General features: G+C 41.5%; 13 protein-coding genes and 1 long non-coding RNA gene across 28 annotated transcripts; 7 read left to right on the top strand and 7 right to left on the bottom strand.

The window, feature by feature from the left end:
* The first annotated feature begins 93567 nt into the window (after positions 1–93567).
* CITED2 (Cbp/p300 interacting transactivator with Glu/Asp rich carboxy-terminal domain 2) lies at positions 93568–96760 on the top strand. Its single transcript, XM_053382057.1, has 2 exons — positions 93568–94080; positions 94741–96760. The coding sequence occupies exon 2, from the start codon at positions 94748–94750 to the stop codon at positions 95459–95461; it is 714 nt and encodes a 237-aa protein (XP_053238032.1). The 5' UTR covers positions 93568–94080; positions 94741–94747; the 3' UTR covers positions 95462–96760.
* A 10402-nt stretch (positions 96761–107162) lies between these two features.
* On the top strand, positions 107163–135791 carry TXLNB (taxilin beta). The gene is made up of 10 exons (XM_053382050.1): positions 107163–107354; positions 111247–111702; positions 112847–112938; positions 116295–116465; positions 122958–123152; positions 124650–124769; positions 128293–128367; positions 130113–130205; positions 133124–133219; positions 134810–135791. The coding sequence occupies exons 2-10, from the start codon at positions 111261–111263 to the stop codon at positions 135410–135412; spliced, it is 1887 nt and encodes a 628-aa protein (XP_053238025.1). The 5' UTR covers positions 107163–107354; positions 111247–111260; the 3' UTR covers positions 135413–135791.
* An 11525-nt stretch (positions 135792–147316) lies between these two features.
* Positions 147317–169795, bottom strand: HECA (hdc homolog, cell cycle regulator). Its single transcript, XM_053382051.1, has 4 exons — positions 169388–169795; positions 153396–154436; positions 150718–150872; positions 147317–149661 (listed from the first exon to the last, which is right to left on the bottom strand). Exons 1-4 carry the CDS (start codon positions 169617–169619, stop codon positions 149497–149499), a joined length of 1593 nt encoding a protein of 530 aa, XP_053238026.1. The 5' UTR covers positions 169620–169795; the 3' UTR covers positions 147317–149496.
* A 12879-nt stretch (positions 169796–182674) lies between these two features.
* On the bottom strand, positions 182675–188638 carry ABRACL (ABRA C-terminal like). The gene is made up of 3 exons (XM_053382055.1): positions 188482–188638; positions 184430–184496; positions 182675–183075 (listed from the first exon to the last, which is right to left on the bottom strand). The coding sequence occupies exons 2-3, from the start codon at positions 184488–184490 to the stop codon at positions 182891–182893; spliced, it is 246 nt and encodes an 81-aa protein (XP_053238030.1). The 5' UTR covers positions 184491–184496; positions 188482–188638; the 3' UTR covers positions 182675–182890.
* A 6774-nt stretch (positions 188639–195412) lies between these two features.
* Positions 195413–235747, top strand: REPS1 (RALBP1 associated Eps domain containing 1). 5 transcript variants are annotated; one of them, XM_053382046.1, is made up of 20 exons: positions 195413–195771; positions 202783–202906; positions 204973–205166; positions 206696–206837; positions 211188–211252; positions 211795–211957; positions 212488–212551; positions 218592–218746; positions 219713–219849; positions 223519–223599; positions 225267–225354; positions 226565–226666; positions 227297–227369; positions 229089–229207; positions 229934–229998; positions 231329–231511; positions 231888–231983; positions 232129–232277; positions 233864–233969; positions 234486–235747. In XM_053382046.1, the coding sequence occupies exons 1-20, from the start codon at positions 195619–195621 to the stop codon at positions 234552–234554; spliced, it is 2328 nt and encodes a 775-aa protein (XP_053238021.1). In that variant the 5' UTR covers positions 195413–195618; the 3' UTR covers positions 234555–235747. The 5 variants fall into 5 exon arrangements, with proteins under 5 accessions (XP_053238021.1, XP_053238020.1, XP_053238019.1 ...); XM_053382045.1 differs by having other exon boundaries at positions 211188–211315; positions 227300–227369; XM_053382044.1 differs by having other exon boundaries at positions 211188–211315.
* ECT2L (epithelial cell transforming 2 like) lies at positions 235080–266209 on the bottom strand. The gene is made up of 21 exons (XM_053382056.1): positions 265965–266209; positions 263299–263411; positions 261590–261752; positions 260481–260733; positions 259177–259298; positions 257607–257707; positions 256944–257082; positions 256476–256644; positions 255337–255462; positions 254010–254102; positions 252479–252664; positions 250229–250332; positions 249453–249575; positions 248440–248651; positions 242674–242821; positions 241548–241621; positions 240845–241001; positions 239960–240025; positions 239423–239511; positions 238571–238743; positions 235080–236915 (listed from the first exon to the last, which is right to left on the bottom strand). Exons 1-21 carry the CDS (start codon positions 266181–266183, stop codon positions 236776–236778), a joined length of 2970 nt encoding a protein of 989 aa, XP_053238031.1. The 5' UTR covers positions 266184–266209; the 3' UTR covers positions 235080–236775.
* Positions 266210–269154: 2945 nt separating this feature from the next.
* Positions 269155–276228, bottom strand: CCDC28A (coiled-coil domain containing 28A). The gene is made up of 6 exons (XM_053382053.1): positions 276008–276228; positions 273964–274158; positions 271538–271701; positions 270586–270740; positions 270024–270046; positions 269155–269675 (listed from the first exon to the last, which is right to left on the bottom strand). The coding sequence occupies exons 2-6, from the start codon at positions 274119–274121 to the stop codon at positions 269621–269623; spliced, it is 555 nt and encodes a 184-aa protein (XP_053238028.1). The 5' UTR covers positions 274122–274158; positions 276008–276228; the 3' UTR covers positions 269155–269620.
* Positions 276229–284843: 8615 nt separating this feature from the next.
* Positions 284844–422552, top strand: NHSL1 (NHS like 1). Of its 9 annotated transcripts, none has more exons than XM_053382034.1 (9): positions 284844–284912; positions 285586–285940; positions 380962–381114; positions 394964–395091; positions 401689–401881; positions 407328–407459; positions 412497–415868; positions 416384–416513; positions 420357–422552. In XM_053382034.1, exons 2-9 carry the CDS (start codon positions 285613–285615, stop codon positions 421006–421008), a joined length of 5088 nt encoding a protein of 1695 aa, XP_053238009.1. In that variant the 5' UTR covers positions 284844–284912; positions 285586–285612; the 3' UTR covers positions 421009–422552. The 9 variants fall into 9 exon arrangements, with proteins under 9 accessions (XP_053238009.1, XP_053238018.1, XP_053238014.1 ...); XM_053382043.1 differs by lacking the exon at positions 284844–284912 and adding an exon at positions 416925–416976 and having other exon boundaries at positions 284971–285940; positions 420357–420395; XM_053382040.1 differs by lacking the exons at positions 284844–284912; positions 285586–285940 and adding exons at positions 346499–346693; positions 347201–347256.
* Positions 422553–425074: 2522 nt separating this feature from the next.
* Positions 425075–431069, bottom strand: HEBP2 (heme binding protein 2). Its single transcript, XM_053382052.1, has 5 exons — positions 430863–431069; positions 430451–430526; positions 427180–427315; positions 426598–426778; positions 425075–425432 (listed from the first exon to the last, which is right to left on the bottom strand). The coding sequence occupies exons 1-5, from the start codon at positions 430889–430891 to the stop codon at positions 425255–425257; spliced, it is 600 nt and encodes a 199-aa protein (XP_053238027.1). The 5' UTR covers positions 430892–431069; the 3' UTR covers positions 425075–425254.
* Positions 431070–437669: 6600 nt separating this feature from the next.
* On the bottom strand, positions 437670–445524 carry SMIM28 (small integral membrane protein 28). The gene is made up of 2 exons (XM_053382054.1): positions 445002–445524; positions 437670–438872 (listed from the first exon to the last, which is right to left on the bottom strand). The coding sequence occupies exons 1-2, from the start codon at positions 445110–445112 to the stop codon at positions 438489–438491; spliced, it is 495 nt and encodes a 164-aa protein (XP_053238029.1). The 5' UTR covers positions 445113–445524; the 3' UTR covers positions 437670–438488.
* Positions 445525–460659: 15135 nt separating this feature from the next.
* ARFGEF3 (ARFGEF family member 3) lies at positions 460660–530041 on the bottom strand. Of its 2 annotated transcripts, none has more exons than XM_053382032.1 (34): positions 529410–530041; positions 522675–522726; positions 512989–513070; positions 511024–511155; positions 498753–498821; positions 497775–497897; positions 496827–496869; positions 496014–496092; positions 493672–493776; positions 491399–491723; positions 490191–490303; positions 489165–490081; positions 486861–487027; positions 485993–486227; positions 485090–485197; positions 484001–484216; positions 483290–483400; positions 482199–482349; positions 480769–481083; positions 480159–480292; positions 479913–480058; positions 479161–479340; positions 478093–478237; positions 477031–477153; positions 475515–475618; positions 474429–474573; positions 473151–473279; positions 471897–472073; positions 470760–470874; positions 470134–470236; positions 469045–469176; positions 468187–468317; positions 463709–464936; positions 460660–463015 (listed from the first exon to the last, which is right to left on the bottom strand). In XM_053382032.1, exons 1-34 carry the CDS (start codon positions 529492–529494, stop codon positions 462824–462826), a joined length of 6612 nt encoding a protein of 2203 aa, XP_053238007.1. In that variant the 5' UTR covers positions 529495–530041; the 3' UTR covers positions 460660–462823. The 2 variants fall into 2 exon arrangements, with proteins under 2 accessions (XP_053238007.1, XP_053238008.1); XM_053382033.1 differs by having other exon boundaries at positions 485993–486158.
* Positions 467460–479720, top strand: LOC128410595 (uncharacterized). 2 transcript variants are annotated; one of them, XR_008329550.1, is made up of 3 exons: positions 467460–467669; positions 467907–467964; positions 478752–479720. It is a non-coding gene; the product is annotated as an uncharacterized LOC128410595 (long non-coding RNA). The 2 variants fall into 2 exon arrangements; XR_008329549.1 differs by having other exon boundaries at positions 467460–467964.
* Positions 530042–538869: 8828 nt separating the features above from the next.
* LOC128410582 (p53 apoptosis effector related to PMP-22-like) lies at positions 538870–549403 on the top strand. Its single transcript, XM_053382031.1, has 3 exons — positions 538870–539229; positions 546802–546945; positions 548915–549403. The coding sequence occupies exons 1-3, from the start codon at positions 539016–539018 to the stop codon at positions 549136–549138; spliced, it is 582 nt and encodes a 193-aa protein (XP_053238006.1). The 5' UTR covers positions 538870–539015; the 3' UTR covers positions 549139–549403.
* Positions 549404–555797: 6394 nt separating this feature from the next.
* LOC128410581 (p53 apoptosis effector related to PMP-22-like) lies at positions 555798–561783 on the top strand. Its single transcript, XM_053382030.1, has 3 exons — positions 555798–556227; positions 559596–559739; positions 561009–561783. Exons 1-3 carry the CDS (start codon positions 556026–556028, stop codon positions 561221–561223), a joined length of 561 nt encoding a protein of 186 aa, XP_053238005.1. The 5' UTR covers positions 555798–556025; the 3' UTR covers positions 561224–561783.
* Positions 561784–576716: the final 14933 nt, after the last annotated feature.

The raw sequence follows: 576716 nt of genomic DNA, 5'->3' as shown, positions 1-576716 counted from the left end.
AGAACTCCAATAAAAATAATAAAAAGTCATTGTCAGTATTGGCCATTGGGAAAAGAACCCATTGATATCATATCATTGCCTTTGGAGAGCTCACTTTATAATATAAACAAAACAAAAAACAAAAAAGCCAGAGGAGGGAAGGGTTTGATTCACATTTGCTTACTTTTAAATCCCTAGTCATACTTGACTGAGTCAGGGCAGATTGGGCTCATCAGTCTGGGAAGATTGCCCCTCTAAGGAAAAGGAAGCTCTGATTCTAAACCTCCGCTGCCTTGTGGGATATCTTCAGAAGAAGAAACATGCCAAGGAGAAACTCCACACAAATTTGGAGTGGAATCCCTAAGACAGTTGGATGGCACCTTCCAGCAACTCCTGCAGCCAAGTAAGAGTCAAATCAGTATTGCTCTTATTTCCTTTGGACAACATCAGTGAGGCTTAGAGATGGATCTTGACATCTGGGCAGTCCAGGACCTTCATATACCTGCACTGCCCGGGCTTCTGCTCCGAGGAAGTCACTTCAGTGCTGCTAATGCAGGCACACTCCATTGTCTATCAAGACAGACAGAGGGCAACTTCAATGAGTGTGTTCATGAGAAACTTTTTTTTTATTTAAGTAACTCTTACTTCATCATGTATCAAACCAAACTATCCTATTGTATCCTCTCTGAGTTTGTTACCTTTATACTTACTGGTTCATTTTATAATTTTTGAAAAGAAAAAATGTTTCTTTTAAAGTTTACTCTCCAAAGATCTACTCCAATCGCTTCTTTTTTCGCCTTTCTGAATTTAGTAAAAAAAATTAGTGTCTGAACTTTAGATTTGCAAGCTTTATGAGCTTTCACTGTGGGGACAATCCACTGAAATGTAGGCAGTAGGCTGAAAGGAATATGACATGAATGGTTCACTCTTTGTCATATTCTGTATATATTAATGGTGTTTCTGCAGGAGTTGATTGTATTTATTGCTCCAAGACAGCAAAGGCAACCTGTGTGTAGCAACAGGTTTCCATTTAAGTATCACCTTTTGAGATTTGCCTTGGAGTATTTAAGAGAGAGTTCTGGAAACCCACATAATACATTTAAAGCACTCTTATTTCACTTTAAGAGTCACAGCTCCAACCCTCCAAATAATTCTGGGAACTGTAGTCTGTTAAGGGTCACCTAACATCTCTCAGCTCCATTAACAAACTACAGTTTCCACGATTCTTTTCTTTTTGTGTGGGCGGGCATGATTCTTAGAGTGGAACCACAGGGCTTTAAAAGTATGTTGTGGGTGTGACCAGATGCTTTATCTAACTGCAGAAAGTGCACGCACCATGCTTTTGAATCCTGTATTTGCTCCTTAAAAAATTATTGACTGCTGATTAATGGTCTGGAGGTAGAGGCTAAACACAGCCAGTATACTCCCCTTCCTTCAACTGATGATCATCTGTCATATCCAACCTTCTGTCAAGTGGTGGGGTGGATGGGTAGCAAAGTACACAGGGTGCCTTAGGACATCATTATGTACACATAGCCTACCACTGCCAATAAGATGTGGGAAACAAGGCCTAGTGCCCCATAACTATGTAAACTATGTCAACAGCACGTGTGTGTGTGTGTGTGTGTGTGTGTGTGTGTGTGTATAATCAGCAGGATGTTTCAGAAGTCCCAGAGGGCAGTTAGAGAAAAACCATGAGCTTTACAAATGCCATTGTTACAATATTAGTAATCATTATTCTATAAAGTAGATCCTGTGGGTCTTTCAGGAGAATGCACTTGTCTGGTGTGGCTCCTTTTGTCTGCAGTCCCAGACCACTGACCTGGGAGAAAGCCCCATTAATTTCCACAGATCTTGCTGAGTAAACAGGTATAGAATTGTTGCTGTTAATGACTCCTCCCAGAAGCCTCCTTTTCTCATTCTCCATATTTAAGTCAGTCAAGGTCTTCTTTGGCTTTAGGAACTTTGCTTACAAGCTTGGTTACACACCCAAAATCTTACAATTTGACAATCTAGTACATCGTTATTCAAGTGAAAATTGGTCTAGAGTATACATTAAAGGAAAATATATTGAATAATGAATGGTACCACATGCACTTCTGCATCTCAGTGCAGAATCACATATTGCACAACCAGCCAAGAAAAGTGTTTCTATAGGTCACCTTGGGGGTTGTCAACCTGTGCACTGCGGGGGGGGGGGGGAGCTGCCATTCAATTCTGATCTGGTGGCTGGAAGTGTATTTTGTCATACAACTGACCTCTTGGCAAAGGCTATAAGGCTCTATAACAGGGATGAGGAATATTACAAAATGCAACCATTCTTTTTGTTTTTTAAAAATATGTTGGCCCATGAGACTCAGGGAAGGATTGGCTTTAGTTGCAATTCTTGATCTCATATCAGAAGAGAAAGTTTTCTGATTAAAAGACCAGTCAAGCAATAAACCTAAAGCTACATAAACTACCTTTGCTACCCAGTGCTAGCCAGATTTAAGACTTAGTTCCAAATATGCATATTTATGGTTGCAACCTCATTCTTAGAAACCATTTAGAACATGAATTTCATTAATGAGCAATCTGCTTACAAAAATGATGCAGTTAGCCTTGTTACTCATTGTTTCAGCGGTTTTCAGTTGTGCAAGATAAAAGTCAAGTAACAAACATTTATCTTTCATTCAATTGTGCCTTAATTTCTGTAAGCCATGGAATGAGTTCTTTTATTTGGGGGGGGGCGGAATCCTGCTGTTTTTGCACTCATCCCGATTGCACCATCTAAAAAGACAAAATGCTGGGATTTGTAGAGCAGGTGAAATGTAAAATGAAGAATTTCTGAACACTACAATACTTCGCAGGCTAAATTAAGTTTGGGGAGAGGGGGAGGGAAAAAGAGAGAGTTATCTCTGCTAGGAATGTAGGTCTAACAAGAATTGGCTACATAATTCATTTCAATGGGTTCTTGTCTCAGCCGTTTACCTCTAGGTTCAGGCAAAACATCTCTCTTGGGCAGAGTGGAGCACAGTGACAAGTCACCAACCTCAAACCAAAGGATGGAATTAAAATGTATCTGATGCCCATGCTAAAAGAACAAGTTTGTGTTTCCCATATCCCACCTCTAATATATAAATATAATATCATGTTTGAAGAATTCTGATTCTCCATTTGTCAGTTGCAAGCTATAACTTTGGCACACAACCTAAGGAACACATATGCAGTAACGTCCTACTGTCTTCTATAAAAGTAAACATTTTTCCATAGTCATAGGGGTTGCCTTTAAATTACCTGTTTATTGCTCACTCATTGGTTGCAGGGGGGTTAGAAATCATTGTCTATCTGCTGGGTAATTCATTTTGTGGAGGATGTTAGGTGACATTTCCATTGCATTTCCCCAACATTTTCCCTATTGCAAAAAGTCAGATGTTCAGAGAAAGCAGGTTTGTCGCTCAATACCTTCCAGTCAACTGTAATTGCACAACCTGAATTTGCTGGTACGTGATTGACTCCCACCCCAAAATAGCAGCAGTCTGGAAGCGCCTTGAGATTCTCGCACTCTTTGAATGAAATGTTGCTCTCCATGTAGAAGGCAATCGGGGAGGCTTGGAAAGGGTCCATCTCTGGGTTGTGTTGGGGTGCAGTGGTTGCAGCACCATGGAGAGCAACAGTACCCCAACACAATTTGGTGGTGGACCCTTTGCAAGACTGAAAAAGGTCACATTTTAAAACTGGGGGAGGAAAGTCTCCACTTGGCACCAAAGTAACATCACAGTAGGTGCCAGGCTCCATAGTCAGGGCACCGCTACAGAGAAGACTCTGTACCAAATAGCCACCCATCAAACATCTAAAGGTGGACACCCAGGGTTGTCACTAATGCTAGTCCTACTCAGAGTAGACTCACTGAAGTTAATGTACACAACTAGTTTAGGAGCTACTCCTACAAGAGAAGCATTGGAGTAGCAAGCAATGGCATTGGATACAACCCCCAAAGAATAGTCTCTGTTCTTAGGGTAAAGGCATGGCCATGCATCTTGAGCTTCCAGATGCAGAAGAGGCCAACCATGGTTTTGAGTCTCAAGGGCCACAGGTTCCCACCCACCTCTAAGAGATCTGCTGTGCCCATGCAGGCTACAAAATTGCAGACCATGTATCGAATGAATCCATAAAACTGTAAGTTCTGGGATTTTAACTTTGACTCCATTTAAATTAAACATTTATCAAACAGCTTTCACTAATGTTCTTCCAAGCACGCTGAGCTTATTTACACAAGCCTTTTAAATTTATCTCTATTTATAGTCCCCAAATTATTTACTTTATGTGAAGAGAACACTTGGTTCTTTACAGGACATCCCTTCTTCCTTTGCCCTTTTTATTTTTATTCCAAGATCATTATCTGTGGGAATTTGACAGAAAAGAATGTCAGAAATGAGTGATACTGAAATTTGTGGAGGACTTTGCTTTGAGGGGACACCAGCAGAACATTCACTGCTTCATTTCTCTTTTCATTTTCCTTTCCAAAATGATTGGTGCATGGGTACAGATTTAGCCCTACAAACTGGGAGATGCCACACAATTGTTGAGTAGAGTGTTGCAGAACCAGGGCAATTTTAAGATTTTGTTTAAAAACTTTGATATTTCATATAGCCATTATTTTCATGCAAAAAGAAAAAAATGTTGAAATGTCACAGTCCTGATGTCATCAATTTGACCTAGGTCTTCACTAATTTAGATGTGTCCTCTTATAACAGTTTAACATTGCTCATCCAGTGGACATCTTCCAAATTAATGTGTTTTTAGAGAACCCATTCAGATGACATATTGCATGTGTATATGTGTTTGTTCAACCTTTTACTAGCACTATCTCCCTAGTGCCATATATTCTTTTTCCTGCCTCTGGTTCTGTTCCTTGTTAATTACCCAAATAGCAGATTAGGAAATTGGATTTTACAAGGTGAGATGATTTATTTATAGAGTTAGCACTTAGTGTTTCTCTTACCTTTCCTGAAGGTCCCCCATAGCTGCTGTTATAAAACAGTTATCTTCCGTCTTTTCAGACCCAGAACCCACTTTTAACCCAAATATGCATTTGGGGACTCCTTTATTACTATGGTGATAGTGCACCTGTTGTGACCCATCTTGGATCAGGCCACAACCCATGAGTGGGTCCCAACCCACCAGTTGAAGGCCAGTGTTCTAGGAGGCTATGGGGAGGACACCATTTGGCTAAAATTGGGGCGAATCAGGTGAGGGACCTTGTAGAAGTCCCTCTACATTTTCTCCATAACTCAAGACAACAACAACAACAACAACAACAACAACAACAACAACAACAACAACAACGTAATAAGATCCAGAAACTCCTTGTGATTCTACAACACATCAGAGATGGGGAACATGTAGCCTTCCAAATGTCATTGGACTCCATCTCCCATCAGTCTGAGCCAGCATGGACAATGGTCACCGTTGGTGGGAGTTGTGACTTAACAGCATCCAACAATATCTGGATGGTACAATTTTGGCTAGCCCTGATTTAGGCACAGAATAGTGGCATAGCACCTCAGCCACTAGACAAGCAACTATTTTCACAGTCTCAGCTCTTCTTAATCTATGATATGTGGATAATGGTATTGGCATTACAATGCCCCTGTAAAGATTCCTAAGGATCAGTTCACACATGCATGAAAATCACTTGATTAATCAACACTGGGTGACTTTTAGGTAAATATGTGAACTGGTTCCAGTTGTTTCCTCAGGTGAGATGAAATTTCTATGTATGAGTGTGAATCTATGATGGCTTATATATGAATATGCATCAGGCATGTTTGCATTCTCCCATAACATCATCTCTTTCCATACTTCAGACAGTTTATTCACACCACAGGTCATCTTTACAACTGTCTTCAAATTCCCACCTCAGTTTTCACAAAAAACATTCAACTCTGTAATAACAGTGCTTAGATAACCTGTACTTGACCTGTCTTTGGACAGCAATGATTATCCATGCAAGATGATTTTGAAAGATAATACAGAGCGATGTAGATGGTCTCTGTTAAGACATCTAACGTGAAGCTAGCTGTGTTTAGAGTATTTTTCTTTTTTTCCATACATCATTGAATTTCATTGTAGAGAACATGCTGAAGTCCTTTCATGCCAGTACTGTGTGCAGTTAGTGCATTTCCATTAGAATCATACTGTTTTTGATTGGGGAGAATACAGCAATGCTCTCATGGGAGAGGAGCATTTCAGGTGTAAAAGAGGATTTGTTATAAAGAAAGTAATTATAATGGGATTTAATGTAATTGAAAGTCAAGGTACAGTAGCTATGCTCTGTATCACTAGCAGTATTAAAGTTTTCATTGAATGTGGATTAGATCTCCCTATGTAAACAGGAAACAAGGAGCTCCAGAATTAATCTCTAATACGTCGTACAGATTTAGTGCTTCGAGAAATAAAATCATGTAGAGAAACTATAATACAGCCTTCTGTATTCTCTGGCCGATAAAATGGGATTATTAGTGCTCTACCTTACAGGCTTGTAAGGACAAAGGAGATGATCGCAAAGCACTTTAGACACTGAAAATGTTATAGAAATGTTGTCATGAATAATTAGCTAAAAACAGCAGCCCGGGGAATGTGTTGGAAGATCAAGATAAAATTAATCTTTCAAGCTTAAAATTCCCCCCAAATGTTAACATTCCTGGTGTTTCTTTGTTGAACACATTCAGTGTTGAGAGGATCAATTTCTGACGGTGTTCTTAAAGGGCAGAAAAAGAGAGAATAATATTGCTGTGAGTTCTATGTGTCAATGACTATTGTTTGTTCCTAGCTTCTGTTTAATCTTCACTACAGAGGAGAAGCCCTATGTAGCTAAACTCTCTTCTAATGAGATCATTATTTTCTAACTCCCCTTTCAAATGAATGTCCTTTTACATAGCAAAGCTGCAGCGCTTGGGTTTTAGAACAGTGCTACCTTTTATCTTGCCAACATAAGAAGTACTTAAGGAAAGGACAAGAAGGGTCAAGAAGGAAATGTATGTGGCATACATTGCGCTGCCTGGCAGGCAAGACTGGGATACAAAGGAAGAAGTTCATGGTAACAAGACTGCCCATCATTATGAGCAGAAGGGTTGGGAGAAAATGGAATCTTGTGATCAGCTTAGCTCAGAATTCCTCAAAATTGCACAATAAAGGATTGTAGGCTGAGCTCATTTCAAGGCACGGCTACATGGGAGCTTGCTACACTCTGTGCTCTGCATTTCAGAATGCTACAGAGACATTGGAAGACTTCATCACATCCACACCATACATCCAAAGCACATAGCTTCCTCTAAAGAAATCCTAGGAGCTGTGGTTTGTTAAGGGTGCTGGGAATTACAGTTCTGTGAGAAGCAAATTACAGTGCCCAAAATTCTTTGGGGAAAGTCATACACTTTAAATGTATAGTGTGGCTGTGACATCTTCTCCATTATCAACTTCAGAGCCTGTGCACAACCTGTTTCCATGTGTCGGCCAGTGAGCGGCAAGGATTCATGCCTGCTATGTATCAGTGTGCCATTTGTGCACTTTGTGGATGGTGGAGACAAGAGACAATATAGTACATGATCTTTAGAGGAATTGGATGCCGTCGAAGACATGTATATGACTTTTAGAACCACGAGCTCTCCCGGGAAGAGATAAATCACAGAGTTGCAGGATGGAAATAGGGCCCAAGACATTTTGCCGCCTGACGCAAAACAGCAACAGAACCTGCCCTCCCTCTCCTCTCTCTCCCCTTAATCTCTTCAGAAGATTCCTCAAACCCTTGAGCATATTTAGGGAAGGCACACAGAGGGAGGAGAGGGAGGGGAAGTTCTGTTGCACAAATCTAAAGCATGGCACAAATGGAACTATTCACTGGATAATACCCAATATGTTGAATCCTTTTTGACATCAGGAAAGTTGCTTTTTTATTGAATCACTATTTCTATATTTAAAAAAAATAAACAATTGACATAGGATGAAAGGAAGCAAGCAGAAGGAGAAGCCTTTTATCTCCAACCAGCATAGCTACCAGTTCTATCATCCATGCTCTACAGAATCAGTATACCTGTGAAAACAAGTCTCTTGGAATCGACACGGGTGAGAACTGTTGCGATCCTGTTCTGCATGAGGGCTCCTTGGAGGCATCCAGGTGTTCACTATTAGGAACCGGATAGTAGACTAGATGGACCTTTGGAGATCCAACAGAACTCTTGATTTCTTAGTGGAGTTGGCCTGGCTGTTTTGGCTGTCTCTTTCAGCAACACATCTGTTGGTGGTGGTGTTTTATGTTCATGGTTAGATTTATTTCATACGGAGTACAATATTAATAATAAATTGTGCCTATATCATACAAGTCAGCACTTAATTAACATTGTAATTTGTATTGAATTAAGGATTTGGCTGTGTCAATATTTGCCCACATATAGGTAGAGATGGAACAGGAATGAATTCAGTCCACTTTTCTCAGCAAACTAACCCCATTTGTCACCCCAGAACTTGCTTTGCAGATCTGATCACAACTCCCAGTCAAATGATACCCCCAAATTTTGCTATGCAGTTTTGGTGTGCAAAAGTAAGCATTTTATGATTACCATTTGTACCAAATGTGTGTTTTATCGGAAAATGCACTGAAGAACACATATTTTGAGGGAAATGCATAGGAAAATGTGTACAGTAATGTGTGTCAGTGTGTGTCTTAATATGTGTAAATAAAAAAAAATTCCACAAAGGACAAGATGGACCTGTGATTGAGTGGTCGCAAAAGCAAAACAAAATAGTCTTAGGCTGATCCATAGGAGCCAACTCCTAGGAGCCGAGATCCCTTTGACCCCCATAAAATATTTGAGGGGGCTGCCCTCCCTCAAATTGATGGGCATTGCCATTCAAATGTTGTGTGTGCCTCAGGTCTTGTGATCTTACATGCCCCCCCCCTATTTTATTCAAGTTGGCACCTCTGGGCTGATTTGTCAATCCTTACTTGTAAGGCCTTGGTTTAGGATTGACCTCATAAAGGCAGTGGCAAGAGAACTTAGGAACTCCATCCCAGGGGTATTAATATCCCACACCAAAATCAGGATCTGGCAGCCTGAATCCTAGACTGCAGTCCTGAAATCACTGTGTAATTCTGCAGTGTGCTTAATTTGGCAGTTGTTCTATGTCATCTCCCTGATAGCTGCTCCCAGGCATCAAAATTAGGGTTAGTAATTAGAGTTTCCTTCCTAGGGAAAAAAAAGCTCTCCAGAAAGCAATAGGAGCCCCAAGAATGATGAGAGAGAGAGAGAGAGACTGCTCCCTTCCCCCATCTTACCATTCTGATACAACAGCATTCCTTCCTCATTCCACAGCAGAGATAGAAGATTGAAATTCTTTGCAAGGAAGGTCATCCCTTCATAGCCAAATGCCTGTTTGTTTTGCCAGTCCCCTCCAGCAACCCACAAGCATAACAAGTATTGGAAAAAACAGAGGCCATCCTTCACTTATTAATGTGTTTATTAGGCAACAGACTGCTTTCCAACAACATTTCTACAAATCACTTAACAACTCATTTGATGTGCTCAGCAGCAATCCAACAGAGCCTGGTGCAAAACACCGCAAGTCACATACTATTCACTATCAGAATGTGCCTCGCTTCAAAGAATGCCATCAAGTACTTTTAACATTAAAATATTATCTATTGACTCACCATTGTTTGTACTGATACACTACAAGAACAACAATTTTCCCCCTTGAAGTGTTTGCCATTATCCTGCTGTTGTTTAGCAGCTTAAAGCTAAAATAAATAAATATCACAGGATGTCCAGGGAAAGATTAAATGTGCTGAAGGCTATCTAGCCCTTTTCTGGAAGCTGTTAAGGAGAGGTCTCTGGGCTGCAGGAGGATTCCAGAAAACACATTCTCAAATCAGCTTCCTGAATTCCTAAAGAAGTTTCCCATCCTCACTCCTCTGGGGATCATAGCAATTGCAGCACCTGACAGACAGACAGACAGACAGACAGACAGAACATCTCATTCCCTTTTCCAGCTTCCAAGCATTCACGGCTGTCATCCATACTCCAGCCGTCATTGGCCCCTGCTACTCTTGGCTACTCAAGCTTGTGTCAGGCCTGAGTCTGTAACTCCGTGCTCTTTCCTGCCAGAGCAATAATATTTACTACAATCATATATTTTTGTCAATCCTCCCAAGAGCTCAGTGCAGCTTTCCTTTGATTCTCAGATAGTCTCCTATCCAGGCTATGCAGAGTTTCTTAATTTCAGTGCCAGAACTGTGTCATTGGCCTTCAAGCCATTCTCTGTGTTGTGAGCCTAGGTGCCTGGAAATTGGCTTTTATGTAACTGGCTGATCAACTTTAAGGTTGAAACTCCATCCTTGGAGCTTCCCACAACCTTTGCTTTGTTCTCCACACTTCCAGCTTCTATCCCCACATCTGTTCTCACTCCCTCAGCGTCTCCCAAACACCATTCCTAATTTATCATTGTTCCATCTCATATCCACTATTCCCTTACATCGATTTTTTTCTACATGCTGTGGAATGTCTACATGCTACTTATATTGAGTCATGCTTCTGCGTGTTGTTTAGCTTCAAGTCCCATCAGCCTCAGCCACCTTGCCTGGTGTTCAGAGATGATGGCAGTTGTAGTCCAACATCTGTAGGACCAGATGTTCCCCATCCCTGACATGCTGCTACTTTAACTCGCACGTGCTCATATGATAAAGTAAAGGCAAAGCAACTGCCTCTGTTGCCTGACATTTAGCCTTTTGACAAAGGTGTGTACCTAACTTGCCACCAATTGTTTCCCCACGCATCTACAGAGTTTGAATCCTGAATGTGTTTGGGGAGTTTCCATAGTGAGACCCTGGTCTCATTATGAATGGTGAAGTGGCAAGGGCTATCGACACAATCGCTCCCAAGTGCCCTTTCCCGCCGTGTGGATCCCATTCAGCTGCCTGGTATTGTAGTGATCTGTGAGCAATAAAGCAGGCAAGATGGCCGTTGGAATGTAAGTGGTGCAAGAATCATAACGACTGTAACCAAACATAAGTAAGAGTATGTTATCATGCATACTACATGGCAGTGATGGCAACAACAACAAAAGCTGGCTGTACTGCCGCAATTGTATCCTCAAGTAGCCATCAGCAGAGCTGTTCCAGGTGATTAAAGTGCTGTTGAATTCAGACCCAAGAAAGGAGTCCTCAAAGGATTCTATGACACATTTGAAATACATTTAAAATGCAATATTGTTTGCATTCATACTGAATTTGATGTTGCATTGATACAAATCCAGTGAATTTGTTGAGTCGGGTTGTATGGAACTGGTTCCATTTGTTGTGGTGTGAGGATAAGGACAAGACTCTCAGAAAGGTCCAGTCAACGCTTGCCTTTCATGGTTAGAAGGTTGGTTGGTACCCCTTATCTTTACCCCAGGGGAAGAAAATGAGTTTGAGTAATCATTTTGAATAGGGGGAAAAATAACTGGAAGGGAAGGGGTTATGCAGCCCCCCTCCCTTTGCTATTCTTCTACTCCTGAGGTTGCCTTTAATAAACTGGGGGACTGAAACATGCATTTCCCATGTGATGTCTTATTTGGCTTGTTGGAATCTCATGATTGTTTTGATCAAATTTCATAGGAAACTTCAAGTCACTTCACACAACACTCTCCCAGTCTGACCCAGAGCTTGCCTAACATTGTGGACCCAACCTATATTATAATCAGGTTATGTCTTATCTTTCCCAAGTGACTGAATTAACCTCAGGACTTGTTTGGCTCTCAGCTTGATATCCCCTTAGGCAGAAGTGGCTGCAAGACACAAAAACAAAAGATCTGCCCCACTGATCTTGCAACACTTGTGACTCCTTCCAATGGCCTTTCTGCCGGTCGTCCTACCAACTCTTACATTTTACACTTGGGGGACTTTAAACCAGTAACTGCCAGAGGTGCTCCAGCAAGTTAATAGCTAAATGGCAATTTCAGCCCAGCCCATCAACAGCCAACTGAAGCAATTTAGCAAATGTACTACACACTGGTTCTCCTCATGTTTTGGTAGAAACACAAACTCTATTGTTTTTGCTGGTGAGATCAAAAAACAGAGCCTACATAACTTCTCAGGGGCTATTTTGTGAAATGCTGCCTTCACAGTCACAATTCCTATTGAGGTCAGTGATGATATTCCAGCTGAACTATTTAAAATTTTAAAACACCTCAGGTTACAAACGTTTCAGGTTACAAACTCTGCTAACCTGGAAGAGTTACCTCGAGTTGAGAACTTTGCTCCAGGATGAGAACGGAAATCATGTGCCAGCCGCGCAGCAGCAGCAAGAGGCCCCATTAGCGAAAGCACGACTCTAGTTAAGAACAGTTGCAGGTTAAGAACGGACCTCCGGAACGAATTAAGTTCGTAACTAGAGGTACCACTGTATTTGTAATGCAGAGCTGGTCTGCCAACTCCCCACAGAGCATGCCCTGGAGGATCCTGCCATCTTCTGTCCTGTGTACATGACTGAGGCAGTGTAGACGTCGCTGAGGCAGAAGTGTGAACATGCTGGGACTGAGGGCTTGGAAGAGAACATCTTTGTTTAGACTCTGTCCCGCCATGTCATGCCCAAAATCTTAATGATGCAGTGCATGTGTAAGGTGTCTAGGCATTGCTTCTGATAGTTGTAAGTTACTCCTTCCATAAAGCAGCATGCTCAAAATAAAAGCCTGTTAGACTTTCATCTTAGTTGATGGACTGCGATGGATTTCTGATAGGTTGATGTTCTGGGATGGATTTCAGATAGCCCTGGTGAACTTCCCAGTGAATAGAGCAAGGCAGGTCAAAGCTCTTTTTTCACTGTGGAAGAATAAGATGAGTAGGACTATTGACACAATTGCTCCCAATAGTCTTCTCCAACACTGGAGATTGCATTACTTTCTGGTATTCTGATGAGCTGAAGTTGATGCAGTGGGCTGGATGAAAAATAGAGGACAGCTGATAGAAATTTCATTCCAAACCCAACTGAACTCGTGTTAGGGCATATAATTGTGCCTACCACAGAATGTCAGTAGGTTTACTTAAATCCTGAAACAGTAATGAGTTTACTCTAACTCCCACTCTATATCACCCCCTCCAAAGTTTAACATGGGAAACTGTGAGTTACATTTGAACGTTATTATATCGTGCAGTATAACATGGCATGAAGTTGCATTGGGTTGTATCCAACAAAACCATACTCAAAGTAGATCTATTGTCATGTCCATTCATTCATTTGTAATCACATCCATTCATTTCTGTGGATTGACACACATCTAGAATGCACACACCTGTCAATTTCAATTTCCCTTAGTTTCTTTTTTATTTTCATTATTGATTTCAGTTTGCCACATTTCCACAACAATTTGTTTGTTTTTTAAGTCATCCTCGAAAAACTTCAGCATTTTAGTGTTCCTTTTTCCCAATATACATATTTTTACAAGCAATTTTTACAATGCAATCTTTGTATGGTGTTTTCACAATTGTATGCATTTTTATCTATAGTGCCCCTAATATACACACCTTTGTACTATTTTTGTTGTTGTTGTTGTTGAAGAATTGAATTGCAAAATTCAGAGAAGTGTGAATTCCAAAGGTAGCTGCATTTCAGTTCACTTATTGTTTCAGGAGAAAAGGAATCAAATCGGTTCATATTAAAATGCAAACCGAACCAAATTCGCCTCCCCCCCCATCCCTAGTAGACTTAGCTGGATTCAGCCCAAGAGCATTAAAATCTAATCACACACACTCCCCATTTACCATGTCTTAGTCAGCATGTTTCAGGGTCATATTAACAAAGAGAGAGAAAATGGTTATCTCTTAGGGACTGCTCTAAAAGACCCTGTGGCTATTTGAGAGCATGTTTTCTTTCCTTGTTTGATGATAACTGTGAGAAAGGTCCTTGGTATAGAAACATTGATGATCAGAGATAGAATAATCCAAGGAGAAATTCACACGGAGGGATTGGCTAAGAAGGGTTTTACACAAGGATTCGGGAGTTGGAGCAAGGCGTGGTTTTGCTTAAGGTTGTAGACAACGGATCATGCATGTAGAAACTGACGCTGCATAACAGCCAAGCTGGGGGAAGGGGAAAGTGGAATGAGAACTTAGGGAGAGGAGAGAGACGGAATCACACAATGCTTTTCAGTATAGTGGGGGTCTCTACTCACATTACTATACAAGGCAGTTACCAGAAACATTAAGCATAAGAGGTTCTGATGAAATACTTAGCATTTCTGTAATCTGTATGTTTGTTGAGAGATTTCCAGGATTTGTCTGTATCCTGGGTTCCCAGATGGGAAATAATGGTGTGTGATTGATGATACTTTATTGCATGTCTAGGCTTTTGCTAAAATTTTCATCACTTGAGTCATGACAGAAGTGGAATTTGAAGTTTTATTGTACCATTTGTTGGGATACTCGTCTCCCTTTGTCTTTCCTGGGTAAACACACGTTACATTTAGGAACCAAAAGTGTATAGAGTCAAATGGCCCTCCAGGGGGGTGGACAACAAAACCTCTGCCAGATTCATTTTTATCTACCCTTACTAGATATCGAGAAAAACAATTCTTAAGGAGAATGAACCATCCTGTAACTTACTCAGAAATTCTTGGCTACGCTTGCTGCTTTTCCTTCTTGAACAAACAGAATAATGTTTCCTAGCTGGCAGTTTTTATTTTTTTTAATTTTTTTTTAAAAATCCCATTTTTTGGCACGCTGTAGAAAAAACATACAGCTGTATTTCCAAAACATAGCGATTGAGTAATTCTTTCTGTAAAATGTACTGTGGAGACTGATTCTGCTTTCTGTAGATCTGACTTTCACTGTGTGGGACAGGTGTGGTTTAAATAATCGTTTTCTTGTCCATCTTCATAACAATTATTTGCTCATATCATGTCTAGAGTTAGGCAGCAGTCTTAGGCTATGTACACACTCCTATTTACTCTGACTCAAGTGCACTCCCATGGCTGGTTTGGGAAGCAGTACAGACAATCTCCAGTTGGTGCGGGGGTTTTATTCCAGGTCATCACGTGCAAAAACAGAGTGTGCATAAACCCACTATGCCCCATTTTGCCCCATCGCAGCCCTGCCCTGCCCTGCCCTGCTCCCATTCCTCCCTGATCTCACCCCATTCCACCCCCTTTACCAGCCACTTCTGGGTCACCACCATGCACACATCTGCAGTTGCGCATAATTGGACGTGCGTCAATCGGTCGTTGTCTGTATAGACACAACATTAGCCACAATCCATATATATCCTGCATTTACTCTGTCGTTTCGTAGGAAATACTGCATTGCGATGTATCCCTTCCCCCCGCCAGCTCCAATCCACACTGAGAAAAAGAATGACGATTGTTTATTGTGGAATCAGTGCTCCCCAGGCATGCACTGTTTTTGTTGGGTTTTTGGTTTTGTTTTTGCAACATTCACATGTTGTTGTTAGCCTCAAAATGCCAGCCTGTGTTTTGTTTTGTTTTTCCTTCCTTGGGCAAAACTGGTAAATCTAATTCTTGTGAAGGGCCCATTGCAATATGTCAAAGGCCGGTTTGCAAATTAAGGCTCTGTCTAGAAGCATCCTGTGTCCTGAATCTGGATGTATAAAAATCAGGTTCAAATTCCCACTCATCTATGGAGTTCACTGCTTTCGCAAGTTAATGTATGGCCAGATTCACACCATACATGGAAAGCACTGTTTTGCCACTTTAGTGTCTTCCAAAGGATCCTGGGAACTGTAGTCTGTTAGGAGAACTGCATTCCCCTTGCAGTGCTACAGTTTCCAGAGATCCTTGGGAAGAGCGATTGGTTGCTAAACCACTTGGGAAAGCACTGAGCAGCTCTGTAAATTTGATTTATCTCCATATAGTGTATATTAGTTGTTGTTGTTGTTGTTGTTGTTGTTGTTGTTGTTGTTGTTGCCCAGCAGGGTTGTCCTTGTGTTCTTATGCACAGAGAAAGTAAGTCATGAATGTCAGTGGCAGAAAAGGAGCACCAACTTGGTCGTCACTTTGTGCCACCTGAGAGAAGGGCCATGGCTCAGTGATCGATCACAAACTTTGAAGGCAAAGAAAGGTCCCAGGTTCAATCCTGGGCATCTCCTAGTAGATCTAGGAGGGATTTCTGTATGATACCCTGGAAAGCTGCTACCAGTCAAGGTTGACAATACAGAAGAAGAAGAAGAAGAGGAGGAGGAGGAGGAGTTTGGATTTGATATCCTGCTTTATCACCCGAAGGAGTCTCAAAGTGGCTAACATTCTCCTTTCCCTTCCTCCACCACAACAAACACTCTGTGAGGTGAGTGGGGCTGAGAGACTTCAGAGAAGTGTGACTGGCCCAAGGTCACCCAGCAGCTGCATGTGGAGGAGCAGAGACGCGAACCCGGTTCTCCAGATTACGAGTCTATCGCTCTTAACCACTACACCACACTGGCTCTCTACAGTCACACCTTGAGTTACAGATGCTTCAGGTTGCGTTTTTTCAGGTTACGGACCACCGAAACCCGGAAGTACCGGAATGGGTTACTTCTGGGTTTTGGCGGTCGTGCATGCGCAGAAGTGCTAAATTGCGCTTTACGTGTGTGCAGAAGCACAGAATCACAACCCGTACGTGTGCAGACGCACTGCTGCAGGTTGCGAACATGCATCCGGCACGGATCAAGTTCGCGACCCAAGCGTCCACTGTACTGGGCTAGATGAACAAATAGCAAAATGGTTCTCCCATTGGGTCCCCTCCCCCTGCCTTTAGTTCATGTTTTCCTCTCTCTTTGCATTCCATACATTTTTTATTTTTAAAAATATATCATTTTCTGTCAGAGTAAGAAGACTTGAGAGGGCAAAGAATTTCCAAAAGATGTACAGCTGGTGGTTGAAGCTTTCGAGTGAGAAATGTAATATTGGCCAGGCCCTGTAGTGACTGTCAGAGCTAATGCCTCTGAACCTTGGAGGGACCGAAAGCAAACACCAGCCTGTTGCCATTAAACTCCAGCTATGATCCCCAGGAGTATGCAGAGGGTTAAAAGGCTTTAAGAAAAAGAGCAGGTTCTTTGTTACCTTTGACACACAAACATCCCAGGCAAGCTACCGTTTTGTTTATCCCACTGCAAACCTTAGGACAAGCTGCTTACCTTCCATGACATGACCTTTCCGCCGAATATATCCTTTCAAACATTTGAATTCAGTGAAGTAGAATTAAAATCATTGACCTTTCATTCTTCCCTAATCCACTCCCTTCTACAGACTTTGCTTTTAATAACCAAAAAAAACCCCACATATCTCTCTCTCTCTCTCTCTCTCTCTCTCTCTCTCTCTCTCTCTCATGCCCTGCTGTCAGTAGTGCAGAAAGCAACCCCATGTTTGTGAGAGACGCCAGCCAAATCAGCACCGGAGAACTTATTGCAAGCATTCGGACTTAATCTGCGAATTATATCAGGACTTTCTATTGCCTGTATTTCTGCTTGTTGAGCTTGTTTGAGGGTGGTTTTGTTTTCTAAGCCTTTTGTAACCAGCATGTGGGGAGGGCGGGGGAGAAGAAACAGCTACACAGGAATGTCTTTCTCCATGGGGAGGGGGGGAGTCTAATACATAAACACACACAACAGAATAGTTCCTGTTCTGGTCACTGAACTAAAAAGGGATCCGTTTCTTAGAAGTATCAAATAACTCTGCCAAACAAATGGTAACAGAAAAGGCAGAGTTTACTGGAAGAGCTAGATCACTCATTAAAAGAGAGGATTTTGAGGGTGCTCAGTTTATCTCTCAGTGGAGCCACCCAGACCAATATATTTTTATTGCTCTTCTGCTGCTTGTGTTGTCACCTTTTCAGTAGAACATCCTAAACGACAGCATTTTTAAAAAAACTTAAAATTTAGTTTAATGACAGAAGGGGATTTGGGGTGGCACCTATCCTTTCAGGTTGCCCTTTAGGGCTTACGGCACCAATCAACTGTCCCACTGTATCATTTCCGACCCCGCAGAGTCAAATACACAGAGGATGCTACACAATGGGAAAAGGCAGAGTTCTGTATTCCTCGGAAACGTGCTGCATTGCAGGACCCAGCTTTTTATTTTTGGCAGCAGTTGCTGGAGCAAATTATACAGCTCATCAGATGTGGTTTGTTAGCTGCAGTAAATAAACCAGTGCAAAGACTTGTTTTTCTTGTTTATGATTGTTGTTAGCCGCCCTGAGGCCAGCTTCGGCTGGGGAGGGCGGGATATAAATAAAATTTATTATTATTATTATTATTATTATTATTATTATTATTATTATATTCGGTTACTAGTTTGACTGAAATCGGATTTCGGAGCTAGGGTTGTTGTTTAATATGGAACAAGATCTGAAATGAAGACACCCCAGGTTCTTAGAAAGAAAGAAAAACTCCCAAAATGATTTCCCCCAAAGTTTGTTGTTGTTTTTTTAATGAAGAGCTGGTTTACTGACCATGAACAAAACTTCAGGAAATTCCAAAGCCCACATGGATATTCAGAGACTTGATATAGACATTCATAGAAACAAAAGTGGGTTCAGGAGATTGTCTACAAAGTGAGCCTTGCTTCTCCCTTTCTCCTCTGTACTGTAAGGATGGTGGTGGAATTTGAATCACTTCATGCTTAAAGGTGAACCTACATAACTTGCACTTTCCAAAACAATGCACAAACCCAAACACACCCATCCTTCTCTGAATGGTGCAAAGTAGTTCTTCAGCCAAGGATGTATATGCTGGGGTAAAGTGTCCATACAAATGCACTTCATGGGAAAAAAAACATTTAAAAATGCATTGTTTTACTCGAAACTGCTGTGCAAAAAGTGTTTCAATTCAGCGAAATTTCATACAAGCATATGTATGTTAGGAGAAATTTGCACCAAAACGCTAATTAATTTTCATGAGGGTCTTTTTAAAAAAAAAAAATTACAAACTGGTGTAGACTGAATGTGAGACTGAAAAAATGAGAAACTGACTGAAACTGAAATTGACAGATTTGGCCGCCCCTAGTACTGACACTAGAGTGGAAGGTAGAGAAAAAAGTGGTCTCCTCATATTGAGATGGGTGGTGTCGTTTCTGAAGTTCTTCCCATGACTACCTAATTAAAAGTTTCTGACTTTATTTTAGAAAAATATTTTTTTCATTAATTCTCCCCCTTGAATTTTCTAATCAGCTCAGGAAGTGAGAGAATATGCTTTGTCATTGGCACACAGGCCAGCTAGTCCTCACATCTTGTTGTGACTGAGATGAGTGCAATCCCCAGCAGACTCACCACTGAATTTTCACACTTCTGCACACAGTTGCATTACAATAGGGTTGGTGTATGCAGATAAGCTCCAATGCAAGCAGAATACTAAGAGCAGACCTGATTCCTGGCATTATTGTAATACTGGCATTGCTCAGAATGAGCTAAGTTTATTTGAAAACTGAGCCAAAATTCAGAGGAAGGAGACTTTTTGTGGGAAGGAGCCATAGTTCTGGGGTAGAGCATCAAGATTATTATTATTTATCATTTCATTTTATATTTATATTTTTTTCATCATAATAGTTCTTCAAAAATGTAGATTCCTGAATTTCAGGACAGCCTTCCTCAAGACTTCTCAATGTCTTGTATGCCAGCTTCAGTCATCCCTGATTTTTGGCTATGTTTGCTGGGCTGACATAGTGGGAGAATTTATTTTCACCACTATGACCCAGCAGCAAATACCTCCCCACATAAAAAAATAAAATAAACCTTCACGGCCTAGGACCCTCGTACCTACGGGACCGCCTCTCCCAGTATGCTCCACGGAGAGCCTCAAGGTCCATAAATAGCAACACCCTAGTGGTCCCAGGCCCTAAGGATGTTAGATTAGCTTCAACCAGAGCCAGGGCCTTTTCAACACTGGCTCCAGCCTGGTGGAGCACTCTGCCTCATGAGACCAGGGCCCTGCAGGATCTGATTTTTTTCCGTAGGGTCTGTAAGACAGAGTTGTTCCGCCTGGCCTTTGGCTTGGAGCCAATTTGATTCCCTCCCCTCCCCCTCTTTCTTTTTTCTTTTTCCTTTCTCCTCCTGTGATGAGGCTGCATTTTAATATTTTAATGTTTCAATATTTTAATGTTGTATTTTAATCTTGTTTTCAAGTTGTATTCATTCAACTTGTTTTTATTATTGCTTGTTAGCCGCCCTGAGCCCAGCCTTGGCTGGGGAGGGCGGGGTATAAATAAATTATTATTATTGTTATTATTATTTTTTTTTTATTATTATTATTATTATTATTATTATTATTATTATTATTATTATTGGCACAGTGTAGCTCTGTAGTAGAGTATGTCCTTTGCATTCAGAACATCCCAGGTTCAAGTCATGGCATCACCAGTTAGAGCTGAAACCCTGGAGAGCTGCTGCCAAATAGACTACTGGTCTTCAACTGGTGGATTGGGACCCACTGGTGTGTCATGGCCTGCCCCAAGGTAGACTACAACAAGAGCACTGCCACCATGCAAATCTATGATAGAAGATTAGCAAATGGGTCCCCAAATGCATGTTTGTGTTAAAGGTACTTCCTGCATCTGAAAAGGTGGAAGATACCTTGAGGAAGGCCAGTAGTCTGCTTCAGTATAAGGCAGCTTCTTATGTTCACAATATACACAGCTCAGCTCAAGCATTCCTCATCTACCTGTATGTAAACGCACAGAGGGAGAGGTTTCCAGTGACCCTGCCTCCTGAAACATTTAATTCACACATCTGAAACATCTATTAACATTTGGCAGGCACCCTTGCTATACCATGTTTTACACATACCAAAACCCTTTAGAAACCTTATCCAGACACAAGATTTAATTTTCTATCCATATTTTTAGCACTTGCTGATTTCAGGTGTATTATATTGCGAATTGTTATACTATTTTATGTACACTCTTAGAACTGTGGTGGTTTTTTTTCTAAGCCATGTACGATTTTTTTTCTAAATATGTAAATAAATATGAAATGGGATTGAAATCTGTACATCTCAGAGTTTTTCATTTTAAGCATGTTGCACTGCAGCAAGGAAACATGTCCAGAAAGAAAGAAAAATCAACATTATTATATGGCTATGTATTCAGGGGACATTATTAACACACTTGTCTTTTCCAGTACATCTATTATTTTAATGCAAAATGTTCATGGAATAAGAGGTTCTGTCCAAATTTAAGGCTGGCAGAATTGCCCATTAAAATGACAAGCTAAGAAAGGCGATATAAGACCCTCCCCACCCCGCTTCTCCTCCTTACTGGCCATTGTGCGAATAGAAATAGTCTCCTACTGTAATGTAGATTTCCTACAGAATCTCCCAGATCACGCTGCACTTTTCAGCTGGAATAAGATTCGGCAATGGCACCCTGTTCATTTAGTTGGCAGTTTATTTTTAGACACCAAGCGCTATCACTAGACTCTTTAATTCCTTGTGCAATTGTTGAAATATTTATTTCTTACTTCAAGTTTAAGGGCAGTCCTTCCCTTTACCCATCTCTTTCAGATGTGGTGTTAAAGCTTTGTTTGTTTTGTTTTCTTTCTTTTAATGCAAAAATAATAATAATAATCTTATTTACTGGTCAGTGCTGGTCCCCTTCTTGCATGCATGCCTACCATTCTATGGAAGCCACTTCTCCATGGTGCTACCACAGAACACTGTGGCATTTCAACCATGGAGGTAGGGCTAAATTTTCTCACTTTATCCTCACCCTTGTAACTACAGTATACACAAACAGACTGCAGCAATGTAAGGTAGCACCATGGAGAATCATGCTGTATTCACCATGGAGAGTGAATTCAGTGTGAATGCTGATCATTTGCCAAGATATATACTCTTTGCAATGTAATTTTAAGGATCCGTCCACCAGGCCAGAACCTTATCTCACTCATCACATCTTTGGAATAAGGAACTCCCCAGGGCAGACAATCACAGTGGGGCTTCCAGGCAGCGTCAATCAGCTGACTGACATTATCAGTGAGCCTGGTTTGCCAAGGAACAACGGAGAACCATTTAAGCACACAGCACATGATGTCAGGTGTGGGGCGGGTGTAGCTTGGGGGAAATGAGGACCTAATTAGGCCCACAGGCTGACACAGATGGTTCTGTTGCTAAAAGGAATAGTTAATGAAATGAATTTAGAACTTACAATGGCATTATTAATAGCGACAAGAATTGTAACAGTAGGTCAGTGATCATTTCCCATTTGACCCGATATAATGCAATAGTGACTCAAAATCTGGAAGATAGTCTTTTTGACTAAGTTAACGTATTATAAAAAATGTAAAGAAGGAGAAGCAGTTAGTAAATTTATTGGAAGGTGTAGTTTGCTTATAAATTATTAGAAATTGAAATTTCAAGTTAACATTCATCTGGATGTTTTGTTTAAATTAATTTCCAAAGTGCTGAAGATTTCCTGATGCTTTTTGGTCTCTTTTCTCACTTATTTAACATTCTGGTTAATAAGCATAATATTGTGCCAACATATATGGAATGATTATTTCAAAGCACTTTTTTTTAAAGGCTCTTTTGATAAAATCTCTTGTCCTCAGGTAGATACAAGAAGAAAGCTGATACAGCCATTGTAAAAAAAAAACTGGCAAAAAAAGAATTCAATGTCATTATGGTGGTCATAGGAAAAGCAATTTATCCAGGTACACTTGCATAAGCATGTATTGTACCAAAGACTATATAAAAATTGAGAGTGTGGCCACCAACCTAGACTGGCTCCTCACTGGTCTTTGGTTTCATCTGAATCCCAGGCTTACTTCTGGAGATGCCGAGTCAAACAATATTTATAAAAATGATGAGGCAGCAGCTTTGTTGAGGATGAAGAAGCTGGATGGAGAATCTTGACAGCCAAATAAAGCATTTCTATTGTTTTATGTGTTGTTCTAAAGATTTTATGACCAACCTATAGCCTCGAGTGCAAGAAATCTGACCATTCTGCTAGTTTTTCTGTTGGTGCAGGGTACCAATTTTGGACTGCAGTAGTTTATGTGTTATCATCAAAATGCTAAAGAAGACATACTCCTTAATTCCTGAGAGCGCATCTCTTAAAGAGGCAAATTTCAATTGACAAAAAGGAGGTCAGCCATGACCTAGGATAACTTCGACGAATCACCATCCCGCACTCAAACATACTTCATGGGGTGCAGGGAGGCATGGGATACATCGAGGTGAACCAGTTTCAGCTGCTGTGAAAAATAGTTCATTTCAAATATTCTAAATAAATATTTATTGTAAGCATTCACATTGCACAACATGGGTTGGGTAATCGTATGCCAACTCCTGGTCTGAAGGGAGCAGATGTATCCATGCCATGCAATTAATTTAGGAAAGAAAATGTAATCCTCAGCTAAATTCCTCAAAGTAAGAATCTTTTTAATTATATGTATGTCCATACAAATAATAACTGTTACTGTCTCTTAATTTTTTATTCAAAATACAAGGCTCCCAAGAAGAGCTCTGGGAAAAGTGCATGAAGACATAAAAAGGGAAGAGGGGAAAAATAACTGATTCTGGCAGTTTTTAAATGTTAGATTTTGCACAGGGAGAAAAAGAGGGAGGGCAAGAAGTAGAGTGATTCACTTTAAGCTCTAATGACTATGCCTTATGAGTACAGCTTTCCCCAATATGTATAATGCATGAGTGGCAAAATAGGTCAAACACTGGAGAAAAAAACATCCACATCTTTGAAATCATTAAGAATACAATCGTTCCACTGCATGGCTGCTTGCATAAGACTTCCAAAGCAAAGTCTATGAGAGATGTGAAGGATAATGAAAATTCTCGCTCTTGTGGCAGATTAGAGAGCTCCTGCCAATTTTGGTCCCTTTCCCGTTTTCAGTATACGAAGTGCTGTGGCCAGTGTTATCTAGAAAGTCTCCTTTGTGCACAACAGGATCTGCTTTAGCCTTGTTTTGGGTAATTGAAACAGTCAAGTTCTTCAGCAATCTGTTAAGCCAACTATGCTCTTTGTAACATAGTCATAAACACCCTAATGGTGAATGCTACTTTATAGAGCAGTGTTTGGGCAGTGAATGGTAACAACTGTGCTGCTGCTACAGAGGCAACACACACAGAAAGAGGGAGGGAGGGAGGCAGAGGAAGAGAAACGTAATGGTAGACCTGCCATTTTTACAACTACAAAACCCAGTCAAATCAAGGCACGGGCCTGGGACTGGCTAGATCATTTCTTTTACTACCTTAAGTGTGTTGTTTTCCCCAGTTGCTGAGAAGCTTCTGAACCAAAGATGAATGACAGACCAATCCTACACATTCTTAATCAGGAGTGAGTTGAAAGAAATAAATCAGCTTATTTGTTTATTATGTTTATATACTACCTTTCCAATCAAGTTTGCAGAGTGGTTCACTGTTGTTGCAATTAGGATGCAATGGTTGGCAAATTATCACAAAAGCACATTGCAGAGCACAGGAAAAAAATCTTTCTTTACTATAATGTGATGGATATTTGGTCTGGACTACGCCATTGGTTCTTACATAGCATTCAACAAAAGCCCTTCTGACTGCCTTCTCCTGCAGGAAGGGCTCATGAAGCACACTGCAATAGAGCATCCATTTGGCCCCAGATGCTGCTGTGGCAGCGTGCATCAATGCCTTGCTCCCATGGTTCCCAACATCTGTAGATGCTTCTACACATTCTTATGGCATTATCCATAGGTTCCGGAAGGCCTGCTGCAAGCTTCCTCAACATCAGCCCTCCAGATGTTTTGAGACTACAATTCCTATCATCCCTGACCACTGGTCCTGCTAGCTAGGGATCATGGGAGTTGTCGGCCAAAAACATCTGGAGGGACGGGGTTGAGGAAGCCTGGCCTACTGCAATGCCTAATACCAGACCTAGCAATGTAGCGAGAATGGGCAATGGGAATAAGTTGCATCAGGCACTGTGGTGCCAGGGGTAGAACAGCTCTAACTACCGTAATGCTGAGGTTTTAGAGATGAATCCTAAATAGCTCTCCAGGCCTACATAGGTCTGTGTGAAGATATGTCACTCTCCTATTTCAGAGTCTTTATTACCACTAAAACTGACATATTATTTGTGGCTATATGCCATTCAGATTATAGTTATCCCATATATGCCCCTCCTGAGTTCGCACTAGCCAAATGGTCTAAAATTGTTACTGCATTAGAAATTAAAGATACCAAAACTTTTTGGTCACTTCTCTCAATAAAAGATATCATTGATTTCCCTAATATAAGCGATGAGGCTTGGATTTCACATTTTACTGCCGTTTTTTATGATCACCAAGTTTGTAAAAAGGAAAATTTTAAATTTTCTCTGGCAAAAACCACACAATTTCAAATTACTGTTGAGGAGATGAAAAGGATAATCTTTTCGTTTAAGCAAGGGAAATCACCTGGTATGGATGGCATTCCAATAGACCTGTTGAGATTAGATCTAGAATGGTGGGCCAATAAACTTGTACCGCTTTTTAATTCTATCTATCACTCAGCTCTTGTACCTAAGTCGTGGAACAACTCAATAGTGGTACCAATCTTTAAAAAAGGTGATAGGAATTGCCAAGAGAACTACAGGCCTATAAGTTTGTTACCATGCATAAGTAAAATCTATGCCAAATCTCTGCTTATTAAATTGGAAGAATGGATGCTGACAAAAGGTCTACCTGGTAAAGAGCAGGCTGGTTTTAAGGCAGGCTCGTCAACTCTTGACCAGTGTCTAGTGTTAAGTCATCTTGTGGATAAATATGTCATGAGAAATAAACGAAAACTCTTTGTGGCATTTGTGGATTTAAAAAGTGCCTTTGATTCGGTCGACCGCAATAAACTATGGACTAAACTAGAACACCTTGGTATCGACCCATATCTACTTACACTGATTCAAAGTTTACATTCTAATAACCAAATATATGTTAAAGTATCAAAAGATGGTAGACTTGCAGGTCCTATTCTGAATAATCGAGGAGTTAGGCAAGGCTGTATCTTGGCCCCTACCCTATTTAATTTATTTCTATCTGACCTACCATTATTTCTTCAAAATGCAACCACTCATACTCCTTATTTAAACAATAGCCCACTCTTTTTATTACTTTATGCAGATGATGCTGTAATTATTTCACTCTCTGTTTTGGGTTTAAAAAAATTATTTAAGAGTTTCTCAAACTACTGCTCTCTCAATAATCTCAAAATTAATTATGATAAGACAAAGATTATGCAATTCAGAAAGAGAGGGAACCCAAAAGGCTGTATAATTAATGGACATCTAATACAGGAAGTTAAGCACTTCAATTATCTGGGAATCACATTCAAAAATAATATGAATTGGAATACACATATATGTGCTGCAATAGCTAAGGCCAAAGTAACAGCCCACCATATTAAATCCTATTTTTTTTTTCTCCAGTAGGAAACAGATTTATTCCAGCTGTATTGCAAGTGATTGACATGAAACTCTGTGCCCAACTTCTATACGGCACACCAGTGTGGATTTCAGGTGACCTCAAGAGGTTGGATAAATTTCACGCATCCCTTTTGAGGTCATTATTAGGACTTGCAAACTCTGTAAAATATGAAACAATATGTTGTGAGCTGGGAATACTGCCTTTATCAGTAAGGGCATGGCTGAGGACCTTGAAATATTGGATCCTCCTGCATTATAGAGCCCTATCCCCTAATACTATACTTTACGATCTTTTAAGTGATAGGGCAATCTACAATCTATCAGTGATTTGTAGGAGAAAACTGGATTCGATAGGGCTCACTTTAACTGATTTTGAAATCTCTGATCCCAAAGATATATGGGAAATTATCAGGAAGACCCTCACAGAAAAAAGTGTTCTCGCCATGCTTGAGGTTGCAAAGCGCAGCACCTGCTCTCCTATTCACCTAAATCTCCCTTTGTGTAGAGATTTCCAAAAGGGATACATGACAAATCTGAAGAAACATGAATCGTGTAGGCTGTTTATGTTGGCCAGATTTAACATGTTTCCCTCGGCGGTAGTGAGAGGAAGATACTTAGCTATCCCAGAATCAGAGCGTCTCTGTAAATGCAGAAAACAGGAACCCGATACTCTAGAACATATATTCTTTTCCTGTGATTTTGGCAGTTATGCCAGAAGACAATTATTTGAGGCCCTAAAATTTAATGGACAGTTTTTTACACAACCAACTGTTCAGGACCTGCTGGCGGACAGCGATGATAAAATTACTTTAATAGCGGCTGAATTTTTAAGTGCTGTCCATGAAGAAAGAATGGGCCATGATAAAGAGACTTAGTGGTTTTAATGGTAGGTGATGTTGCTGTGTTGTATTATATTATTTATGTACATTGATTTATTTTTTGGAGTTAAGAATAGGACTGGGATAAATTGTGTTCGCTGAGCCCGTATTTTATACAGTCTGTATATGATGTTTGTTTGTTAATGTGAGGTGTGATATGCCTAATAAAGGATTTTGAATTGAATTGAATATGCCCCACTAAATGCAAAGGTGCACCTCTCCACCTGCTGTCCTGACACCATCTCTGCCATTGTAGGTCATCCATGGAGAGACAGTATGTTGGAATCGCATGTAAAATCTAATGTGTATAGACTAAATTCACAGCACTGGTTTCCATATTTATTTCATGATTTTCTTGACCATGCAGTTTTGGCCTACATAAGCTGAATTTTCTGTCCATGGGCTATACTGTAACATGCCACCTCTCTGTGGATGGCTGCAAACAACCGCAGTAAGGCTAACTCACCAATAGGGAGCAAAAGTACCCTCACACTCACAACCCCACAGACTGGGGGGTTAAGTATCATCCATTCCAACCCAGTGACAAAATGCTTTTCTTTAGAGCACTTCCAGAAAAGCCATTTCCAAGATGTATTTCCTAAAAGAAACTGGGAAATCTCTCTTTAAAAAATATAATGGGCCACAAACCTAGCAACATTTGGACAGAGTGATGCTTAGTACTGTGAAGATCAGTCTACCAAAGAGATCATTACTACACAGTATCCGCAATCTTCCTCTGGGGAAAGGATGCGAGAGGAAATGAGCCAGATGTGACAGATGTTAGTCTCTTTGCTTAATGCACTGTTGGAAGATGCTCAGGTACAGCAATAATGGGGAAAGTCGAAATGCATGTCAAATAGAAAACCACTGTCCCACTTTAGTTGCATGCCAATATATGAACACTTAAATCAATAACATTATATATCAACATAAGAATGGAATCATGAACCAGATAAAATCAGCACTATGATGTGCTTAGCATCTTCAGTACTTTTCCTTTTCTCCTACGCTTCATGGCTTTATGCTACATACTATACACATGAAGTAAAAGTACCATGAGTTGAAGCTGAACTATTTTTCATGCTACCCAATCAGAAATAAGTCCCGCTATTCTCAAGTATGGGCAGAATTCCAGGCTTGGGAGATAAATTCCAGGCTTGGGAGAGGGGTGTGCATTGCCTCTGTGAGTGGGCTGAAGAACAAGTTGAATTTGGGTGGTTTGTGGGGAGGTCTCCCCTCCGCACAATAGTGAAAGCACAATGTCAGCTTTTAAAAACCCAAGCTGATTGGAGAGACACAAAATCTGTTGCTCTCTTTCTGTGCTTTAATGCGCCTTTACAGTTCTATATTTCCCTATATTGAACTGTCTTTAGGAACCAGGTAAAAGCATTTCTCTTTACCCAGGCTTCTATGGCCTGTGAAAGCTGGGAGGGACTGTTATTATAATTATTATTTTTATTATGCTTTAACAACAGAACAGCTGCACAGAGCTCTTCAGAATTCCACAGACAGCCTCAGGTTGTAAGGTTTATCAGAGACCTGTAAACACCTATTGAGAGGACTGTCCAGCCTATTGGATGACACAAATAGCCACCAGAAAGAAAGGTAGAGTTTTAAAAACCGTACAAACAAGAGTATACACTACTTGGCCACCTCATAATTATCTTAAGGTACAAAAGAGACAATATCTCTTCCACCCCCTCATACATGATTGTGGAGGAAAGTGAATTGCTTTTAACTACCTCCACAAAAAGCTCCTGGACCAATTTGTATACAATTTGGCAGACTTAATCCAGTCTGGAGGAGCTCCACCACGTGTAAATTTTATCGACTTTGGCACAAAGAAGAAAAGTTATAGGCATTTTTAGACTCCACATTATAGAGAATGGGGGAACACAGAACTTCATTTTATACAGAGCACCCCAGGAGAAGGATTACAGACAGAAGCAGATAACACACACCTCTAATGCTATGGTCTAAACCACTGAGCCTAGGCTTGCCGATTGGAAGGTCAGCAGTCGAATCCCTGTGACGGGGTGAGCTCCCGTTGCTTGGTCCCTGCTCCTGACAACCTAGCAGTTCGAAGGCACGTCAAAGTGCAAGTAGATAAATATGTACCGCTCCGGAGGGAAGGTAAACAGCGTTTCCGTGTGCTGCTCTGGTTTCACCAGAAGCGGCTTAGTCATGCTGGCCACATGACCCGGAAAAACTCTCTGCAGATAAACGTCGGCTCCAAGTTTATTGAAACCAGAAAGATTTAACAATCAATCCTTCTTCCCTAGAAACTCTGGAAATTGTAGCTCTCTGGGGGCTCTCCATTCCCCTCAGGGAGCTACAATTCCACTCTGAGATTTATATCTCTGTGATGGATTAGGGACCTCTGAACAATTCTCAGCACCCTTTACAGTTTCCATGATACATTGTTAGAAGCCATAACTGTTTAAAGTGGTATGATACTACATTAAATGTGTAGTGTGGATGTGGCCATGGTTAAGGAAAAATGGAAAAACTAGATGAGAAAAGGAATGACATGAACATCCCGGAGAAAGACATAGGTGGCTGACTGGAATGGGACAAGTAACATTTTGTTGCAAGTCCCACCTGTACGTCTTAGTTTGATTCACTGACGTGGCAGTTGTTAAAACATTTACCGTATTTGGCTCTTTACCTGAAGGATTCAACTCTTGATTTGGAACGGTCACAGAAAAAAAGAGGTTCTCTGCCCAGTCTCTTTGCCATCATGTTAGTTTCTCCAATCAGTATTTTCTGCTTACAAAGACAACTATGCTAGAGGTCTATATGAAGAAAGGCTTTGCTTGCACAAGCAATCATCCATCAAGTTGTAAAGATACGTTTCTCAGTTCTCACATAGGTATCCTTAAGTAAAAGTCCAACTTGAATAACTTCAATCTCCGGTTTCATCGACTGTATCTCAACTCTGGATGCTGTTTGTTTTCTGCAGGAAAAAATAGCTTTTAAAAATATATTTCATTCCCATTTCCTGTTTTTTCTAACAGGTCAGGCCCCCTACATTTGATGCCTATCAAGGCCAAAGGGCTTCATTCATCAAACCCTTTGCATTTTTCAAAACATGGACTTAGTTATTTGAAGAATCCTTTTCTCTAGTGAACATTTAAAACCATTTAGCCTTCCTAGTGTTAAAACTAGTTCCCAAACAGCAGGCTGTTGGGTTAAAAAAAACAAAAAACTTTAGTACTGTTTGCATACTTCTACAGTATGGTATGATTTTATCTTTTCATCACCGTTCCAAGAAATCACCTTGTTCTGGCTAGATGCAAATTATTATTTGTCTGGAGCAATAGATAACCTTCTTCCTTGGCACCACTCAGATGTGGTTATTCATTGCTTGATAACAGTACAAATGTATTGGGGACGTAGTGGCCTGCTATGGGTTTGATGAAGCCTCTTCACTCTGTTTTCTGAACAACAGCTGTCCCTTTTGGACCCAATGAATCCAGTATTGTAAAAGCAGACAAACAGCTCTGAGGTTGCTCAGAACAGCTATTTTGGCTTCCTCACCAATGGCAATACTTTTGGATTGAGAATGAGTGTTTCAGAGGATGAGAGACTGACAGAAATTTCTCCAGGAGCAGCATCTCTTAAATCCAAATGGATTGTGGAAGAATGTATGGAACAGAAGAGAGTGTGGCTTTGAGATTTGGGGTTTAAAAAAAAAAATGTTTGACATTTTGATTGGTAGGGTTCAGCCCTGATTGCCCTAATGGCCACAATAAAAATAAACACAACACAAAAAGGCAAAATAAGACACCAGAGAGAGAGAGAGAGAGAGAGAGAGAGAGAGAGAGAGAGAGAAGGCAAAAATTTAATATTCTTTTTAATTATTAACAAACACTTTCCCACCTTTTTCTATGTAAATGCACTAACTACTGAAGAAAAAATCTTGCTTTCATGCAAATGAAAACATCTATATAAGTTCACAAGAAAATAAGTCTTCTACCAAATCACATCTCTTAAGTTGTTTAAATCAGCAGCTCTAAGCTAAATGAATGTGTCACAGTTCGGTCCAATGCACATAAAAACAAGTTGGGAAACTTATCAAATGCCAAAAAATTAAGAACTATGACATCCAATGGAAGGCGGGGACTTCATTTGCAAAACAGGTCATTGAGATATCACAAACGCGCCACTGAAATTTGAGATGCCAAAGTCCACCACTGCTTTGAGCTCAAGGCCCCAGGCTAAACAGCCCTCCTGGCCGCCCAACTATAATTGGTCCTGAAAGCATATGCTTCCAGGGCATTTATTCCTTGGCGCAACCTTTTTCAGGCCTAAGTGAGTAATTCCAGGGTTCTAAAGCCATTCTTTCAACTATGGTGGGTGGGGCGGGGTGGGATGGGTGAGAGTGTCCAGGGTTATAAAGCCATTCTTTAGAACTGTATGTGTGCATGCACATTCATGCTTCTGTGCGATGGAACAGGCATCAGTTGAAGCACAGCCAGTCACACTCTTTAAGGTTTGGCTTTTCCAGAATGCAGCTCTAAAGCACCAGGAAAAACTTTTAAATGATTTTGACCAGAGAGCACAGCAAGACATAGAAAGATTAACAGGCAACATGTTAACTGGACTTACGCAATCCGTTCCAAAACAGTGGAAGCAAAAGAATGGGAAAGTGACTTCTTCCTGTGGGAAACAGGAATCCTTTCACAATTCCTACTAATTGAAAGCCACCTTTAAAAAATGAGTATCTTTCAGAAGCATTGAACACTACTTCCCAGAAAGGGGAATATTTTTTTTTTAAAGGAGAATTAAAGCTAGTGAACTCTAGTAGGTCTTTCTGGGTTTCATTGTGTGAAATGATTTCATATCACTAGGAGCCAGATTATATGTGAGCCTCAGTTACATTTGGCTGATCCTCAGCTTTATTTCGTTTTGTTTTACAAAATGCAGTCTTGGTTCTGCTTTTCCATTTAAATCAGCCCTCCCCAAGCTGTTCTTTGTCCCTCAAAGATATGGGGATGGGAAGCCTTCAGACAGAGACTTCATTTGCAAACAGGTCATTGAGATATCACAAACGCGTCATTGGCAGCAGGTTTGTTTTCCATATTGGGCTTTCCCTGGAATGGGTGAATTCAGATTGAATTGTGGGCTGGCATTTTGATGTCAACAACTTTATGTGGATGCTTCAAAATAAACTCTCAATGGATGAGGAGTACTGATCCCACAATAAGCACCTGACTGAAAGCACTTGTTGGCCGGCAAGGAACTGTCAGAACCACTTTTAGTAGGAAGATAGCGTTAAGGGGAAAGAACTCCTGGCCTCTTTCCACTCTGCAGCTGGACTTTACAAAACAAAAAGGTCAGGGATGAACTATGTGCAACAAAGTGTCACATATACTTTGGTCTTAAATATTACCAATGCATTACAAAATATGAAAGATGTAACCTGCCTCTTAGGATCCATATTTCCTAAACATTACCAATGCATTACAGTGGTACCTTGGTTCTCAAACCTAATCCGTTCCGGAAGTCCTTTCCAAAACCAAAGCGTTCCAAAACCAAGATGCACTTTCCCATAGAAAGTAATGCAAAACGGATTAATCTGTTCCAGACTTTTAAAAACAACCCCTAAAACAGCAATTTAACATGAATTTTACTATCTAACAAGACCACTGATCCATAAAACGAAAGCAATAATCAATGTACTGTACTATAAAATAAATAAGACAGTATTGTAGATGATTTTTTTAAAATTAAAAAAAAATCTTACCTACACTGATGATAGTCATTGTTTGGATGTTGGGGGGGTGGCTTTTAACCATTTCTGCAGTCACACAATCAATCAATCAGTAGCTTAACTGTCTTCCACAGAGTCACAAAAACAAATTAACCGAAAAAGCCTCAAAAACAAAACCACAAAATAAATAGCAAAAACAAAAGCGCCAAACTTAATCCATTCCGGAAGTCTGTTTGACTTCCAAAATCTTCGAAAACCAAGGCTCAGCTTCTGATTGGAACAGGAGCCCCAGAAACAATAGCCGACAACCGCATCAAACGTTCAACTTCCAAAAAACATTCAAAAACCGGAACACTTATTTCCAAGTTTTCAGCATTTGGGAACCAAGGTGTTTGAGAACCAAGGTACCACTGTACAAAATATAAAAGATGTAACCTGCCTGTTAGGATCCATATTTTCTTACTCTTGTGTGTGGGTTGTGGACTGTTGCTGTTTTCTTCCATTCTGTGCCCTCTCTATAAAATGACTTGAGATATGGTTTCAGATAACATTTATGTGAGGCAACCCATTCACTCCACGTACCAAACAGTATTGTAAGACGGGTCAATGGAACAGCACTCGCTGGTGATTTCTGAATAAATCAGCAGAAGATGAGAGAATTGTTTTAGTTCCCTGTGATTTCTCTCTTATCCATCTTTTTATATAATGAAGTTATATTTTATCCATCACTGTCATATTGGAAGGCAACTGCATATTCTTTTGGGATTTGGCATCTTCAGCCTACTACAAATTATATGTTTCCCAGTGAAAAGATCAATAATCAGCAAGGCATCCATTGAATCCTTAGAGGCAAAATGATCTAAAAGATAGAAAACCGACGTGCAGATTCTTATGGCAAGCACTCTGATCCCTGCTGTGCCAGTTTCACTCCATCGCCAGGACCAATTAAGTTGTCTGGTACTTTGCAGTAACATACAAGTGGACAGTTGTAGATTTCTCTCCTGACATCTTACCCACAACAATGAGGGTTAGAATCTTTTTTTCCTTTTAAACGGAAGGCAAAATTTTAAGGGTTCGGAAAACAGCTCACAGGTGCCAGAATATCTTTGGAACATAGAGGTTGCTCTGCCCTCCCCACTGTAAAAGGGTCAAATAAAGCTGAGTCACTCTCATATTATCTTAAAATAGAGGCACAAACATTGGAAATACTACAAAAAGGGAACAAGTATGGACTGTCATCAGAATGAGGAAAGGCGAGGAGAGGATATGATTGTCTGGACTGGAAAGAATGACAAGGGAGCAGTTGTGTATTCTCTCAAACGATACTGGAAACTAGAGAGCATTCAATGAAATCAACACAGAGTCCATTTAAAGCAAACAAGCCCGTTCCACCACCGATGCCTCAGTATTGGCCAGCAAGGTGCATTTGTGGCCCGTCTGCCAAACAAAAACAACACGCCCACTAACAATACGCTATTGCTACATTCAAAGTGGAGGGAGGGCTGGCTTTCATGTCCTATATAAGGGCAGTCTGCCTTGCCCTCTGCCTCTTTGCCAGTGGCTGTACCTACCTGCCCATTCTGTCTTCCAGTGTGACATGTTGGTCACTACTAGAGGATTTAGTAGGAATTTCCCCCAATCCACAACTGGGATCATGGATTGGTTTTTCACCTATTTTACACTGAATAGTGGCAGGCAGGGGTGCTAGGTGGCCTGTCATACTGTTTAATAGGTTAATCTGGTCTAATATGATAACTTTTGGCAGTTCAGGTGTAGGAAGAGGACTCTGGGGTTCTGGGATGGGGCCCCCCCTTGAAGCCAAACTGCCTCATCCACCTGGGAGCTATGGGGTCCTGGGGGGTAATGGCCTGGAAAAGGGGTATGCTGGATATCCATGCTTCTAATTCCACAAGCAGGGCTGCGTTGCGCAATGGCTACAGTTATATAGCTGAAGTTAGTTCTTGCCCTCTGCTCACTTCATGATATGTCATTTAAATAAAAATGACCCAGTTCAACGCCAGCCTATGTATCTGTCTCTTTATTTTGGGCACCAGGCCGCAAAATATAATTTTACATCACACGCAAAATACAATTTTACATCAGCACTGTCAGACTAAATGCAACTCTGGCAACCAAAATAGCAAAAGGCCAGCTGTAAGACTGCGCTCAAACAAGTTCAGTATGAAAGCTGATACTATTAGCAGCTACTCAGTTGATGCACTGGGGGCCTCTTTATTTTAACAATCAGAACTTACCACCCTTACCTGAGAAAAGAAAGGAATTATAGTTCTACAAGTAGCACGTGCAACCACCCTCTTTTCCAGGACACTCCATTCCATTCCCCCTCTTCTCCATCCCTGGTTTTCCATTCCCCCTTCCCAACTGACCACAGCATTCCATGTGTACTGAGCATGCTCAGCTGTTTGTGGGAGTCCGCCATCCCTTCCCACTGGGGTTTTTGCATTTTAAAAAATGTGTATTTCTACTAACCTTCAGGTTTCCCTGAGCATGCTGACCTTTCCCTTCTTGTTTCTCAGTACCCCATGCAGGCAACAAAGCCATCAAAACGAAGCAATGCATCTGAGTTCACTATTAGCATTCAGTTCTACGAAGGAGCTAGCATTCTTTCTCACAGAAAAGTATTGGCGGCATCAAGAAAAAACAGCATTCCAGGAAGGATCTCACAAGAGCCGTACTAATCCAAGGTCACTTCAAATGGCTTCACATGGCTGAAGCCAGTTGTGGAGAAACAGAGAGGTGATGCTCCACTAAGGCCCAGTTTCTTTCTCAAACTGCCTTGTAGAGCAGTGGTGGGCAGAAGGCAGGCTGGAATCTGCTGGTAGATCACAGTCAACCAGGAATAACTTCTTCCTCCCAATGGCTTAGCAATAGCAAAAGCAAAGCAAAACACTTTGGCTTTGTACACACCATACCTTTCAAGCACGTTGATTCAAAGCACATTCTTGCCCCTCAAAGAATTCTGGGTGCTGTAATTTACCCCTCACCGTGTTGCAAGTCCCAGCAACCCTTAACAAACTGCAGTGCCCAACATTCTTTGAAGGGAAGAAGATGCTTCAAATGTGCTCTAAAGGTATAGTGTGTGTATACAGCCTTAGCTCCCCTAAATTGAAATGTGGGAATTCCTGGTGATAGATACAGAGTAGTTCTTTTCTAGGTAGGGGTCGCAGGATGCAGCAGATCATGAGAACTTCCCCATAAATATCTCTCTCTCTCTCTCTCTCTCTCTCTCTCTCTCTCTCTCTCTCATACACACACACACACACACACTATTTTAAAGCCAGCTGCAGTTGGTTGGTTGGTGGGTGGGTGGGTGTAAGTGGGCCCCACAGTCTGTCTGTGCCTGTTGTAGATCATACTATGAAAGGGCAGAGTGCAAAAATGTTAAACAAATAAATCTAGTTTAAGTCACATGAATCATTGGCCAAATCTATTAACAGGGCTGTTTGTGCATATCAGCTTTGTGATTAAAAAGTCTGCAAAATGTTTGGAGGTTTTCAGTGAACCTTGACTGGGTCTAGTGGCTATTAAGGCAACTTGGTGCTTCTGTATCCAATATGCTACCAAGCACCAGTTACTTAGCACTTTCAGCCACTACAGAGAAAAAGGAGTTTTCAGGAAATCTGATGCCTCTTGCCACTAAAGCAACCCTGTTGCATCTTTTGAAAACCCTCCGCTCTTTTGTCTCTTCTGCAAGGGGGTGCGGAGGCAGGGATCAAAGAGGTGGTTCCGAATCAAGATTTTATGGAGCTAACTAATGGTGGTTTTTTTGCATTCAGAATCAGACACTAAGGGAGTATCAGGATGGCAGATGCTCTTACATCATTGGCACACACAAAAAATAATTACTATTCTGATCCATGAATGCAAGCTAAGCCATAAGAATAGCCTTGTAAGCAAGGTCTGCCTTAATAGAATCATAAGCATTATGCATTAGAGTCTATTATAAATTGGTTGTAATTTTCTCCTGACACTCTGTGAATTAAACTACTTAGGATATCCCCCCCCTCAAAAAAAAATTTAAAACACACACACACACACACAACACCCTCTCCAAATGCCACAAAGCAGAAAGCAAGCTCGGTGTCTGAAGGTTAATGATTGCTCATGAAAGCTACAGAAATAAATTATCTGCCTAGGGACTCTGTCACATGATCAGCACAAAAGCTGCAACAGCCAAAAATGTTTATGTAGAGAGAGAGGGAAGGAGGGGGGGGAAGCCCACTGTCAGCGTCACCAAACCCTTCCCCCACTGCGAAATCCATGTCCCGAGCCAAACAGCTGCTCCTGACTGCCTACATTAAACTACATTAAACTGCAACACTGCAGCTGCTTAATTTTTAGGCTGAACTTTTATCACCGATAAGTGTTGCAATAACAAGTGATATGATCCTATCTTGGAAATCATATCAATCACCTTCCAAAACAAAGAGCGTTTTCTAGCACAGCTAGAGAAAGAAGGATCCTGCAGACAATACAAGTCTTTCAGTGAATGAGGCAGGGCAGCACGTGAGATGATTCCTTTTGAAAAGGAACCCGTGTGGCCACATAGGCATGCGCTGTGAAAGACACAGTGCGCATCCTACATAAAAATAGACGTGGAAAACAAGAAGTGTCCACAAGATGAAGAAGCTTAAAAAGAAAAAGCTGGGGTTGTTTGCTCAAGTCTCATAAATATAACCATTTCTTTTTCTACTCTGAAGGTAACATTGTATAATTACTACTGTACAGAGAAACATCACAGAGCAAGCATCGTTATACCCCCAAATGTCCTCAGCGATGAAAAGAAGAGGAACTGACAGCCTGTTTTTTTCATAATTAAGCTTGTGTGGAGACAATAACTTTATCTGCTATATACACATCCACTGCCCAGCCTCCCAGCCCCCAATTGTCTCCACCACACGCAACCAGTTCTCCTCTTTCCCAGAATTCTTCAAGCCCAGGGCTGGGAAACTTTTCTTCAAACTGAAGTCCACATGCTCTCGTGGACAACTTTTCAACAGCCACATTGGGGTCGGGAGCACAGGCAAAATGGGGACCAATGGGTGTGACTTGGCCCTTTATATTGTAGACTACATTCTACCCACCCGGTAGCTGGAGGTTTCTGCTGGTACATGTGCTCCAACTGAGGCAAGCAAGGGGCTTCCTCACAGTTCAAGCATACATTAAAGCCAGGCAAAAACCACTTGGCAAGGGTGCAGAGAAGGGCTGGGGAGGACTATGGCTGGAGGACAGAACTCCTGCCTCCTCCCAAGGAATTTTGTAATTACAGTACAATCATATGCACATAGAGTCAAAAGTAACCTCCCCCCCCCCTTTAATTCAATGGGGCTTACTCTCAGGCAAGTGAATATAGGAATCCAGGTTTATTTATTTAGACCACTGCAGAGCATCTCCAGGCACACTTATCCTCGTGAGTATTCCTACTGCCATTAAAGGAAAGGGGGGTGGGAACCAAAGTATAAAGAAAACTCCCTCTAGCAATGTTCCAACAAGTCAATAACATTTTCTTATTTTGTTTCCCCAGTTTCTTCAAATAATGTGTGCTTGGTTGTTCAGGACATTCAAGAACAATTTTATTACTCTTTTCCTTTTTTAGAGGTTTCTCTTCGGAATGATATCGGGTCCCTCCAGACTGGCGGTGCTGTTGTTTCGCAGGCACAAACTGCAACAGCTCGTTGACACAATAACAGTGCAATAGCAATGGATTGATACTGAACCATCCATTCCGTTTTATTAATTGTTCCATGATGCCTCCCCACATTATTGCTGTCAGCAAAGGCACTCTTGCGCTACAGCACAACAAAAGCAGGGCCTCCCCCCTCACACACATACAAAAATAATCCATAACATTTGAAGTATGAAAATACAGGATTTAAGAAGGAAACTATAGGATGTGCTCCAAATGGAAATAAAGCAGTATGCATCTCCAAAGGCTTTTGCAGGTACAAACTGTATTGAAAGCAGGATCATGTATAAACACCAAGAGCCCAAATAATTATAAATGCACAGTAAAGGGGAAGTCTGGAGGGCCCCACTGACTAAAAGGGAAGCTGCTTGGGATGTGATCTCCTTCATATTATAACTCTTTTGTCTTGGCTGAGAATGATGGGGGAAGCAACTGCAATTCTGAGTAAAATGGGGGCGGGGACTGAATGAGGTGGCCTTTCCACTGTTGGAGGGTATGGTGTTATCTGATCCCTGATCCATCTGAAGGCAGCCCTGTATAGGGAAAGGTTTTTTTTAAAATGTTTAATGTTTTATTATGTTTTTATATGTGTTGGAAACCACTCAGAGTGACTGGAACAATCCAGTCAGATGGGTGAGGTATAAATAGTAAAATTATTATTATAGAATAGTATGTCTCTATTTTCATCGGAAAAATGTTGGAGGGTATGCTTTTGGACTGTATCTGTAGATTTCCCCCTCTGAGTCAAATAACTGGGGTCAAATAAGTGTTGTTTACTTTTTATAATACATGGAAGATGGATCTCCCTCAGGAGGTTCTGGACTCCCCTTCCTTGGAGGTTTCTATGCAGAGGTTGGACGGCCATCTGTCATGGATGCTTTAGCAGAGTTTCCTACATAGCAGGGGGTTGCACTACAAAGAAGACCCTTGAGGTCCCTTCCAGCTCCATGATTCTATGTTTTCCTGATTCAACAATATTTCATTATGTTCCTATCATTTTATGTAATTGTATTTTGTATAAATTATAAAAATTACAAATAAAACATGTTCTATTCACAAACAAAACATTTAAATAGCTGCCTTTCTACCAGTAGGACAGGGTGGGGGGGCACAGAAAGGAAACAAGATCAGAAGGGGGCCACAGTTGGAAAAAGGTTGGGAAACACTGCTTTTAAACACATTTTCTCCCTCACAGAATTTTGGGCACTGCACTTTGTTGCGGGTTGCTGGGAATTGTAACTCTGTGAGGGATAAACTACAATCCCCAGAATTCTTTGAGGGAAATAATGTGCTTTGAAGGGATAGTGTATACACAGCTTACGTTTAGCCCAGCTAAACTATACTATGTAACTGCAGGATATTTTCATCAAAATTTCTTCCTTTCTTTTTTAACTTGCAAAACACACAAGAAAAAGTGTCCAAATGGCGGGGTTCTTCTCTCAGGGGTGTGAGTGTGTTATGTGTCTCTGTGTTATTTGCATACATGTTTACTTAAATATATACAATTGTCATGGTTGTCTAGAAAACAATGGCCTTTGCACTGGTATTTTTGCCTTTCTCCATGAAATGTTCCAGCATTTCTCATGCTTTACTATCACTGCATCAGCATGAAAGCTTTTCACAAACAGGAAGTCATAAAGATGGCAGATCAACCACATTTCCTATGGTTATATAAATGGAATCCTCCAATGCAGATGCTAGCAGCGTCAGTTACCATTCAATTTGTTTGCCATGAGGGCATGTGGGGAACAAGCAAATGTGCAGCACAGAAAAACACCACTGTTCATAAACTTCAGCTTTTCATATCCTCACATTTTTAGTCTGCCCTTCCTCCAAGGACTACAGCCTCTCAAACAATTTGGTAATCTGAATCATGCTGGGAGGCTGCATGCATGCCCCACATTCGAAGCACATGACTTCCCTTAAAGAATCCTGGAAACTGTGGTTTGTTGGGGGCGCTGGGAACTGTACTCCTGAGAAGCGAACTGCAGCTCTTGGGATTCTTTGAGGGAAAGCATATTATTTAAATGTGCTTTAAATATACGGCGGGTATGCAGCCAGGAACAGGACACAAGGTCATCCAACCAATTTCATTGCTGACAGCAGACTTGAAATGGTTCTAGGTCCAAACTCTAACAGGGGAAGGTTCAAACAAGCGTGCCCTGCGTTAGAAACACACATGAAGAGTGGGTAACGGCTGATGCATCCTCTGGCCACAGACTCCATTCGCCAAACATTAGGAAACAATGAATGACTTAGGATTCCTCATCACATAGAAGAGATGGACTCATATGACTCATTTCTCGCTGCAGATGAACATGGAGCCATTGTGGGGAATCACCAGCAAATGCAGTAATGGGGGCTGGGGATCAGCCACTGTGACTCACTCATGAGCAAAGTTGGGTGACCTTTTTCACTATATCCCATTGTCACCAGGTGCCCAAATAGTAAGTATCTTTAAAAACAGTATGGAACTCCTTCCTAGGGGGATTATGAGAGTCGCTACCCAAGGACTCCTGCTTTTTAAAGCCTCCTTGGTAATTAGGGATTCCTAATAAGGAATCTTGAGGCTATAAACCAACCTCTTTATCGTTCCCAAAACAATCTGCTGGAACCCTAACCAAGAAGCCTTCACAACCAACTCTGGACCAATCATTTTGGACAGCAGGACCGAGACAACTCTGACACTTGACTTTTTCCAGCCTACTGAGGCATGGGACTTGTGAAAGTTAACAACCAAAAAACTGTATGTCTGTTGTAAGGGATGATTTGAAGGAGGGGTGGGGGTTTTTTTAGGGGGAAAAAGGTCCAGCTCACTCATTCATATGGTAACAGCTTGAGAGCTCTGACCTCTTCCTCACCTCCTCCCTGTTCCCCCTTGAAAACTCCCCCCCCCCAAGTTAATAATAATAATAATAGATTCCAGCACAGTGCATAGGAGGAAGTGTTCTAAGAGGGGCTGTAAAAAAATGTTGATCCTTGAGTAATAGTAATGCTGCAAACTTGGAAAATGTCACATGCTGTTCCTCATGTTTTCCTCGGAATTATTTTCCTTGTGTTTTGTGCACGGACCTTTTCTTTTCTTTTCTTTTCTGCACTGTAGCAGACACTGACCTGAACTGGTTGTAATTCCTGCCAAATATGCAGGCACTGTTTTTGCTACATTTTTGGAATTTGACTTAGTCCATGTGTCAGACATTCACTTGCGCTTAGGAAAGAAGAATGTTGAGGCAAAAGTACTCTCTTTTCTACATACACACACACACACACACACACACACACACACATACCACCCACTGTCAATTCCACAAATGTTTTGCAGAGCTGAATTAATTTTGACATGATGTTTCCATATAGCTGGTTATACAGTATATGCCTATTAAAACTATTGCTCATGTTAACCAAATTGTGGACAATAAGAGTGTCCAGAATACAAAGAGCTGCTAAGGCTGTGTACACACCATACTTTTAAAGGACATGCCTCCCCTACCCCACCCTCAAGAATCATGGGAACTGTAGTTTGTTCGCAGTGCTGGGAATTGCAGTTCTGTGAGGGTTTTCCCCATGCCAGCAAATGCCTCCACTGCCAACCCCCAAACTCCTCCTCATGAAACTGTCATGTGTACATGCACAATGGCCGTCTCAAACCTCAGCTTTTTTACTTACATTTTCAAAGTAGGTGGGAGCTGGTTTGAGGGGAAATGCAACACACAGCTGTATTTCTCAATATAAAATATAGATATGAGTGGTAGCTAACATCATGGGTGCATGGCTTCCTATATCAATGGTAGGGAGTAAACTGGTGCCAGAGTAAATGGTAATATGTTCACAGCCTCCACAACTCCCATCAACTGGGAAGCACACTTGGGTTACCTAGTGAGTTCATGGCAAAGGTGATATTTGTAACCAGGGTCCATGCTGTTCTGGAGGGTTTCAGGAGGTACAGAGGGCTGCAGTGGTAAGGGTGAATTGACAAAGAGCATATGCTATTCTTGGCAGGCACCTACATTCAGTCAAAATCCTTTCTGCAGTTGATAATAAAAAGTGGGGAGTAGCATGGGAGAAAGCACTGATGAAGACCATTTTGGCTAAAATACAGAAAGCATTGGCCAAGGTCCTCTACTGCTGCTATTGGACTTGGACTAAACTGTACAGAATAAAATCTTCAAATATCTCCCCAATGTCAGCAGGGGTTGGCAGATATTACCACATGTGCCAAAGGTGTTATTATGTCAGAGTTTGGATGGAGATGATATTTTGTCCTGTTCTCACCAGGTATCTGAGCAACCAGGGGACTACCCAACAGTAATGCCAATGCAGATAGCAACCAAAGCATTATCCAGGACTGATCCAAGCAGGGTGCATAGCACAAGGTCAGGCAAGAGGCAAAGCCAGAAACAGAGACCAAGCAAGCAGAATTCACAGGGGTCAGGCAAGAGGCAGGATCTGTTTTGGCGTAGGACAGAGACTCAGTAGCAGCAGAGCACACATAGACAGTGTTCTAGCAGATCTTCCAGCCTGGTTCTGGGTCTTTGAGCAGGAGTCTCAACTGATTCCTATCAACTACATCTTCTTACTCCCAAAGAGACCTTTACTCCTGAGTTCCTTGCCTGTAGTCGGGAATTTCTCCAGATGGGTCAGATTTCCATCAGGCATCTGATGGGCTAGGGACTGATTCAGCCTTCGTGTCAGAAGCTGAACTCACCCTCAGTACAGACAGACGCTCCGCAGCCTTATTCCAGGATCCTAGCTCTTCACCCCTCAAATGGAGCCTGATGCAGGCTTCTCCAAGCCTCCATGGTCATTCTCTGGTGAGGATTTCTATGGCTGAGCCATGACAGACCTTTGCGGAAATCTGCCATTATGGGACAGATCACGATCCCTGACCCGGTATTGGCACAAATGTTAATTAATACAGCGGAAGACTTTATAATAATCCATAACAAGTTGGTGATGTTGTTGACAACTGCATGTATGGAAACAGTGTTCAATTGGAAAGCTGCTGATTTTTTTATAAAAGTCTGGACAGATAAGGTCCATGACCTGACATTGTCATAATAGCTAACACAGCATAACAGGGTTATTAGGGGGTGCAGCCAAAGGAGATTATTCTGAGACTGTCTGGGTGCCCTTTTGTCTTATGTCAATAGACAAGGCCAACCACATATTGATCTACTAAGTCAATATGTGGTGGAGTATGAAACAAAGCAGGAGTGAAGCCATGAGTCGAGGTATTTCCAGTAGTATGAGGGATACCACATTGACAAGTTTACAATGCACTTGATGGTTTTCCTTCAATGTAATATATACAACACAAATTTGTACCCTAGATATATTAGTACTCTTTAGTTATTGCTATTTTCCTTTTTAATATATTGTACAAATACTATTGTACAAAGCCTTTTCACAGGTGGAATGCCAGCGCTGGGTTTCATCCTGGGTGAATACAAAGAGTTTTGTGTAGTGCTGAGGGGCACCTCAGTGAAGAGTTTGGATTTGATATCCCGCTTTATCACTACCCGAAGGAGTTTCAAAGCGGCTAACATTCTCCTTTCCCTTCCTGCCTCACAACAAACACTCTGTGAGGTGAGTGGGGCTGAGAGACTTCAAAGAAGTGTGACTGGCCCAAGGTCACCCAGCAGCTGCATGTGGAGGAGCGGAGACGCAAACCCGGTTCACCAGATTACGAGTTCACCGCTCTTAACCACTACACCACACTGGCTCTCATGAGCGAAGAGAGCCAAAGATGTGGTCAATGAGTGAAGAGAGCCAAAGATGGGGTCACAGCCAAAAATACACGCCATTGTTGGCCTGACCTCAGATGAGGGGGGCAGTTAGAGAGGAGCTTCTGAAGATGACCTCAATATATTGTCAGGTCCCAAAGTGCATAGGCCTTTGTAAGCAGGTCCCAGCACCTGGAATTGAGCTTAGAAAAGGACCAGGAACTAGTGGGGTCCTTTAAACACCCGTGAGATGTATTCCCAATAATCTAGGTACATTTTCCACTGACCACATTTCTTGGACTGTCTTCTAGGACAACCCCACATACAATGCATTACACGAAACCAAACAGAGGTTACCAGAGACTGTGGTGAGATTATATTTATCCAGACAAAGAATGTTTTTGTAGGTCTCTGCATTAGGTGTGTATCCCGGTAGTGCCAATAGCCCTTGAGGCATCAGTTCCAAATCTCAGTCCCTCTGCATGAGCAGTGACTTCTCCAATACACACACATGTCTTGGAACACTGGAGTCAATGGGGCTTGCTTCCATATGCCATGATTCATGATGGAATGGCAGTCAGGCCCTTAAATTTCACTTGAATGTGAGAAATCAGTTATTGTGACTATTGCCGAGGTGTTATGATTGTGTCATTCATTTATTGTGGCCTGCCAGAATGAGGCTGTCTCTAAAAATGACGCCAATATCAATAGCTGTGACTACTACCATATGGAGGAAGTTATTCATGAAGACATCAGTGCAGAACTGAATATTAACCGCCTTGAACATTTGTTTGATAATTCAGCTTCTGTACTGCAGATGGTGGCTTTTTCAAACTGATTTCACTAGCTTAACATTTACAGTTCTATTAATAAACAGTGGAAAGTGATTTTAAGATGCTAAAATCAAGCAACTGGTTTATTCTCTTGGACTATTGTCATAAACTTGACACACTGCCAAAATCAAGCCCCTCCGTGAGACTCCCAACAAATCTCCAATTCCTCTTCATTTGTGAAGAGTCTGTGTGGGTTAAGGGGACTGCAAGACTGGGCATCTGGCCCCACTTTGATGAGGGCACATGATTCCCCCGCCCCACCCCATATGCTAATATTCATGCTTGAGGGGGAGGAGCCTATGTGCATAGATTTTACCTTGTCATGCAACTCAGTGTGATCAGGATCCCATCATCTGGGAAGCATGTGAGCACAGAGAGCTACACTAGGGTTGCTTTATTTCTACACACATAGCTTCCCCAGCCTTGGATGTCCACACCAATAAGTGGATAGTGGGTTCAAGGTCAGGGAGAACCACACATCCCATCATGGGGGCTGGGACTGGAGGTATGGCCCCATGGTCCCATTCTACCCCCATTGCCCTTTCATGTGAGTAATGTATGATTACTGAGTGATTGAACAGGAGGCCTGACATTGGAAATCATTCTGACTAGCCATTCTTCCTGACCAATGCAACATCTCTCCTCTTTCAATTTATCTGAGCCATCTCTCTTGTTAATGAAACAGTATTCAAAATGCATTGATGAGTTTGTCCCCTGCAATAGTATCCAAAATCTGCCAGGCTTTTCCAGGGAATGTAAATTGAGAAGTCAATGAACATAACAACCAATCATTGTGTACATTCACCAGTCCTTCCATCATGAGGGAATGGTGAACATTTCCCAGTCAATACACATAACATCCAATAGGCTATGGGATATGGGCCTATATTAACTGAATGCTGCTCATTCTCCAGTGTTTATGCATAATCCCCACCAGGTATTGGTGGATGTGCCTATCAAGTGTCCAGGCCATGGATACATGATACAACTTGGAAATACAGCTCAGAATATGGAACACCCAGAGACAGCCTATGTTGTGGAACTTTTAATATGCTTAAAACCCTTTTTATTATTTGTAATGATTTGCTGGACAACATGCAATGTAAACATTTCATTATTTTCCCCTTAAGAAAAAATCGGTTTCATTTTCCCAGTTTATGTTAAGAATATCAGAAAAGTTCACAATTGTCCATTTACAGCCAATGAAAAACAGGTTCAACATCATATGAGGCTCTGAAATCCAGACCTCATGTTGAACAAATATTGCCTTTATCTCCTCGTGATATCTGATTGTTAATATTCCTCTTAAGGCTGAGTCCAATAAATGAAGATTACCTGTTGTAAAAATGAAGCACCAGCTGTTTCCTAGGAATCTAAAGGCCAGTCCTAAAATCCCACATGTGGACAACTTTTGAAACACAGCCAGTATTGTTTTCAAATGACTTTGATTAAATAAAGTGGCAGGCTGCTTTATTTTAAATATTTGGATTATAAAGCAATGCTTGTATGCCTGGCACCAGTGGACAATAGAGCTAAAGATAGTGCCACAGTACACACACACACTTCCACCAAAATGAGAGTACACCTTCTCACCTTTGGAGTCATGCTACTTGTGAGCTGGACAGTAAAGATGGTCACCACATGAAACCTCTTTCAAGGGAAAGAAAAAATGGTGCCAGGCCTATTCTGAACATATTGATTCATGATGTGTTCCACTGCCACACTGAGGGTCATTTTTTGTGAAGAATGGGGGACAAACTCAATTCTATTTGTAAAATGTATATGTTAGGCAAAATGGCAAACAAACACCTGAATATTAGGTGAAATTCACACTGAAATGTTCATGAATTTTCATGAAGACAAACTGATGTGGAAATGAAGAAGCTGAAGGGGAAACTCAGAGAAACTGAAACTGACGGATTCACTTCTTCCTACTTCTATTGTTATATTTCACGTTCATTGATAGATTATTTTAAAGCGATCAACTGTTCACCTGCTTGCAGAAATATTCCATAGGGATTAGCCACTATGCAAAATCACTGGAGTTGATCCACAAACAGAACCTTAAAGAGTCCTGATCACAGGTCTGTCCAGAAAATGGTACAGTCCCCAATATTACAATTTCCATATAATCACTTTCAGAAGCCTATCTCATGCGCACTAAGAATTGCATCAGTAACTGCTCTTCATGAACTGTTCAGGAATTCAGGATTCCTATTCAGAAAAATAGCTTGAGTAGCATTAGACAATCTGGTGCTTTAAAAGGTCTACTGCTGTCATTAATGGCTATCAGAATGGGGAAAGGAACCTCTCATTGAATTATGTTAATGGAGAGTAATAAACCCAAGATCCCATAAGTGAACAACTGGGGGAAAGCGTATAGGCAAGGTGGCAAATAAACATCAAGATTTCAAGAAATCTAATCAATGTCTGATTAGGCTAATTGAAGCCTGGCCACTGAAAATTAATGATTTGGAAAATTGCTATAGTGGCAGGGATGGTGGCATGAAAGGGCAAAAACATAGACTGTCAAAGCCTAAGCGAGATAAACAAGTTTAAAAATTAAAATATTTGTGAAAACCCTCTGTAGATACCTGTAGGAATACTATAACAGTGTGTAGAAGTACCAGCTGTACATAACTTCAAACCAAGTTGTAGAAGAGTTTGAGGGACTGTTAGTTGCAAGAGCAAAGGGCCAAATGTAGTATAAAAACCTGAAATTGTTATGTATAAAATATAGCTGTTTTGTGAAAATTGGTCACTTAATAGGATTGAAAAACCAAGTGGTTTTAGAACAAAGCACTTCTGTCTTGAACATACATAGCCGCTGCAATAGAAACATTTGAAACATAGCATGTTCGTCGCTTTTTAGCATAAATCTAACTATTGGATAAATATTACTCAGACAGGAATATGGTCACATTTTCATATTAATTACAGAAGGCTTGGTGCTCACAGAGAAAATTGTGGTTAAAAATAGGTTTTTAATTTAGTAAATCCCCCAGTATTACTCCGTATAGTGAATAGCTCATTCTGCTGAGAAGAAGATCACCCCAGGACCATTTCATTCTTTGTGGTGCATTAGTTTAATCACTTAAAGAGACTTCCAGCAACAAACAATGAAATCTGTACAAGGCAGGAACTTTTGGAAGAAGACGTATTCTGTCCCGGCACCAGATAGCATTAAACAGCCTAAATACATTTTATTTTCAGTCACTTCATATCTTTGGTCCTTAAAAATTAGAATATTATGATCCCAGTATGTCCCCGACCAGAGGTACTACCCCTTCCCTAACGTCCCATGCACTCCTCTTTTAATTACTTACGGTGTAATCTTATGGTCCCTGGGAGGGCATCCCAGGCGCCAGAAGGTTTTGCATATCTCCCTTTCTACAGACAGAACAGGAGGTTCACCAATGGAGACTCCTCATTCTGTCTTCAAAATCTCCAGGTCTCTGATTCCAGTAGTGGAAAGGGTAAAAAGGAAGTGTTCCAGGGGCTTGGTTGGGAAGGCTTTAGAATCAGTGGATACAATAGCCTTCTCTTGCCCTAAGATGCCCCAGCAAACTGATGGGAATTAGTAAGAGGATATATTAATTATATTTAATCTTCTACAGATCCACATGTGTTGGTTAACAAACAAAGGGGGAAAACAGCTGGTGCCTGTTTTTAAAACACACAGGGCTAGCACACAAAGAGCCCCAGTAGCAGAGTACTAAGTACAATCATTAAGAAGATTAATGAAGCATAGGACTGGGCTATTAAACCTTCTTTCATTCTGTTCAGCTGTGTGAAGGGGCTGACCTCCCACTCTACTCTCATGCAATGAAGTAGACCACACTCTGAAGTAAGTTTAAAAAATGATTTACTTACTTAATTGACGTCACGGTCGTGCATTTTCCTTTGTACAACAGAAATAAAACAATGCAGGTAAAACACTTGAAATTCAGCAAAGCTGGGAGCTAAAGTTGAGGCACTGCAGTGTGTCAGAGAGAGGGGGGTTAATGTGAATTCTAGGGGTCAAATTATGTGATAGAGGAAATTGGAGCTTTCAAAGAAACAATGTGCATATTGATTTTGTGTTCTATTATTGAAATTCAACTAAGTTCATTGATTTCAATAGGTCTGCTCTGAGTATGATTAACATTGGATATTGGTCTGTAAACAGAATGAAGGTGGAGTGCCATATTTTTCGCTCTATAGGACACACCTGAGCATAGGACGCACCTTGTTTTAGAGGGGGAGAACAAGAACCCCCCCCTCTCTGCTCAGCACCCCTTCAGTGAAGCGGCGGGAGAAACGGAGCCCCTTTCATTTCTCCTCCCGCTTCGCTGAAGGGGCACTGTGCAGCTCTCCCTCTCTGCTGAAGCCAGGAGAGTTTTGCTCTCCTGGCTTCAGGAAGAAGAAGAAGAGTTTGGATTTGATATCCCGCCTTTCACTCCCCTTCAGGAGTCTCAAAGCGGCTAACATTCTCCTTTCCCTTCCTCCCCCACAACAAACACTCTGTGAGGTGAGTGGGGCTGAGAGACTTCAAAGAAGTTTGACTGGCCCAAGGTCACCCAGCAGCTGCATGTGGAGGAGCAGAGACGCGAACCCGGTTCCCCAGATTATGAGACTACCGCTCTTAACCACTACACCACACTGGCTCTCACAAAGGAAAAAAGGAACCCGAAGCCTTCGGAGCACAGCGCGAGTTCCTGCTGCACTCCAGAGGCTTCAGGAGAGCGAGAGGGAGAGCTGCGCACCGACCCCTCTCGCTCTCCAGGCTTCAGTGAAAGCAATGAGAAGCCTCTGGAGAGCGGAGGGAGTGCTCCCTTTGCACTTCGGAGGCTTCGCGTTGCTACTGCTGAAGCCAAGGAGCCTGCATTCACTCCATAGGATGCACACACATTTCCCCTTCATTTTTGGAGGGGAAAATGCGTCCTATAGAGCGAAAAATACGGTATATGGGAAATATAGGGTGGAAGGTAGGGTCTCATCTTGCATTTCTTGCTTAGGAAAAGAACCCTCAGCTGGTCCTGTTATTTTCAGATATGGTGGAGCAAGCTTTTGCCCTTTTACTTTGATAGCTTTGCTTAGTTTGGTTCGTTCTGACCATCCTCACCCTATTTTAACAGTCTACAATGAAAGTATACAATGAAGGATAAATTTTATCAGCATTTCCTCCTTGAAGTCTTATTGCCATTGCGGAAAATCTGTTCAAAGGCAAGTCATAGATGATGGACAAGAGTAGCTCTATCCACACATACAAGATCCAGATGTCTGTGTGTTAGAGGAGGGGCATCATGTTTACCTCACCTACTGAAATGTCAAAGGCTAGCTCAACTCTTAACTAACGGATTCTTTTTTCACCCCCTCAGAATTTGATGGGATGATTACTTTGCAGATGAAGTCATTCAACACCCTTAAACTTCTAACAGATGTAGCATCTGCCTCATAATATGTGCATTTATATTATATATGTTGATAACCACATCCTGTTTTCCCAATGGCTACAAAGAGATATGGTTGATCCCTGTTACTCTTTTTTCAAAGAAGAATTAAGTTAAACCATGAGCCATCCTACAAGCACAATTTGTTTCCTCCCCAGTCCCCTTGTTCTGGTGCTCATTGACAGAAAGAGCATCGCCTTTTGTCCAGTACTGCTTCCATAATTATCACTGTAGGATGAGAAACCAGACATGGCATATCACTATGGCCTTAGAGCAGGGGTCAGGAACCTTGTCCAGTCTGAGGGCCACATTCCCTCATAGTCAACCTTCTTAGAGCCACATGCCTGGGTGAGTGTGGCCAGGGGTGGGCCCTTTGTATAATGGTCTACAGGTCTGGAGGCTGTTGAAGGATGGGTGGCAGCTAACAGATTGAGGTTGAATTGTGACAAGATGGAAGAGCTGTTTGGGGGGGACGGGGGTGGGGGGACGACTCCCTGGTCCTGAATGTGGTAACTGTGCCCCTGAAGGACCAGGTGTGCAGCCTGAGAGTCATTTTGGACTCACAGCTGTCCATGGAGGCACAGGTCAATTCTGTGTCCAGGGCGGCTGTCTACCAGCTACATCTGGTACGCAGGCTGAGACCCTACCTGCCTGCAGACTGTCTCGCCACAGTGGTGCATGCTCTAGTTATCTCCCGCTTGGACTACTGCAATGCACTCTACGGGGCTACCTTTGAAGGTGACGCAGAAACTACAAATAATCCAGAATGAGGCAGCTAGACTGGTGACTGGGAGAGGCCGCCAGGACCATATAACACCGGTTCTGAAAAACCTACATTGGATCCCATTATGTTTCCAAGCATAATTCAAAGTGTTGGTGATGATCTTTAAAGCCCAAACGGCCTCTGCCCAGTATACCTGAAGGAGCATCTCCACCCCCATTGTTCAGCCCGGACACTGAGGTCCAGCTCCAAGGGCCTTCTGGCGGTTGCCTCACTGTGAGAAGTGAGGTTGCAGGGAACCAGGCAGAGGGCCTTCTTGGTAGTGGGGCCTGCCATGTAGAACACCCTCTCATCAAGGAAATAAACAACTATCTGACTTTTAGAAGACATCTGAAGGCAACCCTGTTTAGGGACATTTTTAATGTTTGATGTTTTATCGTGTTTTTAATATTCTGTTGGGAGCTGCCCTGAGTGGCTGGGGAAACCCAACCAGATGGGTGAGGTATAAATTTGTAGTAGTAGTAGTAGTAGTAGTAGTAGTAGTAGTTCAGCTAAGCCTGTTATTAAATGTCTGCATGACTCTGAGCCTTTATTTCTTAAAATGCGAGTGAATTGTGGTTTGAGTGGCTGTTTCTTCTACCAACATGAGGAAGAACATAGCACAGTGAACTGAATCAAAAGCAGGTTGTAGCATAGTGCTCTTGCCCCCTCCAATTTCCTGAGCTTGTTGAAAGTATAATGTACAAGTGCCGTGATCCTTCATATTCTAATGTGTGGTTAAGTCCCCCTGAAGTTAATGGGATGAAATATGAATAATTGTTTACGGAACGGGAGCCCAGGATATATAAATACCATTATTTATTTACATTTGTTTGAAACTGTAGAGATATTTAGTGACATGAAAGCACTGAAAAGCCTTAATTAGAAATCGGAACAAGATGTCAAAGTAACTAATAGGGCATAGTAATAATGCACTCCGCAGTGTGTAGGTAAGTGGGAGTTAAGAGAAGGGCATGACCCAGACTTCAGTGGGTGATGTTCTCAGGAAGATCTCTAAGTAACAATGTGCACTCTGGGAAACAGAACTTGAAGGGCTTAAAATGAGCTTAAAAAGCAAAACGAAGGAGGGAAGAGCCTACACTAATTGCACAAACCATGTACCCATGATCACATTAAAGTTACTAAATCCACATTTGGGACTAACAAGCGGAAACTGCTGAGCGAATGATCAAACAGATCTCAGTTCCCAATTATCAAACACAAAGCTGGAACTATTTTTATGTCTCGACTATTTTTGGAAACCCTCTATTTTAACTTGCATTCAAACTATGTAGATCGCCACTGAAAGGAGCCACAATGTGATGCTAAGGCTTTCAACTCGTTAGGACAAGGAATGTTTTTAATTCTGAAGGGAGGAGGCAGAGAAAGACAACATCAATTACAGGAACATGAAACAACTCCCGAATTCAATACAAGGGATATATTATTAATTTAAGGAATCATGCTCTTTCAACTTGGGACGATTGCCGAGGAGATAGTTGTAACATCTTAGAGATGATACATGTGTGCTGTTTTTACAAGAGGCACTAAATTTCCCTGGGTTTCAGTTTTCTTATCAAGCCTTAGCTCAGCTGTTGGGAATGGGCTATAGGATAGTGCTCTTTGTCCTTCTAGCAACTGAACAAAACAGCGGTTAACACTTAAACCAGGGGGGATGCAAACTGATTTCCAATCCTGGTTAAGCACACACCCCAGTGACCTTTAACTGCAGTTAATATTGTTGTCAACATAATGCTTAACCATAGTTAAGGAGTTAGGGGGTGAAACAGCTGGAATCACGGTGTCCACATAGTTTAAGCACATGGTTAAGCAATCAAAAGTGTTATGCCTACACTGGGCCAAGAGCGAAAGTGTTCTTCCTTGGTTGTGCTGGTGTTTCATAGATGCACATTACAGAGGATCCAGGAAAACCTGATATGGTTATTACAAAAACTCAGTAGGAATGATGTACAGTATGGATTACATGTTAGATCCGGACACACTTGCCATTGCCATGATTGAGGCTGCAATCCTATTATTTCTGTAGTGTGTGCGTCAAGCATTGATATATTGCATCTCCAGGCAGTGAACAAACAGTACTCAGAAAACAACCAGTATTCAGATGTACTTCAAACCACAATGCCAGCTATTACAAATCAGCCAAAGCCAAGGCAAACAAAAGGTCTTCAACATGCATTAGAAGTGTTAGAGTGTTGGTACATGCCTTATTTGGGGGCAAGGGCAGGGGCTATTCCAGAGTATGGATACCACCACAGAAAAAGCCATCTTCCTAGCTGTTGCCAGGTAGGCATCTGTAGGTTAAGGCAAACCCAGGAGGGTCTCTGAAGATGATACACACTCACCTCTGCTCAGCTCAAAGGGGCTTTTGAGGAGACATGTATGGGATTGCACTGTGGAAAGAAAGAAAACAAAAACCTAAATATATGGGTAAGCTTTAAGTCTACTCCGAAGAGAACATTAGACTGTTCCTCCAGCCTTGAAGAGAGTGTTCTGTCCCCTGTTTGTCCATCAAGTTGGGTAAGTGGGAATTTTATGGTCCATTTATGGTGTATTTATTGAACACAGTAAACGCATATGGGAATTTGTACTCACTGGCTTAGACGGCTTTAAAGGGGGATTAAAAAAAACTCAAGGAGGAGACATCTATCCATGACTGTTAGCTAAACAAAATCTCCAGGGTGGGAGACATTACACTTCTCTGAGTGATGCTAGCTGCTGAAGGACAGCTACCTCCACTGTCAGAGGCAGTACTGCTTCTATTCAGTATTCACCTGTAAACTGCAAGAGGGGAGAGAGCTGCTGCTTGAGGTTCTGTTTGGGGGCTTCCCACAGGCATTTGAGTGGCCACTGTGAGATCAGGGTGCTGGACTAGATGGGCCTTTGGCCTGACTCAGCAGGTGACTCTTACATTCTTATGGCAAACAGCATTCTGTTCCTTTCTTAGGGGTTTGCAGAAGCATCTGGATGGCCACGGTTGACTCATCTTACGTTTTGAATGTTTTGAACTGGAATAAAACGGTGCTAGTACCAGGAAAGGTGAGATAAAAAAATCTAGCTTGCCCTCTCTGTTACCAACTTCAGGAAAGAGCATTTCAGGTGCAAGGCCCCCCAAGATGGCAGTTCAATTAATAATAATAATAATAATAATAATAATAATAATAATAATAATAATTTATTTGTATCCCACCCTCCCCGGGCTCATATTTGTATATTTTACTTTATTTGCAATTTTAAAAAAAAATTTTAATCTATACCGCCATCACCAAATGAGCAGTGCTAAGAAAGAGTGCATTTGAGCATGTACAAAGCTCTCTGCAGCACCACTGAACAACTGCAACCATTCCTTGCTATTGGGCATAATGGGCTTCCCTGCTGTGACTTTTGGCATGCTTGAGAACTTAAAGAGTTTCAGCAGTATACGTTGCCTCTAATTGTTAAGCACTTTAATAACCTATTCTTTGGCAGTTTTACAACTTTGTCTCTGAAGAAAATTATAAGTCACTTGCATTGCAGCAGCACCTCCCACCTTAAGCCCGAGTCCCACCAAAAAAAAAAGCCCACATATATGCAGCAATGTGGCACAGCCTTCCCAACCTTCCTTTTTATATAGATTGTGTTTTGTTTTGTTTCTTTAATTCTCTGTGTTTGGTTTCCATGGAGGGGAACCAATTGCGGGGAGTGTGCAAAATAATGTCAGGCCAGAGAGGCGTTGCGTTTTATTTTGCTTCAGACTTTTTCTACAGCCTGATTGGTGGAAGCAGCCTGATTCCAAGAGCAAGTTGCAGAGAGACCACGTTTGGAGCAAGGCCCGTTGGGCAATGAACCTTGCGGGCTATTAACCCACAGCCTGCAATTTGTAAATGTGCAGGATACTGAGTCAGTAGAAAAATAATTTTAAACATCTGTGGTATTCTTCAATTCCAGATTAATTACACTGCTCAGAATCTAACGTTAGCCAGAAATTTCAAGCCTCTCCACTGCTATGCTGGGAATGTTGTAGTTCCCTTTGTATTTGTCACTCCTTTCTTACAGCATGAGGGTTTCTTTGCTATCCCTTGGCATGCATCTTGTTTCTCTTGCCCTAATTCTCTTCTTTCTTTCTTTCTTTCTTTCTTTCTTTCTTTCTTTCTTTCTCACTCACCAAGGGTTATTTATTACAGTTTCAAGACTAAATGTAGGGCACAAACGGCCCTATCAGATTGTTAGCATAGAGACATAGGAAGTTCCCTTCTACCGAGTCAGACCATTGGTCTATGAAATATACTCGGAGTCGAGAGTGGATTTCATGCTCTTTATTCAGCTCATAGTGGTGAGGAGGAATGGATGTTTCCCCAAAGTATCTGCATTATATACATTATTTACACAATGGGCTGCACGTGATTGGCTAATTCCAGAATTCTCCTGTAGGCCAATCAGGCTGTGGATTCACTTCCATCTGGAGCTGGATTGGGTGGCTCCTGCAGACCAATCATACTGCTGCATTGTTCTAGGACCAATCAGACTGCTGCATTCTGAATCCTATTGTTCTAGGACCAGACTGCTGCATTCTGAATCCTATTGTTCTAGGACCAATCAAACTGCTGCATTTTGGATCCTATTCAACTCAGTACATAACAGTCTATCTAGCTCAGCTTTGTCCACACTGACTGACAGCAGCTCTCTGGGCTTTGAGGCAGGAGTCGTTCCCAACTCTACCTGGAGATACCAGGAATGTAACCTGGGACCTTCTGCAAGCCAAGAAGATGCTCTGTCCCTACTCTGCACATCCCCTTCCCCCTTGCTGTCGTTGTCTTAACCAAACGGAGCATGATCAGGGGGAGACATGTTTGGTGAGGACAGGAGAGAGGGCCTTCTCAGTGGCTCCTCCCAGATTGTGGAGCCCCCACCCTACCTTGCTCTGCTTTCATTTCGCCTGCAGCAAAAGGCTTTTTGTTCCGATATGCCTTTGGCCACTAAGTGGCAGGGACTTCTAAGGGTGGGTGTTTTCAGTGCTGTGTTTATTTTATTTAAAAAATATTTATATTTGTTGTGTGCTTTTAGTTGTATCCATTTTAATTTATGCTGTGAGCCACCTTGGGTCCTGCTTTGGGAGGAAAGATGGGAAATAAATAAATAAATAAATAAATAAATAAATAAATAAATAAATGAAAAGGAAGGGACTGCCATTTCTCCAAAACAGGCGCTAGTCATTACCATTTCTGGTTTCCATGAACTCATGAAAGCACCGGATTGTCCAGACAGTGAAAGGCCTCTTGTTCCCCCTTTTTATTGTTTCTTCTCTCACATCCCAGCATATCCTACCCCTGCAGAGGTGGTGGAGCATGGCAGGACATTTCCAGGTCCAACCTGTGTCACCTTCATAATGCTCCCCCCCCCATCTTCTCCTTCCCACTCAATGCCAAACAAAACAAAACAAAACCTGTAGGAGCTTGAACAGTCTACTGAATACCAATTCTTTCCACACAGCAGAAGCTTCTGGGCTGTTCAGCACAATATTTCCAGTTTTCCCCACATCAGAAAGGAGTCTGGGATATCTGCAGCCAATGTGCATTATCTGCATGGTTTCCCTGTCCCTGCAAACCCACCCACTCCCCAAAGTCCCATTCACGAAGCTGCCATCTGCGCAATGGCTTTCTCAAATGTACACATCTCAGCTGGACTGCAGAGTGAATATGGATTAAGTTTTCCTTGCAGACTGAAGCTGGTTTGAGGGGGACTGCATCGAACAGTAGTATTCGTCTAGAAGCTACGGGCTAGCCCTGCATCATGGGTAACTGTGTGTGTACACAGACTCCAAAGCCAGCAGTGGGAGCACCCTGGAGCCAGAGTAAACAGTAATGTGTACACAGCCAAGGCAAGAAATAGTCATCAGGGCAGCTGTTCCTGTCCTCCTACCACCCCACCCACCCCACAGCTGTTTTTCTTCCTGTAGGGGGAAAAAGCTGCTTAAGATTTTGAGCAGAAGAACAGACAGAATGGAGGGGGTTAAGTAGCCCCTTTTGTGCTTTTCCCTCTGCCCTACCACTTCACTGTTGAAATCTGCAGACTCTGAAGGTCTTTCCCTCCTCCTCCTCCTTCCAATGTTTGATGTTTGAGGAAAATATACACACAATTGCAAGCCACATCTAGTTGGGACCAGCTACAACTCTAGACAGGAGAGGATCCACGAAGCCATGGTTTCAAAACAATAATCCAGGGCAATGTAGAGGGCTGCATCTCTCTCTCTCTCTCTCTCTCTCTCTCTCTCTCTCTCTCTCTCTCAAAGCTATTGCCACTATTCTTCCACCAGCAGGAGCACAAGCCCTATCTGGTTTTGTTACGCACAGAGTCATACATTCTTGCGCTGAATGGCTGCCAGAAATGCCAATCAGAGCCTTTGTTTGGCACCACCACCAGCCGCTTGGGTTGCCAGTAGCTGCTTGTGGTGAGGGCATCACTGGCAGTCAATCAAAGGCTCTGGTGAGCATTATTAGCAATCAAGCTGAGGTAATAATCTACATGTGGGTTGTTTTTAATGGTCCAGGGTTGGATTTTCTAGAAAGCAATTGCTGCTGCATCCCACACCAACCGCAGTCACTTCGACAACCAATAACAAAATGAATCCGGGAAGCTGAAGCCTCTTGACTACAGCCAGTTTTATTTACTTCTCTTTTTAAAAAGTTTTTATTTATACTTTTCAAATTTATACATTTCATTAGTTTTACAATCCATTTAACATTTCGAAATTTGACTTCCTTACCCCTCTTTCTGTGGTTCCTTAAATTTATTTTTTAACATCTTCTGCATATCCAAATTCATTTAACTTGCTCATTTAATTATCTACTGTAAATATATACTGTTACAAAACTGCAGATTATTACAATAATCCTGCTAATGTTTTTATCTGTTTACAATTTATCTGTAAATATTCAATAAACCATTTCCATTCTTTTATAAAAAGTTTGTAATCTTGATTCCTTATTCTTCTGGTAAGTTTCGCCATTTCTGCATATTCCGTAAGTTTTTGTATCCATTCTTCCTTTACTGGGACTTCTGCTTCTTTCCATATTGGGGCAAGTAACATTCTTGCTGCTGTAGTAGCATACATAAATAAATTTCTATACAATTCAGGTAGTTCTGTCCCTATAATTCCCAAAAGTTTTATTTGTTGATTTATTTTATTTGAAAGATTTCTTACTCACCATTTGTTATGAAGTCCCAGAACAGGTTCCACGAATAGCATCATACAACTATAAAAAAAATTAAAAAAAAACAATTCCAAACCAAAGCAGCAATGTGAAAGTTAAACAGGGAGGGGAGGGGACAGAATAGGTGGGTCCCACAAAAATAACATAAAGGTCAGGGCAAAGAGGTGTATCTTCAGTATATGGCAGAAGCTGTACAATGAAGACACCAGAAGCTTCTTTGTGGGAAGAGAGTTCTACAATTTAGGGGCTGCCACGGAGAATCCCCTCTCCCAGGTCACCATTGAGGGTGGTGGACCTACCAAGAGGAAGTCTCAGCACAAAAAGAGCTTTTAAGCTTGGCATGCCAACTCCAGAAGACTAGGGATCCTGGCGCAAAATCTGGCAGCCCCACAAGAGCTTGCAATAGCATCCCAGAACTGGTGTGCCAAGAGGGCCTTGCCCTCCGAAGCAAGGCAGAGAGCTCAAAAGCACTTTTCGTGCCAGGTCCACTTGGGCTACCCAGAACAATAAGAGCTTTTAAGCTCTCTGCCTTGCTTGGGAGACACCCAACATCTCCAGAAAGCTAGGGGTGCTTCCGCAAGGGCAGTGCATTTTTGCATATACGCAGAATCTTCGGGTGGACCCAAACCACCACATAAGATGTGATCATACTGTATGGTGCCTATGCAGCCTGACTCTTTGGGTGATCTTTATTTCACTTAGTAGGGTGGGTCTACTGAAACTGATCACCTACACATACTACACATACTAGGGAGTTTCAATGTGCTCAGTGGGGCCTATTTCTGAGCAAAGCTGTATAGGACATATTTTATTACTGGATATCTGTGAAAGCTATACAGGAAGTGAAATGCTAAATTTTGCTACATGTGTAAGATTTTCAGCACAAACCTAATAAGAATGTTCAATGTTCTTTTTCTTCAGGCAGTAGTAGTTTGTTCTGATAGATCAGAGGTGGAAAGAATAAATATGTGAAAAAGAAAAAAAGAAAACTGGTCAGAATTGGGGGGAAAGGCAGTGCCATAAAAGAATAATGAATGGATTGGAGCATTCATTAGTGGAAAACATAACAATGTTATTCCAAGCAGCTCTAGTATTCAGAACAGCATTTTTGTACACAGTGGAGACATAACCCATGCAGACACTGAATTTGGCAGTCTTAAAAGGAATACTGTTTTCCCAATGATGAATTTTGTCAACATATTGGTCACAGATATGCTTTCATTCTTCAGCACAAAATGTCTTTAGGTTCCCCATCATTTTGATTTTAAGTTATCTGCAGTGGACAATTCTATTTACACCATTTCTAAAGGAGTACATCCCATGGAGCATCGTGTGCTAGCTTTTTTGTAGCCAGTTCCTTTATAGCGCAGCAGTCTGACCACTGTTGGTAGCAAGCCCTTAAACTTCATGGACCAATGATCTGATCCGATGTGGCAAATCCCATGTTTTCATTCCACCCGCTTTGATGTCATTCTGGTTCTTTCTGTTCCAAGTGTTGTATTAGTCACAATTAGAGTGTAAACTTCTTGCAGGGGGGAATTTTTTGACATATTTTTAAGAACAACTTGTGCATATGTCAAGCTCTGCAAAGCAAAGATGTGGATGTCCAGATTTAGGGAAGTGTATGTCTCATTAGCTGGTTTCACATCTGCATTCTTCTATCATTCTAATTGGGGCTTTCCAAAATGTGCTGTGTTTTTTCACAGGAAATGCCAATTTTTCCTTTTTTTGTGGAAGGGGATCCAGATGATATTCCTGGAAATTCTGTTAGCCCTCAAGCCAAAATCAAAAAGAATCTTCAGCAAAGAATGCCTTGTACTACTAAGTAGCATAGAGCTGGTTCACAAATTAATTTCCAACATTTAACGCTGGGGTTGTCAGCATAGTTCCCATGGACGCAATGCCTTTAAGGACTTCCCCTGGTGACCCCACCCTCTTGCTCCCTTCATTATGAGGATGGTAACTTCCCCCTTCCCGCTGAAAACTACATAGAGCCAAAGGAGGAAATTTGAGGAGTGACACTCTTTCCTGCTTTCTGTTTAAGCCCTGTTTTTCAAGGCCCCAATTGGCATCTGGGCAGCTGAACCAAAAGCTAAGCAACAAAAGGAATAGGAGGTGGGAGGTAGGAGTGAAAATTGAGTAATCCAGGAGACTGGAGAAAAGTAGATAGAGTAGCCAGTGTTCAGAAAGTGGGAGACCACAAGAGTTAGGGGAAAACAGAAAGAAAGAGACAGTGGAGAAAAAGAGAAGAAAAGATGGAGTGCCAGAATAGTTTGATTGGAGGGGGGAACCAATTAAAATTATGCAGATACAGTGGTACCTTGGGTTACAAACGCTTCGGGTTACAAACGCTTCAGGTTACAGACTCCGCTAACCCGGAAGTAGTACCTTGGGTTAAGAACTTTGCTTCAGGATGAGAACAGAAATCGTGCGGTGGTGGCGCAGCAGCAGCAGGAGGCCCCATTAGCTAAAGTGGTACCTCAGGTTAAGAACAGTTTCAGGTTAAGAACGGACCTCCGGAATGAAATACTTAACCAGAAGTACCACTGTATTTTACAAGCCATGTAACCTGGGTACAATTCTTATTTGTTTACCAGGTTTTGTGCAAAAGCCTCTACATGTTGTTTTGTTCAGGGTTGGGGTTGGGGTTTCTCTTTGCTTATATGTGTCTAATTCCATGCGCCCCCCTCCCCGCAATCCAGGAACTTCGGACATTGCCATGTGGCAAACCTCTTTTGAAACTATTTCAAAAGTGATTTGTGATAGATACATAGTGGTTGTCTGTCTGTGGAAGTAAAATGCCATGGGGCATCTTTAATCCCATGGTTATACCTGATGGTTCTTGAGTTCCTGGCCAGTGGTGTGTTTTGTTTTGCTTCTCTCTGCTTGCTTTTGCTGCAATATACAAGTGGCCAGTGCTCTATTCTTCCCATACGAAATCAAATTCATTTTATGAGCACTAAAGATCTACCCTTGATCATTATTAAGGCATCTGCCCAATGTTAATGAATAATAATAGTGCATGAATAAGCCCACTGATGATTAAATTTATATTTATCTGGATGTAGGTTATTAAAGGAAGATTACATGTGATACCTACATTTCACTGAGTGATTAGGAAATACCTTTTTTCTTCTTGCAGGTACTGTCACTTCCAGTGAGGCAAGGGATACTAATAGGCCCATTCATCACCGCTTCTTTAGAAATTATTTGGCTTGGAAAATCACTTAGGAGCACTAATTTTCCTACAGTGATGTGGTTTCTGATTGCTGGAGAGAGAAAATGCAATGTGAAATTTCAAGTGCATTCAACAATGTTTAATTGGTATCACCATGTAATCTTTTATAGGCCTAGTGAAACATCTTCATTTATACTCAGTGCTTCTGCATTCTACTTTTTAAAAAATGAAGTAGGAACATCTACCAGTTATTCAGCCAAGCCAGAAATATGAGAAAACACATGTGTCAAAGACGATCCATAGGACTATAGATGAAGGACATGTTGACTTGAAGTATATCGGGTATACCAGCTGAAATAGAAAGCAGTAGAAATCTTGACCAAGGGATAGAAAATCACTGAAATTCTGGGTGGCATTTGCAAGAGAGTCCTGTATGTATTTTGATGGATGGATTGCATTTCTATCCTACTTTTTCTCCAAAGAGCTCAAGGTGGTGTACATGGTTTTCCCTTCCTCACTGAATCCCCACAACATTCTACTGAATGTGCCTAGGATTACAATCTGAGTCATACACATTGGGCTGTATTCAGTTAACCTTTATTGGGCCTAATATGGCCATGGTTATTAATTTCAGTGACTCTACTCTGAGTAAAAGTGAACCGACTACAACCCGTTATTATGGCCTTTCCCAAGTTTTGCCCTTCAGTGCAATCCAGTAAACCAACATTACTTAACTGCAGACCAAACCAACAAACTTGTTGGCTGTTCACTTGCCAACAATAAGCTTACTTAGCTTACTCACACAAACCATTCTCGTTCCTGTGTATTAATTTATGCAGAGTGACAACTTCTTGCTTTTATCAGTGGAGCCACATACACAATATGGAAGCTGAAGAATGCAGATGGCCTCCAGATGCTTCAGTTTTGTGTGCATGGTTCCCCTGATAAGAGTTTAGAAGCGATCACTTTTGCATACATGAATGTGCAGGATAAGAACGCACATAGCCTTGTGAGAAGAGTCAAGCAGGAATATGGGTACAATAAAATAGAAGTACTCAGGAATACAGGAATGATCTCTGGGTGTAATTTTAGGCAGTTCAGGGCTTGAAGGAAGGCGGCTGAAAATGACTGAACAAGGTGCGATCAAGAGGCAAGGCTGCTGGACAAAGTTCGGGATCCACCAGTTGTTCATAGTTCATCAGAAAGATGTTCTTGGAGGTAGATTCCACGAATAGTTGCATATTTTCAAATAGTAATGTTCTTTTCTTTTCCATCTAATAAACCCTATAAGGAAAAAAAGGAAAGGAAAGGACAAAAGGACTGCCAGTTTACTTTTATTATCACTTTATCCTTCTGTTCAGGGTTTTTTTAAGCCTTATAGAGTGGCTAATGGATTAAAACATGAAATAGCAATCAATTATGTAAAAGCAGCATAAAACAGTAACAGCAGGAGGAGAAAACAAAGAAATCAGTTTAAAAGAGCATTAGAAGTCAACAGCTAAAGCACCTGAGCAAATAAGAGTAATTCACCTGATGGTGAAAAGACATAAGACTTGGCACCAGGCTAGCCCCCCTGGGAAGCACGTTGCAAGATCAGGAATCACAACGGTATGATCATCTACAGTACACAGATACATCTGAAAGATCTGCCACCTAGAACATTTTCAGGTGCTACAGAGATATATCTCTTCTTGTCTGCTGATGAGTCACTCTTCATTTCCCTTGTTTGACAAATATGCTTTGTGTTTTTTTGTATGGCATTAGAAATTAGTAAACTGAGGAAATCCAGAAAGTGTAAGCAGACTGCTGGAGCCACTCTGGGACACCTCATATTAACAAATTGTTTCTGGGACACTTCATATTAACAAATTGTTTTTCTTTGCTTTATTTTTCAGTTCTTCAATTTGCACGTTTAAGTTGTCAACACATTCTTTCTTTTCTTCCACTCCCATTCTTCAGAATCTTATAGCTAAGTTTGTTTTCTAAAGCATGCAATTTATTTTTTCAGTTTTCTCATTTCATTTCCACCTTACTGATCTAAAGACTTGATCTTTGATCAACTGCAGAATAACCAATCAATTGTTCCTGCTGTTGTTGTTTCCATACCACCCTTTGTCCAAGAATCACAGACACACACCAGTTTAAAAGGTCATAGGTTGTTTAATTAGCCAAAGGCCTAGGAGGAGGAGAATGTTTCTGCCCAGCACCAGGTAAGCCTCCCTGGGGAAAACTTTCCACAAGTGGAGAGCCACTGCAGAAAAGGCCTGCTCTTGTGTTGCTACACTTTGGACCTCTTGTGGAGGAGGCACACAAAGAAGGGCCGCTGGTGATGATCACAGGGTGCAGATCGCTTCATTTGGGAAGAGCCAGCCCTTGACATTGAGTGACATCCAATTATGTCCACCCACCTGCACAACAGAAATCTACTTGCGCAATGGGAATTCCAGGTTCTCTCCATTCACCTTCACTCCAGCCCAAGGAACTTTCAGGATGGGGTTGCTGCCATGGACATTATGTGAATGTCTATTTTAATGAGCTGAATAGAGTAAAAGATTATGAGTGATGGGGGTGTGGAGAGTGTGAACTTAACAATGCTTGGTTTATTTTTTGGTTGCTATTTTGTTAATGTTGTTAATATTGCTTTATAGATTATAAATGCTGTATTGATTTGTTAATTATGTAATAGAACTTCTGCTTTAATTGTGGTGTTTAGCTTGTTTTTAGCTTGTTGCTTTGTTATCAGTGTTTTATAGATTGTAATTGTTTCATTGGTGATTTAATTATTCTGTGTGATTCTTGCTGTATTTTGATCGTCTATTATGTTGTATCATTATCATTGTTTGTAAGCCGCTTTGGGATTCATCTGAATGAAAAGCAGCATAGAAATATAATAAATCAAATAAAGGATGCATCACAAGGAATCTTCAGGTTCATCTGCTACTGGCACAGTCTGCTTCACTGGGTCTTTTGTTTGTCTTGAAATTTGCTCAGAGGAGTTCTGAATGTTCTCCTTTGCCCTGAGTGAACTCCTTTGCCCATTATAAAGCTGAGCAGAGAGTGGAAGATCTACTGTCTGGTTTATCTCAAGGAAGTTGAATGCCTCCCTATTTTCACAATGCCTCCTACACTATTTACTAGCATTTGGGGTCTAAGCTGCTTTAGCTGCTGCTGACAAGCCTTTTGAGTTTTTCAACTGAATAAAAGGGGACTGATAGGATTATGTTTTGAGCAATGCCTCCACCTTTTACCAGATCATAATATTCAAATATTTCTGTTGTGAGAGGCCATGTGATAGAGACATGTGATACTCATATTGCCCTTCTCATGTGGTCCCCAGTGGTTCCAAGGAAGAGGTAGATTGACATGTTGTAATTTGGCAAATTTGTTTCTATACTTACCTCTTCAGCAACTTATTAGTGCATTCTGACAACAGAATATTATGTGTGTATGTATAGTTATATACAGTTATATTAACTTTTTTGGAGTATTTAACAGATTGATGGGAGTTTGTTTACCGGTACTTTTGTTAAGTCTGATTAACTGAGCACGATATGAATTGTTGTAACTTTATTGCTTGGCTATGTCATACTGTGCAACATGTATTAACTCTATGGCAGTGTGTTGTTTAATTGAGAAGGTTTAACTATTCATGGTTAGGGAGAAGCTAAAATCCCAACTTATTTTCTGATAGCACAGCTGCTTGGCTGGTATAACAGTGAGGATGCTACACTTACAGTTATATCTCAAGGATAAAAATTCATGGAAGTAATGAACAATGATACAACTGAGAAATATCTCTCGCTGTATGAGCCCACTGACCAGTTGAGATTCAGTCATTGACCTTGCTGTCCATTTCCCCCAGCTTCCCTTCTCTCTTCAGAGTCCCCTTCTCCTACGTATCTTCTTGCTTCCCAAACTCACCTACCCACTTTTTTCATAACTCCTAAAGACCCTTCTTTATATGCTTCCTTCAGAAAGACTTCACATCATTTTCCACAAAGTTTAAACAGACGGATTTGTGCATGTATTTGTCTGGTCTGATTGCTCAACTTTTGCAACCCTCCTGTCATGCCAGTAGGAATATTAGAAGGCATCGTTTTGTTTTGCCATGTATTTATCTCTTGCAGCACTGTTTCCATTCCACTGCAGTTTGGGGGGGAAACTACATTATTCATCCCAATGTCCACTGTGGCAAAATGACACCATGTAAGTTACGCTACCATCTTTCATTCGCCTCATTCATTTCAATGCAAAGGAAACAATGTAAACGGATGAAGATAATAATCAATTACACAGTGTTTGCAGACTGAAACCACGGCGAATTCCAATCGTATTCACTGGATTTATTTCCTTTCCAGACATGGGACAAATAAGCGGACACCAGCAATTTCCACTCCCTTGGAAATTATCCAACATCCTAATATTCCATGCAAGGTGCAGGAAGACAGAGGCAAAATGTTACCAGGAATCACTCTTTTCTTCTGTGTGGATAGGTTTTGTTCCCTTTGAAGAGATCACCGATCACCTCTGAAAGGAAGCGAAGACCAAAACAGATGCTCATCAAAAGAGTGAAGTGCACACCAACCCACCAGCATTGCATATATACTGATACAATGGGCCCTGGTGCTTTCTGTTTCCCATGAGTGATTTTTCTAGAAAAAGAAAAGAAAATAGGTGCCAGTCTGCACTAAGCAGTGCACTTCTCAAGGAAAGGTTTATAGAGTGGAAATATTTACTAAGAATAGCTGACCATGAAAATTCACTAGAGCATCAAGACAGTTCTGTAGTTTGGGGAAAAACCTTTAGAAAGCACATTTTTAAAAGCAACAGAATAGACGATAGCTTGCAGAATGCAATTGTGCTGAAAAGAAAAAAGGTACAGTCTTCTAAAGAGTGGAAGTAATGTTGGTTTTCTGCATGATAAACAAAGTGGGAGCAAACGTACATTGCTACTCTTTAGGGCCCTTTTTGCTTGATCAACATACTTCCTACTGCTTTTTAGCCTTACAGTCCAATCCAAACAATATTGATATTGGAATATCTCCCTGACAGTGTGAACCAAAGGATGTCTACTCAGTCCAATTAAGTTCAATAGCATTCAATAGCACTTCCATATGCACATTTATAGTATTGCAGACTGAATACTGGTTCAAACTGCATGGAATAGAATAGATGATTATCAATGGGACAAGAAGTAGCCTTCAGACCGTGAAATATCCATCAGACATGGTCTACTCTGTAAAAAAAAAGTTTGACATCTAGCCTATTTCTAACAACACGGTCTATTTGGGATAACCCATGTCTCATTATAGAAACCAGGCAGTCAGGTGGTACTGTCTGTATATAAAACTGTTGTCATATGCTAGATAGGTTTAGTCTAAACATGGCAAAGCTGCTTTCTTAAAACCCTACCATGAAGGGTTCCATGTGTTCACTGCTATGTTTAAAGTGTACAGTTCTGGGTGCCACAATTTAAGGATACTGACAAGCTGGAGGATCATGTGAGGTTCAGTTGAGGAAGTTGGGTATGTTTTAGCATGGAAAAGATGAGAATGTGCAGATCTTCAAATATCTAAAAGGCTATCACATAGAAGAGGGAGAAAGCTTGTTTTCCTCCTGAACTGGAGGGCAGGACCCAAATCAATGGCTTCAAGTTACAAGAAAGGAGATTCCAACTAAACATCAGGAAGAACTTTCTCACAGTAAGAGCTGTTCAACGGTGGAATGGACTCCATTGGAAGATGATGGATTTTCCTTCATTGGAGGTTTCTGAGCAGAAGTTGGATGACCATGTGTCATGGATGTTTTAGTTGAGATTCCTGCATTGCAGGGCATTGGACTAGATGATCCTCAGAGTTCCTTCCAACTCTATGATTCTATGAATATGAATACATCAACCCAGAGTGTTCCCACGACACAGCTGCCTGGTATTCTTATGTGGCATGATGAGCAGTTGTCAACAATTCTGCTTCAATGTGAACTGAAGTGCATAGATATGCTTTTTTAAAAACAATACTTACCTGCCATATGTTTAAACCAGACCCTAGTATAATCTATGTTCTTAAAAGTACTCTACAAATGACTGCTCACTAGACGTTAGAATAAATAAATGAAGTTAAATAAGCTGTTGTAAAAATATTAATACAAAAGTCTATTTCAATGAGAACTGGTTCTCTGTTGTTTCTTTGTGTCATGTTAATAGGTGTTTAAACTGAGAATGTTAAATGAAATGAATTCAAGTGAAAAATCTAGCTATTTGAACATCTCATTAAACTACATCTTGAAGATGCTTTTTCATCTGAATAACAGACAGAACTTACATTGTACCAAAATAGAAATACAGCACCTAAAGCTACTGTTGCCCATACCTTCTGATTTATCAATCTTTTCTATAGCTCTGTTGATGTGGAAATTACACTTTTAAAAAAGCTCCAGATAAGGACTGTTGCTGGGAGAGGTGAAGGTCAAGAAGGAGCCAGACAGTGGCTCTTTCTCAAAGAGAAATAGATGTCCTGCTTCTGAACTTTTTATTCATGTGAATGTTGCCAGAGTAGAATCTGCTCCACTTCTTCCCAGCATATTAACTTAACAAGACAGTGTGAGCTGTGGATCAGGAAAGGCCCTAGCTCAAATTTCACCTCAACAACAAACTCTTAATCAGTAGATTAGATGTGCAATCCCTGTCCATAGAAACAGAACCTTGCAGAACACCTTTCCCCATATGAGATCTGATCATCTACTATGTCCAGCAATCCAAAAGATGGCTATTAGAGAAGAGCCTTTTCAGGAGTGGCCCTCCTGTCTATAGAAGTTCTCCTGCAGTTGACCTGGACATATTTTTGGTGTCAGGCAAATTTATTCTTCTCCCAGGCATTTGAAGGTATTTCAGGGGTGCTTGAGTTTATGTTGGAGAGTGAGTAGAGGGATTGGTTTTATAGTCTGGCAGCTTCTCATCTGTATTGTATCAGTTTTAAACATTGTACTGATGTTGGGAGAAATTTCTACTAAAATGCTGGTGCATTTTCCATGAAGACTTTGTTTTTCAAAAAAGCATTGCAAGCTGAAGTGCAAATGTGAAAAACTGAGCTTATGATTGGAAAAATGAGACTGACAGAAGCTGAAAGTGACAGATTTGCCTACCCCTACACAGGACCAGAAATCCTCTTCTAGACTGGGAATGAAGAACCAATGTAATGACATGCTTAGCCATATAGCCTCTGACCACAATGCAGCTCCCTCCTTTCTTTCTAGGTCATCACTTACTAGTACTGGCACACAGGCAGCTTTATGAAATGGAAGCAAACAGTGTGAGAAGGGCAAATTGGTCAAGGGAGTTAAAGTTCATTTTAGTTAACCTTATGTAATGTGTTGTCCATTGAATACAAAATATTGGATTTGGATGTGGGCAATTCAGGCTCAGATTCCAAATCAGTCACAGCTTCACAGGGTAGGGAAATGACTGACACTTTAAAAAAATAAAATAAAACATTTTAACAGATCTGTCAGGGAGGAAAACCCTGAAACACTCTGGTACAGCTATCTCCTTCTGACATAATACATGCTTTCGTATGTGACCATAGATCTAATAATTTAAAACAATGCAATGTGAGAATCAGCTCTTGAACTAATCTAGCTGTGCAACTGTAGCAGACTGAATACTTTAGAGGGAAAGCATTTTGATGCTGTAGCCTCTTGATTAACCAGAAAGAATAGTTCTAAGAAAGGCAATCTTTTATTAAAGCCTTCAATTTGTGATAGTTGTTGTTTGCCACGCCAGACTATCTGTTCTAGACAAGATAGATATGAGAGGATTATTTTCAAAAGGGTGTTTAAAAAGAGTGTGTCTTTCATTATTGAGACTACTAGTATTTTTGTATTCAGGCAGAACAGTACAGGAGTGGTTATAACTGATTTATGAATATTAAAAATAGAGGCACATGGATGTTGGGACAGATGCATTTTGATTTTCAGTAGTTCTAAATCAAGAAATGCAGCAACTTTTTAAAAATGTCACATACTTACATTGCTATATTTTTTATCATTAAGGAACTGGCATTCATATGACAGATAACCCAAGATTCCACTGACCTTGGCAGCATTCTAGAGCAATCAGTCAAGAGGTAAGCATGCAATGTTCTTGAACAATTGCCTTAGGCACTGAACATACTTTCAATAGTAGGCTAAAGCATGTTTTTGTTCCTTCTCTTATTTTGAACATGGACTTTTTCTAGCTTAGTGGAAAATGTCATGCTTTATGTTCTACCAAAAAAAATAAATTCAGATCTCCAAGTATTTAATAATATTCTGCAAAGGTGGTATCTCTACTCCTGTTTTAGCTGGTTGTATCTTTTAAAACATGTGGAGAATCTGTAGACCTTCATATGTTGCTGGTCTACAAGTCCCATCAACCCTCACCATGAACCAGTGCTTGGCTCATAAAAACATATTTTCCCTCTACTCCTGCTGCATGCCCTCTAAATTTGTTCTAGGGGTCCCCCCCAACCCTCTGGAAAAAATTTGGTGAGGGCATGGATAGGCATGGGGCAGGGAGGAAGTCCCATTGCAGAGGCAGAAATCCTTGCACTGGCAGGATGCATTAGAATCCTGCTCATAATAAGACACGTGTCATTTCTGTCCATTACTATTTTTGTCCATGTGAATGCACATAACTTCTAGTAAAGTCACTGGAGCCTATGTATGAAACACACACAAGTAAAGTTATGTTCCCTGAAATTCATGACATACGTATGAAGGACATTCATATGAAACAAACATTGTTAGAGGGCGTTACAGATTAAGCCAGTATGTTCAAAGACAGCACAAAATTTGTAATGAAGCTGAAGCAGACATTTGTCATTTTGTCATTTCACTCACTACATCATATTTACCTCTTCGTTAAAGTGTGGAGGACTCTAGCTCAAGTCATCACACTTGTCCACATTTGCTGGGAGGGCTGATTTTTCCTGCCTTGATGTAAACACCAAAGGGCCCCAAAACTCTGTTCAGAGTGTCAAAGGGAAACAAAGTTTTCTTGTTTGCTAAAAGGAAGCCACATCATTTGCTGCTCTTTCGTTACTTCCTTCACCCCACCCCAGATATCATGTGACAAGGCTAGACACCTTTGATGAGTTTATTTATTACTTCCATAATTTATATACCACTTAGCACAGTGGTGGCCAAACTCAGCCCTCCAGATGTTTTGGGACTACAATTCCCATCAACCCTGACCACTGGTCCTGTTAGCTAGGGATCATGGGAGTTGTAGTCCCAAAACATCTGGAGGGCCAAGTTTGACCGCCACTGACTTAGCACCTTAGTTTCTAAGTCAACAAGCCTTTTTTTTTTTAATAATAATTTTTATTAAGGATTTTACATTACAAAAAAGAAAAAGAAAAAACAACAAAAAAGAAAAAATATCCAACAAAAATTGTTAAAAACAATCAATCTTTCCATCTCCTTATTTTTCATTTACTTGTTTCTAGGACCTCCTCATACCACCCTTTTTTTGTATTCCAAGTTCAAGTTATTAATTCAACAATTTCTTTCCCTTTCTTTGCTACCCAGATCTCATTCTTAAATTATTACACTCTTAGATTTTTACTTATATAAACCCATTTTTTCATATTCTTTTAGCCCATCACAGCTAGAAACCACTTAGTTCCAATCCAACATTATTCTAAAATTCCTTAATTTTACAATATCTCTGTAAATAGTCTTTAAATTTCTTCCAATCTTCCTCCACTGACTCTTCTCCCTGGTCTTGAATCCTGCCGGTCATTTCCGCCAATTCCATATAGTCCATCACCTTCATCTGCCATTCTTCCAAAGTGGGTAAATCTTGTGTCTTCCAATATTTTGCAATAAGTATTCTTTTTCTAAGTCAACAAACCTTGACTTCCCAATCATGGTTTGTTTGAGAGAAACAAACCAGCAGCTCTGTTTTGCACATAATAAAAAGTCAGCCTGTATTATATAAGCTGTTATTCCCCACTTCCCTTATTTTCATGTTAAAGAAATAATGTATCACCCTTTGGTTCGGATAAGGTCACATTCATGTCTATTGATAGAACCAACAAAACTTGCATTTTGAACATTACTCTTTATACTCATTACTTGCTCAGAACTGAAATATCACTATTCAAAATACAGTATGTTTTGAACACACAATGGGTGGTTTTTTAAAAATGAAATGTGTAGCAGGCATGAACAGGCACAATCCTGACCTTAGGAAACATCCCACTGGGTTGTCTTCAATAGGAGTCAACACTAATTTACTCATTAAATTACTTCTGTAATTATTAACACAGCATTCCTTCGACATACATTGCTTCTAAGCAGCTAAATAGTGCACAAAAACCTTGCCCAGAGTGGTTCATTCATATTATACCCAATTATCAAAACAATGTGAGAGCCAACCATAGTGCAATAGTGCAGTGGCAGCAACTAGCCCACTAAAATATCATATAAATTGGCCCTTATATTGGGATATTAGATCAGCACTGCAAATCAGAGAATTAGCACAATAATTCTCATGATAAAGTGCTGGCAAAAGCCATATCTAGGTGCTTCCCATAACATATTCCAATGGTGACTCCAACAGCCCCATGGAAGGGGATGCACTGGTGTGACAATCTTCTACACTGTAGTACCAATCCATGTGCCTAGTCTCTTAAACATAGAATTAGTGTGCTAGCTTTGTCATGCCAAAGTGGTTTCTAAGCAGCAACCCAGTTAAGCACACGGAATATATACTTGTTCCTTTAACCTTTCCCCATATAATATGGCTTAGGCCCAGGCTATCTGAAGGACCATATTCTCCCATTATGAACCTGCCTGTGCTCTGAGATCTTCAAGCCAGTCCCACCACCCGCACAGGGACATTGGGTAGGGACGCAGGACAGGGCCTTCTGGGTGGCTTTGGAGCTCCCTTCCTAGAGAAACTAGCTCATTGTTGTCATTCTGCCATCAGAGGAAGACTGTTTTATTCTGGCAGGCTTTGGAGAACTGACTACTAACAAGGGCTTTTAATAGTGCTGTGCTGTTTTCACTATCTGCATCTTAATAAATTTGTTTCTACATTATCTTAATTCTATTATAGTTTAATTACTTTTTAACTACATGTTTTTAGCTATCTGTGTTTTATCCATATTTGCTTTAATTTTTCTGAGCTCCCTTGAGTCCTGGTTCTGGAGAAAAGGTGGGACAACAACAATAAAATCACAACTTGCCTTCAGGAACTTGATTCCTCCGAGCTTTCTTTTATCAACAATTTAAGTATTTATTGATCATGGTCATAAAATATATTCCCCACTGAGGCCAATAGGACACTCAAGGACTTGTTCACATCAACATTAGCAATGGGCAGCAAGGTAAAGTGTCTCATTAACATCTCATTACATCCCTGCTGCTGCAATAGATTGTGTAACTGGAGAAGCTATAGTTTAATTTCATAATTGCTTCTAAGGGAAAAAAATAACTTTCACTCAAACGTGGAATTATTTGCTATGGAGCAAATTGACCCACAGGAAGTTATACTTACATACTTCATCTTCAGAAGCAAGAGTGATATGAGACTAACTAAATATTTTCCCCTTAGTTGGTAAATCAGATATTGTCAAGGTTTGTACAAATGAGGAGTGTCTTCTTCTAACAGTGTTTACCAAGAGGTGCTAGTCTGCATTGTGCTCTAGCAATTATTATTATTATTATTATTATTATTATTATTATTATTATTATTATTATTAATTGAATTTATATACTGCCCTATACCCAGGGGTCTCAGGGCAATCAACCTGCAAAATAATTTTAATAGGAATATAATGCAAAAAAAATTTGAATCTATATATATTAAGGCAGCAATCTTCAACATATTCACCCCAAATAAGCACTCTCCTTCAATGGGACTACTTTATAGGTAAATGGCCTATAATAACCCAGTGTTCATATATCAAGGAACTAAAATGCAATGATTTCTTGCTATATAATAAAAACATAAGAGGTATGTCACACTGCAGCTTGCTTGACCACAGAGAGGGGCTGCTGTAAACTACAGTGTGACGACAGTCTTGGGAGAGCTGCAGGGCCATCTCAGCTACAATGGAGGACAGAAGCAGGCAGCCCAGGCAAACCATGAAAGAACAGTCAGGGTAGTTCTTCAGCAATCATCCTGCTCTGCTGCAGCCACCATGACTACATGCCTCACTGAGGCTGTTGTTTCAAATTTCCCCCACAAGGAGGACAGTTGCTGAGGAGCCACCCCAGCCTGTTCACCAGGCCACCCACCACTACCTTCCTCTTTCTTACTGGAGAAGGGAGTGAGATGGTTTCTTCACAGCTCGTCTGGGCTTCTGCCACCTGCCTCCTCCTCTCAAAAGGTTCAAAGAGAGTCAGGTGTTCCTCTACAGGCTGCATGGGCACCGCCTCCCACTTCCTCCTGGGAAAAGGTCTAGGTTCAGCAGGAGGGAAGCCTCACCATGCCTTTCCAGTCTTTCCCTCATCCAGGTAACAGCACTCTGTTAATGGGAACTCTCCTGTTCTCTGCCTCAGCCAGCAGCTTTGGAATCTGTACCAATAGCAGCAGGAGAAAAAGGAGAAGATCTACTGGGTTACTGTGGGGGAGAGACAAACAGAGAGTCAGGAGGTGGGAATCAGGAGGGGAGTACAGTATGTGGGATTGGTGAGTAAAGTGAGCAGGGGCACAGCACCTAGTAAATATTATATTAATTTCAAAAGTAACATTACATTTTCTGCATAGTAAACCCAACTCTTTTCCCTTCCACCCATTCATGATGAAAAATGCAATCACCTTTTGTATGGCAGGAAACTAAATCAAATATTTCAAAGTCAGAAACCCTCTAGTCACTCAGAAAAGATGGTATTATCTTTTTCCCCCTTTTGTCCTTCATAAAGAAGGCTTGTGAGACTTTTTCCCCTCCTCTGAAAGACACACATACCGCACACAAAACTCTAGGAGCAAAAGGGGAAGATAAGAGCTCAGAATGAAGCAAGATAGAATATTAGCATTAGGAGATAACTATTGTGAAAGCATTTATTCCCACTGCATGGGGATATTCAGGTGATCAGACAAGAATTTTGCCCATGAATGCAGACCCATTGCAGCACAATAAATTAAAATGGACACACTCCTATTAACTATAGCTTCCCACTTCATCCAGTTGTTTTCATAGCCTACTTTGTTCCAGAGTTTGGTAACCATAGTTTACTGGGTGCTGATGAAACTGGAAACTATAGGCAATAAAAAGCTTCCCGGCTTAATCTTGGTTCATGTGAAGAGAGAAAAGGGGTTTGAAGAAAAAACAACAGTTGAGTAAGGTGAGATATAATCACTTAAACCAGCTCAATGTCTTTATTTTATGCAATACAAGGCATTTTAATAATTTTACTTGCTCTGTGTTGTAGTTTGTTTCAAACATTTGTACCCTGCTCTGATGGTGCTCTGGTGGAAGGGGGGCATGAAAGTGTATGTTTGGAAATCAACCCACTGTATAAACATAAATTACATTAATTGCTCTGCCCACATTTGTCTTTGGCTCCATCCACCACTATGGTTCACAGAAAGTTGCCTGGAAGTAAATGAAGGTCTTGAACTGAAAAAAATCCTGCCCCCCAGTTGCTGTAATTCATTCCTATAGGGCAAATTAAAATGGAGGACAGTGTTGCACCGTGACATAACCCCATCTACTATCCATCAGACTGAGTGGCCTGTCCCTGAGTGGCAGGTACCCCACAAGGAATATAAAATGTGTCTGAGCACAGAGAGGTCCTTGAGATACAGAAGATCTTCACACACTTCTTACTGGACTAACTGAAATGTGGTGTCTGCCTGCCTCCAAGATATATGTCAAGAAATCTGTTCACTTCCACAGAACTCAACATGCAACATCTTTGGGAAACTACAAGAAAAAAAATGTATTTGTTTTACAGGAACAAAGTCAAATTTGGAGATTTTCACCTTTGTTTTGCATTGTAAAGGCTTCCTAAACCCTGATCTATGATGGACTCCTTAACTGTATAATCCTATCTGCTTAGAAATCATATCACATTGGGTTCAATGGAGCTTATTCTTAGATAAGTTGGTATAGAACTGGGCATCCTTCCCTAGCAAATTCATGCCACTGCTGGCATACTGAAAACAGTAGCATAGGCAGTGCAAGACTGAAGAACATGCCAGCCTGTGGGCAGAACTGATTTGAGGGTCTCCCCAGGACATTACAGTAACTTCCCATCCCACAGACACAAGCAGAGAGGTCATCTGATGGGAAAACAGTCTTTAATCACTCACTTTCTACCCCAAACAAGTATTCTGAACAGCCTGGCCATGTCATGAGTCAGGCCAGGTGTGCAAGATGTTGAATTGCTGCCTCTCCTGCAGGTCAGAGCAGCTTTTTGGTGTCTTCATGAGAAATTCAACAACTGAGCCTTTTCCCAGCAGGAAAAAAGATTCCCATTGGGAATTCCTGCCTGCAGTGTATTAATAAAAGGCTTAGAAGCGGGTGCTCCCCCTCCACTTCAATCGCGGGCGGAGAATTATCATAAGAAGGGGCACACAGCAACTGAGGCTGTGAATGCAAACTATATTCAGGATTCATGAACTGGGCAAATGAGGACCAAACAACACGCACTTTACATGTGTGCCTGAATCGGATTAACGACCTGCTCTTCCCTGCTCCACACACACTCCAGTAAATCCTGGGAAACTTTTCTCTTCCCCGCCCCCCTTTTTGCCCAGAAACAAGCCCTGTGGAGGGAGGAGAAGTGAGCAGCTCTTCTCTTTTTTGCTTACAGACCATTTGGCCTGCCACCCCTTCCTCAAGCAAGCGCTCTTCGACTGCGGTTGCCTGCAGACTCGACGTGTCCTACGTGTCCTCTGCACAGCGGTGCTTTCCTCCTGCCATTAGCAAGGATGCTGATTGCCGCCGCCGCCGCCGCCGCCGCTGCTGCTGCAACCGCGAACATCTGCTACTGTTACACAACGAGTCAACAAGGGAGCGAGCAAAGGGCGGGTGGCAATTGCATTGCCGCCCAGGAGCAGTTGCTCACAGTTCTTGCTGATATCTTTCTCGGCAGAGAGAGAGAGAGAGCTAGTTTAATAAAAAGGAAAGCGCCCCCCAAAGTGTAACATGGTGGAAATCCCACCCTACTCACATATAGGACAGGGAGCCTTCTAGTGAAGGCAAGATAAGGAGCAGGAGGAACGGGAGGCCGTGAAGGATTATGGGAAGGAGGAGGGCTGTGGCCACTTTCACGCTCAGGGGAAAGGAGCTGTACATTTGGGGAAGGGAGGCTAATGGGGGTAAAAATCTAAGTTTTTCTGAGGGAAGGAAACAGTGTATAGAAACTCTTGGCAGAGCTGCAGTTGAAAGAGGGAGAGATTAGCTGCAGGTTTTTAAGGGTATGCAGTGCCAGTAGTCATAGGTATATCAGTACTCTAATCTGAAATGTTAAATTGTGTTATTAGTGTTATTATTAAAAAATGATTAAATAAATTAAAATAAAAAGGGTATGCAGTGCTGGATTTACATAGAAGCTAAACAAGCTATAGCTTAGGGCCCCACTCTCTTGGGGGGCCCCAAAAAAAATAAAGGGGGGAAACTTTATGTGCATTTCCAAAATATAAATCTTCTTCTTAATTGTATTTCAATTCAACAATTGCTTTGATAAAATACATATTTTGTTATGTGCAAATGGCTTTAAATACATATTAGGTCCATAAATTACCATATAGCATATATTCAACACAAAAAAACTGACAATTTGTTGTTGACAAAGGACAGCTGGACATATAAAGGGCCCCTTTACCTTCAGTAGCTTAGGGCCTCATCAAACCTAAATCCAACCCTGGATATGAGAAAGGGTGAAATTAATTAACTTACTTGTCAAGTTTGCCTGAATAAAATCTTGTTAAAGTTAAGAAATGTTAGCCAGTTACCTGTTGCAAAAATATTAACCTATTTACTTTAATTATGTAGTTGAAAGTTCTCAGTAAACATCCTAGCGTTAAAAGAGATGAATGGCAGTTCTTAAATAATTGGGTAAGCTTTCTTCTTAAAGACAAACTGTCCAGTGGTTAAAGAAAGAGACAAGGTGACGAAGTCAAAAATTAGGGTAGTGTGTTGCATTGAGAGCATCTCAAATGCAATTTGGTTCTCACTAGAACAAGCAGAGCTAATTGCCCACCTCTCACTGATGATGGAGAAATTAAAATGCTTGTTCATCTCTTAATGTTTGCTTCCAGGCAAGAGCAAAAATCTATCACATGAGTAGCTCTTGTAAATTCTAAATGGTGAATCCTATCTTTTTCCACTTCTTAATTGAATGACACTTGTGAACATTATCTCTGGGACAGATACACAATTAATTCGTGCTCACTGAGAACCACTTGGTACGCATAAAGGATGTGCAAGTGAGTTGTGCATGTTATTTCCTTGTTTTTGTAGTGTCATGTGAAGGAAAAACTCATGCCTGGAATGGATGCAGCTCATTTATCTCCTCAGTGGGGAAGATACACAAATTTCCCTTTAACACGAGACTCTGAGTGTGGAAAGGAGAAGATGTACATATTCTTTTTCCACATCATAAGCAAACATTATCATAAAGGCTTGTGATATAATGTGTCAGGTAGGGACTCTGTTAAGATCCATTAGCTTTTGGGTGAAGATGTAACATTTTTAGAGCAGCAGAGATTCTCTGTGTCCCATCCAAATGTACCTATTTCTTTCCAGATCTGAGCTTGGGGGGGAAATGTATATTCTAAAATATCAATGCGATACTATCAGTGCATAGTTCTAATTGACTTTCCTTCCTCACTCCAGATGTAGCAGTCCGCCCAATCCTCATAGCAGGCTTGCAGTTCTAAAGTTTCCTTTCTTAGCTGTTAATATGATGAACAAATATATAAAGGTAAAGGGACCCTGACCATTAGGTCCAATATATAAACCTTTATAAATTAAGGTTAAAGTTTTAAAAAAAGCAAAGGCAGGTACTCTTTGAGGCATAGAGGGAAGGGCAAGATTGAAATAGAGGTTATTTCAGTTGCAAAGCCAGGAGGAAGCAGGCTCATTATTCCTGGATCTCAGGGATGATATATTTTTTAATTAATGTGTTTTCTCACATAAAATGATTTGTGGATTTTGCAGGGGCTTAGGTGCTCAAGTTCCTCTTCATAATTTTATTATTGTTTATTTATTACATTCCATCCCACCCTTCTTCCCAAAGGAATCCAGCATGGTATCACAGCTTCTGCTGCTTCTTCGGCAATCACCCGTAGCTGAGTAAGATTATCTTCCATGAACACGGTTTTAACAGTGAGTCCACAAGTGACTGTGAAGGCCAATTCTGGATCCACATGTCCTTCCACAGTGGGGACATAGATTTCCGGGCGGGAGTTGATCACGGTGAGGGTTGGCCAAGAGTGCTTTTCTCGCGGCACATTTCGTCCTGAGTTCAAGTATCTTCAAAGCCCAGGACACCTTTGGTAAAGGCTGTTCTCCAATTGGAGCACTCACAGGCCAGTGTTTCCCAGTTGTCAGTGTTTATACGGCATTTTTTTAGATTTGCCTTGAAAGAGTCTTTAAACCTCTTTTGTTGACCACCAGCATTATGCTTTCCATTTTAAGTTTGGAATAAAGTAGTATTAGCCTCATTCTCAGTAATGTATTAACAAATATAAGCAATTCAGGATAGTCCAAGAGTTCTCAAACTTTCTACCCCGAAGTCCCACTTTAGAGGGCTAGACATGACAGTAACATTCCTGTTCTGTCAGGTCTTCAGCTAATTAAACCATGTATGACCTTTTAAACTGGGGGTGAGTGGGTACTGCTTTTGTTTGTTATGTATTTTTGTATTTTATATTGTAAACCCCCTTGTTACCCTCCAATGAAGGGCAGTATAGAAATGTTAAATGAATGAATGAATGAATGAATGAATGTTGGCCAAATCAGCAATTTATAGAAGAATCCTAAACCCAATCCACTGTGCTGGAAATGTTTAGGCTCCATTGGCAATGAGGAGGGGGATAAGTCCTCTTCTGCCAGAGAAGCAGCAGTATTTAATGCAGCTGCTAAACGCTTAGGTAAAGGTAAAGGGACCCCTGACCATTAGGTCCAGTCGTGATCGACTCTGGGGTTGCGGCGCTCATCTACTTTATTGGCCGAGGGAGCCGGTGTACAGCTTCTGGGTCATGTGGCCAGCATGACTAAGCCGCTTCTGGCGAACCAGAACAGCGCACGGAAACGCCGTTTACCTTCCCGCCAGAGCGGTACCTATTTATCTACTTGCACTTTGACGTGCTTTCGAACTGCTAGGTTGGCAGGAGGCTAAATGCCTAGGTAGAAGCTATTGCTGGTGATAATCCTACCTGCAAAACAAAACTCCCTAAAACAAGGCAGAGGGCAGGGGTTGGAGGACAAGGATCCCATGCCAGTCTATCTACCAGCCATGACTCCAGTGTGGACCTGGCACAGCAAATATTGACAGTTTTTATGCTCCTTGGCCTTGGCCTGCCATGAGTGGCAGGGCTTTGGAGATGCAGCTGTGGCTCCTCCTCTCCATTAAGCCCCGATGCTCCTGGTGAGGAGTTAAGATTGCAGCCCTGGAGATTTTCTATAAACAAGGACAGCCTGTTCAATACCAGAATGAGTACCATAATAACACGATTTCACTTGACATCCAGATGCCATAAATGAACTGGCTCATGTTAGTTAAACCTGTATCAAGTTATTTTTTAATGTCTGGTCAGTGGAATGACATGGAATCCAGTGTCTCTCTTCAGCGGGATTTTTAAAAATGAAAAGCAGCCTCAGTTGTCTGTGACTCAGAGCAAAAAAAGAGTTGTCTGCCTAAAAATCCCCACCAAACTGGGGGGCAGGGAGCGTAGAGAGAGGTAAGGAAAAAAAGAATACAAATAATGTTCAAACCACACACTAAACAGAATTTAACAGGAAATACCCTGAGGATCAATGAGAATAATTTGTTTGATAGGCTTATTAAAGAACTTCAAGACAAAGTGAATAATGAGGCAATGAAATCTTGTGGCTGCAGCAGAATAGGACAATACAGAGAGATGATAAGGCAAGAAATAAATCTACCAAAATGTTAGATAAGATTTCAAGCAGACAAATAGATTCAAATCAAACATTGGGTGAGAGCTATTTAAATTACACATAGGTTTTGAATCCATAGTCAATATTTAAGAAAAGTTTCTGTCCAAGTATGTCCAATTCAGTGTAGATACATTGAAATCAGTGGGCTTCTCAGTCGTGTTCATTGATTTCGTTGGGTATGGCTTCAGTATGACTTAGTTGGATATAACCCAAAAAACTCCACCAGTCATGCAGTGTTTAAAAACTTTCATTCATATTCTATTGAATATAAGATATCGTAAATAAAATATATTGCATGAATAAACAAAAGCAGGGGACGCGGGTGGCGCTGTGGGTTAAACCACAGAGCCTAGGACCTGCTGATCAGAAGGTCGGCGGTTTGAATCCCCACGACGGGGTGAGCTCCTGTTGCTCGGTCCTTGCTCCTGCCAACCTAGCAGTTCCAAACCACGTCAAAGTGCAAGTAGGTAAATAGGTACCGCTCCGGTGGGAAGGTAAACGGCGTTTCCGTGCGCTGCTCTGGTTCGCCAGAAGCGGCTTAGTCATGCTGGCCACATGACCCGGAAGCTGTACGCCAGCTCCCTCGGCCAGTAAAGTGAGATGAGTGCCACAACCCCAGAGTCGGCCACGACTTTACCTGTACCTTAAACGAAAGTAGACCAAAGCATCCGTATCCAGTGTGATGACAAGACTAACAGTGTTACATTATTACTGTTATTACTGAGCCACAGCATGTTTTGGATTTGTGCATGTCCCCTCTTCCTTCAGTGCAGCCATGAGGATTAATGCAGAAGTTCTTGCTTCTGATTTTCATTAACCAGTTTCATAAATTGTGTGGACTGCAAACTGTAGTTAAAGTTAATTATGGTTTGCTTTAAACAAGCCAGCATCATAATATATGGTGGGAATTCTGCTTGTTTCAGACAAACCATAGCAAATATTAACCACATTTTGTCATGTTCCAATGACACAACAATCTGCATTTAATCTCAACCAGAAGCACAGCTTTTGAACTACTATTCACAGAGCTGGTGCACACATAATGCTAACTAGGACTAGTATGAACAGACTAAAGAGCTGTTCATCAGTGGAACCAACTCCCTTGGGAGGTGATGGGCTCTCCTTCCTTGGAAGTTTTTAAGCAGAGGTTGAATGGCCATCTGTCTTGGATGTTTTAGTTGAGATTCCTGCATGGCAGGGGGTTGGACTAGATGACCCATGGGGTACCTTTCAACTCTACAATTCTATGATTCTGTGACTTAACGTAAATAGGCAAATGTGTGTGTTCCAGGAAAGGAAATCACACTCACTTTGCTGCTCTGGCCCTGCTACTGAGCTCCTCTGAGCAAAGCTCAGTGACTTATAATGTTCTCTGAACCTGGACTCACAGTTTTTCTCCCTCCAGATGAACCGCACGCTACAACCAACATCTGATCTTGGATTTACAGTTTTTGACAAGCTGCAGGCCCAGGTTTGGACAACACACTAAGCCAATTCATCACTTAGGTCACAGCAGAGCAGCGGTAGAAGAACCAAAGGCACGGAGTGCAGTGGCAGCCATTTTCTCCACAGGAGCCCTTAACCTCACATTTTTGTGCTATGTCATTCTTTGACTTAGTGTTACGTGTGAAGCAGCTCCCAGTCCTACTGGAGGGCAGAGGGAGGGCACAGTCCAAGGCTTGCTTTCATCATGCTGAACTGTTGTTTAGCATGGCATCTGAACATGGCCATTGCCAATTGAGTTAAGCCAAAAATGACCCCGATATACATTTCTGTCACTCTACGTATACAACATAATTACTTCATAATATATTTTGGTGATTTCAGCATGATAAAGGCATTTTTTCTTGTCTAAAACTTGTAATAATGGAAGACATGGCCTATTTTTTATTGTTTGTGGTTCCTCTGATAGTACTGCAAGTAAGCCATAGTAAACTGGCAATTTAGGGAGACATTTTCAGTGAGAGCTTTCTAGGTAAAACCTGAGGACACTGCAGTCAGTGCTGGCAGGGATAATTGATTCTGGAAACTTAAAGGGAAGCAGGGGGCCTCAAGGGCTAACAGCACAGATAATTTAAGAAGAATCTGGGTGTCAAGTATCTGAAAACAGAGAAGAATAGGAGAGAGTTAGTGTGTGGAGGAATTACTGGCAAGGGTTTGGAAATGATAAATTAATGTAGAAAGTATTTAACCAACTAATCTTCAATAAAACCAGAAGACCAATATAGTCTTAATACTTTTGCACCTCCTGCTGCTAATTATTATTAACATCTACTGAATTTCATTAACTTAAGATATACACTCCTGTATGTCAAATGATCATGGAGAAGATTTACATTAAACTAATGTATCTTTCATCCAAAAATAGCAGCAGTACTCAAAATATTGTAAGCTGTATTTATTACAATGATCATTTTTAGATGTAATTTGAACTTATAAAAATATATACAATTTAAAAGAAGCTAACAGGAGCTATATAAGGGAGGTAAAACCCATAGAATGCCCCCTGTATGTAGCACTCTGTTATTCTTAATTTTCTCTGGATTATACTTAATATACAAGTCAAAGTGAGGATGTACAAGAACAAATATGTTCACTGAGATAAGAGAGTATAGAGAATGTTCACAAAGGCCAACATTGCACAAAAAGCAGATATAGAGATACATCTGTTTCTGGGCTACACCACTTCAGACTACTGGCTGGTGATGACATCACTGAATGACTCATCAAACAAGCCTTCATGTGAAAAACTAGCACATCAGGGGAAAAGCTAATAGAAACCTTCACCTTGACATCTAGCTGTCTACAAAACTTTTGTATAGAAAAGGTTGGGTGTTTTGGTTATTATTTTCTGTCATGGGAGCTGCCACATTTGAACTTGGACAGCCCAGAAATTGGTATATTTTCTCAGCTACAAACACTAAGCCAGGCATAGGCAAACTCAGCCCTCCAGATGTTTTGAGACTACAGTTCCCATCATCCCTGACCACTGGTCCTGTTACTTAGTGATGATGGGAGTTGTAGTCCCAAAACATCTGGAGGGCCGAGTTTGCCTATGGTTGCACTAAGCCAAAGTAACAGTACAAATAGGATGCTTGGTATGTTACTTGGTCACAATGCATAAGCTCTACACCAGAAAACTAGTAGTATAAAAATAATGGGCTGCATGAAGGCATAGGGACGGGGGGGACAGGGGACACACAAGCATGTGACTAATACACCACCTCTGACAGAAACACATATTGGCCTTGTTTGGATGTTAGCTTCAATCTCTTGCATTCCATCCTCCTCATCCATTATGACTGTCTGCAAGAAATCCATAGAATCATGGAGTTGGAAGAGACCCTGGGGGTCATCTAGCCCAATCCCCACTGCAGTGCAGGAATCTCAACTAAAGCATCCATAGCATATGACCATCCGACCTCTGCTTAAAAGGAATGAGAGTCCACCACCTTCCGAGGGAGTTCGTTTCACCATCAAGCAGTTCTTACCATCAGAAAGTTCTTCCTGATGTTTAGTCAGAATCTCCTTTCTTGTAACTTGAAGCTATTGGTTTGGGTCCTGTCCTCAGGAGCAGGTGAAAACAAGCTTGCTTCTATGTGACAGCCCTTTAGATATTGGAAGATCACTATTAAATCTCCTCTCAGTCTCCACTTTTCTAGACTAAATATACCAAACTCCCTCAACCATTCCTCATAAGGCTTGGTTTCCAGACCCATTATCATCTTGTTCACTCTCCTCTGCACACATTCCAGCTTGTCAATATGCTTCTTAAACTGTGGTTCCCTTCATTTCATTCAGGCCTTAAAAAGTAATGATAGTGCATACACATAAATACCTGAAAAGAGTTAGCAATCTCTGACATAAATAATATATGTAATGGATTCCATTTTGCTTGTTCTAGCTTGTATGCTTTATATAGTCCTAGATGTTCTGCCCATGTATATGTCAAACGTGTTAAATAAAACTGGATGAGCTTTTTTATTATTTTCCCATTTTAATTTTGATTGCAGTTAGAAATATGACTGGTCGTTGTTGGGGTCTTTTGTTTGCTAGTTCTAAAGTTGGTTGGATAGACAACTCATAAACAGTGATCTTTCTTTCAAATCGCCTTCACTGTGAGAAAAGCTGTTCCCAGTCTCCAATTTCATACGGGAGAAGCTCTGGAATAGGGTAATGATGGCTAACCTCCAGAGGCATGAAATTAATCCTTTTAACTTTAAAGGAAGATGAAGCATTTTAAGTGTGCTGGAACAAAACCGAAGGAAACAAATGGTGCAAACAGCAATGTTCACTCTGTGGTTTAAAATCAAATGTGTGCTATGCTTAACAAAAATTATAATTCAGATTCATTCTCCTTCCAGTTCATGACTGTTTACTTAAGTTTTTATCTTAGGCCAGATATCTGCTTTAATTTGGTTCAGGTTAGGTCCAAACTAAACATAACATGGCATTTCTGCTCTTCCTGCCTTTTTTGTGGTTTAAAAACAGCTGCTGAGGGGTGGGGACAATTGGATCTGGGCCACAGTAATGGAGAAGAAAAGGGTAGCCCTTTTTGGTGTGTCAATTGGCTGGCTGACATCACATGCACACCCTAATCACCACAGGGACAGGCGGGGAGAAGGTGAGTACAATACGGGTATCTATCTCCCTGTTTTATGATGAAGAAAATTTTAGTCAGGGAAATGCTGTGAATGAAGAACTAGTGCCAAGTCCACCAGTACCCCCCAATCCAATTTGTGGGCCCTACAGTTGCTTTTTGAGAGCTGGACCATAAAGAAGGCTGGTCGCCGAAGAATTGATGCTTTTGAATTATGGTGCTGGAGGAGATTCTTGAGAGTCCCATGGACTGCAAGAAGATCAAACCTATCCATTCTTAAGGAAATCAGCCCTGAGTGCTCACTGGAATGACAGGTCCTGAAGCTGAGAGTCCAATACTTTGGCCACCTCATGAGAAGAGAAGACTCCCTGGAAAAGACTCTGATGCTGGGAAAGATGGAGGGCACAAGGAGAAGGGGACGACAGAGGACGAGATGGTTGGATAGTGTTCTCGAAGCTACCAACATGAGTTTGACCAAACTACGGGAGGCAGTGGAAGACAGGAGTGCCTGGCGTGCTCTGGTCCATGGGGTCATGAAGAGTCGGACACGACTAAACAACAACAACAACAGTTGCTTTTTAGCAAAGATTACAAACATTGGGAGATGCAGTCATAGATGTGCAGTTTGGCCCCTAGTTTAAGGATGCAGTCACACACAACACATTTTTGTTCATCTCTCAGTGACAATATCACATAGGCACTTGTAGCTGTGAAAGAGCCCTCACTGTGCAACAGTACATACAACTTTCACATCAGCTCATACACAGTATTTTTCATTGCAGGCAATGTATATGTCTGGTGAGCCAGCTCTTTTTTCATTTATGCTGCTTTTGATATTTTAATAATGTTTTCCATTTTAGTTTGATGCTATTCCACTTATTAATTTTATTGTCGGGAGCTGCTTTGAGTTCTTTTTGAAGAGAAACTGTGGTACAGATCCCTAGAATAAATGTATGCATATATGAGGATATAACAGGGAAGCAATTGGGAAAAATGGATCATTTATTAGAATTTATCCAGCTCCCAAAACAATGTTTGTGCATTGATAGTCAGAAGGTTTTTTGAGTGACAGTGAAGGCTCTTCTCTGTTCCAACTATATTTTGAGAAATGATAGCTCCCAGTGAGTCATCTGTAAAAAGGAAGAATAGGAAAGATTGGTGGACATCCCTAGGCCTGGTCATCCTCTTGTTGCTCAAGTAGAGCTTTGCCCTGCCAGCCACTCTCAGGCTGCTGTCCATCAAAGAAGTCCTCTGTGAAGAGGGTTCCTGAAGTGATGCTGGAAGTGTCCATGTTTCCCTGTGACTGCTGCCATTCCATCACTTTTGTTCTGATTTTGCTCAGAAATGTTCTTGGCTACTTAAAATAAAAGTTAGACCCCTCTTCTCCTAAAAGCATGTGAGAAGACTAAGAAGGAAACAACACTCAGGGTTGAATCCAACAAAATAGTAAGAATAGTAGACAGCAAAATCAATGGACCTTAAGTCCAGTGACTTCAAAGTATCCAATCTGTGTATGTCGAAGGGTGCATCTGCATTATACATTTAAAACAGTATCGTGCCACTTTAAATAGTCAAGTCTTCCCTCAAAGCATCCTGGGAAGTGTAGTTTCTTAACGGTGCTGAGAATTATTAGGGGACCCCCAGCTACAATTCCCAGAGCTCTGTGAGGAGAATGGGGATCTCTTAGCGCCCCTGACAAAACTGCAGCCCTGGGTATTCTTTGGGGGAGACCGTGATTGTTTAAAGTGAAATGATTTGGCTTTAAATGTATAGTGCAATTGGTAGCTAAGTTGGTTCAGCCCTTGATCAAAAAAGTCTGCAACATATTGATTCTTTCCTGGAATCGATTTGTTAACAGGATTCTTCTAAAAAAAACCCAACAGCAACACACAAAATATTCAGAATTCAGAGAAAACCAAACCCTGAATTGCACTAGTTAGCAATATAAGTATTTGCAGCTCCTGTTACAAAAGGGTGGAAAGAGCCTGTCTTGGCCTTAAATTCATTCTGCAACATCAGTTATCCAATGTGACTGGCAAAAGTCCAGAGAATGTAGTATCCGTGTGAGTAAACGCAGGCAACCCCCAATTTGTGCTGGAGTTGCGTACCTGGTCTCTGTGCGTGTCAGTGGAGTGCACATAGCACATTATGGCCCCGCCCCCTTTCTACCATCTTCCATGTCCAAAAGGATCCCCACATGGGTCAACGCAGTCGTGCGTCAACTGAATATGCGCAAAATGATCGCCATCTGTACCTTTTTAATAAAATATTTACCCTCTAATCCCATTTTACTTTCAACAATATGGTTAATGGTTTCTTTTCGTGTGTGTGTGTGTGTGTGTTGTTCTGTTGCATGTATTTTGTTTGTGAAAGCTCTTAAAAATTAAAAAATAAGCAGTTTTTAAAAATTCCCAAATTAAATAGTTAGCATTATATTTATTTTTCAAATTATACTACAAGTTTGATTTTGTTCTGCACAAAATGGGTCTAAAGTGATTCAAAGTGTCTGGATCAGTTGTGTCTGGATCAGTTACCACATTACTTTTTAAGGCAAGTAACGTGTTAAAAAATATTTAATAAGAACCAGAACTAAATTCATATTTTAAACTTTCAATTGAATTTTTAATTTATATGCAGTCTTCCTACACAACAGTCGTGTTAAAGTTGGTTTACAGTATGTTGTTGTTTAGTCGTTTAGTCGTGTCACACTCTTCGTGACCCCATGGACCAGAGCACACCAGGCACTCCTGTCTTCCACTGCCTCCCGCAGTTTGGTCAGACTCATGTTTGTAGCTTCGAGAACACTGTCCAACCATCTCGTCCTCTGTCGTCCCCTTCTCCTTGTGCCCTCAATCTTTCCCAACATCAGGGTCTTTTCCAGGGAGTCTTCTCTTCTCATGAGGTGGCCAAAGTATTGGAGTCTCAGCTTCAGGATCTGTCCTTCCAGTGAGCACTCAGGGCTGATTTCCTTAAGAATAGATAGGTTTGATCTTCTTGCAGTCCATGGGACTTTCAAGAGTCTCCTCCAGCACCATAATTCAAAAGCATCAATTCTTCGGCGATAAGCCTTCTTTATGGTCCAGCTCTCACTTCCATACATCACTACTGGGAAAACCATGGCTTTAACTATACGGACCTTTGTTGGCAAGGTTTACAGTATAGAAAAGAACAACAATGCATCGACAGACACCAATGAGCACTTCAATAATATCAACAACATAACAATGTACTTCAAAATAATAAGCAGTCGTTGGACTCCCTGCCCATCACCACCTTAAATATAAATAACTCCACTGTTCTGAACTGTGCAGATGCAATAAGGTAAAGGGACCCCTGGCCATTAGGTCCAGTTGTGACCAACTCTGGGGTTGCGGCGCTCATCTTGCTTTATTGGCTGAGGGAGCCGGCGTACAGCTTCCAGGTCATGTGGCCAGCATGACTAAGCTGCTTCTGGCGAACCAGAGCAGCGCACGTGGTGAACAATTAATATTCTTTGCCACCCTCAAATGAACTCTAGATCATGTTGAATTAGATTTATCATGAGTTTCCTTCCACTATGGCCCCATGCACTACATTGCCTTGCAGCTCTGTGGTATACCATGGGGTTATATGAGCTCTGTGTAGACATGGTACCTTTCAAGCATATTTGAAGCACATTTCACCCCTCAGAGAATTCTGGGCACAGCATTTTGTTGAGGGTTGCTGGGCACTGTAACTCCATGAGTGGTAAACCACAGTTCCCAGAATTCTTTGAATGTGCTTTAGTCCAGCTATCTGAGGCAGCTGGCACATGGGGCTCCCTTTCCACCACCCATTGTAATGAAACACTGCAAGTCCCCATGGAACAGGCATGTCCAAAGTCCATTTCGGGGGCCTAATCGGGCCCCTGTGGCGGTTTATTTCCAACTTCAAAAGAAACTCAAGAACTCCAACCTTAAAAGAAGCTCAGCAACAATCCTGAAAAAGAGCTCAACAACTTAGGGGTAAAATCATAAAAAAGCTCAACAACTTCAATCCTAAAAAAAAGGTCAACTTTGGTCAGCCCCCATGGCCCTTCACTTCATCTAATCTGGCCCTCTTTGAAAAAAGTTTGGACACCACTGCTATAGAACCAACAGGATGATGTGCCATCATGTGCAGGAGGTGGGGAACATGGCTGGATTGTCTTTTTTTAAAAAATTACAAGAAGAGACCAGTTAGCAATGCGGTTGTCGGGTCTGCTCTGTAAAAGGATCTGCAGGACTAATAATTCTGAGGAACTGATCTCATTCATGAGTGGATCAAATCAGGTGAATTCACTTGGAGGGATTTGTCCCTGGGTCCCTAGTAAATACCTAAGTCAAGACGTGAGTGACTAAGAAACCAGGAGACCCAAGCTGTTGAAAACCTTTCCCATCCTGTTTCTGAAGTGGCTCCCTGCTGGTGCAACCTTTATATCAAGAGACCAACCTCACAGAAAGAACCACAGTTTAAACTGGCCAGATTATGTTTCCTGCTGCCAGTGACTAACAAGGGATGTCACAGCATCAATGTTGATTTCTCACAGGATCACCAACTTGGATGTCCCCAACACCATACCCCAAGCCACCTCTTGTGCAAGGAGACTGTTAGGCAATGTGACAGAATTCCTGTCTGGTACACCCAAGACCAGATAACATATACCCAAAATTGGTGGATTGCTGGGCACAATACCTGAAAAGAAAGGTGGAATCATGATAGACCCCACTGGATCTATGATACTGTTGCGAAAAGAAAAACCCAAAAAGCCAGCTAATGTAACTGGAAGAGTTAAACTACACACCCTCCTGCCCTCCTCCCTCAGTAATTCATGCAAGGTCAGCATACTGATCCAAGATTAAATTCCGGAGGGCCCATTGTTTTCCTGTTTAGCAGCAGTAATAATACCAAATAATTTAGCTCTCAGCATCCCCTGGGACCAAGCGTCCCGTTTCACTGCAGTTTAATCCCCCACAACTCACGGTGTGTTCAGATGAATTCCCATATGAATACCAGAAAAATGGAAAGTCAAATAATAATAAACCTTCTTCCAGGACAAAACTCCACGCTGTCAGCTTCACCCTGGTCTTGGCAAACAAAGCTCCATATTAGGAGACTCCCTGCACTCAGGACTGCTTCTCACATGGCATTTTCCTCTAAAGATGGAAAGGATGGAAGAAAGTATACACACCTGATATCAGAGACCTGAGTATCTGTCTATAACTTTGATCTGGCAATTATGCAAGATAAATTACTCCAGCAATTATTTTAGCTGGCTGACTGTTTCATTCTGTTCTATTACTTTGTAGCTGTAAAGACAAGTCGACTTCCTTACTTTAGTGAATAAGGTACTTTTTTGTTGTTAGCATAGTTTTCTCTGCTTGCCCAACTCTAATTTAGTGATAATGGTACTGAAAGCATAGTCTCTGTTCTCATCAGAATCTTCTCATTGCAGCAGCCAAGTAGATCTGGGCAGCCAATACCCAACGTTTGTTGTTACACTTCAACTCTCATCACTCCCAGCCATCATGGCTTATGGTCAGGGTTGGTGGGAGCGGTAGACTGTCAACATCTGGAGGGTACTACTTTTGCTACGCCTGATGTAGGAATGTAGAGCATTAACAGAGCAATACTATGCATGTCTACTCACAAGTAAGCCTCGCAGAATTCAATGAGACTTAACTGTCACCTTTGTGTGTATATCAAGAATGACTACCTCGCAGGCTAGAATTGGGCTCTCCAAGACCCCAATAATTTGGCAATTAAACAAACACATTATTTATTTTTTAAAAATTGTTCTGCCAGGTTGTTGTGAAGAACTCACCAGCCCTCCAAAAATCAGGTGCCTCTGCCTTGAGTCACCTTGCAGCAGCGCCTATATTATATTATAGTTTCTTTATTACATTTATATCCCTCCTTTTCATTCTCCCTTTCCCTATGTCATCCTTAAAACACCCCTGCTAGGTAGGTGAGGCTGAAAGACAGTCGCCCAGTGAGCTTGAACCATGGTCTCCCAGGTCCTTGTCCAGCACTCTAACCATTTGGTAACACTGCTTTGAAGGCCATAGAGCACAGGAAACAGGAAATAACACTTATCCCTAAGACTGTTTTGCAGCTGCACAGCACCAGACGATGAGGCTCCTTGGCATGGGAAAAATTACAACACTGTAATAGGAAGCAAAATGCTGGAAGCCCACCCCCACCCCTGCCTGGTCAAGTTGCTTTAATGTGTGTGGAGTGTGGGGGTGTGTTAGCTGACCCTTGTATATAAGATTACAGCCCAAGAAGGCAACATGCCTAGGTGCGACAACCTTAGGAGTCCATCTGGCTTCAAATCCATACTCAAACATGAAGCTCACCCTGGCTCGGTTACTACCTCCCAGCCTAACCTACTCCACAGGCTTATTGTGAGGACACAATGGGGAGGAAATAGGCAGGATATGCGGCAGTTGCATTAAACAAACAAATGCAGTATTATATAGGAAGGCGCATGGTGTCCTTTGCTAACTGCCACAATACTTGAGGATGCATTTATTTATTATTATTTATTAAATTTGTATACCAACCTTCATCCATAGATCTCAGGGCAGTTCACAGCATTAAAATACGAGATAAAAATGCATAATAAAATCAAGAACGAAACAAACCAATAACACACACACCCCAAAAAAGTACTCAAAATAAGAATATTCCAATACTATTGTGGATGAATGATTGTGCACCTCATTACTTTTGGATAATCCAAAGGGAATACTGGACTTTGCTCCCCATTCTGTCCTTCTACTTGGTATTCAAGAAGCTACAAAAACATCAGTACACTATGGATTGTCTGTACCAATACTTTAGGTCGAAGTCAAAACTACCCTATCAAGGATCTGACCCAAACGAACCCAGATCATTTAGTGTGAGCCATCCTCAGCTCTAGAGTTGTTTTTGTGGGGTAATGTGCAGACAGGCTGCCCATGGGGAAAAGTGGTGAAGTTTCAAACTTGCGGGTTAATATTTTAAGTTCACTGTGGTGTGGGTGGGTGTGTTGTGTATGAGAGACAGAGAGATGCGCAAGGTTGGCTGCCAGAGATGGGCTTCCGTCCCTGTATTATCAACTGTCTTGACCCTGCTAAGCAACGCTTCCAAGAGGGCGCCAGCACCACAGATGTAGAAAACATGCGGGCGGGTGGGACGTGCTTTATTCACAGAGCAATTATCGCGTAGCCTCCTTTTTACAGCCATATAAACCTGCCATGAGTGTTTGCTTACTGCAAAACCGATTGCCTCCGTAGATACCGGGAGGCCGGTCAATCCTGCAGAGCCGCCTTTAGCCCCAACCTCCCGAAGTAAGGGCAAGTATACACTGCTGTGGCTCATGTTTGTTTACTAAAAAAAAAAAAGGCGGGGAGAGGGAGGGGGGTGCCTGGGCCGAGGATCGCTGGATTTGTTTGCAGAGCAGAGACGCCTCCGTTTGAGTGCCAAAGCTACCAGCAAAATGTGCACGGAGAAGCCGCGCGCCGCCTCGAAAGCGTGGCTTGGATCTGGGTGTGCGTGCCCTGGAGGACGCGCTCCTCCAGGAATCCTGCAGGCTCTTTTTGTGCGGTTGTGCTTGCGCGCGCGCGCAACACACCACACCAGTATGCGTGTGCAGTCGGCAAAGGGGAGAGGCTGGGAATAAGTTAGCCCTTGCTCCAAAGTAGCCCTATTGAAGAGCCCTCCCTGTTACCACGTGCTGGAAGGGAGCGCAGCCATTGTGGGAAGATAAAGAAGGGAGCCAGCTTTCTCTGAAAATTCAAGGGCTTCAGAGTTGCCTCTCTCCAGGACTGGGGAAGGACGGTGACATTATATACAGATGGCTAATAATAATAATAATAATTCAGTACATAACAATACCCATATCGAATAACCCTGCAATAAATGTCCACGCTGGGAATGTACGACAGCCAGCACCCTAATAGCGTGATAGATCAGGGCGAGGGAAGGAATGTAAACAGATCGCGGCTGAACACGAAATGATGCTCCATCCATAATGGTGAGCGATGGCTCTCGCTGCGGCCAGGGTTCCAGTTCCCTCTCATCGCTCTTGCCCCCCGGCAGTCCCCCGATCCATTTCCGAGATCTGTGAAATGGAGGTCCTTAGCAAAGCGCGCCGACCGGAGGACATCAGCAAACCCACGTGTCACTCAGGCAGAAGGAACAGGATTCTTTGGATTCCTTCCAGTTCCGCCTGGCTTGTTGGGTTTTCTCCCCCCCCTTCTTCGCCTGCTCCAGGTTTTACTTCTGGTTGCCTGTGAAGGCTTTCGCTCCTCCCTTTTGAAATCCTATATTAGCTGTGGCCAAAGCTGGGTAGGAAATACAGCTCATTGTTGGCAAGTGCTGATGAGAAACGCGCCGAGGAGGGAAAGCAGCGGCTCTGAGACTGGTTTATGCAGCAGCAGCAGCAGCAGGAATAGCAATAATATAAAGATTATACTCCACTTACGCGAGCACAGAGGAGGGGAAAAGACAACCGCTTGCTCTATGCTGGGAGATCTTTACTGACTTATTTCAGCAACACGTTTGGAGCAAACAAGAGAGAGGGCGTGAGGTGAGTGGCGCGCAAAGTGGGGGTCTCTTTTTTTGACGGGGGGGGGCCTTCTTCCTGCAATGCGATCAATGGGGATGTTTGGAGGGGAGAGGGGGCCAAGGAGTGCATTTTCAGCAGGACCCCTCAATCCACTTCTTCTCGGATTGCAAACAACGCTTGCAGACTTTAAATTCCCAAAGTTGCTCTTGACAAGGAGAAAGGGAGAAGGTCGCGCGCCGCTCTGCCATTCTTATGTAAGCCGTTTCGTGCAAGGGCTTGCTAAAAAAAAATTTAAATAAAAGAAACGTACCCGGTTGGAGGCAAATGAATTCGGGTTGGGAGGAAGGGGGATTGTTGATGGTGTGCACGCTCATTTAGCTCCGGGGTGTGCACGAGTTGCGGTGGGAGGGATAGGCGGCTGTATCCTTCCCCTTTGCACAAGGTGCCTTCCTGCCTATTGCAGGCTGGAGAAAAGAAACCCAGAGCCGCCTGAGAACTGTAAGGAAACATTGCTGTCAGGAGGGAAGGACCTGTCCGGGGTAGAATTCGTGCCGCGAGGCGTGATTATCCTGCAGACGGTTTAGTGAGAAAAGCGGCGCTGGTTGCTGGCAAGCGCGCACGCACACACAATGTTTATCTCTTTCTTTCTTTCTCTCTCTCTGTAAACATTAACTTTTAAAGGCTGGAAATGGCAGACCACATGATGGCCATGAACCACGGGCGCTTCCCCGACGGAACCAATGGGCTTCATCACCACCCAGCGCATCGAATGGGAATGGGTCAGTTTCCCACCCACCACCACCAGCAGCAGCAGCAACATGCCTTCAGTGCCTTGATGAGCGACCATATACATTACGGAGGTGGAAATATGAATGCAAACAGTGGGATCCGGCACGCCATGGGGCCGGGGAACGTGAACGGGGGGCACCCTCCCAGCACCCTGCCTCCAACAGCGAGGTTTAACAATTCCCAGTTCATGGCTCCTACGGTTGCCACCCAGGGGGGGCCCTTGACGGCCAGCATGCAGCTGCAGAAGCTCAACAACCAGTACTTCAGCCACCACCCGTACCCTCACAACCACTACATGCCGGACTTGCACCCTGCCAGCCACCAGCTCAACGGAGCCACCCAGCATTTCAGAGACTGCAACCCAAAGCACAGCGGAGGCAGCGGCGGCGGAGGCAGCGGCGTGCCAGCCTCTGTGCCCCACGTCCCTGCAGCAATGCTGCCTCCCAATGTCATAGACACTGACTTCATCGACGAGGAGGTGCTTATGTCCTTAGTCATAGAAATGGGCTTGGATCGCATCAAGGAGCTTCCCGAGCTGTGGTTGGGACAGAACGAGTTTGATTTCATGACGGACTTCGTTTGCAAACAGCAGTCCAGCAGAGTGAGCTGCTGACTTCTTGCCAAACAAGATTTGACTTTTTTTATCTGTATGAATGAAAACATTCCCTCTAGACACAGTATTTCAAAGGCTTTTAGGAGCTCAAGTATCTGGGAAGCAGAGTAAACTATAAGCTTGTATAATTGTTTCCCCCCTTTTAAATTTGCTGCCACTTTTTTCTTCTTCTTAAACGTGGACACTCCATTATGCCCTCCCCTTCCCTATAATAATTTTAACTGATTCAGTCTTTTTTAGTAATTCCTCAGCTATAATTTCTTCACTGGCAACATACCAATTATTTCAACTGCTAGATATGAATATTGGCAAAGTGCTTAATATTGTGGATTTTCTATAGGCTATCATTTCAGATGACTGAAAACTGCATTCAAATTCTGAGTTGAAGGACAAAAATATTGCATTAGTTGGTTGCATGAACTTCAGGGTTGATTCCTGCACAAATACTGCCCTCTTGCTTTGTTTTTAACTATGCATTTGCAGTGAAACTAATTTTTTTTTTTAGTCTGCTGAACTGGAAGCTTAACAAATGTGGGCCAAACCCTCTCTGATCAGGAAAAATAGTACTGTTACTTAAACTCTGCTGTCTTCTCCCTTCCTTTCTTTCTTTCCTCCCTACCCCCCAATCTGTACAGACAATAATATAGTGTGAATGGAATGGTGTCTAGTTGTTGGGGAAAGCATTTCATAGGATTTTATTTTATTCTGGTTCTATCGTCAGCATATTTTCATTTTGGCATTGTGCTTACATAGTTTATTCAGTACAGGGGGGGCAAACTACTGTGTTGAAAGCTTTTTAGGAAATCTGACAGTATTTTTGTACAATTTTTTTGAGAACATACTTGTTAATTTATTCTATTTTAATTTGCCAATGTCAATAAAAAAAAGTTACCTGCTTTAATTTTTTCTAGACACCAGTTACCAAATTTTTTTCTTTAGAATTTTATTTTTTTCTCCTCTCCACCTCACAAATGTTTGATACATATAACCCATTTAACTTGTTGAGCTGTTGGGTTGTGTGAAACATTCTGAAAGAAAATCTACATGACACCATTGTATGCTATATGTCATGATCAGTGCAGAAAGTTTTTTTAAAAGGATTTAAGCCTAATTATGACATCAGTCTCATAAGTAACATTGTAACATGCCTGTGTGATTTTATCTAAAGTGAAATTGCCAAGAGGCAACAACTTTGTGATTTGCCAATTTACTTGCTTTAAATGTAGTCGTCCAGAATTATGATGCATAAAAGTATTTATTCTATTTATCTATTAAACTTTAATTTTATAAATACTCTCACTTATCTTATCCATAAGACTTGATTCTTCACGTAAATATATTTGCTGTCATGCAGAAGGGTTCAACAAAAGACAGGTTTTGTTCCCTCTTTAGCACCTAATGCTGTTAGCAAATGATAACGGAAAAAACCCCTTGCATTCCATGAGTTTTCATTGTGCAGAAAGAAGAGAAGTTGAACTTTGGTGGGAAATGTTTTCATTTGGCAAAGTTAAACGAGTCTTACTGTCTAGAAGGTGAATCGTGACACCAAAAATTAATAACTTCCACATTTTGGCATAGAAGAGCAGAAGCTGTGTATATACATTAAGGCAAGAGTAGGCACTATTTCCCCCCCAACAATAGCTAAGATCAGGTGAAATGCTGTTTCAGTAGTAATATGAGTAAAGGTGATATCTTTGACAATGGATTTAATCACTTTTTTTTTTTACAAGGTCACAGCAATTGAATGCGCTGACCTGACCCATCATTCACCAAACTCTCTTGTAGAATAAAACTGAAATACATGCAACAAGTTTAGACCTGTCCCCCTGTCTCATAGTAACTTCCAATACAGATGTGGTGGCATGTCATGGTTCAAGACTCCATGTGGGAAAAGCTTCTGGGAACAGAAGAATTCTTGGGTTTGAACTCTCTTGTACTGTATTTATAAAATAGAAAAAGGTTAGCTGGCCAACCATTCTTATTACTGCATCTAGATCTGTGGCAGTCAGCTTGGGTGTGTGTCTTGGTTTCCGTACTTTTTCTGTTGTAACACAAGGCTTGCCTTTGTCGCCCATCAACATTTTTTTCTTTCCAGGTGCCCTGCACCTGTTCTCTGCCATGTGGCCTTGGGATAGGTTCCTATAGAGGGGGGAGGTGGTGGTGAAAGATCAGGTGGTTGTGCCTTGAGAGAGAGAACGACTGGACTAGAACTTATTTTGGTTCTTCTAAGTCTTCCATATGAAGATAATTCAAAAATTTCCCCATGGTTTATGCTTGTGCATCAACAAAATCATTGAATATGGGATGGCAAGGGCAACTGAGAACAAGGGCATTGACATAAGCAAATAATCAATATTTGGGGTTGTGCATGCTTGGTTTCAAGCAGTAATTGCTTCCAGCCGTCTTACCATTACATTAGGATTTTATATTTTTGTCTGCATGTGCTATTTACAGGAATACAGGTATAGCTGTGTTGAAACCTTGCATCAGTTTATTTTAAGGCTCTCTAATCTGCATCTTTGACTTAGACTTAACAGAGGTCAAGTTTTGACCTGGATGGCTTGGGGTATTTGGCTAGGAAAGTGTGTGGATCCAAGATGGCTGACATTCTATACTTCTAAAAAATAGTTGCCTGGCTAATAAAGCAACTGAGGGGTCTAACATTACTTAACATGTTTTTAAACTAGAAGGCGTACTATTGGAATTTAAATACTCTGTGTAAACTTCCTGGGATAGTTCTGCTTTCTTTGGTGACTGATAGAGCAAAGAACTATAAAGTTATGTCTACGTATTTCTTTAGGTAGGAGATCCTTCAATAAGTGGCATCTCTTGATCATACAAGGAAAAACTTCTTGTTTACATGCACCAAACTGCATAATAAGTTTCAGTTTATCAGGTGCTACAAAGCTGTCAAACTCTGCTATCAAGTGTTTTTTTCAAAAAATATTTAGGGTTTTTGTAAATTTATTTAAAGGGAGAGCAATTTCATGTATTACATGGCCACAAGCTCAGATTTTTCCAGTGAGTGTACATTTGATTGGGAGTTATAGCCAATATTGGCTCTTTTGAGTTTCCATATGATATATGACAGTTCAAAGGTACACCTACAGCAGAATCCTGTGTACAATTACTTGGTAGTAAATTCCATTCACTGCTTTTAGAATTGCAACCTTCACACAGATCTTTCCATATAAAGCAACCCTAAGCTCCTAGAGAAGCTTAAAATATACTGGGAGTTGGATTACTCTAGTGTTTGTTTTGTAACAGTATATAAAGTCACAACACAGGTTCACATACAGCTGAAAAGCAACGTTTTGCACACATTTTCATGAACCCTGTCCCTGAGCTGAAGTTTGCGAAGCGCCAAAGCTTGACTCCTCAACTTCTGGCAGAACAGATCAGGTCCAAGCTGCTCCATAATATTTTCTGTAACTTTCTCTAATAATAAAAATAATAATAACTTTAGACCACTTATTTACACTAGACCAAAGTGTATAATTATGATGTGAGCAGTGACCTAGTTTGCCAGCCATTGCCAGATTATTTTGCAAACTAGGCTAGGGGAAAGAGTGTTACGTTCCTGTTTAAGTTGCTTATAGCACAGGAAACTTGACCTCTGTACTTTGGCTCTTTTTCAAAAAGTTCTCATATGGTACATGAGCTCTACTGTTCTTTAAGCCTTGGCCATAAATAGACTCGGCGCTTTATTTGCAATGGAGATCAACGATAAGCCGTGCGCAGAAGCAGCATAAGAGACACTTGTTAAGAAAATAGGTGCTGATGAATAATAAAACAGCGTCGCTCTCTTGCGGCGAGCGGTGACAGCCACTTTTGCTGGTGCTGAGAAAGACGTCTCGCTGCTGCCATGCAGCTGGCAAGAACAGTTAGCTCCTCACAGCTGTTTATGAGGTGCTCAAGGGAGGCACACTAAGAAGAAGGTTGACATCTATTGTGCAGTTTATAGTCTGGATGACTTTTACAACTGCAAAAGCCTACGTGGCACATAAATTGATGTCAACAGTAAAGGCCAGATCCTTTAGAGCAAAATATTAATCCCCTAATCTGTTATGGGTGGTCAGCTTTGAAATGTAAACACTCTTCTTCATGCCTGAATATATTAGGCATTGGTGCCACCTTGTGGAATGTAGATCGGAATTCATGAAAAGAATTCCTTTCTCCCCATCCTCCACACAAAAGGAGCCATATAGAGATGTTAGGCAAATACCTAACTAGACTATGGTAATTGTGTGGAAAACTGGGCCTGAAAGAAAAGAAATGATGATTCTGGCCAATGTGACATTACTCCTGGATTAGTTGATCCCTATACTAAATTTTTAAAAAGTTTCAGTTCTTTTGGTACAGTAGATTTAGCCCATAGCACTCTGAATCTGGAAATTGGGGTTTATATACTAACTCAAAGCCAAATGACCCAGTGCAGTAATAGCATGCTTAGGAGTGACCATGCTTCTTACTTTCCTTTTTTAACAAAAGCAGCTGTGATCTAGATTTGGGACTGCAGCACAGAAGCAGGGTTGTTGTTTTTTAAAACCCTTTCTCCCTGGGCCAGGCTGCCAATCTGCATCAAGGTCCCCATGCTAGGGATTATCAGAAAAGGAATTGAAAATAAAACTGCCAATATCATACTGCCGTTATGCAAATCTATGACGTGACCTCATTTGGAATACCCTTTATAGTTCTGTTTGCCTCACATCGAAAAGCATGTTGTAAAGTTGGAGGAAAAGTCGAGAAATGGGCCAATGAAATAATCAAGTAGATGGATCAACCCCCCCATGAGGCAAGGTGACAACATTTGGGACTTTTCAGTTTAGAGAAATGGTGAGTTGGAGGTAAGGTGATATAAGTTTATAAAATGAGGCATGGCATGGAGAAAGCAGACAGAGAAAAGTCCCCCCCCCCACACACACACATAAGGCTAGAATCCGTGGATGTCCATAGAAGCTAAATGTTGGAAGTTTCAGGACAGTATGCCCCTTGCATAGTTGTTTTTTAAAGTATTTTTATTAAGCAATTTCAACATAACAAATTATCAAACCATATAATCACATACATTATTCCCCCCCCCTTTTCCCCACCCCCTTCCATCCCTCCGCCCGCCCCACCACCACCAGGGACATCCCTCAGCTCTTGCATAGTTGGTGATAGTCACCAACTTTGATAACTTTAAAAAAGGATTAGGCAAATCCAGGGAGGATGCTTCAATCAATGGCTACTAGCCATGATGAAGGTGATGCTCTGTCTCCATGGTCGGAGGCAGTAATTCTTCTGAATAGCAGTTGCTGGAAACTGCAGGAGGGGAGAGAGCCCTTTTGCTTGTGAGTTTCTCCCAGGCATCTGGCTGGCCCCTGTGATGCTGGAGTAGATGGGCCATTGGCTTCATCCAGCAGGCCTTTCGTATGCTCTTAAGAGGTGGGGCCAGTCCTAAACATGCTGTTCATGTAAATATGTCATTTGGCCTCTAGGGCTTTATACTGATGGGAAATGAGCCAAGTGGGGACCCGCTCCAGAATGGCCCCACTGCTATCTGGCCTCAAAGGGCACCTCTGAGGCAAATATCAACTGGGGAGGAGATTTTCAGCAGGAAACCAATGTGAGGGCTCCATTTAAGTAAGGAGTGTGTTGTGGATTGGGGGTCCCATGTGATTGTTCTTTTGTTAGTGTTAAAGCTAACCAAGTTTACTCACATTGGATTCATTAAACTTATCTCTTATATTCATTCACCTGTTGAACCAACCATCCTTTTCCGTGTAATGCCAAACACTTCCATGACCAAGGGGCAAGCGTATGTAAATGAAGGGGTATGACTTATAAGGGTTAGCTCAGTTCTTAGTGGCTCCAACTCCTTTTCTTAACACCTGTCATTTTTGAAAGACGAATCCTATTGCTGCAGTTGTTTCACCACATCAAAGACAGACACAACAGCATACCGTATTTTAAACAGGTTATTTTACTTAGCAGTACCAGGAGTTTCTAGATATAACAAAAACAAGCAAGGGAAAGAGAAACTAGGCAGGCAACTCGGGATGCCACTTAGCTTTTTGTTCATTGGTATATTAACCATTCCGTGGCTGGTTTTCTCTCACTGCAGTGGCAGTTCATTAAAAGCTGCGGCTTTTTCCAACAGTTGCCAAGACTGTCAGTCAAGCGTGACCCCTTTTAAAATAGAGTCTAAAGCATCATACACATATGTCAAGGAGATTTCATGAGTTCTTGGGACATTAAATCCAGAGTATCTTTGATCTCAAGTCGAGTTTTACATAGTTCAAATGAAATAGGAGTAATCTAACATGATAGATGACAGGCCATGGCTGTGCCTGTGGGAAATTTGCAGTAACCTACCTGCAGCCACTAGATGTAGCTGGCACTCTGTGCACTTTGGATTCTAACTTGGTTGTAGATTGATTTCTAATACAGTGGTACCTCGGGTTAAGAACTTAATTCGTTCTGGAGGTCCGTTCTTAACCTGAAACTGTTCTTAACCTGAAGCACCACTTTAGCTAATGGGGCCTCCTGCTGCTGCCGCGCCGCCAGAGCACGATTTCTGTTCTCATCCTGAAGCAAAGTTCTTAACCCGAGGTACTATTTCTGGGTTAGCGGAGTCTGTAACCTGAAGCGTCTGTAACCTGAAGCACCTGTAACCTGAGGTACCACTGTACAAGCCTCAATTTGTGCTGCAATGTCCTGCTCTGCCCAATTTTACCTGTGCTATTTAAAAATGCTTTTCAGCCTCTTCCACTGTTAACGCACCTGTGTGGAAGGCAGACGCTCTTGTGTCAGGTTTCTAAAATGAACTGATGGTCAGAAAAGCAGGTAGATCCGCAATCAAATTTAGTCTTCCGCCAGTAATTCCACACACACCCCTCATTTGGGAATGGCTTTAAAAGAAACCCACAAACATTTTAACCTTTCCTCTCTGCATAGAAATGACTCTTTGGTGACAGGTGTGCTGTTGGAAGTGCCCAGAACAATCGTTCTCAGCAGCCATGCTGAGGCTGCCTTGATGACCAGGGTAGCAATGCATGGGTAACCTCCAGGTTGGATTACTGCAATGAATGCTGTGTGGGGCTGCCCTTGAGGGTGATCCAGAAACTGCAGCTAGTGCAAAATGCAGGGACTTGACCGCTCACCAGAGCAGGGTATTACTACCATGTTATGCTGCTGCTGCAAGAATTGCACTGGCTCCCAGTTAACTACAGGGCTAAGTTAAAGGTGCTGGTTCTGGTGTATAAAGCCCTATACTGCTTTGAACCAGGATACCTAAAAGCTTGTCTCACCTCTTATACGGCTAATCCATCCCTATGCACTACAGTTGAGTGCCTTATCAGAACATTCATTCCACGCAAGATTGGAATTGGGTTTTTAGAGTAGGAATCCCTTCCCCTTAATTATTAGACAGGTGCTGTTTCTGTTGCCTTTTCAGCACCTTCCTGAAGACCTTCCTCTTCCAAAAAGCCTTCTAAGTAAAGCTGTTTCCCACTTTGCATCTGTATCAGAATCGCTTTTAGATGTTTCACTTTATCCCTTGTGCATTTGTCCCCCTGAGCTGCTTTGGGAGGAAAGACGGGTTATAAAATTAACAAATAAATAAATATTAGAAGTCCTTCTGTTTTAAAAGTTAGAAAATTCCACTCCTTCACCACAGTCTATAGCCCAGGTTTGTTCTTGGCTGCAGATCATGGTTAAGGGGGAGAGAAATTCCACATTCGGAATCTAACTATACTACTAACCATCATAAAAATAATTCCGCATTTTAAACCACATAATTCAATAAATGTCTCCAAACAATGTAGGTGATAGTTATACAACCCTTCTATTATCTGATTTCTTTCGAGAACCTCTGCTGCATTTAGGGCGCAAAATTATTCCTAATTCTGAATAAAATACAATCTACAGTGTCTCTTGTATCAGTAATTATCATAGGTTATGGCTTGGAATAGGCTTGGAAATCTAGGTTTAAATCCCTGCTAATTCATGAAGGTTATCAAGCGACCTTTCAGTTTGCCCAACTCACATGGCTGTTTTGAGATACTTAAAAACCAGATAATCCTGCATATTCCACGCTGAGAAAGGTTGCACTAGAAACGTGGATGGATGGATTTGCTTTCACTGGGTCTGAATCTGGCTCCTTCAGCTTTGACTGATGATACATACCAGGCACCCCCAACCTTCAGCCCTCCAGATGTTTTGGACTACAATTCCCATCATCCCTGACCACTGGTCCTGTTAGCTAGGGATCATGGGAGTTGTAGGCCAAAACATCTGAAGGGCTGCAGGTTGGGGATGCCTGATATAAACTGAAATTACCCTCAATAAGTGTATCTACTCAGAAGAAAGCCCAACTGAGCTCACTAAGGATTGCTAACAGGTTAAAAGAGTATAGGATTACAATTTAAAAGTCATGTTTTGATTTATTTACATAGTATAAAGCCTCTTGGTCAATCCTTATTCAGTTCAAGGCTTATTTCCTACATTTTTCATAATAATAATATCAGTGCATCTGTGGGTTGTATCTGTGACTTAATGTCTGATTACATGCCTTACCCAAGGGATACACTCACATATTCACTCACTAACTTCCTACAGACTCACTCGCTAACTTACTTGAATAGCGCAGAGTGCTGCATAAATGAAACCATAATAATTAATTCCCACCCACCTTGAAAGACTTGGGAAATTTCAGAACTCTTAAATCCAGAGCCAGTGGGGAATTCCTCCAGATCCTTGGAGCAGCTTTCTTACACAAATCCAACTTTATACATGGGTTTAGAATAACATTATTTGCAATAAATCTGTCATATTTAAAAGGTTTTCTGTGTCACCTAATTGGTTCTGCAATAGTTGGCCTCCACCACCTGGGTACTGAAGAAGAAGGCCAACAAACCAAAGAAACTGTTCAGCTCATTAAAACCTTTTCAGTAATTTGATGGTGGAAAACTGGGGAAATAGCTGTTATAAAAGAAACCTGATTGGAACGTTCAAAAGATGTACATTATCAAAAGCTCACTTAGCAAAATGTACTGGTTCCTATTGATGACCAAGTCAGATTAACACTATGTTCAGAACTTTGTAGGATAAGATCCGTGTCCCTTGATATGGGACAACCTCATGATGTTGTCTTGTCCTCCAGAGCTTCTGGGCTGGAAGATCCTTGGTAGTATCCCAAGTGTATCCTGTAGTGTTTTCTAGAAGGGACTGGTGCCCATTTGGACTGGTGAGAAGGCAGGGACCCCAACAATAAGTGGAGTCAGAGGCTATGGCTGGTGGAGCCAACCAATTCTACTTTTGTCCCCATCTTCTTATTGCTCTGTTCTATAAGAGTAACTGCAAGGGTAGCTGAGTTTTTGTCAATAGTATCTCTCAGAGTGGTGAATGGCACTATTTATTGGGAAGAAATTCCAATGAAAATCCTCATTATTACATATTTTACATGGCTGTTTATTTGTATATATTTTAACATTTTATATGGATGTTTTATGATTGCCTATAGTTATAATAGGCAATATTATACTTATAATAGGGACACGGGTGGCGCTGTGAGTTAAACCACAGAGCCTAGGGCTTGCCAATCAGAAGGTCGGCGGTTCGAATACCCGCAATGGGGTGAGCTCCCGTTGCTCGGTCCCTGCTCCTGCCAACCTAGCAGTTTGAAAGCACGTCAAAGTTCAAGTAGATAAATAGGTACCGCTTCGGCGGGAAGGTAAACGGCGTTTCCATGCGCTGCTCTGGTTCACCAGAAGTGGCTTAGTCATGCTGGCCACATGACCCGGAATCTGTATGCTGTCTCCCTTGGCCAATAAAGTGAGATGCGTGCCGCAACCCCAGAGTCATCCACGACTGGACCTAATGGTCAGAGGTCCCTTTACCTTTATACTTATAATACCTAATAAAGGTTTGGCGAAGAAGAAGAGAGAGTAACAGTGATGCTAAGGAGAAGGAAGCTGACGGACAGCACCACCCCCTGGTCAGTAGGCAGGCTGGTGAAGATAGGGTTGCCATATGTCCAGAATTTCCCGGACATAGCCAAAATATGGCAGTCGGAAACAGTGTCCAGGCAAAAATTGCCAAAATTTCCAGGAAAATCCAGACGTATGGCAAACCCATGTCGGAAGTCTATATCTGGTGAATTTCCTTTAGAAAAGCTCGATTTAATGTGGGGGTTTTTTTAGATTTTGGAAAAAATGTTCAACAACTTTGGGCAAAGCTCAACAACTTTTGTGTCCAGATTTTCACTTTTTGAAATATGGCAACCCTAGTGGAAACCAACCATTACTAACAGGTAAAAGAGTATAGGATTACATTTTAAAACTCGTGTTTTGATTTTATTTACCATATTTTTCTGTGTATTGGATGAGGTTTTTTGACTCAAAAATCACATCAAAAAACTGGGATCATCCAATACGCAGATAGTAGCACAGCGGGGGGGGGGAGCACCACACTGCCACCAATTCGGTTGGCAGGAACACGGTTTCCCCAGATGCTGCATCAAGCAGGGAGTGATCTGGGGGGTGTTTCCTGCCCGCAGCTGCATTGGGGGGGGGGGGGGAGAAGCTGCGCGCCGCCAGCCAGCTCTTTGGCGGGAGCGCAAATTCACCCGATGCCGCTGCGCACAGGAAGCACTCCCTTGATTGTTTCCTGTGCATGGCGGCATCGGGGGAGGTTGTGCTCCTGCAAACCAGATAGCTGGAGGGAGCACAAATTCACCTGATGCCGCTGCGTGCGGGAAACAATCTAGGAAGTGCTTCCTGCCCGCAGCTACGTGGGGGTAGAGGGTCAACAACTTTGGCCCATCTCCCCTCATTTTCTTACAATTTAGCCCCCCAAAATTGGGGGGGGTCCTTATACAAGGGGGCATCTTATAGGTGAAAAAGTACGGTATATAGCATTAAAAGCCATAGTAACTCTTGGTCAATCCTTAGTTAGTTCAAGGCTTATTTCCTAGATTTCTCATCTTATTTAGAAGGAGAAAGCATCAGTGGAGGCTTATCCACAAATCGGATGCTCTCCCCAACATCCCCAGTCGGCACTATGCTTTTAAAGCACCATACTACTTTAAACAGTGGTCACTTCCCCCAAAGAATCATGGGAACTTTAGTTCCTTAAGGGGGCTGAGAGCTGTCAGGAAACCCCCTTATTCACCTAACAGGGTTACAGTTTCCAGAGTTCCCTGGGAAAGAGGGATTGATGGTGAAAGCATTCAAAAATTAGCAGCTCTGTGGGGAGAAATAGGGGTCTCCTAAGCAGAGGCGGAGCTAGCTGTGTACCTGTGTACATGCTGTGTACCTGGGGGCAGGGCTAGCTGCCCACAGGGGTGGGCCGGGCACCCCAGGGGGGCAGCGCAGCGATGTCACATACACAGCCCCTCAGGGATGACACGTGGGGCAGACCGCACCTCTTGCACCCCTCTTCCTCTGCCAGTGCTCCTAAGCAGTCTCAGCACCCTTAACTTCCTGCTGCCATTTGGGAACAGCATTCTGGAGAAAGGGCAAGCGGAGGACAAGGGGCTTCTCCCTTGATTGCCAGGAAGAAGGCAATCATCACAATTCTTGGGAGCAGGGCAGCATGCTTTCAATGTACGGTGTGTGCAGAGTGCAACTTTTCCCTGCCTGTGTGTTGAGCTGCACCTGCTGAAATTCCTTCATCATTCCACACGGCTGTTAAAGGCCCAAGAGCTCTGTTCTATTTGGCATTTGGTCTTGGGAGCTCGCAGCCAAACTCTGGAGAGGAGTATTCTTGCCTGCTGTGTCATCCACTCTCCCGCCCTCTGTGGCAGGAACAGAGGGAAAGTTTCCTATTGCTGTTGGTTCTTCCTCTCTTGTCGTTCTTTTGGGCCTCCTCCTGCCATCTTCTTCTCTTCTGCTCCTTTTTCTCTCCCCAGGTAAGTTTGACAAAGTCGATAGCTGGCAGCATGGTTGAGAGACAACTATGGAAGTTTTCAAACAATATTTTGGTGCACGAGCTTTAAATAGTGTGGGCATGTGATTTCGACTATGGGAGAAGAAACTACAGCTGCAAGCCCATATCCACTAACCTGGGAATAAGCCCCACTCAATTCAGCGGGTCTTACATTTGAGTAGTCACATATAGAATTGCATTGTAAGGTAAATAGCCTTACCAGAGCTTCCAGTGAAGGAGACCAATGTGAAGTTGATGTTTTTGGAGGAGGGAAATTTAAAGCAGGATTAGGCTAAGACTGTGCGGTATGAGGAAACTCTTGTGTTTTCGTTGCAAAAATAAATAATGGTGGTTAAGATTTAAGCACAAAGCAAAGCAACCTATATATGTTTCTAGAACAGTTTTGGCTTGGGGGCTGTTTTGAAACTCTGACACTATGGATTTCACATCTCTGTGAATTCATTGTGCATCAGAGTGCCTTTCCGACGTCCGTTTTGACAAACTACAGTGCTTAAAGCCTTACAGAAATTGCACAACTGTAATTCTGTATACAGAAGAACCATGTAGCAAGAGCAGCACTGGACACTTGACAGGTGTGTTGTTTAGCTTTTGACAACAAACAATAATAGAGGTGCACTGTTTGCTTTTCTCTGTGATGCTTAACTTTTAAATAATCTGCACTCAGTGGCTGACAGTGTAAGCCTATACCTGCTTACTTAGGGAGTAATTCTCACAGAACATAGTGGGACTTGTTTCCAAGCACATAGGCCTAGGATTTGGGCTGTGAAATATACCTATGTGAGCTGGCATGGTAGAATTCTATATTTGTTTTGTTGGGTGAATGTGAGGAATAAAGGCAGTTATCAAGGATCATCACTGTCATCCTTTTTTTAGATGGACTTAAAATAACTCATGACTTCAGAGCAGGTGCCATGTGTCTTTCTGTTGGATTTGAGGGGAGGGGGGCGGGAAGCTAAAAATAGGCGAGTCCTGCAAACTTCTGAACTCCTCTACTGGGAGAAAAGGACCTTGTGACAAGGAAAGTGGCACTTTCTGTAATTCATCCCTGCAATAAAGAGAAAGACCCAAAACACATTTTTAAAGGCAGCTTGCTTTTGTTGGTTGATCAGTTGTTCAGAATCTATTTTAACATGAGTGCCAAGTGTAATGAATTGGTAAGAGAAGCTTAGGAAGGGAGCTCCCTCTTGGAAAGGGAGAAAACCTTTGCTCCGACTGTTAACAAGAACACCATTGGAAAGGAATGTGTTAAATAACTGCTGTGTTTTTAGTGGTAAACAAACTGGGTTCAGCCACAACCTCCTGAAGTGGGTCAAATACAGGTTAACAGCACAGGGCTTCCCCCTGTATAAACTTACTCTTTCCACATCAGTATACCTGTGTATGGGATACACTACTATCAAGCTGTGGTTAGCAAGTGGACTTAGGTGCATAGGTTAAAGCTGCACATGGCTTGCTTATTTTATAAACTAGATCAGTTTCCTTTCTGCCACAAAAGCAATATATTCTTGCATGCTACCCCAATCTCTGAGCGGCATGAGATTCCAGAGATTCAAGGCGCATACCCAGTGTTCATGCTTCCTTTTGGAAATGAGGCACAGCAGAGACTGTGGTGTCTTTAGGCTATATGGTTTACTTACACATTTATCCAACCTGAGACTACGATGGAGGCGTTCACAGCATTAACACCCCAAAAGGGTCTTGTTTCTCCCATAGCTCAAGCCTTGGATTCAAACAGAAATCAATCATTCCTCTCAAACATTGCACTGACTCTCTCTCTAGCTTACTACTTTACTTCTAGATTACAAAACTCTGTCTTTGTCTACTAACTAACTGTGAATGGTCAGCAGATCTTGAAGCAGATACGAAGATAATGCCCATGACTGGTGTGGGTTGCAGTTCTGCAGTCTATCATGTCTAAAATGGCATTTTATTTATTTATTGTTTGCATGGGCCCTACATGGGCCCACCACTTAGTAAGGAGCCTGCAGCCTTTTATTTCAGCTTCAACCCTGACAGCCACCATTGATAATGAGACTAAATAACAATACGAGGATTCTTCTTCTACATTGAGCTGCCCTCAAAGGCTGCTTGGTACAGTCAACCTCTTCTTACGTCCTCCTCCACTTGCGTCCATTGTGCCCAATGTCTGCGGCAAACCTGGAAGTAACCGGCAGGTTTGCCACTGTTCACACATGCGCAGGAGTGGAGATCGCCGTTCACACATGCGCAGAAGCGAGCAATCGCCGCCTGCGCACAACGGCGCCTCTCTCAGCAACCCATTTCAACTTCTGGACAGGCCTCCAGAACAGATTGTGGTTGTGAGTAGAGGTTCCACTGTATTTACATCTGTTGTAGCACATGGGGGACTGTCTTCTTTGTAGTGACTTGGGCCCACTATACCATAAGCCTGGTGCCCTCTAGATGTTTTGGCTTACATGTCCCATCAGCCCAAGGCAGCATTGAAAATAGTTGAGAATAATGGGAGTTGTAGTCTAACAAGAAGATTGGGGGAAGCTGCTCTATGATATGTTGATCCCAGTTTCTCTCTCCTTCCTTATGTTCCAATCACAAAGCCTGTGATTTTCTACCAGCAATTTCTTGATGATGCCCTCTGTCAAAGATAAAATTGCCACAGTAAATCAAAGAGGGTTTTTTTTACTAACGTGTGCTAAAAAGAGATAGAGAGAGTCAACACTGGGCAAAATAGTGGGGCATGGCTTTTTGTTCTGCACAAAAATAATCTTTTGGGGATTAAGGGTTTGGTTTACTAATGGGAAATGATTTCTTACACAGCAATTCATGGCAAATTACTGGGAAGAAATTCCCCTTGGTTTGAGTACTTTCAAGTTAGATCATGCATACAGTAATACATTGGATCAAACTGGCAGACAAGACATGTGACAGAATTTGAACCACAGTAATTAAGAAGATCAAGAAACGTATGTCTGCAAAAATACATTGCCAGCTTAATAGAGATGACACAGAACCAGAGCAAATAAAAGACTAGATGACAAAATGGGCTCAAAATATTGGAGAAAACATACCAGTCGTTACCTGGGATATTCTGTGGTAAAAGGCACATTAGTTCTCCTTAGATATGGGAGTAAAAGGAAATTCCTTTATCACCCCAGTTCAAATACAAAATATATAAATAAAAATTAGCCTCCCACACACTGGAACTACCAAAAGGAAAGAGGAGATTACTTTCATATGATGTAACAAAAATATATCTCAGGGGGAAAGAATGAGACAATTTAAAAAATCTTAAGGTGTGAAATTCCTCTTCATCCTTTGTTCTTGTTGAACTATGGAAAGTTTGGCTACGCCAGAACATAAAGAATTAGCTGTAATAAGAATAAATGTGCTGGCTGATGGAAATTTTCTCTCTTTTTTGCAAGAAAATATTGTGATTTATTGATTAAGGAAATAACTCTTCTCAGCTTCCCATTTCTTGTACAATGAAACAGTCCTCTGAAAAGCCTTTAGGCAAAGCTGAAACAAAACAATGAATACCATGACCATGACCAATGAATCTTGTTTAGATAAATCTATTGGTGCTAAAAGAAAGACTATGGCCAAGTAGTTTCTGATTAATCGCCATTAATTGGGACAAATGCACAAAACCTACAGTTTTTCCAGAGGGCTGCAGTGAATGGCAAAACTGTTTGAATGTGTGTGGAAGGAAGATACATGAAAGGGCTAAATAAATAAATATCTAGGTTGTCTAAGATGCCAGTTAAGCTTGTGCTAAATATAATCTTTACTACTATCAACAGGCATGGCCTTCTTTGGCAGTTTTTACTCTATTCTTGATTGCTGGTGTAGCTAAAAGCCTAACTTTGTCTCACACCCAGGTAACATCCCAAGAATGGAACATGACCAAAATGGAGCTGGCCCTCAGCCTGACCAGCAACCCCCACCTCCCATAAGCAGCTCTGAAGCGCTGCCTACTGAGAATGGTCTAGAGAAACAAAGTGAAAAGTCGCCTCCGAGGCCTCTGTCCCCTGAGAACGCAGCGCATTCTCAGCCTGAAATAAAGCTGTGCGATATATCTGAGGAGCTGAGCCGACAGCTGGAGGACATTATTAAAACCTATGGGTCAGCTGCCAGCCTGGTGGAGGAAAGGAATGCTAAAGCGACAACAGACAGACCTGAGAAAGGAGACTCCTTTAATAATGAGGATGGAGAATATGAGGATGCCCATGATGAGGCTGAGAAGGAACAGGCAGCTTCTGGGGATGCGTCTGGATCAAAGGAGTCCAGCAGCCAGAAAGAACAGAAGCTGGAAAAGAAAATCCTGAAGGGACTAGGCAAGTAGCTCCTTGTGTAACTGAAATGCAGAACTTAATAGGACTCATTGGCTATGTTGGAAAAGGCGCCGCAGTGGTCGTATCCATAACATTTAATTGTTTGGTACCAAAAGTACACATTTTCTTCTTGGCTCTGGCAAGAAACCAGTTTTTATTTTTATTTTTAATATGTGATGCAATAATGGACATACATGGCAATTAACTGATGGTACAATTCTGTACATCACACCTAGGCTTGTATATTTTGTGGGTGCAATAATGCAAAGCAGCATTTACCAGCAGTTCTCAGCCTGTGGGTCCCCAGATGTTGTTGGACTACAACTCCCATCATCCTTGAGCTCTGGCCTTGCTAGCTAGGGGTGATGGGAGTTGTAGTCCAACAACATCTGGGGACCCACAGGTTAAGAAAGGCTGATTTAGGCTATTATTATTATTACAGTCATAACTTGGAAGTTGAACGGAATCTGTCCAGAAGTCCGTTCGGCTTCCACAGCGTTCGAAAACCAAAGCGCGGCTTCTGATTGCAGGAGCTTCCTGCAGCCATATCGGAAGCCCCGTTGGATGTTCGGCTTCCAAAAGAACGTTCGAAAACCAGAACAGTCACTTCCGGGTTTCACTTATTTGGGAGCCAAAACATTCGAGAACCAGGCTGTTAGAAAACCAAGGTATGACTGTATTGGATTTATATACCACTTAATTGCTAAAGTGTCTTCTTCAGTGAGTGTTTCATCCATCTTGAACTTGCACTAAACAACATACTAAAAATTAGTCTGGCTGTCTGGCAAAAATGTGGAAATAGAACCACTGCAACAAGGATCACCAGCCTTTTTGAGCCCATGAGCCCATTTGCCAGCCAGAAAGCACTTGTAGCACATGGGTAACGTATGGGTAGCCACAACCAGTGTAGCACAAGGGTGCTACAGTTACTACCCCTACGCAACTACCATACTTAAAAGAAGGTCACCTAAAGTTGCTCCAGAAGCACCTGGCAGAAATCTAAAGAGAAATGTTCCACACAAACTGCTGCTAACATTTCCGAATATAGAAGCCAAAACCAATCTAAAATGCAACTTCCAGTTGTTACAAATTCTTGTATTTTGCATGAAGTGCTCTCTGAGAATGTCCTTTTTAAAAATTACTTCAGGAAAAGAAGCTACCCTACTGATGCAACATTTGAACAAGCTGAATACCCCAGAAGAGAAGCTGGAGATCCTATTTAAGAAGTATGCTGAACTGGTTAGTATAGCAGCTACGGAGAAAGAATAGAGACAGCCTCACTTTAAAGTGTATACATCTAAAAATAATATTGTAGAGCTGGTGAAAGTGCAGAAAGGAGACAGCTAAAACAACTTTTCCTCCCCTGGGGGCTTTTTAGCAAGCAAGGAAGGACATGATAAGTGTTTGAAATGATGCATGGTGTGAAGAAAGTAGATGGAAAGAAGTTCTCTCCATCTCTCATAGAATACAGTCGAGGGTCATCCAATGAGGATGAGATGTAGCGATGGCCAGCAGCACAGAGAGCTATAAAAGGGAATTAGGCAATATATTATTCACAGAATACCAGTTGCTGGGGTGCAACTTGTCCTCATGTCCTACTTGAGAACTTCCTTTAGGACCTGGTTGGCCATTGTGGGAATATTAGGAAGGGCCATAGCACCGTGGCAGAAGATCCCAGGTTCAATCTCCAGGTGGGGCTGGGAAAAGCACCTGGCCAAAACCCTGGAGAGCCACTATTGAGCTAGATGGGCCAGTGGTCTGATTTGGAACAATATGCCTTTATATGTTCTAGCATATTCCTGGACTTGGTCTTATCCAGCAGGCAGGGCACTTTGTGTGCTCTTATATGTGATGCGATGTTGGGTTCTTGGGTTACAACCTGGGGGCTGATATTATGCTTCTAAGAGCCCTGCTGAAGCAATAAGAAGAGAGAATCCCCCCCCCACACACACACATATGGTTTTCCCTTGGACCTCTCATTTGACCCCTCTAAGGTCTGATGTTGGGGTCCTACTTGAGGCAGCAAGTAGAGGTGAGGGGTGAGGATGAAGGAGCAGGGCATATATAAGGAATAGACCAGCATAGCTTCAGCTCCATCATGTCCTTTATCAGGGTTCATCTTGCTTTATCAGGGTTGCAACTTGGCAAGCTGTGCTGGTCCCGGGGGGAGGTTACCGTGGGGCGAGGTCCAGGACCTGAGTCGAGGGTCGGCAGACAGTCCTCCACAGGCGAAGCGGGGTCCAGAGCGAGGAGTCGGGCAAGGACAGGAACTCTGGGGGAACAGGACTGGGTGCTGGCCGAAACAGCTCTTCAACGACGTTGCTCCCGCAACCTGGGACCGGGCTGACTGGCCTTTATCTTCTCTGAGGCCAGGGGCGGTCCTGGCCCCCAGGAGACCCGCCTCTCCTGGCCTTAAGGCGAGCAATCCTCCTGAGAGAAACCAGTTCCCTCCGCCTCTCTGCCCTGAGCCTCTGCAGCTCAGGAGAGGCTGGAACGTTACTGGACCCAGGGGGAGACTCACCTTCCCCTGACAGGGCTGGGAGAGGCGCACCTGTAGGCACTGTGTCCTCAACCACCTCCGGAGCCAGAGTGGATTCACCTGGTGCTTGCTCCTGAGGATCCGGCACAGGTGCAGGCGCTTCAGAATCAAGGCCCTTCCCCAGTTCAGCCGGCCCTGGAGGCGGGGACTCCTGTGCAGGCTGGGATTCCTCCGGTTCAGCCTCTGAATCAGATTCCCAGGCCATCACACAAGCTTAGTTCTGAGACATTATATTGTTAGAGGTTTGTGGGTGCTGAATGCCTTGGTTTAGTGGTTGGAATTTAATTAGAGCTTGTGTGTTACAACCGGGGGAAAGCCAGACTCTGTGTGTTTTAAGATAGATTCATGTGTGTATTTCACCCGTGTGCTAGACACTTCCAGTCATTAACATTAATTAATTATGCTGGGCAAACTTCCTAAGTTGTGTCTTAGGTCCTTCTTAATCCTTGGAAATCAACAGGAGTTGAAAGGTAATGGAGTCAGCCTAATTTCCTTTGAGGGGATGGCCTGGGGATAATGAGCCGCTAGCACATCAAAGGGGCAGGAACTCTCCCTAAGTTAGAAAAGGCAGAAAAGGCAATAAATGCTAAGGGGGAACTGTTTGACAGGAGGAAGTTAGGGGTCAGAGAGAGGCATGACTGGTTGCTGCTGGCTGCAAGGCTGCAGTTGTTGTGAGAGGAACAGAAACTGATGCTGCAGAACCTCTCAAATCTACACTCAGGTTGTATATATGTGCAAATAAACCATATATCATAAAGACACCACAGTCTCCGCTGTGCCTCATTGTCCAAAAGGAAACACAGGCCCTGGTAAGTGTGCCTGGCACCCCCAGAATCTCACACCGCTCAGAACATTATAAAAGCAGAGATCAGGTTCAACAGACACCATATAATACAAAGAGTCTGATATTATAGAGACATGCGGAATAAGCCATAAGATATTAAAATCAAAACTTTAAAAAAGCATTCTCCAGAATATTTTTCAGGAGTAAATTGGGCTGAGGGAGGGGAAACAGCATTTTGGTTAAAAATGTTTTTAAAGGAGACTGTAAAAGTTGATAAGGCAGAACATTTGCTGTTGAAGTGATGCATGTCCACCCTTGTTTGATAAACTTGGACAGGAATGACTGAAGAAAGCCTGTTTTGACCACCAATGCAAAGCCTTCCAGCTTCTCCAGGGGGGAAAGGGGCGACCACAAGTCAGATAATTGTTTTCCTTTCAGCAAGTGTTAAAATTACTTTATCATTTTTTAAAAAAATGAAAAAGGCCTGCTACAAACCTCAAACCACCTATTCTGAAATGAACAGTTACAGCTTCAGGTTACAGGAACCAGACTTTGGTCTGACCTCATATTTCCTTTGGCCAGCATCTATTTAATTTGGAACAATTTCTTTTGGAGCTGTCCACCTTTAAGTAATGCTTATTGAAACCTTGGTTTTTCAGCCGCTTTCTTTTATCATTGTCTTGTGCTGTGCCCAAGGGGGATGACAGCTTAGCAAAATCTATGCCTGGGCTGCGATGAGTGAGGTCAAGGAAGCTGCTGAAAGGTCTTGCAGTGATGTCATGGGTAAAATTGTCAACTTTTAAAGTGAATTTTAGTCTTGTGCCTCTTTACCAGCTGTGAAGCCATTAGTAGGTGGTGATGCTTATCTCAGTTCTATAAAAAGCTTTGCCTGGTGATTTCTGCATAGCAAGCTGCTGTTAAAAGGTGCAAGCTCAGGCAGCCAGGACAATTCCCTCCACTCCCAGGGCAGATGCAAATGCCGTTCATGGCCACCATCCAAGAGTTCTGCTTTCCAAAGGTAAAAACCACTGTACAGCTAGCGGCCTGATTTGCTGGGAAAGTGGTTTATTAAGAACAGGATCATTGTCCTAGCAACTTATCAATCAATTAAGCACAACTCTCATTTTATCTCTTCGCTGTAAAAACAAAATGAGCAGTCATGGGAGGCAGATGATTTAATGGTTCCCTGCAGCAAACCAGAACTCCCACTCAAATAAATATTAGTTTCTGTTTCTGTCTTCCCTTTACCTCCCCCCCTCTTTTATTTTTTAGCTGGAGGAACATCGTACTGAACAGAAGAAACTAAAGTATCTGCAGAAAAGGCAGACACAGCTCACAAAGGAGAAGGACCAGTTGCAGAGTGAACACAGTAGAGCTGTTCTTGCCCGAAGCAAACTGGAAAGTCTCTGCAGAGAGCTACAAAGACACAACAAAACCCTGAAGGTAAAACAGAGGGCTTATCCACACTTCCTCTTCTCCCGTTGCTTTCCCCCTGGGAAAGCCACTCTTAAACCACTCAGAGACGTGCTTTATAGGCATGGAACAAGGCCTGAGAAGAACACACTGACAACTGCACTAACTTGTCTATTCCCAATCCAGAAAGTCTGGCAATTTGTAGTCCTGTGGATAAGTGAACTGTCTTTAGCAAGGAATTTGAAGCATTCTCGAATCCCAATTCAATGGTCTTCAGAAGATGTCATGACACTATTTCAAATCAGTTTAAATATATTGTGGCTGATGGCCAAGGATTCTCTTGTGCAGTGGATTAGTTTTTCAATGGCTAATCAATGTTTGGGAGTTAACTGGCAAACTCTGACAGGTTTAGAGTGTGTCTGTGTGGAGAAATGGCTGTTTTTACATTATTGGAATGGAGAGAAAAGAGGGCTGTGAATTAGCTCAAGTCTGGAAATGCTTGAAAGTACAGGACCACTTTTTGAATAGCCTGGTAGCGGCACACTGCTTCAATTTTTGCTCATATTAGTACTTTTGTAAGCAAAGTAAATGTGGGTTTACATTGCTCCAAATCCATTTTGTGCTGCCCAGGCAACTTTACAATAGTATAATGTAGATGTGTACGCCAGCAAATTTGGAAAACTCAGCAGTGGCCAGAGGATTGGAGAAGATCAGTCTACATCCCAATCCCCAAGAAGGGCAGTGTCAAAGAATGCTCCAACTACCGCACAATTGCACTCATCTCAGACGCTAGCAAGGTTATGCTTAAAATTCTACAAGGCAGGCTTAAGCAGTATGTGGACCGAGAACTCCCAGAAGTGCAAGCTGGATTTCGAAGGGGCAGAGGAACCAGAGACCAAATTGCAAACATGCGCTGGATTATGGAGAAAGCTAGAGAGTTCCAGAAAGACATCTACTTCTGCTTCACTGACTATGCAAAAGCCTTTGACTGTGTCGACCACAGCAAACTATGGCAAGTTCTTAAAGAAATGGGAGTGCCTGATCACCTCATCTGTCTCCTGAGAAATCTCTACGTGGGACAAGAAGCTACAGTTAGAACTGGATATGGAACAACTGATTGGTTCAAAATTGGGAAAGGAGTACGGCAAGGCTGTATATTGTCTCCCTGCTTATTTAACTTATATGTAGAATTCATCATGCGAAAGGCTGGGCTGGATGAATCCCAAGCTGGAATTAAGATCGCCGGAAGAAATATCAACAACCTCAGATATGCAGATGATACAACCTTGATGGCAGAAAGTGAAGAGGAATTAAAGAACCTTTTAATGAGGGTGAAAGAGGAGAGCACAAAATATGGTCTGAAGCTCAACATCAAAAGAACGAAGATCATGGCCACTGAGCCCATCACCTCCTGGCAAATAGAGGGGAAGAAATGGAGGCAGTGAGAGATTTTACTTTCTTGGGCTCCATGATCACTGCAGATGGTGACAGCAGTCACGAAATTAAAAGACACCTGCTCCTTGGGAGTAAGGCGATGGCAAACCTAGACAGCATCTTAAAAAGCAGAGACATCACCTTGCCAACAAAGGTCCATATAATTAAAGCCATGGTTTTCCCAGTAGTGATGTATGGAAGTGAGAGCTGGACCATAAAGAAGGCTGATCGCCAAAGAATTGATGCTTTTGAATTATGGTGCTGGAGGAGACTCTTGAGAGTCCCATGGACTGCAAGAAGATCAAACGCATCCATTCTTAAGGAAATCAGCCCTGAGTGGTCACTGGAAGGACAGATCATGAAGCTGAGGCTCCAATACTTTGGCCACCTCATGAGAAGACAAGACTCCCTGGAAAAGACCCTGATGTTGGGAAAGATGGAGGGCACAAGGAGAAGGGGACGACAGAGGACGAGATGGTTGGACAGTGTTCTCGAAGCCACAAACATGAGTCTGACCAAACTGCGGGAGGCAGTGGAGGACAGGAGTGCCTGGCATGCTCTGGTCCATGGGGTCACGAAGAGTCGGACACGACTAAACGACTAAACAACAATGTAGATGTGCTCCCTGTTTAATGTTTTTTTAAGTGACAAGCATGCTGATTGGAGTGCACCTTATTCTAAGGTTACCAGATTTTTCCCCATGAATCCGGGGACACTTTTCAACTTTAGTCAGAATGGATGGATTTTGTCAGGGGACTGATTTGTAAATCTGGGGACTGTCCCCGGGAAACCTTACCTTATTCCCACCTCTCACATTAGGAACAATGACCATCTCCTAGTTAGTTATTAATTGTGTGCCATAATTGCAATTTTTAGGCTGTGCTATTTTTAGGCTGTGCTATTGTTTCCAGTATTTACAGTTTTGTGCTAAAATGACTGAACGGAGGTACAGGTATATGGCCCAGATTGAGCATATGGTAAATTTACCCAGCATCTCTCTGGATTGCATTATGAGATTCCTGTTGATTTATGTATGACAGATGTGAGGAACCTTCCAGATGTTGATGGACCACAACTCTGTCATCATCAGTCATTGGCTATGCTGCCTGGGATTGATAGGAATTATAGTCCAACAGTATCACAGATGCCCATCCGTTATTGTATGGAAACCAGTGTCATGTTAACAGTGCTTTTGATTGCACCTGGAGTTAAAGAAGACAGCTTTGCTCCCTGTTAAGGAAACAAATTGCAAGGCATTGAGGTGGGCACTTTGTGCTTTGCTCAGTTGGGTTGCACCAGTGAAGCAAATGACAGAATTATTTGTATTGCCAGGACAAAGTGCTTTTTAGATATTTGTGTCCTTCTTGCCAGCAGCGTTTTAGCACTGAGGCACTTCTGCAAATATCTATTGCAACACAAGCCACAGAATGTATATCCAGTCATTCAGTAAGACGGCATGCCTGCCTCACCATGCTAACTGGGATCTAATAAGTGCAGCCAATGCATTTAATTTTGATAAACCAATTTGGAACTGGGAAAGACCTTTTACTTGACCCACCTCTGGGGGTTGTTGTTGTTGTTTGTATTTCCCATGTGTCTCTCTGACATAACATTGCACATGTTCAAATGGGAAGATGTTGAAACAGTGGCAATGGGGACCTATATGCAATGAATTTATGCTATGCTGCCACTGTAATGTTTTAAACGGCCAGCCAGCACATGGGTGCATAGTCTGATAACTGCTCCCAATCCTAGCTAGAAAACAAACAAACAAATGAAATACAGTGGTACCTCAGGTTACAGATGCTTAAGGTTACAGATGTTGAGAAATTCAAGCCCTTCTCAGGAGAAGCTGGCAGCAGTCCCAGGCACCCAGCTTGATTCCCTGTTGACCTCCCTGGCTGCATTCCCCAGCAGGCGCAGGCAAGGTCTCGATCGGCGATTCTTCTCAAACGTGAGAAGAACACACCCCTCTTTCCTTCCCCCCCCCCATGCAGGGGAAAGAGATAGACAGAAACGTATTTACATGCCTTTATTTCTGTCTTTGCAGCGTTACAAAAAACATGACTGCTCTCTCCATACTCCAGCAGTGTTGTGACAAACACTTCCTGTACTTCCTGGACAGGAATAAACGGAAGAGCTCATATTTCACTCTGAGCTAATTCCGGTGCTTCGCACTGTGAATTGACTGTCCCTCTTTTTCCCACGGACAGTCCCAACATTCCCATCATGTTTACTTTTCAAGCTAGGACTTTGCAGCAGCATTGCTTCATTATCGTAACAACAGACTCCACTAACCCAGAAATAGTACCTCAGGTTAAGAACTTTACTTCAGGATGAGAACAGAAATTGCATGGCGGCGCCACAGCGACAGCGGGAAGCCTCATTAGCTAAAGTGGTACCTCAGGTTAAGAACAGTTTCAGGTTAAGAACGGACCTCCAGAGCGAATTAAGTTATTAACCCGAGGTACCACTGTAGCTTCAACATATTATATCAATAATCCTTCTAGTGTGTTGCAGCAGTGGAAATGGGGAGGTAATCATTCCGAATCCTATGTGTGCTTACTACAAAGGAAGGGCTGCTAAATTCAATAGAACTTCATCCCAATTAAGTGTGCATAGAATTGGAGTCTCAGCAACATTTTTGCAGTCTACACATCCATGTTTGTGCCTTTTGGATTAAATGAATTGCAGCCAAATACTGCTTTCTTAATGTATTTTTTGTCCGTTGAGGGTACCTGATACCGTGGCATGGGGACTACCTTCAGCTTAAAAGTACTCTGCTAGAAACCTTAGTCTTAATTCAGTTACTATACCTTCTGTAACAATAAATCTTTGTTTGTGTTGGTCTGCCCAGATGTAACTCCTTGCTCTTTTCAAAGCTGCTATCTCATTAGTGGATGTTTTTATGCTCATTATCTGGCATCTACAGTGCACTCTTTTTTTGCAGGATACGCTGGTGACAACTCCCATTTGTTCTGCAGCAAAAGTGAACCGTATAAGCAGCTGCCCTGCTGTTTTTGATCTTGTAATCTGAATTAAAGTGGCATCTTAAGTCTGACAAGTGAGATGGAGCCATGCAGCTCTATCCCTGTCTACTGGCCAACTGTTGTCTTGAGTACAATACAGGGCCCAGCTCCACAACCTTGCCAGTATTATATCAATGGCCAGGAGCCCTGCCAGGCACCGTGGTACAAGTTCATTGCTCAGATTCAACCCACCAGCACACGGCCAGCAGTTTTGGTAGGAAGTCCTTTGTTCCCAAACCCCATGAATCCTGAGAATAAAATGCCAGCTACAGACCTGGGCTCTTAGTTACTGCCTTCTTGCTCAATGTACTGTCAGCTTTTGCCTGATTTTTGGCAGAATGTGACTGAAATTAATTGTGTGCCTCCACCTTGCTTCCAGAATAGGGCCAGGGAGGCTGCATAACATGAGAGGGCTGTTGCGTAACAGGAGAATCCCTGAAAGACATACACCCACATAGATACACACATGCGCCCGCACGCACAAAATCTAGTGGAATAGAACAGATAGACCCACACACTCCCAAACCCCTTAAATACAGGAGATAGTGGCGTACAATGGTGTAGTGTTAAATTTTGAAGTGCAGGAGCTCATCAAGAAAGCTCTCAAAGCCATGTTCCCAAGAAGAGTCACAGGCATTCTCGTAGTACCCAAATTATTAGGAACACTGGAAGAACAATCCTATATAAAATTTCCAGGGAGTGGTTTCCACAGAACTCAGTGATTCTGACTGCTTGCATTCAACTTGGAAGACACAGTGAGTCTTAACAAAGATCACCAGCCTGTTGAAATGAAGCTTTGGCTTTTTCTTGAGAAATGCAAAAGATCTTGCTAAGAAGTATTCCTGCTGAAATTGTTAGCATGAAGCCCATCAGAGGACAGAACTATCCAGCCTCTCTTTAATTGATTGATTGATTGATTGATTGATTGATTGCTTTTTCCAAATCTGCTACAAATGAACTTGTCAGCTTTATCACCTCATTTATGTGACCGGGCAAGGAGGGTCCATTGGTCTAGTATATGGCAGTGGTGGTTTTATTAATTTGTGAATTGCCTTTTATATAACTCTCCAAGTGATTTGCAATCCAACAATAAGAATCAACTAAAAAAGATTTTTAAACTATGCAAAACAACTGGAGGTGGGATTAAAAGCACTACAAATAAACACCCAATTTTTTCATATAGCTGGAACAGTTTGTAGAAACAAAAATGTCTTGTTTCTAGAAAGTATAAGTAGTGCACACCTGTACAAAGGGTGGGTGCTTGTCATATCTCTACAGTCTCTGAGGTAGGAATGGGGAACCTGTGGCCCTCTAGATGCTGTTGACTCCAACTCCCATCATTGTGCTGGCTAGAGGTGAAGGTAGCTGGAACTGCAGCAACATCTGGAGCGCCACAAGTTCTCCATCCCTCCTGCGTGTCTACAAAGTTGACTTCATGGATCAGGAAAGGGATGGGTGCGGGGGGAAGAGGGGGGAAGAAGGAAGGAAGACAAATGTTGTCTTCTATGCATGTGTTCACATATGTTTACCCCATTTTTTGATCTTCGTCCTGAAGGTCGCCTTCAAAGATTTACCACTTACCATAAAATGAAACCATCAGTATTTTAAACTTGGCAAAACACAACTGGAAAACTTGCATAGTGGTACAATCCTGTGCGGGTTTCCTTGGAAAGAAATCCCACTGTGTTCTATGGTGCTTACTCCCAATGAAAGAAATAAAATTTAAGAAAGGTTTCCCCTTCCTTTTTACATATACAGAGACAACAAGGGAGGGAAACCAGTTTGTAATGTTTATTTAATTGCTGTTGCAAATTCTAAGCCCTCAAATCATAGCAAGAAACATTTCAATCTCAATATCGTAAATGAGGCGCAATAATGAATGTGCCCCCAAAAGTCATTATTTTGTCTGCCCTCCCATTCCTGTTTGAAGGGCACCCAAATTCCCCCACCTGCAAAAGGATGCATCTCTCACTCATTCACTACAATAACAAAAATCTGGATGCTAATTATCTCCTGTGGAAATAATATCATTTGTTTTTATTGGAATATTGCATTACAGGAGGAGACCCTTCAGCGAGCAAGAGAGGATGAGGAAAAAAGGAAGGAGATCACTAATCATTTCCAAGGCACCTTGAACGATATCCAGGGGCAGATTGAGCAGCAAAGTGAAAGGAACATGAAGTTGTGCCAGGAGAACAGTGAGCTGGCAGAGAAATTGAAAAGTATCATAGATCAGTATGAAGTCAGAGAGGAGGTGAGAACAACATGCAAATACTGCACAAGGCCAGATCTGTTGCCGTAATTTCTAGTCTTCTCTGTTCATTCCTCTTGCAAGTGCATTCAGCTTTTGGCAAAAAGCAGCATAGCTATTTAATATATATGCTCACCCACCCATTCACTGCAGGTAAGTTTCAAAAAGCATCTCTAAAGAAATATGCAAACCAAGAATCCTTCTCCCCTTACATGCCCAGCTTTGGAGCACAAATTAGTAGCTTATTAATTTGATTATTTATTGGAGTATGCTCCATACTGGGTATACACAGGGCATCTAAAATTAAAATTTAAATATCTAAATTAGATATCTTGTTTTTAAAAACTAAACCACCAGGTTTCATTTCTGCTGGCACTGTCTGTATGCAAGACATTAATAATTTTGAAATAACTTTACCTTACTATAAAATATTTGCCTTTGGCTGTTGTCACGCTGGTGACTGAGTGCACATGTGGCAGCTAAGTTTAAACAGGGTGAGGGAAGCCTGGGAAGCCAATGATCTTCCTGTTGTCATTGCTGCCACTGGTGGAATAAAGGGGGGAAATGTCCTTGTTGTTGCCGCTGCTGAGAGAAGCCCCAGAAGAAGGTGGCAGGGACTGAAGGGAAGAAAGCCTTTCTGCCCTTCATTCCCACCCTGGCAGCTCATGGCCCACAATCCAAACAGGAAGAGCGAGTGAGGAGGCAAGCAGAGGAAGTGAGCCAGGCCCAGCAGGCAGGAGGACTGAGTGGGTGGAGAAAGGGAGCATTCCCTTCCCAATATCACTGGCTGCTGCCCCTAACCAAGGGCGAAGGGAGGTTGGTGCAGTAAATGGCAGCAGGAGCATCAGATTGCCTCCACCACTGTACTCCCATGACTCACTCCTCCCCTTTCAGTAAGTGTCAGTGACCCAAGAAGTCAGTCAAGCAACAGTTACAGGGAACCAGGCAGAGGGCCTTCTCGGTAGTGGCACCCGCCCTGTGGAACGCCCTCCCACCAGATGTCAAAGAGAAAAACAACTACCAGACTTTTAGAAGACGTCTGAAGGCAGCCCTGTTTAGGGAAGCTTTTAATGTTTAATAGATTGTTGTATTTTTATATTCTGTTGGAAGCCGCCCAGAGTGGCTGGGGAAACCCAGCCAGATGGGCGGGGTATAAATAATAAATTATTATTGTTGTTGTTGTAACAAAGAGCTCCATCTGCACCATCTCAGCAGCCCCTACAGTTGGAGTTTAAGATGTTGTGTGGGGAGGAGTTCAGGGTATGGTGGGTAAGCAGAGTTGGCGAGCAAAGTGAGCAGGAGCAGAAGCCCCAACATTTAAATATGTCATGCTTACTTGACTGTTAACCCTGCTATATTCAGTTAGGCCAACCTTAGATAAATGTGCATAAGGACTGCAATTTTATATGGAATTTTTAAAATCTAAAAATCCATTATTTCTATAGGCAGGAAAATCGCTACATCTGCAAACAAAATGCATTGCAATGTGTTCTCTTCCAGCACCTAGATAAGATATTTAAGCACAGGGAGCTTCAGCAGAAACTGGTGGATGCCAAGCTGGAACAGTCGCAGGAAGTGATGAAAGAAGCCGAGGAACGACATCAGCGAGAGAAGGAATATGTAAGTACTTGCCTTTAGCTTTATTTTTCCCTTTAGGCCAAGCACAGGTCTGGAATGCCATCTTCCCATTTTAAGTAGTTGTTCCTGGTCTGAACTGAGACAAGTGGCCTCCTATCTCAGCACTGAGTGGGATCCACCCTGGTTTAAAATCTGTAACAATACACAAGCCGGTCCCACTGGGCCTGATAGGGCAGAAGGCAGGGGGTAGGGGGCGCCTGAGCCAATGGCAGGCAGAGGCAGCTAACTCTAGTTTTGCTTCCATTCTCTTCCCTGTTCCACAAAGTTGACACTGAAGGGGAAGCTGACAAGCAGTTTCACCACTGGAGTGGTTGTAATTTTGGGAGCAGGCAGGTGGGCTCAGGACAGACTGGAGCCAGTGCAAACAAGCCTACAGTTTGCTCAAGCATCTGATGCCCCCATGAGAAATTATGTTTGTTTGCCATAGCGATATCCTACAGCTCTCTGGGTACACATGCTGTTATCCATGCTTCTGCTTACTTCAGTCTTGTGATGTCTATTAGACCGAGACAGGAACTAGCCTGAAGGCACCCAGTGAGATCCATGACCAAGAGACAATTCTGAATCCAGATCTTCCCAGTCCCAGCATTCTTCACACTAGGCTACACTGGCTGTGTTATGTTTTTGTGCACTAGGGCACTTGGAAATTATAGCTATCTAAGCATGAAGCTTACCAAACACAAGACTCCTTTAACATCTCTGCTTCTGTGCAGTCAAGTACTCCCCAACTGAATTATAACCTACCTACAAACAAATCTGAGTGAATGGTCAGTAGCCAGCTGTGTCTAACCTCTCCACGGTTTTTTGTGGGGGTTTTTGGCAAATAAATCCTGATGACTGCTCAATAAACAGGTGATCTGGAAGCAGCCTTCTTTTCAGAGGACAAATTGAGAGCAAAAAGCAAAGGCTGAAAGCAGTCACCATCAGACAATGGAATAGCTCTGCTGCCTCCCTGTGGCATAGGGGAAGCTGTACTCACTCATGTGGCATACTGGCTGTTTGTACAACTAGTCGTGTTCGTCATATTATTAAAAACTGAAATGTTGAATGCAGTACTCTTATCCTTACAACTTAAAACATGCCTTAGGAAACATTTTCCAGGGATGCACACCCCTTTTCCTAGTTATCATGAATTTCAAGAGCTCCATAGACATTTTATCATTACAAAATTGGCAACTACTCTTAGCTGCTGAGAGAAAGACACCCCCGCCCCAAATTTCCCTAAGATAACCAGTTTAGTATCCATACAGAGGGGCTTGATCTAGCATTGATACAGCAGGTAGCCAGTTACCATCAGCATCATACTTCATCCCCAAGATCAGGTCTAGATTTAAGTGGAGGCCATGACCGCATGCATTCAAGCAGATAGGTATTGCTGCCACCGAACCAGCTTCAGCATTCCCATGAAGGGGGTAACTCCAGGGAGCCAATTCCAGTTTCATTTTACTAACCCAGCTTGATGGGTCATTACTATTTTTTCTTTAGAAAGGGGAGGAGTTCCATTTTGACGGGTTGCTAAGCGTTTTGTCTGCAGGCGTTGGTTTCACAGGAAAAGGCTGCTGGAAAATACCTGGGCAGGTAGATGTTGTTACTGGTATTGCCTCAGACAATATGTGAACCAGCAGGCTAACTTCTTAATCACGACTGCAGCACTCTTCTGGTTGTTTAGTGACTCCTGATAGAACTTTATGTCCAGAACCTTGAGGTTGTAAATTCAGTCTCAAGCATGACTGGAGGTTATAAATTCGTGAGTGGGGTGTTTGCTAGCCTTCTGAATTCATCTAGCTCCCCAAAGCAGACTTGCATTGTGAGAAGAGAAACTGTAGGTCCTTCCCCCCCCCCCATATTGCTTATAATAATACATTTTTTTTTTCCCTGAGGCTCAAAGGTGCTAGATAGTCGCCACAGTTCAAAGTTCCATGCTCTTTGGGCAGCCTTGCAATCGACAGGCTCTGTTTGACAGCAACATTTGCTCTCAACACCAGTGGTGTCAGCTTATTAGAATTGCAGATGAACTCCAGGTTCCATTGACTAATTGGCTACTTCCCTCTGTCCATGTCTTGTGAATTCCCACTTACTGAAATTAGGCCAGAGTGCCTTTCTGGAGCAATGAAAATTGTCTGTGGTCATAAGAAGTTTGGAGAAATTCTTCTGTGAAAGAGTTATTTACTACATCCTTGTCTTTTAATTAGAATGCCAGTTTAGACAGGAAAGTTCAGGCTGAAGGGAATCAGAGCAGTCCCACTGAGGCTGTGCTAAGCCTAGCCTGGAGTAGTTCAACTTTAACAAGATTCTTCGGACGTTTCTATAATTCTAGGAGTGGGCAAGAGCTGAAGAACAAGCATTATGCGTGTAAACTGCATTCAAAAGCACTGTACTGTATTCTTTACGAATTGGTTTCTGCTTTGAGTCCTTCCTCGTTTCTGCTTCATGTTTTATTAATAAAAAAAATACCAATATTTGTGTCTGGCTGAGCAGGTTGGCTTCTGAAGATTACCTCAGGCTGCATTTTTTATTTTGATTTTTTAAAAAAAAAAATCATGCTAATTTAAAACACTGCTTTGAACATTTGCTTTTATTGCAGGGTAACTCCTAGGTGTTTTTTTAAATAAATATTTAAGAATAACTTAAAATACATTTGCTACAGGACATCAATAAGACCAGAGAAGGGGGGGAGAGAACTGTTTAGTGAGCCACAACAGATTCCTGGGAAAAATTATTTCTGCCTCATCAGTTATGCTGGACTTCTTCAGCATCCCTGCTGGAATATGTGACAGTGAAGGCCTGATGAAATTTTTAAGCAGTGTCAAAACCCAGACAGTTTGCAGGATAAATGACTATCCTGAAGCCCGACTTGGCCCTCAGGCTATTCAGCATTTTGTTTCATACCGTTAAACACAACCAACCTGTAATTCTCCCAAAAGATTTTATTTTTATCTCGCTTTTTTTAATCACCTCTGGTGAAGGGGGTAAAAAAACCCCACACCCACCCATCATTTTGAAAGCCACAGAAAACAGCCCTTGTGTATATTGCTTCACTTCATTGCTCTAGCTTTTGCAGCAGTTGTTTGGAAAGTTAGAATGCTAACAATGGCAGACCTTGGGGTCTCAAATTTCAGCAGTGCCAAAATTTGGTGCCCCCTGCATCTTTCCTTCTGTTCTACATCATAGTTGTGGCACCTCCAAGATAGTAATGTGTGCAGTGCTTTTTCTTTTTCTTTTTAAAAAAATGTTTAGGGGTACTCTCATTTTCCTACTCATATTGAAATACTGCCCCTCAGTGAGGCCAAACTTAGATTCACAACATGTTTAGGGGTATGCGTACCCTCAGAAAAAAAGCACTGAGTGTGTGTGTGTGTGTGTGAGAGAGAGAGAGAGAGAGAGAGAGAGAGAGAGAGAGAGAGAGAGAGAGCTTTGCAAGTAGATGAATGCTGGATTCTAAAGACTTTTGACTGAAATGAAAAGTCCAAGTATTCCACTGCTATTCCTTTTGTGTCAAACACAGCTACTGAACCAAGCTGCAGAGTCGAAACTGCAAGCAAAAATGCTGAAGGAGCAAGAGACAGTTCTCCAGGCCCAGGTGAAGAACAGCTGCTGACTGATGTGCCTCTTTATTTGAAGGCGGGGGATGAATGTACTAAAGACAGGGGAGAGTTTAATATATGGTTGTGCTTCACGCTTCATTAAAGCATATCCTCTGCAAGCAAAGGTCAGATGAGCACGCACTTGGAAAGTATTTGCATTGATCTGTCCATGATGTATGTCACATCTCAAGGGGCAGAAAGAATCAAAACATATGATGACCAGGGTCAGAGGAGTATTATTATTTTACTGTATTGGGTCATTTTCTCTTTAACTTTACACCAGCAATTATTTATTTAGTGCAGAGTGGGGAACCTGTGGCCTTCCAGATTTTATTGGACGCCAGCTTCCAGCAGACCCAGCCAGCATGCCCAGTGGTCCCTGCCCTTGCCTTGGGGGTTTCTTCCATTGTCCCATGTCAGAGGCTATTAGTTATTTCTTCTCTTTTTTATTATTTTTGCAAGCTACTTTAGGTACGTTTCACTTCATGATAGTTTTATTTCTAATGGGTGGTTAGTCCATGGGCCATATCCAGCCCTCTCAATCATTTTCTTGTGGTTTCCAACCCATCCTTTCCTCCGTTTTTTTTAGAAAAGTAGTTTTTTAAAATTGAAAATGCAAAAATGTTTATGACCCCCCCCTCCAAATGTGCCCTTTAAAGCAAACTAAAAATTAGCTATACTTCCTTTTATACCTTGGACAAGTCCACTTTGAAATGTATCCCCTGGAGAGCTCATCCTTTGTCAGTGCAGCCCCCCAGCCAGAAAAAGTTAAGTCTCCCTTGTTTTATAAGATTATATATTCTGCTTTTTTATCAAGCTCAAGGCAGCTTGAAATAGACTGTAATACCACATACCTCAAAAATGGAGGCAGACATGGGGCAGATCATATGGCAAGATGAGAGCTGTTGTTTTTTAATGGATATGTGATGTTCCTACTTCCTGTTTTCAAGTCAGTTACGCTTGTGTACCACGACCTGTCAGCTATAGAACAAGTAACAATAAGTGGAAGACTTGAGTGCAGGGATAGTCTTAATACTATTCTTATTAATGCTCTCAGACTTGGAAGTTTTCCTAGATGGAGAAGGCATTTCAAGGTTTTAATGGGCAGCAAAGTAGTAACACAATTCCATAACTTGCTTTCATGTTTACAATAAATAGGTGTAATCATGCAAATACTACTAAAGCCTTTTAAATAAATTTGTTACTGGATTAATTTATTAAGAGAGAGCCACCCCTGTTATGTACTGTGCCCTTATGACAAAATAGCAGAGGTAAGAGAAGAACTGGATTTATGAGAGATTGAAAGGCATAAGGGAGAGAAGACATAATCTGCCAAAGGGACGAAAGAACACATTTTAAAAATGCAAAAGTCTTTTGCCCTGACCACTAGAGGTCCCTCACAGACCTTATCAAGCTTCAGAGCATCCAGCACATCTTATTTACCTACTTTGAGTGATGCTGGTGTTTTAACCTAATAACATATGTGTTGTTGTTTTTTGCTTCCAAGTGCCTTTTCCTATTTTTAGTTTTTGATATCCTCCTCTCAAAAGATCATTTGCCCCAGATAGATTAAAATATTCTCTAAGTATAAAATAAATTATTTGCTAAAAATCACAGTCTCTTTCATCTTGCTCTCTTCCTGCAATAATTTGAAGGTTTGGGCAGGGGGTTCACCTTTCTCGTTGTGGAACTATGAACCGAATTTGTGGAAGTGACTTATGTTTCCTTTCTGTGAATGCAGCTTGCTCTCTATTCTGAACGATTTGAGGAGTTTCAGAAAACCTTGACAAAAAGCAATGAGGTGTTTGCCAGCTTCAAGCAAGAGATGGATAAGGTCAGTTAATACATTTTGTCTCTCAAATCTGTTCTGGAAGGCTTGCCATTTTGGTAGCGGAGGCCAGTGAATTTTCTTCAGGTTCACATAAGACTTTTTCTGTTATGGAATCAATCAGAAACATGTTGACATTTTTCTGTAAGGTGCAATGGATACCATTAAGAGTCAAACTCAAACAATTGGATGCAGGGAAGTATTGATATTTAATAAATAATAATAATTAACCCTGCATTGCTGTCACACAGGTGTGTATACCTTATCACCATTAAACATTGTTGGAGCACAGAAACTGCATTTAGTGGCCCAAATATGAATAAGACATTTCATCATCAGCATCATCAATTTGTATGCCGCCTTTCCATAGTTAAAACAATGCTCAAGGCGGCTTACAACATGACAAGATTTACATAATTACCAACATAACAAAAGTCATAAGCAATAATTAAACACATCAAAAAGTACACAACCAAATGGAAAACGATTTCCACATAAATCATAAAATCTAAAACTAAGAATACATGCTGTTGAAATGGAACACACAGGATGAGTTGGTTAAATCAGCTATGATTAAATGGGCACAGGACATTGGACATGACATTATGTTTGCTGACTGGGAACAGTTATGGACCACCGGTATAAAGTTTACGGCATGTAATGCCTTAAGAGAGAATATTATGAAAATGATTTATAGGTGGTACATGACCCCAGTCAAGCTTGCAAAAATTTACCATTTGCCCAATAACAAATGCTGGAAATGTAATGAAACTGAAGGTACTTTTTATCACCTTTGGTGGACGTGCCCAAAGATTAAGGCTTTCTGGGAAAGGATTTATAATGAAATGAAAAAAGTGCTTAAATGCACTTTTGTGAAGAAACCAGAGGCCTTTCTCTTGGGCATGGTAGGCCAATTGGTGTCAAAGAAAGATAGGATGTTTTTTATGTATGCGACAACAGCAGCAAGAGTACTTTTAGCAAAGTACTGGAAGACACAAGAACTACCCACACTGGAAGAATGGCAGACGAAGGTGATCGACTACATGGGACTGGCTGAGATGACCGGCAGAATCCGAGACCAAGGGAAAGAGACGGTGGAAGAAGATTGGAAGAAATTTAAAGTTTACCTTAAGAACTGTTGTAAAATTAATGAGTGCTAAAATGTTTTGAGTAATGCAAAATAGAATTGCAGCGATAAACAATTGGATATGGGGAAAAGGATTTAAAGGAAGTGTCATAAGTAAATAAAATTAGGGGTTGCTGGAAAGATTTAAAACAAGGATGCAGAAAAAGGAGGTATGGGGAAGTCGTTGAAAGAAGGTTTAAGGAAAAGAAGGTTAAGAAATTATACGTGTTTATATGTTTGTTTGTTTTTGTATTGTTTTGTATTGTCATTTAATATGTATTGGAAAATTAATAAAAATTTATTTAAAAAAAAATAAAACTAAGAATACAGCAGTAATATCAGTCACAATGTAAAATGACACAGATAAAAAATAAAAGCAATTTAAAAACAAAACAAAAAACAAAAACGGAGCCCTCTCTTCCCAGCAGCAGCAGCAACAACAGTCCTTTATGGAGCCTGTCAGGCCCCGCCTTAAGCCAGGTGGAGAGAAGCAGGGTAGGGCCCTTCAGGCTCCCAGCAGGTCAGTCCTGCTGCATGATAATCTATTATTATTTAGCAATGGGTAAGAGAGGGTAACTACTTTTTGAATCCTCTGCTGTGTATGGAAAGTGTGCTAGGGAGAAGAGATTTAGATCAACTTTCTTGACATATTAACTTTTCCACAGGTATTTACTTGCATGTCATTCTGAGCAGGCTGTCCTTCCTAAAACAGCAGCGCAGATATCTCCTCCTGCATAAGTTGAGCATTTTATGAGCTGCCTTGCATCCTCTGCCAGTACCTGCTTGCACTGCCAGAGTGTCCATGGATCCATATGACTTAGTTGTTCTGCCAGCTATCATTCATTCAGAGATTATAAATATGGAACAGAACAACTGACCCTTTTATTTTTTTAAGAAGGTGTTCAGTGCTGACACTGTTGCAGACTATCATGGGGCAGCTTGTAATTTGTGCAAAGCACTTAAAGATTGATTTCCATGCAGTAAATTATTTCCTGTGTTAATTATCCACAAAACCACACTGCCATTAAGGTGCTGTAATGTTTGTGTTATTCATTTGAATTAAGTGACTAATTCATTGAAAGCAAGAACTAATAGAGTAAAAGAACTATAATGGATTGGCAGTGCTATTATAGATGCGTGTTGCTCTTGCAACAAACATTTTGTGAAATCACTGACTTGTTACCACTTTGAGGCAAGAATGTGTTCCACATACATGAGATATTGCTGTGTGCACACCTTGATGTGTGGGCTTTCAGTTGATCTCTGAAGAAAAGGAAACAGTAAATCTGACAGGCAAGTAGCACTTGGGGATCTAGTTGACAATGTCTTTTTATTCTAAGACCTTTATTTTCCACCATCAAATGTATTTTAACATGGGCAGAGTACAGTCAGAGATTTTTGTGAGCTGATCCCAAATTGATGTTCTCCCATTTTCATGGTATGATAAGTGATTACAGTTGTGCCTTGGCTCCCAAACAAATCAGCTCCTGACCACCACAAACCCAGAAGTGACTGTTCCGGTTTGGGAACTATTTTTGGAAGCCGAACATCCACGACTTCCAATTGGCTGCAGGAGCTTCCTGCAGCCAATCAGAAGCTGCACTTTGGTTTCCAAATGTTTTGGAAGTCAAATGGGCTTCTGGAACAGATTCCATTTGACTTCCAAGGTACAACCGTACTGCCATAAGTCAAACTAGAACCCTTGACTATTGCCAAGGTTGGGATCAGCACTTGTTCACATGGGATATGTGTAAATGCTGGCTTGTTCCTGATGCCAACTGGATTTTTCCCTTCTTAGATGACCAAGAAAATGAAAAAGTTGGAAAAGGATACAGCTACATGGAAAGCAAGGTTTGAGAACTGCAATAAAGCTTTGTTGGACATGATTGAAGAGGTGAGAAACCATTCCTTGAACAATTTTAAATTAATTAAGCATCAATGATGCAATCTCATAAATTGTTCTGAATAATAGGTCTCTGATACAGCTTCCATTGTAAAGTTCATAAAGCATTCACAATCACAAAGGGGCCATAGTTCAGTGGTACAGCATCAGCTTTGCATGGAAACAGTCTCAAGTCTAATACCCAGCACCTCCATGCTTGCCTGAAACTCTGAAGAGCTTGTACCTGTCAGTGCAGACAATACTGAGCTAGATTGATCAATTCAGTCTGACTTGATGTATGGCAATGCAATGGAAAAAGCAGTGGGAAACAGCTCCAAAAGCTTAAAATCACTATTTTGGGGGAGGTTTCCCCAAAAAAGCTAGACAATTTTGGGGTCTTCCTAAAAAGTTTTGCAGGTGTCAGGAATGTTACATTTTGAAATATAGCAACAGAGGGTTGGGGTTTTTAAGAGTGGTTTAAAAAGATGGTCACCTTCTTACAGAATGTTTTGGGAAATTAAATTCTAACTTAAAAAAGGTAAAGGGATCCCTGACCATTAGGTCCAGTCGTGGCCGACTCTGGGGTTGCGGCGCTCATCTCGCTTTATTGGCTGAGGGCGCCGGCGTAAAGCTTCCGGGTCATGTGGCCAGCATGACTAAGCCGCTTCTGGCGAACCGGAGCAGTGCACGGAAACACCATTTACCTTCCCACCGGAGCAGTACCTATTTATCTACTTGCACTTTGACGTGCAAGGTGGGCGTCAAAGTTCAAACTGCTAGGTGGACAGGAGCAGGGACCGAGCAACGGGAGCTCACCCTGTCGCAGGGATTCGAAACGCCGACCTTCTGATTGGCAAGTCCTAGGTTCTGTGGTTTAACCCACAGCACCACCCGCGTCCCTAAATTCTAACATAGTTATTGGCTAATTAGTGGCAGCTAATAAACGGGGGGGGGGGAGTAGTTTATTGTATGTGGGATGCTTAAGCACCTGAATGACTAACATAGAAACTAACATAGAAATGTAAGGCCTAGTTCTGAGATGGGGACGCTGCCAGTATGAATGGGCAGGGTGCTTTCTTGACTGTTTTGTGGTCTCTGGGCTGTGGAAGTAACTAAAAATAAAGTATCACCTTTCTTTGCATGGATGATGTCGGGTGTGGAGAAAGCTATAACATTTTCTCTGAGCAAGATGGTTCGGGCAGGGAATTAAAAATATATATACAGAGATGTTTTAACATGACATTCTACTCCAATGTGAACTTCACATTGCAGAAGTGAAAGTCTTAACAGCATATGCTACGTGTAGTTTGTAACTTCCTGACTTGACTCCCTCCCCCCACCCCATTCTGCCAGTAAATGTTTACTTCTGTAACATTTGGCCAGCTCCAAAGATTTACATAAACTATTATAAAGACCCCAGAGCCTGTAGAACCACCCCAGAGAACTGTAACTGTAAGACTGTGTCAGCAGGAAAAACTTTTCAAGCCACGTTCTTTAACCATTTTCCTGATTTTTGCTTGATCTGTTAAACTGGCCCCTCTGGTTGTCCTGTGCCATTTGTCGACGCAGCAGCCTTCAAACGCTTTGTTTGCTCTATCACAGAAAGCCATGCGAGCCAAGGAGTACGAATGCTTTGTAGTGAAAATTCAAAGGCTGGAAAATCTGTGCAGAGCTCTTCAGGATGAAAGGAATGTGCTGTACAAAAAAATAAAAGATGCAAAATTCCCTGAGGAGAAGGAGGAGGAGGAGGAGGAAGAGGAGGAAGAACAACCACCACCACCACAACTGAGTGGACAGGACGATGGTCTGAAAAATGAGGCTAGTGTGAACGCCTCTGTTGCAGACCAGGCCGCTGCTGCTGAGCTACCTGCCACTGATGAGAATATTCTGAAGGATCTGGCTGCAGCTTTCATGGTGACCCATCATGAGGGAATGCTCCCAATAGCCGCTAATGTGGACACACCTGAAGCCCTGGTAGCCACTAATGTAGAAATGTCTGAAGAACCGTGTAATCTGCAAGCATGTGGTCCAGTTTGTCCCCCAGAGCCGTTGCTCCCGATGCCACAAGACACAGAGAATCTCTCCATACAGCCAGCAGCATCCACACCCACAGCAGAAAAATATGAAGGGGACACGGCAAAACAACTTGCTCAGGGTCATCCGGTTCTGCAGTTGCTGGATGCTGACATGGAAGGAGTCGATTAGTATTAATGTGATTATATTTCTTTCCCAACTGCCATCCTTTCATATATTTTTGTTCTAATTATGCGGCTTTAAAATGTTCACAGATTTGCTCCTCATAATCATGGGACGTGTCTTGTGTCTGTGACATTGAGCCCTGTCAGTAGCGATGCATTTTCAGTTTGCCCACTTTTTCATCAAATCAAAGCAAAAAAGTGCTTTCCTAAAGTGTCACAAAATGCATGGTGTTTGGTCCCATCAACCCGTTTTGAAAATCCGTAAGACTCCCTACTTTAAGAACTACAGCACTTTAATTCAACATGCTCTCACAAACACCTGAGTGTGTTAGTTTGGTCTGAGGTGCCACAATGTCACTTCTAAATATAGGAATAAATGTTACATGGGGAAGTAGAAGCTGGAAAAGCAATAAGGTGAGGGTCAAATCTTATTCCAAAGTAACTACTAATTAGTCGGACAGATTCTCCTGACTTCAAGCAATTGTGTGTATCCCTGGGACCCTGATTCTTTTCTTTACCCCCAACGCAATCCTTTTCTCACAAGAAAGAATAGTTGTCTATGAGTCGCTAATGAAGTGTTAGATACAGAGAGATATGAAAAATAGTTAATGAGATTATTATTTTTTATTTTACTGTAGGCCAGCCTACAGGCTCCTCAGTGTTGTTGGACTCCCAACATCCATCAGACTTGATGGCCTTACTAGTTGGAGCTGATGGGAGTTAGGAGTCCTACAGTATCTGGAAGACTATAGGTTAGCTGCCTCAACTGAACTATTTACCTATGTGCCTTGCTTTAATACTTTACCCTATGTCACTTACAGTGTCACTATTTCAACAAGTTTGGTCACAGTTGATCAATTTCTCATTAAGTCTCATTGAATTACACTTGTAACTGTGCCCTTGGTGGACTGCATAACATAAAAATTGAAGGGGTGGTTTTTTCCCTTGTAGGATTGGATGGATTAAATCTGTAGAATTCTATCCTGAATTTGATAATTTAACTGTTTTGCTTGCTTATCAGTAGTTTAAACACTGAATTAATACAGTTTCAATACCTACTACTTTTCTGCTTTCCTTGTTTCCTCTTTTATTGCCTTGATTGTCCATTTTCTAACATTCCTACAAAACTTGTATTATGTACAGGGGTTCCAAACACACATTTGCTGTAGGCCTCCTAATTATCAACCTTGATTAAGTGGTTTAGAATGGACAAGCCGTATGATACATTCAGTAATGAGAAAAACCAGCCTGTTAAGGTGGGTTGGTATTTTCTTTTCCTTTGCATTGTAGGGAGGGATGGCAATGATTGGGAATCACCAGCATATAGGCAATATTAATTTTTATTTTTATTTTTTATAATAATATTTTATTAAGTTTAACAATAAGGAAAGACATCACCAAACAAAGGACAATAAAAGCACAAAACCAAGATTTCACAATACATAAAATACATAAAATACAAACATTTAACCTAAAAAAGAAAAAAAAGAAAAAGAAGAAAAAAAACACCAGTCAACACACAAAAGTAAAATAAGAAAAAACACAAATCACTCTTTTCTAATTATTCAACATTGATTAACTTATTTTCCTGACTTCCTCACGTCTCCCTTTTTTGTATCCCTTTTTGACAGTTGGTTCAGCAAATTCATATCCTACCACTTTGTCCTTAAGTATCCTACCTCCCAAATTTATAATTTCAAACTTTTACTCTCGTCACTAAAACCCCTTCATTTCATTTCAATGTCATCAGCATTCATACATTTTACACTGCTTCTGTAAATAAATTTTAAATTTCCTCCAATCTTCTTCCACCAACTCTTCTCCCTGGTCTCGGATTCTGCCAGTCATCTCAGCCATTTCCATATAGTCGATTACTTGCATCTGCCATTCTTCCAAGGTGGGTAGTTCTTGTGTCTTCCAATGCTTTGCAATGAGTATTCTTGCTGCTGCTGTAGCATACATAAAAAAAGTTCTATCCTTCTTTGGCACCAATTGGCCAACTATGCCCAGGAGAAAGGCCTCTGGTTTCTTCACAAAAGTGTATTTGAATATCTTTTTCAATTCATTATAAACCATCTCCCAGAAAGCCTTGATCCTCGGGCACGTCCACCAAAGGTGAAAGAATGTGCCTTCAATTTCTTTACATTTCCAACATTTATTATCGGGCAAATGGTAAATTTTTGCAAGCTTAACTGGGGTCATGTACCACGTGTACGTCATTTCCATAATATTCTCTCTTAAGGCATTACATGCCGTAAATTTAATCCCAGTGGTCCACAACTGCTCCCAGTCAGCAAACATAATATTGTGTCCTATATCTTGTGCCCATTTAATCATGGCAGATTTTACCGTTTCTTCCTCAGTACTCCATTTCAACAGCAAATTATACATTCTTGATAATATCTTAGCATTGGGTTCTAGCAATTCTGTTTCCAACTTTGATTTTTCCACCTGGAAACCACATATAGGCATCATTAAGCCCAGCAGGGGTCCTAATTAGGCCCACGAGACCATTTTCCTCAAACCATATAGGCCTGTGCAACACCTAATGTCACAGGTGACATCAGGCGCTGGGCAGGTAAAGACTTGGCTAGCATCTAATACACTAGGGAAGTTCCCCATCAAGAACTCTAGTGCAGCCAGTGGGGCTGCTCCCAGGACCTGACAGCACACCTTCAAAGACACTTTCTGTCAGTGCCAGGGTCAGCTCCTTTGAAGTCAACTGAGATTGGGACCCATGGTACCTGCCGGATCTCACCCTGATGGAGGCTTATCCGTTTAGGCCATAACTGCAGAGGGATTTGAATCAGCGACCCCTCCCTGCCTCACAGCACAAATCCTTAGCCATTAAACTACACCAATTCACCTTTCAGTGCTGCTGGCTAGATTTGGGACTCTTGGGAGAAGCCTAGCAGCTATAAACACGTTTGAGGACATGTCTCCTTTGTAGGCCTAAACTGGAGTAGACTTGTCCTTAGCATTGGGCAATGAATAAACCTGAAAGTCTCTCTGAGCAAATGTATCCGAATGACTAATTTATTTCAGAGGGCATTTCTGGGTGTGTGAGAATTGGCAAGTCTCCAAGACAGATTACAAAGGCTATAAAAGACTACAAAGCCAAAAAAAAAAAAGGAAAAAGTTTCATGTAGGCTGAGTAACATCAAACTTTTTGATCCTTCTCACATAATATCCGGGAAGAGTCCACACAAACCAGCCCAGGGAATAATTAATGGCCTGCAAGTCTATACGTGAAGTCTGTGATTCAGCAGCCACACCTGTGATGCAGAATTAATGAAAGGCAGCAAGTAGTAAGCTTGCAGGTTTTGAAAACTGGGCACGGGTCCAGAACAATAGCTAGATGCTCATGCATACTATTGCAAATGGAAGAGACTGCACCTGTGAATGATTTTTGAGGTTTCCTAGTTGCCTTTCTTGTCCTACACACCATCTCTCATGAACCATCTTGGCCTGCATTGTGAAGTATACCTAGAAGAATACAGCAAAGTCACGTACCTGAAAGCTTCAAAATACCAGGTGTTCTGGGAGAGGAAATGACTGTTAGACCAATTTTAAGTCTGTGGTGTCAGAGTTTTCCACTGTCCCCCTTGACCCCTTTCACCATTAACTGCCATGCTTTTGTGCAGGCAGATTTAAACAAAACTTTAATGAAGGAATGAATGTTTTAAAAAAATGTAGAGCCATCTTAAAATAAACCAGAAATGACCAATATTATTAATGACCAACTGGAGCTAGAACAGTATCTTCATTCAGGTCTAACTTGCAGATCATTTCGAATCTCTGACCTTGCAACACCAGCGGCTTGTTCCTTTGTGCTTCTAACACTTGTTGACAGCTAGTGACCCACCCACACTGTGAGCACCGAAATAGTAAAGAACGAATCTTTACTTTATGTAAAGAACGAATCGACAGTAGAAGCACATCTTATATTTTGATCTCAGCAGGTCAAGTGATTCACACCCTTGATTCCAGAAAGCTGCATTTTCCTGATGTCAGCAGAAGGGTGTATCATTACTGGTGTTAGCTGACGCTATTGTTGGCCGTTGGGCAGGGACATCCCAGCGTACACAGCCCTTACGCGAAACAAAATTAAGCTCAACAGCCAAGACAGATTGACAAAAATGGAAAGGAGCAGAATGTGCCCACGGCTAAGGTTCAAAAAAAGCAAGCCCCTGTCCACACAGCTAAAAGACTTTCCAGCATTTTTTTAAAAAGCAGCTTAACTTTTATTGTTCTGTTCTGTTTTCAAAAGCTATTCCTTCTGACACCCCCCAAAATGGCTTAAGTGAGAGGAAATTTCATCTGCAGAACTTGTAAATGAGCAAGTGAAGATCATGAAAATTGAGGTAGATATTCCTATCTGGTTGCTGACATATGAGACCAACACCTGCCATTAAGTTAACTTGCTGTTCCTTCTCTTCATAATACAGTGGTACCTCGGGTTACAAACACTTTGGGTTAGAAACTCCGCTAACCCAGAAGTAGTACCTCGGGTTACAAACTTTGCCCCAGGATGAGAACGGAAATCGCGGCGGTGGCGGCAGGAGGTCCCATTAGCAAAAGCGCACCTCAGGTTAAGAATGGTTTCAGGTTAAGAACAGACCTCCAGAACGAATTACGTTCGTAACCTGAGGTACCACTGTACCCTGGTAAATTTTTGTTAGGGGGCACCAGCCTGATGCTTCTTTTTGCCCCAAATTGGCATGAAGCAACAAGATGAAAGTGCTGCCTGTCTTTTTACTTCGTGTCCAGATAGCGCTCTAAAGAGTCTGCCAAATGTATTTTTGCATTTGCAAGCACTCCCTTTCCTTGGCACCTTGCCATTAAGTTACCAACATTCAGACTGACTGACATACCTATTCCTTTTCTGCAGTCTGCCCATACATAGACCCTCTACTGGGATGAAAGACTAGAAGCACATTTGGGTACTATTCAAAACATTCCAGGATGCTGATCTACCACAGTCAAACATAAATGCTGGAACATGAGCAAGAACCATTCTTTGTGCAGTGCTAGCCCATTCTTTTCTCTACTGGGGGAAATACTCAATATGTAGAATAGGAAATCTCTAAGATGCTCCATACAGGCCATACATTTAAAGTAGATTTAAAGCATACACACACCCAAAGAATCCTGAGAACCATCATTTGTTAAGGGTGCAAGGAATTGTCGCTCTATGAAGAGTAAACTACAGTTCCCAGGATTCAGGGAGTTGTTTAGTCATTTAGTCGTGTCCGACTCTTTGTGACCCCATGGACCACGAAGAGCCTACCTTGATCTCAGCAAGGCATTTGACAAGGTGCCCCATGATATTCTTGTAAAGAAGCTGGTAAAATGCGGTCTTGACTATGCTACCACTCAGTGGATTTGTAACTGGCTGACTGACCGAACCCAAAGGGTGCTCATCAATGGTTCCTCTTCATCCTGGAGAAGAGTGACTAGTGGGGTGCCACAGGGTTCTGTCTTGTGCCCGGTGTTATTCAACATCTTTATCAACAACTTGGATGATGGACTCAAGGGCATCCTGATCAAATTTGCAGATGACACCAAACTGGGAGGGGTGGCTAACACCCCAGAGGACAGGATCACACTTCAAAACGACCTTGACAGATTAGAGAACTGGGCCAAAACAAACAAGATGAATTTTAACAGGGAGAAATGTAAAGTATTGCACTTGGGCAAAAAAAATGAGAGGCACAAATACAAGATGGGTGACACCTGGCTTGAGAGCAGTACATGTGAAAAGGATCTAGGAGTCTTGGTTGACCACAAACTTGACATGAGCCAACAGTGTGACGCGGCAGCTAAAAAAGCCAATGCAATTCTGGGCTGCATCAATAGGAGTATAGCATCTAGATCAAGGGAAGTAATAGTGCCACTGTATTCTGCTCTGGTCAGACCTCACCTGGAGTACTGTGTCCAGTTCTGGGCACCACAGTTCAAGAAGGACACTGACAAACTGGAACGTGTCCAGAGGAGGGCAACCAAAATGGTCAAAGGCCTGGAAATGATGCCTTATGAGGAACGGCTAAGGGAGCTGGGCATGTTTAGCCTGGAGAAGAGGAGGTTAAGGGGTGATACGATAGCCATGTTCAAATATATAAAAGGATGTCACATAGAGGAGGGAGAAAGGTTGTTTTCTGCTGCTCCAGAGAACCGGACACGGAGCAATGGATCCAAACTACAAGAAAGAAGATTCCACCTAAACATTAGGAAGAACTTCCTGACAGTAAGAGCTGTTCGACAGTGGAATTTGCTGCCAAGGAGTGTGGTGGAGTCTCCTTCTTTGGAGGTCTTTAAGCAAAGGCTTGACAACCATATGTCAGGCATGCTCTGATGGTGTTTCCTGCTTGGCAGGAGGTTGGACTCGATGGCCCTTGTGGTCTCTTCCAACTCTATGATTCTATGATTCTATGACCAGAGCACACCAGGCACTCCTGTCTTCCACTGCCTCCCGCAGTTTGGTCAGACTCATGTTTGTAGCTTCAAGAACACTGTCCAACCATCTCGTCCTCTGTCGTCCCCTTCTCCTTGTGCCTTCCATCTTTCCCAACATCAGGGTCTTTTCCAAGGAGTCTTCTCGTCTCATGAGGTGGCCAAAGTATTGGAGCCTCAGCTTCACGATCTGTCCTTCCAGCGAGCACTCAGGGCTGATTCAGGGAGAGGGTGCTTTAAATGTGTGCACATGCTAAAGGTACTGAGCATTTGTAGTCATAGGAAACCTCTGCCCATTCAGAGCTGGAGATTATGGCCATTATATGGGAGCTGATGTAAACACCATCATTGTGGTTTTTGCATTTGTTGCTGAAGCTATTTGCCCTGACAGAGAAAGTTTGCAAGCATGCACACGATACACACGTTTTCTCCACAATAACTTCTGTGGGAGGATTTTAATCAGAAATAAAAGCTTAGTGGACAACAGTTCTCCAATCTCCACACCCAAGTGCCATGCAGTTATTAAAACACACACACTTGGAAGACTCTAATCATAGACTCCCACATCTTGTCTGGCACCTTATTTCTGTGGTCAAGCAATTCCCTGGGTAGCAAGCAATCATAACATACTGCTTCCAGAGTAAGGGGGCTCAAAGTGTAATATCAGCAAATGAACTAATTTGCTTGGCAAGAGGAGACAGTCACAGGGATAAAGCAGAATGGAAATTCACGTCTTAAGCTGCCCTTCAACAAAGATGTTTGCATAGGTGTAAGGCCACTGTGCACGCAACAGGAAGTTCTGGTGTATAGTTTCCTCCACTGTAGCTCCCATATACAGCAAGACAACCTGCAACAGTTTTAAAACAGGCTTGAGTCACTGGGGTAGAGCTGCAACTGTGGAGAGCTCGGGGGGAGGGCAAGCACAGTGGGATGTGCAAATAATTTGTTCTTTGGCCCCCCCTAGACTTAAGCTGTGCCCATGTTACTAAAAACAACAGGTCAGCTGCACATCAGTTGTGTGCCAGTGCACAGTCACTTGCTGCAATTTGTACTGTTCTGTTCTCATCTGTTCTTTGGTTACCACTACAAAAGATGCATCTGCGCTGCCACATGAACAGTCTTCCTAAGAAGAATTGTTGTAGATCAGACTGTAAATCTTTAACCACAAACACCCTCCCTTTTCCTTGGAATTGCAGGAACTGGCAGGGATCGGATACGATGGCAAAAAATCAAACAGATTATTAAGGAGACTTGGCTTTTGATTTTAATTGCCTGTGGCTGATCATCAGGGAAGGTGGGAGGTGTAGCCGAACAATATCACAGCCCTGCTTTAGGCATTCCAGATTAAGATGCAGTAGATGGTTCACTCAGCTATTACCCAAATCCTGGCAGTGGCAACTGGCTTCAACAGGAAGGCTTGCGAGATCAGTTTATCTCAGCAATGCAGCTCACAGGGCTACTTGCCCTCTCTCACCCTGAAGTAACTCACAGAGTTGTTGTGAGGACAAAATGGATCGGCCCTGTGTATGCTTCCTCAGCCCCTTTAAGGAAGAGTGTGAAACAAATATGAAAATAACATTTTAAAAAGCAAGCAGAGATTGTGACACATTATCAAGGGCTAGTGCACAACATGGTGAACCTGTAATTATTTTTACTGTTGTTTCATTATTTATACCCCACCCATCTGATTGGGTTTCCCCAGCCACTCTGGGTGGCTTACAGCATATATAAAACATAGTAAAGCATCAAACATTAAAAACTTCCTGATACAGGGCTGCCTTCAGATGTCTTCTAAAAGTTATGTACAGTGGTACCTCGGGTTAAGAACTTAATTCATTCTGGACGTCTGTTCTTAACCTGAAACTGTTCTTAACCTGAGGTACCACTTTAGCTAATGGGGCCTTCTGCTGCCGCTGCGCAATTTCTGTTCCCATCCTGAAGCAAAGTTCTTAACCCGAGGTACTATTTCTGTGTTAGCGGAGTCTGTGACCTGAGGTACCACTGTAGCTCTTTGTCTCCTTGACATCTGAAGGGAGGGTGTTCCACAGGGAGGGCACCACTAGCAAGAAGGCCCTCTGCTTGGTTCCCTGTAACTTCGCTTCTCACAGTAAGGAAACTAGCAGAAGACCCTCGGAGGAAGTCCGGGCTGAGCAATGGGAGTAGAGACGCTCCTTCAGGTATACTGGGCTGAGGTATAATGACACCACACAATAATAATGAACACAATTCACTGCAATTTATTCTTTTATTACAGATAAATCACAACCAAAAAACTTAACACCACACAAAAATGGCATCATAACCAATTATTTTAAATTTCATCAACATTCATTTGCTATGTACATATTCTTTCCTCTGCAAAAGTGCAATCCAAAACTGTTTTGTTTTTTTTCCTTTTGGAAAAAAAAGGCTTTTTTGACAAACGTAGCGGGGCTGGCTTTGTAACCTCACAACTTTGTCCTTGAATACCTCGTACAATAAAATCAGAGAGAAATGAACATAAACTTGCGACATGTCTTCTCATCAACAGAACACACTGACAGAATCACATGTTGCCTCAAACCTTGCTCTCAGAAATCCACCCATTTCATGTGTTAGTTATTAACAGACAAAAGCCACAATCTGACACTGTCTTAGGTAGACTTAACGGATTAGCAGGGCCTTGTTTGATTGTTGCCACAGAATCATACTAGATGAAGTCAAGCTCTACACTTTAGGGCTCTACTGGTGCTAAACATCTTAGGACTGCATGTAGATTTGCTGCGCTTTTCCCTCATACCATTTTAAATGTACTTTTACAACAGGGATGGGGGCACCTGTTGCCCAATTCAAATTCCCATTAGTCCCAGTTTTGGCAGTGATCAGAGATCATGGCAGTGATCAGAGACTCCAATATCTAATTCCCAATGCCTTTTTTATAGCAATAGTAGGAACAAAACTTAGTTTATATCTGCAAGTGCCAAAAAACCCCAAACCCACCCATTTTCAACGTGTTAAGAGGTATGTGATAAACGAAGCTTTCTGTCATGTTTCTGGCATAGCTTTATCAATGTGAGTGCCTCAGTAAATAAAAGCTTCCTGATATTTTGCGGAGAAACTATATGGGCATGGAATTTAGGGGTCTGTTTTCTCACTAAAACAAATAATGGATGAAAAATAAAGACTTCCCAGATGCAATATAACCCAGGAGTTCCCAGAGAGGCCTTCGCTGCTCCCTTGCCATGAAACTGTCTTACCCCACAAGGCAGCTTGGCCACAGAGCATGAGAATCGTAGCAGAAGATTCACAGTAACTCTCAGCTTCTGAAGAAAGGATTGCTTACCAGGTACAGAACCGTGTGCATCTTCCTTGAAGGCTTCTTTTGCCAGATTAGTGCTGCTTCCTATGTGAGGCTGGCCAGGCCAAAACAGAGCAGGTAAGGAGCCACTGCTTACCTGACAGGCATTCCTCCCATCAGGATGTGTGAGCAGAGTGGCATGAGGAGGCAGGTGAGAAGTGATGCCATCATGCCTTGCACTCTGGCTGTAACCTGGAGAGCAGTCCAGGCACCTTCTGCAAACCACCAAGTTGGCCATCGCTGCCTGGAAGTATTACATTAAGCAACAGAACAAGACAGCCAGGCCCATATTAACTCAAGGACAATTGCCTTATAATATAGAATTTCATGGCTAATCTGGTTTCAAAACAAAAATACTCTGATCGTACTAAAATACAGTGGACAATTGTGCATGCTGTTAATATAAAACTGCTTGCACCTTTTATGTGCAACATGTTACTCACATTTGTGGCACATAAAGCCACTGGTACTTTTTGCTGGCAAAATTTAATATCCTTTTTCGCACAGGCCTCTTGGTTTAGCGCCTAACCTTTCATCTGATTAACACTGTGTCCTTGCAATTTAATTCCTGCAAATACTGGTTTTTTTAGATGGTGACACACAGAGTTATGCAGTGGTATCTCAGAAAACACTGAAATTCCATCTTTGAGGGTCTCAAGTGCCACTTTCCAGTGCACCCGGGAAGATGCATTTGAACAGGGTCTGTTACGTTTTCGTCAGTGCAATCGAAGTGTCCGTAAGAAAGCCACCGATTTAAAACAACAAGGAGTTAAAAACCTTACCTAGCCTTGGATGGGCTAGACCCATAAATTATGACTCCTCCTTAAAAGGCAAATTAAATCTGGTAGTATGATCTGCTTTACCACTTTCCGGCTGGAATACTAAAACTTAGCCTGAATCTCCCTTGTCATGGTCATCTGTAGTTTCAGATACCAACTCCTACCACTCTTGTGCCACCATTACCTTAAACTCTAGGAATCAGCAACTTGAGAGTACAATCTGGCTCCCCATGGAGTGCCACTTGGCAATATAGGTGCGTGGAAGGCCTAGGAGCTATGGCAACAGGGCCTCCTGGCAGTTCCTGTTGAGGAAGCAGGGGAAGTGGAGGTCTGGCACACCCTCTGTCCCCTTCTCTCAATGGCCGTTCTGTGAAGCTACTTACTGAGCACAGCCTTCTGTGTACAAACTGCAGAACAGTGAGGCTGTTTGCAGAGGTGTGGGCTTAAGCATGCATATAAAACATGCACATTAAGTGTAAGCTCAGGGCCTCTGTGAGCCGTACACAGATTTCTTGAGGGCAACCTAATCAAAAATGCAAATTTGGAAGGCGCTTCAGGCCTCAAATAGTGAGGCATACAATGACAGAACCGCCACCATTCTTCCCTTCAGATGCAGAATGGTCAGTCAGTGCCACATGATTTGAAATCCATCCAAAATGCCTAGCTGTATGCAGTATACAAACTGGAAGATAAAATCTGAAAATGCTTATATCCACTTCAGCTGAAAACAAACAAAAGCTTAATTGCAGCTGACCCGCCTTGATTGCAGTTGTTCTGACCTCTTGATTAACAAAGAAAAATATATATGAAAGTGAGTATTTTGGGAAGTGAGAATTCTAAGTAGCATTATTTTGATCCAAAGACTACATCAGCTGTTCAAACAGTCAGAGCTGTTGCAAGGACTGGACATTTTAATATTAAGCAGAAGCCTTAGTTTACGAGGCAGCGTACTGTGTGTTATATATTCGCTTTATTAGGTTTTTGCATACTTTTGAGACTGTGTGACTCATTTTAAATCCATACTTGCCTTAAGTACAATGGAGGAGTCACATCTTTGCAAACTATATTTTGCCAAGCTACACAGTGTCTATTATGCAGTAGGGAGTTTGGGCTGATTAGATCCACTTACGGTAAATTTCATGGAGCTTAAGTGTGTATTCTCATGCACTGAGGTTGTGCCAATGACTTAGGATCAACCTTATATTGATGAACTGTGATTTGCTCTTCCCATGTCATTTTCTGCACCTAAAAACAGCTCAGGGGGTAGATCTGATCAGAGCTGCAGTGTACAAGGGGGATGGCTAACCCCACTCCATCCAAATAAAACACCCAGGCTGACATTTCTGCTAATTTACAGAAAGTAATTTAAGCTACTTCTCTTAGGAAATTATTTTATGAATAATAGTCCCATAAAGTTTTCAAGCAGATCATCCATTTTCAATATCTGTTCCAAAAAACAAAATACTCCAGACAATCAGAATTTAAAAGATAACATATTCCCTCCTTTAAAAACCAAACATCTTGCACAAAATCATAAGGAGCCTATGATAAGAATTAAAATACAAACATCATGTGAATTTTTTGTTCATAAATCTCACTGGTTTTGATTCTGAATCTACTGGGAATGCAAAAATCAATCAGTTCATTAATTTCACTTTGGATTCCTCAACCCAATGCTAAATTACAGGTTTTACAAGTTAAGTAAAAATGCCATTTCAAAATAGGTATCCAAAAGTAGAAGTCAACTGGTTTAAAATAAGGTAGCATCTACCTTCATATTTTAGCACCACCTAGATCATGGCCAGGGTAAACAAACAAGCAGAAAGAAAGAAAGAAAGAAAGAAAGAAAGAAAGAAAGAAAGAAAGAAAGAATTTAATTCCATGTACCCAAGGGGTCTTCAGGGCACTACTACATGACAAAGTGCTGCAGTTTGTTATATGGCACAAAGACCTGTTAAAACAGAAGCCCATTCTGTGATCCAAAGATGCTCTTCGGAACCTTTAGCCTGCCATTCCAAGGCATCCCAGCTGATTCCACAATTCCCATTTACACATGAGCCTGCACACAATCTTAGGGCATGCTTACACCAATTCTAGTTATTTTTTAAAATGGGATGTTTGGACAAACCCTGTACCACTGGTGCATACCAGCTTGGCTCGAGTGAAGGGTTATGTTCTTTAAAATGTAGTATTTCATTTAGTTTATCTACCCTACAGGAAAATTCAGGCATCCGAGTGGACCACTTTAAGCAACACAATCCATTTGGTTTGTACCTCATTTCCTACATTTGTGCAGTAAGAGACAAAAGGGTCAAACCAACCGATGCACGGAACCTCTTAATAACAGGTTTTGCACTGAGCTCAATAATCCTTCTGAGAACCGCAAGAATTTTTTTTTAATGCTTTCAAAGAAGCTGAACTAATGCAACTAATTAAGATCTCAGTGTTTGTTTTGGTAGAAGCAACTTCCCTGACTACTAGAATTACAATGTTAGCGGAAACAGTATGATCTGTCAGTGAGAGTAGCTCCGATTATCAAATATATACTCCAGGAAGACACTATGCAAAAATAAGGGGGGTTGTTTTTTTGTTTTAAACAGTGCATTTTCTGACATAGCATTACATTCATTTGTCAAAGTTTTAAGTTCACCTCATCAGACAGAACCTCAAAGTATATGAGCTAGCACTACTTATACTATCAAGACAAGATCTTGCTCCCAGGGATGACGGTAGCAAATTCAGCAGGGAACAACAACGTGGGAGTTTCTCTTACGAAAGAGGCAAACACTGGGATCTCATCCAGCCTGACCACCAACCTCATCCAGACACAGCAAATGCACAGAGTGGATCTAAGGGTAAGATGTGAGGCTTTGTGGTTTAAACCATGGAGAGATTATGCCAACTTGAGACCCTTCAGAATGCCTCTTTCTCTTCTCAGTGGCCCACACATCATATTGGGATGTGGAGTGTATTTGAGCACATGGGGCCAGGGCAGAAATAACGACAAAGAGCTCCTTAGCTAGGAGGTCCTATCACCCTGTTCCATAGATAATATTCCATCCATCTGTAAGGACAGTCATAGGATTTTCCATCCACTTCTTTGAGCCATTTATGAAGATCCTCCCCCTTCCCTCCAAATCTACACGTACAACAAGAAAAGAAATATATTTGGAACCAGTCGCTGGTTTCTGTAACTTCTCTCCATGTCTTGAAGTTGCTCTGCCCTAATTAGAAGAGAGTGGTGTTCCCCCCTCCCTGCTTAGATGAGCGCAGAGAGCGAGAGACAATCTGTTGTCCCATCCCTTGCCTTCAACTGAGATCATGGCAAGAGGACCACGGTTTTGATGACACATATCTACATTAGGAACACATGTACACAATCACACAAAGCTGCTGCACTTTCTTTCAGTTAGAAAAAAAAAAAGCCCCCTCCCCTCCCCCTCACAGAACAGATCTTATAAAAGATATGTAAAATAAAGGAACAATACTCATAAAATAGCTATTACTATGGCAAAGCTTTTGTCAATAAGCCTCCAGAACTTTAAACGACGAAAATGGCTTCACAAAATGGTAGTCCAAGTTTCCGCAGTGTGGGCACTGCTGAACATTGCTGTATTCAGAGAAATACTGCATTCCAATACGTACATCTATAACAGGTTTCCCACAGTGTTTACAGTTCAGTCGAGCCTGGAAGAGGGTGTGGGGAGGCAGGGAGACAAAACAAGAGATGTCTCAAAAATCATTTACTCACATACAATTCAGCCAGGAACTTGATACAGATTCTCACTTAATTCTTTGCACTCGGGCAGACATGTGTGCCCCAGTAAGTGTGAATAGCATATATGTTTGGAGTCAGGCAGGCGTGTGTTTCTTTTAAGACTTAAAACAGAGGGTTGTTGTTTATAACTGTTTTGCCTACTTGTGCAACAGAGAAGTAAAGACATATTTGATTAAAAAACAACAGAGGGTGGTATCAAAAGTTGCCATTGCACTTGTGCAACAGACTTCTGCTTGCACAACAGAAGTTCCTCCTCCTTTCCTCTCCCCTGCAGCTCCCAGCACACCCTCAAACTCTGCTCCAGGGGGTTGGGGGGACCCTCCGGGGCAGGTTTGGGGAGGGGTGCAGGGATAAGAGAGGAAAAATAAGTTCTGTTGTGCAAGCAGAAATCTGTGCATGCAGTGCTGCATGCAGCCCAGAAACACCGAAAGAGAAACTGTGTCAGGATTTGTTTTGCGGGGTTTTTCCAACAAGCTTTCTACATATGCCTACCTTTCGTACTTGAAAGGCTGTGCATCTATTTTGTTTTCAGGTACATGTGCCGAAATACAAAGAAATAAAGTAAGAATCAGTCCTGAGTAGGGAGGGATTGGAAGTGCCTTTTTATGTATTCTGTCTTAGTCTCTGACCTTCTTGTTACCAAGATAATAAATCTATGGGCCCTTTTCAAGCATTCAGCTGTACAAAAAGGAACAAGGCAGGAAAGAGGGACCACTGATGCAACAGACTCTGCCTCTCCCTCATCAGAAGGCTTTCAGGAAACCCCCATGCATAACATATATATAGTGGTTCCTTGCATCTTTTCTAATTATTGCCGCCCTCCCCTCTCCCCCACCCCCAATGCATTTTATCTAGATAAATTGAATGGAAATCTCAACTGTCTTACTTTACCGATCAGAAATCTAACTCTTCTTCTTTTCTGCCTAGTTAGAGATAAGATAGAAGCTGTAATTCTGTATACTAACCTGACAACAGGGAGACGCTGCTAGAATATCATATGTGTACATGGTTCCCAGTTGATGCCAGCTTCCATCCCACCGGGACTTGCACTTTATGCAGATAATTTTGTGAACTCCTTCTAAACAGTCTACACAAACAGCATAGAGGTGCATAAGCCTTCCTGTAAAGAGGAAAACAAAGATTTGGTACTCTGAAATACATTTTTGGTAAGAAAATGCATTCTGAAAACGTTCGGTATGTTCCTGGGTACAATAAACGAAAAAGGGGAAGTTCCAGTTTCCAGACATTTCCAGCTACCGCTCCCCAAGTACTTTGGAACTGCAATAGCGAAGTATTTCATCCATCTATGGTTAGTTTGGCCATTTTATAGTGGCAGGTCTTAGGAAATTTTTGAGAGAGACAGAGAAAGATCCCATGTTCTACTTGTAAGAGACGTACACTGTGTGTGTAGAAATGAGAATGTGGTAGCATCCTGAACTCTAGAATGTACTATCATTTATTCATTTTTTGCTGTTTTTAATATTGTATTGTGGATTTTATACTTTTGTGATCACCTCCCTGAAGCTCATTTTTGTGCCATATATAATATCTTAAAAAATATAATGCAAAACTGCCCTTTTTAACTGTGTATGTTATACAACAGGTATGTTTCACAACAGGTTTACCAAATTTTAGGCCTGTGCTCTGAAAGTACCTTAATAATTTCTGGAAATTGTACCTAGATGCATGTGTCTACTTAGATGTATCTACTGAGGTACTGCAATAATTATATACATATAAAATTACTGAGAAATACCCAGCTTTTGGCTCATATAAAGGAACCCCTCCGTGCTCCTATTTGGCATGTTAAATAACGGGCACATGAAATCTCACACGCTACTTTTCCAAAAATATATGAATAACATGAAATGTTATTCTCACATCCCACTTTTTATTCTAGAATATTAACGACAGCCACTGAAGTTAACAAGGGAAATATAGTATCTTTGGCTATGGAGGGGGAGGGAGAGAGACACCGCTTCAAGAGGTTGAGAATTGTTAAAGTGTAGATGGGAGAGAAACTAGGCGGTATAGTAATAAAACTTTGCAAGATTATAAATGGCCTGTAAAGGCAGAGAGAGAAATGATTTTCTGTTTTGAAACAGTGGAGTTCATCCTGTAAAGAAGGCAGGAAGTTAACATAATCAACAGTAACTTGCAGAATAGGTGGAATTCATCATTGTGTACCATGGTGGCTATTAGCATACGAGAAGGTTAAAAGTTTATTGTAGAGTTTTAAAAGTGACCAGTCATGGTAGCCCAGAGGAATTGATATAGCCAGGCAGGTTTACCTCGGATACCAGCAGCTCTAGACTAGAAACGGGGAATAGACATGCCTCTGAAGTAGCCTCCAATTCCATGATGGTTGGCCGCTGGCCACTGGCCATGCTGGCTGGGGCTAACATGATCCAACCCTAACTGGCAGGCCACAGGTGCCTCAGCCCTACTCTAAACAGACGGGGGGTGTCTACCCTGAGCTTGTCCTCACTCTGAGCTTCCTAAGGCCCTCTGGTTGGACCTGCTGAAGACAGGATGCTTGCCTAAATGTAGCTTTGCCATGATTTAGAATGGCTATTCTGATCTGATTATGCAATATATACGTTGAGAAATTCCATGACTGGCATAATTTGATAGGTCAGTTGCCTTTCTGTCTTACAAAAATTTCACCAAGTGAAGAAAATAACAGAACGGTCCAATTCACAAACTATTTTGCAATCCTCTAAACCAGGACTGGAAGCATGCTGCAAGAGTAATCCTTGTGAGCAGATTTCATGACATACGAAGTGGGTGAACTATGGTTAACACGCAACTTCAAACTATGATCTGAAGTAGTTTTCAAACTCTGGTTTGAACACTGCCCAATGTAGATACAGGGAACCAGAGTCACAATGAACTAAAAACCACCACCTCTACCTTCCTCCTCTCTATAAACACGTAGTTGGAATATTCTCTGAACTTCCATATATCCATCATGGCATACCACTTCATTCTTCTTCTCCTGTCCCTAACCATGTCATTTTTCACTTCTTTTGCAGGGACATTCCACCCCACCCCCAGCAACTCTTCCACCCATATCACTTCATCCCTGGCAGAGATCCACATGTTTGTGAGAGTAAATAAAAGTCTGTAATTGAGGGCTGAGGCCTAACAGTAGGCAGAGAAAGAGCAAAGCAACCCATATTCCTTTCACATACTAGCCCGACTCAGGTGTTAAGAGAAATCGGAGAATATGGCACATGAAAAGGCCACTGTCACAACACTAGATCCACTTTCTTTCCACCCCTGTAATCCCTGTTGCCCTCAACTGTATGAAGCAGAGGAGCCTCTCAAGGAGACAACCCATGTGATGTTGAATCTTGAAGCCCCTTTCTGTAACAAGGACTTTCACAAGTAGAAGCAGCTTGCCCACTTCAGACTTGTAACTAGCATGGACTGATGGAGATAGAGATGGATCTAACATCTTCATCCCCGTGTTCCCACTCCTGTGTTTATATTCTTCCTTTTCTCTTACACCTGAACAAGTATAGAGCTTCTCTGCAGTTAAACACAGTTCCATGGTAAGGTATATTTCTGCCAGAAAACGCAGCACAGTAAATGAGATATAAATTGCAAAGTTTTCATTAAGAAATGAAGCAACCCATACCTTGAAGGTGACAGGGAACATCATATTCAATTTCATCATGTCTTGATGGGCTAAGAAACAAGGTTCCATCCACCAAAGGAAACTGTTCAAATACTGGCAATGCCCTATGGCATAATGCACAGTTGACAACATTTCGGTGACTGGCACTGAGCGCTGCAAGAATGAATTTCCGTAGATCTTCTCCTTGACCAACCTGGGCATCATCTTCCATCCGAACATGGAAAGTGTTCAATTTATGCCGGGGGATGTGAGCAAGAAGTTCAGATAGGTCAAGCCTCCTCAAAAACTGGACAGGGGCATCAAAATGTCCCGACCTATGTGCTTGTAGCCCAGATGCCCCATAATCAAAGTGGGCATTCCGGAACATGCCGCTATTGGCCATGTTCTTCCTGTGAGGTTCTAGATGAATCGCGTTCTTCAGAAATTCTCCTAAGTATCGTGAAGAGCGAGGCCCACTGAAATGTGTGGGGGCAAGGACAGAGTAGCCAGCGGGAGGGGACTGGCCTGGAGAACCACAGGGAGAACGGACTGGGTAGCTACTGCTAGCGGTGCCTTTCTCTTGAGAATTCTGCCGATCCATCGAATGCCGCCGTTGGATATCGTGGTTTAAACCTTTCTGCGGTTTGTTGGCAGGTCTGCACTTCTTAACATCTTCCGAGGACTCCGAGGTTGACCTCCCAGTGCTCTTTTCGGACACAGACTTCTTCTTCTTCTCGTCTTGCATCCGTTTTACTTGGTACCAATCGGTGTCTTTCTTTAAGTGGCCTTGTCCACACCGGCAAGAGCAAAAACGAAAGGCGAGATCATATCCCTTCTTGGTCCACATGTTTTGTCGACACTGCTTCTCATTCCAACTCCTTGCTCTCCCGATGCAATTGAACTGGGCCAGAATGCTGCTCTCCCATTCATAAAAACACTGAAGATGCATCCAAGTGCTGTAGGGACAATGTTCATTGTTGCATACCACTTTCTGGTAGTCGTCTTTTTCGAGGTCAACAGGCCGTCCAAAGCTACATATCAGTGGGGTAGCACAAGCAGCTTCTGCAGGACAAAGAACAGATAAATGTATCAATTGTATTGTATGCAATCAGTATCTGCCATTGTTATTCAAAGGGTTCAAGAACAAGTTATCCTGAGACAATCCAGGGCTTCTGGTACACAAATGAAGCTGCATGAACACACTGGTACTATTCTACAAACTGAGGAATGTGTAATGGGGGGATCCATATAATTTCAAGGAAGGGAGATATCAAGCCACTTAAAGTATTTTTCCGTGTATAAGACAATGATCGGTGTCGTCTTATACATGGATAGTGAATGCAGAGAGGGGACATGTGATTAATGGCAGCAGCAAGCAGGCGATTGGCAGAAGCAATTGGGTGAGTGATTGGTGGATACAGCAAGACCTGTTGGCGATTGGCTTTGGCTGTGGCAACTGGGCAGGCGATTGGCAAGGCAGGCAAACAATTGGTGGCTGCAGCTAGGTGTACGATTGGCAGTGGCTGTGGCAAGCATTCAGCAGTGGGGGGCAGGCGGGTGAGCAATTGACAGAAGTGACCTCTCCCACCCCCCAAAAAAGCTAAACAACTTAATTTCTTAATTTTGGGTTTTAAAAAACAGGGGTCATCTTACACATGGGGGCATCTTATACACAGAAAAATATGGTATGTTTTGCTCTCGACAGTGACTAAGTGAAAATTCCTCCAGAAGACACCAGGAATGTCTTGTTTAAGACACCAGGTTCAACAATTATTTATTTTACTTAGGGTGTTTATACAACCCACTCTGTAACAAAATTATCAAGATGACTCACAACATTAAGTAACATTATCAATTGCAACACTGTGTTCATTGAATTAGTAACAAAATAATTTAACAAGTTCTGTGTTGCATTGCTGCCTAAACATAATGCATCCTTTATAAAAGGACCCACAGCTCATTATTTCCAGGTCAGCCTTCATCCTAAATGTTTTTATTTTAGAGCCCAAAATTAATCAGAAACAAGATTAAACTCTGATTGCTATCTTCTCCAAACTGTGCATGTCATAAAAAAGTTATTCAATCAAGCCATATGGGTTAAACCCACCTTTTAAAAAACTGTGTCTACGACTAAGCAAAGACAAGCCTAAGAGTGAGAAGATGTTTTCAAGCTCTACAATACTAAAAACAAAACATGCTTGTGCATTCCAATGTCAGAATTTCCCATGGCCTTTAAAACACTTGATGAACTTCAACCAGCTGTTCTAATAAAACACAGATTTCCAACAGTAAAAGTCTTTGCAATTTCACTTTCAGAAATTAGACCACCTGGTGTGAAGAAAATTGTACCTTAGGAAGACTAAGAGGTATGAGGAAATAATTTGAGTTAAATATCTTGCATAAAAACATAAGGTGGCTAGCTCAGGTTCTACTAATTCTTCCAGATCGAGACCATAAAATCCACTAGCACCCAAGTAAAAGAAGTGCTCAGAGAGGAAACACCCCTTTTTATACAGTCCTTGAAACTAGTGAACCATTGCAAAGTTGGCAATTAAAGAAATCCAAATCAATTAAATTTGCATATGGCTCAAACCTAGTTTTGCATAGGTGCCCCAGAAGATATATTCTTTCCTATGCGAGATAAAAAGAGGAAATGCCTCTTCTAAGATTATCCCTACAACTTGCAATTTTAGAAGCATTTGTATACAAAATAGGGTTTTTTTAAAAAAATTTAAAAACCAGCATTTCCTGATTAGTTACATACTTTAAGTTAAATTAAATGGCTCAAACTTTCAAGTCATTTAAAGCGATCCATTTGATATAACTAATAAATTAATTTCAGCCCTACTAGGAAGGCACAGCAGATCATATATTATTTAGTAAACTTTTTACAAATGCAATTCTATACATGTTACATTTAGTTCAATGGAACTCCCAGGTTGCGTATGTATACTATTCAATAAAGACTGGTAACACCCACTTTTGCACCATGGGCCTCAGCATACTAACCATGGGCTAATGCGGAACGCATCCCCAAAAAGGTTAGCTATCCCTAATGGGCTACTAACATAAGTTTGACCAAACTGCAGGAGGCAGGAGTGCCCGGCGTACTTTGGTCCATGGGATCACGAAGAGTCAGACACGACTAAACAACTAAACAACAACACAACAAACCCCTAATGGATCAGACTGCCATGTTCTGAACCCTGTAAACTACCCTCATCTCAACTTGAAACAAAAGCAAGTAACTGCATTTGCTCACATTCATTCTTTGCTCACATTCATTGTTGCCTCTCCTGTTCCTCTTCTCTCACAGTTTGTTTTCTATGCATCTGTGACTGAGAGAGATATGTACATGTAATTTGTGAGAGAGAGACGGGAGAGATTTGTGGTGTTTATGTTGGATGGAAACAGAGCAAGTTAAAGAAGACAGTAGTACCTCAGGGTAAGAACTTAATTCGTTCTGGAGGTCCATTCTTAACCTGAAACTGCTCTTAACTTGCGGTACCACTTTAGCTAATGGGGCCTCCCACTGCCGCCGCACCGCTGCCACACGCTTTCTGTTCTCATCCTGAAGCAAAGTTCTTAACCTGAGGTACTATTTCTGGGTTAGCGGAGTCTGTAACATGAAGTGTCTGTAACCCGAGGTACCGTTGTACATCTATTTAGGACAATATATATATACTGGGGAAGAGGAATATATACTGGGAAGAGGAAGAAGAAAAAGAGAGAGAAGAGGCAGAGGAACCAGAGGCCAAATTGCAAACATGCGCTGGATTATGGAGAAGGCTAGAGAGTTCCAGAAAGACATCTACTTCTGCTTCATTGACTATGCAAAAGCTTTTGACTGTGTCGACCACAGCAAACTATGGCAAGTTCTTAAAGAAATGGGAGTGCCTGATCACCTCATCTGTCTCCTGAGAAATCTCTATGTGGGACAAGAAGCTACAGTTAGAACTGGATATGGAACAACTGATTGGTTCAAAATTGGGAAAGGAGTACAACAAGGCTGTATATTGTCTCCCTGCTTATTTAACTTATATGCAGAATTCATCATGCGAAAGGCTGGGCTGGATGAATCCCTAGCTGGAATTAAGATTGCCGGAAGAAATATCAACAACTTTAGATATGCAGATGACACAACCTTGATGGCAGAAAGTGAAGAGGAATTAAAGAACCTTTTATTGAGGGTGAAAGAGGAGAGCGCAAAATATGGTTTGAAGCTCAACATTAAAAAAACGAAGATCATGGCCACTGGTCCCATCACCTCCTGGCAAATAGGAGGGGAAGAAATGGAGGAAGTGAGAGATTTTACTTTCTTGGGCTCCCTGATCACTGCAGATGGTGACAGCAGTCACAAAATTAAAAGACGCCTGCTTCTTGGGAGAAAGGCAATGACAAACCTAGACAGCATCTTAAAAAGTAGAGACATCACCTTGCCAACAAAGGTCCGTATAGTAAAAGCTATGGTTTTCCCAGTAGTGATGTATGGAAGTGAGAGCTGGACCATAAAGAAGGCTGATCGCCGAAGAATTGATGCTTTTGAATTATGGTGCTGGAGGAGACTCTTGAGAGTCCCGTGGACTGCAAGAAGATCAAACCTATCCATTCTTAAGGAAATCAGCCCTGAGTGCTCACTGGAAGGACGGATCATGAAGCTGAGGCTCCAATACTTTGGCCACCTCATGAGAAGACAAGACTCCCTGGAAAAGACCCTGATGTTGGGAAAGATGGAGGGCACAAGGAGAAGGGGACGACAGAGGATGAGATGGTTGGATAGTGTTCTCGAAGCTACCAACATGAGTTTGACTAAACTGCGGGAGGCAGTGGAAGACAGAAGTGCCTGGCGTGCTCTGGTCCATGGGGTCATGAAGAGTCGGACATGACTAAACGACAACAACAACATATATACTGGTGAGAGAATATCAAACTGTGGAAATAAAGCGGGGGGGGGGGGAGGACATAATAATGGGCCACCTTTGGAAAACTCAGCTTCATAATGAAAAATGAAAATGTCTCCTCAGATCTGAAAGCTATACACACATTCATTACGTGTATATTACCCGTAGTGTGTTATGGAGCAGAGAAGTGGACTATGACACAAAGAAACATGAAAAGGTTAAGAACAATGAAACATGCCCTGGAATGAGCAATGCTAGGTACATCATTAAAATAAAGAAAAACTAATAATTGGACCCAACAAAGATAAAAAGTTACAGAGCAAGTGGGAAAGACTGCAAAGTTGAAACGGACACATGCAGGGCATGCGGCAAGAGAAAGCTCAGGTTGATGGAGCAAAAGCAGTGCTGGTATGGAAACCCTACAATATTAACAGACCATGGCGACAGAAATCTATGTGATGGATGGACTACTAAAACTAACAGCAGGGTTTGTGTGGATGCAGCAAGCAAACAACAGAGAGAACTGGAAACAACTTGAAGAGGTATATACCCAAATATACAGGTGAGATGCTTTAGAAGATGTTTGATGGAGGGAAGGATATATATGTTTTCTGTGTGCATGTGAAACAAAGGGGTGTGCATGTATGTGTAGTCTGATGCAGTCAGATGTAGTTGGGCAGAGAGGGAGTGTGGGGTGTGTTTGTGTGCAAGAGAGAGGAAGTTTGTATGCATGGGCGGTGCATGTGAGAGAGGAAGACATGTACCTGAGGTAATAGAGACATATTTGTGTGGTTGTGTGTATCTGAAATTGCTTGGTGTGAGAGAGAGACATACACACAGAAAGATGCATGTGTGACTGCATGTGCATGCAAGAGTGTGGGGTGTGGCTGCCTCGTACATTTTCCCTGGTGCAGGGAAGGCTGCTTTTTGCTATTCGACAACAGCATCATTGTGTGTGCAAAATCAGTATCCTTTCATCTCCACAATCAGGACCAGCAGGACATAGCTGACTTCCCATAGAGTCCCTATGAAGTAGGGGCTGGGGGTAGCAAAGGAGCAGTGATTGTACTGTAATCTAATTTATTTCTATGCCACCCCCCCCCAATGGTTTTAATAAAATCTTGTCTATAAGGTGTTGAACACTGTTATTTTATTATGTGTATTATTAAAAGTTTTATTTTATTTTTAATCGTTCATAACAAATTCAGTAGGAAAGGGAAGAAGGGGCTTGGAAGAGGAATGGAAGAGGCATTTTAAATTTTATCAAGATACGAGTGGTCCTAAGGTACAAAATACATGCGACATCAAAATTGCATAAACAGATTTTTTGCTGGAAAATTGTATTTCAAAAAGAAGCCACATTAGCAACTGGCCACTCCAGAATCTGTTAAAACCACTGAAAACTGCCTAGCATGCAAATAAACGTAAGCCATGAACTATGAAATCTGATTAAAACATGAAGCCAAATTTAACATGAAGCCAAGTTTAAAATGCTTACAAATGTAGAACTCCAAGCTGCCAGATTCATGTTTAAATCAAGACCTCAGTCACTATGCAGTACCAGAACAACACCTCCTAAGACCACAATGCAGAACAGGTAAACAATTTTAGCCTGCCTAGGGCCACATTTAAACTGTTCTTCAGTGATATTTTAAAAGGTATTCACTTTAAACCATTTCTCACTCCAGATTCAGCACCAAACCCAAGTACATGTGCTGTTCAGAAAAAATCAACACCAAGGCAAAAAAAAGTTAAGGTAAATGATTCCTGGATGGTTAAGTCAAATGCGACTATGGGGTTGCGGCACACTCATCTCTCTTTCAGGCTGAGGGAGCTGGCGTTTGTCTGCAGACAGCTTTCCGGGTCATGTGGCCAGCATGACTAAACCGCTTCTGGCGCAATGGGACACCATGACGGAAACCAGAGTGCACAGAAACACCGTTTACCTTCCCACCGCAGCGGTACCTATTTATCTACTTGCACTGGTGTGCTTTCGAACTGCTAGATTGGCAGGAGCTGGGACAGAGCAATGGGAGCTCACCCCATCGCAGGGATTTGAACCGCTGACCTTCTGATCGGTAAGCCCAAGAGACTCAGTGGTTTACCTTTACCTCACCAACATCACACTCTAAATTGTGTAGACTACTAGAGGGGTCTATAATCCCCATTTATCATACCTGGTGGCAAAGGGACTATGACATATTTTGCCTGTAAGAATGAGACGGGATGAAGGGAAACAGATTCAGATAAGTCATGTTTCTTGCATCTATGCATATTATTAACACTCAGTATGAGGACACACTTCTTCTAATTTGTGGAATGGTGGGAGACTCTGTTCAAGACTATGTTTTGGACATTAACCACTGGGAACACAATAAGGTCATAGTTTCTTTACACATAGCCCTGACATCTGATCTACTTAAAAAACTGCCAAGTACTGGGGTGGGATGGGGCCAGAAAACTACACAGAGATGTGTTCTTACAAAATTATGAAGAAAGCCTAATATGTATCTGTAGCATCCTGTAAGAAAGGTGAATAGAGATTGATTTTACATGTCAACTATGCAGTAGCAATACAAGAGGCTAGATAATGATGTAAGTCAAGCAATCTTCTTACAAGAGTTATTCAGAAAGGATTTGTAGATAATATGAAGTGATATTCAACAGAAAAAATAGCTTTAGATTGGCATATAAGTTGGAAGCAATTTTGTAACATGGAATTCAGAAAACATGCAGCTCTCTGAAGACAAGGAAGCAGCGAGCTCTGGAATTTAACATTACACTATTCTTGTCTTGAACTCCTGCTTCCCAAATCTATCTCAGAACTTCCAAAATAGGTGATCTGAAGATTGAAGTAAATATTCTAAGAATTTTCTTTACCACCTTTGTTCATAAAAAGCCAAGTCTTACACAAAGTAACACTCCACATACCTGAATGATCAGATATAGCTTGCAAAAAGGTAGCAGTTGCCCATCTAGCGTAAGGGGAGGGAGATTATTAAACAGTATAAAAAGTGTGTGTGTTCGAGTGTGCAGGTAAGAACATTGCTGTTTTCACTTGGTACCTTTAATGTTAGATATTTTAAACTGTTGTCATCTGCCCTTTGTGGTGTTAGGTTTATACTGTATGACTCAATAAATTAGACTTAGTCGAAACTGCCATCTTCCCAAAGAATGCTGCTGTTCCCAAACTACAGCAGCTGCCTGATCAGATTCTTGTTTATCTCTTACCACCAGCTACTGCTTCTAAAGTAGTTTGTAATTGTTCAAATATAAGTAATAGAATTGTGCCCAAATGGGACTTCTCCTGTTTTGCTATAACTTTAATCAGGATGTTAAAAAAGCACACAACATTTGGGCAGTTTTTTCAGGAATTGTGTCAAAAGGACAGCAGAAATATTAGTTCTGTGATCCATGATTGTGACCTGAATAGGAAGCCTTGCCTCTCTGTAAATGGACTTGATCTGCTCTTAGTGCAGTAAGCAGCCAAGTCTGAATGGATGCACAGGATTGTAGCATCATCACATCCAGTGATCTGATTAGGTGGGATCACATGAGGAGAGTGAAAGGGGGGCAGCTACTGAGGCAGCAAAAGGCTGATAAACTGCAAATACCGACCCAGCCATGGAGGCTAAAGGTAAAAACGATAGATTTTCAGGGTCTCCCAAATCACTACTTTTGAGATTAGAAATGAGAAACATTCAGCTCAGCTTTTATAACCACAACAGCAATTACATCTTTGTACAACAGCTATGAGGTGAAATATAGTACGTACACGAGCTCTTAAAAGAGACATAGTAAAAGGAGCAACTACGTACAGGCCTAATTAGGTAACACATACATTACAACTTGCAACAGCGGAGCTTTTAGTAACTATAAAGTGACAAACAACTTTTTAAATGTTGCATTAGCCAAATCCCCTTCAATCAGGTCACTCAAAAAACTCAAAACAGGTTAGTGCTTGCACAGGAGCTCTAAAAGCAATCAAGCTTCTATAGAAAGAAGGATGAATGCAAATGTATTCCATTAACAACAAAAAGAAAACAGTTCTAAATGGGGTGTATTCAGGTTAAACCAAGTACTGCTGTCAATGACAAGTATTTGGTTCACCCACGTGCCTCTCTTCTCCAGGCCAGGGGTAGGGAACCTTTTTTGATCCTGAAGGTCAGATTCTATTGTTGCCATCAATCCAAGAGAAGGAGGCCAGTGGTGGGTGGGGTCCAAAAGTTGGTTGGGACCAAAGTTTGCCACACAGATGAACCATAGGCAGACACTCGCACATCTGCGCACACACCCTCACACACACCCCATCAGCAAAATCTCCAAATGGGCAATGCAGGGTTAATCTATTATTATTATTAGGAGGGTTAATTTATTATTATTATTATTATTATTATTATTATTATTATTATTATTATTATTACATTTATATCCATCCTTTCCTCCAAAGAGCTCAAGATGGTATATACACTTTCCCCCTTTACATTTTATCAACAAAAAAGTCCTACTGCCAAGAGCGGAACAGATCCCAATTTCCAGCTTTTGATTTGGACCAAGCACTTCTTAGATGCCCACACAAGCTTTGCTACCAGCGCTGCTTTATCTCTGATCTTCAACTCAGATCCACATTAACTTACTGCTGCCCTCTCCTCTAAGATAGTGACCCAATGATAGCTGTATCTTGAGCAGGAGATGGTTCCAAGTCTTTCCACCTTGCAAACAGGCAAGCATGTGCACTTATATACACCACCCATAATTAACAGTACAGTTAATACTGCTTCTTAGCATCCCAGCCAGAGCATGAACTGCAACAGGGAATTTTGGTGCATCCTTAGCACGTTCCTTACTGCCCATATATTGAGAAAGAAGGATTAAAAGCTGCATGAGCTTCTTCTGTCCAAGTGACAAGGAACAGTGGATGGATTTAACAAGCCAGCATATACTCAACTCAAACACCACCTCAGCTTGAACCTTCTCGTGTATGAACAAGCAAACCATGATTTAGAATTGCTCTGTACTTTCATTTTCATCTGCTGGCTCACCACTCAACTTTGAAAGTTCATTTCCATCCCCATAGTACAACAGCCTCTGGAGGCAATTCTGGGCACTGTATAATGAATACAACATTTTTTCAGTCACTTACAGGAACGGATCCAGAGATACTGTTTCATACATCACAGAAATCAGCCCACGTATGGCCCAATGTCTAAGCAATCACGGCCAACCCTCCATGGCTGCCCAGCTGTTAATCATATGACATCATGGGGCTCCAATCCCAAGCAAACCAAAGCAGCTTGCATTCAGCACCCAATTTAACAGTACCAACGGCAAACCATGCTTGCTAAGGAACAATCAAGAGCGAGAGCCCCACACTTGCAGAGGGACAATCAGGAGCCTTCACTCCGAATTGAAGCAGCAACAGGCAACCTTTCGTCTGTTGATGGCTGCCTTTCCTCAGGAGTAGTATGTTGGGGACCACATGCTGCGGGCAGGATGAAAGCCAGCAGTGGGTGAACCAGAACCAAAAGTGAATCAGGTCACCCCATCTCTTTCTACTCCTTAAAGCCCAGCAGGCTGCTGAGGAAGCAACCAGGAGATCTGATCTGAGTGCTTGTAGAAGACTTTTGAAATTGGGTCAAAGGCTGCATGTTTTCCACCCTTGCCCAAAAGCAGAGAAACAGTAACAATAATTAAGTCTGAGAACTGTAAGATAGCACTGAATGGCATTTCAGGACAACCTTGAATGCAGCCTATATAAGGCAAACCTTGCAGGTCTGGGGTTGTTTTGTTGACTAGCTGAACAAACAAACCGTACTTGTCAGGGATTTGTAACATTTTGCAATGCTGATTAATATCAGCTAAAAATGGCAGCTTCTGTACAACTATGAAGAAATAAAGCAAGTCTCTGCTAGCAGACTTCATTCCAAATTGGTCCAACACATTGGTAGAGCCCTCTCATGTACCTATACCACCCCTGAAAAACATCAAAACCTCCATTCATGTGGAAATCAAGGTGGCATGCTATCTTTATACATACAGAAGCTTATAAAGTGATGTGGGGTGTTTTCAAACACCCAATACCTGAATACTGAGTTGGTACAAAGCCTTGAGAAGACAGTATTAGATGCTGAAAGGTGCATGTTTGAATTAGCTCTCAGCCAGTAGAATAGGAGTCCAACTACTCTACAATTTCATTCTGTCTTGCACATTTCTTTTAGTAGGGGCTAGTTAAGGGGATTTTTTAAAGGCAAGGGCTGCAGCTGAGTGATAGAGCATCTGCTTTGCAGACAGAAGGTCCCAGATTCATTCCTCGGCCTCTCCAGGTAGGGCTTGGAAAGATCCCTGTCCAAAATTCTAGACAGCCACTGCCAGTTAATGAAGAGAACATTGAAGCTTGATGGATCAGTGGTCTGACTTAGTATAAGGCAGTTTTGTATATACCTAGGTATGATATATATGGCAGGACATGGGCTATGTGACCTTCTAGATCAGGCTTCCTCAACCTCGACCCTCCAGATGTTTTTGGCCTACAACTCCCATGATCCCTAGCTAGCAGGACCAGTGGTCACAGATGATGGGAATTGTAGTCTCAACACATCTGGAAGGCCGAGGCTGAGGAAGCCTGCTCTAGATATAGTCAGACACCAACTCCCTTCAACCCCAGCCAGCATAACCAGTGAGCAGGGGGGATGGAAGTTGTAGTCCAGGAACATCTGGACTTCCTCATCCCTCACATATGGACAATCCACAAAGTCATTATTTTTTAAAAAAGAAATCTACCCAATGTATATTTTAAAAGGAGATTCAACTCCAGTCGAGAGGGTTTTAGCAAAAGAAGTTGACAACACAATATACTTCTACAGCAGCCATGAACATTTCATGAAGATCTAAAAGCTTAAGACAACAGCAGTGACAAGTTATAGAAAACAGGTTGTGCAAAAGTATGAGATGCTGGTTGCATTTGTACGTAAAAATGAACCAGAGGTGACTATCTTTTTTTGGCCCGAGGGCCACACTGAGGATTGTCAACACTCCAAGTGTGATATGCCAGCCGTGGCCATGGCCAAAGCAGCCCAAACACGCAATCACGCTTGTTCATACATATACATATGCACACACACACACAGAGTCACTCATGTGCACACACATGTGCATGCACGTCCTCATGACACACACAAACACTAAGGCAGGCAGGCAACACTGTTGTTCCTCCCCACTACAGTTTAACCTCTCCTCCCAGCTTACTGTTGCATTAGGAAGAAAGCCCTCCATTTACTCTTTCCTTCTTCTTTTCCCTCTGGTGCAACATCATTGCAAGATATTACAGCTCAGTAAACAGAAAAGAGAGCCAATTTTTGGAGGGCTAGCAGGTCACCGGCCAGATATTATCCATGGGCTTGCCACCCCTGTGATAAACCAAGAATCTTGGCTTTTAAAAACCTTACTGGACTTGAGTTGCAGGCTAATGCATGCAGCACAATTGCTCCCACTTCCCTTCTTTTGAATGTGTGGGTAAACAAACCAGGAAGGGTATAATTTAGTGTTACATCCAAATATGGGATCCTAGTTTGTTTCTCCCTAACAAGCTGGGGGGCGGGTAGCCAGCCTTGCACCAAGGTTTATTGTTGGCTTACAAATCTTGGGTTGTTAATGGAAAACAAACCATGATTCTTTTTCCTGAAAGAGCAAAGTGGGAGCATAGACTGCATATTAAGTATGGTTTATTAAGCCAAGGTTCTTGATTTATCATTATGTACAAACATGTACCTTCCCTTTTATAACTTAACAAGTTAATGGCTCATAAAACAGGGACTGAAGCTCATTGCAAACCTATTCTAAACAGCAATCTTTTGTTAAGTGTACTACAGTATAGTACACATTACAATTAAGCCTGCTGTAGTGTATAGTAACTTTGGCTCGGTTTGTTGCTGAGAAGACTACTAAGGCAAATGCAGGGCTAGTTCACACAGTATGCTCACCACTTGATGGTGGTAAACAATCGTTATAATGTGCACATGTGAACGACCCATCAGTGATCACACACAACAGGTAGAACTTCCATATTATCCAAGACACCATGATTTCTCTTTTAAATAGCATCAGTGAACACATTCATTTGTGAGTTACCAAGTGTTCTGTACTCCACTGATATGCATGTCTGGATTCCCCCATAGTCTCATTAATCTTAGCAGATCTGAATACCCACAAGTGCTTTAACAATGCAAAAAATATTCAAGGTGAGTGAGCATGATGTAGCAAGGAATACAATGCCAGGCAGAGGTTAACAGTTTCTTTGACCTCCGGACTCAGCTGAAAATATATCAGGGCCTGAAGGGTTCCAGACAATTTGCATTCACCTGCTTCTAATCTTCCATCAGATACTTATTTTCATACTGCACTGTACACTTAACTCTGAAATTCTTACCTGCAAATTTGAGCCAGTTGTTTAAAAACTTAATAGGAGATTTTTCTACACCATGATAGGAGAAATGTGCACACGTTTTTATTTACTTTTTTTATAGGAGTACAAACCACAATCTATTTTTTAAAACACTGTAGCTTTAGGAAATGCTTTCTGATTCATGGTGTGTGTGTGTGTGTGTGTGTGTGTGTGTGTGTGTGTGTGTTTACTCTTTCTTGAAACTTTCTGTGCCATTTAAACATTTCAAATTTATCTAAGCCACTACAACAGACAGCAAGCCTTGTAGAATCTGCACACTGGAATTGTCAGGAACCCAGAAGCATACAGCAAGCATCACACCAGTGTTTTGATGACTGCCAGGGAGCCTCTGGGCCATGTCACAATATAATTTTGCTACAAAAACTGTAAGAAAATAAATCAGAAAAGAAATCCTATTAACATGAGAGCTAATACTATTGTAGGATATAGATGCTCCACAACAAACTAAGTACTGTTTGAAAAACAAATGGATTTGTGCCCCAAGTAGTACAATAGATAGGAGGTGGAGGATGGGGGAAAGGACCTCCCTAATTTTTAGAAGCTTCAATAGTGTACAAGTTGCAAAGGGAGCAAATCCCACTCCTGCTCCTCTCATGTTCGCCCACTCACCCACTCTCTCTACACACTCTTTTCGAAACATGCCAGCTTGAGGAAGAGGAGCCAAAGTCTGGGAACATATCCTTATTGAGATGCAAAAATAGCCATCCTTACACACATGCACTATCAAACCTCATCCAAATCTGTCCTATATTTAGCGCAAACTATCGGATTGCTATATTTCATCACTAGTGGGCATTGTGCCAAAAGCTACTCCTGGTGACTGCAAATTTTCTGGTTTTGTTTTGCTGGAAAGGGCACTAATAATAACTGGAGACAGCAGTTATTGTGCACATCACTGTAGTAGGCAGGAGAAGCAAAGCACAAATTCTTCCTATTTCCTTCAAACTCCTAGAGATATATTCAACTCTGGTCCTGCTCAGAGGAGACCCACTGAAATGCAGTTAATTATTGATTTCAGTGGCTCTGCTCTAAATAAAACCAGCGTTGAATACCAACCGTATTCTTAATGTTTTAAGCATGTACATAACCATGTCTGAGTGCAGAAGTTTTACATCGCTGATTTCCAAACTTTTATTCATGGGTCTAATAGTTCTGTTTCTTTTTACAAACACCCTTGGACCAAAGCAATCCAAGCACCCACCAGTACCTTTCCAAAGAAGAAAATTCACCTACAAAATAGGCATCCCATTCCACTCAAACCTGAAGGACTCACAATGCAATATCATTATGGGCACAACCCTCCCTCCCCCCCCTTCCACCCAGGACCTACAAGGAAAGGTCAGGGAGAAGAGAAAGCAATAGCTCCTGTTCATTACAGATGGTGGTAGGTATGTATAGAGATCAATGGCACAGTGGCAACTGAGCCACACATCAGTCCTGCTGCAGATATAGGAGTTATCTAATCAATCACTTGTTCCCAGCAATTCAAACCATGGTACAATGAGGTCAGCTGGCCAAAAAGGCTCAGCAACCTGGCTAAAGCTTGAGGATCAACACCAATTGCTCAGAATCGAGGGCATGTTCAGAGTGGTCAGCTAGGTATGCACACTTGATAATCATGGACAGGATCTTTATTTATAAAAAAAATTCTACCCTGCCCTATTAATACAAATCATTTCTTTTCTGCCCTTCTAATGCTTATTCAGCATTCACTGTCTAACGTAGTTAATCGGCACCTAATATGTTTAATAACAGTAAGGGGAGCGCTGCACGGCATGCAGATGAGTGGGGCCTCTCTCTCCCATGCCTCAGGTAACAGATACTGATGGGCAGGGACGCCCATGATGGTGAGAGAGTCAGGACTAAACGTATGGACACGGGAATATCTACCGACCAGTCTTATTAACAAACAGCACCCCAGCATTTGCACATTTCTTTCAAAAGAACCAAACGATTCCGGCTGTGTTAAAAAAAAGGCCAGCTGCCGAACTGCAGGCCTCAGAAGCGGGGTGCGCACGTGTACAGCATGCTAGTAGATGTTAGGCCACTTCCCCGCATCTCCCGACTTCACACACACACACAGCCTTGCACGAGGATGACTCAAATCCATTCATGGCGAGTCCGGCACCTCGGGCCCAGCAGTGTCTCAATACGCCACGCCGGGCATGGGAGCCGAAAAGGCAGGCCACCCTACTTTCGGTTCCAAGCGTCAATCGCAAGCTTTTGAAAATAAATAGAGGCGGAGGGTGGCCGAGATAGGGACCTGTACAATTAAGGGAAGGAGGCACGGTCTCCCAGTGCACGCTTCGGAGCCATGTGCATTTGCAAGCCAGGCGAGCGCGGGCAGGCCGGCCGCGCACGCACTTGCGGCCGCCCTCGGAGCACCGGAGCAGGGCCCGCGCTTTCCTTTCGCTCGCCCCCCCCCGGTCTTTCTTTCTTTTTTAAACATCCTCGGACTGCTGCGCCATCGAAGGCCCGGGCAGCTTCGCAACTACTAGGGCGCCGCCAGACAGAGTCCGCCCGCCCTGTCCATCCGCAGAAGCAGGAAGGAAGCGAGCGAGATGGTGCGCGCAAGAGGGAGAGAGTGGGAGAAGTTGCGCGGCCGCCCGCGCCGCCTGGCCGCCCCCCTCTCGGCCTCCCCGGGTGCCTACCGTTCTTGGAGTCTCCCGGCGCCGAGCCCGCGGCGGCCGCCGCTCCTCCGGAGCCTCCGGCGCTGCCCGCGGCCGCCGCCGGCCCGCTGGCTCCCCCCGCCGCCACCACGGCGGCCAGCGCTGCTCCTCCGCCTGCCGCCCCCGCCGCCGCCAGGGCTCCATTTTCCTGCTCGTCCCCGCTGCTGTTGGCGCGCTTGTTCTTCTTGCCCTTGCTACTCTTCTGGTTCGGCATCGCCGAGGGAGGAGGAGGAGGAGGAGGAGGAGCGGGTCGCGGCAGCGGGAAGCCAGAGAAGGCGGAGAAGGCGACGGTGGCGGAGGCGGCGGCGGCTGCTGCTGCTGCCTCCCCTCTCGCTGTTGCTGCTGCTCGGCTGCTGGGCTCCGCCACCGACCGCGGCTTATTGCAGCTCCATTGTCAGGCGGAGGAGCAAAGGCGCCCTCCCGCGCGCTCTCCACGGCCCCGCCGCATGCACACCCACCCCAGCCGCCGGGCCGCGGGAAGACGCGCGAGCGAGGGAGCGAGCGGGAAAGGCGTGTCTCGCTTGTTTTGATTCTGCTGCTCCCCCCGCCTGCTCCGCGGCGCTCCTTTCCCCGCCCGCCGCTGCCTCCTCTTTCTCCTCCTCCTGCTTCTCTCTCGCCTGCCAGGCCTTGGTGACAGGGGAAAGCAAAGAGCAAGTGAAAGGGGAGGGAGGGAGGGACGGAGGAAGGCGCGGCTCAGAGGCCGGGCTTAGCGGCAGCGGGGAGGCGCTTCGGCTTTCCTCCCCTCCTCTCCAAAGGCCGGAGCTGACTTGAGGGTTGTGATCGCTGCCCGTGGGGAAAGGGGTTCCTCCAGCTACGCGGCCGGATCCGTCCCTCGAGTCGGGATGCCAAGGTCTCGTGATCACTGCGGGGATATGGTTTGGTTGTGGGCACCCTTCGTGGTGTGGACTTGATGCTCACTCCGGATGCCTCCACCCCGACCCCCAGTCCACATTTTGGGGTAAAAGCAGAACTAGAGCCCTGCGGGATCAGTCCAAAGGCCTATCTAGTCCCGCATCCTCTTCTCTCGCAGGGACCCCCAATCGGGTGGAGATTCTGATTGCTTTGTGAGAACAGGACCAGGAGGCGTCAGTGCAGATTAGCGGAGGGCTTTAGAAGTGCGATTTTAGGTGTGCGAAAGAGGCGTTTCTTTCTCCCTGCACAGGTGAATACCAACAGAATATGTCAGGGATTGCCCCAAGCCCAGCTGGAAGCAACCAAGGCAGAATGTGCCAGCATCTAGGGAGGCACGTGTGTCAATGTCTCCGCTACATGGATGCCTAGACGGAGGTGACATGGGCACACTGAAAGCAGGACAAGTAAGACGTGTGAACAGTGGGAATGAACATTGATAGAAGGAAGAGTCCTCCTAACTGATCTTTCAAATGCTTTAAAATTAGTAGGATAGAGAGCCTGAAGTTCATAATGTTGTCTATTCTTCAAAATAACTGGTTAGAAAGCCCGCTGCTAAGTCAGTTTCTATTCCCACAAATTTATTATTTTTGAAGATGTTAGGATTGCTTGCCATAATCATAGCATTTCAGAGGTGTTGCTTGTTCCTAGCCCTCTGGGAAATTGTTGTGGGGACTGAGGTGGGTTTTCTCAGAAATATGCAAAACCTTTTCCTGGATCTGTATCTCAACTTTGCTTCCAGTATTTCAACCTTTGTAATATCTGGGCAGATCTCTTGATGTTAAGGCAAGGGTTGAGATGGGTTTCCACTCTTGTAACCCAAACTGTGTGTGCCAATCTTACAATCTGATACCAGTCTTGGGAGGAGGTGTAGGACTTGAGTTGTGTTTTGCTTTATCGTCTTTCGAAAAACATGGTATGGTAGTCTAGCTGGCATTCAGACTTCAAATGTAGAATCAACATGTGTTTCAGATTTCATTCTGATATCTCAGTGTTCAGTGACTTGTCATGCTGCAAAGAGCCAAAAAGCCACATGGCCAGTGGTACGGGTAAAGAGAGCTGGCTGTCATCTGCATACGGATGTCATAGCTCTCCAAATCCCCAGAAAGCAACACCCACTTTCATATAAATGTTAAGTAGTGTGGGGCACAGAATGGAAAACTGTGGTACCCACCAGGCCAGAAGCTAATGGCCAAGCAGAAATTCCTTAATGCCACTGTTTGGCAGCAGTCCTGCAGATAGAAGGAGAAACAATATAGCTTTATACCTCCAATTCTCAATCTGAAGAGCTGTTCCAGGAGGATACCATGGTTGATGGTATCAAAAGCCACTGATATAAATGAAAATGAATAGAGTTGCACTCTCCTCATCTCCCACTCGGTATAGGTAACCAACCAGGATGACCAAAGCCATTTCACTGCTAGCCAGGAGTTGTCAAACACCTTAGGGTTCAGAGGAGGATGTCTTGAGAAGGAACTGCACCACCATCACTTTCATAAAGGTTGCATCTCAACCCCTCACACAAAGAGGTCTCTACTAGCCTCCAGACCCAGGCACCCAAGTATCACTGGCTAGTTCTTGCTCAAGAAAGACAAGGATCAGGAATGCAAATAGTCAAGAAACTGATCCCAGTAAACCTGACAAAATATCTTGGACCGGTTCTATGGACAACCAGCTATTTGCTGCTGCTAAACCTCAGTGGTGCTAAGTGAATCACTGGTCTGGGCTGTCTAGAAAGAGGCAAGCCCAGAGTAGTGAGTCATGCAGAGAGACACAACAGTTCCTTCTAGAGTGGGTGACTCTGTCATTTCTTTGCACTAGGAATGATTAAATGGCCCAGTCATTCCCTCTACTTCCAACCTTCAGTGGGAGAGTGCTGTTGCTTACACAAGGATACCACCTTGTGTAAAAAACTGTCAAGGAAAGCAGAAGCCACCCAGTGGTGGAGGCTCATAGTGCAATCTTTTGGGGGGAAATTGTGAAGAGTTTGCCAGTCACACACATAATGCATGAACAAAACCAATGTAAATACAGTTTATGGAGGTAAAAAAACCATGCAACAGGCAATTGATTGTGATGCAGAAAAAGACAGTGCTTCACGTACACCACACCCTGACTGCTAAGCTCACATAGTCCTGAAGATAATGTGAGCAAGCTGTTGTGTGGGTTGATTGATGCCAGCTGTGAATTGGTGCTGCTGACATGCTGCTCAGCCCTTCATTTGAATCTTTGCCACTGTCCAGGCACAAAAGCTCTTCTAGAGTTGCCATACATCCTCTTTTTCCAGGATACGTCCTTTTCCAGGACACGTCCTCTTTTTCATGCGTATGTAAAATGAGAGTTGTCATAGCAATTCATAGTTAAAAGTAGAAGTCAACAAACGTGTACTATTTTTTGCTCTTCAAAATATGGCAACCCTATAAGTAGCCAATGTCTTGCTGTTTCTTTCCATTTGAGCATCCCCAGCACGTTCAGAGATAACTGGTAGATCTGGAAAGCACCCTGTCATCTTGCCTACATGTCAATAACACATGGCCATCTGGTGTTTTGAGTCCATAGCTTGGGCCACAGTTGCAGGAATCCATGTAGCACAAGGGCCATAGTTTCTGACATCCACAAGGTCGTCCAGGGCAAACATATGCGCAGGTCTTTGGACTGCACCTGATGCTGATTGTAAGGGCCCTACAATCAAGCAGAGTTGTTAGCCTCCTGTTCTTTAATAGCTCGGCAAGTTTCCTTCCAGTTGTGGAATGTGGTGTGATGTGTTCTGTCAGGAGAAAACTTGCAAGGCAACAGTCTCAGTCACCCTAAAAAATAAGCTTGAATGCATCCTTTGTTGTCCTGACCATCTGCTCAGACTGGCGATTCAATGCTGAATGAAAAGGGGCTGCTGAAGTGACCTGTCAGATCAGTCCAATAGGCAGAATTCCACAAATGTGGAACTGGGCCCCGTTGACTGCGACAATGGTGTTTGGCAGCCTGTGTGTTATGAAGAGTCTGCATAATGCCTTGACAACAACACAGGATGCCACTGATGAAACAGAAACCACTTCTAACCATTTGAAGTATGAGTCAACAACAATCAAGAAGGTCTACCCTTGGAAGGGGCATGAAAAGCTAACTTACTTATTCAAACCTTTATTAGGCATTATACAAATAAAACGATAAAAGAGAAAGTAACATATAAAAGCCTTGAGATATATACAGAAAGGCAGCAGTTGGCTACATACATATATATATATATACATATAAAATCAGTGGTTATGAAAAGCTAACATGAAGTCATGAGCATGGCATTTTTGTTGATTCCCATTGTTTCACTGGAGCATGTAGTGGCAGTAGTCTTGAAGCCTGACACTTGTCACATCTCTTTGATGCATTCTTTAGCCTCCCTGTCCATCTTAGCTGTGTCCAAAAGCCATAGGGAATTAACCGAGACAGTTCCAAGGCTGGCATAGTTTGGGCCCTGTTTGGAGGGGATCAAAGGATTCTGCCGTTCCATAGACTCTGTCATGTCCTAGTGAGAGAATCTATTTCAGCTCCACAACCTGCAGAACACCACTAGCAGGAGAGGAATGGAGAAGGAGATTTCCACCACCATGCTAGGAGGTTTCTCCAGTGGCTGGCCTCCCTCTTTGAGGGTGGGGCAACCCTTCCACTACTTCCTATGTGGCCCCCATCTGCCCTCTCAGGGAGCATAGGATTACTTTTTGTTTAGAATTAGTATAACACTTAAATTTTTCATCTCTTGCCTTTCCTTGTAGATCTTTGGCTTCACTGTCTGTATTTATTATTTTTTCAATTTCTCTTGCAAATACCGGTAAACGGGTCTCTGTTTGTTGTTGCTGTTGTTCTTATTGGTGCTTGCTGGCAAAGGCAGTGAACAAAACACAATTATCATGAAGCCAATAAAATATGCAGCTCAAAATGTGTTATAACCTGAAATGCAAGAAGATTCTATGTCTTCTCTTTGATCTACATGTTTATAATTTGCTTTTTCAATAAAAGATTCTTTTTGCTGTTTCACCTGAGCCATACGTGGACTCAAAATCTTTTGAAATTAGTAGAGGGGTTGGTTGCACAATACAGCTCAATATATTTTTCATTACACCTTAAAATATATGTACTGTGGTTTTCAGCTAGAATAATTAGTTTTATGTGCAGGTATTAAACAACAACCTACTCTTGTTTACCCCTGCGATTGTCTTTTTTCAATTATCTGTTTAAAACCGCTGCCCAGTTGTAATGCCAATAAAGAAGTTTTATTTCTTTAGCACTGCTACTCTGTGTTTTTTATATCCAAACAACGCCACCTGTACCCTATCGATGGCAGGAAAAAAGCAGTTCTAGCTGCTGCTGAGAAATGATCTTTGAGAGCTAATCCAGGCTAATCTTTCTGAAAATGCACAACACATTTAGGGGCCTACATGTCTGTGCAGATACTCAGCTAAAGCCTTAAATCTGTTGCAGACAAGCTTGCAAAGCATTTTTGACATATTTCCATATTAGAAGGCCAGGGAAGAGATCTAGAAGATAGAGGCCTGTTTTTTACTGTGTGTATGCAGTGGCAGAGACTTGCATTATTGCGACCATACAATAATTGAGTTTAAAATAAATCCTTGCGTCCCTGATCCTATGAATCTACTTCAGCTGTATATCCACTGTTAGGGCTTGTACAAATCTTATCTTTCTAGAGATGTGGAAGCACTAATCCTTTGAAGCAGGCTTTTCTTTCACTAAACTCACCAGGGCTTACATCTGAGTAGACACTCACAGCAGGGAATGGCTAACGGGTGGTCCTCTAAATGTTAGGTTTCAACTCCCAAGAATGGGATGTGTGAAAGCAGTTCCAGATCTAAAAAAAAATTGCCATAGGGGGCAAAAGTCTACACTGCCAACACACACACACACCACCTCTCTTGGTGAACACCAAGGGTCTAAAGTCTTTCTATTTATCTGAATATTTATAATCTGTAAAATATATATTCCCAACTCCTCCTCTCCCACTCCCACACCCACACCCCAACCATCCAAGCTGCAGCAGCAAGTTAGCCATGTCAGGGATAATGGAAAAGAACGGGGACTTTGAGGATGAACACACACATGAACAAAATGATCCTTGACAAGTTGCAAAAATGTTTCAAAGGAGAAAGACATGAAAGAATCCTACTGAACCTGGTCAATTCAGTTCAAGGGCTGAGGAGTAAATAAAGATGATTACCTGAAAAATAGTTTTGCCATTTGCAGGCTGGCGCGAGTGGGCTGTGTTGAAAAGCACCTGGAGAACCAAGCCACCTGCCTTCGCCATTTGGAATAAGTCTCACCCTAATCAAACCAGCAAGGAACGATTTTGTGAAAACTTCCATCCAGTAGTAAAGTTGCCTTTGTATCTCCTTTCACGTTTTGATCTGTCATCCTGCAATGTATATGAAAGTTCTGCAACATCTGTGTCATGTAAATCTCAGCAATCAAATAAACTTGTTTTTGTTTTTAAAAAAAGATACTTTGGTGTATGCTCTGTAGTCTCTCCCTGGTGGAAGGCAGGGGAAAGAAAGGTTCCAGGCTAGTCATTTTTAAAGACAAGCCTCTCCAGTGCTTAATTTTTTAAAAAAAGATGAAAAGCGAAGTCAAGACTTACTGATTTGAAGGCTCATCTCTTTCCCTTCAACCAACCCAGCTACCTCAGCAGCAAGAAAGAGGCATTCTGCACATGCTCAAAGGCACTATTTTTATATTGACATTACACATTTCAGGGCTGAACATTTAACACAGGTTGTGGAGGAGCTGGTCTTTAACAGGTGTCCTACAATCACCCACTCAATCTATAAATTAGATGAATGGGTCATAATTAAATTGAACAGTCATGGCTAGTTTGGCCTCTCTTATCAAAAGGCTTTTTTTTTTTCATTCCCTGGCACAGTGTTAATGATTAAAGTGCAGTAAAGACCACCCCTAACCTGCTGTCCAGGGCAAATGCCCTTACAACAACAACTATCCTATCCTATCCTATCGTATCCTATCCAGGCCTGCATGAAGGAACAATACTATTGCAAAATGTAAAGTTTTATTCTGGAAAAACATTAAATATTAAGTGTAAACAAAATAAGAAATAAAAATGTAATTATATTTGTCCTTGCATACATCAATTTCAGATCTTAAAATGTCCTCCTTTCTATTTATTAGACATACTCCCAATTAAAAGCTGCCTATTAAATACACACCTTGTACAACATAGAATTATATTATATTAGTCACTACAGTTAATAATGATGATGAAAGGGATAAAACCTTTTTTCCCCTCTGGTCTAATTTTGGCTAATGTATTCTCAAGAGGAATTCCCATATTTATTGTATGCGTCCCTGAAAATTCAGTTCACTTCCTTCCTGCTGTGGAAGGAAATATAAGCCTTCGAATTCCAAGAGAGTGATTGTTTTTAACATTCCCTAGTGTGGCTGTTTATTTCTGCTTTCTATAACACCAGACTGTGCACCCCTCTTGTTAACAAAACAGCAATAGAGAAACCTTGCACATTTTTTCAGGTGACATTGCTGGATGAGATTTTGGAGATACATACCTCTCCCACAAATGTTTCTCAGAGTCGCCCACTAGGAGCTTGATATTTATTCTGCCCACCCAAAACTGGCACCACAGGGAAATTTAGAGCACCTGTCATTTCACAATACATAGTTGGTGTGTCACATATTGTGCAGAGTTGTGTAGCAGGGAAGGGCGGTGCTATAGATCTAGCACCCCAATGGTGGTGTCACTGCTGCCTATCAGGACAGTGTAGGAGCAGAGCACGGCAACAACAAGCCAATCCAGAATTTCCACTGCTGTACCTGAACTGTCCCAACCTCACCAGTGCCCTGCCACGTCCCTGCACCATCTTGGTCTGGGGCAGCAATGCTGCTGCTCAGAGGACAGGTCCATGGTGGCGCCATTCCCTGCCAGCTGCTCCTGTTCAGATACCACTGAGGGAAGAACTAGATTCTATGAAGGTATCAGGGCTGGGATGTGGGTAGCAGTCTGAGGCAAACTAGGAGCCATGGGTTGAGCCAGGAGTCAGGAATGACGAGTAAGTCAGAACCAACAGGCAACCCAAGAGGCAGAATCAAAGAACAAAACAGAAGTTGGGGATACACCAAAGCTCAGGAAGACCACAAGGCTCAGCTTGGAACAGGAAGCACTTTATACTACTTCCTGCCTGCCCCGGATGATCCGTTTGGCCAAGCTGGGTGGGCAGAGTCAGACCATAACCTGCAGGTATTTCTCCAACAATCTACCACCTGCTGTTTGGCAGTTCACCACACCAAGGAGAGCACACAAATTCAGCAGCTCCTGGCGGAAGGAAACAAGGGGTCGCTGTGTCTCTTTTCATGATGTCATGCAAAGGCTGGGGAGCATTTACAGGGATGAAACTGAGCCAAGCTCATTGGCTGTGGGGGTGGGGAGGTGGTTTGTGGCCAGTGCTATTTTTCTAGAAAAAGAGGTGCCGGAACTCACCATGAATGCCTTCCTTATTCTTTTATAATGGCCGTGGCACCCACCTGAAAGATGCCAGAACTGAGTTCTGGCTGAAAAAAAACCCCTGTTTGTGGCCCAAGAATGGACAGGCATGGAAGGGGTTCAGTGGCCATACTGCTTGCTTGCTTGCGAATGTTACCCTGGAAGAGCATCCTACTCCTGCATTAACAACAACAACAACATAATATATAAAGAAATGTGGGTTGAGGCTGTATGTTTGTTTGTGTAATGACTTGTGACAGAAATATGACAGAAATAACTGAAGGGATTCTTGGTTTGGCAGAAGAATGGGCAAAACAGTATAAGGTGAATACAATGGAAATCAACATTCTTGGAAGCTAACTGTGAAAAGGTCAGATAAAACACTTCCTGGGATTGTCAACTGTGAAACAGCACCATTCAGGAAATGTAAGCAGAGACTACAGAGCACAGGACATTACAGCAGCAGCACCATCTGGTTAGTTAGTTAGTTAGTTAGTTAGTTAGTTAGTTAGTTAGTTAGTTAGTTATTATTTATTTATTTATTTATTTATTTATTTATTTATTTAAACAAAGTCTATACCATTTAACACCATAGTTTCTGAAACCATGTACAATGTGGTTACAAAAGAGATACAAAGAATAAAATCACTTAAAATTAAATTTCTTAAATGAGAAACGTTTACCTATAATCCCTGCTGAAATAAAGTCAAAGGCATATTTCCTGAAGTCTTTGATTAAGGCAGGTAAATTTTATTCCATTTGAGTCATCCCCAGCACTGACAGGGGGGCTTTTCTTAGCCAAAAATGCGGGAGGCAGGCAGAATAAATGCTCTTGGCTGGTTTCAAAGCAGCATTTAAGAATGTAGGGGGTTATTCGTTAACCACTATTTTAAAACACACAAAATCTTTCCTGTGCTCAGAAATTTCCCAAATAGATTCTATTAACCACATTTCCTGTGCTCGGAATTTTTCCAAACAGATTTCAGCAGACCTCCAAGAGCGTTTTTCACATCTTAGCTGAGGCTTGAATTGATTGCAATGAGCACGGCTTTAGCCTCATGTGTGAAAACACCCCAAGTCTCCACTGTGCCTACTTCCTTCAGTAATTTCATTGCATTTATGTTCTCCAGGGACTACCTGCCAACCCACAAGACTGCTAGCAGTGAAACAATAAGAGAACACAGGGATGGGGGAACAAACATTGCACATACCAGCTAAAACAAGATGTTTCAGACAACTAAAGGCCTCTCAAGGGACTGCAATTGATTTACCCTACATGCGCACCGATAGCTCCTTGCTTTCTGGCAGTTCTTCATATTTGCTCCCGCGGGTTTTCTACTAGCAAGGTTGAGCTCAACAAGATTTGAAGTCAAGTTATTGTTTATTTATGGAATAGGGAACTTGAATTTATGAAGGCTTCTTTAGAGCAACTCTGACAAACACATGACTAACACCATAGCCTTCCCCACCCCTGCAATTACACCTTCACAATATCTATACTTTCTGCCTGCTTCTCAAGGATGGAACATTGTCTATGTGTTCCACTTCCATTGCACATGTTTATTAAATCCAGAAGGCAATAGCTGATTAAAAACTGCTAATCATAGGACATACATATCCTTGTTACCCTGCTCATGTCATCCTTACCACCATGCACCTTTCCCTTTTTCCTTCTCTTCTTATTTCTCTTTCTCAGCAGAGAGATGGAGCCTTTGAAAGTCTGTAACAGATCAGATGAAACTCAGGGCAGATCCACACCATACATTCAAAGCACATCCAACACATGTTTGACACCCATGACTTCCCCCAAAGACTCCTGGAAGCTGTAGTTTGTTGTGGGGGCTGAGAATTGTAGCTCTGTGGGTGGGAAACTACAGTTCCCAGGATGCTTTGGGGGAAGTCATGGGCTTGAAGTGTGCACTGGATGTGCTTTAAATGTATTTGGGGGGGATGCCTGGGCCCCCTTCTCATTATTGGACTACTCAGGCTAACTTCCTGGTGAGTTGATAGCCTGAGTGAACAAAGGGGAACAAAATAAAGGGCAACAAAGGTCTGTGTGAGACAGCAAATGGGTGCGGCTCCTCTCCCTCAATTTGCAGGTAGTTGGAAGGACAACGGCAGAGTTGGAAGCAGAGAATTGGAGTGATGTGAGCTAAAAGCAAAGCATAAAACTGGGAAGAAAGAGAGAGATAGAGCAAAGTTTGACTGATGTTTGAATCCAAGGCTGTGGCTGTGGGGGAAGCAAGGCCCCCTTGGGGTGTTAATGCTATTAACCATCGTAGGCTCAGTTTGTATATATTATATATACTATATATGCATAAATAAACCATATATCCTAAAGACACCACAGTCTCTGCTGTACCTCATTTCCAAAAGAAACACAAACCCTGAGTAATGTATATACCAGAAAATGCCTAGAATCCCTGGACTCTTGTACTGCTCAGAGACTGGGGTTGTATTCAACAGTGTGGTGTAGATCTGCTATTTGGGAGTACTTGCTAGCTCCCAGCCACAGGTCTAGCCTTTCTTGCGTTCCAGACTTGAGATCTCATTCCCACCTGTGGGCAGGTACCCACAGTACAGATCTGGGGCTGGAAGCACCACAAAAAACACTGACCCAAGGCACAGATCCTCATGGATTTTCATTATTCTTACACAGGATGGCAACAAACGCACCAACAAATCAGAGGAAACATGTAGGCCATGGAGGTAGCCTATGATCAAATTATGGTTTTGAGGGTATTTCTTATAACAACTACAACAAGCCACACCAGGGATCCTCCCCGCCCCCCGCCATCCCAGTGTGGTAACATACTAGATCTGTGGTTTTTACAGTTCAGTTAATGAAAACTCATGTGACTTGTTATTTAATTGGAGGGCGACACTTTAAAAAAATTTATTTTTATGTGAATGTTTTACCAGATTCAGCCTTCACTCTGGTGCTCCAGCCCCTCCCTGTCTCTGACACTTCCATATGCTCTATCTCCCCTGACTTCTGAAGCAGCCCTTTTTCTTCCCTCTACCTGCCACCCTTGGCAGCTCCATTTCTCTCCCCCTTATTTTTCCCACTGCTCCACTCACGTCACCTAACATGGAGAGACAATATTCCTCAAAGGAAGGAAACGGCATTTTCAACTGCATGTGTGAATCAGCCCTGAGGCTGTTAATATGTGTGTAGAATAGGAGAGGAGGATCTATATGAAACAGAACAAGGTTCCTGTGCTCAAGTGTCTTCCAGTACTGAAAGAAATACATGAATACTGCTGAGATTTGTAGACTTGAAAATATTTATCGTAGAGCAGGGGGAAAGTTGAAACTTTTATTGAACCAAATTCTGCTGGTGCAAACATACAAAGTAAAGTCTCTCGAGTCAAAGCTAATTTATTTACACAGAGAAAGGATGGCAAAAATAACTATCATGTGTTTACTATTTTAGCTGGAGCTTTCAGGACTGTTGGCAAGCTTTCACAGAAGACCACTTTGCCACTGATTCAGTAGAGAAAGAAAGTGCAAAACCAACAGACTCATCAGTGCATTTCAAGTTCGTGACTGAACTATGGAGAGAAGTTCCACCACAGACTTAGAAGGTAAGTAGCAAAATATGGGTGGTTATTGTACTGCCACTTCCTTAAAACTATTGGATATTCCCCCTGAATGTTTATTGGGACAGAAATGTCATATTAGTTCTCTGAACAAATGACACATGTTTGAAGAACAGTTCAGTTATCCTGAGCAGAGAAGTGGAAGATCATGGAATGTGCTTATAGAACAGTTTGGTTTGGTTTGTTTGTTTTGGCTGATTCTCCAGTACAACACTTTCTTCTTTCATGAGATGCTCCTCCCATCATTCAAAGCACATTTAAAGCGCACACACCCTCCCCAAGAAACACATAGCATATCCCTCTCAGATCTACAATTCTATGCACCCTTAAGAAACTACAATCTCCACAGAGGCTTCTGGTTAGAAAGAGGGAGCCCTTTCTCCCTTATACACTCATTGGTGTTCTCAAACAGACCAAGGGCTGGACCTCCAGCAGCCTCCAGCCTATAAGAGTCCACTCAATTTCCCTGGGGCAAAACAGGTGTGAGTTGCCCATTTTCCCAGATGGGCAGCACCGTCAAGTTCTATAGAGGAATCAGGCTCTCTAATAATTGTCCTACACAGCGGTCATTCAAAATGAAAGCGTTGTGCAGTTATCTTGTTTATCGGGCCTCTAAGACATTTTCTATCCCTTGCACAATCCCTCTGAAGTGCTACAGGTCAGAAAGAGATACATCACATAAGACTACTGTGTTGTGCCTCTCAAATGTCACATGGGAAGAGTCTATTAAATACAGACTTTTTCAAGCTTCTTTGTGTGTGTCTGTCCTTCTGTTCTATTACTTTGTTTTGCCCAGAGTAATTGATGCTGGTTTGAAGGCCTCCTCCATTTGAAGGGTTGCCTTGTCCAAGCCTGGCTTCAAGATAAAGAACAGTAAGTGCCCTGAAGTTGCCCTTCAGGGCTTAGCACCTAGATAACAGACTGAGCAGTCTTCACTCTCCACTATGGTGAGAGGTATTGTATTTCTACTTAAATTACAGTAATTATTTCTAAATCTGCAGCTTTATTTATTTACTTGCTCATACACATCTGTGTCCTGGGGGGGGGGGGACACGACAATATCTTAGTGGCTACCCTAGTTACAAAGATAAAAAAATAAAAGCAAAACAAAAAAAGAAACCAGCATAAGCATGGCCACTGAGGATTCGTGCCTTTAGCTAGTAAACACAGCTAAATTATTTGTAAAATCTCCTGTTCAAACATTAATAACCATTTGGACAGCTCAAAAATGCAATACCTGAGACAAAAGAAAAAGGGAGATCATTATATCATTTTATCCAACACTCATTTGCAGTAATGCATTCACAAAATGATAGAAGGGAAAGGAAAGGCTTAGGTCCCCAAAGAAGTACATTCATTTTCATTATAAAGATATATAACAAAATACACGTTCATGCAAACTTGGCCTTGGTCTGAGAATTCTGTATATTCATTTGTCTGAAAAAATAACGAACGTAGAAAGCTATGCTATTCTTGCAGTAACAAAATGTCAACATTGTCATGAACACCTTGCAGAAGCAGCTCTCCAGGGTAACTAACAATCTTCCTTCGTTTTGCAGCTTTAAGAGTCCCCACCAAAGCTTCAAAAAGGTTGGCACATTTGTCATCAGCAAAGAGCACACCAAACTTCACACTCAGTGTTCCATCAGGATCTAGACAAAAGAAATATTTACATTGTGATTATAGACAATATTTTTATTTCATCAGGCATTAATTCATTGTGTTTTACATGATTTTCATACATGATTTTACACTTTTGGTATTATTATTTTAGTTGTCCTGGTTTTTTGTGCTTTGTATGAATTGCTTTTACTTACGTTTTTGGAATTGCTGTAAAGTGCCTTGTGAACAGTTTTCATTTAAAAGCAGATCTGAAAAATACTTTTATGACTTTGGGATGTTAGACTACATACAGAGACCTTTCTAAGGATACAGCAAGTGTTAAAATCCAATCAAGGCTTCTAATTATTGGAATAGTCAGTCCAGCCTCCTGATGAGGTGATCACCTGGGTGATGGGCCATTAAGGGGAACAAAAAAAGTGGATCTGTGTGAGATGGCAAATTGGTGAAGCTTTTCCCCCCTCAACTCGCAGGAAGTTAGAAGGATAAAAGCAGATTCGAACTCATGGTCCCTTCCAACACTTCAATTCTATGATTCTATATTGAGTACTATTAATACAACCCAAAATTTAGGCCTAGTTAAGCTAAAGTAACTCAGGAGTAAGTGTAAAAACTCTTGTGACACCTTAAAAACTAAAAAGAAGTTATTATGGCATAAAGCAGGCATGGCCAAACTTGGCCCTCCAGATGTTTTGGGACTACAACTCCCATCATCCCTAGCTAACAGGACCAGTGGTCAGGGATGATGGGAATTGTAGTCCAAAACATCTGGAGGGCCGAAGGTTGAGGGTGCCTGGTGTATATCATCAATCAGAGTTGAAGGACTTTTGTCTTCTGGGTTTATGGGGGTTTTCCTGTTGTTATTCTGTCTCTCACAGCTACAATAAACCTACCATTAAAATTATGGACTGGTCATTTCTTCATCAGAGGGCAAACGGGCAAATTTAGCAGGGGATCAAATACTTTTCCCCCTCACTGTAAACTCTACATTTAGGTAGCACAGAAGCCAATGCAGAGCAGAGCTGCCATTGCCAGTGAAAGCCAAACACACATACTCTGCTCGTCTTGTTAGCATAGCTAGCTAGGAATTTGCTAGATTAGAACCCAGGAAAATGGCAACTGGATAAACATTTACTGGAAATTGGAAGACACTTCCTACAGTACCTAAGTCATAGGTGAACCCCAAAACAGAGGTGCTAAAGAGAATTCTCCAGACTGGAACAAATTTTGTAACCGTATCCTATCACATTTGAGTTGTTCTCAGAAAGTTAAGTGCAGAAATCTTGACTGATGTGCATCCAGTCTCCCACGGTTTGAGAGTGAGGTGGATGCCTAAACCGTTACCGTCTTTCTTTCTTTCTTAACCACTAAGTTCCAGGTACTTACTTTTGGTCCCCAGTCTCCGAATCTCTTCAACTAAAAGGCCGATTTCATGTTCAATGTTCATTGTTGCCTACAAATGAATTATTTAATGAGTTACAACTTGTTCCATTCAGTTTTCTTTCTTTTCTTTTCCAGATCACACCACACTGGATTATTGTGGACTCAGTGCCAGCGGCGGAGAGTGTCTCCATGCCACGAGGGTGCATGTGTGCATGGGTGCGTGTGTCCACAGAGTCCACTGTGCCCGCCCAGCCCCTACCACCACTGCAGAAACAACAGTGCTGAGTGGCATAGCTGCTGTGCCCTCTTTGTGCCACCCTCTGTGGATCCGAGCTTTGCAAGGCTTCTTGGAGAGGGCAGTGTGGGAATGCAGCAGCCATGCTTCCCTCGATCCCAGTCTCATGCACAGCCTCAATTACAGCTGCATATTCCTGCATTGCAGGGGGTTGGACTAGTTCAGGCTTCCTCAATGTTTTTGGCCTACAACTAGGGATTGTAGGAACTCCCTATAGCTAGGGATCCCATGATCCCTAGCTAGCAGGACCAGTGGTCAGGGATGATGGGAATTGTAGTCTCAACACATCTGGAGGGCCGAGGTTCAGGAAGCCTGGAGTAGTTGATCCTCAAGGTCCCTTCCAATGCTATGGTTCTGTGATTCACCATCTTTTTACATTATTATTTTTTTTAATTGGCCACCATTAACTCACTTAAATCCATTAATATCAGTGGGTCTACTTGGAGTATGACTTGAGCTGGATACAACCCACAGGATTTAAATCACTACTTTCCTAGACAAAACACAAGGAAAAACTGGCAGTCTTCTCTGATTACTGGTTCTAGATATTTTATGGTCCATGTGCATTTTGTGCTCAGGTTATTGGAATAAGCATTGTTAATTTTGAGACCACAGGTGGTTTATTCCTTCAGCTCTGGTCTAAAATGGAGAGAAGTGCCATATTTAATTCCAGCATGGCTAATTAAACGATTGTATTCCATATGCTTTCAGAAAGGGCATGTGTGTGTGAACATGCATGTGTGGCACCCAAAGTGCAACAGATTGTAATACATAGAACAGAATAGCTGTAAGACTGTAACAGAATATCTGCCCATAGGCAGAGAAAAGGTTTAAGCGTTGCTGCTGACACATTACTGTCACTTTAACGTGCTCCACACAGCACATAAAACAGCACTAGAGGAGCTTACCATGTGCATCAGGCAGTGCTTATCATGCTACCACATCAAACTTTGATGATAATTTGCTCTGCGTTAGAGAAATGACCCAATCTGTGTAGTAAGCCCTGAACACAAATGTTTCATTATATAGTAACGGCAGTCACATGAAGCAATGCAAAGTGAACATGTGGAGGCCAGCCATTAGTTTTATCTTTTTTGTTCCTCTGGTAGGAAAAGAGAAGTTGTTGTTTTTCCAAAAACAATGAAGTTACAGTTGATGGTGGAATTGTGTAAGCTGGTAGCGTGCCATGAGGATTATGCCACACATTACACAGCAGTAAACTAGGATTTGCCACTGAGAGTACAATCAGCAAAGAACTGCAATCAATGCTGTCTCTCTGATTTGTATACTTGTGGAATATAAGTGTTTCCATACATATTTGTCTCATTAGGTGTACATTTTAAAAAGAAACATTGCACACGAAGTGGTTTCACAGTTCCTCTGGAAAAAAGTGGAAGAGTAAAATGGCCAAACACCAAAAACATGATTTTATCATAGATAGGCAGGTGGTCGCAGACCACAGCATCCTGACAATGTATGCTGTAACATCACCACCTCTTCAAAATGTGCTGTGTTGCACTCCAATGATACTGACCCGCTGAAGCAAATTACTTCTTAGGCCAACCAATGGCATTTTTACTGGATAAAATTGTTGTTTGTGTATATGAACTGCATATCTGGATACGGCCCTAATATGTCCAGTCAGCACAAGGATTTCTGCTTACACAACAGAACTTTCCCTCTGTCTTCTCTCCTGCCCACATACCCCACACCCATCCAAAATCTGTACTGGAGAGCTGGGGGAAATCCCAAAACAGATTTAGGGGCTGGGGGATTGAGTTTCATTGTGCCAGCAGAAATCCTTGTGCTGATGGAACAAATTAGTTGGATATCTCCCATAGAATTTCCAGAACTAAACCCTTGAACAGGAGTTGACAGACATGCAAGTTCTTCAAGAATCAGTCCACAAACTATTACTGCCCCCAGATGATGTTTCAATAGAGACATTCACCTTATCACTTTAACACTGAACACAGAACATATTAGAAGCAGGACGGAGACTTTAGCAGACTGTCTCTTAATTTCCTGTCTGTTCACCATAACCACAATGGCTAAGAAACTGCCATATTTTCAGTTAAGAAGTAGAATCCTAAACATGTCTACTCAGAAGAGCCATTGAGTCTTACTGCCCAGCAAGTGAGTAAATGACTGTAGCCGCTACACACACGTGTCCCTGTCATGATCCTGCTTCCACAATTACATGAAATGCAATAACAACTTGGAACAAGTATATTCCCGGCTGAAGACTGGAATACTTGAAATAGTATACATGTGGCGGGAAGTGGCCAGTGTCTACTTGAATATGTTTCTGTTCACACATTATCCCAAGGTGTTGAAAGGATATATTTATCTGAAAATTTTCACAGAATGCTAAGGCATGAAGTTGGATCCCAATAGATCAGGAGGCTGTAGAATTGCAACTCCTATCTCCCCTGACCAGTGGCCATGCTATCTGGAAAAAGTGGAAACTGGAGCCTGGGGAACCAGAGATTCCTCACCCCTGCAACAGCTAAATGTTAGTGGGGGAGTTGACATAGGATGCTGGTCCTAGGAGTGCAGGAGAGGCAGGAAATGGGTTGGTTGTGTTTAGGACCACAAATTCCTTTCGTGTGGGTTCAGCGCTCTGCAAACCAGCCGCTGAGTAACTTCCTTCCTGATGCTTTGCACACCCTAATTTGGCAATGTTGCCTCTGGGTTCAGATCACGCCAAGGGAGCCTTCCTCGCTGCTGCTGCTGCTGCTGCTGCTGCTTCCCTGGGCTCCCACAAACCCTCCTTTCCCAGGCTACCTCGGCAAAACAGCTCTTTGCCTGTGCGCGTCCCCCACCCCACAGGTCACACGCTGCTTTCTTTGTCATTTGCTTCCAAGAGCAGCAGCAGCAAGCCCAGAAGGCGCGCCGCGCGTCAGCTCTTCCGTGAGGAAACCTGTGCTGGAGACTCAATGAGGAGACGGAGGCGGGGCGGACACGGGGAAGTGGGAACTGTTGGCGTGGAAACAACTCGCAGACGCCGATTGGAGGAAAGCAGACGGCGGCGCACGTGCCGCCCCGGGAGCGAGCCTTGCAGCCCCGACCCCAGGCTTTTTTGCTTGGAAGCCGGCCCCACTCCGCCCACCCAAAATAAGCTTGCTTAGGAATGGCACCCTGGTGCTGCCATTATGCCGAGCATTAAGTCCCGCAAAGCATGTTGATTTTTTTTATTTTACTAGGGAGAAGATCAGCCCTGATTCCGTATGAAACCAGCGCACCCTTCCGAGCGCTGCTGTTGCCTTATAGGGGTGAGAGCCCATCACAAACCCTTAGCAGTAGCAGAGAGGGTTTCAAAATCCTGATTTTTTAAATTATTTAATTTAAGGAAAGAGGGGAAGGAGTCTTCAGAGCCCTTCCCCACCCCTTTTTCTTAAAATAAAAAATAATATGTGACGCTCACCGGCGGCTTCTTCCTTTCAGTCCCCAACCGCGTGCAGCAGGTCACGTGGGGGACCCCGGTGCGGAAGTACTGCAGGTTGACACGCCGCCTCCTTCCTAAGCAGGGCCGGGGCGGGAGATCCCCGGGCTCCCCAAAATCGCCACCGGCTTGGATCTCAGCGCCAAAAACGCAGGTTTTACTTAATGGCTGCATGCATTCGCTTGTTTCCCCCATCCATGAGCCCCAGCTCTGAGTCGGCTGGCCAACCACCAAGCCCCTCCATGCTCCGCCGCCGCCGCCGCCCACCACCACCAGTTGCCCACCCTCGTGGTGCGCCCTCATCTCCACGCTCACCTTGATCAGATTCCCCTGCGCAGGATTCCTTCTCCTCCGGTTTCTTTGAATGGTTAGAAAGGAGCCGCCTTCGGAAGCAAGGTACAGGAGGAAGTGTGGCTCTCGGAGGGAGTGTCAGAAGGAGGGAAGCTGCTGCCCAAAAAAAAAAAGGCACGAGAATAGGGTAGGTGCCGCCCACAGAAAGGAACAGAAGCTCGGGAGAGGGAGAGAAAGGGGGGGGGGGCGAGCGAAACAGGTACAGAAGCCCTGTCCTCTGTTGTTACAGACTCCATACCTGCGGGATCTGTTTTGGCCCCGCCAGAACCTGGAGATGCCCCAACCTGATTCAAAAGAATTTAAAGAATTGTAAGCCCAGGAATTCATTTTGAATACCAGAACACTGAACTAAGTCCACAGTCCTTCCACTCCTGCTTAACCCATATATATATATAGAGAGAGAGAGAGAGAGAGAGAATATATATATATTCTCTATATATCTCTCTACAGTATAGTGTAAGGCAGAGGGGGGGGGGAGTCATTTTGTTGCTGCCATCCTTAAACTGGTGAGAGTCACATAGAGACCTACTGGTTGATCCAGATCTGCCTTCTGCCCAATGTAAAAGAAGGGATTTCAGCAGAAAAGCTGCTTCTACACAACTGTTCAGCGAACAGAAACCCTGTCATGGTTTGCCTCTGGCCACTCTGCTTCTATAATGGGCTTTGGTACAGAATTCACTTCTGCATAGTTCTGGGGAAAGGGTTTATGGAGTTTTCACAAGTGATGTGTAGACCTACGGTACTTTAGGGAAGGTGGGGAACCATCAATCCTGCAGATGTTACTGAACTACAACTGTGTTAGCCCCAGTAAGCATGGTCAGTGGCCAGGGATGATGGGAGCTGTAGTTCAGCAACATGGGGGGGGGGGGCGGGTGGCAAAGGTTCTCCACACTTGAGATAACGGCTGGTTTGCACCTGTATGTTCATTATATGCTATGGCAGCATCAGTCAATGGTTCACATGTACAAATAAAGAACTTTATAGATCCAAAAATCATCATCAGCCTGGTGGAGTAGCCCCCCCTCCCACTTTCCCAGGGCAGGGGTTCCAACTTGAATAAAATATTGGGGGATAGGTAGGCCCCACCCTGCATAACTGATCACATGATGTGGTGTGCACACACCATTTGAATGGCAATGGAAGGTGAAGACCCCTTGGGCTCCAGGAGTTGGCTCCTATGTCCAGTGACTTCAGAAGTTACTGTGTGCTCTGAGAGAAGGTAGAAGTGTGGAAGCCCAGACCAGGAAGCCTGTGCCGCCAGCTCTTGAAGTTGGCCTAAGAATATTTTGTACTATTTATTTATTCCAGAAGTTTTAAATTGTAATTATAATATTTTAAATTAGTGATGCATGCCACCCCAATCTCTGAGCAGTGTGGGATTCCAAGGGTTCGGTTTCCTTGGAATGAGGGACAGCAGAGACTGAGGTGTCTTTCTGATATATGATTTATTTACACATATATGCAACCTGAGCCTATGGTGGAGGGGCTCACAGCATTAACAACCTAGAAGGTCTTGCTTCTCCTGTAGTCACAGCCTTGGATTCAAGCAGAAATCAAGCATGGCTGTCACTTGCTGGATTCTGACAGTAGCCTGCTTTTAACCCAGCTCTAGCTCACACACAATTTGGTTTTTGTCTTTCTCACTATCAGTCAGGTAGGGGAGAGGTCCCTTCCATTTGCAAATTCCTTTCTTATACCAATGACCAATACTTAGGGCTATTATCTCACCAAGAAATCCGTCTGGTTTCATCAACAATGGAATCCCCCAAACTCACAACATCTTAGGTGCCTTAGAAGAAAGGCAACAAATAGATAAATTAACCCAGGCAGACTTTTGATATTGTCTCAGCTACAATACTTTTCAAAAGGCTATTCCCAGGTTCAGCTATGACTTAACAGTTGCTGAACCTTCCTGTGGCAGCGAGCAAGTTATTGTCATCCAGAGGAGGAAAAAACTGAAACACATTGCAGAGTTCCCAAAAATAGACCAGAGGCAATTGTACTTCATCCAGCAGAGCTTTACTGCTACTGAAGGCAAATGAGCATAATGGTCATACATTCAGGTTTGGCACAGTCCATAAGAAATCCAGTTGCAGCAGACTTAACCTTTACCTTAACAACTTATAATATGACTAAACCTTAACACCATAGCATATAGAACAGAACACCACACTAGAACAGATAGATAGAAAGAGAAAGTGAAACCCAGGCTTCTTCTGGCTGTATTTTTATAGTCAGCATGACCTTGACAGAAAGAGATAAGAGAACCAGTTTAAACCAGCTGAAGCTATAACCCAAACATCATGAACTTTCTGTCACACAGAGAAGCTTCCAAAACCCTCTTGAATTAATGATGATGATGATGATATAATAATAATAATAATAATAATTTATTTATACCCTGCCCATCTGGATGTGGGTGGCACTGTGGGTAAAACCTCAGCGCCTAGGACTTGCCGATCGCATGGTCGGCGGTTCGAATCCCCGCGGTGGGGTGCACTCCCGTCGTTCGGTCCCAGCGCCTGCCAACCTAGCGGTTCGAAAGCACCCCCGGGTGCAAGTAGATAAATAGGGACCGCTTACCAGCGGGAAGGTAAACGCTGTTTCCGTGTGCCACGCTGGTTCGCCAGATGCAGCTTGTCACGCTGGCCACGTGACCCGGAAGTGTCTGCGGACAGCGCTGGCTCCCGGCCTCTAGACTGAGATGAGTGCACAACCCTAGAGTCTGTCAAGACTGGCCCGTACGGGCAGGGGTACCTTTACCTTTACCTTTTGCCCATCTGGCAGGGCTTCCACAGCCACTTTGGGCGGCTTCCAACAAAATATTAAAATACAGTAATTCATCAAACATTAAAAGCTTCCCTAAACAGGGCTGCAGAACAGGAAAGATCTCTACACATCAGATCAATACTTTCTGTACTAAGAAATGCAAACTGACAGTTATAGCCCACTTAAATTATAAATGCAGTTGAGACTAACCATGAACTCCTGTGTAAGCTAACTCAGAAGTAAGCCCCACTGAGTTCAATTAGACTTACTCCCAAGTAAGAGGGTATGGCATTGCCACCTAAGCCCCACTGATTCCAGGACTACTGATTAGACATCCCTAGGACTGCATTGGAAGTGTGTTTTCTGTAGCTCATTCTTCATCATATCACTTAAAACTTCTTAGCCATTTTCCCTCCTCTTCTGTTTGGCCAAAATAGTACATTTAGGATCAGGGAGAAGTGGAGGGAGGCCTTTGGGTTGACTCTTAACAGCTTTCAGTCTACAGAGAAACATTCAGTGGTACCTCGGGTTACAGACGCTTCAGGTTACAGACTCCGCTAACCCAGAAACAGTACCTCGGGTTAAGAACTTTGCTTCAGGATGAGAACAGAAATCGTGCGGCGGCAGCGGGAGGCCCCATTAGCTAAAGTGGTATCTCAGGTTAAGAACAGTTTCAGGTTAAGAACGGACCTCCAGAACGAATTGAGTCCTTAACCTGAGGTACCACTGTACATGTCCGAGTGAGGGATTTACACTATCATAGTTTCTTCTCCTAACATTCAAGCATGCAGGTTGGAGGAGTGATATGGTCCACAAAAATCTCTGTCATGTGATTATTCCTGACACATAGATTGGCTCTAAAAACATCTTGTGCTTCTATTCTGCTATTCGTGCACATGTGTTGTTGTATTTAATGAAGGCATGAATAGATATAAATCTCTTTTTCAAGCTAACTTAGGGACGCACAGGGATGTGGATTTACATTACCATTTCAACCTTTACATGCACTTTTCCCTGTTGTATTAACATATGTGCTCTTCATGAAGTATTAGCTCTGTTTATGAGGAGTGATTGTAAAGGCTGATCTCAAGAATAGCCCCAACTCACACAATGGGGCTTCCTTTAGCACATATGATTGAGTTGTCAGGAGTCCATGAGCTACTCCTAGCCTAACTAGCATTCAGCATCTTCCCCAGTCCAAAAACCTCTCTCGTTTTTCATCTCACCTGCTTTGCCTTATTCTGAGCATGCCAGGCAAAGCAGCCTGCTCAGTTTCGGGAAAAGCCATGTGTGTTGAATCCCCATCCAAAAGGTGATCAAAGTGTCTTCCTTCCTTTTTGATTTGACCAGTGAAGGATCTTTGGTGCCTGAAGTGTGAGTCATCATTTTTCAGTTTATATTATATATTACCATTGCATTTGGGGAATGGAGCATAGGGGTGGGGGTGACTCTGGGTTTAGACAGCTTTCTCTGTTTACTTACTCAGACTTGGTATAAGGCAGCTTCCTATGTTCTTTTGCAGAGCTCTTTGTACTGCAGCTTAGTAATCAATGGCCTTTTCTAATTCTTTATTTCTACATTCTGCAGGATTAGATCAGGACAGTAAAAGAGATGAAATGCTGTGATCCCTTTTAACAAGACTGGTAAACTGACAGCCCAAAAGGCAGATATCACCCCCAAAACACATTTAACATCTTCGCTCAGTTTCATTTGTAAGAAAAATAGGCAATGAATCTCCATATGCATTTTACTGCCAATCTGCTGCTTGAAGATACAGTGGTGCCTCTACTTACGGACGCGATCTGTTCCGGGGTGCTCTTCGCACCTCAAAAAGTCCATAAGTAGAGCATCACTTCTGCACGTGTGCATGACACGATAGTGCGCTCCTGCGCATGCATGAAACACGCAGACTGGGTTTGCCGCGTTCGTAACCTGAAAAAAACGCAACGTGAAGCAAATACAACTCGAGGTATGACTGTATATGTTTTAAGGAAGCATATCTGTATATGTTTTAAGGAAGCATATACCCCCCTCCTTCGTTCCTTCCATGTCCTCATGCCATCAAAATGCAGGGGCTTCATAGTTATAAAGCCTTGATCATAGGTTGTGGTAAGTTGGTTTGTTCAAACTTCTGGAACAATATAATGTCTGGACAATATAATGGCTGCCTGGAATATAGTAGCTGGACTCCCTTGGGAGGAAAGGCAGGATATAAATTTAATAAATAAATCTGCCTTGTAGAAAGAGATGTAGCTTTTAGTAGTCTGAAGCTGCATTCCTGTACACGCTTACATAGGAGGAAACCTCACTGAACACCACAGAACTTACTTCCAAGGAAATATGTATATGATTGTGCTGTCAGAAGTTTATGTTAAAAAGAAATAAATAGGGAGAAACACTGTAACAGTGTCTTAACTCAATGAAGCTACACAGTATGGCTAACAGTTTTTAGTTTCTCTCTCACACATCAAACCTTACTGTGAAGGAAGTTTGCAGTGCATTTTTCAGAAAACAATAGTTAGAAGTCAACAAGAAAGTTTCTTCCACAACCCAATGCAACATTTACACTTTGGCTGCAATAAATGGCTGGAGGAAAATATTTCACAAGAGTCCAAGAGGGCTTCCACCTATGTACGTTATTGACAATGGGTTATATGGGCAGATGTTTTGCTTAAAACAGGAGCACAAATCCTAAATGATAGGGTCTAGACATGGGTGTAGCCAAGGGGGACCAGGGGGGCAGGTGCCCCCCTAAAGCAAGTAAATCAATAAAAATAATTAACTGAGGTTCTGGCCCCCAAACATAAACCTGGCTATGCACATGGGTCTAGACCAGGGGTCAGCAAACTTTTTCAGCAGGGGGCCACTCCACTGTCCCTCAGACCTTGTGGGGGGCTGGACTATATTTTTTTGGGGGTGAACGAATTCCTATGCCCCACAAATAACCCAGAGATGCATTTTAAATAAAAGCACACATTCTACTCCTGTAAAAACACCAGGCAGGCCCCACAAATAACCCATAGATGAATTTTAAATAAAAGGACACATTCTACTCATGTAAAAACATGCTGATTCCCAGACCACCTGCGGGCTGGATTTAGAAGGCGATTGGGCTGGATCCGGCCCCCAGGCCTTAGTTTGCCTACCCATGGTCTAGACAAGAACAATAATACAGTAGCTTCTAAATCTGCATGTTGTTTCCCCAAATGTAAATAGGAGCCAACTAGTATTAAAAGGGCGGCAATGGGGATTTTGAGTTCACTGCAGTGGAATTCATGAAAGGCAATTCCTAAGTGACAATCCAGAGAAAACAAACAGAAAGGAATTTGCGTTTTGTTTTCCCCAAATGTGAACCAGGGCCAAGCAGAATTTAAAGGGAGGGGGCGGGAATTTGAGTTCGCGGGGGACAAATTCACAAGGGGCAGGAATTTCCTACACACTTTATATGTTCAAAGGATGCGCGGGTCACAGGCTTGCAAATAAGCTACATTCCCGCATTTTGCTCTGCTCTCTTGGCTTCAAAAATCACCAGGGCTCCAGCGCTGCTTCCGCTTATCAAACGGGACGGCGGCAAAAAAAGCACCGGCCCCTATCGGTGTTAGGGAAAGTGAAAAGAGGCTGCAGTTGTCCCTCCACACCGCCAGGTGGGGTGGGGGAGAGGGAAACGCAGAAGCAGATTAATCAGCAAGCTGGGGGGGAACCATGCGTGACACACTACGCGCGTCAGCCTATTTTCGCATCCGGGTCCCACGGGCGGCTTCTTGAGGCGTTTCCTCCCCCCCCCCTTTTTTTTTTGCAGGAACAGAGTTAAGTCGGGGCCGTAGTTGCGCGCGAGTTCCGCCAGGCCGAGAGGGCGTGGCTACGTCCAAGGAGAGACGTCCGTAAAACTTTTTTTACCGGGAGTCCCTCACATACACACATACCTACATGCGCGCGCACACACCCCTTCTCTTCTTCTTCCTCCCTTTCGAACGCCACGCCCCCTTCCCCCTGGTGTCGAGGCGCTTCCTCCGCCTTCCCCTCCCCAACTCCTTTAAGGAAGGCTGCGCGAGATCAACAAGCAACAGCTGAGGCGGCGCGCGCGCGCAAGCGAGAGAGAGCGCACGCGCCCCCTTCTCTTTCCTTCCGCCCCCCTCCCTCCCCTTCCCCTCCCCCTCACGGCCGTTTCCTCACGGAGCCGCCGCCGCCTCCAGCGGTGGCTCCCGCGCGTGTGAGCGCGGCCCCGCGTCCGTCCGTTTGTTTCCCCTGCCGTCCGTCGTCCGTCCCTCCGCCCCGCCCAGTGGCAGGATCGATTCCCGGGGCAGGGCCGGGGCCGGGCCGGGCTGGCGTAAGATGGAGGGTCTGACGCTGAGCGAGACCGAGCAGCGCTACTACTGCGACCTCTTCTCGTACTGCGACACCGAGAGCACCAAGAAAGTGGCGTCCAACGGGAGGGTCCTCGAGCTCTTCCGCGCCGCGCAGCTGCCCAGCGAGGTGGTCCTGCAGGTAAACCCGCCGCCGTTGCCGCCTCTCCCTCCCGAGACCCCCTCGATCCCAGGGGCAGCAGGCTCCGTACTCAAGGGGGCGGCGAAGGGGGTGGGTGGGGGTGGAGAACGCGGTACGTGCCCAGCTCCCCCCACACCACCGACACGCTCCGTCCCCCACCCTTCCCACGTTCACACGCCCATCCTGGGCCCCCTACTCGGGGGTGGCTGCGGAGGGTTTCCTGCCCCGCGATGGGTTGAGCTGAGGGTATTAGCTGTGGCGGAATACGAGGGAATATTTTTTTAAAAAAACAAGAGGCATACAGAAAAACGTGGTGTTGGTGTTCGTGGGGGCTTAGATAGACTCTGGCACCCCCGGATGCAGGGGATGTTCCCCTTGGAGTATTCCTTTTTTCACTTATTACAACGCATAGCATAGTTATGTACATAACACAGTGTATCCAAGAGGGTTTTGTCAATGGGCTGTGTGTGTGTGTGTGTGTGTGTGTGTGTATGTATGTGTGTGTGTGTATATATATATATATACACACACACACACACACACACACACACACACATACACACACGTATACATATATGTGTGTGTGTGTATCCCATATTTTAAAATAGCAACGGAGAAAATGAGTGGTAAAACTTGTAAAGTTCAAGGTACGTGATTGCTGCTTGGTTTGTTCTTGGGAAATTTAGATTCCTGCACTGCAGTGGGTGGACTAGATGGCCCTTGTGGTCCCTTCCAGCTCTACAATTCTAGGTAGTTTGGGGACTGCACAGGAAACAACCTGGTTCGTACATCTTGGGAGGAAGTATTGAAGTGACCCTGGCCTGAAGAAAGTATGGAAATTTGCTTTTACGTACATGTGCTACTAGGTCAATCTAATATTATTACTGTACTGCCCAATTTGGACAACACTAATTTTGTTGTATCAGTTCTCTGAATTGCAGAGCCTTGACACTTTGCTGTTGTGAAATTAAGTTTAGTGCAGCAGTTCTGTTTCCTGTTTTCTAGGAGCTTCCCTGATGGCCCAAAGAACTATGTGGTGCATGCTGAACTATAGTTGCTTCTTATTTTCACTTATGTGACTGATTCACTTTAATGACTTGGGCCAGAGTGCTCAGTTGCAATAGCCACTGTGGTTTCATGGTTAGAGGGTTGGACTATGGCCTATGAGCCCAGGGTTCGAAACCCCACTTGGCCCTGAAGCTCCCAGGGTGACCTTGGGCCAGCCACGGTCTTTCAGCCTAACCTATCTCACACAGTTGTTAGGATAAAATGCGGAGGGGAAAGCCATGTACACCAGCTCAAGCTCTTTAAAAAAAAGGATGATGTAGGAAATAAATAATAAGAATCATAATATAAGTTATTGGGGTAGTCCATGACTCACATAAGTGTCCAGACACAGAAATGTGTGACTTGGTTACCATGCTAATATTAGACACTAAATTGCAACAAGCAGGTTATTCTGAGACACTGGCCCCTCTCAAATGTTTCAGTTTGTCATTAATTTGCAATACACATGTTAACAGACATTTAGTAAAGTTCTTTAAAATGTATAGATTTAAAATGTGCACATGTAGTGGAAGGGTTCTCATGAGGAATACTGAGTTCTAGCTGGGAAGTAATGGCTGTGTTACATGGTTTGAGTATCGTTAAGTCTGCCCTGTGTATTACAAAGCTGTTGGCAAAAAGCACATACAGAGAAGCTATCATGTTTGTAGTGCTTCAGCTTGTAAAATATGGAGAAGGCCTTGAAGCTTGACGTAATTGGAGTTCATCTAATAGATAACTTATCTGGCAAACTATTGCCTGTTTGTCTCTGGACACAGATGCTATGTCCAAAGGGAGTCAGTCTTTAGTTACAGTTGAATGAGACCCACAACTACTATAGTCTGCAAAATGAGTACACTTGTGTATAATCTTCGTATAAAGCACTTCACGTTCATTAGGAGCATTAAGTGCTTTGCTGTCTGGCTAAAAACAGTATGCTGGAGGTGGAATTAAAAATCTTTATATTATTAAAACTAGCAGCACCCACTTGGCATGTTCATCACTGTTCTTTATAAGCTTTCATTTGTAAGTGTCTTGAAATGACGATTGTCAACATGGTCTATGGAGAGGTTTTACTAGAATAACTACTTTAGATCATACTGCTAACACCATCTCCTATGTTTCCTGATAATGATAAAACTGTTCACCCAGTGCTCCCAGCTGCCACACTGCTCTATGGAGCCTTAAAAGTTAATATTTCTGTGATGCACTACTCGTACATTAGAGAATCTTGGTCTGGATATACATAAAAAGAAATTTATGGGTCTGTAGAGGGTGTAACTCCATGCTGTACATCTTACAACACAATCCTGAGCATATTTACTAGAAAGAAAATTCTACTGACATAAATAGGTCTTATTTCAAAGCATGTGTACATAGGATTGCAGCCTTGGCAAAACTTTAAGGTCTCTATGTCAGATTAAACTTGGTTTCCAGTATCTGGCCAAGTATCCCTGTATCTTTCCTTTCTCTAGTTTAAAAAAAATAAGACAAGGAATAGCTAACATGGAATGTTAAAAACATCCTATCAGTTTAACCATGTGTACAAGAAAGTAACTACTTTGCAATGTATACACATATATGAACATTCTTGTATTAGAGCTGTGCATTTACAGCAAAACTTACACTGCCATCAATTTCACACAGTGTATATGCAGCTTAAAACCTGTTGTAAAAGGTCATGTGTGCAGTGACCCTTAAAAGTGTGTGGAGGGTAATAACCTTGTCTTATAGGAAACAGAAGTAGAACATCATAGGATGATTTGTGTGCCCGGCAACAGGATTGCATCAGCAGTTGTACTAGTTTTAAGTCAAGACATTCTGGTTCAGCCTCTCTGCAGTCTGGTGTATGTTGTGAAGCTCATCTGAGTAGAATAGCAAATTAAACAGCTAATATCCAACTGCCCCGCCAATTTTAGCAGGCCCAAGTGCTGCCTTAGTGACTGTGAGGATCCGTGTCCTAACTTAGCTGGCTGATAACTTTAGTCTCTCTGTATTTCTCTATATTTTTCTCTGAATAGCAAATGCTGTTTTACATTTTGCTGTTAAATGCATGAGTGATGATGTTCCATTCTTTGTATTTTTGTTGTTGGTTAAGCTATTTTAAATGTTAAGTGATTTTAAAATGCTGTTAAATAAATAGGCAAAATGTTCAGTTATCTGTCAGGATCAAGCTCCAAAGGAGGAAGCCCATTATCAGTACAAATGTAAATCAAATTAAGTTGAGAGACAATTGATGCATAAGATGTAAGTAGAATAATCTAGGAAAACTTCGGCCATGATTCTGTTCAACAGGAGTTGTAGGAAGATGGTAGGTAAGAAAGTTAAGAAAATAAGAAGAATCCTGCTGGATCGGGCCAAGGAGAGATGATTAAAAACCTACTTAGGCTGCTACTCTGGGCTTTGATCAGGCAGTTGAGCACATTCCCATAGAGCTCAAGAGCTGGTTGTGCCTGCAATTGCTTGACATGTAACAGTGAATTGTAAATAGGGTAACTAGAAAAGAAATACCAAATACTACGTATTTTTAAATGAGTACAAATAAGTTCTGAATTTCAGTAAGTTCAGTAGGTGAGCTCTTCCTTAATTTTTAACTTTTGAACCAGCTTATCTTTGACAGTATTTTTAGAAAACTATGTTACTTGTAGAAAGGTGGAATGCAGGTACATCTGGTGCAGCAAGTTTGTTTTGTTTTTAAAGGTGGGTCATGTTTAGCTGCTATTCATTGAACTGGAACGGTTGATCCATATGTAAATGTATGTGGGTTATCTGCTATTGTAAGCAATAGTTCAAGCATTCTACTAGTTCAAGCGACTCAATCAAGCATTTTTAAAAAGTCTAGAAAACATTTGCATTATAGAGGATGGCTGTTAGCATGCATGCTTTACACACCTACAAAACAAAATCCAGAATGTGGAAAATCAAGTTGTCTCAAAGTTTATTCTCCTAAAGGAACTAGGATTACCATAACTAATGGACCCTAGACTCGGGCTATATCAAATATCGTTCAGAATTGGTTATGAAGTCCACATAACGATAACGTTTTGATAAAAAGGGAGAGGATGGGGGATTTTGGGGGGCCGGCTTCTGTGTCATAATAGGGAGAAATAAAGTGGGGAAGATTTAACAGTTGCTGCCTTATTCTGAAATGGGAGATTGGGTGGTTGTTGTGAGGTGAGAGTGATGGGGAGGGTGGGTGCTTGTCATTAAGCAGTGCAAGCAAATGCGTGTCTACTCAGAAGTAAGCCCTACTAAATTCAGTGGGGCTTATTCCCAGGAAAGTAGAAGTAGGTTTAGTTGAACTGAGTGGGGCTTGCTTACTCATGCATAGAATTGCAGTTGGCCCTCTGAGTGGAGGAGATGCAACTTGACATTAGTAGATTACATAAATTAGTCTTAAATTAGTAGAAAACAGATTAAATTGTTAATCATATGTAAGCTTAATTAATATTTTTACTAAACTTACTACTTTTGTAAATTTTAAATTTGCCCCTAAAACTGCCTAGAACATTAATATATTCTCCAGAAATATTTCATGGTTTAGTTGAAGCATGCCATCATTGAGTTAATTTTCATATAATTATATATATCAAATTTATTTTTGTTGTTGTTTTCTCATATTTGTATTCTCTGTGACTCACCACTGTATTTTGGATTGGCCTGGACTTGAATACCACCATTTGGCATCCAAACTCAAAACCAAAGTCTTGTTTGGATGCATTTTGGCTTGCCTGCTGATGAAAGTGATGGTTTCATCAGTATGTGGTGATTTAGACCTGTAACTTAGTAGCAGTTGCCAGGACATTACCATGTTCGCCTCTATGTAGCTCCATCTTATTTCATATATCGTGATATATTGGTATATCACAATGTTAGCTGGTGATATATCGCAATATTGAAAACCAAATATTGCCCAGCCCTAATGGAGACCATAGATGGCACCTGTCATGCTTTATCTATGTCCTGCTGGGGTATTGCTAAGGCTGTCAAAATAATAGGGAAATGTACTGTAATACCTTTCACAGAACAACATGCTCATTGTGTTTGTAGAAAACTATGGGAGGTATCTGGTTGGTAGTGTATTGATAGAATGTATCCATCTGCAGAAGAAGGCACACACACACCCAAATACCCTTCCAAAATCTGCTCCAGATGATCACTCTCACAGTGCAGCTTTCAGTCAGCAAATATTGGGGAAAGTTGTGACTGGTTGGTTGCTCATTCTTGGTTGCTTCTCCTGTCAAATCCAATAAAACCAGATCCTACATATGTCCTTCCAGTGTTATTATACAAGTACACTTGCTTATAGCATCAATAAAGATTGATATAGGTGCTAGTGCTAGCAGTAGAATAAAATTAGTTGTAGGTTTACAGTCATACCTTGGAAGTCGAATGGAATTCGTTCCGGAAGTCTTTCCAAAATGTTCGGAAACCAAAATGCGTCTTCCGATTGGCTGCAGGAAGCTTCTGCAGCCAGTCGGAAGCCATGCCAGACGTTCGGCTTCCAAAAATCATTCATACACCAGAACACCCACTTCTGGAATTTGATCATTCGGGATCCGATTTGTTCAGGAGCCAAGGTGTTTGGTACAGTTATGGTTGTGGAACTTCTAGGATCCTAATGCTATTGCAGTTCTAGAGAGTGTGGTACACAGACCCAAAAAATCCTTTATTTCATGCCACAGCATACACTTAACTAATTTGCATGGTTACTGTTGCACACAATAGCTTTGTGAAGTGTAAGTTTTGTAGTATAAGCTATAGTTTGTGTACGTGACAATATAATAAAATACTGTTGTGCGTGTTGTCAAAAATACATCTTCCCATTTACACTGTGGTATGTTATGTAGGTACAACAAATGGTAATTGGATGGCATTTTTAACGTGTGTTTTTTTAAAAAAATCAGTCTTCTAATATTGTGTCTGGGACACCATTTTCCTGTCATATTGCATTAAATTTAACTTTTTTGTACCTTACATAGCAGGGGTTTCGTTAGTTATGTTTATATTAAACAGACAATGGCTACAGTCACATATAATGATGCCAGCAAACTATGAGTTGCATGCTGGTGCAGACAGCTTAAGCAGTCCCTGATTTGTTCCTCCACCTCTAGGAGTGAAGGGTTGCTTGAGTTGTGTGTACAGCCTAATTTAATTCACCATGATTTGTTGGCAGTATTTTGTATGGCTTATGACCCTTTCGTTTCAATATTCCAGTGGGGCAGCTCAGCACTGAGAACACTCTACAGTATATAGTTGAGTTGATGCTGACTTTTTAAGAGCCTCATCAAGCTACATTTGTCCCTAGCAAACATCATTATGCTACATACAGACATACATTTAACATTGTAAATAAAAAATAACTCTCCCCCCCCCCCCCCGTTTTTTAAAAAATAAAAGCAGAATTGATTCTTAGGAGTTGAACTTTGCACAAGTCATACTTTGATTACAGTTGGGTAGAGCAGTAAGATAAATTTGTTCTGAGGAGCAGTTATGGGTTGCTGACTGAAACAAATATTCATATTGGTATCGGGATAGTGTCAGGAAGGAAAAAACAAAATTTAAGAGGAATATGTGAACAAGGACATGAAAAGCTAGGTGTTCAGTTTAATTTAAATATTGGCCACAGATTGCAATTAAAATGTAATAATACAGTACATCAGATGTTTAATAAGGGAACTGGTATTTGTTATAATGGGCAAGAGAGAGATATCAACCAAAATTATTTGCCATTGTAGCAAACATCAAGTGAAGGTATTGAGAATGAGACCAGTGAAATTGAAGTGAATCACTGTGCAGGAGAATGAGAACATTTTTTTCCTACCATAGTTTAATAGAAAACTACTGCACTTATGATATTATAGCAATAGTATTTATTGGCAAGCATATATAGAGTACAGTGAACTAATGTTTCTACTTCACCAAATTTATTATATTCATTTTGCTGGATGTTTCGGTTTTCTCTAGATCATGGAACTTTGTGGTGCAACAAGACTTGGATACTTTGGAAGAAGCCAATTCTACATTGCTTTGAAACTAGTTGCAGTGGCTCAGTCTGGGTTTCCACTGCGAATGGAGAGCTTGAATTCTGGTAAGCCTTGAAATAAGTATTGAAATATAATTGACTAGGTTATTAAAATATGGCTCTTGTCTGATACCCCTCTACCAGCATATACCACTGACATGATTCCTCTGATGTTTTCTTAAACATCTCTTCCTTTAAAGGAAGTTTCCTCTAATAAGAACTTTTCTTGCATGACTGTTTTTAATGCCGTTGCAAGCAGCTCTACTCTAAGGATAAAAAAATGATATTCCCAAAGTGGAAAAAACATCAATGTCCCAATTCATTGACAATTTTGTACTTTAGATGTCAGACTATATGCTTTCCTTCAAATAATAGTTAGGTTTTAAACCTATGGTTATATTCTAGGAGGTTTAGACTTCTGATTGAAAGTTAGAAATGAGAAGCTCTGAGATGGATGTCATCAGAAATTTCGGCTACTTAGGCCTGCCTATTATTTTCACTTGATCCAGTCTGCAGACTGTGTTAACTTAGTGTCTTTATGTCATGTGTAAAGGTAAAAATGAGATAAAGGAACTGAGGCAGAAATAAAGTAATGATGGCTGATGGCCTTTATACTCATTTTTTGTATCTGTTGGGACAGAAAAAATGAACTGGGTAATACCCAGGTTAGCACTCATAACACACTTTTTTTTATTGGTGTCAAAAATGTGGCTATTTACCAGAACAAAGAGCTTTGCGATAGGTAGCGTATACCAAGGGGCATTTGTGTTTCCTCAACAACAGGACTTAAGTCTGAGTAGCTAACTGCTTTTGAAACTTGAGAAGATGGCAAGAAGGTCTGCTATTCTACTAAGTTTTTTTTAAAAAAAACCCCAGTTAGCGTAAACAAGCTCTTTTCTTTGCTTAGAATGATCTTTTTTTAATCCTCCTCATGAGGAATAGTATGCTTTTACAACTCTGTATCTGTTGTTTAGAGATGTAAGTGTTCTGTTTGTCAAACAGAGTTGGCGTTCCTCTCTTTGTTACCTCACAATTAAGTTATTATAGTATTTGATGTTGAGGTACCACATATTAGTAGAAGCAGGTGCTGAAAACTGCTGCCTTCTCTTAGAGAAGTTGCCCACCTTGAACCTCTTAGTGCATTTGACCCATAGAACTTCAAGTGGTTTGGAGCTTGACATATATAAGATGAGCTGCAATTCAGAGCAGTACATAACTTTTATTTACTTACTATTTCAGTAATTTCTAACTGACACTTGCTTTTCAGAACTTTCTCCACAACTGTTAAGATAAATTTTTTTAAGTGAAAACAAGCTGTCAGCATTGCCATGGTCCTGTTGATCGCATAAAACAAGTTTTTTGGGGGGGAGGGCAGCTTCAGGTTGTATGCTCTCATTGCTTGGAGAGAGGTGAATATAAATATAAAAGAAATATAAAAGGTTCCTGTGGGTGTTGAAAAATATCTGTCTATGAAATACTTAACATGCTAATGTCCATCTGTAGTCACTAAGGTGAAAAATTCAAGTTGGCTTCAAAGTTTGAGCTGTTAAATTCCTGTTCTGGCGAGAATTCTTTCTTCAACTGAATTGTCACAATCTTGATTGCAATTTTGAATTATTTGAATACTCTATTGGTTTTATATGGTTAATACAGGGGTGGATAATCTTTTTGTTTTCAGGGACCAAGCCTTTAGCTGGCCCCACCCCATAGGCCAACTTTGACAAATGGGTGTGGCAAGCTACCTGTCAATCACACAACATTGTTATGTTGTCACATGATTGGCAGGTGGGTTACCCTGCCCACCTGTCAAAACCCTTTGCCACTTACAAAGCCTGCCATGCAATCAGAGCTTGAAAGGATGGGCAGGGAGGCTTGGAAATGCAGGAAAGCATTTTCCAAGCCTTTAAAGATCACTCCGGCAGAATAAGCACCTGTTTCTTCATCACTGTGTGATGGAGCAGCTCCTGTCAAAGCCAGTGCCTGCATAGAACAGACATTGGCTGTAGCAGGAACTGTTCCAGTTTGCCACAATCTTGATAGCAACTCTCAAGAAAATAATATTTTAATGGGGAATCAAAACATTTTGTAACTTAAGTGTCTTATAATAATCATGTGTGGTGTTGTTTTAACAGTCAAGGACCTCCCCCTGCCCAGATTTGTCATGTCAAAGAATGAGCAGGAACTGAGGCATTCATCGTATTCTTCAGATCCTGATAACCCATCCTCCTATTCAGGTGCGATTCCTCCCCCACCAGGTAGAATACAAGTTAAAAAAGGCTCTGTGAGCCATGATGTCGTCCAGCAACGTCCAACGACAGATCAACAGGTAATGAAATATAAAGACTGACTAATGTTTTTAAGTATCCTTAATGGTTTTTATATTGTGGTTCTGTAATTATGTTAAAATACAAAGGGCAGTGCAAGTTTAGCAGTGATTTATTTGTTTTATAAATCTGGCTCTGAAATCTTAGGGGAAGAACCTCCAGAACAGATTTATGGTGTGTGCGGAGGGAGGGAGAAGCCCCATTGTACAAATGAACCTCATTCCACACGTCCGTACCCCATTTAGTGCTACGTTGAATTCCATCCCTGGTGCCAAACAGAACAGAATTACTTATTCTACCTTGTAACTTTGCATGTAGGTCAAAAACTAAATTTGCTGCTACGGATTGCGTTGACAAACTAGTCTTACAATTTTGGCTGCAAGCTGATTTCACAAGCCCACTAGTTTGAGTGTATTTCTTTTTTTTATTATTTATTTAAGAGAAATTACACTATATTGCTTCATACTATTGCAGTTAAGTTACAACTAAAGCTCCTTGAGAGGTCTTGGTTAGTGCTTTAGGTCTTTGTACATCTTTTTTTCTTTACATGATGCACCCATATTCTAGAAAAAGGCTAGGATAAGCCAGTCTGGCCACTGCATTATGGACCAATTGAAGTTTCCAAGTCATCTTCAAAGGCATCCCCATGTAGGGGATAAGAAACATCCTTGCAAGAGTGGCCTTCTTTGGATTCAACCCTCTATCCTGTCATTTTTTTTCCAGACACTTGCATGTAATTCTGTCTAGGTACTCTTATTTGGAGAGCGAGATGTGATTTCGTTACTATCTTCATGATCATTTTTATAACCAGTACTATATTTTACCAGTAGCATTTTTGTTTGGTGGCAGCCATGGGTAGGTACAGTCGTACCTCGGGTTGAAGTTGCTTCACGTTGAGCCTTTTCAGGTTGCGCTCTGCGGTGACAGTTTCGCCGCTCGTGCATCCGCAAATGGTCAAAATGACGTCTCGCGCATGCGCAGAAGCGGCGAATCGTGACCTGTGCAGACGTGGGTTGCGTTCGCTTCAGGATGTGAACGGGGCTCCGGAACAGATTCCGTTTGTATCCAGAGGTACCACTGTGTTGACTAACAATTTACCATGGCATCCAAAGTCTGCAAGTAAGGCCTGTCTTTCTAAATCTTTTATTTGTTTCCTAGTAATAAGAGCTTTAGAAATAATGAAATGGTTTCACTTTTGGAGATGATATAACAAGCGGAAAGTGAAACCAGTGAATGATACAACTGGGTTCTGATAACATACCATGTAAAAATAAGTGGCAAAACCTAATATGGCTAAATTACAAGAACTGGGTATTCATGCTGTCCCTATTTATTTTCAAGATTCATTTGAATGCATGACAAGTTTTAATGTGCCCGCTAAGTTTTATTATTTGCCTTGTCCTTGATCTTTTTGTTAGTATTAAAATCCCACCTGTTCTTAAGAAAGAATTTGTTCTTAAAGAAAGTGGTTTTTAGAAGATTGTTTTAGGTACATAGTATAACATTTTTAAAACTTCCTTTGTTTTATTAGGAGTCCACATCTCCCGTTGTTTCACCGCAGCAATCTCCACCAACCTCTCCACACACATGGAGGAAGCACAGCCGCCATCCCAGCGGAGGAAATAATGAGCGACCAGGGCCTTTTTGGGCTCCCTTTAGTGAAGCACAAGCAGGTATAAATAAATGTCTTGTGTTACGCTTCAAGTGTTGCCTGAGATTGTGGGTTTCTTAATCTAGCCTAGTAGTATCCCATGTATGAGGCAGGCCACTCTAGGGAGGTACAGACTTGAATCAGGGAGACAAAAGTAATCCTCTGGCCCACCTCAGTATGTCCTGATCAGTGACAAGAGCAGCTTCCTTTCACGCTAGTAAAAAGTCAACTAGGAATGTGCACCCTTGCCTTTTACCTACCATCTTGCCCCAGTACCACATCCCATCCTTTATTTTGGTCTAAAGAATCATTGGTATAATCCTGTTTTTTGAAAACTCTTAATTTCCATAAGATTTATCTTTGTGAGAATGCATCTGGCCCTGCAATATTATTTTGATCAGTTTTTGTTTACTTTTGAGGGAGATACCTTAAGTGTTTCAGCTTCACACAAGACTGTTTTCTTTCTGGTCACTTGTGCACTAGAGGAGGCCCAAACATTTTATTGTGATAAGGAAATTCAGTAGTAAAAAGTTGCAAAGGCTTGTTAGAATATTTCAGGCAACAACAAGAAGGACATAGAATGTGTATTCTGTTTAATGGTGCTTCACATTAAAGCTTTGAACTGTGAATTTCATTGAAGAAGGCAATTTCAGGCTAACATTCTAAAGTTGGAATCTTAACCACATTTTATAGCATCCAATGCTGTAGGTCACACATGATCTGTTTGGAGGAGACAAGCCCTAAGCCCAACTTCCCATGACTTAGCAGCAGCAGGACTAGGGGAAGAGTGAAGCAGCCACAGTTTTTGCTCTGTGTATCCGCCTGCTTGCTCACTTGTGGTTAACGATAATTTGACTTAATGTTACATGCTAGATGTGCTTATATGAACACTATTTGGTTTAGACAGTGACCAGAGGAGTAAGAGAGATGTTAAAATAGAGTGTAAACGCTATACTAAAAATAGCACACTACGTAGCGTTTTCAAAAATAGCTGAACCTTGAAAAAGAAAAGTAGCTAAGTGTTCAAAGCATTAGAAAATAAAGGGTATTTCAATAGACTTTTTAATGGAACCCAAATCAATAAAAACTACTTCTTAGACTGTTTTGTGATGTTGGACAATGTCAGGGAATATAGCACCACAGCCAGGAAGCACAAACTGACTAGCATCTAATGTGGTGAGCATCTTTGAGGAGGCCCAGAAGAAAACCAAACCTCCAAATAAAACTATTTTTGGTAGGCAGATACCAAGCAAGACCACGTACATTCTGCACTAAAAATAAATCTGCAACCTGCCTAAATTATGTACTGTTAGTAAGCAATTTTGTCTTATTTTGTGTATTTTTTGCACATTTTCTCTTTGCATTATTTTTATCCATATTTTCCTAGCCTGGGTATGGGCAAGTACATTGAAAACTTGCATCTAGCCTCCTAAAAAGCTTATTCTGTCACATTGTGTGCTTCCGAGTTTTCAGCAGATATTGCCCATACATTGTCGGGTCTAGCTTATGGGCACAAGAGCTGCATTTTCTTTTATTTTTTTTAAAAAGGAGGTTGAACCTCTGTGCTTAGTACTATGTTTCATTAAATTATGTCATACTTATATCCCTCATACTGCTTCCGTATTTGCCAACGTTAGTATAAACCTTGGAGGCTTGATCACAATTGTTTCTTGATTTCTGCTTGAGAGTCCAGCTCTCCTGTTCCAAAGTATCTTTGCTCAGTTTTCCAGTCTTTTTATTTCAATTAGGCCTAAGTCTTAGGCAAGACCATCTTGAACTCTGATAACTTTATGGACAAATTTAATAATCCAGCTTTTTGTTGTTGACTGTTGTAAGATAATGAGGTTTTTATTTCTGCGAGAAAGTGTATATAGTTTCAGTAATCAGTTGCTATTTGGTTGTACCGAGAAAGCCATAAGTAGCAGACAGTTGAGAACTGCAGCTTGCTTGTGCTCCTGTTCAAATTTGCATTGAATAATTGTTGGGTTGATTTCTTAGGGCAGGATTCAACTAATGGGTCCCATTGGCGCAAGTGCTGTGCAAGGACTCCTCCCTCACTTATCCCCTGAAATTGACTTGGCACGGGGGTCAGGAGAACCTCTGGAACAGCACACAGCGAGAGCAGAGGAGAGTGGGAGATTGTTCCACCTGGCAAGCCAATGCTTGCCCTGACAGAACAGTCGCCTAATTGCAACATTGAATTCCCCATTTTAGGGTGATTTATCATTTGTGACATTCAAATTAGACAGTTTGGCTATGTGTTATACAAATAATCTAGAAAGTTCAAAGAAAGGTATTTAAGGCAGCCAGAACAAGGCTATAAAGCATTCTAATAAAGTGTTCCTTGTTGGAAATAGAACTTCTGGGGCATATTGGGGCATCAGTTGTTAACAGGGAACCAAAGGGCATTGCTTGTCTTGAGAGCTGGCAGTGAATCATGTCACCTCATCATTTGTCCATCGCTACTACTTCACCACTTGCTCCATCTGAACCGTCATTATTTCCATACTACTTAGATAGAAGCCAGAGCTTTTTCAGGTGTGGGTGGGTGTGTTGGGGATTATTGTTTATACATAAACTACACAGGCCCTACAGATTGGCAGCCATTTCAAAGTTTCAGATCAGCTGTGGTAAAGAGAGAGAAAAGTTAGCAAATAGCAGGGAAGCTGGACAGTAGTGACCATAAGGAAGACTACTATTAGGCCATACTTGAAGTAGTAGGGGGAAAGGCTTTTTCTGAGGAAGAAGTCTCCTTTGTCCACTTAGCAGCTGTTGCTGCTTTGCTACAGACTAGAGCATTTATAAACAGAGCCATTTTGAAAAGAATGGACAAGGTCAACTGTCAAATTTTGAGGTAGCGCTTCAGCTTTATTAAACACTTTAAACAATCTAATTACTTCAATATAGCGAGTTCATTTGCAAAAAGGTGTTATCATTAAATAGTCCATCCTACCTCCCCTCTCCTGAAAAACTTCAGTAGAACAGGATTTACTTTTGTTAGATTTATTAATAGCACTCTTGTGAATTTAATAATAAAAACTGTTCCAATTCTTCCTGTGCTGGTTCTAAAGAGGAAAAGGAGCTTCACATCTTTCCTTCCTCTACCAAAATAGACTCGTATTTATTAAAGAGGGATTAATTTTCCTTTGCACTGAAAAGCGTGACCTTTCCTAGCAAAATAATAGTAATCTGTAAGGTATTAATCTAGGAGAATTCTGCTTTTCAAAGCCTTTCCCCCATTAAAATACTTTTGGTGCTCTGTGTATAGTCCTGCTAAGTATATTCATGAGAATGCTAAACTTTTACTTGTGATACACAGAGATTTAAGTTCCTGATTTTTTGATATACTACAGTTAGTATTTGTCATCCTTTTCTGGGAAGCACACAAGAATTCCAAAGTGCGGTGCTCTTTTACAGTAGTAGTGGCCTCCTGAATTAAGGAGCAGGCAACAATGCAGCATAGAACAAGAGGCAGACCATAGTCAGGTTCCAGCTCCAATCTAGAATTGTGAAAATCCACTTTAGAGGTCTTTTATTGCATAAGCGGTATATGATATTTGTTATATAAAAATTTTCTGTGATATCCTGTAGATATTGGCCTGTTACAGGGCATCATAGCCACACCATGGTTTGACCATTAGAACCATGCCTTTTGCTCAGTTGCTCATTCCTCAAATGCTTGTATCAAATTCCTTGCATCCTAGTGTGATGGCCAGTTTGTTGCATTCAGATCAGGCAAACAAGTTTATCACATGGAGTAGTTTGTTTACTGAGTGAAAAGAAAACTGTCATTTGAACTGGGTTTCCAATCCTTCTTTGGAGATAAACTTTGGTTTGTGATAACCGTAATTTACCTAATTAAGTTGCAACTTCAATGGGTTACCATAAACCAGGGAGTAAGAAGGGTAATGGGAGCATTTATGCCTGATTCATTTCGCAGTTTACCAAGCCCTCGTTTGGCCTCATTGTCAGAATTAAATTATAGACCAGGGACCAAAGGGATGCATAGCTTCCTGCGTGGACCTTGTTCTGGGCTGCGGAATTTGTTTTCCTAGGTAAAGGTAAAAGCAACCACAGGATGGTTAAGTTCAGCCAAAGGCTACTATGGGGGCGTGGCGCTCATCTCACTTCAGGCTGAGGGAGCCAGCATTTGTCCACAGACAGCTTTCCTGGTACTGCTTCTGTCCCGTTTTCCTAGGAATAGCACCCCACTCACATTAGCATCCCTCAGTTTTAGGAACATTTTGAAATGTGGCACTGCATTGAATCTAGAATCATGTGGTCTCACAGAATTTGTCCCATGGTTCCTGGTTATGACTTTTCTTGAATAGACTGTGTGGCAGTCTTGAAATTGAACTGTTTTGGTTTTCAGGCTCCTGTAATACTGGTGATCCCATGTGGTCTGGCCATTCACCACCACCGCACCAAGAAAACTGGGTCAGTTTTGCTGATAACACACCAACCAGTACTATTTTAGCCATGCATCCTGCTTCTGTCCAGGTGTGACATTTTATTGGTATTCTTTTGATTTGCTTCATTCCAATTAATGTCAGTCATTTTCATATTGTCACCAAAGATTCATGCCGTGACTCTAAATGTGAGTGTGTTTAAGATCAGTCTCTGATCTATTCTTCTTTACATAAAATACTCTCTGTCACTAAAGATTCTTGATCAAGCAAACCTTTTAAGTTAACCTGCCAGCATATGCAAAACTTTCAGCTTTTCTTTGTCCTTATAATTATTTTAAACTATTCTTTGCATAGTTTTCATAGCTTTGTGTTGCTTACATGAATGTTCCTACTTCTATCTTAAGTATATTTTCAAAATACTTTCTTTAGAATCCCACCTAACCAGCACAAACTGGAAGACTTCTAAAGCTACTTCAATAAATAACTTTCATTTCCTTTCTTAGGTCAATATACAAAATGGTAGGCTATTGATACATTTATATAATGCTGAAGAAAAATGTTTCCTTTCAGGACCAGACAACAGTCCGAACTGTAGCATCAGTTACTACAACAAATGAAATTCGTAGGCAATCAAGTAGTTATGATGATCCTTGGAAAATAACAGATGAACAAAGGCAATATTACATAAATCAGTTTAAAACCATTCAACCTGATCTAAACGGATATATTCCAGGTGAGTTCTTTTAAACACATAAGTTACAAGAGTACATATTTTAGTTTCTTACTAGTAAAGACACTGGGTTGATTTCTAAGATTCTATAAGCAGAGTTGCATTCCTGGTTCTTGCTAATGGAAGGGAGAGGCAGGTTTTGCTGATTTCCCATGTGCCCTCCAAAATCTGTTCTAGTGGATCGAAAGATCCTCTGGAACAGTGAGGCAAGCAGTGTAAGGAATCCGCTAATTTATAGAATCCTCTGATTTAATAGAAAGGAATCTTAGGCACCAACCTCGTATTTTCTTGGACTTTATATACCATTTATATGCCATTATAGTTTTGTGATGAGTGCTACAATTATATTATTGCATACAGTATGATTCCAGATAATTTTTAAAACTAACGTTAGAAGATAGAAATCTCTTTAGAACCTCACTATTTTCAGTGTTTCTGCAATACACTTATATTTTTTTCCTGCAATACACTTATAATCCTTCCAAGTTATAATTTTAGAATCAAAGTTAAACGTCATTGTTTTAATATTTCAGGTTCTGCAGCTAAAGAATTTTTTACAAAATCAAAACTTCCTATTCTTGAACTTTCGCACATTTGGTAAGTGTGAAATATAGCTAGGTTGGGGAAGTTCCTTTGTTTCAAATCACATTTCTTTGGTTGTGGAGCTGAAATGCCTAGCATTTAAATTACCTTTCATAATTTACATTAAAACATATCCCCTGCACTGTCAGTGTAACTTTTGCTGCAATCCTATACATGCATACTTGGCAGGCGGTATCACTGAACTTATTTGCTTACATCTGAGTAGATGTGTAGGCTTGAACAGTTAGAAGTTAAATCAAATAATAAACTTTCATCTGACCTAATTTTGAAATAAAGCTTCCCTTTTGTAATATGGCTGTGCTATAAATCGCCATATTGCTGAATACCATATTGAAATAATATCATGATAAGTTTCAGCAAGGCAATATACTAGTGAACAGAAGGTGAACACTTAACAGCTTCCCAAGGGGTAGCTCAGCTGAACGGATACTTTGCAGATAATTTGCATTCAAATACTTTGAATGATTCCTCATGTTTTACTTAAAAGGACATTTAAGAAGTCTAGGCTTAACCCACCTCTCAATAAACTCACTTTTCTTGTATAGAATAGCAGCCAAACATTTGATTCAGCAACATTGTATGTAGTATCTGTCAGGCCTGGTCGTTGTCCTCTTCAGATCACCACACAAACGCTTCTTGTTCTTTTATAACTTTTTATTGTGTATTAACAAAATAATCTTATAAACAGTTTTTAACTATTATTCCTCAGAGTCACTTCTTTCAGATACCTTCTGAGCTCTGCTTCTCCGTGACCAGCCACCCTCAAAATGGCGAAGGCGCCTTTCCCTTTGTTTTCCCGCTCTTTTTCTAACCTCCTGGCTAAAGCTGGCCTGTATCTCCCCTCCTCCCAATCTGAGCTAGAACTTCCTGGGAACAGCCGGTCCCTCCCTGTTGTTCCTCTTGCTCCCTTCTATTAGATTCACTGCTCCCCTCCCCCCCTTGGGGAATGCTTTCTCCCTCTGATAAACTGAAAACTTCTAACTCTTCCCTGACATCACCCCCTCCCCTAAGCCCCCCTTCCTCCTTCTCGCTCTCCTCTGTTTCTGAAGCACCGAACCTTATGAACTCTTCTTCCTCGCTATCTGTCTCTTCAAAAATTTCTTGAAGATGCCAGTTATGGGGTTTTGGCTTGTGGGGATATTTTCTATGAAATTCTCTCTGCAATTCTGGAACGTTAATTTTTTCTGCTGGTTCCCATGAGTTCTCAGACTCATCTAACCCTTTCCATGCAACCAAATACTGTAATTTCCTCTTACTTATTCTCGAGTCTAATATCTCTTCCACTTCGGTCTCCTCTTCCCCCATCATGGTGGGGAAAGGAGGTGGTTCCCTTCAACTTTGATACTTATGCGCTGGTACAAACACTGACAATAAAGATCTATGAAATACAGGGTGTATTCTCATATTTTCAGGCAAATGAAGCTTGAAAGCAACTGGGTTAATTTGAGCCTTTACTTGGAAAGGTCCCAATCTCCTTGGTTCTAGCTTTTTACACCTCCCTCGTATTGGTAGTCCCTTGGTAGACAGCCATACCCAGCTCCCTACTTGGATTTCTTCCCCAACTCACCGGTGCCTGTCTGCAGCTCTCTTGTAAGCCTCTTTAGCTTCTTCCAAATCCTCTTTCAATATCTCATGAATGCACCTCAACTCCTCTATCATTTGTTCTGCTGCTGGTACTGCTAACTGCTCCTCTTGACCTGGGAATGCCCTTGGGTGCAAGCCATAGTTTGCCACAAATGGGGCTCTGCCCGTAGATACATGCATTGCATTATTATACGCAAACTCTGCTAGACTCAACTTCTCTAACCACCCGCTCTGCTGATAACCAGCATAACACCTCAGATATTGTTGCAGTGTTGCATTCGTTCTTTCAGCTTCCCCATTGGTTTGCGGGTGTCTCGCCAACGTGAGGCTTAGCTCCACATCTAGTAACTGCATTAACCTCCTCCAAAATTGTGATGTAAATTGGGCCCCTCTATCTGAAATGATTTGTGATGGCATACCATGCAACTTAAAAATATTGTCTAAAAACATCTTTGCAGTTTCCTGCGCGGTCGGAATTTTGGCACATGGTATGAAATGCGCCATCTTGGTTAGCATGTCAACCACCACAAAGATCACTGTATGCCTATGCGATGATGGTAGATCCGTTATAAAATCCATAGACACCACATCCCAAGGCCTTCCCGGCGTGGGCATAGGTTGTAACAACCCTGCAGGAGCTGCTCTGGGTGCATTGGCTCGTTGACATACTTCACAACATCTTACATATTGCGTTACCTCCTCCCTCAACTTTGGCCACCAGAACTGCTGTGTGATCTGATACAGGGTCTTTTCTCTACCAAAATGTCCTGCAGTCGGCTTATCATGATGTTGCCTCAACACTTTACCTCTTAATTCACCTGCAGGTACATACAGCACCCCTCTCCTGTACAACAATCCACCTTTTTCCTTGAAACCTTCCTCTTCCCCTCTACCTTTTCTCAGTTTCTCCATTTTCTTTTGTGCAAACTCATCTGTTACTGTCAATCGCTGGAATTCCCCGCCGTCCACTACTACTGCTGCACACCCCCACTGATCCGATCTCAGCATTTCTCGCAACTTGGGAGGTGCTTCTTCTTCCATATACTCAGGTTGCGCGATAGCGCATCCGCACGAACGTTTTGATGCCCAGGTATGTACTCAATCCTAAAATTAAACCCGGCAAAAAACTCCGCCCACCTAATTTGCCTTTGGTTTAGCTGTCTAGCAGTTCTCCAATACTCTAAATTCTTATGATCTGTTTGTACCACCACCTGATGTGACGCCCCTTCCAAAAAATGTCTCCACACTTTAAAGGCAGCATGCACAGCTAAAAGTTCCTTATCAAATATGGTGTAGTTTTGTTCTGATTGATTTAATTTTCTAGAGTAGAATGCACAGGGTCTCCAGTCCCCTTCCTTGTCCTGTTGCAGCAGAATGGCCCCAATAGCCCTATCAGAGGCGTCAGTTTCTATCTTCATACGTTTACTTGGATCTAGGTGCATAAGATATTTTTCTGAAGCAAACACCGCCTTTAATTTATCAAAGGCCTTCTGTGCTTCCTCAGGCCATCTGAATGTCCCCTTGCCTCTTAGACAATCAGTCAGTGGTATTGTGATTTTGGAGTAATTACCTATGAATTTACGATAGAAATTAGCAAATCCTAAAAACCTCTGTAGATCTTTCTTAGTTTTAGGTGCCTCCCATTCCACCACTGCCTGAACTTTACTGGGGTCCATGTGCACCCCTTTGTGGGAAATACAATATCCCAGGAACTCCACATTTTGTGTGTGGAACTTACACTTTTCTAACTTCACATATAACCTGTTGGTCCTCAATCTCTCTAACACCTGCGTGACATGTTTTACATGTTCTTCCATACTTTCACTATATATTAAGAGGTCATCTAAATAAGAGACACAGAACTGATCCAGTATACCTGCCAAGACGTGATTGATGAAGGTTTGAAATACCCCTGAGCCATTTTGCAAGCCAAAAGGCATTACCAAGAATTCAAATGCACCATACTTAGTACAAAAACTGGTTTTCCACTCATCCCCTTCTCTGACCCTTATCAGATTATATGCTCCTCGTAGATCAAGCTTGGTAAAGACTTTGGCTGACCTTACTCTCTCTAAGAGGTCATCTATACGTGGCAGTGGGCACACGTGAGGCTTCATTTGGCTGTTAAGGATTCTGAAGTCACATACTAATCTCGGTGCCCCTTCCTCCCCTTTCTTTTTGACAAAAAAGACAGGAGCACCCCCTGAGGCCGTGGACTCTCTAATAAAACCTCTCTGCAAATTCTTTTGCAGGAACTCCCTCAATGCTGCAGATTCTACTTCCGACATGGCATATATCTTGCTTGGTGGCAACTGTGCCCCAGGGACTAGATCTATCTTGCAATCATAGGGCCTATGTGGTGGAAGTTTATCCGCTTCTTTTTCACAAAAAACATCCCGATAAGCAATATATTGTGACGGAATCTCACTTTCATTCCCCATCAACCTCCCTTCCACCTCTGTTCCCATTACTTCCACCGAGATTTTCCCCTTTTGCCCCAAACAATGTGTCATACAACAGATCGAACCAAAAACCAAAGACCTTTGATGCCAGGCAATCACTGGATTGTGACGATTGAGCCAACTCAATCCAGGACTATCGGGTGCCCAGCTAGTTTGGTCACATGAAATGCCCTGGTCTCTGAGTGATTACCCATATCCATTCTCATTGGTGGAGTCTCGTAAGTCACTTCTCCTGACAGTAGCGGTCTGCCGTCAATTGTTTTCACTCGTAGTGGGAAATTCAAAGGTAACAAAGCGATTTTGTGTTCCTGTACGAATTTCTGGTCTATGAAATCTGCTGACGCTCCTGAGTCTAACAGCGCCTCTACCTGGACCCTATGTCCATTGGGTAGTTGTAGTTGTACCTTCACCGTTAGTCCTGGAATAGGTGGTTCTGCGTGAGAGCCTTCTATTGTTCCTCCACCCGGCTGCAAGCTCCCATTTCCAGCCGGGGACATTCGTTTCCCTGATGCAGTTCCTTCAGGCAATTGTCTTCTCCCATGTCTGTTCCAGATAGAGACTCCCATCCTTTACGATTGCGACATTGTCGTGCTAGATGCCCTGGTTTCCCACAGACAAAGCAACGCCTCGTGTCTCTTCCTCTCCCTGCATTTCCTCTTACCATTGAAGAGGTAGTAACTGGGAGGGGTCTGGCTGCCCCTAATTCCATGGGCTCTGGCCGCTCTCGTCCTGGCATGTTGCCCATTCTGCTTTCTGTACTTTCGATCTTGTTTTCCCGCCATCGCGGTCTCCATTGTTCCTTCTTTTCACTAGCCCTCCGTTCCACGCATAGGCTCAATTGCAGGCACGTTCGGACCAGAGAGTCCAAGGAACTAGGTTCTGGCATTTGGGCCAATTGGTCTAAAATCTCATTATTCAGTCCTTCCCTAAAAAGGGCTGCAACTGTTGGGGAATTCAGATCCCATTTTAATTTCTGCACCAGCAAACTAAAGTTGGACCAATAAACTCCCACAGGGTCCTTTCCTTGTCTCATTCTCAACAGCTGCCTAGCTGTGGTTACTTCATGCGCAGGGTCTAAGAAAATCGTGTCTAGATACTGCAGAAACATTTGTAGATTTCCTAGGGCGGCATCCCTTCGAGATATTAGGGGTATAACACAGTCCTTAGCCCTCCCTTCCAAGAAATTAATCACATAAGCAACCTTCTCCTTCTTTACATATAGTGAAGAGGCGCAGAGCAGAAGGTATTCTGTCAGGCCTGGTTGTTGTCCTCTTCAGATCACCACACAAACGCTTTTATAACTTTTTATTGTGTATTAACAAAATAATCTTATAAACAGTTCTTAACTATTATTCCTCAGAGTCACTTCTTTCAGATACCTTCTGAGCTCTGCTTCTCCGTGACCAGCCACCCTCAAAATGGCGAAGGCGCCTTTCCCTTCGTTTTCCCGCTCTTTTTCTAACCACCTGGCTAGAGCTGGCCTGTATCTCCCCTCCTCCCAATCTGAGCTAGAACTTAACCCTTGCCTTTCCTGGGAACAGCCGGTCCCTCCCTGTTGTTCCTCTTGCTCCCTTCTATTAGATTCACTGCTCCCCTCCCCCCCTTGGGGAATGCTTTCTCCCTCTGATAAACTGAAAACTTCTAACTCTTCCCTGACAGTATCTTTGATCCCATGTTGCTCGCTCTTTCTTTTTTGTAACAGAAGGCTCCCATTGGCTGAAATGGGAAGAAGTGATTTTTGCCAATTCCACCTTCCCCTCTAGTCCCTTGTGCCGACCACCCATGCTATTACCTATGGTACTCCAGTTTTCTGGAGCAGATATTCAGGAAGCATAGTGGACCGTAGTGGGAAGGTGAAATTGCTGAACATTGACCTCGTTTTAGAAGCAGAGTGCCAGACTGTGTGATGTGAGCTTAAAGCTTTCTCAGTAAAAGTGAAGTTCAATAGAAACATAGTTTAGAAGTAATACTTTCCCTCGCCTTTTCAGGGAGCTGTCGGATTTTGATAAAGATGGTGCATTAACACTGGATGAATTCTGTGCTGCTTTCCATCTAGTAGTTGCTAGGAAGAATGGCTATGACTTGCCTGAGAAACTGCCTGAAAGTTTAATGCCCAAACTGATTGATTTGGAGGACTCAGCAGGTATTTCCTTTCTTCTGTAGAGTTTTGTTCCTTTAAAACTACTGTTAAAAGTAGGATGTCATTAGGCAACATTAAATTTACAGTGTAAATTGTACTAATTTAAGGTTGACTCAGAGTAGATTCATTGAAATTAATGGACTTAAACTAGTCATGATCATTCATTTCAGTGGGTCTGCACTGAGTAAAATTTAGCTGAGTGCAACACAAAGGCCGTTAATAAGGAAGCAATTTCTTATTCTTGGGGTGGTTTTGTGTATTGTGAGTCACGGTTTTAGAGTCACAATTGAAAATGTGGTGAGAGATGGTGAGAAAAGTTAGAATGGACTGAACTTGCAGTATGATGCCTCAAGCTAGCAACTACATTTTTGTAGCCAAGGACAGACAGCTCTGTTCTTTGGAAACTATAAGTAAACAGATTTGAGGGTGTTTGATCTTAGCAAACTCATGTACCCAAAAGCAATATATGAAATCCCTATGATTCCACAAATAAGTTAATGAAAATTATATTAATGTTCCTGTCTGAGACTTTAGTATGATTGCTGATATCCCAAGGGCTGCCCTTGAAGGTTGGGACCTTTTGGAATAGAATTTCCATGAGGGTCTATTACTAATAGAGACTCTAGCACCTCTCCCAACTCTGTAGGAGAAGAGAGATAGGAACTTCCTCCAGTTTGTAAATCCCGTTTTCAAGCTTATTTCAGTATCTGTGTCTTATTAATTTAAATTGCAAGAGTGTTGCTAGAAAAACCTTTTAAAATAGAATACTGTTACATTCCTTGAGCCCTGTAATTTTTAAATTATCACTGCTGCAGTGTATATATTTTTGTAATGTGCATAGATAACCTTGCGTTACAAGCAAGCTTCTGTAATAAGTGAGATTGATACACAGAACAAATTATGGTTAGTAAAGCTTTGAATTGAAACCTAATTAAGACGTTAACACACAATTGTGCTTGACTTTCATAGTGGTTCCTGTTTCAGAAGCAGGGGATCAGTCTGGTGAGGTAGGTTATGCAAGTTCACCAGCAGAAGCACCTCCAAGCAAATCACCGTCAATGCCATCACTAAATCAAACATGGCCCGAGCTGAATCAAAGCAGTGAGGTTAGTAAACAGTATCTTACTTTGAAAGTTTCTTATTTTAAAATCTAATGTATGGCACAATATGAACTAGATGCCACTGTGCCATAAAAGCTGGCTTATGTACCTCATTTTGAGTGTTCACTGCATAAACTGAGCAGAAATACCGTATATGGCCTTGATCCTAAGCCATAATACATAAGGGTATATTTTGAGATTGTCAATAGGTGCTCAAACATTTAATTATTAATCTATACTTACTTGTAATCATTAAAGGTGGACTGTTCCATCGGTGATATGTCTTCTACTCAGCATTAGGCCTATTGTTACCTCGGTGGCATAATTTCTTGACAGTAACATTGCCTGTGCAGAAGACCAAGATTGGAACAGGTCTTTCAGGAGGATCTCAAGTTCTCCAAACTATCCTCCTGAACGTCCTGAAAGCATAGGCAAGTTTTGCACTGTCAAGATCTGTTGTAAGCCAGGCTGCTGTTTAGGCTGCGAGAAGTAAAGCTACAAGGAGCCAGGCAGAGGGCCTTCTCCGTAGTGGCACCCACCCTATAGAATGCCCTCCCATCACATAGTAAGGAGATGAGTAATTATATAACATTTAGGAGACTTGAGTAAAATCCACTAGGTAAGAAATACATATTCTAACAGCAGAAATATCAGTTACCATTTACTATGCTATGCTGGCTCAATTAATAAGCATAATTATAGGGAAATTTTGATTCAAAGAAGGGCCAAAAATTACTACTGATTTGCCTAGTATGCATAATTATGGCATTGCTTATTGCAAAGGGTAATAATTAACAATAACAGGTGAAATTTTTAAAGAGTTTCAATATTACTGGACGGGTAGATGTCTTAATGGCTATTAGGCAAAATAGTTGCTTTTGGAATGTATGTGAGGTAGTATGCCTCGTGACTGCAAGTTACTGGTGTCAAACTAGAGATGGCCATTATTTTCACACTGCAGTTGTGAGCTTTCAGAGGCTCCTGTTGTTCCAGCAGACCCTAAACTACCTTTCTTGGTTGGAACCTACAGGGCAATTCCTAAATTGTTGTATATGTAAATCTTCAGGCATCCAATAGTAATTGGCATGTCAAGGTTCCTCCGAAGTTAGAAGCCTAGAGGTGAGGAATGAGTAAAAATACCCAGGCATATGATTTTTATTTAGTTATTTATTTCACACAATTGATATACTATAAGAAAATGAATTGCCTTGTAATCAAGAGATCAGAGGTATGTGAATGAGAAGACCAACAAAAAAGGGGTAGTGTATTTTTTTTAACTGAAAGTAATACAGAATGCTTGACAAATACTACTAAGACTAATGTGTATTGGGTTATATTTCCAAAAGTTCTAGGACAGCATTTAGCACTCTGATTCTTTTGAATTATTAATCCTATATACTGCCAAATCAAAGTGTAAACAATTATGTAGGAAATTCAATATGTTTACATTTCATGGCAGGCTTGAGGCCAGTTGAGTTTTTATGTACAAATGTATCTGGTTCAAATACTTGCTAAATCATGTTTAATCTTCTTGGAATGAACTTTTGCATTGTTTTGCTTATTTGGGAAACCTATCCAATTTTCAGATTACGATTTCACTTGCCTTTCTTTGAATTGTTTGGTTTGTTGGGGGTTATGTGGAGATTGTATTTAAAGATGCTGTCATCCCCACACTCACCTACCTACTTGGAAAGTTAACTTATGTCAAATTCTTACACTGTTTTTAACAGTTAGGTCTTCTTGAGGAGTCTTGATTCTTCATTTTGGAACTGCCTCTAGGGTTGTCAAATTGATTTAATTTTTATTTTATTTAAAATATATCTACTGTCCAACATGCTAATCTGTCTGGCATTTTTAGGATAACAAAGATTGTGCTACTGTCTCACTTTTAATTCATAATGCGCCGTAACTTACTCTTCATTTAATTAGATCAAATTGTTGCGAAATACAATGCTCTAAAACATCTAGCAAAGCAAGTTGAAGCAGTGTGAGAATATTTTCAGTAACATTACAATTTAATGTTCCTTTATAAACTATTTCATTGTCCACTTAAAAAGGTGTAGCAGTTAATGATCAGAACTTATTAATTGTTACTCTACAAGTATCACCAGTATCAGACAGGGTTAGGGCCTGAAAATGTAATACTGTACATACTGGAAGTCAGTACAATATCCAGAATCAGGGCCAACAAGGGATGATGATGAGTGACAGAAGTGGCCCCACAGGTAATTCAAGTAACAGAGCTCCCCACTAGATTTCTCTTCTTAGGTAGGAAACATTCTGTTTGTTGTTTTTTAGGTTCCTGATTTGATTGCCAGGTACTGACATACATCACAAGCAGGATGATGTTGTGGCATTTAGCAGCCATCAACAGAAAGCATTAAGATTTAAATCCCTGATACATCAGGCATTATCTTGGGTAGAATCTAAACAGCGGCTTAAGGTTCATTCCAAGGAATTCTGCTGGCCTGGTGGGAACTTCTAACCTCCATGCCATATCACAAACAGCCCACATGCAGTATGGGGAACTGCTTTTGAGGAAACATGTTTAGTTATAATGGATTAGTCATTATATCTAATATTCATATTCTTAGGGTATACAAGTTTTCATAAAGTGTGTTTTTCTAAATGGAGCATAATATTTCTGTATCTGGAAATATTATTTCTTATGATAGGAAATTTTTGATTTTCAGAGCTCTTACTAAGCAATATGTATGGCAAATCAATGCATATTAATTATTCATGTGCCCCTTATACATTTTCCCAGCCACATGTGATCTGTTTATCCCTGAGCAGCTGTTTATAGATAAGTGGGCCCATATTACTGGGAAAAGATATAAAGACCACTAATAAGTTACTCACCATTCCACTAACGTGAGATACATTAACACTAATCTTCTACAAAGTAATCTGCCTTTCAAATCCTAGATCAAATCTTAATTTCTTTGATGCCTGGTTATTGCTATTGTGTCCATGTCTTTTTTTCCCTTTTCTTAGCATGAAAAACTGACTTGGCAGTTGTGTATTATGCCAGAGCATGTCCTGTATCTTGTTGAAATGATTGCCAAGGTGGACTTCCCTATTGATTTACCGAGTTTGAACTTCTAATCCTCAGCATTATTTCAATTATAAATTAAATATTTCTACACTGGTATAAAATGTACTCAGATTAGAAACATTTTTGAGGATTGCTTCGGGAATTGCATTGGCAAGTTGTTGGTAATTTTGTAAACGTGTTATCTGTAGCTTTTATTCCTAATTCATTTTGAGGTGAAAATTAATACAAAAATCCAGGAAAAATTGGAGTACACAGGGTTGTATCCAAAGTAGCACTATGTGAATATTCCATCAGTGCAAGGATTTTTGTTTGTGCAATGAAACATTCTCCCCCATCCCTCCACCAATGTGCCCCCCACATTTCCCAACCTTCTGTTGAAATTTTTAGGAAGGCACGGGATGGGGAAGGGGGAGGGAATTCCCATTGCACAAGTGGAAATCATTGCGCTGACATGGATATGTTAGCTGAATGCTGCCCATTGTAGTTACACAATGTGTATGTTGACAGTTTTTGCAAATAAAACAACTGCCATTGCAACCTCTGAACTACCTTAAATCTTCTCCAGGAAACCTTTACTCCATCTCTCATGCTGACTTGTCTCTCCTCTGTCTGTTCAGCAGTGGGAGACATTTAGCGAACGCTCCTCAAGCTCACAAACTCTGACCCAATTTGATTCTAACATTGCACCAGCTGATCCTGTAAGTCAATCACTTAGCTTGCTTGTTTGAAATTAATTTTATTAACTCTGAATTTTCATTAATTGTATCTTGCCTGTTAATGCATGATTCTACAAAGCTTGGTGGGAAATGGTGGCAGAAGTCATTAATTTTTATCTGCTTTAAAATTTATTGGAGGAATCATATGTATGCATTATGATTCAAGTTTAATTATAGAACATTTTATGAGTTCAAGAAATAAAATGCAGTCTGTTCATTTTTTTGAAGTATCTTCAGTGTACAGAGTGTGTTGAAATTCTTAATCATTATGGCTGTGACACTTTTTAGCTGCCTTGTGCTGAAAAACAGGATTGAAATTAGAAAATAAGTATGGTAACTTGCCAAAGACCAGTTTGAACAAGGACAGCCAAAGTCACATGCAGATCCAGTCCTTTCATCCCAAAGCCCACACATAAAGCCCTTTTTTATAGATACCATGTAATAGCATTTGCTAATCTTCATTTTTCTACTTCTCCTAAGTACATGTCACTGCTTTCATGAACACAACCACTGTCCTCTATGGACAACACCAAGGCAACAGACATTCCTTGTCTGTATAATGGCCCGTATGTGACAATTTGCCCAAGTCATATATACATCCTTCATTCTCCATAGTGTGGTGTTTCTCGCAGTTTTTAATTTCAGGTCCTCTAACAAACATACTCTGCCCTCATGTACCCCATCTCACTGAGAGCCATGTATTGGGCATGTGATGGTGCATAATCTTCATTCACTGCTTTGTGAATGACTCCCACACTGCCAGAGCAAAGCACTAGAAAGGAACATCTCTGGCTCCTGTATATTCTCTTGCTGTCTGCAGTTTCCGTAGTTGGTAAGTTAAATCTGATGAGAGGAAAATCAGTGTGTGCTGTAGTGTCTCCCTCAGTAGAACTGCATTCTCCCATGTGACTTGTCATACTGTTTTAGAAAAACGGTACTAAAGGCACAGACTTTTTTCTTTGCGAATGCAAAAGCTGAGCAGTAGGTAATGTGGGGTGGGCTGTGAAGCATCTTGGCAGGTGGAATGCAGCAAGTGGGTGGGATGACAGCTTTTGTAGATCCATAGTTTTTCTTGGAGGGCCAGAAGTGAAGGGCTGTTGCACTTGCATCCTGCTTGCCAGTTTTTTATGGACATCTGGCTGGCCATAGTGCGAGTAGGATGATGGACCTTTGGCTTGATCCAGCAGAATCTTAACCAGCCCTGTGTTACATGTACTGCTGTACAACAGAAGCAGTGTGCAGCACAGTGTGGTCTAGCTGCCACTGTGCCGTGACTATATACTTTCATATATACTTCACCGTGTAAATTGCTACAAATTAAGGCACATGAGCTCCTGAACAACTTATTTAGAAACACATGTAACCTTGTGCAAGCAGAATATTGTGTGCAAACTGCTTAAAGTGTTTGTTTAACGGGCAGCCAGTAAGCTTTGCTCCAGTGATGATTTGCCCAATGCAGATAAGCAAATGATAGGCTTCCATGTACTTTGCTAGTGAAAGAGCTGTCATGTACTGTTTTGAGTATCACAACAAAGTTGAAACAGTTTATTTTAGTATTCAAGCTTTTTAATGAAACTTTTGATTAAGCTATCAACTTTAGACCAATTAATTTTACTAAGCTAAGTTCAATTTATACCTCTTTGTCTTAGGATACTGCTATTGTTCATCCTGTTCCTATTAGAATGACTCCAAGCAAAATTCATTTGCAAGAAATGGAACTTAAAAGAACTGGAAATGGTAAGTTGTTAGGTGGTGCCTTTAGAACAACCTCTACGTAGCTAAACATTAATTTTCACAAACATAATTAGTTATTGAAAGCCTATCAAACAATGTATTCATTTTTGTATCCATTGATATTGTCACTATGGGGTTCTTGAAGCCATTAATAGTTTTATTCTATTCCGTTATTACAATGTCACATTCACATGAAATGCTAAACTGAGAAACAAGCGATTCACTAGCCACATTTAATTGTGTGAATGAGGCTAGGGCTCCTCAGCTCCCCTAGCTTCTTCTCTGGTACAGCCATGAGATCAGAAGGTTCAGCTTCTGGTTTTGACTATCTGCAATTTGTTACATTGGAATTGGGAAAAACTAGCTTGTTGAAACAAACCATCTTCAATCCGTGGTTTGTGAATCTGGCTTTCATAGTCAAAATTAAGCACAGTATAGGGACCCTACTTGAGGAGGAAAAGGGAGCAGGTTGTTGACAGGATCAAGTCTTTTTCATGTGCATCTGAACCAGGCCACACTTTTCTAGCCTGATTTAGCTTGCACATTTGTTGAGAAGCTAAAATTGCAAAGGGGGGTGGCATTGAGTAGAGCTCTATATAGAAGTGGCAGTATAAAAATACAGTAAGACAATGCAGACAACAAGTACATGGATTAATGAGGGTGCTTGAATAAAAAAAATGTAATTGTGGCTTCTTATGCCATTTTTCTGTAATACAGACTTTTAAACCCCTACAAATAAAAGACTTGGATGATATCATTTTATGTTGCATTTGAGCAGTTTTGATGTTCTTAAAATTATTGTATTGTATTTTAATATTGTGTATTATTTATTCTTTTGTAAGCCACTCAAAAGCATGTTTTGATGAGTGGCCATTAATCTAGTAATAAAATAAAAAATGCTTTTTCTTTCTCTAAAAGGAACAGAGATTCTGTTCATGTAATTTGGCTTTTCAGTCTTCCCTTCACTTTGCATTCCCCCAAAATCTGTTCCTGGGGATTGGTGTGTGATATGATGCACATGGATAGGGGAGTTGATATCCACATATACACATGTGTGGCCAGAAATGCAAGTTATGATCTTAGTTTTTCAAATTTTTTAATTTTGACATATTACTATGGTGTCAGACTTTGAGCATTAGGTGAAATTTGCCATAAGAAGAGAGGTAGACTAACTTATTGTTACTAATTAAATATATACTTTATTCCTTTTTAGATCACACAAATCCCACGAGTCCTTTACTTGTAAAATCACCTGATCTTGTAGAAGAAAGTAAAATGAGTTCATCTGCAAAATTTGTAGGAGGAAATACAGTTGGCAAGTATCAATGTTTTCTTTCCTAGTAGGGTGTCAGTTTTATTTCATTTCACTGCAAATAGTTAAATGACTGTAACCCAATACCAAGTTCAAGATTTGGGGAAGTAGTACATTCAGCAGCTACCCTGTCCATCTATGTGCAGTGGAAAACCCTTTAAAATGCACATTTATTTTGTGTTTGAAAAAGGATGTGAAGCATCCTTCAGAGTTGGGGATTGAGAAGTCTTATTCTTTAACACACCCTAGCCACTCTGGTGGCTTTAAGGATTGTGTCTGGTAGCTGCTAGCCAGTTGGAATCCATTCAGACCTATATAATTTCTCAGATCTTCAGTCAAAGTAGTGGAAATAGTAAAGTACATTTTTGCAGTACAAACCCATGGGTTAGTAGGTATTGTTGATTATTCCAGAGTAAAGGGATATGATCTAATATATATGAAGAGGCCAGATCCGTTGTAGGAAGATTCTGGTATGGAAACTTGTTTTGCTTATCAATTTTGTGTCACTTGTGACCAATATACCTTATTTATAGAAAAGTCACTTGTAAGTTTTATTCTGTAAGTTTATTCTGTGGAATAATCAAAACATGATTAATCAACAAGCAATGTATGATTTTCTTTTTCTTATATCAGCAGATGGTTACAGCAGCTCAGATTCCTTTACTTCTGACCCGGAACATATTGGAAGCACTGTAACAAGACAACGGTAATTAGATGCTTAAATATGAATGATGTTAAAGTAGCAACTCCTTTCCAAGGGTAAAGTACCCAGCTCCTACTCCACAATTTGTCCCCTCAGACACACAGCCTGGTAATCTCTAAAAGAAATTCATAATTCTAGAAGGAGTCAATTTCCTGATTGGTCTTTTTGTGTGTGTTTGTGTTGACATAAGAGCTGCTGCGTCACTTCCTAAGTCAGGCATGCCCAAACTTGGCTCTCCAGATGTTTTGGGACTACAACTCCCATCATCGCTAGCTAACAGGACCAGTGGTCAGGGATGATAATTGTAGTCCCAAAACATCTGGAGGGCCAAGTTTGGCTATGCCTGTCCTAAGTGTTTATTTGGTGGTATAGCAGTCTATAAGTTTAACAAGCACTTAGTGTTAAAACACTCACAGAAAAGTGCACTGAGTTCCAGAATAAAAAGGGTGCAGGGTGGTGCTTCAGTGATGGTCTCATTCAGTGGTGGTGTTCTGTTATACATAATTATTGACTACAATGCCTCTTGACAAAACTGTTTTTGTCTTGTGTCTTTTCCTGGCTCCAAGAATATATTCTCAAAGAATTTAAGCACTCCTGCAAGCTGTATTCACTTACCACCATTGTTTAACTGTCTATTTGTCAGTCATAGAATAAGATTTCCTTTCCTCCATTCTGAAGCCTGAAGTGAGGATGGGCAACATAAAGCCCTCAGGTCAGATCCATGATCCATAGGGTGCTATTAGAACATTGGAAATATGTGTGTGTGCTGTTTAGCAAACTTCTAGTTTCCAGCATTGTGATGCAAACCTGTAAATTGCAAGGGCAGTGGAGCTGAGTTTTCCAGAATGCAGAAAGATCTAATGATATAAAACTATTTCCCGGTATTGCCACATGTACACATTCTTAAGTATTTATGCAAGGATGACTATATTCTTTCTATTCTTTTGGTGAAAAAGGAGCTTGTCTCATTTTAGAGTAGAAATTGTTCTCTGGAAACAATAGGCTATCCATTTTCAAGCTGGTTTGATAGATCCATGCAGAAAACAGACCCTATAATTTGAACAAGGTGACTTCCCCAGTCTAAACAAAATAAAAAAGTCCTTCCAGTAGCACCTTAGAGACCAACTAAGTTAGTTATTGGTATGAGCTTTCGTGTGCATGCACGCTTCTTCAGATACGCTGAAACAGAAGTCACCAGACCCTTATATATAGTGAGAGGGTGGGGAGGGGTATTACTCAGAAGGGTGGTAGGAATGGGTGATTGGCTGATAGGGGTGGTAAACCTGTTGACGACTGTGACTGCAATTGGGCTTACAGGAAAAAGCAAGGGGTAAGATGGCTAAAAATAGCTTTCTCATGTATAATGAGATCAGAATCCAATGTCTCTATTCAGACCAGATCTTTCCATGGTTTTAAGTTTGGTAATAAGTTGCAAATCAGCAACTTCTCTTTCCAGTCTATTTCTGAAATTCTTTTGTAATAAGACAGCTACTTTGAGATCTAGCTGATCTTAATCTACAAGTGCAGGTATCTTCATTGTATCATGGCTGGCAGATCACAACTCAGTACTTTTCAGTTATCTTCAGTAGTTATAGTCTAGATGTCCACCTTCTTAAAGAGCAAGTTTTACTGGTAAGGAAACAGTTGCTGTGTTCTGATGACTATATGGGACTCATGAACTACAGTTTGCAATAGAATTTCTGTAGTTCCATTGTTTTTCAGATCACATTCAGGGACGTCTCCCGACAATATAGCTCCTCCACCACCACCACCAAGGCCTCACCCTTCGCACTCAAGATCATCATCTTTAGATATGAACAGAACCTTCACTATTACTCCAGGTGGGCATAGTTCAGATTCTTTTATAAAGTCAGTTTATTTTATCCTTTCTTAAATCAAGTTCAGGGTCACTTGGGTAGTTCTCCTTTCTGTTTAGAATGGTGCTGAATGTTCATGATGTTGAGACATTTGGGAGGAAAGGTTGTTTGTTTCGGTCATGTTTGCAATCTTGGGTGGAGGACGGTGTTAATATTGTGTCCTAAAATATAATTATTAATGGGAACATGTTACACAAGAGAAATTTTCACAGTATGTTTCAGCAGAAAGCCTACCTGAAGATTTAGATCTCTCTCCTGTCAGCTCCTGTCTCGCTATTTTTTGCGGGAATCATCTGGAGCTGCAGCCAGTTTGTTGAAGTGTGCCTTACTTTCTCCTTCTTTCTGCTTGAGGCACGCCATCCTATACATGTTTGCTCATAAGTGAGACCCCTTAAGTTCAGTGGGCTTTACTGCTGAGTAAGCGTTCATAGGATTGCATTCTGCGTGATCAAGATTACATAGGCTAATCTGTAGGAATTTTTTGAGTCAGTAAACTTGCCCGAAGGGCTAGGTTTGGAACTTGCTGAGCCCCTTAAACCATGTAACAATTAAAATACAGCAGCAAGTGACTGCTGACGCTTGACCCTGCTTACATCCAAACAACTGCTTGTTTTAAAGTACTTAGCCAAAAGTTGTTAACACAGCTGAAAACATATTTAGTGTTCTCTTCTAAATATTACTGCCTTGTAGGTCAACAGCAAACTGGAGCGATTGCCTACCCCCCTGCAGTGCCTCCAAGACCTCCACCCACACAGGTTATTCTTCGATTTCTGTTGAAATTGTAAATTAATTGCATCTCTTTAGTGGTGGTACCGATTTCTGTTAATAATATTGTAATAATCTCTTCATTGAATAGTACCATCTCAGAACAGGGAAAAATGAAATGAAATAAATGTACAGGAAAACGATAACAAACAAAAACTACAGAATCCATAAAAATAAGTCCAATAAATATCCTGAACAATTCCATCATAAAACAGGGTAAGCTAAGCTGCAGTGAGGACAATTTTCAATTTAACCAAATATCTGGCTAAAGAAAATGGAACATCCAGGCATGTAAAATAACCTAATGGCATTTTGGGACGAGGTGATTGGCAAAATTGACAAAATCATCCACCAACACATTACAAAGATCCGAGAATTAGCCATAGTGAATTTGTTTATGAACCTGGACTTGATCACAAACCTTTCTTAGCAAATTTAACATCTTGGTACAAGATATGGCAAATATCTCTCACTGAAAAAATAACCGATAAATTGAGAATGGTGAGAGGAATTAAATGCACAGATACTTTTGTGAGAGAATGGTAGAAAAGTATTGCTTTCACAAACATGCCAGAAAACAAAAGAAAGGTCTCTAGCGTATATGCTAATTTATGGATATCATCATAATTAGATTTTATTTGTAGTAATGCTGTCAACATTTTATGGGAATTGTCATCTAGAAATCATAAGCAGGGGCCTGTCACTTACTGAATTCTTAGTTTCTATTCATCTACATCCGTCATGTTTTTGTATTTCACAGGACATTATGTTCCAGGTATTCTGGAAAAAGGATTTTAATAAGTACTTTAATAGTAATAAGTATTAAGCAATCATATAACCTTCCCACCGCAGTTTGCATCTGGGGCACCCCTTTCCTACCTCTTTGTGTGAGAGACAATGATGGCCTCACTCTGTGCCAACAGACTCTCTCACTCTGTGGCTTCTGAGCAGCTTACTTTTACCCCTGTTCTCCACCCTACCCAAGTTGTCACACTGAGTGGCATGAATCATTGTCTACATGCACCCACAGCAATAATATATATATATATAATGTTTTTCTCTTATATGTTTATATGGAAGAAAACAACTAGCAAAATAAACATATGTCACATACATGGTGACAAATTATCCGGAATGTCTCCCCCTGTCATCTTATAAATATTTGCCTTAATTCAAATATGCCTTGAATATTTAGGTCAGAAAAGAACTCTGTTTACTTGGTTAGTATCCAAGCAAACTTTCTTATCTGAGCGAGTTTTTACATTAGTAAACTTTTTAAAAGTACCAACATAATCTGTGACATTGGTTCTCTTCCTGTAGGCTGGAGCTCATGTTCACCGTTCATCAGATGCTGAAAGTCTAATAGCACACACAAGTACCTCACCTCAGCAAATACCAGAACAGCCAAACTTTGCAGATTTTAGCCAGTTTGAGGTTTTTGCTGCATCAGGTGTAAATGAAGAAGAGGATGATGAAACTGAGAAACAACCAGAGGTTTTGCAGGTTAGCATAGACATTATATCTTCTGGCTATATTATCTGAGTATCTGTTAATTGCTGTCCAGTTATATTCATGTGGTAATGTTGAATGCCATTGCCCAGTAGACACTTGATAGTGTCCAGATCTGTTTTATCTGGGAAAGACCGTAGCTGGCACTTGAAGAAATATAAAAGCCTCATACAATAGCGTTTCTGAGGATTCTGGTACTTCTCAGTGTGATCAGGCTGTTAAAGGCTTCACTTTTAGTAGTTATATGTGAGCTTCCAGTGTGTGCATTTGGCTTCAGTTTAAGTGTCTGATCTCATACCCATCCCCAAACCTGAAGATTATTTGAATCATTGCTTGCCATGATGCATTTTTGAGTTATTTCTGTCTGTAGGTAGAAAAAACACCTGATTCTGCTGGGCCTCTTAGAGTTGCCAAAGGTGATGGAAGACTTGAAGACAAAACAGTTTCTAGTACGCCTGCAAATACGGTATGTAAAATGTGCAACACGAGAACAGGTATTTCTCAACACGAGAACTGGGGTTTTTAATTAACTAATCATTAGTAATGATTAAAACTGAGTGCTGGTGAAGTTTATTGCTGCATGTATTAAGACACCCTCTATAATCTTTCAGGGCAAAGGTACAACGCCTCTGGCACCGCCACCAAAGCCTATACGCAGAAGGCCAAAATCAGAAGATGAGCTGAGACCGGAAGCTGAGGAGCAAACACAGAAAACAGGTGTCATAGCTGCTGTTCTTGCTTCACAGCCATCTATTCCTAGGTAACCCAAGATGTGTATAAGTACCTCTGATAACAAGGCATTTTCATTTTAAATAGAAAATATAGCCATTAGTAGCAAAGTATCTATGATATTTGAACCATTGAAATGCTAAGTAAAGCCACTGTGAACAAACTTGAATCCTAAACACAGTATAGAGTTTTAGAAAACTCTGATGCACAGCGTTTTGCATTATGTTACAATCTGCAAGAAATGTCTTTCCATGCATTTATTAAAATAGCATCAAGAATCTAATTTCAATATTAGGTGTACCATTCAGTCTGTCACACTCTTGTTATAAACATGGCTGCATGCACTTGACAGTTTCATGGGTTTTCACTAAGCAAGAGAATTTAGCCTTCTGCAATGTTCGTCAGAGACCCAAGGGGGACTAGTGAGGCTACTTTGCTGACCAAGGGCTTTGGATTTAATTCCTTCTAAAGCTCCCTCTCCCTTCCCAAAGGCTGCTATTTATTGTTCTACTCCCAGGCTAGTCACCATGTCCTTCTCTTTTCCCTCTTTGCTTCATAACCAGTTCATGCTAAAAATATTCAGAAGCCATGCGTTTTAGCAATTGAAGAAACCAGTGGCTACATTGCAGCAAAGAGGTTGCAATGTACCCCTGGTATGTGTATGATTTCTGAGCCTATGGCTGATGGGAATGAAAAACATGAAAGTATCAAGTGAAAAAAAATGTTGTCTTAGTTCTTGAAGGCTTAAAAGTCCAACTAAATTCTATGCAATCAGTGAAGGCTGAGATTTCTGTATGCAGTGAGTATTTGATTTGACCTGGGAGGTGTTCTAAGGGGGTAATTTAAGTAGATGGACCTTTGCTGTATCATGAGAAGTGTGGTGCATTTTTGACTTGGAGTTTAAACCAGCCTCAGCTTCATCTTTGACCTGCAGTATTAACATTGGACTACATGTGCAGGGCTGTTGTAAACCTAGCATCTCAGCACAGCTCTGCAAACTGTAGGAGGCATATATTACAGATCTGGTGACACCCCTTTTGTGTGCATGGCTGTTTTGGCTCAGAAATAAAATAGAATATTATGCAAACTAAATAGATGGTTATGCATTGCACACAAATTGAGTATTAGCACTTTTTTTGTGAGGCCTGGGTTGCTTGGCAGAAAGAAATGTACAAATCTGGATACAAGCTTGAATTTGCAAGACAGCTTAATTCAGTTCAACCTGCGGTATAGGAAACATGCTAATTGATTCTAAGCTAGTAAAGAAAGCCATGGACCTGCATAAAAGCATAGTCTTTGTATGCACTGCCTTAGTTTCAAATAGCTTTGAAGCACAAGGAAACTTCAAAGGGAGTTTTGAGATGCAATGCAAGGGAAAACCTGGGAAGTGTCACCAGGTTCATGCAACGTTTGTTGTAGCTCTGTAGGCTGTGGCCACTGACAGGAAAGGATGCCAGAATTCACATTTTTATTAATTGACGTGCAACTAAATAATACATTAAAGAAACTAAGGCATTGAGTAAAGTAATTAACTGATTTCAGAACAACTTTCTTGAGCCATTTGTCTACAAATAATAAGCACTTTCTGAATGTTGTTTCATGAACTTATCTCTTCAGATCGGTGGGAAAGGACAAGAAGGCTATTCAGGCATCAATCAGACGCAATAAAGAGACCAATACCGTTTTGGCCAGACTGAATAGTGAATTACAGCAGCAATTAAAGGTAAATGACATTTTTAAAAAAATTAAACACACCTTTTTTCTGACCAAATCTTTTGATTGGTTACCTTTTGAAGGCCGTAATCTTCAAGTTTTCCAAAGTAAAAAACCTTTTATCCCAGCTTTCAACACAGGCCATATTTCTGATCACACCCCACCCCAATCTTTTGGCGATTCTGCAGCTTCCTTCATGAAGCAAAGGCAGGGTTTTTGTTTTGGTTGCTGATATGAGCCAAGTGTCTGCTATTTTAGTCTTCTCCCCCAGCCCCCAGACACATGTGCACACTTCTCCCCTTAAAAACAGCAGAAAATAAGTTGATTTAGATTTAGAAGAATTCTCCATGGCTATTTATATAAAATTATTACATAGTTTTGAGGATGTAATAGAGTTTTGACGTATTACAAACATTTGTGCTAGCCTATAGTAAAGATTACTCTAACCATTGCAACTAAATGTATGTTTGTTTATCGTGATATCTCTTCATTTGTTCTATATAAATGGCAAATCTTTCCTTTGTAGGATGTTCTTGAAGAGAGAATTTCGCTGGAAGTTCAACTGGAGCAGCTTCGACCCTTCTCTCACTTATAAGCCAATTGCCATTAACTGTGAATTAATTAACTCTGAAAGGGGAAATTGAGTAAAAGGCCTAATTAAAGACCCATATGTTCAGCTCAGTGCACTCTTAACATTTTTTTGTGATTGTTTTGTCCTCTGTCCACAGTTGTATTTAAGTAACTTTTATAATTTTAATACAAAGAATGGAATAATTGTTTCCTTGAATGTTCTATATATTGGCACTGCCAACCTTCCCATTTTGTTGGGAGGGCACATTTTTAATTTGGAGCGAAGTTTGTACAGCTTCAGTGGCCTAGATCCCAAACTGAACTTGATTACCTTATGAATTTTCTATATTTCATGTCAAAGATCATGACTAAAAAACATCCCAGATATCTACTTTTTAAACATAGAAGCACATGCTTTTACACACCTTTCTTTTGATTGTGTAAGAGAAGGTTAACCAGCTGTGGTCATCAGTTTTTTCTTTCCCGAGTCACACTTTGCAACCCATCTGAAATTTCAGGCAGCCATTTTGATTCATCTTGCGCCTTCCAAGTGCCACAAATTTCCTTTTTTTGTTTTCATACTACCTTGCCATACCAAATGCATTTGGTTGTCTTTTCCTCTTTATGTACTTTGTATGTGGCCACAGCTTGACATTTGTTTCAATGTCTCCATTCATGACTGTCATTTTTCAGCATGCACGTAAGTGCATACCTTCTGTGAAAGGATTGGGTGTTGATCTCTCTGCCATGCACATTTCCTGAACACCACCCGTAGTTGCATGCTTTGCACATTTACCCTTTTATTAACTGGCACATCCAACAGACTTTACTGTAACACACTATGGTCAATAAATGTGTCAGTACCTCAACTCTTCTTTCCCAGTCCCCTGAAAACTATTTTTGTTCCTCAGAAGGTTCGCTTCATCTCTCCAAGCCTTATTCTTCTGGCTTGCAGACAGGCTTCATTAACACAGTTTCCTGAGTGTATCCTGCTATTCAGGTTGATGTACTGTATTAGGATTTGTTGTATATTGTATAATACACACCTTTTGATCTCATATGTAAATTTGCATTAATGCTGACTAACAGCAGATATTCTATTTAATGGCTTATTCTGGCTGTGGGATCATAGATGTTAAACTGCATGGATGTATCTCAGCAGAATCAGAACTAGCAATTGTGTGATTTTTACACCAATAAAACAGCACAATATTTTAACTTGGGTGAATCCTTTTAGTTTGGCTTAACACACTGAATTAGGTTGCTTTTCATGAGCCTGCAAATAGGATTTTGCACTGAGTATTTGGTTGTGAAGAAACAATAATGCTAAGACTACTTTGGCCACCATGTTGGCCAATTGGCTTGCCCAGCCAGCAGAACAAACTTAACACTCACACAACAGGATTCCTCCCCTTCCCCTCCAGAGTAGATTTTGGTAGCATGTGGAGCTGAGTAGAAAGGGAAGTCCACTCATGTGTGTATAGGAGATTTATCACCCTAAATCAAACATTAGGGAAAAGTCAAACAAAATAAAAAATTCATGGTATGTGTCAAAGCAGGAAAGAGACTCAAAGCAAAGAGTGAGAAAGAATAAACGTTTGTAACTACATGCATTAATAGACATCTAACAACACACTAACAATTTCTATCTACTGTACAGCAAGAAGAAATACTAAGTCACAGCAAATGAACTTTACTGTAGACAGGGGCAGGGAACTAGGTCTAGCCATCTGGATCTCTGGCTTCCCCCATGCTGCAGAGGAAAATTCAAGCCTAAACAGGGTTTGAAGTTTCCACCAATCATCTGATCAGTGCTGACTTCAAGCTCCACTTTCTGCAAGGGGCAGCTACACAGCTGATCCCAGCAACTTTGAAGTCATCACCTATCAGCTCTGTTTTCTACTGATGCACTACTATCTACAAAATTCTCAATGGGGGGAACTCAGTAGCACAAGCAATCCCAGCTGGCTTGCTATTGGCAAGCTTCCCTTACCAAGGTGCAATCAGGAGTGCACTATTAAGGCTCCGGATTGTGTGTTGGCAGTTTTGTGTCCATTTGGCCCTCACCAGACATCACCCATGACATGAAGTGTCATGGAAACAGCCTCACTGGCCAAATGAGGCCCTTGGCCAGCCTGATTTCCCCATGTCTGTTGTAGACACTGAACAGTTACCTTTTTCTTTTGGGAGCTGCATGACAGTTACAAGCGGCGGGAAGGTGAGGTAGTAAATAAAGCTGGGAAATTTCAAGAACAATTTACATTATCTTCAATATTGCAGATAATTGCCCTTTGCAGTGCAGAAAGCCATATAAACTTGTCATGGTCCTCTGTAGAACAAATCATTTGACACCTGGGACTTTGCAGAAGAAAAGCATTCTTGATATCTGTAATAATAATAATAATAATCTGATTTCTGAAAGATTATAAATGAGAATCAGTTTTCAACCTATGACAGAAGATCATGTAGCAATATGTGCAGTGGTGAAAGCTTGACCCATTTATGGCGTTCCATGCATTGCATTCCCTACAGAAATGGTGACCTGTAAAGCAGGCCTTGTTACCATTCAGTAATACCTTTCTTATCCCACTACTCAATTAGTATTGCACTTTTTCTCATCCCTGGTTTTAGTCTGCATGCAGATACTGAAAAAGGGAAGTTTGTACAAAGTGGTTTGTTTTTCAAAGTGAATCATTCATTGACTAGCAAATGCATCTTTCCACTGCAGCGAATAATGTGGAGATTTACAGCATTCTGTGTTATTTCTGACAGGCATTGTTATGTTACCTGTGTTAACACAGTTTGTATTCTTGCATTGCCCTGAGTTGTTCTGATGGAAGGGTAATTTACCAGAGGCTCCTGGAGGGCACAGAGCACCTTTGGAATGGAGACCCCAACCATAGTCCACAGGCAGAGCCATGCAAACTTCCTTCCTCCTGCAGGAGGAGCCAACACCATCTCCCAGACCAGCTGTACCAGTGAGCCAGGGTCTGTTCACTTATTAAGAAAAAATTAAGCCCCTAATCGTTTTGCTAGCCCCTTCTGTCCTTTAAATATAGGGATTACTGGGGCTGCTCAGCATCCGTTAGAAGAGCAATATCCTGTCCTTGCACAGAGTTTTGAGAAGTTTGCCTGGAGCAGCAGCTTCCACAGATTTCAAGGCATTCAGAAAAAGTTGTTGTCTATACTTGCTGGTATAATAGTTCTTTCCCCTTGGATCTAAGGATACTGAGCAGCTATCTTTCCTAAACATGCATTCGGATTGTGGACCTCACCATGCAACATTCTTAGGTATTTATTTTCTTGGTTTTAAAGTAAGCAAGCACTTGGAAAGCCTTAAGACAGTAATGGAGACTTTCCAGCAAAGGCATTCTGGAGCTTCTGTGGATCTCCTAGAAGAAGCATATGATAGATTTTTTCCGTCTCCAGAAGCCCTCCAGAAAACTATGATGGATTTCTGAGGGCAACTGTCATTAACACAAGCTCCTATTGCAGAATTCACCTGCTGTTAGGCAATCAGCTTTGGCAGAAAAAGAATACCATCTCATCTGCACTTGATACAAATTAACCTCTATTTCCCTAACTATTGCAACTGGTTTTAATTTTAACAGAAGCTCAAGAATATCCAGGTGACCCTGCAATGCTAGCTAAGTACAGTGGTGCCTCGCAAGACGAAATTAATTCGTTCCGCGAGTCTTTTCGTCTTGCGATGTTTTTCGTCTTGCGAAGCACGGTCTGTCGCAACTGCGCCTCTTCAAGCGGCTTTAAGAAAAAAGCGAACAAACTCGCAAGACGTTTTCGTCTTGCAAAGCAAGCCCATAGGGAAAATCGTCTAGCGAAGCAACGCAAAAACCGAAAAACCCTTTCGTCTTGCGCGTTTTTCGTTTTGCGAGGCATTCGTCTTGCGGGGCACCACTGTATTTGGTATGAGGAGTCATTTTGTTACAATATTACAATTTTAATTTGAAATACTTTTTAAAAAAAATATCCTGACAGATTTTGTGCCATGTTTATATCATTTTAGGGTAGGAGAAAACTCACATTTGGAATCTGGAATATCTTCAACCAGGAGTTGATGAAGCGTTACCACTGCCAAGAATTGGTGAGTAACATGTGAGATGCGTTCGAATGGCTTGTAAGAGATGCTGCGCTGTGAGATAACAAGTATATCGTTGAAAAGGAAGAGGCTAAGATCATGGGTGTGCTCATACAGCCTGCCAAAATTGAAAACAAAGGATTAGTCTTCCATGTTAGACTTCAGAGAAACTAACACAGATATTAATCAGTAGTATATTAAGCTTTTGAAAACGTTTAATTGGAAAAAAAGAACAAAAATCAGTAACCCTGTACTTGTTAAAGTGTAACTCTTAATTCAGTGTGCTTATTTAAGTCTCAAGCTAATTTTTCTGCTAATTTTTCAGTTTTAAGCATTAGAACTTGTCCTGCAACACATTCCTGAAAGTAATGGCTCTTTCTTAGGGGATCAATCAATAAGCCAATGGCTAATAAAAATATGTATTTTTTCTGTTAGAAGGAATGATCTCTGGGCCACTGATACAATTAAAGCAATACCCAGAGGTAATTAGAAGGCATTAACCACAGAGTGTCCTGTCCCACCCAAAAGCTTAGACTTGATTGCCGGTTAGTTCATCATTAGCACTGTTCATTTCTGCGGAAAGAATTCACCCAGTTTTGTGCAAAGAAAGAAAGAAATCAATGCATCTAAGCGGTAGGTTCTCCTTTATTAACTGAATAATTCATGTGCAAACAATTCATAAACATAACAGTCCTCAGCTACAAATAATAAACTATGCAAAACAGATTTAGCAACCAGTCATTGAAAGGCATCCCTCATTTTTCTTCCTCTACCCTCCTATTATTTTATCTATTTACCTGAACGACATATGGACTCTCTCTGAGCAGCAGATTAGCTGGGCTACATCTTGCATCGCAATTAGATACCTATTGGCTTTCAGTAACTTCTGTGGATTAAACATGAAAAGATTTAAAAATATTTGGATAAATTTGGATTATTTTTGTTTAGTTGTCCTCGGCTGCTGATGTATGTTAAATCACACACTTCTGTTAAACATCGGGAAGAAGGTTATACATGTCCCTTTACCCCAATGATGTGCTTTGTATCCACGAAGGCACACAGTTTCACAGACAAAAATTGCCTATGCAGCATATTCTATCTCCTAGAATCAGCTCTTCCCAAATGCATTTGGGTTCACTATGCCATAGCCATGTGTTCTTTTAATACTTATCTTGTGCTTCATTTTTGAGGAAACTACTACTTTTACAAAGTAGTTACTTTTCCTTTGTTATTCACAAGCACAACCTACTCCATGGCAAATTATTCTGCCTTTACCACGCAAATACATGCATTTCCTCTATATCACACTACGTTTGTCAATACAAAGTACTTACAGGACATCCTTGGATGCGTCTTTGTGTAGTTAATATCTGATCATCTCTGCCAACGTTCAGTTTTAGCTAGAAATTTAGTGTGGTAAACATAAGGTGAGTTAGCTTCTGAAGGATGAGGATGAAAGGAGAGATCTTATCTGTAATGCTCTTAGCCAAACATCCTTCAAGGGCGCTCCCATAGGTAGTTCCCCATTTGCAAAATGCCCTCTCTGGTGAGATGTGTCTTGTCTTACTCATCATTAACTTTCTGGAGGAACTTTTTTAAAAAATAAATGTTTACTCAGGCATTTGATGGCTGAAAGATGCTTTTCCTGGCAACCTTGAAGTAATTAGTTGTGAGGGTGTGTGGATGTTTTTAATTGTATTATTTACGATTTTAGTGTTTGCTGCCCTGAGCCTCTCTGGGAGGGAGGGCAGGATAAAAAAACCTCCAACATATCCTATATTCCTGTTTGCAACATTTAAGGCAGAGAGAGGAAACTTATGTCCTCAAGACTCCAAAACCCAGCAGCTCCAGCAGCATCTGGAGGAGCCACAAGTTCCCCATCTGCGCCTGCTGCCTTCATTACATACCTTTAGGTGCCAGATGAAAAAATTTCTATATAACCAGGCCTTGAGCTGAATTCTATGGCCTTTTAAATGTGTTTGCGGGAGGGGGTTATTGGTTTGTTTTGGTCCTTTTTTATTATGTATTTTGTGTTCTCATTTTGTATTTTTATGTTGTGAACTGCCCTTTGATATTTGAATAAGGGGTGGTATATAATAATAATAATAATCCAAAATCAAAACTTGAATTATGTTGGCTCTCCCCAATCTCAACTTACTACTGAGTGCCTTAGTGATCCCTGCAAGATCGTCATGCTAAAACAAATGTAGTAGACAAACCTGATCTAAGTAATCCTTGAACTGTTTCATTTGCTTAATTGCGGGAGTCAGCTCTTCACGGTCAGTGTGTTCTGGAGGAGTGTGAAGCCTCAGAGCATACAGGAGCGTGACGTACTCTTCAATCCTCTTAGATGGGCACAACAGAAATTCTTGGAGGCTACGTGTTACATAGATGCACTTAATCCATGCTTTAATTAGAAAAGTAGCAAATTGCATTGCATGTCCCAAGACCAACAAAGGTATGTCAAGCCATATCTTAGGGGCCTAGTGTAGCAGGTAAGACATAGGTTCTGTGGGTAGGAGGTTCACAAGTCCAGGAAGTAAGCAGTTTGCCTGTTCTCGATGAGGTTGCACTCTTCTTGAAGGGACAGTTACGTTGAAGAAATGGGTGGCAGGGAACCCTTAGGCCATGGGGTAAAATGCAGCCCTCTAGCCCTCCCTATCAGGCACTCAAAACTCTCCTCAGGCCATATCCCTTATGCTCTCTGCTTCACACCCTCAGTGTTTTTGCATGGCTGGAATGTACCTTTGAACTCTTTGCTTGTCTAGATGGAGAATGGAGACAAGTGTGTACATAGTAACTAGCCTACTGCACAAAGGTAAAATGTACATATGTTGCTCTGCCCATTTTTGCCTCTAGCATATACAAAACACCCATGCTTTGGCAGTGTCCTCCTTCCTATTTTAAACTACAAGACTTTACCTTCTCATAGTGGTAGCAACAGTCTTGTCATGTCTCTTCAGAAAGGCACGAAATACTGGAATAGTCTCCCTGCACTGTGAAAGCAAAAGGTTTTGACCATCAGCGTGATGTAATCCATAAAACTACAGACCAAATAAGGAGCAAACAGCAGCATTTCCATAACCCAGTTCTGTGGCCTGCTGTGGCACACCTTGTCCTTTGCCTCCAGCACTGAGGCAGACTTAACCTTAGACTCCGGCTCACAGTGGTGTCAGCATCTGGCAAGTAGCTGCTCAGTAAATATGGGCAGCCCAAAGACATTTTGGTAAGGCTGTGAAGCTGCAGACACCTCTTGTGCTTTGGGGTTTAATCAATGTTAGTTTCACACAACGCAGACCCACTGAGATTAATGGACAAGCCTAATTTAGGCAAGTTAGAATGTACAACACTTAGTTTCCCTTTCAATATTGAAAGTTGAGGCTGGTGAAGCCCTTTCCCATGATGCACCTTGAACTGTTGTGACACAAATCCTCAGGAGGATAGGGCTCTGAGATGCCAGATTGACAAGGCTGAGTGGGAAGGGAACTTCCAAATTACATGCTTTGTGCACAGATTACTGGGCTATTGCACTCCAGTATTCCCAACCCCATTATATCATACAGTAGAAGAACACAGCCTAGGATCATCATGGAAATTGCATCATGTTAAGACTATCTACAGGGCATGGTGGGCAGAAAGCAGTGAAACAAATACGGGCATGTAATCCAGTTTGCATAAGGTAACTTTATTATTTTCCTGATTGCATCTAATTTTTAATGATGGAAAATATACCAATTAATATAAAAATAAGAACTAAAATCACAATAAAACAGGACTTACTCAAAATTCAGATCTCATTCATTTCTAATAAACAAACATTCTTATACCCGATTACTTGCTTAGAGATCTAAGCTTTACTTTTTCTTTTAACAGAATATAGCATAAATATACTTTCCCAAAGATATTTAAATGCACTTTAATATTTAGTTACTATTTGTTGGATGCTGTTTTGGATAGGGAGATATGTGAGCATGGCAGTTTAAAAAAATAAATGTTACAGTGGAAGGAGTGTCTGACTTAGAGTCATGAATGTTTGGTGTGTTCTTACCTTGTCTATAGTTTTCAGAATTACTGCATAATTGTTGAAGAAGTTTGTGTATGTTTGAAGTTGCTGGCAAAATTGAATGAACAGGTCTCCTAATTTTTGGGCTGGGTTCCATTCATTAAGTCTTTGTGTTAACTCATCTGAAAACCACCTGTGTGAAACAGACAGAAGGGTGTTTCTCTCTTCCTATCAGGTTCCAGGCAAGTTCCAACAGATAGTGATGTTGACAACATGTTTTCCTGCAAGCCAAGTGACATAAATACCAAGGCTGCAAAGTTACTGTGAAGTTATGCTGTTGTCTGGTCCACCCTAGGCATCCAGCATGAGTAACTTACTATATAGGTATGTTCTGTGGTAAGCTGGCCATCCATAGCATCTTCCACCCCCAAGCACTGAGAAGAATTTCAGCAGACAATCAGAAATATGGGGAACAAGGTGAATGAATAGGATTTACATCACCACTTTACAAGCTACGAAGCCCTTCTAAAACTTCAATCCTATGCATGTATACTTAAACATTCATTCCAATGTTTTAAATGGTACATTGTCCCAGGTAAGTGTGTAGGATTGCTTCCTGACCTCCCAAGTGGTTACAATCAGATCTTGTTGGCCTAAAGTCTCATCATGCCCTGCCTGGGGTTAATGAAAATTAGAATCCAGCAAGAAAGACATGGAAAGTATAAGGTTCTTTACTCCCTCAGTTACATCAATACTGTCACATGCGGTGGCGCCATTTACTTACTTATTCAAACCTTTATTAGGCATTGTACAAATAAAACGATAAAAGAGAAAGAAACATATAAAAGCCTTGAGATATAAACAGAAAGGCAGCAGTTGGCTACATACATATATATATATATACATATAAAATCAGTGGTTTTCCTTGTTAACCTGCTCCTTGGAGGACTGCTACCAAAAACTCGGCTACCCCCGCCGTTACCCTTTGGTCAACGTCGGATAGGCAGAATCCCACACATTCACCTTGTTGGGGCTCCAGACCACCCAGAAGAGGGGACAGCACGCGTTGACGGAGCGTACTGTACAATGGGCACTGAAAGAGAATGTGCTCTACCGTGTCCGGGACATTCATAGAACATCTGCAGAATCTCTTATTTCTAGGGATGTTTTGATATCTTCCCCTGACAAATGCTGAGGGAAAAACATTCAAACGGGCCAGCATAAAAGCCCTACGTTGGGCTGGAATTATTAATTTGGTGACGTAATTGGCTCTGCTATCTAAGATATTTAAATCATAGAATATGGGCGAACAAATTTTGTTTACAGCTGCCATAATATTTTGCCTCTCGACATCCTTTAGTCTAGTTAGGATATTATGGAAAATGTATTGCTCATTAGAATTGTACAGGGGCTCCAGCTCGATGCCTAAAGATTCAATCTTTTTTTCGAGGTACTGATACCATCTTGATTTGTAGGAGTCTTTGAGCAAATCAGCGAGCAGACTTGATGGAGGGCAGCGAAAATGGCAGCGTAACCAGTACTTTATTGAGGTGGACCAGGCCCAATATTCCATTGTGTGTATGCCTATTTCTGCACACATTGTTTCATATTTGATTACAGCTGGGAGTCCAAGAATACGTCTCAGAAAGCTGGAGTGAATCTTTTTTAAATCACTATTATATGCTTGGACCCATAGCGGGATTCCATAGAGTATCTGGGATTGCACTTTTGTTTGGAATATCTGATTGGCCGCAGGAATAAATTGATTGCCTTTCTGATAATAAAAACGGGCAACAGCTGATGAGGTGCACTTTGCCTGTTTTATGGCATTTGTGCAATGATTTGCCCACCCTAAATTGCTCTGGAATAAGATTCCCAGATACCTATAGATTTTCACTTGTTGAATTTCCTGCCCTCTTATTTTCCATTTCTCTAATTTCCAACCATTCGAGAAGACCAAAATTTTTGTCTTCTCGTAATTTATAGAGAGCTTGTTACATTCGCAGTAAAGGATCAGAGAAGATATAAGGCGTTTCAGACCCAAGCTCGTTAATGATAGTAGAACAGCATCGTCTGCGTATAATAATAGAGAAACTGGTTTCTGATTAAGTTTAGGGGCATGTGATTCTATTTTTTGAAGGTGATCTGGCAAATCTGATAAAAATAAATTAAATAAGAAGGGGGCAAGAATACACCCTTGTTTTACCCCTTTCGAGTTTGGGATGTCTGATGAAAGGTGACCTTTGGTGTTAAGTTTGACTTGACAGATATTGGAAGAGTATAAATTTTTTATTAGGATCAATAAGCGCTGATCAATTTTTAATTCTGCGAGTTTCCTCCACAGCTTTGGGCGGTCAATTGAGTCAAATGCACCACGAAAATCTACAAAAGCAGCATATATCTTAGATTGCCTTTGAGATCTGTATTTTTCAACCAAATGCATAAGTATAAGGCAATGGTCTAATGTAGAGCAACCTTTGGAGAAACCTATTTGTTCTTTCCCTGGTAAATTTAGATTTTTCATCCAGGTAAGGAGTTTAGATAAAAGGTGCTTAGCGTAGATTTTCCCTATCACTGATAATAGGCTTATCGGTCTATAATTCCTTGGTTCTTTTGGGTCGCCATTTTTAAAGATTGGGATAATTATTGATCTTAACCATATCTCAGGTATGATCCCATATTTATCTATGAGAGTAAACAATTGAGCTAAGGGTTCTGCCCACCAATCTATATAGGTCTTAAATAATTCTATTGGTAGACCGTCTGGCCCAGGAGATTTCCCCGATTTGAAATTTTTAACTATCTCTCTAATTTCCTCTTCTTCTACCCTTGGGGTGGCGCCATTTAGTCACTTCTGATAATATTTCTGTGTACAGTTCTGTGTTTGATTTTTGGGGAGTCTTCTGCATTAAATCAGCTGTAATAAAACATACGTCCTCCTATAAACCCTCAACACATTTGATAACTTGCCTAACCAGCCATTTGTTAAGTCTTTAAATGTTCCAGGCAGACGCCTCTAGGAAATAAGTTACATCATATGTATAAACTGAGTCCTTGCCAATAGAAACTTGTCTTTAAGGGTGCAATTTTCCACTGGGCCACGGGAAGCACAATCAAGGAGGTGCCAGTACAACGGGGACACGTGAGGTTGTTCTCATACTATCTTAGCAATGTTCTCATATTGTCTTATGCCTACAGCCATGTCCACCCTACAGAGCCAAAGGTGGCTTACTGGGGTCTCTCCAGATGTGGCTGGAGTACAATTACCATCAGAGGTGCTACCATCTCTGGAAGATTGAGGGGACCAGACACAATGTTCTGACATTACACAGGGGGCCCTCTGAACATTAAGGGGGGGACACAGTGCCTCAGCCCCCAGGAGCTGGTACCCTGGATTACCACCATCCCTGACCACTGGCCATGCTGATGGAAGTTGGAATCTATCAACATCATCAGTTGGTTAGGGAGTGGTGCTGATAACGCTAAGTTTGCCAATCTGATCCCCATATGGCAGATGTTTTCAACCTTTCCAAGTCCACAGCTCCCTTGACCAACTACATTCTTTCTGCGGCACCCCTGTGGGGCTCAGCGGCCCAGTTATGTCACCCTTGCCTGCAGAGTTGGCAGACTCTCATCCTTTTTCAAACACCCTCCCTTGTGGAGTGTTCCCTCAGCCTCCTCTCCTCTCCTCTCTCCTTGGGAATCCTCTGGGCAGCTGTTGCTGCTGCTGTCCCTGGTCTCTGAGCTGCTCCCCCTGCCCCCAAAGAGAGGTGCCTTCTCACACTGCCCCGCAGGGGCCTGGGAAGCACCCCCTGGCCAGCCCTAGAGGCACCATTTGCCTGGAGAGCTTGTAGCCAGAGCTGCTGCAACAAACAGCTGTGCAAGCCTTTGGGAGGCGGAGACACAAGAGGCACCAGAGGAGGAAGGGAAGGAAAGAAAGAGGGACAGAGGCCAGGGATGCCTGCAGCACCCCGACCATCATTCAAGGCACTCCAGGGTGCTACAGTACACTGGTTGAAAACCACTGCCATGTGGGACAGCTGCATATTCCTGCATTGCAGAGGGTTGGATTAGATGATCCTCAGGGTCCCTTCCAAATCTACAATTCTATAATCATCTGAAGAGGCCACAGGTTCCCCAGTCTTGGATTTATTTTTAAATTTTTTTGGTATAAAGTTTTGTATTACTATTTTATTTTATAATGTATGCAACAAAACAGACATCATAATAATAACCACAGACAAAAATTCAAAGGTGAAAATATACATGTAGAATGAGTAGTTTGAACACCAGCTAAAATACTGAAGTCCAAGTAAAGACTATCAGCTTTATCAGATCATCAAGTATAGTTCCAGATTTGCAAGGCTTATGATGACCCCAGTCTTGTTTTTAGCTAAATAACACTAGTTCCTGTACTGAATGAAGCTCACAGCTTCCCATGGCTGCTTTTCTCTTGTTGGTAATAATGAAATTCTGTTAAATGTGTCTACAAGTATGTCTGGTCACAGGTATATTACATGATCCATGTCTAATAATTTCAGAAATTGTTGTTGTTTAGTCGTGTCCGACTCTTCGTGTCCGACTCTTCGTGACCCCATGGACCAGAGCACGCCAGGCACTCCTGTCTTCCACTGCCTCCCGCATTTTGGTCAGACTCATGTTTGTAGCTTCGAGAACACTATCCAACCATCTCGTCCTCTGTCGTCCCCTTCTCCTTGTGCCCTCCATCTTTCCCAACATCAGGGTCTTTTCCAGGGAGTCTTCTCTTCTCATGAGGTGGCCAAAGTACTGGAGCCTCAGCTTCACGATCTGTCCTTCCAGTGAGCACTCAGGGCTAATTTCCTTAAGAATGGATGCGTTTGATCTTCTTGCAGTCCACGGGACTCTCAAGAGTCTCCTCCAGCACCATAATTCAAAAGCATCAATTCTTTGGCGATCAGCCTTCTTTATGGTCCAGCTCTCACTTCCATACATCACTACTGGGAAAACCATGGCTTTAACCATACGGACCTTTGTTGGCAGGGTGATGTCTCTGCTTTTTAAGATGCTGTCTAGGTTTGCCATCGCCTTTCTCCCAAGGAGCAGGCGTCTTTTAATTTCGTGACTGCTGTCACCATCTGCAGTGATCATGGAGCCCAAGAAAGTAAAATCTCTCACTGCCTCCATTTCTTCCCCTTCTATTTGCCAGGAGGTGATGGGCCCAGTGGCCATGATCTTCGTTTTTTTGATGTTGAGCTTCAGACCATATTTTGTGCTCTCCTCTTTCACCCTCATTAAAAGGTTCTTTAATTCCTCTTCACTTTCTGCCATCAAGGTTGTGTCATCTGTATATCTGAGGTTGTTGATTTTTCTTCCGGCGATCTTAATTCCAGCTTGGTATTCATCCAGCCCAGCCTTTCGCATGATGAATTCTGCATATAAGTTAAATAAGCAGGGAGACAATATACAGCCTTGTCGTACTCCTTTCCCAATTTTGAACCAATCAGTTGTTCCATATCCAGTTCTAACTGTAGCTTCTTGTCCCACATAGAGATTTCTCAGGAGACAGATGAGGTGATCAGGCACTCCCATTTCTTTAAGAACTTGCCATAGTTTGCTGTGGTCGACACAGTCAAAGGCTTTTGCATAGTCAATGAAGCAGAAGTAGATGTCTTTCTGGAGGTAGATGTCTTTCAGAAGTAGATGTCTTTCAGAAATACTGCATCCCAAATCCCAATCACGTCTACTTTGTTTAGAATTCAGGCCTTAAGTGTTGGGATTTTTTTTTTTCCAAGAATCTAAATGTGCTTCAGAACAACCAGTGAAACTTACCTATTCAGTTGTAGGATGTTCAGGATATCAGAGAAGATTGTCTGAACATTGGCATAGCTTAGGATGACTCGATGTGAGGCCAGCGCGGCCTTTAGCGGTTTAACATAAACATCTCGTACAATTTCCAGCATGTTCACATAGTTCCTCTCACTTAAGAGAAGTTCTCTGGCAAAGCTTTTGCGCTTCTCTATCTCTTTATCAAGTTTGCTGGTCTGAAAGCCCAAGATACATTAGAAACAAATCAGTAACACTTTTAAAAGGGGTTTTGTTTTGTTTCAGTAGCTGGGATATGATCTGAGTATATTTAAAAGTTTTGATTATAATTTTCTAAGGGATCCCAGTTTGTTATTAAGGTAAGCTAAATATATAAATAAGCAAGCAGAAAAGAAGACCATAAAGGTTTGTGTTACCTGAAAAGCTTCTTAGTCTGTAGCGCTATACCCATTCACCTGGAAACAAGCCCCATGAACTCGCTGCAGCTTACTTCTAAGTAATGTATAAGACTGTGCTGTTACTTTGTTCTCACAGGTAATATCATTAAATATTCTTATGCTGCTACATAGATTTATTCTGAGAATATAAACTGAAGCTATTCTCAAACAGATTCAGAAATACACTTGCTTTATAGCTACAGAAACAGGCTTCATTTGTATTGCACCAGCTAAACAACAGCCTTTGTGGCTGTAAGTTTCTGTACTCAAAGGTCACTCATCATCACGTTACCAATTAGAGCACAGAACCTAAGTGGGAACACTTTTTAAAAATATAAAATTATACAATGTCTTTCTCCCAGTCGTGAGATATGAGGGAGTTAATAACATATATTAAAATAAAACATCAAAAAAACGCTATGAACATCATTGCACACGTGAACTCAAACTACTTTATATGCATTGCTTCACTTATCTTAGAGCAAGCTGTTCAATCCTGTCCAAGAACAGTGTTCCAAAACAAAACGAAGTATTTGAAGAACTATGGAAGTTGCCCAAAGCTAACAAGCGGCTCTTTTGTACCTTAACTGACAGACCAAGGCTTGCTTCTGGATTGCTTTCAGTTGTCAGAACCTGGCTTTTGAGTTCTTCCTTTTTATTACATTTCCTCATCAGGAAGCGTGATAGAAATTCAAAAGGGTTTTCCTAAGAAATCATAAAAGGTTAGCGTATGGCAGTATGCATGCCACCCCTTTCCCAAGCATAGTCAACGGTCATATCAGCTAATAAGAGATAAGCTGTAGTCCGTATATCACTTTTAAATTAAATTAGATTTGCACAGTCCCATAGCAATAAATGGAGGCTGCACAACAACAGTATTTCATGGCCTGGTCTGATAAAGCAGTCTCCTGTGCTTCAGTTAATAGTCAAGAGGATTTTTAGGAGGCTGAGTGCCACAAAATGGAAAGGAAAAACAGACACCCACACACCATCCTCAGCTATCTCTCAACAATAAGTTCAGTTCAACTCCATGCCCCACAAAATTTTAAAGAAATTCTAAAGTGCCCCAAGAAAGAAGCAGAAAATTGAAACTCACTTCTACAGGTGAATAAAAGTTTTGAGAAACTGAAGGCCAGGTTTCAGCACAGCTAATAAAAGTTTCTAAAAAGAGGAGACCTCTTATCCATAAGCCTGCCAATTAGGGTCTTGGCAATGAGAATATTCTCTGCTCCCACCAATGTTACAGTCCATTAAATTGGCTTAAATACAGCACAATAGCCTCTGGAATGGGAACAAGCTTCAAAAATCAAAACTGAGGGGCATAACCATTATACTTAAATAGAATAAGCTTATCTTACATTGTTTCCTCTTGAGAGTTCAACTAATCCTTCAACCAAAACCTCAGCTATTCTTTGCTTTTCTTGAACATCTGACCAGCTCACAGCATCAAACATAATTTGACCTGCACATAAATAGTTACACATTAGTCACTTTTAAGATGCAATAGACTTGCCATTAAAGATGGAGTCAATTTTATTTCATCTATTTACCGTATTTTTCGCTCTATAACACGCACCCGACCATAACACGCACATAGCTTTTAGAGGAGGAAAACAAGAAAAAAATATATTCTAAATGAAACAGTGGATGTATGATTTTTGTGGTTCATGCTGTGGCCACAGACATGTGATCTGATGGTGAGTTTGGGGTAGCCCAATGCAAAAATCCTGAGGATCCATGTGGATCCGTGCTTTGTAACCACGTTTTAAGTGGGGAGGGAAGGAAAAGCACTCAAGGGACAAGGAACACGCGTGGGGTGGGTGGAGAAGGATGCTGTTAATAATGCAGAAGAGGGGTATAAGAGGAGAAGGCTCTTATAAGAGGAGTGGGGAGGAGAGAGGGACAGAGCCTGCTTGCGAAAAATTTTGCTGCTATTTAGCGAGTGGGGAGGAGAGAGGGACAGAGAGCCTGCTTGCTTTAAAGGAGCCAACTGGACAGGAGCCGCTTACACTCGTGTAAGCAGCTCCTCTCCTCTCCCGCTTTTCTCCTTTAAAGCAAGCAGGCTCTCTGTCCCTCTCTCCTCTCCACTCAGTGGCTCTTCTCCCGCTTTGCTGTTTCAAAGCGAGCCACGGAGGAGGGAAGGAAGGGGAACCATGGATCCTCTGCTCACGACTGCAGCAGATCCCCCCGCCATCCGTAGGCATTCGCTCCATAACACGCACAGACATTTCCCCTTACTTTCTAGGAGGAAAAAAGTGAGTGTTATGGTGCAAAAAATACGGTATTTTGGACAGCTAAGGGGGATCCACAGCAAACTAGATTATCTGATGAGGTGTAGCATGCAATTGACAGCAAGGCCGACACAATTGCTCTGGCTAATTATCAGTTCCAAGGCACCAGCTCACTGCTCAAATGCATTATGGCATTGGTGTCGCAGCTGATCATATGCTAGCCAGAGCTTTCCACATGACCTAATCGCTGGTAGATCCCACCATGAAGTGATGCTAACCTTTCTTAGGTGAAATTGATTATCTTTCACTTTAGTACCCAAGGAATGAATATGACCACATCCAGCTTTAATTGCACTAGTCAATCAAGAAGCAGAAGTAGGTCAGGACCTTCAAGAACATACAAGACTTAAATTCCACAAACTTCAGGAACACCCAGTGTATTCAGGCAAATTACGCTGCTGTGCAGTCCTACATACAAGTAGGGGTCAATGACACAGTAAGTACACAAACTTACTTCAGCAAACAAGCCATGTGTCTTTATGTAGCAGAGGAAAAACACTGGATTGTTTTCGTCCTCAAACAGATTACACTAAACCTTGCTGCTAAGGAGGGACATTTCTCATAATTTCTCATTAATCTATTTGACCAACTTGAGCATATTTAGGAATGTAAGCAAGGTAACAAGAAACAACATTTAGGCTGCCTTACTGACTCCACCTGATTATATGGTACTGTATTTTGGATAAACAAAAAACAAAAAACAAAGAGTCAGCAGATATGGGTTAGTATCTTTGAACAAAAGGGTTTTTTCCATCCTCTTGAGTGGAAATTGCAGCCCAACATATAAGATGCATTTTAGGCTTAAGCATCTCACTTATAAGCAGTGCACACAGGCAAGTTTCCTCCGAAAAGAGGAAAATATGCCATCCAGGCTAACCATGATCTAGGCCACAGCTGCGGGAAATTCCCTTATTCCAGCGCTGTTTCCTGCTGCTATCCCAGTTTGTTAGATATCCCGTAGACTGTCCCTGGGACAGGTGAGGCTGCTGATCCCTTATTTTCAAATCTGAAAGTTGACAGCTATGATCTAGGCTAGCCACAAATACAAGCTCATTGTTCATGATTGGGACTTGAATGAATGGGACAACCACGAAAATTACATAGATGCTCCTCATAGTTTGCTGTGTGCACATGAATTCTGTACTTGAGAACAGAACATCAAATAAGAATTGAGCCATACATATATTATGGAATAGGAAGTGATCCTCAACAGTCTCATAAAAATGCTGAATTTCAGGTGCATGGTATAACCCTTTGCAATAATTCTAATATTTCTAATTTAAAAGTTACTTTGGAGGCAACAGAGAGAGAAGTTACCAAGAATCTTGCCAGTCATGTTCTTCTGCAAATCACAAAAATAGGGTCTCAGGTTTTTCCTGACAGCGTTCAGTGCATCTTCCAGCAATTCTGTGAATCTTAGCCACAATTGCAGTTTTGCTTCAGTAAAGTAGATGGATGGAGGAGGAGGACTATCTTTCTGGTTTCCCAACCACTCACTGAGAACTATAACGACACAGCAAGTTATTCCCCATTCTTTGGGTTACTCTGCCACAGATTTCATATTTTTTTTCTCCAGCAGGGCGCATAATGAGAACACAATCAGCCTCAGTTTTACAAGATAAAACCACCTGTGTTAATGATACTCAACTGGACTTTTAAATCCCACAGATTTGTACAAACTGGAGCAGGGGCAGCAGGCATGGTGCTGTCCAGATGTTGTTAAGACTCCAACCCACATCAGCTCCAGTCAGCATTGACAATGGGATGGTGGAAGCTGGAGTCCAGCAAAATCTGGAGGGTACCACATTGGCGATCTCTTCTTAGAGGAATAGATTAGTCAATATGTCTGCTTTTTGTGAGCACAATGTACAGTGATACCTCAGGTTACATATGTTTCAGGTTACATATGCTTCAGGTTACAGACTCCGCTAACCCAGAAATAGTGCTTCAGGTTAAGAACTTTGCTTCAGGATGAGAACAGAAATCGTGCTCCGACGGCGCGGCGCCAGCGGGAGGCCCCATTAGTTAAAGTGGTGCTTCAGGTTAAGAACAGTTTCAGGTTAAGTACGGACCTCCGGAATGAATTAAGTACTTAACCTGAGGGTCCACTGTATTTATCAAACGTATTTAAGAAAATAAACAGCTGCTAATTGTGTTTGAAAATCACACCAATGCTGCATATACATTAAAATGGAGGCCCAATGTCTCTTCTCTCCAGTCCCCACTAAATCAGCTGTTGAGACACTCACCACTATAAATACAGTACTTGGCCAAGTGTCTAAGCAGAGTTTTATCAATAAATGGGAGAGATACGCAGCCATTGCTTTTATATGCAGCATTTTTATTATAATACAATGTATGCTTTACACTCAAGTTATTTCTGAAATGCCATTACTTAACAAGCAATAACAAGCAATTTAATGGCCTCCTTTAAATATATGTGTGTGTGCGTGTGCACATAATATCACGTAAGGGAGAGGTGGTGGGTATTTACAACCATAAACTAAATATATATGAATTTGCCTTCTGCCAAGACAGAGCATAGGTGCATTTAGCCATGCCATGCCTAATTGTGATTTACCCACAATGTGCAAGCTCTCAGTGGCCTTACCCTCCTAAAGCCAAGGCAACATTGCTCATTGAAAGAATCTGTGGCGGTGGAGATTACAAATGCATTTAAAAGTTTGTCCATCCTTGCTTGTGATGGGATGCCAGCATTTCTGCTACAGCCTCTGCTTGTGGCCAAGTGACCACAGGGGGGATAGGATTGGCCCTAATATATCTAAAATATGCATTGAAATCAGATACTTTATGCAAACTCTGCATATGTATAGTAGTTTTCACTTACTGTGCTGATATGATCCGGTTGCTATTCCTTCAGGAGTTCGGAAAAACAGTCCAGTTACATAAGACAGCTGGGAAAGGACCTCCATTCCTGCCTCTGCAAAATTACATATTTCATATTGGTCATGTAATATTCAAATATTTTAAAACTGCTTTTTGGCTACAACCAGCACCCCAGGGTGGTTTACAACACTAAGCTTCAATATATTAACAATGAAGAGTTGGATCTAGACTTCATCTTCCGCAGACAGAAAGTGTCCTGTCCACTGAAGGCTTCTACTCTATCGCAGACATCCCTCTGTCAGAAAATGGTGGCAATTTTCACAAGCGCTTCTACCTCAGCCCAACCCACAGCACAATCTCCCATCCCAGAATATGTCAATGCAGGAGATGTCAATGATTGCTACAGAGGGCAAGGGGAAATCAGCAAAAGTCACCTCCATTTGCCAGTGGAAGCAAAGTCTGCATCCAACCAATAGATTATATAAACCAGCATAAAACAATTTTTTTAATAGTCACAGCTTACAATTTGAATGAACTAGAAGCCTACCAGAATGAAACCCAGACAGAGAAGGAACTGATCTAACCTTCCTTGGCAATTATACATCACTAACATATAAAACATTATAGGTTTTTACTAGTCTAGTGGCCATGAAAATCTAAACTTTGTTAAAATCTTCAAGAGGGTAAGAATCTACCCATTTATCAGTTAGTAGTCAAGAAGTTGCTTGTTAAACCTTACTCCAATATCAGTCTACATTGCCTAATTGAAGAAGTGAGGCAAGATAGATTCATTGACCATTTACAGTTTTCTTAACTAATCCTCTAACATTGCTGCTATTACATTCAGGACATTATTTCTTCAAGTAAAATGGAGAACTGGGTTGCTGCCTCACTCCCCACTGGAGAATACACTTAAGGGACCTTGGGATGCTGTTTCAAAGTCTTGGCCAGCTTAGGAGATGACACACCAGTAACACACCCAAGTATATCAGTTTGCATCATGGTGGACAGGAGGTTCCTGCCACTCCCGTCTATGTTATTCCTTTACACAAGCTGGGAAAGTATCAGCCTGGATTTAGGCCAGCCAATGTCTGGATTCTCACCCATTGTCAAATTTTCTGAGCTGTAACCAACAAATACTTCAGCCATTTTAACTGCCAATTAATCCTACACATAGTTCTTGCTCCTACTCTGTGTGGTGGGAACAAATAATGCTGTGGCCACTAAATGAGTATAATTATATGGATGTCAGAGAATTGGTTTTCCTATTGACTAGACTTTTCATAAGTAACATAGAAGGACCAGCCATTGCCGCCAACAGAACTGACCTGAAGCTGCCAGAGGGACAAAGATGTCTATATAACCACCTTCCTGATGCATCACACAGCTTCTTAACTTTGCCCAAAATTCTTTCACCTCAGGTTTAAGAAGGTTCTTGGTACTGACGCTACAACCTTAAAGAAATTAAATAAGTCAGAAAAGCGAACTATCCGTTAGAATTTTTTAAAAACACATCTATAATGTAATGTTATATATATCATGCAAAACATATCTCACCATTTTTGTTCCCTTTTATGCACCTGTGAAAACCTTTTTAAGGTTTAATCAAGTCTATGTGGTCATATAAATCAGTCATGTATATTTTTAAATTCTGTTGAATTGCATTTTATTGATATTTTACTGTTTTATGCACACCACATGGGGCTTGCTGTTTTTATTAAGCGATCTGTTTTTTAAAATAAATAAATGAATAAATAAATAGCATACCAATAGTATGAACAAATACCTCATATCATACATAAATACATCATAGATTATGCCATAAACAGTAAATATTACCTAATAATGAGGCACCAACCTTTTTGCAAGTTGGATAAACTGTTGTGGGCACCATTCTGTTGGTTACAACACAATGCTTCTTGCAAGCCTAATTTCTGTGGGGGGAGGGAGCCCTGAAGATCCCAACCAATGAAGACCTCTGTGGGCAGCTCTGTGCCAATGGGCAGAGTGTGGACAAGCCAATAAATAGAAACCAATATATATAACCAATAAATAGAAAAGCAGCAAAGTGTATAGATAACAACTGTATTCCTTTAAGGACATCTTATTAAATGTATACATTGGTAAAATATTGGACTGGAGGGCATTTGCAGGGGTGAAGTGCCAGTATTAATCATGTAAACCGTTCAGACTTCTCCTTTTAACAGTTGTATTTCATATAGCACTAGCCACCTTCTCTCTGAAGGAACTATATTCTGCGAAAATCATTCTGCACATTCAGAACAATGTGCAGGTCAGACTTTCTTCACTGACTACAACATATCTCAAAACAGGCTCCTATTGCCAAAGGCTTATTAAAGGAAAGGAAACTTGCTAATTTCATTTATTTTCTCCATGCAATATTGCTCTGCAATACCAAATGTGATATGCTCAGTTCAAGTGTTTAACTACTTTAAGTGAATCCCACCTTGAAGCAGGTTAATTCCTCTGGAGTCTCCATCAGTAATAATCCCAATACTCTTTGCCATTTGGCCACCCAAGGCCTTTCCTACATAATAAAGGAGGCTTTCCAAGGTTGTGCCACTATGATCATATACTACAGGAATCACTCCAGGCTTAATACTATCCACAATCATCTAAAAAATAATAAAGAAACACAATACTGAATAGAAAAGTAGCAGAAAAAGTGGAAAACATGGATGGAAATTGGTCTTTGAGAATTATACTAATGTTAAGGTACCGGGCTATTCATGCATTACGCTAAGTTTAAAAAACCCTGTTCCTGGTTATTTGAACATTGTGTTACTATTTTATGACTAAGCATTAAAGGAATTTAAATGATATTCAATATATTATTCAGATTTTATGAATTGTTCAAAACTACTGTTTTACAAAGTCCTAACTTCACTTGCTGTAAATAAGACAATGAGAATACCTCATAAGCAGGAACATGGGATGATATCAAGATAAGACGTAGCTGAGGGGAATGTGTTTCATTAGGGTCCTTTTGTAAAACAGTCCGATGAAGTCTGTGAGGTAAGACAGGAACAGAGCAGCTGCCATCAGCCTTCTTTCTATAAGAATACAAGTGAAACTTAAGGTTAAAGTGACATAAATAATTACTGGTTTTTAATGATAAATACACAGAATGAAAACATGAGATTACATATGCTAGACAGCCATGCAGACTGGTTGCAGAGGGAATAAGAAGGCACAAAGACCCATTGCCAGCCTACATTTTAACAAGCCCTCAGTAGGACCATAACACACACACATTTTGGGGTCTGGTCTTCCTCACATTTCTTACTTATAATTGTCTCTCAAATGTAAACATAGTCAAAAATTCACCAATATGCCTCTATCCAGGCAAGACCCAAAAAAATGCATTTAGTTCGCATTTCGGATTGCACTAACAGCTAATTGCTGAATTAATTTGTGCCACATGATTGGGACTTTTCTATTCTTAACATGTGATACCCCCCTTTTAAACATTTTTCTTTATTCAGTTTCAGTATGAACAAAGATACAGATTATGTGATATTATTTTTTTAAAATTGTGTATTAAGACAGATATTCTGAAATCTCGAATCCTGCTTACCTTTTTGGAAGTATCTCAGCTTCCAGACCAATGCATGGCACAGATTTAGCATCTGCAGAAATATGTTTGAAAAGCATTTCCTTCGGGGAAGGCGTTCCATTCTAAAATCATTGAGAGAAAATATTAAATGAGAAAGAGCAGGAGGTGTTAGCACCCAGTTTAAGCATCAGGCTTCCATCCTCCATCATGGGTGATGAACATTCTGTTTATCAGGTACTTCCCCATTCTTTCTGCCGGTTCAGATCCCATCTGTGTCTATGGGAAGCTGGGATTCTCTCTCCTACCCCAAGTGTATCACTTTACACTTAAAAACTGCAATTGGATCTTTCTGCAGTTTCTTTTTCAAGTACATGCAGCCGCAGAGGGATGCCAATTGGGTCAACAATTATTCTGCAGCAACATTGAACCTGGTTTGGTGTTTTTATTGGAGACTCCCTTTTCCAACTCTGCAGTCGAGCTTGAAACTGACTGAGGAGATTCAGGAAAGTTAGTTTCTCTCGGTCTAACCAGCCAGGATTGCTAAGAGGTTGAAATCAAATAAGTATATATTATAATCTTCCCCTGATTGTGATGTCTGTAGTCATATCAATCACTGAATCACAGAATTCTATGATTCTCTCATAGAATCGAATAAGAGGCCTTGTTAAAAGAAAAACAAAAACCCTGTATGCTAAACTGGGTTCCTCAAAGCTGTAATTTGAACAGGATATCAAGCAATGCTTTGTGGTCATGGTAGTCACAAAGGGGGAAATAATGTGAAATATTTACAGTCTCCAATTTATTGGGGAAGTGGTATTGGAATTTAATTGCAGAGACAACTCTTTTTTTTAATCATACATTCTAGATTTGCAACCTTTAAATACAGTGGTACCTCAGGTTAAGAACTTAATTCGTTCTGGAGGTCTGTTCTTAACCTGAAACCGTTCTTAACCTGAGGTACCACTTTAGCTAATAGGCCCTCCCGCTGCCGCCATGCTGCCACTGCGTGATTTCTGTTCTCATCCTGAAGCAAAGTTCTTAACCCGAGGTACTATTTCTGGATTAGCGGAGTCTGTAACCTGAAGTGCCTGTAACCTGAGATACCACTGTATACATATTAGAGATACTGCCATGCTTTGAAAATTAAAAGGAAGGAAATTCTGCTTCTCAGATTCCAGGTGCTAACTTGTGAAGAAGAAAAGGTACTTTGTAGAAGCTCGGGGGGTGTTGGGGGGGTGTTGCTGGGCAAGATGCTATTACTGGTTTGCCCTCCATCTTTCCTGCTGCCTGGACTCTTCCTCTGGGTTAGAGCAGCACAGATTTCTCCCAAAGGGGGAAGGGCAAATCAAGCAGAGTCACTCTTCCTTGTGCTGCTTCCTCAATGAGGGCAGATAAACAGGCAGTGTCAGGAAGGAGGAAGGGTAGGAGGTCTGGGGCTTGGCTGGTGCCTCCACTGCTGGCCTTCCTGAAATGCATTCTTCACCTATTCAAGCACTGAGCTTCATTCATGAGAACTGACAGAGACAAGACTCAAGTCATGTGTCACTGAAACAGAAACAACAATAGCAACACATGATGGAACAATAAATACCTTCATTAGAAACAATGCTGCTGCTGATCTAACTCGGTCATAGACAGTCTGGGGCAACTTTGGTTGAAATCCAGATCTGTAAAATCCCGAGTTCCAAGGTGGGCGAGCTTTGATTAATTCCTCTGAAAAGGACCATTGGGCAATGTTGTTTAATCCCAGATGTTTCAAAAGGCACATAATATTCTGAAAGCTACCTGTGTACATTTCCCCAATTACTGGATGATTTCAACTGGTTCAAAAAGTTTTTATGCAGCTGGGTATAGATTGTAGCTAAGCTAACCTGAGTTGCTGCACACATTACAGACCTGAATAGAAGGTATGTACATGTTTGAATCCATGCGCCAACCTCATGTCACAAGCACATGCTTGTGTTTTTTCACTTCATATACCTGTAGCATATATGCATGTCAGAAAACCACATCTAACAAAACCAGAATTCCACATATTCTCATATTTAATTTTCATATAAAAAGTATAACAAATGAAGAATACTATTTATTAAATTATTCCTTCAATTTTTTTTACTGTAATTGTTCAGACCATTTGCTTCTGCAGGGGTAAACTGTTACGAAAAAGGAGCAATGCAGAAGCGAGCTCCAGGTGGCTGGAATGGTAAACAGGAAGCTGATGTTTTGGGACTGTACCGTGGGAACCAGGGACGGTCTATTCAGTGCACTGAGCACCGGATGTTAGCTCAGAGTGGCACATGACCCTGTACTGGAAGTACATGGGTGGAGTTTTTCTCTCTCTGCAGCTGGGGATGTGAGGGTACAGACATGTTTTCTCTGTACTGCTGGAACGACAGAAATAAAGGCATGTAAATATATTTCTGTCTGTCTCTTTCCCCTCCCTGGTTATGGGAGGGGGAGGAATGGTGTGTTCTTCTTCACGTTGGGAAGAATCGCCGATTGGAGACCTCCCCTGGTCTTGCCGGGTCTTGCCGGGAGTCGCAGACAGGAGGTCAACAAGGATTCAAGCCGGGCACCTGGAGGGTGGCCAAATTCCTCAAGTCCCATTGAAGAAAATGAGAACTGGCTGAGAATACACCCACGCTCTTGTGCACAAGCCTTATTCATCACTGTGGTGCTCTAACTTTCTTAGCACTTTGCTACATGCGTCAAGAAACAAGATTCATCACACAACCAAACATTCACTGCTTTCCTGTGTAATATATTATTTTGCTGGTTTGCTTTGTTTTGTTTTTTAAATATTAGTCCTTGGAGGATAGATTTATGATGCAATCTTATGTCTGCTCAGAAATAAGTCCCATTAACTGAATCAAGTCACAATTTCTTCCAACTTACTTTTGCATACAGTCAATCTCTCTCTCATAATTTTCCGCAGACATCTTTCACGTAGTTTTTCTTTTTGGTCTTCATTTTCTGGTTTAGGTTCACTCAGTGTTCCATAAGACCCAGCAACTTCCCTCGGAGTTAAGTAATCCAGGTCAGTTGCACAAGCAATATAATGTTGTTTCCAAGCACTATATTCATTTTTTTCAGGAAAGTATGGTAGAAACCATCCAAACAAAATGCATTTTGGCATCCACAGACAATCCTTTTGAGTAGGGAAGTAAAAAACAGAGTGTTGTTTTCAAAAGGAAAATGTTGTCTAAACATCCAAGAATCTTAAAGTGTGACTTATTTAAAAGTGTGTTAAATCCACGTTTCAGGGCGCACAGCCCCCACAAGGTGATTTTCAATATTAAAATACTCTCACATACAAAAAAAGAGAAGCAGCAGAAGATTTTTTTCCCAAGTAAGTACAATTAAGCCAAATGCTACCTTGACTAAGCACATCTTCAGAGTTTATACTGAAGTCCAGGATCATACAGAGAAGCCCTAACTTTCCAAGGACTACACATGTAGGGAGCCTACTTGAGAAGAAGCAGGCTCCCCAAGTGGGGCAATTTCCCAACTTGCAGAGGGCAACAATGATAGGGGTCAGAGATCTAGCATGCTCATCCCCACAGCCCTCCCTCACATGTGCAATATCCCAGATATCCTAAATGCCCGAAGAGGACTACAGTGTTCTTGCACCAAACACAAAATGTAGTTTTGGCTCTGGTGAAGATCATATATACCAAGGATGAGGGCCACATTCCCTTCCGTGCAACTGTTTGGAGGCCACATGGAAGAGGGCAGAACAATGGATGTAAATGTTATCTTTGTACAGTAGACTAGTTTCTCCAAACACTTCTCTATCCTTGAAGCAAGAAAAAGGCATTCACGTAGGTTAAGGACACATCGTAGCAAGGCAAAAAACAGGCAAAGAGGATGCAAAAGGGATGGCCAGGGAAGAGAGAGAGTGGCCAGGCAGAGTGCATGTATGGTGAGAGTCCCAGGCTTGAAGAGTCAGATTTGGCCACCAGGCCTGAGGTTCCCCCCAGTTGAGATACAAACACAAAGCTTACCTGTTCACTTAAGAACTTCCAATGCCAGCTGACTTGGGCCGCTGCACAAAGGTCCTTAGCGTTGAGAAAGGAGAATATGTACAAAGATATGAAACGTGGCAGTACAGTGGTGAAATCCATTTTGGTCACTGGGATATTCTCTACAAACCATCTTTCAGCAAACCTGTGAAACAGGACAGGCCTAAGTGGGTGGTTATTAATACCCTCTGCTGAGGTTCTGATTACCACCTTTCAGGAACTATGGAAAGATCCAGAAGAATTATTGCCAGGAGACTCAGGAGAATATAAATGTGATATTGGCAGTGTTTGCGTGGCACAGTAAGCCAAATGAAGCCAGACAACATCATAAGGCAAAGCAAATTTTGTGGGCCAAGGTGGAAAAGGATCGAGCAGGAACAAAGCAGCTACAAGCTCATCTTCAGGAAACTACATTTTACAGTGGTCCCAGTAAGTCATAGTTTGGCTTACTGTGTCATGCACACTGGAATTTGGACTGGATTCTGATGTTGGGTGAAACTGGTTTTCAGTAACTCTGGATAAGAAGACATAGCAGTGTCTGAACTTCCAGACATAACAGGCAAAGCATAGTTTTGATTTCTCTTGTCTGCTCAGCACTTAGTTTCATAAGTTGCTTTCCATCTCTACAATGCTGCAGCCTCTTGAGGCAGAGCAATCACCTTAACTGTGGTTTGTCAATGGTCTCTGAACTGACACAACACCAATCCACAGTTAGCACAAGCTGTAATTTACAAACAAACTTCAACACAGTGGTTTCAGGTTCTGGTTTGTCGTCTACAAATAAACCATGGATTGCGGGCAAGTTTGGGTTCAGACATAAAAGCAAACTACAGTTTGAAGTTATGTCTCAACCCAGTCATTGCGGGTCACTGCAAAAACTCTGTAGGTATTTATGACACATACACCCCACTGTTCCCTTGAGAAGCTCAAAGCAGCTTCACTACATGCTTGTGGCTTTCTAAATTTAAGGCTGCTTCACAAGTTACAAATTCACAGAAGACCATTTCTGGAAGAATTAGCACTACTGTATGAAGCTTCATGGCCAAAGCCAAATGCAAGCTTTGGACTCCTGCTTATTCTAATCTTATAGAGAGGAGGGATTTCTAGCCCGCCAGAACTACAAACTCACATGTTGAACTACGAACTCACATCATCCCTTATTATTGGTGTTGCTTGGCTGAGGTTGATAGGAGTTGGAGTAAAGTTTCCCCAGCCCAGTCTTAGCAGCAGTTTTTCTGTCGTGCAAAAAGAAAAGAAAAAGGTCCCATGTACTGGCCATCGTTATATCTTAATTCTCATTTTACTGGCCATGTGAGAGAGACAGATTTCTCAAAGCATTAACAGAAATAAATAGGCATTTTGCATTGTTTAAGAAGGCTGCTATGCTTTATTGCAAAATTGTTATAAACACAAAAGTTGTTTTCTGTCAAAATGCGTTTCAGCAGGCAGTTCTGCTGTTGTAATACATAGGCCTTAATTTTAAGTACCCATTTGCAAGAACACAATGTGGTCTCAGCTCCTGCATTTGGATGCGTACGGGTAAGTGTTTTGCTTTCTGTGAACCCCAGACAATGATGGCATTGGAGTCAGCCTGGCTTGAGTTAAAGATCCATTTTGCCGGAGGTGTACTGTGGAGCCTATTTTTTCTTTTCACAAAACGCAGCCTGGGAAACAACTTGTGGCTCACTTACTTCAGTTGTGACTTACTGCACTTGATCAATATGCCGTGGAGAAACTGCTTGCGCTGCTTGTCCGTCCACAGGTCAAACCAGTGACTTATCAGTCTGACTCTTTCCTGAAAGAGCTGGGGGGGAAATCAAAGGTTTCTCTCAAAGGGCAGCTCCCACCATCACACAGTGTTTTCCCTGGCACTCATCTTTCACACCCTGACATAAAGTCATCTTTTGTAAACTTCCATTTCACTGGGGATTTCTAGGAAGTGCAACTCTGTGGCAAGAAAGCACCTTTATGAAATCCCGTCAGTGTTACTGTCCCATTGCTTCGAACTCAAGGAGCATTCAATCTCTTTTCTGAGGGAAGAAGAATGAGCCCCTTCTAATTTGGACATTAAACATCTTTCCTTTGAGAGTGTGCCTGCAACTGCCACATAGACACACAAAAAAGAGAAAATCAAATAGGCCTTTGTGTGGAGGTGATTGGGGGACTGGTGCAATTCCCAAAACAGGGCCCTCTTTCCCTCCAAAATGGAATGTATGAAATAAGGTACCAGAAAATACATATTGAGGCATCTTAAAGACTGGCAGATTTATTACTACGTAATCTGTCATGGACTGCTACTACTAATTTATTATTTATACCCCACCCATCTGACTGGGTTTCCTCAGCCACTCTGGGCACCTTCCAACAAAAACACAGCAAAACATAAAACATTTAAAACTTCCCAATTCAGGGTTGCCTTCAGATGTCTTTTAAAAGTTTTATCTCCTTGATATCTGAGGGGAGGGTGCCACTACCGGCCCTCTGCCTGATTCCCTGTAACCTCACTTCTCGCAGTGAGGGAGCCAGAAGAAGACCCTTGGAGCTGGACCTCAGTGTCTGGGCTGAACAATGGGGGGTGGAGATGCTCCTTCAGGTATACTGAGCTGAGGCAGTTAAGGGCTTTAAAGGTCAGCACCAACACTCTGAATTGTGCTTGGAAATGTATTGGGAGCCAGTGTAGTTCTTTTAGGTCTCTTGAGCAAGTGCTGCTTCAAAACGTTTAGCCTACCACAACAAAAAACGTTTTGGGAACTCTCAGCATTTTCAGTTACATATTTTAAAATCACTTCCCATTGTTTTTGCTCACTTCCTAAACTAGGTCCATCACCAATTGTCAGCCTAACCTACCTCGCATGATTATTGTGGGCAACTGGCTAAAATGCTTTAAAACGTTTTAAATGGTTCTAATTTTGGTTCCTCTGTTTCATTTTTGTTGGGTTGGTGTTAGTTAAATGTTTAGTTGGGGTTGGCGGTTACTTTAATTTGGGTATACAGTGGTACCTCGGGTTAAGAACTTAATTCGTTCTGGAGGTCCGTTCTTATCCTGAAACTGTTCTTAACCTGAGGTACCACTTTAGCTAATGGGGCCTCCTGCTGCCACTGCGCCACCGCTGCGCGATTTCTGTTCTCATCCTGAAGCAAAGTTCTCAACCCGAGGTACTATTTCTGGGTTAGCGGAGTCTGTAACCTGAAGCGTATGTAACCTGAACTGTCTGTAACCCGAGGTACCACTGTAACTGTAAACTGTTTATTATTGTTATTGGTTTTATTGATTTATTGATTTGTTTGTTGCTTGTATAGGATACCTTGTTTTTTAATGTTTGATGTTTTGTTGTGCTTTATATGTTGTAAGCTGCCCAGAGTGGCTGGGGAAACCCAGCTGGATGGGTGGGATATAAGTTTTAAAAATATAAATAAAAAATTATTGTTGCTGTTGTGAAGAGACAGAAGGAGGCATAAAATGGCTGCAAAACGGGACTTAGTATTTCTAACCCCTTTAAAGGGGTTAAAGAACATGTAAAAACCTGTAGTTGGCAGGACTTTGTTTCTCTGTGGGTGAGGAGGTTACTATTTGGACCCATTCTGAGACACAAAGAGTGAAACATTGGGTGGAGACAAAAGAGCCAAGGACTTGCTCCCAAGGGAGGTTTCTGGCAAAGCCTCCTTCCATATGTTTGCATTGTACAGGCAGAAGTCGGGAGCTATTTGGTGCAGCCCTTTCACCTATGAATACATCACTGATGGAAGTTCCAATAGAAATGTCTGAGCAGATGAGGCTGCTGTAGAGACTTAACTTGCACCCATTGGGACCTTTTCTTACTGTAGGTGGATGTCTGTGGGAAAGGCCTTTATTTCTTTTATTTGTTCTCAGTAACAATTATAGCAAGTAGATTATAAGTTACGATGTAGATACTGTTGTGACGTGGGGCAGTTACTTTACCCTAATGCAAATACAGACAATAATAATACAGATATAAAATCCTTTGACTCAATACACAACAGATACCACTTTTCAAAGATGCCTCAAATAGTCCTGACCTGCAGCGGGCATCATTGTTGACATTTCATAACTTAGCAAGTACTGTGATATTGCACTTAGTGAGTGGGGATAGGTTTAGGTAAGGCCAAGGATTAGCGGTCAGAACTCCTGTCACTCCAGAATTTGAAGGCATCAGCTGGCAGGCACACCTATGCAGCAATGACATCAATATATATCTGAAAACATGTAAGTCCTTCCTACTCAAATTATGAAAGTATGAATCAATATGCAAGGGTGTGTGTGTGTGTGTAAGCTTTAGGAGTACAATGAAGGCCGAAAGCACAACGATTAAATGAATTATGTGTGACTGCAGCTCACCTGATTGTTAAGAGATTTGTTTTCAATAGGTGTCCAAGTACTGAACCGTGTCTTCAAAATTTCTGTAGTCTGATTTTGATCCAGGCTCTTTGTGCCTCCTGCAAGCAACCCTAAGCTTTCCAAATGCCATTCTTTAACACTGTGTGGTGCGTGTATTGTGTCAGCTGTGGTCATTGTAGATCTTTCCGTGGCTAATAGCGCTGCAGCTACACACTTCATACAGACATGCTTAAAGGCCTAGAAACAGAAGAAAATAAACTCTGGGTTTAGAATTTAATTGAACTATGTATCTGAGTCACATCAGCCTTGGGGGCCACAACTCTTTATTCTTTTTTTCCTGAAAGAGACCAAGACTACTGTAATCCTAACCTCACATGCCTGGGACTAAATCCCACTGAATTCAACAAAACTTACTTCTCAGTAGACATGGTTGGGATGGTGCTGTAACATGGCTACCCCTCTGGAAATCATTAAAGCATGTTGCTCATAAAAAGGAGGTACCAGGCATTGATTAAAATGGGGCAAAAATATAACGAGATGGTGGTTTAAAACACTCTTTTTTAGAGCTTGAAATTGTTTTCCGTTTGTTTCAATAGCAAACATGTATTTTACTTCTATGATCAATTTAATATTCCGTACAGTTCCTTATACTGTGTCGGTCTCTGTTTCCCTCTATCCTTTGTTTTGTTGTCTTAGCCAGGTTCAATCCCTGGCATCTGGATACGGTTGGGAAAGATCCCTGCCTCAAATAGTAGAGAACCACTGCCAATCAGTGTAGACAGTACTAAACTAGATGGACCAATGGTCTGACTCAGTGTAAGAACGCTTCACTTGTTCCTAGAACATGGCAGAGATGTGCTAGATTTTTAACCTGCCAAAATTCATGCTTCAGCACCCAAAATCAATCTCTCGGCTCCGTCATTATTCCCATTGAGCTTCTCACATTTTCCTCCTTAGCCATGTTACAAATTAATCCTTTGTGCACCACTCTATTAGTGGCACATACTTTATTTTTTTCCTTTTTTCTTCTGGAGCCTGCCATATTTCATAGGTTTACCGGAGGGTGAGAATATCAGCTCCTGCAGTTTTTAAAACACAACCAAGCAGAACAAAATCTTGTCTATTTTACCACCTCCACCCTATAAAGAAAAACAGGGAACAAGAACAGTATTTACCTCAGTAGAATATCGTTTCTGGCCCGTGAGGAAGCCACTAGAGACCTGCAGTATGAAATGCAAAACTGCTGCAGGATTGGCTGAAGGTCAGTACTTCCTTAGATCTCCATAGGAACCAAAGTACACAACACAAGGCACTTTGGGCTTACAGCCAAGAGGACTGAAACAGGACCAAAGGAGAAAGCTTCTTTTATCGTTCTGGGCTAATTCTGACTTGACTTACACTGGCATAGTCAGTTGAGCTGTCAGCTTACATTTCTTAGGATGTCACCTTTACTTTTGGAAGGACTCCAATGCATTTCATAGAAATCAGCCAGCAGAAATCAGCAACTACACACGCAATAATCATAGACTATCTAGCAGAGGTGTTAGAAGAATGACTAAGATAATTGATGTGAAGCACTTTGACTACAATGCATCTACATTTAAGTCACCTTTTCCTTGCTTCTGAAGAAAAAATAGATGTATATAAAAAGAAACTCCTTTTTTATCTGGTGCATCATTTCCATAGCTTAACTGAAATTTGTTGGCCTGTCAGAACCTTTGGTACAATACTACATTAAAAAAACCAACATCAGAGTTTTATTCAAAAGTGATTGTATAGGTTTTCTTCTGTTTTTGTATTTTGATATTCTGCAGTTTTGATGAAGGTTAAGAGTTGAAAAAGAATGAATGTCTCAAAATAAGTTTCAGATCTTCATGGCAGAACTTTATTTACATCTTGCTCCTGGTGTTGCTGAGTGCTTCTTACTGGAATTATTAGTTCCTCATGTTAGCTGTTGTTCTTGGACTAACTTAATCAATTTCGTGGCTATGTTTTCATATTTTATTGCTTGAGTTCTTTTTTTGAAAAAACGTGGGACATAAGCTTTTTAAAACAAAGAACCCAAATGATCTTCAGATTCAGGGAGTAAAAACCAACCATGAGCTAAACAAACTCCTCTAGCAACAGATTTGGAAAATAAAACAATAATTTAAACACAAACTGTATGTCATGGACTGGCTGGATGTTGTTGTTGTTGTTGTTGTTTAGTCGTTTAGTCGTGTCCGACTCTTCGTGACCCCATGGACCAGAGCACGCCAGGCACCTCTGTCCTCCACTACCTCCCGCAGTTTGGTCAAACTCATGCTGGTAACCTCGAAAACATGATCCCCTTCATGGATCACTGCCTTGCCGTGGCGAAGGGGCTTGAAGAACTCAGAGAAGCTATGAACTACGCCGAGCAGGGCACACAAGATGAACAGGTCATAGTGGAGAGTTTTGACCAAACGTGATCCACCTGGAGGAGGAACCGGCAAGCCACTCCAGTATCCTTGCCAAGAAAACTCCATGGACAAAGACAACTGGCTGGATGTAGAGAAGTGATAAGAGGCACCCGCTGGGGAACCCCCAGGAGAAGAAGACTCAGAGCCAGCGGATTGGTAGTGGGACAAGAATGAGTTGTCAGAGGGGGAAGACTCAGGAGAGGGGGTGTTCGAAGCTGGAGTGGCATCAGGGTTTAGTAAGCAAGAAGAATCTGTGGCAGAGTACAGTTCAGACTTTGAGGCTGAAGCAGAAGCTGGAGAGGAAGGGAGTCAAGAGGCTGCTGAAGAATCCAGGGAGTCTCCCCATCCTGCTATGACCAGCTCCCCTTCCCTGTGTCTCCAAGAACACACAGAGAAATGAAAAGTACAGAACAGAGTTTAGTTGTGTGCAGACGTGGTTTGAGATTGTGCAGGAAAAACCCAGGAGAAGAGAAGCCTTAGAGAAGGGTGGGAAGGAAGAGACCTTTAGTCCTTGCAACTGTGTCATCGGGGCAAGACCTCCTAGGAAGAGACTGCTAGGCCTGTACTTGAATAAAGCTTTAACTTCACTGACCTTGGGTGATTTATTGTTTTTTGTTGACCTACGCCCGACTCAAGCCCTGATACTGCAGTATAATACCTCCCCTTGCCCCCCACCAAAATAAGCCACTCTTAAAGAACCTCTCAGTGGTAGACATATAAATTGTTACTGTAGAGAAAAACACTAGCAATCTTTAGAATTATTTTATTGCCGAAATAAATTAAACACTCATTTAACAGCATCACCCGCAAAAAGACACACAGGAACGTCTAAGCTGATTGTCTGCACTGTGGGAAAGCAACAGGAACACCACGCTCCATTATTAATTTAATCAAATTTGAACATATTATATTAAAAATCATACTTATATAGAACTCAAAATCATCCGAACACTCAGCATAAAAACGCATTTTCAAGTTTTCCAAACACTTCACGGTAGATAAGGCAGTAATACAAAGCATAGCAGCAAGACATGGTCATCCTGTACCCTAGATTCCAACCCTGACAGATATGTAGAACTCGCATCTGCTAAGAGGAATGTGTGAATATGTTCACTTGCATATAAATACTTTGCTGCAGAAGCAAGAAAGAGAGTCCACTGGAAATGAAATAAGACACCCTGGGTTTCCGAAACACAAACAAAGACAAGGTGCATTTTAGCTTGTGCTGGTATTCGGAACATCTTGAACATCTGCTAAATGAAGTTTTTGTCTGAAACAAGCAAGTTAAGGAACTGCATCTTACAGGATTGAACTATAAAAACATCAATTTTTCCTAGTATTATACGTACTTTGAAAACAGCAATTTTTAAGGTAATAGCAAGAAAAGCAGAGTATTATTAAGAAGCCACAGGAACATAGGAGAATATGTTTCATGGGTTTGTTAATCTAACACAACCTAAAATAAAAGCCTTAAAATAAAAAATTTGTTTGAGGAGTTGAATTGATGTCAAATTGTTTAACCTGGATTCATCATTACAATTTGCTTACGAACTAAGGTGTACAATTTGGGCAATTAACACTTGCTTCATCAGCATAGGCCATTTCACAAAAAGGATACATAGAGGAATTCAGTTCTTCCAGCTACAATGCAAAAAAACAGAGAATCAGCATGATAGTGATAAATTAGCCAAGCAATCAAGTTTCAGTTAATTAGATCCAGTGTGTCTCTTCTGCAAGTGGGAGGGCTCCTTGCATTCACAGAAAGGACTGAGATCCAATGCAGTCTTCCACTGGAGGAAGGCTGATTATACCAATGATATGAAAGGAGGTGCCCTGGACCCAAAGGCTTTATAGATACCAATCAGCACTTTGCCCAAAAGCATTTTGGTAACCAGTACAGATGCTTGTTCTGGTTCACTGCAAAACTAAATTCAGGCTTACTGTAATTATTGTACCATTTTCAGAATTCTTCTGGTTGCCCAAGCTTAGGCTTAGACAGCAATGGAATTAGCCAGCTTCAGAGTTCTATTCAGTCAAGCATGGAAGTACAGTGCTTAAGAAAACTAATCTTAGCATCTATAGATGTGGCTCTTATTGTTACAAGAACTTCCATTCAGCTCTTCCCAATTTCTGAATACAGATGTGACTGTGTAGACCATCTCCTCGTTGTTTATACTTACATCTGACAGCAGCCTATCAAGATTGGAGTCACTAGCTACTTTTCTCTTATCTTCAGGAAGTTCTTCCAACTCCCCATAAAGCTCTAGATTCAAGCGGGCCAGCTTCTCCTGCATTCCTCTTACATGTTCCATTTGCTCTATGGAACATTCATTTCCTGAAACAATCAGAATGCAGAAATATCAAAACAAAGTTCTGTCAAAGGTAAAGGAATAGAGCATCTCTTCTACTTATTCCAATACAGTTGTACCTTGTTTGCCAAATGCCTTGGAACTCGTACGTTTCGGTCCTGAACTATCGAAAAGCAGAAGTGAGTGTTCCGGTTTTTGAACAATTTTCGGAAGCTGAACGTCTGACCCGGTTTCCGATTGGCTGCAGGAGCTTCATGCAGCCAATCAGAAGCCATGCTTTGGTTTCCGAACGTTTTGGAAGTCGAATGGACTTCCGGAACGGATTCCGTTCGACTTCCAAGGTTCGACTGTATAAAAGAATTAGAAGATTTACACTGGCGAAAGTATGCAGCATAAGACAATACATTATAGCTCTACAGTACAGTACGCACACCTCTGGTTGTGTGTCTTTCAGGATGTGAACGCGGCAAACCTAGAAGTATTTTCCCGGGTTTTGCTGCGCGCACATGCACAGAAGTGCTAAACCGCACCGTGTGCATGTGTAGAAGTGGCACCTCTGGTTGTGAATTCCTCAGGATGCGGCCGGACTTCCAGAATAGATCCCGTTCGCAACCGGAGGTACCACTGTACTTCGAAGTCTGGCAATAGTACCATGATCTGCCCCCTCTGCTACAGATACCCATATTTAGAGAGAGAGACGGTTTAGTGAAACACCACCTAAGTTTTAAGAGGTCTAGCCAACACTTAAGACTTTCAGCCATATCCTACACTTTCACATGTGAAAGAAGGGCATGTTTGTGTGGAGAAGTAGCAGCCAAGTTACCAAATGCTTGAAGTTTGCCAGAGTGGAAGTCATTCAGAAGACTCAGAAGTCCTTTCTCCATGTCTTGAACATCTGATACATCAGTGAGAAATGAGTGCTGGATTGGAGCAGACTGTGCTCCTTTGCTTTCTGCTCCTGGTGCTTTGGCTTTCTCTTTCATGCCCCTGACAAAAAGAAGTTATTTAAATTATTACCATCTTCTTGGCGCTCTCAGTCTCTTTGCTATCTTGAATGTACAATGTGACAAATGCCTTAAAGAAAATATCATCCTGGGACAAAAGCACAAATAAATTAACGATTGATCCATTATGCTATATCTAAAACTAGTGTTCTAGTTTGCAATTCACAGTATCAACTTATGAAGGTAGTGATATGGTTATCTGATTGTACAAACAGCTTCTCTGGATTTTACATTTCATTAAGAAAGAAAAAGAGCTCTATCTGATATCATGCAAAGATTTCATGGAAAATTCCTAGCTAAGAAAGACTGCATGCTAATTTCTGAATTAGAGATAACTGCTTGAATGACAAGGATTTATCTCCTTAAAAATGTTTGACGAATTCTAAATGGAAACTTTTTAAGGGTCTCATTGTTTTACTGAAGACTATCCAAACCATGTGTTAATTTTTTTTCTAAAAAGCATTCAACAACCCACTATTTCAAAAACCCTGTATCATAAAATTAAAAGTAGCCTAACAACAGACCTCAGAATTCTGAAAATGTGTAATATCTGCAGTTTAAACAAATTTTGAACAAGATCACATGGAATTAATCAACAGTGCAGACTTCATGTCATTAGAAACAAAGTATTTGCTTGAGGAAAAAGTACTGCATTTAATTATTACTCAATCTTATGAATTGATATTAGGTGTAGGATTGTTATTTTTCTACCTTCTAAATTTGTTTTTTGTATTTCTGGGTTTTGTTACTGTTTTAGTGAATTTATATTATATGCTTGTATATAGTCTTGGGTGCCTTGCTGCAGGAAGATAACTGATAAAACAGTAAAATTCTCTGAAGTACATTTAGATTGATTACTTTTCCCTTTTTCTGATTTTACTAGAACTGTAGTACAAAAAAGCAATCACTGAAAATCCAAGTCTACACATGTGGCTCGCCGTGCCGTAGGGACAAATAAAGAGCCATTGTATCTAATGACGTTTAAGACTCTCCTCCCTGTAAGAGAGGGGAGTGGTTGTGGGCGGGAGCCCGAGCACTGCCCCTTGCAGGGGGCGTTAGCCCCCTGCCTCCGCCTCACCTGGCTGGCGCCCACGCCCCTCGGCGGGCATCCAACCAGGTGCCTGAGAGGGGGCGTGTTCAGCAGCCTTTTGCTGCGGCACCAGCCTCTCCCCGGCCTCATTCTTTGTCGTCTCGCCGCGAGTCAGCAGGATAGTTGTGCCGTCTGTTTGCCTCAGCTACGGCGAACACGTGGAGCTACTTTGAAGAGGACCTTTAGCAGAGAAGTTTTCACCTTCTTTTCTGTTTGGCTACTGTCTTCTCTACTATTGTTTCATTTGCGTAGGATAGGTTTTCTGTCCTTTTCGCTCTGTTCCTTTCTGCCCCCGGCTGCTCCGCTGCTAAGCAAGGCGTTTGATGCAGCCTGATTTGTAAACACCACTGTTTGTCTCTTTACGTTCCACTTTTCCCCTACTTAATCTGCCTTGATTGGAACCTTAAATAAGCGACCGGGTGTCTCTCCCTGCCTCCAAACTGGCGCCGGTGTTAGCGAATTGATTTCCTAACGCTCATCCGATTTTAAGTTGGACACTCTGCGGGTGGGTGGGTGTGGTCTGCGTGTCTTTGGCACCGCGGCGCTGCTTAGGGGAGGAATTCGGGGGACTCCCTGTGTGTAGTTGGGTCTGCCAATTTGTGACTGCTTTCCTCTGCTCCAAAATTTTACTTTGAGGCTGCCGCTGGGACTGAGCTGAATGCATGCTGTGTTTGTGGGCTCTGAGGCTCTCTCCTAGTGCTGTTGCCGTGGTGGAGTGCGTGTGCTCCCCCTCCTGACCTCGCTTTTGCCGCCGAGTGTGTCTTCCTTTTGTGTGCTATCTTTTCGTGTGTGTGCCTTCTTTTCATCATGCTTTAGTGTGTGTCTTCAAACGCCACCCCCCATTTGGTGCCCTTGCTTTCGCCACCAAGCGTAACCCCACTGTTGCGTCAGAGCCCATGTGTACTTTTGCCTCAGTTTGAGTTCTGTTGAGCAGCCGCCCGCAGCACCTCTCGGGAAGCTGCCCACGAGCATTTCGGCTGCCGCTCTGTGTGGGTATAGTTGCCCACGTGGTCTGTTACGCCTCCAAAAATTTTTCCCCTTCGTGTTTGCCTTTTAATTGCTCATTAAGCGGCTGCCTAAATCACTTCTTCTTTTTTTCTCTGTCCTCAATTTGACCAGCAGCTTGACAACAACAGGAAACATATGAGCATTTACCTTTTAAACTTTGGTTTCTGTGAAGGTGGCTGTGGTGCAGGGTTTGAAAACACTGTACTTTTGCTAGGAGGCACAGAATTTTTCTTATTGTTGACCACTTGAGTAACATGGGAAGTGGATGATTTGGGACTTCTTCTCTTACTTTTTCTTTCTTCCATTTTGACAGATTGTTGGTACTATATGGTTAATGCTTCTCTGTGCTCTGAGGAGGAAAGATTAAATAATATATAGTGTTATCTGTGCCACTGAAGAGTATGGTTAATATTAACAGATGAATTTTAGAGTATTTTTACTTATACTTAAAGTTCTGTGAGGCACTTCCAAGAGTGCAGTCAGGAAGAAAGATATAAACATCTCTTATGTGCATTTGATAAAAATTAATCCCCATTGTTCAAGGTTCTACTTCCAAATATGCATAGAATTGGAATGTTATGCTTGCAAGCTGGCTTTAGCTTTTGTGTGGCCAATGCCATTTAATAATATCTCTGCTTGAAATATTTTTTTAATAGGTAACCTATCAATCACTATTTTATAGTTAAATAATTATACAGGGAAATATATGTTGCCCAAATATGACCATATTTTAAGTGTCTATGCAATCATAGCATGAAAAATATAAGTAACTAATAATTAGCTGTGCACACGTTCCTACAACTGTATCCACCACAGCAATATACTTTTATTATATATTGCAGTTACAATATTTACCTGGAATAAAGTTCCATTGAACTCGGTGGGATTAGCTGCTGAGTAAATATACATTAGAATTAGGCTGCACATTTCTAACAGATTCAGAAAAGGTTGCATGGCCACCTATTAACACTCCAATTATGGTCAACTGCAGGCCACCTTATCTATCTGACAAAGGAGGTTTAGGCCATAATAAAATTATATTATTCAAGGTGCCACTAGACTCTTCTTACTTTTGTTAGGACAAACCAACATAGTGACTCTTCTGGAATTTGTCACTTAGTTGACGTGATGCAAATCTTGTCAGTTGAATTACATCTGATTAATATTGCTAGAAGAATATTTTAAAGCCTTACTAATGTTCATAGACAGCCTAATGCCAAACAACAAATCTTAACAGTGTGCCTTTAGATTAAGTATTGCTCTGTTCTGCCTTTGTGAGACCACACCTGGAGTACTGTGTCCAATTCTGGCCACCACAATTTAAGGATACGGACAAGCTGGAATGTGTGCAGAGGAGGGTGAGACCAAGATGATCAAAGGTTTGAAAACCAAACCTTATGAAGAACGGTTGAGGGAGCTGGGTATGTTTCGCCTGGAAAAGACAAAACTGAGGAGATAAAATAGCCATATTCAAATATCTAAAGGGATGTCACATGGAAGATGGTGCAAACTTGTTTTCTCCTGCTCTGTAGGACCTGAACCAAAGGCTTCAAGTTACAAGAAAGGAGATTCTGACTAAACATCAGGGAGAACTTTTTGGTGGTAAGACCTGTTCAACGGTGGAACAAACTCCCTTGTAAAGTGGTGCTCTCTCCTTCCTTGGAGGTTTTTAATCAGAGGCCGGATGGCCATATGACATGGGTGCTTTAGCTGAGATTCCTGCACTGCAGGGGGTTGGAATAGATGACCCCCAGGATCCCTTCCAAGTCTACAATTCTATGACTGTCTGATGAAGATGGATGGTCCAATTTGCTGCAGGGCAAGCAGTAGCGTCAGGTAAATCCCTTTTATTAATAATTTTTAAAGCAATTAAAAAATACCAACTCCCTCCTGGCATGAACAAAGTTGCTGTTCTACGAGAGCGGGGCAAAAACACAGGAAACAAAAAAAATCTCATCTAACTTAAAGTCAGCACTTATTCCCAAAACTGCATATTTTAAAAATATGTTTAAGGAACAGATCAAAGAACACTGGTAGAGCCTTTTATCACATCTAAAATATTGGAGCGATAGAAATAATTTCCGGCTGTTGGAAGGCCAATTTTGCCACCTTTTTCCAAGTAAAGCTCTTTTCTGACTGACGGAAGAGAACGGAAACCAAAATTCTTCCCCCCTCGCTAGATCCACCTTACCTGGGAGTTCACATTTGTCCGAATTGAAGCATTTCAGCCTGATATTTACGGAAGCAACATCCGTGATGGTCATGTGACCTGAAAGAGCCTCACGGGGGCGTTCCCGTGCCGCGTGATAGTTCCTTCGCATTTTGGGAGTTGTAGTACGATTTCATCCCAAACGGCATGTTTCTGTCGAGAGAAAAAATACATTTCCCACAATCCATTTCGATAAGAGGGGAAATAGGCGGGGCGCCGAAGGTGTTTTACAGGAAGGCCAAGGAACGCACGAAGAAAAAGGAGCGAGGAGAATGAATCGCCTTTTCATATAACGCCGTTCGATGCGGGTAGCGGGCGCGGCCTTCAACGCCAAGAGACTACAACTCCCGTGATCCCCCGCGGCAAAGAGAGAGAGACTCTACTAGGAAAAAGCAGCATGATCCTGGAAGGGAGAAGGAAGTGGGCACGAGCCCTTCCTCTGAGAGCAGCACTGATTGGCTTTGCTAATTGCGGTTGTCCATAATTGGCAAGGGCGGAGCGCGTAGGTAGGCTCGCAATAAGGACGGGCCCTTGATTAGAGAAAAGGGAGCGCCCTCTCAGGCGGAAAACGAAATGAAAGGAAATGCAGAGATTTCAGTTTTTGTTCTTGTTCAGGGGCTGCGTCGGCTCACCTGCTCTGCTCCTCAAGAATAGAGCATTTTAAAAAAGCTCCAGAGTGTTGCTGCTCTTTCTCACCAGCACAAAGATGCACCCTTGACCTCTCCTTCCTTCCTTCCTTCCTTCCTTTCTTTCTTTCTTTCTTTCTTTCTTTCTTTCTCTCTCTCTCTCTCTCTCTCTCTCTTCCGTTGTGTGAATTCATAGCACTCCTCTCTTGCTTGCTTCCAGCGCTGCAATAAATATCCTGATCGTACGCATGTTCACTCGAATGCATACCCTTCTGGATTCAATGCCAAGCAGGTGTTTAGAGCCAGTTCTCCTACGCTCCCTTACACTAACAGGAAGCACTGGTGATCAGTTACCGAGTTGCTGCAGGAAAACCCTGACGATATCCATCTGTTCCAAGATTCAGTTGAAGCATCTAATTTTTAGAATGAAAGGTGAATGTGAGCGAAGGGAAATGAAACCATCCCTCTCCTCCTCCCCGTCTTCGCCACACGCTCCATTGCTGCGTACACTTTTCGTCTCTTTGGTATCAGAGCCGGCATGGGGAGAAACGTGCCTGTAGGGATGGAGCACAGGGAGAAAATGGGGCAGAGTTCACTTCCCCTCCTCCACAGGCACCTTTTCTTACAAAAAAATAGACTTATCCTCGTGTTTTATGTGCATGGGGCAGACAGATAAACAAATGTGGCTTTCAGTTTGGCTCATCTGTGCTCTTAAGCAGGGCACTGTAGATTCCAAGTTAGTTGCAGCTCAGAATTTGAAACAACAATGCCAAATTCATGTTTATCCTGCTAGAGTGGGAAAGGAGTATTACTGTCCAGTATGTAATTTTGGGTGTAATTGTGGCTCTCTATGGAAATGATTACTTAGAATTGTCAACACAGTTCTGGAAATTGAACTTGTGGTAGGCCAGTGCTCAGGCAGCCACTTCACTGCAGTCACAAATCATTGCCCTTTACTTCACCCTGCAGTGGCAGAAGTGCATTGGATTTTAAAATGGAATCTGTCCCAGTTAATGATAAACCTTATTATGATAGCGACACATCAAGAGATAAACTGTGAATTAAATAGTTGTTGCAAAGATAGCACATACTAACTATAGTTTTGAGTTGAAGTAAATGTAATGCAATCTATTTTCCAGCTACACACATTGCTTCTGCCTAAACACTTATTCAGATTTTTCCAAGTGAAGTGACCCAACCATCCCCAAGTATACTGTGGAAGAAGTAACTTCCGACTTGGTGTATCCCTAGATGCAGCTACCACTTTCCAGCAGTGGTTTTCAGGAGGACAGTGTCACATTTTTCAGCTGTTATGCTGGCATCAATTGCTACTGAAAAGTGGCAGTTGTTCCAGGAAGCGCAGGTCAGATGTTAACTTTCTTCCGAGAACTGCAGGCTGCTCTTTGTGGAGTGATTTGTAAAGCCTTCTGAAGTGGCCCTGAGACTCATGTACATGGTGGCCACCCTACCCATGAGGCAAGGTGAGACTACAACCTCAGGCGGCAGGATCTACGGGGTAGCAGATCCAGTCTCCAAGGAATGCCTTGTCTGCTGCTGCTGCTGCCACCGCCACTGCCATGCACTCCTTGCCGCCTCCTCAGCAGTCCCCACCATGCCACCTCTATAGCAGCCTCTTGGCGAATAGGAGGCACTCTTGGTCTCCTCCCACAGCATGGGACGAAATGGTGGGGGCTGCCCTCTGGGCATTTCTGGGCTCTGCACCTGGCCAGTGTGTTTTAGAGTGAGCTCCTTCCCTACCCATCCACAATGACCTTTGATTCCCATATGGTAATGTTGAAGTGAGTACCATCCTCTTGTTCCCAGTGTTGATCTTTATTCCCCCTTTGTTCCTGATGTAGATCTTCACTCCTTCCCTGACGGGAGGAGGGGCGAAACAGACCATACCATTTTGTGGTTTGCCTCAGGTGCCAAAATGTCTTGGATTGGTCCTAATGGTGGCCATCCTAAAACCTTCCATTTAGTGTCCCCCTCCCTACCTGTGACAAGCATGTTGTATTCAACCACAATCACACCTAGGGTGAATCTTTCAGTACTCATTGGTAAGTGTCCAACACAACCAGAAAGCCAAATCCACAACTGACCTTCTACACTTCGGGGGATACTGTTGGGAGAGCAGTGTAATCGATGCATGCATTTATCATTATTATGGGCCTGTGTTTCCCCCTGCTACTTCGGCATTACAAAGAAAACCTCATAAAACACCGATATGGGAAAACATCAGAGAACGCTGTAGCTGATGTTGCCTCATTGAGATTTGGAACATGTTCACAGAATTTCTGTATGACCCCTGAGGAACAAATTTACCTCAGCATGTGTTGAATGTAAGCTGCTGCTGCTTCTCCCTGTCTTTCTCTTTTGACAATTAAGTTTTCTTGTAGCAGCTTTATTTCTTGTTTCTTTTTGGTGTGTTTCCATTGGACATGCTGCTGCTGCTGGTTTGACCACTTTTTTGTCCACTCAGCAGTAATAAAATATGCTTTCTCTCTTAAACAGGGCCTCCTTGCTGGCTTGGTACTTAGTGTCCTCCACTTCAAAAGAAAAGAAAAGGGGAGAGTAGAATGGGAAACCTGTAGCACCTTCAGGGGAGTGAACCTGAAAGACTAGAAAATAATATTAGACTTCCAGGAAAAAGGAAAAAAAAAACATGCTTGAATGCATGGGATGAGGTCATACTTAATTGCCTTTACTACACATTTGTCTCTTTTCAAAGCTTTTCTTCACAACTATAAACATTTAATCTCTTTTCTCTCACACAACAACACACATAAATCCACCATTTAAAAGTCATTCCAATACACATTTAAGACCTTTATCCTATTTTAAAGGATAATTGCTTCATAATTCCTTCCTCATATTGATTTCAGTGTTAGGTAAAGGTAAAGGGACCCCTGACCATTAGGTCCAGTTGTGGCCGACTCTGGGGTTGCGGCGCTCATCTCGCTTTATTGGCCAAGGGAGCTGGTGTACAGCTTTCGGGTCATGTGGCCAGCATGAGTAAGCCGCTTCTGGCAAAACAGAGCAGCACACGGAAACACCTATTTATCTACTTGCACTTTGATGTGCTTTCGAACTGCTAGGTTGGCAGGAGCTGGGACCGAGCAACGGGAGCTCATCCCGTCGCGGGGATTCGAGCCGCTGAGCTTCTGATCGGCAAGTCCTAGGCTCTGTGGTTTAATCCACAGCACCACCTGCGTCCCATTTCAGTGTTAGCCAAGGCAAAATAAAATGTCAGATCTAGTCAATATACAACATAGACTTGGATCTTACATTGCTCTTCTGGGGTCCCCCGCCCCACAATTCTTTATTTCCCCCACAGCCTCCAGTGCCACTTCCTGCACTGTTCCAGAGGGTGCTAAACCCTTTAGGGCAGATTTCCATGGCTGCATAGGGAAGGGTGAAATTGCTTTCCCACCCTAGCGCTGTGTGAGCAGAATTCTGTTCACAGGAACGTAGCATCCAAGCCATAGTGTTACTGACAAAAATCCACACAGTGCATCAGCAGTAACTATTGCACATGTAAAAATAATGTAGTTTCATTCTTTGATCAGGTAAAACTTAAGAAGCCTCTTGAGTATTCATAGGTCAGAACAGCTTAAGTCATGTGAGGAGGCCTGATCCCTATGCAAGTTTCTGTTCTATATTAGTTGCTGATGACACCCAGATCTATCACTCCATTCCATCAGAATCAGGTGAGGCACAGAAGCAGCTGGATCAGAGCTTGGAGAACAATAACACGCTGGATGAGGGCCAGTGCACTGAAACGGAATCCTTACAAGATGGATGTTCTGTAGGTGGGTACATGACATACCTACAGACCCCCGCTTTACATATTTGGAAACCCTCTTTCAAATCTAAATAGAAGATATATAATGCTGCTATCTGTGTTGCTTCAGCCAACTTATGAAGCAGTGTCCAAAAAATAAAATGACATTTCAGTCGTTCAGAGTAAAATGGAGGATAACATTTCTTTTCAACAGATTCACTCCCATCTGATTGAGGTGAAAGGTTAAAGATGGGGCAGAGAGGAAGGTGCAGGGAAGAGTGCCTAACTCGTTTTGCAGGATTGAAGACACTCCCACTGATAATAGTAATAATACTACAGCTGGTTTAAATGACATGAACAGTGGAAGTAAAATGCAGTAAACTAAAAAAAAAAAGGGGGGGTTAAATCTAACTAAGTCATTGTGTGAGTGGAACTTCTCCTCCCCATCCTCACCTTTCAGGCCCACTCCCAAATCAACTCTAGAGGGTTTTGGGAAATGCCAGAGCAAATTTGGTAGGGGGCACACAGGAGAAGAATATGGAAAGTGAGTTCCTCTTGTGCAATTACTTGGTTGCATACAACCAGGACTGGTCCACCCATGAGGCAAGGTGAGGCAACCGCCACGGGTGACAGGATGCATCAATTACCGCTGCCGCCGCCACAGTAGCAGCAACAGCTGCAACGCACTCCTTGGAAGCCAGATCTGCCACATCCTCTACAGCAGGGGTCAGCAACCTTTTTCAGCCATGGGCTGGTCCACCGTCACTCAGACCATGTGGGGGACCGGACTATTTTTTTGGGGGGGGGAATGAATGAATTTCTATGCCCCACAAATAACCCAGAGATGCATTTTAAATAAAAGGACACATTCTACTCATGTAAAAACATGCTGATTCCAGACCGTCCGCGGGACGGATTGAGAAGGCGATTGGGCTGCACGCGGCCCCTGGGCCTTAGGTTGCCTACCCCTGGTCTACAGCTTTCCCAATGCTACCTTGACATCAGCCTCTTGGTGAAGAGGAGGCACTGCCGGTTTCCTCCCAATTCCTAAGGAGGAAATGGTGGGGGCGGTCTCCTGGGCCCTGCACCTGTTAACCATCCCAAGTCTTTTGAGCTTCATGTAAATGTTGGGTGAATGGCCGACTATTTTTCTGCTGAACATGTTCTGAAATTTGTCATGCAGAGTGAAACAATAATTAAAGAAGGCAGCTTCTACTGCTGTATCACTTACAATGCCATGTTGATCTCTAGTTTCTTCTGATTACTGCATTGCAATGGGTTCACCAGCATCTGAACTTGCAAAAATCTTTTGCAGTCATAGACAGAAGGCATGCACCCCATGAGTCATATCAACTGACCCTAAATCTATTATGTACTGTTTGAGGTCTTCCATTCAATGTTTTGTTACCTAGAACTAGATACTACACCAGTATAAATTAATGAAGTACACTATTCAACAGCAGGGCAAGCACTTGCCATTCATCTTTTGCTGATCTATGGGACTCTTTTCTTTGTGTCTTTAATTATTTATCCCCCAAAGTTCTTATGGAATAATAGCTCTTTGAAAAATAAAAGAGAGATTAAAACTTGAATTTGTATTCCTAGCCTCTCCTGAACACTGTGAGAGTGGGGGATAGGATCACACTTGATCCCTCTTTCACTTATGTAATGCAGCTGCTGTGGTGAGTAACACAAGGCATTTGCAGCATGGAACTACAGTATTGAATCTGCTTTAGCCTCTACTGTTGGCTTGTTTGTGGACATGCAGAAGTGGGGAGGTAGTAAACTAAGTTTTTTTAAAGTCCAAATTCAAAAAGTTTTAGAAATACTCTTATAAATTGAACGGACAATGGTATTATATATTACTACAGTTGAACTGGACTGTCATCTGCAACAACTGGCCTTCAGAGGTCTACTGCCTCCAAAAGTATACGACATACATAATATTAACCATTCTGAATTTTGCTTTGACAAATTTATTTTAATTTATGTGATGTCTGTACTAGAGTACACTTAATGTATTGAATTTTAATATTTATCTATAAATATTTTATACATACATGTAAACCTATAATGTGCTAGTAAAAGCCATCAAGGACATAGGTGGTTGATGCTAAAGTTCTAAATTAAGCATCCTGTCCAGGAATGGTACATTTTGTAATAAATTTGCTCCCTGAATGGATAGATCAGTATCCCATTTCGTACAATCTTAATTTCCTGGCCTGTGAAATCTTATAGTGGAGACCAGACAGGTGAGCGTTTTCCCCTCAGTCCTTGTAGAAGTGGTAGTTTGGCAGGAGTGGAATTCTTAACTATTAAGGAAGCAAAGAGAATAATTGTTACGATCTTGGAAAATCTTGGAGCAGACCTACAGAGGGACTGGTTGGCACCATTCTGGCTCCTGCCTGGTCTGTGTATGTTTTCTGTCTGCATCAGTTTGTTTGTCCAGTGAGATATTTCCCTGCAGGTAAGAGAGTGCTGATTGCAGTGTTGGGTACTGTTTGATTGCTGGCTGAGTGAATCCAGCTGGGGTGTGGGCCAGAGCCTGCCTTGCAATATGAACAGGCTCTGTTGTGGGCAGCAGGGTCATTTAGCAAGGAGGCACTACCCAAAGGGATTGCTGTTTTGGGTCATCACTTCAGGGAGTAACAGGGGTGCTCCCCACTGTCAATCAAGGTAAAGAATTATAGGCTCGATGCTGTGGGAGACAGGCCTGTGACCCTCACTTAGGGTGAGAGTCTTCTAGAGGGGCAGTGTGGTTTGGTGAGGTTCCCCCTGAGTGTTAGACAGAGGGAGAAGGGTTGAAGTGGCCTTACCATCTTTCTCCTGACAGTGTGGCATGTGCTGGGCCTAAGTGGCTCTAACTTCCCAGTTATATATGATGTTATTGAATGACAGTGTAAAATGTGTCTGGTTGGGCAGGTAGCGGGGAGTTGCCAAGATATTGCCCCAATTTCAGTGGCAGTGGGCAAGGGAAGGTACAGTTGGGGTGGAGGAGCTGAGTCTGACCACTATCTGAGGCAGAGGCTTAGGTAGAATCATAGAGTTGGAAGGAACCCTGAGGATCTCTAGTGTAGTTCAACCCCCTGCAATGCAGGAAAATGCAGCTGGAGATCAAACCCACAACCTTGGCGTTATCAGCACCATGCTCTAACCAACTGAGCTATCCAGCTGATATAGGGTCGTTATTCCTTGTTCTAGTCTTCTCACTCCTCTATAAGTTACTGGTAGCTTATCTGCTGAGTCCTATGGTTTGGTGGTACTGTTTCCAAATGTCAAATTGGTCCATAATAATATAGGACCATACTCATCCGTCCAGAGGCTGATCTGACTTGCACAGAGACAAGCAGAATGCAACCAGGCTCCTGCTTCTTGATCTCTCTTTGGCTTTTGATGCCATTGACCATGGTATCCTCCTGGATCAGCTCTGGAGAATGGGATTTGGAGGCACCCTTAGCAGTTTGGACTAGTTTACTTGAGAGATCACCTTACCTCATATATGCCCACTTAACCTGTTTGATCTGCAGAACTGGCACTGTTACAGGTGCCACATTAATACTTTTCCCAGATTTGTAAGAAATTAATCTTTTAGTGTTTTGCAACTCTTCACCTATTGACACCAGGCAGTGCCTTCACTGTACTCTTTTGGGAGCCTGCTAAAACCACTTTTGTTTAGGCAAGCCTCTCCAAACAGGGAGAATGTGGGCGTGTGCTTTAATCTGGTGTTTAGTTTATAATTGATTTTTTAAAAAAAGTTTTAAATAGTAGTTGAACTGTTTTTACCAAGTAAGTTACTGTTTTACTTTTTTTTGTAAACTGCATTGCAATCAAATGATATCTAAATCTTGGGACATAAAAACAGTAATACACAAATAACTAGATTGGGGCAACTGGGCTAGTACGTTTGGGTGCAACTCGGAGTGTGTTGACTATTCTTTGCTCCCAGCTTGCAGCGGGACACAGTAACGCAATCCAGCTCCTAAGGCTCCAATCTTATGTCAATTTTTTTCCCTGGGAGCAAGCTCCGCTGGGTAAAGAGTTACTAGGACCGTAAATAAATACTGCGAGAGAGAGAAAAGGGGGCGGGAGACGAGAAGCCGGAGAAAACGTTGAACTGCCACAGCAGTTGCCTCCGTAGCCGTTTTGCCCACCGCTGGGTTCCTCCCAACTTTATGCTCTTATCTCTCTCTCACCTGTTACACAAGGCATCCCAGTAGGTGATGGTGGAGGGGTGATGGTGGAGTGGGCAACCGTGTTTTAGAGAATGTGATTATTTGGGAGCCAGACGATACCTGCCGTGATTCTTCCTGCGTGCGTGTGTATGTGTGTGAGAAAGTAACCCTCGGACACCAAGCGGCGGAAAGAGTGAATGCAGGCAGAGAGAGAGAGGGAAAAAGAGGGAGGGAAGAGTTCCACCTTCGGCTTGCTGGGAGGCAAGGAGTAGCTGGGGCAGTAGCTCCAGTTTGGAGAGCTACAGGTAGGCGGCGGCCTTTATTATTGTTTTCCCTCCCAAAAAACATTTTCTTTTCCCAGCTTTCTGTGGAGTCGAGTTCCTTTGCGCCGTCTCCCCTTCGGCTGCTTTCGTTTTTCCGGGTTGGGAGCGTTTTGGAAAAGCGAGAGCAGGGGATCCCAGGTGACCGCGGGGGTGGGTCGCCTTTCTTCTCCCCCCCGCGAGCTTTAGCTCTCTCCCTCTTCCCTCCAGCCCGCGATCCCGCGCGCTCTCCGGCGCCGCTTCCAAGCCCCCTCCCACGCTTCCTCCGGGGGAAACGCGGCTCCTTTTCCTGTTCCTCCGTCTCCGGCGGCGAGCGAGAGGGGTCCCCGGCTGGATCCCCCCCCCCGAGCCAGTCAGGGCAGGGCGGCCGTGTTTCCCCACCCCCTTTCCCCGTGCTTTTTCTTCCTGAGGTAGCAGCACCAGCGGCGGAGGAGCCCGCGGGGCGAACTCGCTCGCTCGCTCCCTTTTGCAGAGAGGCATTGCAATGTACCTGTGGCGCCTCCTCTTCGGCCCCTCGGCCGGCCGGGCTCACGGCTGCAGCCCCCGCGCGGCCTCAAACAACTACTGAGTCTTCTAGAAAGAGGCAGGAGAACAAAAAGGAGAGGCTCTTGGACTTGTGCGTGTGGTGGATGTAAGTTTTGCTCCCTCCCCTCCGCAGAGCAGCCTTCGCCCCAGAGCCCGCGCGATGCCTTTCCCCCTGAGGACGGTGTCGCCGCTCAGGCTGTGCCGCCTGGAAGAGGACGCGGCGGCGGCTCCGAGGGACAAAGGAGGCTCGCCCGCCGGGCGAGGCGGCGCGGAAGGGCTCCTCTTCGGCTCCCTGGAGGAGGTCTGCTCGCACTCGCTCGTCTCGCTCCTCTGGCAGCTCTCCGACCTCTCCCGCTGCGCCGGCGACGTCTTCGGCGGCATCCAGACCCAAGCGGACAGCCTGGGGCGGCGCAGCGCGCGCCTCCAGCACCGCCTCGACTCCCTCAAGGCTCTCGCCGCCCGCCTGGACCACCGCAAAGTCAAAATCCGTAAGTCTCTCACGGGGCTGGAGGGAGCCGGGAGGGCGCGGTGGGCGGCTGCCTGGCTGGCTTGGCGAGAGTTCAGACCAGGCTGTGGTAGTGGGTTTGCCCTGGGTCGCCTCCTAGAGCCCCTCGTTGCCGTTTTGTGTGACGAGAGGCTGGCTGCAGGGGATGGGGAGGGGGGCAGCAAAACGGGTGGAAGTCTCGCCTGCAACCATAGGAGCCAAGGGGCCGGGGTCCCTTTGCCTCCCCCCCTAAAATATTTAAGGAGACTGCTGCCCCCCCCCCCAATTGATGAGCCCTGCCATTCAAATGGTCTGCGTGCACTGCGTCTTGTGCTCGATTATGTAGGTTGAGGCATACGTGGGCCCTACCGTATTTTATCCAAGTTGACACCCTTGCCTGCAGCTGGGAATTGGAGGGCAGGTAGACCACCCCCTTCCCCACTTTGTAGTGAAGAACTGAGCCCCCTCCCCCAAGAGTCGGGCTGGGCAGCAGATCTCCCCAACTGGACCTTTTTAGTGGGCTGTAGGGGTCAGGCTGGCGACTCTTGCAATCGGTGCAGGCTCCACGGGTTTGGCTGCATTGCTGAAATGCTCTGCCTCTCCCAGGCAGAAATCTTACAGCAAAATGTATTTGGAAAAAAACCACACACACACACAGGGGTATTTCTTTATGGAGTTGGGCGTTGGCCAAAATGTTCTGAAATTGGAGTCTGTTCTGGGATTAAGAGTCTCTTCACACGTTAGGGCAGTCTGCACAATATGGGTACTTGGTCTGTGTGCATTCAGTGAGCTACATTTATATATGTTTGTCAAACATGATTATCTGCTTGCCGAGTGCATGCTTGAGGTGTGATCATAGTAGAAGGCTTTCTTTTTTAAATCAGGAAAATCTGGCCAGCACCCTTGCACATCTGCGTGCTGTGTGTGTATGTTTGTTTTAAAGAACAGTGGAAGGGAAAAAAGGAATGAATCACTGACAATTCAGATTCAAAAACCATTTGTGTTGCTCATTGAGAAACTCTTTCCAGTTCTTTTAACAACTTCTCAGATGCTAGTGGAAATGTGGTTCTTGTTTGACCTGATTAGTTCAGAGGAAGCTTGCTTTGGTAATGTTATAATTTGAGGAGTGTCTCTTTCATGAATTCCTTTGATAAATCAAACCCTGAGCATAATAAAGCACATTGTTTTGGAAAACGTGTAAGTGGGCTTGTAAAAGTGCATTCAATCTCTCTGTAAGAACATTTTTCACTTTAAAGATGCGTTAAGTCTCAGTATTCCCTAAGAATGCTGCTCAGTAAATTAAGAACACATTAGGTGCAACCCAGGTATGTTTACCTTCATTTAAGCCCCCTTGAAATCATTAGGCAAGGTTAAGTTGTGCCCAGTCATGGAAATCTTTGGGCAAGGCTAAGTTCTTCTTGATAGGTCTGTGACCACAGACAGTTTCACAAGTAAGTCTTAATTTCAGTATATGTCTTCTCCATGTTAGATAGAACCATGCAGAATTTACTTTGAGGATGCTCAATGCTAGATTGAGCTTTGCCAATGGGCACACATATATAGGTAGCAACAAGGCTTGATTACTGCATCAATTTTATTCATGAGGCTGCCTTTGAAAAGTGCTTGGAAACTTCAACTGGTTCAGAATACTGTACTGCAGCCAGACTGTTCGCAGGGCCTTGCCTTGCAACAGATTTCTCGGTACTATACATAAAAGATCTATCCTAGCTGAAAGACTTAAGCCCAACACATTTAAAGTGCTAAACAGTTTTTAAATCCCCAAATAATTTGGGAAGTCCTGGACGAGTCTGCCTGTAAACTGAGATATGCAACTAAAGGTCTTCACTGGGAGCTCCCCCTTCAGAGGTTGGTCACTGGACAGACTCTTTTCTATAGCAATAGGATTCACTTTCTACTCAGGCATGCTCACCTGGCACAACTTGACCTTTATGTCTTAGACACCAGCCTACACTTGTCTTATTTGTCTAATATTATTTTGGTTGTAACTGTATTTCTTATTATTGGATATCATTGTTAGCACTGCTGAACTCATTTTTAAACTACTATTGTTTATATTGTCTTACTGTTTTGAACCAGAGTTGTAAAATAAAATAAAAAAACTGCCTCGAAGACACTTACAGTGGAATGGTTGGATAAAAAGGTTTTAAATTTAAAAAATTGGCTTCAAAAGGTGGTGTGAAAAATCTGCCCTGCTGTCCTTGTTCCAACTTCCATTCATATATTTCAATGAATAAACCTACCACTCAGAATACTTCATTGTGTGCCCTTCTTGATCTTGCCCATTGAAAAAAATAGTACCGTAATTCTAGTCAGGCATCACTGGCCACTACTTACCTTTAGGGCTCATATGTTGTATGTACTGAATTAACAACATACAGAAGTGATTGATTTAAAAAGTACTCTTGATTTAAAAAGTAATCTTATACAAACTTTCTTGAGAATAAGTCCCATTAAATATAAAGAGACTTGCTTCTGAGTGTGCTTACAAATGCATTACTAACACTTTCCAATACGTTGCATTTTTTCAATACATGTTCCTTGATCAAATGTATGTGTATTAGTGCTTTGCCTCATACTAAATGCATCTCACCATCAAATCCGCCCCCCACTCCTTAATTTTACCCTCTCAGACATTACCCACATTTAGCAAACTGTGCTGATGAAGTAGTTTGCTTTTTATGTGTACAGGTTATTCAGAGTTCCAAGGCAAGCAAGAAAAAAATTGCATGATCCATGGAGTTCTGTTTGTTTTGAAAAGAGAAAGCTCCCATGGAAATATTATTCAAATAATATTACCGCTTGGTGTTGGGATAGTGCATTTTGACTGTTCAGGGTAGATGCAAAACAAGTCGTACTTCCTTTGTGTTATCGGAGACCCTGCCATCCAAAGTTCAGAGGTAGAGCATGACAAAGTTTTCCCACTGTAAGCTCCAGCCTTATTCAAGAAACTGTTAGCTCCTGTGTGCAGTGTTTGGCATTTCCTGCTAGCTCCGTGAACAAATTTTCAGTCTCTGTGTGTCCTTTCTTCCCTTCCCCCTTCTCCCTTCTGCAGTTTTGCTGTTTGTCCCACTCTGTGAAAGGAAGGCTACAATGGGTGAAGGGTAGTGAGCTCAGGAGAGTAGAGGAGCTTGTTTGTCAGCTTTTCTGATGGGTATCAGTTTTCAGCCTTAATTTGCCACATTAGCTGTTTCCCTTTCTTTACACTAAAATTTGTGTCTCTGTTCACTTCTTCTTAAAATATAATTCTCTTTTTATTTCAATTTGTTGTCGATTGCAAAACAATTAAAATGATTAAAGTATTACAATACAGTCCATTAAATTTGACATAAATTTGTCCCAAACAAACAGTTGGGAAAGTCAAGAACAAACCTTGGCTTTAGCTCATGGTTGTTTGAGCACTGGTTCAGAAGTAACATGGCCAGCTCACAGTTCATGCACCATCTAATTCGCTTAATCATGGCTTATGGCTCAGCCAAGGTGTGTTAATACGGCAGTGCATTAGTATATTCTCTAAATTCAGGCTATTAATGCATATTTTCCACAAAGTTGTCTGTCTTACTTTATTTTAAAGTGAGATAGGGGAGGGAGAGTTTGAAATATACCTGCATAATGATCTACACTGTCATAACTTGGATTGTTTTAAATGTCATATGTTTGATTTTATTATGATTACATAGTACTGGTTTATCCTAGCATACAGTTGCAGTATAGGCAACTTGGTTGTGCTTCTGCTTGTGCATCTATCTCTTGCCATTTGACCAAATTGATATGCCTTTTTAACTTTTGAAGTTTGTAAACATTCCCTGTGTTAGTTTTAATGTATGCTGTTGGTCCTAGGCTTCCCTATCCTTGAGTTAGGGTCCTTATTGCTTGTGGTAGATGCTGAGAGGAGAAAAAATGTATTTGAGGTTGCTGAAAGCCAGTTGACATTTTGTGAGGTCCCACAGTTGTGGTTAAAATAGTTCTGTTTCAGCTATGGACATATTGGGAATAGCATCTTCCATTTGCATTTTCAAACTGACACTTTTGTTGTTGTTGTAAAAGTTGTTTCTTGGAACACTCATCCATTTCCAATATAGGACTTTTTGTGTGTTTCTCTGCAAATACTGAAGCTGGATTGAATTTACTTATAGAGTCTTGAAAGGAAGTATATAATAGTCTACTAAACTTAGTTGTTTTTTTGACTAGGAACTTCTAGATCCTATTGGACCCCTATTCCCCCCCTTCTCTTAAAATTGTAAAAAAAATACCTTGAAAAACATGGGTTTTAAATGAGATGTTTCTTCTTGTATTTGAAACCTAGAAATCAGTCATTCTACAGGACGCTGGGTAGGATGCATGATTTATTTGTGTACAAAATACATTATGGCTATATAAACATCTTTTTCTGTAGGGAAAACCCAAGTATAGGCAAATGGTTCTGCCTGTTCACCCATTCTTGCTAGATACTTTTTATATAAATTGTTGGAGGTTTACAGAAAAGCTGCTTTTTAAATGGATATTTCCTTTTCTATTTATTCCAGTGTCATGCAGTGAGATGACTAGAGCTCATATCTCTTCCATACCCACCCAGTGCTAGGAAGGAAATGCTGTGCAATGCAACCTGTGACTGTTTTTGTTTTATTTGGAGTCAGCTGTTTCCGCAGAGAAGATCCCATTTGGCTCATTGCATCTCTTGCTGCAACAAAGAAAAACACTGTGAGAGGACTTTCCTGTGTTGTTAAATTCAAAACAAAAAGAAGCAGGGGAATGGAAGAAGAATCTTCTCTTCTATGCCCATCCTCCACAGCACTTCCTTTCTTGTAGAAATTTGCTTGTAAAAACACTCACACAGCGCTGAAGAAGATTGTATGGCATCTGCCATGCAATATAATTCAATAGAAAAACAACTATTTATATTCTTCTGTATCCTTGCTCTTTTGCTGGTTAGTCTTGTCCATTTCCCTTTGAAAACTCTTATTGACATGGCTATTGAGCATGAGTGAATTATAGAATAATAGAGTTGGAAGGGACCATGAGGGTCATCTAGTCCATCCCCCCTGCATGCAGGAATCTTTTGTCCAACGTGGGGCTCAAACTCATAATCCCGAGATTAAGAGTCTCATGCTCAGACACAGTTAAAGTCAAACTAATAAGTGGTCGTTGGAGATGCCCCACAGGAAGGGAGCAACAGCCTGATTTTAACTGTAGGAGTAATATTCAGCAGTCCTGATCTTAAATCCTTCCTGTAATGCTAATATCTTAGAGCAGAGCTTTCCAAACTTGTGTGTTGCAAAACATTAGTGTCTCAGTTGCAGTTTGAAGATGTGTCATGTGAACGTTCCCATGCTCCTCCTGTGGCTGAAAAGATGTTAGTTTAACCTCCAGTTTGCTAGTAAAACTGAATTAAGGTAAAGGTAAAGGGACCCCTGACCATTAGGTTCAGTCGTGACTGACTCTGGGGTTGCGGCGCTCATCTCGCTCTATTGGCCTAGGGAGCCGGCGTACAGCTTCCGGGTCATGTGGCCAGCATGACTAAGCCGCTTCTGGCGAACCAGAGCAGCGCATGGAAACGCCGTTTACCTTCCCGCCGGAGCGGTACCTATTTATCTACTTGCACTTTGACGTGCTTTTGAACTGCTAGGTTGGCAGGAGCAAGGACCGAGCAATGGGAGCTCACCCCGTCGCGGGGATTCGAACCACCTACCTTCTGATCGGCAAGTCCTAGGCTCTGTGGTTTAACCCACAGTGCCACCCGCGTCCCCCAAAACTGAATTACTGTGTCACAAAAGGATGCAGGTCTAAAAAGTGTGTCACCAACATGAAAAGTTTGGAAAGCTCTGTCCTAGACCCTCTGTAGTCACTAGAATTGGTGCTCTGAATGTAAGCTGCATCTCTATTCAACTTAACCACAAATTACCTGGAGAGCGTGCTGCACGGTCCAAATTACATAAAATCATTTATTGCAAAACCTCAGTAGAAACAAGAGTTCATTGGACACTTAACAAGCTTCTATATGTCCTTAATCTGTAATTATATATTAAGTGAAAGACTCATTATTTGTTGAAATTCAGCTTTTCCTATTGATAAAACTTTGCTAAAAGCAAGAACAGGACAAAAGGTTGCATTCAAACAAAAACCCTTTCCCAAAGGGAAACTGGTACAAAGCCTTGCTGCACTGAGGCAAGCCTCCATTTTAAATTTAATAAATGAAGATTTGTACAGAAATGCTTTTATTGGCTGAAATGTGAAAATGCATTATATAATATTCATCTTGAACACAGTTTAATAAGTTGTAAAATGCTTCCTCAAGAGCTTCCATTAATGTACAAAATTGTAGTTTCACCCAAAGAGGTTGGATCTACTTTTTTTTTTTAAAGCAACTGTCCAACCCTCTTAATTAGCAACCCTTGATTTTAGTCCACCTGTGTGTGACATGATGTTAAATCCATTTTTTTTATCAGCAGTTGCAGATACGGATGATTCCTGGAATTGCAGCAGGCAAGGAGGGGAAACAAATTTTGTTCCTTCCCTGCTATATCCAACTATTGAAACTGCTATATGCTTTGTGAATGATTCTACTTTTAAACGCTTCTTGCCACCTTCTGTGATCCTGAGATAAAATCAGTGGTTCTCATGTGTGCGTGGATTGGATATCTGTTGGAACAGCACAGTGGGATGTAATATTCCTCTTTTACCCTCAAAATAAGCATTGGAGTGTTAGGAGACTCACTGGAACAGATTTAGGAGATGTGTAGGGAGGAGGAGAGGCAGGAGGAATTCTTTCGCACAAGTGAAAGCCTGCTCATGTGGTGTTCGGTCCTGCTTTTCTCCTCAGGAATTATCAGTTTTGTTTTGTTTAGTCAATTAGTCGTGCCCAACTCTTCGTGACCCCCTGGACCAGAGCACGCCAGGCACTCCTGTCTTCCACTGCCTCCCACAGTTTGGTCAAACTCATGCTGGTAGCTTCAAGAACACTGTCCAACCATCTTGTCCTCTGTTGTCCCCTTCTTCTTGTGCCCTCCATCTTTCCCAACACCAGGTTCTTTTCCAGGGAGTCTTCTCTTCTCATGAGGTGGCCAAAGTATTGGACTCTCAGCTTCAGGACCTGTCCTTCCAGTGAGCACTCAGGGCTGATTTCCTTCAGAATGGATAGGTTTGATCTTCTTGCAGTCCATGGAACTCTCAAGAGTCTCCTCCAGCAACATAATCTAAAAGCATCAAATCAAAGAAGACGATAAGCCTTTTTTATGGTCCAGCTCTCACTTCCATACATCACGACTGGGAAAACCACCTGATGCTATTTGCATTTTTAAAAACAGCCCTGCCCATTAAATGCAAATACATGTTTAATGTCACGTGTACTTTGGCCTCAATAATCGACACATTGCATTTTATTTAATTCGTGTCCCTTCCCACTGTATGATAATATAGGATGATTGAGGACAGATAATTTTAAGCACAGTCTGCATTTTAATGCAGAAATTAATTGAACTGAATTGATTGCATCTACTTTTCAGTGTCTTGAAAAAAGTGAACTAGGAACTTCTATTTTCTGTTAAAAGTAACTCCTTTTCATGTGGGTTTTGTTTTTTTTTGGTCAGTGAGTACTTATCAGGAATATGTAATCAAAGCCATGTTTTTGGTTGCTGTTGACAGATCATACCTAGCTGCTAATTACAGCAATAATTAATGGGTGTAGGTAGGGAACAGGTCTTACCTTTGGCTAACAGGCACTTATTATATGAAATATTGGAGAATATTACCTGGGTACCTGCAAGTCAGGTATAACAGGTGTGGATTTACTTTTGAAATTTCTGCTGTCTCTTACTTGGGAATGGAATTACTGTATTTATGTTTGAAAATGCTGTGCTTTCTAAGGGTTATTTGACAAGGTTTGAGATGATATGCAGTACTTGGAGTTAGCCCTGTTGAATAAAGGAGTTTGGTACATAGATGTGTAGTATTGTGGCACTGTCTGTTTGTTCAGATACTTTTCATCTTTGCGCATGGAGAGATGCCTCTGTAACAGGTGTGGGGAACCTCTGACCTTCCAAATGTTGCTGAACTACAACTCCCACCAGCTCTAGCAGGCATGGGATGATGAACGATGTAGTTCAGCAACATATGTCAGGTCAAAGGTTGCTCAGACCTTTGTAGTAACTAAATGCAGAGCTAGAGATATGAAAGTATTTTGCCTTTCCAGATCTCAGAGTGGTATGGCTTTCTTATCTCTGATAAAAAAAATATGAATTGTCAGATGTTTGCTCATCTCACCTATATACAACATTGGAAACAGTGATGCAAGGGAAATGCACGTACTGGTACAGTTCTCCTGTCTTCGGATATTTGTTCTTATTGACTTTTATTATGGTTTCAAATGTCTTGACACCTAGGACCTTCATTAATCATAGAATCATAGAATTGCAGAGTTGGAAGAGACCCTGAGGATCATCTAATCCAGGGGTCAGCAGCCTTTTTCAGCCGTGGGCCGGTCCACCGTCCCTCAGACCATGTGGTGGGCTGGACTATATTTTGGAAAACAACAACAAACGAATTCCTATGCCCCACAAATAACCCTGAGATGCAGTTTAAATAAAAGGACACATTCTAATGTAAAAACACGCTGATTTCTGGACTGTCTGCGGGCCGGATTGAGAAGGCGATTGGGCCGCATCTGGCCCGCGGGCCTTAGGTTGCCTACCCCTGATCTAGTCCAACCCTCTACTATGCAGGAGTATTCATTCAGCTGTGCCATACAGGGACTAAACCTGCGACCTTGGCATTTTCAGCACCATGCTCTAACCAACTGAGCTATCCAGGCTGAGTCAGTGTTAGTGACTACTCTGAATGACCAATATATTGAAAACAGAGGTATCCAGCTGAGTAGGGAACAAAACAAGCAAAGAATGTGTTTTTCTGTCAGTATCAGAATTTGCAGATGTGTGTGTGTGTATTCTTATATGCAGCAAAAATACAGATCCTATACAGTACTATAACAAATGTGGACTTACTCTTCTTTCTTAACACCTGTTCTTAAAACATTGCTACTGTCTTTTGAATGAGAAAATATCCTGTTTTCTCATTAGTCATACAAGGTTTAATTTAACTGGAATTGCTGAGCAAAGTAATCCCAACCAGGCAGAATCATCAGGAGAAGAGATATATGCTGGCACATCTTTGTGTAAATTAAGCTGCATCATAACTGCTCCTGGCTAGGGAAGGCATGGAGGCAGTGTAAACATTCATTTTCTACCCTTCCAGTGACTCTTGTGGGTAATGTAAATTACACCAGTCTCCATGGATGAAATCAGTGGATGAGATGAGTTAGGAGGCATCATAACTTTATGTATCTCTCTCCTCACCCCCGATGAGCCCATTTCCCACCCCTGACACACTCCTTTTTGCCCTTTGTACTGCTGCAAGATGCCAACTTGAAGCCAGCAGGGCTTTCTGTCAGCCAGTACACTAGGGTAGGTTGTTTATGCCAGTTTAAGGCCAGATCAACTGCTTTGGAGGGCAGATAATTCAAATACCAGCCTCTTCCACCCAACATATATGGGGTTAGAATTGCACTGTTAATTTTTGTTTTATGGTTCTGCTCCTTGTTGCGTTCTGGCACCTGCTCCAGGTTTCCCGCTAGGATTAGTAATAGCTTTGGTAGCAGATGAAATCAGTTCAGAGGGAGTTCAAGAGGGCTTAGAAGATGGCTTTGTGGGTTTATCAGTTGTTTCAGTTGCATAGTAGAGAAAAAGCTCAAATTACTGCTGCATGCCCTGCCAACCTCATCTTTTTAGGGACAAACCGCATTCTGTCAAATCAACCTCAAAATATACAGATAATAACTTGCCTGACTATTTCATTAAAAATAAAACCACAGCATTTTAAAACAAGTTAATAAAGCATATTGGTACTTTAAAACATCACCATTACAGTACATAAGCCAGTTAAAAACTGGCAGCTATGGTTGTGAACACTTATACAAATCAGGTATATTTTTAGTAAGTGATGAAGGCACACTACCATTGCTGCCTGCCATATTGGTAGTGAGGAGGAGTTTGTTCCATAAAATAGGCACCACAGTAAAGGCTTCCTGCCTCTGTGTTACTGCAAGATGGAGTTTCCAGGTTGCAGTATGGACAACAGAACATCATCTGAAGGCTGTGGTGATCTATCAGATCTGTATGTTCGAAGGCATTATTTTCGGTTACCTGATTCCAAGTTGGAAAGGGCTTTATATTTAATAACAATATCTTTTAAACATGGCTTGGTGGCAGTCTGGCAGCTCTTTCAGCACAGATATTATATGTGTGGACAGCCAGATTCCCCACTTAGCACTTGCTATAGCTTCTGATCATCAGGGTAGCCCCACCTACAGTAGTCATTACAGTTGTTCAGTTCTGAGGTTAACATGCATGAGTCGCACTGGTTAAACCAGGGGTAGCCAGGATAGTGCCCTCCAGATGTTACTGGACTACAACTTTCATCGACCCACCCAGTATGGCCAAGGATAAATAATGATGGGAGTTGTACTTTAGCAGCATTTGTAGGGAACCACATTGGCAACCCCTATAATGTTTTACATAGTGAGAGATGCAAGTTTCTTGTGTTTCAGAGAATGAATATCTTGCTTGATGCATAGAAGGGTAAGGAATATGGGAGATACGTGCAAGCAGCCGCCTCTCATTCCCTACAAAGCACCCTCACATGCACACATGTTGGGAAGGAGACAGGGAAAAAATGGCTCTATTTTTCCCTGTGCTGCTTGTTTGCACATGGACCCCCATGCTTATTTCAATGATAGCAAGCCAATTCTGTTGTGACACAGTGGTGCTCAATTATTTAGTGACTGTAGGAGCTAAAACCCAAAATAAAGCCCGTGACTTGAAGAGATTCTAGATCCACAAGAGAAAATAAAAACAAATTGGATTGATATAATTAAATAGGGTGGCTGGTGTGCACCATATTTTTTAATGTGTTTTAACAGTATGGTATTAATATAATGCCTGCTAGGCTCCATTTGGTTTTTGTGTTGTTACATTCAGCACAAAGAGTAATGAACAGGGTGGGGAAATATATTAATGAGGACCAGGAGGCTTCTATACAAATATGTACATGGGAAACAGATGAAAGATGTGATAGGAAAAACAGGCTTCAGCTGCAGCTCTTCAAATAACAGAACCATCACCCCACCCACTTTCTCTAGGAATTAGCATCATACTAATTAGCACCCGCATAACAAAACCTGTCAGGCAGGATTTGTCAGAGTAATGCTCATAGGGGATAGTTAGGCTAAGTCCTCTGCCCCTTAAATTGTCAGGTGTCTTCTGATCCTTTGCTAATAATTGCCCATTGGCAAAACAGCATCAAGCATTTTTGCTTTTCTGCTTTAAAAAAATGTGTGTGAACTAGGATCTAAAGATCTTTTTTGCTAACTTGCTTTGGCATCAGATCCCCTCTATTAATCATGCAGCAGGCTTCCATAGTTTTGCAGGTTTATAATACATCAACTTGAAATTTTCTGAGGTGAGCTTATTTGAAATGCAATAAATCAAAGGGTAGCTAGCTTACTGTGAGGAGGTTTTTTTTTTTGGAGGAAACATTTTAAACATTTATATACTGACTTTAATGATTTTAAAGTAGCTTTCAAAAAATAAACAATGAATGTAAGACAAACATATATGCTTGTCTTCATAATTCTGGGCATAATTGGAATTATGATAGGCTGTTACCTGAAAATATATAGTGGTACTCTATAAATAACAATATTTGAGACTGTCCCCTAGGAGTTTTGAGTATTTTACTTGGCTTTCTGACTCTAATTGGCTTGCTTAGATTGTTGAATATTCCAGAAACTCAAGAATATTCAGACAACTGCTTGCAATCCAGTTCTATGAGGGAAAGCCGATGAAACAGTTCAGTAAAGACATCCATTGTTCTACTTCCTCATGCTACTGTCAGTTGTTTTGTTAATTTATCTGTTAATACTGCAGCCCATACCTGATTATGGGCTAGGACACAAGTAGCTTAGTGCAGAGGTATTCAACCTTTTTGGCACCCCTGCAGGGCTCAGGAGTTCAGTTATGTCACCCCTTGCCTGCAGAGCTGGCAGCTCCTCACCCTTTTTCGAACACCCTTTTGGAGTGTTCCCACAGCGTCCTCTCCTCTCCTTGGGAGTTCTCTGGGCAGCTGCCACTGCCACCCTTGGTCTCAGAGCTGTCCCCCCCTGCTCCAAAGAGAGGTGCCTCCTTACACTGCCCCACAGGGGCCTGGGGAGCACCCCCTGGCCAGGCCCAGAGGCACCATTCACTTGGGGAGCTTGTAGTCAGAGCTGCTGCAACAAACAGCTTTGCAAGCCTTTGGGAGGCAGAGATGCGAGAGGGACTCAGAAGAGGGAGGGAAGGATGCGAGAGGGACTCAGAAGAGGGAGGGAAGGAACCTTTCCCATCATTCCCTGCCCATCATTCAAGGCACTCCAGGGTGCCATGACTCGCTGGTTGAAAACCACTGGTTTAGTAGGTTGGCTGAGGTTGGGAAGAGATCTTAGGGATCATAGAAGGCCTAGAAGCAATGTGGCTAAAAAAGGGTGTCTAGTAAGCAATATACTGAGAAATGTGAACCAGAAGCAGGAAGGGTAGGTGAAGGAAATGAAGGCTTCAGGAAATGGATAAAGGAGATTGGGAGTGGAATGGGACTCAGTGTCTGGATGAGTGTTTATGGAATATGCAACAAGGCATGCCTAAGGCTGTGAAACAATGGCCAAAAAGTTTAGGGCAGGATTTGAACTTACTAGCCAAGACTCTTTGGTTGCAGACTGCTCATTATTCTAATACATGACTATTACAGCCAAGTCAACTATAGTCTGCACTCTAGAAGAATTCAATGCATATATTTGTCTTACACTTTTTTCTAAAACTGTTTGGCAGCTGTTAGGGAAACTGACAGGCACCATATCCCTCAGTCCAGCCTGCCAGGCCTGTCCCAGCAAACCTCACCCACCTGCTAGTCATCCCATTCCCACATCAAAATTTATGGAGATTGTCCCATGTAATTTATGGAGATAGAGATTAACTCTCAGATTTCTGATCTTGGTGCTAAGCACCACAGTTGTAAGTTTGGACCCAAGCCCTCTGCCTGCCCTTTTAAAACATATACTGTAGACTGAAAACGGTTTTTGTTTCAGAAGGTTGAAAAACAAACAAGCTAAAAGGTGGTTTTTTTTAATGCTCTGGTATATGCTAAAACAGATTAAATTCACTACAGCTGGTCTTAATGTATTTTTGGTTAAATTAGCCAGCATATTTTGACTTTGCACCTTTAAAAAATCACCTTTAAAAATCTAGTCTAGACAAGAAATATATGTCATTGTTCATTGCATCTCTGAATGTCAGCTAAAAGGGCAGCAGAGTAGGCCTGACCTGTTTTAGCCTGTCTGGCAAATCAAATGCAGATTTATTTATTTATTTTAAAAATATTTATTTTCAAGAAAAACTATAAAACAGCAACACCTGGTAAGCATTTGACACTGACTGCATGTAACTAAAAATAGCTAGCTGCATACAGACCTGGCTTCAAGATCAAGTTTGAAGCCTAGAGTTTGTAGCCCAGCAAGACCACTTCAGGTAAAGTAGCAGATAAATTGAGAAGTCTGACCGTTCACCGTTCACTGTTAGAGATTAGTGGCATTCTATTGTGTTTTTTATTGTGTTTTATAAAAAAGAATAATGTTATACAAACAAGTATACCAAGTTTTCTCATGCCATTTGTATATCACAAAAATAGCATAATAAATATGGAAAAAGATCTACAACATATGTTTCATTATTAGTGGTCCATGTACATGTTCTTGGTTCATAACGAAAGTACCTCTAAGTTGCTCCTAGTGAAGCTCAATCGTAGGCTGAAAACCTTATATTTATCCTACTAACCTCCTTAACCTTAGCATCAGTCTAACCTATTTCTGCCCTAATACTGAAAATTAGAGACATTATTCACTTAGTTTTTGTCACTTGAGTCTGTATGTTTATTAGGGTCTTTGCATGGTATTTTGTACATTTCTGATGAAATGATGAAAGAGGAGAACCTTTTGTGAAGACAGATAAAATTTTATACATGTGACTGCTAGAAAGTAAGAATTGGACTTTAATACAATCTCATTTGGCAATTATAAAACAAAAGGTCATCTAAAACCATCAAAGGTTCAAATGAAAAATAGCGGTAGCTTCCGACCTTTCAAAGATGAGCTTAATACAGTGTGTTTAACACAAGTGAGATTAAATGCTGATATGTCAGAAAAGTGGCAACTTAATCAGAGCAGTGAACTTAAGGCATTTGACTGTGATCCTTCTGGAACAACATTAATAGAAAACAAATTTTGTGGACGGCATTGTGCAACACTAAAATTTAAAACAGTTGGCAACTATCTAGCATGCAGCATGACCTTTTAATTACTCACACAGATAGCACACTAAGTTGTTATTCATTCAAAGAGAAATTCATAACATCAAGTGAGAGCACCCATTACCACATGTATAAAGCGAAACTGGTGGTATTTGATGTTCTCTCAGGGGTTGTATTGCCATGTGGAAGAACTTAGTATTTTCTGATCGGGGAAAGGGAGAAGTGAACAAAATTGAAAAGTTTGTGAAGTTGTTTCTAAGTTTACTAGGTTATTCATATAGTTCAAAGCTACTTTTCATTCCTTATATATATGTTCACAGGACAACATAATTTGCATAGGTATTTTACATCTCTGGCAAATAAGTTTCTGTAATTTGTAATAGAATTTGTATTGTGCTAAGTCGAGGGACGCGGGTGATGCTGTGGGTTAAACCACAGAGCCTAGGGCTTGCCGATCAGAAGGTCGGCGGTTTGAATCCCCGCAACGGGGTGAGCTCCCTGCTCCTGCCAACCTAGCAGTTTGAGAACACTAGCAGTTCGAAAGTGCAAGTAGATAAATAGGTACCGCTCTGACGGGAAGGTAAACACTGTTTCCGTGCGCTGCTCTGGTTCGCCAGAAGTGGCTTAGTCATGCTGTATGCTGAATGCTGGCTCCCTCGGCCAATAAAGTGAGATGAGCGCCGCAACCCCAGAGTCGTCCACAACTGGACCTAACGGTCAGGGGTCCCTTTACCTTTAAGTACTGAATATAATGATTTAATCCATTTGTAATGCAGGTTGGGGGAGACTAACTAGAGGCAATTTTATAAATGCTGAAATTTGCGTATGTCTTTCCCTTTCCCCCCCTCCAGGACCACTAGTTCAGATTTGACCTAACATTCAGACATTTTATTTTACTTTTGTTAAAAATAAATCTGTTTGTATGGTTTAACTATTTTTAAATGCTGTTATAAATAGTAAAACAATTCAGCTGTGTTAGTCTGTTGCAGTAAAAAAGACCAGTGCCTTGTATTAAAAACAAGACAATTGTTGCAGGTTAAGCTCTGCTTGTGAAAGCTTAATGCCACTGTTAGGCTTTTGTTAGCCTTTAAGATGCAACAAGACTTTGTTTTAAATATAAGGATTTTTTTAAAAGTACAGTTTTGCTGCAGTTTTGCAATCTGTACATGGCAGAATTTTTAAAATCCTGCAAATAAACCCAGATATTTAGTTGATAACTTCTAATGTTGAAGGTATTGAATTAGTTTCTCCATGTGTCTTGTGATCATTAGCTACCAAAAATCCACTTGCCGGCTCTCCAGGGGCAAGTGTTCCTGGTTGTCGAGAGAGCAGGATACACAGGTACATACAGTTCACCTTTCCTGAGCTGTCATTGTGCTGTGGTTTGCACAATAAACAGCAGAAACCTATTCTGAGAAACTCTTGTCATTAAAAAAACCCACAAATATTCTCCAAGCATCAGCACAAATTAGATAAGACACAGCTCCAAGCTCTCTGATTGTACCAGATAGTTTGGAAAAGAGGCAGGGTTTTCATTTGTGCTGGTGCATGGATAAAGAAAGAAATGGCAGTGATAACTTCGTTGCTCTTTCTCATGTGCAAATTAAAATATATTGTTCAGATCCTAGCCTCTGGCACAGGAGAAAACAAGGTTGCTCCATCTTCCATGTGACAGCCCTTTAGATATTTGAAGATGGCTATCATACCTCCTCTCGGTCTCTCTTTACCAGGCTAAACATACGCATTTCCCTCAACCATTCCTCGTAAGGCTTGGTTTCCAGACCCTTTATCATCTTGGTTGCCCTCCCGTGATGTGGACATTATACTTCTGTTGATGCAGCTGAGAAGAGCATTAGCTTTTTTGCTGCTGCTGCTGCATCACACTGTTGACTTATGTTAAGCTTGTGGTCTACTAAGACCCCTAGACCTTTTTCACATGTACTACGGGCAACCCAGGTGTCCCCTATCTAATATTTGTGCAGCTGGTTATTCCTGCCTGTGTACTTAAAGAGCTTTTAGCCACCCCTCCTCAAGGAGAGAGGATTCTCAGAAGTGAGAGGGTTGAGGGTACAGATTTGGTTATCTGAAAGCTGACCCATGCCAGGCCTTGATGGGTTCCTATGTGTACCTGCAAAATCAGAGAGGCATTCCAAAGCTGTGTGGTCTCCTGCCTGAAAGAGCTTTGAGTGCTGTATACACACACATGCGCAGTATTTTGTTGTGAGGCCCACTTTTGTAATGCCATGTGCATCCATTTATGATTTGGCCAGTGCTTGGTTTTTAGAGTCAAACAAACTAATAACTATTATTAATTACTCTTATGTTCCATCTATGCTCATATAATACTGTAGAAGTAAAAATACAGGTTCCAGCCCTGAGGTACATGCAGTATAAAACAAAACAATCTCTAGAAACTGACTGAATATATGTATAATGTATTGTGAGGTAGATGAAGTAGATGAAGTTATTTAAAACAAAACCCGATTCACTTTTATATTAATCTTTCATGGGCTCGTTACAACAGTTTTATAGGATTGCTCTCTGTATAATATTCTTATTCAAACACCATTTTTGCTGGTCCTGTAAAGTTAATTAATGTGTTTCTTCTAACTCCTTGCACACCATTAGCCACAAACCACCTGGAGCATTGGAGAATTTATCTGTAACCATTTCCAGGATGAGATGAATGGTCCGAGTCATAAATCCTGGAGACTGAATGAATGAGATACTTTTTTTAATTGTCAACCAGAATTGCCTTTGTAAAGATGCTAGTTTTTTAAGTGTCTTAAGAAGCAATTTCCCAATTTTACTATTAAATGGCTATTGAGAAAGATTTTACCAGAAAGATTTTGGCACAACGGCAAGTTGCAGGAAGCAGGGAGTAGAAATATAGTGGTATCTTGGGTTAAGTACTTAATTCGTTCCGGAGGTCCGTTCTTAACCTGAAACTGTTCTTAACCTGAAGCACCACTTTAGTTAATGGGGCCTTCTGCTGCTGCCGTGCTGCCGGAGCACTATTTCTGGGTTAGCGGAGTATGTAACCTGAAGCGTATGTAACCTGAGGTACCACTGTAAAGTGACAGTTTTCCAAATGGAGATACGAAGGCAGTGGAGTCTCCCAAGGATCGGTATTGGGATCTGTGCTTGCTAACTTGTTCATAAACAGTCTAGAGTTAGGGATGAGCAGTGAGGTGGCTAAGTTTGCTGAAGGTATGGAATTGTTCCTGGTCCTTAAAAGACAGAGAGATTGTGAAGAGCTCCAAAATTATCTCTCCAAACTGAGTGAATGAGCAGTAAAATTGCAAAGGCAATTCAGTGTAAACAGAAGTAAAGTGATGCATGTTGGGGCAACAAAAAATAATTTCACATATACGCTCATGGGATCTGACCAGGAATGAGATCTTGGGGTTCTAGTGGATAGTGATGTTCCACCTCCACTGTCAGAGGCATTATGCCTCTGAATGCTAGTTACTGGGAATTGCAGGTGGGCAGAGTGCTGTTGCTCTCATGTCCTACTTGCGCTTACATAAAAAAACCACACTGTGGTACTTATTACAGGAAAGGAAAAGAGTTAACAGGATATGGGAATGGGCAGAATGTGGTGTGGGATTGCTGGGTTTTATTCTTAAATGAAGCTTTTTTGTTTGTTTGTTTTCTTGTGTGTGCGTGTTTAATCCTGACTCTTAGGATTGGAAGAGCAAACTGTCTAATTGCGTATCTGCAAAAGCAAGGAAGCTGACAAAGAAACAATAACAGTATTTTTGAAAGTACGAATAGATTTCTTCCTCTATGGAATCCCTTCTATCTCTCATTCAATTGCCATTTCAAGATTACTGCCTGAAAATCACTGCAGGATGACTGGTTCCGAATGTTTTCAGACAAGAACATTAGCCTTTAAATCGGTATGTAAGCTGCCTTTTAAAAAATAAGTGAATGAGCTTGTGAAATAGCGTATTGGAAGCTCAAAATAGGCTCTTGTCTTTTAGAGGCACATCTAATTCAGAAACGGCATCAACATAATTGTCACGATTTTCATTTTAAAAAGAGAGCAAGAAATCTTGGCAAAAGTATAAAAACTTTCTGTTGGTTGCCTGGCTTGCAGCCTAGTGCTAAGTATTTTCTTCTTGGATTCCCCACCAAAGACAGGAAACTGAATAACAAGTAAAATGCATTCAGATTGCACAGGAGATGCACCTTCACATGACTTAGATAAGGAATGGAATAAAGTATGACATTTGCGCAACAAATTCCAGGGAAGTAAGACATTAGATGTGGTGAAATCCAGATGGTACATTTGTTGATAGCCAAGTAGTACTTTTATTTTATTGAGAACCAGTATTCTGTTTTGCCCTTTCTTAATGTATGCCCCCTATGTCAGTAGTTGCTTGGTGGAAGTACTTTTACAACTTGTCTCTAGTTGCATGCCCAGGTGCTCTGAGCCCTATGACACACATCAAATAGGTACTACCCCAAACAGATTGCCGTAGGAAGAGTGCTGTGGCAGCCAGCCCCCATCTGGGAGGGTGGGTGGGAGATCTGATGACTGAGGCGCCAGGTGGAAGGCTGGGATTCCTTTTATGCTCGGAGAGGATAATGTGTGGCATTTGGGCATTAAGTTGCTTCAGTTAACTTCTGTTCTGTATGTTACTCACTATAGGCAGCGGTGTCCAAACTTTTTTCAAAGAGGGCCAGATTTGATGAAATTAAGGGCTGTGAGGGCCGACCAAAGTTGTTGACCTTTTGTTAGGATTGAAGTTGTTGACCATTTTTAATGTTATTACCCCAAAGTTGTTGAGGATTGAAGATGTTGAGTTTTTTTTAGGGTTGAACTTTTTAAGTTTTTACCCCAGGAAATAGGAAATAAACTGCCACAGGGGCCAGATTAGACCAAACGGACTTGGGATATGCCTGCTATAGAGGATAGTATTGACTAGAATTCCTTGGAGACTTTGGTTGTCCTAAAAATATCCTAGACTGCATAATATCCGTTTAGCTATCCTTATCCATTTAATATCCATTGAAATGTCCTTCTTTATATTTTTTTGCTGTTTGTCATAATCTTTACACTCTGTGTTGTGTGCAACATAGCACTAGGTCACTTGTTTTGTCAGCGTGAGGATTTCTCCTTGCACAAGGGAATGTTCTCCTCCTTTCCTCCTTCCAAACTAGAGGAGAAGCGGATCTGGGGGCAGTGTAGTGCACATGGAGAGAGGAGGAGGAGGAGGAGAGATAAAGTGCCGTTGTGCTGGCAGCAATCCTTGCCATAGTGCTTTTATTTGGTCAAATACAGCCTGATCTTTTTCATGCTGAGTTCAAAAGTGAAGTTTTAAAAGTGTGTATTCTTGAAACCTTCGAAATACTTATTTAAAAATGGGGATTCTGAGGAGGAACACATTATTTTACTGTTTTAAGGCCAGAGTAGACATTGTGAAAATGGCATGGGATGTTCTGTGAAACTTTGTTGCCGAAAATTATGCTTTGATATTAGGACACTGGCAAGTTGTGCTAATCATTGCAGTGGGAGAGGGGGAAACTAGATGTGCAGCTCTCATTCTTTGGCTGCAGGCCTGTGCTTATCACAATGTCGAGTTCGGCCTTGAGGATGGGTATAAAGACAGTCTCTTGTTCAACAGCTGTATTGTTAGAAAAGGGATTTGAACTAGCATAGTTAACAGAGATATATATAAAATCAGAGGTGTACTTGTCTTTTTAAACCTCTGAAAGCTATATGTATAGAGAGAGCTTTCAGAGATTTAAAAGACAAGTACACTTCTGATGATACATAGTTTTTTGTGTATGCTTTGGGATTTAATTTTGGGATGCTTATCTCTGAAGGGCCCTTGTAGTGAACCAGCTGCCTAACTTGTAGCTTATTTAATAGATACGTTTCTTCAGAACAATGCTTTTAATTTATTACCACAGGAAGACTTGGGAGGATGTAGGTTCCTGCATAGGATCTGTGTTGTGCACATGCAACAGAGAATGAGGAAGTAAAGGAAGGAAAGTTAAGGCCAAGAGACCCTGGTATCCTTTGCACCTAAGAGATGTAGTAAACATGCAGTTTCAACCTTTCTTCTTTGTGTTGTAAAGCTTTGATGAGCGCAAAGGAAGTTTACATGTCCAAAAGTGAAATGGATCAGAACTAGAAATAATTAAGAAATGGCTTTCTCTTCCTGAGCACAAGCAGTGCTACCAGGCCCAGAACAGATGCCTTGTAACTTAGAAAATTTGTTTGGAAATGGTTTTCATGGTTTTATATATATATATATATATATATATATATATATATATATATATATATAATAAAATATTGCGCTGTTTAATATGATAATTTTTAAGCTGTTTATATCAGAGACAATAAAAAGAAATGTCAGTATCAATTCATATAAAAGTACCAACAAGAACATTCAAATTTCATATTTAAGTAAAAACAAAACTATGGGTTGAATCTAATAAAGTCATTGTGCAAGTGGAATAACTTCCACCAATGCTGTGGCTCTCCAAAACATATCTGAGGGTGGGGGAGAAGGGGGAACTGAAGTTCTGTTGTGGGAGTGGACACCATTCTGCTCAAGCAATGTGTTTGTTGGGTACAACCCTATATATCACAGATAAAGCTGAGTGGTATACAAAGAATGAAACATTAAGCATCCAAATCTAGAAATGCTTGCATAAACATATGTTTTCAAGAGGCATTTAAAGGTCATGACTGTCTTCTACTGTCTCACATACTTGCCAAGTGACAGTCCTCCCTCTGGTCATGGAACAACCAGACCTTGAACTTGGCTTGATAGTAATGGGTGTATGGGATGGCCTCAAAGACAGATTTGCCAGGAATGTGTGTTAATATTCTAGACCTTGAACTCTTTGCATATTTTTAGGTTCTCTATATTATTTTCCCCACCTTGCTTGCTTTAAAGGCTTAGGAACCATTTCTGGTTTTCTGCATGCATAGGATCAGGTATCGTGAGTGTTTAATTGCTGCCTCCCCCCCTTCTTTGCCTTGTAAAATATTAGAACTGTGAATATAGTAAAAGAAGAGAGCAAAGCATAAAAAATTATACTGGTGGAAAGGAGCTATATTAGTGTTGATTTTTTAATTCAGAAAGTTAATAAAGAATGCATGTGTTTCTCCCAACCTATTTTTTGATTATTTGATATTCTTCTCCAGTACATCAGTTTAGTAATTTGGGTGATTTCCCACATCTTTAGTAACTATTCTTGTAAGGTTAGGACTCTCTTACTTTATGAAGCTGAGCAACGCATACCCTTGCTCTGGGGTTGGGAAGTGGGCTCTCTATTCTTGATCCACTGAACACTATTTTAAAGTTCCAGAAAGTGTAATTCAGAATTTAAATAATGTTGCTTCGGGACTTAAGACTCTTTGTATTAGGATGCTGAGATTCACCTGATCTAATGGGGAGGTCTGCCATCTAGTGGAATTGAAGTGGTGCTTACAAACACATGGGGAAAATAGGCCCAGAATTATGAATGAAAACCTAGCTGCATTTCTTGAGTCTAAACTTCTTTGTTTTGTAAAATGCTTTTTTTGTAATAGCACAAATGCAGTTGCACAAGGCAAAGTAATGTTACGTTATTCTGTACCTTGGCTTGGAGGAATTACTGTATGTTGAATCAGCATGGTTGCCCCCTAATTATAAAGTGGTATCTGAGCCAAAATCCTGAGGCTATATGCATAGAGCACCCTTCACCAACCTTTGATATCTTCCAGATGTGGCAGGCATATGGTTGGCAAAAGCCAGGATAGAGAAATGGGAGAGGGGGAACTGGTTTATAGTGGGAGGAGATAAAGGGCAAGTCAGGTTGCATCCTGGCATGATGTTGGTTCTCATTCAAGTGAAGAAAAAAAATGCTATAAAACATTATGAAATGACCCAGGGTGTGTGTGTGTGGGGGGAGTCTTACACATTTCTGTACCCCATTTTGGACAGTTATAATCTCAAGAGTTGAACAAGAACACAAGAGCTAGATTCTGGCTTGAAGGCTAAGAAATGTATTTGTTTGTTTTATCCTATTGCCCCATTGATCTGTGAAGCTGTTGCCACAACTGGCAGGCTTGGTCTAGCTTACTTTCTGGCTTTCTAAACTGATCACAACTTGGTATTTCAGAGTAGGGGGGGGTGTTGTTGTTTGGTATACAGTTCCCTTTCTCTGCAATCATGATTTGCCTACATTGCAGTGTTGCCCCCACTACTTCACATTTCACATATTATATATACACATGACACATAAGCAAAATAAAGTTAAAGGGATGCTCTCGGGGACGCCACTGGAGTTGCGGGGCAAAACTATTTCTAACCCTTGTTGGCTCTAACCCGTTTACAATCAAGACTGTAACGTTCCATCTTGGATTATTTTTCAGCATATTTGAAGGCAATGGAATGTTGGAACTGGGGGGAAATGGATAGACACACAGATACTGGTAGCAAAAATCAAGAAAGAAGAGGCTTTCTTAAAAGTTTCTATATTATGAGTACTGACACATTTCAAAACAGGACAATCTCTTAAACTGAACCAGTATCGATAAATCTAAATTTCATATTTGGACTATAAAATTCTTTCCATATTGTCTGTTCAGCTATCTGTTTTCAGATTAATTGCTGCAGAAACCTATTGGTCATCCAGTCAGGAAACCAGCAATTCCGGACCATGTAAGAATTTCTGAATAAAGGAGACAAAATATCAGGGCTTTTCACTATTGGCTCATTTCCAGTTTTGTTCTGCTCCATCAGCTAGGTGGCAAGTTTTGTAGAACTGTTAATTTTGCTCCTGTTGTAAACGTGATGTTTCAGAAATACTCCCTATGTATATTTGTTTGCACATATGTTTTATATGTTTATGTAAGTGTATGTGGTTTGTGTAATATTTACTTTGTGTGGCTAAGAATATTTGATGCCTGGCCTGTTTCCAAAGGTGTGTGAAGTGGAAAATTCTGTTCTGTTAATTTTGGACAGGTAAATTGTAATCACTTATAGATAATTTCAGTGTTAGATACTCATGCTATTGTTCCCATTTACCGTTTCTATGTCTCTTTGAGTTGTACATCTTGAAGACTATACACTGAAAAGAAAAACAATGGAGGTTAAAACATAATTGTGGTGTATGTATTATTACCACAAATTATAACTAACAAAGATAAATTGGTTCGGTATGGTAACGTAGTTCTTGGTGTGCAGTATTTCCCATTGAAGATGATGGTGGAAAAAAAACAAATGATTTTTAGTGTAGTTGAACTTTACACTTAGGCTGGAAATGCATATTATGGGGTAAACATGGGTCCCAAGGTTAGTACATGGGAAGGGGGGACCTTTGCAGAGGAGCTGTGAAGGCTATACTTAGGCATTGTCATTCACTCATTTCCCCAAATCTTCTGCCCTTGTTATTTTGTGAAACAAGAATTAGACATAGCTTGAAAATTTGTAGAGTCATCCAATATATTGCTTACTAAAGACTATAGGATCAATCAGGTTTTATCAAAGTAGCCAGACAGAAATTGAGCATAGATTTTTTTTTGTTAGCTGAAGTTTAATGAAATGTGAAGTATACCTAATCAATTGGCATTGTTTCTTTTAATAAGCACTTAGTTCTGCCCCACTGCTGCCGCCATGTTAGTTTGACTTTATCTGGAAGTTCTCAAATCTTCAAACTTCATGGAACTTTTCCCATATTGATTTGTGTAATGTAGAATTTGTGTTTAGAACACATGTTCAGTTCACGTAATGTTGGCCAGTGGGGAAAGGTAGCTTTCAGGAAAAACTACCAAAATGATTCTAATTCTAAACTGTCATTGAACCTGGAATTAATCCTTGGATTTATTTTTTTTAAAAAAACATATTTTGTTAAGACTTTACCTAATACATTACACACACAAAACAAACTAATCTAAACAAAAAGAAAAACAGAGAAGAAAAGAAAAAGAAGACTTTGTATTCTTCTTTATCTAATCCTTGGAAAATTTTCTGATGGTTCACCAGAAGGGGCAGCTACTTAGGAGAGCCAAGGGTTCCTGAGATGTGGATGCTGGGCAGGCACAAACCATAATAGTTTGGCAGTTCAGACAAAATGACAAACTGCCGAGGTGGAGAACTGCTGTGCACAAGGGATAGAGAAAACAGAGACTTGAAGGATGGGAGAAGCGAGAGCAACAGCAATACCAAAAGGAGCTTTGAAACAACCACCACCACCACCAGCAAAGAAAACCTAGACAATGTAGACTTATGGTGGGATAAAACAGAGAGCTTTACATGAAGTAATGGCACATTGGAAAGACCCTGGGTGGAGGAAAAATAGACATGTAAAACATATAATAGTAATCTAAAATGTCATTAAGCCTCATTAAGCCTGTATGATGAGAAGATATTTCACCACCTCTAACAAAGAGCCTCACTAAGCTTTCTCTGGAAATTTAAATAGACTTGGGAAATAGGACACCATGTTTGCTATTATTTCTGAATGAGTAGTTGCCTTAACCTAACCTACTTCACAGGGCTGCTGCTGGAAAAAAATGTGGAAAAAGAACCATTATGTTTCCCTTGGCTTACTGAAGGAAGGGTGAGGGGAAATGTATTAAATAGATATTCCATTGTTCTTTGTCTTGAGGATTCTACTTTCTGCCTTGCACTGTGATAGTGATTTCTTGTAGGTTAACAATCGGTAAAAGCAGCGGGCCCTAGCACTTAACTGTCTTGGATGGTATGCTTCAAGTCTACTAAATTTGCTTTTTCAGATGTAAGGCAGAAGTACAGATTTTCTTTACAAAACTAGTAGTTGACCTTACCATTTGGTGAAGTCTACTTTGATCATTTTAGAAATAGATCAGCTACGCTGGATGTATGCCAGGAATCTAGAAAATTGCAAAAAAGCCTATGGGATCACTAAGGGAAATGTTTATGAAGACAAAGAGCTCTCGTTTCCAAAAAGCAATAACATTCCATTGTAAATGGAATTTTCCCGTTGGATGTAGGAAAAAAATGTCTGTCAAAATTGAAAACATTTTTTTCACATGTTAAATGTGGTACGTTAATAAGAATGTTTAGAATTTAGATTAACAAAGTTCTGAAACATATAATACATATAGTTTCTTCTGGTATTTCACAAATGTGGAAAGGTTTCTAAACTTTAGAAGGCACTTGTATATGCTTGAACTGTATTGTGGGGGGAAATAAGCAAGTTCAATGCACTGGGCCCAATTCAGGGTGTGTTAGTACTAGCGTACAAGCCCTAAATGGCTTGGAACCCAGCTACCTAAAAGAGCACCTTCCCCAAAATCAGCAGTCTTGGATCGTATAATTGGCAGGTGAGGCCTTATTGATAGTGCCTTCACAGGGGGCTGGCCTGGTTGGCAGTGACCCAAGATAGGACTTTTCAGTGGCCATTCCCTTTTTCTGGAATGTCCTCCCAGCGAGGTCCATCTTTCTCCCTCATTATTATCTTTCAGGCCAAATTTGAAAACATTTGTGCTTCCCCGGCATGGCTGAAAGTTCCTGTTTCAAGCAACCCAGAGATTGCAGGTTGAGAATATTTGAGCTGTTTTTAGCTGTTTTTATCATTTCTGCCACCCTAGACTCCTTCAAGAGGAAGGGCTGGATTTAAAACGATCTTATAAATAAAATAAAACTGCTTTGAGGTTGTTGGGGTTTTTTGTACAATCAAGCGGCATATAAATTTTATGAAAAAAATACCGGTAAATAAAATTGTGGGGATTTAAAGAAGCACTAGAATAAGAAGGTCAAGACATAGAATAGTTTTGTTTTAAATATAAACACTTACTTGTCCTGGTCTTTTAAATGACAACTTTTGGTTTCAGACCATTTAGACCACCAGTCATATGTGCCTGTTAACTGAGTAGCAAGAAGCGGGGTAATTGTGTAAGGGGAAAGGGAAGGTGGGGAAGGGGAGCCCTGCCTACTATCAGCTGTGGCCCTGCTCCTACCCCCGCCCCCCGCACTCCCTGATAATTATCTCTGAGGGATGGCTGCCCTCAGCAGGGAGGAAAAACTGCATTACCTTGTTTACACTCACTGCATATAATAGATGTCAGAAAGTTTGGCCATAGAGGCTATGAATATGGTGCATGTTAATTAGAGCACTATTTTACTTGCTTTTTAGAACTTGGAACAGTAGCCAAACTTAAGTTAAAAACAAAACAAAAAAACACACCTTTCCACAAGGCTCACATATCTGATAATGTATTGAACAGTAGGATGAAATTCCTTCGGCACTGATGTATTGGTGCAATGATATATATAATTTTCACATTAAGCGCTTTTGGATGTGAATTACTATACTTCCTCACTTTTTTTAAAAAAGTAACTCATAGAACAAAAGAGGCAGAGGAAGCAACCGGGAAGTACAGTATGAAGTGCTCTACATCCTTGTTCAGTTGCTTTTATTTCCTGGTGGTGGCAGCTGTGACTGCTTTTGAACAGGATAATGAGCCAGAATTTATTCACTTCATTTCAAAGGCTTTATTGCTTGCTTTTCAATCAAATAACCCTCAAGGTGGCTTACAGTATTTTGTAATAATACATAAGATGCAAGATGACAAATGATTGTGAACGATCTATTGCCTGTTTTATTGTAATTCTTTTTGGGGAATTTGCATTAAGATTAATATATGTGATTTGGGGTGGGGTGGGGGACTAAGATATGGTAGTAAGTGGTGGTCCATATTGTATTTCAGTGATCTTACGTGGACATGCTGCATTTTATTTACCGGTAAATTTTTAATGTATGGATTTGATTGTTTTATTTTGTATTGGTTTTAAATTTTGTTCACCGCATGTATACATTCATATTATTATTATGTGGTATAAAAACAGAATGGATAAAATAAATATGTTTTCTATCTTCAAACTGTGGTGCACCCTGAATTGAGCAAAATTAGTGTATTGTTGCTTTAGTAGCAATAGCAGCTGTACTGGCCTTTTTATCAAACTGTTGGACATTAATCTCTCACTAAAACAAGAATAAAAAGAATGAGGATTTCAAAAGTACTGAAATAGGCTCCGCATATTGATCTTCCTTTTCTTCCTTCAGGCAAGACATCTCAAAGTCCCTTGTAAAGCTTCATCTGACTGCAGTTTTTAAAGCTGCTAACTGTAGACATAAATAGCTGTCGCCCACATTTGATGAAACGCTGTTGATGAACATGACAGTGTGTCCCCTAAGGAAAGTTTTTATTGACTCAGATCAAGGTAACATGGAAGCTGGTGGTACATTTATCCAGCTCTGTCAGCATGGTGGTACATTTATCCAGCTCTGTCAAGAGCTGCCATTGCCACAGCAGGTGACCTTTGCAGCTGTGCTTTGCTGCCCCTTGTGGTGAGCTGCTCTGACTGCAGATTGAATCTCCTCTGACTTCTTGTTACTGAAAACTCTGTCAGTGCTTTTCTCATCTGCCTGTTGTTATTCCTGGCTCTTTTTCTTCCTACAAACCACACATTGACAGTGTTACACTGTCAAGAGCTTGACAGGGAAAATTAAGAAGCATCCATTTGAGAGACCATGTTTACCTGGGCGAGAACTTCACATCACAGCAGCAGTTTGCATGTCCTAGCATCATAGATTCATAAATTGTAGATTTAGAAGGGACCCTGAGAATCATTCTAGTCCAGCCCCCTGCAATGGAGGAACATGCAGCTGCCCCGTACCGGGATCAAACCTGCAACCTTGACATTACCGGCACCACTCCCTAACCAACTGAGCTATCTACAACTTCAGTGTAAGATACTGGAGTGGGTGTGTTCAGCTAATGTAGAAAATACAAATAAATCATTTTTGTGAATAAAAGGAAAGTGCCAATGTAATGGCTTTAGGGGTTGCTTGTGCGTAAGTTACCGCCGCTCTGGGCTAGGTTGCCTGGTTAAACCGTTTCTCTCTGGACAGCCATCCACTCCGTGGCTGTTCAGTCGCTAGCAGAATCCGTCAGTGGGCGTTTCTTGAACCTCTTCCAGCAAAGAAGTTCTTTGACGCCCAGTCGCCGCCTACTTTCCCTGCGCGGAAGTCTTCTGCGCAGGGTGGGTGTGGGCAGCGGAGGACCTGTGCTCTCCTCGCTGGTCTCCTGCAAAGAGTCCTGGAGCCTGCTTTCTGCTTCCCCCATCGGCCCCCCTCCATCCCTGGTGTTGCGCTGATTTTCTTCCCCAGCCGGAGACCTGCCTCTCTCCCTGCTTGGCCCCTCTCCAGCATCGCTGTGGAGCCTCGCCTCCTCCTCTAGTTCCGATGGCAGTTCCCTGACAGCCAAGAACTACCTTGTCTGGGCTTGCATTAGATTGTCTATGTATAGACAAGCACGCTCAGCGAACTGTTTTGTCCTTTTGTTGGGCTATTGTTATGGTTTTATTGTAGTGGATGTCATCTATTGTTATTGTTCTTGTTTTTTATAACATTTTTTGTGTTTTTATCTTGAGAACTGCCTTGAGATCTACAGATGAAGGGCAGTATACAAATTTAATTAATAAATAATAATAATTACTAGAGTCACACTTAGGCCCATTTCTAATGGATTCCTGGGGATTGGTGCTTCCTGCTGCCCATCATAGTGGCCCTCCATTTTGCCCATCACCTGGCAATGCCAGGATCATGTTTGCAAGATGTAAACCAATTTTTAAAAATGAGGATTTAGGTCACAGGAGAAGGTCATAATCTAGTACCTGTTTGCATGCAGATATTTGTACTAGACTGCTATCTATTTGTTTTCCTTGCAGGTGCTTTTGTAAGTCTTCCCTTATCCCCTTCAACCAGTGAAAATTTGGTCTTTTGCAAATAATTAATTTACATCATCATTATCATCATCTATTAATTAACTGTATCTCACTGTTTTTTCCCCTTTTCCTTTTCTCCTTTTTTCAGCAGAGTTTTCTAAATGTTCATTGACTGAAGTTTTTGCTATATTGAGGAAGTCTTAACAGATGTAATAAATCAACATTCATAAAAATAATATACAGAGCAATGTTCAGTTGACATAATTGACACAAAGTGTGTATCCTTCCAAAGCATCAAGGCAAGCTTAACAGCAGTTTGGATTCCCTTGAGGACTGGGGAGAAAACACTGTGTAGAGACAGCACTGTTTCTGTATAGGCAGCTTGGTATGAAAGGAAAGTTCAGTAGCTTTTGCTCATTCATTGTGTCTTAGAAAACAGCTCTGCCTGCCAGTTGTTTTTTTTCAAACTTTGAAAGCATTAACTTGCATTAACTCTGATAGTGCTGACTATCTGTAGCTTGCTGTCAGTGAAGAATGTGTGTGTTTGCTGTGTGAGAATTAATGGTGCATGAAATTAAACACGCTAACAGGTTTTCCCCCCTTCTTTGATACTTAAATACGTGTGGCATTTAATTTTCTTACCTGTTTCTAGCTATAGAAGGCTGTCTTGTCAATAGCCACTCAGCTGCGGGGTGGATAAGACTTGTGCTCAGAATGGTTACCACCTTTTCTCCTCCCCATCCCCGACCCCAAATTGATTGATACAGGTATGTGAACAGAAAGGCTAGTGAAAATGTTCTGGACTCATCACTTCTGTGGATTTATTCGAAGGGCGGTATAAGCAGGAGATTAGATCTAATATCTTGACCCTATAATTTATCCACTATACTTGAGTCATAATCTTCACTGTTCCAGTCCAACAAAAACAGGCCATTTCTTACAGAAGGCAGGCAGATTGTTTTCCTCTCCTTCTGCAACCTTATTCTCCTTTACCAGAGAGTAAAGCCCCACTTGAATTTACTTTCAATCCAAGCCATGCTTACTTAGAAGAAAATTTCATGGCTAGATTCAGTGGAATTTTAGGAAATTTCAGGTATTAAGATTGTAACCTCAGTAACAAAACAGAGGAGCGGGAAATTCATTGTCTTTACATTTTAATGAGAAAGCTGTCTGCATGATTATGCAAAAGGCCTCTTAAAGAAGAGACATTGGTTGTATAAACACTGCTTAAGTAGACATCTGCTCACACAACTGGGACTTCCCCTCTCTCCCTCTGCAGCCCCCCCTCCCCAATAGCTGGGTCTATGTATTACTTGGTGCTGCCTCAGTTTAGCTAACTGCTGGTTGAGCAAACTAAAGCTCTTCTTTGCACTTAGAAGTTTCATTTTCTGCTAGTGGTGACTCTATAAATATGAGTATACACACTAATGTTTATTTTATATAAAAACATTTAATTAAAAATGCAGTAAAATGGCTACATACAAATTCAATAAAACGGACAATACAGCACAAAGCAATGCATACCGTAACAATAGCAGTTCCAAAGCAGCTCAAAAAACTATTTTATTTTCTCAGGTTTTAGTTAACACATTGTGTCTGGTTTTTTGAGATGCACACTAATGTTCGACTAGAAATCCCATTTAAAAAACTTTTGTATGAATGGACAACAAACTTGATGAATAGAAACAACTGCTTTGCATTTAACAAGTACATGATGTAATGAAGATCAACCAGAATAAAAGACACTTATCATTTGCTAGCAATATTAAGAGGGTTTAATGGCCTCCATAACTCCCACATACTTTAGTAAGGTTTGTGTCAATAGAGGGTTTAAGAATTGTACTGAGAGTTTCAAGATAATGAGTTTAGATTTACAGCAGAGCCAAATTAGTTTCAGGATTCCTGTATTAATCCATTCCATATGGAGAAAATTATAGCGTGAAGTATGAGTAGAAGCTGTTAAGAAATGAAAGTGTGACATATTTTCTTAGAAGAACGTGCTGCATTTGATTTCTTGGTTCTTTTAGAGCGAAACAAAATGGTATTTAAGGTGTTTTATTTGCCATGTTTCAATTAGAACTGGAGCTGGCAATGGGAAAGCATCTTAAAAGTGATTTTGAATGAACATTATTTGAGTGTAGTATTCAAATTGCAAATTATTTTACATATTTGTAAACATGCATTATTTAGGCATGATCAGGTGTGCAGCGAGAAGATAGAAAAATGTACCTTCATTTTAACACAGTGGAGCTATTTACTTACATAACATAATTCCAATGATATTTTCAGTTTTCTTGACTCTTTTGATAGCAGATAATGCAGGAATACTTTTTTACATGAAATTTGCTTAGCCAAATGTATCTTTTGAGTCTGTTTAAGAAATAAAATCTAATTATTACAGTTTTATCATTTCCTGCCTCCAAGAGGTTCAGGGCAGCATTCTAGCCCTGTGTGACAGAATACAGTAACTTTGTTTGCATACAATACCAAACCATAGTTTTGTGCCTCATGACCAAGCTGTAGTGAGCCTCAGACCCACAGCCTTCTCCTTCGCCTGTGCAGCCAAGAAAAGTTAGAAACTTTAGCTTTTTATTAAGAACAGCTTGCTGTACCATCTGGACCCGGAACTGTTAGTTTAAAGAAGTTTATTGCTTCAGAAACTATAGTTCCAAGTCAGTTTGTTTAAAACTAACCAGTTAGTGTTTACCATTGCTTGGCAGTCTGGACGACACAACAGTGGTGAACCACAGTTCCAAACTCATTCCTGTTTGCTCAGGTTGCACTAAATTATGGGTTAGCTGCATGGCATGTGAAATGTGGCACTGAGAGAGAAGCCCCCAATTTTTATAGTTTGAACTTGCTTCTTCCTAGTCTCAGTCCTTCAAGCCCTCTTCAGGCATTTGCCTGGACACATGAGGCAGGTACAGTGGTGCCTCGCAAGACGAAATTAATTCGTTCCGCGAGTCTTTTTTTGTCTTGCGATGTTTTTCGTCTTGCGAAGCATGGTCCGTCGCAACTGCGCCTCTTCAAGCGGCTTTAAGAAAAAAGCGAACAAACTCGCAAGACGTTTTCGTCTTGCAAAGCAAGCCCATAGGGAAAATCGTCTAGCGAAGCAACGCAAAAACCGAAAAACCCTTTCGGCTTGCGCGTTTTTCGTTTTGCGAGGCATTCGTCTTGCGGGGCACCACTGTATAGGCAAACTAGGCCCTCCAGACGTTTTTTGGGACTACAACTCCCATCATCCCTAGCTAACAGGACCAGTGGTCAGGGATGATGGGAGTTGTAGTCCCAAAAAACGTCTGGAGGGCTCAGTTTGCCTATGCCTAACATGAGTGCTACAACTGTGTCAAGAGAGTGGGGTACAGATGCTTGCTCTGTCTCCTATATCCCCATGTATGGGTATCTCACAGACATTAGTGCACTGAGATGTGTGTTCAGCTTAGATGACATGGAGTCTTCTAAGTACAACCAGAAGAATGCACATACCGTATTTTTTGCACCATAACACTCACTTTTTCCCTCCTAAAAAGTAAGGGGAAATGTCTGTGCGTGTTATGGAGGAAATGCCTACGGGTGGCATGCCTATGGATTTTCCTCCTCTAAAAACTACGTGCGTGTTATGGTCGGGTGCGTGTTATAGAGCGAAAAATACGGTATATTACCCCTTCAGACGTTCCTTCTAAACACATGAATGTCTGAAAATAAACTTCACATGTGGGGATATTGAGGAGATGAGGCAGTGACCTTTGTTCGTTGTTAATTGTTAGGAGAATTTATAAGATTTATAAGATTGGAAACCTACACATTTTGGAAAGTTATGGGAATTTTGCATCGTGACACAGCTATATAGTCACTAGGCATTACATAATTAGCTGTGTGTAGGATGGTAGACATTCCATATTAATATTTGCCAGATGTAAGGAGCTGAGGAATTATGTGTTGGGGTATGTATGGCAGGTGCATATTATCTGGTTAGTGTTGGGGTTTTTAAAAAATATTTTTTCAGATATTGCATTTCTACTGCTACCAGCTTACATGATAATTGAAGCTGCCTGTCAAAAGCAGTCTAATACTACAGAAATATTTGGATATTCCTTAATGGCTTTTCTGAGCAAACCTTTCATATTTGGGGGCAGAAATTTCTGGCATGTGAAGGTACAATTCATATATCTTGTGTGATTCTCATGATTAGGAGCAGGACAGTTTTGCTATATTAACACGGCACACACATTCCAGAGTTTCTGTTTTCATTGTATCCATTACAATGCTTTCCTGACCATGGTATACCCAAGAAAATTTAATACTGTTCTAAGCTTTTAAAAATGAGTTTTCAGCATGACTTTATAATCCTAACAAGCATATCTGTTTTCTTTAAAGCTTTTGCTTTCCAAGACACATTATCCTTTATATGCCTATAATGTTCCTAAATTTCCTGAGATCTTCCTGCTGAAACAGCCACATTTTAGACTAAAATCTTAGCTGATGTGTTGATAACCCACAAATGTCATAAATCAACTGGGGAAGGGGGGATTAAACACTGCACGGTGTTTCCGTGCGCTGCTCTGGTTCGCCAGAAGTGGCTTAGTCATGCTGGCCACATGACCCGGAAGCTGCACGCCGGCTCCCTCGGCCAGTAAAGCGAGATGAGCGCCGCAACCCCAGAGTCGTCTGCGACCGGACCTAATGATCAGGGGTCCCTTTACCTTTAAGAGAATCAGAAGAGATGAAGAGTTGTCAGCACTAGTTTGGGGTTTACTATCACAATATTGTTTGCTTTCTTAATTACATAGAGCACATCTGTCCTGTGTGTTTATTTGCATGATGCAAGTATCATTGTCTTCAAAGGGAATTACTAGTTGTTAAGTAATTACAGCATCTGTAAATTCATATTGTGAAACACAATGGTTCTGAGGCTACTCAAAAGATTTCAGCAATAGCCAGCAATCAGTGTTGCCAATAAGATTTGGAGTTAAAAGATTTGTACATAGTTTCTGGAAACTAGAAAGGAAATAGGTTTCTGCTAAGTTTCAAGAGACTCTTCCAGAAAATTGCAGTATCTAACTGGCTGCCAATATACAAACCAAACTTCTGCAGTATTTGTCTTGGCTTCATCATGCTCTAAACTGGGAAGCAGCCTAGCTGTGCTTCCTTCTTTGTGTTCATTTCTTGCATCGTATTTGGATACAAAATAAATCTAGTTTGTACAGGAAAAAGGATGTTCTCTAGCATAATATAGCCAAACTTTTAAAGAATTTGTTAAAAAGCAAGATTGCTTTCTTTATTTTTATTATTTTTTAAGGAAGCTGTGGATTGCTTGAACAAACACGTCTGGATTTTATTAGACACTTTATCCTTCTATTGGATGTTGATAGAGTAAGATTTTGGAAAGATTGATGCAGCTCCCTGTGTACATTTTTCTGTCCTTCATGTTGTCTACATGGCTTTGTTTTTAAACAGTGTGAAATCTATAAAAAAGAATGTGTTATGTGTGAAGAACAAAAGTGTGCCATTCATGGTTGTAAAATGGGAAACCACTTCTGAAGTTTGGATTTGATATCCCGCTTTCTCACTACCCTAAGGAGTCTCAAAGCGGCTCACAATCTCCTTTCCCTTCCTCTCCCACAAGAAACACTCTGTGAGGTGAGTGAGGCTGAGAGACTTCAGAGAAGTGTGACTGGCCCGAGGTCACCCAGCAGCTGCGTGTGGAGGAGCGGGGACACGAACCTGGTTCACCAGATTATGAGTCTACTGCTCTTAACCACTACACCACACTGGATCTCAATACTCTCAAGTATCCCAAACAAGGTAGTGTCTGCATTTACCAGGCTCCAGCTATCACAACCTCAAATAATTGTGGAGCACAATAAATCTATGTGCTATAACTGGATTGTGGACCAGTGTTCAGAGGATGTCTCTACTGGCGACACTGGATATTGTTCAATTTCATAAATATGCAATTTAAGAATATATATATGCTTTTGAAATACTGCAAGTTAAAGTGCTGAATAGTCAAATAAAAGGTGATGAACTTGCCCATGTGAACCAGCCTTTCACCTTGATCAGATTTTGAGAAATCGCACGTCATTAATACATGGTTTGTGAAGACCCATCTATACCTCTTTTTATGTGCACATATTATATCTTAGATCTAAAAAATCTTGGATTTTCTTCAGGTGCTTTGCTTAGTGGTGATAAGAAGTGTGTGTGTGTGTGTGTGTGTGTGTATTTTAAAGCACATTGTCTTAATGAAGATACCTGTATTTCTGTATTTGTGCCTATAAGCTACCAGTTGTCTGGTCTGAAATCCATGTGGTGGTACTAATCTCAAACTAATTTGGGAGCTAGTGCTTGTAGAAACCCATAGTTAACTGGGGAAAATTTAGGCAAGAATTCCCATAATTATAAAACATAATACTGGTGGAGCCTTTCCCATTGCGGTTTTTCAAAGAAGGGCTTTGAGTGTAGAGCTCCTGTATTTTGTTGACATTGAACAGTATCTTTGGATTGATAAAATCCCCATTGTACATAGTGAGCAATAGTGGAGTTGCTTTTTGTATGTGAACATTTTTAATTTGAAGAAGAAGTTCATAAATAAAACATGTGCCTTGTTTGCAAAATAATCATTTTGTAAGAATACTGACATAAAAATACCAACAGGGGCATCCCGTTGCTTGTTGTTTTGTTTCTCTTGCACTTGCCAGTTAAACATACATTGGCATTTTAAATATGTCTGTATCTGCTGCCCCCCCCCCCACTTTGCCTGAAGGTAAATTTTTTATCTTCTTGTCTTCCCTACTTTGGAATGAGTGCTTGTAATGCAGAAAGTTCCCCAAACGACTCCCATGAAACCTGTGTATCATTTATCAGCTTGATTACCATTTTGTAGGAAAACAAGAAAACATGTCATTCAGTACAGTCTTATCATGCAGCCAAATTATTTAACTCCTTATGTGTCCTTCAGATTACTTGTACTCTGATTTCAACAAAGAAAATAAATGTTAGCTTCTAACAACCTCCAGAATTTGGGGTAGGTGGCAAAATGAGAATGAGGAAGTGTTTGTGAATCAAAAGATCTAAGAAACGCCAGTCAATATTTTATTACCATTATACAAAATGCATAGAAGACATAAGAGTGCTTGCCTTCTAAAGCAAGTAAGCTTGTCTTCTAAAGCCCCACTGGGTTGAATTATCATTGGGAATAGTGTGGGATATGGCCCTGGAGAATTCAGATGAAGGGACAGTTAGCCGGTATTGTTGACAGGTATCTCTCTTATGTGAATGGAGAAGCAAGTTAGAATCCAAACAAAAGTTCTCAAAGGAAACTAGCTTGGTACAATGGTACCTCGTGTTACGTACCGTCCCCCTTACGAATGCTGCAGGTTATGTGCTCCGCTAACCTGGAAGTAGATGCCCCTTGTTATGACCTTTGCCCCAGGATGCGAACGGAATTCGCACTCTGGCGGCATGGCAGCAGCAGGAGGCACCATTAGAGAAAGCGTGCCTCATGTTATGAGCAGTTTAAGGTTACGAATGGACCTCCGGAACGGATTAAGTATGTAACATGAGGTACCACTGTACTAGAGAGTTGCTACACACACACACACACACACACACACACACACACACACACACACCAACTGGCATGGCATGGAGCAGACAGTCAGGGAGAAACTCTCCAGTGCTTTGTCCTCTGTACTGAAGCCTAGACAACGAGTGAACTTTTGAAGCATAATCCTTGTTAGTAAAATTAAAAATATAAAGCTGACCAGTGTAGTATGTTTTCCTCAGTGGAAGAATGCTCATGAAGAGGTATAAAAAGTATACATTCCTGAGAAACAAGGCGGCAAGTTGGAAAGTCAGAGAAATGGTGGATCTCTGCTTAAATGCAAGGCTGTGGCTATGGCAGAAACAAGACCTTTTTGGGGTGTTAATGCTGTGAACCCTCTCATCACAGGCTCAGGTTATATGTGTGTGTGAATAAACCATATATCATAAAGACACCAAAGTCTCCACTGTGCCTCATTTCCAAAAGGAAACACAAAACATAGGTAAGCCTGGAACCTCTGGAATTTCGCACCGCTCAGAGATTGCAGTGGTGTACAAAAGTATCATTCTCCTTTTTTTTTAAAAAAAAAACACCTGTAGTTTTTAGTTTCTGTAAAAAAAAAAATTGGTGGCTTGTAACGATAGAATTGTAATGTTTGCAATGTTACGAGCCGTGTTCCTATAGATGACTTTTTTCTTTAAAGTTTCCACCCTATTGGTCAACAACATTCAAACCACATGTTCCTTGATGCCTTCTTAATTATAGAAAGTAAAAAGGTTAATATTGTGTCTTCACAAGTAGCATTTTGTACTGAGTTTCATTTTAAACATGCTGAGTTAAGCATTTTGATGTTAAGTATGCATTGTTTGTCCTGCATAATATGAAGCAGAAGACAGTTCCAACATATAAAACAAAGGTGTTTTAAAAATTGTGCCATACTGTTATCTGCTTGATGTTTTATACAGAGGGTGAAAATTACACAATCATCTGATGTCCATTCTTTGAGAATGGACATGAAAGTTAACTTCCTTTCTCTCTCTAAAAAAACATCCAAAACTCTTTCCTTTTAGCCAAGTGTTCCTTATAAAGAAAGGGAGAAGTTATTTGTGGTTAAAAGGACAGTTTGCTGTAGAAGATTTCTGCATTATGAAGCCGCAACCACATCCACACCCAGTCTTGAAGAACATATGTGGAACATGATACACTAACTCAGCGGAGTCTTAGATGTGGTACTTTCTCTTGAGATTGTTGTTTGGAGAGGAGCCATGTTTGAGTACAAAACCCCTCAAGAGAAATCCGATTAAATTTAATCACTAGGCTGGCTGAAGGAGTTGGGGCTCAACAGTCGCTGAACTCGGGGTCACTGGCAGGGAAAGCTTAAAAATTGGACTGGAACTCTTCATTTATGCTGTGAACATGTGCACCTCCAAATGCACCTCTGATGAGATAACAGGAATGAAATAGGGTCATTCCTTTTCCTGTTGATTCTTAGTGGCAAATGCTTCTTCTTCCTGGCCGCCCCTCTCCCCCCTCCCTCTCCCCCTACCCCAATTTCTAGTTTAGGAGCTTGGCAGGAGTGGAGAATGTTTTAAAATGGACCTTGGGGAAGATCAGCTGGCAGGACTGATTTTAGGGGGAGGTGATGCAAGTTATGAGGTTTTTAAAAAACTATTTTTAGCCACTCTATGTAAGGATAGGGTAGAAGCTGGTAAGTTTTATTTATTTTTACAATGTACGGTATTTTTGTTTGTTTGTTTACACCTCATAATATAATAAAAAGTGGTTAATGTTAAAAGAATAAAAAGGTGATAATGATGTTCGGTAACATTCCCTAAAACAGAATGATATATATCACAGATAAAATTGAGTGATGTACAAACCAGAGAATTAAAAAAGAAGCGTCTCAGAATCCAGGAAAGCTCTGTTTTCTGTAGCACAAAGTATCTGAGCCTTTCATCTGTATGGGTAAGTCAGTTGTTTCACACTGCCATCTTGTGGCCATACCTTTCAATTTAATGCCAGATACTCTTTCTACGCTAGAAAAGTGGCGGCCTCTGACTTTTTATATATATTAGGAATATTTTATGAGCAGTTGAACATGATTCAGAAGCATATACAGGGTGATTCTATCACTGTTTTCTGTCGGTCTTTCTATTTTCAATGGAAGCCTTCCAGAGAGAGGGGGAGAGATGCATGTGAGGTGTTTATGTGAGGTGTTTATGTGAGGTGTTTTATGTGAGATGGGGAAGTCTGTATGAAAGTGTCATCTGTGAGAGAGAAGAAAAGACGCACTTGGGCAGGGAGCCAAGGGGTGTGTGTCTCTCTGTGTGGTGTTTGAGGGAAAATATGTGTGTGAGTGTGTGTGCAAGAGAGAGATGTTGCCACTTCATATATTTTTCCTGGTGCTGAAAAATGTCCCCTGTTGTTTATAGACAGCACAGCATGTCTCTGTGTGTAAATCAATATTTTGTGATTTCCACAATCAGGACCAGCAGAACATAAGTGACTTCTCATGGCAAGCATGAGATGGTCTAGAGAAGTGGCAACGACTGTATGTTCTCTAGTTTTCTGTTATCCTGCACCACCATGGCAGCCATGTTGTGTTGCGATGTCTTCCCGTCCCCCACCCCGCCCGCCTCCAAGGCAGCCATTCTGTGCCTGGTGCTCACAGGACTAGTTCAAAGTTCAGAATGGTCCGAAAAGATTGGCAACTCCTGGTTTGGAGTATTTCTTTCCTGGTTCGTATTTAGAAGCTGCTTTCAAATGTCTCCAGTGACATAAGTGAAAGTATCCATAGACACCCACAAAGAAGTAAAATATCTTCATGCAGCCAGGGTGGGGTACAAATGTGTCCACTGCAAAATGGAGAAATAAATATCTGACATGAATATCCTTTCTGCTCCCCCTCTTCAGTGGTGACTCAACATTCTAAGTCAAGGTAGAATGGTAGTATATGTGGGGGTGGTTGGGAGGAATGGAACGGAATGGAGAGGCTAGGGCCCTGAACAGAAGCAACCCACACTGCAACTTTTTGTTGCAGACCTGCCACTTATGACTTGTACTGCATTGCAAAACTGATTTTTGAATTAGCAGTTCCACGTTAGGATTCATTTAGATAATTGACTGAAAACACATTGAAAGACAAAATGGTGTGTGTGTCAGCTTGTATGAAGGAGAGCTGGGGACACCTCATCCACCCGCCCCAAGGGAAGGGCTAGAAGTTGTGCTGAAGCTACACCAGCATGTTGTAGTGGGAAAGGGGCGTGTGCATGAGGGAGTGAGCAGCCCTGTGAGCTGCTGGACAGGGAGAAGGAAGATGCAGGAGGAGATGGTGGCAACTTCCTGCTGCTGCTGTGAGGCAGCCCAGAAGGCAGCAGAATACTGCCCCAGCCTTAGCAGAGCCCCACGTCTAGCCTGGGTGGCAGCCCCCCCCCCAAGTTCAAGAGTCGGAGCTTGAAGACCTCACCAGAGCAGTGATTCCAGAGGCCAGACAGGGGTGCTAAGGTGGGGAGGAGACCTGGAGACCTCCAGGGGTGAAGGACCAAAGAGGCTCTCAAGGAGGGGAGATGACACCCTTGCCGCCCACCCCAGGAGCCCAGAGAGAGAGAGAGAGAGAGAGAGAGAGAGAGAGAGAGGGAGGTACTAGAGGAAGGGGGCGCTTCATGTCCTCCCTGCTGAGTGCTTTGCCTCACAAATGCCTGGGTGTTCCTGTCGCTCTCTCTTCCCTCCGAAGGCGGTGGCCATATGGCGGGCGGGGCCAGAGCGGTGCGTCAAGCAAACACGCCGGGAGGTGGAGGAAGGGGCCAAAAAGGAAAGCCAATGGTGGCTGAAGCAGGACAGAAAGCCTCGCTGGCATACACACAGACACACAAAACAAGAAAACCGTGTGTGTGTGGATTACTTGCTATATATGCAGGAAATTCCGGACATGTCTTAAAATTCTAAAATCCCACCGGTTGCCATTTTAGATGTCCAATTTCCATACATGTCTGGAATTTTTCGGACATACAGCAAGCCTAGGTTTACTCAACCATTTTCCCACTTGCTCACAGATGGTTTGGGGGTGGGTTGTACTGCTGCATCATCAGTTGTACTGTTTGGATAGCTGTGCTTCTAAGCAGTTTTGTGTCTGAATGTTTTTCTCATGAAGCAGTGTCTGATCAGTCATGAGTTAGACTTGTTTTGGACAACTATTCTCAACTTACAGATACTGTGTAAAAAGCTGTGCCTAGAAACCGGACAAATTCTTTCAGTATTATTTAATGTGGCTGGGCTATGTCCCTTAATTGGCTAAGAATGAATTCTGATATCTGAAGAGAAAAGGCTGAGGAAGTGGATTATTTATGAGAACATATGATCACTATTTTTTAAAGCAGACTGCCTTAGGGAGCAACCGTTTTGAGTCTTTTAATTGTTCAGCAGTTGCTGTGCTGAGTCATCAAGGATGAAATTATAAGGATTGCAGGGATAAAATTAGCATGAGAGCAGTTCCAAAACACAGATAAATCAGTGTCTGTTTTGCTCACTGAACAGAAACTTTTAAAACCTTAAGCTAAAATGTGTGGGAAAATATACTTTGTTCATAAAGAAATATTAGAGCTGCCAAGTAACTTTTTTTTTACATAAATACAAGGGACAGCATATATGACAGGAGTGGGGAAAATGTGGCTCTCCAGATGTTGTTGGTCCAGGATTCAGTGTGTCTCCATTCTTCCCAGCCCCGCTGAAAGAGGCGGTCATTAAACTGCTTCTTAAAAAAAACATCCCTGGACCCGGCCAATATGGCCAACTATTGCCAAGTCTCAAATCTTCCATTCTTGGGCAAGGTGATTGAGCGGGTGGTTGCTGAACAACTCCAGGCACGCCTGGAGGATGCGGACCATTTGAATCCCTTCCAGTCGGGATTCAGGCCTCATCATGGGACTGAAACTGCCTTGGTCGTGCTGGTCGATGATCTTTGGCAGGCTAGAGACAAAGGTGAGAGCTGTTTCCTAGTTCTGCTGGATCTCTTAGCGGCTTTCGATACCATCGATCATGACATCCTTCTGGACCGTCTAGAGGAGCTGGGGGCACTGTTGTACAGTGGTTCCACTCCTTCCTCCTGGGCCATGTCCAGAAAGTGGTGTTGAGGGATGAGTGTTCAGACCCCTGGGCTCTCACTTGTAGGGTACCTCAGGCTTCCGTCCTCTCCCCCATGCTTTTTAACATCCACATGAAGCCACTGGGAGAGATCATCAGGGGGTTTGGGCTGGGTGTTCATCAGTATGCAGATGATACCCAGCTCTACCTCTCTTTTAAATCAGAACCAGTGAAGGCGGTGAAGGTCCTGTGTGAGTGTCTGGAGGTGGTTGGAGGATGGATGGTGGCTAACAGGTTAAGGTTGAATCCTGACAAGACAGAAGTACTGTTTTTGGGGGATAGGGGATGGGCGGGTGTGGGGGACTCCCTGGTCCTGAATAAGGCAACTGTGTCCCTGAAGGACCAGGTATGCAGCCTGGGAGTCATTTTGGACTCACAGGTCAATTCTGTGTCCAGGGCATCTGTCTACCAGCTCCAACTGATACGCAGGCTGAGACCCTACCTGCCCGCAGACTGTATTGCCAGAGGGGTGCATGTTCTAGTTAGCTCCCGCTTGGACTACTGTAATGCGCTCTACGTGGGTCTACCTTTTAAGGTGACTTGGAAACTGCAATTCAGTATGCGGCAGCTAGACTGGTGACTGGGAGTGGCCGTCAAGACCATATAACACCAGTCCTGAGAGATCTGCGTTTCCGAGCACAATTCAAAGTGTTGGTGCTGACCTTTAAAGCCCTAAATGGCCTCGGTCCTGTATATCTGAAGGAGCGTATACCTGGCCTAGCTGATGGTATAGTGTGGCCTTGCAAAGTCTGGAGGCATTTCCCCCCCTACTTCCATGGGTGGAATCAGGGACTGACTGGGGAGGGACTTAGTGATTTGTGTTCAGATCATTGGACCTCTCTCCCACCCTCCAAACTTATACTTGCAGTTCTCCCACAGCCATCTCAGAAACCACTGTGGCCAGCTATGGGGAGAAGCTTGAAGGGGTTGGTTAGAGTCTTGGTCGTCTCTCATTCATGTAGCTCTCTGGATTGCTGCCTGAATGATGCTGACTAATATGGACACTGCTGCTTCACAGCTGCACAGTGGGTGTAGGAAAGCGATTGGAAGATGACCAGTGTCTTCCAATCATATGCCTCTTGTGGCCTGGAAAAGTGCCTGTCCTCCTTCTTCTAGTGCTCCAGAACACCACTTGTACAGCAAGGACTGGGTGTTTATTGCTGGTGTTTTCAAGTGTAGAGAAGTTAGGATGAAGGGGTCCACTGTTTTCAGGCTCAGCTTTTATTCTTCTGGCCTGTTGGACTTCTGGGAAGAGAGTTGGAACTGGAGTGTGAGCATTTCATCATCTAATCTTCCCTTTGTTTTCTTCCCTTTTACTTTCTTTATTGTGATTCTCATGTCAGATACCTCTCACCTTGAGGCAGGAAGTCAGCTGGCCTGGATGTCATGGTGGGAGTTGCGCTTCAGAAAGATACTGGGGACTGTTTTCTGGTCCCAGAACATAGTTCCTTCCCCATCTAGCTGATCTTGTTCACTTGTAAAGAACAGAAATTCACTGTTAAGTATGGAATTTTGTTTCTGCATATTATTCAATTTTCTTATATACAGTTTTACAGCCCTGTGTTATATTGTGAAATGGTCAGTTATAATTCCTAGGGCATAATCTAGTTAAAGTTAAATACTCTTTGGTCTCACTGATTTCAACAGATTTAACATGTGCTTAGCTCTCTCACTGAAATAAATAGGATGTAAAATGCATGACGCTGGATTGCACCCTACAGACTGTTGTGATTCCCTCCTCTTGGGACTATTTGTCAGTACAAATAATCTAATGTGGGATAAATCCAGTATTTTTCAATTTCTATTTGTGTAAATTATATTTGAGAAATAATGAGATGAAACTGACATCTTTCTAGCAAAATGAATTTCATTTAAATTTGAACAGTTTATCTCTTTTCTCTACATCTACCTTAAGTTTTTATTGTAAGAGAAAGTGTTATGAAATAAAATACGGACTACCAGGTACATACTCTGAATTGTAATTTTTGCTTCATGAACAGGGACCACCATGTAACAGCTCACCTTATCACAATAAATTGAGTTAACCTCCTCTTCCTCAAATAAATATTATGGCAAAATGACATGGTGCTTTAAAATAAACATCATATCATATCATAAGTTTTGATTTCTACCAGAAATTAGGAATTGTGCCTCTGAAATTTGATTGCCACTTAATTTTCCACTTTCTCTAGATTCTTATCCAATAAATTGAAGTCATCTAGAGATTATTATGCTACAATCCTGTTTACCTGTTAACTCTATTATTTGAAGGAACATTTAGTGTTGTTGTTTAGTCATTTAGTTGTGTCCGACTCTTCGTGACCACCAAAGCACGCCAGCACATTTAGTGTAGTTTTGTTAATTGCATTGCTATATTTATTTGCAGGTTTCAGTCAAATAACTTCATATGCCATGTGCTTTACTTCTAGGGGTGTAGAATTTTTTTTAGTGGGCTGTATGTGTTGCCTTCAAAGGGGACAATATAAATACACCCTATTAAATTATTTACTGAAGACAGTTGGCCAATCCATTGTTCAAGGAGCCAAAGGTCATTTTGGTGTGCCTAGCTGATTCATAGGTAATCTGATACAGTACTTGGCTGTTTGTTTCCCAGGCAGATGATGAACTTTATCCTTCCATTATGAGTCACACAACTGTAACTTTACAGGGGAGAAGGAATTACTTCTGAAAGGTGCTGAAGAATACGTATGCATGCTGAAGTGATGATGTCTCTCATGAGACAACAATTGCACCATAACCGGTGGCACTTCTTTGCCAGAAATGCAATTTTCTTTTTGTCTTTTGCTGATTTTTGTCAAGTTAGATTGCTTTGTTTTGAATTAAAAACACAGTGCCTGTAGTCGTGGAACTAGTCTTGCACAAGAGGATTATTCTTGGTTTATGTGAATGGAGGGTGGGGTGGAGTTATTGGTTCTGTTCTGTTCTTGTTTTTATTATGTATTTTGTGCTTTTTATCTTCTATTTTTATGTTGTGAAGCACCCTGAGATCTGTGGATGAAAGGTGGTATACAAATTTAAATATTAATAATAATGGAGTCAACTAGTGTTGGTTTCTCATGCTTACAGAGTGAATTGGTATCATGTATTGTGGTTTATGGGGTGTCTTCAAGGAGTTCCTTTTTGAGCTATAGTGCTTTTGTTGAGAAAACCCCTAAATAAAAACTATTAGCTCCATGGGATCACATTCTGAGAAAGTGGTCAAAGTGTATTTGATCTTGCAATCCTTGGCTCTTTCATGGGGGGATGGGGGTACATTGGAATTTTGTGTTGTTTTCTCACTCTTTTCATGCAGACTTCCTCCAACAGTTTCAGGAAAACTGAATACAATGTGCTATATAGAATTCAGTAGTTAATTTGCTTATCAAGCATTTAATCTAATTTAACAATGGCAATCCTATCTGTGTGCTTCTGTAATGAAAAGCAAAGGTGTTTAAAACATAGCATAAGTGAAATTTGTAATAGGAAAGTATAGGAGAAAAGTCATGTATGTAACTGTATATTGAAAACTTCCTGTTTGTTTGTAGCTCTCGTTCTCCCCACCAGTAAAACTAGCAGTGTTTTACAGACTTACAACATCTTTCCTATGTGTAATGTGTGCCCATTGTAAAATAAAACATCATGTGCCGCTTAAATTTGAGCTTTTTATTGCTCCTTGTATAAGTTGGCTGAGGTGCCCTTGAGTTATCTTCCTTGCTCAGAAGTTTGCACTGCTGTTAGCTGTCTGCCACAGAAAGGAGGAGTTTGCTGCTTCTACAGCTGTGCCTTTGGGGGGGGGGAGAGAGAGAGAGAGAGAGAGAGAGAGAGAGAGAGAGAGAGAGCCTATCATATTTCACCCTAATCCTAAGCGATTGCTTTAGCCAGGCAGTCTCTTTTATTGTTAAAGAGAATCCTTCTGAAGATTGTTCCCCAGGCTTTTCATTTAAGGGCAAACAGGATGGACGGACTTAAGAATCAGAATGGCAGTGCCATTTCCTTGCAGAAAAGAGAAAGCTGTTCCAATTTGTATCCTGGTCTGGCAACTTGTTAGCAGCATGTACATCTCCCATCTCCCTGATCCAAGAAGCTGGTTTTTTTGTTTAAAGAAAATGTGATAGAACAGAAGGCTGGATTACAAGCATATCGGTGGAGAATGTTACTGAGCAGAGGAGATGGACTTTGGTTGAAACCTGGAAAAAACGGAAAGCTGTGTCCCTCGGTGTTGTGCTTCTACACAATCCTCATCTGAAGGTTGTTTTCAGGGTGCCGTGGTGTTTTTCTTTCTTCCGCTGTGTTTTGTTTGGCAGCTCACAAAGTACTGTAGGCAGAAGCAGCCTCCGGGAATTGTACAGGCACAATCGCTTGGTTCTGTGCGCCATGCAGATTTAAACAGTGCATGTGTTTTCTTTAAGTTTAAAGAAACATGGTTATTTTATATTAGATAAAAAGAAAAAGGAGAAGGCTACAAGGGTGGTTTTGAAAGTTGCATATTCCAGTGGATTTATTTATTTATTGGGGGGAGAAATGAAAAAAGAAAGTGCCTCAAAGTCATTCCGGTTGAAACCTAATCCAGGATCCCTCTCGCGTGCTGTGAGCTGGATAAACTTCTCTACCTTGTCTAAGCAGACAAAAAGGCTGTTTCGCAGCGATGGTGAACTCACATCTATATGTGGGCAGCAGGTAGAAGAGGATGAGAGCTGGACCTACAGACCCCAGCACAGAAACGGTGATTTTTTTTTGTTTTCAAATATGCAGTTAATCATTTAATTGTATTATTGCTTATAATCTTTTACTTAATTAAATCCCTTCCCCCTCCTTCCGTTTTCCCCACATGCTGCCTTTCATTTGACCTTTAGGTCTCTGTGGCAAGTGTTTTCCTCATAGTGTATCCTTCTGCTTTGTAGTATGCTACTCAAAGCCCTCATTCCCACCAATCGGAAACAGTGTTCTCATATCAAGGCTTCTTAACATGGCAGCTGTATTGTGATAACTGTCCAGCCCATAGCAAGGAGTTGCATAGAGATTTACAACTGTATAAATGGGTTAAAACAAAGCAGAACTATGGTTTTACCAAAGTAATTTATTTTCCATACATTTTTGGAGTGCATGGGGTGGTGGTAGGGCTAGATGGATATGTGTAGAACAGAGATGAACAGAAAGCTTGTGCACGTAAGGGTGGGTGTCATAAAGCAAAAGGTAAAAAGGATTTTCCCCCCTTCTCCACCTGTTGTAGGGGCATGAAATGTGCTGCAAGGCGGGAAGAAGGGAATGGGCATGTATATGTTGATAATGGTGATGACATAGCAGTAGTAGCTGCTGATCTGCCTGTATTTTGCTATGCAGATATATCATATATTCTGTGCAATTCTACAGACAGTGAAATAGACTTTTTACACAGCACGACCCTGCACACTTATCACCAGAAGCACCCACTCATGTTGTATCATACTGTTGTGGTGCACTCAGCTTGTGGGGACTTTTATCACCTGATCCTCCTCTTAGTCCCTTCTCAAACCCTAGCTATATACCGGTTCTTCTATCTTACTAATCATATGTATTTTGGAAGTATGCCCGATATTTAATCAGAACCTGGCAGTACAGATGCATGAGGTTCATTGCATGTTGAAGTAATCATTATCCATTTTGGCAGATTTTGAAAGAACATATAATCCAGTGCATTACCAAGTAGTCCATCAGATGGTGATGGATTGTCTTCCTGATAGCCTTCTGTGCTTAGCAGGTGATAGTCCTGTTGGATGCAGCTTGTTGACACTTCCATTGGAAATAGTAGACTCCATAAAAAACCAGTGAGCAAATAGCACACCAATGCTCAAAAGTAGGTTTTAAAAGGGTGCATTGTGGGTGGTAGTAAGGTACTTTTATAAAGTTTTCGTGAAGAACAACCTCCTGGATCAGACCAAAAGTCCTTTTTTTTAAAGCATCCTGCTCTTGGTGTAGAAAGTGAAAATGGGAGAACATGTTGTTTTAATGCTGCATACGTTCGTGAAGGGGGCCTCAGGGCAGCAAGAACCTTACCTGGATACTGGATTTGGCTTTGGTAGTGGTGTTTTTTGCTCTGAAGCTTGTTGTACTTTTATGGATGGCTAATAGAAGTGACAGGGATGTGGGTGGTGCTGTGGGTTAAACCACAGAGCCTGGGACTTGCCAATCAGAAGGTCGGCGGTTCGAATGCCCGCGACGGGGTGAGCTCCCGTGGCTCAGTCCCAGCTTCTGCCAACCTAGCAGTTCGAAAGCACATCAAAGTGCAAGTAGATAAATAGGTACCACTCTGGCAGGAAGGTAAATAGCCTTTCTGTGCGCTGCTCTGGTTCTCCAGAAGCGGCTTAGTCATGCTGGCCACATGACCCGTCTGCAGACAAACGCCGGCTCCCTTGGCCTATAGAGTGAGATGAGCGCCGCAACCCCAGAGTCGGCCACAACTGGACCTAATGGTCAGGGGTCCCGTTACCCTTTAGCTAATAGAAGTGCCAGCAATTTCTGAGATGATTATCCCCTTCTGTGTCCCTGATAGGTACTCTTATGGTCTGGTTTTATTCTGTTTTGTTCCTCTCTTGTTCAACAGATCTGAGTAGGGGTGGGAGAGAGTAAGTTTCCAGTGACAGCTGATAAAGTCAGACCTGAAATTTCAGGCTCTGTGACCCTTGGATGTCACTCTTATGAGTAAAGGATACTGTGAGGGTTTTTTTAGTTGGGACGCACCCTTTAATTATGAGTGCTCTCTTCTTAAATACATTCACTGTTAGTCCAGCCAAACCTCAATAATCATACACTGAAACTGAATTAGAACACAGCAAGCTAATGATGCCTACATTCTTGTCCCTTTATGTGAAGCTAACTACTCAATTAGGTGTGATTATCTACTGAGCTGCCCTGTGCTATGTTTACATTTGGAAGTTGAAAAGCCTTTTAAAGTTTTGGCAGTATGGAGAGGTGTTTGGTTAAACCTCTCAAAACTATGGGGCTCCCAGGGGGAAACTTCGAAGGAGTAAAGTGGCCTGGCAATGTGTATTCTGTGCAGATTAGTCTGCTATAAGTGACTTGCACTGTACCAGGGCCAATGTGAAATTCATTGCTACTCCTTGTGAAACCTTTGGATCTTTACTCAAATCGGGTTAAAAACTGTTGATTATTTTCAACAAAAGACATTAGCAGCTGGCCTATGTAAATAAGGCTGCATTAAGAAAGGAGTTCTTGCTTAAGCATCTTGAGAGTATTTTCATGGCCCAGGTTTGGACCAATCACAAGTACCTCTATATAGGAACATTACATGGAGGAATCAATGTTTCATGGACACGTTTGCAACAGGATCCTAGACTTGTGTCCTGTGCACTGATTCATCAGCAGAAAACTGCAATAGATGACTAATCTTTCTCATCTGCTTTCTCATATGATTCCTTTAAAAGGTCTGTTTGTGAGCTCAGAGCATTAGGTTACACAAGGGCCCTAAGGCAAGTCTACCACACTATGGGAAACTCCCAGTGTAACTTCGTTGTAGTCCTGGCTGTAGGAAATTCCCAAGTCAAGCGGAAAAACCTTAGGACTAGAGTTGGTTGGGTAAAGAACAGCAACTACAGATGAGAATGGCAAGTCTGAGTAATGCATGCAAAGGTGATGGGAGGTTATTTCTCTTGTGAAAAATAGCCCAAAAAACACCCAACCCATGTGATATAGTGGATTTAGTGCATGGAAACTTGAAAGTTCAAATCCACACTTGGATATAAAACTCGCAGAACCATAAAACTAATAATTGGACTGCTTTTCAAGTCTAATTCACTTCAATGCGTTGTTCTGAAAAGTTCTGAAAATAAAACGGAAATATAAGGAAATGCACACATGCTCTTGAAAGAAAGGTACATCTACAAATGTAATTAATCAGTCTCTTCCAGTGTTCCCCCCTTTGAAGAGTTCATATCTTCTGAACAAGATCCCCATTCATGGGACTGACCGCTAAGTTGCAAGCTAGTCTTAAAAAATAAATAAAAACTTTGGCATAAATGAAGGATCAACAAACACTTGTCCCTCTTTTTAAAGCACCCCAACACTGATTGTGCACTGATGCTTGGCATGCCAATAGTAGTAATAAAAAAATAGGTATATGCACCACTTTTAATTTGTAGTGCATTTTTTCAGATTGTATGAATAAATTATACATTTGCTGGAAAAAAATGTTACATTAGTTTTAGTGCTGATTGAGAGTGAGCAAATTAGTGCAGCTGCCCTCTGCTTTAAGAGTTTACTATATACAGTATAGAGAAAGCATGGTAGGCAAGCCAGTGTTCGCTTTAATTTTCTCTTGACAATTTTACTGATTTTGGACAGAAAACTGTGGCTTGAATTTAAGTTCAAAAACACAAAAATTGGAATAGGGAGAGAAGGAGACAATTTATTCAAGATTTGCCAGAGTACTATGAGGATAAACCCAGATAATAGCTTATTTGCTTGAACACTGCTGCTTCCATACTTCAAAAATTGTATATGGATCTTCTGTAGGCAGTTTACTTTTTTGTTTTTAATTTTAAAGGGATGGCAAAACAAATGTTCTCATGTGTAATATGTTACACATCGGTATGTTATGTATTGTCCTAGTAAGATTTATGTTCTCTCTTGTTCATTACAATTCCTCTAGCCTTTCTTGTAAGGCCTAGTTTTTCTTTTAATGAGCATTCACACAGACAGACAGTGGGGGGGGGAGGGGTGTGTGAACATAGTGCATTGATTTTGATTGCAGCATTATTCTACACTCGACTTATATAAAATAAAGAAGTCCATTGTACAGAGCACAGTAAGGGATGGGAGGAGAGAATCATTTCCCCCCTGTAATTGGACAGCAACTATAAAAGCTTGAATCACTTGTAATAATAGAGACTGCAGTGCATGGCGGATTTTTATTTTTTTTAAATTAGGTTTGGGGGTTTTTTTTAGTGTGTAGCAGGGGAAGGATAATTAAAAAACTGGATATGGGTTGGACCAAGTGAGTTTGTGCACTTGATTTTGCTTGTAATATATCTGAATTATAAGATCTATAACTGAATATTGCTATAGACATGTAAAAGTCTATGGCCTATAGATGTCATACATGACAATCTTTTACATTCATTTTGTCTCGTGCAGATAATATAAATGTACCAGGAAGCCATGGAGAATTGCGGTTTCCATAAAATCTGAGATGTCTGCCTGTGACAGTCTACATACAGTACTCCTTTCTGAAGAGAATCGTTTCTTGAGAATTTAGTAAAATTTGACGTGGTTTCAAGTGCTGCAGAACTGTGAAAAGGGAGAAATAGGTTGCTGTTGATAGCCATTGAGATGAATCTTTGGGCTAGTGGTGGGGTAGGGAGAGGAGGCTATATCTAAGCTATTTTATGAGGTATGCATTTAGTAAACCGGAAAAAATGGAAACAGGCAAATTTTTGCAGAGCAAAAATAAATACACCATAATGACTTTGCTTCCCTTAATCAAATGTATGTGTAATGAAATCAATCCAACTTGTGTTCTGTGTTAAGCACTGGTTTGAGGTATCTGTTGGCTGCCACCTGCTTTATTTAATACAGGCAACAACCATTTTGCACGGGGGTTGTGTTCCTGACCCCCCGCATGCATCAGCAGAGCATGTAAAAGCCTGCTCCTCCCAGTTCCACACCCTCCCTGCTCTGTCCTACCCCCATTACACTCCCTTTCACTGCTGTTTAGAATATTGCTTGTGTTGTAAGACTTCCAGGTACTACAGTGGTACCTCAGGTTACATACGCTTCAGGTTACATACGCTTCAGGTTACAGACTCCGCTAACCCAGAAATAGTACCTCAGGTTAAGAACTTTGCTTCAGGATGAGAACAGAAATCGTGCTCCGGCAGCACGGCGGCAGTAGGAGGCCCCATTAGCTAAAGTGGTGCTTCAGGGTTAAGAACAGTTTCAGGTTAAGAACGGACCTCCGGAACGAATTAAGTACTTAACCCGAGGTAACACTGTATATGACTTCAGCTACTGTAATTTCTTAAGGTCTTTATGCAGGAATAAGGAGTCATTGGTTCAAGATGAAGAACAGCTTTTATATTCCCAGTTATATATCCCCTTTTATATTATATCTCCAGATGTAAAAGTTTCCTGATACATCTAAACTGGGAATATGTGAGTTAAGCTCTTACTACAGCCCTGGCATGGAAACTGAACCAACCCATGATTTGCAATCCTGACTTGAAGTAGGAGCTTAAGTCAGTTTTCAACTTCAGATGAAATAGAAACTGGGTTAAAAGTGAGAGAAAGGTAAAGGAAAAGAGGAGAGGTGGTTTTATTCACAGTAGACCCATTGAAATTAACAGACTTAGTCATGCTCATTAATTTCAGTGGGTCTGCTTTGAATAAAACGTCGTTGAATATCCCCCCCCCCCCAGTGCTTGTTTGTGGTCTAGTAAAGTATGGTGTAGTGAACCAAGATCATTGCATCTGAACCACACCTTTAAGTAAGACCAGTAGTTAAAGATTCAGCAGTTCTATTTGCTTTTCTCAGTGTGCCATTGTTGTCTGGTGAAGGTGATGAGCAGCTGGACTTTGAAGTAAGTCAGTCGAGTACACCCCAAAGTTGGGAGGAGAGCTAGGGAGTTTTTGACAGCAGCATGGTGGGGTTCAGGTTGTTTGGTGGAAAACCCTGAAGATGCTTGGCCACATTGGCAACCTTCTACACTGCCCTTTCATTGTCTGAATAGGGAAGATGAGCAGAGGATGGGGACAAGGAAGGTTGGCCACTGCTGCCTGAAAGCACTAGGGGTGCCTTCAGTAAACATCATCTCAAGCCAGCACACTTACCAGCACACCTACTTCTCTGCCAATTTTATCCTGGGTAAAAGCCGTGGGGGCAGGAGCTGGTGGTCAAAGAAGAAGGTAGTCAGGCATTTGACAAGTGCTTGTTCAGCAAGGCCAGCCGAAACTTTTGGATCTGTACATATCGATAATAAGCTACATAAGTGGATTATAACAACTATTGGAACTCAATTCATATGTGGTTTCTGTCATTAAGTTGTAAATTTAGGAAAGTACATAATGTTGATAACAGCAGGGATGGAGAACCCCCAGCAGTTATTGGACTCCAGTCCAATCAGCCGCAGCCAGCATTCCCAGTGGTCATGGATGATGGGAACTGTAGTCTGGCAACATTTGGAGGGCCACATGCTCCCTCTCCCATTTGCAAAACTGTGTAGGGAATAGTTTTGTCTGCCCCTCCTTCCCTTATGTGCCCACACCCATCTGATGCAAATTTCAAAACTCAAATCATTTTTAATGCTAGCAATTGCTTAAAATTCCAGAGTAATAAGTACTTGTGGTTTGGTATGCAATGCCATAATCACATGGCTAGTTTGGATAATTATGTTGTATTGACAATAAATGTTAACTTAGACATGCTAAAACTATGGGTTATGCTTGCGGTGGTTTCAAAGAGTATATTTCAGTCTTGATTTGGACTGTTATCAGCATGTTAAATTTGGAATATGCTTGGAAAAATATATCCTCTCAACTAAATTAGCAGTATTAGTGCTTTCCCCTCATATTTTTAGAAACTGGCATGTCAATACTGTTCTCTCTGTGATTTATTCATACAACTGCTGGAATTGGGCACTGGCATTCCAAGAGTTTTCAGAATTCTAGGAATTTTTTTTTTAGTTTTTTTTTAAAGCTACTTTTAGGTTGTATCTTAGCTGGACATAGTGATTTGTTTTTGTTTGATTCCTTTGAACGTTAAGATTTCTTTCAAAAATGTCCCTTAGCAGAATGCTTGAGTATAAAAATTCCTATATAGAAATATTCTGTGTATAGATCTGATTTAACTTGTTCTTAGCTTAAATTGCAGTCATGTTGATCTTAATAAATTTGGGTGTTAGGTAGAGCTGCTGTTCTGTGTGTCTATGTACAGCTGTCTGCATTTTTGGACTCTCCTTGGGAGTGTAGATAGCTAGCTGGGCAGTCATAATGAGCTCCTTTACTTCAAAAAAAAAGGTACTGCTATACCACTGAGCATTGATATGGTTGTTTAATGACTGGATGGCCCAGGGAGACCAATATGAATATTATTAAGCATTAGATATTTAAGAAGAGCATGATAGGCAAGTAATTTTTAAGTGCCTCCATGTTGTATGATTAACTTTGTAATAGCAGTAGGTTTCTTGGCTTTTCCAATGTGTGTTTGTGTGGTTCACCATTAGACATGTGATAGATGGAGCACGTCTATTTGCCATATGTTAAAGGATCATGCTTTTAAATTGGCAGGCCTGATTTAATGATTACCAACTTAAATCATGTTCCCCTGCTGGAAGACAACACGGTCAGGGACAGTAATATACTTTGCCTGATTAGCTGCACCTGCTGACCCATCCCCAGGGCAAAAGAAAGGCCTTTTCCTGCTGGTATAAATCTCAAATGATGATCGCTGTCTCCATTTCTTCCTTCCCTTGCATTTTTTGTCTGCTTGCCCTACTCTTTTGGTTTGGCATGTGTCTAAATATAAATGAGGTACCGGTATATGGATGGCTGTGCTTTTTTTGTTGTAGTTATGCATTTAGCAGATTTGGTAGATTACTGTCATACTTTTTCTTACACTGTAGTTAAGTGCAGTTAAGTCATGGGAACTACTCATCCATAGTGCCGCCATCTTGCCAGAATTTCACCTCAGCTTGCTTTTCTCTCATCCATCACACCACCGCATCCAGGCTCTCCCAATTCAGATGTTATGGAGAAATAGAACTCGGTGTCATCAGCATACTGATGGCGACTTGTTCCCAGACACCAAACAACCACTTCTGTGGCTCCATATAGATATTAAATAGCATTGCAGATAAGATGGTGCTCTGCAGTAACCGGTAACACAGCTGCCAGGGAGCTAAAAAGCAGTCTCCCAATAACTCTCTGGACATGGTCCTGAAGGTAAAATTGGAACCTCTCAGAGCTAGCCTAGTATTATACCATAATTAATGGTATGAAAATCTGACAAGCAAAATAAGAAACAAGAACAAGGTTGCATTCCCCCTTCCTTGCTCTCTACAGGGGTCATCTCTCATGGTGACCAATCAAACCCAATCCCATGGCCAGGCCTCAATCCAGATTGAAATGGATCTAAATAGTCTGCATCATCCAAGAATGCTTGTAGCTGCCCCACCACAACCCTCTCCACCACCTTCCCCCAAAATTGAGTGTTTGTGACTGCAATACTTGTTCCAGTCTAAGGGGTCTATGGCCAGTTTCAAGGCAGCAGGGACCCTTACGCAAGGAAGCATTAACCGTGCTCTGGACCCAACCAGTCAACCCTCTGCTAGATTTAGTAAGCCAGGAGAGACTGAGGTCAGAGGGCATGTGATCATATGTATTAGCGCTAGCACCTTATCTACATCATTTCTCAATTTCACTTCAGCCACATAAATTAGCCTAGCACATTGGTTGTCAGTTAGTGGATTGGAACCCATTACCGGGTCACAACCTGACCTCCTACAATGCAGATGTATGGGGGGGGGAAGTAGCAAATGAATCCTTTAATGCATGTTTGTGTTAAAGGTAGGCCACAGGGCTGAAACATTAAAGGCTACCGCTAGCATGTTCAAAACAGGAAGTCATACAAACCAACATTTTAAAAAGATCGGCAACAGTAGTACTATGACAACTTTAGTTTCACTTCTATAATGTAACAAAATTACAAAGTCAAAAATGCAGCATTTCCCTACAAACAGAACATGGGGAAGAAGAAACTATAATTATTCTCTTGTGCCTTCGAACTTGGCTCAAAATTTCACCATATCTGCACAAATAGGGAATGCCTTGGGCTGAAACTTACAAACCTGTTTGGAACTGTGAGCTTGCACATACCTTTCTTGACTTATCACAAGCTCTCTGAGGCATTACCCTTTGTACGCCTGATGGCTTTTGTTTGACCTGTTCTTATTTAAAAAGTGGTGGGTAGTGGCAGACCTAGAGGCTACTTGTGGAAAAATGGGGTAAGTTAAAGTTGGATAGGAATAGAGAAGTCCTAATGATAGGTCAGTCGATAGAGCATGAGACTCTTAATCTCAGAACTGTGGGACCTACGTTGGGTGAAAGATTCCTGCCTTGCACAGGTTGGACTAGATTATCCTCGTGGTCCTTTTCAATTCTACAATTCTATTATTTTACTACCACATCCTAAAATATAGACACATTTATGCATATCACTACTTTATTTATTACCGTCCCTTTACCCTAAGGTCCCAGGTCTCATCCTCACCATACAATTAAAACACATTTGAGACAGATGGCTCTTCTCAAAGAATGCTAGGTAGTGAAGTTTACCTATCACAGGAGTACAGTCCCAACACCCTTAACAAACTACAGTTCCCAGGATTCTTTGGGGGAAGTCATGTGCTTTAAATGTAAGATGTAGATGTGACCACAGTCTTTTGGACTGAAATCTACTGTATCTTTATACCATATCTTTGTTCAAAACTATATAATAATATGAAAACCTTCAGGTTTCACTTTAAGAAAGCTGTAGACAAAGAGCATGTTATTGTTGTGATGTAGCCATAATTGTGGTATGGCCACCCAGAATACTAAACCATGTTACCTTGCTATTTGCACCTAGTGGAACTTCCCAGATACAGTGCACATAACTCACAAAGAACACCCAAGCAACTCAGGAAAGCCTGGGCTTATCAGCTGCCAACATGTTCTGTTCTATGGGACATCCAATCAGAAGCTGGGATGGCTTCTGTAATTCCAGGATGTCCCGATCAAATCAGGACTGTTGATGGGTATGCCATAATAGTAGGTAGTGGGTGAATTTCTTCAGGGCATGGAGATAAGACATCATGAACTCTTCAACTACTGCAAATCAGGCTGGTCACAAAAGCAACCCCACTGTTCACACTAGTGTAACGGAGCTGGCTTCTTTTTTGAAGAAGGGCTTCTTCAGTCATTGCTAAAATGCTTTTAAATACGTATACTAGTCCTATAAGCTTCATGAATGCATACCTGTATTATAGAAAACAACAACACTAAAATCCACAGTTAGTTACCTAACTGTGACCAAACAAAAGCTGTTGATGGTGATAGATAATTGCAGGTCATGTTGAGCATGCTACCAAGGCAATTTTTATCCTAATTTTTCCTCGCAAAAAATCTTACTGGATTTTAGGTCTCTGTTTTGTTCAGTTTTTATTATGTTACATTTTATCCTCTAAACATTCACTGTCATTTCACTTATGGATGGCTACTTAAAGATTTGTACTGGTCTTCACAGCTTCAACCCAGCTTATTGTCTCCTAGGAACATCATTAATGTGTTGTTTATTTTTCTCTTCCAGGTAATTAATGAACACATTTTTAAAAGACTGGACTTAGCCAACTCCAATGGCTCTGATCCAAATGCTTATTCCAACACTGTGTGTTGGTGCATGTGCAAACTGTAATGTTTTGGACAACTTCCCAGAGAAGTAGCATAGCAAATTATCTGCACTTTTCCTTTCTTTTTTAACAGCATTAAACTCACAAGAAATTATTATTATTATAGTAGCCCTTCACATATCACAGCAAATAGTCCCCATTAAAGCACTAACCCATGATCACATCTCTGAAACCCATATATTTTCCTGTGCCCTTTCTGCTGTCACAGTCCCAAGGCCCACATGACTGTAACTACTTCCACACTCCCACTTCTGACACCACTGGTTTCAGCCAACCTCTGAGTAGCTGAGAGGGACAGGGGAACTGCATTCATGACCATAGAGTCTGCTTCAGAGTCTTCTGTGAGAAACTGATGCTTCTGCAGATGGAGCATAGAAAGAAGGGTTATCACGAGAGGATTTTCCTGGTATGTCCTCAGATGTGTACCTTTGAATGTTGTGTTGAAATCTTCCTCCTTTCTTTGGTTCACCAAGGTTCTGGAGTGGCCTTGTGAGATGGTGTACTTGTTTTTATCAGTGAATATCTCAATTTGGAAAAAATGCGTATTGATTTCCCCTAATAAAACAATTTGTGCTTTTACATGCATGTGCACTTTCTAGTTATATAGAGGGCCATTTTGTGGGAGTTTTCACAGGGCTGCCAACTCCTGAAGTTTTTTTGTGAGGTAAGCATGATTCCGACAAGATTTGGATAGCTTTAAAATAGGATTACACTAACTCATGGAGGATAAGGCTATGTTTTCATGTTCACTGTTGGAGGCAATCTTCTTCTATATACCAATTGTAGGGACTCGCAAGTGGAGAAGAGTGTTGTTGCTGGCTTTGGAAAGGTGTGTGGCCTTGGAAAATTTCATGATCAAAATACCTGATAATGTAACTGTTTTATTCCTTATGTTAAACACTTTGAAGGTGTTGGTTTTTTCACCCTCAAGCGGTATGAAAAGTTTTCATTATGATTTTTTTTCCATTGTGGTTCTAAACTTTAGTTATAAAGACATGGACATTCTGAGGTATATGGTAATATCATAGAAACTGCTCATATACACACTGTATCACTCATTAGTATTATGTTATATAGTGCTTCTTTTGGGACAGAGATGGGAGACAATGAATGAGACTGGGAATGGGCTTTAGTAGGTAAAAATGGGGAGGGAGGCAGGCAGGCAGGCAGAGGAAAAATTAAGTATCCTTTCCCACCCATTGCCTCATGTTGCACAACTTTTCATAGAATCATAGAATTATAGAGTTGAAAGTGATCCCGAGGTTTATCTAGTCAGGTATAGGCAAACTCGGCCCTCCAGATGTTTTGGGACTATAATTCCCACCATCCCTGACCACTGGTCCTGTTAGCTAGGGATGATGGGAGTTGTAGTCCCAAAACACCTGGAGGGCTGAGTTTGCCTATGCCTGATCTAGTCCAACCCCTGCAATGCAGGAATCTCAACTAGAACTCATCAAGTGGTTGGCCATCCAACCTCTGCTTAAAAATCTCCAATGAAGGAGAGTCCGCCACATACTGTAGGCATCCATTTCACTATTGAACAGTTCTTACTGCCAGAAAGTTCTTCCTGATTTTTAGTCAGAATCTCTTTCTTGTAACTTGAAGCCATTGGTTCGGGTCCAAGCCTCCAGAGCAGGAGAAAGCCAGTTTGCTCCATCTTCCATGTGGCCCTTGATCATCTTGGTTGCCCTTCTCTGCACACATTCTTAAATTGTGCTCCACAGAACTTGACACAGGACTCGAGGTGTGGTCTGACCAAGGCAGAATAGAGCGGGACTGTTATTTCTTTTGACAGGGACACTATACTTTTGCTGAATAGCTTTCCCTTTTTTTGCTGCTGCATCACACTGTTGACTCTTGTTAAGCTTGTGGTTTATTAAGACCCCTAGTTCCTTTTTGCATGTCCTGGCAATCCACTGGCAATCCAGGTGTTCACCTTCCTATATTTGTGCGGCTGATTCTTCCTGACTACGTGCAGAATCTTACATTTGTCCCTATTGAAATGCATTTTGTTAGGTTTGGCCCAGTTTTCTAATCTGTTAAGGTCATCTTGAATCCCAATTCTATCTTCATCATTGGCTACCCCCCCCCCCATTTGGTGTCATTTGCATGCCCTCAATTCCTTCATCCAAATCCTTTAAGGTAAAGGTAAAGGGACCCCTGACCATTAGATCCAGTCATGGCCGACTCTGGGGTTGCGGCGCTCATCTCGCTTTATTGGCCGAGGGAGCCGGCATACAGCTTCCAGGTCATGTAGCCAGCAGGACTAAGCCGCTTCTGGCGAACCAGAGTAGCGCACAGAAACGTCGTTTACCTTCCCGCTGGAGTGGTACCTATTAATCTACTTGCACTTTGACGTGCTTTCGAACTGCTAGGTCGGCAGGAGCAGGGACTGAATCCCCTGTTGCGGGGATTCGAACCGCTGACCTTCTCATCGGCAAGCCCTAGGCTCTGTGGTTTAGACCACAGCGCCACCCCAACGGTGTTGATCAACAACAGCCCCACTTGACTGCCCCACTTGACTGCTGCACCCCACTTGGCACTTTTTTCCAGGATGGCAAGGAACCGTTAGTGAGCATGAAAAGAAGGCTCTACCACTATTTTGTGTAGTTTCAACTTTACTCGGAGAACAAAATGGCTCGTCTTTTTTAAAAAAAATTTTTTGTTGTTATCACAGATATAGAATACCGCCAATAAAAGAAGTACAAAAAAGTCAATGAAACATCCCAAATCCAGTTCAAGGCATAATCAACAATATGCAAAAACAGTAGGCTAACCTGGGACAAACAGTGATTTTTAAAGTGTGCTTAAGTTCCTGTTTGGGCTGTGCCTAGTTCTAGTATTTTCACAGGACACCTTAGGTTTGCAGGAAACCATTGGTGACATTCAAGTGTAATAACAATTGGCTCTTGATTGTTTGTTTTCCTTACTTGCACCATAAGCCTCTCTTTGTGTGTGCTCACATGCATACAATATGAAAACTAGCCAAATAAAGCACTTCAAAAGTAACACATTCCAGAGCAATTACAAAAAAAAGTTACAAAGAGCCAGAATTTGGCAATTCATAGGAAACTGCTGAGGTAGATTAAGGGTGATTTATTTTTCCTGATGCTGACCAGTAGATGAATATGAGCTGCTTTCAGTGCGAAAGCGCTGACAAGGGAGATAAAACAAATGTATTTAGGTTTGTACTGTGCTAGGCGTGGTTGAAGAGGCGCAGTTGTCTTTCTCTCCCTTCTTAAATAGAGTGGCTGGGTCCCCCCCCCCCTTTTTCTTTTTTGGAATGAGAGGAGGTGGGAGATGGGGACGTTCCACAGTGTTGTTTAGAAATCGGTGGGTTGGGCAGCAGCTTCCTATAGCAGCAGGAGTTGGCTCGCTGCCATGCTTCTCGGCTGTGCGCTTGAATGGGGAGGACTGGGGAACAGCTGTACCTAGCACTGGTGCACTGCACTCTCTGCAAACAGGACCCTTTCACTTCCCTCCATGGAACAGTCCCAGGATGTTTTGCCTGAAAGGTAAGGGGACTTTTTGGAAGTTATGCAACTCTCCTGTATAGCTGTTGCTGCCCCGCCCCCACAATCACAGGCTAGCAGCCCTCTTTTACAACTCTCAGAAGTTTATGAGAAGTTTAATCTTTAGCCTTGTTCTTGAGTCAGAGGGCAGCACAGATCTACATAAGCCTTTGTGCTTTATTAGCAGGGAGAAGACTCGTTCCTGCTTGGAATCCTTCGAATGCTATGTGTAATCCTTTCCCATACAAAAGAGCAAGCTTGCTCTGTAGGTTTCAATTTGCTGAGCCTACCAAGCATTTGAAAAAGCATTGTCTGTGTTGTAGGAACTTTAGGAACAATTTATTGGATGAAGCATGTGCACTGACCATGCTAGTTAATAGGATCTGTCAGACAATACCTTCATTTAATTATTTTCAAAACAGTATGAGGTCTAATGAATGCCTGGAGAGAATGATGAAATTTTTTGTCATATAAATGCAAAACCAAACTATGCCAGTTATTTCTTTTCAGGGTGAATGTTGATAAGTGCGTGAATGTGATCAAGGACAGAGGCAACATTACTACAAGTTAGTTTCTTTATAAAATTTGGTATTAACTTTGAGTCTTATTTTAGATTAAGTAGTAGCGTGCACGCGCACACACACACACACACACACACACACATACACACAGTATGTTCACATTTCTTAAAACAATCCTGCCCAAAGTATATGTGAATTTCCTTAGGCTTGGTGTTTCTGCTATTGGAATAATTCAGAGATGTGTAATTGTTAATAGAAATCAGTGGCTCTTCACTTTAAGTGTGTGTGTTTTTTGTTGATGTGACTAGAAGTAAAGATAATAATTTTTACAATGCACTGAATTCAAACGTATTTCAAAATATAACCAAATTACTAGTTAAGCTACTAATAGAAGCTCTCTTTATGTTTCTTTCTGTGCTAACCGCTGTATATTATATATGATGTTTTCAATGGAGGAAAATATTATTATTAATGACCATGGATTTCAGAATTCCTGTGTTCATTGTAAGCTAGGGCATTTCCACATGTTCAGTGGGATGTGATGCATATTGTATATGTATGTGTATGTGTGTGTGTGTGTAAACACACACACACACACACACACACACACATGCACACACACACACACACACACTGCCCTATACCCAGATCTCAGATCTGATGATCTCAGAATGCTAAGTCATCACAGTTGTTGTTGCTTTTTTAAATACATTTTTATTGTTACCGGATTATTTTTGTTTATTTTAAATAAAAAGAAAACACCTCTCTTTTCTTTATTGGCCTGACCTGAACCCCTAGCTACACCTCCAAAATGTTTTCACAAGGATCCATCTGCACCTACCTCTTTAAAAACAACACTTTTGTTTGCTGCATCGGGCACTTTAAAAGTGTTCATGTATGCTAATACTAGCTCCTTTGTCCCTTAATAATGTGGCCGGGGACCTCAGACTGCTTTCAAAGAGGACCAGCAAAGGCAGCAGGAAGCATCAGTGATTTGTGCTTCCTGTTGTATCATCTTCCCCACCCCCCACCCCTCATCAGTGTTCGCAAGGAATCTCTTGCATCTCCCTTAGCAGGCTCTTTCCCACAAAGATTCCTGTAGGGAAATTGGTGGATAGACTGTTTGCAGTTGGAAATGACGGAGCCTTCATTATGGTATCCCCCCATGTTGCTCTTGCCAGGTAGACACTCTCATAGTTGTATTTAAAATCCCTGTTCACCGGGGTAGGGACGAGGACGTAGGTGCCAATGAAGGCCTCCATGTGCACCCACAGGTGCAAATACAACAACATATGTATTTTAATCAAGCTCATAAGCAGATTTAGTAATACTGTAAGCTTCAGCTTCTGTGAGGGGATATTTCACACTGGATATTGTAATATACTAGCATTTCTACTGGAATGCTAGGGCTGTCTAGATGCTAGAATTTAAAATGTCTATACAAGAACCACGTGGGACACGGGTGGCGCTGTGGGTTAAACCACAGAGTCTAGGGCTTGCCGATCAGGAGGTCGGCGGTTCGAATCCCCGCGACGGGGTGAGCTCCCGTTGCTTGGTCCCTGCTCCTGCCAACCTAGCAGTTCGAAAGCACGTCAAAGTACAAGTAGATAAATAGGTACCTCTCCGGCGGGAAGGTAAACAGCGTTTCCGTGCGCTGCTCTGGTTTGCCAGAAGTGGCTTAGTCATGCTGGCCACATGACCCAGAAGCTGTACGCCGGCTCCCTCGGCCAATAAAGCGAGATGAGCGCCACAACCCCAGAGTCAGTCACGACTGGACCTGATGGTCAGGGGTCCCTTTGGCTTTACCTTATACAAGAACCAGAGCTATGCTCCCTTCTAAATGTTTACTTTGTGTAAGGTTTGTTATTATTCTTTGTGAAAAAGATTGATAAATACTATATTTTTTTGAAATCAGGCAGCTGAATAGACTGGATTAGGGAGAATGTGAAAGGAGAGTTGAGGTGAAAATATTCTTTTATTTCCAAAGTTACTTTCAAGTAAGGTCAGATTAGACACAGTATGTTAGCCAGGGTTGAAGAGAGAGCTTCTATTTGACTAGATCACTTAATGACTTCATGGTAAAGAAAATGCAGAGGGTGCTGTAAAGAAGGTATGCAAGCTCTGCGACTGCACTTAAAGACGCATATGCCACAGCCTTACATATTTTACAGCTGTGGATTTGGGGAAGGAGGACAGGAGGAATATTTTTCTGCTAATAATAGTAAGAAGTTATGTTGGAGGCCATCCCTGAAAAATCCAGGGCATGTGGTTATTGCTCCCTAGAGGAAAGATCTGTACTAGAAATGCTGATTTATCATCTCTCTTTTTTAAAAGACATCAATGACTTGCTCACCAGTTGTCTCGTGTGTAGTATACATGTAAGGACATTCCTTGGATTCTTTTCTTGGCAATGTTCTTAGCAAATATGTAAAGTTTAGAATCAGAAACAGATTTTCCCCCTGATGTCTCAAAGCACATGCATTTCCTAAGTCAAGCTAGGCAGCTTGTACTCAAAGGTGTGTTATTTTGTTCCTCCTAGGATAAAAGAGAATAAAACTGTGCCTGCTTTTATAGTATGAATCCCTCAATTTAAATTTGTGGTCATATTTTAATTATGCTAGGATTAATGAATCCAGTTGTGCTTCTTGTTCTCAACTCAGTAGTAAAGCTATAATTGTTGTTAATATCAAGGCAAGGATTGGAACCAGAGTTTTACTAGCAAATAATTTATTTTGGACAACCTATATGAAAATGTATTTATTGGCACTAAAGTTTTCAGATGGATGTGGCAAGCTCTTCAGTTTCCCCTTCGCTATCATTTATCACCATAGTTTTAGCTCAAATATACTGTTTATATACAGTGGTGCCTCGCAAGATGAAATTAATTCGTTCCGCGAGGCTCTTCGTATAGCGGTTTTTTCGTCTTGCGAAGCAAGCCCATTGACAGCTTAGCGGATTAGCGCTATTAGCGGTTTAGCGGCTTTTAGCAATCAGCTGTTAAGTGGCTTATCAGCGGATCAGCTGATAAGCGGCTTAGGAAAAGGGGGGGGAAGGGAAAAAAACCGAAGGAACTCGCAAGACTTTTTTGTCTTGCGAAGCAAGCCCATAGGGAAATTCATTTTGCGAAGCGCCTCCAAAACGGAAAACCCTTTCGTCTAGTGGTTTTTCCGTCTTGCGAGGCGTTCGTCTTGCGGGGCACCACTGTAATCATGTTAGATAGGCTCTTCCCTTGTAGGCTTTTCAGTCCATTTGCTTACTTGATGGAGAAAATCTGGAGTGAGAGCATCTTGGACAGATGACTGTCCAAGACCTTCAGTGAAACCCACCACTGCCAAAAAGATTCTCCTAATGTTGAGCTGAAATCAATCCTCTTGTAGATTAAGCCCTTTAGCCCTGCCCTCAATGGCAGCAGAGAAAAAAAGTATTTTTGTTCTTCTGTGTGAAAGCTCTTCAGGTATTTTTTTTTAAAAGCAACATTTTTTTTCAATTTTCAATAACAAAAACAAACAAGCTCTCTGCTATAGGAAGGGAGCATTGACATGAAGGAGCTCATGTTGCATGCATTAGCACACAGTTCTTGCATGGCTTCAAATTAATGTTGATTTGCTTAACATTAATGGCTTAGCAAACAAGGGAATGGTATCACAATGCTGATGTTCAGATTTGGTAGCAGGCAGTTACTGTCACATTCTATGGTCACATTCTATGTCACATCTTATTTTAAAAGTAAGTGTTCTCACCAGAGCAAATGCCATAGAAATATGTACAACTGTTCAATCTGTAGGTATGGGAAGAATTTTAGTACCGAAGTGAGTGTGAAATTTCAAGCACATAGTTTAAATAGTGCACACACAATCTTTCTTTTACAGGCTTTTAAAGGCTTAACATTATTGGGCATTGATTTATTTGAAATGTTTCCTAACTGCTCTTCATCAGAATTTTTTATTAAGTGTTGGATTACTAGCAGTCTCAACAAAAAAACATTTTTTTCACAGTATTGCATGCCAAAGGCAATATTTTCTTCAGGTGATTTTAATGGCTTAAGTTTAAACATGACTTTGATAGTGCTGCAGAGTTCAGGGGTGCCAGACTTCTAATCCCTCGATCCAGCAAGTGTTAAAAGCTAATCAAGCCAGGCTAGCCTCCCGGTGAGGTGCAGAGCCAGAGTTTGGAGTTGAGAGTTGAGCAGTAATGTGACCTAGATGTAAACTGCTGGCTTGAAAGCCAGAGAACAATGTTCAATTTCTGTTTGAATCCAAGGCTATGGCTATGGAAGAAATAACACTCTTTTGGGGTGTTGATGCTGTGAATCTCTCCATTATAGGCTTAGGTTGACGTATAAATAAACCATATACCATAAAGACACCACAGTCTCCACTGTGCCTCAGTTCCAAAAGGAGACATGGAGCCTGGATAAGCAGCTGGAACTCCTGGAATCTCACACTGCTTGGAGATTGGTGTGGCATGCAACAATAGCAAGATTTTGATATTATAACTGTTTTCTTTCTTTATTGCCACTTCCCTTACTGCACATTCACATTAAGCCGCCATCACATGAAGCCACATTAACCATTTAATGATGGTTTACTGAGAATGTGCAGGGTGTGTATGCCCATTGCTGAAAGCCTTCACTGCATTATTCCCCAATTCCAGGTGCTGCCATGCCAATGGGAAACAAGCTAGAGCCTCAAACCGGTCTCATAATTATGTTTTTCCCCAAACAAAGCTTGAGCAGTAACCAAAGTTCTGCTTTTGTCTTACTGCTCACGATTTGTTTGGGGGTAACAAACATGAGCCCAGGTTTAGAAGTCACAACATACCAGACTCTGGCTTGTTTCCTGGTGGCATGGCAACAGAAGTAATGGTGGGGGGATGCAGTGAGAAGGTTTCAGCAGTGTGTGCCAGCAAGCACAAATTCACATTAAACTGTGGTTTTCATATGACATGCCAACTAGGCCATTGAATAGGAGTGGATGAATTGGTCTGTCTCCAGTACTTTCGGACATGTTTCACCAGTAAGGTCTGTTGTATCCCGTTTGCATTTGTTGTTTCTTGAAAAAATCTGCATGAAATAATGCTTTTAAATACATATCTTTTAAATACATTTCTCTCAGGATACGTTTCTAAATTGTTATTGAGCTAAGAACCAGGTCAGAACATCCAGGAAGTGTAAGAGTAAGTGATAACTAAGATCTGATCTAAACATTAATCTGTGGTGTGTGGATCAAGTTCTGTTTAATCAGAATGTGCAAAGATCTTGTTTGTGAAATATCTGTAATATTGAAAAGTTGTAAGGGAGGAGAATGGCATTATGTTTTGTATTTATGTTACGTTTACTTCACCTAGAGGTTCCCTGGCCCAAGTCCTATATTTAAATGATTTGTTATGCATTCAACCCTTTTCAAGGAGCCCATGGTGGTACCTTAGCATCAGTAAACATTTAAGGTAGACAGTGCTGAGTGACACTGATGTTACCAAAACTACCTTGTGAAGCTTTGTGTCTGTGTGTGAGAAAGGGGGGTTTAAACCTGTATTTCCCATTCCCAACCTAGCATGACATAAAAAGGTAAGTTATAATACATTTAGATAAATAAAAACCCAGCTGCCTTTTCAAACTTTTCAGAATATTTTTTTCTATGAAGCTGGATTAGAAATATCAATTTCTTTTTGTTTTGTTTTGTTTGCTATCAGGTACTTAGGAAATTCTGTTATTGTCATATAAATGCTGTTATTTAGCACAAACAGTAATGTCGCAGCCAGAGATACCCTAACTATAACCTGCTGATATTATTTGTTCACAATTACATAGTTACTGCCCTAAAACCATTGCCTCTAAATGCTAGGGACCGCTGCTCAGAACTGCAATTTGTCATAAAGCCTCACAGTGTGCATCGACTTAAGAGAGGAATTGCAGAAATGACAGATAAATGCTATAATTCATAGCAAATCATGATATGATACACTGCTGTGCTGCATTCGACCTCTCAAGTGCCTTGATCTGTTTGCAGGTTTTTGTTGGTTATCATTGTAGTTTAATTTAAACTTCCTTATTTGAAATATATTACGCAGCATGCCTTTCAAGCGGAACCAGTTAGCTCCTTTTATATTGATTACATTGCTGTGTAGTTAAGACGAGATGGTATGGTGATGGTTATTTGTAGGAAGTCACTGGGTTTTAACTATCTGTACTTTAACTGGTGACCCCTGTACCATATAGGCAACGTGCCAGCAGGAGAACTAAGACACAGATTTCATTAAGCTGTAAATAGTTTTGTTCACCTTTGCTGTCCAAAGTAAGATGATAAATTATTCCACTTGGCAAATTCAAAACAGAGCTGTAAATAGAAAAGAACTGGAAGTAGAAGGAAAAGGCAATGTGGTAGACAAAAGAGAGACCTTTGTTAGTCCAGTGCATTTTGGACCCTACTGGTTCTTCTTCAGGGAAAGAAATACAGATTCAACATTTAGATGTGCTACTGCAGCTTTTCTTTTGCTAACTCTGAATCTGTATTTCTTTGAAGAAGAACCTGTAGGGTCCAAAACATGTCACACTGATAATGTGGTGCCCTCTACTCAATTTCTGTTGTCATCCTGAAGCAAAGTTCTTAACCCGAGGTACTATTTCTGGGTTAGCGGAGTCTATAACCTGAAACATATGTAACCTGAAGTGTATGCAACCCGAGGTACCACTGTATATAATTTAGTTACAGTGGCCTCCCCGCATGCTAGATTTGATGGTTTGATTATTTTCTTGTGAGGAACTCAAACTATATCCTTGTTGTTCCTGTGTGTGGCAATTATTCTGTTCATTTTGTTTCTTCCTGTCCTTGTAAGATGTCTTTCTTTTCCCTGATTGTTGCTGTTATGCTTTGGGCAGAGCTGATATCCCATTGTTGTTCCAGAAATTTCTCCATTGCTCTGTCCCGTGGTTTGTTGTTTTACACTGAGAACTTTAGCAAGAGCTGCAAAAGTCACTGTGCCCCAGTAAATAAATGGTTGTCACCATTTTCCCTCTCAGCCTGGGAAGAAGAGCGGTCTGTCAAACTGCAGATGACTCAGTAAAAACCTTATCAGTTCTTTGGCAGTTCACAGACTCCTTTCATTCTTCCTTCCAGCTGAAAATATATGAGCAGTTATGCTTCCAATTAAATTAAATTCCAAGTCCTCTTAGCATTATTCAGTTCACTTCATAAATAATAAAGGATGGGGAAGAGTCAGCTCTAAATTTCCATCATAAACCTTTTGCAAAATAGAGCTTTCCTCCTTTTTTCCTTTTTTTACACACACAGTTCTGTTTGATTTTATATTCTGTGTTTATAATCCCATTTCTTCCATCCTCACTTGTACAAATATAATTTGAACTAACATTCAGAGGAGGACTGCTGAATCATAAATGCAGAGAAGAAAACTTTAAATAAAGAAACCGTAGTCTCCCCTCTCCCCACCATCTTTTTCACCGAATGAAGTCTTATCTCAAGTTCAAACCTTAAAGTCCTTGCAGTTGGTTTGTTCCACAGTTTGTGATCTCCTGTCTTCTAGAATGCGCCTGTACTTTAGTCCAATTAAGCTCTAATGAACAGGAGAATCTCTGCTTCTTAATGGTGGCGTTGGAGGGTTTTTGGCAGGTGAAGTGCTTTTGTACCCAGCGCCTCTCTGCCCCTCGCATTCCATACCAGAGCGAGAGCCAGGTACCGGACGAACTGTGAGTGAAGCTCCCTCCCCCCCATCCCTGGGGCGAATTTGCAAGGATGATTATCCTCAATCATCCTTGTTTTTCCTTCGCCAATGATCTTCCGCTGTCATGGGGGCTGCGGAACCAGAAGCCCATCCAGAGATCTCGTATGGATGTGTCCTTCATTGTACACTTGCACATACACCAACACTTCTTCTGTTTTACCTCTCCTAAGATAAACCTTGCAAAGGAACAACATTGCAACCTGTTCCTCCATCACTTGTGTTTCCATTCAGTGTCATAAGACCTTAATATTTGAAGAACACTACATTTCTTAAACAGAGTTTGGCTTTGGGGGCAGATATAGCTCCGAGGACCTTCTGGCAGTTTCTTACTGCGAGAAGTGAAGTCTGAGTTTGGTGCTGATAACGTTAAGGTTGCAGGTTCAGTTCTCATATGGAATAGCTATACATTCCTCCATTGCAGGGAGTTGGACTAGATTATCCTCAGGGTCCCTTCCAACTCTACAGTTCTGTGATTTTACAGGGAAGCAGGCAGAGGGCCTTCCTGGTAGTGGCATCCACCCTGTGGAACACCCTCCCATCAGATATCAAGGAGATAAATAACTATACAACTTTTAGAAGACATCTGAAGGCAACACTGTATCAGGAAGTTTTTGATGTTTGATGTTTTATTATGCTTTTATATTTGTTGGAAGCTGCCCAGAATCGCTGGGGCAACCCAGTAAGATGGTCGTGGTACAAATAATAAAATAAAATAAAAATAATAAAAAAACAAATAAATAAAAAAATAAACATTGATGTTACAGTTCATGTCAAACAGGGCATTTCCCTTTGGATCTTTTAAATTGTTAAAGGGATAGTGAAAAAGGAGGTGATGCTTGCTTTTGGTTACCTATGGTAATCCAGGATTGTAATGTATCTGAATTGGCAGGCTAACATTGCTAAACTTGTCTGAACTGTATCTGAATTGCTAGTTAAAGCAAACTGTAAATTTTGCTGCTTTTCACTGATGTAAAGAATGCTTTGCTCTCATAGTGCTAGGATGTACCAGCCTTAGCAGCTTTGTCATTCCATTGTTGCTGTAGATTAGAGACATTTCTTTTTTATTTTTGGCAGTACATCTTTGGTCCCATGTTTTTCAGATGCCTCAGCAGCTGCATGGGATGGACTGAAATCCTCTAATATCACACACATAATGGCTTTTGTTTCACATTGGCAACAACCTTTTTTTTTTGGAAGAATGTATTTGTTTACTTTTAATTTATAGCCCACTATATCCCAAGGGCTCAGGACATGTGATCTCAGTTTTAAAAAGTGGGACAAGCCATAGCTCTGAAAGACATGTAACATTACAGTCCAGATTTGGTGAAAACACAAAAAGGAGCACACAGTAAAAAAGATGGGAATCAAAACTTAAATGACATGTACTATTTTTAGTAGCATTAGGAAATTGCCTAATGTAAAGTGTGCATCTAAATACGTTCAGGAGCCTGCCTGCTACTGTGAACTCTGCATTATCAAGGTTCTCTATGTTCTTAAAAGTTTCCTCACAGTTGAGAACCTTGATAATGCAGAGTTCACAGTAGCAGGCAGGCTCCTGAACGTATTTAGATGTACACTTTTAGAAGTTATCACCAGACTTTCTACCCACTCAGCATGGGAAGGTTAGGAGTAGTTGGGAATGGATAATTACAATTGGGACCATATAACACCGATCCTAAAGGATCTTCATTGGCTCCCAGTGCGTTTCCGAGCCCAAATCAAACTGTTGGTGCTGACCTTTAAAGCCCTTGGCCCAGTATATCTGAAGGAGCGTCTCCACCTTCATTGTTCGGCCCAGACACTGAGGTCTAGCTCCGAGGGCCTTTTGGCGGTTCCCTCACTGCGAGAAGCAAAGTTACAGGGAAACAGGCAGAGAGCCTTCTCGGTAGTGCTGCCTGCCCTGTGGAACACCCTCCCATCAGATGTCAAGAAAATAAACAACTATCTGACTTTTAGATGACATCTGAAGGCAGTCCTGTTTAGGAAAGTTTTTCATGTTTGATGTTTTACCGTGTTTTTACTGTTCTGTAGGGAGTTGCCCAGAATAGCTGAGAAATAATAAAATTGTTCTTGTTCTTCTTCTTCTTGTTGTTGTTACAATTGGTGCTGCAAGGGATAGCACTCTTTTAAAAAGACCAAGTCTGTAGTTTGTGTGTGCTCCTGGATTCACCACTGACTGTGGAAGCCCTGGTAGACTTGGTAGCCAGGAGTGCGTTTAGTCCACTTTGGCTGGTATGCCAGCTACAGCCCCTCATTTAGATAAATGATAAATCATCGATAGGTATAGTTTATTAAACCATGGCTTTGTGTCATGTGTGAACACTGCCCAGCATCTTAACTATGATTTTCTTACTGCCAAAAAAACCCCAAATCTCAAACCTAACTGTGGTCCGAGGCAGCACTCTTCCTAAACTATGGTCTGTTTGGTGAGTGTCTGGGGTGAGGTGGTCAAAGTACATAGGCACGAGGCAAGAGTAGTTGGGGGGGAAACAAAGTTTGAGAGAAACAAGGTACAGTTTGTTTGATTGTCAGTGAGAGAACTCTTGGTTTATTAAACAAACTATAGCTTAGTGTTATTTGTCAACTGGGCCTGTGTGGCAGTTTAGTGATGGATTAGTGGGCACAATCTAATACAGCCCCTCCACTAATCCAGTGGATATTATTTGAAGGTGTGAGTACTTGTTACTGTTTTATCTGCTATGGAATTATAATTTAGAGATAATACAATTCTGAATATAGGAAATCTTCACCCTTTTATTAGGAAATGGAATACTGAATATTATTATTGGCATGCTCAGGAAACTTACAACTTTGCTATGGATTTTGTCTTGGAATCCCTGGGAGTATCGTCTAATCCTGGCTTTTACACTTAAACCGTAGACAACATGCTAAACCTCTTTTGAGTCTTTCTGTCTCATTTTTTAATAGGGATAATGCCTACCTCCAGAAGGTGCTAAAGGATTCATTTGCTCAGTATTTATAAAATGTTTTACAACTCTATTTGCCAGTAGATTTAACTAGAATCAATTTAGTGGATTTTTTTTTTTTTTACGAAACCCTAATAAGTATTGTTAAATACTTTCATGTCTCTCACCTCATTCCATTTTTAATAACTATGTTCCAGTCCACACAAACACATTTTTTAATGTTAGTTTTCTCTCTTTCCCCACCTTTCTCTGTAGTAAGAAAGTTGCAACACACTTCTGCAATGTTCTGATATTGTAGCTCTCTGTACTGCAGTGAACATTGTAACTTAGCTTTAAATAAGCTTTTAAGATATGGCCATCTGTGTGGTTGTACCTGTTGTCCAAAGAGTAACAAATAATCTGGGATAAAGCTTAAGAGAAGCATCAGAGTTCAGCTGGAAAATAAAGAGGCCAGTCTAAAATCCGCCTTGGGTGGATGTTTTTACAGGTCTGGTGGATATCTTCGGGTCCCAGTTGAAGCCTGGATCTGGGGCTGAAATGGCACCTGCTTACGCAAATCAGTTCAGATGATTTTATGCTAAATAGCTCATTAATTGGATTGGTCCATTTAGACCAAACTAGCCCAGTGAGAAGGGAAAAATCTGTAGTGCACCAGAAAGGGCAAGATCTTTAGTGCCTCTTTTTACCAGAAACGTTTATAGATAGGTTATCATCACAAGTACCAGGGATATTGTTTGGAGCTGTATCTTAAAATGATTGCCTATGTACACTGCCTGCCTTCTGATCCAGTAGTTGGTTGCCTGCACAGAAGTAAATGGCAGGCCAGCTGTGATGACGATGAAGAACTTCTTCCACTGTATTCCAACAAAAGGGAGATCAGTCACACTAAGGTCCATGAGCACTTCAGGAAAAAATGGCTGAGCAAAGACAACGGTACCTTGTGGCCAAGTAAGATTGCATTGTGTCTTTTACTAAAACAGTTAAAGCAGGGTGTTTATAATCTTTGTTCTGGATATAGATAAAGTGGTTTTTTTCTTTGGCAGTATACAATCAAATAAATTTCAAGAGATGTATTGTTTAAAGTCATAAATAGAATGCCTTCTAGAGTGAAGACAAAGTCTGTGATAAAATGTTGTGACTTCACCATTGTAGAAAGTCTGCTTCATCTTAACATATCCATATTTTTATTCCTTTACAGCACATTGTAGTTAAATGGAAATGTGTTTGTATTAAAATGTTGAATGACTAAATCAGTGCTACTCCCACTCAGTGTTTATGTAATATAGTTTGGTGCCATGAGGGTATCCTGTATTTCCAGTAGGGAAAATAATACTGGAGTCATAATAGCCCTTTTGAAAATAAAGTTTTCTAATCTTGCATTTGTTTGAAGCTAGGTTCTGTTAAGCATCATTGTTTCTCACTTTTCACTTTGCCTACCCAAGCAGGGACCCTCACCTGCTTAGAAAAGTGAGAGAGAGAGGAAAAACAAACACTATGTATGCTGTAAAGGGAACTTTAGCTTTGTATTTTATTTTTTACAATGAGTAAGTTAATTCACCAGCGGCTGGATTTTATTTTCTCCTTTCCATTCATTCTGATATTCTGTAACTGGTTGTCGGTTACTTAAATAATATAGTGCCTTATCTTGTTTTGCTTGCTTGCTTGCGCGCACACACACACACACACACACCCCGCTGTGTGTGTACTCCTTTTGAGGGGATGGTAGATAGTAACAGCCTTTGAAATTATGCTTCTAAAATCAGGTGACCAAGGAAGCATTTAACAGGAAAGTTTGACAGTGATGAAACTAAAAAAAGCACAGCATTACTGATTTCTTTGACCTTTAAACTGTTCTCATTTAACATTCAGGTACTTTAAATGTAAACTCACTTTATAAAGCAATTACAGTTGTTGTATACCCTTATTATGAGCCAAAATACGGTAACCTTTCACTAGAATTATAACTGTCATATATTTAATTGTCCAGTGTTTAAGCATTCAAATGCTTAAATAGGCATGTCCTGCTTTATTATAAATATTGTTGTTTTTGTTTTAATGTCACTGAACAAGTTGAATAGTTTTGCTTTAAAATGATCAAACCACTAGTTCATATATTAATGTTTCCCCATTAAATATTGTGTGGAAAAGTTATCCCCAATTCCTCAGCATGTTTTCTGCAAACTTTCAGTAGGTTTAGCTACCCTCTTCCCTGATTTAAAATCTTAAAATAGTATCCACGTCTGAAGAACAGATTCAATTTGTTATTGCAGAAACAAATTATAAAGTGATTTCCTTTGGGAAAAGATAGTCGCTTTCCCAATGAAATTTGCTAACATTGTTTTAATGAACAGAACTGCGAAGTATAAAGTAAGATCTACGAGCAGCCTAAGTGATTTCTGGATGCAATATGTGAATATCCTGGCAGGATTCTTATTCTCTCTCTTTCATTTTGGCTTTGTTTCTAAGCACTGAAGAACAGAAACTTCTGAAAGCTTTCTTTAATTAAGAAAAAAACAAAACCCCAAAACAAACCCCTGAACTCCCAAATGTCCCAAACATAAAACAAAAATAACTGCTTATTCTCATTCTAGGCCTAGTAGCAGGTGCAAATTAGATAGAAAAATGGACAGAATAGGTCAATATGGACTTTGAGAATGCTTGAAGGCAATGTTAATTGTAGGAATGGCCATTCCCCTTTGACCTCAGGGTCGTAAACAGTCCCTGTGCATCTGTTGTCGCCTGTGGCTACTGGTTTTGCATTCCCTATGGCCATATTTTCTTTATGCATACAAGTATTTGTTAGGGATGGTGGTGGGTGAGAAAGCTACGTACTGCATGCTTTCGTTTTAAAAACCTGGTGGCTGAATCTTAGTGATAGAAAAGTTGGGAGAGGATCAGTAGTTCATAACAATAAGTGGAGTTGGCCAGGTATCAGTCAGCTTGTTTGAGAAGCTTGGTGGGTCCATGTATTTTTAAGGCTGTCTAATAAGGAACGGGGTTGTAGAGTGTGAGTCTTGTACATAAAATGAAAAACCTATCAAAACAGGTTTCCAGTATTTTCAGTCAATACATGATTACCTAAATACATGAAGCTATTGGTCGCACATAGCATGACTATGTTGCATTCTCCTCCTGTTTGAGTTGAAAATTCATTCCTTATAGGTAGGCAGTGTACTGCCACAGTCCAGCGGTGAGGGCGAAACAGAATGGAAGCAGTAGGCAGGCAAAGTGCCCTGCTAATATCGTTTTCATCATTACTTGCACGTCCACCGTGACACACAAACCTAGCAACCTAGATTGACTGCTGGCAGATGGCCAGCCGTAGTACATAGTCAAACAGTATTTCATTTCATAGAGGCATATGTTTGTCGCCGGTATTTGTTCAGTATAGATTTACGCAGCTCTCTTAGGCAAGGTCTTTCTAATAGAATGTATGCCATTTATTGTCGAATTAGGAGATTCCAGAGCTTGATCAGTCAGTTGTTGCAGGTAAACTAGATTAACTGCTTCAATAGTTTTGTAAGGAAGTGAATTAATAGAGCAAGGGAAACCTTTTTTTTTTAACTGAGAAAACATTTTACTTTTATTAGTACAGTTTTAAATGCAGTATCAGAAACCTCTTTGTTTTTTATTTCGTGTTGCCCTGCAGTGTCCTTCCTTCTTTGTCATGTTATTTGATCAAAAACATTTTTTATTAATCCCTTCAAATGAAGTATGTTGAGAAAATGGAATAAATGCAAGGATGCTCATATGCAGTTTGGGAATATTCTGGGCAGAAGTGGTAACTGGCATTTTTGTAAATAAATCATATTTATTTTATTTTATTTAAAAGGCTATGCAGTGAAAGGTTAAACCATTGCACTATAATGCAATGAAAAGTTGGACATTCTAGCTTTACATTGCTTGTTTGGTTTTGTATGCTTTCAATGTGATGCATCCTCCCTCCTGTGCTCCAAAACCATTACCAAGCCTGTGTCCTCCATATATTGTTGAGCTACAACTCTTCTAATTTCCAGTCCGCATAGCAAATGCCAGGGAAGATGGGAGGTAGAGTCCAACAGCATCTGGGGACCCAAGATTGGTAAAGGCTGTTCTAGAGGGTGCTCTCTTGCTGGAATGGCAAGTGTGAGATAGAAACTGTTCTTGGTAGTTGTGAGTGTCTTCCTGTAGGAAGCGGTGAAAGGACAGCTATTCCCCTTCTTTTCCCTAATGCAGTGGCTCAGACAGGGTGGTATAGTTATTCCCTCAGTGCACGTTGTTCCATTCTTTGGAACACAGCTTACCATTAGCCTGTTCCAGGAACCCTCTAATGGCAGGGAAATGAAGGTTTGTCTCCTCCCTGCAATCCAATAACTTTATCCTAGCTGTTAATTATGATGGACATTTTGCTACTTTTATTATAAAAGAATAATTATAAAAGAATTTATTACAAAAGAATAACAACTGACTAGACTCAATAGCAACGGAAACTGCTGAAAGTGTATGTATATCCTACTTTGTTAACTAACTAGAGTAAAACATGGTTTCCTGAGTTTGCACAGAATGCGGACAGTGGTTTAGTCAAAACTGAAAGCAAAAGCTTTCAGTCTTTCGTCTTTCACACGAGAAGAGAAGAAAGGGCAGCCAGCCAAAGGTTTATAGCAGCTTGTTCCAGATCATCTAAGCCAGAGCATTGTAATCTGTTTAGTTTAATCACCATGGAACCAGTGCAGGTTGTAATGTCTGTTTGGAATTCTACTTCAAGGAACTGAATTCCAGTCCTCCTCATCATGGATCTCACTGGTCAGACATAAATACATGATGGCCCCAATTCATTGAAGCTGTCAACTCAACTTGGCAGCAAATGTGTGTACTCTCCCATTTACTCTGCAATTTCTGCGCATGAGGATTTGGTTAGTGCTATCAGCTCTGACAGTGATTATTACTATGTGTTGGTCAGGAAGTGCTGATGAGGGAGAAGGTGCTTTGATCCCTTCCCTGATACAGAAATCTGCCATTTATGATGAATGAAGCATAAAATCAGCACCAAAAGGCAATGCTATTAACAAAAACAAAACTATTGCAGCTCTTCAAGTCTGGATTTGAGTGAATCTCCAAGAGCATAGAATTCCACAATTGTGGAACTGTTACTAGGAACACCTCTCTGCTTATGCGTGATAGACCTTATGCATATATGAGGTTGCCTTTGGACATGACACAGAGGGGAAGCCAAAACAAACCTCCTGGAGGCTGATTGATGTTTTGTTGTGACTTCAAAAAAAGTTTGGGGAAGCTTTTCACTAACTGCACACGACCAGCAGCAGGATTTTCAGAACTGTGAATGTTTCAGGTAGAACAGCTAAGAGCACCCGACTTTCTTTCTTTACCAAACCATTTGACAAAAACAAGGCAGTTTTGACAACTATTGCAGAAACCACTTTCCCTGATAGTAGTGCCACTTAGAGAAGTGATTTACTAGCAAAATGGTAATCTTAACACTACTGTATATTTTGTGTAGTGTAGTAACCACTTCTTTGCTCTAAAAAATAATAATTAGCCAGGCACTTTCAAAGTCAAAACATTTCTCATAACAGAAAGGAAAAAGCAGGAAAAACTTCAGTAATATGGAGTCAGCAAATAACCTGAGAACTTAAATGTTTCTTGAAGGAATAAAGCAATTTTATTTCTTTTCCCACACCCAAATTCAAATATTGTTCTGTAGTTCATACATTTCCTGCTAGACCAAGATAGAGTGGCAGGTTCCTTCTGTATATTAAATAGTAGCCCCCCCCCCCGCAGGAAATAAGTCTTCTGCTATCCCATATTTGCTTTCTTTATTGACACCCTTTTAGAAGACTTAAAAGGATTGGCTGCAGTAAGCTATCAGTTCATCACAGAACAAAAGTGGTTAATCTTAATTTGTCTAATTAGCATCTGATATGTGGACCAGCTGCTTCCTTGAACAAAAGCAGATGATCAAACCATCTTATTAATTGCATATTAATTCTTGCATGCGTCTTAACCATATGGGAGACCTCTGTGAATGTACTGAGGCAAATTCATTATGAGAGCTGGGGAAACGAAAGAGCAATTGTATCTTCAGAGAACAGAGTGTAGGGACCATGGAAAATGTGTGTGTCATCCTAACATGACCCATCTGTGTTTCCTGTGCTCTTTGTTACTAACATTGAAAACGATTTAAGAATAAAGCTAGACAATTGAAGCGACGTGTGTTTGATAGCTGCAGTTCTATGACTGGGGTACCTATATTAACTCACTAAGTTATTCTTGCCATACTCCAAAGAAACCTTCCTTATTTATATTACTTATATGGCTAAATTTGTAAGTCAGATATGACCGCCGATATCTTTTATTGGTCTTCGTTTACGAGTTTCTTCAGTTTTAATTTTCAAACAATTCTAGAGCTGCAGCACAGACTGTGGACATCACAAAAAACTTTGGTTCAGCACAGGGGTAGCCTATGTGCTCCAGGTGTTGAACTCAGCCCTAGCCAGCATGATCAGTGGCCAGGGATCATGATGATTGTAGTACAGCAACATCTGGAGGGCACCTTGTTGGCTGCTCCTGATTTGGGAAGTCATGAATGAACCTAGCCCCTTTGCAGGCTTGGAGGCTTCCCCTCCCTGCTATCTCCTTGTATAGCTGGGAAGAAGCAGTTTAGAAGCTGTTCTGCTTTTAATTAAACATAGTTTGCCAGATAGACCAGCTCTGTGGTTGATGTTAATTATATTGAGAGCAATTCAATGTCACAATAACGTGATTGTTCTGCCAGAGCAAGCATTTTGGCTTGCCAGATGGAACGGTCCTCCTTTCCTCCCCCCTCACACTATTTCAGGAGTCTTCCCGAATTCCTGCCCCCCCGAGCTGGTTTTGGGGCTGGGAGGCGGGGGCAGGAGAAAGCACTGTTGCACAAGTGGAAGTCCCTGTGTTGAGCTACACTGATAGGACTTGTTAGTTGAATCCTTCATAGTTAGTTCAAAACAGTTCAGCATCAGAAACCATGGTTTGAAGATGGTTGGTTTTAAACTGACACTAGTTAATGTTACCCACAGTTTGTCAGTCCAGATGTTATTACAAACCATGGTTGACCAGAGATGCAAATAAAACTTTACCGATTCCTCCAGGCCACCAGGAAGGAAGTAGCATGCAAGCCTTGGAGGAAACTAGGTTTGTTTGTACCTAGTTATTGCAGCATGGTAAGCCAAACTACGGCTTCCTAGGACCACACAAATATTCTGGCTCCTGGAACAGAGTTCACACCTACTTTGCTTCTCCCTAGTCCTTTTTAGCTCAGCGCAGCATGGCAGCTAACCCAAAGTCTGGCTTAGCATGTCATTAGAACCCAGGCTCATGGTTAAGCGCTTTCCTTATTAACCATGAGCTGTGGCCAAGTTTTGTTCTTGTAGAAGTGCAGTGTAACAGAGACATCCTGCCTAGCACCACACACATTTGGATGTTTGTACTAAGCTATGGTTTGGCATAATGTTGTGTGCAGCCATTGTCTGCATACAACCATAGTGATATGCACAACGAAATACATATATTGAATCTGGTGGATGTTATTATGATAACCATTGTCACACAAAAATGGTTCTGTGTGTTGCAGCAAAAAACAAGACTGTTGAAGCCCCTTAAAGGCTAACAAATTTTATTTTTTATTTTTTATTAATTACATTTATATCCCACCTTTTCTCCCAGGGGCTCAAAGTGGCACACATGGTTCTCACTTTTCCCATTTTATTCTCACAACAACCCTGTGAGGTAGGTAAGGCTGAGAGTGAGTGACTATTCCAAGGTCACCCACCAAGCCGAATGGGGATTTGAACCCTGGTCCCCCAAGTCCTTGTCCAACACATTAACCACTATACTGCAATGGCATAAGCTTTCATGAGCAAGCGTGTGTATCTAAAGAATGGTCTCTAGTCCCCAAAATCTTACGCTGTAATAAAATTGGTGTTTAAAGTGTCAGTGGATGGCTTTTACAAAACATATAGTGTAGTTGAGATAAGTATGAATGGTGACTCTTTTTTCTGGTTTCATTTTGGCTAGTAAACAAAAGTTGATAATTTTGGTCAGTTCAGTTAAGAACATAAACATACAATGGAATTCAATCTTATAAAAGTTTGCCACCTAACCTAGGCACCTTACGATTCAAGACAAAGCAGAGCAACAGGTCTCTTCCATTGAAAATATAAATAATTTTTTTTATGGGTTCATCCTCTGAATACATGTTCTTTAAATGAAATCACTACTGAAATATTACACTATGTTTTCATTTAATGAATTCTGAGTAAGAATATGGTTATTAGGAGATAGTTGGCTCCAGCTCCTAAAGTATGGTATTCTTTTCTCGCCACCAAAAGTAGCTGTAACTAAAATTAGGCTAGTATGAGTATCACTTCAGTGCTGTAACTCACATCAGAGTTACAGGTTCTTCTAGTGAAGGGAACATAATATTGTTTACCTTTGTCAGTAGAGACAGAAAGATAAACTGGAGAGTACTGTTTCTGTTTCCTGCAGATGGCAGCATTTTGCCTTCTTGCAGGTATTCCAAGGCTCTACTGCTTTGGGAGGCAACTAATTATGTTTTTCTCCCACCCCCAACCATCTGTTTTGATTTTTTGACTAAATAAAAATGTCTATTATACCTAATTCATATGTTAGCTTCTTTTGACAGTTCTTAAAATCATTTTGTTTCAGCACAATGTCTTCACAAAGCGCCATGGGGGAATCAAGGCATCCATATAGTTTTCTGATCAATGTTTTCTGCTCTTCCCAGATCAATATTTCTAGTGGCAATATTTCTAGACCATTTTATTTCATTTTTTTGTTGCTAATAAAACAGATTTTAGCTATTCACAACAGACAAATATATACCATTGATGCTGCCAGTGAAATATTTAGGTTCCTGATTTGCTTCAGTGAAGCAGTATTAAGGTGGGCCTCACAATTTTTTGAATTTGTAGATGATACAACTAAGAGCAGTGTCCTAGCATTTGAGGGTAAGGAGGTACATGTTGCAGTAGGGATTAAAACACTTCTTTAGCTCTTAGTCAATCAGTGCACAACACAGAATCCCAAGTCTTCACATTCAAGGAAAAGATGGGTGATCACATGCCTAATCATTGTTCTTTGTCCGTATAGAAGAAGCTGAAGAATGTTCACAATCTCAAAGCGGGTTGCTTATGTAATCCTAAAACTGGCAATCTTAATGTTCAACATCCCAAATGCTGAGCATAAATGGTTGCCACCAGTTGTAACCAACCAGCATCTTTTATTTGGTTCATTACTAAGAAAAATGAGTGCTGCACTTAGGCAGCTGCTGAACTTTGGCATGCCTCTTCTCTCCTTCCTAACGACTGAGTGTCTGCTTCTTGTCATGTGTGACACTACCCTGTGGAAAGCTGGGCACTTCCTTCAGTACCATCTTTCCATGCTCAGAAAAAGGCATTACATTGCTTAACTCTACTGCTTGTAATGGCAAGCAGCATCAGTATAGAATTTAAGAAAGAAAAAAAATGTGAATTAATTTTTCCACAACAGCAGAAGTATGATTCTTCTACCAACTGAACTTCCAGGGGACCAAAGCTGAAGATAAGGAAATTAAAAATTAAGTAAAGTGTGTGTGTGCAAAGTGCTTAAAAAAAAACCCTGTGCCTATGCTCAGGAAAAAGGAATAGTCTGGTGAGAGAAAAGGGAGAAGAGTAGAAGTGATGCATCTTCTTTTTCTGGACCCTATCATGATCTGCCTTCCAGTGTGAACAGGAAATAGAGCCATCCAAGTCCAAATTAAAATGGAAAGTTTTATGATAGGGTGGAAGGTTTATTAAAGTTTACAACCAATAAAAAAACAGACCTATCTGGGGAAAGGCCTTTATCTGGAAGCATCAAGAGATCAGTCAAGGGTAGAGGGTGTTTTAATACAAAATATTTTTCTTCCATGTTAAGCAGTATCACTGAGGATAAAATTGTGAGGTGTCTAAAATTATAGAAGCGACAGGGCAGGGGTCTTTGTATTCAGAAATTGCAATCCCAGTAGCTTAAAAAAATGGGGGGGGGACTTATTGATTGGGTGGGATTACCAAACACACAAATCTCTACTTAAAAGTAATTGGGATGTGTCTGGAACTCAGTGCTATACTTGCTCAAAATGTTATTGATTTCAGGAATCCATCAACTGAAGTGCCCCAGGCTTAAAGCTACTTTTAGTGGCTCTAAGGAATGTCACTGTAGTGACTGTAAAAATTGTGTACAATTCAAAGAATTTGTTAATTGGACAAATAAGGAAAGTAGATTCTCCAAGATTTTTACAGTTGTAATACAGTAAGCCTGTAACCTACATGCATTTAACTTGTGCTCATTCAGCTTTACGTGCTTGGCAATTTTTTAAAAAATAAAATAGAAAGGGGACAGAAAGGGGGAGGGTATCTAGGGGGAAAATCTTTAGCAAACCCATCTGCCATTTATCCCAATGTTCTTTTGATTATACACGATTTTGGCTTTAGGCGTGATCCCTGGAACGTAGCTGTCAGGGGCTCAGGAGCAGTAGCACAGGGGAGAGAGGAAATGGAGAGCGAAGGGGAAGAATCCGAGGGCAGCGTGGGGGAGTATGACAGTGACCCGAGAGATTCCATGAGCTTCTCCAGCGAATCAGAAGATTCCCAGAAGGGGGCGCCGATGGTCAGGGCAAGGGGGGTCCCAGGGGGGACGCACCAGAAACAGGGGGCCAGCGGGGACTCCCAAAGCAGCAGCGGGGGATCAGGACCAGCTCCCCCACCAGAGCGTAGTGGGGGGGAAGAGTCACATGAGTCAGGACCAGCGTCTCCTCCAGCGGGGAGAGAAGATGAGTCAGGGCTGACCACGCCCCCATCGGAAAGTGGGGAAACGGAGGGGAGGTCAGTTCCAGCTAGCCTCCCCGAAGGGGGAAGCAGTGACAGCAGCAGTGCAACGGTCAGAAGGAAAGTTGCCGGCTGGGCGCGCGCGCCAAGTTCAAATGTACAGGCGCGCGGGACAGCAGGAAACCCGGATTGGGAACCAGGTCCTAAAGCCCGCCAGAGGGAGGGGGAAGACTCAGGGGACTCAGCGTCAGAAGAGTCTAGGAAGGGCGAGACCCCGACAGACAGGCGGACCCAGAGGAGGAGAGAGCAAAGGAAGAGGTGGAGCAAGGCCAGAGTCTTAAACTGGTGTCTGGGGGGAGGAGATTCAGACGGAGCTTCAGCGGTCTAGAGTTTGAGACGTAGGGCTGCACGCTGCGGCTGTGACAGTGAAACTGAACTTCAATAAAGACTTTCGTACTTAACAACGGAGCGGCGTTGGTCCTTTGTGAGCTGGGACCTCGGGCAGCTCTGACAGTAGCCCTCATGTAAGTTGCAGGCTTACTGTACTTCTAAAGGAATCAAATATGTGGCTCAGTGCCCCTGCAATACCATGTTTGTGGTGATGCCAATGAGATAAAATGAGGATATATGAGTATAAAAGCTGTGTCAGGAATTACAGAAGAACCAATTTGGGTGTAGGTTTTTAGTTGCTAAGCTCTTGCAACGATGACCTGCTGGAATAAAAAGACTTCAAGATGAAGATGAGCCAGAAGTTGCTGGTCCAATGGAGAGGCCTTGAACTCCTGCCTTTCCTTCCATTATAGCCTGATTGAATGGCTGTTCTAGATGAGAGTTGAAGGAAGCATCTGATGGAGCTGGTCTCTCATCAGGGCTTTAATCTGTTTGGAAAACCTCCACAGAAGCAGCAGGCTCCCTGATACCCTTCAGTACATGGGAAGGCAGCATATATGTCGGGCATAGGCAAACTTGGCTCTCCAGATGTTTTGAGACTAACATTCCCATCATCCCTGACCACTGGTCCTGTTAGCTAGGGATGATGGGAGTTGTAGTCCCAAAACATCTGGAGGGCCGAGTTTGCCTATGCCTGATATATGTGATGGATAGTCATGGAGCTATCTAGCCATCTCTGATTTTTCCACCTGTGATTCTGATTATTTGAGCAGGAGAATGCCTGGATAGTGTTAGGGAGACAGTAACTTGCAATAGGGCTTGCCCAGTGAGCTCATTTTGTAATTGGAAAACTTACGTCTTTGTGCTTTAGAATGCTATTCACACTGATGCTGTGAATAAGGTAAAGGAGCACCAGCTTTTCACACATCAGTTACAGGAAGCCCACAATTCTGGGCTGTTACTGGTTAATTTTACCTAAGGGAGTTAGTAATTCATTTGTATTGATTGTTTTATTGACTTCTTTATACTGTAATCAAATTTTCTTCTTCTAAGGTCATTTCTCCCTTTGACCTTACAGTAGATTTCTTAGTAACATAGCTGGCTTTTCCATGTGCTGCTGACTCAGATGTTTTCTGTTCAAACTAGACATATTAATTAATTGGCTACTTTGAATAGCATTTAATTAAAATCTATTTTTGTATGAGAAAAGTACATATAAACCCAAATTCTTTTCTAATAATTGCTGATTCGTGCAGTTATTTGTCCTATTGACATGAAAGCGGAAGCACTCTGAAACTACTTTGCATGCACAATGTGCTATCACCTGCTGTATTTTAGCTAACTTGTCCTTCAGCTTATTTGTAAAAAGGCACTCATAAAAGCTCAGGATTTCCAATAGTTTCACTTTGTAAATATGTTGGGTTTTCTTTTTTAAGTTAATACAGTACTCAAGATCATGACAAACTTACAGTCATGAATATTAATTGAATGCATGGTTATGCCATGGAAACGGAATTGTTTCATTCAGTTGAAATGCAAATACCCTGTAACAGTTATTCATACTAAATTTGGCCACTATAAAATAGTAATTTATTATTTATATCCCCTTCTGTCATGATCAGAATCCAATGAGATACAAATCCACATTCATTTGCGTAACCTTTCACATTTTGAAAATTTAATTACCATAATTTGATAACCCGATCTTTAGATTGAAGGCTTGTAGAACAGCTTACATATTCTAAAATAAAAAGTGGCTACTGAAACTGAAAGAGCAGCAGTCAGCATAAAATCTGAAAAAATCTAAAAGTTCTAATAAAAGGCCTAAAATGGGTGGAGGATGTTTGGTTATACTGGAGGGCTGCAGGTTTCCCCTACTCTGCCCTAGGCAAAAGAACTTTTAGCACTACAGAAAACCCTTACTAAATCTGACTTTCTAGGTGACCACAATCTAGCCTAAAGATACTATTGGCTTTTGGATCAGCTACTTTGGCCAGTTTCAGTTGTTTTGCTCTATGAATGCTGGCATTGCTATTGAGAGTAAGCACAAACATGTGTTCCAACAAATTAAGCCAATGGAGAAAATGTTTCCAAATTCAGGGGGACACAAGTAATGGTATCATGAGTAGGAAAATGTCCATCCTGCTGTTAAGGAGGCAGTGATTGAACTCTTCATCTTTCCTAGTGGACAGTCTCAACCTATGTTCCTTCTTAGGAAAACAAATTGGGAATATAGTTGCTGCACAATTCTAGGCATTATTGGATAACCTCCTTTCTTGACCTGTTTTTAATCAGGATTTCAGCTGACTATGGAACTAAGACAGCTTCGTTGCACAAAACTGTAATAATAACTTAATTAAAAGCTTTAATAAACTGGGTGGTGAAAAAAATTAAAGTTCCAAAGGCCTGCCCAAACAGTAGGGTTACTCTGGATACTGTTGGCTATGCTTGAAGTAGCAGTTACAACCAGATGATTACTATGAATACAAACCCTGCCACTCTGATAAGTATGGAAAAAGATGAAGGAATCTCAGAGAGGACAGTCATGGCAAGCAAAGGCTCTGGGCAGGTGGCACAGGTTCACAACAGAGAGAGCTCTGTGCTGATTCAGACTTGGCACAGTTTAAAACTGGATTAATTTGAACATCCAGCAGATATTCTTCAAATTAATCTGATTCCAAATTAGATAGGGAGATTTGATTCGTTGGTGATGTGAACTGGTCCTGAAACTTACAAAGTTACTATGAAGGCTTGGAATTTATACAAGATAGTCTGTATGTTTGGTGAGCTAACATTTACTGAATGTAGGGCAGATTTAAAGTTTATGACATATAAATTATTTCCACATTTGAGCCAAAATGCATTTGTTTTGGCTCAGGGGTGGATGGGACAAGGGTTTGTTTGTTTGTTTGTTTGTTTGTTTGTTTGTTTGTTCCATTTCCTATCCCAAAGGCTTGGGTTGGTGAAACGCAAAACTGAGATCCTTATTAGCATCTGAACTCCACAAAACCCTGTTCCTTGTTCTGGTGGTGCTTGTGGGGGTAGCTCTTAATGGTAGAGATATAATGAATTAGAAAATAGGGGAAAGAGCTAATCAATATTTATTATGTTGTGGTCTAAACAAGATTGTCATAATAAGCTCTGTTTTCCCTTTTTATTTTTTTTAATGCTTCATTGTTTCTTCACAGTCTCCTTTCTGCTCCTCAGTTCCCAACCTCCTTCCTGGAGTCTTCTAGTCTCCTGTGTGCATGGATAATGAGGGAGCTGCCGTTACCTACTTAATAATCTTTGTAAAGCCCCACTTTATGCATAATTCTCACTTTGGATTAAGTGGTGCACAGGTCTTTTCCTTTCCTTTACAGCTGTTAAGAGTAAAATAGGACTTTTTTTCTTATTCCTTTCTGGATCCTTAGTTTAATTATCACTTCTTAGTAACCAGAGAAGTATCAAGATTCAGGAAGGCTGAGATTGCAGAGTTGAAAGAGACCATTGTGAGTGAGCTGAGTTCAAGATGGGAGGGCAGCTGAATTCATTGCCTCTCGGGACTGTCTTTGTGGTGGGAAGTCACTTTTGTTCTCGAGGAAAATGCCAGGGGATGGCTGAGCCTGGCTGGTTTGAAAGGAGAGAAGAATGCCTCATAATTTATAAATTATTTATCATTCCTTCTTGTAGAAGAACCATTTGATGGCAATATCCCAGTGAAGCAGGTTGATTGAGTTAATTGAATCTGAGCATAAGTGTGCAGGGCTCGATGACTTTTTTGTACCCTTTTTTTAGGTTCTTGCCACAGAACTAATGGAAGGAAGTGTAATTTCTAAAGACTTTGAAAGAGAGCTCTTGAAAGTACTAAAAGTTGGCAACCTCCCGCATGAGAGAAGGGGTTCAGTGTTTCCTAGGATCATACCCTTAAATAGTTTTCTTTTGCTGTATCATTCCATGTGTTTAGGGAATCTATGGACATAAATGCACCTATGCCAAGTGAAATGTGCCTGTTTTTAGTCCCTCATATGGCTTCTTGCTCAACCTGGCAAATGCTTTTGCTTTGTAAAGAGCCTTTCGAAGACCTAAACATTTTTATGTACACGCAGCATAAAATCTTTTAAATATATAGCAAAATTGAAAGCCCCTGTAAGTTCACTGAGTCTGACTCTCAGATAAGTATACATGTGATTTTTTGATTTAGGAGGTCATGGTGCTGCAAATAGTTCTGATTGTATCTTCGTCAGAAACATGTGAGGTGGGTTTGTCTGTGAAATAGTGACTGGCCCAAGGTCACCTAGCAGACCTCATGGTTGAGTGCTGTTTTCACTCGTGTGACCTTCCTACACTTCACTACACTGGCTCTCAGCCTTAATTTGTAGATCTGTTTTTCCATTTGCCAGACACACTGAAAAAGCACAGATGTCTGTCTGTTATCAGTGTCTTCTTTTTTTGGCGTGGGGAGGACTTTTTCTTTTAGACTTCTAATGTTTGAACACACCTCCTTATTCCCCTCTCCCCCCCCATGGATTTGGGAACGTAGATTTTCTGAGATTTCCACCACTGGTGTTTTGGGATTGGCCAATTATGCAACTTTATTGACTTCATAGTATGTATTATAGTATGTATCTATTTTGATAAAGCATTGACTAAACCTTGGAACAGCCTTCCATGAAATTTAGAAAAGGTTGAATCCAGCAGTTAGGTTAATAGAATTTAATTTCAGAATCACTGGGGCTAGACTGGTTGATTAGTGATGAATAGATAACTCAGGAACATTCGGTTAATGTCTTCACCCTTGAACTCTTTCTGTAAAATTGCATTCTAAAATGTCATTCATGTTACTTTTTAAAACCATATTCGGAATCATGTTTTGAACAGCAGCAATAGATAGTATAAAAGTTTTCAAATTCTTTACATAGTGCAAGAACGATTCCTAAGGAGTCTTTGTAGCTTAATTTGAGGAGGGCGGAAGGATGTTTCCAGTTGTTTCATGGCTAAAATCCTTTAATGTGATTCTGATTGTCATGGACCAGGTCAACTGGAAACATATATTCAAAGAGGGCAATACAATGGGCTGGGGGGATGGGTGGAATGCATGCTGCAGGCACACCACATAAAACTGACCACTTATGCCTCTCCTGAAATGTCAAGCAGTTCTTTGTAACGTGCACAAATCCTTAAAACTAGCAGCATTGCATTTGTAATTAACAGCTGAGATAAGTTTTGGTAATGACAACATCTGTACAGCTGAATAGAAACAGTCTGTTCTAACATCTCATCTCAAATGGTTAATTTTACTGATAGGAGAGTATTATGGTGAGCATACCTTCAAAGATTCAGTGTGTTTCGTTCACATTCCCCAGACCCTTTGGCCCCTTTCAAGGGTTTCTCCCCCACAGCACCATCTTGGAATTATTTATGTTACTGGGTTACTGTTTTCTTGATAGCAGGATAGAGAGTTAAGGACGAGAGGATCTTCTTCCTCCTGAGCATTTGCTCAGCTATGCACATAATCCGATCTAGTGCTGGGTCACATACTTTTCTCTCTAGCAAATATTGTAAAAATAAATAAATAAATACATACATACATACATACATACATACATACATACTTTGTGGCCTTGTTGCATTCATTTTCCAAAGTAGCATGTAAGAAAGGTTGCTATTATGCCTGTTGATAATGAAAATTGCACACGGAGATGAATTGCCCCCCAACTCAACAAGTGTGTTCCTACAGCTAAGAAGTCAAGGATTTGAACTCTGGTCTAAGTCCATTCCTTCAGAGTACATTGTTAGAACAATGTGGCTTAAGTGTACCACTTCTGATTTTAGCTTCTTAATCTTCTACCTGTGATTTAGCAAACAAGGCGCATAGGCGATTCAGCCTCATTTAATGCAAATATTAGTCTTCTTGCTTCATGATAGTGCTTCTGAAACCAGCATAGAGAAAACTATTCATGAAGTATTCCTTCAGCATAGAGGGAGTTGCATGCCAAAGATTAGATGGTAATCTTCCATATAAATGAGGAAAGACAAATACAGCTGTTTTTATATACAGTGGTACCTCGGGTTACATACGCTTCAGGTTACATACGCTTCAGGTTACAGACTCCACTAACCCAGAAATAATGCTTCAGGTTAAGAACTTTGCTTCAGGATGAGAACAGAAATCGTGTTCCTGCAGCGCGGCAGCAGCGGGAGGCCTCATTAGCTAAAGCGGTGCTTCAGGTTAAGAACAGTTTCAGGTTAAGAACGGACCTCCGGAACGAATTAAGTACTTAACCCGAGGTACCACTGTATATGTTTTTTATCATTATTTTGATTGATATCATTTAAGTTTGCCTAGAACCTATTATTTACTGTTTAGCAATATTATAATCCTGTTTGTTTTGTATGTTTTGATACGTGTCTTTGAGTTAATGGAATGTTACATTTCTTTAAGGTTAAAACATATTCAGACCTGCATAAAGTTCCCGTTTTTTGTGCTGCATAGACTAGTGACAGGGGCCAATGAATCCGTGTGCTTTTATAATGTTTGACTTCTACAGTGATGCTCAACCAGATGAAATCCTTTCCAGGCAATCAAATAAATGTGTGCAAATGATCTTGGGTAGTCAGTGGGTTTTGAGGAGTGCACTTCCTGAAGCTAACTTCCCATTAATTTATGCTAAAAGTAGTTTGTGACATTAAATGCCAAAACTGCGTTCAATTTTCAGACCCTTCAGAACACACAACATTGTCAAACAGAACTATTTTTATTTCTCCTAGATGTCCTCTTGTAGAAAAGGTTTATGCATTTATTTTTTGTTCTGTGTACCAGTGATTTTTGAAAAATCCACTGAGGCTGGGAATGTTTCCCAAGAGCACCTCCTTCTGCATGTGCTACTCCATAGATCTGAACCTATGTGGCCTCCTTTGGAAAAGACTGGGCAGGCAGGCCCCTGCTGTTGGGGTTTCTTTGGAGAAGTGAGAATTCTTTTCAATGTCAAGCCAAGACATTGCTTAGCCTTCCTTTGAAAGGGCAGGCTGACTTCTTGAGCCTCAGCATTCTCTTGCAGGCATGCCCTGCTGAGCACATTGATGCTGTAGTTAGCATTTTTTCTCCAAATATTGTAAATCATTTCTAATGGAAGGAGATAGATGTTTTCATTACAAAGGCTCTTTGCCTAGCCCGTGAAAGAGATTTTTTTTTACTTACGTGTCTAGGTAACGTGTTAAGTCATATAGGCTTAGTAATTAAAGTACTTTTTCATAGCTTCCTTTAAGTTAGCTTTAACAAAGCATGCGAAAGAAAGAAAGAAAGAAAGAAAGAAAGAAAGAAAGAAAGAAAGATGGTGTGTGTTACCCTTCTTCTTTGCCACCAAATTTGTAGTTAATGGTGGGAAAAGGGGGGGGGGGAGGAGATGTATGACTCGAAAGCAAGGTGATGTGAAGGAAACCCCCGTCCCTGCATGTTGGGAACAATTAAAATGCAGTCCTTAAGAGCTTGCTAAGCATAAATGTTGGGAAAGAGGGGGGCAGGTTTGGAAAGCAATAGTTGAAAGTCTCACTGTCACAGGCAAGTTAAATTCTGTATATTCATCGGAGAGGGTTATACAAAGCATGGCCATGAAAGCATCCACTTCATATTGTGTCCTGTGGAGGATTTTGAAGATCCTTTGAGAATAATGGCAAGGGAAATCACTTAAAATTACTCATCTTTCTTTGTGGAGTACAACCTGGCGTGGTAGGAAAGGGAGGGGGAAACTGTTGATTATTTGCTAGGGGGAGGGGACAGAGAGGGAGACATGCACGCATGAATGAATGAATGAATGCTGAAGCAGAAATCTCCATCTTGCTTCCATGCAAACATGAACAAAGATTGGCTCCCCCCCCCCCCGCACTCTCTATGTTGTAACTGGCTGTTGCAGACACCCGCATTATGTTTCAGAAGGAAGCTTTCAGGTTCAAGGACTGTTAATGGTTTTTAATCGCTAGGACGTTCCCTGCAACTCTGAGCTTGCTCTTAAAGAAGAAACAAAAGGGGGGAGGGGTGGAAGCAGGAGGCAAAAAGTTAGTAAGGGTTGCAAGGACTGTTGGGGAAGCTCTGGAAATTAGTTTCTTGCATTGTACCCTTGCTTTCTATGGGATCCAAACTGCAGGAACACAGCAGGCTTTTCTGAAATGGTGGTGTTTATCAATACAAAGCTCAAATCGTTAATCAAATTTTTCAAGAAAAAGAGTAAGTAAATGTGGCTTTTAAATCTGTTTAGATATTTTGTAGAAAAGCTAAATCATGTTGCACAAATTTTAAGTAATGTGCTTTAATTTATTGAATTGCATAGCATTTTTACTTTGCCATACTTTGGAGGGTGTAGAAGCAGTTTCTTTAAAGGAAACTGCTGAGCACCTGCACTTTTTGTTGTTGTAAACTTTTGAATCCCGAGTCTGCTAATTTTCTTTGGTCTTCCTGAGAAAAGTAGGGGCCCCTTTCATGCAATAAAATCATTGCAGAGCTTAAAGCTTTTGTTTAGGTAACTTGATGCAGGTAGTAGATTTGTGTGCTGTAATGTTTATCCAGCTAAAATCTTGTTGAGCCCTCTTCTGCACCAACTATTGTGGACATTCAGAGCCAGCTACAGGCAGAAACCTCCGTCTGGATCCTTTGCTTTATTGCACTGGTGCAAACTTGCAACAAAACATTTTTTTCTACTAACACCCAGAATGATTATTGGAACAGTTTTGAACAGCAAGCTGATCGTTCTTTAAGTTGCTACCATATTTTCTGTTAACAACGATACCCTTCCTCTTGCCCAAAACAAAATTTGGGTTAAGAGCCTAGAGTCCTAGGTACTTATTTGGCCGGGGGCGGGGGGGGGGGGTTCAAGATAATTCTGCATGTAGCATCTGTCACCTTCCCTGTAAGTTATTTTATCCCTGGCAGTAGTTTAATACAGCTTTAATTTTTTTCTGGAAGGCTGGGAACGATAGCATTTTCTGTTCATTATCTTTAGACTTTGACCTCTGATTAGGAAGGACAGCAAAGACAGTCCTGTATCATGTCAGCATTATCTACCTTACCGCATAAAATGTTCCTGATCATTTTCAGTGTAATGAATGTAGGTGCCCATAAGAGTTCCTCAAGCGCATCCTGCTGAGGATGTGCTTGATGAGCTCCAAGGGCAACAATGTCATGTTCATGCTCTTCATAAAGGAGGGACTTGTACTTAGATATAGAATGTATATAGCAGGCACAAATAATACATAAGAACTAGTACATACAGTTGGCTCACTGTGGCAAAAGGCAATGATTTTTTTCCATTATAAAATGTTTTTGTATTTACCTGCATACTTCTTTAGCATACAGAACTCTTATTGTGTAGGAGCATGTTCTGTGACCATTGTGTACAATAGCAGGAGACATTGACTCAGTCTCGCAAGTGCCTCTCATCTTGAGTCATCCTACATGTGGTTAAGAACCCCCTTACCTGATATCTAAATGTTTGAGCAGTTTGGACTTTGCAGAGGTAGTGCTGTTTTAACAAGGCAAATAATAAAGTTGAAAAATCTCTCAATTCAGGGCAATAAAGGGATATGGTCTCAGTAATGAGCAACTAAGAGGCAATGAAAATCAGGCAGGGCAGTGAGGTAGTAACTATGGTCTTAGGTAAGTTCACATAAACTTAACAAGTGCTTTGGGGGGGGCATGGAAGCACAGATGTAAGGTTTGTGCTTGGGAGAGCTAAGAGCAAAGAGAACAACATGTGGGCTGAAGGCCAAATACTGCCTGGGTGATAATACAGATCTCCCCTCCTTGACACACTTATCACTTTCCTTTATGGCCACTACAGAAAAAGGCAAAATGCTACTAAAAATTGACCATGGTGATGCAAGCATATGTGTGCTTTAATTTGGCACAAATATTTCCAGGTATTTCTGTTAGGTGGTATGGGACAATATGAGGGTAGAAAGGAAGAACTTCTACAAGAAACCCAAATGTCATCTGAAGGCAGCAAAAATGCCACTGTTCTGTTTTTGCAGTTTGCTATATAAATATAATAATGCAACATTAGGAATGCACCCCAGGTTACTTACTGCATTTAGATTTAGAAATTGCGGGTGGTATTCCAACTAAGTGGGAGACCTATTTAAATTAATTAACTGCGACATTTTGAGTACCACACTGCACTCCTCTCCTTAAATTACAGTATTAGCAGCATCCTTTTCATTTCTCTTCTAAGTCTTTCCTCATACCTTTATCATAGTTACCCACTATACACCTTTTTTAGTATAAGCAGGCCACAAGTAAGAACCCATTATACAGATAAGAAACAAAACTTATAGTAATGATCTGGGGTGATGTTTCCCATTTTGCCACCTGAGGTGAAACGGGAAAGTGTAACACTACCTTGCTTCCACCAAAGCCCCCCTTCCTTGGGTCATGTGGCACAGCAAGATATTGTGAGGTGTGGGCAAGATCACGCCAGAAGCTGCCACTGCTGGTTCTCCTCTAGTGGGCAGGAGAGCCACACACCTTCCCAGAGCGTGGCACCTTTTAACTTGCTTTGGGAAGGCAGTGCGATGAGTGGAACTGGGCATCAAATTTTGGCCTCCCCCACCCCCATGATAGAAGGCAGTGTATGGTCCATGGGTGCCCTGTTGAAGTATTCTTGTGACCTACTTGGTATGAAAAGTTGGGCTGCCCTGAACTGAGGTGTCAGCGCTATGCTGTTGCTATCCAGATTGGATTACTGTTAACAAAGTCTAAATGGGCTTTGGAAATTACAGTGGTACCTCGGGTTAAGAACTTAATTCGTTCCAGAGGTCTGTTCTTAACCCGAAACTGTTCTTAACCTGAGGCACCACTTTAGCTAATGGATCCTCCCACTGCCGCCACGCCATCAGAGCACGATTTCTGTTCTCATCCTGAAGCAAAGTTCTTAACCTGAGGTACTATTTCTGGGTTAGAGGAGTCTGTAACCTGAAGCGTATGTAACCTGAAGTGTACGTAACCCGAGGTACCACTGTATTCAGAAACTTCAGTTGGTGCAAAAAGCAATGATAATACTGATTTATTACTTTACAGATCATTTCATTCCACTTCTCTTCCATCTGCACTGGCTTCTAGTTTGTTTCTGATTACAATACAGTTCAGAGTTCTGGTTCTCATCTACACATCCGTAAATGGATTGGGACCAGGATATCTGAAGGACCACTGTCTCCCATGTGATCCTCCCTTCCCATGCATTCAGCACTGGAAGTCCTGCTATGTGTCATGCTGAGAGCTTTGTATTTTGTAGAGCTTTCAGTATGGGCCAATGTCTTTTATCCAGTGATACAAGCTTTCAGAGAAAATTAGAAATGGAATTGTTTCTGGAAAACTTTCACGTGCAAATTAGAGTAAGTTGCACCATGATTTTTTCCTGATGCTTCAGAGAGTGATCTTAATTTTCATGTTTCTTTTTCCTGTATGTGAGAAACAAAGCTAAAAACTTGGAAACTGCCTAATAATGAACTTACGTAATGTAAAATTTTCTGCAGAAAAATAAAGCACTAAAGTTTCTGCCCATAGCTGAACGAGGAATCAAAGCCTGTTGATGAGCAGGGTTATTTGCAATACTTGTGTGGTGCTTTGAAGTCACTTATTCTCCCCTCCCCCCAACAACGGACAACCTTTGACAGGCGGGGTAGGAGAGCCCACCTGTCAATCACCTCTCATCATTATGACATCAGATGATTGACAGGTGTGTTACCCTACCCATCTGCTAAACATAGGCCATGGGGAGGGGGCTGATATCTGATCCGACAGAGCAAAATTCTCCCCCACTCCTGTTGTAGAGCATAACTTCAGGTTAATAGCAGCATTCCTTTCTAATTTGACTCTCTCTTATTTACAGCTGTCTCCAATCTAGATGAAGAGAGCAGATGGACAGTCCATTACACTGCACCCTGGCATCAACAAGAGAATGTGTTTCTACCCACCTCAAGGCCACCCTGTGTAGAGGATCTGCACCGCCAAGCCAAGCTGAACCTGAAGTCGGTACTACGAGGTAGGAAGTTGACAATAATAACACACCATATCATTACATATTTTTCCTTTAGCAGTAAAACTATGTGCCTGCTTGCATCTGCCTGCTTTCACAGCCCTGTGACCTCTTGTACTTTTATCAAGGAACTAAACAAGTCAAAGAGGGAAGAAAATATCACACCAGTGTTTCAGATGATTATACTCTTCCTGCTGTAAAGTGGTCTCCATAAAACTTATTTATGCAACGTGCAGCTCTAGTTGGTTTCAGCCAGACGCAATAATAGCATCACAAGTTCCAACTGTAGCTGAAGAGGAGGCTGGAAAAGAAAGTCTGAAGAGCCATACTAGAAATGAGATTGAACCCATCCTGCTGATTACAAGTTTCAGGACAATCTCTGATATATGGAACATGTGGAATCAAACAAAGCAGTTTAAACTTTTGACATTGGAATATTCTGATTTTAGAGTTCAGGTGTAAAGTGCTGAAAAAATATATTAGGTCAGTAAATATATATAGGTCAGAGTGCATACTGCTTCTGTCCTTTCTTCTCAAAAGTGTCTGAAATATATTAGTAAAAATAACTCAAGCTAGGTTAATCCAATAATTCATAGAAAGTATGAATGCATTTAACCTGATTTGGGTTTTTTTATTTTAAATCATACGTTTTTGGGTGATATGGAGGTATGTTCAATAGAGGGGGAGAGGTTGCCAATGACAGCTTCCCTTTGAGGCAAGATGGCTAATCAATAACCATAGAAACAATGTAAAATACAAGATAATAGCTAGCTTTTATGCTTGTTCCTGCTTGCATAAGGTTTTAATTTTAACCAGAGGTCGGTTTCAGACCTATATATGTAAAATTTGCAGGCTCTTTTGTTTTCAGTAAATATTGATTCTCCATCATCAGTGCATTCATATATACCATTGCTTTTGTTGCTGCAGGGCCCCAGTATCTGTGATGATTCATTAGTTATCCCAGCTTATTGGTGCATTGGTTTTGCAGACTAAGGTTGGAGATGTGTTTCTATACTGTCCTGGTACCAGACATAGCTTAGGAAGCAATGCTTTAAGTGTTTGAATTAAATCCCAGAAGACATCTGGTTAGCATGTAAAATAAACAAATTAAAAGATAAATCAGCAGACCTTCCTACATGTTTCCCTAATCTTATACAGAGAATAACATGTTATTGCTCAGGCTTTGTTTTTCCTATGATTCATTGGATCAATATGTTGATGAGAAATATGGGTTATCCCTCGCTGGTGGTTAATTTCTGCTGAGAAGATTACTTGTTTTATGTATTAATCATATGTTCAATTAATGGCCTGTTAAGCAAAAGGGAACCATTTAATATGAGTAACAGTTTTAGCCCTGGATTTATGTTGATCCTGAGATGTGAAAATTATATCAATTCAGAATAATGAAATAAAAGATAGGCAAGAGGCAGCATGGTTAAGCTAGGCTGCCTTGTTTCCAAGGGAGAAAATAAAATCAAGACTGTTTGCTAGCGCTGGTAGCTATACCCATTTATTCTTTATGGTTTTTAACTATTTGAAGCCATTCACAGTTCATACGCACCTGGCTTTGGAAAATGTCTGTCTTTCAAATGCTTTTTTGAAGAATTGGCGAGGAGTCCTATGCAATGAAAATCTTAAAGAATATATTTTATACATAATAGTTGCTGGTTCCATGCTGAGAAATGGAATCTATTGAACTATAGTTGTGCATTTAGTCCAAAAACATTCTGCTGGCTGTGAAGTATGTAGGCAAAAAATTTAACTAGATTCAATAGTTGTGACCTGCACAGTGTTAGAAACTGAGATTTGAAAGCTAGGAGCTAAATGGCACCTTAAACCGAAGTTATGGGCGCAATAACGGAATGTGTGGCACACTTTTTTTTATAACAAGAATCCAAAGCTGACAATGAATGAACTGCAGCTAAAATACTATGCTTGTTTTTCACCCTTTTCACCTTTTGTTAATGGGTTCTAGAGCCATGGGACCACCATAGAAAAGGTCTCCTGTGTCATTCCTGGCAAACTCACTGCCCTAAGTTGGCCTTGGTTGCTAAAATTAACTTGTGAACCAGATAATATGGATACAGGTGGCCCTTCAAAAACTGTTTAGTTTATAAAATTAACATTTTGAATTGGGCTCAAGAGGGCACTGGCAATCGGTGCAACTGGTATAATAATGGTGTTACATGGTCCAAATGACATGCCCTTGTCAGGACTCTGACAGGTGCATTTTGAACCAGATGAAGTTTCAAAGTTATCTTCAAAGGCAGCCCCACATAGAGCCACATGGAGGTTTCTTCAGAAAAGACTGCCGTTAATGTACCAGACAAAGCTGAGAAAATGTGTTCTGGCCCTCATGTGGCATTCAAGAGAGCGGGACCGGTCTTTAAAATGGAGTGCCACTCCATCTAGGACTAGCTGTAAACTGTCGTGTACAGGAGATAACCTCCCAGGTCATAGTGTCTCCAGTTTGCTTTGCTGTAACCTCTGCTTGTTCACAGTCATCCGCTTCTGCATAATTATAGTATGAAAAAATTTCCTAAGTGGAAATGTCTGTGCTCTGTATTCTCTCACCTCACATGATAATAGTTGCTCACAAAAGTACATGCTTGGAGAGAATGGCTAGGAATCTCAAGTAAGCAGAGCAGTATTGCACAAACTAGTTATACATAAAAAGAGCATCTGTGGTCTGAAATGATCTTTGAGGAAAACTTCAGTAAGATGTTGGACCCTAGTGGTAGAATGGGATAAGCTGCTAGTTGTAGCAGCTTACTTGAGGCTCTTACTTTTGTCAGGAGAAATGGCACGGTTTTGTTTAGTCTTGTATGCAGTGCATTTCTAGCTCCTGTCTGCTGTTCCTGTTTCTACAAAGAATATTTAGAATGTGCTGGTTTAAATGTGCACGCATTTGTTTTGTTTCAACAACACAGCTGCTATGTGATTTTCATCCCTTGTTCAGCGTCGCAGACAAGCTGATTGAATGCTTAAAATAAAAAAAATCCAAAGATTAGAGAAGAGAAGGAACACTTTGGAAATCCAAGTTGAAAGTATAATACATTACCATTTTTAAGCACATCCTTTATCTTATTCTCTCACCATTCTCTAAAGGAGAAAATTCAAGGAAAGTGGTTGAAAAGATGCTATCAGCATGACTCAGGGAACCCAACAGGCTTTCCAGTGGCATGAAGCTGAAACAGGCATTACAAATGATATTTGTTAACAGGCTGTCACTGGGGAGCGCTCAATGTGATTATCTCCATTTGTCTTGGGCTAATTTGGATTTCTACGGGGATGTAATCTTAGTACACTTGTGGATGATAAATCGCGATTGCTTCAGTCATGCCTGCTTATCTCTACATTTTGCAAGCTGAAAGACAAAAAAGAAAGGCCTGTGCCTGACCCTTTTGCTGTTAACTGAAATAGATTTTTTAAAAGAAAATACCCACAAAACTATTTATGGCTTTCTGTCCAAGTCATTTCATAGAATCACAGAACTGTAGAGTTGGAAGGGATCCCGAGGGTCATATATGCTGCTATGCTTGCATCCTGCTATGCAAGAATCTCAACTAAAGCATCCATGACAGATGACCACCCAACCTCTGCTTAAAAATATCCAATGAAGGAGAGTCCACCACCTTCCGAGGGATTCTGTTTTGCTGCCAGCTCTTATTGTCAGAAAGCTCTTTCTGATATTTAGTCAGAATTTCCTTTCTTGTAACTTGAACCTGTTGCTCTATCTTCCATATGACAGCCCTTTAGATATTTAAAGAAGGCCATCATATCTCCTCTCAGTCTCCTCTTTTCCAGGCTAAACATATCCAACTCTCTCAACCTTTCCTCATAAGGTTTGGGTTCTAGACCCTTGATCATCATGTTTGGGCTTGTCAATATCCTTCTTAAATTGTTCTGAGCAGGACCGACCTAACAATTCTGTTGCAGATAATTCTAGATGAGTGTCTTCCTGTGTGATGTGATTTGAAAAAGGAATCTGCCATTGGCTGCCACTTTCTCTTCACTTGAATACATTTGGGCCAAAAAGGTGGCCAGTGTGTAAGCAGAAGCTTTCATTGGAATCTATTGAATAATGCTTGACAGTTTTGGTCTCAAATGGACAGCACTCTGTGATAAGCCTGTGGGCCCCCCCCCCCCTATGTTTGAACAGAGATGAAGAGATGTTACATCTGAAAGATTGTGATAGTGGTACAAAGAGCTATTTTGGAAACAGCAGGAACTCTGATAACCAAAAAGGTGAATTTCTTCTTAGCCATGTGGCAGAGTCCTGGCTGCATGCTTGGTTCTCACATGTACATCAAAGTCAGTTAGTTTGCAGAACTGATATATATATATATAGTTGAGTTACGCCATTTGCATGTAAACTGTTCTGTGGACAACTAATTTCCTGTTGCCTTTGGGAATGTAATGATAGAAGAAGAATAAGCATCTCTTAAAAACCTACTTGCCTACTCAAGCTTTCCTGAACTCTTGACTCTAATGGTTTTGTTTGTATGCTCCTCTGCTTTATTTGTAACATTTTGTTTCATTTTTTAAAAGGGTTTTTCTGGTAAATTTTATTAAATGTTGTTGCATTTTTATTGTTTTTATGTAAACCTCTTAGGTACACACACACACACACACACACACACACACAGACAAAATTGGCAAAATCAGCTAAATTCCGTTAAACCAAACATATTTCAGTTAATCTGCTCTGGCAGTACATCTGTTGGAATTCCTGACTCAGTAAAAAAAAGTAAAAGGGTTTCCATTTCCAAAACTACACTGAACTGTATTATTGATAAAGTTCATGAACCTGTTTTATAGTCCATGCTGGCTGTTTTTCAGCAACAGTCCAAAAGCTGCTGTGGTGTTTCTCTCTAACATCTTTTTAAAACTAAGCTTGACATGAAACAGTCCTTGTGATAACTCAATTTTGCAGATGATATAAGGGGTTTTTATCTGCAGAAATGGGTCCTGTTCTAAGTCAAATGCCTTCTTGTGTGGCTCAATGGCTGATGCTTGCCTTATTTAGACTGTGATACAAAAATAGAACCTTCATCAGGATCTAAGTGAGAATTGTGTTTTGAAGTCCTGTTATGATACAGATAGCTGCAGAATCTAGTTGTGTTGCCAGCTGGTCTATTCTTCCATAGTATGCATTGTTGATAGATTCTAAATGTCACTTTCAAATGTCATAATTAATTTCCAACCCGTCATATGGATCAGTAGGATACAGTGCGGTCGAGATGCTTGTAGCTAGGCAGATTCTATGCAACAACAGTCCCATTAGGAACAGAACACAGGCTGCTGGCAGGTCATATCAATTCAAATGATAAAACATAGAAGAATTTAAATATATTTTAGCAGAGTACTGATAGGTGTAGACTTCGACAGATGAGAGGTTATGAAGGTCCTGAAGACTACCGGGTGCATGTGCATTTATGTTCTGCTACAATCTACTTGTTCTTTCCTCACCACCACCATACCCTTAGCTGCTGGCTCTAGCTAGGTTTAAAGTCAAGAGAGGCAGGTTGGATAATTCCAGTCTAAGTCAGATGTCAAGGTAAACGGTGTCACATCAGTCGTACAACTGCATATGTGCACTTTTTCTCTCCTTCAGGCAATATGTGAGACCATCATCTTTTGGTGGGCATCTTGGAACATGAAATAAGGTGTGAAGTGAGTTTTCTGAGCTGTTCCATTATGTCCCCAGGTGGTATTTGAAGTTGGGCAAGAGCCAGTATTTGCTTCTTTCTACCTAAAAGACAAGGGTGGCGCTGTGGTCCAAACCACTGAGCCTAGGGCTTGCCAATCAGAAGGTCGGCGTTTTGAATCCGTGCGACGGGGTGAGCTCCCGTTGTTCGGTCCCAGCTCTGACGGGAAGGTAAACGGTGTTTCTGTGCGCTGCTCTGGTTTGCCAGAAGTGACTTAGTCATGCTAGCCACATGACCTGGAAGCTGTCTGCGAACAAATGCCGCCTCCCTCGGCCAGTAAAGCGAGATGAGCGCCGCAACCCCAGAGTGGTCCGCAACTGGACCTAATGGTCAGGGGTACCTTTACCTGAAAGATGGTCTGAATTAGCATTTGCAAATTTATTTCATGTAGACTTGGGCCCCCAGGTCTTGTTAGCAATGTCCCTGGTGAGCAAAACAAGCTTTGAAATTCCACTGAGATCTTGTGCTAGAATGACTGCTGTATGAAAGATAGGCTCTGCTTCTAATTTCTTTCTCCTGAGTCTCATGAACAGTTAGGCCAAGAAGTCAACCTGAATTTAGCAAAGCTGATCATTTCAGGCATACAAATGCTTGCCAGTAGGTTTTCATTCTTTACCTACTTCCGGACATCTGCCAGAACAATGACAGCTCCTATATGCTGTTCTACCTTTTTCTTTTTTTCTAGTCTGGATGCTGCCCCCCCATCCGGCCACTTGGAATCAGTTCCATACAGATCCATCTGCTTTGCTTATCAGTGTGCCAGCAGAAATTACTAAGTGCCAGCTGGCTTTTTAGTTCTGGACTTACACCAGTCTGGAATTCTAGTGAAATTGTTTCTTTATTGAGATAAAGGGGAAGAAATGTGATTTATGGTTTTCAGAGAAATGAAATAGTAAACTGCTTGGTTTTATATGAAGGACAATGTATAAATGAAATATTCAGACCATGGACATATATGCAGCCTTTACACATATAAAATTCTTGAAGGAACTGAATGTGCCCAAATGTCAGAAATGGAATACAGGATCAGCTGAAACATTGGTCTGATTCCATTAGTAATTCTGTCAATTAATACTAAAGGCAGATACTGTAGGAACATCCCCATGGGGTGGTTCAAGAAGTATTGAATAATTCTATGTATTTTTAAAGCACTGTATAGGGTCATAGAATTGTAGAAGGGTCATCTAGTCCAACTCCCTGCAATGCAACATGCACCCCCTTCCCATCTAATTGAAATCATACCAGACCCTGCTTAGCTTTGCAAATGTGCTAGCAGGTTTTTTTTTGCTGCACCACAAAGAGGACTGTAATCAAGGATGTTAATTCTCTGTTAAGTAAAAACTGTATATAAGTTTCTGCCCTCAAGGTTAAGCCATGCCCTGCAGTAACAGAGTATTTATCTGACTCCTGTACAGTATCCAAATGGTCTATCTCTGCTAATCATGGAAAAAAGCAAGGCAGGTCACAGCCTTTGGCAATTGCATGTCCTTCTTGACTCTTGAAACCTATCCAGCATGGCACTGACTTGAAGGTGTATCTTTTCAGCTGCAAATACTAGAAAGTAACTGGATGCTAAGACTTCCGAGTAGGGTTGTGCACCCAGTGATTTGTGTTCAATGTGATTGTTTGTATATACGTGTGTGTGTGTGTATGTGTATATATATATACACACACACACACACACACACACACACACACACACACTCCCGCTCTCCAGGCTTCAGCGAAAGCCTGCATTTGCCCCATAGGACGCACACACATTTCCCCTTCATTTTTGGAGGGGGAAAAGTGCGTCCTATAGGGCGAAAAATATGGTATATATATATTGCCTGGACTAAATGTCCATGGGGAAGATAATGAAGCATCACTCCAGCTGTTTGCGGCTCCATGTGCCTCATAGCTACAACCTGTTGTTAGAAGCTTTCCATGTTCGAGAAGTGGAGTAGTTTAAAAACAGCCACATTGCTGTTATTTACATAAAATAAAGTTTTTACTGACACGTGCATCTGTTATAAAAATGACAAGGGATGTGTGCATAATGGGCCACAGGAAAAATTCAACAGCACACTCTTCCAAGGTCTTCCAAGAGATCTGCATTGGCTCCCAGTACGTTTCCGAGCACAATTCAAAGTGTTGGTGCTGACCTTTAAAGCCCTAAACGGCCTCAGTCCTGTATACCTGAAGGAGTGTCTCCACCCTCATCCTTCAGCCCGGACACTGAGATCCAGCGCCGAGGGCCTTCTGGCGGTTCCCTCACTGCGTGAAGTGAGGTTATAGGGAACCAGACAGAGGGCCTTCTCGGTAGTGGCGCCCACCCTGTGGAACACCCTTCCTTCAGATGTGAAGGAAATAAGCAGCTATCCTATCTTTAAAAGACATCTGAAGGCAGCTCTGTTTAGGGAATTTTTTAATATTTAATGCTGTATTGTTTTTAACACTTGATTGGGAGCCGCCCAGAGTGGCTGGGGAAACTCAGCCAGATGGGTGGGGTATAAATAATTTATTATTATTATTATTATTATTATTATTATTATTATTATTATCAGTGCAAGTATTTCAGCTTGTTAAAGGGAAATATCTCCCATGCTGTTTTGGGAGTTTTCAAGCACTTCCCGTCCCCACCCAAACCAATTTAGAGAGGGGGTGGAAGATGCATGGAAGGAGGACAGAGAGGAAGTCTTATTGCACTAGCAGGACTCATTATGCTGGCTCCTGGTTGTGCATCTACATAGTTGACCCCTGCCCTATTTTTGCACATAGTTTTAAAGCAAGAAGGTGGCTAACCTGTGAAGCTCCAGATATTGGACTACAACTCCCATCATCCCTGACCATAAGCCATGTTGGCTAAGGCTAATGGAAGTTAGAGGTACAACAACTCTGGAGTGCCATGGGTTAGCCATCCCTTCATAAATCATGGCGTAGCACTTATTTCCACAAAAAGGAAAGAACCTTTAAAACAAACTCTGGTTGATTTCTAATCAAGCCAACTTCAAAACATGGGTTAAGAATGGGAAAGCCAGATGGATCTGACCAATGGCCTCTCTAGTCCAACATCCTGCTCTCACAGTGACCAACCAGATGCCTGTGGGAAGCCTGCAAGCAGGACCTGAGGGCAACACGAGTCCCCTTCCTGCAGTTTCCAGCAACTGTTATTTAGAAACATACTGCCTCTATCTGTGGAGGCAGAACATACCCAGCAAGTTTAGTAGCAGGGCTGCCACATCTTGTCCCCACCCCCACAAAGCCTCTCTCATTCCTGCCCATGCATGTAATGCTAAATCATGGGTTAGTGTTACATGTGAATTAGGCCATAGTGTAGCCCTGGATTTTTAATATGAGAACCATATAAGGAAGCACTTTATAATGGTTTGTAATTCACACTACTACTTCATATATATTGAGCGTTTGTATGTTAAACCAGAAAGTCATATATAAGACCCTTCCCAACGCCTCTTAGAATTTGACAAACAACATAGGAAGGAATAAGTAGCTTCAGATATCAAACTGACAGAAAACTGGCCCTAGGGCTGCGAGGGAAAATTATAATTCCTTCCCATTCTGATTATCTTCCATCTTTTTTGCACCCCCTGTCTTGGCCTGCCTTTCCAAAAACTACCCAGTTCTTTAATAAGTAGCCTCCTCCTTCGGGGTGGGGGAGGGTGAGCAACACACTAGGGATAGTACAGCCATACCTTGTGTTGCTTTAGGTTCATGTTGCGTCTTTTCGGCTTGCGAACCCGGCAAACCCAGAAGTGTATACTTCTGGGTTTCGTCACACGAGCATTCTGCATGCTTTGTGCATGTGCAGAAGCGTTCTGCGTGCTTCACACATGCGCAGAAGTGCTCTATTGCACTCTGCAACTGCACAGAAGCACTGCTTTAGTTGCAGACTTTTGGGGGTGCAAACGGCACCCCAGAACAGATCCTATCCGCAACTAGAGATACGACTGTATTCAACTAAATTTTACTCAGAGTAGCCCCACTGAAATTAATGGCCCTAGCATAGTGATGTTCATTAAGTTTGATAAGTCTACTCTGAGTAGCACTTAGTTGAATACTGTGTTAGGCTTGTCAAAATGTTATTCTTTGAGTTGCTCTTGGAAACCTAAATAATATCTCCATGATCCTTATGCTACAGAAAGGTCCTGTCTGTTTTGTTTTTGCCATGCTTTGTCTTTGTTTTGTTTTTAATGATGCCAACTTGCAGATTTTTAAAGGCAACAGCTTCTAGCTCTGCAATAGAGAGGCTTGTTTGAAAGGGAATCCTGTGATCTGCTGCATAACACAAAAAATTCAGGAGTTTAAGTGTGTGTGTGTGTGTGTGTGTGTGTGTAGGTGTGTAGGAACCCTTGAACCAGTGCAGCTAAGGTGTGCCAAACCCAATGTTGCATAGGTGTAGCACTAAATACCTGCTTCGCAGACACCCACAACCAGCAGTGATGTAACATGGTCTGATCTATGGAGTCACATGCACAGGGCCGGATCATGTGTCTTTTCTAATTTTCCCACATACATGATTGCTACAACTCACAAGGCACTACATGGCTACAGGTGTGCATAAAGAGGACCTAAAAGAATACCTTGGATTATGTGCTAACATACTTAACTAGGGATGAGGGTGGCACTGTGGGTTAAACCACAGAGCCTAGGACTTGCCGATCAGAAGGTCGGCGGTTCGAATCCCCTGAATTTAGACAAGCAGAAATCGTACCTTAAGAAAAGAAAGTCAGTATGACTTTTAATAGCTGCCTTTTTGCTTTTGTTAGGTGGTCATACAGCCTCTGGCATCCTTTGTTATAATAATCGTAATCTTGTAAAAGATTCTTTCTGCTAAGATATTCTGTATCACTTGCTATATGCTGTCTTTATTTAACAAAAGATTACTTTGAAGTCTAGAAACCTGCTGACTTTTTTGCAAGAACGTCTCAAGTTTTCTGTATCGTTTTAAGAGATAAGTAACCATGTAACATGATTTCAGGCGATGAGAAAACAAAAACCTGGTTATCTGCCATAATCTTGCACTTCTGAATTTAATCATGAAGTTTGGCATTATACTCTATTCAGAGCACTGCAATTAAAAACTCTCTTTGTTACATGGAATTCAATTCCTGATCTCGACAAAAAAAAAAGAGCTTTCTGTTTGTAGAAATAGACGTATAGCATGTTTTAATTTGTTTTTCTTCACCAGTGATTTCTTGCTTTTGGGGAAAGCTATGGAACTAGGTAATAGAGTTGCTGAATAAATTTAATTACAGAAATATTGGGTCTGAGTTTGCTAGACTTCAGGTTCTTGTAAGAGCAAAACTTTCTGGAAAGCCAAAGGATATATCTGTTTCCAGGATATACTTCTATTCAGCCATTTCTTACAGAAAATTTATTTTGAAATATAATATTGATATTCTTATATGGTAGTTGTGTGCTTTTGTAGAGGAAATATCACAATGTGCATTCCATTAATTACTTAATGCCAAAATAGGTTTCTAAGCAGTTTAAGATGTATAAAAATCAAATAAACATTACTAAAATGCACAAAGTAACAATTTTGTTAAAACAACACAGCAATTAAGGGAGGAGACTAAGATCAAGAGTATATTCTGAGTTATTTCCTCATAGGATTACTTTACATGCCCCTGATCATCTTTATTCTTCTTTGTACTTGTTCCAATTAGCTGATACCTTTCTGCAAGTGTGAATGGAAGAACTGGCTCATACTGCTGGATGTGTAATTCAGATTAAATATTATGAATTTAAACAGGAAAAAAATTATTTGATTCACAGGTGTGTTTTTTATAAAAAAGAAGTGCACCTGTTATGGAAGTTTTTTAAATATATATATATAAACCTTGCTTAAACTATTCAGAATATGTGTATGTATGAATCATGGTAGCATTATGATACGATCTGTATTTTACAGATACAATTTAATTTCTTGAAAATTGATGCTTAATATATTTTCCACTCTGTGCTCATGACAGATTTTCTGGAAAGGTAAAAGTAACAGTTGGACTAGGCAGCTTAGCATGTTCATCCACATCTTGAAGATTTCATTTTTCCCTTATGTTCCAGCGTCTGTTGCTCTTTAGCTGTATTTCATTGAATATCAATTAAGGCAGAAGACAGCGATTGGGAAACAGCTACAGTAATGATAAGGATTTTTATCTAATTTTAAATTCAGGGTATGTTGTTTGGAAGTTTCATGGAAATATTATTTCAGTTGAATCAGTTTCTCAGCAATTCCTATTTATTTTGAAGAAGGCCGAGGATTGTTATTTTGATAAGTGTTTTGTTCTCCATTGGGGGGAAATGTTAGTTTTCTTCACCCCATGGAAGGAGGTTGGCTTAGTAGTCTTTGCCAAAGCTGCTTAGCAGATGGTGATTGTGCAGTGAGCAACACCCCTACTCAGATTTAAAGCATTTTATGGGGGTCTACCAGACTGGTGAATAAGACCCCTATCGCTAGTGTTCTTCTCTCCCTATATCTCGTGTTTCTAGCAATCTTCCACCTAAATGGTTCAGTAGACAGCCATCTGTCAATCTAGACCACAGTTTGTCCATTTCTCTCCATCAATTTTGACAACTTCTGTTTTGAAATAAGTAAATGCACACGTGCCTTTTAGGATAGCACATTCCCTTTACCCTGTGTAAAGTAAATATAGTTTTACCTTCTAAATTGTTCAAAGAAAAACATAGTTTGGGTTCGTACTGTGTTTCCTTAAGTCTATTTTTCATAAAGTGATATAAATGTGTCTACTGATGACATGTAATATATTAACGTTTGATGGTTTTGAATCTAGGACTACTTTATAGTCTATAAACCATAGATAATTACATTTTGGAGTAGAGAGATGTATGGGTGACAATGGAGAGGTCACACTTAGTCTCCTGGGTTCCAAAATGGCTCAAGACTCTGGGGTGTCTACTTCTGCCAAAGAATCAAGATTGAAGCAGAGACTATGACCTTTAATATGTATTATATGCATAATTTGTGTATTAAATATGTCCATTAAAATATGCTGGTTTTTTATGGTAAAACCCAGAAATGTCTTTGAACTGGAAGGGGCGGGCAGCAATATAAATGTGGGGTTCCAGTCAGCCTAAACAAATGTGGAATTCGGAGCAGCATTTAATATTCAAAGAATGTCAGCATGCATTTTATATGTAACACGTTTGTTGTTCATTCAGTTGCAAAGGTGGGTTTGAAAGTGTGTGCCTGGTGGAAACTCTGAAGCCAGAGTTTTTTGCTTTAGTCTGCATATGTTGGTTTGTTGAGGCCCATTTTCCACCAGGGAGGGGCAGTCTGCCAGGGGGCACATACCTGTATGATAGGTGGAGACAGAGCCAAAGATAGGAACATAAGGAACTCCCTTTCATGGAGTCAGACTATGTAGCTCAGTGTTTTCTGAATGGCAATGGTTCACCAAGGTTTCAGATTAGGGATATTCCCAGCTCTACCTGGAGATACGTACCATGAATTGAATTTAGGACCTATGAATTTGGGAACTTGAGCTATGACCCTTTCTGAAGATGGATGTACTAAAGTTGAAAGTGGAAAGCAGGATATAGAATACCCTGCTTCAGTTTTCATCACGGCTACCTCAAATTAGGGATGCGGGTGGTGCTGTGGGTAAAACCTCAGCGCCTAGGACTTGCCGATCGCATGGTCGGCAGTTCGAATCCCCGCAGCGGGGTGCGCTCCTGTCGTTCGGTCCCAGCGCCTGCCAACCTAGCAGTTCGAAAGCACCTCCGGGTGCAAGTAGATAAATAGGGACCGCTTACCAGCGGGAAGGTAAACGGCGTTCCGTGTGCTGCGCTGGCTTGCCAGATGCAGCTTTGTCACACTGGCCACGTGACCCGGAAGTGTCTCCAGACAGCGCTGGCTCCCGGCCTATAGAGTGAGATGAGCGCACAACCCTAGAGTCTGGCAAGACTGGCCCATATGGGCAGGGGTACCTTTACCTTTACCTTACCTCAAATTAGAATTCCAACTCCTATGCAGATTTACTCAGAAGGAAGCTCACTGGGTTTTAGGGGGTTGCATGAATTGAGTTTGGGTACCACATGTTGCCTGCAGGCTGCCTACCTTGGTATCTAGCAACCAAAACACTAATGTTTATTTTTTATTTCTCTCTCTCCATGATGTACAGAATGTGACAAGCTGCGAAGGGATGGCTATCGAAGTTCTCAATACTATTCTCAGGGCCCAACTTTCTCATCTTCTTCCAGTGCAATCTGTGGAAGTCACCACGATGACTATGAAGAAATTGAACAAAAGGTGAGGTACCAAGCACCCTAGGAAATAATGTAGTATAATGCACATATAAGCCAAAATTAAATCAACATAAAACTATAGAAGTGCAAAATAGAACTGTGCAAAATATTTAGAAAATATGGGCCTTTAAAGCTACGCTGTTTTTAAAAATACCACCTATAGTGTGGCTCAATTCAAAGAAGAAAATTGCAATGCAAACATCTCTGGCAGGCAGAAGTACAGATTTTGAAACCGGTTATATTACTATTTGCTGCTTTCATGAGCAAATAGAAAATAAAGCCATTATCCCTTTGTGAACACTAGCTTTGTTTTTTTGTTTTTTAAAGTGTTCAGAGTTCACCTTACATTTTATTTCAGGCATTTTATTTCAAGCAAGCTTGATGTGTTCAAAGTGGACTTAGTGCAGTTAGGTTCTCTGGAAGGAAATAAACATTGCACTATGTCAGATGTTTTGTCAGTGCAAGCATTGCAGCTTGCCAGATGGACCGTTCCCCACTGTCTCTCCTTGCCCCATGCATTATTCTGGGGGTTCTCCTGCCCCTGAACAATTTCAGGGACCTGAGAGGGAGGAAAACCAGAGTGTGCAGGTGGAAGTCCTTGTGTGAGCGTCCCCTGACAGAACTCATTAGTTGAATCCTTCCCTCTGTTCTAATTGTGCATTTGTTTCTTCATTGTGATTTCTGTATAGTATCCACTTGAGTAATGCTTGTCCCTTATGCAGGAATCTGTTATGTGCACTGTGTTTCATAGCTATCAACTCCTTATCCACCATCTTCTTTCCTTTCTCAGGATCAGCTATGAACTCATAGCATATGTATGTGCTCAGCCACTCAACCACTGGCCCTGTTCTCATACATGTGTGTACAATATATAACAATACTTACCTACCTTAAAGGGTTATTGCAAAGATACTGAAATCCTTGAACAGTAAAGACAGCACTGTTTGGATGAGAAGTTGTTGTTGTTTGCACCCTTCTAGCTCATTTAACCTTGAAGTTAAAGGCTGCATAATGATACTTAAAAATAAACAAACACAGATGTGATGCATTTTTCAATAGCCTCCTCACTCCACCCCTTCCCTGTTTGTCTTCAACCATGAGTGTGTGCACTTCAATATCCCACCTGGAGAGGGTGGGATTCATGCATGAAGATCTTGAGATGGTATTATTCACTTTCAAGTAAATGTATTTAGAGCTGCATTGGTTTAAATCCAAAAAAATTATCTTAGCTAGTTTTTGGACTATGATTTTTTTTAGTATTTATAACAGAAAATATAGTGCAATGTGCTCAGCAAGTCAGTATTTCTTAATAGTCCTGCAATTTGTTCCTGTGTAGGAGAAATTATTATATATGTTATTTGCACAATCAGTGAAATATTAAAATTGACTCAATAAGTGGCATTATGAGGAGATTATAGAATTGCTGAGGGCTAATTTATAGTGAAATACTACCTAATATTATAAGCAAAATGGCATTTTCCTTGAAAACTACCTTCCCATAAAAATTATCTTAGAGTGATATTCCACTTTTCTTTATTTTGATATGGTATGTACTGGTGGATATCAGTCCTCAGTCAAAGACACAGTGAGATGTACTGTTGGTGAGGCCGTTGTTATGGTCCCTCTAGAACTAATATTGTGGAGAAGGTGGGAAGCCTGAAGCTGAGGGAGGATTTGCAGAGAAGTAACTTGGTATCTGAGAATATTTGTTCAAAAAACAGCAGTAATATATTTAGGAGAAGTGTTAGCCTCAAGGGTGGGAGAGGGGAGGTTCCTTCCTTCTCTGTGTCTCCTTCCTGAGGTGGTCACAGAAGGAGGTCTCTCAGGGTTTAATGTGCAGTCCCTTTGCAAGTCCGGATCAGGATGTAGATTGTATGAAATACATCTACTTGGGACCCTAGAAATTTTCTGGAAATCAGATCAGATGGTTAATATGACTGACTTCATACATATTCCTGTAATTTGGTTCATACTGCCCACAGATACTTCTGTGGCGACAGTTTGGGGTGGAGCCATCTTTTTAATGTGCTAAATGGCCCTAATTCAAGGCAGCATTTCTGACATCCTGTACTGAAGCATATTTTCCTATCGTGAGTCCACTGAATTGGCTGGTTTTTGTTTTTGTTTTATTATTATTATTTAAAAAACCCTTTGATTAAAACACGACAAACTAGTATGATATTTTCCCTCTCTCTCTTCATCACTTAAGCATGTTTTCCTTGCATGGAAAATTGATGTCTTCAGATAGCAACTCCTCTCTGCTTTCTGAAATTATGTTTATCTTGTTGCTATGTTTACTGTGTCTGTTGTGTCTTTTTATGTGTGTGTGTTTTTCATTCTCTTTTCTTTGCCACTCATTCACTTTCTTTTTTCTCTCACTCAACAGTCTAGTCTGTTAGACTGCCTCCCTCAGTCTTGCCTTAGTGCCTGCTGTTGTTTGATTCCATGGAAGATCAAGGTATCTGGCTCCAAAATGGGATCATCCAGCTGTTATGTATATATACAGCTTGATGTTATTGTGATGCTAGAATATTCTCAAATCTTATTTTAAAATTTTCACCTATTGTTGATTTCAATTTTTCAAGATAAATCTTGTACTAACATTGTGTGCTTCTATCCTTATCTCAGTCGTTGTCAATCTAGAACCCTCAGTTTGTATATTTAATGGACTAACTCCTTTTTTGCTGCTCATACTTTGTTAATGTTTTCTGTTCTCTGTGAATAGTTACTAACTTTACAAACTGTTATAAATGTTCGTTAAATTTGGATTGTTGTGCTGTTTTACAATAATTTATTCCAAATCAAACAAACTATATATATATATATATATATATATATATATATATATATATATATATATATGAATGAAATGGAAAACAAAACATCTTAGCATTGAATCCGAGAGTGACTGTGAGTGTCTGTTAGGTTTCTCTTAACTCACACGTTTTACGACAGGGGTGGCTACCTTCCAGTTCAAGGGCCTAATCCAGCCCCGCCCCCCATTTTTGTCTGCCCCTCAAGACTCCATCAACTTTTGCAATGGTTGCAAATGTAAACTTTTTAAAAAAGTAAACACAGCATTTGGATGAATGGCATCCATGGTCTAGATGGGGATGCAAGTTATCCCCACTGTGATAATGAGATTTATCATTTGATGAGTGGGAAGAGGATGATAATCCCTGTTTACTGGCTTCAGCAACCAAAATGCCACTAATCTCATTTCTGAACATTCCTTTTCCAATCCTTACTATATGCCTTCCTCTACTGAAAACAAATAATGTTTTTGTTCCACTGTGTTCTATTCAGAGATCATGTAGAAATCCAGAAATCTCAGATGACAGTCTTAAAAGATCAGTTTACTGAAATGAAACCTGAAACTTTTAATAACTGCTATTATATTTATTGAACAATCCAACCATCTCAGTATAACACTGGGGAAAATAATATTTAGTAATACAATTAAGCATGAAAACCAAACTGTGCTACTCTTTGTAATACATAAGAATAATATTAATTTCGCTTCCTATTCATTCTCATTCCTTTTCTTCTAACACTAATCTTTGGACTGAGTTTTAAACCACCACAAATCTGCATACTATTTGGTTTCTTTATTATAGGCTTTGTTGGAGCAACAAATTCAGGTTGCTGCTTATTCTGAAGAGTTGTTATTTCCTTTGGGACTTGTGCCTGCCTTTGAAATAGTCATTTAAGAACATATTGTTACACACCACCCCAGTCTTTGCAGCAGTGCAAGATTTCAGGGGTTACAGCAGAGACTGTGGTGTCTTTATGATATATGGTTCATTTACAACCTGAACCTACAATGGAGGGACTCCCAGGATTACACTCCAAAGCGGGTCCTGTTCCTCCCATGGGTGTAACGTTGGATTCAAACTGCCCACCCCATTCTGCTCTGACCCACACTTTCCAGCTTTGAAACTGCTTTCTAAATGCAACTATTTCCCCTTCAGCTTACATAACCCCCCCACTGCAGTTCTGAAACTTCCTCCTCGCCACTCTGGCATTGTCTTTTGCTAACTACCCAGAGCCCAGAGTGGGGGGTTCACCCCTCTCCATGACTTTCTTGATGAGTCATCATTCTGTTTTTGCTTGCTTAATGACTAGGCCATTCACAGGCTCACCTGGCTATTTTGATAAAAATCCAAGCACCCAAAAACTCTGATAGCCTAACACCTATAACAATATTCAAAGAGTGGATTCTTCATTCCCAGCTGTTGGTTGGGGAATACAGCCAGAACACAGGAACTCTCTTGGGCAAAACTAGGGACTGGCAAGGTGGGGGGCCGCATCGTGGGATGCATCCATTGCAAGAAGTTAGTACAGTCGTACCTTGGTTCTCCAGCACCTTGGTACTCATATGTTTTGGCTCCCGAACACCAAAAACCCAGAAGTGAGTGTTCTAGTTTTCGAACATTTTTTGGAAGTTGAACATCCGACGCGGCTTCTGCTTGAGCGCTGGAAGCTCCTGCAGCCAATCGGAAGCTGCACGTTGGTTTTCAAACACTTTCGGAAGTTGAATGGACTTCCGGAACGGATTATGTTCGAGAACCAAGATACAACTATATTGCACATGCACACCTTTCAGACATGCATAGGTCTTAGAAATTCCAGATCTCATGTTTTTAGGATGTTGACTGGTAGATAGTGTCAAAGCCCTACCTCAGCTGCCCCAACCATAAACATCTACAATTTTATGATTCTATAATTAATTTCACCCTTGGCTGAGATACTTTTGAAAGGTTGTTTTCCACCAGGGCTGAGAATGGGCCAGCTGTGAGTAGTTTCCCCCCACCAAGCAATCCCAGGACCCGGAGGATTTTTTAATGCATTAAAGCAGGCATTGCCAACCTGGTGCCCTCCAGATGTTTTGGCCTACAACTCACATTAGCCCCAGTCAGCACAGCCATTTGGCTGGGGCTGGTGGGAGTTCCAGACCAAAACATCTGGAGAGCACCCAGCTGTGCACAAGAGAAGGAAACAATTGCTGCTTGGGTTGTATCAAAATGTTTGTATGCACTAAAACTTGACCACCATTTGGACAGTGTTTTGTCAGAGTAGCTGATCTGACTATTTAAATCAGGCATAGGTGAACCCGGCCCTCCAGATGTTTTGGGACTATAACTTCCATCATCCCAGACCACTGGTCCTGTTAGCTAGGGATGATGGGAGTTGAAGTCCCAAAACATCTGGAGGGCCGAGTTTGCCTATGCCTGATTTAAATGGTCTATTATTTATTGGCCATCAGATCAGCTGATTTATTTTCCCATGTGTCAAAATTGTGAATTTTGTTTGTTTTGTATAACTAGGATTCAGACATAAATTTTCCTGTCTGCCAATGATTTGTTTTGTCTCATGCCTCACAATTGCTTTTAAAATATGCTTTATTTGCAGTTTCCTTGAAAAAGAAGGAAAGTTATATAGTATACATTTATGTCTCTGTCTCTTGTCGTGTTCGAAGAGCCCCTGGTGACTGGCTAATGGCAGCTGGGTTTCCAAATACAATACACTGGGTCAACATAACATGACAGTTATTCATTTTGACAATGTCAACCAACCAGATAAAAAGTAGGTTACTGGGGCTTATCACACAACACCATGCTTGAAGTATTACTCCCTTGGCACCTGAGCCTAGAGTAAGCTTTTTTTCCATGTGTAATAGTAAGATAAACAAAAGCCACACACTAATGAACCATTGCATATCATTTTGGTTTGCATTTCTATCTCTGTGACTCAGACCTTTTAAAAACTGATTTGGTGGAGTCACACTTGCAAATTTCCCTTTTGTACAAAGGAAGAAGATGGCACAGAAGGTTTCTTATCCTAATACTAAGGTCAGGGATACCAAAAGAGGGGCCATTTCCCCTAAGATTTGGTCTTTGCATTGAAGAAGCTCTTCTGACATTTCAGTTGTAAATGTTTTACAAGATTTGTAAATCCGTTCTTTCATATTTGGGATTTTTAAAAATCCCATCAAAGTAGCCCTAGAGCATATTTTTAAAGAGTTTGGACAACTAGAAGCACTGTATTTTATAGCACTGTTAAACTTCCTACTGAGAATAGTAGAGTTCTTGGTATACCATTAACAGACCAGTATTAATTCCTATGTTTTATACGTAAATTTAGTATATGGTTCCGCATAATGTCCCTTTTTTCCCCAATGAGAAAAAGAGTTATGTACAAGTTTAATAATTAGATTTTATGCATGTTTACTCAAAAGTATTCTGTATTCATTAGTACTTACTCCCAGGTAAGTGTGCATAGGATTGCCTGTCACATTGAATTCAATTCCTTAACAAGTGCTTAATTGGGTTATACGTTTATTGATTTTTTAAAAAAAAACTTATTGGATGTTGGATGAAATCGGTTCAGTATTTGTAATTACTGCTAAAGAGGATGTACAAACTTTTCCTCATGTACAAATTGGAACAATGTCTGTCTAATTCATATTTTGCTAGAAGTAGCCAAGGCAAAAGCATCACAACTGTTTTGAATGTTTTGAATGTTTTAATTCATATTTGAAAGATAAAGAAGTAAGATAAATATATTTGCACTGAATTTACAGTGTACTTTTTTTTAATAGTGTTCGACCCCTTCTCCTGAGGAGGAGAAGCTTATTAGCATCAAGAGACCCAAAACACCAGTTTCAAATGAATTCTCTGATATCAACACTCAAACAAATTGGACCAAATCACTTCCATTGCCAACACCGGAGGAGAAAATGCGACAGCAGGCTCAAGCAGTCCAAACTGATGTTATACCTATTAACGTAACTGGTAGGCTTTTAATTTTGTTTCTGTGTGGTGAGAAAGAGCAAGGGATCTCAGTTGGTTATTGGTTTTTATTTTGTCTGAAAATACGTTTTGCAAACCGTTGTTCAAAATTTATTTGAAATACTGATGAAACTTAAAATGAGAGGCTGATTAGATTGAAAGTACTGGTTAAATTACTACCCCACTTTTCAAGAGCAGGGTTCTTTGCAGGAATTATGAAGAATATCGGTAAGAGCACACATTCAGCCTTAGATCTTAAGTTTAGTGGGTCCCTAACAAAAGGATTCTTGTGGCATGGTCAAATATATACTGAGATTTAAAAAGAGCACAAAACCCAATATGCTTTCTACAATAACTTTCTCTTAAGATTTTAGGATCTCTGTGCTTTTCAAACTCTGAATAATATTGAGAAACTTGCCCAAGCCAACAGATTTGCATGCTCATCTGTGGCAAAAAATATTGTTGTAGGGAATATTCTTCAGGACCTTTGAGATGAAACCTATGTTAACCTCTTTCTCGGTCACAACGAAATGCTCTGTGTTAGCTTCAAAGATGAAATGTTCATATTAGAAATGGTTTGCTGCTATATTAAGCTTAAAAGGTTTCGAAAAGCCTTAAATAAGATCCACTTACAGTATGTGAATATCCGCCTCTTTTGTACAATGACTGTACTTCAGTTATCCACTGGAGGAGGAAAGTGAAATGCAGAAATGTACTCCTGTTCCATTAACAAAGAAGATTTGTCTTTCTCCTGCAGCATGGTTGTTCTTCACTGGTGCAAAAAAGACCCCAAGGGCCATGGCACAATTACTAAATTACAACCGCATTGCCACATTCCAGCTGGTCTGAGGCACAAGAAGTTAACTTCAGTTATGCCGCATAGACTTCCATTGTGCTTTAGGCTTTCAATTAGATATTTTTGATTACATTGTTAAGGCAGCTGACTTTATTTCATTAATAATCACTTAGCTTGGGCACGCCTTTCCCCTATGTGATTGCTAATAACCACTTAGCACTGGCATCCATCTTATTTTAGCAAGATTTTCAGTATAAAACAGTTGCCTGGGATAAATAAGAAGCTCGTGAAAGTAATTAGAAATGCAAAATGAAAAGATATTATTGAATGCCACAACTTAAAAGAGAAATGGTTTTGTGCATTTAATTCATTACACAAATGAATAAACTGGGGTTCCTCCCAGTCCAAGTTGCTGCCTTTCAATTGCATAGATGTTAAAAGACAGAGAAATAATCAGTATGCTTAATCATAAGAGCGTAGTATATTTAGAAAAGTATGCTGTTTAATCTTTTTTAACTCTCAAAGTATGTAAAAACAAAAGGTTGGACATGAGATGGGTGAAAGGTGGGCAATTCAATGGATATACTGAAGCTGAGCCATATTGCTTTACACTTTAGAAACTGAGGTTGCATTGTAAGCTCAATTCAACACAGTGTGACTTCCTATTGAATGACAAAATTTGCAGTGAAATATCCTCTTTGATATTAGTTGGGAGAGGAAAAGGGGGGAAATATTTTTTAGTTCTAACCATATCTTTAAATTGATGTAAGCGCTAGAAATCATAATTTTGTATACTTTCTTCTCCCCTCTCCTTTTTTTGAAATGGCAAAGTAATATTTTTGGCTGCCTAAACCAGCAGTAGTAGATTGGGCTATTCACCACAATAAAATATTGATGTGTCTGAAATAAAGTATCAACCCTAGATGTGCTTTTTAATAAATCAAGCGCCTTTTTAAAAAGATTAATTAATAATGAACACAGCCCACAACCTTTCACTTGGCTGCACAACAGATGAGACCTGCTTTGGTTTCGTTTGGCAGCGCTCTTTCAGTCGGACAGATTGTAGTACTGTAAATCTGGCGAGTAACCTGAAGGTGCTGGGGCATTGCATTAATCTGAAAAGCTGCTGACTGGCTATCCATGTTTGGGAGTGGAATTAGTTTCTTGGGTCATCAGGAGCTGAGCTTGCTCTGGAAGGGATAGACTCAAAGTTTTAGTCTTTAAAAAGCATATGCTGCCAATCTATTGAACACCATGCTCTAATTGTTAATCCAGGAACAGGTGGTGTCGTCGGGTGTGGGTCTTACCCAGATACAAAGGAAAATAATAGGAGCTGATGCGCATCTAAGTCACAAATAAAAGATAAAGGGCTTCATTCTGCTAATTACTGAAACACAGACTTACGTACCATTGGCTTCATTGGGCTGTTCCTTGATGAACAAGATAAAATTTAAGCAAGTGCATAAATTGAATTGTGGCCAGAGAAGGCTACTGAAAAGGTTGTTTTTTAAAAAAACAAACCCACCGCAAAAATTAAATACAGGTTTATTTTTAAAAACTAAAACTTTCAACCAGTTTTTGCACACAAGTTTCCTAACAGGTTTTATTTGATTTTGGATGAATACAGACAGTTGTTTACCAAGTGGTAACTTATCAAAGTATGTACGCAGAAACTTGGTAAACCACTTACCTGTAGCAACCTGCTAAATGGTGAGGATAACTTTTTTATCACATATGCAAGCTGAGTCAGAACTCTGGTGAAGCAGAAGAGTGGTAAAAAGTATCCTTACTATGTGAAACAATATTACTTCCTTACCAACTAATTACCGGTTGGTAAAGAATAATACCTATAAATATGCTGACTTAAAAAAATTATTTCTGTACAAGTTGACTTTGTGCCACCGCTGATACAGATTTTGGTACAAAATAGACAACTTTGCCACTATTTCCATGTGCATGATGGGGCTTTTGATCCTTTTCCCTACAAGGCTTAGTTCTTATCTCTCAGGGTCTAAGCTACATGGTGAGCTACTCAGAGGAGCTTCAGTAGCTTTTCCAGTGTGACATAGGAGGGCTGCAGTTCAGCGTAATAATTAAATAATTAACCCCCTGGCATGCCTAATAGCAGGCCATTGGTCTGAAACTCTTAATTTTATAACTCCCAGTTCTCCTCACTAACCTCATCTACTATTAGAGTTTCAAAGGTTTCACTTAACAAGCACATTGTATCTTTAAACCCAAATATGATTATTCAGGGAAAACCAGTTCTTTTCATTTGGCAACTAGGGATGTAACATTTCTCTTCTAGTCTTTGTTCCTGTAATCTAGAAATGTCCACGTGCATTGTTGTATAATTTTTAAAAGTCATTTTCCTTATGCCATACAATCTAATGGAAGCGTTCTGGTCCAAGACTCCTAGGACGTCACATATGATGCGCACAGCAATGTCTAGCAAATACCAAATGCACTGTTCAATGAGAAATAACTTGGCTATCTAGTTTAAAATAGAATTCGGAAGAATTCAAATACCTACCTTTTTTCCGGAAAGAAGTATAGTGAAACAGAGCTTTTCCTAAAGACACTTCTATATTTAACCACCCTAAGGATTTATAGGTTTGAGAAGAATATTATGAATGTTCAGTTTGTTAAGGGGGAGAAAATAAAATGAGATTTTAAATTCACTTGTATGTTTTAACTAATTTGTAAAGCATCTCAAATGACAGAAGAAGCAAGATATAAATTTTAAACAAATGGAAATGGCCAGGTTATTGATTCATTGAAAGAAGTGAATTTGTTTGAAGCTGTTCAACCTGTAGAAATGCTGCTGGGTCCAGATATGATACAGCAAATGGTCAACTATAAGGCTTTTTTGTTTTGCATGCACCACACAAACTTTTAATTTTGTTGACATCCAGGTGGGTTCAGTCAATTGCGAAAATGCAGTATCACCCAATGATAGATTATTATTACGATGGTGATTATTATTATTATTATTATTATTATTATTATTATTATTATTATCATCACCATCCTCAATTCATATACTGCTTACATGCCAAAATTACTTTAAAGACTAAATATAGCCAGGGTGCAGTTCTGTGACACTGAAGTCTATATAGAGAATTTATGTTCAATAAATGTTACTGGCATTTGGCATGGCTCTTTGGTACCAACCAAAAAGAGACAGTGGGACCTCTGTCAGGGTTTCACAGTATGATGGAGCTGTTTCCATCTGCATCAGTCTCTCTCTGTCTCTTTCTCCGCCCCACCCCCCAATATAATGTTGTATTTAAATATAGTAAATTTTCAGAGGTAACAGACATTGAATTTTGGCTAACCTGAAAGTCAGAACATTGTCTAGCCTTAGCCATGTTTGTTATTTAATATTTTAGTTTTTCTCCCACTGTTCCAAATGTGCCCAAGGCTGTTCAGAACACTGCTAACGTAAGTTCACTGCAAAATACAGCAGTGCTTACTTTAAATTTCAGTTCAAATTGTTTGTTGATTTTAAAAATGCCTAAGACATTCAGATATTATAAAACTTCATCGTAGTCATATAATAAATAATCTGCAATCAGTTCCTCTGAAGTTTCAAATGCAGGGGAAAGTAGCCAGATTTCTTACGACTGTCAGTATAAAAAGTTTTGCACGCAGAGGTATCATCTTACTTTACTTATGCTTGGAGTCTGGGAGTTTCAAAAAACTAAAACACACATATAAGGGCCTATGTTAGGTGTTGAACAAAAGAGGCAGTCTAGGGATGTTCTTAGTGTCTGTCCACCCTGCTGCTTAACAGCAGCAAGAAACCAAACTTTTTGTGTTGTCATCCCAGTTCTGCCAATAGAGTTTCTTCAGGCATATTCTGTTTTAACTTTTGAAACACCTCATGAAAACTTTTCCATGCTACCGAGCTAATGCAGTCAATTAAGAAAATATATTTAAATATTAAATGATTTGTCATTTTCCAAATTAACAGCTTACAACAGTGGAAAAAAGAGAACCACAGTCCCTCAGAAAATATCTTTGTAATAGTTCTGATGTTTTTATGAATAGTGATATACAATTTTTAAGTAAATAAATAAGCAATGAGGCCTCAAACCTCTGACATCATTCCAGGAACCCACTTACCCACACCTTACATCCACTTCCATTAGCTTCATATCTGCCTCATGTCCATTAATTTAAATTAAACCTCCAATTAAGTATATTTAGGATCGGCGCTGAAGTCATTAGCCATGCCATGCCATGCCATAAGAAAATGAATAAATACTTATTCAGTACATTTCTCAAAAACAAGAGCATAAATTCTCTCTCCCCCATTCCTCAAAGTTCATAAGAAGGTAAGCTGGGACATAATGTAACTATAAATGTCCAATGTTGACATTAATGGCTCACTGATATGTTTAGATTAAATGAAGATTTGGTCTGATGAGACAAATGTATTTGATAGGAGCATGTAATCCCTTCCATTTTAAAGCCTTAAAGTGACAGTATGCTGTATCTTTTCCTTCTATGTATATCCACTCTGTATGACTGAGCTAACATCATATATTAATGCCTTTTCTTCATTTCTATAATAAGCAAGTGGAAGAAAGTGCATGATGTCAGCGAGCTTGAAAGTAATGGTGCTTTGCTTGTTCTACTGTACATCAGGGGAGAATTTTGACCGCCAAGCCAGCATACGGAGGTCTCTAATTTACACAGATACTGTGGTAAGGCGGCCGAAGAAAGTGAAAAGGAGAAAGACTATTACAGGAGTCCCTGACAACATCCAAAGAGAGCTAGGTATGGCTCATCAGAACTGTATTCCATTACAATTAATAATTATCTTGCTTACTGTGACTAAACTCATAACATTTACCCCACGCTCATGAAGTCAATACAGTCTGATAGCCTATTAAAAGTTAAAATGAATGTATGCCTGACCACCAGGAAAGAATAAATAGTGTATGCTTAAACCGATCCTTTTGCCCACCTGGAAATTAAAGTTCTGTCTTTTTAAACAAACAAACAAACAAACAAACAAACAAACTGAATTTACTGAATGCCATGCAAAGCTGCAATTTTCTGAAATCATGTACTGGGACAGTAAAAATCTATAAGAATTTTAGGGTTGTTTTTATTCTCTTGGTCTTAAAGATATATCTTACAATTACCGGTAAATTTGAGCACGTCAGTCTCACATTTCCTTCATTCTTCACTGAAGACTGGATTTTACTAGGAGTACTGCTGTCTAAAATTGGTTCCAGAATCTCATTAAAAACTTCCCCACTTACCATCTGATCATAAGTCTTATCAGTCAAATGGCTCAAACATTTGTGAAATGCTATAGGAGAGGCCATATTTGGAACATAAATATTCACTACGCAATCATCATATTTGAGGTCTTCTGGGTTTGTCATTTGTTTAACCAAAGAACTTAACCATAAATAACTTTCATCCCCAGCCATTCCTTCTTGGCAAACATGAATGTAATGGGCATAAGCTAAGGCCCTTTTTAGGCTAGAGCCTTGTTTGTATTCTGTCACTTCCATTTTTTTCCCTTTCCTAACAACAACAAAGGTGTAGATAGCTTTTATTCTCTTCATAGCCAACTTGAGACAATGATCTTCCTGCTTGTTCACTTGAATGCTTAGTAGACATTCTAGGCTCCCTGTAATCCTGGCTTGAGGCATTTAGTTTGCATATTCAAGTAGCTGTGGCATGGCTGTTTTGAAGTCCATGTATTTGTGGCCATCTCCCAACATGGAAGCTTTGATTTTACACCATGGCACCACAAACCCACATTTAGGAAGGCTTGTGCTGACATACTGAATTGCTATGCAGAAATTACTTGACATACAGAAAAGCCCACACACAGTGCAAGTTACAGTGTTCATCATATGTCTTAGAAGTTTTATTGGTGTCTGCAATGGTGAAATGGTGCCGGTGAAATTCTGCCCTCATTTGGCATGGAGTCATGCCAGTTGCATGCAACTTGAGGGCAGTTCCATTGGGTTGTGGGACTTAAAGGAACTTCCTATACATTTTTTCCAGCTGTGATGTCCTGTGTTCCTTCTGTAGCTTTGGTGTAGGTGAGCTCCATTGGCCTACAAATTAGTGCAGGCAAACCTCTGGTTGCTCCTTCTCCTCTAAAACCTCTACCCACCTGACCTTTGGTATTTGAAGAACCCAGTAGTCTTTTTTCTGACCCCAAACTCCATTATATTGGCAGCTACCACCCTTGGCTCCCTCTCTTGTGCTTGCATGCTTGCTTACTCACATTCAGAAGAGACAGTCTGCAATATAACCATCATAGCTCTGTGCTGGGTTTTTCTGGCTAGTGTAACTTATCTCCTTGTTTTAAAGGGTACTGGGAGGGTATTATGGACTGCACTGTTGGACTTTATCCTGTAATTTAAAACAAATAAATGATATCTACCATGGTGTTTTCCTATCCTTCAACATGGAAGGAGCACAACACTATTTGGGCTACTTGCCCTAGCATTAAAGGGCAGGGTAAGGCCCAGTATTGCAGCCAAGAACTGAAGGGAAACTGGCAGTTTGCAATTTGGTTGCTTCTTGAGGAGGATTGCTCTTCAACACTAGCATACAGCAATAGATATCTTATTATACTTTCCTAATTAATAATATCTTACATAATTTGGCATTTAATTTTTCTCTTAAAGAATTTGAGATGAATCTCCGGTTTCATAATCTGTCAATATGAAACTCATAATTCCCCTGACAAGTTCTCGTGATTTCACATACAGTTGTGGTTTGACTCGCAACGAGAAGGTGAAAAGTGAGGTGGAATCGCTGGCGCAGTGGTATCTTAAACCGCAAACCACGCCCCCTACAAGCCGCCCGGTTGGGCGCTTACCTGTGGGAGTGGTGCGCCAGCCAGGTGAGTGGGGCAGGGGGCATAACACCCCCTGCGTGACGCAGAAATCACATCCCGCCCACAACACCTCTACATGAGTAGAATATTAAAAGTATCCATTTATGCCAGAAATGCTTTTTGAAAAACATTACGCTACAATATATATTTTAAAGTGCTTTGAGTCTCTTCGAGTAGTGAAAAAAAATGCCACAAATAAATACATTAGTTTAAGTACATATTTAAGCAGTAGTTACAATGATAACTTGGAATTTAGTAACTGAAACTTAACTTATGGACTGACAACTTTTGTTGTTGGAAAAATCTGAATTTGTATCATATTCAGGAAACTGATGACATTAGAACATCACCCAGAGAAGGTGTTTATTTTCAGTTACAGCTAACATTGACTCATGCCAATCAATATAAATAACTTACAAGTCCTCTCTTTCTTACTTTATTGGCCTTTGTGCCTATAGTCATTTTGATAAAACTCTGCTTTTGAGAATTATCAAGCTGCTTGCCAGCATTGAAGGGACATAATGTAATTTCTCACTTGAGCCCATTGTGGTAGAAAAAAAAGTCTAAAGGTCAAATTCTAGCTGCCTTGAAGTTCTTGCTAAAACCACACTGACTTCGCTGAATCAGGGCTTCAGTTTATGCTTTTGGGAAAACTTTAAAAGCAGGCAAAATGCACAAAAACATGTGTAAAGGTTTGATTTTATTTGAAAGCAGGTTAATGTTTCATAAATGGCATTGTCCTTAACTTTCCCTCCATCCTCCATTCTCTCCGATGCCAGTGTTTTGTTGTATGCCAAGAAAAACAAGAAGTGAATATGACTTAAACAGCTATTAAATTTTATGGGGAAGAATGACCTTACTCTTCACAGTCCACTTGCATTCAACAATTAAGAGAATTGAAAGGCTCTGGGAAGGGAGCTCCTTATCTGACATGCCATAAAAAACGCGCAAGAGCTGCTCAGAAGCAAGCATTCCAAAATGGCTGCATTTTTCAATGGCAGACCTGCAGCATTTCAGATACCAAACTTTCCCCCACCTCTTTTTTACATCATTGTAGCATAATTTGGAGAGAAGAAAGTGCTATTTTAATAGAATTTCAGTGCAGATATATATTTAAGTATACAGTGCAGTGATCTCAAGTGCATTCAAATCAGTGACTTTCAAGCTTGTTGGGGTAATAATAAAAATAAAAATAATGGTGGCAAACAACATTCCTTGAAAGACAGCTCACTACTACCGATCTCCTTCAGCAATGGACAACAGCAAGAGAATGTCGGTTCATGGTTTGACTCTCAGTTCACCATTGGCAATGATGAAATCAGCATTCCACGTGAACTGTTTGTATGTACTTGGGCATGATTCTATAATAACTTGTTTTCTTCGGCAGGAATAAGAGCATTCTTCAGCCGATATCACTGACCTGGTTCTTTCATCATTTTAAACCATAGTTAAGATTTAGCGTATAGCATGCTGGTGCACAGGACAAAAATCTTGGTCAATTTGCACCTTCCCCGTTCCTAATGTTGCTTTGCTACTGGGAGCTAAGCCATGGTTTGGCTCATGGTTTGTTTGGGAAAAACAAACCACAAGTCCCCTTTTGGACATAACACTTAGATTTGCATGAAACCAGAAAACTTCAAGCAACCCACATTTTAAAAATGTGGAGTATTTGAAAAAAACACACACAGGAAGTGTGCCTGTCAGTAGTTAATTGGCATTATAAAATCAGCAAATCAGAAGGCAGGGAAGCGCTAAAAATTCAAATATGGGCGAGTGTAGACTGCTTTGAATGGGGGACTCACAGCTAAATAATGCTCAAATGTGGACAAACCCTTTAACTATGGTCGAATGATGTGCAAGCACTTGCCATTGCGGAAGGGGCAGCCAGAAGACAGGAAGTTTGAAAATAATTTTGTTAATTTAATATTAGATTTGCAAGTCCTCCTCCTGTCACTGGTCAACTTGAAAGAATGAGAGTTGGATTTGCTGTGAGATGACTCTCTTGCAATTCTGTCTGTAGCTTGCCTTGTGCTTAGTCTCCCTCCACCTGCATCGCAGACAGAAGCCATTGTCTAATTAGGCAGTAGACACTGCTTCAGTAGGTGAGCAACACTATTCTCCCTGCCTTTTGTTCTTCCTCAAAGAACAATGTAGATGTTGCTATGCTAAGTATTAATACATAGATGAAATAGTTCTTAGAAACTTGGGCAGGCCTTTAGAATTTCTTCATTTAATGTGTTTAAATATATTTCAATTTATTCCTTTAAAGAGGTCAGTGGTTTTAAAAAGCAATTGTTAGCACTTTATTTTTCTCCTGTGGTATAGTGCAAGGTCCCAAAAATAAACATTTCATGATTCAAGTAGATAATGATATAGAAAAACAGTGTGTGTGGAATTGCTTCAATTTCCTGGAATCCCATGGTGCTTTTGAATGGAAGGTGCAGCAGTCAAGACATAGTTTGCAAAGAACAAGGACTGAGACACACTTTGCTTGTTCTTTATTTTCTTCATTTTTCACACTGGGGATAGGGTAATATATTATATATATGTAACATAAATAAGTTCCTGTACTTTGTGACTTAAATTATGGTCTGCTGAGTGCTACAATAGCTGCAGCTGCTATTATTTAAAGTGAAGTGTGCAGGCAGCCTAGTAGGATAGTATTGATTGTTCCCAGTTGGCCTTTAGCCTGTTGGTTAGGTAATAACAGCTATTCTTGTCTATCGGGGGTTTTGTTTGTTTTTTATCTGAGTGACGTGACTGGAGAGTAGTCCTAGTTTGAATGTAAACAGACCCAGGTTCTTATTTATATTTGAAACAATGAAGCATATTTGAAAAATCCAAGGAAACAACTTTTTGATACATGTTTTGTTAATGAACACAGGAGCTTAAATGTGAAATCTTGATGTGTATAATAATTGTTTTATTTTAACTTCCAACAGTTGGCACTGGTAAAAACGACTTCCGTGGCCATTCATTATGTGTCCCTGACCACTATTCCACACTAGGAAGGCTTGATAGCTATCACTCTTCCATGCAGCAGTCTGACACCAAGGACTCCGGCTGTCAGACGGAGGAAGTCAAAGTGGTGCCACCTTCAGTGAGGCGAATACGTGCCCAGAAAGGTCAAGGAATTGCAGCCCAGATGTCACAGTTGTCCAGTTCTTCTGGAAACATGTCTGTGATGAGTGATTCCGCTGGGGTTGTGTTTGCCTCCCGCCTAAACGATGACCTGGGTTTTCATAGTCTACCTCGGTCTGGGGCAAGGGTGTCCCTACAGTTCCTGGAACGTAGACATAGCCTGTCCAAGTCAACAGAAGGTGGAGCACTGTCACACCAGATAAGCAAACTGCAAGTGGATGATAGCATAGACCACATGAGGAACAACAGTAGGACAGGTATGCTTCAAAGGCCAAAGTCCCAAGAGGTAAAGGGCTCTGAGAGTGACCAAACAGAAAGTCTAGCATGCATGGTCTCTCCACATAGTATGTATTCAACCAGCATTATACCAAATGCAACCCTATCATCCTCTTCAGAGGTTATTGTGATTCACACCACACAGAGTGCGGGCGCGATGGATAGTAAAATCACCAACCCTTCTTCATATACAAAACCTAGAGACAATCTTGTTGTCAACAGCATGGTAGGCACAAAAGATCAACAGCATTCCTCTAGTGGGACCTGGAGCGAGACCAGTTCAACACATCACTCGCGTTCCTCAGACACTGCTGTTTCATCGAATGCTGCAATGGTGCTCAGTCTTGCAGATTCAGGAGTTTCTCTCAGCGGTGCAGGAGCTGTGGGAAATGCCCCTCAAAGTATGACCTACAGCAGTAGGAATAATCTCAGTTTTCCAGCCCACTCTCAGGACAGTGACAGTAGGAGTGAATCAAATTACTCTGTTGACAAAACACAGAGCCAGGTCCAGAACAGCACAGAGCACTGTGGTTTGAAGCGCTCTGGAAAGGAAGAGGTGTTGTTACACAAACTAAACTGTGCCACTCCAGGCTGCTCCACGCCTGTGAGCAACTTGAGTACCAGCAGCCTTGAAAGAGTCTCTGCCAAAGAAGACTCAAGCTCTTTATATTCTGTGGACCATGATGGCTATTACACTTCCATGCACATGGACTCAGGACTCAAGTCTGGCAAAACTTGCAATAGCAATAACGGCTTTGGAAATCCCAGGCACAGTGTCATTAATGTGTTTGATGGCACTGAGAAGAAATCTCTGGGAGACTTGTCGAATTACAGCGACAAATCCCTCTCACGAAGCATATCCTTTAAAAAGGCAAAGAAACCGCCTCTGCCGCCATCCCGAACAGACTCTCTTAGAAGGATCCCCAAGAAGAAAACTCAGTCCAATGGGCAGGTATTGGATGACATGTTGATTGCTAGCCTCCAACACTCCCTACAGTTGAACCTCAAGTGCAAAAATGGCAGCTCACCATCTCAAAGCCCCTGCAGTGATTATGATGACCCTTGGGTGCTACGCTCTCGTAGTCAGAGCTCGGTGAGCGCCAGTAGCAGCATGATGTCTGGAACAGGCCTGAACATGTACTCCATCTGTACTGTCACATCCTCCCAGAGCGAGACGAGCAGCATCAGGTCAGAGTATGCTGACCAGTGGGGCTACTACAGCGATTGTCCTGGGATGCCGGAGGATCAGCTGAAATCCCCAGTAGTTCATTCGGCTAATGCTGGACCCAGGCTAAATGATTATAACGTCAGTCGCCTTAACGATGGGTCAAGGGCTTCTACACCACAGGTGCCCAGCGGGTTGGCCAAACCAAAGACCACTTCTCCAGAAAAGCCACATAGGGTTACATCACCATCTAGTGGGTATTCTAGCCAATCCAACACACCCACAGCAGTTACACCAGTGCCTGTCATTCTGAAATCTATGTCAACAGGAAACGGGAAACCCAAGATGAAACCTAAAGTGCCTGAAAGAAAGTCATCCCTTCTGTCTTCAGTTTCAGTGTCTTCCTCCTCCACATCCCTTTCTTCTAATACATCTGCTGAAGGGAGTGGGAGTGTGAAGAAATCTGACTCTGGCCCAAGCTTCCCTCTGGTTTCGTCTCCAGACTCTTCTGAGTACCTTCTTCCACCACCACCACCTCCATCATCAGATGTTATGGATCTGCCGCCTCCTCCTGGATCTCCCAACTTCCCACCGCCTCCACCAGAAGCGGTTATAAACATATCGTTTTCTCAAAGTATCCCATGGTTTAATTACCTACCGCAAGACCCTTCGTTGGATCATTTCTCTCCCTCGTCGCCGCCTGTTCCATCTCCTCCCCTTCCACCTCCTGTCCCTTCTTCAGTTCCTCCACCAGCACCCCCCTTGGACCCTAAACTCACAAAAGGTGCATACAAAAATGCACCATGTTCTTTCAAGAAATATAATAAGGAAGGTTCTTCTCACAGTACAATAAAGAGAGCATCCTTGAAAAAGGAGGATCCCGCCAGGCCTTCAATGCCTCTAGTAACCACCCAAGCACTGCAAATGGTACAGCTGAGGTCTGTGAAGAAAACTGTGGTGTCAGAGGTTGAACAGCCAGTTGAATCTGCTTCTGACATAAATTCTCAGGAAAAATCAACTGATGTGCTTTCAGGACAGCTGCCTATAAAACCAGGTGTATCAGTAGGACACTGCGACAGCCTGGAAGAAGGTGAAGTGAAACCCCATGGTGCTTTTGACAATACCTTTGTTTACAGTCCCAATCAGAGATCTTACCCAGGACTCTGTGGTAACTATGAACTTTCAAGTGGTACAATGCCTGGAAATGCAGGCAATCTAGCTAATTCCTTTGCCAGTGATTTGCCACCAGCCAGTGTTGAAGAAGCAGCACAGGGTTTTTGCTCTGATCTTGCAAGCTCATCTCTTGAGGGACAGCCAGGATGTCTCCACAAGCCTCAGGGTGTATCGCCAAACAAGAAGCCGCCACCTGTTTCAAAGAAACCCAAACTGTTCCTGATTGTGCCACCCCCACAACCCGATGTTACAGCAGAAAAAATAGCTGGAGTGGGTGAAACAGTCAGAATCGCTCCAGGGGATGCTGCCATTGCACAGTACAGCCAGGCTGAGGATTATCCTACAGATGGACTCTGCTCCTATGAAATGGACTCTGGCAGCCTGGTTCCAGAAGGAGGAGCTGCAGGTTCCACCTCCTGTGAGACACTGGAAGTCAGCGTTTCTGCGCTGCAGCCCAAGCAGGAGGAGCAGCCTTGCTTGTGCGAACGAAGCAGTTCCAACAGAATTGGAGACAGTGTCTCTAGAGGAGACGGGCATGCATCTCAAGGGGATGAAAGTGGTAAGTCTGTTTTCTATTTTCATCCAGTATATTTAGTGACTAGACCTATTTGGGAGGGGGATAGGGAGGGCTGCAGCATTGGCATCAGTGTAACTCTCTCGGTGCAAATGCATGCAGAGCCTAAGGGAAATAATAGAACTTGGGCTAATGGTGTGTAAAGAATCTGCACTGCCTTCTTTATTTAAGGGGAACAATTGTCAAGGGGGATTTCTCAACCAAATCTCTGTTGTGTTGATTTTTAAACTGCGACAATAATGATGGCCATGGGGTGGGGATTAGGGAATCCAGAAATGTCAGTGTTATGTTCCTTATAAGCAAATAAATAGCTTTTCACAGAATGTAGTTACTCAAAATAATTTTGTTGTTGCCATCAGTAAAAAGGCAGAAGCATGGCTGTGTTGTGTATTTTTAGGGAAATTTACAGTCTTTATTGCCCTGTTGGCTACTTAACTCTTAACTCTTCAGATATTGCGAGTTTATAATCCCGCATAATTTTCTTACTTATTGCATTTTAGCTGAGGGGTTTGAATCAGATGCAGCAAACAGCTTTTTACTGCAAAGCCCTAGTTATGGAGAAGACAGTGAGGTGGTGGCAGTGCCAACCAGACCAAGGACTACTGAGGATCTTTTTGCAGCCATTCACAGGTATTGTTTAATTGCCTTATTTGTGTTGCTTTATCCATTATCCCTTAAGAGTTTTAAATATATCTTACATAATATGTAATGCTAATGATTATTATTTTATTTTTCAAAGAAATTCACTTTAGTTTCTGGTAATACGTAGTTAAAATAGATTATTCATATATGCACCTTTCATTGCTTTGCAGTCAACTAATTCTGAAACTAAACTTTGCTGGCAGCAAAATCAAGTTTGGTAAAATTGTCAGCCTCTGGCCCTTCTGTGAATGTCAAGTGATCCCTTGTTTGTATTGTACTGTTTCTCTCAAATCTGCTTGATTTAACATATACTATTGCTTTCTTTGTGTATCTTTTTGTTTTCATTTCCTCTACCCTCCATTCTTTTCCCCCCTCTTCTCTGCTGATTATATGGTGCAGTTTGGGACAGAGGCTCAACTCTAATGCTTCATGGCAAGCTTGGCTTAAACTGGCAAGTAAACATGATCTATCCGTCATATGGCAAAACATATGACAGTAGCTGGATTATAGATTGCCATAATCCAGTTGAAGATGAGCTATTTCTGTGACACACTGATCTGTCGTTTCGAATGTGCAATACAGACTAACCCCAATCATTCTCTCCTGATTAAAGGAAGGAAGGAAGTTCAACGGATGAGCAAATATTACATATTTCACAGGGCTAAATAAATGCAAATGATTCTCTACAAATAATTATAGTTCTTTAGACAATATCTTTGATTGCAGATCTTCAGAATGCAACCCATTTTTAAAAATACTTTAAGATACCTTTAGCTAGAGGGGGCAGACAGGAAATGCCCTAAAAAGAAAGTGACTTATCTTGACTTGGAATATCTAATGTGTGTTACTGGTGCCACCTTGTGGTGATCTTTTCCCCTACGAATGGAACATCTTTGGGGAGTGTAATTGAAAGTGGCACAAATATGTTCTCATTATGTTATGTGAGTATAGGTTGGGAATGCTCTGTGTTGGGAACTTTGGGTCATGTTTATATATTGTACAGTTTATATAGTGTAGTGTTAAATATTGCAGGGTAGAAAAGTTTTGCTTCTAGGATGATATCCTTTCATGGCAAACAATTGTGCATTTTAGAGTAACGTGTTTCCCACTACCCTACATATTTCCCATTACTAAACATATATAGACCAAGACTGAAGACACCACTCAACTAGTTCCAAAAGGCACTGAAAGGAAGTGAATTGCAATATGGCACAGGAGTTTGCTATATTTAGAGAAAAATAACAATTCCCACCACACATGGCAAGTCCATGGGTATACCTAAATAACTCTTGGATTCAAGAGAACCATTCATCTTTGTGTGGGAAAAGAGCAGTGTGTATATGTGAGACACAGATTGCATTTGTGAGTAGGGGAAGAGTGTTTACATTCTTCTCTCACCTTCCTCCCCAGTCTTCCTTGTAAGAGAACAAATAAGTCCTGAGCATGTTGACTACAAAACTGGCAAACATCCTCTGGAAACACCTGAGATGTGATTGCACAGCCACTTTCAAATTAGATACTGAGTGAGGATTCATCCCATGGATACCGACATACATTAACTGATAACACCACAAGCTGGCGTTTACTTTTCATGCTGTTGTGTGTCACAGTGCAAACTTCAGCTGTTAATGTCGTATGCAACTTCCAATTATGACTGGAGAGAATCATAGAATAAAATAACGTGGGCATAATTTTATAATGTAGTTATGTCCCATAGTTTTCAATTGTCTTTAAGGACATCTAATTTTCTATGGATGGTGTTCTTTGTTTTTCGCAAGGGGCTTGGTCTGTATTGCACAATTATACAAACTGTGTATTTTGTGTGAAATGTACATAAGAATAAGTCCTGAAAACATGTTTTTACTAGTTACATAGTACTATATATCTTTCATCTGCTGACCCCAAAATTTTCAAATTTATCTGCTAGTCCACATTCGTATAGCTCTCATTTTTCTTCTGCGTTTTAGGAACATAGGAAGCCGCTTCACACAGAGTCAGATATTTGTTGTCTACTCTGGCAGTGGCTCTCCAGGATTCCAGTAAGGAGTCCTTCTCAGGCTTAGCTGGAGATGCCAAGATTTGCACCTGGAACCTTTTGCATGCAAAGCCAGTGCTCTACCACTGACCTGTGGTCCTTTTGTGATCTTAAACCAACAAGTTGATCTCATTCTCAGTGAACTGAAATAAACATGGAGAAGGTGGTCCTTCCCTTCCCCTAATTTTTCTTGAAATCCCAGCTTTGGCTTGGCCATTTTCAGTTTGAAAATGATTTTATCGGTACCCCAACCAGGGGTAATGAACATAGCATCCCCCATCCAACATGGCCAATTATAAGGGATAATGGGAATTGGATTCCAACATCTGGAGGGCATTTTGGCTACTGCTATGCTGGTGGCGCTGTGGGTTAAACCACAGAGCCTAGGACTTGCTGATCAGAAGGTTGGTGGTTTGAATCCCCGTGACGGGGTGAGCTCCCGTTGCTCGGTCCCTGCTCTTCGAACCTAGCAGTTCGAAAGCATGTCAAGGTGCAAGTAGATAAATAGGTACCGCTCCGGCGGGAAGGTAAACGGTGTTTCCGTGTGCTGCTCTGATTCACCAGAAGAGGCTTTGTCATGCTGGCCACATCACCCGGAAGCTGTACGCCAGCTCCCTCGGCCAATAAAGCGAGATGAGCGCCGCAACCCCAGAGTCGGTCACGACTGGACCTAATGGTCAGGGGGTCCCTTTATCTTTTTATGCTAGACTTTACTGGAAACTCATTTTCAGTATAGGCACGCATGTCTATGTGCATCATCAAATAGTTTAGGCATGTTTATTTTAACCCAGGAAAGTGTTTATCCACTTTCCAATATTTGTTTGTATGCAGTATCTCTGCAACCCCCCTTTAAAAAAACTTCATAGTCAATTATATATATAGCATTTAAATAAATATAGAACAGCCCAGCCCATTTATGTTCTCCCTCTGGATAGGCAAAGGGGCACACAATAGTCCAAGACTCTTGGGTTGAGGTTTCTTCCTAGAGACTGACAAGTGAACATACTTCTCAGTCTTTTCTTCTAAACTGTGAATCTACATAAGGCTTTCTTCAAAAGTGATATTATTTTGTTATCAGTACCATTTTTAAATGTGTTGGAGTGTTTGGACGGCATTAATATATGATTGGTGTTAACTTGAAAGGAATACTACATGTACTTTACCATCTTTGTTAATCACTTACCAGCTCCTTGTTTTATCCTATACACTTTCTGATTTCCCCTGTATACAAATTAATTTGTTGTTTTTAAGGGATGTCCTTTCCCTTCTTTGCAGGTCAATGCAACTGCTTTTAGATGAAGCTTTAGAGTATGTCCTATGTGCTAATTACTTTTGATACAGTAAAATGCTTCTTATGTTCCTAGCTCCCCACAGAGCATGTGGATTTCATTTAGGCTTCATTAATTTCACGCCCTTTGGCAATTTCATTTGGAACACCTTGACAAGTGTAGCTAGAATATTTGGAGGACGCTACTATATTGGAAAGCTGTTTTAATTAAGAAAATACAATTTAGCAAGATTCAAATATTTGCTTTGCAAAATATTAATGAGAAAAGAAATATTGTAACTTGCAAGTAAATTGGATTAATTCAGTTCTGTACTGGAGAATACAGTTCAGAACAAGACTCCTGTTATCAGAATGTCACCATTCCTGTTTCCAGTATCTTCCTACTAATTTCTGTAATAGTTTATATTCATCTGCTTGCTTGTTACAATATTCATATGTGAAATAGGAAAAGCATTGAAGTGAGAGGCTAATACTGATTTTATGTTTTTCTTCTACGTTAAAATCATAGATCCAAAAGGAAAGTCCTTGGCCGCAAAGACTCTGAGGATGATCATACTCGAAATCATTCGCCATCACCCCCGGTTACACCCACTGGTGCTTCTCCAAATCTGGCTTCCCTTAAACAGGCAGGATCAATTCAAAGAAATATTCGCAAAAGTAGCACCAGCAATGACAACTTCAAGGCACTACTGCTTAAAAAAGGGAGCCGTTCAGATACCAGTTCTCGCATGTCAGCAGCAGAGATGCTAAAAAACACAGACCCAAGGTTTCAAAGAGCCAAGGCAGATTCTTCCTGGGAGCCCACTGACAGTAGCACAAGTTGTTCTCCTACCAAGAGCAGACGGGCCCAGGAAGAATGGGCCAAGAGCGAAGGCCTGATGCCAAGAAGTCTGTCCTTTTCCAGCGCCAGGTACGGCAGGTCTCGAACCCCACCATCTGCTGCAAGTAGCAAATACAATGTTCGAAACAGGATCCAGAGTAGCCCTATGACTGTTATCAGCGAGGGAGATGTGGAACCATTTGAACCTGCAGAAAGCAGAACTTGTAGGTCTTTAGATGAGGAACAATTTGATGTGTTTGACAGTGATGAAATGGACATTAATGAAGATGTGGGCTCCAGTGAGAACAGTACAACTCGCCCAGACTTGATAACTGGTTGATACAAAATTATTTTAATGAAATATGTATGCCAACAACTGAAAAAAAGGGTGAGGATTAAGAAGGCACTATGATGTCACAGGTTTCATAAGGTATACAAAATGATCCAGACTTAGCAGGAAGCCCTAATCAGTACAATTTACTTCGCCAAGTATTTAGAATGTAGTAATTGATGCTACAGTACTGATACCTCTATGTGGCTCGATGGGATGCGATTTTTAGTTTAAATGGATGTGACTTTTAGTTTAAATGGAACTAAGTCAGATCAGTCCATTAAAGCATTAAAATCCTTTAGAAAAAAACCAGAAACTAATATTTTCAGATTCTGGGTTGTGTGTGTTTTGTTTTTTTTAAGAGTGTAGAAAATTAAAGTAAGCCTACAGAGAAAATGGGGAGCTTCTGTGGTACAGGGTGGCAGCAGCTTTCAAAGTGTTATATTTATGAAACCTAGTAATCTCTTTTGAGCAGGGAACGATAGAATATGTGGCCTAGTAGTTAGCTGTGTTGGCTGTTGTCTGACTGTTTCTTCTAGTTTGTGCAGGGGGTCCTCTGCTGGTCTAACCATGTCATGATAGCATAACAAACAGGCTGACCAGATTCTGAATTACTGTTTTTTAAAAAACGCAATAGGAAAGAAGCACTATTGTAATACAGAAGTGGCTGCTGTGTGGGTATATTACAGTCCATCTATTGGGTTCTTAAGAAAAAAACCTCATAGGTGAATTTGTTTCTTTGAATGGAAGTTATGATGTCCTATAGAAGACCTAAAATAAATGGCTGCCGATTTGTAAAGAAGATGTAGGTAAATCTGGGATGGGGTGAGGCATAATAATAATAATAATAAGCAAATGGCCATTAACTTCTCGATTTGAGAGCTTATAGTATATAACTGCAAATGGTACCCTTTTCTTTTCGATTAAACTGGGAATTACCAGTTTTTCTTATATTTGTCAAAATGGGAAAGTTTTAAGCAACATATCACTTGGAATATTGAAACACTTGCTAACTTTTGGTTACCAAAGAATACACTACAATTAGTTTTACTTTTTTGTCTACAGTCAGCATCTCCTTGATATGGGAAAATAAACTTAACAATTTAGGAGACTTTGCTTAATTTTATTGAGTCTTTACCAGTGTGTTTAAATATATAGATATATATATATATAACTTTCTTATTTGTAAAGAATATAACTGATAGCTAAAATATCAGCTGTGATTTTGATCACAGGATTGTTGGGTTTTTTTGGAAAATGAATTTTGAATAAGTTGCTAGTCTTCTGTTTTTATAATGTTTGTACATAATACAAGTTCTTGAGGTAGCCTTTGCCCTACCAGTGTTGGACTTTTTACATTTTTACATTTTTTTAAAGAAAAAAAACAACCCTCCTCTATGTAGATAATTTATTTTGATGAAAAACACTTGGCTCTTTTTCTCTCTATCTCTGTTATTTGTTAGTTCTATAAATTTTAGTGGCCTTCACTCAACTCGAGAAGGGGATGGGGACAATCCTGTGACTGCGTCAATAAACAAGGCTGCCATTTGTCATCTTGTGGCTAGACTTAATAATGCAAGACTTGAAAATCTGGGGGTGCTGTTATACTGAACGCTAGCCTGGCAGAGCAAGGGTTTGTGGCAGGCTTGAACACGAGGAATAGGTAGGTCTGAACACATGCTTATGGTCTTACTAAAGGGGGTAAGAATTGATCAACCACAAGGAGGCATAGATGGGATTGAGCCTGCTGGTCAAAATCCAAAGCCCCTAACACAGTTTTCTATTCAAGAGAAGCTCTTTGTGCAAATATGGTGATTTCCCATTAGGTGTGCCAAAAGTTAGACTCTCTCAAAAAGGAATGGTATCTCCCTGTGTGTAAACTGAGGCCACTGGATCACAGCTATTAGATTTATTGGACTATGCCCTATATAGTTCCATGACTGAGCCTCTGCTTCCTAAGCTGCACAGCAATACGTTTTTTCTGCTCTCCTTGCTCAGGGAGGAATTCAACATCATACTCTTCTCATCGTTCCATCAACACAAGCATTTCTGTTTGCCAAACAGGAAGATCCTGCCCCCATCTTTGCACCCCATATACTCTTCTGGGGGTTCTGCTGATCCTCCAGAGTGGACTGGAGGAGGCATGGGGGAATGAGGAAGACCCCATTGAGCTAGCAGGGGCTTTTGCTAGTGTGTTGCATTTGTTGAATCCAGCCCTAAGAGTGTCTAATGGTTGTTTTCAGGGAACTACACAGTCGCCCCTCTTCTTTCCTCCAACTCATGTTGTGTCCTATATGTTCTAAAACATGTAAATTGTTACAAAGTAAGGGGGGAACTGATAAATGAACACTTTTGCTTCCCAAAGCCTCATGTTTATGAATGCTGGAAAAATACACCATTATGATATCCTCAGAACAAAGGAAACTATTTTTAAAAAATTAGTTGTATTTATTAATGACAAATTTTATTGGCGACAATAGGACACATTATTTATATTATTACCACTGAAATAGGCAGCTTCTCTCTGCAGCTGAACAAAGCTGCTGGTTTCTGTTAGAGCAGGTGCTAAGAAAACATCCATTGTGTTTTCCATTCATCTGTCACAGCTGCTGGTGTAAATAGATTGCACAGACTATTAGCATCTCACATTAGCAGATACATTAACTGGCAAAAAAATTTTTTTAAGCTAAGTGTATAGGAAAGTAACAACATTCAGCCTTTCCTGTTAATTCACACGTTCCCATAGATGCTATATCTTTCTAAAGATTGACAGCCTATCAAATGGTTTCAAGTCCACTTTCAAGCTCATCTATGTGTTCAGTACAAACACAAGGCTTTTCTGGCTAGTGACATTTCAGAGCTTAAAACTTAAATGTGCAAGTAAACACTACCCCTTCTTATTATTTTTGATACGTCTTCACGTGTGTGATCTATTTGCCAGGAGCAGCACTACAGTTTGGCAACATCAGCATCGGTAGTTTTCAGTGTCAATTATTTGATTTAACATTTTGGTTTTACAAAAATCACACTTTATACAACTTAAAAATTATTATATAGCAACTTACAAAATTCCAAAGGCGGAAAGCCCTCAAAAGCCTAATAACTGAGTATTTCAATGTGCTGAAAATTACACAGTTTGTCCATTTAATATAAAGTATTGGAGAATGGGCACCACATGTTGTCTTCCCCATGAAAATATGCCCATGTAAGTGGCTATTCCAGCACCACCCTCCAGCTGACCTACGCTGCATCTTCACTGTGGTTTCTATGAAAGATCTCTTGATGTATCTATAATGTGAGAAGGAACATTAAGGCAGGCACATACTTGGTTGGAGGGCCATTTCCCCCTCCTTTCAAGTGCCCAAAGGCAAAAACTTAAAACTAATGTCAGCGTGATCTAAATTAGTCTCAGTTTAGATATCAAAATGGTAAAGGTTTTAAATGATTCCTGTAACTTTGAGAATATGGATAAAAATATTACAAAATATTATTTAAAATATTACAAAGGTTACAGTAAGCCCCTTTTCCCCATTAAAGCATCAGTTTTCTACCCCAGAATCTGATTACTGAAGGGGCAACAATGGAGGTCCTTAATGCCCTAGTAATTAGGCCATTGAGACCATAACTGTATTACAGGACATCTGAAGAGGCCTGGCTTCCTTCCTTTTGAAATGGACCCTTTAACTACTGTTTTTAAAAGGCTGCAGTAAAAAGGAACATATAATCACAGAATTGGAGAGACTGAAGGGACTACGAGGGTAATCGAGTCCAATTCTCTGCAATGCAGGAATCTTGTGCCCAACATGCGTTAGTTAAAATCAGAGATCTGTGCATTCCTACCTTCCACCACCCTAATCAACTGAGAACTGCTTATGTCTTGTTTCCTACCCATGCCTTAGGAGTATGGAATCTGCATAGCAGTTTAGAAGCTATCATGTTCCCATACTGACATCAGTGGAGTTGAGCCAGCTATAAGGACAGAGAAATTGCCTGCAGAAAGAGACAGTTTGGTCACATGTTCACTCTGATGCATGGCTGCACATGCAGCCACACTATGGCAACCTATACAGCCATCTTACATTTTTGTAAACCACTTGGAAGTTTTATTATATAGTTATATATAAACATTGCGAAACAAGTATTATATTGGCACTGATAGATATTAAGGCAATGGGCTAAGTAGGAAAATATTAGGAAATATATTTAGTTAAGGACACTTATGGTTATTAAGGCTATAATCTGAATTGTTGAGGTTTTAGCTTTTCCTGATAAGCCAAACTTCATTGTGTCTGTTCAGCAATTTAAATGGACTATCATAGCCAGCAGTATAATAGACCTTTTCTTGAAAAGTTTTTCCATCCCGCTTCAGACTTTCAGCAAGTGCCAGTATTTCATCCTGGTTCTTTTTAGCATTGGCAAATCCTCCAAAAGATCTGTTGAGAACAAAAAAACAAAGTATTCTGTATGTGTTGAGACTACTGTTTTATGTTCTAAGTAGAACACCTGTGTACGTGATAGACAAATGTAGGCAAGCCACATGGAATCAACACTCATAAACCAGTATTAGTAAATTTTTCTACCTACGATGGTCCAAATCAGTGATTTCATTTATATGTAACTAAATTTATGTTGAGGAAACAAGAACCCTTTCCATTTCATTGCAGAGGGATTCAAAGATTCTTGCTCTGCAACATTCTCGTCTATACATTTTGAAAGCTGCTGTGTGGCAACTGCTCAATCTCCTTCTACAGGCAGGGACAGCAGTAACTTATATGGCCTGCATTGTGGGAACATGGGAAACTCTACAAGCCACTTCACATGCATGGCTAGATCCTGTGACAATGCCACTGAGCTTGAGTTTGGGCAGTAATTTCTTGGACACAATGTTTGTGTGAACCAGCGTAGCTACATGGAAGCTGTCTACACAGCGGGTTATGATTTTAATAACTAGTGTCTCAAAAAAAATCACTGCAGTTCTTTTGCAACCTGGGCCAGGATGGAGCACCAACATGAAGGCACCAGTTCATTCATTCATAGATATATGTATGTATATATAAAACAGCTTTTAATGTCACAGCCACTATATATGTGAGCAAGAACATGCAGGCCCCAGTTTTGAGCTCACTTTTAAGGGAAAGAAGAAATGAGAAGGCACTGGAGAAAGCTCTTGTTTACACAAATACATTTCACCAGGACTGTGTGGCTCGCCTGAAGAGCAGTTTGGATTTTTACAGCTCCACAAAGCAGTAAGAACTGTAGCAAAAATATTAGTGGAGAAAATGGCTCATCTTCCCCATTAAAGCATCCAAGAAGGTTTATTAAACTTCTAATTTCAGCAGTTTTTCTTCCCAGTTTCTTCCACCTCCCATATCTGCACCTTCATGAAACACATAAAACCTTGACACAATACAGTTACCACAAGGTGGCAGTCAAAGTTAGCAGACATTTTCCAAGATAAATTACAAAAATGGTGTTGGCTACACGGAGATAGTCTTGGGGTTGATGGGAGTTACAGTTCAGCCAGCATGGCCAATGGCTAGGGAAAGTGGAAGCTGTAGTTCTCCACATCTGGTGCAGGTTATAGACACACATGCTTACCTGACAAACACAGTAATTGCTGGCCTCGTTTCAATGAAGACATCTGCCTCTGATGGCTTAGGTGGATTTGCCTGGTGTTGAGGTGGCACGTAAAAAGAGACGGTTGTTGTGGACTCACAGAACGGGCCAGCGCCTGGCTGCACATAGCATGTCACTGGAGCTGTCATGTCTATCTTTACTCCTGCAAGAGGCAAGATATTACTAGCTACACTTAACACATTATCAAAACATTACAAAAGAAAGGATGGAATAAAACAGGAATAGATTGCTAAGATTGTAGGGGGTATGAAGGAAGCAAGAGCATCTCTCATCCACACCAGAGTGATCAGGACCTCAACCTAAAAAAAGGCTGAACTAGATGACATCACCTGTGCTTTCCAACACTAAAATTCCTTTGGGATGTTGGGTTTTTAGTTAGAAATTTGGATTCTCTCCTTTACTATTTCTCACATTTCCCCACGAAAAAGACACACCTGAGGTATATTTTCAAGAAGAAGAGGAAGAATGTGTGCTTAGTGTTTGTCTCCCGCCAAAGGGAAGCTGATTTCAAGGGAAACACAAGTAGAGCAAAACACACCTTACCTTTTTCATTCTTGCCCTTAATATAATTAAAGAGCTTAGTAAAACCAGTATTGATAGCTGAATCCCAGTCCACAGTTTTAACAGATGTGCAAACCCATTTGGCTGGTTCATACTGTCGAATTTCATAATCAGAAGCCTTAAGGGGGGGAAAAACAAAAATCAAGACTTGTTACCTGGTAATTTTCATACAATAAACTCTGCATAGATATTGAACTCTTTAAAAGTAGGAACCACAACTAAAAATGAGTAAATGAAAGTGTGTTCCCTATCTCTAGACCAGGGTTGTCAACCTGGTCCCTACCTAGTGGGCGTTTCAGGATACTAGGTGGGCGGTAGGGGGTTCTACGGCACAAGCTGAATCCTCCTTCCATCGAGCACTGGTGGGCGGTAAGGAAATTTTACCATCAAGAAAGATGCATTAGTGGGTGGTAGGTATAAAAAGGTTGACTACCCCTGCTCTAGACAGAGGAAATGCCTATCACAATGTGTATTGTGATAAGGGCTGTGAATTGTTACAAAAACACACAAAACCAATCTCTTTCCTCGATTTTATCTCACTAGTCATTTACCCATTGCTATTCTGCAAACTGATCCCATACACACTCCTTCAGATCAAGAGCTTAGGGCCAAAGTAGACTCTATATACTGCTACTGCTTTTATTTTCATGAATAGTAGTAATAGGAGGTTGCCACCCAGAGCAATTGAATGGGGGGGGGAGGAGGAACTGATTAACTTTTTCTCCTCTGGTCAGTTTCCCTTTCAAAATGGCCTTCCTGCTGTTTTTCCGACTAAATAGTGAAAGCTCACTGTTCTCCATGATGGAAAAGCAGCTTGTAGAAGACAATTTTTGAGTGGGGAAATTACCACTAACCCCAGGCACTGTTAATCCCAGGTAAACAAGTCATCTTTGAGTGTCCCAGGTCCTCTCTTTTTAAAAATGTATTGTCTGGTCCCAGGGTGGTTGTGAGGGTGAAATGGGCAGTGGGAAAACTATGTTTGCCACCTTGCAGGAACTATGGTACATAAAGAGTAGTAAATAAATAAAATAACTTTGTTATTCTCAGTGAATCAGGGCCTCACTCCTGATATGTATATTTGGGGGCAGGAGATGCCGCAGAGCTTAGCAGCATTGAGAAATAAGGAAGATGGTGGCGGCAACAGTAACTGCAACTGCTTCACCCCCAGCACTATAAAGGAAAGCACTGGGTCCACCAGCACAGCTGCTGAAGAACTTTGTAAGTATTTGAAGGTGTTTCTGTTGCAGCATCACATGGTATGGCCAGGTTCAGTCCTTAAGTGTATTTGGGCAGGAGGAGGAGGAATAAATGTGCCACAGAGTTTTTTCTTCATCCATCTTGTTGGAAGACCACAATCTGCTTAACTGTTTGGGTTGCCACTGGAAGTTTTGCATGGCAATCAATGGTTTGAAGAAAAAGGGAAGCAGTAATCAGGGAGCCTGGAGGAGACCCAGCTGCCCCTTAACAGTTGGGGGTCCCTTAATGCAACAGTTATCCTCCTGGTACGTCTTAAGGGGACCAATGACAAATCCTGGAGAATATTTACTTATTTATATCCCACATTTTTTCCTAAGGCTTTCCCTGCTCCTTAATTACTTCCCACAACAGTCCTGTGAGGGAGGTTAGGCCGAGAGGCGGTGACTGAACCAAGGTCACCCAGTGAGCTTCATGGGGTGAGTGGGGATTTGAACCCTGGTCTAAAATTTGTTTGAAGTATAGGCACTCTGCCTTTTTGTGACTGAGTCTTAGAGGCGGTTTATAAAACCACTAACAATGATCAAATAAAAACTTAAAATTCATCCAGCCACACGGCCCAGTAAAAGAAATAGCAGAAGCAACATGGTAATTTGGAAAATCCCATGAAAGCATCTAAAAAACAAGAGCAGGTGCCAGCTGAATATTTCTGAACACTCAGCTCCCCCCACCACCATCACCACACGACCCCATTTCTCATGAATAGAGAGGGTGGGGAGCTACTGCATTGTGCTCTCAGATCTTTTAAATACATAGCAAGGCCCTTGCAGAGGGAAGAGGGTTACGTTGTTCTTCACCCCAGCGGTCTTCCCCTCCCCAACCCCAGCAGATTTTCTTTTTTAAAAAAAGTTGGGAGAAATGTTACATGAGCTTGCTGTTTACTTTGGCCATAAGTAAGTCTTTGTGGGAATTGAGCACCAATGTTGCAATACTCAATCGGATGATCCACTTGAGAACAGGAACCAAATATCTGGCTGGGTATCTGTGTGTAAGTGCTAGCTTTCCTTTCACAACACCTTAGCATGCATTTCTCCCTCCTTGTTTTCCTAGCCCACTGTTTTCCACCTTCAAAGGCTGAAGACCACACAGTTAGAAGGATTATAAGCCGAAGTTCACTTCTACAATCTTTTGTCCTAGAAGAGCTCAGCATTAAAATTTGTTTCTGAACACATATATTTCCTGCAGCCACTGATGATTAAACATGTTAAGAACTTTTAAACCTGCAACATTTAACATTTTAAAGATGTATTTGTAAATATTTATTTTTACCAAGAAAAAATGCATGGTGTTCAAGACATATTTTTTGGAATAAAATGAACAATTTCCTAACATTTAAATCTTCAGAAATGACTGCAGTATGTAGCCATGTTAACAGAGTTCAAACTTCAGGTTCTCTCAGTAATGCAAGGTTTTCCTTAATCAATTACATAGATTTAAATAGCAATCTGAAGGTATTTTCAAAAATAATAATAGGTTAATCAAACTCATTTACACTGTTGCATTACTCAACCACAGTACCTCATAACTTTGCTTTCAAAGCACTCCTTGTGCATAAAAAACCCTTTACATCCACCTACTACATATGTCAATACATAGACAAAATGTGGAGTCAACAGAGGGGCTTAGGATAATACCCAGGGGAGGGGGCAATGCTATATTAAATTATGCCTGTTGGATGTTTTCATGTTATTTTCCCTGGGATACTTGCATTAGTTCTTGCATCTTCCAGTGAAGTCTTGCTGAACCCAAAATTTAGACTTTTTGGCAACAGTGATATTTCCAGCTGCAATAGGGAACTCTCATACGTAATGAACCCCTGCTTAGGTGTCGCCCACTCGATCACATATTTAGTCAAGCAATTTGTGTTTAGGACTCCGCTCAGGAATGTGTGTATGCATGTGTGCAAATCTCTTCCCCTTCCATTTACTGGACGTGATCAAGGATTAAGCGGAAAGTCACCTTCCAGTCATTAAAAACAACAACCATAAACGCTGGTCACCTGGTTTGGCAGGGCTGTCCATTTGGGCATCTCCAGCCCAGTAGAGAAGAGGGCTTGTTTTATAGTCTTCAGCATCCTGGGTGGAGAAAAGGAAGGACGTTAGAGCTTCCCTTCCACATTCTGCATGTGCACCTGCACATCTCTTCCCTCAGAGCCCGTCCCTTTGTATTCAACGGAGTATGCAGAAAGGCAACTGGTGCAAACATTTTCCCCAGTATGGAAATGTATTGCAAGAAGCTGCGCCTAGTATTATTTTTATTTTTTAAGGCGCAGCTTCCCTAAAGCAGAAACCAAAGCGCAACCTTCGCAATCCCTCCCCCCTCCCGTTGCCCTTTCAAATCCCCCCGCCGCATCCCCTCTACCCATATTCCCCTTCGCTCTCGGCTCCTGCCTTTCGGTCTGCCGGCAGTACCTTCCGTCTCTTCCTCGCTCTCCTTGCATAAGGTCCTGGCGCCTTGTGTAACAACATTTCAGGCGACGCTCTCCGTGGCGTCGGAAACACCCAGGGCGGGGAGGGGAGGTGGCCTGGGACACTATGCTGCGAAGGAGGGGAGCAAACAACCTCCCCCCCTTGCAAAGTTGTGAGGAAGAGCCGCTGACGGCATTATGGGGTGGGGGGGCACTTGGCCGCCTTTCCAGCCAGCCTACGAGAGGCGTCCGGATTGGCTGCCCTCAAAGGAGCAGCTTCGCACGTGTGAGAGGGTGCGCACGCGCGAGGGGTGGGGAGCGAGGAGCGAAAGCGGCTGTTTTGCTGGCGACGGCGGTGGGCGGGGAACGGGCGCGCGCTCCTCCTGGCCCTGCAGTGCCGCTTGGTGTCAGATGCTGCTTGTTGTGCTGGCTGGCTGGCTGGCCCCCAAGCTCTGGGGAATGCGGGAGTGAGCTAATGGCAGATTGTCATATGCCTCAAGCGGGAGGAGAGAAGGGAGGGCGAGATGACAAGGGCCCTTTGAAAGCCGAAGGCATTCGCGCGCCTTGGCTCTCTTTTCCTCCCACTCCCAACTTTGTGAGGAGATGCATCGCCTCCTTTAGGAGCGCAAATGTGCCCCCCCGTACTATAGAATGCGCGGGGGCGCCTTGTTGGCTCGTGCTCCTCCGCATATTCTCATATTCTGAGGCTCCTCTGTGAGGAAAGTGATCCGCAGAAGCAGAAACGCGGGCGAAACTTCTGGCACGCGAGTTGCTCTGGGAGCGACCCGCAGATTTAATGTTTTCAGTCTGAGAAGCAGCACTGACAAGTGTTTTGTGGATTGCAGACCAAAGAGTTTAAGTTTTCAACACTCTCTCTTAAAATGCAAAGGGAACAAGTGCCCCTCCTGCAGAATTGCAATTTTTTTTGCGGGTGGGGGTGAGAAGCAAAAAGGGCATTCATAGTTCCCTGACACATTTAGGGATGAACAGCATCTCCACATGCTAGGAATGCTCTCCATAGCAAAAATGGACCAGAGCCCATGTATTTATCGGTTGCTTTCTAGAAATGAAATGGTTGAATTGAAGCTGGTAGCTACAGGTAAGTAAGAAAAGTATAGCCCAGGAATGGAGAGGTGGAAATATAAATTAATTTGTGGCATTGCAAAATCACCAACTGTCCCTGTTGCGACCTTTCAGATAAAGATGTAAACAAATAAGATCTAGAAGTGGGCATAATGGTGACACACACTGCAGAAAGCAACCCTAGTAAAAATTTGCAGTTGCCCACTTGTGCAGTGAAGCCAATAGGCAAAGCCTTTATAACACTATAAAAGGCTTTCCAAGCACAGACACAGCAGCCAGGAGCTGGGGAGGGAAAAGATCATCCTTTGGTAAGGAAGACTGACAGGGAATTAGAACCAGTGGATACAAAGTCGCTGGTATATTAAGCAATTATGTTGCATCTGCTTTCATAAATGAAGGCCCAGACTCGAATGAAAATCAGATTTAGGGAGAATTAGTTGATGCAGAGATAATATCTAGAATGTGGATTTTTATTTCCCCCCCTAAAAGGGTTGGATGCTCTTTAAACTGTAGTTGCTCCAGAGGTATATGACACACATTTCAGGCATTAAACTGGCTAAACCTCTGACAAAAAATGTTTATGAAGGTCACATAAATGAGGCCTGACTGTAATGTGATCAGCTCTGATAATGATACCATACGTGGTGGAAGAGGGAGAGGAGAACAAGGGAACATTGTTGCATAATCATCATTGCCTGCTTAAATGAAATATCACATACTGGTGTGGCATTAAGCAGGTCTCTTCTCCCATCTGCTGTTCGTGACAGTGCTAAACTTTCTTGCAGTTCCACAGAAACAGCACAGTTGTACCAGTGTAGCACCTTACCCCAAAGAAGACAGCTGTACATCTGCACCAGCGATCCTCTGTTGCTCATGTATTGCTTTGTTTTGTTCCTCACAGTCAATATCACTGCATGGAAGGCGTATAGTGTGGAATCCTGGCCCGAGATAGGTACTGCCATGATTTTCACACCAGATCGGTACATTAGGACTGAGCTACTTGAAGAAGCATTTATAGCCATATGAACCTCTGGAGGTCTTGAGATTGGCATCAGCGGCTCTGCTTATGGATCTTCCATTTAGTATGATAGACTGACAGGCTCACATTATAGGGCTTTTTCATTTTTTGCTTCCTGCTTATGGAACTTGTTCCCCCGAGAGTTGTGTTTTGCTGCTGCCCAGAGTCTTTTCGTTTTGGTTTTTGGTTCAAGTAAGCTGCGTGTGGCAGTATCTTGTGCTGGGAATCAGGAGGCTGGTTGTGGTGCTTTTATATGGTTTTATTTATGTCCTACTGTTTTATATTTAATGAGATAAATTATGTAATGATTTTAATTGTGCAGTTAATCATCATCATCAAAGCAATAAAGCAGCATTATCAGTAATTCAATTTATACCCTACCCTTCATCCCGAAGGAACTTAGGGCAGAAAAATCCATCAATAGTAAGCAAAGAATGAAAGAAAAATTATAAAAACATTCTAAAAACATTTACAAGAATAATCTCAGCCAGTGATTTCAGGGATCTCAGCTGGGAGCAGTATCTTATTTGTCATCAGATACTTGGATAAACAGTAATGTTTTAAAATTTCTCCTGATAGTAATGAGGGAGGGCATTCTACTAACAAGGAACCACCACTAAGAAGGCCCTGTCACATGTCAACACTAACCAGGCAGTGCCCACCAACAAAGCCTCATGGAGTTTAGACCTCAAACAGCTAATGAAGTGGTACGCCTATGTCCACACGATGCCACTTCAAATTGCAGATGGGGGCCTCGCGTGAATGAATTCTTCTTAAAACAAACCCCACCCCATAGAAAAGTAGATACACAGAGAAGCTTCTACCTTAGCTTTGTGCAAGTTTTCTATGTAGGTGGATTGATTTTTTAAAAAAATGGAGGGACATTCAGTCATGTGAGCTCCTGCTGGTTGTCTCAGGCTAGTTTATGTGAATGATAGACTAGCGGCAGCCAGGGGACCAAGCAACCTTTTGGAGAGATTTGTTGCTCTAAAGCTTGGACTACTACAAGAACTTAGAAAGGAGTTCTGAACAGTTAAATTTATCGCACAACTATTCAATTATCCTGATTCTGATAATGACATTACTTCAAGTTTCTGTTAAATGTTATGACAAAAAATACAACAAATACTGTATTTTTTAAAGTTGTATAGTCCAGCCAAGGTTTACTGCTTCAGCTGCTACTTGTGATAACAAGGTCACTACCTTTTCTGTACCTTTGTTCTCTTGTAAAGTAATTTGTCCAGAGCAAGTTGGGTTTTTTTTGAAATTCCTATTAGGAAATGACACATGCATGCTTTAATCTGAGAGACTGAAAAAGTCACTATATAGAATTAAGGCTGCAGCTTTTGTATTCCTTTTTGTGTATCTGATGTAAAAGTTAATTAAATAGACTGAGAGATAGTTGGAGATTGGGAAACAAGGGAGGGGAAAGCAGGTTCATAAGAGGCTTACTTTTGACCTGGTCTTGTTCTCTGTTATTACTTTGCATCCCTGATTTCACCCTTCTGTATTGCCTCCTCCCTGTTAAGATGCTCAACTGTGCTGGATGATGAGTAATGTTAGCTTTATGGAACGGGTTCTTCTCTCACATCTCATCTTGCACAAAAGCTCACTATTAGAATTGCCAGTAATAATTGCACCATGCCACAGCTGTGACTTCCTCTGGGACTAAACCAATCTAGAAATAAAACTTCAGCAAATCCCTCCTCCTACATCACAAAAGCAATATGGACAGATTCTGAAGAAGGATCAATGGTTCTCCTTTGCAATAAGATTTGCCACTGCTGTGTCCACAGTTTGATAGAGAACAGAATAGGAAGAAGATGATTAATGGCCAGAAAGAAAACTGTATTTCATCATTTATATCCTGAGTAGTCTTGCATGAGCTTGTATCAGTGACTGTGGTATAGCAGCTATCATGTCAACTTTGAAAATGGGAGACCAAGACAGGAGGGAGATTGCAGATGTTGAGAGGTGCATCAGTAGTTCTCAGGATCACCTGTGCTCTAATCTACCATATGTAGACTATCACATGTTGCTAATTCACAGGACCTGTGGCAGATGAGGAGGTCTGAGCTAGTTGTGCTAGTTTAACCTGTGTGGCTCTCACAGGCCATTCTTAAGTTCCTATGCCAACAATTTAGGAATTCTTAGCTCTTTGGAACAAAACTAAATTTTGCTGCCTGCGTGGCCTTTCAGACTGATGTATGGAAAAGCATATGAGCCTGGCCTTTGGAGAGTTTGTAAGTACACCCATTTTAGCTTACTAAATGTGCGTCCTTTTACTATGCTGGGGGAAAAGAGGACTGTTTGGAAAAATGCATTTTAAAAGTTTTAACAGCCTATATTTCCACACTTTACTTTGCTGCATACTGTGTAGTTTTAACTCTCTGCTGGAGTTCTCACCAAAGAGTACTTGCCCCAAACATAGATCTTGGCATCCAGGAATTTTCTTTTATACCATTTCCCCCTCCAACTAGCATGAATAAGGCTTATTACCATTATCATTATGGAATTTATTACCTGCCCTTCACTAGCAGGTCCTGGGGCCAGTTACAAAGTTACAACAATTTAAATTTGAAAATTAAAGCAGGTTAAGCAGTTTGTGATCACAGGAATAGGGTGGGTCTTGAAAAAACACATCTCAAAAGACCAGGGTGAAGAGATGCATCTTCAGCACTTGCCAAAAGCTCTGTTATTAAAAAGCCATCTGTTCGGGGCTGCCACAGAGAATGCCTTCCACCTCCGAAACTTCTTGGGGAGGTATAACTACCAAAAGGGCTGATCAAAACACCCTGGATGATCTGTAGAGAAGGAGACATGCCTTTCAGATACTTGGGGCCTAAGTCATTTAGGGCTGTAAATACTAATGTGAGCACTTTGAATTGGGCCCAGAAATGAACTGGCAGCCAGCAAATAATAAGCATAAATATTATTCTACACAGAATTGGGCTGGATGTGATCACTTCAGTCTGCAAGGCACCAATATGATGGTCCACCCACAGAGATGGAAATCAATGTATTCCTTAACACTCTGGAGGATGTCTGGCACTTGCTGAGACTCTCACCACACTGTGAGATGCGTAGAGCCACTGACACAATTGATCCTGGGCGCCCTAGCTATTGCTATTGACCATGTAGGTCACCTTAGTACACTAGTGATCTCCATGCAATGAAATGAGAGGGGTGGTGGCTAGGCAAATGACAATTTATTTCATGGTTGTAGAATGTTAGGCTTCCATAAAACAACTTAGTTCAGTAGAATGTCAAGAAATGGAAAGTAAACCTTTGTCAAAATTGCAGATTAGTGGAAGTCCGACTGTATTAGTTTTCCTCAATATTTATTACTTCAATGCACTACCAAATAATCTAATTTGTTAAGCCTCTGTCAGTTAGCTTGGTTTTAAATAAGATTGGTCCCCTATTGACCTCCAAGTGCTCCATAACAATTATGAAGAATAAGTAAGGAACAAGGCTAAAAACTGTGTCATGTAGGTCATATGCTGATACAATGTTAGAATAATCTTACGGTGCTGGTTTGATATTGATGAAGTGAAGCTGAATAACTCATTATTTACTGGCCCATTATGAAATGATTTCTCTATCTGGATTCAAGTTTACTTGAAACGGGTGTGAATGCAGTACCCACATAGGTCATCAGCACCCACATAGGTCATCTGAGGTAAAACTTAATTCACCAGGCAATTATTTGTCCCTGGTTCAATGCACATGGCCATGTGAGGTTGTCGTTATCAAATAAAAACTTTCCATTAATCAATACTGCATTAAAGCTTCGGGATGATATCCAACTGACTATAACTAACTTTAGATACCACTGCCAGTTGTGCAAATTGGCCTATGAAAACCATGAATTCAGCTATCTTGTTAGTTACTGCATATTCACATTTATGAATATGGCTGTGTAGACTGCCTTCTCTCTCACTCTCTCACACACATTATTTGTCCCAAACATCAAGAATCTTGAGCTGGGGTATTGTTTAAGGGATTGGTGGGGGGTTGTTGCTGTTAGTGATATATATATATTGTATCTTTATTTTAGCTCTTATTGTGATTTGCATGGAAGTTGTTCCAATTGGTTGTGCATTTTCTGATGTTTTGTTTATGAATACTTTTGCTGTGTTGTAATTGCGTATTTTTTCACATTGTAAGCAGCCTTGAGCATGCTTTGTACTGTGGAAAGGTGGCATACAAATAAAATTATTGATTGATTCATTGAAGATTGGCACAAAGGGTAAAAATTTAAATGGCAAGAAATCAAATACATAAGGGTGTAATGTGACCAAGAGATGGGAAATATAACACCGGGAGTGGCATGGTTGCTAAAACATACTGACTTTATTCTGCAAATTATTATAAAGGGAAAAAGAGAACATACGCTATTCACTATTGATGGCAATGAAAGCTGAACTATCCTCATATCCAACTCCCTAATTAACTGCACACAAACCCTGGACTGCACATTCAGATATATCCTTGACAGAGGTTTGTTTTCATTTCTTTGAGTTTTATCCTACTCTTCAGCCAAAAAGAGAGCTATCTGGCATTGTAGCACCATCGGATGAATTAAAGTTTATGTTTCTGTGCTTACCATCTATCCCTATGCAGACAGAGATATATTATGTCCCGCCTTTCTCCCAGTGCAGGACTCATTGTTTGAAAGGGGGTGGGGAGCAGAAGCAAAGTAAAAGGTGATTTAAAAAAACAAACCTTTATTTTTTTATTTAGCTAGATTTAGTCCACCAAACACTCAGAGCTGAATGGTTACATGACTTGTGTATTCTTTAATTAAAAGTATAAAACAACGTGAAACCGTTCTGTACACTCTGTAGACCCTATAGCATTGCTGCATTGTTGTGTCATTACTTGCCACAAGTCTGTCTTCCATAGAAGGCCTGGACATTTCTGGGTCGTTTTTACTTGTATTCAGACTTCACAGCTGTCAGAAGAACAATGGAAGGCCTGTAGCATAATAGTAGCCCACTGCCAAACATAATGATGGTATTAACTGGTAAATAGGCATCTTCAGCCCTCACTTTTCAGATTCATGTTAAGTGTCATTGCAGTCTCTATTTTGACTTTTGACTATTCGTTAAAATCTTCAACAAGTTAGTGCAATTTTTTAAAAAAACACGTTAAAGCCCTTTCAGTTATTGGTGTGTGTGTGTGTGTGTGTGTGTGTGTGTGTCTGTGTAAAAAAAAAAAATCTCCAGCATAATTGTTTTTTACCACAGCTGCTACAGTCCACATTGCTCAGACTTAGCCTTCCAAAACACCTTTGCTTATGTCAAATAGTGCAGAAAAATCTGAGGTACAGCATTAATTTCATAGTTTTCTCCTACACAGCGATCTTGTAGAGTTTTTTGTTTTGTTTTCTGTGCCGTTTAAAAATGGCATAATTAAGCATATTAACCGGTCAAAGTTCCTTTATGATTGTAGCTATTCCCTTGTTTGGAGTCCCCCCCTTCTTTTAAACCACGAGACCTGCAGCCACAGTTATTTCCATAGGTTTTACTGCTGTTTTGTCTCTTCGTAAGGAGGCACTGGATCTTGAAAGAGCTGGATGTGGTCCTCTTCCATTGAGGTTTTCATGGTAGCCTCCTCGTATGACGGAGGCAAGCATACAGTGAGAAAGGCAGTTTCAGGGAGGAGAGTGGAGTAATGAAAGCTCTGCTCACTGCTCCAGGGCAGCACTGAGAGAAAGTCAGTCACTTCATGCTCTGGAAGGGACTCTGGGAGGTCAATGCTGAAGATCTGAGCCTGAGGGTTGCGACGTCGGCAGCGTCTGTAAAGGAAGAGCAACAGGAATGCCAGAAAGAGCATCATGGTAGCCGGCAGGATGATGCATAAGAACGGTTCAATATCTTCTTTGGTTGAGCTTGTTTTGTGCTGACTCTGAAACAGCAACCAAGAGAAGAAAAATGTATCAGGCATTTGGGAATGCCAACACCCCACTTTATCACCAGCTCAGGTTACAGCACAGAAACAAAACCAGGTTGCGCTAGAGGACATGAAGAAATAGCTACTGGTTATTCTACTAAAAAGGGAGTTTTAATCTTGCACCACAAGCAATGAAATATAGCAGGTCAAGAAAAATAGCAAGGCACAATCCATACCAAAGTGGAATCTAGACACATATTAAAAATGCTGTGAAAATGCTTTTTTTAAAAAACCGTTTTGAAAAATATATTGAATTTGCCATAGCTCACCATCACCATCTAGTGTCACATTTGTATAATGCACTTTACAGCACACTTAAATGTTTTGTTTGAAGCTATATAATTGAATTCCAAGTTAAACATTTCTGCAAGGCAATTCTATGCATATTTAATCAGACATAGTCCCACTGAGTTCAGTAGGGCTTAGTTACAAATATGTGTATAGAACTGCAGCCCCAGGTCTTGTTTCAATGGGAAATGAGACTGCTGTTGAGCATATGCCATAGTTCTCTATTGAAATAATTTTTTTTTAAACTGCTTCTGTAAAGATCTTTCTGCCCACAAACCCAGAAAATGTCCCATACTGCTATCTTCTGGAGGTGTGCTAAACACAAAAGGCCAAATGATGCACCTCTGGCATTCCCAGAGCTGTCCAGAAACCCATTGGATCCACCAGCCTCCGAGGGCAAACCATCCTAATAGGTCTCCCACTTCTGCATAGCCATAGTTAGGGGGGGTGAGGTGGACCCCTGCGAGGGGTGCAGGCAATGGGGGCGCAAAATTGGCTTAAAATATGTCCATAAATATAAATATTGATTATTGCTTCATAAGAAATGGTTTTAAATAGAGGGTGAATTGAATGGGTGGAAGGGGGTTGGGGTTGGAGGAGAGGTGGAAAGAAGAGCTAATTTGTCTGTGACTAGGGGGCGCAATCTGGACGGTTTTGCCAGGGGTGCAAGATCACCTAGCTATGGCTCTGCACCTCTGCTGGGGGGAAAGGGTGCCGAAAGCCTAAATCTCAACAGGAAGTGATCTGACCATGACAAGTCATCTACACCATTCCTCTCAGTCAGTCCTGGTACAGGACATGTGTGTTGATGTCTGACAAGGACGCCAGTGTTCTGTGAATGCACACCTACTGTTGGGAGGGTGTTCCAGAGTACCTGACCTGTCCACAGAACAGAATAGAATTCTGTCTATCCTCAGAATGCCAGCTCACACTCGCCTAAACAACCTTTCTGGCTGAGAGGAGTCACATTGAGGATACTTGTTGGGGCAAATGGTCCCAAACTACTTTGGTTTTCCATTAATGCTCAGCAACTGGCAATCCTCCTGTAGGCAATACCTCCTGGTATTTAGTACAGTGGTACCTCAGGTTAAGAACTTAATTCGTTCTGGAGGTCTGTTCTTAACCTGAAACTGTTCTTAACCTGAAGCACCACTTTAGCTAATGGGGCCTCCTGCTGCCGCTGCACTGCCGCTGCATAATTTCTGTTCTCATCCTGAAGCAAAGTTCTTAACCCAAGGTAATATTTCTGGGTTAGCGGAGTCTGTAACCTGAAGTGTATGTAACCCGAGGTACCACAGTACTATCAGAGTGCAGAACATAGAGGTGATGCAGTGGTTGCTGAGAAAACTTAGTGACCAATGAAATAAGGCATAGAGAGACTGACAGTAAGTGACATAAACTTAGAGGAAAGTCAGGTCACAGAGGAAGAGGCATTTGGAAATAATTTTGAAGGATAGCAATGTGGCTTAAAAAACAGGAGGGATAATTGTTGATGATCTTGTATGTAATAAACTGAATGAGGGTGAGTTAAGGAAAGACCAGGGAAGATATATAGTCTGGGTGAAGGATGCTATTGATGTTTCTCCTCGCATTTGTTGCTGCACAATAATCTTAGACCACAACCCCTAAGCCTCATGACATGTATATAAGTTCAGCTGCTTTTGCATTGCTTTCCTTCCCATATATAGAAACAAGTCTGTGCTAGCACTCTAGAATACATTGGTTGTGTCTAAGTGCACATTCCATTCGAACAAATGTCATGCCTTCAAAAACCAATTGATAGCATTTGGTATGCCCAGTGCCTGATTGTCAATTCCATATGAGAAAATATACACAATATTACCTATGATGAATGCAGCTGTGTCTGCAGTGCATGTGATAGGAAGCCAGTCACAGCTTCCTGTTGTGTGTGCACATGGTAAACACACGAGTGCTCATTCCTTTTCAAAGCATATATTCAGGACATTCATTCCTAGGTCAAGGCAGCACACAGATATCTTTATCGTGTGTGTGTAATTTCTTTTGGAGTTCTATTGCAGTATTGTATCAAATATGCACAATGTGCACTAAGAAGGAAAGTCTTCTCCTTGCTATCAGAGTACCTTTTGCACTTACGCATCATGAAATCAAGACAGCATGAACAGGGCTTTTTTTCAGCCGGAACTCAGTTCCGACACCTCTCAGGTGGGTGCCATTGCCATTGTAAAAGAACAAGGGAGGCATTCAAGAACAGTTCTAGCACCTCTTTTTCTAGAAAAATAGCACTGAGCATGAACATTCCCACATTGCACTAAGAACTCAATATAGAGAGGGGAAAACTAGTGCTCATGGTTGTTTTTGAGTAAAGTGCTATAGACTCATTTGCTATAGACTCAGTTAAAAACACACATACAATGAAGTAAAATCACACTCATTTTAATTATCATTTATGGGAAATTTATAGAAATAGCAGAATAATGAAATTAATATTGATTTAAGGTTTGGTGCCCGCCAAATTTTATTATACACCAAGAATGAAGCAGAGATAGCAAAGCTGTGATGAAGAAACCTTTGGCCATTGGGTCATGGTGAAGGAAGTGGGAGTTTTAAAAGGCTTCAATTAAAAGTATGAGATGGGCATCCCCACCTGATCCATGTTCAACATTTATAGCACATTGTAATATCAGGAAATTGCAAAAAAAGAAGAAGTAAATAACTGGCACAATGAATTGTGAGATCAATTACAGTTTTCCTTAAAATAAAGGCTTTATAATATGGTTGGTGGTAGTGGGGAGTGGTGGATGGGATAAAGGAAAGCTGTGACTTTTCTCTTCCATTCCATTTTAGTACAAATTGCAGCCTAATGGCTGAATCACAAACAGGATGCATTCCAAATGACTCTTAAGTGCGCCTTCTACCCTCTGTTTTTTATACCTCACTAGGGAAAGCAGAATCAATATTTCCAAATGCGGGAGCAGTGAAAGCATTTGTTGCATAGATTTTCAATATGAGTCGTCAGATGTGTTTGAATATTGTATGCTTTATAGATGCAGAAAACTTTATCATAGGCAGCGTGCTGCTGACTGAAATGTTGCTTTTGGGAGGCTGATATAATGGAGGCTGGAGACAGATCATATTTTTTTCAGACAGAGTGGGGAGGGGGAAATCACTGTGTGGAGTGCGATAAGTACACTCATTCCACTTAAGAACTCTGGTAAATAGATTTTAGTGAACATTTGCAGGCTTTTGTATTTTTCACAACTCTACAAAATCATATGTGACGCTGTGGAAAAAGAAATGTGCATGTACACTAAGAGAAGCAATACCTTTCTCAAATATCTTTCACTTCTTAAAAAAAATAAAATTGCCTGGGTTTTTAACCTAGGTTCTCTTTCATGAAACAAATCTTATCATTTTGTGCTTTCTTTATTTTACATCAGGCACCCCTCCTAATACTTTGCATAGCTGTCAACTTTTCCCTTTTATTGTGAGGAATCCTATTCGGAATAAGGGAATTTCCCTTAAAAAAAGAGAAAAGTTGACAGCTATGATACTTTGGTTATGCTTTTTGGTTGACAAAATAATTTGGGGAAAATATATCAGCGATAAGAGACATGTCATTTTGGTAGAAGAAGCTGAATTGCCCAATTTCCTAATATTATCTGTTGATATAGTGCCATCTCTGTACATGGTACTTTACAAAGAACATATGTGGCAGAGGCTTATAATCTAAAACAGGCACAGGGAAACAACAGAGGAAGAGGAGGAAAATGGAGGCAGGGGTAGGCAAGGGAATAATATTTTATTATTTCAATAATGCATACTTGGACTTAATTACAGTTAGGAACAGGCTAGCTGCCAATTATTGTTTCTCTCAGTTTTTCCTTTTTCCAGCCTCAAGTTCAGTTTACCACTTTTCTGCATTGCATTTTTTAAAAAGAAAACCCTCAAGAAAATTTGTCAGCATTTTTGTGCATTTTTTTCCCCTAATAAGCACATTTTTGCAAGGAATTTTCCGTAACATAACACATGCTGTGTGTTATTTTTATGAACACGTGGTTTTATGCACATGTTTCCCTAAGGTACAGTGTTTCGTGCACATTTTTGACTGGAGAACTGTATTGCAAAATTCTGAGAAGTGCAAATTTCAAAGGACAACTTATTTTGGTACATGTATTGTTTTGGGAAGTGCAAATTTGCAACTGAATTGCTCTACCACCCCTAGGTATGGAAATATATAGAGACTAGGAGCTATTAGCTGGTCACAGAATTATAATTCTACGTATTATGTAATACTCAGAAGTGACAAACTAAAAACACATGCAATTCAAACTTTTCTCTAACGGGAACTCCTAAGCTAATGAATGGGTAGGGTGCACTTTCAGTGAGGGGAGAGGGTAAGAATTCAGATACCATATTATATAATGTGCTTATCCCCAAGTCTGCATGGGACTCTCTGCTTTTGCAAGTTGTTCTACACATTCATGAATGTATTAGTCCTGTTATGGAGGTAAGAAAAACAATTTTATTTCTTTGTTAACTAGTTTTTCCTCTGAAAAAATCTGCTTGTGTGACCACTGTGAGTAGGGGGCTAGTTCCACTTGGAATTAATAATTAAAAGCAGAATTGTGCGTAAAGCGGAAATTGTTTCATTCAAAAGCAGGAATGATTTGTGTATGCAAAGGGCAAGATTTAATGTGATGTGACTTTTAACAGAGGTCCAGTCCACATATGCACATTCATAAATCCCATTGACTTTCGCATCAGGTAAATGATGTGAGTATGCTCATGAATTGTCACATATTTATCACCACAGGCAGAGGTTCTGTATCATTCAGTGGCAACTCAAACCCAATATATTTCAAAAGTACTAAGTACACAATATATTTCAAAAGTTCCACCAAGTGAATGGAATCAAGTGTTGGTGAATGAAAAACAAATGGATATGTGAGTGAGCCTAGAAAATACCACATATTGAATATTTGCATTTAACTGAGGGGTGTTTTGGTTGAGGCGATAGCAGCAGAAATCAGTTTATTGTCATATACGATCTATTGTTTTGGTCCTGTCACAAATGGATCTACTCAGTGGGACTTACTTCTGAGTAGGCATGCATAGGATTGCACTGCTAATTGACTTAATTTCAGACATCCTGGTCTAAGACAGATTTATTTATTCAGCATGGTTAGTACCTTCTATAGGGAGTGTGGACAAAGTTATTTCTTCTGTATTAAATGTTTATCCTTGGATATTAATTTACTCCGGGGCTAAACGTGACCTTTTAAGTCTCTTTCATTATCTATGAACTCTCCCTCTTTACATTCAGGGCAGTGTTTTCATTTCTGACAGGCGTCTCCCGCTCCCTCCCCTTGCCAGTTCCCTACACTCTGTGAAGTAATTTGCACAGCTTAGAGAATAAGAGTTCAGCACTTCAGTCTAACATCTGTGGAAGGGTTTGCAGAGACCCGATCAAGGGAGATAGAGAGAGATTTGGGGTGGGAGGAGAGACAAGGAGGGATGCATTTTGAAAGAAAACGACAGATGAAAGAACAATTATCTCATTTTGTAACCCATTATCAGTTTTGGACTAAACTTTTAGCATCTCTGTCTACATAATGCCCTTTTCTCTCAAGTTGTTGAACAGAAAAACGAGGCCCTAGAACAGAGAATAAAATGAAGATTGCATCTCCCCACCCTTGAAAGTCAGCTTATCTGATATTACATGGTCCAAATTCTATAAAAACTGTCTTTTAGTCATCTCTCTTAAGAGAAGAAATTGTAAATTCTTGAATGGAGCAGAAAGAGCTGTGTACAGACCTGTAGCTGTGTTTCCAGCAATGGGACACCTGGCTCACTAGTTAACCAGTCATAGTTTCCTCTGTCAGCGTGTCCAAATTTCTTCCAGCTGCTGTCTAAGAGCCACCTCATGCTTTCATGAATGTTCCTCGTTGTTCCGCTTCAGTTTAGGTCCTTTGTTTTTGGTCTCTCTTAAACGGTGCCCCTTCTCCTTACTCTTGACACAGCTGGAAATGTCTCAGCTAAAACCCATTTTGAAATTCTTCCTGGGTGGGAGCAACAACGAGAGAGGGAGAGGGAGGGAGAGAGAGAGAGATAGCGAGGTAGCACAGTAACCAAATGAATCTCAGATGCTCCTCCGTCTTCCAACTCAATCTCTCTGGATTTGCTTCAGTGGCCTACATTACCAGAAAGCTGGCATCAGGTATCAGGGATGGGACAGCATTCTTCTGATTGGAGGGTTGCTTGCATTAGGATTATTAAAGGGGAATTTGCATAAGAATCTGAGACCACATGCTTCTAACTCTGGGTAATTTTCTAAATTTAGAGATTTAATAAATACCTTTTGGGGTGGGGGCAGGGAGTAATCCATGTTTAAAAGAGAGAGAAGTGCTTGCACCTCTACAAAGTAATAGTAGTAGAAGTAAAAACAAACAGTCACATTTTGTATTTTCACTTGGATGTAATGTAAATAGCGAAAGAGGTTTCTGGGTAGGCAGGCAAGGGCATAAGGCTGAAAGGTGTTCTGAATTATTTAGGAGTATTAGATGTAGATGTTAATGATAAATCCGCAGAGAGGCTGCTGCCAGAAAAGGCTTTGGCCACAGAGAATATATGATTACTTTCAATAATGGTTAACAACACATCAGCTGTGCTTAATTCTGCCCTTGCTTTTTAGGATAAACATCATTAGGCCTAAATCGGTTAGTGTAATTATTTAAAAAACAAAACAAGCACAGCTCTGTTCACAGAAGTATGTAGAGATCAGCAGTGGGGTTTTCCCCCCTTTCCTTTAAAAGTGTTATCGGCTTATGGTTCATGTTGTCATCCCGTTACTATGATGCTAGTAATTACTTTAAAGGTAGTAGGAATAATCTTCCTTCTTAGAATGCTTTCTTTGTATAGAACTATCAGTGAAAGGCATTAGAACTGCTATTTTTTTATTCCTTGTTTTGCGGGTGTTCTGTTCCTAGTTATGTGAGCATGTCTGAAGAGGACTAAAGTTGGTTCTGTTTGATGCCCTAAAGCAATCTTGCAATCTTGACAACGCTCACCTGGGATGATAACATTTTTTTTTTTAAGTATGTGAGCACTCCTGGTTTGAATGATTAAACAGGGGACTACTACTTAGCTTTTGAAAAGAGCTGCTTAAGGCAGGCATCTCCAAACTCGGCCCTCCAGCTATTTTGGGACTACAATTCCCATCAGCCCTGACCACTGGTCCTGTTAGTTAGGGATGATAGGAGTTGTAGTCCCAAAACAGCTGGAGGGGCAAGTTTAGGGATGCCCGGCTTAAGGGGTGCAGGGCAAGCTGTGTGGCCACATAGTTTTGTCCTCCAACTGAAGGGGCTGGTCAAGGGATTCAGGAGACATGCCCCGGAGGCTGCCACTGGTGACGTGCTCCCTACTTACCAGCACCTGCTTTCTCACTCTGCCTCACGGCAGGACCAGTTTGATGTCCACTAAGAGGAGGATTGCAGAAGTAGCTGGATGTTGGTAGTGAGAACGACATGTATGTTGCGACTCTCAGCTATGTCGAAATGTTGGTATGCAGTCTGGTTATATGCATGAAGGTGAGAGAGGTGGTAGACTCTTGTGGACTGTACCACCTTCAGACTGCAGGTGAAGGTGAGGGTAGCACTTCAGATGTTTCCTCACTTCCCCTCTGCGCCTCCCCAAGGGCTCCCCCCGCAATAGATCTTCACACAGAGCTGTGTTTATTTTTTTGTGGACAGAAGCATTAAAAATATGGTGCTCCACTTGCAATTGGAACATCATAGAGTCTATTCTGCCATGTTAGGACTCTGTTTCCCTACTGGCCACAGTCTTCTTTCGTGCATGTATATTCTTGTCTGAATATGAATAAGGTTAGGACAATTGGCTGTGGCTATTTTAGAACATTAGTTGTGCAATTTATCAGGCTTCATTAGAAACAGATCTCATTGAGTCCAGTGGTGCTTACTCCTAGGCAAGTGGGCACAGGACTACAGCCTAAGTAGAATTTTAAAGGTGTTTGGTCCCCTGAATTTATTGCTTGGCTTGAGTTGCTTTTGTGCCTAAGTTGTGGCAAAATAATGTGTTATTTCATAATAGTAAAAAAACTAATTGAAAGGTGGTAAGTGGAGAAATCAAACTATTTCCAGCCACCATGGAAGAATCTCAGTTGATCCACAATATTGTTAAGGCAAAGTATCTTTTAACAAGATAATTTTTATAAAGCTATGAAGCAATCTTTGTTTAAAAGTCAAGCAATGTAATGTCCTGTTTCAGCCTGTGTGAAGATCTGAACCACAAAGCTCGTGAACAAAGTAAGCACTGGGAGCAAAAGCTATTTGTAGTACAATTTTTTGTACAGGAGATAACTGCAGAAAGCAATGCAAAGAACACACACACAAATCCTTCCTTCCTAGCACATAGCCTGTCTTGTCCAAATAAAACTGTTGCCTTATTGTTTATGGTTTGCTTTACTGTCCTTCCTTGTATTTCCCTAGATTAATTCTCAAACTACATTTTGCATACTGCATGCTGCGAGTCTTCTAAGAACCTGCCTGATTGTTTTCATGTCCAAATTAAATACCCTTGTACCATTTTATTACTGTATTAAAGAGCATAGGAGCTTTGTCTAGGCTGACCCATATTCTGCACCCTCTCTGAGACACGATGTCTGTAACACTATTTTGCCTCCCCTCCACACACCTAGGTTTCCAGTAGCAGTCAACCTTCTCCCCCAGGTATATTTATGCAGATGAAGAAGCATGGTCATTCTAATCTTCATGCTGGAAAAGCTATTAGGGTTTTACTTTTTCATCTCATTGTCACACATGGTGGGCTCTCTATATGGCCACTGTGCTTTCTCAATCTCGAGAAGCGGCAATATTTATTTGGGCAGCTCCATGACTTTTTGCCTGGGGCTCGTTTTTCTCCACCCTTCGGCCACAGAGGTGGGCCCTCTGCTTTTTCCCAATGACCTTCAATGTGTAATTTGCAGTTTAATATAAAAGCCATAAGTAAATATGTCATAATGAATAATTAATTTGCTGCTGAGTAGTATTATAGTAAGAAGCCAAGGTATTGCCTTATTTATTTGTTTTCTTTCCCATCGTTGAGGTTTCTCTATTTGCTGTGCTTGCTGCTAGCCAGCTGGGTTTCTGCCATGGCGCCATATCTTGTCTGCCCTTTCCCATTATTGCAGCAGAAGGAGCACTCACTCCTAGGACAGCTATGTGGGAGATGAGAACAAGGTGCAAGCCTTGGATCCAGAGAAGGACCCCTACATTGTTTTATTTTGTGCTTCACTGTTGTATTCTGCCAGGAGATCACTTGATGTAAGGTGGGTTATAAATATTTGAATAGGTAAAAAAGAAAATAAAGGACATTTTAAAAATCGATAGCATTTCTGATGGATGTAAAGGCAAGGTAGGCAACACTTTGCAAGAAACAGGAGGTAGCATCCCCTTATTAACTGAATAATAATAATAATCAAAACAAAAACACTTGCTCAGTTAGACTTGCATGCCTGTCCTATGGGATAAGGATTGGTGACAAATATAACTCATTCTGAATTTTCCATGCCCCCATGAGAGTACTTGGATAAACCAGTTTATAAGAAAATGGACAGGTTGTGCAGCAGTGAAAGACAATTCTAATAATAATATAATATAATATAATATAATATAATATAATATAATATGCATTTCCGCTTCTCTCATGTAGCTTCTGTACAAACTAGGGTTAAGTACAGCCAGTTTACTGTGCCTAGCAATTATCTTTTAAAAGTAATTTCTTTTGCATTAGGGTAGATCCAACTGCACTGGACACAAACACATTATCAGCAGATATAATTCCATAATTGCATTTTATGGAGTCTCGAGAGCTGAAATTGGAAGAATTTGAAAGGAAAGCTTGCCTGAGAATACAAGCTGCTTGGGCAGAAGAAACAATACTATATAATTCTATACATTTGCTTTCATTGAACTCTGCAAACGATATATGGCACACATTTTTGCCTTAAGTAAACCTTAAGATTATTAAACAAAGGAAGGGGAAGTGTTCCCTGCTTGTGTTGTGCTGCCTGGAATGGACTTTAAATGTGTACATACACCCTAAACTGAGGCTACTGCTTTGAAAACAGAAGGGAAGCATTGTAACTCACAAGGTGTGAGGGCTGCACTATTTGCCTTGCCTCTGGCATTAAGCTGTCCATGTCTGGATGTCTGCAAAAGAGAGCCATATAGGTTTTTGACTTAATGGTCTCACAGGAACCCTCTCTTTAGATAGTAATGCAGTATGCATTTCCCCCACTTGCATTAAAATGTGTTAGTCAGCCTTGCTGTTTGTGGGGCTGTCCTGCTCCTGCTGAGTGGGGCCCTGTGGCAAAACTGCATGTGTAGGCTTCCATGGGATAGGGAACCCTGTGTGATTGGAGTTCCTCATTCTCGGAAAGCCTACCCAGGTAAGCATCCCAAGCTCAATAGGGGAAAGGCTAGCAGCAGCAGCAGCAGCAGCAGTCTCTTGTACTTCTGGCGCCCCCTTTACCTGTGGAAAGAATTAACAGGTTTGTATGACTCTTCCAGGGACACTGTGGTCTACACCACTGGGCCTCTTGGGCTTGCTGATCAGAAGGTCGGCGGTTCAAATCCCCATGACAGGGTGACCTCCTGTTGCAGTTTGAAAGCACGCCAAAAAGTGCAAGTAGATAAATAGGTACCACTCTGGCAGGAAGGTAAATGGCATTTCCGTGCACTGCTCTGGTTTTGGTGTTCCGTTGCGCCAGAAGCGCCTTAGTCGTGCTGGCCACATGACCTGGAAAAACTGTCTGCGGACAAACGCCGGCTCCCTCAGCCTGTAAAGCGAGATGAGTGCCACAACCCCAAAGTCTTCTGTGACTGGACTTAACTGTCAGGTGTCTTTTACCTTTTTAAATGTCTCTTCCAATCCTGTCTACAACTGAGAGAAGTTCTAGAAGCACTGTAAAATATTAAGGTTTGCACCTGTAAAACCTCTAATGCTATATAATGACTGGAGTGGGGGTGGAAGGAGGAGAGAGAAAAACCCTTTATATCTTTCCTGGTCCTTAAACTCACCGGCCTCCCCAGGAACCTGAAGAGCATAGTAATGCTCCTGCTCCACACTATCAAGCACTATGAGCACCAGGGCCAATTGGTGTGTGTGTTTCACCCCCCCCCCCAAAAAAAAACCTTGTAAGTCAACAAAGCCATGTGAAGTGGGTCAAGGCTTTATAGGATAAAATTCAGACACACATCCAGTCTTCCCCACTAAGCCTTGTAGGCAAATTCTAGACAGAACTGGTAATTTCTTTTCTTTTTTTAATGTCCATTATGAGTTGGAACAAGTCTGTAGCTTAACGAGATCCTTTTATCAGTGGAGAAAATGCTGCCCTCAAAGCATTAGTGTCCAGTTGCCTAGATGTGCTATTTCCTCCTAAATGTATTAGCTTGAATTTTTCCAGGTTGAATCTCATTTGGTTAATTCCTGCTATTTGTCCAATCCCTTTAAGTCTGCTTCCATTTGTTTTTCTATACTTTATGTGTTATGTAGCCCAGTCTCCCTCTGGGTTTGTTATTATACATGGATTTACTTAATGTGCTTTTAAACATCATTAGCGGCAATAGCTCACAAAACAGGATGCAACCTGACCATTGCATGACCTCAGCATGAATACCCTTTAGCCAAACTATGATTTCTGCTTTGCTTGTAGCGAGAATTCTCTGCCCTGCCAAAGACTGTTTGCACGACCCACTGACAGAATCCTGCAAGGCACTTTCTCAATGTAACATCCATCTGGAAAACATGATCTTTTACGTATTTATTTTGAGACTGTTTTAAATACCACCAGATTGTCTTTATTAGAATTCTTGGGCTGGTTTACGCTATATCACGTAGCAACAGCCAAAAGCACAAATAAAACTCATCAATAAACCATAATGAACAAAAAGCTTTAAATAGATAACAAAAGTCATGTAGCTAATATAGCAGCAAACGTCCCATTTGCCAGTTAAAAGGCACGTACCTTCCCCTCAAAGGCATCTAAAATTAAAATGTTTTTATCCTTTCTCTGAAATGTCCTTTCTCTGAAAAAGAAAGCAGATTTATGGCTTTACTTCAAGTGGCCTTTGTGATGTCCTTTCAGGCGCACAAATAAAGACAGAGATCAGATTTCTTCAATATAATGTTTCGTTTATTTTATAATTGGAGGGCAGTTTTAGCGTTGATTTTATCATGGCCCTGTTCTGTGCTGGCTCCCACACATGCAACTCCCACCTGCAGTCTGCTTCTGGCAGAGGGTTTACATTCCTGCATAAACCACCCAAAGAGTTTCCCTCCAAAACATAACATGCCTCTTACAGGGGGATCACCAGAGGTGTGTGTGCATGTGTGCAAGGCAGGCAGGGAGCATGGGCATAGCCAGGGGGTGGGAGCAGCTGCTCCCCAAATTAATAAAAATCAATAAAAATACATAGCTAACTGAGGTTCTGCCCCACCACAACAAAAGGCCTGCCCCCAACAAAAATCCTGGCTATGCCACTGGCAGAGGGGCTCTCTAGTTGACAACATACATTACATCACTCACTCCAAATGGTCTGGGGGGAGGACGCTCCCTTTACATGGTAACTTGTGTTACTTCGCTTATTTCAAAACGTAGCAAGCCAGTCCTGTTCATGCTTTCCCCATTGTTCATTTTACTGAGGAGGGCCTTGAACATCTGCTGCAAAGTCCTCCTAGAGCAGTGGTGGCAAAACTTTGCCCTCCAGCTGTTTTGGGACTACAATTCCCATCATCCCTGGCCACTGGTCCTGTTAGCTAGGGATAATGGGAGTTGTAGCCAAGTTTGGCCACCACTGTCCTAGAGTGTACCACTGGGTCCAAACTCACCGAATAGGCAGATTTTATTTATTTATTTATTTATTGTTATAGTATTTCCTGTCATTGTGTGGGAAAATATCAGACTGCTAGTTTTCACCTCTTTACCTTGTTCTTTGACACCTAGGGCGTTTGTTTTCAGGTCCCACCCTGTTCCTGTGGACTCTGATCTGCTTTAACTTTTTAATTCTGAATTTTAAATTCTTGCAACACACCCCAGGACCAGCTGGTGAAGGGCAGGTGATAACAATAATACACTTTGAAAATCCAAAGTGTAATCCTCTCAGCTGGTGCTCTGCTGCTGAAGTACATCAAACTTGAATTGTTTCGAAGCAGAACACAACCTGCATTTTTCAGAACTAGAGAAGTAGCTGCTCCTGGCTTATTGCTTATCTGCAGGCCATGTTTCTTAGGAGAAGACATGTTCAGTTGCTTCATTAGGAAATGGATATAAAGCAGTCAGCTGCCAGAATTTAAAACAAACTATGGCTTAATGTGAATGAGTTCCTGTGGTGCTGTTCCTGTGCTCCTGCTTCTGTCATGCCAAGGACAAATCAAGGCACCATCTCAATTGTCATGTTATCCTAAACCAAGCTCCTGGTTTGTTTTTCCCAAACCACAAGTGGTAAGACAAGGACAAACCAAGGTCCCACCCTTATTGTGCCACTGTATGGAAAGGGTGTCCACAGTAAAGACCTGTGTTTGTTTATATAGCTATACGGTATGCCCCATTAAAAAGTAGAGACATCACCTTGCCAACAAAGGCCTGTATAGTAAAAGCTATGGTTTTCCCAGTAGTGATGTATGGAAGTGAGAGCTGGACCATAAAGAAGGCTGATCGCCGAAGAATTGATGCTTTTGAATTATGGTGCTGGAGGAGACTCTTGAGAGTCCCATGGACTGCAAGAAGATCAAACCTATCCATTCTTAAGGAAATCAGCCCTGAGTGCTCACTGGAAGGACAGATCGTGAAGCTGAGGCTCCAATACTCTGGCCACCTCATGAGAAGAGAAGACTCCCTGGAAAAGACCCTGATGTTGGGAAAGATTGAGGACATAAGGAGAAGGGGACGACAGAGGACGAGATGGTTGGATAGTGTTCTCGAAGCTACCAGCATGAGTTTGACCAAATTGCGGGAGGCAGTGGAAGACTGAAGTGCCTGGCGTGCTCTGGTCCATGGGGTCATGAAGAGTTGGACATGAAGAGTCGGACACGACTAAACAACTAAACAACAAAAAAAAATCCCCATCATTTGTTTTTGTTTTTGTTTGATTTGGCAATTGTCTATTCTGCTGTTTTTATTGTGTTAATTTTTATGTAAACAACTTTTATTAATTTTTTGAAGAGAGAATACAATAACAAAACAGAGAATACAATAACAGGAGATAACATTCTTAGAAAATTACAGGCTGGGGTTTTTTTTGTATTGTATGGCTTCATTGTGGTTCCTTATTTGAGTTTCAACAAAGTTTCTGACCAAAGGTGTTGCTGTCGGGGAGACCCCTGCCTGAGAGGCAGGATGAGGGCAGAAGAGCCTTATGAGCATGTTGCCCAAGGCCGCTGTGCCAAAACTTGCCTTGAGATTCAGGGATTCTGGCTGCCAGCCAATGCTCAAACTACTGGAACATCATTTTCCTTTCTAAGACCAGCGAGAAACAGTAAGCAAATGGTCTCTGCATCCAAGTGAAAGTTTTTGAATTGAAATGTGCATTATTAAAGAGAGCCTTCGCTGGAAGACTCTTGGGGATTCTAGCTGCTGATTTAATTTAGCAAAATCAGAGGTGGAAAAAATTGGTCCAAGAGCACAGGAATGTGTATTACCACTTCAGGGGGCGGTTTTCAGCCCAATACTTTATCAGTAGAGCTGTTGGGGCACTCTTCTTGGGTTGAAATCTGTTGGCCAAACTTGTATATTCATGTGTTATGAATTCTTAGTCTTCTAGCCTCTGAGTTCAATTGGGTTCATTTCCAAGTATGTATGTATAGGACTGCAACCTTAGCTGAGGCTGCTCAGGCTTATTTTTCTCCTCCAAGGGACACTTGTTTTAAAAAAACTGGACAATTACTGAACCTGAGCATAGACAAAATACTGACAATGATGGTGATAAAGAGAAAAAATGATAGCAGCAACTGATACCTTTTGAACAAATATTCTTGAATGTACTTGAGCAGTAGTTTCTGTATATACAGCTTGTTTCTAGGAAGTTCCAAAATAATTGTGCAGAAACTTGTCAACAGATTTTCTGCTTTCCAATATATGGTGTTTGTGAAACGATTCATGAGGTGACAAGAGTACATTCCAGTTGCACTTTTCTAAGAATGGAATTAATTCTGCTTAGTATTAGCTACTGTTTAAAGTAGAGCATTTTTAGGTATTCTGTTGCCTTCATGCAGTTTAACAAACATGTTATTCTACTAGATTCTGCCTGTGGTGTTTCTACTGTAGAAATGAAAGCTATTGAAACTCAGCTCATTCTAACACAATGCTCTGTTCAGCTGCTTTGGTCAGGGAACCTGGGGCGTATTATGGAACAAGTTGCATTGTGTTTGCTTCTTACCTTGTGGATGGGAAACAAAAAATACTCTGCACCATGATGTACTGAGGAGCATGTACTAGTCAGATGTCGTGTTCAGCTACATGGAGTATGCTTTCTTTCTGTTATATTTCAAAACGATTGTTGCATTTAGCAGTGGACTCCCAAACACTAGATAGCAAGAACACCTTGCTTTTGAAGTAGTTCTGCTCTCTTCATTGCTGGTGGAAACTTGCAAGAACTGAGCATCCTTGCCAGGCTATTCAACATGCACCCCTCTGAGTAGGTAACTGGAAATGACAGCTAGAAGCAGATGGTGTGAAAGCAATATGAATTAAGTCCAGATACTCTGCTTCTGCGTATAGCAGAATGTTCCTTCAGCCTTAGTGTGAAAGGTTTACTGCTCAGATATTCTCATTTGTCAAAGACTAAATTCTGACATGAGCAAGCCTGGAGATGGTTTGTTTATTCTGCATATCATTACGCATCCTTTCCCGATGATTGGTTTGAACAGTTAGAGAAGTATTTCTACTACTTTTATTTATGTTTTTAAATAGTACTTCTTACATATAGGGATGGTGAATAAGAGTGGTGTGGCATGAGCAGGTGGAACTTTGTGCCATCATTTCTGGTGGAACTGATATGCACAAGATCTAGAGTGATCCAACAATTGTTTTCAAGTTTTCCTCTTCCCTCCCTGCCACATTTTTCCTTTTGTGTCATGTCTTGACACAATCTTTGTCAAGGTTGGGGTACGGGCAAAAGTCTGGCCCAGAGCCAGGACCAAAGAACAATCAGATATGAAGGCAACCAAGAGAAAGGGTTCAAGAACAAGCTTGACCAAAGAGCAATCAGGATCAGGATCAGAGGGCAAATCGGAAGGCAGGGGCAAAACAACATAGCTGAAATCCATGGCTCCCACATCAGATCCCTTATTGCAGCTGCCACTATTGTGCTTTTTCTGTGTATGTTCAATGCTCACATTCCATGACTTGTTATCCTGTAAGTATTGTTTTATATTTTGATTTTATAAAGATTTCTGATCAAGTCTTTTAGTCTAAAACCTTTGCTGTCAGTGTAAGACCTGTGAGAACCCAAAGTGGTGCTTGAACAATTTCACTTCCTTACATTGCTGGGATACTGCCTGGTTGGTTTGCTGATATCAAAGCATGGGTGCTTCTGTGGTTTAGTAGTAATTTCAGTGAAAACGTATGTCTTAAAATAGTTAAAATTCCCTTCCATTTATAAAAGCTGTAGAACTTGCAAGTTACTCAATACCAGGGGTTTCTCTAGCGCATCTTGAGAAGTTGTTTGTTCTATTTTGATCTGGCTGCTGAAATGATAAGGTTTTTGGGTTCAAATTTTGTGGAGTGGGGTGTTCTGCAGATGCTGGGGTAGGTGCTTAATATGACAACTCTAGCACTGACTTCATGACAATAACAAGGAAGTTATAAATAAAACAAAACATATGGATTGATTGAAAAGGTTCGGCAAAGTGGTCTCATTAATTTTAGATAATGGGAAGTTTTGTTCCTTTGTTAATTAATGAAAGTTACAGCAGTGAATTATTATTTTTTATTCCAAGCCCCTTTCTTCTTGTTTAATGAGCTCACTGATCCTGCTGAAGGAGACCTAAACCTTGAGATTCTTATTTTTTTTTAAAGGAATTGGAACTACTAAATTTTTAATCAGTGCTATTTCCATGACAAACTTTCTGACCTCAAGCCAACAGATGCAGGAAACGCGAAGGTTCTTTGTGTAACTAGAAAGGAAACCTGATACAAATACCTTCCATTTCGTGGGAGTGATCCACTTCACAGACCACGGCTCTCGACAGTCCACTGCAGTTGCTGACACACCCGCGAGGCCTGAGAGCAGCCACAATGAGGTGCCATGGACTTTTAGAGGGGACAAGTGGGTAAAACTCTATTGATTTTGTAACATAAGGCAAGAGACTAGATTATCGTAATTACACTGGGCCTCTGAAAAATATATGAAGAAGCTGTAAAATGAAATGTCAGGAAGGTTAGTAATCACTCGGGGAATGAGCCAGAAGAAAATCAAATGCTGTGTAGTCTTGTTGGCTACTCTGGGTATTCAGCCATGCAAATGATTTCTCAGAGATGAAACTTTTTTGCTTCTGTTATGGGAGTCCTTGACATCTCCAAGTGTTTTCAGAGGCCCCCTATACAGAATAGTACCTCATAAGGGCCACATTAGTAATCACTGTAACCTTGACATGCCTTTTATTTTTAAAAAGGGAACTACTGTATGTAGGTGGGAAAGGGGAAACAAGTTAAGCGATGCACCCCTTTAATGTCAGCAGCCAACCCCATCATCTTCCGCTGACCTCCATTTGTATGTTTACAAATTCTGTTTCCTGTCTGAATAATATTCTTGCACGACTTCATTCAGTATGGTCCTCCCTTCTGTAAAGAAAAGTAGGCAGTGCTCTTCTGAACAGTGCAGTTGCATAAGTCAAGCTGTCCTTAGGTGGAGAGAAAGAAAATCAAATTCACTCAGATGAGAAATCTATAGATAAAGCTGATATACAACACAAGTTTTAGGTCAGGCATGGCCAAACTCCAGCTGTTTTGGGACTACAATTCCCATCATCCCTGACCACTGGTCCTGTTAGCTAGGGATGATGGGAGTTGTGGTCCAAAAACAGCTAGAGGGCCAAGAGTTTGCTTAGGAAGCGTGGGGTGCAGCCTTCCCAAGATTGAGCCCCCAAAACTTCCAGAGCCACAATCTCATGCAGTTATTAATACGTTTCCACTGACAAGCTTCCTAAATGCTTCTGCCCATCTTCCTATTTATCAAAATAATCCCTCCCAGCAGGTCTCTAGTAACTCTCTGCCATAGAAATGGCTTCAGTAGGGTGAATTGTCATCTCCCCACTCGCTTTTCCTCTGTAAGAAGCCACAGAGAGGGAAAAAGCGCACTAAAGGTTATAATGAGATGAGGTGGAGGTGGGATACTGGCAATCCTCCTTGTAATCAGCCCATCCAAAGCCAATGCATTCCTGTGTGTGTTCACAATGAGAACCGTGGGTTTTTTCTGTTGTGGTCATCCTTCTGAGTGTTCATCTGTCTCAACTTGTGCCAGAGACGGAGAATAAGTTCCTTACGTCAACTTTTTATACATATAAACACCTGCCGTATAATATGCTCCCCGTTGCTGATGCGGCAAAAACAACACACACCTCCAAGTAGTTGCATTTTGGATTTACTTTATTCTACAACACAAGCAACATAAATAGTTTATTTGTTTTAAAATATCTTCCTTTAAGAATTCCCTTTGAATAAAATATACACAAAATACATTTTGTAAAGTGGTTTACAACGAACTGTTCAACATAGACACAGGGGGTGGAAACGGAACAAATCTGTTTCACAAGAAAAGAGGAAAAGGGACTAGGGAAGTCATTTTAATTTAACATCACAAGGAAAGATGGGGCAGGATTCAAGGAAAGTTTAATAACATATATTCATAGTTGTGTAGGCATATGCTGACTCTATATGGCCACTCTGTTTACACAGAGCGCACTGACATTGAACCAAGGGGAACATCCATTGCTCTACTGCATCTTTCCTGGTCACTCTTACCTACCAACCTCCTCCCAAATTGCAGGCCTTCAATGCTTTGCGAACTATGCTTGCAAAAGCTTACAACCATCTTATAGGGCAAAAAGGCTGGGTTTACCCATTTGTAGCCTTCAATACATTTTGGATTCCTGTGATTTTCTACCTATATGTGAAATGGAGCAAGGCTCCATAATGAAAGCCAAGTCAATTTTGTTGTTATATTCACTTTTGAGCGAGTTGTATCTTTGGCATAAGAGAACGAACAGTCCTTTGGGGGTTTCACTTCTTAGCAATAAATAGAAAAGTGGTTTCTATCCATTTAGCTTGGCACTGTATCTCAAATGGTAGACAGTAACCATTGCTGGAAGAGACTCTTGCCATATAAATAAGCAGCTTCATTGCTCTAAGAATGACGTTGCAGTTCTGTAGTACAGCATCTTTTCCATTTTAGTTAAGATGGAGTGTTCTCTGTGGGCAGAACTATATTTAGACGAACAAACAAGATCCAATATGATGGCCCTGTGCTAAGTCTTCTCCCTCTGACTTGTATTACACCCTGCCCTTATCTTACTGCTCACAGCATTTTCTCAGTTTTGCCCCCAGGTCTTAGCAGAAAAATACTTATACAGCAGAGATCACTGGACATGAGAGAAGTTGCACTACACAGAATGGAGGTGGAGGAGCAAGCCTGACACAGGGCTGCCACTCTGATTTTTGTCATGTACAAGTTCCATCCTCTGCCCCCCCGGCAGAGATATTTGTTTTCAGGACCCACCCTATTCCTTTGGCTCTTAATTTGTTTTCACGGTTTTTAATTCTGAATTTTAAATTGTTGTAACGTGCTCTGGGACTAGCTGGTGGAGGGCAACTAATACATTTAATAATAATAATAATAATAATAATAATAATAATAATAATAATAATAATATAAATAATGTGTGCCACGTTATAATCACAGCTTTTCATTGTGAAATGGTGCAGGCTTTAATGCACATAATGCTGTGTGTGGCATAGGCACCTGATTGCCCAAGATCCCGTTTTGAGATTGGGTGGGAGAAAGCAAAGGTTCAATGAGTTCCTATGCCTTGCCATGTCCACTGGAGGAGTCAGTTCCCAGATGCATGGATGCCTTGCAAGATCAGCCATGCATATGTAACTCTTTGCTCATAAGAACTTTCTAGTTCATAGCAGCAGAAGGTGCAACTTGGCCAGTGAGCTTATTAAGTGTCTCCTTCCACTGAACGTGACTGGGAAGCCTTCTGCTGGCAGAGAAGGAAGCTCAAAAGGGACATTGCCACACCCATAAGACTTGCCTTTGTGGTTCATGGCTGATTTGACATTTGCCTTCTGAGTCTGTGCAATTTATTTCATTATCACCTAAGGCTGTAGCCGAAAAGTCCAGACTACTTCCACTCCTAACAATGCTACTGTGTTCTGTTAAGTCACCAAAATAAGTTTCCATTTGTTCTGCCTAGTGCATAACCCCTTGACAATCCCCCCTATGTGGTGCTTCTATCCTGTTCTACTCTGCTCACCAGCCAAAACTTCCCATACCTTTATGTTGAAGGCCAGCTTATATGGTTTGCTTTGCTTCTGGCATCCAAAGAGAGAGGATGGACGCAATGTGGGGTAAACATCCTGATCTGCTGGGCAGCTGCAATCAGGAATGGTTTAAGATGGCTTCTGCAGTTGGTGGCTGTACTGCCTCAGCTCCTTAAGAAAAGTAACAATAGTCCACTTTTGTCTTTCCTGTAATAATGGCCATAAAAATCTTGTCATGCCACACTTATCTTCTCAACATGTGCAATTCACAATATTGGTTCACATGTAACATATACTTCATTGTACCGGGGGGGGGGTACCCCTCTGTTAGCAATCCAGGAATTACTATTTTTTGGCATTCAGTAGAACAGATGCAGAAATCCTGAGTGTTGTATATCTCTCTCTCTATTTAATGACTCCGTTAAATAGACGCTTACAGGGGACAAGCTAGAATTGCATATAAAATCCAACTAACAAACAATGTAGGCGTGCATCACTTGAAAATGTTCCCCTAAAAAATTCCAACTTCACAAAGAGCCATAGAAACACTGCATATTTAAATGGAAAATGGAAATAAAGAACAAAACAATCAAATTCGGGCACAGTAGCAGCTTCTTTGACAAAGAATTCCATAATATAGTTACAAGGATTCAGCAGCTGTGAGATTGTGTACATTCATAGTCTCCCATTCATTTAACATACAAACAAAGAGGGAGGAGTAAGGGAATTTTTGTCCAAGGCAAACTGCAATGCATCATAAATCAGGCTGATGAAGACTCACCCCTTTTCAGTTCAATTAATGAGACCAATATTCAGGGCTGGCATGAGAGGCTGTGATGTGCCATCCAAAAGTTGTCCTCAGCATCATCATCTTTGACACTGCAAGTGACCCTGAGATCACACATTACTTTGTTGGGGGTCTTTAAAAAAACACCTGCTCTTGCAAGGCTTACCTGTATAGTTGCATCAGCCTTGCAATCTGTGCACCCTGTTTTTGAGGTCATCATTGACAAGACTCAGTCTGATCTCCTGGGTATGTGATGGACATGTGTATGGGCCCATGTGCCAAACGGATTTGAGGGTTAGCTGCTGTGTTTTAGAAATAATTAAGACGTGAGGCCTCCCATGTTGGATGAGGCCAGCTATCACTTGGGTGGGTTGTCAGCAAGTCCTCTCTCCATATGCTTATCTAGGGCCAAACCCAGCTGGCTCCTCCCCTACGGGAGCTGCTCTCATCAGTCACCATTCTGCACCAGAGGCAGAGCTGGGACAGCAAGTGCTACTCTTTCAGCTAGGCTAGGAACAGCTACCACTTGGTTTGTCCTTGCACAGAACTGTCCCGCAGAGTACTTGAATGCAATTATTTTTCTCTGCTTTCTGTGTCCCCTTTCGCTTTTGCATCATACCGATTAAAATGCAAGCAATTTTTCAAAATTATGGACCACCTTGAATGCAGTGGGAGATAGGCAACATATAACTGTGGCATATAAATAAAGGTGGCCACACCCATATTTTATAGGCCCTTTTCTAATTAATGGACTATATATTTAGCTGTGTATGCTAGACAGCTTGGATAAAGGAAGTAGATTTAAAAGGACCAGGGTGAAAGGTCTCTGTTCAAATCCCTGTTCCGATATGAAGGCTGCTTTACCCTTTTCTCAAACTAAGCAGCCTCACAGGACAGATGAGAGCATAAAATAGGTACCACCTTCCAAATCTACATAATTATTTTATTTCTTTTCATGGAGAAAAAAACAAATTGAGGTGGCCACAGAGGGAATTCTGGGGCAGTAGTCAAGCATCCGACATGTTCACCTACAATGTAGGAATGGGACAAGGCAGCTGTTGTAGAAAACAGGCAAGTTGCAGCTTTATGTTTCTTTTCTGTAGTCATATTTATGATCTTTTCCCTTACTTAAAGACCTTTGGCTTGACATCAAAGGAGGCGAAACCTCTTAGAAGTCTATGGCTTTTGGCATGTGTTATCCTATACAGAATTAACTATTTCCTCCCTAGACAGCTTCCAGCACCATAGCATAACAGTCCTTCCCCCAGTGGGGCAGAACTGCAGGAACAGCCTTCCAATAGGAGTGTTGCTATCACTTCTGGGAGGAAGAGGAAAGGTGTGATAAGGGCTGTGTGACAGAACAGCCCCAACTACACAGTTGCTCATCCCTCCTCTTGGTCAGCAACACCGATGCTCCACCAGGCAAGCTGCTCTTGCCATATCACACCATACCGCATCCACATCTAGGATGTCACAAAATCACATTAAAAGGGGCTCAGAAGCCAGTGCACGGCTGATTCTCACCACCACCCCAGTGTGTGATAGAAAATGAAATGTGCACTGTGAATTTTGAAAATGTATCAGTTTTTTAATTTGGGCCATCTGTTTCTCATGTCACGTTTTACATGAACAATTTATTGAAACAGCTCATTGATTTCCATCAATTTGTATTTATTTTTTAAAATTAAGATACTTTCAAATGTCAGTCTGCCAGTTTTGGGGGCACAAAAAGGTTCTATACTAAAGACACCTATGCATCTGTTGTACTCTTCAGAAAATCAAAGAGCTTGCATTCAGAATGTACTTAAGTCAAAATTGCACTGGAGTGGGAAGATGTTGATGCCACACTGAAGGTTTGTGAAAAGCAGGCTCTCACTTTGGTTGTTCTGTGTCTAGCCTACTTTTGTGAAGGTGTCCATTTTGTGCCACCGTCATTCCACTGCCTTTTCCCTGTAGAGAAATACTTCACTCTTTGAAAAATATGCAACATCAATATACTGAGTTTTCATATATCAGCCTGACTTAAAACAGCATTTTCAGATTTAATATACAGTATTATTTTGGGATACTTGATGTATAAGCACACTGTGGTTACCACATGCTCTTGTAGGCATGAGCAAGACTGAACTGTGCTCTTAAGCAGTTAACGGCATGGGACAGATGTTGCCAGTTTCTAATTACCAGCAAATAGACAGTTACCTCATCACTTTCAAAAGATAACATTTCAATAACTGCACTTTATATTTGTATGCCTTCAATTCATTCTCTAGTGGGTACTGCATCCAGTATCTACTACACAATAATGTCATACACTCTTCCCACTCTGCCCAACCATTCTCTCACAGCCTGGCGAACTCGAATGTCAGTCACATGACAAGTCAGCTGACTGATGCAAGGGAACACAGCTGGCTGGAGAGCTGTGAAGATCTGGTCTGGAAGGGCCTGAATCTGGTTAAGAACTGTTAATACCATGTTGGTCCATGCCTAAAATGATACAGGGAGAGAAGAAATCTGTAACTATATAGCTGTGTAAAAACATCGTGAAGAATATAGCTCATAATGTAAATATGAAGTAATTTCTGAAAAATGTCAGCATCAAACTTAAGTTGCCCAATGAAAAAGTCTTTAAGGTTCAAAACACAGCCTGCCACCGAGGGCTGGTCCTATAATTAACTTTTCCACCCCATCTTGGTTCACCATGCATATGATTCATTTTGGTAAGGCCGAGATGCATGAAGGAGTAGCTGGTGTGGCAAACACACTAAAATGAAAAACTAAAAGAAAGGCAACGGACAGCAATGGAAAGTACTGGATATGCCAAGTTATTGTAGGAAGTGTCACAAACCACCTGTCGAGGCTGTTAGTTACCATAAGAAACTCACAAAGAACCTGAAGCTTGATAGAACATGGGGTATAATGGGCTGTTCTGGCCCAGAGGTTGCAAGGGTCAGTGGGCAGGTGGGTGTGGCTGTATGGGACACCTTAATATTTTACCCCAAGTGCCCAGTGCTTAAGGCTGCCCCTGCAAGCACAAGTGTGTGTTATATTTTACAATAATGAATGCATATTTCCGGAAGACCTGCTTTCTGCTTAATCCCAAACAAGGGAAACAACTACTGCAATTGAAAAGGCATATTTTCTTCCATTTTAAGTTTCTCCGTCGGCCTGTTTTCTTACCTGTATTTGCGCCTCACCATCCCGGACGGATATGTTGAGTGAACTGACCGTTGACCCAGAGCGTGACCTCTTCTCCTGTCTCAAAATCTCTGGCCCTGCACTGAAGGAGTGCCTCATTTGGCCCTGATCAACCAGATTTTGAGGCCTTTGCGGGAGTGGGGAATCTGGCCCTCTCGTGCTTAGCGGGTCCCCTTTCTTGTCGACTTTCATCTCTTTGGCAAAAGTGGCCAGGTTATGCTGCTGTTTCCTTTTCTTATATTCTGTCATGAGCTTCGATATAGTTTTGTCTGTGGCAATGGTGTAGATTTTGTTGCCAGCGCTCTCCCACCACTCTTTTCTCCTGCCTTGGTCTCTCTTCTCTGTTTTGGGGCTCAAGGGCGGAAGCAGCAGTATATCTCCACTTCCTCCTTTGGGAGTGACATTCTCCGTCAGGGAATCCCTTATTTGGCTTTTGTCATCTTCCGAAGGGGTGTCCTTCCCAGAGAGCCCACCGGTAGATGGGGTGGATGTTTCAGATTGGAAGGACGGAAGGATGAAGAAGGGGTCCCCTCGGAAGACCGGGAGCTCATCGGCACTGCTTTCCAAATCCAGATGCATTTGAATATAGTTGTTGCATAACTCCATGCAGAGCTTATGAAGCCTTTTGATTAACCAAGCCCAGTCTGCATTGCTGACAGGCTGGACACTCAGAGATGGCAGCCTGGCTCTCCACTGCCTCTTCTCCTTCCCCCTTGGTGGGCTTACTTGGGCTGTCTCTTCAAAAATGTCTTCATCTTCCGAAGAGCACTGTTGGGATGAATCGGTGCTTCTTTCGTCATCTTCAAAGAGGATTTTCTTCACCTGCTCTGCAGTGATGTTTTCCTGGTTGGTCATAATAGCGCAGATCAAGGCATGGAAGTAAATGTTGAAGCTCATCGCTGATTGGCGGTACAAGTTGGCAGCTCCACCAATGCCAGAGACCTTTTTGAGCAGGCACTTCAGCCCAGTCCTCGTATCAAACTCTCTGGCTGTCCGGTAGGAATCCAGCAGCAAGTCAAAGATGACAGCCAAGTTCTGCATAGAAATGTACCTGAGGAAGCCTGCCAGTTTAGTTTCCGGTGGTTGGTGCGCAGCCTTCTCTTCAGAGTGCGAGGGCCCTTTCACAAACTCTTCCAACAAAATATCGTACAAATTCTGCAGCAGCACTTGGTGGGACAGCAGGCTCACTACAATTGTTCTGAAAGGGATACTTCATGCAGCCAAAAGGTGGAAGGGGTTGGGGGAAGAAATGACAAGCACACTGAGTATCTCAATAATATTTTTAAATCACTTGAATTTATACCCTACTGCTCCTCCAAGGAACTCCAGCTGGTGAATTTATAACTATATCACAATCATTATGATAGCTACTTACAAAAAATTCCTCAAAACACTATCTCTGTGCCAACCTTCCTCAACCAGGTACTGTTCCATATATTCTGGACTATAATTCCTATAATTGCTATTGGCACCAAGTTGAAGGGCACCAAGTTGGGAAAGGCTGCTCTGAATCAATATTGTCCAGGCAACATGCACAATCCATTTTTTCCCTGCGTTCTCCTACAATTTTGACCCAAACTGAATTTAACACTCCCCACAAATTAAAATATTTTTATTTATTATATTAATATGCCACCTTTCCTCCAAGGAGACATATTCCTTGACATCAGAGATTGGGAAACCTGTGCCCCTCCACACGCCACTGGACTCTCAAGTCCCAACAGTCCTAGCCCAGATAGCCGACACTCAGGGATGATGGGAGTTGCAGTCTAGCAACACCTGAAGGGCAATAGGTTCCCCATATTTGCTTTAAAGAGTTATCATGCAAAATCCTCAACATTTATGTTAGTCTTCCATTTATACATTAGTATAATGTGTTTTGTAACATGGATAGTTCATTATTATAGCAATGTAACATTAAACAAAACATTATTTGAAAATGGAGGAAAGTGAACAACATCCCAGGGTTTCTATAAGGGAATTTATCAGGAAAAAACTGGATGTATGTATACCTTGGTATTGCACCAAAGAATACGAATGAAAGGCCAAACATTCAAGCCACAGTGGATACTTGGCCTATTTACCACCATGAATAAGTTTATAGATATGGGTCAGATGATGGTCTGGACAGTGTGCTATTCTCTATTTTGTGTGCATAAAGAAAATAAAAGGTTAAGTCTTTGGCTGCAGTCATAAACTCAGTTACCTGGGAATAAGTACCAATGAGTTACTTCTGAATAACAATGCATAGGATTGCAGCAGTAATTAGGAACACAAAGCTAGCATTTTCAGGTGGAGAATATATTATTTGAGCATGAATGAAAACAAACAAATTGGTTTGTTCTGCATCCAGTCAGCCTCAAGGAAATGTAGCTACCTTGAAATAGATTGGCATTTGTTTTCTGAGCTTGAATCTCTTCCCCCAGCCCCCAGGCCTTCCATTTCTGCCCACGTCCTTGAAAAATATATCCCTTCTCTTGTGCTGTGACACTCTCTAGTGGTTGCACTCTGGCATTCATTTTATGGGCCTCATCAAAAGTGACCCGCTATAGAAATTCTCGAGGCAGAAGCTGATGTCTGACCAAAGTGTTGTGCCCCAGCTGCATGCGGACCTCGGCTCAGTGGTGCAAGGGGCTCTGGGGCTGTGCTTCCCTTTTAAAGTGCATGCAAACCATACAGTGACATATTGAAAAGTGCCAGCATTGTGCATGGGGGCGGGAGAGTCCCCCATATTTCGTGCACTCACACAACACTGTGGTGAGGGGACTATATACATGAAACTTTCTTGTGGGAGTGAAACCTCCCATTCCAAGAACATTTCGGACAGAGGTTCCAGCACATCAAGCGGTTGCAGCTACAGCTGCACTGGCCCAATTCTTGGCAAAAAGCAGCCTGAGAATTGGGAGGGGGTGGAATATGTAACCTTTCAACCTAGGCGGTTGGCAAACAGCAGTTTCTTTTATTGCTAGGACTGCCTAGCTAAAACAGTATTTTCTGTGGAAGAGAATAGATATTAAATCAAGGACTTTTATTTTGCCTTTTGCATTAGGCTGAAATGCTCCCTTACCCAAGCTTCCTGTGCATTGATGGGCGGCATTCAAAAAAAAGAAAGGAAAGAAAATCAGATAGGAAAAGAGGAACTCTACAAAAGGCCAGCACGGTTACAGAGCTGTGCATGCAAGACAGGCGCAAGCAAGCAAGCAAACAACCAACTCACTGTTGCAGCAAGCCTTATCAATAGGGAGCAGCCATACTTTACTATAAACAAGCTGCTAAAACAAATTAGGCAGTAAGGTCCCCTTCATACATCATCCATTTTTTATCACGGTGTTTTCTGTGTAGGCACAACATGGGCAGCATGAACATTATTTTCTCTGGCTCAAGAGTGACTGATTAGGCTATAAAATCATTATAGCGGGAAAACCCCCAGAGGAACAATTGTAGCTCAGTGCTACAGCACACACTTTACATGCAGAAGGTGCTTGGTTCAATCCCCTGTTCAATCCCAGGTTAGGATGGGAGAAGCCCCTGAAAATGTGGAGAGCTAATGCCATTCAGTGTAGATGGAGCAATGCTCTGACTCAATATAAGGCACCTTCTTTCTGTGTTCCTCATCTTCCACACTATGTGCTGCAAACCTTGTAGCAGACACTTGCTTTGCTACTGCAGTTAAGGGGAAGAAGAAGAGGCAGAAATAACTCTAAAGAAACTTCTAAAATCAGTTAGGACAAGCCCTCTGGAAGGATTGGGGGGCAGGGAGGGAGACAGTTTGCATAGCTGTAGAAGAGGCGGAGCATCTTCCTTTCACCCCTATTCTTGACCATCTCCCAGCCGTGAACGAGAGCCTAACAACAACTATTAACCATGCTAGCTGAATGAACAGAGGCAGTGCAACTGATTGCCAGACATGCAACAGAGGCAAGCATCAATTCAACATCATTTGGTAAGGCATCTGGCTACAAAACAAAGTGCTGGGGCTAGGTCTGATCCAGAAAGAGAATGCTTATATATATTCCTAAAATGTTGCTCGCTGTTGTTGCAAAATGCCTTTAATAATAATTATAGCAATTCGGATTTAAGAGCCGGTGGCTTTCTGCAATAACTGCTCGTGAAGCCATGTTTTCCTAAATATCCTGCACTTTCCCCATATACTGTGACTGGTTTGTATTCTGCATTACAGATGGGAGTCTAAGATCTGCAATGAAGGTCTGCATCTAATGCAAGCTACTGGGACCAAGGTAAATGTTCAACATAGCCAATCATGGCAAGCGTTTAGCTTGAGTCAAGACTGGGATGACAGGATGAGAAAAAGTGCCCCTTGAGGGTCAGCATGGATTGCCTTTCATGCTTTGCCACGAGAAACAAATCTGCCCAGATTTAAATAGATGTCCCTTTATTCCCTGCACCTGTCTCATGTCCTGCTTTGCCCTCTGGGTCTTGTAATAAACAAGTCACCTTACCTTTTCTGCGTATGACCATTGGGCTTCTTATCAGGAGGCAACTCGATGATAAGCACACAGGACTGAGCATGCTCAAACCCTTCTTTGTTGTTTGGCGTTTTGGGGGAGCACTGTGTGTCTAACATGAACACCTACAGAAACAAATAATACCAACTTGTTAAAGCCCTGGGCCAATTCAGGAAGGGGACGTAACATAGCAGCAGAGCACACAATTTGCACATGTAGATGTCCCAAGTCCTGGCTCTGGAATTCCCACAGCAGAACTGTGTAAAAGGTTGAGGAGCTCATAAACTGCATCCATTCACAACACAGAGCAGGCAGCAGGGGGTTAGATGGGTTGAAGGCCTCATTTGGTACAAGGCAGTTCTTTATATATCCTTAACCCAGGACTGTAAATGGAATTCTAAAAGTGGCAACACCCAGCACAGCAAGTGATGCTCTCTGCCCAGATAAACCCACTACTGAGTTAAATAGTTTCATGTGAGGAAAGAAAAAAAGGAAGACTAGGTTTCATTACAAAAAAGTTTCATGGTCCAGCCCATTCAAAGATTATCAACTTGGCAAGAGAAGAAGCATTCACTAAATGGAGGTGTATCAGGCCTAGCCATCTTAAAATGCTTAATTAATGTTGGCATCAATACCTGACTGTTCCTTAATTGAAATGGTATAAAAAAGACAGCTTAAAACAATTAAGAAATCTCACCATGAACTGTTTGTAAAAGCAAAGCCCACAGGAAACAATCCAGTCACAGCTAAGCATGCAAATCCAACTGGTTACTGTAGAAGTGTGAATCCTGCACCAGTGCCTAGGTTTAACTTAATATGCATTTTGTTCATTATATCTCTCAAAGTCTTCACCTGTTGAGCCATGGCCCGTATTCTCCAATATTCGGCTTCAGCACTAGGAGAAAGGGAAGGGGCTGCCACTTTCACCTCACAGGCATCCCCACTGAAGTTTTCAGAGCCGCTGTGGAAATAGCCCAACAGATTCTGCAGAGAAACAGCACCAGATGTTCAGTGTGTATTCTGAATGCTAAGCAACCAATAGGGTTGATTTTAAAAAAAGATTGTGCTAGGTTATATTGTGCTAGGTTATATTAAGCCATGGGTAGGCAAACTAAGGCCTGGGGACCGGATCCGGCCCAACTGCCTTCTAAATCCGGCCCGTGGATGGTTTGGGAATCAGCATGTTTTAACATGAGTAGAATGTGCCCTTTTATTTAAAATGCATCTCTGGGTTATTTGTGGGGCCTGCCTGGTGTTTTTACATGAGTAGAATGTGTGCTTTTATTTAAAATGCATCTCTGGGTTATTTGTGGGGCATAGGAATTCATTCATCCCCCCCCCCAAAAAAAAATATAGTCTGGCCCCCCACAAGGTCTGAGGGACAGTGGACTGGCCCCCTGCTGAAAAAGTTTGCTGACCCCTGGGCTGACATCAGTTTCTTTCTTTCTCACACACATACCTAATTGATGAACCTGATGTACTTTCATCATAATGATCTTTCAACTTGTTTTTTTTTTAAAAGCTTACTTGTGTGTTATTTTTCTAAAGAGCTCACTAGTGACAGTCTGGAAGTGCCCACTAGAATGGGTCATGCACAGGTTGTACCCCACTTATTTTATTGCCTTAAGTGTGTGTGGAGCTAACTTCAAGCTCCTGCCTGAGCTTATGCAGAGATGTTGTTTTTTTCTATATGAGTAGAGACCATAAGCCATCAAACCATCTGTGATGGTTGAGCTGCTTTCCCAAAGCGCTGTCATTGCAGAAATCTTGCTGGCTGCTTATACATCATCCACACAGAGATGCTAGTTCAAACAACCAATGCTCCCCACCCTCCAAGGTGTTTGCTATCTAAGTAATCATAGATGAGAGCAACAGTCTAAGAAAATAGTAGCCACATATTAGGAGAGATGCTTGCGGCACCCGGTTAAATGCAAGGGATACCTTCACTGGCTCAAGAGTTGCTGAGAAGGCATCCTGCAGTGCACAGCATGCCAGCCTCCACATTTCTTCTGTAAAAACAGGACCAGCTGTCACTAGAACATATCTATAGATAAGGGAAAAGACCATGAAGCCGATAACCAGCCAATAACCATTTCACAACACGATTGCAAAACTGGGATTAGCTCAAAAGCCAAAACGGCTTTTCTTATTGATGTAGATCTATGAAGAGCCAAGTGAAGCCCAATATATAAGCTTGGATCAAGGCACCTTGGAACATCACTTGAACATGCTCTGTTTGCACTTCCTGTGTAAGGCTTGAAGGAGTAACCAATGTATTTCTCCCCATACTTCAAGTATGAAGGGAAGTGACGCAAACTGCTTTCAAAGCCGCAGAGTTACTGGGTGGAAAGGTGCTTTCAAAGTCTGAACTTTGAGTTGGCAAAGAATAATTTTCTGACATTTTCTGCAGAAGCCTTTAGAACCCATACCTTCTTTAACTAGAGATAATTTTAACTTTCACATTAGTATTTCATGTCTAATTGTGTGCACCCCCAAAGGACCTGTGAGCTTTAGTGTTATGTGCAAACTGGACCTATGTGTAAATATAGAAATGAAAGCCATATTACCTGATACAGGAGCACCCAACTCTAGAGATGGATTCTGTGGGTTCTGCCACACAAGCTACCAGTAATTTGAAGAGGTCTCTGAGCATTGTGTTGATCATATTCTCATAGCCAATATCTAAAGAGGAAATTAGGCAGTTGGCTTTGATATTAACCATAATTTAATAGAATTACAACACAGAGGAACTACTGCATTTTTAGAAATAAATGCACACGGCATCTTCTTCATGCATGGTCTTGCTGCCCTCTGACCTGGCTATAAACTGGGATGTTGCTAATACTCTCGTCAGGATAATTATAACTGCTTGCTTGGCCTGGATCTAGCTTTTGTGCAGTGGGATAATACCAGATGATGTTCAGATCCGTTACAGTATTATTTTTTCTTATTTATCTTGTTTAGTCAAATTCATATATCACTAGATTGTAAAAAACAACAACAGCCCTCAAAGCAGTTTACTATAACGCTGTGACATTTAGTACTGGGGGAAAACCTTTGCCCCAGTTCAGCTAGGATGCTTAGTTACATGTTTCCTCTTCAGAGTAGTGTTTGGATCACTGCCTCGACTCACCTGTCTGTGCTTTAGTCAATGTATTCCTTGCCATGCAGATACCCATGGTGCTGTGTACCTTATAGTCACAGATGCTTTGAGGTTAGAGAGAATGTTTGGTTGTTACTGGAGGTTAAAAACCTAATTTGGGAAACAAATCCCATTTTTAAATGCACTGTGAATGGGTTTCTTTGAAATTTTCATATAAACCAGGCTTCCTCAACCTCGGCCCCCCAGATGCTTTTGGCCTACAACTCCCATGATCCCTAGCTAGCAGGACCAGTGGTCAAGGATGATGGGAAGTGCAGTCTCAAAACATCTGGAGGGCCGAGGCTGAGGAAGCCTGATATTAACAGAGCAAGGACAGCTGAGTCGTTTCACTTTTCACTGGAGAAATAAACGTTCCAGTGTATATATGCAAAGCTCACACTTTAAAAAAACAACTCTACCATCATCTTTTCTCTCTTCCAATAGGAGTTCATCCATGTTTAAAAGGTCTTGATGACACTGTAATAATTAATGCCAAAACTAAAGTTTGTCTACAAGAGTATGGTTAGAATGGGTTGCAACATATAAGACTACATAAAATTACCTGAATGTATGAAACTCTGAATGTGCTCCACTACTAGTTCACAAGAAAGGCCAATTGCATGCTTGAAATTAGCAGATGCCACATCCCAGTAAGAATGGTCGCTGTGGCTGCGGTGAAGCCAAAGGGACATTGTAGGGAGCAGAAGGTGAACAACTGCATAAATACCAAATCCAGGGCCTAGAGAATAAAAACACAAGACAGATAAATATGTTGGGCCTTCAAACAGATGCTTAGGGCTAACTCAGGACAATACATCCTATATACCCATGGTGGATTCCCTTCCTTGAGACAGACCAGAGAGCAAAGATGCACTGCAAGGAGGGTTTCACTGACAACTGTGCACTTACTGTATATGGAACTTCACCTACCATTTGCATGGCTTCTTTCATAATTGGCATGCCAGTAATTTACTGGCAGCTTCTCATATTAAAATTTCCCCTTTAAAAAAAGCCCCATGTATAATGCCTGCACATTTGACATGAAAGTCAACACTCAGGTGGCATCTCTATGATACACTTGTGTATTTTCCTACCTGGGGTTTGCTACTTTATTAACAGATCTATAAATAGCAGGCATGGTTCCCTGCCGGTGATATATAATTCTTATTATTCAAAAAGTGAATTCTAAAGGAAGCCTAAAAGACCATTAACTGTTAATAACTCATTCTCGAATTGCCCCCCCCAATCAAATTGCCTAGCTCCCTGTGTCCTTGTTACAAAATACAACAAAATATAACAATTCTAAAATATTAACAGCAATAAATCAACTAGATGTGTTTGGGGTGATACAAAAGTGCTATCAGAGCTGCGAGAGTCTGTTTGCTCAGCTGATGTTGCAGCCATCAAGCTGTCATGGAGGCAGCCATGTTTTCCCCTGTATAATTCCCCCTGGAGTGACGGAATGCCACCAAGCTCTGCTGCGCCCAGGGGGACTTGCACAAAGTTCGTCCAAGGTGTGTGGTGATAAGGAATGCCATGCAATAGATGGGCATGCTGTAGGCAGGTGAGTGCCATTTCAAAAGGTTTAAAGAAAAAAACTTGTATTCCGGGGGAGCAGAGGCAGGGCGCAACCCTCAGAGCACTTTGCAGGTAGTACTTTTAACTGTGTGTTTCCAGGCAGTTCAAATGGATTCTCTATTAAAAATCTGCCTGGAGATGGGATGGGATGGACTTTAATAAGCCCACCCACCCCTGCTCCGACCCAGGGGTAGGAATCCTACACTTTAGTAGTAGTCAGTAAATTCAAACCAATTACCAGGTGTTTTGGTAACATCTCTCAATAGTTCAAAGAGCAAATCCAGGGTGGGAGGCTGATGCTGACGGGGGCAGTTGGATATGGCAGTAGTCAACTCTTCAAGCAGAATGATCCAGACGTTAATAAGGCCTAGGAAAACAAGACAAAACCGCATGTGAGAAGCTATGTGTAGCATAGGTTTTCTGTGGTGGAATTTATTTTGCTAGGTTCCCAGTTCCTGCCCCATTTCTCTTCTGTTTTTCTTTTATAAGTGCTCAAGAGACGCTGATCACTTGGTTCAATCTTCCTGTCAGGTTTTACTGATGGTTTTAATGTATTCTTATTGTTCTAGCCTTGCATTTCATTTTACTTCTCTCTTCGTACATGGCAACAATATTGTTGCACCATCGCAACAATGGTGGGAGGATTATAAATTATTTAGATATACAAATGCATAAATGTACAGAATGTAGGTGAGGGGGCTCCGCCTTTTTGGGGGGGTCTTGTTGAAGACTGCATTCTTGAGGTAGAACTGTCTGTGAATTGACTCTCCCAGAACAGGGTGCGATCACAGCATATATAAGCATACGTGAAGATGTAAAATCATACTGTCACAGGTGCATTATTCCCGTGGGGAAGGGGCAAACCATAGAAGTAAACACAGGAGATTTGTATTGGGTTGAAATAGGCCACAACTTTCATTCATTACAGATGCAAATAGGTTTTGTCCCAAGGCATTGAGCATGCATCTAGTATTAAGCAACCTGCCAACTGTTTGATGAACAGGATGGGGCTGACCCAGAACTTGGGGGGGGGGTCGCTCCTGACATGGATCAGGAGCTACGATCCCACCCAGGCTGCCATTGGGGGTGTGTTATGGTCCATTAGCCCTGTATGGACTCTCAAACAGAGACACCAACTGGATAAAGCATAGCAAAGTCCTCACTCTCACCTGCCCGCTCATCTTCTGGCAGGTCACTTACAGCCTGGGTGGGTGGGTGGTGAATCTTGTGACAATCTCCCAAGAAGGTGACTACCTTAGGATGTCCGCTTAAATACAGCAGGGGTGGGCCTAGTTCAGGCCCCTGCCCCGGGTCCTGACTGGCCTGTTCGGCAGGCCTTCCTAGGAAGCTAGAAGGGAAGATACCAGGCCGTGCAGGAAGAAGACAGCCCCTGCGTCTGGGCTGCGGCTATAGCAAATGCTGCTCCCCCAGAGCCCCAGGTGAATGGACAAGCCCCATTTGGTAGGTGCTATTTAAGGACGTTCCTCTTTAGGATCCCAACAGTAATTTTGCTTACCTGTGTCATCATCAAAATCAGAAAGGACACACTCAATGCCATCTTCACTGCTTGCGGATCGTTCTTGTATTCCTTGGGGTAAGTTAGCAAGTTTCCCACTGAGAAAAATAGGCTTCAGGGGCATTTTGTAGATTTTGGCAAGCAACTAAAAAGGGAGAGAAATGATGAGACTACTCTGCAGTATGCGCTGGCATGATAGTTTCAGAGCTACATGTTGTAGAACATTCACACAGAAAACGATTTGGCTAAAATAGTTTGATATTCTAACAGGAAAGGGTGTGTGTGCCCAGGGATTTTGTCTGGGCTTCTGTTTCAGGCTTCAATGCTACACTCAGAAATGTGGGAGTAACCCCAGGAAACAGAAGGATAACGTGGTGTGTGGTTGCCAAAGATAATATAATCAAGCCCATATGGGCATGAGACACCACATATCTATCATGCAGGGTGTCTGTCATTTGCTGGTCATGTTGATTTACTGTATACAGGACCCGATCAAAACCTGAGCATGGAAGTATCCTAAGATTCCTGGCCTTGTATTTACAAACCCAGTCTTGGCAACTCTGTAAGCAAGCACTTTCCTTAACACCTTCAGTGAGTAACAGTTGCCTCTAGGCAGTCAGGTTTTGATCATCATGTGAGATCTCTCTCTCTCTCTCTCTCTCTCTCTCTCTCTCTCTCTCTCTCTGTCTTCCAGAAAAACAGAGACAAGCCCAGCAGCCGTTAGTAGCCTAATCACTTTGTTATGTTTCCTCAGTAAGAGGAGCGATGGGAAAAGCTGTTGCCACTGTGTTTAAACACTTGCACGGCTTCTGATCTGGCAGAAGAAAGAGCACAGAAATTGGTGACTGCATCATCTGTGCTCCCTGTGGCAAGAGAGAGAAATATACTACACTGCCAGAATGCAAGAAACCTCAAAGATTCGCTGTGTGTGTCAGCCAGAGAAATTGTAAGAGGCTCACCATGAGGCTCGGGGCTTTTCTGCATGCTGCAGTGACCAACCTGTTTACACAACAAAGAGCCGCTACAGGGAGCCTCTACCCCATTGTGGATGCCATTTCAAGCAGCTTTTAGCATCCTTGCGCTCACCTGAGAACACCGCCTGAGGTAATCAAGAGCAGGAAGGCACAAGTCTGTAGACATGGATCCTGATCCTGGCACACAATCCCCAACCTCCTTGCAATCTGCCTCCCCTGGGATGGAAGAAAGAAAATGTCTAAGCAGAACACAATGCTGGTCTGAATGCTCTTAATTACTATGACCCTGTATGGTGATTGTGGAATCCAGAGGGATTCACCAATTCACAAAATGCACACAGCAGTTATGAGGAATAACTTGCAGAGGAGGATGAAGAAATGTATTGGTGGAAATGTTAGACATAGTATGTTCAATATTGCCTGCACAGAGGGATTCTATTGTAGGGCCATCCCACTCCTCATGTCATATTTTTCCATGCTCTATACAGATGGCCAGAATGATCACTTCAAAGTTAGCCCTTTTGTGCCTCATTTATATTGAAGCACCCAGCGACTCTGTTTTGTGCTCTTAATGTGCAACAAGGAGGAGTGGTTGCCAACTGCTTTAACACAAGGTGTGGGAGGGCCTCCTATGCAGAGAATGCTTTGGTCCATAATAATAATATTAACAACTACATTGTGCAAGATGGGGCAAACCCCACAGTATCTTTTTTAGCTTAGAAACATAAGGAAGAAATGTCGCCAGAATGTCACTCCTGCCCTGCCCTTTGTGAGACTTCTTTAAGCTTTTGATTATTATTATTGTATGAAGGTCTCCTTGACACTGTTTCCCACTCCACCCTCATCACCAGGAAAGAGCAGTTACCGTATTTTCCGCCCCATAAGACGCACCGCCCCATAGGACGCACCTAGTTTTTTTGGCGGGGGGAATAAAGGTAAATTTTTTATCCCCCCCCCCCAGGCGCGGGGGTTGGCGCAGGGGAAGCCTGAGCTTCCCCTGACCCCAGCCCCCAGAACAGGATGCCGCCCCAAGCCTTGTGCGCCCGGTGGGACCTCCCGCCTGGCACGCGAGGCTTGCGGATAGCTTCCTGAAGCCTGGAGAGCGAGAGGGGTCGGTGCGCACCGATGCCTCTCGCTCTCCAGGCTTCAGCGAAAGCCTGCATTCGCCCCATAGGATGCACACACATTTCCCCTTCATTTTTGGAGGAGAAAAAGTGTGTCCTATAGGGTGAAAAATACAGTAACTTTTTGTAGACAGAATCCCTTTCACAACTGTGAGGGTCCCTGGCAAATGCCAGTGCAGTAAAAAATAAAAAAAGCTTGCAGATCAGGGAATGGCAAAGGACCCATTTTCAAAAAGGAAACAAAAAAGCCCACTAGAATTTTTGGAAAAAGCAAGCATTTGGCAGGGTGGAATTACAACAGAACACCATAATAGCTCCATGTGGGCACACTTTCTCAAATCACAGTGCTGTGACTTCAGTGCTCAAACAAAAATCACAGGGCTTCATACCTCTAAAATGCATTCATAGCCTTTGTTGACATTCAGTAAACTGTTTGCATGTGTTTCCACAAACATCAAACCCTATAGTAAACATACAGATGGATATATTTAAAAGGTTCCTTACCCAATCCTTTGACAAACTTCATAAGGCACATGATATAACTGGTGGCTGCATTTGCAAAGACCTGGATGTTGTCTGTATTTAAAAATGCTTCAAAGACATCAAACACAGGTGCCTGGCATTTTCCTAAGGGAGCAAGAAAAATTGTTTAGCTGATACAGATACACATTACCTGGAAAAGCCTGTGATTTTCTAACTTGCTTCAAATTAATGTGCAACACAATTCTATATTTACATGGAAGTAAGCCCCACAGTGTTCAGTGGCTTTACTACAAGGAAAATGGGAATAAATTTTCAGAGTCAAAATGGCTCTTCCAGATTTTGGGGTTTTGGGTGCCATGCTGCACAGGGACTTTACAAGTCTTCTGTACAACTGGAGACATTGGCCTTCATCTAACTGCGCAGATGTAGCAATTGGCTCTGTGTATGTATCCCCATTAAATCATTGAGAACCAAGCTTTGATTTTCCTTAAGTAAGATCCTGATTCACACCTGAAATAAAGTGAGCAGCCTCCAAAACAGTTTGAGCCAAATCAGGCCACTGAACCAAATCTTGCATTCAGTGCTCACTCACAGTTGATACAGACAAACCTAGTACTGTATATGCATTTTTGAAAATTCATTGAAGATGCTTTTATGCTGCTTACTATTAATATCTCAAAAGTGGTTTACAACATAAAAACATTCATGTTACTAAATGCAGCTACTAGAGACAAGCATAGAGTCAAATTATGTTGGTTAGTGACAGACAGCACAATCCTATATGCATAGAAGGAAGTCCCTGTGAGTTCAAAGGGGCTCATCCATTTTCTACAACTTTTTGCTGAACAGAAAAAAATTATATTGACACGATTTTTCAACATGTGGGGGAAATGTTACACTCACCATAAAGACCTTCCAGACCTCTGTTGTGATGCATAAACTTCACAGTAGCTCAGATCTACTCATTTATTTAGTATGTTTTTGGATAGTCTGCTATATGGATTGTGTTGCCTTTCAAACACTGACCCTTTAAAAACTCAGTACCTATACAGTGGTATCTAGAAAACTGTAGAAAGGTCTTACCCATTGAATACTCTCCAACAAGATACTCCTTTACCTCCGACTTGCTGCTACTGCGCACAGTTTCTAGTGCACTGAACAATGGCCTCCACCCTGACTGGATCCGGGTTGAGCACACCTCCACCAGCTCGCCTATGGATGTGATCACCTGGCACAATCAGAGCACACAAAGCATTGCAGAAGTAAATAATCCAGCACAGAGAATATAGTGTATGAGAAATACAGAAGCAGATCAGCAAGTGGGGTGGAGATACTACAGCAGCTTCCCAGGAGCAGGGTCTCTGTGGCTTATCAGGAGCTGGGGGAGGTTGCAGCAGGGTAAGTGCACTGGCGGGGCCTGTGGGTGTTGTTTGCAGTGTGTCAACCTCTCCACTGCCCTTCCACTCCTGGTAAGCAACAGTGGCCCACCTGCTGGAAAGGTAACTCTGCCACCCCCGGTGAGCCACTTCTGAATTTCTATACGCAACTGAATAATGCTACCAGATTATTTATTTTTTTATAGGAGACCTACATGACTTGAGTAGAAAGCAATACAAATGTTGATAACATTTTTCTAATTATAATTTTAAAAAATAACCCGCACTATGGCAACACAAATAAGCACTGAATTGCGAGGCCAACATCCTATGCAAATTAAGCAGAGCATTTTGTTTCTTTTTCAGATGCTCATGATAATTTGTCGTTCCAGCTCTGGAATTGCAACTAAAAACCCTTCCTGACTTTGGTGGTGTTGTTAGCTATTGCTCACACTCTTTAAAAGAGAGGTGAGGAGACTGTGGCTTTCCTCCCATCACCCCTGACCATTGGACATGCTGGCTGGGGCTGATGGGAATTGGAATCCAGCAACACCTGCTTCAGAAACTTGAAAGATGGAGACTTCAAATGAAATTCTCCCAATGCTAAACCCTTTCCAGTATAAAATACAAACAAGCCCTGCACAGAATCTTCTCTTGCCATTCCCATTCCCAGGAAGCAACTGAAAGGATTGCGATTGCTAGGCATATAATAGGAATCAAAGTGGTCTTGCAGTTGAAGGTAGGCTGTTGCCATTGTAAACGAGGTTTAGCTTGCCTGGTCCTGGACATCCTCGTCACAGAGTTCCAGCTGCATGATGCGCTCAAAGGGGCGGAAGAGGGCCTCATTCAAGTGAAAATGAGGGGGCTCATTCCAGTCTGTCAGAACCTCAGTTAGGATGTCGTGGATGAAAGAGACAGCCTTCCGAGAAACATGCCTTTCTTTATGGCAGGCAGCCTGCAGCAACAAGAGGAGTAAAAAGCAGGATTTCAGTCAAGCAAAAAATGCCTTTTTGACAAGAACTGGCAAGGACTGTTCCTTAGGAGGAGGGTGGGAGAGAATTCAAAGAAAATCTGGTGAGGCCTAGCACTAAAAATGTCTACAGTAAGTACAACGAGGAAATCTGTTTGAGTGAGATTTCATGTTACAACGCCATTTTAATTTTATTTTGCCTCTTTTATCTCCCTGAGCTATTTGATTTCCTTAGACTGCGATCCCCTTAGAAAATGGCTGTATGTCGTTCTGAGCCCATGAGATAGAGGGGGAGACATAAATCAACCAAACATACAAACGGCCAACCTATCATGAAGAAATGAATAAAGCTGTTTTTATGAGGATCTGTCTAAGAACTGTGCTAGGCTGATGGCTATAAGCTGCAAATTTCCAGAGTATAATCTTTCTTAGTGCTTCGTTCACCTGTACATTCTCTTTTTCAAGTACATTAATTAACATTGTGGTTGCCCTTTGCAATTTTTACAATACACAGAGAAATTGCATGGTCGGGGAAGAAGCCTTTGTAATTCTCTCACCTCCACTAGGTGAGGGGCCACCAAGTTCCAGCAGCGCATAAGATGGAGAAGAGGGCGGCATTTACTCCTTACAATTCGGAGCATGGCCCCTCCAAGACGGAACAAGTGGAGCGCACTTCTCCTGTCTTGGGTAGATTTTACTTCACCTACCAGGGCAAAAAAGACAGTGCAGAGTAATTGATAATATAAATTTAATACATGGTATAACATATATATATATGATGCTTTGTGTCTTAAGAGGCTTACCTGGCATTGCCAAGGAGTAATCAACAGTGTCTGTAACTGAGTGGAAGAGCTGGGACTGAGAGGCTTTCTTCAGCTGATACAGGAAACCTCCCAATGCCATCAGATTCAGCTTGTCAACAGCATCTTCAAATAGCCTTCAGGCAAAAAGGCAGAATATATTACTTGATCTGGCCAAATCATAGAATTGTACAGTTGGAAGGGACCCCAAGACTCATCTAGCCCTGCAATGCAGGAATCTCGACACACGGCCCCCCATCCAATTTGAAACCATATGGGAACCTGCTTAGCTTTACAAATGTGCTAGCAGTTTTACTGCTGCATTGCTAGGGGGACATGGAGTCTGACTTTTAAAATACACAAATGAGCCCAGCGTGGAAGTAGGGGGGAAAGAAGTAAACCAGCACAAGTACCTGGGGGAAGTAAAAACTGCATGCCCATTAGTGGGGCTGTATATATTTTACAACATTCATTGATGTTTTTCTGGTGTTGGCAGCATTGCACTAGAATGTCACCATGTGCAAATTTTGGATATTCACAGTAACACATCCATGATGGTTTTTTGAAGAAACTCAGAACATGTAGCAACTGTCAAATGTGATGCCAACCATACCTGTCTGCCTGGGTGGAGAGGGTAAGGATAGCTTTGGCAGCGTTGCTTCCAGTCATCAGGCTGCCCCCACGGAAATCAAACGCTCTTCCCTTGCTACTTTCTTTGATGAGCTCCTGAATGGAAACCGGCTGGATTACAGGATTATTCCTCAGCGCAGTCTCTTGATCTAGAGTCAGTTCCTGGGTGCTGTCTGTAGATTGAACATCTCCCTGAAGCCCATCTGTGGCCTGTTGGCCCTGGGTAATAGTTACTGGTGGCTGAGATGTGCCATCACTGAAATGAGCATGTTCCAGTGTGCTGATGTACTCACAAACTCTGAAAAAACAAAGCAAAAGGACAGAGGACCTTATTGGTTTTTTCCACTGCATACAACATTTACTCTTTGAGGATGATCTACAGTAGTCTTAAGCCTCCTGAAATGAAAAGCTCTTTGGGAAGCAAGGTGTCACTGGACTAGGTAAAGGTAAAGGGACCCCTGACCATTAGGTCCAGTCGTGACCGACTCTGGGGTTGCGGCGCTCATCTCGCTTTATTGGCCGAGGGAGCAGGTGTACAGCTTCCGGGTCATGTGGCCAGCATGACTAAGCTGCTTCTGGCGAACCAGAGCAGCGCACGGAAACGCAGTTTACCTTCCCGCCGGAGCGGTACCTATTGATCTACTTGCACTTTGAAGTGCTTTCGAACTGCTAGGTTGGCAGGAGCTGGGACCGAACAACGGGAGCTCACCCCGTCACGGGGATTCGAACCGCCGACCTTCTGATCGGCAAGTCCTAGGCTCTGTGGTTTAACCCACAGTGCCACCTGCGTCCCTGTCACTGGACTAGCTAGTCATAAACTTAAACTTTCCTTACAACATTACTGACTTTTAAAAACATTTTAAATTACATTTACATTTTAGATGCAGCTGTTGCATAACAGAGAGTGAATTATCAATGCTCAAATATATAGAAATAAGATACATAATAATACAAGGATTCTTGTCTGGATTATCTAGAGTCACCATAACTGATGACTATAGACCAGAATATAAACTAGAGACCAGGAGGGAGCAAAGTGACTATGAACTTTGCTCTGGAAAATTACACACTTGTGCATGTGTACTAAGCCATACTTGGAGTTTAGTGTGACTTGCAAATTGGTCCTGTATGCAGTGAACTGTCAAATGTGTATTGAGCTCCTACCTAAATAGTTATTGCCCATTGAATAGGGTATAGTCACTGTTTAAAAAAGTACTGTTTCATTTTCTTTTTGCAGTACAAGCACACTGCCTAGTTACTTTTATGGAATCGAAAAAAGTACACCAAACACACTGAACAGCAAACTAGGTACCTGCCAATCAACGTGTGTTGTCAGTTTCAAAGAAATGTTGTGTTGGAGTCTAGCCTAAACTGCCTCAAACTGAAGATGGAATACAGTTTCCAATTCCATACCTAAATACATGCGGCCAGCAGTCTTGATTGTGGCTTCCCATCTCCAGCCCCACATTAAGAATGGCATCCATGCACAAAACGTGGGCTGTGTGGAGGCAGACCCCTTGCACTTTCCCCATCTGTTCCAGTCTTTGCTCCACCTTCTGTTTCACTGTGCCATTACAAATATAAATGTTAGAAATAAAGAATCTCTTGTTACGTCTAACACAAGAAAGGCTTCTGTATAGGAGAGAACTGTTATTGTAGAGGTTTTTTTTCCTTTTAAAAAGCAAACAAACTCATTTTCAGCTTCTTTCAAGGTTTGCATGCTGGCCCTAGTCTTTTTTCTTACCTTCACTAAATACATGGGAGTAAGAAAATGGATCGTGCTCCCTGGAACAAACTTGTACATGTTCAGTGGGAAGTGTGAAAGGAGCTGTATAAAGGCAAGAGTCTTATGTATGACTGGAAACCCATATTGGGTAAGTTTCCAGATTGCATGGAGGAGTCTACACAGAAGGAACTGTGCGCAGAAAGCCTGCTTCACACCTCTTGCTGAATGCTCAGAGGCTGGGCAGGATGAGTGGGTCCGATCCTGACTCCTCCTCTGTTCAGGCAGTGTTTAACAAAAGTATAGAAAGGGCTTGAGAATTCACTATAGTTGAAACAACTGATTTCTGCACATCCTATGCAGCTACTAGCACCTTACTTTATTTAAATCATAGAACCATGTTGAATCATAGAATTGGAAGATACCCTGAGGATGTTCTTTGCTGCCATACAAAACAAATTTATCTGGGAATAGGCCCCATTGATATCTATGCTGCTTATGCTCAGGAAAAGCAGGTAATACCGAGCAATAAACAAGAACTGCAATGAGATTCTTCACCCCACCCAACCACTTTCAGATATAGGTAGGCTCTGCCTCTCTGTAGGCAGGCAGCCATTGCTGATCTTTACAGTAGACCTAAAGGGAGACATCCCTATTACAGGCAGGGCCAGGACAATTACATTTGACAAGGCTTCCAACTACATATGATCTTAATACATGATGAACACATGGCTCGAATCATCACTAATGATAACCAGTGGATCCCCTTGATGAGTCGTACCTTGAGCTATGGTGTCACTGGGTTCCTGCACCTCTTTTTCCTCTTTCTCCTCTTGAACACATGAAGCTGCGGCCATCTGAGCAAGGGCAGATGCGCAATTAGCAGCAACTCCTGCAGCAAGAAACAGGACTATTGAATTTCTGTGCCTTCCACTAGCCATATGTGCCTCCCACTAGCCAGACTGGTGATTGGGAGTGGCTGCCGAGACCATATAACACTGGTCCTGAAAAACCTACATTGGCTCCCAGTACATTTCTAAGCACAATTCGAAGTTGTGGGTGCTGACCTTTAAAGCCCTAAACAGCCTCGGCCCAGTATACCTGAAGGAGCGTCTCCACCCCCATTGTTCAGCCGAGGGCCTTCTGGCTGTTCCCTCACTGTGAGAAGCAAGGTTATGGAACCAGGCAGAGGGCCTTCTCGGTAGTGGCACCTGCCCTGTGGAACACCCTCCCATCAGATGTCAAAGAAATAAACAACTACCTGACTTTAAGACATCCCCAGAGTGGCTGGGGAAACCCAGGCAGATGAGTGGGATATAAATATATGCCAGCTGAAACACTGGCAATATAAGGAGAAATATATAGAGGGAAGTGAACCCAGCTTACTGCTTGCTTCTGTTTTTCAAGCTGCCACATTTGGGTGTTGCAAGGATGACATCTACCTGCCCAAATTCCATTAAAAATGGGGCCTATGCTGATGAGTGCATTATACCTAAAGCACAGCTAAGGCGAGCTGCCTTTCTCAGTCCATCCAGACTCATGCAGATGGCATCCTTCTCCTTCTGGTTCTGCTCCTTGACTCCTTCAGCTCCTAGAATGAAGGCTAATCCTTTGGAACTGCCTGCCATGCGGCCGGTTAGAGGCGTAGATAAAGTGTCAATCAAATTCTTCCAGCAACCAATTAACAGGTATCGGGCAAAAGCAGTACCTGAAGCAGCAGAAAGGAGAAACAAATGGTTTATTGGGAGCCTTGGGAAATACAAGCATCAGTCAGAGCCAAGACGGACATGACGCAAACAGCATCATTGTGCACCTCTTTATCCCAGCCTTTGACACCTTTCAGGACAAAATTGCCATTTTGTGGTTGCACTTTTTGTTACAGCTGTAAGGTTTTAAATGGTTTTTAAATTGTTGTGACCTGCACTGGGACCTGGAGTGAAGGGTGGGTAATCAATTAAAATAATAAGAATACGAAGCATGTCAAGTCCCCCCACCACCTTAATTAACAGGTGGTATGGAGACACATGCTTTTCATCATGACTGGAGAGAGCTGGGACGAAAGTTTAAAATCCATCATTCCCTCCTAAGTTGAAACTCCCAAATGAGCCCTGCTTCCCGGTATGCATATATGAAAAGGGATCCTTTGGTGGTTTTGCATCATAGAATCTGTAGATCTGGAAGGGATCCTGAAGGTAATCTAGTCCCGGCCCCTGCAATACAGAAATCTCAACTAAAGCATCCATTACAGATGGCCATCCAACTTCTGCTTAAAAACCAATTTTTGTGTGTGTGTGTGTGTGTGTGTGTGTTATAGAATCTTTGCATTTTAACTTTATGTAAGTCACTCTCAGCTATTTTTGTAAAAAGCGTCAAATGAAATTAATAAATAATAATTTATTTAAAACACAGTTCCTGGATCAGCATATGTTCATGTGCGTAGACGTGAGAGATACAGAAACCGAGAAGGAAGCTTTACCTAACTCACATGAAGGTTAAGTGATTGGGGTGGGGTGGGGTGTATCTGAAATACTACAAATACATACAAATGTGGCTCATGGTTCCCTTGATGCAGATCCTTTACCTGCAAGAACAGCATCACCTGGCTTCCGGGTGTGGGTGAGAGGAGACTGCGAGGATGCAGAGGCCATCAGCTGCCCACCTATTGTGCTGCTCCCCAAACCATCAATGTCTGCAAAGAAAAACAAGAAGAAGTTACTGTGGGATAAAGGGGGGAAACACCTAAGGGACAATGAATTCCCTCAAGTGAGTTGCAGAGGAATGTGTGATACGTCTCCACTAGTATGAGATTGATCCAACAGTGTTGCTCAACTGACAGTAAAGCCTTTAACAGTGGAAAGGAAGTCATTTTCAGTGGCTCTTCTTTCCTCCTGAGGTCCCCTCCCCCACTCTAAATCTGCTCCAGAGAATTGTGGGAACTCTCCACAACAGATTTAAGGAGGACATGGGGCATGAGAAGGAAAATTACCTTCAAGCCTGTTCCACCGACAGAAGCTTTGCTGTTGCCACTAGATACAGGCCATTTTACAAGTGATATAAGAAAGCTCTGGCTGTTATTTGTTATTTATAATGTTTGTTCACACATGCTAGTTATTTCATGTTGCGAGGGATGGAGGTGCCTCCGTAACGTCAGACTGAGCTACTAAAACAAAGCAACTGCAAAATGTAAGTTATTGCAGTCATAAATGGCATTATAAAAATCAGGTGTGGGTATCCTTTTTGGCCTGGTGGGTCAGATCTTTCTAAGTCCCCACCCCTACTGGTTGGTTAACAGACAGGTGGGCAGGACAACCCATTGGTCAGTCACCTGGCATCATTATGATAATACAACAATTCCCATCATAATAATACAAAACCCTGACTACTGGCCATGCTGACTGGGACTGGGGTATTCTGGACACTCAATGCATTTAGCCAAAGATGTGTATTTAATTCTATATTGCCCTGGTATTCAAATCATACTGACCAGTCAGCATGGTAATGAGTGGGAGGCTGTGCTCTTCAGGACTCCCCCAATATCCTGCCTCTCCAAGAAGATTTCTCTCCAGCACTTGATGGTAAAGCTCTTCGACCCAAGCCTGAGAAAATACCATCAAAACTCCACTGGATTGGACCTGCTTCATAAACTCCTTCTGCAGAATGGAACAGCACAATTCAGCTACCACTGCATTACTGGGCATGTTGCTTTTCCTCAGAGACTTCTAGAAACATACAGATATGATCAGGAGCATAAAACCAAGGTGACAAGCATAGATAAAATTATGCATCTGTCGGCACACATAATAACCACCCATCTTTCTCTCTGATGCAGTTTAGATGTGACACCAAACCATGATGTCATATACTTGTGCAAAAATGAGCCTCGGGGTGGCTTCTCTCCCCACCCCCACCCGCCATGTTTCCCTAACTTCCTTTTGGTTCTTAGCAAACCATAGCTTCTTGTCCAAACACAGCAACCTATAGTTTGTGCAAAGTGGAGAATGATGAGGTTCAGGAAGCACTTTTCTCCCTATGGTGAAAGAACCCTTGAGTCTGGTGGCAAATGTTACTATACATTTTCATTTTTCCTTCCCACAGCATTTTTTTAAGAATGGCTTTTGTAAAATATTGTCCTCTCTACTTTCTGAAGTCTCCTACCCTTTAAACCCACGAAACAGACAAAAACTGATTTTGGACCCAGTTGCTCCAATTTAATGCTCCCCTGGGTTCAACCTGCATCAAATCTGAGTACTTCATATTTATTCACTGAGCTGCAGACCAACAAGCTATAAGAAGTCAGGGTAGTTGCAAATGTGTGTTGTTCTTCACCATACCCAGCACTGCATTCCACTCACCATGATCACGGGGGACTGGCCAGGCTTCTTTCGGTAGTAATCTGCATTGGACAGCTTCAGGTTGAGCAGGAGAGTATAATGAGAGACCATATAGAGACTATCTGCATTCATCAGTGTCTGGAAGCTATAGGCGGCATTCCCTTCAAATCCAGGAGAGTGCATCATACCTACCAAAAAATAGAGAGCTATAGCAAGTGCCTTGTAAGAGAAATCTTGCTTTAGCGATTCAAGGCCACTTTCTTTTTATATGGTGATTTACCAGTTACTGCACTGTAACTCACATTTCTGTAACTACATGATCAGAAACTTCTGTTGCACTAGCCAAAGTGCCTTCCACAGCTCCAGTGGAGACTGCCCTATTTTGAACAAAGTAAAGGTAAAGGTAAAGGACCCCTGGATGGTTAAGTCCAGTCAAAGGCGACTACAGGGTTGCAGCGCTCACCTTGCTTTCAGGCCAAGGGAGCGTTTGTCCACAGACAGCTTTCCGGGTCATGTGGCCAGCATGACTAAACTGCTTCTGGTTAATGAAACACCGTGACAGAAGCCAGAGCGCACGGAAATGCAATTTACCTTCCCACCGTAGAGGTACCCATTTATCTACTTGCACTGATATGCTTTCAAACTGCTAGGTTGGCAGAAGCAGGGACAGAGCAGCAGGAGTTCACCCCATCACACGGATTCGAACTGCCGACCTTCAGATTGGCAAGCTCAAAGGGCTCAGTGGTTTAGACCACAGTGCCACCCACTCCCATGAAGAAAGTAGATGCCACTGTCAGCAATGCATTAAAACAGACTGGTGTAGTAAATGAAGCATTGGATTTTGTTTGGGTTTCAGTACATAGAACCTTTATACATAGAACCTTGCTTTGCACAGAACTATTACAGAATATATTGGAAGAAGGGTCTCAAAACATCATAAAGGCACACTTTTACATACAAAAGCAGTTTACCATATTAGTGGGCGCAGCTTATTAGTAATGTGGAGAACAGCTTGCTTCTTAAATAAAACTAAACATGAACATCCAGTAATCAAGTGTACTAAAACATTTGAACCTCTGGCTTACGGGATAATTTGCTCTGGAAACTGATTAGCATTAAAGAGTCCCCACATACTACTGTAATCCTGTTGTTATGTACAGTCGGTGGAAGAAGATTGGAAGAAATTTAAAGACTACCTCCAGAAATACTGTAAAATTAATGAATGTTAGAATGATGTTGGATTGAAATTAAGTGGTTTCTAGCTGTAATGGTATAAAAGAACATTAAAAAATGGTTTTTTATAAGTAAAAATCTAATGTTATAATAATTTAAGATTAAAGATCTGGGTAGAATAAAGAGGGAAAGAAACTGCTAAGTTAATAAATTGAACTGGAATACAAAAAAGGGAGGTATGAGGAGGTCTGGGAAGCAAGTTAATGAAAATTAATGTGATGAAAAGATTGATTGTTTTTAACTATTTTTATTTTGTATTTTTTCTTTTTTCTTTTTCTATTTTGTATTGTAAAACTCTAATAATTTTTTTAAAAAAAATTCATATACACAGTTTATAAACTTGACACCAGGATAATGTGGTGTGACTGAAATGTTATGTTAAAACTGTGCTTGCTGAACAGTTTCATGTAATATAATACAACAGGTTATAATAGGCTGATTTGTCAAAAATGCAGGAATACAAATGGAAGCTGCTGTGTCAGAATGAAAATTCCACAAGGATTTTGCTGGAAAAATCCATGAGCAGCAGACTGGAATTTTGTACCTTGTTTGTAGATCTTTCCTAAGAAGTCCACAAGGGTTCAGATTCTGATATTTAACTTTTTTATGCTGCCTATTGAGATCAAGTAGGCACCTTTACTGAACTCTTTTCAACATTTGCTAAAAACATTCTTGTTTAGACAAGCCTACCCAAATGTTTAGAAAGCTGAGGTGATTTTAACCTGTTTTAGTATTTTAACTTATGTATATTTTAAAGAAGGTTGTAAATTTTTCCTGCTTTAATTGCCTTATCTTTCGGGTAAACCACTTTGAGAGTTTCTACAATCAAGCAGTGCAAAAATCTTATGAAATGAATAAATTAAATAAATACGTTTTCATTCTTTTGTAGGAAAAAAAATAGTTACATTGGAGCCAGGCCACATAGACATGCCTTGCATCAACTCCAGAATTAATTCACAGGGCTGCAAATGGATTAGAATGCAGATTCTCTCAAACATACATGAAAATAGTATTTGACATATCAAAGACCCTTAATCAGCAATGCTCTGAATTGTTCATTTAATACTGGCTGTGAAGAAAATGATCACCAACCTGAACAAAAAGTTGAAGCGAAGTTCTGGAGGGCCAAATCAACATCTTCCACTTTAGAAAGAGCGATAAGTCGAGGGAGAAGAGCTTCAAGGGACTGGATGAATAATCTGGCACTGTGCTGATCTGCTTCCTGGTTCTTCAGAAGTTTCAAGGAAAGGGCAGCAGTTCGTAAGGATTTGTGACCTGGACAGTCTCTTGGGGTCTGCTCTTCATCAGCCAACGAGCAATTGTCTGAGCCTATGTCTGAAACATCTGACCTTCCGGAATCTTTCTCTGCTGCCATGGAATATTGGTCACATGAATCAAATTCAGTCCTAGAAAGATCTTGGTCATCAACACTGAAATTGCTCTCACTGTACCTGGATCCACAAGAACGTGCCCTGCAGTCAACTGAAAGAAAATTAGTTATATCTGGATAAACAACTGTATGGCTCCGTTGAACAACATCTGGCTGGTCAATGGTTTCTGATTCTGGGTCTTTATAATGAATTTCTTTACCCATTTGTCCAGCCGGTGACTGGAGAGAATTTTTACGAATTTCAGAACGATCTTCTGGAGTGGTCTGCCCCATTTCACCTTCCAAGGTTGTCTGACCAGTATCTGTGGTGACGCTAATACTAATGTCAGGACTCTTTTCATTGCCAGTTTCCCAGGGGGTATGGGTATGCTCTGATGACAGGATGCGCCTTTGCCACCTAAAATCGGCATCGTTTATCTCCATGGAATCTCTGCTTGTCTCGCCCCCATCCTTTAACTCGTCCATACGTCGGAGAAGCAGATGGACCTGCTCCTCGTCGAGGCCTTTCCCTTGACTGAGATCATCCAGGGTGCCAAGGAGGGCACAGACACAGGACACTGAAGCATAGCAGGCTTCAATCCCACCTTTCGCGCAAGCTTCACTCATCCCGTCCAAGATACTACAATAAATAGAAACAAGACACACTTTACTCTCTCTTTTTTTCTTAACTGGAAAAGCATGCATTTAAAAAAAGGATTATTGGCTTAAGGAAACCTAGTAGAACATACAGTTTGAGAAGATCCAGGTGGGACTTCCTTTTCGAAATCGACCTTTTCCTGCATTCTGGTTCAGTAGAGCAGGGGCCTGCCAAATCGCAGAGCCGCCGAGGACTGCCAAGTATCTAAATTTGTATGAAATATAAAAAACTCCTCACAGATCAAATGCACGGTGCTGGAACAAACCTTATTTCTTCGGTAAGCTGATCTGCCCCAGGATGCATTGAGCTTATTAATTCAAGGATGCAGGATGTACCCATCAATTTATTAACATAAGTTGGTTTCAGAAAGCAGATAAATCCTGTGTTAGCTTGCCAACACTGACGGCCTAAATGTTACAGAGCAGCCCTGGCCTACCTCTCTAAAGCATCCCTACACCTCCATTCCTTGAGATCAGTTTGGAGTAGCCCTGCTTGGCATCTCTTCTTCACAAGTTGCAAAACTGGAGGGAGGGGCAGGGGTCAGATGGCCAGAGACTTTGGTGCCGGAATTTGGAGCTAATTGCTCCGGGAGTCCTCTCAGATTATTTCACTGTCTGAATTCAGCTCTAGAATGAAGACTTTTTAATATATAATTTTTATTTAATTTTTTTGTTGATATACCAAGAAAGAAAAGAAAAACAGAAAACGAAAATAATAATGAACAAAATATTATTTACAAAACAATAAGGCAAAAATTGGTCTTCTGACTGTAGACCTGACCTCCCATCTGTTCCTTACTTCAATTGTATATTACTTGTTGCCAATAAACACTTTTGTTATGATCTAACTAATTCTTAATTTAACTTAGGTCTCATATCTTTCTTGAAGCTACTACTGAAATGATTCAAATGCTGTGACAGAGTTTAAACTGCTGTAGTTATTTTTCAAATATATTTTAAAGACTTCCCATTTTGAGACAAATTCCTGCTTTGGTTTATTCTTTATTTTTTCTGATAAGCTATCTAACTCCACATATTCTGCCAGTTTTTTAGTCCATAGAATGAAGACTTTTTAATTACTTGTGTTTTACTTTGAAATGTTACGGTTGGGTTTGTGTCCCTCCCCTGCTTCTTTTATCATTGCATTTATTGTTTCATACGAAAACAATCTATATACAGAATTGCTTTTGAATATGAACTCTTTGCAGTCAATAAAGGAAATGGGGGATGGATGGGTCAATAAAGGAAATCCATGGGGTGGAGATGGGTACAAACAAAATGGTATTTGCAGTTAGCTCACCTCTTTCATGATCTTGATAGCTTCCACTCTGTGCTGAGGTGGGGGGTACAGAAGCATTCGGTGATAAAGAGACTGCAGGACCGGCTTCATGGACTCCACCGATCCCATCAATCGGACAAGTTCTGCTGCAATGTAATAGATTGTCCGGGCAGCAGGACTGCTAAGGGCAGGTGCATTGGAGGAGCAACCTGACCCTCTGCCATGATCGGAGACCCCTGAGGAAGGAGAATCTGCTTCGTGGAAGATGTTGCTGTGAGCAGAGGTGATGGTTTTGTCATGGACTGGATTTCCCAAGATTACTACAAGAGCCGGGCAGAGCTGCTTCCTGAAAAAGAAAAGCAGCGTGGGAGCGAAACAGACAAACAAATAGGTGGCAAAAGGGGAGGAATCAACACACCACAGTGGTACCTTGGTTTAGGGTACATAATCTGTTCCAGAAGTCTGTTCTTAAACCAAAGCCATTCTTAAACACTTTCCCTAATTAGGCCTCCCGCTACCGGTGCCCTTCCACCGTTCAGCTTCCGTTCATAGACCAAGGTAAATGTCAGGTGGTGAGGTGGTTGGTCACGAGTAACCAGGCAGGACTCCGACCTGTCTTTTGCAGGTTTTTATTTTGTGCAAACTATTTACAGTGCAGAACCACAAAGTTCATGTCCGTCTTAGTCACTTACAGATTCTGGGAGTGGCCCCTTCCGGTCCCGTCCCCCCAGTGTAAGAATTTAGACACCCCAAATCCCCACCTCCCCTCCTTATGTTTCACCCCTCTGTGCAAACTGGGTGATGGAAACGGCGTGCCTGTTTCCTGGTCGGCTGGGCTAGGTGAGGCGATTGGGCTCTCAGTAGCATCTTCGAACCCTCCCCTCGCTCGGCTTTCCCCTTCCTCCCCTGCTCCACTGGAGGTGTGGCTTTCCCCACCACTCAAAGAGGGGCTGCTCCACAGAAGCGTAGGAGGCTCTCTGTATCCCCCTACCTCCCCCCCCCATTGCGATGGCAGTCCCCTGACAGTAAAGTTCGCTAACTGGAACACTACTTCCACTTTTGCCAGGTTCGTATACTGAATAGTTCGTAAACAGGGCTGATCTTAAACCGAGGTACCACTGTACTCACATTGGACAACAAACTTCAGTTATATTTATAAATGAGATCATTGTAAAGCACTCAGCACCCATAAAATGCCTACAGAAATTGAACCACCATGGAAGAGGCATGTGTATATAGAATTATAATACATACACAGATATAAATGTAGCTACTATATCTTTACCGGCACACCTTTTTGAAGTCAAACTTCACAATATCAGGAGTAGGCAAAATGGTGCCCTCCACATATTGCTGAACTAGAATGGCTATCATTCTTGACTACTGGCAATGCTGGCTGGGGCTGATAGGGGTTTGAGTAAAACAACATCTGGAGGGGAGCACATTGGGCACGGCACTGTATACCAAATTATAACTTAGCAGGACCAGGTGAACATGTTGACTCAGCAATGAGCTAAGCCAAGGTTTGGCTAAGTGTTTTATCTAAAACAGGGCTGCAGCTCATGGCTAGTGTGATGAGAGCTTAACCACACATCCTGGTTTGTATGACACACAAACCTTGACTTAGCTCAGCGCTGTGCAACTGTATAAAGCAGAGGAGCAAATAATCATTTAGCTTACCATGTCATATGACCCAAGGCTACCCCGGTCTATATTCTACACACACAATTTTAATATAGAGGCAGTATTATGAGCATCTGTTGAATGAATGAGGGCACCTATTCCCTTGGGAATGGAGACAGTATTATTATTGGAAAGGCTTGAAAGGGCCTCTCTGGCAAAGAGGTCCAGAGGTTACTTTTATCATGGAGAATGACATACTCATGACAATTCCTCATTTACCAAAGCCCTCTTTGGGGGCTTAGTCTTCTTGAATGCAAACAATAATTGAGGAGAAGCAGTTATGTGCTACAAAATCCCATCCTCTCTGGTGCATCACGTTTATCCAAGTTTAGAGCCATCCATAAGTTTGAGGTCAGCAGTATCGCATGAAGAGCCTCTTCTACTTATGGAGGGTCCTTGCAGGGTTTACAGCCCTGAATGACTTATAGTCTTGATTGGACAAAAAACTATTTCATATTTGCTCCAGTATGGTTAAGCACATTTATGTAGGACTGAAACTCCAGTTTTTCTCGAAGAATGTAATCTTCCTTTAACAGGGAGTAAGCCATGAACCCAATGAGGACTACATGAACAGAATTGCACTCCAAAAGGTTCCAAGCAGATTTACTTACCATATGAGGTCAGTGAATCCTTTATGATGGTGCATATTAGGAGAGGAACTATTCAGCATCGAAAGAATGCATTCCAAGAAGAGAAGTTGCAACTGCTGATTCTCACTGACAAATGGAAGCAAAGTGTCTTACAATTTATTGTTCTTTTCAACCAGATGCAATAATACAAATAAAAAAGCAAATAGTTTTTCTTCCTATTTCATGGAAAAATACAAAAGGAAAATTCTCTGCGAAGAAAACGGACATGAAAGCAGCTGAATGCAATTATCCAGAATCAATTTCTCCTAAGTAGAAATATCAATTTCTAATGAAAATGTTCAGGGATGTTAAAAACATTAAATATATATATCACTTCCCACTTCGCAAAATGATTTATAACTCAAGCAGAATTCTAAAAAATAATAATCACATGAACATGGTAAAAAACACTGAAGCAATAAATTAAAATATTTTAGTAAAAACTCCCAAACATATTTAATGTAGAAGAGTTCACTGATGACTATAATGATGGGCACTTCGCAAGTATAATAATAATATATAATGCATACTGCTGTTCAGTATTAACAACTACTTCACTGACAGGATTGTTGCAGTAATTAAGAATGTGTGCCATTAGCACAAAATCCAATAGATATAAATAAAGCTACCGCTAATAAACTGCTTGCAATTACAAAGTAGACAGATCCTACATGCAAATAATTACAGTTATTTGGATGTACGAGTAATTACTTAAACTTAATATAGGACACATTAGTACTGATAATTACTGGGAAATGGGAAATGCCTGCTTTTGCAGTGTAGATCAGAGTTACTCTATTGTTACCCAATTCACTTCTCAAATAATTTTTCCCTGATTCTGTTCATATATTGCAGCCTAGCACGTCAAGGACTAATTAACTTAAATGTGTGCTAATTACACGCTGGCATGCAATACTCAAGGTGGATTACCATTGTCTTATCACAAAATGAAAAGATTAAGTTGCTGTTAACTGCTTAATGGAACAATTATTTTTTTGAAAGATAGCTAATTGTTGTTCCCTACTGTCTTTGAATTCAATCATCAGGTGGACACAAGTAGACAACAGACAAAAGATAAAACTCCATATTGGAGTAATAAATGCAAAGCTAATATCAGCAAGTCTAGAAAGGTGTGTCACTAATCCCTACTAATGGCCTTATTCATAGGTCTGAAGCTATTGAGTTTCTACAATGGGCCAAAGATTTTGGTTATAATATTCAATTTGAAGACGGGGGGGGGGAAATTGTGGAAAGAAAATTTAAAATTTACTTCATGCACGGCGCTGAAGGAAAATGTTATGAAAATGTTTTATAGATGGTACATCACACCGGTAAAACATGCAATAAGTGTTGGAAATGTAAAGAAAAAGAGGGAATGTTTTACCATATGTGGTGGGAATGTAAGAAAGTGAGGAGCTTTTGGGAAGCAATATATAATGAATTGAAAAAGATGTTAAAATATACTTTTGTTAAGAAACCAGAAGCTTTTCTTTTAGGGATTACAGGAAATGAAATAAGAAGAAAAGACTGTAAACTTTTCCAGTATGCAGTTACAGCAGCAAGAATTTTATTGGCCCAGAAATGGAAACAAGAGGAAGTACCGACGATACAAGAATGGAGATTGAAATTAACGGACTATGCGGAACTGGACAGATTGACTGGGAAAATAAGATATGTTCGAAACCAAAACTTCATCGAAGAGTGGGGAAAGTTTGTAGATTATCTGAAAAATGTATGTGATGTGCAAACAACGCTAGTGGGGTTTCAAGAAGCACTGTAAAAGTTTGAGATGTATTGTCAAAAAGAAATAGAAAGGGGAGGGAAGACAAATGGCAATACAATGAAGGGAATGCGTATTGAAGAGTAAATATGGATGATTACCAGAGAAGCGGAAGGAAGTCAAAAAAGATTAATTTGTTAAAACATGGAGAAAAATGTATAATTGTGTTGGAAAACTAATAAAAATATTTATAAAATAAAGAAGGTTAACATGAAAAAAAAAGAAGCTACTGAGTTTCTGCAACAGAAAAATTGCATTTAAAAAATTTCCATTTTCCATTTTTGTATTGCGGATGGAAACAGCAGAGCACTACATGGGATTAAGTACCCAGTGAGGGAGTGGAGGAATGGGGAAAATGCATTTTTTTGTGCCATTATCTCTATATATTTTTTCTAGCTGTTCTGTACATGCAGAAGAGCATTTTTCTTTAAAAAGGAAAGAAGTACCAGAAGTCTGAAATAGATGCTTCAATGTTCAGGTTGATTCTATACCATAGAGTGATTCTACCTAAACACTTAGTTTAAATTCAGAAACAATTACTCACCTGATAACTGCCTGAAGTTTTTCACAGAGAACAGTGAAGACAGAGACAACATCGTCACAAAGGGACTCTGTGGTAGAATCTGCAAAAGGGGCAAAGGACACATATTAGCAGCAGCCATGTGTACACCTAACTACACTAAAGTTTGACACCTGCAGAAACATCTCCAACTTCAGTGACTTCAAACTTTGCACAGAACATGATGAGGAAGACATGGGATATGGCGTTGAAAGAGAAGCTTTATCTGGGCATATGTGGACAGGACTCTCCTCTGCCCCTAATTCAATGCTCTGGCGCAAAATATGGAATGAAACATCTACTGAGGAAAACGATTCGACCAACCGTTGGGGGAAGGGAATGCTGGAAGCGGAAGGGGAGGAGCTGTTTCTTGCAAGTGTTGCTGGGAAGGAGGAAATGAGCAGAACTCCATGCAAGGTTTCAAGGACAACTGCATGAAAGATAGAGAGACACAGGGATGGTGCTTAGGATGCCTCTGGATCCAATGCAGCGCTACTGGGAAGGACAAGCCCCTCTTGAGGTGTCTATGCTATGAACTCTCTCTATAATACTCAGATGTAAATATGCGTGAATAAACCATATTTCTTAGAGACGCTGCCACCTCCGCCGCGTCTCATTCCAAAGGAACACAAACTCTGGTTAAGGGCCAAGACCCCTGGAACCTTGCTACCGCTTGGCAGAGACTGGGGTGGCTTGTAACAAAATTCACAATAATTTTGCATAGACATGATGGTGGGTGGGGGGAAGGAAGTTGAAGGGGAGAAATAAACCAGTTTCTGAGTAGTTATGAACTCATACCTGGGCTCTTGCACCCCTGAAGGACTCCTTGGCTTTCAGCTATCTATTCAGGAAAGAAATATATTGTCATTAGCACAGGTATGGGAAAGTGTTGAATGGTCTCTTTAAATTTGAAGGTTCATTATTGTTCCACAAGATGTGTATTTCTTTAAGGCCAGAGCAAATAATGTGACCTAGGTTTAGAGTTGTGAAGCAGTATAGCAGGTGCTGTTAAGTTATGTTAATTAAGCTGTTGGGTATTGTATATAAAGAGCAGCACCTAGCTCTCTCAGTACCCTGGTGGATAGGTTGGTGGTTGGGTCATGCTTATAGATATATGGTAAAAGGAGTTTTTGTTTTTGTTATTAAAACCTAGCAAAAGTTATTTTTGCGTTCCTTGTAATGTGTGGTCTCCCCAGCACGCTTTCTGCAGCGCAACTAATCTGCAAATAGCCAACAGTTTACTGAAGAACAACTTCACTTTTCTATTTCTAGACATATGAGCAATCAAGGAAACCACTTCTGAGACAAGACTCTAACCTGATCCAGAGGAGAATTATGGAGTTTATGTATTGTGGTATGGAACTGTGGGTTATTTATTTATTTAGTGCCATATCAAGATAAATTTTAAATAGCAGGAAATAACTATATGTTGGAATATTGCCCTGAATTTCATCACATAAAATTGCAACATAAAACTCCTGTGATTTTCCAGGCTAATGGGGTTGCAAACAGTTTGTTTCTGGCTGCTGACATGGAACCAATTTCCATAACATGGAAAGGAGCACTAAATTTTTGCTGGATGCTAGTTTTCCAGAAGTGGCTTTTACACTGTATGTAAGATAATATAAAACATGGAAATTATCAGGTAAGAAGACATCGGGAAAAGGGAATAAAGTGCTGTCTGAATGAAGCCATAAGTAGCATTGCGAGGAAATCACAACCCATTGTTGTTGCTATAGAACTCACTGGATTCTCTTGTTTTTGCCGTAACTGTAAAGTCAAATCACTCAACATCTGGCTGAGAGTTGCCCGCACAGCTGTATTAATACTCCGCTGATGGTAACTGGAGACATAGGTTTCAATGCACACCTGGTTGGGAAGGGAGAAAGGAACAGCAGAAGCAATGTAATTATAGATGTAATAAAATAAGACTACCAACATAATTATAATTGGTAGAAGTAGGAGGGTGGTTGTTGTTTTGTTTTGTTTTCATTTTATTATGTATTTCATCTTTTTTGATTTTTGTTTTATGTTGTGAACCACCCTGTGATCTTCAGATGAAGGGTGGTATACAAATTTAATAAATAAAAATGAAAGTTATATGACATAGAACTATTTCTGACAACAGTCTAAATTCTGAATCACCCAAGTCTAAATAGTATCATTTATACCAAAATATTTCTCCAAGTAAGAAAACTACTAGGGCTCCAGTCTGAATGGTTACCTGATAGTTTTAATATAGCATATTTTTTGCTCTATAAGACACACTTTTTCCCTTCTAAAAAGTAAGGGGGAATGTGTGTGCATCTTATAGAGAAAATGCAGGCTGCGCAGCTATCCCACAAGCCAGAACAGCAAGCGGGATCGCTGCGCAGACCCTAACACAGACTTAACACTTTAGTAGGAACTAGCCCCTAGTTTAACAGCAGCTTAAAAAATTATCCACCAATCCTCTTTTATTATTTGGTCTTACGAATTGGAATCACGCTATCTTCACATATTTGAATCTGAACTGAAAAAGCATTGGGAAAAAAATCATAGAATGTGTAAATTAAATCGATAGTTAGGTTCAATTCATGCACAAGTCCAAATTAAGTTGGTCCTCTTGTCATTTGAGTAATTTATCTCTGACCTAGCTGCTAAAGGCACCTTCTAGTGGCAGACTGCTAGGTTATTTTATTAACATAGTCCAAGTTTGGCTTCCATTGAAGAAGGAGCACTCACCTCAGCAATCTTAAGTACCGAACTCCCATTCAGCTCAAATGTTGGAGTGTATGTTATACAGAGCAGGACCTGCAATCAAAGGAACAACAGAGGGCAAGAGCTTTAGTAGGAAGGTGCCCTGAAACCCTGGTCAAGGCTATGAAGTTCACCGAGAAACAAGTCTACCACATGTCCTACCTTTGCTAATCACAGAACCACAAGGCAGAAACAGACCAGAGGGGCAAATCAAACCTCTCCTCAAGGCAGAATCCCACAGATTAATTCATGTAGCCCAGAAGAGAGTATAGGAATAAAGAAGGAGCGCCTTCTGGGGGTCACTACTCAGCCTGACCTGGAGGAAAAACCATGTCCAGCTCTTTATATTCTGAAGGATATCCACCAGTCATCACCTGTAGTGACTTGGGTTCCATTCATTCATGAGTAATAAGAAAGACAAGTTCAATGTCACATGAAACTGTCTATTTTGGTATCAAACCCAATGACCCAAAAATCTGTCAAAACTCATCGTATGAATTCTGCTTTACAACAGTTCCCAGCAAGCTTAGGGCAAGCCAAATCATAGCTGAGATGGCGCAGAATGTTGGGTTGTGGTCATCTGCATCTAGCCTCTGATTTGTGGAAGGATGATTTTACAGTGGCCCCTGAGAAGGTTAGCCTGAAAGTAAACCAGGTCATACATGTCTTTTAACACACTTTAACAACCCTTGGGTTGCGAGAAATAGGAAATTTGTGGTTACCAGGAAAAGTGCTAGCTATTATTGACTAGCAATTAAAACGTGTACAAACTGTAACAGTGCACAAAATACTGTAAATGTCTTTTCATAAGCTTTAAAATATTATTCAACTGTGGTAATATGCAAATTTAAAGAAAGTATCTGCAAAATGGCAAGCAGAAATTTAAGGATTCTACCCAAACATTATCTGGAGAAGAGAGGACTAGAATACTCCCTCTAATAAAACAGGATTTCAGTGGCCTCTGTTGGTATTATTTCTCTGCTCTCTCTTAACACAAACTGAATGATTTAAGAAAGCCTGAGAAGGCCTAAAAAAATAGAAAGTGAGCCAGTAGAAAGTTAAATATTCTTGTTACCAATTAATAAACTCAGAATTATAAAGGTTTCAAATGTGCAGCTAAAACACAATAAGAAAGTTGTCTGCAGGATCACCTTAGGGATCCCATTCCAGATTACTAGTGCCAACTAAAAAAAAGCCATATTGTGCGTAATACAAATATTGCTTTTCAAAAAGACAATATGCCCGGAGCAAGGTCTCTAACTCAGAGCAGTTTAAGGAGGGCACCAAAATTGCTCGACAAAATGGAAAGAAGAGCATGAAACAGAAATTTCACCTATAAAAAGAGAAAGCCTGCTATGTGTAGTAATGTTAACTGAATAGGCAAACAATATTAGGATGATTGTCCTTTTGCAAATGCCCTGATGAATGCTGTTTCTATTAATGAGTGATCCATAATGAGGATGTGGATTTTAATTACAGCCAGAGTGCTTTCTGTCTTGAAAAAACTACTGCTTTGCTCCTTTGTTGCCCAACCACACAACTGATAATATGCTGATGAGATTTTTCAGATCAACAAGGAAAAGAAACAATGGATTATGCCGTCTTTATCAGAATGAAAACCACTTCCCCTAGAACTGGGTTAGGCAACCTTTTAAAGTTAAAGGTAAAAGGTAAAGGATCCTTGGATGGTTAAGTCCTGTAAAAGGCGACTATGGGGTGCGGCGCTCATCTTGCCTTTCAGGCCAAGGGAGCCAGCATTTGTCCACAGACAGCTTTCTGGGTCATGTGGCCAGCATGACTAAACCGCTTCTGGTGCACGGAGGACTGTGATGAGTGCCAGAGCGCATGGAAATGCCGTTTACCTTCCCGCTGCAGTGGTACCTATTTATCTACTTGCACTGGTGTGCTTTTGAACTGCTAGGTTGGCAGGAGCTGGGACAGACCAACAGGAGCTCACCCCATCATGTGGATCCAAACTGCTGACCTTCCAATCAGCAAGCCCAAGAGGCTTAGTGGTTTAGACCACAGTGCCACCTGCGTCCCTTTTAAAGTACCGTATTTTTCACCCTATAGGACACACTTTTTCCCCTCCAAAAATGAAGGGGAAATGTGTGTGCGTCCTATGGGGTGAATGCAGGCCTTCGCTGAAGTCTGGAGAGTGAGGGGGGTCGGTGCGCACCGACCCCTCTCGCTCTCCAGGCTTCAGGAAGCTATGCACTAGCCGTGGGAGAGCCATGCACCTGGGGGGGGGAAAATAATTTTTTTTCTTTATTTCCCCCCCAAAAAACTAGGTGCGTCCTATGGGCTGGTGCGCCCCATGGGCGAAAAATACAGTACTTCTGTATGGCCTATAGACTCCACTGTGCTTTTTTGTTTATAGCCTGCAGGATTGCACAAAAACAGCTTTATAAAATGAATGCAACCCGCCCCCCCAATTCCTAGTCCTAACAAAAAGGAAGTAACATGAAGCCCAATTAAATTCTTTCTTCTTCTTCTCAAGTATCACAAATTTTAAGCCCACAAATCTTAAAGTCTCATGGCTGTTGTTTTAGAAACATTGCAGGTTAAGTCTTTACAGAGTATTTTGTATACCTATAAATCTGTCCGTCCTTCACTACACTGGAAAGAAGAGATATTATTCAGAAAGGGCAAGGGAGACTAACAGTCTATTATATATTATTGTGAAGTATGCCACACACACACACACACACACACAAAAGTATCTCATTGAAGAAATAACTGCTTGAAAGTCTACAAGTGTATTGGTATTTTGCAGCTTTCACAGCTATAACACCAATTCCCCAATCATCTTTTCTCCACATCTATTTGCATGATTACCCCCTTACACACTATGTGACAAGCATTCCATGTTGCTAAATTAAACAGTCAGCTAGCAAGCAACAGACCCTCACATCAGATGTGCACATCTACGCAAGTGTACAGAGCTGCTTGGGCTTTTCTCCAATCGTGCTCTAGACTACCCACATTCAAGAGGGAGGTGGGTATAATGGCAGCTTCATAAACCAAATGTAATAACACTTCCAATCAAATATGCTGAGAATGAAGGGAGAGAAAACAAGAAAAAAAATCCATGTCCAATAGAGATGCAGGCAAGGGTCTGTGTATAACAAACATGAAACAATGGTGTGTTATTAATACAGGCATATACAGTGGTACCTCGGGTTACAGGTGCTTCAGGTTACAGACTCCGCTAACCCAGAAATAGTACCTCAGGTTAAGAACTTTGCTTCAGGATAAGAACAGAAATTGTGCGGCGGCAGCTGGAGGCCCCATTACCTAAAGTGGTACCTCAGGTTAAGAACAGTTTCAGGTTAAGAATGGACCTCCAGAATGAATTAAGTTCTTAACCCGAGGTACCACTGTAGAAGCAAGGAATAATCAGCATATCTACAACACAGTCATACAACTAGGTAAGAATTAAGGCTATGAAGAATGTGAGATACATTCATTGGGGTTTTAGCCAGCTCTAGAATTCTGTTGTGAAATTTGCCCATTATACAAGGACTTGCCTGTCTGTAGGTCCTGTTTCTCTCTCTCTCTCTCTCTCTCTCTCTCTCTCTCTCCCTATATATATATATATTCCCACAGTTTGCTGGGTATTTCAGGTGCTCTTTATAATATTCTCTCAGTCATGGGTGGGGAAACACTTATGTATTAACAGAGTCCCCCATACCTTGCAGATGACCCAACCACATGGGCAGAGCTTTGTGTCGCTCCATGTGGTCAGATCAATTAAATACAACCCCAACTGCATAGGATCTGCTCATAGATACCTCCCATATGGCTGGGAGAACATTTAATGGGTGCTTCACTAATCTCAGATTTATTTGTTTTTAAACAATGAAGACTTCATATGGCATTCACAAATTAAAAATAACATCCTGGGTATGTAATGTACATTTGCTTTAAATGAAAATTAGCTGCAGCCCTCTGGCTCATGATCAATACAGCGGCTCAGGAAACACAGTAGATTCCCCCTCTGATAGGGGCTTCAAGGCAGCTATGAATAAGATAAGATGACCAACGCAAATCAAAGTTATTAATAGGTAGGCTCTGAAGAGGTCCTAAACTGTAAAGAGCTAAAGGACAGGAAGACCAAAAGCAAGTACGGTAGTGGGAAGAAACCTGAGGGACAGGTTGACCGAAATATTGACTGAAGAAAAGGCGCAATAGACAAGAGACAAGTAACTGAGGCATGAATGAGCTAATCAGGGCAGGGCTCTGAAGATGAGCAGTGCTGAAAATCTATGGAACAAGAGAAAGAGAGAGAATGAGAGAGAGAGAGAGAGAGAGAGGCAGGATTACCACAGTAATTGGGATAAAATAGATAATACCCTGAAAAGCAAGAATCCAAAGAAATAATGGATGAATGTAGACATGAAGCTGAAGAAAGTAACATACGCCTTTGGACAGCTGTGAGTCCAGAATGACTCCTGGGCTGCACACCTGGTCTTTCAGGGGCACGGTTATGTTGGCTGTTTGCAGTATGGTAGCGCAGCAGAGAGCTTGCTGGGGAGACCATGCATTAAAAAAAAAGGACTCAAAAATAACTTAAACAAGGTTTTAATAAGAAAAACAAAAACTCATTTTACACTAAATACATTAACAACCAAACCAAACCAGACTAACCACCAACCCATCCCCCAGGGTAATGGGAGAGCTAGGTGCTGCTCCTTATATACTACACCCAAATGCTGACACACCTTAATCAAATACAACTCAGCAGCACCTGCTATGTTTCACAGCTGTAAAGCTGGGTCTCGTTATCTTGCTCTGGCCCCTTAAAGACATACACATCGGGTGGAACAATGATGAACCTTTACATTTAAAGAAACCATTCAACAGGTTACACTGTTCGGGATCAGGGAGTCTCCCACACCTGCCCGCTCCCTATCCCCCAAGAACAGTACTTCTGTCTTGCCAGGATTCAACCTCAATCTGTTAGCCACCATCCATCCACCAACCAACCAACCAACCAACCAACCGCCTCCAGACACTCACACAGGACCTTCATCGCCCTCACTAGTTTTGATTGGAAGGAGAAGTAGAGCCAAGATATGTTCAGGGCCAATATATGCTTCTGTCTGCAACATGGAATACAATCTTACCTCCGGTTACGAACGGGATCTATTCCAGAGGCCCAGCCATATCCCGAAAACTTCGTAACTGGAGGTGCTCTTCTGTGCATGTATACACTTCCGGGTTTGCCATGGCCGTAACCCGAATATTCTGTAATCTGAAGGTTACGCAACACGAGGTACCACTGTCTAGGGTTTCACCAACAGTATCAGCTTACTACACTTACAAGTGATTGCTGATCCATGGCCATTTGATGCACCTTTGGGGACAATTAATTTGATATGTATTTTTTATTGTTTATATGCAGGCTTGTCATTACAATTTCTGTATTGCAACTGAACGTAATGGAATTTATTTTACATTATTGCCAGCTGATGAAGACTTATCATTGAAACAGTTCATTATTCTGGAAGAACTGTACTGTTTGCTGCTGTGCTTGGAGCACCCTATTGCTACATTTGGAGCACCCATCATCTCATGTTTACAGGATATTGACTTTGGAAAGGCATTCTGTCTCCATCTTAGTGATCTTTAATAGTGACTTATCACTCCTTCCATTCCTGTTCATGGAACATTGAATTGTTGTGTATTAGTTTGTGACTCCATGCACATTTTGTATATCTTCTGTTTATGTATTTTGACATAGTGTTATAAAAATATTGTCAGAATATTATTAGCCAACGTGTTGCTCGTTGTTTAGAGTGCAACATGGAATATTTCAGCTATTTGCCCATTTTCATGTTTTCTGTAGGCCTCAATAGACTGCTTCCATTGAGCTTTTTGCAGATAAACAAATAACCTAAATAATATTGACCAGAGTCTGGGAGACAATAAAAGTTAGTTATTGTTGTCTCCAATTGTTGAAATAAAACCCAATAGTCTGGTTCAAGTGATTTTTTGTGTGCCCCATGAACAAAACAAGGGCAAAAACATTCATTATTCTGGATGTGTTGTATAAGCATGGCATGTTTAATTACGAAGATGATGAACATAGTGGTTTCCCATTAATCAGTGGAACTGTAAAAAGGTTCTGCTGCCACTAGAAACTATTATTCAGAGTGATCAACGCTTCAAACGTCCGGGCAAAGTCTTATATCAGGAGTGGAATAACCAAGTATGTGACATGATGTACATTCTCTAAATAAAGCCTTCATTAATTTGCTGTGCTAAGGCAGAAAACTCCAACTAAAATGTCAGCTGATATGCAACAACATAATGAAACAAGGAGAATCATTAAACAGAGTTCTTTAATGGCTCTGGTAGTAGATTTGGCATTCAGAGTTACGACAATACAAGCAATGTAGGAACTATAGAAAGCAGAAAAACAATGGGGTTTTTTCTTTCAAGTAAGTATATACAGGATTGCCATCTGTGAGCCTCTTTTATAATTGTTTCTTAACATTAAACATTGGTGGTGGAGGAATTGGGGGAAAACCAAGTGTCTCACCTTCTGCAAGTAGCATTCAGCTTCTGCAAAGCCACCATTGGATACAATCCAGAAAAGTTCAACCTTAATAGATTGCTCTATTTACCACCAGTCATACCCTATGAACAGGATGATCTGATATTGCCTAAAAGCCTACTTTTTACTGAAGTTTAATACAACAGGTCAGTGTAACCTCAAGGCGAGAATAAAACTATACAAGGGGAGTAACTAAAAATATATCAAATATGTATAAATTTTAGACTTCAGTCTTACACATAATCACTTAGAAGTTTGTTTCAGTGAGACTTAAACAAGCCAGGTAAACAAGCCTAGGAGGATCAGGTCTCACTTGTTATTCCACACACAAAATTGAATCTATGGAAAGATTGAGGAAGGGGGGCCACAACTAGAGCATCAGTTTCCTGTTTGGTAAGTTACATATTTACTATTCATTAAAAGGAGATGGCAGGTTCCCTAAAGGAAGCACCACAAAAACAAATGCTCACTGGGAATAAGTATATTCCGCCACTCAGTTGGGTAAACACTAAACTGAACAGGTGGCAATACAGATATCAACAGTCCTTCTTTAATCCCTTCCTACGTGTGTTCTTTTAGCAACACAAAAGGCTTCTGTTTGTTTCCATTCCTGCATGACATACCACAGAGACCTGCTAAATTTATGAAGATTAGTTTTTCTAGAGTCAGGGTGAAAAACAAGGATCAAAGTCTATTAATATTGTGAGAAATATTCATACCACCAATCCTGGTGTTCTTTATCACTTTAATTAACAGTAAAGGGGGGGGGACAGCCTCATAAATACTTGAAAAGGTCACTACTGACAGTAGTTCAGGGAACTAGCTGAGCAGGGATTAATTAGTTGTTTCCAGCTCTCGCTTTTCTTTGCACACAGCAGCTCTCTCAGCAGTTTCATATTTCCTAGGGCAGTCTGTCCCTACTGGGTGCCCTGCAAATGTATTGGGCCACAACTCCCATCAGTCCCCAGCTGCGTGGTCAGTGCTTAACTCTCCAGTGATAGAGGTTGAAGTCCAGAACATTGGGAGGCTATTAGCTTAGCTTGAGGAATGCAGCTGTTAGCTACATCAGTGAAAGAAGACACCCAATATTCCATTCAAATCTACCTGTAAAGTGCAGGTAACCTCTCTGTGCCTCCTGTAATCTTCTCCTGCACTGCTAAAGGGTTCACATTTGGGGATGACTCTTTTTCCCCCCTTCACCGTCTGCAACCAGAACCATAGAAATTTAGTGGTTTTTATCGGCATGGAGATAAAAGTGAGGGAGAAAGCTAAATTATTTCATGTCAAGCAATATCTCGGGCTCCATTAAAAAAATTGGCAATGCTAATATAACTAATGGGACGCGGGTGGCGCTGTGGGTTAAACCACAGAGCCTAGGACTTGTCGATCAGAAGGTCGGCGGTTCGAATCCCCATGATGGGGTGAGCTCCCGTTGCTCGGTCCCAGCTCCTGCCAACCTAGCAGTTCGAAAGCACGTCAAAGTGCAAGTAGATAAATAGGTACTGCTCCAGCGGGAAGGTAAACGGCATTTCCATGCGCTGCTCTGGTTCGTCAGAAGTGGCTTTGTCATGCTGGCCACATGACCCGGAAGCTGTACGCCGGCTCCCTCAGCCAATAAAGCGAGATGAGCGCCGCAACCCTAGAATCAGTCACAACTGGACCTAATGGTCAGGGGTCCCTTTACCTTAATATAACTAAAGTTTTTTCTTCCAAATAGTGACTTGTAGATTTACCCACACAAGTGTTGCTAGTTTCCTGTGGCAGGCATTCGGAAGAACACAGAGTATCTGGATTGGGCTGAATTAGATGCAGGAGACTGAGAATCTCTCAGAAACCCCATTGAGAACATGCTTCCACTATTCAGGGTATTGAAGCAGCTCCTTTCCTTAGCAGCCAACATGACAGACCTTTAACTCTGCACTGCAACATGATGTAATAAAAGGAAATGAGACTTTGACAAAAAGTGAAATATGAAAGTAAAAGTGTATATTTGTTACAAAGTATGCTAGGAATTTGGTAAATGTTCCCATTCACATCTGACTAGTGAGAATCCCAGATGTATTGTGCTAATGTCAGCATTACTATGCCCTCATTTGTCAGACATTCACTAGAGAATGTTGACAACCTCATTTAGGAGACTGTCAATGTTCCCTAGTATATCTCTGAGTTATTGGTCATTCACAAAATTCACCAGTTCCAGTGCTGATGTAATCCTTATTCTATTAAAGATCATTGAGAGAAGAACAGAGAAATTCATCCGGGAGATGGATGGGAGAGTTATTAGGTGTGCATGATTCCATTATTAAATGTACTGTATTTTTTCTGTGTATAAGACAATTTTTTTTGCTTTAAATCAGGCTTCCTCAACCTTGGCCCTCCAGATGTTTTTGAGACTACAATTCCCATCATCTATGACCACTTGTCCTGCTAGCTAGGGATCATGGGAGTTGTAGGCCAAAAACATCTGGAGGGCCGAGGTTGTGGAAGCCTGCTTTAAAATGTAAGTAAAAAATTAGGGTCATCTTTATTCATGGATGGTGAATGCACAGTGGCTCTGACTCTGGTGTGTGTGGCCTGGGCTTGGGTTTGGACTCTGTGTGGGTGGCCCGGGTTCTGGTTTGGGCTCTGGCTCTGGCCCGACTTCTTAATTTTGGGTTCAAAAAAAGAGGGGTCATCTTATACATGGGGGTGTCTTATACATGGAAAAATACGGTAGTTTGTGATCAGGAAATGACATCTAGACTGTGCATTAGTGAAATAGCAGCTTATCTATCACACATTGTGGAAAGTTGTTTATTTGTCTGTTCACTAGGCATTTGGACATCTCTTAGGATATCAAAACTAAATTTTGCATGATAGTTCCAAAGACCAAGGAGCAGACATAAATGTGGGTACAACTGGATGCCATTTGAAATCAAGATGGTGAACTGGACCTTTCAAAACTACACTGATTTTAACCACTGATTTCAAAATTGCATTACTTTATTTTTGGTATAGTTTCTTAGAATTCCTGAGCAAAGCTGGGTACAAGGCTACTAGTAGATTATATGGGAGTTGGACAATAATTAGTGATGGGGGTAATGTAATAGGTATTTTTTATCAGTGCAAAGTGTGAACAACAAAAGCCTATTGGGTGCAGAAAGTGTTTGGTATTTCCTGACATCTTTATAGATGCTTTAGAATCTTACAAAAGCAAGTCAGAGAGACATTTCCAAAGTTTGGTCTGCTATGAGGTGACAAATAGTAGTTGCATCATTCAGATTAGTAAACAAGGATGCTTGGCCTTAGCAGAAGATCAGATAGCACCCGCATAGCTGACCTGACTAAATTTGGTGCTGTTCTTGTCAAGATGGCACATGTTCTTGTGGACAAAGCAGAAAAATCCCATTGCACCAAAAGAAAAATGCAAAAACAGAACCCCAAACACCACCCACTTTGAAAGCATTTAGTACACATAGCAGTGAAGACTTTTAGAGTCTAAAGCCTAATTCTAACATATGTCCTTCAAAAAAAAAAACACAAAAAAAAATCATGAAAAGAAATTGAATCTGTGAGATTCCAAACAGGATTCTGGAAGTTAGGCATAGAGTGTACCTATGCATTTTCATGTCTTATTCATCCTTAATGCATTGAAGGGTGGGATATAAATTCAAAAAATAAATGGATAAATTCTGAAGTTGTAACTGACTGGTGGTGCTTAGTAACATATAACAGGTCTCACAGGAGTTATCTAGGTTTTAGACAGTTTACATTCCTTTAGGATTAGGGATTTCCTTATACATTAAATAGATAATATACCAGCCTAAGAACATGCATGTATCCCCACTTCCTAGGAAACATCCTCCTGTCCAAGGCTGCAGCCTGGAACAGTAGCCTTGTTCAAGGCTCATAGTGGAGAGAATGTTTTGGGACAGAAAAAGAAGGAAAAAGGAGGAAAAAGGACACCTTTCCCAGCCTCTCTCTGCCTCCTGGAATTTGCTAGATAATGCTAAAGGATTTAGGTTTGGGTCTAGCTGCCAGCCATGATCTTAAGCTTGTTATTGCTATGGGTGTTGGGGTGTAAGTCTCCCCACCCATCACGAAACATCACTGTAGAATGCCATGAGGTTGTTTTCTGTTTCAGCAGACCCTTGCAGTCCCTGTGTATGGGGTCCTTGCAATGGTGTCCTACGTTCTAAATATCCCTTTGCTTTTCCATTTACAAAATAACACCCTTCCACAAACACAGGGAATCACATGAGTTTGCATAAACCACCTTATTTTTAGCTGGCCCCATTTCACTTCCCAACAGATGACTGAGGTATTGTGTATTACAGGGAGTTATATATTGGATCCTTAAATTGGCCAAATCTGCTACTAAGACTAGATAGATTAAAATAATGGAAATCTGTCTCTTTCCCCTCAGGCTCCTGCCACCATGCCTTTCACCATAACAGTATGAACTAAAACAAGGAACAACAGTACTTTGTCACCCTATATAAATATGCAAGGGTTAAATATTATTCCAAATGAACAGACTTGTGTATAAAGAGCTCCCCTGTGTAACTCCTGTGATGAAACAGTGATAGATTTAAAACTGAGAAATAAATTTCAACAGGCTAAGGAATACTCATTTTCAGCACTCACTTTCATACACACCCTTTTCTTATACACCCCAAAGCTGAAAAATCATCTATCTTCATACTACTTCTCACCAGTCAGGCATATCTTTTCCAGGAAGGAACTGACATGACAAAAGTCAGTTGGAACAAGGATCTAATGGCATCCCCTCATCTCCTGTGCACAAGGCTGCTTGCCAAGGAAGCACTCCTCCTGATTTCATTCTCAGCAATTAAAGTGTGTATAGTTCTAGGAACAGCAGTGTGCATTAAATATACAAAGGATTTACAAGTCTCACACTTCAGTTCTGGCACTAGAGTATTTTGAGCACAAAGGGGTTTTAAAGCTTCCCAGAAAAAAACACCCAACAACCCACAATGTTAACCTTTCTCCCCGCCCCACATGTTCACGTCTCTTATACCACCAGCCCATGATGAGCCACCTTACATAAACAGTATATGTGGCCTCCTTTATCACACAGTGCAATGCTTAATAGCAGCCAGCGTGGTAGGGGTGGGGCCCACTCACCCACAAACTCCAGTTTGTTCCTGCTGCTTACTGGGAGATGGAAGAGAAAAAGCAAAATGGTGAGCTGCAAGCACACTTGCAGAGCCAATCTGGTGCTCCTGACGGTGTGTTTGCACTGCGCCAACCTCACTACTCCCCCTGATAAGCTGCAGTGTGGCAGCCGACTGGAGGTCAGCTGAACGGTGGCATCCCACCATGCCATCTGCTACTGGCAATGTTGTTTGCTAAAGACACCTGCTTTTTACATTAGGCATAAAAATGCAAAACTATTTGCATGCCATTGTTTCTAGCTACCAGGGGACCCAAAGGATTTTCTGTCTCAACAGTGTGGTCACAATTTAAATCTTCTGTCATAAATGTCATGTTGACACACTGATGCCCTATGAATCCAGACTTCAGTTGGTAAAGCAGAGTTCAACTTGCAACAAAAATATGAGAGCTGGTTTTGTACCATGACGTAAGAAATGTTACTAAGGATTCAGAGACGCTCCAGAGAGCTGCAGAGTTGAGTCAGTCAGGAAGTCTCCTCTGCAGCCACGTAAGTACTGACGTCTGAAAAATACTAACCTTCATAACTTCTACCTGCAGGTCTTCGTTGAGGGAAGGAGTCACTCTGACTGCATTCAGCATTTGATTAAGCAACTGCTTGTCATCAGAGTCTGTTTCCATGGTTACAAATCTCTCGTCAGACAGTAGCTTCTGCAAAGAGAGAATGAGACTGCTTAATCACAGGGATTCTTGATTTGCTTGATACATAATGCTGGTATAATAATCACATTACCCCCCCAAAAAAATACCTTATTCTATTTTTTATATTTAAAAATGTATACCCTATTGTTCATCATGCAGTTCTCAAAGAAGCTTACAACAATGAAATACATAATATACAAAATTTAAAGCTTATAGTAAATCTCAAAAATCCTCAGAATTTTAAAATGTCAGAAAATAATGTAAAGCATCAGCGATGCATTCAAGGTCCAAAGGCCTCCTGAAATCAAGTGAGTTTTGACCAGGCATTTAAGACTCAGTAGGGATGGTGTCTGTGGTGAGGCAGTTCCATAGAGTTGGGCCCACAACAGCCAAGGCACAACTCCTAACTGATATGCTTCTGGCCTATGGGAAACCACTAATAAGTGCTCCCCTCAATGATCAACTTTGAGTGCACTGGGTAAGGCAGTCCTTAAGGTATTCTGGGCCTAACTTATTCAGGGCTTTATACACTAGTGCAGAGTTTCTCTAGCTGTTGTTGGACTAGAGCTCCCATCATTCTTAGCTAGCAGGCCCAGTGGTCAGGGATGATGGGAATTGTAGTGAAAACAGCTGGAGACCCAAGTTTGAGAAATCCTGCACTAGTATAAGAACCTTGAACTTGACCCAGTGGCAGATGGAAAGCCAGTGCAGCTGTTTTAACATTTGTGTAATGTGTTGGCAGAAGTCTGTTCCTGCCACAGCATTCTGCGCTAGCACTATCTGAAACTTCTGGACCAGACCCAAGGGCAGTCCCACATTAAGCACATTGCAATAATCCAGTCCTGAAGTTACCAATACAGTGGAACCTTGGTTTTCAAACGTAATCCATTCTGGAAGACCGTTCGACTTCCAAAACGTTTGAAAACCAAGGCACAAAGGGGGGGGTCTGCAAATTTACAGAGAAAATTGATAAAAATGCAGTGGTAGCTCAGCGGAAGCCATTTGACTTTCGAGGCACATTAAAAAATGGAAGCATTTACTTCTGGGTTTTTTGTGTTCGAGTTTCGAAACATTTCTCAATGGAGACATTCGAAAACAGAGGTACCACTGTACATGAACTGCCGCAGTCAGGTTAACCCTGTCAGGAATGGCTGTAACATGTGTACCAGCTAAAGCTGATAACAGGCACTCCTAGCCACAGAGGTCACCTGTGCCTCAAGTGACAATGATGGTCCATTGTGTACCCCCAAACTAGATATCTGCTCCTTCAAAGGGAGCACAACCCCATCCAGGGGAAACAACTGACCAAGAACCATCAGATCCAAGAACCACCCACTCATAAGGCCCCTGTCTTCCCAGAGTTCAGACTCAGCTGACAGGCCCTCATCCTGTCCACCACGGCATCCGTGCCTGGGCCCCATTCTTTCACAATTTCTCCTGAATCAGATGTAATGGAGAAACAGAGATGGGTATCATCAGCATACTGATGACATCCTGCACTAAAACTCCTAATGATCACTCCCAGTGGCTTCATATAGGTGTTGAATAGCACTGGGGACAAAACAGTGCCCTGTGGAACCCCACAACATGGCCTGAGGAGATATTTAGAGATCAATGTGTAGAAACATCTGGCTTTTGCAGAGTTGAATTGTAGCAACAATTGAGTCCATCTGTTGCCCACTCACAACTGGTATGTGGCCCCCAAACGATTGCCAATGAGAGAATGTGGCCTTCAAGCTGAAAGAGATTCCCCACCCCTGCCTTAGCAAATAAAATGTCAGAAGGGCACCATCCATCTCCATCAAACACATCCGATTGCGGCAGAACCTCATTGCCATATACCTGCATCCCTGCTAGAGCATGCTGGGCCAGCTTCACGTTCTTGCTTTCCAAAGCAAGCTGGAGTGGAAGGAGGCACTTCTCCCTGATGGCCAAAGAAAAATAAACTTTGTTCAGGACTATGCATTCAGAAAGCCTACATTGTAACTTTTGAATTTGGCTCTTGAAAGGCAATTCAGAAGCATATGTTACATTTAGTCTTGTTTGATGCAAACATTCATCATAGTACGTAATAAAAGAAGCAATTGCAGGTTCTTTCCAGGTGTCCTGTTCATTGAACATCCATGATATGTGATCCCTTTGACAATGCTATTTGTCCCGGGGAAAGTTTTGGGGTGGTCATACTGCTTCATTTGCTGTCTGTGCATATCTTGTAACGTCCAATTGAAATCCTGTAGCTTTTCAAAGCACAAATCACTACCATTTATCTGTCATCTGGCAATCAGCCAGACTTCCACATTTTCAGTAGAAGAGGAAGCAGACATACTGTATTTCATTACAACTGAGCCAGTGAGTGCTTTATTACAACTGAAAGCCAGCTCTGCCTTTTATGGCTCACTGCATGGCACCTGTGTATTTCAGCAAAATGCCCACCATCTCTTTCCCTACCTGTTGTCCTCCAGACATTTTGGATTGCAATTCCTATCAGCCCCAGCCAGCATAGCCAATGGTCAGGGGAAGAAGGGGAGCTGTAGTCCGAGAGATCTGGAGAGCACCAGGCTGACAAAGGCTGATCTACAGCCGTATCCTTTTAACTGATAAAAATCAGATTATTTTTTTAAAAAAACCCCTCAGAAGCAACAAAACGGATTAAAAACCAGGACTGATTCAATTAGTTACCTCTCTGTTCTTGAGAAAAGCATTTAGCTAAAGCTCTGATTAATGCTAATGGTCCATCTATATTCCCATCACAACAGTTAACAAAATGAACTGTCATTGTGTCATTTCCTGTCCCTCTCAGTGATTTTATATATTTTACCATCAGCAGTCACTTGGCCAATTAGATTGCTTAGTTGGCTTAGAATTGCAGAGCTTTAATTTTAACACTGTAAATTGACTGCATGTTGCTGCAGTTGAGAGCCTATGATTTCGGAGTGGGCCATTCCTTCTTCTACCATGACCCTCCTTCAAGCTTCTACTTTGACTGAGAAGCAAAGGGATTGCTGATTGAGGATGATTAGTGAGTTTTTGGGTTATTTTTTAGCAAAAGCATCTTATGCATCCAAGTATAAGACTGCTCTAAATATTTGTTGTGCATAGGATCCTTGCTGCCTTGTTTCCTAAACCTGTAACCCTGTGAATATGTTTGGAATTAAGGGGCTAAGGCAGCAAGGGAGTCAATTGCAGCAAACAAAATGTGTGGAGCTGCCCTAATTATTCATAAGGTGCACTGTTTGGGCTGAGAACAGACAAGAACCTACAGGATGGTGGTGAAATTAGAGAAACCTATGGACCAAGGTATTCACATGCCAATTATGGTGAGCTAGAAAGAAAGAAATGTGATGAGGAAACCATCTTCCATTATTAAAATGAGTGAAATAGTGCAGATCCTATTGGCTGGCTCTTTATGATTAGGAAAGAAACTGCTTGCCTCACCCTCCTTTGGTGTCTTCCTCAAATAGCTTTTGCACAGTGTGAACAGAGAAGCTATAATTCGGGGGGGGGGGGAATCCTGCCTGAAACTGAAGGAGTTATTAAAATGTAAATGCCATCAATGCAAATCAGTGACCTTTCCCATGTTCCATTTTGGGAATTGGCTGAGCTGCCTTTTTCTTGTTTCCCAGTCTGAGATGCTGTCACTATGGACAGCAGTGACATGACAGGCCAACTAAAATCTAGAACACTAGCAAGGTCACAGAAACACAGTCGCTGGCTGTGAGAAGCAGGTAGTAAAATGGAAGTTCAACTACTTCATTCTGGCAGTAAAAGACTTCAAATGTGAAGAGAATGGAAATGGCTCATTAATTCAAGCTCTGAATTAAAATTGAGATGGAAATGAGAATTGGCACAAATTGAATCTTTTTTTCCTACAACATCTGTAGAACGTTAACAAACCCAATTGTCCTCAAAGGCTGATGGAGATGGAGAAAGTTTACAACCCAACACACTTTGATTGTTTCCATATGACCTGTTTATTCAGCATTCATTCTGATTTGTTTGCAGGGAGGTTAGACATTCTTGCATCTAGCGCACATAACCCCACATTTCCCAATGTGTTTCCCCATGAATTTGCTTATCGCAAAAGGTCTGATGTGGAAAGTTGCGCAAGAGCTCCAAATAAACTTTGATTTTGCAACCTGCATTTGTTGGTTTGTGACTGAATTCCACCACAAAGCACCAGTGATCTGGAAATGCCCTTTGTAACTTTTGACCCTTCACATTGGATGTAAGGGACTGACAGCACGACAGTTAGTGTATCCTAACCCATTGTGCTTTTAATCTGTCCATCGCTTTTCAAGATGAACAGCAACATCTCCTATCTCTATAGGGAATTGGGGGGGGGGGAGGCTGCTATTTATACCTTTTCTTGTTTTTATAGCTGACTAGACAGGCATTCTAGCACAGACAAATACAAGCATGTCATCTTTACAAAAAAAGGTGGGTCACTGGTGCTAGGGAGTAATTGAAGTCTTGTCGGTTTGCTTGCAGAATTTGCAGAAATGATGTCTACATGATTATTTGTGTGGCAGAGTTCAGTGGTGGTGGAGTAACAGTCTGTAAAGAATTAAAAATTGAATAATAGTAGTATCATCATCTTATTAAAGGTCACAGTCATGGGACAGTTCCATTGTCCCCATCAATAAGCATATGATGAAAATTCTCAATTGGGTCATACCACGTGGAGCTAAAAATATAAAGCAAAGGCACAAAATATGGCTGGGAATATGAAGTACTGCTATGAGTGTAACCTTGAAGAAAAGTTAAATACAGGGCTCTAAAACATTTCTGTTGACCAAGTCAAATGTTGTAGTCGCTCCATCTGTCAAGTCTCTCATCCCGCAACTAGTAGGGAGTCTGTACCATTGGGAGCTGCTGCCACAAAGTGCATTGAACGCCCTGAGGCAGCAACTTCCAACCCTCTCTGCACCTCGCATTTGCCAACAGAGAGATGGAGGGAAAGTGTTCACTGTACACCCCACCCCTGCCTTTTCTGCTCCACAGCTGGAAGAGCAAAAAGCCAGTTTCACCTGCCTTGGCAGAAACTCTTTGGACAGCTTGGTCAAAACTTAGAAATAATATCCAGACTTCTTCCCAAGTCTGGGGAAGTTGCAGGGACCACTGAGCAATTGCCGAGACACCCCCCCCCCCACCTCGGCAGAGTTGCCAGAGTTACGGTACCACCTTTGCCAAAACAAGGAGATTTGTTGAAACCTGGTCAGATATATTCAGGTTTTGACCAACATACATCTTTGAATTATTCAGAAGTAACAGAGATGTTGCTGTGGAAGTTCTAGAGCTATTTTTAAAAAGCTATATAGAAAATAAATAGACTCTTTCTAGAAAGCATTCACAACCTGGTGTGTGTGATGTGTGTCATGGGAATTCACGCTTCCTTATCTCTTACTTCAGGGAGAAGCCAGCAAATTAATTAGGCTGTGCTGTGTGTACCTGGACACAGCTGTCGTTTGTCTCCAGAAATAATGGGAAATTTGGGTAGTCAGGGAGATATGATGTTCAAATAAATGCCACACAGCACAGTTCATCCTTTGCTTTCTCACTGAGGTGTAAGGCAAGCAGTCAAGATTTGGGCCTGGCTAAGAATTGTGTACCAGTCAACACCTGGCAGGCCCTTCACAAAATTGCTTACTGATATAATTTTTTAAAAAACAAAAAATTGTTGTGGTATCAAATCCTGGGAGTTTATATATGCTGTATTAACCACCTGGGGCTTGCCATGAAAACATATTTGTGATTAGCTTGCTATCATTTCCACCTCGAATTTAATAGGCTATATTTAGACCTAACAGCAAATGTTGCTCAGGTGTTGCTACTAGCAACCTAGGATAGATAAAAACTCAAGGACGATGGTGGGGGAAACCATGACTTTTTTTCCTAGGGTGGGATTACATCAGAGCTGCTATGACAGGCATAACTGCTTTTGTGTTGACAGGAAACATGAATAAACTATAGGCAGTTATAAGTAGCATAGCCCAAAGCAAGTAAAATCATTTGTATTATAGGCTAAGGGAAATAGCTCCCTTAGAAGGGCCATTGCTCACTTACAGTTGAACTAATTGTATCCATCTTTATTTCATTCTTCAACGGAATCATTTAGATAAACACAGAATCCACATAGCATTGTCAAGAAGAATGGGTGTTAAAAACACAGTGTTCTTTCTCAAGAACAGATGAACAATGGGGGAGGGGAAATGATAAAAATAGCAACAACGCTATGTTGTGGGATATGCTAGAAAGACAAGGTGGCCTTGGAACATAATCTGAAGCCATTCTCAAAGGGTTTAGAAGTACAAACAACAAACATTTTTGTGGCATTTTAAAGGCAAACAGATTTACTGTCAGATGTGTGAAATGGTTTCTGAACTTCAGGAATATAGGTATGTACATTAATGGTGATGATGGGGGAACTATAAACAGTGATGTCAGAAGGAAACAAAATGCAGACAAATACAGATAGTGATAATTGGATCATTATCAGTGGTCATTCATAAAAATACAGTAGTTGGTAGCACAGACATCCTGACATTAACACACAGTGTGATAAAAACCCATTGTATGATTAAATCTGCAAGTTAGAGCACTTGCACCACTTGCGGTATTGAGATTCCGCTGTTTCACATCCCTTTCAAGTTCCTTTGTTAAAATACGGCTACTTTATAGCCAATTGCAAAATGTCCTTTACATAGTGTCCTCCTACATAGAACACAGAAGGCCATTCTTGGCAGATATGTCGCTCCAGTAGATGAAAAGGTGAATGAACCCCTCACGTTGTGTATGATACAGAGACAGGGTTGGCACCTGGGTCTGCTGCAGGTCTGATCCCCAAATCTGTACCTCTGTTGCACTACCTTGCTGTTCTTGGTGAGCAGATGGGACTGCCTGTAAGCAAACACAGGCCAGCCCCTATTGTGAAAAGGAAATATACTTGTCCACAATGGGCTGGAGGCGCCATCTACAGAGGGTCAGGGTCCCCAATATTTTCAAGGAGGAGGCCAGCCTGGCGATCCTCAAAAGAACACACCAGGATGAAGACACTTGGCCCTGCCGTGTCCTTTTGAAGATCACCAGGGATGCGGCACAGCGAAAAGTCTTCACCGTGCGCTAGAGAACCCTCCTGGAAGGTGCACTGGCGATCTCTGCCAGGGACACACAGGGTGAAGCATCTTCACCCCGCACATCCTTTTCACAAAGGTAAGGCTGCTGGTGGTGCGTGGGTGAGTGGGCTGAGTAGGCCTAGCTGGGTTGGGGGGGTATTGCACATGTGATGTCATGCACCCATGACAGGCCCTTTAATGTTGGGCACTGCCTGGCAGCTGGAACTGACAACTAGTATCAGCCTGTCACTTTCTCTTCTACTTCTGTCCACAGTAGATTGACAAAGTCAGGAACCATGTCTTTTGGGTCAGTGGTGCAGCCTGATATAATTTGTTTTAGGTGCAAGTCTCTTTTTTATGACGCAGTTGTATAACAGGGCTTCATAGTGTGTAAAAAACCTGACTTACCTCTTTTTTATCTTTCCCTTTTCTTAAATGGATACATTTCAATTCATTATTATAAATCAGTGCTGCGGCTTCATTCACATTTCTCCTTCCATGCTTGCTTGGCCAAATGTGCTACTGACAATTTAGGGCATCCAGCAATTACTGGAGTTCCTTTTGGCTCTTTCAGGCTCTTTTCCTGGACATCCACAGGCATTCTCAGGGCCAAACTACACATTTCATTAACAATAACCTAAGCAGAACCTGTCATTTTACATTCTTGATAAAAAGCTGCCGAGAAACTCAATCTGGACTGGGACAATGACACGTGGGAGAATAGCCCCATTTCCCACATTACGTTTTACCATTTCACTCCTCCCCCCAAATAATGATTTCCTACTGAAGGTAGTACAACAGCTTGGGATGTGATTTGGGGCAGGAAAAAGGAGCATATGCATATAAGAACTCCACATCATCAAGAGCTATGCAAGGTAAAGGGACCCCAGACAGTTAAGTCCAATCGCGAACGACTCTGGGGTTGCAGTGCTCATCTCACTTTACAGGCCGAGGGAGCCGGCGTTTGTCTGCTTCTGCAGACAGCTTTTCCGGGTCATGTGGCCAGCATGACTAAGCCACTTCTGGCAAAGCTAGAACAGCACATGGAAATGCCGTTTACCTTCCCACCAGAGCAGTACCTATTTATCTACTTGCACTGTGTGCTTTCGAACTGCTAGGTTGCCAGGAGCTGGGACCAAGCAACGGGAGTTCACCCCGTCACACGGATTCGAACCGCTGACCATCCGATCGGCAAGTCCAAGCAGCACAGTGGTTTAAACCACGGCGCCATTTGTAAAAGTCAGGTGGTTTACTAATCAATCCTTCATGTTCTTCCATCACATGGAGGAAACTAATGAAAAAAGGAGAATGCCTCAGGTGGATCTATGTGCTCAGAAAAGCAGATCACTCTCCACTGCTTTATTTAGTAGGGTTTCATTGTTTTATTCTTACTAGCTCCAACCAGTAGCAGACGGTGGGTTTGGTTGGCAGTGCTCACCTGACCTCCAATTGGCTGTGTTACTGGGAGGTAGAAGGGGAGGACAAAGGCAGAAGCAAGGTGTTAACCCACTGGTGAGGGCACCAAATTAGTTCCTCCAATGCACTTGAACTACACTGACCTCCCCCTCTGCCTCCTGGTAGAGCAGTGATGTGGTCAGCCAGAGGTCAGGTGAGCACCACTGCCCGGCCCTGCCATCCATTACTGATTCCAACGCAAGATGCACTCAAACTTTCTTGGTAAAATTCTAGTAAAATTAGTGGGGAAATCCAGTGTCTTGGAAAAGTAAAGAATTTTATTTCATGCAGCTGATGCCAACAGTATTCAAAATGGACAGAAATCCATTCACTAGAACCCGAAAAGCAAATGCATCTTGTTTAATGTGGCAGGGAAATAAGCCAATCAGAAAGGATCTTGCTTGCAAACTGGGGTTGGATCAGAGGTGGTTTTAGGACAGGGCAACCATTGCAGTTGCACTGGGCGCTGTGCTGCTAGGGGTGTCAAAACAATGCTGTAGAACAGAGCGCTCTAGAGGCAGGGGGTGCCGAATTTTAGCACCACTGAAATTTGAGAGCCCAAAGTCTTCCACTGGTTGGATACAGTTAGTTTATAAACACATACTAATAACCAACTCTGTAGTACAATGCTATTCTCTGCCCTTTACTTAGCTCAGTTGTTCTACCCCAGTTTAATCATTCTTTTTAACACCATGCAGTAACAGCTTGTTAGCACACAGCAACTTCTAGATGGTGTCACCAAGTAGTGCAGGATGGCAAAGAATCGTTAACATCAGGGAGAATAAACAAGGCACACCTTTACTATCTGCTAATGCTGCTGGACCATATGCAGTGCTTGATTGTGAAAGAGTTTATACAATATACATTCATTTTTTCCCCTGAGGCAACAATGAACCATGTCAGCAAACTCAATAATCCGTAACAAAAGTAATACAAAACTTTGGTCTTAAGCCAGAAGCAGTGACACAAGACCTCACAATGTTATCTGCTTCATATGTGCAATGGAACAAATGCCAGATGGCCTGCAAACCCACTGGCATCAATAGCAATTATCAAGCTAACCCTCTGTGAATGAGAGGTGGTCTGCGGAGTACATCAGTTTTTCCTGCTTACTTAAGACTCCCAGACAAAGCTGGTGGAAAATAAATCAGATGGCAGAAGGAAGAAGTGATGAAATCAACACTACTCATGTACTGAAGGTTATTAAGCTATACTCTGGGCTCAAAACTTCCTAAACAGAGGTGCCTTAGTTGTAGAGTTCAGCGGAACTACCCACTATGACACCATTTATGGAAAACTTTCAGTAAGACAATTCTTAGTTCTAGATATAAGAAAATCTGGTTTTACAGGGTTTGCCAGAGTTCCATTGCGCAATATCAAGTAGTGATGAAACTTCTCCCAAAGGATAGGGTAAAATTTCCTTCCGTTCAATTCTACTTTCATCAATAAGTTTATTGTATTATCCAAAAGACAATGACAATTTCATAACAGTTTGCTGTACTATGAACCATTATAAAAACACACACACTAATATATAAAACAAGCATCAGTGATAAGGAGAAAGAGAAGCCAGAAAAACAGTCAGCTAGAAGTCTTGTAGTTTCCTTTCATAGGGCAAAACATGCTTCCAGAAACTATTATTCATATTTTTATTTGATCGCTGGATATTTTCAGGCAATATCTTTTGATGAAATAACATTTCCTGAACATTAGAAAGCAATCAGTTCAAGTCTAGAGGTACAAGTTTTAAATGAATACAGAAAGCGTTTTAGGCAGCAAAATTTAGACAGACTAATGATCCAAACTGAGTGTATCACTATTTGGCAAGATTTCACTAGTAAAAAGCAGTGTAACTGCAGATGAATTTCCCTCCTCTGTTGACTGCAGAAAATGAACTGAAACCATGGCAGAAAATAATCAGAATGGAAAAAGGAGCCAAAAACCTATGAAAGAGTTTTGCAAAATCCTAAAGAGAATCTGAGTCTACCATTACTCAGTGTTAACCTAAGTTACCTCACCAATGGTATTCAATAGAAAGATGGATTATTATAGATAGCAAAGCCAAGTGAAAGATACGTTGTGACTGGGGTCCCCAACATGGTGCCTGTGAGACCTGCTGGGGCAGAGCTCCAGGCCAAATTGGAATGGTGGCATAGTCTAAGCTACTCTAACTCTTCTCCATGTCTCCTTGGACCCTCCTACTGTTTTGATTGGCCAGCAGACTTGGAAAAGAGGGGAACAGTTCTCTCTGCTGCTGGCATCCAATTAGAATTGGGCATTTTCCTCTGATGCTAGCACCCAGGTAGAATATTAGAGGAGAGGGAACAGTTTCAATTGGACATCACCAGTAGATGGAAGAGACAAAACAGTTCATGTTCGACTCCAAGAAGAGGAGGTAGCCAACGTTAGCTGAGCGTATGTCTCAGTGCAAAAAGGAAAGGGAGGAAGGAGGGGGGGAAGGCGTTCAAGACTCTTCTTTTAAGACAACTTTCATCCCCCTTGTATTTAAAGTAAAAGTGATGTTGGGGGTGGGTGTTTTTGGAAGGCACCTGGTCCTGGGAGCCCTTAATTCTGGCAGTGCCTCTGTGTGTATCAGCATTAATACCATTCAGCTGCATGAGCTGTATCTTTAGTAAGATGAAAAGGTCTTGTTGCTGATAGTTGTGGTAGAAATTGAACCCTGGTAGACAACTGCCTGTACAATCATTTTCAACCAAAATGGACAACATTGCTTTCTTGGAATTGGACCATTTCCTGAACACTACAAATCTGTAAAAATACTTGTAAGTGATAAATAGAAAATGATAGACGACACCCCTAGTATGGCTTGCTTACAGCATGCTGCAGGTTTTCTATCGTAGCGTTTTTACTCTGGTTTCAACAAGAAGCAAGTCTCAAGCTCTGCAGCCACTTCATGTATCTTTGTTGACATCTATAACCAAGGCAGTATACATTTCCTACCTCAGCTGATATGGAGGGATCTTCGTAGCAGCCTCTGGGGATTCTAACATTTCTGTATAGAGAAGGGAGAAGAATCATTATAGAGGGCAATGAAGGCATACTGTCCAACTTTTTCAAGCCCTAACCTGGGACATGTGTCTTCCAGGAAGCACTTTTTCAGGGCAAGAGCTTGTGTGATGCTCCAAAACATGCAATTTTGGGTGTTGGCTGAGATTGCAGCCCCCAAGATCTTGCATGAAAAAACATGTTCCTTTTTTCCAGGGGATTTGGGAGGTATGTGAGGGCAGAGACCACCAGTATATTTCAACATAAATTGCCTGCATGCTCTGCATCTTGTACGAATTTCATTTAAACTGGCTGATCAAGTTGTAACTATGTGTAGACATAGTTGTTACAAATGCAACGGTCAAACAGCATTCACATGCAGCTCACTAAATTGTTGTAGCAGGAACATAACCAGCCAGGTCAAGCTGCCCAGGAAGCAACTTTTTTTTTAAAAAAAAAGTGGGTAGGAGCTGAGAAAGACAAGCAGCTTGTACTTCTGACCATGAAGGGAACGAACCTGTTTAATGCTTGGCAAGGTCTAGGACAGGGGCTGCCAACCTTTTCAGGCTTGTGAGCACATTCATATTTTTGAGTGAGAGCTGTGGTTGCCACCTTTCTGATCATTTTTCTCCCTCAGTTCTGCTCCTCACACAGAGAGACAGTATGCACACAATACCGTATTTTTCCCTCTATTACACGCAGATTTTTTCTCCTAAAAAGTAAGGGGAAATGTCTGTGCGTGTTATTGAGCGAATGTGTGGTCCCTGGAGCTGACAAGCGTGAGTGAAGGCAAAAATCAGGCAAATATCAAATCGTCCGGAGAAGGGAAGCCTTGAAAGGAGGAAGCTCTGCCTCAGGGTCTTACTGCCCACCCGCTTCTGTTTCCTTACTGTGTTTGCTCAAACGGAACAAAGAGCAGAGAAAACCCCTCCCCTCCAGGCAAGCAGAGTGGAAAGCAGCAGAGCGTCCTTCTAATTCCTCTCCGTGCGTCTGGGACTCGAAGGCAACATGCAGGTTGGGGGGGGGGGAGAGAGAGAGAGCTGGTTGGCTTGTGTGTGGGGGGGACTTTTGCCTTCCTTTCCTCCCTCCGGTAAAACCCCTCTCCTGCATTCTTAGCCAGCTGCTTCTCTGCACACCCCTCTCCTTGTCGCTTCTATGTTTTTCCTTCCCTCCCTACTTAAAACGTGGTTCCAATCACGGATCCACATGGATCCTCAGGATCTTTGCATTGAGTCACCCCAAATTCACCATCAGATCACATAGCAATGATCTGATGCAAAAACAGGGCTGCAATGGTGCAAAAACATGGTTACAAAGCACGGATCCACATGGATCCTCAGGATCTTTGCATTGGGTCACCCCAAATTCACCATCAGATCACATAGCATGTCCATGGCTACAGCCTGCACCAAAAAAATCACGCACCCACTGTTGCCTGGGGCTGCAATGGTGCAAAAACGTGGTTACAAAGCATGGATCCACATGGATCCTCAGGATCTTTGCATTGGGTCACCCCAAATTCACCATCAGATCACATAGCATGTCCATGGCTACAGCCTGCACCAAAAAAATCACGCACCCACTGTTGCCTGGGGCTGCAATGGTGCAAAAACGTGGTTACAAAGCATGGATCCACATGGATCCTCAGGATCTTTGCATTGGGCTACCCCAAACTCACCATCAAATCACATGTCTGTGGCCGCAGCATGAAGCACAAAAATGATACATCCACTGTTTCATTCAGAATTTTTTTTTCTTGTTTTCCTCCTCTAAAAACTATGTGCGTGTTATGGTCAGGTGCGTGTTATCAAGCGAAAAATACGGTACTTCGTTTTTTCCCAAATGATCTGAGTAAAAGTAGGATTTGAGAGAATTAATCTGAGCCTTGAGAAACACAGAATCATAGAGTTGGAAGAGACCACAAGGGCCATCGAGTCCAACCCCCTGCCAAGCAGGAAACACCATCAGAGCACTCCTGACATATGGTTGTCAAGCCTCTGCTTAAAGACCTCCAAAGAAGGAGACTCTACCACACTCCTTGGCAGCAAATTCCACTGTCGAACAGTGGAATAGAACACATAGAACTATAGGAGGAAGTGAGAAAGAATGGTGGGCTTTTAACTTCCTCCTTCAGCTCTATGTACAGGCAACTCCTGTTTTAGATGTGACAGATATTTATTTTTATTTTATTCTATTAGATTGATTTACCACTCTTCATCACAAGACAGGTGTGGGATTGCTCACATGCATACAGTGCCGGACCCAGAAGTGACCTGGAAACTTGATAAAGATGTCACTGAAACATCACTAAAAGGGTGAAATGGGGACGGGGTGGAACGGGGCCTTTGCAGGCTTTTTCCATTTCATGTGCTTTCACACAAACGAGCAATGACTGCATAAATGGAGGGTTGCCTGTACTTTTCAAGGGAAGAAAAAGGTAACATGACCAAGCAGGCAGTGAGTGGTGGAGCTCAGAGGCTTTGTGGGTGCCAGAGAAAGACCTTGAGGGGCACCATTTTGCTCTTAGATGCCACACTAGAGACCCCTGGTCTAGGAGATAAATGCCTTCCTGCCTCCATGTTATTTGGAATGACAGAATTTTCAAACCATCTTAAAGCTCATGTGTTAGGGAGAAGCTATTGGAATGGTAAGGGGCTGTAGTTCAGTGACAGGGCATATGTTCTGTATGCAGAGGGACCCTTGTTCTTTGGCATCTTCAGGCAGGGCTGGAAAAGATGCTTGCCTGAAAACCCTGGCGTGTCACTGTCAGTCGGCATAGACAATACAGAGCTAGATGGACCAACAGGCATTTTTCTATGCTTTATGCACATTTAAGAAGCACAGTATTGCATAAATCCAATTGTATTTATTTATTTATTTGCTAAAATTTAAGTGGAGCATGTGCAATTTGACAAGGCTACAAAAATATCTACTTATGACCCTGAGCCAAATAGCCTTCAAACACCCTGTCATGGTCTTGTCTATCCCTTTTCATTGCATGCTTAAAAGTAATGTAGCAATTCTGCTTTAGTGCTTGTGAGTTTCAAACTGGGAGTTGCAGATTAAATAAAGCAGGATGGGAGGGCATGATATGGAGCACTGTGGCATAAATAGATGCATTTGAAAGTATATAGTTGGGGTGGGAAACCATTGAATGAACCTCAAATAGTTAAGAAAAAAATGTAGCATCTGACATAAGCTTTTAATGTCTGGTGTTTGATTAAGTTTTGATATTTGCTGTAAGTCACCCAGAGTATAAATGATATAATAATAATAATAATAATAATAATAATAATAATAATAATAATAAAAAACCTGATGCAGATACACATATTGTTGATTCATTTGTATACATATTTACAAAGGTTTTGCACTGAGCTGTATTGGTGTAGCTTGTAGCTAACCCATAGTATCCATACCGAAAAGCATTTGCCTACATGTCTCCACTGTTTAAATCAGAGACAGAGAACCTGTTGCTCTCCTAGGGTTATTGAGCTCCAACTCTCATCTGCCCCAGTCACCATGACCAGCGCTCAGGGATGATGGGTTCTGGAGCCCATCAACACCTGGAGGGCTGCAGGTTCCTCAACCCTGCTTTACAGGATGAAATCCAGTGTTCCACTTGCAGGATGGCTTTTAATGCAGTGGAGGAATCCACTAATGTAAGGGATTGGGAAAACAATTTCCAGCAATTTCTCTCTCCCCATTGCAGCCTCAAAATTCAGCTCCAGAGGACTGGGAGACTATACAGAAGGGCAAGAAGGTGGTGCAGCAGGCTTCAAAGGAAAGGGGAAGTTGGAGGAAATCTGCTCCCCTTCTTTGCATACAGATGTGGGGAACCTTGGGCCTCCCAGATGTTGCTGAACTACAACTGTCCAGCAAACATGGCCAGTGGTCAGGGATAATAGGAGTGACATTTCAGCAATATCTGGAGGGCCAGAGATTTCCCACATCAGTATTAGCAGGTGCCTCTGTGGCATCAAAGCCATTTTGCAAGTAGAATGGCACACTCGATATCACATAGAGTTACTATGTGCAGGCTTAGCTTACATGTCCTTTTGAATTACTCTACTTGCTTTCCACTGCCTTGGTACGCTTCTCGTGGCCCAAAGCCTGCTTGTTTCCCACTGAAACTGGCAGAATGAGTGTGAAAGGCAGATCAGCATGTCTTTTATCCACAAATTTTCTTTTAAATAATTATAACTTGCTTTTTCTAGGGGAAATGCAAAGAAGTGGCAGCATGGGAAGGAAGCGATGCTTAGTAAGCACAAGGTGGGGGGGACGACGACCCAGTTTAAACACATGGGGCTGCCCTTGAGGACTGTTTAGGAGCATCAGACATACTGTTGCATTTTGCAAAGCTTTCTCTTTAAAGAGGTGGGGGCTCACTGCCAGCATGGTGCTCTAACATCTACCCTGGCTTCTTATAACCTCATAAACACTATTCAAGGTGCTGGCTGTCACTGAAACAACCTAAATTCAATGCATCTAAAAATTGCTTCCTTTACTAGATTTTGTTACAAGCGCAAATTAACAATGTAATGTGCAAAGGAAGTTTGAGGCAGTTGTCTTGGCAATGAAGCTTCCAACTCCTAGTCTATGAAGTGCCTGTGAATATTCACAAGCATGACTGTATTTTTTATGCAGACGTACATATCGCTTTTGGAAGCATTAGTCGATATGTGCAATTAGTTGCAATTCAGATCACAAAATTTCAGTCCAGATGAGGCCTTATTTAAAAGTATAATTTTCAACAAACAACTCAGCTTGTGGCCCACACACAAGGACATGGAAACTACTGCACCTTATTTGTGATGCTTCTGTGCTCATCATTATAGTTTTCTCCTTTAGTTAAGCTTTCTTATTGCATTATTACTTATCATATCTATCCCGCTCTTCCAAAACTGTATTTCTTCCTTTTCAAACCATCTTGAAGAGGAAACAACTATCCATACAAATCATGCACAATATCCAACAAATTTAACAGAAACCATGCATTTTAAACAATAATTAAAAATCTGCTTAAAGGGTTGTTGTTGTTGCAGATACATTTAAACACCTGCAGGTTTGCCCACAGGTGAGCTGCTTCATTGCCACTCCACGGGAGAGATGCGAGAAAACACTTTTTCCTAAGCAACACATTTTATGGGCACCATTACAATGCAAGGGCACCATTTCTTCCCAGTACATGTGTCCCTTACATTAAAGGTAAGAGTCTCCTGCTCACCTGCCTGAAGTGCACCTTTGCATAGCTTCTTAAGTAACTGCACTCATTCTCTAAGCAAGCATGTAAAATTAAGAAAGCCAACTCCTGAAGCAGTACAACATCATAATTGTTTATGGCATGACCTAGCCAAAGTTAAGCATTTTTAAAATCCCCATTGACTTCAGCAAGCATTATACATTCCTGGTGAAAATAAGAAGTTTCCCTAGCTTCCCTTGCCCCCAGCCAAAAGGCCATGCTCTTCAGTCACAAACTTACAGCCCACTAAAGCTGTTTTCCCTTCTGCTAACGACAGAACATAAAAACACCACCACTGTCTTTGCTACAAATTTGTGGAAGGACATCTATTTTAGAATAACCCATGTGTAAATCATACTGAATACACAGATGGAGAAGAATATATAAAAAAGGAATATTACCAAAAATTCACTGTGAAAATATTAACCAGATCAACCCTTAATACACAGGAAAATAGCCACAGGGCAATTGGCACATTTAAATGGCATTAGACTGCCAATTCATATTTGAAGAAAGCACCTGCTGCTAATAAAAAGGTGAGCAGGAACTAAAATTTCCTTTTAACTCATGCTATAACACTGGATGTGGCTCCTTCTACAGAACCTGGTGAAGTGGATGAAATAAATCTGGTTGGTTGGTTTGAAAAATGGCAATTGGTTAGGCAGTCAAGGGAGAGAAGCAATTAAGTCTTTCTACGCAGCAGATCTGAATCTTCATTTAGCTGCCCTCATTATGTCATTACACTTCCTTAAAATACAAAAAAAGCCATTACCTAGGGTTATGCCCATTTTGTAAACATCTAACCTGGCTCAGTTCAGCTTTCTGCAATAAAAGAGCACAACCCGAAGTCAATTCCATAGCCCATTTTTTGTGGTTTTAGGGTTTGTTTGTTTTAAACGCTGCTTAGTTGGGCGGAGGATAAAAAAACGGCCAGGAATTGAAAGCTGGTGTTTTGATGTGCCGATTGACAAGCGCCGTTAAAGCAAAGGGGAATTATTGCAATAGGTTTGGAAGATCCGCTGAAACCACACAACTAGAATAGTCTATAGCAGAAAAGATGTACTGGGGTGGGGGGACGCTGCCAAAGAACCCCACTACATCCTAGAAGCAGCTCTGGCAAACACTTGGGCTCAGTTGCCTTGCAGGGATCTCCGTCTGAAGGCCAACAGATCGAAGGCCAGTGGGATGGATGCGGGATTAGAACCGTCCCGGTCATCCGAAAGCAAACACAAACACCACCCCCGCCCCCTGCAACCAACAACACAAGCACAACCAAACCGGCGCGGTGCTTTGATGCCTTCTCTGCTAACGGGATTAGGCATCAGAGTCATATCTCTCGGATCAGGTATCCGAAGCGCCCACCCAGCAATGCTTGGGAGCTAGGGAAGGCTGCCCTCGGGCTCCGGGGAAGAGGAGAGTCCCTCTCTCTCTCTCGCCCACTTCCTTACCGCTGGCGCAGGTGCAGCTCTCCTTGATCGCCTTGTATTTGTTCCCCGAGGCTTCCTTCTGCAGCTTCTTCAGGATTCCTTCCATCTTGCCGCTTGGATCCTCCGGGGATCCTCGACCAGCAGCAGCAACGGGGGCGGGAGGGGAGAGCCAAGGCGCCGGCGGCAGGCAGAGCTAAAGGGCGGCGCGGGTCCTCCTCGCTCAGCGCCCTCTAAGCGGGGCGAGCAGCGCGCAGCATCCCACCTCCGCCTGCCGCTGCCGGTGAATCATGCGAAGCTCCACGGCGGCGACACGTCATCCTGCCTCCGCCTCCAGCAGCAGGTTCCTGCGGTGGCGGCGGAGGCTTCGGCTGGGCGGGCTCAGCTTCGCCAACCGGAGGGAGGGAAGGAGGGGCTCCGTCGCCGGTGCTGGCTATCAGGCGGGGCGGAGCGGATCAGATTCGCCCGGAGGCAGCTGGGACAACAACAACAACAACAGAGGCCACCACTCCCTCGCCGGGCGATGGGGGAAACGGGAGCAAGAGATAGGAAAAAGAGGGGGAAACACAGATTTTGGAGAGGTGGGGCTGCATCGAGAACGGATTTCGAGTGCGAAGGGCTGTGTTTCCTTTCCTTTTCCTGGGAAATCGGGCCTGCGGAAAAGGAAGCTTTATCCGCCGGGCTGCAAAACCCCTATGCGAGCTGCGTAGGGGCAAGTGAGTGAGCTCAGTCCCGCGTAAAGGAGACTCGTAGCTCCTGCCTGGAGCGAAATCGTCAAAGATATCGGAATAAGGGCTTTACAAATATCTTTTACAGCTAGGAGATGGTACCGCTGGGTGTTGTTGTTTTTTTTAAAATGCTGGTTATTGTTGTCTGGGGTCACGTATTTTGTTGAATAAACAAAGTGTTTTGAAACCAAAGGGTTTCTCTCTTTTTCACTTGATCTATTTGATTAAAAATAATAATTAAAAATACAAATATACAAATACAAAAATACAAATAATTAAAAATACAAAATGCATAACAATAACAATAATAATAATAATAAGAAGAAGAAGAAGAAAAAAACCTTCCTCCCCACCCCTCCTCCTTTGCCACTTGACGAAACAACCCTGCAAACACATCCAACACTGCCTCTACCACGGACCAGGTATATCCTGCAAATGAAAGGACTGGTTTGTGTCTTTAAGGAATGGCTTTCTTTTTTGGGGAGGTGGGTGGGGGTTAGGCTTTTCATGCTTCATATAGAGATGAGGGAAGCTGTGGCCTTCCAGGCATTTGTTGTACTACTACATCTCCCACAATCCTTATCATTGGCCATGCTGGCTGGGGCTGGTGGGAAATTGAGCTCCTGGGCACCTGCCAAAGGCCCACATCCCAACGAGGGTCCCTTTGGTCAAACATGGTTTTGGTTCACATGTTCAGATAAGAGTATTGTATATGGTCATTGATTATAAATTTGCTTTTGCATTTTGTTGCCTTAAAAGGCCATTTATAGCTCCAGGAGCTTTCTCCAACATAAAAACAGTCATTTCAGTAAGTTAGAGGTTTCAATGTATATTTTAGTCTGCCATTCACATCATATATGAAAGTAATGAAACGATCTTAAGGGAATTTAGCAATGTGTTGGATAAGGTGACCACTTCCACATCATCACAAAAAAATGCAGCATCAAAATAACTTTTAAAAGGACAGAGATTTCCATTATATTTGCATATGCTAATTTTATCTGCATCGATTCAAAAGGAGAAATAGTTATGACAATTTAAATGGAAATGCAATACAGCTCTCCACAGCGGGGCACCTGCGACCAAGTGACCTTTGTGAGTGTGCCCAGTTTGCTGTCAAGATGCTGAGTGCAAGGCCCCTGCTCACTCTTCTAATGAGTTGGGTTGTGGGTTTGAGCCCCACATTGAGCAAAATATTTCTGTATTGCAGGGGGTTGGACCAGATGACCCTCGTGGTCCCTTCCAACTCTATTGACTCTACAATTCTATGAGTTCTTTGTACCTTTAAACTGAATTTGAACAGAACAGCCCTTCAAATAGAGGACTGTCCTCTGCCACCTTTTGAACAGAGGACAGTTGTCTGTAAAGAGGGATACATGACCATCATGGTGTTGCAGCAGGATTTTTTCCTTGTTCCACTTTTGCAGAGAAGTGGATCAGTAGGTGGGGTGGAGTTGTTAACGTTAACTTGCTGGCAGGTAGAAGGGAGAGACAGCCCAAAGGCTGGCACGGTGCCAGGACGTCGTCAGGTACACTAGACTGGCGTCACACCTCACCCTTCCCTTCCCAGTAAGCAACAGTGACCCACCTGCTAGAAAGCTGACACAGCAACTCTGCCCTGCCTGGTGGGCTGCTTCTGCTGTTGCTTGTTGTCCAGTGTCTGTGTACCAGGGCAGCCTGGTAAACTTCGGATTGCCCAAACAGTGTAAACAGTTCTAACCCAGGTTATTTGGATAAGTGACTTTCAATACATAACGCCCCCCCCCCAGTGTTAGAACTGCGTTTAACAAAATGATTATCATGGGAAATAGATACACCCTCTCAAACATACGATATATTTAAAAGAGTTTATTATCAAAAGTGCTGATATGCTAAAGGCAGGTACTTAAAGTACAAGGAAGGCCTCTAGGAAAAGCTGTGAGCATATACTGGGAAAGGATAAACTTCCTGATCTGGTAAGTGACTTCAGAACATTGTTGTTGTTGTTTACTATAGAAAAATAATTTAAATAATGGCTTCAGAAAAAAGACTGTGGTGCCCACAGCCACCAAGGTGTGAATTGCCAATAGCTGGATTTTGTTCCTAGAATTCCTTAACATTGCATCTTCTGCCCTCTAGTGGCAAAGATGTGTTTGGTATTTGTTCCTAAGCAATGCGGACTCACAGTAGTGAGATCAGGAAGAACTTTCTGACAGTAAGAGCGGAACAGACTCCCTCCACATGTTATGGGCTCTCCTTCCTTATAAGCCGAGGTTGGATGGCCATCTGTTATGGATGCTTTAGTTGAGATTCGCGCAATCGCAGGGGGTTGGACTAGATGTCCCTTGAGATCCCTTTGAGGGCAAATTGCTAAAATTTGTTTTAAGCATCCTACTTGGTTGAAAATCATGTATGAGTTGAGGATGGGCTGCAGCTCAGTGGCAGAGCATCTGCTTTGCTTGCAGAAGGTCCCAGTTTCAATCCCTGGCATCTCCAGGTACAGCTGAGAACGTTCCCTGCCTGAAACCCTGGAGAGCCATTGCCAGCGAGTGTGAAAAAATACAGAGCTATATGGGACCAATGGTCTGGTTCAGTATGAAGCAGCTTCCTACTGAACTTAATTGGACTTATGTCTGAACATGGATAGGATGGCATTAGTATGCCGTGCTAAAAGCGGAAAGGAATCATGCAGCACAATCATATTCATGTGTCTACTGAGCTGTAAGTCCCATTGAGTTCAGTGAGCCTTAATCCTGCAGTGTACAGAACTGCAGCTGGAAATTAGGCTGTCAGCTTCTGAACGTAAAACGGCTTACAATTAAAATCCTAATCGCTCAGGATTAAAAAGAATCCTAACAACGAAACAAAATGAAGCAGCAGTGAAAAGAGAAGGGAGTGTGCAGCTAAGTTTTATTCAGAGTAGAGCCCTTGAAATTGATGAACATGACTAAGTTAGGTCCAGCAATTTCAACAGGTCTGCTCTGGTGATTTTCAAGTTTAATGTAAGTAGAAGATTTGGTTTGATTAAGCAACAATGGAAGAAAAAGGACCATCTTCTTCAAAAGGCCTTTCAGGGTTTATTCTCAGAAATATCTACAGATTGGAATGACATAGGTATAGCCTTCCAAGGATTGTACCACTTCAAACTGAAACTGGAAAATTGCTTCTTGTTTCCCCCAGTTTAAACAACAACACTTAAAACAGAAATAACTTCACTGCACACAGAAATATAGCACGCCAAGGGGAGGAGTTCCAGCCCAGCTACTTTTCTACCTGCAAGGGTGTTGTTGATTTATTTATTACATGACAGAGTGATCAGACATGTGATCTCTCAACTGCAGTCTGAAGTAGTTCAGTTCAATAACTGTGGTGTTTGTTTCTAAAATTGAAAGCAGCTTACGTAGTTTAATTTGGGTGACTTCGGTTCTTATCAGAAAAGGTTTGCATAGTCTTAAGCCAGAGATTTAAAATCACTTACTAAGGGTGGATCTAATTTTGCTTAAGAGTTGGACTACTTGTTAAGAACAGCATCATATTCAACGCTGGCCTGCATCTGGCTGTAACCATTTAACCAACAGCCAAAGGGCTGACTCACTGACATTATTGACAGATTTCTTCACCTGAACAAGTTACACCCATTTAATAACACTGATTCATGAAGGGTGTATGGGAGAGCTTTGCAAGCAGAGTCCATCCCAAAGGTCTCATTGTGATTCACTTGAAAAAGGAGTATCATGTAGCCAAATCAGACATGACAACAAGGCTGTCATTTGTGTATCTGCCCTTTTCATATAAAAATTCAGAATAGGGTGTGCCTTGCTTCAACAGTAAAAGGAAAAACTTGGGAGATGGGTATTAAGCCCCCCTGGCCTTCCTGTGCCTTACCTGTCTTTAGCTGATTGCACTTACTGTATCTTAGTTTCTGGCTCTGAATATAAGTCATGCATCTTTGGGTGTGAAATGATAGGACTGGTGGATTGACTGACAAGGAGGCAACGTGAGCATGGAGAGTTCCAGCCACTTTTGCTCTCAGTGAATCCTCACCTGTGCATGCCATGTATGAGTGGGATGAGCATATCAGAAGAAACACTTGCCCAGTGCTGTGTCACATATACATTGGCTTGGCTTACAGACAACACAAAAAGGGTGTTTAATAGTCAGAGCATTTTCCAGCAGAGGGCAGTGTAAATAAATTCAGTAAGAGGTTCTCCTACTTGCAACCAAATCTAATGACAGGCACATATTAAGCAATCAAGGCTGGAAATGGATTAAAATAGTTTAGTTAATTATCCACTTTTAAACAATTTGGTAAATGAAATTATTCACCGGTGGTTAGAATCATAAAATTGTAGAGTCAGAAGGGACCACAAAGGTCATCTAGTAGAATGCCCTAGAATGCAGGGATCTCAACTAGATCATGCATTGCAGATGACCATCCAACTTCTTCTTAAAAACCTCCAATGAAGGAGAGTCCACAATCTCCTGAGCAAGTTCGTTCCACTGTCAAACAGCTCTTACTGTCAGAAAGTTCTTCCTGATGTTTAGTCCTACTCTCCAGAGCAGGAGAAAACAAGCTTGCTCCATCTTCCCTTGAGATTTTTGAAGATGGCTACCATATCTCCTCTCAGTTTCCTCTTTTCCAGGCTAAACATACCCATCTGCCTCAACTGCTCCTCATGAGGCTTGGTTCCTCACCATCCTGGGGAAAATGTGACAAGTGGGATACTGCAAGGTTCTGTCCTGGGCCTGAGGCTCCTCAACGATGACCATCTTCAAATATTTAAAGGGCTGCCACATGGAAGATGGAGCAAGCTTGTTTTCTGCTGCTCTAGAGAGTAGAACCCAAACCAATGCTTTCAAAGTACAAGACAAAATATTCCAACTAAACATGAGGAAGAACTTGCTGATGGTTAAGAGCTGTTCAATAGTGGAACAGACTAACTGGGGAGGTTTTTAAAGAGAGGTTGGAATGGCCAACTTTCCAAGACTCTTTAGCTGTGATTCTTGCATTGCAAAGGGTTTAAGACAAAGATATTTAGACGCTTGATGTGCCAGAGCCCCTTGTCATTATTATTATTATTATTATTATTATTATTATTATATGTTCAGGTCCATTTCTTTGTTCATGGTTTCCTGAGGGACAAATTATGTAGATGCAGCTATGTATCTTGCTATTCCTTAAACACAGTAATTACAAATACTGGGGAACCCAGTCCATAAGGAGACACAGACAGGAGGCTTATCTTTTCACTCCCCCACTGTGATCTGATCAGAAGTGAGATTGTGCACCCACCCACTGCACAGTAAGCAAGTTGGGTCAGTTTTATTTTTAACGCCACAAAGCCATCATTTGTGTTAAGAGGTAAAAATAAAACGCTCCAAGATCGCAAGTCACGTGTGTTTTCAAAACCAAATTTAAAAGCATCTGATTCAGAATAATGAATTGAATAAGTGTCACTCCAGCATGCTTATCAAAAACCAGTTACAGGAAGGTTAGTGCTTCTCATGCACTCAAAGAGCCTGAGGGCCAAACTTGACGCACACTGAAATGCATGGCAGGCAGCTGTGTATCTTGTTTTTCCTTACCTAATGACAGGCTCAGGGGAGCCCAATTCTTCTTTCACTTCCTTATCAAGTTCAGAATGGAGATTGAACACACTCCCTGGTGGCTGGAGGAGCCTTGGAAAGAAGTCCCCCGTGGCATCAGTGGGTGGCGAGGATACAAGGCAACATTTTTCTGCAGGTTCCACTTGATAAAATTCAGCCGCAGACAATCCTCCCTAGGCTCCTTTGGAATTATAGCCACATCTGGAAGATGCCGAGGTCTAACCTACAGGTGCAGGAGAATGAAGTAATAAAATATTGAATTAGTAGATCGTAGCCAGTAGGGCTGTGCACTGGATTCTGCCAAGTCCCAGGCCAAATCAGGCCTCTTCAGAGGGATTTGGGCATTGGTCAAATTGAGCCACATATCTCTGCAGGTTGGGTTGGATGGTCCAGAGTGATCTGGAGCTTTTGTCAGGGAGAGGGTAATCAGACAGGAAGGAGAAGTGGGCATCAAACTGGAAAATCCACAAAAAGGTCAAGAGCTACTGACTGTTGGCTGGGGGGCAAGAAAGGGCAGGTGCCCCTAGCAGTGCAGACTTTTGCCCCCCTACAGCAATATCTGTAGATCTGGCACTGGTTCCCAGGAGAAGCTAGGTGCCTTTTGCTCCCTGACTTTCCTTATGCCTCTACTCAATAGATGTATTACATTGAAGTCCTGTCCCACCCCCCCATTAGGGAAGTTTTTTGTTTTTTGGATGTAGGACTGAGATATTTAGAACAAGGAATGAAGGGAACCATACAAGGGACCAGACAGGAGTGAGTTCTCTAGATGCATTTTTCTGTGTGGAGTCACTGTTTACAGTCCATTTGAGAAGGAATACGTGAGGTGCTACAGCAAGCATATGCAAAGTGTGAAAATTTAATATAGTCATGTTTAGTACAGGCATTTGCAAGCCAGCATCTGATATTTTGGAATGTTTCAAATTCTGTACTGGTCTATGCAATGCTTCTCTCTTCTTGAAATTAAGATCAGTAGGTGTCCAAAAAGCACAAAAGAGGTGTTAAGGGAAACCATTTTAAGGTGTAGGCCCTATCAAATATAATTTGTAGTTGACCATTGCAAGGCGATCAAAAATAAATTCTAGATTTGTGAGCTACATAAAATCTTGCCTAAGTGCCCTTGTGCCAGGGCAGCACTGTACTAGCAAAGCTCTCCTTTGCCCTCTCTTCCTCTGCCACGCCCATGAGGACTTTAAAATCTTTCACTTCCTTTAACACGGCTTGTCATGTTATCTGGACTGACAAACCCTGGTTAATGTTAACTATGGTTTGTTTGAAGCAATCCAATTTGAAACCATGGGTTATGAAGCTGGCTTGTTTAAACAAACCAGTTAACATCAAGCACAGTATACAGTTCAGACAACATGCTAAGTTGCAGTGAAGGGAATTAGAAAGGGAAAGATGGTTCCCAATTTCTTCTATAAGGAGTGCATCAGTACTGGTTGCAAGAAGCAGAGGGAAAGATTAGGCTTGTTGCCTTCATGGTAAAATGTGGATTTAGCTGGACATGCAAACATGGCCAATAAACAGACAAGCTCAAATTAGATGGCAAGTCTTCCAAAATTTGGTTTGCTCCAGATGTTTGGGACTACAATTCCCACCAGTCCCAGGTGGCTGGAGTTGTAATCCAAAAACATATCAAAGGCACCAGGTTGGGGGAAGGCCAAAACCTTTTAAAGGTTAGGGAGTATGGGCTGGGTAGTCCAGGCTGAAAAGGTGACTACATGGGTTAGGAATGTACTAAAGATGGAGAGATTACCAAAAGCTGTCTGAGAGATTTGTTAATGGTGGGGGAAGGGGGATGCTGCCTTTGCTCTGCCTGCCTGATGCACAGCTTGCACCGTGGGCTGTTCACCTTCAACCTTACATGCTCTGACAAATATATCAAAATGTATGGTACAAGGAAGCCACATGAAAGCAACCCCAATACTCCTAGAAGGCAGGACCAAAAAAGTCCAATACTGCTTAAGAAATACGGACCATTCAAATAATGAGTATACTTGGGGAACATATATTTATGAAATGATTCACAAGGAGATTGGGAGAAAGGTTATACAGTCGTACCTCGGCTCCTGAACGCCTTGGGAATCAAACGTTTTGGCACCTGGATGATCAAAAACTGGGAGTGTTCCGGGTTTTGAATGTTCTTTCTGGAACCAAATGTCTGAAGGGGCTTCTGCAGCTTCCGATTCACTGCAGGAACTTCCTGCAGCCAATCAGAAGCTGTGCTTTGGAAGTCAAACATTTTGGAAGTCAAACTGACTTCTGGAATGGATTCTGTTCAACTTCCGAGGTACGACTGTATGCAGCTTGCTTTTAAGGAAGGATAGTTCAGTCAGTGCAGCAGGAAACTCTTAGCATCTCAGGGTTGTGAGTTCAAGCCCCGGGTTGGGTGAAAGATTCTTGCATTGCAGTGGGTTGGACACAGTGGCGTAGCGTGGGGGGTGCAGGCGGGGCCGGCCGCACCGGGCGCAACATCTGGGGTTAGGGCAAATCCACGGGTTAGGGGGCGCAAATCCACGGGTTAGGGGGCGCAAATTACTTGCCTTGCCCCGGGTGCTGACAACCCACACTACGCCACTGGTTGGACAAGATCCGTGGTTCCCAATGTGGGGCGGGGGCAATATGATTTCTAAGGGGGGGGGCAATTCGAGAATAAGTTATTAACAGTTAATGGCCTTTTAGGCTTCCTCCACATGAATAGGAGATCACTTTTTGAATATGTCAGGGCGGGGGCACATCAGGATTTTAGAGATACTTAGGTGGGGCATGGCCAAAAAAAGGTTGGGAACTACTGGACTAGATGGTCCCTTCCAACTCTACAATTCTATGATTCTGTGACATTTACCTGGAAGTCAATATTGGTTGCAAACGGAGTGCTTCTCCAGGAAAAGAGTGCGCTTTTCCGCGGGCCTTACTTCCGGAATGGGCCTGCTGCCGTGTGTATCCGCCAGGCGGTGTCCCCTGCCTCAAACCAAGACCAGCGCTTTGGCAGCGAGTTCGAATCTCCTCCCCTCGAACAACATTCGCCGTGCTGCGCCTCAGCCAACACGCCCCGTGGTGCTTGCCAGCGAAGGGTTAAACCTGGGAGTGTACTTGGAAGCCAGGTTTGTTTACCAGCCAAGTTTCTCTCTGGCTCAACAGGTTGCTGCCGCTGCCCCTTCTCTCCTCGGTGCCTGGAATCTAGGCGCGGCTCTCTCCTCCCTGCGCGGAGATTAAAAGGCGCCCAGCTCCTAAAAGCGGCCTCGCGCGCGCGCACCGGCCCAGTCCAAGGGATCTTCTCCTCCTCTCCGCTTTTCCCACTCTTCTGCCCAACATGGTTCGCTGCGGCTTGGCCTGCTGGAGGTGCCGGTGGCTCCTGCCCCTTCTCTTGGGCTTAGCTATCATCCTGGGCATCATCGCCTTGTCTGGCAGGGGGTGGCTCGAGTCCGCCGAACAGCCTTACGTGCGCAAAGCCTCTCTCTGGTCGGACTGCATGAAAGCGAACGAAAATGATTTGAACTGGGAGTGCAGATCCCTGATGGATTATAGTGAGTATCCGAAATCGGGAGCATGGGCTGGTTATGGGCTTCACAGGGACTGGACCCATCCATGCACAACCAGGCATTAAAATAACTGGGGAGGGGGAAAGGGGGCGGAATCTAAATCATCAGTTCTGGCCTAAGTGGCTAAACTGGTGCCTGAAAATGCACCGGTAAGAGGCCCAGGATGCATTTGCTAACGTTGCCTGCTGTTAAGGAAATGCGATTCGTATCTGGGCCTTGTGAGAGTTGTGAGAAGCGTTGGCATATTTGTGGCTGTTAACTAAAACTAAAACTATCCGATCCCGGTAGAAGAAAGTTTGGGACTTGGTGAGCCTGGGAGGCAGAATAGGGCTGGGCTGGCATTGAATTAGGCAACAGGGAGAGGAAAGACTAAGAAAAACTGCTAGGACCTGCGGGAGAGGCAGGGATAAGTATTAAAAAAGCAACGCCTTGCATGCGCTCAGATTGCTCAGTTAACTGTTTTGATGTGTAATGAGAACTAGACTTCAACAAAAGAAGAGGACATTATTCAATTATGCCAGTGACTTGTACGATCATTCTCTTCATTTCAAAGGGCCTTGGATGAGGCCACACCCTTCACCCTATCAAATGCTATTTTCTTTAATTTTGAGAAGACTTGACCAGCGGCATTGTTGCCTGCTTGTTTGAAGTGCACAAGATGTCCGTTGTGTGACAGGGATCCTCGCATGGCAGCTTCTGAGTTGCTTGGTGGCTCGACCTGTTGGAATAATTTTGGAACGTGACTTTCCATATACAGGTTTACTTCTGCTCTAAAATCAACACTTTCTCACAAAGTAGTATATTACTCTTTCAAAGCATGTAAAAACGTTCAGAATTTTTATATGTTGGCTGTGAACATGCTAATTAGTCTTGGAAAAATATAAAATTTAGCATTCAGTAAAGACAAGCTGCATTCTGTCAGCAGAATAGGCACAAATAGTAGGTAACAGTTATTCCTTTGGGTATAATGCAGTAAATGTCAGCCGTATACATAGGCCACGATCCAAGTATATGTGTGATTAATGGAGGCCCTATGAGACTTTCTTCTTTGAATGCCAGACTCTGCAGAGCTGTTTCTGATTCTTCAAATTGGGGGCATAGAAGAAGTCATGCAAGAAGTTCAGCTAAACTAAAACAAAACAAATCCAGATTTTGCAGTCTTTGTAATACGTTATTGGGAGGGGGTGTTGTATGGTGCCCAGGAACTAATATAACAGTGAGCACTTGGATTTTAGGAACAGAGAAACCTTATTGCTACTTAGTGTGGCCCTTAAAAACAGGATCCTTACACAATTTTACCTTCCGCCCATTGAAAATGGCTGCTGTGGGAGAAGTTCGGGGGAAGGTGTCAATCCTTATAATGGAGTGAAAACAGAAAATGGTCCCTTAGTTGTGTTACTGCTGCACTTCTCTTGGAGGGTGTGAGAGGGGGAAGCATGCCAGGAAACTAGGTAAAAGGGAACTCCCCACGCCAGCAACAAAAAGGACATAACAACACTGGGGTGTTTTACAAGGCTGCCATGACCCCTATTCCGAGCCATACAATTCCTCCCTGCAAATATGGGTATAATAACGATGGACTTTTTCCTGCATTGGCAGATACATTTTAAATTGCTTTTAGTGGACATTTTAAAATGCTTTACAAATTCAGTAGTGGGGTGTGGGGTGGAAAGCCCGTTTTAGAAATCTCTTATATAGAAAGCTGAGTTAGAAAGATCATGAATTGTCTTCACAATTTGTTTTTGTGTAAGAACACTACTGCCAAGTCACAGCTATCCTGGATTTCTGAATTGTTGTCTGAGGGGCACATATTCACCAGGCAAGACAGAAAAAGCTTTAACAATGAACATCAGGAAACAGAACTCCTTTTCATGACTTCATTCATTGCTTAAAAACACTGAAGGGGGTGCCCTCGCTTCAGACGTCAAGGAGATAAAGAACTATACAACTTTTAGAAGACACCTGAAGGCAGTCCTGTATCAGGAAATTTTTAATGCTTGATGCTTTATTATGTTTTATATATTCTGTAAGCCGCCTAGAGTGGCCGGGAAAACCCAGCCAGATGGGCAGGGTGGTAATAATAATAATGGCCATAATCCCGCCTCCATGTTTTTCATCTTATCTTGGGTTGTAGAAGGACTAGAGACTTTGTTTTTTAAATTAACTCTGGAATCATCTTTCACAGCAACTGCCTCCTTACTGACACTCATGGGGAGTGGCAAGCCTGGCCCCACCCTAAACATGTTCAGATGAAGGTCAGAACTCTCCTTAGGGATGTGCAAACTATATACCGTATTTTTTGCACCATAACACTCACTTTTTTCCTCCTAAAAAGTAAGGGGAAATGTCTGTGCGTGTTATGGAGGGAGTGCCTACGGGTGGCATGCCTACAGATTTTCCTCCTCTAAAAACAACGTGCGTGTTATGGTCGAGTGCGTGTTATAGAGCGAAAAATACGGTACTTGTTGGCTCTCTGTACACAGTTGACGGTTATAGACAAGCAACCATATCAGTGCTAGAGAAGCATAGATAAGACCGCTCCTATTGTGCTGTTTTGTTGCTAAGTTAAAAATGGTCACAGCTGCACTTTGCCTTTACAGTGTGCCATAACCCATCTGCTCAAGCAGACTACTGCAGATTTAATTGCAGCAGCTTATTTGTATTAGAGCCTCGTTTATTTTAAGTTGCAAGCTGTACCTAAACGTATCTTGAGGCACTTTTTCACTCATGCTTAAAAAACTGTTCTGGGTTGGAACCTTTTATAGGGAGCTTACAGTTTGAATATTAAATAAGTTTTTTTTAAAAATAAAAATAAATTTTTTGATGATGCTGGATAAGTATCATCTTAACTTGCTTCTTTTCTAAAGAAAGACATTTTTAGAGTCTTTCATATACATTATTAGAGGCATGTGTGAAGATGTCCAGCTGCTATTATGCTACAACCAGACTAGATTTTCCCATTCTCCTGCCATCCCAATTTACCCTGGGCCCTCCAGATTGGTGTTTTATTGTGGGTGTGTTCTGCAACATGTTCTTGGCATTGCAACATGTTCTTGGCATGATAGTAGTACATTACTGGTAGATTTGTTCTGTGATGTGTCCCCACAAACTACCACATTATTGCTATCCAGCGGGGCTATAGTGTAACAAAAGTGGAACAAAAATAAACCAGAAGATTTGTGATTTAAAAAGTTGCCAGATTTAACCAAGAAGTTACAGTATATTCACTGACTAGAAATAAAGCAGTGTAACCTTTACAGGCACAAAGAGTATTGAAAGCGGAATTGCATGTGATCCAGTTTTTACTCTTTAAAGTAGATAGCCCCCAAAACACAACTTGCTAGCAAGGAAGCTGATAATTTTTCATAGGAAATATGTTGCGTTGGCACCTTTCAACAGGTCAGGAAGGTGGAAGTAAATGGTGAGAACTGGAAGATATTTCCAGTCTACTGTAACCTAGAGTAGACTGGAAATATCTTCCATTTTCTAGGTAGGGAAAACTATGGGGTGGGGAGCAGTTCCTACCATGCATAGTGAGATGCTTAAAACATGACAGGTAGCTGCTATGAAATGAAGAAGTTAGGCTGTTGCGCCAGCCAGGTAGATTGGATCTTTAGAGAGATTGGTACGTATTCTCAGGTCATTTCCCTCAGCATATCTATTATGTACCGACTGAGACCATGTGTAGATTTTTAGAAATACTGCTTTCCAAATAAGGGTGGTGTGCTTCAAATTCATTGGAACTGGATGGGAGTCAAATCTCTCTACTCACTAAGATTGACTTGTCAGAATAAACAAGTTAGTTTGTAAGATTGCCACAAAAATCTGCTGCTTGTCATTATGTTTTCTTTGTTAAAATATGGCAACGAATGCCGTGTGAAGCAGTTGCACAAAATGATGGTGGTGTGAGAGATTTCTGGTTGAACTCCTTCTCTGCTAGTGCTTCTTCCCCACCCTTCCCAAGTATAAAGAAGCTTAACTTCAAGAAAGAATACTTGTTGATACAAACCGTCCTTGGCTGCAGCTTCATGATCAAGCTTGTACTTGCTGGTTTTGAGTGTTGCAGAGGGTATGGAAAAGAGCCACACCCTCCATATGAAGGGATGGGAGGGAACCTCTGCTTGTAATGATTTCTAAATTGCCAGCGTCTTAATTCAGATTTGTCTGAGAACCAAATTAGACTTAACTTTGGAATAATGAATCTCTTTCCCCAAGTTTTCTTTTTTTGTACTGAAAACACAGCCCAAGGAAGCTTCTTGCGTGGAATACAGAAATGGGGAAGAAACCGGGCAAGTTTCTTCTCCTGTATAGCTGTATTTCCCCCTCAAAATTAACTCCCATCAATAGAATATATATATATATATATATAGCTATTGTTTCCCTTGCAGCTGGGCAGAGCAACTCTAAACTGTGGTTAAGCATTATGTCAACAATATTAATCACAGTTAATACTTAAGAGTACAGTGGTACCTTGGGTTAAGAACTTAATTCATTCTGGAGGTCCATTCTTAACCTGAAACTGTTCTTAACCTGAGGTACCACTTTAGCTACTGGGGCCTCCAGCTGCCACCGTGCCACTGCCATGCGATTTCTGTTCTCATCCTGAAGCAAAGTTCTTAACCCAAGGTACTGTTTCTGGGTTAGCGGAGTCTGTAACCTGAAGCGTCTGTAACCCGAGGTACCACTGTATCCCCTCTTAACTAGTTTGGTTAGCAAACCATGATTAGGAAGGAGTAGAACCATAATGTTAACCCTGGTTAGCACTCGCCTATTCAGGCATTATACTCTTATGTAAACTCAGCACATGAAGAGGAGCAGGGCTGAGAAGGCCCTGTGCCAGGTAGTCATTTCTGTGGCGATCTCTGCTGGGAGACGGCTTTCTCATGTGCAGCTGAATACTTGGAGGCTTCCATGCCACCCATGTGACCACGAGTGTATGTGAGGCACAGGCAGGGGAGTTTGTAGGTGACATGATGCGGCATGGGGCAATTCAGCACAGCCCCACTCCTGCCTGACGTATTGAGTTTCCAGTGAAGCGTGATGCTGCCTGAAGAGGGTTATTCAAGCCGAAGAAGGGTAGGGAAAATGTACAGAGGCAAAGGCATGTGATCATATAAAAATAAATGACTGAGCCCTGAATAGACATAGAGATTTTAGCAGTGGCTTGCTCGCTGGAATGATAATAATTATGTCTATTATTACTGTTGCGCCATCACTGTAACAATTATGATCAGGATCAAAGTTTAACAAGCCCAACTGCTTGGGTGTTTTCATATTAGCTTTTCCAATCTCCCCAGGACCACAAACTTACAGACACAGCATTCATAATCATTTGAGGTACAAAGAAGCTTTATAATTAAGAGTTTCCTGAATTACTGTGTGTGAAGCATCTTTATAGCTATAAACTGTTCTAATCAGTGGATTCATCGTAGACCTACATAGCCGAACCCACTTTTGTCCTTTTATTTATTAAATAATTGCCTGTTACTCACCCTTGCGTCTGATTTAATTCTGAGACACAGCAGGAAGAACGCAGGATTATTTAAGGACTGCTCAAGCTGATGGTCATGGTTAAAGCACTGAAACTGGTGGGATCCCAGTGGGATCAGTCACTTCCTCTCTCTAGCTCTTTTTAGTTTCTATCTTTCTCTTCTAGATTTAACAATGGTTAATGGTTAATCATCCTTAGAGACAATTTGGGACAAATGCAATTAAGCGGTATGCCTTTAAAGATGTGTAAACAGAAATGCGCAACACAAGCTAAGATCTGCTCTCCTGTGCCATCCTTAGAAGCCTATTTTGGCAGTAAGCAGTATATAGATAACAATAATAATCCATATGTAATAATAACACATGGTTTAGCGTAATAGGAGTGAGTACTGGGCTTGAATGCTACCTTCTCTTCCTCTGGCACACCTTTGTGAGGGTTTTGGAAGCTTTCACTTCCAGTTTTGGCTAACTGCAGCTTGTTGTGATATCCAAACCTGGACAAACTGCAGTTAATTTTAACTATGGCTAGTGGAAACAAGCCAACTTCAAACCGTTGTTTATGAAGTTGGCTTGTCCTTATTAAATGCATGTCAGATTAACAACACTTTAGGGTTCAGACATAATGCTAAACTGTGGTGTTGCATTATGTGTAAGCTGGGCATTATACAACCTTTTTTGTGCCCTCTACATTTAGATAGGGTGCATGTGGTGTTAGGGGAGGAGGTGTACATATGGCTGGGGTGCTCTTTCTGGGGTAGTTTGTCCATCTTTGGCCCCCCAGCCTCACCTGTGGCTCCTAGAACCTGTCAGCTGTTTCCCAATATATAAAAATGTTAAGAGCAAACTTAGTGCTTCAGATTGGTAATTAAAGCCCCTGGCTGAATGAAAACTGACAAGGGCCAATTAACAGACTAGTCATCAATTATTCTGGTGTCTAACTCAACAATAAGCAATAAAAGGACACAATCCACGAGCAAGAAACTTTCAAGTTACATTGGAAGGAATATTTGGTATGTTGGTACAGCACTTAACTTTATCTGTGGAACTTGCTTCTAAATACATGGGCACAGAATTGTACTCTTCAGTGCACATGAAGGCCTGTATTAAAGCTTGCAGCTCTAATTTAAGCAAGCTGCTGGATCTAGTCTCATTTCTTGACTTGTGCATTTTCTGTCTCATTAAAACTGAACAGCTTCAAATCTGGGACTTTCAATGCAGTTAAGGTTTTTTGGCTACCACGTTATTACTGAATCCATACATTCCTTCTCTTGATACCTTTTGATAAAATGATAGAATATGTTATTACCACTGGCCTCCAGTGTCATGTAAATCCATTGTCTCACACTCTTAGGCTGTGTTCACATTACCAGCTTAAAGCACAGCTAAGCCACCCTTTTTCTCAATATCTGGCTGTCTTAGACAGGGTATATGCAACACTGGATGCAGCTAGATAGTTGAGCAGGGCCCAGAGAAGCAACATAATGTATGATAATGATATGATGCTGATGGAGGATAAGGCTATGAGTAATGATGACAGCATGCTATCTCTTTGATCGGAGGCAGTGTGATCAAAGCGAATCTGAATACCAGTTGCTGCAGGAGGGCGATGGTGCAAGAGGGCTGTTGCCATTATGTCCTGCTTGTGGCCTTTCCATAGGTTGGTCACTGTGAAGAAACAGGATTCTGGGCTATAGACAGGCAGCAACCATTTTACAGGTGTCTGATTGACGTGTGGTCACGCACACGCTCATTGCTGCTGACCCAGAAGTGGCCTAAAAATGGGGTGGGGCAGGCTTTTGCATCCGCTGCCGATGCACATGGGGGTCAAGAATGGAGCCCCCACACAAAATGGTTGCTGCTTGTATATAAATCCAACAGGATTCGTGTCCTCCTTCTCTAAAAAAATCATGTGCGTTCCAGTCACTGTTGTGTTACCTTGCAGCTGCATTCAAATTTTGCAAAATGTGAAATATGTGCTCTGCATGCATCACTAAGCTCTAAATTCATATGTGTGTGTGTGTATGTATATAATAGCCTCTCTTTTTCTCCCCTTATTTTAAATCATAGGTTGGGGAAGAGCTTCTGCTGCTACATATCTTGTTGGCTTTGTCATCCTCTGCATCTGTTTCTGCCTAGCAGTCATTGCCTTTTCCATTGATATTCTACGGTTCAACTTTGTTCGAGGCATTGGAGGTTTGCTCTTCGTCGTTGGTAAGACTGCAGCTAAGAGAAAGCGCTTTTAAACAATGGGCTTACACTGAATACAATGTGACTTTCCTTAGATTTATTTTCCAGAATCTTCTTGGTCCTAGAGAAAACTTTGTTTTCATTTCAAAAACTAATCAGTAGTGACTATGCTTGTGTTAGTCCGGAAGTAATCAAGGTTGTAATATTTAGGGATGCATATCTGAGATTTGTAACAGCACACACACACGCGCGCGCACACACACACACGTTTTAAGGCACTGAACTCCCACCAACATTTATGTTAATTTTGACTTACAACCTCTGCTAGTCTCAGATTCTGACCTATAGAGCTCCTCTGTATGAGAGCCATTTTCCATGTTGGGGGAAATAGGAACTACTTCCCCCGCACCAAATCCATCTTGACCAACCGCCAATAAAGACTGTGAACAACTGCTACACAGGTACATAATGCTACAGTTTCTGTGATTGCTGCAATTGCAGAAGTAGCAGCAGAGATAATTTTTGTAACTTGTTTTCACTGCAGATTCACACGCTGCCTAGGACTAGTTACAGAAAAGGCATCTGCCTGAAAAACATAGTGGCTGCTTTAACTAAATGCCTTGGATGCAAATGTTTAACTGTGCTTACTTGAAACTGAAAGTAAAAGTTTCTGATCTTTGGCCTGGAGGAGCAAGCAGGAGGGTGAATAGATAAACCCAAGGCTCACGCATGCGTTAATAAACCATTTCTTACTGTTACAGCCAAACTAGACCATTATGTACTTTAGCAGTCAAATGTTGTTGTTTCCAGGAACTAAATTATCTTGATTTTCAGTGGCAGATACGTCTTATATGTGTTTTAAGGTATTAGTGTTGAGGTGACTCAAGACATGCGTGTTCACAGGATGACTTGCATGCCAGGCTGAAGCCGCTGCTAGCGTCCTTAAACACAGGTCCTGCTTTAGGAACGCTCGCTATGCGAAATTCACTTATCTGAACACAAGGAATTAGTACCCAAACCTTGCTATGTGCAAGATTCCTGGTGTCAGGAGTGTATTAGAAATTTCCCCATAGTAATCAATGCACATTGTTGACTCGCTATGCGAATGGAAATCATGGACACATTATATAGCCTGACCCCCTCCTCTGGCAATCTGCACAGAATTTTGCTTAATGGTTTGCTTCAATTTGATTTTAATTTGATTTTAATTAATTTTATAATGAATGTTTTTAGAATGTTGGATTATTTTGATTGTTGTTAGCCACCCTGAGCCCAGCTTCGGCTGGGGAGGGCGGGATATAAATAATTTATTATTATTATTATTAGAATGCTCTCCTAACCAACAAGTTTCAGGGAATGCACTGTGTTCCTAAAGCAGGAAATGCATGTACATTACATGACATTGCTTGAGATGCAGCACCCTCAAGTGGAGGCAGCTGACACATTTTCCTGATTTTGTAAACCCCCATCATTTCTTCTTCCTTTTTATACTGCAACATACAGGGTTTTTGTGTGTGGATAAATTCCCAGTTATGTGAAGAATTTCCACGACTGCTAGGAACTTCAGGCACTACTGTGGAAACTTATTGACACTGCAAACCCATACCAGTTCCTAGTATCCTGCAAAGAATCCTGGGAACTGTAGTATTGAGGTGCTAAGAATGCTCTGTTACAAAACCCAAACAATTTCCCAGCTTCTCTTGGAAGGGGGAATGACTGCTAAAACCACTTTGAGTCTGTGGTGTTGATAAGCTAAGTGTGTCCAGTTTGCAAGGCAAGTACTGAGTTGAACACTCTTTATTTCATCTACTCAGAAATAACACAGAGTTAATGATTCTGGAACGCCCAGCGTGAGGGTGCTGCAACCAGTCTGTAATTGTAGTAACTGATGAAACATTTAACAAGAATACAGTTAGCTCCAAATAAGTTGCTCAGGACAAAAGGTTATTAATTTAACTCCTAATTTGTTTTTCTTCGCTTTTTTCCCATTCAGCTGCTTTCCAAATTATAGGCCTGGTCATCTATCCAGTGATGTTTGTGGAGGACATTCCATTGACAGGAAGCAACATGTTCAGCTGGGCTTATGGCTTTGGTTGGGCAAGCACTGTGATTGCGATAGGCTGTGCCTTCTTTTTCTGCTGCCTCCCCAACTGGGAAGATGAAGTCCTGGGCAACATCAAACCCTACCCCATCTACAGCAGTGGCGAACGTGTTTGATATGGAGTTAGTAGAAAAGATCGCTTCCAGTAAAGAAAACTATATCGTTTCTGGCTTGTGGGAAAGAGCATGCTTATATTGCCCTGTTTTCATTTGACATAGAATTCCTAGCTTTGTTCTAATGATTAATCCAAATTTCATAGTTCATTTTTAGTCTTGTATCCATTTTCAGATCTGGCAGCTGCTGTTTTTACATGGAAGACAGAATAAATTGTATTTTGATGGTTAATACAAGTTTCCTTTTAATAACCTCAAAAGAAAGTAAGATGTGTCTCTGTGTGGCTTGATTCTATGTTTTGATATTTTACTGAGTAAATTCCTTTTACACTTTAAGACCAGCACAACCCTTAGAGTCTAGGTTTGCAGGATCCTTATCCAGTAATGTCAGTCTGATGTGAATTTTAGAAAAAACTAAAAGCAGTTACAGCAAGATAGTGTCTATGAGAATGCTTTGGAAAAGTGCAGAATAAATATTTATACATTTAGCACACACTCTTTTAAGCTAAGCAAAGTTTCAGTGAGGCTTGCGGCCAATATGACTACTGAGCTCAAATATTTACTACTTACTCCACAGTAAATTCAAGTACAAGGATTGCAACATTTTATATGCACAAGTATAATGCATACTGGCATTCTGTAGGTTTTCAAATTAATTACATAAATCTCCTCCCACCCCATGTCAATCAATCTCCAAACACTGTCAAATATTTTGTACGTTTTACATTTCTCAGTTGTGAATTGAGGGTGGAAGAAAGCTTTAGAGCTGCATTTCTGTCCCAACCCCCAATATCTGATAGAATTTTATCCTTGCTAAATGGACCTCCCGGTAGACATTTTATACGCGTTTTGAAATACCATTTTTGATACAAATAAATTGCAAAAAGTAACGTGCTCTAGCAGAAGTAATGGTAGTAGTAATAAAAAATGTGTGCCCAGCTTCCAGTCTTACCCTCCAAAGTCCCTAGGGCAGAAAAACCACAAGAGGGATACCATATCCATGAAATGAGAACTGTAGCTTTCCCAGAGATGTCTAAAAGCTGGATTTACAAAGTTAGCCACAATCACACAATAAGAGATAAGATGGGCAATTATCAAGCAGTGAGATAGTATATTGCAGGTTTTTAAATCTATGGGGATGCTCCTCCATATTTGATCACATCTAGGAGAGATAAGCATGTGCTTGGCAGTACAATCCTATAACTCTTTACTCTGAAGTAAGCCCATTGAGTTACTGACAATAGAATTGCAACCTGGGGTTACCAAACTAAAATTAGTGGGACTTAAAAGTGTTTCAGTTTGGGTTCTGTAACTTGTATGATGATAAATATTTTTAGGTTTTCAAAGTGTCCAGATTTTAAATGCTATATGCAGTGATGGACAGGATTGAAGTGGTACTATTTTGAAAACAATATTTTTTTAAAAGGTTATTATGACTGGAAACCTTGATTGGAATATGTGTATACTTTCATATACTTAAAATATTTTGTAAATGTATAAAACCTATGTTTATCATGACAGCCATCATGATTTAAAGTATATTACTAAGAAGAGTTTGGAAGATCAAATATCAGTTTTATACCTTTTTACAGGGGTTTTTGTATTTGCAGAAATGTTGTATATTGCGATTTATAACTTCAGACATGACTGTTTGATGTATTTTATAATTCTCATTGTCCAAACAAATCCATCCACTGTTGAATAATTTGCTTAATAAAGGTTGGTAAAGCAAAATAAGTTCTCAAGAAAAAACTAATGCAACAGTTTTAATGACTCTGAAATGTGATTGCTGTCTCACAGTACATATATTAAATCACAAAACATAGCAACACACAACCAAAGAATACAAAAGTTTCTTTAAAAGTTTGAAATATTTGCTGTTTTTTAAATAAATGCTTGTACTCATTGTCAAACTTTGCAAAACATCTAAATAGACAAAAAATGAGTGGGTTGTGTTTTTTTTTAAGGGAGAAAGCTTAAGGAAGGTAAGACTCATTACATGAACAGTCAAATGGTAACAGTCATGCTATCTTTTTTGAGTAACTCTTGCAGAAGTCTGTATTCAGTGCTCTGCATGCTTAGTTCTGCTGGCTCCTTCCCCTGTTTGTTCTCAAAATCTTTTCTGGAGTGTCCTCTTCTGGAGGGGACAGAGGAGGAAATTCCATGCCATTATAGAAATATGTTGCAGTAGTGGAACTGCAGCATTGGATACTGCTTGTCACTTTTAAGAACTTACACAGTTCTTAAAAGTGGAATTTGATAGGTGATGACAAAGAATGGCTCCTTTTAATTTCCGCCTGGTTCCGCCCATGGTAAGTCAGCAGTGTGCTTTCACTTCCAAAGGCCAAACCCATCTTTTGGTACAGTCTTTCTCAACCTGGTGCCTTCTGGATGTTGTGGACTCCCATCTCCCATCATTCCTGACCCTTTGCCATGCTGGCGGGTGCTGAGGGGGGGTTACAGTCCAAGAGCATCTGGAGGATTGGTCTAGAACACGACATTTCCTTGAGTATTGGTTAGCGAAGGTATCTCCAAAGATAAATCCAGGCTAATAATTAGTCAATGGGTGTTCATGCACATAGTAGTAGCATTATGTCACCAGTTGAAATGGCGCTTAAGCATGCCATGGGGTTTTCTCCTTCTCAGGCACATACTTAAATGGATGTTTTGAGTCAGCTCTTAAAACGTTGGTCCTTTTCAGTAGAGGATTTACATTTGCATGCCTTGGAAGTTGTGCTGAAGTTGTTTGATAAAATCGTATCTGGAGCACCTCCTAACATGATCAATGAAATGAAGAGGGAGTTTAGTATTAGTGCACGCCTTACACTTGCAAACTCTTTTGTTGTTTTTAATTATAAGACTTAAACAGGACATGTAGCTTTTATTAAGTAGAGTCAGCCTTCCATTTGCCATGGGATAGCAAGATTTAAACAACTCCTTTTTGTACCCCTCAGTTGCTACAGCAGTTATTGTCCTGTTTTTTTATGGAGACCAGTCTTCATGCCCTACAATCTACCCTCAGTAGGAACAAATGTTTTAAATTCAACAAAATGTGTCCTAAATCTGTAGGGGTGGGATGATTTTGGTTTGTATAGACTAGGGATATTTTTAGGAGACATAATTTGTTATTTTGCTTAATGGCTTATGTTCAGATGTTTTAGAGTAGTAAGTCTGTTTTTAATAATTGTACTAAATGATCAGGCTTTTGTATCATACGGACTTCAGTTGAATAAACAGTTTTGATAAATTAAAATGGGAGTGTTTCATTAGAAAATGACATGCATGCCTTGCATTGGTTATGCAGAGAAAGGTTAACATACCGTATTTTTCGCTCTATAAGACGCACCAGACCACAAGACGCACCTAGTTTTTGGAGGAGTAAAACAATAAAAAAAATATTCTGAATCTCAGAAGCCAGAACAGCAAGAGGGATTGCTGCACAGTGAAATCAGCAATCCCTCTTGCTGTTCTGGCTTCTGTGATAGCTGCGCAGCCTGCATTCGCTCCATAACACACACACACATTTCCCCTTACTTTTTAGGAGGGAAAAAGTGAGTCTTATAGAGCAAAAAATACGGTAATTTAAAATAAATAAAATATCTTTTGACTTTTTAAAGAATAATTTCGGTATGCATTTGTAAATAAATGAAGTGTTTTAAAATTATAAAAGTTATATTATGCTAATAAAATGGGGAAATGTTTTAATTTTTTTTTAAAAAAAGCAGAGGGTTGGTGTTATTGACAAGATAATTAGAACACAGGCAGTGGCTGTGGATTACAGATGGCCTATTCTCACCATCACAGAGGGTGTGGTGACTTCAAGCAAAAGTCAGTTTGCACCCAAGACAACTGAGTAAAGCCTGATGCAATTGTGGAGACATTATTTTCACATGCCATTGCAAATCACCCAATGGCATGCTGGAACCAGCAGAGGTTGGCTATATTCCAAGCCAAAATGGCATACACTACTTTTACAGAGGCATGTGCTTTGAGTTGAGTCACAGCGCCCCAAATCTTACAAAAGGCACTGCCAGCAAGTGTCTTTCCCAAAGCAGCTACACACTTCTAGTTTGGCAACAGAAGAGCCAAATCAAGACGATAATCTTCATGTGACTAGTTCTGGCCTTAAGGACTCTAATTGCTCCATTTAGTTCACCCCCAGCAGCCAGGAATGCTGATTGGTGGGAGAAATGGGAAACGGGGGAATGGGGGAAATGGAATTGCGCCTCCTGGCTGGTTGATGTAATTAAATAGTAGCAGTCCACATTAACAGTTGATGATAAACCTATCCTCCATTCAGTTTTCAGATCACTTGTTCATCACATCTTATCTAGCCTTTCATTCCCACAGAAGGGCTTTATACTTGTCACAGAAGTCACACATCTTACCCTAGTCCCACCACTGACATTCATATAGGGCAGGTGTGGGGAGCTTTTGGCTCTCAAGAACTTGCTGTACTACAGCTACCATCACCCTGGTCATTGGACATGCTTGCTGGGATTGATGGGAGTTGTAGTTCAGCAACATCTTGAGAGCCTGATGTCGGGGATATCCTTAATGTGTTTCACCCAATGCACAAGGGGCAGGGTGGGGCCCTGCCACCACCACCCCCGCCACCGCCACTACTACTGAAATACATGCCAGCCATCATTCCACACACACCCCTTGCACCAAAGACCTCTACCTCTGCATCTCTGGCCAAATGAATGACCAACGGGAGATGACCTTGAACATGTCAGTAGCAGCCCTTTAATCTCCTCATATTCAGGATGTGAATAGTATTGTGTGCATCCTATCTTAAAGTACCAGTTTAATCAGTTTCCTGATTAAACTTAACAGCTTGGAGAAAAGAACAAGTCATACTACAGATCACTAAACGGTGAAGTGGAAGAACAGCCCCTTAATTACCATCCTTATTTTTTTCCCTTATTTTGCCATTGTTGTGGAAGGCACTTCTGTTGTGGAAGGCACTTCTGTCTTCCACTGCCTCCCGCAGTTTGGCCAAACTCATGCTGGTAGCTTCGCGAACACTATCCAGCCATCTCGTCCTCTGTCGTCCCCTTCTCCTTGTGCCCTCCATCTTTCCCAACATTAGGGTCTTTTCCAGGGAGTCTTCGCTTCTCAATTTTGCCATTACGGCAGCTTTTAAAAACATCTTTAGTATGCAAACATACATTAGGGTGCCTTAAATTCTCCAACAAGCAGATTCATTACGACAGCCTTGGCCAATCTTGTGCCCTTCAAATGTTTTGCAGTTATAGTCCAAAACATTTGAAGGGCACTAGGTTTGTGCAGATTGCATTATAAGATTCATGTTCTTACATTTCAAAAGTCTTAAGCACTAGGGGGAAAAGAATGGGAGGTATCCATTCAAATATATAAACAACAGAAGGGAAATTATTACTGTGGTCTGCTTACAAATGCATCCTTACTCAAAGAGCAGCTCAGCAAAACTGCTGCGGTTTTGGACATGAGACAGTTTCTGATAGAATGAGAAGCTCCTCCTTGCTCCCCAGCCAACTGCTGTCTGTCTTTGGATCATGTGGAGAAGTAACTCCCACAGCAACAGTGCTGGGGCGTGGAGTCTATGATCCCACCCTTTCCATTTGAAAAGGACTGACTAAGGGCATCTTGCCTGAGGGGCCCTCACAGTCTATCATTTGTCATTCAATCTACTACATAACTAACAAGATTGGTTTCACGACATATTTTGTGCAGATGTTGTGTTGTTGCCCAAAATAAATTCCAGTTGGCCGCCATTTTTAAAATTTCCAGCTTAGGCTTCTGAAATGGTTTGGGATAAGAGTTAGGTCTAACATTAGGTTGCCCTCAAAACCCCATCTAAATTGGTTGAATGGTGAATATGCAAGAGCATGTTTGTGCTGGTGAGGAGCTGACATTAGCTGACTTGACTGCTAGCTGTGGTTTTAGGGTCAACACAGACCCTCCAAGTGTGCCTATTTTCCAGAGATGTCCCTGATTTAGAGAAGCTGTCCCAGTTTCTGATTTGATCCCAAAATGTCCCACTTTTCCTTAGGATGTCCCTATTTTCATTGGAGAAATGTTGGAGAGTCTGGTCAATGCTAAACTGGAGACTTAGATAAAGTCAGATTTGGATTCAGCAAATCAAAATTCATTTCATAAAGCTCTCAGGCAAACACACTCCCCTCAAATAGCCTCAAAACATGGCTGGCTGCATAGCTGGCACTGCCTCCTTTTCATTGACAGATTATTGTGAAACCACAATTTCTCTAAGAGAATTTTAAGCCTTTTCGCCAAAGGAACAACTCCTAAGTATATTTAGTGGAAGCCATCACTGTTACAGTAAGATAAAATTAAACAATGTTTGTTTGAAAGTATGGATAATATAGCCTATCAGTATCACCCTCAAGTGGTATTGGCACGACCTTCTGTTCATCCTTCATAAAGGTAAACCAACGGCTACTTTTGTTGTTCACCATCTTTCTTTTCTCTCTTCCCGCCAATACATCACACTGCTCTTTGCTGTGAAATCTTAAAGCCAGGAAAGGGTAAAATGCTAATGGCAATGGGCCACAATAATCATTTAATTAGTAGCAAAAGAAAAAGAAAAGGGAGGGCGGGTTTCAAGGTGTGCACAGCCCTGAATTTTCTTTCCAGCTCAACAGGTTGTTGCAGCTACTTGTTCAGTGAAATGTAGGTGGAGCTTTTTCCTTCAGCGCCTGTCTGGATCACAAAGCTGCTCGCTGTCTTTGTCTTTCTTCCTTTCTCTTTTTCACACACACACATATATACACACACACACTTTTCATAAACCTTTATTAAACTACTGTTTTTCCCAGGCTGCTGAAGCAAATAGTAGGAAGACTTTTTTGCTTATCTGTCAAACCACTAAAGAAGACCCAAACAAGATGGTTCAGTATGGTCTGGACTATACACGCTGCAGATGGATCATGCCTCTTCTTCTGGGCTTAGCAATGATCTTTGGTATCATTGCACTGGTTGGTTGGGGCTGGGTAAACTCAGAAACCCGACCGTTTATGCAACAAGGCTCGTTATGGAGATTATGTACTGAACGAGAAGAATGGGAATGCATATCGCTCATGGATTTTGGTAAGAATCACAGTGGTAAAGACTATGATCCAATGATCGTGATTAGTCTACTCAAGCTTTATATCTGTCTGACTATCTATCTATCTATCTATCTATCTATCTATCTATCATCTATCTATCTATCTATCATCTATCTATCTATCATCTTTCTTTCTTTCTTTCTTTCTTTCTTTCTTTCTTTCTTTCTTTCTTTCTTTCTTTCTTTCTCTATCATCTATCTAATTTATCATCTCCTATTTGAAAGGAGAGCTTAGAGAAGAAAGTAATTACCTTTCATTGGTAAATATGTATAATGTTTTCTTCTTATTCTGGACTTGAGTGCTTCTGCTCGCTTTGACCAATATCTCCTAAACTTTTCTTCAAAATATAAATGTTCAGAAATTATTTTTAAGAATGAATTTTAGCAATTATGGCAAGGAGTGATCTTGAAATGCTAGAATGAGGCAAAATCCAGTTACATAAATGAGTAATCTTCCCTCAGGCTTTCAAGGAGCGATTTTATATCCATGACAGTAGAACAAGTGCTGACAATATAAGCAAAGTTTGGTTAACAGCTTCCTTTTTATCTCCCCTGGACTTTCCACCATGACAAGAAATAGCTTTGGGTAGACATGGAGATGTCATCAGGCAGAGAATCCATAAAAGAAAGCATACTGTAAAGAACTGTTGTGTGGAACTGAGCTTTGCATATTCAGAAGAATCATGTGATAGAGCCTGTGTTGAACTGTGTGGGGAAAGCATAATATTAATGAATAGGAAGGAAATCTATTTGGACAAATGGTGTAATGTATATACAAACCGTCACTTTGGGTAATTTTCTGTTTAGCAAATCTATATCTACAGTAGAATAACTTTGGTCTACTCTAAGATGTCATTCCTCATCTCTTTCTTAAGATATGCCCTGGGATGAAGGCCTCCCTTAAGCATCTTCTTAATACGGACTCCCTGTTTCCCATATAACATCAATTTTGAAATCCATATGACTTCCTTCTGCTTCCTCTTGTGATTCACAAGAGATTATGTTGGGTTAATCAGCAATTGCAATAATTGTCAGGGTAAAAAAAATGTTAAAATAGGAAGTGAAAATCTGGGTTGTGGGCTGGGTCAATTTATGAGCTGGTCATAATATGTAAAAATGCAAAACTACTAGTAAAAAGTAAGTGCTCACCGTTTTGGTCAATTGTCACACAGCACCACCCCTCCCTGGTGGATATGTTAATTCTTAGTGTTCTCCTGTCAAGTTTGGGAACTGATTTTAGGACTCATGATCAAAATACTTCTGTTTCTTCCTCACCCTTTAAATAAGAAATGTGAATTTGGCTTTATAAGTATTCCTTTGTGGTTTGTATGTAATGTTTCAGCCATTCTTAAGCATGTACGGTTATATTAAATAAATGTGAAACTCTCTCTGCTAGGTGGTAAAAGATGGGGACGTTACTTTAAGGCTGTAATCCCTATACATACTTACCTGAAAGCAAAATTTAGAATTATGTTTTATGTTTTAAAATTCATTATTTTCCCTGAGGAATTCTCGGCACTGCAGTTTGTTGTTGGTAAACTACAGCGCATTGCAAATCTGTGATTGGTAAACTACAGTGCCCAGAATTCTTTGAGGGAAAGAATGTGCTTTGAATGTGCTTTAAAGGTATAGTGTGTACATTAGTCTGATACAGATTCTTCCATATTTTTGTTTGGCTTTGAGCCAAATGCCATTATACATCTGTGGGGAGCCTGTGGCCATGTTAGATGTTGTTGGACTTCCATGATCCCCAGCCAACATGGCCGATGGTCAAGCATGATGAGCGAGGTAGTCCAGCAATGCAGTACCACGGGTTCCCCACCATGCCATAAAAGATGGATGGAGAGTTAGATAAAGATCTCTGGGTTGCATCTTGTCTCCCTAGGCTTTTCTCCCTCAAAAGACTGCCTTTCCCCCATTCTCCTTCTTAGAACAATTGACCAGCATTGGCTGGGTGACAATATGAGAAAAACCTTGCAGAACTTGAGATGCTTTGCAGGCCTAAAGTTTCCAAATATGTTAGCAATAATTTCTATATTGTTTATTTTTTCATTATTTTGTTCCAAAATAACACCAGCATTTTAATCAAGCTATGCAAATACACATACTGTATATGATACAGTAAGACTTCAATAGTATTTAGTCAATTAATTGGTTAGTTTAATAGACTAAAACCATTTTGATCAATTAAAAAGGTGCCCCTGATCAATTGGCTGGTATATTTTACATATTTCTATTTTGTGTGCATGTTTGTGTGTGTGTCTTAGCAAAACTGCAAACTGCAACTCCTATTTTTAAAAATACATTCCCTCTCAAGTGCTAGGGAATGGGGAATGCCTCTTGTAAGATTATGCCTGTTGGGACACCAACAATTCCCATAGAAAGTATAATAGATTGAGAGAGACAGAGAGAGTCAATTTCAGTTGACTATGTTGTTCAATTTAAAAAGCCAGTGGGATCATTAAACAGCAGTAATGCAGTTCTATGTACCTATTTACCCACCTACTCTATACGCTCAGGCACATAATATAATGGGCATAACAGTTTGCCTCAAAAACTTTAAATACATGAATTAAAATCAGTGTGTGTGTGTGTGTTTTAAATACTCATTTCAGTAGCAGATGTTCTGCAACATTACACATTGAGTTTCAAGTTTTTAAGATCCTGACTCATTTAGTATTGATTTCATCTACATGAAGGTATATGAAAATCCCAAGGCGACTCCTTCAAATATTTATTCATTCATTCCCGATTGACACCCAAAGACTAGAGGCAGATGTGTACTCTGGATTGCTATCTCCCTGACACTTTGGGGTTATTCCTGCCTCCCCTATTCCCTTCAGCTTCTACACACAGTGTGTTAATGTGACAGGATACTATTACAGCTAAAGACATACAACAGTTCTTAAGACAACCAAGAGTCATTTGAGCCAAGCTTTGCTTGTCTGACAGTCACCTCTGGACAAATAAGTTTTTGAAACAATACCATAACCTGGCAATCCAGCTTAACAGAGGGAAAAGTAGTTTGGAAGAAAAAAAAACTAATATCTATCACCAGACTTATGTTAAAAGCCCAGTTCATACAAAAAGGGGAGGACACACATCATCTTTAACTGTTACATATACTCAGTGGTTTCCCGCCCCTGGGGGTACGCAGGGGTACGCATACCCCTAAACATTTTGTGAATCTAAATTTAGCCTCATTGAGGGGTAGTATTTCAATATGAGTAGGAAAATGAGAGTACCCTCAAACATTTTTTTTAGGGGAAAAAAAGCACTGCATATACTTGTACGGCTATCTTGGAACAACAGAGAGCAAAATGCAGCTAACTTTTATTTTTCTTTTCAGCCTGGGGTAAGGCTGCAGCGGCCACTTTCTTTGTTGGATTTGTAATCATAGTGATCTGTTTTGCCCTGGCCATCATTGCATTTGCCATCCCGACGCTTCGCTTCAACTTCATCAGAGGCATCGGAGGCCTGTGTTTTGTTGCGGGTAAGGCTGTGTTTTCAGTGCAAAGGGTGGATGCCTGGCTTTGGTCTGGAGAGAGTAGCTGCTTCTTTAGCTGTAGGGAAAGAGCAACAGACCTTCTTAAAGTGCACAATGAATCAGGAGCGTCCTTTCGCATAGTTGCAGTGGGTGTGGTGGTGCAGAGTGGCATGAATTCACAAAGATGCAGCTCAGTAATAATTACAGAATCACATGACAAAATAGTTAACCGCCTATATATATATATATATATATATATATATATATATATAATGCCTTAGGAATTGATGTCTCCTAAACCAGGCCATTTTACCTCTTTATAGCTTTATCATCACTGTCCTCATGGGTGGTCTGCTCCATAATCTCCAACCACCGAATCTTCTCTCTGCTACCTTCCTTAAGAGTAGGGATGGGGAACTTGGAACTCTCCATTTAAACTCCAGTTCCTATGAGCTGTAACTAGCCATTATTTTGGATGGGAATTCCAAACGAGGGATGCTGCCACAAGTAACAACAACAACGACAACAGCAACTTATTTATACCTCACCCATCTGGCTGGGTTTCCCCAGCCACTCTGGGCAGCTTCCAGCAAAATATTAAAATACAATAATTCATCAAATATTAAAAGCTTCCCTAAACAGGGCTGCCTTCAGATGTCTTCTCAAAGTCAGATAGTTGTTTATTTCCTTGATGAGAGGGTGTTCCACAGGGCGGGCACCACTACTGAGAAGGCCCTCTGCCTGGTTCTCTGTAACTTCACTTCTGGCAGTGAGGGAACCAGAAGAAGACCCTCGGTGCTGGACCTCAGTGTCCAGGCTGAACGATGGGGGTGGAGACGCTCCTTCAGGTATATTGGCTGAAGCCATTTAGGGAAGCCCCTTTCTTGCATTGCCACCAACCAAATCTTAGACAGGGAAGAGGTTCTTACGGGAGCTTCCCACGGGAGGAGACTGCCTTTCAGATACCCTGGTTGCAAACCTTTTAGGGCTTTATAGAGAAGAACCACCATCTTGGACTGAACCTGGAAACGAATTGAAAGCAAGTGCAGTTGATATAAGAACAGCATAATATGGTCTGAATGCAGAATGAATGCAGAAATTTATGGGATGCTGTCTCTTGCACCAGCTGCAGTTTCTGAACACTCTTTTAGGGCAACCTTGTGTAGAGTGCATTGCACTAACCTGATCTTAATTCATGATGAGAAGGAATTATATTGTTTCTGTTTTCACCACCACTCATTTTTACTTAAAGTGTTTTTTCTTTCTTTCTCGCAGCTGTATTCTCTCTCATGGGCCTTGTCATCTACGCTGTAATGGTCTCAAAATATTTACGTGAAAATTACCCAGGAGGTATAAGGAATGAGCTCAGCTGGTCCTATGGCTTTGGGTGGACCATGTGTCTTATGGGTATAGGTCTGGGATTCTTCCTTTGCTGCCTCCCCCTGTATGAAGATCATATTTTGGGAAATGTCAAACCTTATTATGCATAACTTCTAGGAAGAGCAACAGAGTCATGTTATTGATTTCCTAAACTTTTGCATGCCGGTTATGTGCAGACTAAAATATCCCTCAGCCTCCACCACCACCTTAGCCAAACACTGAAGCAGTAGAGGGGCTTAACAGCTTTTAAAAACACATTGAAAAATATGCCAAAGTGTTAAAAACAATACGTTATTTTTCCTTTTTGGTTTGATGTAGAATAGTTAGATTTTTAAATAAACCTTTTTGGTTCCTAGGAAGAACCAAAATTTTTTACCTTTCCTGTTTAACGGGCAGGTTATAGTGTAATTGCCTTTCTGTGGCAGAGTAGACCAATCAAGCATTCACTAATCAACTGGTGTGATTGAAGACTTACATATTAAATTGTGCATACTTAAATGAATCTGATCTGTTCCTATTGAAAGGGAATTTGGTTCCCATTGTGGTTGAGAACAGTCCACATACATCCTTTTGTTTTAACCAGTGGATTTTTAATAATTTGTCGAAAAAGAAATTGTCAGTGGTAGCATTATTAAGCGAAGGTAACCTGGCAACTTAATGGAAATCCTAAGAATTGAAATACTGAAATGTTTGTTTTAGTTGCTTAATATGTTAATTGAAACTGGATGAGTTTTATCAGTTGATTCTCTGGCATCTACAGTCCTTCAGGTGTTCCTATATTGCAGGAAAAAAATTCCCTCATGAGGTATCCAAATTCTGCTGGTGTTTGCTACTCATGCCACCAGAAATGAAATTTTAAGCACATGAAAATATATTTAAATTCATTGATCTCCATTTCTGGAATTTCACCTGCCTACTTGTGTGTTGCGAATACGCTGTGTAAGCCATAATGGGAGAAATGGCTGCAGACAAAATGGCACGAGTCAACTCATGCTCTTTCATAAGACAGAAGCAAAGCTATGCAAGGTAACCATTTGCTAATATTCCTACCGTGCTTTTGTATTAATCTCTTTTCGTTTATACATTTGCTTTATAATCACATAGCTATCCTCAGTGGTCAGTGCTTGGGGGTGGGGAGAAAGTGGCAAAAGTCCTTATTATGATATTTTCACAGAGGTAATTATTTTGTAATATATTTGTAATTCTGCACAACAATTGGTGAGAAGTAGCACAATCCCTCTTTATTATATAACTGGTGCTGCAGGGAGGAAAAGCCTAGCAGGTACTGAATTGGAAGCTGCCTCACAAGGAACAGACCGTTTGATAGCCAGTTCCTTTATATCATGGATGCCTGCAGGAATTCTTTTTTTTGGGGGGGGGGGAGATGGAAAAAATAAAACCCACCCACCTGTTGATGCATTGTTACTGCTGTTTTCCCTTTCCCCCATCATTTATCCTGACCATCTTACAGGCTAATGCTATGCTTATTAAGCATGTAAAGAATTGTAGCCTTAGATATTGTAAGCCTCACTGGCAGGAACTATGTCACTACCAAGTTCTGTATATTATACAGTATAATGCGTTAGTGAAGTGTTAAACCAACTGTAATTGTGGTTTGAATAGTTGAATTCCAACCCAAGTACACTGTTCTGACAATTAAACTGCATGTTAAAGATTATATTGTATATTTAAAGCTGATTAATAAAAAGTTGCTGTCTCCCACTGTATGGTTATAAAATGTGTTGGATTGATACGAAAATGCTTAAGGGCGGAGACCCACAACAGCTTAGGCATGTGGAAACGTTGCCTTTGAAGCCCATGAAATGGCACATTCATTTAAATATATGCTTTGGAGTTCTGCTAGATCAGAAATGCAGTTTGGAATCTATCCCTCCCAGTTCCATTAACATGAAGCAGCAGGTCCATGAAAAATTAGTGGCCCGTTGGCACCCACCTGGATCTTGTATCTGGATTGCCAAGCACACTATGAAAAGCATTACACAACGCAACCTCTCTCGCTTCAAATGGCAGGTGGGGTTTTGACATTGGGCTGATTCCCCACCTCAGAAGCTCCTGTCCTACATGCAAAAAGGTGTGTATAGTTTCATCAATCTGCATGGCACTTTACAAAGAAGAGATGTAGGAGGTCCTTATTCTGAGGGTTCACAATCTAAAACCGGAAACACATGGAAACAACAGACAATAGTATGAACTTTTATGTCGAGATGTCCTTCAATAGTATGCTTCTTATTTATTTGTAAAATATATATATACTTAAGGCTGCATCCAATGTAGTGCTAAGTAACTCATTATTAGGATTTCTGCTTGCGCAGCAGGAGTCATCCCCCTACTGCTTAACTTTAAATCTGTACTAGGGGTTCCTGTAACCCTCCAGAGCAGATTTAGGGAGAGCATGAGGCGTGAACAGGTGAAGGAGAGGAGAAGTTCCATTTCACAAGCATTAAAAAATTGCATCATTGCACAGCACACACACAGAGAGAGAGAGAGAGAGAATGATAGAATAATCCAAACCTGCAGATCACCCACTAACTATAAAAGAAATAAATGTCTTTAATTGTCTAAGTTAGCCTGGCAGCATAGAAATGTTATCAGCAAATATTTAAAAATTAATACAGTGGTACCTCGGGTTACATACGCTTCAGGTTACATACGCTTCAGGTTACAGACTCCGCTAACCCAGAAATAGTGCTTCAGGTTAAGAATTTTGCTTCAGGATGAGAACAGAAATTGTGCTCTGGCAGCGCGGCAGCAGGAAGAGGCCCCATTAGCTAAAGTGGTGTTTCAGGTTAAGAACAGTTTCAGGTTAAGTACGGACCTCCGGAACGAATTAACTACTTAACCCGAGGTACCACTGTACTGAATGTGTCTGCTGAATCTCTATTGGAAGGGCAGTCCACAAGTCTGGACCAAGAGCACTGACGCAGCTCCAGATATAGGGCCTTGTGGGGAGTTCCCCTGTACAGGGTGTTGAGCTGATGGAGCACAAAACTGAGAAGATCTATAACTGAAAAGATCAATTTTGGCCTCAAACAGGGCACCATATAACCAAAGATTACCGAAGTCTGCCCCTGCACTGAAGGCCCCAATTTCATGTCGACACCAGATAGATTCACTAACTCAGATGAAAACCAAAGATGTTTCAGTGATCAAACTGGGGTATCAGGGTTCAGATGGTCCCTGTTATCCCTGATCCAAGTTGTTTAGGGCTTTGCAAATTAATACTTGGCTCTTTTCTATGAGTACAGAAGGTTTTGTTTGTTTGTTTGTTTGTGCTTAAATGCAAGGAAACATCCACAATTTTCTTTGCCCTTCAGCATGCTTTTAGTGACAGCACTGGAATGTTCATTTCGTAATTATTTTAGTCCAAATACATAATAGTTCAAAACCATAATTTGAGCACATCTAGTCGTAATGAGGTGACAAATCACCTTCAGCCTTCAAAGTCTGCACATCCTTGCCTCAGAATGGATAAAGTGATGCTGAAGATTCAGGGAATGTTTCAGCATGCAGAGTGGATTTAGACTGCACACAAGTTCTGGTAAGGTGAGAGCTTTATATCTTAGAATTCTATACACCTTTCTAACAGAGCTCCACAAAGTTTCTCCTAAGGAAGCAGAATGTGATGCCCTCCAGATGTTTCTCGAATACAACTCTCATTCATTCTTGACCTTGTTCATGCAGGGGGTGGGGCTGATGGGAGCTGTAATTCAACAACATCTGGAGGGTACCATGTTGACTACTATGGGAGGGAAGTCAGGAAGTGGTGAGGGGACTTTCAGCTGGCTGTAGTTATGGAACAGCATACAGTTAATTCACTGTGCTTAAACACAACAAGGACACAAAACACAAAAAGATGATGATGTTTGCCATGGTTTTAGAAGCATGGGATTAGAAACCTTATTTCAAGGAGGGCCCCAAGGGGGCTGAATTTTTGGACTTGTTCTTTTGCTCAGTAGATCCCCATCACAGTGTCTTGCACCTCTCTGTATGTGGCTGGGAATGTATTTGATTTGTCTCTTGGCTGGATTTAGTCCCATTCATGGAGTAGTAATCTTTGTCTTTTCCACTAGTGAGTAAAGACTCGAAGCAGTATTCACAACTAATTCATCAGTCCCTGTTTCCCTGTAGGCTAAGGTGAAGTGAAACTCAAAAGGTTATTTTACCAGAAACTTCAGAGACACAACAATTTCCACTCATCATCATGCACTGATAGGACATCATAGTCAGTCATGGAGTTTTCTGGAGTATCTAGAAAAGGCTAAAATGAATCTGGAGTTTGATTGTTTGGGAAAACCTTTAGACCTGCAAATGAAAACAATCAGAGAGAATAGAGATACCCATTTTAAGGCTGTAAATGTTGCATTCTGACTATTACTAATTACTAAAATATTGCCTTCCAAAACTGGCTGACTGGGGATGTGGCGTCTCTTTTCAGTCTGCCAAGGAATTTAATGGTATATCTCCTATCTTGGCATGTCTCTCCTTCTGCCTTCAAATTCCACAGCCACTTGACTTGCAAGAGGTAAGGCCAGGCCCAGCTCTCAGAGTCAAACCCTCTTGCTGTGTTATGGTGGTGGTGGCTGTAGCTATGAAGAAAATGTCTCCAGGGTTATACAGTGAGTGGGGAATATTTATGATGCAAACCATCCTGTGATCTTTGGATGAAGGATGATAGATAAATGTAACAAATAACAATCATTATCATCTCTCACTTTTTCACCCTAATGGTCATTTCCCTCCACTTCCTTGGTGTGAGGTAAAGGTGTGGCTATTCTGGGTCTCCATACCTGTGTGGTCCATTACTTGCAAGCATATTGGTGGTAGGAGAAATGGCCTGTAAAAAGATTCCACAGTGCTTTGTTCTTCCCTTGTCCAAACCACTTCACCTCTGACTCACAAGCTGCTGGGCTGGGCTGGGAGTTTCCTCCCAGCACTGGCCAGCCCAACTGAGCCAACTCTGTATCACCTGTGGTGACTGTCTCCCTATGGTATGGTAACATCTACCTGTCAGGAGAGACTGTCCCAGAGCCATTACTAGTTCTGATGAGCATCTCACTCTGCACCCTCAGCCCACATTAAATATTCCTGGGCTTGGACACAGATATAAAATACAGTTCCCGTTTCTTGCATTACATACCCATAAACACACACACAAGTTTTATGGCAGCTTTTTGTGTTTATTTCATTTAACTTCACAACAATATCTGAAACCAATTTGGGTGTGACATTGTCCAAATTCACACTGGGCCTGAGGGGGCAGTTCTTTACTTATGGGACTTCTGCAAAATAAAAATGTTATGAAACCAAGAAAGAAGGCAGAAGCTGAAAAGGCCCCATGAGGCAGAATAAATCTGTTCTGCAACTGAAGTTTTTTTTTTTTAAGAGTAGACCTTTTGACTATGTGGTAGTGATGATGATGATAATATAAATTAAAAAGGGACCAGGCTGCAATCTTGAATAGGGTTTTTAATGTGAGCAGATGGAAATGGAAATGATGTGATAATACGCCTAGACTTGTGTTTCTTCTCTCCCACAGACACTCCCCAGGTGTGTCTCTTACTCATCCAAAACCTGAGCCAAATGAAACACATGCATTCTGTACTCATACCACAAGTTAACTGTTTTGTGAAAGATTCAGTGTATTCAGCAGGAGACAGATAGCATGAGATCAATTTACTTCTTGTCACATCACTAAAAAGACTCACGTTCAGTCTCATTATTATTTTTAATCAGCCAGTGTTTCCTAATATTTGAATGAGGAGAATGCAGAAACTCCTCTCCCCATGGCTTGTCACATCTCCTAGGCTCCACTGTCTCTGCTCCTTCTCCCTCTTCTAACGTAACTACTTCCACTTATATTTGTTTCTGGCAAATGTGGTGGATGGGTGGATGGGGGGGGGGGAGAGATGGCACTGGAGAAAAATATGGCAGGCTCACGTGTCCTGAGCTTTCTGTCACCTCAAACCTATATCAGAAATAGACCTGGTTGGCTATGGCTAAAAAGCTGGACTTCGTAGCATCAGCAACAAAATAATGATAAAAGAAAATTGAAAGAGATAGAAAGAGTTGGGGTGGTGGAATGTTATGAAAAGAGAGAGAAACATAGGGTTTGTGGATTGGTGTTTAGGATAAGGGAGCAACTCACCATGGATAATATTTAGTCCAAGTTCTCTACCATTTGTATTGTAGAATGGTGTCAAATATTAGAAATAGTGTCACTATCCAACTGACTTGTATACATGCACACATATTTTTAGAATTTAGTGTTTTCTTATGAAAGGTTCCAGACTTTGAGGAAGCCAGGGTGTTCTGTTCCTTCTTTTAAAAAGGCTTTGACAAATACTGCAAGATGAAGGCTGAACACTGAAAACCTGAATCAGCAGAAATCTTCCCCATGACAATTTCAGACCTCCGTTGAAACTTGTTTTGTGCCTTTGCCTTGAGCGGGGGCTGGATGAAGCCACACCTCACTGGATGAGACTCCCAATAAACAACGCCTTTGTACCAAGAAGCTGTTCTCCTGAAATCCCTGGAGGGCATTTAGACAAATGCTAGGGAAGCCATTCCAGCTTGGAAATCAAAGTTACACAGCTATTTCCCATGGCAGAGCTGCAGTGGTGTTTTGAAGCCTCATAATTGCGTTTAGGAACTCCACCTTCTTGCCCTGGTTGTCATTTGCCAGGCAGACTTTCCCAACTGGTTTTGACAAACCCGTGCCGCAAACATTTCAAGGGTGTCAAAGATTTTCATTTTGTGGAACTTAATAGGCTGAAATACATTATAAAGAGATTTGATGTCCTTTCCAAGGTATCTATCTAATTTTGTTTTAAATTTAATCAAGATATGATGTGGGGGGACATGGAGGGATATCAAGTAAGATAAAGGGTAGAGGTAGGATGTAGTTTGCTGTGCTAAACACATCACTCTGAAGGGTAGAATTGACAGGCATCCCCAAGCACTCAGGGACCTCAGCTGCAGAGTCCACCATGGCTGATTGGCACATTTCATTGCCCATTTCCAATGCCATGCATTACACTAGTGTGGCTGCAGTAAACACATTATGCACATTGGTTGTGAAGAAGCTTGCTTTTGTGAGTACTGCTACAGCTGATGTACTTGCTCTAGAGCAGGGGTAGCCAATGTGACACTCTCCAGATGTTGTGGACTACAACTTCCATCATCTCTGACCATTGGTCATGCAGGCTGGGCTTGTTGGGCCATCTTGAGGGTACAGCACTGACTACCTCTGCTCTAAAGCCCAGTTCCAATCACCATCTCCAACTCCATGTCCCTTGTCCAGCAACTGACCCTTAGGGACAACAAATGGGCTGGAAAACATTGTCTCAACATCTAGGTGGCATATGGCTTCCTACAGCCCTATCTTGTCCCTGGCAGTCAGATGCCACTGGTAGATGCTTGGGTGGACAACTTCTTGAGGGTTGGGTGTGATTATATTCTAACCTTACAGCAATTCCCTTGATAATATAAAATAATTATGAAATTATGCATTTGGTTAATATACAATAGCCCAATTGAAATTTAAAAGACCTGCCTTCTTTTGGTTAGAAGTGCAATGACTAGGAGAGGTGTGGTGCAGAGGAATTGGACCTCAAATGGACACTGGCCCAAACCACATTGCATATGGCAGTAGAGTGGTACCTCGGGTTAAGAACTTAATTTGTTCCGGAGGTCTGTTCTTAACCTGAAACTGTTCTTAACCTGAGGCACCACTTTAGGTAATGGGGCCTCCCGCTGCCACCGCACAATTTCTGTTCTTATCCTGAAGCAAAGTTCTTAACCCGAGGTACTATTTCTGGGTTAGCGGAGTCTGTAACCTGAAGCATCTGTAACCCGAGGTACCACTGTACTGGTCTACCTGCTTCAGCTCTCAATCTTGAAGCCAGTGCAGATGATACATGGACTCATGGTATTGCAGGCATGCCCCCACATGCATTGAGACAAGCTCTTTCGGAGCGCAGAGAAGGCAGAAGGCAGGTGTAAGGCTGCTGAGCTCAGAATGTCACCTAAGGACCCAAGAGGCCAAGACTTCAGGGATGCATTGCATAGCTGCTGGGAAACCTCACATGCTCTATGTGCGCAAAACTGAGACAGCCATTTGCCAATTATGACCATGTAATCTAGAAGAACTGTGAATCGTAATATCTTTAAAGGGCTTTGAAGATGCAAACAGGGTAGCATTAAATTGTAGCTGGTCACCAAAGGCGATGGAGGCAGATGGTTTCCCAGATGCCATCAGATCACCTTATTAAGAACCACCCACCTCCCTCTAGGCAACTGCCAACAAGAGTCCAAAGAAATGCTAGCATGGTAAAGACGCCCACAATGACACTGAACAGGAAATTGCAAAAGAGGAAGAAGAGAAACTGTGCTGGTTTGTAGTAACAGTAAGAAAACAGGGTGGGGAGAGATCGAGCTTTTTGGCTGCATAGAGACAACCCACTTCACTTAACGGAGGACGGGCTGGAAAGTTTGGCAATTTATATACAGTGGCAAAGAAACAGCATCTTTCCTCTAGTCGCACAGCACAGACCGTGGTTGGCTGTTGGCTGGCAGTGATATGAAACAGATCTAGAGCTGAGAAGGAGAGATGCTTTTGCTTTGATGAATGAGCACCACAGTCACGCAGGGCAAGGCGCTGGGTGTTGCCTTAGGACCTGCAAGACAGGTGGAACCAAAAGAGCTTTGTTTTCACACTCAAAAGGAAAGTCATACAACAAGAAAGACAGCTTTACATACAACAAAGGTCTCGGAGTACACTGTGAATGCAGAGAACATCTGAGCACAGGAAATTGCCTTATACCGAGTCAGACCATTGGTCTCTCTGGCCCAGTACTGTCTAGACTGATTGGCAGTGGCTCACCTGGGTTACAGAATGGGGACATTCCCATAAGTTCTGTCATTTGGAGGAATGTAAGGCACACAGCATTTGTGAATGTGAATCTAAAAAAAGAAGAAGGAATATTTCCATAAGCTTTTTACAATGCTTAGGAATGAGACCCATGTTCAAAACCCCACTTAGCCACGAAACTCACTGGGTTACTTTGGGCCAGTAACTGCTTCTCAGCCTACCTCATGGGGTTGTTGTGGGGATTAAATAAGGAAGGGGAGAACCATGTACATCACAGTGAGTTCCTTGGAGAAAAGGGTAGGATTTGAATGCAACAAATAAATAAGGCCACCAGTGGCAACTACTCATGAAAGTTATACTCCCTTTAGTAATAACTGTATACCTCTGAGTATCAGTTGAGGTGGATCATTAGCAGGAGAGTGCTGCTGTGCTCATGTCCTGCTTGTGGGATTCCCAATGATGGGCCAGTGAATTCTGGAGTAGACCGGTCTTTGGTCTGACCCAGCAGAGCTGATTTGCATGCTTTGTTCCTGAACCTGGAGCAAATTCAGAGCATGCTAATTACAGCTGCCTGCAAAGCAAAGCAAACATCTGATTGGCCTATCTGAAAGTCAGCTTGCTTTTCAGAATGTGACACCAGTGGCTGTGGTATTTAAAACACACCCATGCTTTTTTTAAAAAAATGTTGTTGAAAATGGATGTGGCCACAAGATAAAGAAGCAGTCATATGATTCCTTTTCCCACACATCTAGCTGTGAAATCCTTTGAATGCACTAGGAGAGTCAGGGGACATGTATATCAGGTCTGGCTAGTTTGTGTAGAGTTAACAATATGGCTCACTATTTTTTTATTATGGTTGAATTGCTGTAGCTGCAATTCTGCACATAGTTCTGCTGTTAAGTAGAGTTTCTCGGCTTAGCTTCCGTTCGTCAAACACTTTCTGCTGGCTGCTAAAGAACCATTTCTGTTTCAACTTGCAAATTATGTTCTATAATTTGTCTGGCCCTTCCCTTATTCTCTCTGTTTGCTGTCTGTCTAATTTAAGTAAAGATTCAAAGGCAATGTGTGGAGATTCTTACCTTCCATGTGAATATTTCACATACCCAGCGCAAATTGGAGATGCAGCTGTAGCAATCCAAATATTTAGGAGAAGACAGCTTTTGAGTTATATCCCTCCCCCCCTTTTGGCTTCACAAAAGGCACAATTATCCTATATTATTTTTCTCCATTGAAATACAAGGTGTGGGAGAAAGGAAAGCAAAAGCCCCCCCAAGAAAAAGAAGAAAACTGGGAATACTCACAGGTAACTTGCTAATGAATATCTGCACAGTCCTTGGATGATATAGGGTGCTTTTGAGGTCCTACATCATTGTTGTTATTACAGAAAAACATAGGTCAGGCAGCAGTTCTTTTCAGATAATCATCTCTTTGATTCCTATGTTTAATGTGCCTTTTTTTTTGATTACACTAAATGCAGGAGCTAAAGAGTTGATTATCTGAAAAGGAATCAGATATAGCAGGCATGTCCAATTCCCAAGAGACTGTGATCTACTCCCAGTATAAAAAAAACTGGTAGTGATCTACCCATTGACATTGGAGGGAGGAGGAACGTGTGTGGAATAATGAAACTCCAGTATTTTAAAATGTTCTTTATATTTGCTCTCGTTTTGTGATGCCACACTGATAATCTTTCTCTATTCTATTCTATTATTTTTTAATTGGAAACTATATGAACAGGTGGGAACTACATCAAAATATTGCTGTGTGGAGTATTTGCACCATTCAAGCCTGACTGGAACCTTGCCCTGTTATAGAACACTGCATTCCATTAACCCTCTAGCCTGGGTGTCTGTTTCCTTCTCTCTCAGAAACAATTGCTAAATATTCCATGGTCACTGGGCATGCTCAGTCCTCACTGGGCATTTTGGTCCCCTTGCCCAAAGATTTGTTTTGCACTTTGTACACTTTGCAGTTCCCCCAAGCTGGCTGATTGCTCCCTCTTGCGTTTGGATGGTGCCTGTGGCTGCATAAGAACAAAGGATACAGTATTGAAAGGGTGTTCTGTTGAAAGATTGCCAGGGAAGGAGGGCGGGGCAGAGACTTCATATATATTGTAGAAGACAAAAGATTCTTTGAGAAACTGGTTCTGTGTCAGCAGCTAGTCAGCTATTGAAAGCCACACCAAATACTGCTTATTATTTCAAGGAGAAAGCTCATGTTCTCGAAGCTGCCACTCCTGGTTCTGCAATGAAGAATTTCCCACAAAATTGCTAGACTGGATATAGGAAATACCGAACACCCAAAAATCCCCATTCTGTCTCTCTGGTCCAACATCAGGTTCATACCTTCACACCTAGCTTCCAGACGAATTGATTTTATGGTGTGAGACATGGAATCCCTATGGATGATTGCCCCCCTGGCCCCCTTCACCTCTCCATATATACCTGTACTGCAGAGTACCCAGGTGAGTGGAGCAGGGTCAGATCTGGTCCACCCAGCTGGGAGGGTATGTTGGCATGGCTACCAAGACTTTGTGGCATAGATTTGTTTATCTCCTAGGGTGCATGGCTACCTCGTCACAAAATACTTCTTCTACCCTTGATCCTGCCAATGGTGGCACCCCTGAATGCCTGGCCCACCCCATCCTTCTCTTGGACCCAAGCAGTGATTCAAAAATACAAGCAGTAACAATAACAGCAGCAGCAGCAGTAATAATACTCGTGCTGCAGTTATAAAGTGCAATACCACAAAAACTCAAAAACACAGTCGAAAATGCAGGAATATTAAAATACTTCAATAATAGTGCAAAGCATTCACATCATTTTTAAAAGATATGAGCCTTAAAACATGGGATCCGGAAAAAAGTTAATAATAGGATTATTGAATTATGGTATTCTATGCTATGCTTTTCAACTCCCTTTGCTTGAGAATGCTAAACTGTATGACCTATACCCAACATCCAAAATTGGACTCTGTGGTTGAAGATTATTATGATGTCCGTTCTTATTGTTAGGCACACATATGCCACCTGGAGGAGATTTATTACAAAGATTATGACACGAATATTGAATGCAATATTGAATGCAGTAATGGATGAAATGGGTGGGTGGGGGAAATACAATGGAGGATGTTTTCCGAACAAGTATTTGATAAAACCTTTATGCATTTGGAGTACTGGTGGCTGACATCCCTGCTTACTGCACTTGCCACCCCTGCCCCTGAAATGGGAGGCACTTCAGAGAGCAGCCTGGCAAGCACCTCCCACCTCCCAGGATGTTTGCCACCAGCACTGCTTACTTGCCTGCCTGCTGCCATCACACTAGAGTTGCTGTGGTGACCTATTGGCAGCCACACAAACTGTAGGAAGATGACAGACTTACAATATTATTATATAGTAAGATATTGTGTACAGACGAAACTCATAACTTACTATATTGGCTGCATACACACCAGACCTGTAAAGCACATTCAAAGCACAGCCCACCCACAAATAATTATGGGAATTATAGTTTGCCCCTCGCAGACCTACAATTCCCAGCTCCCTTGGCAAATTGCAGTTCCCAGGAATATGTGCTCTCAATGTGCTTTAAAGGTCTGGTATGTATGGAAGGCATTGTCTTAATCTTAGTCACACTGCCTATATCCCTTGCAGCAGATTAACTTGAACAGTTTTGATGTAGGAAATACAACTGCCCTCACCAGCAACACCAAGCTCAAAAACCACTCAAAACAACTGATCTAGAAAGACTTGCGTATGTGCATACCCAGCACCTGCCTGAAGGCTCTTTTCTTCTACCATCAGCTGAGGAGGAAGCTGATCAGGTGAGGTGAGAGTGGACAGACCAGCTGGGTCCAGAAGCATCCATTTAGCTTTTTTCTCAGGCAGTGAAAAACTTAAGACTGATCCTGTGATAGAAAGACCTACTATCATTGCTCAAAAATTGACACTAGTGTCCTGGGGCCTAGGAACATGCCTACCATGTCAGACCACTGGTCCATCTACATCAATACTATTTCTATAAACTGGCAGGGGATTTATAGAGTTTTAGACACATCTGAAGATGCCCTGGGTTGTGCCTGAGACTTTAACATGCAAAAGATGAGCTCTGCCACTGAACTATAGCTTTTCTCAATGCAAAGTTGACTGCATCCTTCTCTAGAACCTTAGAAAAGAATGCCATGTGAGACTGTACAATAACTGTTGAAAGTGTGATGATGTGAGGACACCTTTCCCACAGTCTCTTAAAAAGAAAACATATTTTGGACAATCTCTGTTTGGAGATCCATGAAAATCAAAGCATCTTCCAGGAAGGGCTGTTCTATCTGGAAGTGAATTTGGCACCTGGAGTTAGAATGTTTATAGGCAATTGGGGAGAGGGGTATAGAAGGTGTGTGCAAACCCACAAAATCATATTGGGAATCTGCCAATACAGTTTCTATTAACTGATGGTGGAACAGCTGTTTTGGATAAGAGGCTCCTCTGCTCTGACTTTCCATTGGATTCTGTACAGCAGCATGGAATCTCCCTGCATCGCTGGGGGAAAGTAGGAAAATCCAAGTCATGCGGTAGAACTGGTCCTCCTGACCAGTTGGTCATCTGGAGAACCCCTAAATGATGGGGAAAGTCAGAAAATGAGTCTGAAAAACCCTGGAATAAAATGACAGAAGAAGTGGAATAAATGTGGGGAATGCTGTGTGACTCCTAAACAAGAAAGAAGTACCAAAACGACACACAATGTAAGTGGAACTGAACCCTCTCACTTCCATCAATCCCAGGACGTTCAGATCTGCCCCCTGCCAATGATTTGCTCAAAGATGCCTCTTTCCCTGTCCAAGCTGTGCTTTAAACTGCTCAAGATCCACCTGTTTAAGCACAAGTAAGGAGACATATATTAGATGCTTTGGATGCCGTTACTGTTTATTAGAAAAAGTAGGGCACAAAGAAATCATTTTAAGACCAGTAGATGGACCTGTGCAGAATACAGAATGGAAGCAGTGAGATGGGATGAAGGGGGCAGCAAAGGGGGATACTTGGGCCCTGTTCTCATTGTTACCTGTTCTGCATCCTTATGACTAAATCACTCGTATTCTAAACTGCTTGGGGTTTATGTATGTAAGAAGGGCAGAGCCTCAGACATGTGATAAGACCATTGTAACTTCATCAACACAATATCTTTTTTTAAAAAATGTACCATATTTTTCGCTCTATAAGATGCACCAGACCACAAGACGCATCTAGTTTTTGGAGGAGGAAAACAAGAAAAAATATATTCTGAATCTCAGAAGCCAGAGCAGCAAGAGGGATCACTGCGCAGTGAAAGCAGCAATCCCTCTTGCTGTTCTGGCTTCTGGGATAGCTGCGCAGCCTGCACACACATTTCCCCTTATTTTTTAGGAGAGAAAAAGTGAGTCTTATAGAGCAAAAAATATTGTACTTTTATTAAAGATTTTCTTGGGTTACAAAAGTATGTGCAATCTCTCTCTCTTATTTTCCTCAAGTAACATTTTTTACAGATCAGTTTCATTTGTTGAGACATTGGAAAGAAAAGGGGGGGGGAGAGGTGGAGGGGGAAAAGGTGAGTGGGGTGGGGTTGGGTGGCAATGTTTCTATTTTCCTTAATATATGTGGGGTTTTGCGTCAGCCTCGCTTGTGTAGGTTCTCTGCTATTCACTTGTGTTTCTTTGTTGGTGAGAGAGGTTGGGGTTGGCCTAGGGTGTGGTTGTTTGTTTGTGATTGGCTGTGGTGATCTTTGTTTTCGTGTGTGAGTGGGGGTGGGTGGGTGTTTTGGATCAGGTTAGCTATGTTGATTTGTATGCTGTTGGTGGATTGTTGTCATTATCTTGTTGGGCTGTGTATGTGATAAAGGGGAGCCATACCAGGGTGAAGGCGTCTTTTTCTATTTGTCCCCATGTCAGTTTCAGTATTAACAGAATATCTAATGTCTGTCTCACTTTACACTGGGAGCCACTGTAGTCTAAAATGATCCTGTTTAGGGATGTATTTTATTCTTGTGACCCAGGTTTGATTCCTGGGCAGTGCAAAAAGCATTTTAAGTGCTGCCTGGATAGTTCAGTTGGTTAGATCATTGTGCTAATAATGCCAAGGTTGCAGGCCTGATCTCCAGCTGCATATTCCTGCATTGCACAGGGTTGGACTAGATGATCCTCAGGGTCTCTTCCAACTCTACTATTCTATGATTCTACTACAGAAATAGAACCAAGAAAAAAATGTGTAGGATTGTAAGCTTTTTGGAACAGGGACTTACCCCATTAAGCGCTGGAGAGCATCATGCACATTAATGACACTATATATATATAGCTGACACCATGCAACAATTATAACAGTAATCTACGTATTTATTTACTGTCCCAATAAACTTTCTAAATTGGTTTATGTAAACTCAATTGTACACTAGATGGCAGTGCTCAGCTAAGAAAGAAAACGGCAAACTGCACCAGATAAAGGATGGCATCATCTTCCTGGTCCTAAATGTCTTTGTGTCATATTTTATCCAAACAGAAGGTGGGTGGGACTGGAAAGAAAGCACTAGTGTTGACATGAGTTTTAAGAAAAGCTTGTAGAATGGAGAAGGAATAAAGTTGCTGTCCTCTCCCCACCCCCGCTCAGAAATTCAACTAGGGAAGCTTTTCCTATCACCGTATTTGCATAGCTAAAAAGACTCTGTCTTCTGGATTTACACTTGTCCTGCAGC

This window comes from Podarcis raffonei, chromosome 3, assembly GCF_027172205.1.
Source record: "Podarcis raffonei isolate rPodRaf1 chromosome 3, rPodRaf1.pri, whole genome shotgun sequence".
Taxonomy (NCBI): domain Eukaryota; kingdom Metazoa; phylum Chordata; class Lepidosauria; order Squamata; family Lacertidae; genus Podarcis; species Podarcis raffonei.
This window is presented reverse-complemented; position numbering and strand designations above follow the sequence as displayed.

Coding starts and splice junctions, on each gene's coding strand:
- CITED2 (XM_053382057.1), top strand. CDS start 94,748: ATGGCAGACCACATGATGGCCATGAACCACGGGCGCTTCCCCGACGGA.
- TXLNB (XM_053382050.1), top strand. CDS start 111,261: ATGGAACATGACCAAAATGGAGCTGGCCCTCAGCCTGACCAGCAACCC. Junction 112,939..116,294: donor TTAAGAAGTATGCTGAACTG/GTTAGTATAGCA, acceptor TTTATTTTTTAG/CTGGAGGAACATCGTACTGA. Junction 124,770..128,292: donor ATCAGCGAGAGAAGGAATAT/GTAAGTACTTGC, acceptor TGTCAAACACAG/CTACTGAACCAAGCTGCAGA.
- HECA (XM_053382051.1), bottom strand. CDS start 169,619: ATGCCGAACCAGAAGAGTAGCAAGGGCAAGAAGAACAAGCGCGCCAAC. Junction 154,437..169,387: donor GCCGGGAGACTCCAAGAACG/GTAGGCACCCGG, acceptor TTTGTCCTGCAG/AAGCTGCTTGTGCTACCCCA. Junction 150,873..153,395: donor TGTTCCCTGTCACCTTCAAG/GTATGGGTTGCT, acceptor TCCTCTTTACAG/GAAGGCTTATGCACCTCTAT.
- ABRACL (XM_053382055.1), bottom strand. CDS start 184,490: ATGAACATTGAACATGAAATCGGCCTTTTAGTTGAAGAGATTCGGAGA. Junction 183,076..184,429: donor TCGGAGACTGGGGACCAAAA/GTAAGTACCTGG, acceptor TCTTTTGTCTAG/ATCCTGATGGAACACTGAGT.
- REPS1 (XM_053382044.1), top strand. CDS start 195,619: ATGGAGGGTCTGACGCTGAGCGAGACCGAGCAGCGCTACTACTGCGAC. Junction 202,907..204,972: donor AATGGAGAGCTTGAATTCTG/GTAAGCCTTGAA, acceptor TTGTTTTAACAG/TCAAGGACCTCCCCCTGCCC. Junction 233,970..234,485: donor AATTACAGCAGCAATTAAAG/GTAAATGACATT, acceptor TTTCCTTTGTAG/GATGTTCTTGAAGAGAGAAT.
- ECT2L (XM_053382056.1), bottom strand. CDS start 266,183: ATGAAGTGTGTAGCTGCAGCGCTATTAGCCACGGAAAGATCTACAATG. Junction 255,463..256,475: donor AGGAATTAACCTGCTTCAAG/GTGGGATTCACT, acceptor AATTTCTTTAAG/GTTGTAGCGTCAGTACCAAG. Junction 239,512..239,959: donor GACGCATCCAAGGATGTCCT/GTAAGTACTTTG, acceptor TTTAATCCACAG/AAGTTACTGAAAGCCAATAG.
- CCDC28A (XM_053382053.1), bottom strand. CDS start 274,121: ATGGAAGAAAGAAAAAGTAAGAGAAGAAGTCCCAAATCATCCACTTCC. Junction 270,741..271,537: donor TGGCAAACTTCAAGCATTTG/GTAACTTGGCTG, acceptor TGATTGTTTCAG/GAAATGAATGTTCCATAGAG. Junction 270,047..270,585: donor TTGATAGGCTGCTGTCAGAT/GTAAGTATAAAC, acceptor TTTGCATTGTAG/CTGGAAGAACTGAATTCCTC.
- NHSL1 (XM_053382034.1), top strand. CDS start 285,613: ATGCCTTTCCCCCTGAGGACGGTGTCGCCGCTCAGGCTGTGCCGCCTG. Junction 415,869..416,383: donor ATCTCAAGGGGATGAAAGTG/GTAAGTCTGTTT, acceptor ATTGCATTTTAG/CTGAGGGGTTTGAATCAGAT. Junction 416,514..420,356: donor CTTTTTGCAGCCATTCACAG/GTATTGTTTAAT, acceptor TTAAAATCATAG/ATCCAAAAGGAAAGTCCTTG.
- HEBP2 (XM_053382052.1), bottom strand. CDS start 430,891: ATGCAAGGAGAGCGAGGAAGAGACGGAAG. Junction 427,316..430,450: donor GGACAGCCCTGCCAAACCAG/GTGACCAGCGTT, acceptor CCCCCCCTTAAG/GCTTCTGATTATGAAATTCG. Junction 425,433..426,597: donor GCAATTACTGTGTTTGTCAG/GTAAGCATGTGT, acceptor TGTTCTCAACAG/ATCTTTTGGAGGATTTGCCA.
- SMIM28 (XM_053382054.1), bottom strand. CDS start 445,112: ATGAGGTGGCTCTTAGACAGCAGCTGGAAGAAATTTGGACACGCTGAC. Junction 438,873..445,001: donor TGCTGGAAACACAGCTACAG/GTCTGTACACAG, acceptor TTGCTGTTTCAG/AGTCAGCACAAAACAAGCTC.
- ARFGEF3 (XM_053382032.1), bottom strand. CDS start 529,494: ATGGAAGGAATCCTGAAGAAGCTGCAGAAGGAAGCCTCGGGGAACAAA. Junction 493,777..496,013: donor AAACTTCAGGCAGTTATCAG/GTGAGTAATTGT, acceptor TCCATTTGTCAG/TGAGAATCAGCAGTTGCAAC. Junction 480,293..480,768: donor CTCTCCACCCAGGCAGACAG/GTATGGTTGGCA, acceptor TTTTGCCTGAAG/GCTATTTGAAGATGCTGTTG.
- LOC128410582 (XM_053382031.1), top strand. CDS start 539,016: ATGGTTCGCTGCGGCTTGGCCTGCTGGAGGTGCCGGTGGCTCCTGCCC. Junction 539,230..546,801: donor CAGATCCCTGATGGATTATA/GTGAGTATCCGA, acceptor TTTAAATCATAG/GTTGGGGAAGAGCTTCTGCT. Junction 546,946..548,914: donor AGGTTTGCTCTTCGTCGTTG/GTAAGACTGCAG, acceptor TTTCCCATTCAG/CTGCTTTCCAAATTATAGGC.
- LOC128410581 (XM_053382030.1), top strand. CDS start 556,026: ATGGTTCAGTATGGTCTGGACTATACACGCTGCAGATGGATCATGCCT. Junction 556,228..559,595: donor CATATCGCTCATGGATTTTG/GTAAGAATCACA, acceptor TTTTCTTTTCAG/CCTGGGGTAAGGCTGCAGCG. Junction 559,740..561,008: donor AGGCCTGTGTTTTGTTGCGG/GTAAGGCTGTGT, acceptor TCTTTCTCGCAG/CTGTATTCTCTCTCATGGGC.